Genomic DNA, 440,273 nt, shown 5'->3' with positions numbered 1-440,273 from the left:
CCAAGCTACACACAGTACTGCTGACATGGTACACAAGTATACAAAGTACTGCCACATGGAGCCATTACTCTTTTTAGTGCAGAAAAGGAAAATACTCTCATTAAAATAACAATCTTAGGTTAAATAAGCTTAAACAAGAGGGTGAAGGTACAAGACATTTTTCTGGAGGTACTTTACACCAACAAGCAAAATTTGGCTTTTATATGAAGTGGTTTACAGGTGCTAGTCCACACGTACTAGCCCACCCACGTACTAGGTTAAACTGTTTAGTTTATGTTTTTTGTGTATGTTGTTTGGGTTAGGCAGAGTAATAGGTAGGATAAGTGGGCATGGATTTTGAAAGCACTTGGACAGTAATATGGATTAACGAAAATAACTGAGGGATGATTCTTTTACCACCAGTAACATCAGGCACACAAAAACTTTTTTTTTTTTTCTACATAAAAGCTTTTTAATACAACCAAATCACACTCAGTGCTAATCTTATTGAACAATTGTGATTACAACATCAGCAAAATTATTGCTACAACATTTCTTTCAATGTGTTACTTACAAAAATGCATTTTAAAACAGGTATACAGTACACCTAGTCTTGGGGAGCTTCGGACACTGCATCTGGCTGGTCTACATTTTGAAAAATGATGGGGATGGACTGCCACAAAGCCAGGACTGAACTTGAGTTATAATGGTTGCTTCAAGATGTTAAGCCCAAGGAGCCAAAGAATTTAGAAAGAAATCACGGCTTATCGCATTACATTCACATTCACGATCACGACGTGTTCGTACCCTTCGATTGGTCATAAACGCTTTCATTTTTCCCTTCCGGTCCTTATCACATACCTTATTTAATGTCTTACTCTCCCTCTTCTCATTCACATTCTCATGTCCTGCCAACTATGACTTAGTTTTTAGTGTGTTAGCGTATTAGCACACGTTCACATTCAAATGCTGAAACATCTTCTTTACAGTACGCTGGACTAGTTATCCTTGGGTTATGTAGTTTGCGAAGCACAACAACGGGAAGCTATGGACTACTTCAGCTCAAGGTTTCATGTCCATTGTGTTCAGAAACAATTCAGTAAATCTCCTCAGCTGCGCAGCTGCCGTCTGGCTCTCTTCATGCAGTCGAAGGTTGTCTTGACGAAGGTGTTGAACTTGTTCCTGCAGCATAGCCTTGTCTTCTTGCTCCTTTGGAGGATAATAACAAAGCACGTTACAAATAACTACCTTGAGGTGAATGCTGCTAACTGTGAAGCTTGTTAAGGATTTGTTTAAGCATTATGTTTGCGCCTGTTATTATGTTCGAGACTCTTACCTTCCTAAGGTCATACTGCAGCTGTCGGAGAATGAGCTCCAGCTTGTTAACCTTCCCCGTGAGACGAGTAGGAGAGCCTTCCCTGTTTGGATGACAGACAGACAGGAACAATTAGGCACACATATGGACAGACAGATGTGCATACAGACATGGAGAGATATATAGACAGACATACAGATAGAACGATGGATGGATGGATGATATCTACATCAGCACTTACCCTGCTGGTAGGGTTGAGGCGTCCACGCATGCCACTCTTCTGTTCAGCTCCTCAGAGAGCTCCAGAACCTGCTTGGTCTGCTCTTCTTCAGTCAGGGAACTCAGAGAGGTCGCAGTCTGATCTAAAAGTGAGCAAAGAATTATTCTGTTAAGTCGAAACATACATTATCAAATCTATACAGGGAAGTAACAGCCTAAGACTGTGAAAATGTTTATCATTTAATATAAGCCGCTGCACATTGTAAATATATATTTTTTAATCACTTAACAGCAATGCACAGAAAAAAAAACAAGCAGGAAATCCCTAAAGGCAGGAAACATGGTAATTCATACTGCTTCAGTTTAAGGTGATACAGGCTGATGTTTCAGGTAGGAGCTCTGAGCAACACCCAGAGAAAAGCTTATTAAATATGATCCTCCTTTTCAGCTCCTTCTGAGGTGTTAGAGCTAACTGTTAACCAGCTTCAGCAAAGCAAGGTGTTAATTAAGTGGGGAACGGAGCTAACGCAGCAGAAGGGTTAATGGCACGACAGGAGCGGGGTTCAGACGCTTTATAGTGCCGATATAGTGTCTTTACTTCCGCTTAGAGGGCAAAAGGGGGGGTGCACTGTCAAATGTGCTGTTTTTCTGTTGTGTCAATGTCTGCTCACTGATAGCAAAAGATGGAGCAACTGTTAATAATTGATTTTTATTGTTTTTATTGAGCTTAAATTAGAATTTACTCCATATCACTGGCATGTAACTGTCTAGATCTGTTTTTAAATACCAATTTCTATTCACTGATGTTCCAAAGATGGACTAAAAGTTAATGTTTGTTATTCTTAGTTTTATTAGTTATAATTTTAATTTATCCCATATCACTGACATAATGGGTGTTTTGCATTTGGATAAAACTATCTAGTTTTTAAAACATTTTCTATAAATTTATAGCAAAAAATGGACCAGAAGTTTTTTTTTCTTTTATGCAGTTTTAATTTGAATTTACCCCATATTACTGACATAAACGTTTTGTTTTATGCAAAAAAAAAAAAAAAAAAAAAAAATTCACAATCTAGACCAATTTTAAATACTAATTTCTACTCACTGATAGCAAAAGATGGATGAAAAGTTAATGTTTTAGTTTAAATGTAACTCATATCACTGAAATGAATGTGTTTTGCCCTTTCTATTATCTAGGTTCAATTTTTAAATACTGATTTTTACTAATTTATAGCAAAACATGGACCAAAAGTTAATAAATATGTTATTATAGAGCTTTTATTTGGATTCACACCACACATAAAGGTTGAACAAGTAGAAACATGTAGGTGTGGTCTTAGAAGTGGAGAGTTTCTTTATAAAGCTCTTTGTTAACAAGAATGCATGTCACGACCCTTTATATATATATTCAGCATACCGTGAGCAATCTCACAAGATGTTGACCTGCCATTGTTTCGTCAAACGCAGAGCTCAAACTGTTCATGAGGTTCCTTTAAGAAACTCTCAGCTCTTCTAACACCTTTCAGTGCTTCCTCCACCCCCCTCTCTCATTTCATTTCATTAACAGTCTCACAGTAAGGGGTGTTGTCTGAGCCAGAGTTGAACAGACAGATAATTATTAGCGCTCCGAACAAAAACACGCACAAAGCAGCACATGAAAATCACCTCCTCCCCACCCCCTTCTAGTTAGCACCCAAACCCTGAGGCAAAAGCTAACTTAATCATTTCTCCCACCATGAAATGTTGGTCTCATATTTGTCACAATTTCGGGATGGAGCTGCACACTCATTCCATTTTTCATATCCGTCAGGTCCCAAGAGCGAGGCTCTAAGGAGTTGCAAGAAAAACCAATGCTAGGAGGGGGACACTGGCTGCCTCGCCGGACACCCCTCCAGCCAATCAAAGCCATCTACCATGTATTTCCCCCCCCCCTCGTTCCACATGCAGATCAGAAGGAAATGTTCAGTTCAAGAAGAGCTGTGCCGTGCCCTCGCCAACATCCTCCATGGTCTCCACAGCGACCGGTTGAAGGTGAGGGAACAGCTGTAATTGCACATGAGTAAAAGCGTCCAAAACCCAAAATGTGTAATTACAGCGAGCAATGGCTTGAGTCATTTCCCTAAGTGGTGTCTTGCTGGGCTCACATTGTGATAATGGCTTAATTTCTCCATGCTCAAAATACATTCTCCGCTTCTAATTAGCACCTTGCGGAACAATGCGCCTTTAGGCAGTCACAGGAAATGAATGGGCGGAAAATAGAGACGTGGTGATTTCGACATGGTCAAGAGCAGTGTTGGCGATGGGTGCTGTTGTGCAACCTTCAGTTAACTTTGTTAATGGCATGTGAGAGTGGCTAAAGCTTTGTGCTGAGGGGAAACCTATGTCAGAACAATACAAATAATAGGACATTAAGGCATTTAAGTTTTTTTTTATTTTCAATACTTCTCTAGCCTACAGTGAATACATTGAAATCCAAAATTTTGCATTGTCTGCATTGCAAAGTCTGCATTGTCTTGGCTCCCAATTCACTAAAGGAATTATGCAAATCAGGTAAAGACACACACATACACACACACACACACACCAAAAGATTTTACTTTTACTTTACTGGGACAGAATACACTACCATTCACAAGTTTGGGGTTAGTAAGATTTTTTTTTATTAATTATACTTTTATTTAGCAAAGATGCATCTAAACTGAGAGTAAAGACTTTTATAATGTTACAATTTCTATTTCAAACAAATTACTTTCTTTTTAACTTTCTATTTATCAGCATATTCAAATGATTTCTGAAGGATTATGTGACACTGAAGACTGGAGTAATGATGCTGTAAATTCAGCCTTGCTATCACAGGAATAAATTACATTTTAAAATATATATTAAAATGGAAACAGCTATTTTAAATTGTAATAATATTAAATTGTAATAATATTATACTGTTTTTACTGTACTTTTTCAAATGTAGCCTTAGTGAGCATAAGAGACTTCTGTCAATTAATCTTACAGACCCCAACATTTTTTACAAATAAAATTATATATACTGCAACATTAATTGTGCTGAGCTAACAATGCTGACCTTTGTGAATAAGGCAAATTTTATAATGAGACTCATTTGCATTAAAAAAGGGATGTCTGAGCTCAAAGGATTGCCAATGACTCAATTTAAATATTTACTGCACAGTGTTATTTAAGCTAGTGCCTGGTAATGCTGAACTAGTTAGTAAGAAAGATTTTTTGTGCTAAAATACTCTGTGCTGTTGAATGAATCTGCCTCAGTTTTTGTCAGACAAGAAAATATCGGACTGCATTTGTCTGGTACAAAATTTTCCATAGAGTCAAAGGGTCAGTGCTGTCCCTGTGGAAAAATACCCAGTAGTTGTTCATTCCACAACAATGAGCAATGAGTTTATGATCACAAAGCTTGCTAAGCAGGTCAAGACCGTTCTCAGCTGTGAATATGGTGTTTCTCAATGACAAACCAACATACTGTATTTAGTGTATATGACGGAAGCTTGTACCTTCGAAAGCCCGTGCAGCATCCACAAGATGTGACCAGATGAGACCAGAAGAGGGGTCAGGCAGGGGCATCATACCAGTGTCCACCAGCTTGGCCTTGTCAGCCAGTGAGCCGTCAGAGAACCAGAGCTCATCTGCCGAGACAGCACACAGAGTTCATTAGAGGACAGTCAGAGTGCATGTTTAGATGGGACTCATCCCCCATTCTCACAGCCTAAACGCCATCTCACCAGTCTATACAGAAACAGACTTATCAATTTGACCATTTCAATATTCAAGCATCATACTGAGACTTCTATGTTCATTGATTTTGTCTCTTTATTTCTTCATGATTCAGTTATTTTCTCTTGTGAACAGTCACCCAGTTGGAAGTCCCATTTGTAACCCATTTCACTTCTACAGCATGACGTATTTCGGAGGGATTTTTTTTTTAAATCACTTCATCCTTCATCCACTTCAAATTTTCATCCATCAATTGATTGGTTATTAAAATTATATCAGAAAGGAGCTAAATTTGCACACTGGTTTGCTAAAATAATGCTTAAACAGTCATATGCCATATAATGAATAATAATAATACTTAATTATTAACATTATTTAAAAATAGGCCACAAGGCCTACGTTGCCTCCATGAAAAAGTCATTTCTGAGAAAGAGAGCAATTTTATTTTGATTAAAGATTATGAAGACATTTTAATTTGGAATAATGTGCACCAAGGAATCATTCACAATAAGAGCAGAAACATTGATTAGGAAAGTCAAAAAGGCTCCAATCTGATTCCATGTTGACTTTAAAGTGCTATTTGAACAGAACATTCTCTGACCTATAACTCAACTCATGAGAGACCACAATTACACTTGAACCACTCATCATGGATATAATGATCAATTCGATTAAGAGGAAACTGAGACAGTCACTGAGGACACAACTGAATGGACCTGACCGCTGCATAAACTACATTAAACACTCATCCACAGGCAGAGATTTCAGCTTGACAGAAAAGCAGTTGCCGCTGCTCAACAGCCAAGGGCCAAAGGGCAGCTTTACCCACAATTCAATGTACTTATGATGAAAGAATCAAACGCGGCAAGTCACAGAAGCAGAGTAAAATTAGCTCTAGGTGACCAATAGAGCACACGTACGCAAATTCACACAAAGTCTGCTCATGCAGGCAGACAGCCAGGCCTCGCCTGAGAGCAGAGAGGTGAGAGTGATTTGAATAATGAATGAAGGTGGCAGGCTTAGAGTTCTGCTATAATGAGAGAGGAACTGTACGTTTCAGACAGCTGGAGAACAGCTCAGGTGTCTGTATTCGAAGCACGCCAAGAGGCATTAGTGCTGTTCACACAGGACGTGTTCTTGTGTTCCATATGTGCTATTTATTGCTATTTCACTTGTAGATCTACATAAACTTGCATTATATGGTCTTGCTAATTTTTCAGCATCCTATACAACAAGTGCAGTTTTTCTAAAAGTAGTAAAGTTAGAAAGGAGTTCCACTATTACATCCACTAGTATTACATAAATAATCTGACAATAAATATAATTTTAAAAATGTGGATAAAAAAAAATATTTTTTGAATTTTGAGTTTTTAAAGCTTGGAAATTGTATTTTTTTTTTTATTGTTTTTTAATTATTTAATTTACAAATTACGATTAGATATAGTTTTTAATTCTTAGATTTTAAAGATTCTATTTAATTAACAGAAGATAGCCCCCCATTTTAGGAATACAAAAAAAATTTTTTTTTTTTTTTTTTAGATTTACTATTAAGAGTATTTTTTTTTTATTGTTTAATATTTTGACATAAAACATTTTTTGCGGCTTGCTAGCAAACATGATTTTCATCAATTTTCCCTGAAAATCATGATTTCTCAAACACAAGAGATAGAAACATTGCTTTATTCACATATCTTTGCAATATTCATTTTTTTTCTCTTAGATGGAAACATAGCTTAGCAATTGTGTACACAGAAGTTAAACTTCCCATGAACGTGTCTTCTGTTCAATTGTGTCACGCTCCAGATGTTTATCGCGTGAACATGTCCAGCTTTCAGTGACCAGTCCAGCATACTTACACAAAAGTCATGCTATTATAATGATTTTCCTATTACAGCACACTCTTCATCCTACTAGAATATTTCAGTAGACGTATTATAGTATGATTAGCACTCTAGAGCATTAGCAGCAGATTTATAATATCATTACTTGCTTCATTACTAAGTACAACATTAAAGTCTGCAGAGGATAAAATTACAGTAACAGGAAGGAATGTGGTGAGCTTACCAAGGAGATGGAAAAATTTGTTATAAGCCAAAAAAAGCTCATTTATTCCATTATCATCAACCATGTCTTAGTGCTGGCAATCCAAGGTGTTTACATTACATGTACAGCTGGTATTGTGATGCATTCTGAGATAAGGTGGACAGCATATTGAGGCCAGACTATATATAAACGTAACATGCAATCCTTAAAACAATGTTGGCGTCACTGATATGCTAACGACATCTGTGAACACTCACTTTTGAGCTGACTGGCGGCGTGCTGAAGACCCATGCGAGGTGGTAGGGTGCTGTGGTAGGGCAGGGTGCTACTGAACAGGATGTCATTGGGCACGGCCTGGTCCAGCATGGAGCTACGAGAGCTAGCTAAGGACAGCGCCCTCCGGTGGCTGCTGCACAAGCTCTCGTCTGAGAGCGTCCGGTACAGGGAGCGGCGTGGAGACTGACCGACAAGTGGTATCTGAAGTAACACAAAAAGCAGAGATAGAGGAGAAGGAAAGAGATGGATGGGATAGAAATAGAAGACGACGGGTAACAGGAAGACAAAGAGAAAGCAGAGAGACAGAGTGGGAGAGGGGGAAGCAAAGATATTATTCATCAGAATATGATTATGTGAAAGGCTCTGCAATATTGTTAATAAAACAGCCATGGCAATATAGCACATATCACTTAATTGAATTGTGGGAGAGAGGTGGGGGGTGGAGAGCAGGAGGAGGGTGAGCTAAGGGAACATGAGACTCAGCTGGGGACCAATCAGCAGTCGGAGTGAGTGACTGTGGGTCTGTAAGTCAGACCTATTAGAGTCATGGCGCTCTCATCAATAATGCAGGCGCGTTGGACACGGTCCTCACGGGGGGTCTACGGGCGGGGGGAGGGGCTCAAACAGACAATTAGAAACATGAACGTGACAGAGGAGCAGAACTCAGAGATGGGCTGCTTATAACAGCCTTCAGGAATAAGAAAAAAATGAATACTACACTGCAGTATTAATGCTTGTGCAGAGTGAGACCACTTACAACACTGAACTATGGATTCCTATTTTATTAAATGTCGTAACAACAACAACAATAATATAAAACAATAATATCACTTATTATAATCTAATTTCATCTAATGTCACTGGAATATATTATTTCTATTAACAATTTCTATTCAATTAACAATTTTTATTATCATCATCAACATTATTATTAGCATTAGTATTATCACCAAGTCTTCTAAGATAACTGGAAAATACATCATCATCATCAATAACAACAAAATTTTTCCAGTTAACTTAAATGAGAATAATCATTTTTATATGATAATAATGACAATAAAATCATAATAAGTACATCATCAACAACAACAACAGCAGGAACAATATCAATGCTAATAACATTATTATTATCAATAAAAAAAATTTTTCCAGTTAACTTAATAATAATAATAATAATAATATTTTCCCATAGTTAAAGTAGTAATACTTATAATTCATAATAATTAATAACAAAATGTATTGTTAATAAAAATGCATTAACTAATGTTAAAGAATTACAGTAGTGGGTCATCTAGGAATTTCATCATTTGGATTTTGTTTCAAATGAACACTTGTGTACGTATGCATTATGCCTTTGGCTTTCTCACTGGGGGGTTTGTGAGGCATTATTCTTTATAAAGCTGCTTTGAAACAATATGATTTGGGAAAAGTGCTATGCAAATGAAGCAAATTAAAGCTTACAGTGAGACTAACACACACGTAGAGCGTGTGGGCATATGCAGCTTTATAATCCACACTGCTGTGAGCAGATCAGGTGAGCAAAATGACTGATTGTTGTGACCTCGTTTCCTTTAGACACTTCCATTAGTTAACCAAATGGTTGTTACCCAGACTGCTGACTGGTTAGTTGATTTGCTTGTCATTGTAACACACCAGTGAATAATCTATTTAGTGCAAAACATGTTTAAAATGTATAATTCCTTTGTTTTTCAGTGTTGCTTTAACATGTCCACACAACTTGCTCACTGCATTACTCAACCTCCAGGGCTCAGCTCTACACTCACCTTGCTTCGACCTGCCTGCCCCGGGGGACTGTCGGGCAGAAGCATCCTGAGAAAGGCCTCCTTAGAGAGCGTCTGGAGCTTCTCACCAGCACTGTTAACCACCTGGGATGGGTCTCTCAAATAGAGCCCCCTGAGAGAGAGCCACAGAGACACACAGACAAAGGAGGAGAGGAAGCACAAAAGAAAATGAAACAGATTAGACAAAAAAAAAAAAAATTAGCAGCAGGTTTTGCTGTAGTATCAATCTAAAGTGAACTGTGCCTCCTCTCTAAGTGTTGCTGTAGATTTGGGTTTCTCTTTGTAAAGGTGCTACAGACAAAACATTCCAAGGACTACAAGGATGCAGTTACATTAGTGATGAAACAGAGGATTATGGGCCATTGAGTAAGGAATAGCCTCCACACAGTCATGATGTGACTAATCAGGGAACAAATCAAAACAGATCATTGACTCGTGGTCTGAAAGGAATAATTCACCCAAAAATGAAAATTTGTCATAGTTTACTCACACTCCTGTTGTTTCAAACTCACATAATTAATTCTTAGTGAATTTTTAAACCATATCCTGGTCGGGCCATTTTTAATATAACAAAAGTCAATCAGGACTAGGACTGTCAAGTTTCTAAATTCTTGAAAAAAAAAAAAAAAATCATAAAGGTTCACAACATTTCTTGTCTTTTGATGCCATACAAAAGCTTTATGTGAGGACCATACCAAAATCTAATATTTTGACTCTCCCCAGCAGAGTAACAAAGTCTGATTCATGAATAAATCTGTCTTTTGAGTAAAATCTTTTTAATGAATCACTTGATGTAGCTCACAAAACAGGTCTGAATTCTTTGTTTGACTTACTGTCTAAATAACAAGTTGCAGCTCACTAAAGGGGAAGATTATCAGTGAATAATGACCTAAATGGATTGTTCTTCACATAAAACTATCACATGACTCAAATAAAAAGTGTGAATGTGCCGGTTTTATGACACTTTTATATTGCTTTTGCATTATTTGTTTCGAAGCTTGAAAGCTCTAGTCCAATTTATTGTATTTTTAAGGAAACCATTATTTAAATAGTCAGCATTATTTAAAATCTCTCATTTTGTGTTTTACAGAAGAAAAAAGTCATAAAGGTTTGGAATGGCATGAGGGTGTGTAAACGATAACGAAATGTTTATTTTGTGTGTGAACAGTCCCTTTAAGGGTATAGAGAGTGCCATTTTTCCAGGACAAGAGGGAAGGAACAACACAGTGAACAATTCAGGGTCAGGTAATGATTCAGCTACCTTGATTTCCTCAACAGTGTCTTTAGGAGTAAAGACAACAAAGCCTCTGACTGACTGAGGCAGCAACAAAGAGGGGAAAAAATGATTACACAGAGCTTTAAATCGATTTTGTTTTTAAACCTGGCACAAGCGAAATATGAATTTCCATCAAATATTGTTTGCATCAGGAAAACGTCAGCATCCGCTGGTGAGCTTGTCAATCAAATCAAGTCTCTGCTTTATTCACCAGAGAAACATTTATCAGGCCTTCAGTCTGATAATGTGAAGTGGCAGGTGTCAAGTAGATACTGTCTGGATTCTGTTCGATGGAGGTTACATAATATGTCTGTTGACATCGATCATCTCTGAGATGCTGCCAGCAAGAGATGTGTAACTGACCTAAAAGGTTTTCCGAATGTCACTGCTATGCAGAGGTACTAGTCAATGCATTTGTTAAACAAAAAAAGCAACATGATTTAATCTCACTATGAACTCTTTTCTAGCTCCAATGTTACATAAGATACATAAAACATTAAGTGCTACTTACCTGAAGTCTCTAGCTTGCCCTTGCTCCTCCAGTAAGTGGTCATTTTCTCCTTTCTTCCAGCCAGACAAATACTTCTCGCCATGTGACTGGCAGCTAAGTGAATGCTTTTCCCGCCCTCCAATTGGAGTTGTGTCCGTAGGAGAGATAATGTAGATTTTCGAGGGCTCAGTTGAGTTGGAGTTCTTCAAACAGCGTTCAGAGGGGCTTCCAGAATGACGAGAACCACTGGGGAAAAGGGGACCAAAATGAAACCAATAGCTGATCAAATAACTAATTTATCAAATAATAGTGATGTCTGTCTTAGTAAGAACCATTAATTATCAGGTTTTAAGAGCATTCGTGTCAAGGCAAGAACATGGGGAAAAGTAATAATGACTGCTGAAACAGCAATAAATGGTACAGCTGCTTCCAATCTGACTCCTTCACAGCTAGTGTTATTTTAGTATTATTTCTAAACTATTACAGTAATTATTAATTTTTGGAATTTTTAATACTTTAATTTTTATTTCAGTTTTAGCTGTAGTAATTTACTCAACTTCAACTTATTTCAGTTAGCTGCCAAGGCAACATTTGTTAATTTCAAAAGTTTTTTTTTTTTTTATCTAATATTTCTGTTATATTTTAGCATTATTTCAATTGCTGAAAAATGATTATGAATAGTTTTAGTTAACAATAACAACACTGTGCACAACAAGATACTTCTGCTGTGTTGTTAAACCAACTCCACAGAACAGGAGTCCAACTTAAAAAAAAAAAAATGTGGTGGATTTGTAACAACAAAGCTGAATAGAGAAATACCTTTTCATTGTATAACTGACATAAGTTGATCCACGAGAACAAGACATGATGTTTGCTCTTCTTTGAAAGCATTATATATCAGGATAGAATGTTAACAAGCATAAGATCTTAGCTTTCATTGTTTTTACTTCAGGCAACTGAATCAGGCAACTATAACACTCATTATATTTTCTGATATTTGTTAATATTTGTCCCTTAAATATGTTACTGCCAGGATAGAAGGCGGCGGCCTGTGTAATTATGGATGTCAGTCTAAAAGTGTGCAGTTGCAGAAAATGAAAGCAAAAAATGAAAGAACTAGGCAAATGCTGAATGAGTAGTCAAGTATGATCCAAACATTTTCCAGAAATCTATAATAATTTTTCGCTCTCCTTCTCATCTCACCTAGAAAGAGAAGAGATCTCACTCAAATCTCCGGTGCTGCCATCTGTGGTATGACCGGTGGGTGTAGCAGGAACATATCCTTGTGACAGGAACATCTTTGCCCTTCCTTCATCTGTCTCGGCATCCTCATGGTATTCCAGAGGCCATGGGAGTCCCGTCTCAACCCTCCCACCCCTCATGACCATGCGTGAGGGTCCCACCCCAGTCAGGGGCAGGGCAGGAGGTGGAGGAGGCATGCAGGGTGCTGTATCTATGCCGCTGTCAGTAGATGCCCCCTTTATGTAGTTGAGACCCAGGGACTCTGAATCCATCGGGTCTCCAGAACCAAAATGTTTCTCGTCGCTGCCGCTAGAAGCATTACTGGAGAGGGTGTTGTTACTGGAGTGGCTGGAGCAATGACTGTGGCAGCTCTTCTCACGGGTCTGGAAAATCATGGATGATGACCGAGTGTTATGGTAGAAATAAAACAAAATACACTACAGTGAAAAAGTTTGGGGTTGGTAAGACTTGTAATGTGTTTGAAAGAAGTCTATGCTCAATAGGGCTGCATTTATTATATCAGAAATACACTTCGAAAATGTTTCAAAGTCGTGAATAAAACCAAGATCACTGGAGCAAGTTTTATAAGAAAATACCATTTCAAACTTTCTAATAATTTCACATTTAATTCAATGTTTTACTTGTTGTTTCTTATTTGTGAAATTTACTAGCAAGTGAAAATTGTTTCAAAGTAAATCCTACACAATTTTTCATCAGGGTATTTTGAAATATATATTCAATTCACTGAATTTTCAATTTTTATGACCTGAACTAGGCAAGGCAAGCAAACCATTTTATCAAAACGCGACATATGTTAACTGTTTGGTGAACATATAGCCCAACAAAAATGGATGAAGGAAGACCCCCCCGAGCGCTGATGTGCATTTAGCAGAGCAATAACAGCAACAGATAGAAGAACCAGCACTGCACCATTACCACCTACTGTAACCAATCTCATGGTAAATGAATAATTGATTATTCTGTTAAATTGCATGGTCTAAATTTATGCCCTTTCAAATGAATGGAAAGTGGATGATTTTTAAACTTTAATGCATGGTTTGCTTTGAAAGATCTATGGTGCACTATTTCCAAATGTCCTCCCTGGCTAAAGGCAGTGTGGTCAATACACTACTGCAAAACACTGTCAGTTCTGTGAATCACGGAATGGAGGAATGGAGGGCTTTGCATAAGTAATATGAGATAAACATGACCCAAAAATTTACTTCTTGCTGTTAGCATCAACATAAACTGCAAGCAGCAAGGGTAGGGTGACCTTTTCGCGCTTGATAAATCAGGTGGATTTGTACTTAACCTGATGCACAAGCTCCTAATGTTGGATCTCTCTAGCACACGACACGAGAGAATGTACAGTGTCTTGTCCTTTAACTGGCGTCCAGTTTCTTACATCAATTCCCACAGGAAATGCACGACTGGATGTGACACTATGAGCCATCTGCCATAGATGCCAACCCCTCTTTACTCCAAACCAATGACTTCCCCTCCACAACTACCCAACCACACGGAGAAACGTGGTGCATTTGCAGCGCTGCCAACTACACGTTCCTGACTAATGAGGTCACTGCACCCGTCAGACACATATAAACACAGAAACACTTGCACCGACACATGCACACACTTAGCATATGTTCCTGTTGCTGTAGAGTACAAGACATTTACTGTATCTTAAAAGACATTCACGCTCCAATAACCAAAAGTTAATATGTAAACTAGGAAACTGAATCTGGAATGATGTAAACGTAGACAAGCGGAGTAATACAAATCCTAGCACTATAAAAAAAATATTCGTCCTATCCATTCAGAGGAATGGATGTAACAGTTTTATAGTTCAATTGACTGATCACTTACCCGAGGGAATTTACCAGGTGATTCTTTCGTCCCCTGTCTCTGTAGACCTCGGTTCAGGATCTTGGTGGATGGGATGTGCCACTTGGCTTCAGGAACACAAGGCGATCCTGGAAATCATGGATGTGATGTTACATGACATTGATTGGAACGCTGTGCATTTAAAACTTATTAGTTAATCTTAACCAAATGATTTACAGAAAAGATATGTCTCAAGTTATTTAATGCAGCTTGTTAAATTAAGTCAATTAAAGTGGGTAAATCAATTCTATAATTCATTAAAACTAATGTAGTTTAATCTGCGTTGGTGCTTGAGAAAAACAATGCTTCCGTACCGGCAGATCGTGTCCTCTCCAGCTTGTGCTCTATATCCCTGTGCCCATCTGCCTCTGTTTCTTCTGGTTGGTCGTTAAGGGCAGGTGATTGTAATCTATTGGAAAAATAGATTACATAGAATTAAATAGAATTCATTAGTGATATTTCGATTTTACTACCCAAGGATGTTGTATATGCCTCATGAATGCATTTCATATGGAGAGTAAATGTGGCTCATTGTCTTAAAGGGGTCATATTATAAAAATAAAATTTTCCTTGATCATTTGAGGTACGAAAAATATATGAAAAAATTTCTAATTTTGCAATTCTACATTGCAAAGTATGGCAACACATTCACATGTGAACAATGACGATTTATTGGTCAGCAAATTTTATTCATTCTGTCTCATTCAGTGTTTTAATTAATGAGGAAGATAAATACTTAAATACCAGAAGAGTATCAATAAGAACAATAGAAGTAAAAATGGCTGTGATTTGTTTTTGCAAAGTCTCTGATCTCTGAATAGACCTCCTATTGTTGTGCGTCTGTCTGTGAATGAACAGCGGATGTTCACATAGCTGGTCGTGAAATATTAGCTCATTCTGGATATGATAGAAAAGAGGAAATTAAATTTACACTCCAGTATCACTTCACTTGACTTAATCTTCTATTCTAATTCTGTTTGCACCAAAGCTTTGCACCAAATCTCATATGATTAGACTCTTGTGATAACCTCTAAACCTGCTGAGCTCTTTGATTTCTGAGTAACAAGGCTGCTTCGAACAGAAACTCATTACCCATCATAACTAGCTTTCTGGGCCCATGTGCCGCAGGGACCGGGGTCACTGGAGGTTGATTGGTTACTGGGAGAACTGCAGTAGTGCTGTCCGGGATTTCCAGATGGACTCTGAACCATCTCGAAGTCCTGCAACACCCTGCAATGAGCAAACACAGGGTAGAAGCTCATTAATCAAAGCTCTGGTGGCAAAAGCAATGAGAGCGCTGTAGCAAAACTCATTCATATTCCGGACTGGAGGGAGGAAACACTGTCAAAAAAAAAAAGTGGTGGAGCAGATTCTATTCATAGCAGGACCCCGTGTCTCTAGGGCTGGGGAACGTCTGCGCATTCCAGGGGGGAAATAAGAGAAACATACTCCAGGAAGGAATGACAGTCCATGTGCAACACGGATCCCAGCAGAGGACGAGATGACAGCCTGGGTGAAGAGGCCGCAAAGGTGTGTGCGTTTCAGACAAGGTGAAGACACAAGCATGCAACACACAGTCACTCAATTGCACAAGACGACACGCATTATAAAGAGATCCCAATTCTACAAGTTCCCAATTAGCTCACCCTGAAAGGCGTCTCCTGAGAAATACGAAAGCATGAATCAATGCCACACCAGACTAGAACATAATCATTCTGAACTTTTTTCCTTCCTCTAATCCACAGAGTGGCATGTATCATCCTTAATAGCCTCTATATGCTCCCTTTTGGGCTTTCCCAGTGGAAATGTCAGCAGAGATGTGTCTGGATAATCAAACATCACCGTTATGAATCATTGTTTCTTAAAGTTCCTGTTGCTGAGCCCGATAAAAAAAACAGGTGTTGCTTTTTGTTAACTGTCCTGACACACTGACATTGGCGACCCAATACAGAATAGCTTGTACTGAGATTATACTGAAAATACTGTATTTTCTCTTAGGCTCAACATTTGGACTCCATTCAAATGTATTTAGGACAAATATTTTTGGGTGAATGTGCCAAAAATGTCACATCATAGCAAAAACATTAGCCATATTCTCTCTATACATATATTAATAATATATTATTGAAATTTTATGTTTCATATAGAAGCAACATTTGTGAGGCAGAATTGTAAGTATGTATATGAAGGTTTTACTGAATTTAATTTATTTAATTTGAATAATATATGAAGTCTGGTTAAAAAAACAAACAAACAGGATTCATAAATTACTATAGTAATCATAATTAGATTTTTCTGCATTAAGGAGATTTGGAGGGTGGGGGTGGGAGGGGGGGTGCTTAACTAATATAACTGTACTTAATACAGTAAGTGAACATTAAAAATTAAATGAAGAACAGACCAAACTTAATTTAGGTTTGAAGTGAAACGTGATCTGGACATTTCCAAAGCCAGTCCACTATTTACAAAGATAATATGACATCATTTAATCAATTTTCATTAAGTAATATGAGCCAGAAAAATGTTTGTCCTTGTATCTGACTTCAGGCATTTTTGCTTTAGCTGTTCATGTAAAATATGTAATGAAAGTATTTCCTTACATAATCATGAGAGTTGGATCACAATTAGGGATGCATGATAAATATCGGCACGATATTAATGCGCATCTCGTCAGTAAAGCTGGTTCTGTAATCAGCGGTAAATCTCTACACATGCGTGCTTTCACGTGGAGCAGCATTTACTACACAGAGCCATTGTTTACTGACAAGCTGCGCAAAACCACAATCATATTTTGCGGAGCTTGTCAGTGAACAGCGGCTCTGTGTAGTAAATGATGCGCATCATGCTGATATTTATTGTGCATCTCTAATCACAATATGATACACGATTGAAATTATACTGTAGGGGTATACTGTATGAGTAGGAAAGAGCAGCTTATGTGTTTTGAATGACATAGTCACATATCTCTAACCTGGATCCATCCTGGTACTTCTTATCAAAAGAAGTGCTACGCGAAATGGCAGCTTGGGCGTAGTGGAACATCTGTTGGCTCGGGGAGGGTCGATCTGGACCCTGAGTGGGAGAAACACGAGACAGCGGCAGCCCCTGGGGAACGTGACTCATCCTGTGCCAACCAGGCCCGGGACCAACAGTCTTGTACTCCATGTAGGGGACACGATACAGTTCTGAGGCACCTCTGAAAAACACAGAAAGGAGAATTACAACGGGTTTTTAGAGTTGCTACAATGTTTTTTGGAAATGTATGAAAGTAACACCACCATATTTATACAGTAAATACTATACCATTCAAAAGCTTTTGAAAGAAGTCTCTTCAAGGCTGAATTCATTTGATCAAAAATACAGTAAAATCACTAACATTGTTAAATATTACAATTTACAATAAATCATTCTAATGTGCTAATTATTTTGTGGAAACAGTGCTACATTTTTAAAGATTCCTTTGATAAATAGAAAGTTGAAAAGAACACCATTTATTAGAAAAATCTTTTGTAATGTCTCTACTGTTACTTTTGATCAATTTAATGCATCCTTGATGCATTAATAATCATTCTATATCATGTTGTATGTTAATTTACTACTGTATTTCCATTTAATACCATCACAGTTCTTTTTTACAAGGGGCTTGTTAGTTAAAATCAGCCCAACATTTTATTGTTGATGACTTAGGTGACCAAGTTTGTTATTTAGTGACTCATTTTGAACATGGAGAACAGTCATAAACTGATTTGTGTTTTTAGGTTGAATCACATTAACTTTTCTCCGATAATCGATGCAGCATGACATATATCCAGTATTACTGGCATCATTAGCTGATTTCTCAGATACTGTATGAAGGATGTAAGTGCTTTGTGATAGCAACCACAATGTTGTTTCATGTTGCCTACATGAGCTAACCCAGTGTTTATCTTCACTTAGAAACAACTTGCATTATTGATTATTATTACAGCTGAGTTACAGGTCAGAACCCCGCCTCCCACCCCCAACAGCATGATTGCTTCCTTCACGCTTCTGAGCTGACTGGATAACTTCCGGCTGTTGACATTTATCTACACATACAGAGGATGTCCAAAGGTTTGAGAAAACAGTCAAAAATATGGAGTTCAAAAACAAGTTAAACCAGGGAACTTTTAGGATTCGGAGTCATTTAAAGCAAATTTATTAAATTAATCATGTTACCAGATGTTACCAAATACTAATACATACTAATTTTTCGAATTTAAATTTTCACTCAAAATGTTATTCTAATAACATTTGTAATAAAAAAAAAAAAGTGTATTAAATGAGAAAAATGCAAAATAGGAGCATTTTTACCAGTCGTCTCAGGCTTTTGGACCCCACTGTACATAATTGTGAGCTGTATTTAGAGCCAGGCTATTTCTATGAATCCATTCCAATTTATTAATCTGGATTATTTTTCTAGTCAGTCTAGTCAGCTAGTGAAATACAAAATTTAGCGTCAAGGGAAGATCTTGTAAGTGAACTTGGCAGAATGTATTAAATGATAATCACTGCAGAGCTGTTTGGCAAGAAAAAAGACACATCCACAAATGAGATGACAAATGGTATCAGATAAATGATGTACTGTATTTTGCTGTGATTATCTGTGGCGTGTGTTATTAGAGAGGGAGAAACCAAAAGAACAAACAGAAGATTAACACAAGTCCAGCACACGCCAGCAGGATTCACTGATGGCTAATGATGCGTTTCCGATCTAAAACACTCTGTTCCGACCACATGCACCAAACTACTTCTGAAACGAGTATCTCTGGTGATCTCCTTGAATGGAAAGCTGGAACCAGCTCGGGCTCTCAAGACAGATTCTCACAGCCTCTACAATGAGATACAGTACTTCAAAAAGTACTTCAATGAAGAACAACACACTCTTAGACTCTCACACACAAATTCCTGGAATTGAGAAATGTCTTACAAACAGAGTGTTGTGAATGAAAAAAATACGCCTAGTCATTTCAAATTCAAGACATCTCTAAAGACTGCAGACTTTAAGACTAGATTTGATGTAGATTTTTACAGAAATAGGAGTTTTGCTGGTGGTTTGAGTGGTTTTAATGCATTACTATGCAGTTGCTGAGGTGCTACAAGTAGCTTTAGTGTGTTGCTATGTTGTTGCTAAGGTGCTACAATTAGTTTTAGTCCATTGCCTTGCACTCAAAAGGGTATTACAAGTTTAAAACAAATGTTTTTGTTAAATGCTATCCAGTTGGAACAGTACTTTTAAACTCACTGCTGTAACCAAATACAACACTGACTTGTCCGGGCATGCTTCAGTTAACTATTGTTCTCTAAAAACGACTTGCCCAAGATACATATATATAACGCAGTTAAGGCTAACATGAAATTCAAGCAATCCTCTACAAATTTATGTTTACAAAAAGCACCGAGTGCTTGATATCTCCGGCTTTTATGCCTTGCAGGGAGGTGATAAATGTCAATCCAGTTATTGACAGTCTAGAGGGCCACTTTAATCTCTGCCTTCAGATGTTCTTGGTAAAGCCCTCGGCTCTTTTCTGAAATGAGCAAACAGAACATGAGGCACGTGTTCAACAAAGTTCGACAGGGTTTTGGGTCACTTTCTATTCCATGATGGTTTGCTGTAAGTGGTTTCTTTCATGTAAAGGCTTTAAAAAAAACAAAACCAAAACATGAGCGGACTATGATCATATCATTCACAGATTATCTCAAGAGGATTAATCTTCTCATCTTCTCTGTAACCCACGAGAAACTGGTGTGGCCCATCTGTCCATGAGTTACATTTAATAAAGGATAAAGGTTCAATTTCGAGGGCTGTAAATGTGGCCACAGCATGACAAAGATATTCAGCAATACGAACACGAACATTTCTTCACATTTTATTATATTTTTCACATTTTAGCTTATCTGCTAATGTAAGATGGAAGACAAACTGTACCTTCTGGGGGTGCCATCCTCGTGTGGCTGTATGACCACCACCGTAACAGGTGTGGAGGTCCGCAAATATTCAATCATCTGCTCGTGAGTTAGAGTCCCAACAGCGACCTTGCAGATCTCCACCAAACGGCAGCCTGGGCGAAGTCCTGCCTGCCAGGCAAACCCGAATGGCTCCACATCGGCTACCACGCCTTCAAAGTTGACATGGAAGCCCAGCTGGCCCAGGGCATTTCTGCGCAGGATCATCTCTAGCGCCTCACAACCCCTGGTGACCATCTGTAGGACAATTGTAGAAACTTTCACCATCTGAAAAAGGGCGTTTTGTCACCTCAGTGACTTAAGATAAAATCTGTGCTGTGATAATGGGCAGAAGGTCCTGCACATGTAAGCATGCAGATGTGTAAGCAGGTACGCAGAGATACAGATGATGGCTGAAGCCAGGTCTCTCTAGGATGAAATTAACCGATGTCAAACCAACATGGGAGAACACAACAGACTGATTGTCTCATGAAAAACACATTCCTACAACCCAAACTGACAACCTGGGACCGGATTCACCAAACCATTCTTCTAAATGCTGTTTTCTTCTTATTTTCTTATTTAGAACATTTTATATTCCCAAAAATACTTCTTAAAATGTTATTTTTCAAATTCTTGAAAAGCATTAAAAAAGAATTTCTTAAAGTTAGGATAAACTAACCCCCAAAGATGTTATGTGAAATATTTTTATTCTCCAAATTGTTGCAATTAAGCATTAAAACATAACAATAGCTACGTATATTACATATTACTACTACTAGGGATGTGCACAAGTTCTCTAAAGTGACACCAATAATTGATAATGTAAACAATCATTGCGTCATGTGACTGTGTTGAAAACAAAATTCATTAACAACTAGGGTTGCAAAAAAGGGGGAAAATGTCCAGTAAATTTGGAAACATTCCAGAAATGTTGGAAACTTAACAGGAATTTTGGGAATATTCCATGGATTTTTTTTTAAAGTTTCCGGAAATTTACTGGAAATTTTCTAACACTTTGCAACCCTAGTAACAACTCAACAAAAACACTGAAATAAAGTTAATTAGGGATTTTAATGTAAGCCTATAATCATAACATAATTCAGAAATACAGCCTCTGAGGTGAGCAGTGAGTTTTCAGAAAGAACGGCAATACAAACCAGATAATGCCAAAGCCTGCCATTTTTTTAAAGAAGTTCTTAAAAAAATATGTAAGAACTTCTTAGAAACTGTTTGGAATTTATCTTAAGAAATTTAAATTTAAGATTTTCCATGCATCTGACACCTGACTCCTAAAACAAACATGTTTTGGACATAGCTTAAACCTTCTGTATACATCTACTTGATCTTAAAATAAACAGTTTTAAGCAAACCTCGGGTAAGCTGATATTACTCTGACTTATACAAACAATAATTTTTATATGTTGAGTTCAACATATAAAAAGTCAGTCATACAGGTTTGTAACAAAATGAGGGTGAATAAGTAATGAACAAATTTTAATTTTGCTTATTTCAAGAAAAACATGCTGATGGTCTGCTACACAAATGCTATGATGATGACAGCAAACCACCCAATGCAATAAACACATTTAACAGCATGTTTAAGAGTCAAAGAACAGTATTTTACAAGCTGTCAAATCTCACAAAGAGAATGGACCACACATGCTGACTGGGTTCATCAACTTAAACAGCAGTACACCCATTTAACCCTCCACTGCACTGTAAAAAGTGTGACTCTCTATGTCTGGACCAGCTGAGCATGAATGGGCAGCAATAAACCAAGAAGCGGAACTAATATGGTTTTATTAAGGAGTGTGTTGATGTATGTATTTATCCCAGAGTGAATAGAGTGAACGTTCTGGCAAGCTTAAGGTAAAATAAGGTAGTGTAATCTGTTCCAGCATGGTCTTTCTACCTTTCTAATGCTAATACACTGACCCTTGGCCCCTGATTGCAAAAGAAACTTGATCCTGTATACCAAAACAGCTCACTTATTCACAGTAAAAGGCAAGCTTGGTGTAAGCTTAAGCTTAGATTAAACTTGATCTTGGATTGGCTACTCATACCTCTAATCGCTGTACGACCTCTCGAACTTCCTCTGGGCATCCATCCTGCACGGAAAACACCACACAGTCGCCGCGCTCGTAAAAGAGCTTCACCCTGCCCACCATTGAGGACGAGCTCCAACCAATCACGTCCTTGCAGTAACAGTTGAAAACCACTTCCCGGGACGCTTCCTCAATGAGTACCACAAACTCTCGGGAGATGGCCAGCAAACAACCAATATCAGTGGACTGGCAATTGTCCCGGGCAACCACTGACCACGTGATGGCTCCTGCACTGTACAGATGAGCGTTGTTCCTTGGCCGGCTGCGCTCCTTCCTTTTGGCACCTAGGTTGATGAAGCTGAATTTTGCACCTGAGGCATCCACAGGCGTTGCAGTGGTGAAGTTCTCCACCAGATCTTTAAGGTATTCCTGGCGTGTACGCGTCGCCATGGCGCGGAACTTCTCAGACTTGTGGGCTGCGTTTTCGCCATTGATCACCTTAGCCAGCAGGAAGTCCCGGAATACAGCAGACTTTGGAAACATCACTCCCTTGGGTATGGGAGGTCCAAACACAGGCACATCTTTGGATCTGGCAACTGCAATGCTAATGAATAAAGAAATAACAATGAAATGAGTTTTAATCACTTGAAATATATGATGCTGTTTGAACTTTCTATTCATCAAAGAATCCTGAAAAATGTAATCACGGTTTCCACAAAGATATTAGGTATCATATTAGATATTCCACATAGATATTATATATTTTAATATAATTATTTTATATATCCTTTTTTGGGACATTAATCCAGTCAGCCTATAAATGGCTTACATCTATCTCCACATATTAAGCTGAGATAGTATAGGCCCCTGAAAGAAAAATACATAGAAAGAATTTCCGTTTGACTTCAACATTGACATCAATTCTGAAATCTTTCCACAGCAGTCTCTCACAGATCTGCTCAGAAGATGAGATGGGCAATTTTGCTTTGAGCCAGGTTCCAGCCTCCCTCAGCTCTCTGCAATGTTATGCTGAACAAGCTTAAGAGGTACACACTGAGTAAATAAGACTGGAAATTGAATTCCCTTCGATCTTATCCTTTAATCCTCCCTATCGTTCTGAGAGGTCAAACCTGACTGTCACCAAGCTGTTTGGAAAGCATCTTCATCCCCCCCGTCCAAACAAGATGAAATCTTCAATTTACAAAATTGGATTTATTCAGGGTGGGTTGGGTATGACTTTGCAAAAAAGAGTATTTATTCAAGCCTGTATAAGACATGTATAAACTAAACCACCAACTTTATTGTAAAACAGAAGCATTTACGTATTATTTTTGACAGTTTTTGACTAACTGAAATTTTTCATCTTACCTGTAACATACATGCTCTGTGCAAGGATTGTGAACTTTGACAATGATGAAGATATGTTGAAAGTGAGAGCGTATGTTTTGGGGTGTGAACGGAAAAGCTCCTGGTTCCTGGAAAATGATGGTAACGATGTCATTTCCAATGTGCCTTTTCCTCAGTAGGAATAGGGGAACAAATAATATGAAGAAAGTCATTATAGTGCATCTTTAACAAGAAACTAGTTACAGTTAATGACATACAATCAGAAACCTAAAGCAAAAATAAATTCAAACACACTATAAAACAGTGGAAATACATCACATGAGAAATAAAATAATATTAAATAAAATATAAAAAAAATCCAAGATTTTATTTTAATTTAAAATGGAAACATCCACGTGTAATTAACTAAAGTCAGTCAGTACCTACGGCATTCTGAATAAATAACTGTTTGTAAGAAAAATTAAGTAATGTGTAAATATTAGAAGACTTAAAGATCCTCAGACACTTTGATCTTCTGAAATATGGACAATACGATCACAGTGTATTAACATAATAAAGACATCTGTTTCCACATCTCTTTGAGAGAAGATGTGGGAAAACTCCTTTCTCATCTTTCTTACGTGTTCCTTTTCATCCACATCCTTCCCCTCACCCACACTTCCCTTTACTCAGCTCACTCAGAATGGTCAATAGCATAATATAATGTTCTACAAAAATGCAAGTGATATTCACATGTAAATGTAAAGGTTTAGCTGTAGTCTACTGTATATCCCTTGGGCTCATCTCTCTGTCACCAAAGGGAAAAAAGGGGATCAGAGGTGTACTGACTTTAAAAGCTCTTATTTCCCAAAATAATCCCTATCGGACCATGATCCAATGGACAGAAAACAACTAATCCCACAAATTAGCCAGACAGACCCACTCAAGGGCTCCTTTACTTCTCTTTCTACTCATTCTGTAAAAACAGCTTTCTTATAAAAGCACAAATCTCAATTTTATTATCCGACTGAGCTCAGTGTAGCCATGGGGATTTCAGGAAGTCAATGATGGAAAACTGTTACGGTGGTAAATTAATCTGCAGCAGACTCTATTAGGATTGTTCCGCCCATTGAAAAGTACAGCGGATGAAGGAAATAAATCTCTTTAAATTTGTTCCACCAAATAAATAAGAACAGTCTTTCACATTTTAACTGCATTGGAAAATGACAGATACCTAATTTATTATCCCTGATATGTCCCTGCTCTTCCCTTAAGACATAAAATCTGCCTTGTCTGAGCAACTGGTAAGGGAGCTTTTTTGTTTTTATAAGATGGGGCATTCAGATGGTTGCCATGACAACGTGGCCTGTCCGCTGAAGTGTTTACAATTAGCAGGATGCAGGACAATTGGTCTAGGTCCTGTGAGGTCTGTAAAGATGCACAGATCAAGACCAGCCACTTGAACAGAGAGCTGACGAGGGCTGAAAGAGTTCTGTGTAGACAGGCATGAGTAAGTGAACAGACCCGAATCTCATTCGCGCAGGTGCATGTTCAAGTGTGCATAAATCAGCAGGATGGCAGACATATCTTGGACTATCTGCTTTTTTGCTTGCAGTAAAAAATTATAATTGGACCTAACCACATGTTAAATATACCATTAAGTGAAAATGTTGTCAACAGTTACTTACACTACCACTCAAACTTTTGGAGTCTGATTTTTTTTTATTTTATATCTAATAAGATTTTTACAGTATAAACAGTTTACTATTTTAATATACTTTAAAATGTCATTTATTTCTGTGAGCAAAGCTGAATTTTCAGCAACCATTACTCCAGTCTTCAGTTTCACACAAACCTTCAGAAGTCATTCTAATACGCTGATTTTAATAGAAAATTCTAAAGATAGCATTCATTTTAAATATATATACGTTTACTGTCATTTTTGATCAAATTAATGTCCTTACTGAATAAAGGTATTCGTTTTTGACCACAAACTTTTGAATGGTAGTGTACTTTCAAGTAGTTCCAAACCTGTATGACTGCCTTCCATAAAATACAATTGAAGAAGATCATTTATTTCTTAAGTCATGTAATAGCTAACAGACCAGACATTTTATCAAAATGATTTCAAAATATGTTCTTTTGTGTTCCATAGAAAAAATAAAGTCACATGGGATTGAGTAAATTAAATGAGTAAATGAAAAGAATGGAGTAATTATGAAATGTGTCAGACTCACTTGTTGTTTGTTGTTGGGTGTGTAGGGCAGCATTGTAGAGACATGAAACATCAGTTCAAAGTCTTTATAGGTGGTGTAGAGAGAGTGAGTGCCAGTGGAGTCCGCTGCAGAAAAGATACAATTATATCACACACATCAGCATAAAGGCAGTAAATTGAAAAGACACATACACTGGTGATGAAATATAAAAATAGTCAGTTCAATACAAATTGCAAATGGCTCATCTGAACGAGCTGTGTTCAACTAAGTCTCTGCCTTTCTCACACAGAACAACCTCCTCAACCTCAACCAGTCTGGTTTCAGAAGTGGACATTCAACCTAGACTGCCTTGCTCTCAGTTGTTGAAGCCCTAAGACTGGCAAGAGCGGATTCCAAATCTTCATACTTGTGTTGCTGGATCTGTCCGCTGCTTTTAACACAGTTAACCACCAGATTATGGCTGTGCAATTAATCGCATTCGATTGTCATGCGCATCTCGTAAGTAAAGCCGGTCCCATGATTAGTAGTAAATCACCATCACCTGTTTTCAGATTGAGCGGCTTTCACTACACAGAGCCGTAGTTCACTGACAAGTAAAATAACCCTCATAATCTCAGATGAATTGCATTCGATATCGAACGCGATATCGCCTAGCTTGTCAGTGAACTACAGCTCTGTGTAGTGAAAGCCGCTCAATCTGAAAGCAGGTGATGGTGATTTAGTACTAATCACGGGACCGGCTTTACTGACAAGATGTGCATAACAATCGAATGCGATTAATTGCACAGCCCTACACCAGATCCTCCTGTCAACCCTATTGGCAAAGGGCATCTCAGGAACCACACTCCAGTGTTTGTAGTCTTATCTCTCAGATAGGTCCTTCAAGGTATCTTGGAGAGGTGAGGTGTCCAAGTCGCAACATCTAACTACTGGGGTGCCTCAGGGTTCTGTTCTTGGACCACTTTTCTTCTCTGTCTACACTAGGTTCTGTCATTCTGAAACATGGCTTTTCATATCACTGCTATGCTGATGACATTCAACTCTACCTCTCATTCCATCCTGATGATCAGAGGATAACTGCTCGCATCTCAGCTTGTCTAACAGACATTTCTCGCTGGATAAAGGACCATCACCTTCAACTCAACCTTGCCAAGACAGAACTGCTTGTGGTTTCATCAAACCCATTGTTTCATCACAATTTCACCATCCAGTTAGGCACATCAACCATAGCTCCTTCAAAAACAGCCAGAAACCTTGGAGTTATGATTGATGATCAGCTGACTTTCTCAGACCACATTGCTAAAAATGCTGTTCCTGCAGATTTGCTTTATTCAACATCAAGAAGATAAGGCCCTTTCTTACGGAACATGCTTCACAACTCCTTGTTCAAGCTCTTGTTATGTCCATGCTGGACTATTGCAATGCTCTCTTGGCAGGTCTTCCAGCCAGTTCTATCAAACCTTTACAATTAATCCAGAATGCGGCAGCAAGATTAATTATTAACAAGCCGAAAAGAATGCATGTCACACCTCTGTTTATCAATTTGCACTGGCTACCAATAGCTGCTCACATAAATTTCAAGGAATTAATGTTTGCCTACAAAACCACCACTGGCTCTGCACCCCTTTACCAATTCATTACTTCTGACTTGTGTGTCCTCTAGAAGCTTGCATTCTGCTAGTGAACGTCGCTTTATTGTGCCATCCCAAAGAGGCACAAAATCACTTTCACAGACTTTTAAATTAAATGTTCCCTCCTGGTGGAATGACCTGCCCAACTCAATCTGAGTCCTTAGCCATCTTCAAGAATTGGCTAAAACCACATCTCTTCCATCTTTATTTGACCCTCTAACTCTAGCACTCTCTATTCTAATTCTATTCTTTAAAAAAATGGCTCTTTTGGACTTGCACTCTATTTATTTACTAACAACTTGTTTTCTTAAAAAAAAAAAGAAACACTAGCTTCTCTAATCTTTTTGTATTCTATCTAGGTTTTCTTTTTTATTTATTATACAATTAACAAAAGCAAAAAATGCCTCTAACACTAGCTTGCACAATTATTTTCCTATTCCCTCTTTTTATTTTAATATTATTATTAGTTTTGTTTTTATTTATTATATGATTTAAAAAAAAACTTTACTATGTGTTCTGCATTAAGCTAACCGAGACTTGTTATAGCACTTCCATATCATTGCTCTTGTGTTGATTTTGATTGCTTTCATTGTCCTCATTTGTAAGTCGCTTTGGATAAAAACGTCTGCTAAATGACTAAATGTAAATGTAATCTGCACAGACTAAGAGATTATGAGAAACTGTCCAATGCCCTATATACACTGACTGAGAAAAATATGGTATTAACAAAACCCATTTCAGAAATGAACCTGAAGCTGCCAAGCAGCTTTCTGTCTTGTCAAAGACTCACAGCAGTGAAAGTGGATCAAACGTTCAAACATTTTGAGGATATCATTGTGAGAGCAGCACTTACTTTTGTGGTCCAGCTGTGCTCTGTACTTGTTGAACCCCCTCAGTCGGACTTTCTGACCCAGCAGCTCAAGAAACTCTTCCAGTGCGGGACTACCCGTCTCATTATTGTACATCTCCTCCTCTGTGCTCTGCCCGGCCTGGCAGTATAGGATGCCCGCTTTGTGCTGGTAACTCAGCTACAATTTACAAAGAGTAAAAACTCAATCAGTTTTAATCATTGTAATGATATTTGACAAGTTTTTTATGTATAGCTCTTCAGTCTGAACCAGTTATTATATCCTAAAGCCCTAATTACATCTATTATATGGCTCTCTGGAATACTTTATTCTGAGTGACCAATTGCTGCATTCTGTGGTCAGTTATATATATATACACATACTGTTGTTTTGAGGTTTTTGGTGATTAGTAAATTTTGTTGTTTGTTAAAGAAGTCTCTTATGCTCATCATCAAGGCTGCATTTATTTGATCAAAAATACAGAAAAAAAGTGTAATCTTGCAAAATGTTATTACAATATAAAATAATGATTTCTATTTTAATATCCTTTAAAATATAATTTATTTATGTGATGCAAAGCTGAATTTCCATCAGCCATTACTCCAGTATAAAGTGTCATATGATCCTTAAATCATTCTAATATGCTGATTTATTAATAGAATGATCAATGTTGGCAACATTTGTGCTGCAAAATTTTTTTTTTTTTTTTTTTGGAAGCTGCAATACTTATTTCAGGATTCTTTGATGAATAAAAAATTTAAAAGACAATCTAAATCTTTACTATCACTTCTTAACAATATACATATACACAATTATATAGCTTTGATTTATTTTTAATTTCAGTTTTAGTGTCAGTACTTGTAGTACTTCAACTTATTTCAATTAGTTACTAAGTTCATGTTTTTTATTTAATATTTCTATTTTACGTAAGTTATATTTTTACCGCTTTATTTCAATGAACATTTGAATTTTTTATATTTCAATTAAAAAATATCAATACTGTCCCTTACACATTACATGGCATAATTTATAATGTAACAGCATCAATTCTATAAGAGAACACAGTAAAGAGTGATATATTTATACAATCTTCAATGCACATTGTACAGGAAACCTTCAAAAGCACTCTTAAAGAATATTATATGACGGATATATACATCGAGGTGATTTAGTCATGTTAAGTGCTATCAATCTACGCAAAAGCCTGACACATAATGACATGCAGACTGCCCTCAGATGCCACTTTTGCATTATGTATGAGACAAACATACCAGATATAAACTAAAGAAAGAAGCTAAGGTTTCAGACAGGCAAAAAAAAAAAGAGCCAGACATTTTTCTGCACAATTATTGAAAAATAATGAAAAGTATGATACTTAACATCTACAATAATAGGAATTGCTGATTGGATGACAAACTGAAGAATGCTGGTTAACAATGACAAAGGAATTTTAAGAAGTCTATGGTAATTGTCCGAAATCACACGTAATTCCAGCCTGTACCAATTTTTCAAAAATGGTAAAAGCAATTTTAGTGCTATTCTTGTAATTGCTATGGCTTTTGTGCCATAAAATGCCACCAACAGTCTCTAGAGGAACCCCCCCCAACCATTAACAGAAATGGTAGAACTGGGAGAGAGTATGGAGGCGAGATAAAGAAAAGGATAAAGACGGGGACTCAAGAAAGCATAAGAAGAGCAATGATTTTCTTTCATTTTCACCCTAAGTGTAGCTGGTCACAGGCAGCGTCTCAAACTGATCAAGTGGCAGTTTTGTGTGGCTAGGTGGTTGCCATGGTGATGATTTCTGTGGTTTTGTCGAATAATTTGCCTTGAAAACGAGTTATCTTTTGTCTGAACGCTGGAAACGCAGACAATAGCTGAATTACCATTTTGCAGTGAGGTCATCTGTGAGGTATTCATTGAACTTGATTGAACTGAGATGACAAAATACCACTTGAAATAATTACCAACATTAATTTTACAACTAACCTCTCTCAATGCATTCATTGTTCTACAGCATTACTCTTCAGATTTCCCCTCTGGCCGTCGTGTGGCTGTAATATCGATCAAGACTTGAACTGCTTCTCAGATTCCATTCAGTCAATATACTGACAAAACTGCTCATCTCTCTGTTCCACTCTAGCCCTGAGATGTGCAAGTCTGGGTCTGTCAATATGTAACTGGATCTTTGTTTTTATAAAAAGGCTTCTTTAGTAAAACACTGTCTCATCCTGACACACCTGCAATCCGAACCCTCAAACGGAAATGCTGCAAGGCCTTCAGCGGCATCTGATAGGTGCCTTGTCCAAAGGAACCACTTTACAAGCTCAATCTTGCTTAAGTTATCAAATGGACAACAGCTTTTAAGAACATCACATCATCAGAAGTAGTTTAAAACATCTGTTTCTGGTTTTATCAGTATGCATTAAAACCAAGCGAATGGGACGTACAGTATGAAGGATATAATTGATGGTTTCTTAAACGCCCACTTGATTATGTCTTAGTAATTACAAGCCTTGCAGACATGTATGGTTCACAACATTGTACACAGTATGCAATGAATCATCCCTGAGAATGAAGGTTTATTCCCACCTGTCAGTTTGTGTTAGCCAAACTGTCTCTTGCTGTCCAAACCGTGGTATGATCATTTTACAGCCTGGCTGTATTGTGGGAAATGCTTATTGTTATATATTTACAAAGGGTAGCTTGGGTAGTAAATGCAAAAAATGTCATATTTAACATGTTAAATTTGTGCATGTTATGTTTAACATTCTATTTTTTTAACACACTGGCATATCCGTATAAGGGAAACAGTGTCTCTTACGTCCTGTAACTGCAACATTACGTTTAAAAGATAGCAAATCAATTTTAATTAATAAACTAATGACTTCAAAAATTCATTTTAAATTTGCATATGGCATAGCAAATAAACAAATATATTTGATGCAGTCTCAGTTAATATAAGGACATAAAAACTGCAAATGATCCAATTGTAAAATAATGTTTAAAACATATTTAGATTAATTACAGCATGCCACACTGCAGGACGCTGCTTAAAAATATGTCAATTGCATATTTAATATTGCAGCGATTTTTAAACAGATCAGAATATAGTGTTCCAGTGCAAAATATTAATTAAACTAACTAAACATATAAATAATTATTTAGTTATTCATTTTAATTCTATTTATGGATTATAATAGGGATGAACTGAAATGAAAATTCTGGGCTGAAACTGAAACTAAAAAATTCTGGATGCACTTGGCACAAACAGGAACAAGTATAAAACATGGAAACTTCCTGTCACTGCGCTATTTGTGCGGACTTTACTTTGTCGGTGGGCATGTGCAGTACACGAGTGGAACACGCATTCATAGAGCGGAATATTGATCGGAGCATCACACCGCACAGTGATGATGGTTAGAGGGACCAGCACGCTGAACACTGCTGGGCAGCACGGCATACATTTTCGACCGGTTTTCTCTTTTGGCCAAAAACCGAAAATACCATTTTCGGATGGTATTTATCGGTGCATCCCTAGTTTATAGTATTTAACGTATTTAAAAAAAGTTATATCAAGTAATTTATCCACACCCTTTCTCTGTGTAAAACTGACTGCAGAGCTTTTAGTACAGTACTTACCCCCTGCTGATCCAGCTTCAGCAGTTGTTCTGGGACTCTAGGCGAGTTGGTGGCCAGTCTGAGGCACTGAATGTTGACCTCAGGAATTACGTACTCCAGCACCTCTTTAAGAGGGAGTCCACGGGAAGTCCCATGCTTAGCCGTGGAGGGAACAGCATCCTCCATAATTGAGCCTCTCAAAGTGGTGAGCTGAAGATGTATAGAGTAAAGAGAGAGAAGTTTATTTTAGTAAAAAGGAGGAAAGAGTCCAAAATTTTGGTTGAACTGGGCAAATGTATCCATTAAATGAATACACAGCATGCTGAACAGATGGATAAACCATTCTCTTTCGTTGTCTTCTCAAATGGCAAAGCACTCTCTAAGAATGTCCCTGCAACAGCGCTGAATCCAGAGACAAGCCCTGCCAATGTTTTAGATGAATAATTGAGTTCAACTAACTGTGGCGAATGCTGAAGTAACGCTTTGGCTTTTAGCAAAAAGACTACTGTATGCTCAGTCGCCAGTTCAGCAAACTATCCAGTCACCCTTAGGAAAACCCCTGGCAGGCCACATATGAAAGATACCTTGCCATTTTGAAAACCATACTGTTTGGGACTTTTATATACCATGTCAGTGGTGAGAATCATGTAGTACAGTAAGGTAATTTATATCACCATACATGGAAAAATTCAATAGTACTACACAAACATCATCCATCTTAAGCTGATTTTCAAAACAATCAATGCTATAAGTGAGGCAGCTCTGATTTGTATTCAGAGGAGATGATGTAAAAGCTTTGGGAAATGCACTTAATGGGAAGATGGAAATCAATTATAAATTAATGAGAAGTCCACTCATTGCCTGATAAAAAATGCAGTAATTATATATATATATATATATATATATATATATATATATATATATATATATATATAATATATATATATAGTATATATAATATATATACACATACTCACACTACTGGTCAAAAGTTTGGGATCAGTAAGACTTATTTTTTTAAAATAAGTCTCTTATGCTCAACAAGACTGCATTTATTTGATCAAAAATACAGAAAAAAACAGTAATCTTGCACAATGTTATTACAATATAAAAGTATGGTTTCTATTTCAATATCATTTAAAATAGAATTTATTTATGTGATGCAAAGCTGAATTTCCATCCGCCATTACTCCAGTATAAAATGTCACATGATCCTTAAGAAATCATTATAATATGCTGATTTATTATTAGAATTATCAATGTTGGCAACAGTTGCACTGCCAAATATTTTTTTGGAAACTGCGATATTTTTTTTAGGATTCTTTGATGAATAAAACGTTAAAAAGAAAACAATTTATTCAAAATATAAATCTTTTCTAACAATATAAATTGACTGACCCCAAACTTTTGAATGGTAGTGTATATTGTTAGAATAAATTTCTATTTCAAATAGATGCTCTTCTTTTTTACCCTTTATTTATCAACGAATCCTGAAAAAAAATGTATCACCAATGATAAAACCAATGGATCTACAGAAGTTTGTTTAATGGTGCATGTTAAACACCATGTTTTACAGATGCCATCCTACCTCGCTGGTCCTGAAGATGACCCTATAATTATACTGTGGACCCTCCTTCCCCTCCTCCAGCTTCTCTCTCCGAAGGCTAACTGCCACTGGGCCCAAGTTCTCATCAACACCGAAGTAGTTCTGGTGCTCTTTAGAGAAAAGTAAGAAGAGTAAGAACACATTATATAGTGAGAGATACATTTTTTGGTAACCAGGTGAGGTAATCTATCACTATAGTAAGCAGACCAATCAAATTAATGTCTAGATTTTAAAATATACCTTTACTGAAAAAGAATTTGTGGTAGTAGTATGCGCCCATGTCCATGTGCTCAATGATGTAGCGTTTGATGCATTCCCGTGGAACAGCGTAGTTTTCACGAGAGGAGTAATTCTCACGGGACATTTCCAAGACAGAAACCCCTGCGTTGGTGCAGTTTGAACTTAAAGAAGACTCTATAGTATAATTGTCACCTACATTGTTGTGGGGTCCACTGTTTGGCTTGGTGGCACTCAGTTTCCTTTCACCTTCACCGCCTATCTCATTACGAAAGTACGGGCAGCTTAGCACCAAACCATTGCTCTTCCCATCCCCTTCGTCAGGGTCTGTGGAAGCTTTTTGCCCTAGTTCCTCACAGCCATCCAAAGGAGACTCGCAAATAGACACAGGGTCAGGACTGTCCATTCCCCCACCAATTTGGTGTTGGGATGCTGCAGAAGCCCCCGTGGTAATATTCTGTTGACGTGCTAAGTTGGCACGATTGGTAACATCCTCACTAATATTGAAAAGCACGCTCTGGACGTCATAGTGGGCGAAACATCTCTGGAAACTCGATGGACGGCCGTGTCTGCTACAATCGTCATGCTCGCTTAGTTGCCGCTGTTCGCTCTTCATAGTCTTCAGTCTGCGGAAAATGGATATCTCGCCCTTTTCAGATTTCTGTCGCTGTAGGAAGGACTTCTCCCTTTCCCGACTGTAGAAGAGCGAACTGTCCACATAGTCTGAGTAGTTCGGAATGCAGAGAATGTCCCCGCTTGCAATCTGTGCAGCAGTCTGGAGACTTGGAGAAATGGCGGCCTCATACCGGCGAAATTCTGGAAAGCCATGCGGAGGTGGTGCGCTTGGTTGCTCTGAGAGTTCTGGCTGGAAAACTTTCAGATTGCCAAAAAAACCTTCACCGGGCAAACCCTGGTGATTGATGGAGGACGCGCTTCCATACTCTCGGTGCAAAGTGGCACCTGTATTGGGGTTGACTGCAGTCTGATCCATGTCCTCCGCCCCTATATCGCTGATGGTGACGTCACTATTGCTCCTCTTCTGGAGAGCGTGGTGTACTTTACCAGGAGAGTGGTTTAGAAGTTCACCAAGTCCATATTTTGCCTCCAGAAAGCTGGGGTTGGGAGGAGAACCTGGGCTTTGTTTGACCACATCTTCCGGCAACTGACTGGGTTGTCCATTCTGGAAGGTCGTCATTAGGCTTTCGTATCTGGGTGGTGGACCGTGGCCATCATTCTTCTGTGGCCAATCTGACACTCTTGCACGTACGCCCATCTTGGGCACTGCTGGTGTTCCCTGTGTGTTTGCACCAGGAGGTCCCATATTACCATTCAGGGCTTGAAGCTTTTTGGCAAATAGATCATCAGTCTGCATCTCTGAGGTGAGGTGCTTCTCAAGCTTCTAAGGCTTTGTCTGCTGTATCCCTAGTCCTAAAGTTAGGGACATTCATACCTGGCGTTGAATTGTCCAGACCAGAAATTCCAACTCCAGCATTTTATGGAAAAGAGAAGGAGCTTGACTGCGCTGGGAGAAGTCTGTGAATGAAGACTGACCCACGTCAGGGTGTTCAGACCTATAGGTCTGTAATCCATAGGAGGAGAATGGGTCTCTTTATCTCTGTGTCACTGTCAAGGACAACTGCTCACTCCACAGGAGGGCAAGCAGAAGATGCGGTCATTTCACAGGCATGTAGGCTTAACAAAGCCAGGTGGGATCTCTCTGATGCTCTGGAAGGAAACGAGAAAGAGAGAGAGATCATTAGAGAATCCATTTGGGAGGGAGAGATACCAGTGTGACCTTGAAAGAATCCAAAGCACTCAAAATCCTCAACTGAACAAAGCATCAGCAAAAAAGCCAATTAATTTAATAAAGGTTTGAATGTATATTCAGAAAGCACATTTCTATTTCACCTGAATGCATGCCATTTCTGGATCATCTATATAACAAATGTACCACTTTTTTGACCTTTGTGCACAGACTAATTAGACATAAAAATCTAATGAAAAACCATTAGTGATCTAGGCACTCTACCACCTCTGATAAATAGCAAAACAGATCCAGACCTCTTTTCCTGCAGTGTTAAGCTGTAATGATTTTCAGTGTGGTTATTGAAAGAGGTGTTTACAAAACTCTGAAAAACAATGCAATTTTTGTTTCATTTACATAATTTGCATTTGAAAGTACTTGACAGATGGCCATCTTTTTATGTCTTTTTCACAAATAGAAAAACAAGATGCAAGCTGATGTATTTAATCAGAATGAATGGCCTAAAAATTCACAATGAAAATGACAAATTATTAAAATGATTACCAATAACCTATACCTTAAATTGTTTTCCAAATTCATCACAAATTTGAAAGTTCTTCCATTGAGTTCAGTGGTTCTCAAATAGAAAAGAAACAATGCGAACAATAAAATGCAATAATAAACCGGCATATGAACCTTTAAAAGGGAGGAGAAAATGCTCTTTCATATTTACTTTTAATTTTTTTTGGCATCAATTCATACATCAAATGAACTCATACATGAAGTTAAACTTTGTTACTTAAATCTACTCCAATTATACTTGGCTTATGAAGTTCACAGTAAATTCAAAACATTTTAATATATGATTTAAGAACATTTGTTTTGATTTTGGTATTGTTTTGGGTCACCACAAAAAAAAACAGTTAAGAATTACTGCTTTAGGGCAATGAGAGAACTCAGAGAAAAGAAGAAAACTCAGGAAAAGAGCTTTCCAATATCATATCGTCCAAAAATAAAGTACTTGTGAGAACGGAAATGAGTATAAAATTATAGTACTGAGACACTGCCACGGGTACACACTGTGAAATTCAACAACCTAAAAATAATCCTTCAAAAGGAAATCTGATTAAACTGGCATTTATTAATATTGTATTTTGGATGGACAGTCCTGTCTGTCTGTTACATTCACACTGACCCCAATACCTTTAACCCTTTTAACCCTTTAGCATCAACACCAGCTGTCTACTACATTGAAATTTTGCCTTTTCAAATTGCAATACCCATCTGGACTCCGGAAATTCACTGGATTCAGAGCTGTGATTTAATGTCAATATGGAAACAAAATTGACCTTACTTATTTGATACATTTGTCTTATTGTACACAATTCATGGGAGCATATTTTTCCAAGAAAACTATTTTTTTGTAATCTTTTATCATTACATAATAACTCCTTTAAAACGACATTCCTTTTCAGCTGATGTCTAGATAAAGCAATGTGGGAAATCTCTGTAATTTATCAAAAGACATGGCACTGACATTTGGACAAAGTGACACATGCTCATCTTCAGAGGAGATGCAGAGGAATTATTGCTTTTAAAATGTGGGTGTAATCAAAAATTGAAAATGCAAATGTTCAATGATCAAAAACATTCCCAGCAGCACTGAACATTGGCATAACTGAACATGGTGTGAACAAAGAGGGCCTGTCAGGCTAAACTTAGCATCGGGCAACAGAGAAAAGCTAAATAATATGTGCACAAATGACAAGCCGTTTCATTATTAAAGAATGCGGTTAAATCTTAAAAGGAGGAAAAAGCTACATGTAAGGGGTCTCTCTTTTACAAAACAACACAAAGCTTTGATATCCTTTGATACAGTGAATCTCATGAAAACTACCAAAAATGGTCTAGAACTCTATTTCACACAAAACCAAAGTAATAAATTATACTTTGCACTCATTTTAAACACAAAAATGTTTTTAGTAACATTTAGAAAAACATTTTATTTGTATTTTTTCACTCAGTGACATTATTTTCATGACAATTATGCAAATGCAATCAATTCTCATTATCATAGTGCAAAAAAACTGCCATTAACAAGCTTTTAAAATATATAATGGTAGAATTTGCTGTATGGAATTTATTATTATTATTATTAAAAATAATAAAAACAATAACATTATGGTAATTATCTTTTTTTCCTTACATTATAGGATTGAGAATTTAGGAGGAAATTATGCTTAACTGTCAAGAAAATAATGCCACATTAAATGGTCCTAGAGGCTTAATTTTCACTATGCAAAATAGTGACCTTAAGTGACCTTAAGTGATGTGACATACAGCCAAGTTTTGTGTGAATAATAATAATTTGTTTTTTGTATTTATTTAAATCATAAGTGAAGTGAACACAATATATTATTTTATTTCATGTTTTTTATTAGAAGTCCAAAAGAAAAACCCTTTCAAATCATCTGAAAATCATAATCTTATATCCACAGCTCATAGCTACATTCAGTCTAAACTCACATCTTAATCACTGAAAGAACATCAGATGTTACAGACATGAATTATTCACGTCTTACTGTCAATCTGCTTTGGTTTTAAAAATTCAAATGTCAGAAGGAGGTCTGTTTGTCCTCCAAGACATACAAGATTACTGTGATCCCTATGATACAATAAATATCTGTTTTGGGACCAGTTTACTTTGAAATAAATGGAAATATGCACCATCTTTAGAGGCATTACCACATTAGTTTCCCAATAAACCAGCCTTATCCAAAACAAGAAAGGAAAGAGAAATAGAACATCTGAAAGGCTCCCTCCCAGCATCTCCTGCTGGGCTTCAGAGCCAGGCAAATGGCCAATCCTGTCCCCTCCAACGTCCTCCGTCCAGCTGCAGTTCCTGTACAGGTCATTGATTACCATTATGAACCGGTCCCCTGCTTTCAAACGCTTGCTCACATGCACCGTGCCGCCCAAACAACAGAGCTCATCACCACTATCATCGCCCACCGCAAAGACATGCTGACCCAATCTATTTAGACAGCTGGATCTATAGCAGGGACTGTGACCACACTGGCCCGTCTATCATTTCCAACAGCCACAAAAGTTAAAAGAAGTCCCTGTCTGCCTAGTGTTTGACAGGGCAGAAGATATAAGGGAATATCTGAACTAAAGGGTTTTTTTTCTTGTTAGAAATAACAACTTCCTGACAGGCATGACTCAAAGCATTTTTTTCCCACAATCAGAATAAGGAGCTTACATGGACACTCTTGTTTGATGTCAGGTGATAAATCCACAACATTTTGATTGTTTTCTCGGAAAACAGATTTAGTTAGTCGAATGTTACTTAAATTTAAACTACCTCATTCGTTGCCGGATGATTGACGGGAACAGCAGTCTTTTTTGAGACATGGGTTTTGAAATGTGGTATGAACAGATCAAAACAATGCTGGAAAGGAGGTCAGTGCACTCACAGAGTACACTGTCTCCGTCTGTCCAAACCACATACAGAAAGGTCCAAAAGTCCAGAAAATCTGGAATTCAAAATCTAATTTAAACCTCCAAATAAAAAAAGTTTGAAGTTTTTAAATGAAGAAATATTTAAAGGGGTCATTTTGATGCGATTTCAAATTTTCCTTTCTCTTTGGAGTGTTACAAGCTCTTGGTGAATAAAGATCATCTGTGAAGTTGCAAAGACTAAAGTCTCAAATCCAAAGGAATATTCTTTATAAAAGTTAACACTTGTCCACGCCCCCTGAAACGGCTCGTTCTAACACGCCCCCACATCTCTACGTCAGTATGTGGAAAGATTTGCATAACGCCGCCCAGATGTTCACCCAAACAAAGAAGGCGTACCTTTTATTCTCGTTGTAATAGTGTTTTTGCCCCCACCGCCATGTCGTAAAGACACTCTGTGTTTCACTGTGAAAGCGAAACTACTTTGTTTGGCCTTCCAAAAGAGGACAATATACGTTTCGTCATGCCTGGAGCTGATCCGTGCTGGTCGCTGAGCAAATACATCAACTTTGCACTGTGGATCGCTGAATCGGCTTTAACCGTGGATGAAGCAGAGTCCAGCCCGGGGTCATCACATGTGGTTGCTGCAAGCCCAAGGTACACTCCTTCGTAGAATCCGCCTGCCGCACTGTTCTCACTCTAGACCGCGGCTCACTCTAGGCCTCCGGCCTCCGCTTACTCAAGGCCACAATGTGTTTCAGTGAGAAAGCGGAACTACTTTGTTTTTGCCTTCCAAAAGAAGACACGACTAGAAATCATGTTTATATCACGTTTATAATGGGTTTATGTTTTGTTATGTCTCGTTGCTCCGGCCGGACACACACGCTGGCATCACAATACCTCGTTTTCGACAAGGCATCACAATATGTTAAGAGGCGTAACATTTCCGTCCCACACTTGAGGCATTCGGCCAATCACAACGCACTGGATAGCTGGCCAATTTCATTACACCAAATACACAAAACAATGTTCTTTTTAGCAGCATCATATGACCCCTTTAAGATTCTTCACTATTTCTAGGTCACTCATCAATCAATCTGCAACATGCACTAGAAGCTGCAAAGGAAGCTCTCTGGATCTTGAATCATGCTAAATAACATAAACATTACATTTTGCACAAACTTGTGGAGATCAAGCACTGCTGTCATTAATGCAAATGAGGCAACTACAAAATCAGAAATTGTAAAATTTATTAAAGAAATTCAAATCAATGTTTTATGCAAATGTTACATCTCACAATTCAAATTATTTAGAAAAATTTGAAGTTTATATCTTGCAATTCAGTTTGTTTTTTTGAATGAAAAAATTATTTATTTGTAATGCTTTTTTTTATTTCCCCCAAAATATTATTTTTGTTTTTTTTTTTATTTTTTGTGAAATATAATCTAAAATAGACCTGGTCCCTACTGTGTGTTATATTTCAAAGATTAAAATACTGAAAAACTCCTTTTCTGCAGTAAACTGAGGCCTTCCTAAGTCAAAATCAATGTTACAAGGTTACACCTAATGGATTATTGCTTCCTGTTCTGTCCACTTTTGCTTGCTCTGGGGTTTTATTGAAAAAAACAACAACAAAAGGATGACTTTGACAGAAGGACTGAGTAAATTGAGCCCTGCAGTTTCAGCAGGGTAACTGGGGTGACCAGACACCTAGTAGAACCAGAAAGTTTTGTCATCAGCTTCAGTGAACACCCTACATGGGCACACCCTGTCAGATGCTGTCAAAGCTTTCCAGGCTCTTTCGCTTCAGTCCTGAGCTCACCTACATTTCTCATTCCCGAGACGCTGCCGGGAGGTCTTGTGTTCTCATTTCCCTTTCCTTGTTAGGAGTAAGGATGGAGTCTCTTTGGCGCTTATGCATTCCAGTGCTAGAGGCACTATAACAAGAGCCAGGAGCCGATGTGCCCTAATGCCTCATATGCCACGAACACTTCTGGATTTATTCCAAGCGGCGGCATGCAGGAAACCTACAATACTGTTTCACACGGATATTTCAACACAGAGTTCATTTGCACAGTCTAAAATCCATAAGACAAACATAGATAGATAAAAGTGTTTGACTTGCAAATGTTCTTAAAAGAAAATACGTAATTATATATTTTTATAGAAAACAATAGTTAAACATGATTAACTAGATAGATACTTCAGCATCTGGCTGATTTATTTGCTACTTCCCTGTATTCTACATATCTTTCCAGCAAATATAAAACTTCATTGCTAAAAATAAAAATAGCTTATTCTCATTTGGTAGGCCCCGGCTTGGCAAGCAGAAAGATGACTAGATAGATCATATCTATTTGTCTTAATTAAAATAAAATTCTTGTTTTTATTATAAATAAATAAAATATTTTAAATATAAAAAATCTTTAGCTCTTGGTTGATTTAATGACTTCCACTTTACTGTATTTTCAGACTTCGTATACATGGCTTCACAAAACCAAAATGTCACATTTACAATGAAAAACTGAAGGCTATCTCTGCTGCAAACTATACGTGAGGATGTGAATGCTGAGAAAGAGGGGGAAAAGAGCAGCAGAAATGATGGGTTGTTGGAGAAGAATAATAAAAAAAAGGGGGGGAGGTCTCACACCCTCACAGGCAGTGTGGGCACGAGTTGAAAGGTTGGATCTCAGGGGGTGCACTGAGGGGCTTTCTGAAAGGAATACAGCAACTGACATTTACCATTTGGGATAATATAAATGAACACGGCCCTCCAACAGTGAGCAAACAGACAAGGAATGGCCCGTGAGAAAGGGCTGTGGTTTAGCATTGGGTCAGTGTTCTGGCTTAAAGACAATAACCCACATTTCCCTCGTTTACACAGCCCAGACATGACTACTTCCTAAGTATTTTGCAAAGCGATATGACCTCTACTTGGCAAGATTTATGCAGGAATGCAGGCTTGTGTGCCAGAACATGTCAAGATCTTGTCATTTTCATTGCCAGAAATTTAACAAGGAAAACCCATCATTTTATGCTAAAAGCTCACAGCTTGACTTCTTCTACCCCTCCTAATTTAGGGAGAAAAGAGGCCCTTGATAAGTCAAAGTGTGAGAAAACACTTTTTTCCACTCGCTTTCATGACTTCAGACTCAGCTTTTGGCTTTGACTGACCTGGATAACGTGTATCAGCTGTTAAAATGAGTCAGACAGCCCATCAGCATCTGCTTCACTAGACACGACTGCCTGTGATAGTTTATGGCACCAGGCCCAATGAGAGATAAAGTCCTGTTAATGACACAAGCTGCGAACACAGTATTTCATGTACTCACTGTCGATCTTATCAATAACATCTGGAATCGCCCTTATTTAGACAGATTTTCCCTCATTCTCAGCTGCAACAGAAGTGGAAGAGACAAGCGTGCATTATCATCGAGATATTTTGCCTCACAGCCAGTTGGATTTAAACATGAGGGATGCCCACCTCTTCCTACAAATCCCATTTTTCTTTAATCACTCTGGGCCTGAAACATACCCTATGCAAGTAAGTGAACACAAGTGCTTCTAGCTAAATGTGTCAGCAATTCATAACACAAACCAGTATGCTTTCTCAGCAAAGCCAGAAGGGCGTTTTAACGTAAACGGTTTTCTTAAAGCAACAGTTTGAAGAAAATCTTGCTAAGCAAGATAAAGTTAATTTAACTGTCAGCATATTTAAAGCTAGCTACCTGAATAATAACATAGGTGGCAGGTACAACTGACAGATATATGTCACGATAGGGAAGAAAAGACCCAATTTCCGCTCGCTTGAAGTAGTGGTTGACTATACATAATCAATTAAAGTTTGTTGAGCACTAGTGGCAGCAAATGAAACCACTACTGGTGATGAAAACACATAGGACTACGCCATTTTTAATTACAGTAAATTAGACACAAATTAGTGTATGAGTACATTAAAATTACAGAAATTATATTAACACTAATTTTATACCAAATTTACTCTAATTCCATTTTTTTTCTTTGTAACCATCCATGAATAAACACCATCCAAACCCTGCTGGTATTTTCGGAACCTGGAACAAAGGCAAGGTAACACTTATGTTAATCAGCCATGTGGATATGATTACCAATCCCAACAACCTTGAAAAAATAGTGAAATATCAGCCTGTGACATTATGTACAACAGGCCAGCCACTTGCAATGCAAACCCCAAGCATTTTCACACTTGCGTAGTAAGTATGCTACTGGCACACACATTCACTGTTTTACAAGGAACCCAACTATTCTGGCTAATGAGCTGTGTTAAGGATAAGTTATCCTAATTTTAACCCATTTAACGTCTTCCATATGACACATCAACCACAAACGACACCAATCTTCTGCGTAATGGAACCTTACACGGGGGCATCTTAAACAAGGCCATGGGGTAAATTAACCTCCAACCCTTCAGTCCTTTAAATACCAGAAATCTTGGCCTAGGCCCAAAAGGGCTTACTTGAACAATGCTCATCAGCTAGCAGCTAAAAAAAAGTAGAGTTAAGAGTTTATGTAAGCCTTTTGTAAGGACACAAATCCTTCTTTTCACACTCATCAATGAGGGTTTAGGAATGGCATAAAGAGCGATTCGGCCTAGTGCCTCGTTTAATTAAAATCTGAATAAAGCAAAAGCTCATTCGGACCGTGTACAGCTGCAGGGCGAATGACAAACATGCTGAAAGTCTGACAGGAGTTTCGATTTCTGCGGTTCACCTGCTGACAACACTAAAAGGGTAAAAGCACATTCACAGGACACGACCAGACACAAATAAACATGTAGGGACTGGTTGTTTCGCACATGCACGGCAAGTTTCAACAGCAATCGATGACACAACTCTAAATCTCGGCTTCTTTAAGGTAAGGGTAAACAGTCAGAGGGTTTTTCACAGAGCTGACTACACAGTGGAAACACACTGCCTCCTTGTTTCTGCCATTCAAGTCGTTCCTCTATGGGTTTGGATAGCAGCGGGCATCATTGTGGAAGCAGCACTGCTTTGTCCCACCCAAGCTGAACTAATTTCTTCTCGCGCTCAAGCGGCAACCTTCATTCACCGGGAGTTTCTGATGACATGCTGCACTTGAAAGAGCGGCTGAAAGGGCCTGTGAGAAAAAAAATAAAAATCGAAGCAGCAGGTAGCTTTGGGTGCTGGAGAATTCTGCCTGTCTGAATTGAGGCCGGTCATTCCAGACAGCATGTGGTCCACACCGCGGAGCTCGAGTCGAGAGTGGGAGAGCTTTTTGAGTTTAACAAGCACCATCTGGCATTCTGAGCTCCTCACAGCAGCCGAACACACACACAAAGACACACACACCCCCCAACACCCTGCTGCACCATCCCCGCCAAATACCTTAACCAGCATACACACACTCACTGCTGAATAAAAGACCTGGACTCCTCAGGCTTATTAAAAATATGACCTTTAACCAGCATCCCTTAGAACTGTGCTTTTCAACTGGTTTTACAAAGCCAGATTTTACACGTGTAAAAAGTAACAAAAGTAAAAAAAAAAAAAAAAAACCCCCACTGAAATCTAATTCATTCATCATATTATTTTACAGTAATTAACAAAACTACCTTGCTGGCTAACTTCTATTAAGTGAAAAATTACTTTGCACCCTTCAGACTAAAGCATTTACATGACATTTTAAAAAGATGAATTATTGTATTAGTCTGACTGCAATCAAACTGTTAAGGTGCATATAAATGTACTTAGTAACATTATAAATAATGGTTCTATTAACTTGCGATTTATTTCCCAATCATTTGCTTATTTGCACTGGCGCAAAAAAAAAAAAAAAAAAAAAAAACTAGAGCCAAAATACAGAAGATTTGATTGGATGCAAGACCTCTGACATAAAAAACAAAGGACATGTGAACAGTTTTATACTATAATAAGCATATGTATTGTAGCTATCATAACGATTATACAGTTAGCAGCAATTTTTTGAGCTTATCAGTGTTTTTCCCCGATCAAAGCATAAGAACAACCTGAAACCTACTTCTAGGTCATGAAGGCCACCAGAATGTTTGACCTAGAACTTAACCCGATCAGAACTTTTGGGTTATGAATTTTGTAAAAGTGTTTGACCTCTGCTACTAAATATATATATATTTTTAGAGTCTTTTTTTGTATCTGAATAAATTATCATAACATTTTTTTTATTTTTTTTTTAAATTTATGCATTTAGCAGACGCTTTTATCCAAAGCGACTTACAGTGCATTCAGGCTATCAATTTTTACCTATCATGTGTTCCCGGGGAATCGAACCCCCAACCTTGCGCTTGTTAACGCAATGCTCTACCACTTGAGCTATTGAAACAAAAGGATAATGGACTAGTTGGTTGATGGATGATTCGTTGGCCATTGTGAGCCATTCCTAACACAAGCACTCCAAAACTGCCCACTACATACACCATCACTCAATGCTTTCAATAACTAAACACACAATCAAAATGCAGCGAAAGAAAGAAAAAGAGTATAAACACCCCTTTACTGCTAAGGGCATCTATCCCAATGACAGTTAAATGTAATTATACTGCAACCATTCTCAGCATTACAGAGCTCTCCATCTAACCTCAGAAAAGCCTGCTGAGAGCGATCCAGAACGTTACAAATGTCAAACACAAACAAGAGCAACTTCGCCAAACAATTTCGCATTGTTCTCCACAGCCATCACAGATACGAATCAAGCACACATTGGCAGTCATGTCAGGACCGATCAGTTCAGTCAGTAGGTTTGGATCAATTGTCCTCCGCCACATCCTTACCGCAGAAAAACAGCTGTAAATCTATCCATGTTGGCAGAAAAGTCCTCAAGGCCTTGGCTTAACAAACCGACATTAAACACCCTGCCAACACCTGGAAACCACACCCAAAGATGTACCTGGCAATGTGTCATTTCTCGCAAACAACATTAGATTTACTTCAACCAATCAATACATTCTCTGTGTAGGTCGCAAACCTTACTGATATGGAGGACTGATGCTGGTTACTGATTAAGGCAAATGTGTGCGCTGAAAACACAGTTAAGATAAAGAGAAAAGCGAAAAGATAAAAGTACTCATATATAGACCAAGAGAACAATTAAAAGAAAGCCAAACCTCATTTCCTCAACCCCCAACATCTCTCCTCAACCCTTTGCCCCTCAAACAAAAGCCCCTAACGACTGGTGCCGTTGGCTCAGATTAGCATTTCTATAAAAAAAAAAAAAAAGAGGCGGTACCATGAAACTCCAGTTATCGGACTGTCAGATAAAGCCCTTTCCCCCACTTCTCTTGAACTCAATCCACTCCCCAAACCTATTCAGTCCACCTGCATTGAGGAAAAGACCCTCAAAGAGGCAGAGAGATCACAGCTGAGGGGTTTCTACATGCTTTTTAGTCTTTGATTCGGTTTTGGGGTTATTGAGGGGTGAAAAAGAGAGAAGTTTTGAGAGTGACAGAGAGTACAGAGGTGGAATAATCCCATGTACGAACCATATGCTGTGGCGCTGTAAACTCAAGACTTCCTGTGGCGGTGAGGGCGAGTGGAGGACAACAACAGTGAGACAAGCCCTGATAGAAACACTCACACACTCCATTTTAAAAGTAACGTGTGTCATTTTTCGATTTAAAATAAAAAGTCTAATATTCAGAGACAACTAAAAGTAAGCTTAGTAAGTTAAGTATAAACACTGGTGTTTTGTTGTGATACAACACTACTGTTTGTTTGAGAATCCCACCCAGCACATCAACACTGGCTCAACCAATGATGCAAGTTTGGGGGTGGGGATATCAGTTTCATTTACCAATAGTAAATGTTATGAGGTTTGTTCTTGTGCGTCAAGCAAGTATGGTTGAGCTTATGTTCGCTGCTCACTGAAAATATGCGAAAAAACTAAATCTGTTCATCATATAAAGTGATGAAGTCTCTTCAGAAAAATTGGAGTAAACCTCTAAATTCACGTGGAGTCGTTTTTTTACAACCTCTTCTCAAAACCTTTTGAAGCGTCAAAGTGGTAGTTGCATAGACTGTCAAAAGAGGGACAGAAATATCTCAGATTTCATTACAAATATCTTCCTTTGTGTTCCGAAGATGAACGAAAGGTTTGGGACGACATGAGGGTGAGTAATTTATAATAGAATTTTGGGTGAACTATCCCTTTAATAAATATAAAAAACTGCATAATATTAAAATACACCACATTCTCATATCTTACGGCTGTTACAACTTTGGAAGTTGTCCACAAGTCAAACTTCTAAGTAATAATATTTACTGTGCTGCATCTGTTTTTCTCTGTTTACAGGAAATGTGCTATACAAAGTTTGATCGATGGACCTATAAACACACATTGCAGTGTCAGCTCTGTACATACACTCACCAAAACACAGTAAAACACCGAACAGCTCAAACTTCCTGTCAGTATGGGCGGTTCATCATTTAAATGCATCTAAGCAGACAGTAACACTGGGAATGAACCTCTGGGGCAGTTGCACTGAAACCCCAAGCACACAGTGCTGGACAGTAATGCAGTGTGATCGAACCACTGCAACAAATACCCAAGATGCCTCGCCTCGCTCTGCCTACAGCTGCGCCAAGTCTCCAAGGGAATATTTACACATCGCTCTGTCAGGCTAACCCAGTCTGTTTATACAAGTCCAAATGTAAGGAAAGGACACACAGTGCAAACTTCCTTCTCCCTCTTGTTCTCTCTCTACCATGTCAATTGAATCAGTGGCACATTTGAAGCTGCTTCTGTGCATTGTGGGGATCTCTAGGTCTTCAGGGCCTTACTGCTTGTTAGGGTCCATGTCTTTCTCTCTCTTCCAGGCTGCACTGTTCTGTCGAGTCTCTTTCTTTCTTTCTAACTCACCCGTCTTCATTCTCCCTGCAGCTTGGCTAATGTGCTCATGGATCACTGCAACTGGCTTTGTACATGCTCCACTGCAGAGTTTCCAACAGACAAGCCCAGAGCAAGTTAGACTAAGCGAACTGGAGCTACTGGATATGTGAGTGCATTTCAAAATGTATGTTTAATTCCAGTGCTGTTATTTGATTGGACGAGAGCGGTTTAAGGCTGTCCATTTTACTCCACTTCTAATTTGGCAAGAATGCAAATTAAAATGCACAAATTGTATTTACTGTATATTTTCCACTTGTTTTAATAATAAACAAAAGTTAAAACAATTGGGAAAATAAGCCAGTTAAATAAATAAATGAAATAATAAATATTTCTTGCTAGTCCTGGAATAGTCAATAGTTGGTTGATCCTGTCACTTATTTTGGAACCACTTTTGCTGGTGGTTGAAAAATGAACAAAATGATTAGCAATATTGTGTATAAAATGAAACAATATGCAATATGAAATGCAACAATACATTTTGTTTTTAGAGCTGCAATCAAGCTATTTTACTGGATATTCTGTCATCATACTTCCCTTCATTTTGTTCCAAGCCCATTTCTGAAATACTTACTTTTTTGTATTGAACACAAAAGATTAATTTTTAGGTGAATATCCACTTTTTTCCATATAAGATTTGTTTATCACACAAGGATGGCTTTTGTATTTAAGATTTGTTTATGATGGATTGATGGGTTTAAAATGGTCAAATTTTTTCATGATATTCTTTATAAATTTTCCATTTGTGACCCTGGACCACAAAACCAGTCTTAAGTCGCTGGGGTATATTTGTAGCAATAGCCAAAAATACATTGTATGGGTCAAAATTACTGATTTTTCTTTTATGCCAAAAATCATTAGGATTAGATAAAGATCATATTCCATGAAGATATTTTGTAAATTTCCTATTGTAAATATATCAAAACTTAATTTATGATTAGTAATATGCATCGCTAAGAACTTAATTTGGACAACTTTAAATGCGATTTTCTCAATAATTAGATTATTTTGTACCCTCAGATTCCAGATTTTCAAATAGCTATATCTCATCCAAATATTGTCCTATCCTAACAAACCATATGTCAATGAAAAGCTTATTTATTCAGCTTTCAGATGTTGTATAAATCTCAGTTTTGAAAAATTGACACTTAAGACTGGTTTTGTGGACCAGGGTCACATTTGTGTTCCAAAGAGGTGAGTAACTGATGACAGAATTTTCATTTTTTGGGGTGAATTAATCTTTTAAAATCACTGATAATCACTTACCTCAATAAGGTTAGTTACTTGGTTATGCAGTGGTGAAAACAAAACCAACACCAAAAAACAGTAGGGAGTTGAGGAGATAGTCCCCCCACCCCACATAAGGGTAAAGGTCAGTCAGTACAAGTCAAGGCTTGGAAGTAGCAGTGTGTTTAGTGTGAAAACTCCTCTCACAGCTGCTGTGTGATACTGTGGCCACACGCCAGTGAGATGCCAAACACAGCAGCTTCCCAAACATGTTATTAGCTGTTTTCTGAAATGTGCACTTGCACAGTTTGTTGTTGTTAGTTAGGGGTTTGGGGTCTATTTTACCCCGTTACCTAGCAACCTCTGATCTCATGTCTCTTTGATTGACAGCACATTTCCCTCTTGGCTGGGTTACTATGGTGGAGTAAGCAGGTTTGCCATATGTCAAACCAAAGAGAAAAGATAAAAGCCAAAGATGGCAACATATGGAAGAGAGTGTGTAAAAACAGCACCACATATTGATGGACTACTTCCTTCCTACTATCACTTTCTCTGGGTCTGCTTTTCTGGGCTAACACTATCCGATAGAGCATGGCAAGATGTGGCACATCCACAAAACATATGGCCACAGTATGCGTATAGATCTTATATTCAACATGAAAATGCATTCCAAATCCATTTTACTCGTGCGATGTAACTTATTTCAAATCAAAACATGACATTTAATGAGGAAAATAAATAAATTCACCCATAAGGAATAATGGTAACACTTTACAATAAGGTTCTACAGTATACGTTAATATTAAATAATGCAATTAATGCACAATGCTTTTATAGCATTTATTAAACTTTGTTCATTTTAATCTCAGCCTACTGTTTAGGGTCGCACTAACGGCAATTTCCTTCACCGTCCACATTTTAATTTCGGCAAATCAGTTGGAGTGAATGCAAACAGCGTGATTTTTGATCATGAACCCAGCATTCAGCAAGGCAGGAAAACATGCAATCTACCCGAGGGAGGCGTCTTTTACTATTGTAAGTTAATGTTGTCAAATAGAGAAAAAACTAATTTTTAAAAATTTAGCTTCTAGCGTAAACTTGAAACTCATTATCGAAATACTAATTAAAGCACCAAAAGCAGCCACAATAACTCCCCAAGTTCTCTTTAATTGAAAAACATGCATTTTCATTCATTCATAGTTGCAATAACATTTGAAAAAATGTAAGTGGTTACTTAAGAAAAAGCTTTATTGACTGATATTATTATATAATATTAAAATAGAAACTGTTAGTGTAAATAGTAATACTATTTCAGTTTCTTTTATTTTTTACTGTATTTTTGATTAAATAAATGCAAACATAAAATTACCAATGAACAACAGTATATTTATGAATTAACCAAGATTAGTTAATATTGTAATGTTATTGTTCAGTGTTAGTTAATGTTACCTAATGCATTAGCCTCTTAATAAACTGAAACTTATTGCAAAGTGTTACCTGAAAAATTACACAAGGTCAGTCAAAATTGTGACCAGAATGAAAGTTCACAGTTGATCATAGAAAACATTTTCCCTGTGGAAAAACTTGCACAGATCAGATGTGCAAAATGAGACCAGGAGCTCAAATTCAATTCAAATTCAAGTTGACTTTAAAGGTCAACTTGAAATGAAAGTTTTCCTCAACAACACACACTTCTGATCCTCAATTACAGTCAACGGATGGACCTTTTACTTGTCTCACACTTGACAAGAGTATCTACACAAACACTGAGACCCTCTCTATATCTCTCTGAGGTATGTTTTATGTGCGTTTTCATTTATTGTGAGGTATCAAATGTGTTGATAGGAGCCCAAAGTCCTTCTGGATCTGCAACAGACAGGATAAAACCCATGCACCATGAGGAGAAACACAGCTGAAACTTGTGTGCTGAAAGAAAGAAAACTGTCTGTTTATATAGTGTGAACTGCATACATCCGTATACGTTCTCTCTTGTACACAGATAATGAGAATGTGATATTTGTGAATAGCTGCTTTTATTAAAAGGAAAAGTTTACAGCTGCCTGTGGCCTCATAAAGCCCCAGTGATGAAGCGCAGGAGGGAGAGGCTGTGAATTATTCTCATTCCTTCTCTCTCTCGCTTGCTCTAATGGGCCTTTGTGTCTTTATCTTTGCTGTCAAGTTTATTAGAAAGCACTGTTTAAATTTAGTTTGGAATTGTACCATTCTGTATCAGGTAACACATTTAAAGTCTTAGTAGGGTAAGAAATCTCCCTTCCTCCACACAGACTATAAACAAAGACGATGTTTATATTAAAGATGAAATTTCTGTGCCACTAGTAGCACAAGTCTGAAAAATAATAACCATTTCCAAAAAAGGTTTCATGTGCAATACCCAACACACTATTTAATTTTAATAAACATATTTAGACCTTTTAGTATTCACATTCTTTACATAACTGTATCTTTACATAGATTATTTTTGATTTACACATTTAAAGTAACAAAATTAGAAAAGTGCCCTTGGCAACTAACTGAGCATAATACATAAAAAAAACTAAAATGACTAAAACCAAAACTGAAATAAAATAAAAAGAAAAAACAAAACAAAAGAAAAACAGAAAACAAATAAGGATTAACTAAATGAATACATCATTTTATAATAAAAATAAAAGCGAATTAAAAATATTAATAAACACTATATAAATAATAGTAAAATAACACTGGGCTAAACATGCTAAAGATTGAAAAAAAAACATGAAACCGCATTACATCTGAGATCACACTACTTTTATAAAATTAATAAACTAGATAGAAGGGTACATAATGTATTGTACATAATACATCATTCAGGATGCAGCTAATGTTTTGAGAATGTTTTATGAAGTCAACATACACATGGCTTGCTTATTGATGTCTCTGTGCACTAAACTGGCGCAAGAGAGTATTTTATCATCATAAAAAAAACACAGACACAGTTCACCTTTAAAGTAATATTCAGAGTTTATCTATCACCCATTAGCATGCTGTTGACCACCTCAGGCAATAATTTCAACACGTCCCTCTTTGTTTATAAACACACAAACCATGTGTTTACAGTAAGCACGCATTTATTGTCTGAGGTAATCGTTGGCACTCCACAAATGCGGTACATAGACGCCAGGTCGCAATAAACCCGGAATATTCCTTCAGCATTCTTCCCTTCCCCCTCACTGAGGAAGAGAGAGATGGGCAACAGCTGCTCCTGAGGTAGAGGTGTGAATTCTTTGCCCCGGCACTCTAGATCACGTCAACAGATCTGAAACACTTGTCGTTTGTATTGACGTAAGCCCATCCATCGTTTACAGCTCTATCGCCTGGCCCTGTTAACACCGCCCAGCTATAGGCCAGAAACCTTCTGCTCATTGGTTGCCTTCCTGTTGTTCCTCCTAAACGAAGACATAAAAAACCTGTCTGTTTTGGTTCCTTGCTGAGTCTGTGTGCAGCTGTTGGGTGCTGCTTTCCACTTGGCTCACTCCTGCTGTGGAACGAGCACTCCAAGAGACACGGAGGGGGATGGAAACAGCTGTTTCTCATTCGCAATCCCATGTCAGTCAGACTCAAACACATTCCCTCTTTATTCTGCTGCACCACTGGCGAAGAAGTTATGTGTTTGGAAAAATAGAAAGATTGAATAAAGGAGTCACTTACATAAGTAACTCAACTGGAATTTGTGCACTACCAAATGGAAATGCAAAAATAACTTGATTTTTAGTAGAAATTACGTGCAAGAGAAACTCAAAGGTACAGTTCTGGTAATATTTATTCACTTTCACATTTGAAATTGTGTAATATTCACTGTTATTGCAATATATATCTAGTTTTATTTAAATTTGATTTTTTTGAATTAAAGTATCATAAAAGTAGTCCATATGATCATCATTCATTGAAAATCTTCCCCTCCTCACACAAAGATATTGTTTTGCTTCAGAAGACTTTAAGTACAAATCATATGGACCAGTTTTATTGTCATATTGGAGACCAAGAACACACAACAACAACAACAAAAAAATTCAGGAACATTGGGTTCCAAACAACTTCAAATTTCCTTTATGTTCCACAGAAGAAAGAAAGTCATACAGGTTTGAAATAACATGAAGGTGAGTAAATGATGACAGAATTTTCTTTTTTGTGCAAACTATCCCTTTAAAATGACGAAAAAGGAGCTAAAATGAGAGCGAAAGATGAAGACAGAACAGATGAAGAGAGGAAGGAAGAAAACGGTAAACACAGAGGAATGGTCTGCTGGGCATTGTGAAGTATTCCCATGGCTCTTTTCTTTACATTACAAAGCACACTGACTCTCTGAAATAAAACTGTCTTTACTTGGCTGCCCAGCTGTGCTTGACTGTCCCTTTCTCTCTTTCCTTCTCTCCCTCCATCCATTCCTCACTCACGGTGCTCCATGACGTTCAGCGAATAAACACAGCAAGCATAAGGTCTTTCCTTCCACATGGGAACAAAACCTCCAAGCCCAGTGAGCGACATCTCTGAAGACGGCTGACCTCTGACTTCTGAAATCCACTGAGACTAAGATCCGCTAATGATCTCATGAGCCTCAGTGCAGATGAAAGGCAGAACGGGGAAGAAGAGGAGGAGGAGAGGCAGAAACTGAATCTTATCGAGTGCCTGCATTTTACCAGCCAATTTGTTCAGGACTTTGTTGCATGTAAACAACAAAAACATACGAGATTGGATTTTAAACCAATTTTAAACAATTTCAAACATAATAAAACGTCTGATTTCTGGTCATCTGTTCTATCTCTAAACATACATGGGGTCAGATTCTTTATAGTTTTTTGGAATGAAATGAATACTTTTATTCAGCAAGTCGCATTAAATTTGTTAAAAAGTGACAGTAAAGACATGTAAAGACAAAGCTGTTCTTTTGAACATTCTATTCTTAAAAAAATGTTTCCACAAAAATATGAGCACCAAATCTGCATATCAGAATGATTTCTGAAGTAACGTGACATTGCAGACTGAAGTAATGGCTGCTGAAAATTCAGCTTTGCTATTATTAACGTGACATTGCAGACTGAAGTAATGGCTGCTGAAAATTCAGCTTTGCTATTATAGAAATAATAAATATATATATATATATATTAAATATGTTTGATTGGTTAGATTGGCTAGAGTCGGGAGAGTAATTGTATACAGGCACAGTACACGGTTTCAGTCCTTTGTGTTCTCTCCAAAAATCTGTTTGGAAAGGACACACAGAATGCATTCTTATGTTTAAAAACAGTTAAATGGAGCGCAACTGATGAAATTTAACAGGACAGATCACAGGGGTCTTGAGACATGGTTTTAAAAGCTGAACAATTTTTAACTTGCCACAGAATCTTAAAAATGCAACACACATGGTTAGAGGCACTGAAAAAGCAGCTGTACATGCATTTTGGATGCAATTTTAAATATGATTGATATCTGGTATTGCCATGTAACCTATATCTAAAACCTCATTTTTGATTCTGATCAAGATATTATTTAAGACATAACTGAAGACAAAGACTGAAATAATCACTTGCTGCTCAGGTAAGGTTAATGAGGGCACACAAATTCCTATGAGTGAATCATGCAGGAAATATGAGTGATGAATATTTTACTATTTATTTTAGAAAAGTCTCTCACATTTGCATGTCACATTACCCATGGCAGTACGCCACACAGTCACACAGGAGGTGTTATTTAGTTATAAGCTGCATTTAGCTCCAAAAGTGAGATGCAACTTTGCTCCTCAGCTGAACTGCATTATAAAAATTTGCATAAAAAAAAAATAATAATAAATTATACATATATATATATATATATATACACACACACACACACATATATATACATATATATATATATATATATACACACACACACACACATATAGAATTTTTTTTTTAAAAAAGTGCAAATATATATATATATATATATATATATAAACAAAATAATATAATTGAGAATGATTACAAAAATATAAAATATTAGTAAAATACAAAATAAAATAAACTATAAAAAATAAAATAACAGAATTAATCATTATTACAAAACACATCAAATTTTCTAACAGGATTGAAGCAAACTTAAATTGCCCCAGCTGGGAATAACTGATAAAGTAATGCCTGGTGCTTGAATGGGATGTATGAAGTCAGGCTGGGGTGAATGCTAAGAGTGTGTGTGTGTGTGTGTGTGTGTGTGTGTGTGTGTGTGTGTGTGTGTGTGTGTGTGCGCGCGCGCGCATCTATAGGCTCCAGTGAGCTGAAGCAGCACTCTGCAAGCTGAGTCAGAAAAAGGCATTAGACTCAAGTAAACACATATTCACACCAAAACACACAACACATCAGTGCCCTGAAGTGAAACGTCTAACCTCTTCCTCTTTACCAAGTACAAGAAACAATACACGCTTCTCTCAAACATCCCTAAAAAGCTCATTCAATACATAAAACAGGCCGAACTGGCTGAACTGCAGCGCCTGATTGGCTGCAAGCTCAGCGGCTCATTAGAGCCTAAAAGCTCCACATTCATGCACATTATAGCTTTGTCTAACTCTTCTCCTCTCAATCTCTATTTCACAACATGATCTGCTACAATAAACCAATTAACCTTGAACCAAGCAGGTCGTTCCCAAAGATGGGACACGCACAAGCAAATACACTCCTGTCTGTACACATGTAACACGTCTGGCTCATAAAAATCTCATCATTCCCCTGACTAAAGATTTTATAGAAATAATTATGTTATTGAAACATAGGCTAGTCAACTGAACTGATGGAAGTCAATAAGAGCGTGAAGATTGTCGAACATGCAAAAGGTCAAAGACAACAGCTGCCCTTTCATGCCGATGTGAGATTGCTACCGTGGTATGACATACACAAAGAAGGTGAACCAAGAGCAGCATTAAAAAAATAACACAACACCTTTAGAGGTTCCATGTTTTAAAAACAGAGCAATATAATATACTACCCTGGATTCTCATTTTCAGTAACAGAGAAAAGTCCTCAAATTCCATTAACTTAATCCTGCAATTAGAGGAGAACAGATTTATTACATTTATTATTTCCTAGAATGAAAAAATAAAACCTAACAACTCTCAAAAATGTAGATTTGTAGGCAGATTTCTTTTACAGCTTATGAAAATTGTATCTTTTGTTTGTAAGCAGACCAAGCATTGGAAAATCAACACTTACTGAACATCTGTCATCACTAACACATTTTGAACCGTTCAGCCAGAACGATCCGCACAACTGAAACTACTAATCTAGTGCGTTAGATGACATTTAGGTGTCCGAAAATGGATCCAGCGAGGTCTTTGATCACCCACAACCCTTTCCGACAAACACAGAGTTGTTATGTTTATTTTAATGTGAGGAGAGCTGACGGAAGAGTCTGGAGGCTGCACCTGCGTCTCAAGGCAACACGTGTTTTCTCCTCATCTTTTTTAATTGCCGACAGCCATTTCCTGCCAACATAATCACACCCATAATTTCCTGCACAAATGTCTCTAATTTTCCAGGTCATAGGGGCTTCCAGAAAATCATAAAGCCTAACATCTTATTTCAGTGGTAAAGGCAGAGAAGGATGGGTGAGATTAAAAAAAAAAGAGGAGAGAAAACCTGTGGAAAACAAAGGGTCCATAGTGTCACTACTCGAAATTCCCCTAGGATTCCTATTGAGACATCACTTTCACTACAGGGGGAAGAAGGAATGCTGGGAGAGACACTAATCTGCTCCTCTTATCTGGCCTTCGGGTCTGGAGGACAACAGGTCAACCATCTCTTCCCCACCAAAAAACCCATGGAAACAACACATTGTCTGAGGTCTGGCCTATGGGTCTGGGGGTCTTACCCAACAGCAAGCACAGGTCATCAGATTGTGAACCATTAACCTTTCTTGAGTTAATCCCTTTGTTTCTCCATGTTTATCTCTAAATGGGCTACATATAGATTTTTTCACAGTCGGATGAACAATCTGGCATTGCCAGATGTTACATGGGTCAACGGTGCGCATAATGGAGCATGCACAATAAAATAATAAGTCACGAGGCATGCAAGATACAATGTGCCTAAAACACCCTTAACCTTAGCAATCCAGTGTAAACCAAAGTCTCAAATGGATTATTGCTTTCACAAACTGGTGGTAAAAGCTCTCATACATAGTTAATCCAATCAAACGGTAAGAATCCATTTGAAAATACTAATAAAATTATAAAATGGCTTTAAATATAATATTAAGAGGACTCTTCCAAGACCTTCACCTGTTAAACCCTTGTGGCACCCAAACAAACAAGGAGGGCTTAAAGGTGACCTTACTGACATTCAGCTCAATGACTGAAGCATATGCAACAGTATTTATTCCAAACTAATGTGGACACCTCCATTGATGAGATGAGATCAATAAGACAGAAAAATAGGAAACCCTGGGGAAAGAGGCACCTTGAGCTCAAAAATAAACCTGTCCATCCGTCCCTGCTGAAGTGGCAAGTAGAAGGTCAAAGAACATACTGGACCAATCTCACCTTCACCACAATTTTCACCGCCAGGGGCAAGAAACGCTTTCTACAATTGTTATTTTAAAGGTGAAATTTGTGATTTCTACACCAACAGTGGCACTGAACAGAATTTAAAAAAAATATTTCCAAAAAGCTTTTTACTAGTATCCCCACCTTAAACTCATGTCACTGGTTTTCAGGTCACTTATTAAATCAACCAAAAAAGAAAGAAAGAAAGAAAGAAATTTTTTTAAGGTTATTTCCAAAAAGCTTTTTAAAAAGAAAAGAAAGAAAAGAAACCAAAAAAGAAAGAAAGAAAGAAAGAAAGAAAGAAAAGACAATGAATTGCAAAAAGTCACCTCTCTACATTAAACTGGGATAGAAAGTATTTACACATTGCAAAAAAACAGACTTTGCCTTTAGTCCGAAAAAAAAAACGTATAAAAGTGAATAGACTGGAGCAAGTTGAGTTATTACCTTCTTAGACAAAATGGTTATGATTTATTAAAGGGCCATGAGGGTTTGCTGTGTGTGCAGAATAGCAGCAGCTATACCACCACCGCAACAAATAACAGCTGTTTCAGCCACAAATAGCCTTGCTGATTATGACCAACCTATGTAAATTACATCTAGCAGTGCCATACTAAATCTTTACGGTACATATTTAGTACTCAGATGAGAGATAAAGCAGGGATAGACTGTGGTCATAATGTAAGACTGCCTGAAACAGTAACGTCCACAACAATGCAGCCAAGGACAAAGTCCTAAAATATGTGTTTTTAAGTTCAATTAACAGACTCTTAACATTAGGAGTCCTGAGGATTATATGCATTTAATCGTCCTTGTACACGCTTGACTAATAAACAACCCCACTGTCATGGGAATTATATATCCAGGCCTGGCAAGGAGGAAATGTAGGGCAAAAATAATAAGCTTTCCACTCGACTTGCATTGTGGAGGGGGCGCTGTCTAGCATACAATGCGTTTAATCATTGCGCAAATACGCTAGAAGAAGCTAATGGCTAATGAGCCACAACAATGATGCAAAGCGAAGGAGACAGCTGCGCCATCCTTCACCTTGCAATCGCTCTACTGTGCATCTTTAATGTCCGTCAAAAAGACAACGATAAAATTGAGCAGAATCCGAATGAAGACAATAGAGTAGAGTAAAGACAAGCTAATGACATGGTGAATGTTTAAGGGTAAACACTGCAAAACAGACTTCACAGATACAGAGAGCAGTCTTAATCGCTTTCTTTGCTTTGGGACACGCCTCCATGACAACCGACACAGGTACAACACAGCCACTGTTCTCTGAACACTTGGCAGGAGCTGTTAACCTTATGCAAGGCCTTATTGTGCACATAATTCATTTTTTCAGCTCCCCGTCAATCATCTGATTAGTCATACCATGTTTCTCCAGGTGGAAGCGAAGAAAACCGAGAACCAATTACAGACTTGTTAAGAGGCGACATTCCTCAAATTTTCACCCTGAAGGCTTGTGTGGCAATTCCCCCTACTTTATGAAATTAAAAAATAAAAATCTAATTGTGGAAGAGCTTGGCTCAGTCTGCTGATGTTAATGAAAGGCTCAAGGTTTCAACGGACAGAGAGATGGGGATGTTTATGTCTTTGAACACTTCACGTAGATCCGCCTGTCCCCATTTGAAGTCCCTCTTTGTGGCGGAAACCACCAAAGAGCCCACTTAGCAAGTGCGAGAGTCATATTAGTCCCACTGAGAACAGAGATCTGGTTCAAAGAGAGAGAGAGAGACCGAGAGAGAGAAGCCAGAAGGAGAAGGCCCTGTGTGCGTCAGCCAGCCTCCTAAAATCTCCCGCTCTTACAATGAGAGTAGATGCTTGAATGAGATTCGGTTCAGCCAAAGTGGAACTGTGGAAATCTATCTACTGATATTTCAATCCTCTTCCCCAACTCGAAACAAAAGCCCCACATGGAAACAAACAGCGCAGAACCCAATGCAGTCGCTGCGCTCCAGTGCTCTAGTTTTTCATAGCGTTTGTCATTTTAAATATTGAGCAGCTTGTCATCCAAGGTTACACTCACGGAACAGGTGGAAAGAAAAAGAGAAGATCCCAAAGGATGGTGGGAATGTATGAGCCCGAGTGAAAGAGTTTGAAATGAAACCATTCTTAATCAGGAAAAGGCATTTGGTGGGGTTGAGACCCAACTGGATGGATGGAAGTGAGTGTTACAGTGTCAGGTGTAGAGGCAGATGGCTCCATCCATCTGATAGGGTTTGCCAGCAGCCTGGCTCTCTTTCCCATGGGCCTTTGCATTAGTCAGAAAAGAGGGAATGGTCCAAGATGGCTGGGTTATTACGAGGCTGGGGCTGTAGGCTATTAAATATGTTGATACATTATACATTATAAAAACACACTTGTCTTGCATAAATAGACTGACTATTAAAGGTATTAAAGATAGTTGACACAAAAATTATGCCATCACTTACTTATCCTAATATCATATTAAACCTGTAAGACTTTGTCTTCTTCTAAAAAAATTTTTTTTTTGGTCTTTGCAAACAAAACGACATGTGTTGTTCTGTGTTCCAATAAAAGCAAGTCATACAGGTTCGTAACAAAATGAGGTTGAGTAAACTTTTTGATGGATTATACCTTTATGTGGATGTGAAAAAAAAAGAGAAGTAATTTTGTAATATAATTACAGAACCATTAATGTCCATTAAGGTTTCCAGTACAAGCCTTGGTCTTCCGTTAAATTTCCAGTACTCATATACCAGGCAGTTCCCTCCATCTCCAATGATCTTTAACATTTCTGCTAAAGTCGCATGACTGCAATACAACACCTATAGCCTGACCTTTAAGTTCTGACATAACACATACATGATTCATAGCAAACCCTGGCATGAAACAACATACAGAGAATCAACACAAACCAATGCTCATAAGCTTGTTTTTCTAGTCTACCAGCCACACAACGTCTTGGATTCAGAAATGCAGGGTGCTAAGGCCAGGTAATTCTGCCAGGAATGTCAGGAAAGTCACTCAGGCAGAAGCGAGAAGGGTGGTCTGAGTTGGCATCAGCTCTTTAGGGTTGTCTACCACAATAAGGATGAAATGTTCTACTCTATATCGACCTGAAAACCGAATCCCCAAACCTCTAGGCTGCGGAAGTGTAAAAGAAAGATACTCCATTGTGTCGACACCTTCAAAAAGAGCCATGAAAGAGAAAGGGTGAAGGAAGAAAATAGCTGGGAACTCAATGGCCAACTAAAAGGAAACCTTTTCTTGTAATGTAAGTGTCCACTGGGACACCAAATAAAAAAAAACTACATACGTCAGAATGAATAGACAAAGCTTAACAGAAAATTTAGGAAAACACTATCAAATGAATGTCTTCATGATATGGCAGCCTTGGTAAAAGGCACATTTGGTAAGAATTGACATTAGCAGTTGGCTACTGAACATACAACTGAGTACTTTAAACCAATTGTTTATCTTGACAAGAAACTTGCAGGTCATGTAGGGTACTGGAAGAGTGGGAGTTGTTGTCCCGTTTAAGACGTCACTCTCTTTCTCACAAGGGTGTATGATCGAGCACTTGATATCCGAGGTCACTCTCGGCCAAACTGAAGTTGATGGAGTGGTGCAGTGATCCTTTCCTGTACCCATGCAGGGAAGCTGAGAAAGGTCTGGCTATTGATTCCTCGGGCAACAGATGGCCATAGCTAATCCCTGTCTGTGTCCATGCATTCTTTTGATGCTATCCATCAGGAAAAAAAACCCTTTGGTGCATTACTACCAGCAAATGAACAATGTATACTTTGTCGTCATCTTCTTCTGAGACTCCACTTCAAGAGAACAAATTTTGCTACCAGCAGTCATTTCAAAAGCTTTTCTTGATCTCCAGCTGATTATTCAACCATTTTTTTTTTCTGAGAAGATAATCTCACAATAAATCAATGAACAAATAGGGTCTTGCATGGACATGAGTGACTATTTTAGGAGTTTACAGACGAGCAAACAGCTTTGGGACTAGAGCATCCGATCTGACTCTCAAGATAATTAAATACTTCCTTTTCGAGAGAAGCAAAAGACAAACTCTTTCAGAATGAGGTCACACTTAGGGCAGGGACTGTTTAGTCTTCGAATTAAGCCATTTGGATCTTGTTCCCCGAGGTGTTCTCAACTCCTGACCTTGATTTGTTAAACTTGAAAAACATCCAAACTTATTTCATTTCCATTATCTGTGAATTATGCAAACTATGCACATAATCTGCCCCACTTTGCAGGATCTGGGCACTCAAATATGCTCTGATTGTTTACCTTCCCTAGGGAACCAGAGATGCACAGAGGAAACAACTGAGTCCTCCTCCCATGGAGCCAGACACACAAACATTCACAACCACCCACACCGGACTCAAACAGTCGCCTATGAACAATGAAAAAGGGGAGGCATCTTCTGATTTGCTCACTAGGGTCAACTGGATTTCGCAAGAATTAGATAACTCAATCAGCGGTCAGTCGAGGGCAAACTCAGACTCAGCTGCATCTAATATAATTTGCTGAATTGCATTGCACTAAACCACTTGAAAAACATCTGCTGATCTTTCTCTAAGATCTCAAGGTAGGTCTAAAGCCCGAGGGATGAGACCAGAGAGTCTCAAAGAAAAGATGCAAGACTTAATTAGCCTGACCGCACTATGTCGGGACAGCCGAAAAGTCCCACAGGGTTCACATGAAGAGTCCCTCAGCGCTGACAGGTGCCCGCCATGACACAGAGAGAGGGAAAATTAATCTGCTAACACAAACTAATCGCCCTCAGGCCTGTTTTCTGTCAGTGGTAGCGACACAAAGGCCATTGATTTGAACCCTCTGAGCGCGAGGAAAGTGTTTTCGATGGGTTCCCTGCTGTCAGACATTTGGGGTGTTTGACTTCTAATCCACCCTGAGGGGGTTTCAAATGACCACACAAAGCAGCATGACTATTCATTCAGCGGTTTAAAGCAGTATATCACCATTTGAGTGAGAATATGAACATTTCAGAGAAACAGCACAACATTTTTAGAGCTGAAACCAACAGGACACAGATGTGTTTCTTGGTTGGCCCCCAAGCCCTGCTCTCACGAGAAGTGTTTCTGACTAAATTTAGCTAGGCTGAACATAATTACATTGGAGTTTTGCTAATTAAATTAACAATAAAATATACAGCAAACTCATTAGATGAGCATTCAGAGCCATCTGTACCTCATTTGACATGCAACAAGACATTTGGGCAGATATCTGTAGTCTCCATTTGATGAAGACATTTCATTTACATTCCACTCAGTTTCTAACAGATGAGAACAAAGTATTTGCTTGAATTTGAATAATGGATGCGCCTAAAACAAAGACAGCGGAGCTACAAAGGGTTTCAGCCTGAAAAGCACACAAACCCCTCCAACTTGGGCATCAAAAACTCCAAACCCAGGAGATGAAATAAAACCGCAGATTTACTGGGTAGACTGCCAAGATGTTCGAAGCAACAGCTGGCTGCCAAGGTTACTGCTGAAAAACTATTTCTCTTTAAAGCATTCATTTTTTAAAACAAATGAAGTGAGACTTAGCCATTTCGGATAGGGATGTAACGATTCACTCAACTCACGATTCGATTCATGATTTTGATTTCAAGATTCTATTCGATTCATGATTTATTTATTTTTAAACAAAATTATATTTAAGACAAATTATGAATTAAATGTGTCCTTTTATTATTTCTTGGACAAAATGCTGTACATTTCTTTGTGAAACTGAAATATAACTATAATAATATACTAATATAGCACTTGCATATTATTGCTCTTTTGTTGGTTTTGTATAAAAGCGTCTGCTAAATGACCAAATTTAAAAAGAATGTAAATGTTAGGGGTGCAGGATAAATATCGGCCGATAATTAATGCGCATCTCGTCAGTAAAGCCAGTTCTCTAATCAGCAGTAAATTCCATCAGGTGTGTGATTTCACATAGAGCAGCTGTTACTACACAGTGCCGTTGTTAACTGACAAGCTGCGCAAATCCACGTTCATTATCAATGAACTTATGAACTTTAATATGCATTATACAGAGGCAAGATGAAAAGAAAAAATACCATCTAAACTATTCTAAAGACAGTAAGTTCCCCTCATATATGCATTCATATAAACTCCTACCCCTAAATGAATAGCGATTTGTTTAGCATCTCAACCGATTTGAATCGTCACATACTTGAATTGATTTTCAACCGGCTCGCGGTTAATCGTTACATCCCTAATTTCGGACCGTTGCAGGGTTTTCAACACCAGTGAGCATTTCCGATATTAGACTGAAGGTAATCAAGCGTTCCTGTGGCTCAGTGGTAGAGCAGTGCATTAGCAGCAGTAAAGGTCATGGGTTCAATTCCCAGGGAACACACATACCAATTAAAAAATATATATATATATATAGACTGAATGCACTGTAAGTTGCTTTGGATAAAAGCATCTGCTAAATGCATAAATGTAAATAAATGTACAAAATGACTGATTTCCTTTTGGCAATCACAAAACTCCCTTGTTTAAAACTGAAACTTTATAGGATCAGACTGAAGGCCTTTCAAGGAATAGTTATAACAAAAATGATCAACTATATGGTCATTCCAAACCTGTATGACTGACTTTCTTCTGTAGAGATAGGATATGTTTTAATAATAATAATAATAAAAAAAACGTATTTCATGTAATGGCAATAAATGGCAATGCTTCAAAGAGGCCACAAAATCACCATAAAATTAACATAAAAATAGTCCACATGACTTGTGTGCTATTTTTCAACTTGCCTGAAGCCCTACAATACCTTTGTGTGAGGGGGAAAAAAAAGTCATTATTCACTGAAGATTGTGACATCTGCCCAAGCACTTCTTGGCAAGTTCATGGGAGAATCAGCCATACACAATTTGTGAAAAAGTTAGTCAGAATTAAAAGTAATAATAATAATAATTTGCATATTGCTGATATTGCAGTTAATCTAATTAGTTTAATTCAAAATGAACTGCTTTTTTGTCTGCAGTATAAATACATTTTAATATAGGCTATATATTTTCCCCCCAGCTTTTTTAACGTAGCCTAATAGCTTATCAGCCTTATGGGATAGCAAAGTGATCACTTGTTCCACACTTCGAACCATAGAATGCTTCCAAACTCTTTAAGAAGTTAGCCTACTACATTTGAAAACTTACTTCGCGACCATGCACAGGTATTAATATAATCTAAATGGACTACACTTCTCATGTTGTTATTGTCATGTGACGCAGGTAATTCACAGGGTAGGTCATTCAGGTATTGTTCACAGTGTTTCATGAAACTCATGCTACCGATTTCTGCTTACAACACAGTAGGGAAGTACGCAAATTCGGACACGGAGAATGATTTGTTCATGAATCAGACTGTTCCGAATCGGGAGTTCAATTCACTGACTGAACAACTCGGTAGCAGTGTTTTAATGAAGCGGATGACGGATAGATAGCGACTTAAATATCGGCCTGTTCCTCACAAAAAGCTATAGATTGGCATCAGAAGACTTGGACTATATAGGCCTATAATGACTCGTGTCGATTACTTTTGTGTTTTACGGAAGAATGGAAGTCACGACGGTTTGAAATGAAATGAAGGTGATTAAATGAAGACCATTTTAATTTTGGGTGAACTATCGATCTATCAAGTTTTAAAGTGAAAAGAAAACGACAAACTAGAGTGCAAACAAATATATTGTCAATGTATTGTTGGATGCTTTTTATTAACTCCCCCATTCCCAAACACTGGATTGAATAACACAACTAAACTGCCCACTGTTAGGCTATGTGCATCAGCAGCGGCACATATTTTAAACCAAATAAACATGACCTAAAACAAAGCAATTTCCACCTGCTTTCCTAAAAGCAGCTATTGTTAAAACAAAAAACACACGCGCTGTGGAGCCAGCTGGATCTGTATGGACAAAACCCACTAAGCTCCGCGGAGTTCACCTTTGAGAAAAAGTTTCTTTCGGAACAAGTTCAGTTACAACAGACAGATTCAGTTGTTTGTCATCTTACCTCGCCAAGCACGAGACGACAATCCCATTGAATGTGTAAATGATACAACGCAACGATTCCTTGTGTCAATACACGCGTTATTTCCCAAAGAGACGCGCCTTCCACAATAGAAGCGCAACAACTCAACAGCTCTCAGGACGCAGCGAGCGAGCGGCTGACTGACAGCCCCACCGGCACAAACCCCGCCTTTGCTGCGCGCTGATTCGCCGTGGGGTAGACAGAGCCCCTCCTCCTGTGATAGAGGCGTATCATTCGCTATCTGGCCTGTCAATCTCGCCCTGTGACTTCAAAGGAGCTGTTTGGGACAATGTTGTCAGACTCATTTATGTCTGACAAGGAGAAAATTGCATTTACCGTGCAAAATATGCAGTTAATACCGTTTTTATGGATGAATACTTTCAAAAATGTCCACTTCTTTTTAATGTATGCATTTCTAAATTGTAAACACTCATTTAATCCAGGGTAACTAACCCATTTTATTTATAAGCACATTATGCATATTAGATGAATGAAGAGCTGACGTTGAGTAAACAAGTAAAATGCTTTAACTACATCATCGTGGTCATTTTAACTTTTCGTTATGTGGAGGAGACATTTTTGCTCTAAGGGCTATTTTTGGTGATTTTCACACATCAAAAAATATAATTCACATTTTTAGTGACGTTTGAAGGTATAAACAATTTTAATGAGGATTTGCTTAAAGTGTTTGTTGCCTAGAGGCAAAATTATTCAACGGTGGAATGGATGTGAATCCAGTGCATAATGGATGGAATGATTTTTTTTTGTGTTATTCATTATTGAGTATTTATTAAATACTGCATTTGAGTATTTAGTCTACTTAACATTTAAGTTAAAGTAAAAAGTAAAACAAATAAAAGTCATATTCTGTCATGTAAAGTCATTTTACTGTTATGCCATCAACAGACTGTATAATCACTCAATTTCACAACATATATTTATTTACACAAAATATTTGCTGTCTTTGATGAATTTCGTTCCATTGTCACACAGTGTTGCCTATAGGTGGCATGAAATATCCACTCCCAAATATAATTTTTAAAAATGTATTTGTGATTTTAGCATTTGTGATTGTTATAAAACATTTATTGCTTTCGTAATGCGTGCAAGAGAGGGCTAATATGTCATAAGTTGAGTTATGATCATATTTAAGCCTCATATTTTTGGCTTGAACAATCTTACACGCTCTAGTAAAATGTCAGGTTATTTTTAGATCTGATGGAAGCTACCCTGTGATGTGTGTCATCTTATAGCCTGTCAAGAGTTGTGGTTCCAAGACTATAAAGTGCTTTTACATTGACCTAAATTTATTACGATCTATGTTTTCTTTACCTTAAAGCAATCAGCATATAAATCACACTGACATTTAAGTGGTTTCAGTTTTATTTTGTGCAAAATAGTGAAGGACATAAATGTGAGAATAACAAAACAGCATGATCACACAAACACAGTAATTATCCCTTCAATTGCATATATGTGCCACAATAGTGATTTACAAACTGTTTTTTCAGATGTCCAGCTTATAGCATGTGGATCTGGTTATAAAGGAGAGTGATTTTCCCATGGCAGTCTTGTTATTATTTCCACAGTGAATCAGCAGGATGAGGTCTCTGGGTCTGCTGATTCTGTTGTTAGCTCGAAATGGGTGTGCACAGAGGTGCCTTTTATTGAACATGGGTTGACTATTCCTCTGTGCTTACTTAATGCTGCACAGTACGCATAAGCGTGACAAGGGCGCCATCTGGAGTTTGCCAATCAAAATTTCGTAAAGCTATTGTGTATCTGCAATGCATTGTCTATTACGTGATCTTAGATCAACCTTCCTTTAGAGTTAAATTTACCACTTTGATATAGAGAAGAATACAACCAAAATACAATAATACACATACAGCATACTAAATGTACAGCAGATAAATGGCAAGGTGTCCAAAACGAGCCCATCCATGAAATAATCCATCTTGCCAGTGATGTGATGGGGTTATATCTCATCCATGCAGTGGGTGGGCTACCTGTCCCCTGTTGGTTTTGATTGATAGCCCTGCAATAAAAAAATAATAATAATAAAATAAAGCAATTAACCTGACATTAAAAAAGGAGACGTGATTGTTCTTTTGTTTTCCATTATAAATCTGCATGTGTCATATCATATACTCAATTTTAAGCACATTTTAAGTCTAAAGGGAAATACTGGCCTAATTTTGAAAGCTGTGTTTTGGGCCCAACACAGCTGTCAAACACGGCAATCAATTTCAATGTTATCCCCATGAGATACTGTCATTATTACAGCCTGGAGTATTTGTCAGTGTAATAAAGGCCAAATCATTTCATGATTAATAAGTGGAGTATAAAAATAGTTAAAAATGCAGTTACAGACACTTTTTTCTCTCTTCATCCAGAAATACAGGTGTCCCTCCAATAAACTTCCAGTAGCTCTTTATCCATATTTATGCATAGCCTGTACTTCTCCGTTGCAACTCTCACATATTTTATTGGATATGTTATCATTCATAGCTGTATCTCACACACTCCTTTGAAATAAAAAGTGTTTTCCCATAATTTGAACATGCCCAACAGATGGAGCTATTTGCTAATCACATCACACTTTGTGTGATCATTTTCAGTGTTGGCCAATTAATTAGACAATATATGTGTTATGTGTTTTGTTATGCTCACCTAGGCTGCATTTATTTTTTCAAAAATTTTAGTAAAATAATTTTTTTTGATGTTATATTTTTTTATTTTTATTTGTTGCTGAAAAAATAAATCGTTTTAATATTCTGATTTGGTACTCAAAAAACATTTGTTATTCAGAGTTAAAAACAGTTGCATTATATATCTGTCGAAAACGTGATGCTGTGGTGAATAGAAAGTTTAAGCATTTATTTGAAATAGAAATATTTATAATTTATTATAAATGTCTTTACTGTCACTTTTGGTCAATTTAATATGTCCATGATGAAAAAAAGTATTCATTTCTTAATTCAATATCAGTCTTTAACCTTTATTGTAAGAATCCTCTCCTATACCTGTTTGTTCATCCGTATTTGTTTCCACAGTACAGTTTGAAGTGAGATTACCTGCTCTTCCTCTCCAGATATCTTCCAGTTCCTCTTCCTCCTGCTGGAATAGCCAGTGGTCTGGCTTAAGAAGCTCCTCCATGCTGATGTCAGGTTTCTCTGCACAGTCTACACTTGTCTCTTTCACTGTATCGCTGAAACATACTGCACAGTCTCTCACACCACAGTTTATGATGCGGCCGCTTTTACCAGAGACTGGGCTATTAGGGAACAAGTTTTTTGAGGAGTTCATCTTCATGTGTTTGGATTTGTAATATAAGTGGCCTTTCAGGTCTTTAATTTTAGTGTAAACACTTAAGCAATTGTGACCACCTGATGAAGAATGACACAAAGACCCGCAGTGAGTGACAGAGGTGGAGCCATTAACCACTGGAGAAGAGGCTTTGTGATGGCTGGAGGAAACATTATCAGGTTCTTCATATACAGCCGACGTGAAAACCCTCAGAACAGATTCTGTGCTTTCATAAACTTGGTTTAACTGTTGGGTCTCAACCTCAGTGGTTGGTTCTGCTGTACTGTCCAGGTTTTGCTGTTCTGTCCGTATTCTTGTTTATTTAAGTTTTTTTGGTTTGTTTCAGTTTTTTTAGTTTGATTTATTGGTTTTGTGTCCCTTTCTGACTGTAGTGTTCCAGCCGAGGGTAATGTTTGGTTGTAGGTTGAATCTCCTCTGTATTTTTCATGTCCAAGACACTGTTGTGAAAGCACTTGGGAAGATTGAAGCTAAGAGTGGATCCTAGAGACAAATAAGAGCAGATGTTTTTAACTGGTCCACTTGAAGTCTTGACAGCATTAGGGAAATTGTCTTCTGGAAAAGAGTCTGACTTGTTATCGATGACAGAATTCACCGGCAACATGTTTTTTTTTATAAAAACCTGAAGTTTGGAGTTTGATTGACTTTCTTTCGCTCTCCTTTCTCTTTCTGGCCAAGTGTTACACCTTCGCCTGAAAATGCTTGAAGGTTTGCCAGACTTTTCCGATCCTACAGTGCCAAGCAGAGAGTTCCTTCGCTGGTTTTCCTCCTTACATCTGATTGGTTCTTTCAGCTTGAACAAAGAACTTGGCTTGAATCCACTGTGATTGTAAACCGTTCCTCTCTCAGGTGTGACATTTTGCCAAAGGGAGGAGGACGATTGAACTGAGGAGGAACCTGATGCAGAGGTTGTCACGTCCTGCCCTGCTGCATGTGTCGAGGATTCGACCTCCAAGACTCGTCCTGTGGATCTGTAACTATCCGAGACGTGCAAATATGTGAACACCTGCAAAAGAGAATTGAATGCAAACCTTACAATATTATAAAAGCAAACTCACAGCCAGTTGATAATGGCCCACACACATTCTGAAAGCATTAAAAATTGAATGCATACATACACAGCTGTGATGGCAATAGCCGAAGCATGACTAATACGATTGCATGCCAAGTTAATAAATCCTATATGGCATGTGAAGGTTTCACAGGGAATTATTACAATACACACCACCAGGAGGCATTTCAAAGCCACGCCATGGAAAATTAATCATGAAGTCATTGTTTTACCACATGGGACAGGATGTACAGAGCACATGCATGTCTGATAATAAGCACATGCATGTCTGTTTGTGTGCAAGCTTTGAGTTGAGTTTGGAATGTGTCTGAAGTTAACACACTATTTGAAGTCATACTTACTCTATGAGTGACTTCAGTTGCCACTTCATGCCGCAGGTGGTCATCACTTTGGTTTATTTCTAGATTGTTATGTGAAGATTTTTGCATCAAGTTCTGACTGTAGCTTTGGGACTGAGGTTTTTGCGCTTGATGCTCTGGATTTTGCATTTGATCAATGTCTGGTGATAGCTGCAGATATGTTTGGCTGTTGCTGTACTGCAGATTCTCTTGTAGGTGATTGCAAACTGATGATTCAATGTTATATGTGGACAATTGCCTGGATATTTCCTCTTTGTTTGGTGACTGGTCTGGTTCTCCTTGGTTTTTGATTTGCAACTGTGCAAGATTCACACAAGATGAATTGGGTTTGGTCTCTTTACTCATGACTGAGTTTTTGTCTTGTGATTGACGTCTGTCTCCCTGAATGCTGCTTGCTGACTCTTCAAGTATTTCATTATTGTTGGGTGACCATTGCTTTGTCACTTGGTTGATGCCTGAAGACTGTTCATCAAAGCTCAAAATGAGACAGATGCTAGAGCCTAGGGATGTCTTTGAAAGGCAGGACTCCTGACTAACAACACCGGACACATCATGCCTCCCACTCTGTTGCTCAAAGTTGTTTTGAGAGGGCTGTGTTTCAGTAGCACTTCCTTTGACCTCTCCATTTACAATGCACATACTATTAGAAGGCTTTTTGAAAGGCATAGCCTAAAAAAGGAAAAAATAAATTAAAAATTAAGTACAAAAAATGATTGCACAATTTATACATTTTAAATGACAAATTAATGCATGATTCTGACTGGTCAATTGATGCATTTTGCTGTGATTGTAAAAGATTTCAATATAAGTGTGCAAAGTTGTGTTTCATATCTCTTGCATGACTATTTCTTCTAAAACAATAAGGCTTATTTTTGTTTATTTAGTAAACATCTGTGTATTAAGGAGGATATTGCGCAGTCAAATCACAATTATTCTAAAATAAACCCCTTCGGGATGATATAAGGTCCTGATGGGGTTCATTTTGCCATTATGATCACATGACTGTACATTTTCCCTGATATTTTTTAAATCCTATTATTATTAAATGATGTCGAAAAAATTCTAGAAACCTGCTGTTGAACAAGATCATTTGTTGACTCTGGACTCCCGTTCTGGTTTCTTTTAAGCTGCTCTCTTAGAGCGTGCCAGTTCACCTGGATCCATCCCAGCATGCTTTGCAACTCATCTGTTCTCTCCTTGATCTAAAGACAGGAAGATTATAATCAAGAAAACATCATAACGAACATTCTGCAGATGGACGCTGCATATTTAGACAGCTGACATCGCTTTTAGATAACCACGTGGCAGCTGTAAGTAAATCAATCACACACTCACAATGTCTTTAAACTGACTCTCATCTTGCATAAGCATTTGACCAGCTGCAGCCAGTTTGCTAAACTCATCCAGCTTTGTTTCAATGCTGCGCTCAATCTCTGCAACTTCACTCTCTCTCCAAGCAGAGCTGCCAGCAAGCATACATGATCTGGTGTTCTCCGTCCACGTACTACAGGACACAGGAAGAGTGACTGTATCAAAATATCACATTAGTCCCAAACTAATTTAACATTACAAAACCACACATGGGAAAGTATTTCTTGCTAAAGTTGTTGGCATTAAGTATGAAATATTCACTAGGTATAATTATCCAAATTAGTCAGACTTTCTCTTCTTACATCATGGCAAGATAGTTTTCGAAGTAGTCCTGAATCTGGTGGAACTTCTCCAGGCGCCCTCTGTTTTCAACCATGTTGCGGCCTACTTCCTCCCAAGCCAGCAGGATTGCCTGAACCTCTTCCCTGAGAGGGTCTCTCTGCTCTGGGGGATGAACTTGTATCTGACTGGCTAGTCTCTCCATCTCTCTCACCTCTCCCACAATGATATTATAATGAGCCTTTGTGGGACAAAAGAAATGCATTCTTTAGCATGATGTTTCTGACTTAAAATGTCAAGCAGAAACTCATTCAATCAATTTCAGGGTGCAGTTTGAAAACTAATCCCTTATGAAGGAATCTATAAATAATTTAATACCTAAGAAGCTGGGCCCATCTTTAAATATTGCAGGCAAAGGTTAATTACTAGGTCATTCAAATAGTGACTAACATCTATTTATATTCAATTAGTAAAGTTATTTTTTCATTATCTGACCTCTAGGTCATCCTGCTGCTCCTGTAGCCCCTCCAGACCGCTGAGGTCAGGGTCACAAAGCACAGCCATATCTGTTTCTATGTCCAGGAGGTCCATACTGAGCTCAGCACAGCGGCAGAGGTTCTGGTTTATCCGCAGTGTTAGAGTAGATAGCTGAGGAAAGATACATATTTAAATTATATGTCAATTGGTTTAATATTTTTTCATCTAATTCAATGACATTGATAAATTTTGCCTTAAATTTCAAAAAACAAACAAAAAAAAAACATATATATATATATATATATATATATATATATATATATATATATATATATATATATATATATATATATATATATATATACATATATATGTTTTTTTTGTTTGTTTGTTTTTTGAAATTTAAGGCAAAATTAAAAAAATTACTTTAAACACCTCTTACCATATATATATATATATGGTAAGAGGTGTTTAAAGTAATTTTTGTGATACAAATGAGTGAAATATGGAGCTTTTAATTTATTTATATGTAAGTCTCTAATATCACGTTGATATTGGACATTGCTTTGTAAAACTGTGTAGCATATTTTTTACCGAGCTTTGTAGCTCATTAGTAATCTGGTCCTGCTTCTGGGGTCTTTCTTGTTCAGTTTGATGACTCAGTAGATTTAGTGACATTTCTGCAGCCTCAGCCATTTCTTCCCTATGCAGAAATCCAGGAACATCCTAAAGCAGATTTACATCAGTGTAATCGTTCCTGCATTCATCACATTTTCTTAAATCATACACAAACACACCATGTTATGAGTTTGAAATTGAGTAAGCTACTTTTTATATATTTATGTTCATGTTTTGGTATCATTACAGTTTAATGAAGGTCTTGATGCTTGGCTTACCTGACTTATTTTGTGACAACCACTGTGATCTAGAAGTTCAAGGAACTTTTCAAGCATTCCTGAACTGCATTCCTCTACATTTTCCGAGAGATGGTTTGAAACTGTGAGATCTGACACCATCTGTGCAGCTTTATCTCCGGATTGTTCTTTTTCCGCTGGTTCCGTCTTATTGTTCTCTCCATATTTCTCCTGCAGAGCATCCCAAAGGACCTCCACCTGGCTTAGTAGCTCCTCTATTTTGTCGTCTTGTCTTTGCTTTGAGCAGTCATGCTCTTCATTCTTTATTCAGTTTACAAAAGGGGATGGAAAGAGATAAGTGAGATCATTTATATATTAGTTTAGTGCACTGTTGTGAAAGAAAAAAAAATCTTGAAATTGTATTACAGTTCCAGTGGATGCTGTTGACTCCTTCAACTGCTTGGGTCTGATACATTCTTGAGAGGAAACGGGGGTTGTTTGAGCCCTCTGGCCGATACAGCTGGGAAAACATTATGTGTTAATCAACACTTTACTCAACAACTGCATCTTGAAATCCATTGTATGAAATGACATCAGACATTAATGGATCATTTACTTCATCAGTCATCCACAGATTCATTGTGAAATTAAAAACTAATTGCACCTCTTCCTGTCCTGTTTTTCAGAGACATTGTCCAGCTTGGAACAGCTGCTCTCCGACAGTGAGTCCCGACTGCCTACAGAACATTCCTCAACCGGACTCCACATCCTATGGGTCCACAGGCCTTGAGAGCACTGCAGAAATACACGTTCAGGCATAGATTAAGTTAAATCATGTATAATTCATGCAAGAATTTCACAGATATGCGGGGTGACATCTTTTGACTTGGCTGGTAAGATCACCCTAGCCTCAGGGTAAAAGATTATCTCACCAAACAGAAATTTCAGACCAATCGACTTTTCTATGTGGTCATGACTGGTCATTTATAATCACATGCTTGCAGATGTTTTTGGAGGCACTGCAGCTAACCTCAAATCCTCGGAGACGGTTTTGCTCTTCTTTGACGTCTTTTCCCATTACGCTGTGACCCTCAATTCTAGCAAAGCTCTGTGAGTCAGGGCATGTGGTTAGAGGATCAGCGGGTAACGTCAACGGGCATTTTGAAGAAACATCTGTCTTCTGGTTCCTGTTGAAGTGGAACTAAACTTTACCTCTAATGGCACCACTGGGGTATCATTACTCTTCAAAACATTTCAAACATATCATGATATTTCATCATCATTTTAGACCATACAAATCAGTTAACTGTAAATCTTTAATGCTAACAACTTGCAGATTGAAAATGTGAACATATCCACAGAACACTAGCATCATATCTTTGCAGGTTATGTAACTCTGGACAAAATTTTGGAGCAGTTGTTTTGGGGGAGGGAAGATGTTATTTTTGGCAGTCTTCATTAGCAATGATGTCACCTCCCTCTTGTCTGATTAGCTCATAGTTAGTGATAGAGGATTCATTGAGAGAGCCAAAAAGGGGAGTAACCATTGTTTGTTGGCTGCAAAAAAAAATAAAAAATGGCTAATGTCTGCAACAGCTTCTTTTTTCAAAAATGCTGTGATATTTTTTTCATAGACATTTTTAAGAAACAATTTTTAAAAAGCTATTTTTTGTTCGCGAGTAACAACTGGAGACAGAGAGAGGTCTTAGCCCCATTATCCAAACCTTTTAATATTGGTATATGTAATAATATTTAACATTACTTACTGATTTTCATTTTTTTAAAATGTTATTCAGTTTCTAGTAATGTATTTTTTATGATATAAATATATATAATATATTTTGGCCCAACAAACCATTTGTTTCTAAGGCCATTGCGAGATTTTTGTGCATGTGTGGTTTCGGTTAGTTTATTGAAAATTTTGGTGGTGGGGTGGGGGGAGTGCTTAAATCATGATTTCTGTGTGAAAGCATTCTACAAAGATTTTATACATAAGTATGTGAAATGTGGTATTCAATTAAATATCAATTGGACAAATTTTATGTAGTACAAGTCATAACTATAACCAATATTTTTTTATGTTTTCCCAGAAAAATACATCATAAAATGTAATAAAACATTTTTTTTTTAACAAAATTCTTATCTATATATGTATCTGCTTAAAGTGAATTTTAAATAGCCTCAGGCCTAATAGACATGAATTAAAAGCTAACACAAAACTAAAAAAGATGCGTTATAAAAAAAAATAAGAAGGTTATAAGTAGGGCTTATTTTACACTGGTTTGTTGTTAAATCTTTCTGTATTAGTCTGAACTAGTTGCTTTAGTGGTAAGATTTATGACAAACATCAGTTCCTTCATCACTTCAGATTTCATCAGTTCCTTCCTCTCTGTATATGGGCACATTCCTCTAGATGGGTTTTCACAGAGTACCTGTCTCCCATCATCATATCTTCATACCATACATATGAGCTATTCCTCACATCTGCACCAGAGCTGAGGCTAAATCTTCTGCTGTTACAGCCTTTATTCATCGATAACCACCCTTTCTCTATTTCTTTCCCTGTCTGTCATTTATTCCCTATGTCTTTCCTTTCCGACACTTTCAGAAGTCATACAATTCAGCAGAGGTCATGTTTCAAATCTGAGTTTCCATAATGGTGTGAATATAAAATAAGCTGTTGACTGTTCTGTGATAAGACCTATGATACAATGTGATATTTTGTAACTTAAAAGGGTGACCTTAGCTCAGCCACTAATTACAGCTTTCTATAAAGGTATTGGCAATGTTTTAAACAAGTTGTGCATGGTTTAATAGAAACTAATTACAGCTTTCTATAATGGTATTGGCAATGTTTTAAACCAGTTGTGCATGATTTCATAGAAAGATTATCTAAAAATCGCTCAATAAGTATGCAAAATAATATTTTTGTTAGCTCTTAAGTGACATTTGTCTTCCTGGATACAGAATCAAACATTAAAAGGACACAAAACATTACATAAACTGGCAAATGCTTAAACGAATCAACGCATGAAACTAAATACGTAGCATTTGTGTCAAAACAACATCTACCATCGATGATATAAGACTCTGCAATAGGTCAGTATCAAAATAAAAGACCATAACATTACATCACTACACCACATGTCAGCTCCACTCCTGCATTTTGACAAGTATGGATTCCATTTTAGCATGATGTCATTTACTATTCCAAGCCTTGAATATGACATCACTGTGCTCAAATACTTCGTTTACTATTGTTTTTTGTTCACAGGAGGACAATGGGAGTAAGTGGGCTTTCGTTTACCGGAGGAAGTCCTGGAGAAGTGCCCAGTTCTCCTCCACCTCGGCCTGTTTGCATGTAACTCTTTTGGCCAGGGTTGGGTGGAGAGTCAACAGGCAAGACGCAGACTCATTCAGCATCTGGAAAGAGAGTTGTCCAGGGAGGAGTGGGGTCATGGAAGGAAATGACATCATTCATTTGGAGTTCATTTGCTACAGTCTGTGTGTGAGACTAATATAATACTATTACTAATACTATTTGGCTGGGTTAGAAATCATACATAAAAACACAAAGTGACTGTGGCACTGTGACACTGTTTTGATGTTCTCAATTTTAGGTTTACATAAGAAGACAGTATTTCCTCTAATGAGATCATGGATTGACTTACGTTGATCTGACAGGCAATTTCTCTGGTCTCTTTGTCGCTTTTTTGGATGTCACCCGCCAATACATGGTTCCTCTGCAACGAAATTCATCCTGGATCAGGACTTGTATTACAATGGTGATTTATAAAGACAGTTTCTGTAAATGCCAAAACTAATCAACCCTTGTTTGCACAACCTTGCTGTTGATGGTGCCAATGATGCTGTCGGCTTGCTGGTAAAACGATGAGACATCTAGAGCCAACATGAGATCCTGATGATAGTCCCTCAGGAGTGACCTCAACTTCAGCCACCTGCAAAGAAAGCGGGCAGTTTGTGTCACTAACAAAAGAGTAATAATGCTCTATGCTCCATTGCGCCAGGAAATCTTACGATTTGTCAACGTGGTCCCCCGGGCTTTGTCTTCTACTAAACATTTCCAATCCTAAATCTACAGCGTCTGTCTTCTTCTGAAGAGGACTTTTTGGTTCCTCCTGGCAGAGGAGATGAATTAAGAGTAAATTAGGTAATGGTACAAAAAGACACTTTAATAAACAAAACAGAAACATCTTTATGGTGCATTTAACCTGCATCAAGTCCAGACTCGTCGTCAGTTGGATGAGCGAGTTCTCAAAGTCTTTGAAGTCTCTTCTTTGGCTGTGAGACGTGTCCTCTGGTTGATCATGTGGGAAAGTTGGCATGCTGTAATCATAACGAAGGTTCCTTATCTTCCTTCCTATAGTCCATGGATCAGTCTGTAAAGATATATAGCAACTAGAACATGAGCTTTACGCAATTTTCAAAGTTGAAAATTTTATTTAATTTAAAGTTTCACATTTAATTCAATGTGTTGCTAGCAATTTCTGAGTGAAAAGAACTATTTTATTTTGGGTGTTTTTATTTATTTATCTTTAATTTTAAAAATATTTTTATTGTAAGTTTTTTTATATCGGTAATGTTCTATTATGGTTTTCATTTGTGCTCTTCGCAAATGACCTCACAGACTCTTGACCGACAGACTATTTCTCATTTTGTAAATCTTCCAAAATGTCTTACATCATTCTATGTTGCTGCAGCTAATTCGATTTGTGCGCCAAGTTCTGGTTCTTCTGCAGTTTCTCAGCTGTTAGGCAATAAAAAAATGTTGTTTGTTTGGGTACATGAAGTACAGATTAAGTACCTAATCGATTCGAAAAGATTGCTTACAAGATGATATGCCAAAACATTCTCTTCAGATCAGATATCTCCATAGTGAACACCTCATGATTATGCACCTGTGTTTAGGACACCCAGGGATTTTTATGATGTATTTTAGAGGGTAAAACACAATAATAGCAGGATCTGAGTCTGTTGGCCCACCAACAATACATGAGCCTGCAGCAAGGTGTGGTACTTCCAAATAATGATCTCATCTATTAGAGGTGGTGTTTTATGTTGCAGATCTTGCATTGCTTAACTTGTATTCTGCACCACTGCGATGACTGCATCTACGGACATGGTGTTAAAATTCTTTAAGTGAGCGCAAACCACACCTTCTGCCCTTTAACATTTACCTTATAGTTTTGTTTTACCATTTACACAAAACTGGGAATCAAGTATGAGTTGTGGAATACTGTAACATAATTTGGCACTTATTTATCCATAAAATGCATCACAACCAATAGCAAACATTATTTTTTATCATTAGTGTCTGATCATCAGTTCTGACTCAGATCCTTCCCTGTGTGGTCCAGTTTGGAACTACTCTCCATTTTTATGGGGAAATTAGCAGTTCATCTCGGCTGTGGGCTTGTGTAACGAAGGGCCAGGCTGTGACCTCATCTCAATGAGCACAGTGTGCAAAACTGTAATACTCCACACAGATTTTTCTTTCTTTTTTTCTCTCACAATAAGACAATGTGTTCTTGTTGTACTCATTTGTGCTATGAGAAGCTGCATTTCTAGTTTTGCAGTGGGAAACTCCTCGCAGACATTTCTGGAGACTGTGCATGGGCTGGCAGTAACTGTAACAATTTAACAAACAGCTCATAAAATATGGGGCTGGTGTTTGTGCTGTTGGTTTGTGACTTCTGTAAACAAAAAAAAAGGTTGTGACAACGACTAACTAAAATTTTTACATCTGAAAAGTGTAGACTTTGGTTTGTTTCTGTTTGTGGGTCCAAAATTGCATTCAGTGAGAATCTTTTAAAATATTAAAGTGGGATATGTATGTGTGTGTGTGTGTGTGTGTGTGTGTGTGTGTGTGTGTGTGTGTGTGTGTGTGTGTGTCCAAAATTGCATTCATTGAGAATCTTTTAAAATATCACACACACACACACATACACACACATACACATAAACTTTATATCATTATATATTATATAAATATTAATTATGTTCACAATTAATATATACATATATTTAAATTAAATATTATTTAAAATTAATACAATTAATGTAATATATATAATTTAAATTCTATGAATTAAATTCTATAATTCTATAATTATTACTTAAAACCCAATAAACTTTTTGGTTATAATCTTTCTTTAAAATTAAATGCCACTTGTTTTGATATTTTGTTATCTAATGCAGTCATGTATCATCTTTGAGTTCTTGAATGAAATGATAAAATATTAGCTATAATTGTAAAATGATAATGTTGTGTGTGTGTATATATATATATAGCTTTATCATTTTACAAATAACTAATATTTTATCATTTCATTCAAAAAATTAAAAAAGATACATGACTGTAATATTTTATAATATTAGTTTAAAGGACTGTATGTCTCTGTATGTGCAAAGAAGCAAAGAATTTCATACTAAGGAATATAATGTCCACCACATGAAAACAATGCAGTTTTGCTCACCTCCAGCTGTGCACCGGGCTTGTCACATTCCTCAACAAGAAACAGCTTTTCAGTAGAAGTACTTGGCTTGTTAGTCTCACAGTTTGTCACATTAAAGTCCGTGACAGTCTGGTTTTCAGCAGTTGCACACATAGCAATCTTCCTGATGGATCTGGAGGAAGCTGGTGGGGACACAGAGTCCCTGTCGTCTCCCTCTTTAATATCGTCTGAAAGTCCCTCCACAGGTGTAGATGTGGACACTCTGTCCTCATGGAAAGGAGAATTATCATTGTTTGAGTCGTTTCTTAGTTCACAGCAGTCCAGAGCTGGTTCAGGAATCATGATGCTCACATAATCCAGACATTTGTTTTCAGAGGGGACAGATAACTTGGTCCCAATAGTGAAAGGTTGGATCCTCTTCATTGCTGTTCTTGCTTTAATCATCTGACTGAGGAACAAATAAGCATAAAACAATAAAACACCATTCTCAATGTTTAAAAGAATCCTCCTTCTGGTAAATCCAATCAAGTTACAAGCCTGAGTAAACCAAGTCAGTCAACAAAGCTAAAATGGTCCACTCTGAAGTCTTCTGAGACACTGCAGACAGACTTTTGAGATGCAGACTGCAGGAACTGTGGAGAACGTGACTCCAGCCTCACTCCTGCACAGACTATGAGAAAGCGAGAGGGGGGTGAGGGAGGAGAGGAGTAAGAGAGAGTTTAGGAGAAACAGGGTGAGGTCATCACACTCAGTCATGGCCCCATTTGGAGGGAGTGAGGGCTATAAACCCAAGCTGTAAAAGCTTCCTCCCCAAATAAGACGTTGCGGGCAGATAAGAGTCAGAAACACAAAGTCGAGCCCTCTCTGAGGCCTTGCTTCTCGACAATGATGTCATATATTTTTCCTCAGCTGTTCCCCTTCACTTTCTTTTTTTTTCTTTTTCTCATGCATTCCTTTTGTCAGATTTCATACAGCATGCATACAATTCACAGATCCTTTCTGTTACAGAATATTTGGTTCATCTAAAGATACATGTGCTTGGAAACTTCCTGCAACAAGCTTCCTGCTAGGTGAGTAGATGCAGGAGGCTGTAAGTGGTTTAGACGGTGGTTGCCTCATACTATTATCTAAATGTTTACAGAGCAGCAACAAGGGAAAACATTGCACATTCTAGCTGTGACCCTCCTCTGATTTAAACCAGGTGTTTGGTGCAGTGTGTTGGAATAAGCTACTGTGTAGCACTTGTCTAAAAGGATCGGTTTTATCTCAAAATGCTGACAGTCCTGACACTAAATTAATTAATTCATGCTAACCCAGAGACAACATACAGAACTACCACATTTTGCTATAAGTGTGATTGAATAATTGCTGTTAATAGTGTTAATCGTCTGTTTGTTTATGTCTTTTATTGATTTTTTCTGTCATTTTATGTGCATACGGCAGAAATGTTCTGTCACCACTGATAAGCTACTACTAAATATTGTAGAAACTTAATTTTCTGTAAAGTTGCTTTGCAATGATTGTATTGTAAAAAGCGCTATACAAATAAACTTGAATTGAATTGAATTGAATTCATTCATTAGTATGAAGTTTACTTTAACAGACTTAAAAGTTCATAATATAGCAGTAAGCCACAAGAGACCTATATAAACACCAATAATATAATATAATATATTTATGATTGTGAAGCAACATACTGTAGCAACCTAAAGGTATTGTTTCCCAATTTTTTTTTTAATTATTAGTTTATGTGTTTCATGCAAATATTGTTTCAGTGTTTCTTTCATAATTTTAAGTAAATAATTAAAATGATATTAAATAATAATAAAGGTGTTAATAAAGCAAAATGTCAAAAAAACACAATAAAACATAATGACAGAAATAAACACTATACATGATAGGCTAATAGGGCTATTTAATGCTTGTCTAGACCTAAAATTATTTGTACCAATTCTACATTTCTGTACAAAGATTCCTCACAGATCTACAACAGCCCAGTTTGAGCCTTTGAGTTAAAATCTATGCAGCAACATGATCTTGGATTCCTTTCGATGTGGCTCATCCTTTAGCTTGTCTTTTCATGAAGAGACTAAAGTGTGAACAAAGCCTTTAGTCACAGAGGCTCCCTGCAAACCTTTTTTTCTCTTGGCTTCTCTTGGGCATTTATTCTCACAATATAAAGTAAAAATTGCTTGAATAATTATGCAGGGACAACCACAGGGGGAGGTATTATGAAATTGAATATTTTGATTGGTAAATCCTTTGATTGTACATCAGTCTGACATTGAGATGATGATGAATGACTCGTAATGGTCTAACTAGAGGCACTTCTGACGTAGCCTAATGCTTTAAACGCCTGTTCAAGAAAATGTCCTACCGCAGTTGTTTCTTCAGCTTCTATCATGATAAACCTTTCAATAAGATGTAGCTACTCATTTTAATTGTAAAAAGAAAAGAAAAAAAAATCTTAGTTTAATATGAAGTACTGATAAACTCAAATATACATCCTGATATACATTATAATGCTTTTTAAAAAGCTTATTATCTACTGTTAATGACTTAGAAGAGTTTTTGAAGATTTTTAACCAGTTCTTCAGATCTGCGGAATGTTAACTATTTGTTAAGGGAGTCAGGAGATAGATGGTAGCCTACATGAACCTTGCAAACCCGCGAGGGAGGAAAAAGGAGAATGGGAGAATGTGTGGGAGAATGAAGTAGATAAAAGGTGAGGTCATCATGGTCCCTGCCACAGACAGATGTGGTAGTAAGTAAAGAAAATAGTTTATAAAAAATGTTTAATGTTCTTTATATGCTTACAGTTTCGATGTGATAGGGATTTTTTTTTTTTTCTGGGGATTTTTTAAATTTACTTCTTGTGGTGGAAGCAATAATATAATATAATATAATATAATATAATATAATATAATATAATATAATATAATATAATATAATATAATATAATATAATATAATATAATATAATATAATATAATATAATATAATATAATATAATATAATATAATAAACTTTGAAATCCTTTAATTCACGGTAGTCCTGTATAGACTATTTTATTCTGACCTTTTATTTTGTAGACATATAAGGACTTTTATTTTAAACTATTGGAGGAGAAGTCACATGACACAACACAAATTCGACTGTCATATGATTGTAGCTTCATTTTCATCATGGCTGGGCTGTACCTCAGTTTTCTGTTCCAGCTATTCTTCTGTCTTGTTTTTTCTTTACCCACAGGTCGAAACTCCATTTGCGGTTATAGGGTGAGTTTGGCTTAATGTGTGAATATTTTTAAGTTCGTCGTAGGACCTTTAAGAAAGGTTTGACTAAATGTAAAAAATGTAGGAAATATACAATAATAATAAAAAAAAGTACCAAAACTACCTTGGTATTTATTATTTTTCATTCGTAATTTTTGCCGCTATTGTTACTTTATTACTATAGTGCTTTGTGCATGTGCTTTAGCAATACCATGTTTTTGTACATGTATATGTATCAGTAAAATAAAAAGGAAATGACTGTTTAAATGAGGAAGTAAAAGCTATTATTGTTGCATCCCTCCACTGGTAATGCCCTTGTTGAATCTCTGCAGTCATGTCCAGCCACAAATCCTTCCATGCTGAATGTCCATCTGGTTCCTCACACACATGATGATGTTGGCTGGCTCAAGACTGTGGATCAGTACTACTATGGAGGTGAAGTTTTGCTCATGTCTAACTTGAAAGTGTTTGTTCGTACTTTGCATTGGTATGCATGTAGTAGATCACATTCTTCATGTGACTGTCCAGTGATTTATGTGTTGCTTGTCATATGATAATGGCATCGCACTGGAGTGGTAAAACTTAATGTTTAACCTCACAGTATAATACACAAACAAAGTTTTGCTTGTTCAGGCATGTAAATACACCACAAACCTCAGTTTTTTAATCCAGTCATTGTTTTTTCAGACCGAAACAACATCCAGCATGCAGGAGTCCAGTATATTTTGGACTCGGTAATCGACCAGCTACAGAAGGATCCAGCCCGAAGGTTCATTTACGTAGAGACGGCCTTCTTTTACCGCTGGTGGAAGCAACAGAACCAGAGCACACAGAGAATTGTAACACAGCTGGTCAATGAGGGTGAGGAGGGTATTTGTTTTTAGGTCTGAGATAGTAAAAAAAAAAAGTAAAAAAAAAGTAAAAAAAAATATATATATATATATATATATATATATATATATATATATATATATATATATATATATATATATACATATATACATACAAGTATACAAAAGGGAAAATTATAGTAATAATAAAAATAACACCAAAAAGATTAGAACATATATTTAGAACACATTTGTATGAATGGAAAATTTATAGAGTTATAGGGTTATATTTTTCGAAATTGAGATTTATACATCATCTGAAAGCTGAATAAATAAGCTTTCCATTAATGTATGGTTTGTTACCATTCGGCCAATATTTGGCCAAGATACAGCTATTTGATAATCTGGAATCTGAGAGTGCAAAAAAATCAAAATATTGAGAAAATCGCCTTTAAAGTTGTCCAAATGAATTTCTTAGCATACATATTACTAATCAAAAATGAACTTGTAGTATATTTACAGTAGGAAATTTACAAAAAATCTTTATGGAACATTATCTTAATATTCTTATGATTTTTGGCATAAAAGAAAAATCAATAATTTTGATCCATACAATGTATTTTCCAAACAATTTAATTACGCTAAAAATGTGATGTTAAAAGTACTAAAATAATTTCTTTTTTTCTCACACAGAAACTTTATAATTATTTCCCCCCAAATATTTTTGATCAAACAGAAAAATATTTTTCACAAATATCATGAATTATATGAATGAATGAATGAATGATATATGAATTCTATAGGTCGTCTTGAGTTCATAAATGGTGGCTGGTGCATGAGTGATGAGGCCACCACACACTACAGCGCTGTCATAGATCAGATGACTCTTGGTCTGCGATTCCTGAATGACACTTTCGGTGAATGCGGTCGCCCCCGGGTGGCCTGGCACATCGACCCGTTTGGACACGCCCGAGAACACGCCTCCATCTTTGCACAGGTAACCATTGCATATTATTTGAGACTGGTGTGAATGGGTGGCATAGTGATGCTGATGACTCTTGAATTGTTTACAGATGGGCTATGATGGTTTCTTCTTTGGCCGTTTGGACTATCAGGACAAAGCTCGCAGGATGAAAACCAAAGAGATGGAAATGCTCTGGAGGGCTAGTGAAAGCCTGACACCGCCTCTCGCTGATCTCTTCACGGGTACTAATCCGTAAACATGCTGCTTTTTGATAAATTCAGTTTTCAAATTCTCCCATAGTACAGGATTAGCACTTTCTGTTCCTTGGTGAGTTGTACATATTCTACTGCTATATATAAATTATATTTAAACCCATTCAAAAGTTTCAGGTCAGTCAATAAGATTAAATTGATCTTACAGACCTAACAGACTTTATATATATTAGCCTTATGAGATATCTTAAACAACTACACAGGGTATGGGTATGTGGAATTGTGAATATTAAATGAGCAGACAAATGTTTGGGCCTTTCATCTCTAAAGGCGTTCTCCCCAACGGCTATAACCCACCCGAGGGCTTCTGCTGGGACCAGTCATGTGATGATGCTCCCATTAGAGACGACCCAGACCTTGAGGACTACAATGTGGATGAGATAGTACAGAAGTTTTTGAATGCTTCCTATAGGCAGGTAAGTAAACAGCATTGCAGCAATTCTCAGTGCAGTCAATCATATGTAAAGTCGACGTGTCTGTGATAAGCATGGAGGTGCCACATCAAGAGATTTCTGTTCCCAGGCTGGCTTTTATAAGGCGAACCACATCATTATGACCATGGGTTCAGACTTCCAGTATGAGAACGCCAATCTCTGGTACAAGAACATGGACAAGCTGATCAAGTTTGTAAATGCCCTGCAAGCTAAAGGAAGCAAGGTGAATGTGCTTTACTCGACACCATCCTGCTACCTACAGGAACTCAACCTAGCCAACCTCACCTGGTTAGTGTTCATATACATCTAATACATTTGAATATGGCGTGTTGAGTTATCCTTTGGTACTGATAAAGAGGATCTCTCTCAGATGTTTCCAATGATTTTTTTTTCTTCTTAGGCCTCTGAAGACAGATGATTTTTTCCCTTATGCTGATGATGCTCATGATTTCTGGACGGGTTATTTTACCAGTCGACCAGCTCTGAAGTTATACGAGAGACTGAGCAACAGCCGCCTACAGGTGATGCCAACTTTCTTCTCAGAAAAACAAAAAACAAAACAAAAAAACACATCTACAGTGTTTTTTTGTAATCTGTATTGTCTGATTTTGATCTTCTAGACATGCAACCAGTTGGAGGTGCTTGGTGGGCCCAAGTCCAAATCGGGACCCTTTGGTGAAGGGGACAGTGATACTATGAGTAAGTCTACATCTGTTGTAAATATGTCCCTTCTGTTGGTCTGTTTGACATTTTGACTTGTCGCTCAGAGAGGGCGATGGGTGTTGCCCAACATCACGATGCTGTGTCTGGGACAGAGAAACAGCATGTGGCATACGACTATGCTAGGAGACTGGCTACAGGCTGGGCACATTGTGAGGTACACAAACATAAGCTGTCATTTATTCTGCATGCCTAGAAACCACATAGGAACTTCCTAGTGACAACTCTAAACACACTAGCAACTATAAAGTAATGCCCAAACAACATCATAGCCAACACTCAAACAACCTAGCCACTCTGCCTTTCATGTTTTAGGTGCTGGTTCGTAATTCTCTGGCTATTCTCAGTGGTTCTGAAGCTCCACATGTGTTCTGTGAGAATCTCAACATCAGTGTGTGTCCTCTCACAGAAAGCAGCCATAAGGTACTATACACAGATTTCAGTAAATGCATTCATACAATAAAAAGCCCATTCACTATTGAATGATGATCTCTCTATTTCTTATTTCCTCTCAGTTCTCTATGAATGTGTATAATCCTCTGGGCAGGACTGTAAGCTGGCCTGTTCGTTTGCCTGTCAATGGTTCAGTGTACAGTGTTACTGATGCAAACGGGAGAGCAGTGGACAGTCAGGTTGGAAATGTGTTTATATCACTTAAGTGTACATGCTACATTTATGATATGAAATCATCATGTCTACTTCCCCTGCTGTCTGTCAGGTGGTTCCACTGTCTAAGTCCACACAGGAAGTAAGGCGGAACAGGGGTTATGCTAAAGGTGAGCTAGTTTTCCAAGTTGAAGCTCCTCCTCTTGGCTACAGTACATACATCATCTCCATGCTTCGGGATGAGCCTCCAGCATCCAGCGCCAAACCCACAGCCACTCGCTCCATTCAGAACAAGGTACATGGAGCAGCACATGTGGAAATCTGTTTAAAATCCTCACTAATTTAAGATACATCAAGACAAATACCATGTCAAGATTTTGGTTACTAAAAATGGATTTTGTTTGCTCTTTTGAAATAACCTGTTTACCACTGAGGCTGCATTTATTTGATCAAAAAATGCAGTAAAAACAATGGTAACACTTTAGAATATGGAAAACATATTCACTATTAACTAAGAGTTTTCTCTTAGCTTATTAATAGGTAGTAAGGTAGTTGGTAAGTTTAGGTATAGGGTTGGATTAAGGGATCTAAAATATGGTCATGCAGAATAAGGAATTAATATGTGCTTTACAAGTAACAGCCAATATGCTAATAATATGCATGCAAACTGGTCCTTAAAGTAGCGTCACCAAAACAGTTTTATTGTGAAATAATGTTAACATTTTAAATATACAATTTTAAATATTAAAATATATTTTAAAAATGTAGTTTGACATAACTTGACATATCGTATTGTGCTTAATAACTCATTTTAGTATCAAACACATCCTCTGCCTTATTTTCCTCATTCACACTAATGTGTAATAACTTTACTTAGTTCTGCACTTTTTGTGATTTATTTTGCAGTTAAATGTCAGCTCGCAAAAAATGTGATGTTTTGTTGATTGTGTTGTGTTGTGTTTTGCCAATCAAGAAAAACTGGAGCGACTTGCTAGTGTTAAATATCACTAAAATTGCATTTTTGGAATATTTCATGTTTCAATTAGCATAAATAATAAATCTGTTCTTCTGTATGTGTTTTAGTTCTTGAAGGTGACCTTTGACGAAACCACAGGTCTGTTGAGCAGCCTAACAAACCTGGAAACGAACCAAACTATTCAACTCACTCAGAACTTCTACTGGTCAGTTTAAGCTGTCCCTTCCAGTTTCTATCTACCATAGTATTACCTTTGAGTTTTTGATATATTACATTATTTTCTAAATTACTTTGGAGTATCAGTAAATACAATGGTAGGTAGTATGTTAATGATTTAGTATGTATCAAAAAAGTGAATCATACCAAAAAATGAAGTAATGTGTGTTTTTGTGCTTTAGGTATAATGCAAGCGCTGGGAATAACAAGGAGAGCCCCCAGACATCGGGCGCTTACATCTTCAGACCGAATTCTTCAGACCCCTTCGTCATTAACAAGACTGCTGAAACACAGATCGTTACAGTGTCCAGCACAGTTCAGGAGGTAACACAGTGGTTCAGCCCGTGGGTGTCTCAGGTCGTCCGTTTGTATGAGGGCCACAGGGAACTGGAGCTGGAGTGGACTGTGGGACCCGTGCCTGTTGCGTGAGTCAACACACACATGCACACATTTCTCTGGATTTTAGATTTGTATGCGAAAATGAAAGGAAGGCTTAATAGCTTTTCCTCTCTGACGATCTGCTCTCTTTCAATTTTCAGAGATGGTTTAGGGAAAGAAGTGATCACTCGTTTGGACACAGACATCAAGTCCTCTGACTATTTCTACACGGATTCAAATGGCAGAGAGGTTCTAGAGAGACGGTGAGGAGATTAAAATAAATAGAAGGGTTGATCACAATGACATTTTTAAATGTAATTTTTGTTTACTGTTTTTACTATATTTTTGATCAAACAAATGCAGCCTTGGTGAGCCTAAGAGATTTCTTTCAAAAACATTAAAAAACCTTACTGATCTCAAACTTTTAAACAGTAATGTATCTCAGCTGTTGGGAAAGCAATCTTCTTGTTTTGTCATCGTAGGAAAGATTATCGGCCCACGTGGGAACTGAAGCAAACAGAGCCAGTCGCTGGGAACTACTATCCAATCAATTCTCGCGCTTACATCAAGGCAAGTGTCATCCAGCCAATCATGTCAGCTTTCTTGTCTTTTTTGGGATCCTATGTCTATGTTTATTATTTTTTTTGTATCTTTTAGGCTCAGTTTATTTTTATTTACATTGACATATTCATTCTCGCTCTTTGTTGTCACTCAGATTTTCATAAACAGCTTTGAGTCTAACCTGTCAAGAATTCTAATATGTTTGCATTTAGGATGACAAGCATCAGCTGACAGTGGTGACCGATCGCTCTCAAGGGGCCAGCAGCCTCTATAACGGCTCGCTGGAAATCATGGTAAAATAAAATGATCGTCCCTTTTCTTTATCAGTCTCTTTCAGTTCAGGTTAATTAATGAGTTTAAAACAGAAGGTACAGTGTATTTTCAAAAAATAAGTTTAGAAAAATATGCTGGAGTAATGATTTTAAAATGATGAATTAAAAATGAAATATGTGAATCTGAGTTTGTTATGTATCATTTCGAATTAGGTATAGATTTTTTTTTTTCACCCACAATATTTCTCTCTCCACATATACTTAAACATCTAAATAAATGTCCATAAATCAGACTTCACAAACTGATTTTGTTTTGATATGTATGCATATGAAATTTATATCAATTATATTATATATATAAAAAAATATTTTATAACATTTTAAAATGCATTTTAAATATTTATAAATATTGATATTAAATATTTATACTTTTAATGTATAATTAAATTTATGAATTTATATTTATTTACATTTTTATTCTTAGTCTCATGTTCATATATATTAAGAAGCTTCCTTTAGGACACCATATTAAAATATTTTTTTATATATTGTTTTGCAATAATATAGGAATATTATTTATATTATTAATTGTGATATGGTCTCAATATGCTAACAGCTAATCAACAGCTCTCTCTCAGCTGCACAGGAGACTGCTGTATGATGATTATAGGGGGGTGGGAGAGCCTCTTTCTGAGCCGGGAGACTTTTCTGATGGTTTAGTTGCCCGAGGGCGTCTGCTGCTGACCTTCACTCCACCAGACACAGCCGCAGATGTCCACAGACCCCTCGCACAGGGTATGGTGCTCCAACCCCTGCTCTCCTTCCAGGACAGCACACCTTCGGCCAACACTAAACTGGAGGTTTGTAGAGGGTCAATGGACGGATGAAGTGAACTAGATTCTTATTATGAGCTTAAACTCTGGAGATGACTGAAGGAGTAATTAATCATTCCCTCTTTCCCATAGTTCTCTGGGCTTCAGACTGATCTGCCCCCTGCTGTTCACCTGTTGACACTGTCTCAGTGGGATGAAGACACGGTTCTGATTAGACTGGAACATCAGTACCAAGCCAAAGAGAGCAAAACACACTCGCAGCCTGTTACAGTCAACCTACAGGTAACACTCATTTTTCATTCCCACTAACAAAATAAGTCAATCCTGCTGCAGTCAAATACTAATTGTGTTTCACAGGGACTAAGGGCTGTATATTAAATTCTCTGAACAAACATCCAAAAACGGTTCTCCTTAATAAATATGACAGATCTGCTGTCATGCAAGATCCTTTCGCCCTCCAGAATCCTGACAAGTTGTTGTAAAAGATCTTTCTTATGCATTTAGCACTGTGCTAAGCTGGTTGGATAATCTGTTGCTAACTGAAAACAAAGTGCAACTGAAAGCTTTTAGCTTCAATAATGTAATCAAAGTAATTTAAAAGACATTAGTTAACAGGATTTCCATCTAAGATATACACCAGAAAGTGATTTTTCGGTAATTTATAATCAGGATTCTCATCCAATGGAATCTCTTTGGAGTCTAAAGGTGATAGGATCTGACATGACGTGAATAATTAATTGTTTTAATACAAATTTTTGACCTTAAAATTTTTATATAAGTATTTTTTTTTTTTATAAATAGCAATAGGACACTTAAAGCAGTGGATTACCTGTTGTGAATGTAGTCCGCTTACTCTTGATTGCCTTATTGCTTATATTAAATTAGAAAAACTGATAATGAATCATTTTAATATTGCTAAACTTTGTGTGTGCAGAAGCTGTTTTCTACTCTCGATGTGCTCGGAGCGTCTGAGATGAGTCTAGGGGCAAATCAGTGGAAAGAGGACATGGACCGCTTGCAGTGGAATGCAGGTAACAATTGTTAATTTCTCTAATTTTTAAAAAAATTATTTCTCAGATATAAATAATGTTTTTGATGTGTTTGTCTTTCAGAAAAGACATCAAAGCCACTTCCTCTCAGTGCCAAAGACCCCTCACCATGGGAAGTGACACTGAACCCAATGGAGATCCGCACTTTCTTGTTACGAGTACGACAGCTGTAGAACTGACAACCTATAGATCACCGCAAGAGCAAATCAGAGTGTAGCAGTGGAGCATCCAAACTTGACACTGATTCATTAAGAGCTCATCTACACTGCATCATCCAACTAGAACTGGTTCTAGGGACCAAAAATCTATCAATCGGGGTTTTTTTTTTGTCTTTTTTAAAATTAGGATATGGATATTCTTCACACATCACTGTGCATTTTTCATAAGGATATATATGATCCACAAGAATTTCAAGTTTTTAAATTTCTTGCATTTATCTCTTGGGCTCTACTTTGGTTAGCCACTGGCCAAATGGGCATCATGTAGACACAGATCTCCTAATATTCATTTGTGCAATAATTTGATTGTATTTTTTCTACTGTGCCTTTCATATGAAAATTACACTTTTTTTTTTTTTAAATGAATTAACTGTGGAATAAATTTAATGATCAACAATAAACTGTTTTTAACTGATACATGATGTGTCTTGCTCATGCTGAATAGAAAAACAAGCATTCACTTATTTATTTGGCAAGCAAAAAAAAAAAAAAAAGTTAAAATTTAGGGTAAAACGATTTCAGAGAATATGTGTCTATGCATCGCCAGAAAATTTAAACTTGCATCGCACAATTCCAATTGACGTAAAACAAACATTAGGTGCAAATCTGTACACATCAAGACACATGTGAGGTTTATCCGGTAATAAGAAAACCAATTAGTCCATCTTTTCCTCATTAGTTTCTTGCTTAAGTTCATGCGAATAACAGCATTTGTCTCCATATGTACATGTTCCCTAATAAAGAAAGAAAACACATCAGCTTTGCTAGGAAAAACAGCTGTTGTGATTTAATATGTATAAATTATTGCTTTAATTTATCATCAAGGACACTTCTGACAATTAATGAATCAATCGTATACATTAATCGTATCACATGTTCTAGAATAGAAGAATAAAATACTGACTAGTTTAGTAACAACAACTACGCATGATTTTAAAAACACTACATATATTGTAGTTAAGTGGACATACCTTTCGTAACTTCTTACAGGGCAAGCTCTTGAGTTGAGAGGAGTCTGTGATCGGTTTCTTTCTTTTACCCTGAAACTGTTTTCTTTTGTCCTCCAGCTCAGAAGAGATTCCTCCACTAAATACAAAAAAAGATGATTTACACTTTTAAGGTCAGCTAAAAGATTTTGCCAATGATTTAACAAAAGCACATTAGCAGTATGACCCACCCAGCTTTGGCACGTGCTTTTGGTCCCCAGTTGGCCTGTGGGTTCTCCTGGAAGCGTGTGAGGTGACGTTTTCGTGATTGAGGGTTTGCGTCTTCTCTGATTTCAAAGCAGGCCTGAAGACTACATGAGAGATTAACGGTAATAAAGTTGCACATTCAACTAAAACTAAATTAAACTGCAGTTCAACTAAACTAAAAGGTACAGGAATATACACAAGAGGGATTTTAATATCAAATAACCAGAAGAATTCAGTATTAGGCATTTGATCCTTACGTTGGCTCTGTGGAGAGAATGCGGTGAGCAGGACTGGTTTCTGATAACCGCTCTCTCTTCACGGGGTTGGACTTTTCCTAAAGTATAAACAAACAGAGAAACTACATTAGAAAATGAAGCAGAGGTTCTTAAGAGTGTATGGTGGCCACTTACCCAGCAGCGAATGAGATCCCATAACACCCCAGCAGGAGCATTGGTCTTCACTGCATTTTTACAGGCGTGAGAGAGAGACACTCTGTACCCAGCGTGCAGGAGAGCTGACCTACACAACAAGAACAAAGTGAGGACACCCTCCATTGAAAATCTATGGACCCAAAACTCTTGACCCTTCAAAATGTTCATAGAGAAATTGTAAAATAAATCCATATGAAGCGAGCAGTTTAATCCAAGTATTCTAAAGAGGTACAATCACTTTATACAATTAAAAGATTAAATGTATGCTTTTATTCACATAAAGGGTGAGAAGACTTTCAATGGAGGGATTTCATTATAAAATATATTCATTAGTCTTCTGAAGTTGAATGAAAGTCTTATGGGTTTAGAATGACTTGAGGGTGAGTAAATGACAATTTTCATTTGTGGGTGAACTATGCCTTTAATTTAAAAAATAATATGTTGTATTGAGTTTACCTGAACTGCAGCATGGGCGGCGTGTTGCAGTGAACTGTGCTGCTCAAATGATCTAAAACATAATACAGAGGAACATCCCGCAGCTCCTGAAACACACAAGTCACACTATTAGCACTCATTGGCTAATCAGAGAACCTAAACTGTTATTGCCTGGAGACATTTCACATGTTATAATCATGCTGATGATTTTTACTATGAAGTTTATTAATGATTGACCTCGGTCACCATGCTAAGCACCCCCTCGATCCGCTTGGACGTTCTGAAGCGGGTGGGGTTCCCTGAAACGGCACCCAGAACTTTCTGAACAAATGTAATGTCATGAATAGGCTCCGCCCAGATGGGACCGCCCAACTACAAAAACAGAGACAGGAACAAAGAAATCAAAACAAGGTGAAGGACTAAAAGTTCATGGTTAATATGTACTGTAACATGTATATATGTGTGTGTGTGTGTGTGTGTATGTGTAAAAACAAAAAGAAATGATGATGAGCACAATTAAATGTCAAGTATTGTCTGATTCATATCCAAAATCTGTACTGATATGAAGTGTCTAAAATCAGCAGATGTATGGGTAGGGATTCATGATATATTAGTACCAACTAATAAAACATCAAAGGAAAATTGTACTTTGTTATACACATAAGAGGAGATATTAATAGTTCATACCTGGTGCCTTTGCCTACAGTGTTCACAGTTAGGCCCTACTGGTGGTCCAGTGGCTGCTGAATACTTCATACTGTAACAAACATATTAATACACTTACTGAAACACATAATGATAATGATAGTACAGAAGCACTGAGAAAACGCGAAAGATCAATCATAGAGGTAGAAATACTCTCACTGTTTGCCTTGGCTCATCTTCTTCCCCATCCTCTGCAGATGAAACGCACCACAGCCGACACAGTTATACAGCAGCGCATGCTTACTGTGAAACACACAGATACCTGGACTTACTAATAACATAATACATTTACATATAAACGTTTGAGGTCTGTTCAATTTTTTACATATTTGAAAGAAGTCTCTTACGCTTAGACGCTGCATTTATTTAGGAAAATATAGTAAAATCAGTAAATTTCTGAAATATTATGACGATTTAAAATAACTGTTTGCTATTTCAATGTATTTTAAAATGCAATTTATTCCTGTGATGGCAAAGCTGAATTTTCAGCAGCCATTACTCCAGGATTCATTCCTTTTGAGGATTCTTTGATGAATGAAATGTTAAAAAACAGCATCTATTTGAAACAGATTTTTTTTGTAACATTATAAATATCTTTACTCTATTCATCTCTTTAAAAAAATAAATCTTACTGGAATTTTTCATGTATGATTACTAGCAGCTATTTTATCTCTATATAAACAGAGTAAACTCTGTGTTACCTTGCAGAGTTTTTTACCACCGCCTGGCCTGTTTTGACTCTGACGAATACACGAATGTAGAAATCCACACTCACGCTCAAGAGAGGTTCAATGTAGCGCTGATACACAGCTGCTCTCTGATCTAAACTGTGCAGAATTATACGCAGAGCCTAGAATCAAAACCAAAAAGCGTTATGTGTTATGATATGAGTTTCCTTCATTCCATCCATTCACAAACCGCAGTGAGCCCATCTTACCATCTCATGACAGTATTTGGACTTGATAGACATAGAGCCATATTTGCTGTAGCAGGTCTCCCCGCTATTTCCAGCCATTACAGCCATGTCCGTACATGTGATGCAAAGCAACCCTGACAATAAGAGAGAGAGATTACTGTATATGTACTGTATATTGTATATGTGCTAAATAAATTCAGATTGTGCATGTGAAAGAACAGCGACAGACTCACCACCCTCACTAACAGCCTGCACAGCTGCATCCAGAAACGGAGATGGACTGCCATAGGGGTCAAGGTCAATGACATCATAGCGTTCCTTCTTCCCTCTAGCCTCATACATCACCATACTGGAAAGACGTTATTATACCAGGATATAAGATGTAACAGAATCAGTGTTGTTATTGTTAACTAAAACTATAACAAAAAAAAACAAAAAAACAACCACATTATATATATATATATATATATATATCACAAACAATAAGATATTGTTTTTATTTTCTTTTTGGTTTTCATATATATATATATTTTTTTTGTTATAGTTTTAGTATATACATTTATACATATATACACACACACACACACACACACACACATATACATATATAATATATATATATATACATATATATATATATATACACACACACATATATAGATATATACAAGTACTAGATTAAAAACAACTTATACTTTTTTTTACAAATTTTTTTATAATTGGTATAAAATGAAAAATCTAAAAATAACAGTCAATTCATATATTAAAGGGGTCACATGACGTTGCTAAAAAATAACATTATTTTGTGTATTTGGTGTAATGCAATGTGTTTATACGGTTTAAGGTTCAAAAATTACATTATTTTCCACATACTGTACATTACTATTTCTTCTCTATGCCCCGCGTTCTGAAACACGTTGATTTTTTACAAAGCTCATCGTTCTGAAAAGCGAGGTGTGCTCTGATTGGCCAGCTATCCAATGCGTTATGATTGGCCGAATACCTCAAGCGTGTGACGGAAATGTTACGCCCCTTACCATACTGTGAAGCCGTGTTCTGATGCGACGAGACAAAACCAATAAAACCCATTACAAATGAGGCATTTGTAGCATCCAGCGGGGACATGATTATGGATTATAATGACTTATACTGTGTTTTTATGCGTTGCGTTGCATTGCGCCATGTAAACATAAAAACATGTCTGCATTTGTGCTGAGAGAAATGACAAACAACAAGCGCTACTCTACACTGCTTAAAACTCGCGTTTGATTAGTCAGTGGCAAATCCTTTACATATGAAAACATACTTACAGGCTGTCAGTCAGCATTATTTGTCAGAACACCAGCATTGTAGGCTACTCTCCCAGGAAACAGTCTTCGTCCTCTGTAAAATGCGTTGCACACATCTGAATATTTGGTTTGAACTGTTCTGGAACAGTGTTGTGAATACAACTTAACCACTGATTTCTAGTTGTGTCCTCTTTTGGAAGGCCAAACAAAGTAGTTTCACTTTCACAACCAAACACACAGCGTGCCCACGACATGGCGGCGGCAGCAACAATACAACAGCAAGAATCCAAAGATACGCCTTCTTTCTTTGCATGAACATTTGGGTGGTGTTATGCAAAGTCTTATGTGGGGGCGTGTTTAAATGAGCCGTTTTAGGAGGCCGTGGACGAGTCTTAACTTTCATAAAGAATACCTCTTTGGGTTTGACACTTTAGTCTTTGCAACTTTAGGGATCTTAGCTATTCACGAACAGCTTGTGACACTCCAAAGAGAAAGGAAAACTTGAAATCGCATCATATGACCCCTTTAATATACATATATAATATACTAACATACAATTTAAAATATTAATATTATATAAATAAAGACATACTTTAGTTGTCAATACATGTTTGTGAGTGTAGAAGCAAAATAGTGGAATAACCAAACAGTGGAGTTTGTGTTCTGACCTGGCATCTCTTTGGCTGGCTTGCAGTATGTGGGACACATTGTTGTGTTGTGCGTTGCGGGCGATCAGGGCAGCAGCTTTAGCAGAGTAATCATTAGCAGTGATGCTCTTCAGGCCAGGGACCTCCAGAGCAAAACGTACAGAACGCAAGCCTGATGCCGCCAAACCCTCCAGCACACGCAGACCTTGCTAGAGCAGAAAAGAGAGATAAATTACATGACATTTATTTATTTGGCAGACAGTTTTAGCCAAAGTGATTTACAAATATGGGGAAAAAGCAAGTGACTTATATAAATCATAGTAGAATACATAGTAGAAAAAACAAGACAGATGTGAAAGTTTCAGTATTGTAAAATAATATTACATAATTTAAATGATTTTTGATTAAAATTAATTTAATTTAAATACTTTAATTTAAAGTTAATTTGATTTAAAATTCATTTGAATGGATTAATTATTGATTTTTTAATTTATTCATTTTTTTTACTCTATTTGATTTATATATAAATATATATATACTCACACTCACATACCTGTAAGTTTATTTAGTCTTTTATATACATACTGAGAACTAATTCACATTAAAAAAAGAGAGAAATAAAAAAGTGAATTAATAAAATATAAAAGTAAAAAAAACGTACATGAAAATTAGAAATGCTGCCATGGCCATTAAATGAAAGTTTAAGTCCTACAATAACTAAAGCTAAAACTGAAATAAATAATAATAAACAAAATAATTAATTAATTTAAAACTATCTAATAAACATGACAAGAATACATTACAAAATTACTAAAACTAAAATGTAAAGCGAAAATAAAGCTAATTCAAAATCTTAAACAATACTATAATAGAATATAAATAATGATTAAAACACTGGTAATTGGCCCACACACAGACCTCACATCTTTCCCCTACAGATGCAGTGATGTACTCTTTCTTGCCACCCTCTTCTTCATATTGCTGCTCTTTTTCAGGCTGTTCTGATGCTTCCTGGTCCTCTGTCCCGTTCTTCTCCTCAGAGAGTCGAACCACAACTCGATCTCTCTCACCCGGGACCAGGATCCGGACGCCCCTCTGAGCCAGCTGCTCCCTGGCAAACTCTGTGATCACCGCACATCTGATCAGAGAAGGTATATGGCAAGTTTAAAGGCGAGATGAGAAGACAAAACACCACAGGATGTCACACTGGATGGCGTACTCACGTTAGATCTCGGTTGAACTCCTGCACGGGGTTGTAGAACACCTCATTAGCACTTGGGAATAAAATGGCAGCCTTTCCCTCCCTGACAACTGTCTCCCCTGCTAAAAGACCAGGTTCTGTAGATGAGGTCTGACCGCTTTCTGTAGAGCTGGAGGGGTTTGTGTCTTCCACTGGTACTGCAGTGGGAGCACTGTCTGCACCTGCACTGCTCGTGTCCTGGGATTCTTCAGGTTCTTTCTTGCGGTCCATCCTGAATGTTCTGAACACACTTTGTCCTGTAGTAAGGCTCTGGAGGAAGGATTTTCTCTTCTTAGGAAATGCTAAAGACAAACCAATACACCTAAAGGATACCTGAAGTATAGTTCTTGGTGACATCTACCAAAACACAGCCTTGTGACCTGTCAACACAAAACTGATTTTGATTAAGTAGCGCTTATCAATTTACTTAAAAAAATATATAATAAAAAATAAAAAAAATACAAGGGTTCCTACACCTTTTGTCATTGTTTTTGTATATAACATCAAAACGTCCTTCTGATTTTTTTTAACGACTCATAAAATCTATATGACCTCATTTTAAATTTAAAATAAATGTCAACTTCACAGTCACAATGTAACTAGCCAGGCTAGCATTAAAATGTATCTCGCCTACCAACTCACCGCTGATTATCCTTCCTAAAATATGTTTTAGTTAAGCCATAACAAAACATTCACGAACAAAAACAAACCAGATCGCAAAATGTAAGCTAGCGCAGAGTCCTGTCAACTGTTAGCTTAAAGTGTTTTCAGTTTAAAAATTCACGTGTAGCTGATGCCGTATGTGAACTACGGAAGCCTTGTAGCACTAAAATCCTGACAGAGACGCCAGACACTGCGCACGCGCGAAGGCTACACTGTAAAACAAGGTCACCGACGACAAAGCAGGTTAATTTAGAAAGATTCTCTCAGTGGAGGTTTCTCGCTTTCTTTTTAAATATAAATAATAAAAGAGCAGTACATAATGTTGGAATTACTTTTTCTCTTTTCAAAGTCGTTTTGGAAATATGCTAAACGTAAAAGTAAACAGTGTCAGAATATCATAATACATAATTTTACAATTTCATTTTATATTGCTGTTTTTATTATTATTTAGTCTGCGTGCTTGTTTATGCTTTTGTAATATTGTATCAAAAAAAAAATGAAACTGAATGCCAGTAATTAGCCATTTACTTACTTTGGGTATTGTATTTTTGTCATTCACGGTATATTTAATTGAATTGACATTATTATTATCAACCGTGTAAAGTGGTTAATATAAATTAAATAAAAAATTGGGGAATAAGTTTGTAGTAGACCACACTATTATAACTGTTCTTTGAACTCTAATGCAGCCTTAAACTTTGCAGTTGTCAAGACAGATTGTATATTTAACTATTTTCTTAATTTACATTTCTATATTCATAGTTTTATATTTAATATTTAACATAAATTCCATAAATACGTTTTTCTACGTGAAGTATGCCTTCTCTGTGCAGCATTATTGTCGTGGTATACATAATAATCTAATCTGGTCACGCTCTATAAACACTAATTGCCTATGCGCCATACAGTTTGACCCCATTAGATCGACGTGATAGACATATTTTGAAGGCGTTTAGTGCAACAACTTCTCCAGTGCACCGTGCAGAGTTGAGTTGGCATGCTGTGCGCGTAGCACCCAGACCCCTCTAGGGCTTCACCTGAGTCTAGACGCTCCACACAGCTCAGTTTCCCCGCACGGCCGCCTCGCGCACAGGCTCAACGGAGAGCGCGCGGCACTGATCGCAAGCATCTGCGTTCAGACAGCTTTAATTCGGTGATCGGTGACTCTGTGCTCTAAACCGGGTGACAGAATGATGCACCCCTCGATAATTCTGTGCTCGGGCGTCTTGCCTGTGCGTTCACGGTGAATAGCTGCCCGTGGAGAGAAAGTGTCTTGACTCCTCCATTGAAACACTTTCCAGCAGATCGCGTGCTAGGGGTGAGTATTTCAACGCATGCACGAGCGGTTCGTGCCACTTTAAATGGGGTCAGGGGGCAACCACGTGGGTTGAACAAGGGGGTCGCATTTAGTTATTGTTGTGGCACGGGGCAATTGAGAAAGATTTGGGGGGATTTTTGGATAGGGGTATTGTTTTGTGAAGGTGTGCGATTCCTTTAGATGGGGGGAGGGGGGATGGGTTTACAAAACTTTAACCACTTCAATGACTTGCTGCCGAGAGCTTGATTTAGGTAACGTTAGTTGCATCAATGCGTCCATAAACTTTTTAACCATGCATAATATCGCTTGCATTGTTAGCACGTGCTTCTGGAAGATTTGAGGATTTATACTGGAGGAGGGCATTAATGTGCATTGCATTCAGACGTCAAGTGGTTAATGGTGCCTTGTCTCGCGGATCAGTCTGACTCGCCCCCAGTTGCTGCATTTGTCCCGGGATGACCTGTTGATGTCGGGAAAAGATGGTGTCGAGACCCCCTTCCTCTTCCTCCAAAATGGAGTAGAATTTAACCACAGAATATTTTATGTGAAATCCAGTGATTGCGCCGCGTGCATACAAATATGACTACTTCTTAATTTACATGCGATTTGCAAGTATGCGGCGGGAGAACGATAATAATAACGCATGCATATGGATGTTGCTGGGCGAAACGTTTTGGGTATAGATATGGTATGTTCAGGACTGTTACTCAGCTCGACATTGCATAGCATTGCACTGGCACCGAGGGGGCGAGAGAAACGGATGTACGCTCCTCAATAATTCATCTATCTGACTATTTTGGTGACAGGAGTATTTGAGGTCTGAGCAGCTTTTAGCTCTTTGGTCGTTGCATCAAGTGTGGAAACCAGGCAATCGGGAAATTATTTCTCATTTTTTTGCCCCCCGGGGCCCGTGCCAACCCGGAGCTCGTGTCCAGCTGGGCAGCGGTGCGGGCACACACACTCACCGGGCACCGCAGCTCTTCCGCGGCCGCCCTCATCACAGAAACACCGGCGACCGACTTTAACAGTGAGATTGCAAACTATTGTTAATTTATTACCTTAATGTTTTTAAATTAAAACTGTTGTTATTATGCCATTCTGAAATAGTGCTCTGCGAGTGATACAAAGCAAACAATCTGAGTGAATTAAACGGCATTTTAGCTGCATCCTGAAGCTGAAATCACATTATCGACAATATAAAATACTAGTTCACTCTTAAGCCCTATTCGCTCGGGATAAGTATTATCCGGGGACCTCGTGGGGTTTAGAATTCATTTAGGTATTATAGGCCTATAGGTTAAAAGGAGTATAAGCGGATGTTTCTTTAAAAACAAGTGGAGGTTTTGTAACTGAGCAAAACCTTGCTGCTCTGACAGACAGATCTTTGATCTGCTTGCTTTAACCTCCTGATCGACCTTTGTACAAAGACACAAAGCAAGAAGTTAGAGTGAAATTACTCAGTACACCTTTAGTGGGGATTTTTGATTAAACTGTAAGGTACCGGTACTTTTCAGTAGCTTAGTCTTATTACTCAATAAAAAGATCCTGTGATGATGAACACTGAACTTTTGGTTGTTAAGAATTGTTAACATAATCTGTGACATGCATTTATACAAGTGTTGAAAGTGTTGAGTTGATCTATATTGCATTCTACATTTAATGATTTAGCTGACACATTTGTCCAAAGCGACTTAGAAATGAGGAATACAACGAGCAATTTATCATAAGGAGGCAATAACACGAGAAGTTCTGAACATTGTTCAGAAAAGTACAAGGTAGAAGTTAGATAAAGGAGGGACAGGAATAGTGAAAGCATAGAAAGTGAAGCAGGATGCGGGTTAAGTGCTCATTAACAGAAGGATTGAACACAAGTAAACAATGTATGTGTATGAAAGTAACTGCACTTAACTTTGAGTGTTGTTTGTCACACAGAGTACATGCAGTTATGATTTTATATAAAGTGCAACCAGAAACCTCAAAATTTCAAGAGTTATTCCTGTGCATATTGGATAGTATAATACAGGATGATATAGTCCTAACTGGCTGATATATGACCCCTAGATAGTCATTGCATCAAGGATGTGCTCTATTTGTCTGTTAAAGAATATTAGATGAATATTAACCACTTCCTGTGTGCCATGTATTCATCTTTTGCTTCTAAAAAGGATTTTGTTCATTGGAAAATATGTGTTGATTGACCTTTGGCTTAAGAGCAGAGAGTATTTGTATGATCCTAAAAAGAATAGACTGTAGAATTATAAATTGTTTATGACCCTTAAATAACCTCTGAATGGCCCTAGGCATAATCTTCAGTTATATTAAGATAGTGTATCAACATTATTTTGTACATTGTTTAATTTCCTGGGGAGAATGTATGCATTTTCTGTTTCTATGTTATGGACTTGACCGTCATGGGATGTTGTTTGTAAGACCGCATACACTGAACTTGGAGTTAGAAAGTTAGTTTTAGTTTTATAAGAATAGATGATGATATACTGCAAGTGTGTGTGTGGTGATTCCAGAAATCTTTGAAGCTTTATTTAAGAGTCACATTGTTAAAATGTAGGTGTCTTAAGACAATTTTTGTGAATCTTTTTTCATTACGGAAATGTTTCTGTGCTATCATTCAGAAGTTTTATTTTCAAGGATGGATAAAGTGATCAAAAGTGACTGTAAAGGCATTTATAATTTGCATATTTTTATTTCAAATAAATGCTGTTGTTCTTTTGAACTTTATATTCATAAAATTATCCTGAAAAATACTTTTTTTTTTTTTTTTTACAAAAATGCACAAATGTTTTCAGCCTAGATAATACAAAGAATTACCTTTTGAGCAGCAAGTCAGCATATTAAAATGATTCTGAATGATTCTGATGTGACACTGAAGACTGGAGTAGTGGCTGCTGAAAATTCAGCATTGCAACCACAAAAATAAATTAGATTCTTTAAATATATTAAAATAGAAAAGTTATTTTAAACATAAACAATATTAGTGTTTTTACTGTCGAATAAATACAGTCTTAATGAACATTAGATACTTAACACTAAAAACACTAAAAAATCTAACCAAACCCAAACTTTTGAATGGTAGATGTGCATCTGCACATACCATTTTTGTGTCCTATAAAGCCATCATGTGGAAACATTTTTTGATTATTTTGAAAATAGAACTTAATATTTTTAGCCCATGTTGTTAATGTATGAATAATACTCCTCATATTCCATTGGTAAGCATTTAAACAATCTGCACATTTTTCCACATATTCCTCGCTGTTGGAATTTTGGTGGGAAAATTGATTGAATTCTGCTAAATAAACACCCGAGGGGTGAATGTGAATGACAAGTTGAATTTTGTGAAAATCTGAAGATATGCTACGGCGGCACATGTACTAAAATTGGATCGATACAGAGAAGATTAGCATGGCCCCTGCGAAAGGATGACGCGCAAATCCGTGAAGCACTCCATCTTTTACGGGGAAGTTGTGGCCTAGTGGTTAGAGAGTCGGACTCCCAATCGAAGGGTTGTGAGTTTGAGTCTCGGGCCGGGAGCAGAATTGTGGGTGGGGGGAGTGCATGTACAGTTCTCTCTCCACCTTCAATACCATGACTTAGGTGCCCTTGAGCAAGGCATCGAACCCACAACTGCTCCCCGGGCGCCGCAGCATTAATGGCTGCCCACTGCTCCGGGTGTGTGTTCACAGTGTGTGTGTGTGTGTTCACTGCTCTGTGTGTGTGCACTTCGGATGGGTTAAATGCAGAGCACGAATTCTGAGTATGGGTCACCATACTTGGCTGAATGTCACGTCACTGTCACTTTCACTTTTATATTTTTGCAACCACCTGTAGGCGTGGATTCTGTACAGGCCCTGCCCATTGGTCATCATTATAAGAACTCTGGTAAAATAATTTAATATTTTTCACCTTAGTTCTAAAGAGTTTTGTGTTTTCTTTTTCTATAGACTCTGTAGTGCTGGGCTTTACCGATATGGCTCAGATGCTGCAGATGGCGATTCCCAACTTTGGCAACAATGTCTTGGAGTGTCTTAATGAGCAGAGACTTCAGGGAATGTACTGTGATGTGTCAGTGGTGGTGAAGGGTCACACATTTAAAGCCCACCGGGCGGTTCTGGCTGCCAGCAGCTCCTACTTTCGAGATTTGTTCAACTCTGGATGTAAGAGCTCTATCGTGGAGTTACCACCAGCGGTCCAGCCTCAGAGCTTCCAGCAGATCCTTTCCTTCTGTTACACCGGCCGACTTAGCATGAACTTGGGCAATCAGTTTCTCTTAATGTACACAGCAGGATTCCTGCAGATTCTGCAGATTATGGAAAAAGGCACAGAGTTCTTCCTAAAGGTCAGCTCACCAAGTTGTGACTCACAGGGTCTTCACACAGAAGAAACACCACCCTCAGAACCCCAGAGCCCCGTTACTCAAACTGGGAGTGCGGTTGCCACTGCAACGGCTCGACCTGCTTCCTGCCTAACGCCCCTTCCTTTAGTGTCAAGGGTGAAGACAGAGCAGCAACCTCAAGCCCAGCAGCCCCAACAAGAAGCATCATCATATTCAGTGGTTTGCACTCCAGTTGCTAAGCGTCTTTGGGAGGGAGGTAACCGTGAAGGAGGTGGAGGATCAGGAGGAGGGGGAGGTATGAGGAAAGCAGCCCGCTATTCACAGGAAGTGGCACGGGGCACTGGAGGGGCACTGCCTCAAAGTGCAGCCTTATTGGGTGGAAGTGGTACCACTAATAGCAACAACAATAACAACAACAGCAGTAGCACACCGGAAGGCACCAGCCCAGGCACCCCCAGCATGTACACCAGTGACTCACCAATCTCGTACCACGATGATGATGAAGAGGAGGAAATCACAGATGAAACGACAGAAGAACAGTACAGACAGATCTGTAATATGTACACTATGTACAGCATGTTGAATGTAGGGGCAACAGGTAAGAATAGTTGAAATAAAATTTCATTTCAATGATAGGTTGCTGATACTTATCAGTTAAATTTATTAACTGACACTTCTGAACAACACATCGTGATAAGAGACTTTAGTATGTTGTAAAATTGTGGGAAATATATTGGGCCAAGTATCGAGCCCTGAGGAACTCTATCAATAGGATTATTTAAAAGTAATCATGCAGACAACAAACCAAACAAAGCTCATTTGCTTTGCTTTGTAGACCTTTTTAAACTTATTTTTTTAATATATATTTATTGTTATTAAGAAAAGTCAAAATGACTTATATACTCTAAACAATAGGTTCAACTTAGGTCATTGTTTCATTATTGCTCCTCCATTCCCCCCCAAAAAATGAATTCAAAGCAAAATATATATGTTAATTTATTTAAAATGTATTTAGTTTATGTATGTAATTTTTATCAATTTATTTGTTTATCTATCTTTTTAGCTATTTATCTGCAGCTTTATAGGCAGTTTAGGGTCAATATATGTTTTTATTTTTTATTTTTAAATATCTCTCCCCCTTTGTAATCTTGGTTCAGCCAGCGAACGAGTGGAGTCACTACCAGACCACCTCACAGTTGAATCAAGGGGAAGAGGAGTTCGAGTGAGGCAAGATCTGGCCTCTCTTCCCACTGAGCTCATTGCACAGATCGGAAACCGCTGTCATCCTAAACTCTATGAAGAAGGTGACCCTGCTGAGAAACTGGAGCTAGTAACAGGCACCAGTGTTTTTATTTCACGTGCTCAGCTGATGAACTGCCACGTTAGTGCTGGCACACGCCACAAAGTGTTGCTCAGACGGCTCCTTGCTGCCTTTTTTGACCGGTGAGTGAAGTTTTTGACCTTTATTCAGCAGGAAATAAATAAACAAACTAAAAAATTAGTATTTAAAGGAATTGTTCACACAAAAATAAAAATGTTGTCATGATTTACTCACCCTCATGACTTGCTTTTGCCAGAATGGAGATGTTTAGCATAATGCCAAAGTTGCTCTTTTCCATACAGTGAAAGTTAATTGTCATACCGGTTTGGAATGATATAAGGGTGAGTAAATGATGCCAAAATGTTAATTTCTTGAGAGAATTAGCTCTTTAAAATTAAAAATTAAGTCATTAATGGGAAATGATTTTAAAAAGGTTTTTTTTTTTTTTAAACTTGGTTTGCTGAATAGTTCTCTTGGTTTGGAATTCCAGTTGCTCTTGAAATTTACAGGTCAGTTTTGTACTTGTTCCTTTTAAAGTGTATCATCCTTCTTTATTTTTCCTGTAGAAGCACTCTTGCAAACAGCTGTGGGACAGGCATTCGGTCCTCCACAAATGACCCCAACCGCAAGCCACTCGACAGTCGGGTTCTCCATGCTGTTAAGTGTAAGTTGTGGTAAAAGCAGTTTTATCTACTTTGAGTTTTCAAGCATCATTCAAAATAGCTATGTGTAAAAAGTGCATGATAAACTAATGATAGTAAAAAAAAATTTTTTTTCCAGTTTACTGCCAGAACTTTGCTCCTAGTTTCAAAGAGAGTGAAATGAACGCGATCGCTGCAGACATGTGCACTAATGCACGCCGCGTAGTACGCAAGAGTTTGATTCCGAAACTGAAGCTTCTGATGGCTGAAAGTGACGCATATGCCAACTTTCTGCCAGACACTTCCAAATTGGAGTCTGATGGCTTGGCTGTGGAGCATGCTTTTGAAACAGGATCCCTAGAAGGTGGCACAGCCTCTGAATCTGGCCAGTCATCTACAGATGCCCTGCAAAGTGTGAGCGGGGAGGGTAACAGCTTGTTTTAGTGAGTAACACTACCATAGTTCAGCTATTCATTCCCCTTCCATTCCTCCATCGCATCCCAGTCTCACCTTGCGTGTTAATGTCATTTGGGAGCTGTGAAGAGTATTTTTTTGAAGACTCTTGTTGAATCTCACTGGTACTTGAAACTGGTACTTTTTATTTCCTTGAGGCCCTCCTTGTCATTCTGCAGAAACACATTCCTGAAGATGAGGGTCCTATAGGTATATTTGGGATGAGTGGAAGGGGAAATGGTGTCTGGAAGCTCCTATCCAGCCTGAAAACACTGTCATGATTCTGAATGTATCTTTTTGGAGAATCCAGAAAGTTAATGTTGCTGGACATACGATTGTATTCATCTGTTAATATTTAGTGGCTGTGTACCTGCTTTCTGGACCCCATTTCCTCTTTCTGCACAAACACCTGAGACACCGTTACTTTTTTCTTTTTAATTAAATTTTCCTTTTATCTGAACAACATTTGTAATTTTATTTAAAAAAAATTTTGCCAACTGTTCAACTTTTTTTCTTGCCAAATATCCCAAGAGAGGCAATGTGTCATTTATGAATGTAATGAATTTGTAAGAGGCAATCTGTTTATCTGAAACTACTGTTGAGTTTTGATAGAGTCTGTGCAAGATTCTTACCTTTTAATCAATGAATAGTGAATTGTTGTCCACGTTTTTGCATTAGCAAAATCCAAAATCTATTTTAATCATTTTATTTTGGTATATTACCAAGGCTTCACATTGTTACTTTGGTTTATTTTAATCAAATCAGCATGAGTTTTTACTGTCCTATATCTCCAAAGCAAATCCCAAAACACTCCCACAAGGCCTTTTCAATTTGTCTTTATGTTCTTAGTAGTTTTGTATGACACATGACGTAGGGTTGGCGTCTGTGGTAGTATTTGATGTGGGTGTTTTTAATTTGTTTTTATGTTCACTGCTTCATGCACCGATCGCACAAGCGTGGTGCATGCTGCCGCATGACGCATTCTGACATGCTACGCTCCAGCGCCTCTGACAGAGATGCACTAAACGCTCTGATGAGTGCAGTATTAGAGATTGGCACTGAACGGGCATCAGTGCCATAGCTTCGGTGGTTCTAAACCACTAAAAACCACTCTGAGAGTGGAAGCTGTTTTGTAGTCTCTTTGTTTTTTTTATGCGGATTTAAAAAGACAGTTTTTATTTGTCTCTTGGTGGCTTTCGGGTTTTAGAAAGAGAAGTTCTTGAAGTCTGTAATGCTAATGAAGAGCTGTTGTAACCCCAGGTTTGAAATGAAAGAACCATGTGACCATGTCATTTAAAGTGTAGTTGCACTCTTAAAAATATTTAAAGATGTGTTAAAATTAGATTCCCAAAGTATGACCTGCATCTTCAGGTGTTTTAAGCACACTTATGTTGTAAAATGCGGACTGTATTGTTTGAATTTTTGATTATCTGGGTGTGATTGGACAAGATGATCTCAGTCCAAACGCATAAAATAATTTTTAACCTAAAAACTAAATTATTAACATACAACCCTGCTATTTGTGGGTTTTAAATGTTTACACTTTTAACCTCTTCATATAAAAGGATAGTTCACCCCAAAATGAAAATTGTCATGATCTACTCACCCATCCATTCCATCCAAACCTGTATGGCTTAATTTTGTGAAACACAAAATAAGATATTTGTTGGTACCAAACCAGTTTGATATTTTGAAGGATGTTGGAACCAATTTGGTGACCATTGACTTCTATTGTATGGACCAAAAAAAAAAAAACATTGCTCAAAATATATAAAACATAATTAAATAATGATATATTATTATACTATAAATCATAAAATAATCATAAAAATCTATCCATTAAAAAAAAAAAAAAAAAAAAATATATATATATATATAAAATATATATATACAAATTTTAAACCCTTTTACTTGGGCAGCTTAAGTCTGTCAGTACACTGCACTGGGCCAGGGGACAGAAGACTTTTACCTCTCAGCCACGTGGTACGATCCTAAGAGACTGCACCAAGTCTTAATCATAGTACGATATGATGAGAATGAGATATTTGCACAGAAATCTAAACTAGATTTTCCAGCACTGCCTTAAAGAGTGGAAGTTCCTGCCTGGGAGTCTTACACAGCCAGTCTGTGAAAGAAATTGTGGGAAGGGGAGGGCACTGAATGCCTGGATGATCCTGTATGCATGCGTGCTGGTGTGCTCCGCTACTTTTTCCTCAGAGTTTGAGCCGATTTTTTTCATTTCCATTTTTGGAGACACACATGCTAATGTCTGTGCATTCATGTGAGGAGGCTGACAGGAAACCGCGAGTGTGTGCCAGAGGCATGCTTTTTATATTTGTGAGTTTGTTTATGTGTACGTGCTCAAATGTATGTCTGGTTTTTGTGTGCCAAATGCACGTTTGAGAGAGGGTGTGTGGGTGGTGTTGGTGTATGACTGTGGAATATGTGCATTGTGTGTGTGTTGATGGGTGGGTGGGTGGCTGGTATGTGCATATGCAGAGATCAGAGAGCTCTGTTTGTTTTTGTCTGACTCAGAGAGGGAGACATACAGTGCAGACACAAGCAGAGAGGAGAGGGAATGTATTGGTGAGGAGATGGATGTTCACACACACACACACACACACACACACACACACACACACACACACACACACACACACACACACACTTAAACAACTGGTGCAGTGAGCCATTTCCCAAATGGAGGCATCAAACAGTACGCTTTGACTAAACAAACCATCAGCTTGCATTGAATCTCATCTGATGTGGCTCCTTTTGTTTCTTTATTAAAGAGTAAACATGAAATCAAAATTGATCCAATTTACTGTCTGAATACACATTTCTGAGGTTTTGTGTATAAAACCTTTCATAGATTTTATACACACAAGAATCCATACAAACAGCAGAATTTGAGTATAATTAAATGGTTTTAGATTTGTGAAAATGTATGTTTGTCAGAACTTGTGAAAAGAAAGTTCACTTTTCAGCCTGGTTTTTGAAATAACTTCAAATCCCAATTTTTGAAATAACCATATATGGGACTTATGAAGCTTTTTATTATTCATAACCCTTTTCCATATAATTTACATATGCATAATTTCATCCAAATACAACTGCATTTAAAGTTTGAGTGAAATAAAAATTCACCATTTCCATCTTACATTCATAAATCTCTCTCTCTATCCATCATATATATATATGATTTGACATATGATATGACATATGTTTATGAAAATGATGCAACTAGACCTTCCAGAGAAAATGACAGATTTCTTTCTGGTGATGCATTTGGTTCTTTTTGAGTCATTTTGTCCATTTAAACCCTGCTCCCTTAAGCTTGCGTTCATCTGCCTCCACTTTTTGAATTTGTTCACATTTCGAAATCCAATCAAAAACCAATGTATAGAACCAAGTCCTGCTCTCCTTTTGTTTTTTCAATAATCTGTTATACTCAGATTTATTCACAGTGCAGAAGACATGTGTTTCTATTCCAGACTTTAACTTATTTTTCAATGCCTGTTATTCCAAAGAGTGTGATGGTTTGTTTCATCTCCGAAACCACTCTTTTAATGTTAATGCTAATGCTAATTTGAATTCCTGGGATGTCATTTTCATCCTCTTTGGCTCTAATTTGGTGCAAAATAGTTACTTTTAATTTTGTTTCTCACTAAATATTCAAATTCTAAAATATTATGTAATGTCATTTTATATTGACTTTAAAGGCCATATTTGGGTTGCTTGTTAAATGTCAGTTGAACACTGCAACACGTGAACACAGTTATACTAGTGTGTTTGTGGCCGCGGTCAAAGTTCAATTTTGTGAAAGAGTGTGTGTTTTGTGTTAAATAGATTAATGGTGACTAAAAATATGGCTTTGTGTTGGACTGTTCCTCATTGCACCTTTTGAAATGCAACGTAATAGAAAAAGAAAGATAACAGCAGTCAGAATTTCTTCATCCCTGTTAGAATGTCCATATATGGAGCTGGATCCTCCGATGTACAGCTTGATACGTTTCTTTGTACTTTCATGTTGGACACAGGCAGGACCAGGAGTTTTTTTTTTTTCGGAAGCAGCCAGCATGCATGTCCATGAGGGCTGGATTTGTGATGTTTTCAACTCACAAAACACTTCTTAACATGTTCTGCTCAGTAGTGCATTGGTGAGTTTTTAGAGGTTAATTGGTGTGGTTTGGGGTAGATGAACAACTAGTGAGATGATTTTTATGAACTTTAGTGGAATCTTCCTTGCAGGATTCTCTAATTTAAGAATTCAACTTTAAGTATTATTATGTTATACTAAAGAATCATCTAAGTCAAACAGAACAAATAAGGTTAGGCTTTGGACACTCTGAGACACAACAATGAATACCATACACACACACACACACACACACACACACACACAAAAAGAGTAATAAAATGCATGGGAAACTATATCTTTGTTTTTAGTAGCTATGATTTTGTTTTGTTCTACTCTAGAATAGTGCTTGGCCATTGAGATGCTACTAATTTAACATTTAGACTGTAGGGTTGCCAAGCGTTTTGTAAAGGAACGTCATTAAATTTACAGTAGCTAGGAGCAAGAGAAATGTTATATTTTTTTGCTTTGTATATTCCTGAAGTGCTGGGAAGGGATGAGGGCAGCTGAAGCTATAGCTAAAAGGGTATTTACTGTATTAAAACGTTGTTTTTAAAGGGTGGATGAATTAGGGAGTTGGGGTCTATATGCACTGCAAGCTATTTTATTACATCTTTCTGTCTTAAAGAAATCTTTTTTGTAACTGATTTAGTTTGCTGGTAAAGGTGATGTTTACATGACATTGAACGGCTCATAAATGATGCCACCTGGTGTCGGAAACTGTCATGTAATTACTTCTCCTGACCATTAAGGGACAGCAAAGATGTAGAAAATCTTTTAATTTGACTTGCTCTTTAATTTAATAACCCCTTGCCAAAAGAAAACGTACACAACTGTGTGTAAAATGTTTTTGAACTGCCAAATATAAGGAGATGCTATTGCGTTTATTCAGATCTAGAATAAATGGTCTCTGCTGGTGTTTACCAATGTGATGATCAAAACAATCGATACATATGATGACACTTTATTATTAAACAACCAATATGGGGATTTGCTATTTATCATGATTTAACATGACTTAATATATTTGATATAATTTGACACAGCAATTTGGATTTGAAACTTTATTTGATTATTAAGGTCCCTCTTCACATGTTTTTTTTCCCGTTCCATTTTCTATACTGATTTGTGGAGAAAAATCTGTAGGACTCTGCAGTTGTAAAATGGATTAAATAGAGCTGAGAGTGCTGTACTCTTATCAGTTGCTGAAGTAAGTCGTAGGTGTTGCAAGAGAGAGGGAGCTTTATTTAAATCTGAAAAAGCACCTTTTGGTGAGTGTTCATAGTTTAACTGTGAACTCACACCTTGTCATAGGAGTCTTCAACAGGGAGTCAACCATGCTTTTTTTTATTTTTTTACTGTTGTTAATGTGTTGACTACAAAATAAAAAGCTAAAGATGTTCAAAAAAGATGTTTTTCTTTGTCCCTCCCACATTAAATTATATAAAATTAATAATATTTTTAATACAAGTATACATGTGGTTATTTCTTATTTTAATGGCTTTGCAATGTAAGCATCACATGTAAATACATTAATATGGTAATATGTGCATGTTATCGTCCAGGCTTAAAATGCTACTCTCAGTTTTATGCAATATGTAAAAAGGGATCTGTTTTCTGTCTCAGTAAACAGCAAGGGGTGCATGGCCTGAAAATAAGTTGAAGGCCTCTGTCTTAGCACCTTGAGCTCCTTCTCTTTTCCTCACTGTTTCAATTGAGCACCGGGGAGTGGTGTCTTTTTTTATTCTATTATATTTCTTTAATTCTGACTGAGTCTTAGAGCTGGTTCACACAGAGCTCTCTTTTTTGGCATTAAACAGTGCTGCTGTTTAACTTTTTTTATGTAAACATGCGCTAGGCAGATGTCTTTTAATGTTGACCAAACGATGGGTTTGCATGTAGTGTCTTCCCATAGAAAGCACATCTCGATGCTCTGTTCTTTTTCATTTGTCAGCACTGCATTTTTATGTGCAAGAATGTATTCTGTGTGAACAGCTAATGCTAGAAATACATAAGCTGACTCCACCTCACAGTTAAAGGGAGACAGAAGAGGCGCATACACAGGAAAAACAAAAAGACAGATGCAATCAAAAAGCCTCGGATGAAGACATACCTCTCCTTTTCTGATATCTTGTACATTTTATCCTTTTAATAAGATGTCTATCAACCTGTTAATCTTAGTTCACCTTTCCAACTTTCTTGCCTCCAGTATAAATACTCTTCTCTCTCTCTGCTGCGGCCTGCCGCTCCGTGTACTTCATCTTTCTGTGCGCTTCTGCACTGCGGGCAACCTCAAAGACTTACAGATTTCAAAACATATATTGCTCTTTGTACATCCCTGCCCACCAGAGACCAATGCATGTGCACACACACAAGCCGGTTTGTGGATCTACCTCCTGACATCTTCAGCCATACCTTCCTGGCCCCTGTGTCCTCATACAGGTCACGTGATGCAGGAGACTCCTTGAGGTGTTATGGGAAATATATGTAAATGGGGGCAACTTTGAATATGGAATGTGGTAGATTCATACCTCACCAGGGGCCAGGGAGCACAATCAGCATGGCTCTGGGAGAGAATGTCTCTTGTGTGGCCGCAGGGATCCTGCAGCTATTTTTATTTTTTCTGGTATATCTGAATATACATATATAAATACAATTCTATATATATACTGTACATTATACATAGAAACACTAATGAAGTTTGATTGTTAGTTGTGCACTCACAGCATGAGATGTTTTTTTCCCAGAAACCACTTTTTGGAAACAAATGCAGTAGCGTCTACTGATGTCAAAACCCCTCTGTTCCCTTCACCCCACCCTGAGTACATGCCAGTGTTTCCTCTGTGTTCCAAGTGCCAATAACTTTGTGAATTCCTTTACTGTGACCCAACAAGAAAGAAAACTGCACATTAACTACTGTAAAAAAATAAACATGGAGAAAAGATGAAAATACATCTTAATAAAAAAGTTTGTAACAAAGGAAATCATTGTGGTTGGCTTTTTTATAATTGCGTGATGCACGTAATTTGAAAATAACCTGTGAAATGAAAAATGAAACTACATGTCAGGCATAAACTTTAATCAGGAACCATTTAGATTTATCAAGATGCCAAATACAGGCCAAAGTTGTATATAATACAAAAATGCTTACAAAAACAAGTGACAAGGGCATTAGACTTTTGAAATGCATTCATTTATATATAGGCAGCACTGAAAGACATTAATTTGTAAATAAAAGAAAATCAAATACGTACCAAATTTCCCTAAATGGGCATGTAAGAGGTATTAAGTTTTAATACTTTGTTCCACATTTTGAGCAACAGTGAGTATTGACATTATTAAGGCTTACATTTTTCAAAAACTCTTATGCTTGGAGTTGAATCTGACTTTTAGCTATTTATGGGTTTATATATTTAATCATATTACAAATTCATACTTGACAAATCTGAAATGTGTCATATTCAGTTGAAGCAGAAAGAGGAAAGCATTTATATTGAACATTATACATTCACCCAGAGGCACACAGTGTCCTCACACCCAGATCAGAGGGTACACTGGAAACAACTCATTGGCACAGAGGATTTTGAGTACATAATGTTCATTAGTACACCCACAGACTGGCACAATATTAGATCTCAGCTCAAGTTTGGGAATAGAAATATCAAGTAACAATCTTTACTGTGGGGTCTGATCAGCTCTTTAGGGGATTCTGTCAGTTGAGAGCTGACTTCCAGAACATGCGTCTTGTTGATTTGGACGGCAATTAAAAAACTAATTTTCTTAAAAAAAAAATAGTAAAATGCCAAATATATTTTATATATACTGGAGTAATGGGTGTGGAATATCGCTGTGGCATGTAGTGAATGCATAACTGTCTATATGTCCAAATGATTCTACACATATCTCCACAGTAATATGAAACTTTACAGTCCAATGTACAGTCATCTCAAAAGCAATGCATAAAATCATATTTTAAAATACGGGAAATCCAAATACTTACAAGAAGCACACAGCGCATCCATGAGGATTCATGAAAAGTGCAGATGATCTTTTCTGCAAGCTCACTCAAATTATGCAATAAATGTCAGATTTATCCATAAATTAAGAGCAAATGGTGTAAAATGCCAAAGGTGTGACTTTGCTTTAAAAACATAATTGAAATAATCCTAAATTTCTGGCCATAATTTTAGTTTATAATTTCCAACGCACACCATCATAACTCGTTTGATGGTGTTACCACAAGTTACAGATGTTTTTATAGTGACTGTTACAGATCTAGAGGGCGCTGTGAACCTGCTTTACTCATACTGCTTGTTATTATGTCATTCAGATTTCTTGAAACAACAAAATCTAAACTGTGTTACGTAATTGGTGAAGCACTAGCACAGATATTGTCAACCTCTTTCACAGGCATTTAGAATGTACACAATTACTGTACTGTTTTAAAAATTAAACATATAAAAATATAATAAGGCAATATCAAATTCCTCATCCCCACTTATACTCTGTACCACAATAAAACATAAGAAACACAATAACTGTTAACTTCCATCTCAGCACCAGTGAAATTCTGGAATAGACCTTGCCGAGGACAATGAGTCCAATCCAAAAGCAGTGAGAGAGAGTGAAACGCTGAGAGCCAGAAGACGTATGCGTTAGATGAATTCAAAAAGACAAGGAGAGGCAATAAAAATAACTGAACTCTTTCTCACAAAGTTAATGGAAGCTGAGGTGGAAGAATCATGGTGAAATTCTGTAAGCTTTTGGCATGATGGAGGCCCAAGAAGAGTCCAGTTTAAATAGCAAAGAACAGAATGAGCACCACAATCAGTATGATTACAAGAACTCCAATAGCACACCACTGTCTCCGACCTGCAACACACAAAAACACAAATGTGAAGTCAAAATATCACACCATCTCACACTCATTAAGCGAGATAAAGGACAAAACGCTCGCAAAAACAATAAATGTTAAACTGTTTGGGTGGGTTTGAGAAATCAAATTAATCAGCTTTATAAAATTATACACTACCATGTGAAAGTTAGGGAGATTTTTTTTTTAATAAATGCTGCTCTTTTGAACTTTCTACTCCTCAAGGAATTCTGATACATGTATCATGGTTTCCACAAAAACACTAAGCAGCTCTGGTTAACATTGATAATAAGAAATGTTTCTTGAGCACCAGATCAGCATATCAGAATGATTTCTGAACAATCATGTGATACTAAAGACTGGAAAAATGACATCACATAATTAAATTACATTTTAAAATATATTGAAAAAGAAAATTTATTTTAAGCAAAAATATTTAATATTACTGTTTTTTGATCTTATAAATGCAGACTTGGTGAGCATAATAGACTCCTTTCAAAACATTTTTAAAAAATCTTACTACCCCATTTTTTTCAAATAGCGTATAATTAACAAAATATATATATTTTAACTTCAAACTTAAAAAAACAAATAATGTGGATAATTGTTTAAAAAGTATTTATATTATAAACAAAGTGTGAAATGTTATTCCTTTAATGGTGGGGGATAAAATTTGTTTTTCTATTCTCTATAACATTGCTTGTTTTGTAATTTGCTAAAAATTATTTTAAAACATGAGAAAACAAGTAGAGGGACACACAATAAGTAGTAAAAGCACTCACTGCTGGTCATGTGTGAAACTTTCTCCATTTTCTTCAACACTGAGTCCATTCTGGAACTGGTCTGGTCCATCTCCTCATTAAACTCACTGAGCATACTGGGACAAAAAGCACACATATTAACATAAGTAGACATTGAGTGTAATACAATTCCTGTGTTTCTATTACAAACCCGGTGTTTCTAACTGTTAATTCTTTAATATCATGTGTTTTCTGCTCACACTGCCTGTTCATCCAGCTCATCTCCTATCTTGCTGGACATGTCCTTCAGGACACGGATACTGCCTGTGACCAGCTCCAACTGCTCATCCTGGTCCTGCATGATCAGCTGCAAACAGACAATTGGGGAAACTTACAACATAAAATGAAGATGACGATAAGATTCAAAACTGTGGTACTGAGCATCTGATCTGCTTTGCACATTTTCTTGTTTTCTGTGAGGCTTATAAGATGGAATACTATCAAATAATGCTGGTCAAGAAAAAAATATATATTCAATGAAAAAAGACCTCCTGTCTTTTACCTGCTGCTGTTCCTGTTGCTCCTGAATGTATCTGGAGTTTGCAGACACCAGGTGAGGCTCCAGACCGGCGTAACGATCCTTTGCTGTGGCCCCCAGCAGAGCCTGTCAGACAGGGACACCGTGCTAATGTCACTAGCACATGTGACCATATAAATTCATTCAGAGTCATTCCAGTTTAACAGTGAATGAATCACTGACCTGTTTGTTTTTCTTCTCTGCTTGAGCCACAGCTGAGGGACTAGAGAGCTGCTCCTTCATCAGCTACGTACAGATACACATTCATACAAATGAAAATACTACAACTCCATCATAAAATGAAATACTTCTAGAAAATAACAGAGGGATCGATACCTGCACGGATTTCTGCGTTTGCACCACAAAGTCCCGCCTTTCCTGGAGTTCATGTTCTCCTAAACGGAACTTTCCAGGGTTTGCCTCCACAATACCTGATGCAGTCAAGGACTATTAAGGGATCTGCATATATGCAAGGATATTTCATATTACGGTTTTTACTGTAGTTTTAACCAGCAGCCCTGGTGAGCATTAAGAGCTTTCTTTCAAGGACAATTAAAAAAAAAATCATACCAACTGAAAACATTTCTGTATGTCTTTTTTCAAAATGCTAGCATTTTTTTAAACTGCACAGTCTTCTGGCACCTCCATCTCCCTTTTGCTATTCGCACCTATGAAGGCATCAAGGTACAAAGTATCGGTGTACCACTTTACTAAAGCATCATACTAAGGCATCATAGGCCTTTGGTTTATGGCAGGATACTGATGGTTTCATTTAGGTCCTCTAGGTCCCAGTCGATGGCCCTCAGGCAGTTTCGGAGTTCATTGGTGCTCCAGTCCAGCTCATCGCGGCTGACGGGGGTCTCTTCCTGCAGCAGCTCCTCCCAGCGCTCGAACAGCCCCCGTGCTTTGGACAGGGCCTTCTGCACCTCTCTGCCACAGATATGAGTAAACTGTGAAACCCCTTCTACTTGAAAGGATTGAAAAGTGTTTATCAACATTAAACAACCTCTATAAGCACTATACCAGTGGTAAGTTAGTTACAGTCTTGCCAGGCTAATCAGACACGTTTTTCATACAACGAACACATTTGATTTATTTGTGTTGTACATTAAATGAATGGCAGACACACATTCAAAGCACATGCAACATAAATCAGTGTGTGTTTACACTTCTGTCAACACAAGCCACCTATCTAAACGTCTCTGGCTTTTTTTTGTGTTTTTTGGTCTTAATTTAACCTTCCAGATTTCTAAAACATAACTAGAAGCTATATTTCAGCTTATTATTACATGAAGGCTGTTTATTAGTATAATGTGCCATTAACTGGGGCTACAGGTAGTGATGAAGATGCTTGACTTAGCTTTAACTTAACCTGTCAGTATCAAACCCGAGTCATTTCGACAACGGCGGAAGACAGACATTAAGACAGGGAAGAGGAAGATAACTTTTCTTACCCTTTAACCACGAAAAAAGGATCCTCCATCGACATATTAGCCCCTTAGCATCAGGAGCTGTGTGAAGCCAACTGCAGGAAAAACATGTTCGCACGTACAAGTTTTCAAAATAAAAGTCCATTAATGCGACTCTGGTTAGAATGCACAGTATATTGTATCTATGACTGTTGAGACATAAAACAAACATGTTCCACAACTTTACCAGACATTATTATTACTATAATTATTTTTAAAAGGCAAAATGTTTGCTTAGAAAATATTCTGAGGTGTCACATGTAGTAACACTTCTTATTACAATATACCATTTAATTTGATTTTATCAAAATATGTAAGCGCACATATAATGTTGGTTACACTTAATTTTAAGGTGTTCGTGTTACGGTGTTATTACACAAATATGAACTGAGTAATATTAGTTAAAAACATGCACTTGTAGGGTTAGTGTTAGGTTTATGGTTAGTTGCTTCTAATTTTGCTAATAATTTTGTCTTCTAAAATTAGACTAAAGCTGATACTGAGTTTAAAGCTCTGTGACTGAGCAAAAATGCAATATATACATTTTCTATTGCAGATTTGTTAAATTTCCATATTTGATTTCAAACTGTGCTTAAAGTCTAATGATCTTATTTTTAATTTTGTTACAGGAAATATTCATCTCTAAATCTTAAAAACATAAATCACCTTATGAGCACAAGCACACATTTCTTGACTTGTACATAAAATAAAAGGAATGCAGTTGTTTTGAGTAACTTGTTAGTCCAAACTAACAATAATTTGAATTAACAATCTTTAATTTTGTAGAGGAATAATGTTTCATGATGCATTACCTAATCTGTGACTCTCTCAATAAGTCGAAATGTCATATTTTTAGCATTGTTTGTCACTCATTTTCATAAGAGTGCTGTTAGCACACCTTTGCTGCAGCCCTGACCTGATTCATAATTAATTTGGTTATGTAACTGGCCTAGATTTGCTTGACGCTTAGGGCATAAACATGCCAGGCTAAAGACAAGTTGGTGTGTGACATGAATTTTTGTGATAGGTGTGTTAAACCGTTTAAAGGTACCCATATGTCTTTCCATGCCAGCTAAAGGGGTTAAATCCTTGTCGCCTAGTCGCCTCTCCTTCCTTTACTTTTAGTAACACTATTCTCCTTCACTTCCTTCCCCACCTCATACACTCACCCTTTCCTTCCCGTCTCCTGTCTTCCTCCCTCTCCACACCGTTTCCTGTTCACACAGATATTCTGTTAAAAGGCTGGCTGTAGTTGTCAAGGCCACATTTTTGTCCTCACAAACACAGTGAAAACAGATTTTTAGGTTGAAAACATGTTTCGCCTTAAATAAAATAATGTCAACAGGTTTATTTGAGGGTTAGGGTTGAGGTTTAGCAGATATCATTACGTGCGTATGAAAACCATTAATTATATGAGGTGACCTCATTAATATAATGAAACCAGTTTGTGTGTGTGTGTGTGTGTGTGTGTGTGTGTGTGTGATCACAGCTACAAAGAATGCTTACGGAAATCAAGGGTGGACCTAATTGCAGGCCTGATCACATGGAATGCAGTTAGTCAGAGAACAGTAATAAAGGAGCTATTTTTACAAGCAGTGGCTTGAAGGTGTTCTTGTTTAGTCACTCTGTTTACTATACAGATTTGCCCTAGTGTTTTAATCATCTGTTTCTCTCTATAAACACATTCACAAACATGAACAATAAATCAAAATAATCAGAATGAGATTAATTGCCAAGTATGCTTAAACACACAATGAATTTGCGTTAATTTATAGGCTAAACCTTGACAATACAGTATATAGGCTACAATAAACAAGACAGAAATAATAATATTATTATGTTTTTGCTACACGTTCCACGCTTTAAACGCAATTATTAGTCCAAAAAGCCATGGTGCACATAAACAAAAATTTCGTAATTTCGACACAGCCCGGTAGAGCTTTCTATAAAAAGATCGTGTATTTGGAGTGAGTGACAGCTGCCATGTGACCTCAATAGCTTCACTTCTACGCTAATGTGAGCAGAAGGGGAGGGGCTGTTGGACCGGTGACAAGTCCAAATATGGTACGCGGTGACATCATCACTGCCTCTGCAGCGGCGGGGACGTCACGGCTTTTCCACCGACGGATGTTCCAAATATGGCGACTAAACGTGACATTGAGCAAACAGAGAAAAAAAAAGAACGCTTCCAAAGAACTGTAAACACTGGGGCCAGATTGATAAACCTTTCAACAGAAATGTTTTCAAGTCAAGTTTGATAGATTAGTCACGAATATAGATTGAATAAAGTGAATACAAATATAAAGGATAAAAAATACAACAGTCAGCTAATCTGTAAAATTATGCATTGAACCATGTACATGGTTTTTTATGTATTTCATTGACATGTCATTAGTATGATTATATGAGATCAATAATTAATGATTATTTGCGAAACATCATTTGAGGTCATGAAACAGTGTTTTACTCTCCTGGCAGACATTTGATACAGTGCAATTATGACATATGATGACGCTTTCGTAGAGCATTGCCATTAAGACCAGAGTTGCCAGATTTCGTTAAATAGCAGCTTCTCCCTCTCCCTCTCTCCCTCTCTCTCTCTCTCTTACAAATCAAACCAAAATAAGCAAATCTTTAATAAGCTCTCTTGTGCTTTTGGCTTCAGTGATTATTCAGAATTAGATGAAAAATTATTTTATTTAATCAACTAACTTATATTTTTGGCCAAATTTCACATTCATGAATGCAAGTTTACTAAAAAACAAAAAACAAAAAAACACCTAACTTTATGGCTTACTCTTACCTCGGCAAATAAAAAAAAAATCACTAAAGCACTAAAATTACTATAAAACTGGACATAAATAAAAACTAAAACAGAAATACAAATAAAGTAACCCTAACTAGTAACATAAAAATTAAAACAACAGCTACAATACTACAAAAGTACATATTAATACTGAATTTAATAACATGATTTTTTTTTTTTTTTTTTTGTATGTTCTACAAGTCGAGAGTGGCGTATAATATATAGACATGGCAACACAGAGCATATGTTGACTTGATACTTCAGTACTGTGCCAATATGACGTATGTTGACTAGGGAGGGACGTGTTTATACACCCAGGGGAATGGAAACTCTTTATGTCACCACCAGAGCCGAGCGCACATAAAACACCGCCCTGAGAGGAGAAAACTTTTAGTTTTGCAATCCGCTGTGAAGACCTTAAAGCGCAGAGGTTTTAAAAATAGAAAACACGTCTAAGAAACATTCTGCTACATTGTAAACACAATGGACGTCGAGGCCAAGAGAATCATGGCTGTTTCTATTAGTAAACTGTATTCATTAAGGACGCAGCGCGGGGGACTGTGTCTTCACCGGAGTCTCCTGCTCTCCATGACCATGAGAGCCGCGCGGGACATCTACCACACCGCGCAGCTGCTCAGAGACGCGGAGGAGGAACAGGTCGTCCCCTGCGCTCCCGACGCGGCCATAGAGGAGCCCATGGAGATAAGCAAAGACTCTCCAAAGACTTTAACTCCTAAGGAGGTCGCAATGAAACATCAAGAACCCAAAGAGAATGTGGAGGACGACAAAGAGAACCAATGCGCTTCTGAGCGGCACTCCAGGAAGCGCCGCAGTAAGACAGCGATCGAGCCTGACTTTCTACCTCTGAAGAAGGCAAAAATGGACACGGATGAGGAGAAGCAACATCTCCAGGGGGAGGTTTTGAGGACTAATAATGGAAACAGCTGTCGCCAGGCTGAAACTCTGACCGCATTCCCAACAAATCGAGCCGTCGTGGCGTGTTGAGCAAGACGTGCTTTGGATCTTTTCGAGAATCGACTTCCCTCGATGGGAATTTCCTGGACAAACTGGTTCAGAACGGACCGGTTGCAGCCCGACACCTGTGGTGCCGGCTCAGCTCGCCACATGAGCTCCACGAAAGGCCAGGATCAGCAGGAATACAGGACAGGAGATGGATACTACTATCCCAAGCGCAATGGAATCACCAGAGCTGCTTCATTGTTCAGTGAGAGGAGTCAGTTGACTCTATTCCCTCACGTTTGAACTGGTTGAACTGGGAACGGAGGCTCTGATGTCTTCTATCCAAGTCTATGAACTTTACAACCTCAAATAAGAGCAACGCAGATGGTGTATGAGAAAAAACACATGCTGCATGATACTTGAAAATGTATTTGCCAAAACGTGTTAAATGTCACTGTTGCACTGATCAATTGCACAGAAGAATATGTATTGATAATATTAATTTAAGAAGGACTTGATGGACTGATATCATATGAAGCTGATTTCAGTGTTCATTGGTTGCAATAAACATGCAATTGTTTAAACATCATCCTGTTGTACAGATTTCATTTACAAAACAGAAACATCTCAAGCTCTGGATGACTAGATTTCGGACTAATCTTTGTGGGAAAAGAAAAAAAAAAACTTTTATTTAAGTTATGTTTCTCGACATCTTTTAAACAGTATAGTGACTTGATTTCCCAGCTTTTTTTACTTTTTAAAAGTATTTTAATAAAGATTACTCGTATAAAGAGCAATTATTAGTCAATGAAGAGTCGAGGCTGACTAGAAATATTCAGATAAAGTATGGAATATTTCATGATTTCAATTTTTAATTTACATTTTATGTATTTAGACTTTTCCAGGGATCAAAATTACATTTTTAAAATACAATTTCCTTGATATTTCTAAGTTTTCAAGACCGTTGGAACTCTGTGAGGAATAAGTAAGGGATTTTCAATCAGATCATGTTTGTAATATGTGACTATAACTTACTCATCATCAGTAACTCTTATCTCATCTAGACCCTAAACCTAATCTTTTCATAAAACGTACAGCTCATTATCTGTCACTCCTGAGTAGGCGATGAAAAAGGCAACAGCTGGAAACACTATGATAAAGTGTAATTTCCCTACATTAGTCAGCAAGATCTGTCCAAACATGTCCATGAGTCATAAAATTCACTTTTCCCTTGAACACTCTCAAATATTTTGGCTAGTAGCCAGCGTCAGACTATATAATTGTCAAGCTTGAAGTCCCAGTTCAACTGGCAGCATTACACCATTCGAGCCTGACATCAGTAGAGCTCAATGAGAAATAATTAATGCAAGATAGTCAAACTGTCTACGGGCCTCAGAGCATGAATTTTAATCACTTCTTTATATAGTATATTATTGTGTCTCAGGTTCTGGTGGTTTTGTGGAACATTAAATAAGATGTTTGCAATGTTTTTTTTAAGCAAGTAAATGTTTTTCAAAGATTCAGAGTGCCACAAAAGCATGTGAATAGGCATCATATTCAAATGACCCGCATGAGTAAGTATGAATCATTGCTCTGATTGTAAATGTGGGTTCTGGGGGTGGATCTGCATAGCATAGGTGTGCACGAAATTTCAGGTAGGAGGTTTTGGCACCAGGAGTCTGTTGAGCAGACAGGAAGTGAACTTTTTAGGTGGATATCAATTCAAATGGCTGAATCCTCAGCTGGGAAACTGCAGTGAGATAATTACTCTGGATGATTAATCACTGAAACCCAGCTGAATTCAGATTGTGGGAAATGAATCTTTTTGTTGTGGGCATGTGTGAGCATGAATGTTAACCTCAAACAGGTTTCTGATACAATACTGTTTCCTCCAGGGTGGTCTTGATGTGGGTCTTTCGCCTCTGTAAGCAAATAAACGAGGAGGAGAGGGGAAATTGTGGTGATTTTGGTCTGCTAAACTTAAAGTAAAAAACCATAAAACAGCGTCATATTAACTTTGTCAATTACCAATATAATAATAATAATAAAGCATTGCAGAAAAAGAAACAATCCAGGCTAATAGACTAATATAATATTCACACTGCGGGACATATATAACCATCCAAAATTTGGTACTAAATTAGCTTTAGTACTAAAACGAGTAAAATAAATAAATAAATAAATAAATAGTAAATTAATGCGTAACAATGGTAATATAATTATTATAGAATATCTATCTTTTTTTTTTACTTAATGAGATACTGTTTTTTCAACTTTATTCAATGTTTATTGCTAGGAAAACATTAATCAGGAATTAAATATGTATTTAGACATTTCTAACATTTTGGTATCAGGCCTGAATACAAATACAAACCTCATAAAATAAATTTAAAATATATTATCAGACTTCTTGAGACGGACAAACTGCATTTTCTGAAGGTTAAACAGCTCCTGTCTGTGACCATTTGTTAAAAAAATAACATGATTTGCCCTTCTCTGCTTTATGGTGACTAACAGTTGACTTACAGAGGAAGTCTCTATGAGGGTGTTTAGATGCACAGTCAGTAATTAATAGTTTCCTGGGATGCTTGTACTTGGGATTTAACGTGGAGCCATTGGGTTAACAGCCCAGATCCTTAATCATCAGCTATCGGCACTTCCTGAACAGTTGTCATTGTGTGGCGTCATTTCCCTCACCTGAAACACTGAGCCTGATTGAATTCTTTTCAGAATGATGTGTAGGTGTGAATGCATGTGTCAAAGAGAGGCTTTTTTCCTTTACAACTGTTCATCAATTGTTGTGTGCAAAGGCTGAAATCAGACACACGTTCACACACAAACTACAGTCGCACATCTGAAGACAAGAGATGGGTTTAGAATGCATTCTCTCTGGTTTTTATTCAGGTTCTTTAGGAAGAGTTCTGTTCGGAATTACAAAATGCACTGGTAGAAATATCAGAGAGATAGAGAGACAGAGGAAGAGAGAGAAAAAAGGGGGATTTTTCATAGCCAGAATTAATGTGTAACATCACCAGGTTCAGGCAGCCTCTTTCAGAGCTCAACATCAGCAAAAGGGTTTTGGATTTCTTCTTAAATCAGAGTGATGTGCAGTCCCTCATACTTAGAATTTCTTTCTTTTTTTTGCTTTTTTTTAAATTCTGTAATACATTTCCACAGCATGTTGTGTGCTCACCTTACCCACGATTCTCAGAGAACAGTTGGCAATAGAAACAAACAAACATTCTGAGTTTTATCATGTTCCCTGTATTAATATAATTTTTTCCCCTCTTTTTTGTCTTTTTCATTTTTAAAAATAGAAGAAAAAAGGAACACATTGCTCATAAAAACATCTAACTATATTTATATATTTATACATATATACTCTTTTTCTTTATATTTCTTTTTATATTTTATAATTCCTGAAGTTGACTTGTTAACCCACATAGTGGCATGCACGTTGCACATGCAAATCAGTAATTAAATACCTCTCTTTATCATGGTCTTTTTTTCTCTTTAAACTTCCTCTTTTGCTTTTAAATGATTCAGGTCAATAGTAATCTGGATGGCGGGTGGGATATGGGTGATTAAGTAGAGATGGGACGGGTTTGTGGGTGTCACGGTGACAGTGGTTACACGCTCGCAGGAACTCCCCTCATACTCACACATTCACACCACACGCTTATTTCCCCTTCAACACATACGAGTGCTTGTGAAGAAACCCACTCCTGCTGACGAGGCTGAAAACGCACTTCCTGTCTTGTTATCCAGAACCGCAACATTAGTTTCTCTTTCAAGTGAAATCTATTGTTTTCTCTCTTTTAATTCTACATGTTTTTTTTTTTTTTTTTTAGTTGATAGCAAAGCATCTATTCTGGCATTTGTGCACTTAAAAGGATCTTTCACTTAAAACCGAAAACTGTCATCAACTCACCCTAATATCGTATGACTTTCTTTCATTTGCAGAAAAAAGATATTTTGCAGAAAACAGCAACATTGGACCCCACTGACTATCATTGTACACACTAGAAATACTGATATTGTTATGAAATATCTTCTTTTGTGCTCCACAGAAGAAAGAAAGTCATGCAGGTTTGGAATGGCACAACAGTAAATGATGACATTTAATTGTGCTCTCAGCTCCTTTAATTGTGTAATAATTATGTTATGTTATTATAATTATGACTATGTAATAATTATCTTTTAGTTACTGTTACTATGAGCATTACTATTAACACATTTATATGAAAATGATATTTCTTCAGTATTAATTATCAATATAAGCTCAATATTGAATCAGCAATGTGTTTGAATGAAGAAACCATGACATGCATAAAGAACAGGAGGAAATGAAATGGAAAGGATTATGGCAATGCTGAAGAAAGAGGATGAAAACACAGAGTGTTGCAGGAAGTTTATGAATGAGATATACAAGAGTTACAGAAGAGAAAGATTGATAGGCCCAACAAAACAACTTAGATAGACATGGACAGACAGTCGAGGTACAAACAAGAGGACCCTCTTCGCTTTCGCCATGGCTTCGTATCTACGGTTGTGTAACGGTGATGGGAAACTGTTCATTTAAGGCACTATAAAACGACTTGCCTTCAAATCAGCTTGCAGTCACACGAACACACACACTAACACACTCACAGACGACCGTCCCACTGTCACATGGATGAACCCAACCCTCCAATCTTCTGGAAAAAGTGGCGATGGATTCATATCCGATCTTGGATTTGGATCAGATGAGGATGATAATGGAGTATGCCATGGTAAATGCTGAGCAGAAATGGATTGGCAAACCCAGCACTAAATTACCATAGATGCACAATATCATTTGAATCCCTTTGACAAGATTTTTTTTTTTTTGGCATGCACATTGCTTGTGCTGGCCACAGCTGTGCCTCAAGTTCTCGCTCTCATACATACAGGGAAAAAAACTACATTACCAATCACCCCCTTCCCTTTTCTCCAGTTCCCCCACACATTAGCATGCACACACATGTAATTCTGTTCTGTACAAAGGGAGACCACAGGAAGTGGTGTAGCTACATAGAGGGTGACTTGTTTTGGCAGCACTCAACCATTGAAGGAAAGCCCTTATTTCATATGAAACAGAAAGAAAATACAGCTTTGTTCCACTACGACGATACGAAACAAACAACACATGCTCAAATGCAAGTGTGTTGTGGATCTACGATGATGCAAACTGAAAATGACTTTCTTTTAGGACAGAAAATGAAGATGCGAGTCAAAAACAGAAAGCAATAAAGGCATTGACACTGAGAGCAAAAGAGGGTCAGAACTAAACTGATGAACAAGCAGAGCCAAAGAATGACATCTTAATTATATTCGTAAACTCTTAAAGGGACAGCGCACCCAACACTGGAAATTCTTGATTTATTCATTTATTCACCCTCATTTATTCATTTATCTTAACCAAGATGACCTGATTTATTCTGTAATAAAACTTTGGAATAGTGCAATGTTTATTATAAATGATTTATCCATGCACATCATTTTTTTTAAATTCAGGTGTCCTTTTAATCTTTATTCAAAAGCATGACTTTTATATGGTGCTTTTGTGTCCTTTTCAAAGCTTAAAAGCCTCAATCCTTATTCATTTTAACTGCACTGAAAAGAGCAACTAGAATAATTCTTTAACATCTCTCCTTTTCTATTCTACAGAAGAAAGAATATCATTATAGTTTAGAATGAGATGTGAGTAAATGATGACAGGATTTTCCTTTTTCTGGGTGAACTGTTCCTTTAAAAACCACAACCTTCTGCTATCTCTTTTTTTTATTAATACAAATCAAACCGTATTAATATTCTATCTGTCCACATTTTAAGCTAAAATGGAGCAAATTTGTTTTCGGCAAAAGAATACAAGACCAAGAGAACTTCTAAATGAGAATTATATTAACCATGCAAAAGGTCTAACAAACCTTCATGCCTGACAAAAATAAGCCTTCCTGTCCTTTTGCTAAAGACCTGAGAAGTAGAACAATCCCTCTGGTGTTCGATGCAACTCTCTGAACGAGCAGGGTGAGACAAATAAAAAAAATGGCTGCCATCCACTTGAGGAAGCATTGCTAAGAGAGACAGAGAGCCGAGATGGACACCCTGACAGAACTTGGTTGTCATTTCCCGTCATTACTCTCAGAGTAACTGGGATCTTCCCCCATCATATAACCGTGCCTCCCTGTCTTTAAAAAGCCCAGCAGACTGCGCAGACATGGGGACTTGTTAAGGCGTAGTGTGAGTCCATCACATTAAGAGAGAGATAGAGGGGAGAGGGAAGAGAGGCAGGGGAAGGGTTAGTGTGCGACACTAGAACAGAAGGCACTGTGGCTCTGCAGGTTCATCTAGACCCATGGGCATCAAACCGGGGCTAACTGGGGGCCAGCTGTAGGTAAATGTGGGCTGAACATCAACAAACACCCAGAAAACAGTGGTTTCCTCCCTAAAAGTCTTGGATATGGGTTGGCAAGGAAAAGGAATCAAATGAAATTATACTATTCAAACCGTTTTCAAGAAAACAAGTAGTGTGGATTTCATATGACTCTGGGACAGAATGAAGGTAAGGTAAGAAAAGGAGAAAATACAGAACCGCCCAACTGACTTCACAATAGGTTGAATGCAGTGAGTTATTCTGAGATATTCTTATCTGCTTAGAGTGAAAACCTGACGAATCCTTGTGGTTTCATATAATGACTGCTTGAGGAGAAATTAGACAAAAAAGCAGATCCCTTTAACATCTCCTAGAGATAAAACGGAGACTTTTGGAGTTTTTCTCCTGAGATAAAGATCTCACACATGTCTCGTCTAGAGGTTCAATTAGGCTCAGTGATTTGCTAACCTGACGTCTGCAATCAAAAGCCAAAGATTTCAAAGATGATACGCTACCCACGTTAATTTTATAGCTATATATTTATACCACATCTTATCAAATGTCTCATCTGTGTCTATTTTGATTTTTTCTAAGGATTTAGGAGAAACACATGAAACAAAGTTTATACTTGAGTTCATGCTGAGCTCCACAAGTCTCCTGAGCTATAAAAGAGTAACTTTTGCACAATAAAATTCTCCTTTGGAGAGTAATGGGATATTTCATAAACATTTGGTCTTTTCTGATGTTTTGAGATAGTCCGATGGGTGGGGGTCAGCTGGACGGGTTCAGTGACAGTAGGAGAGGCTGAATAGGCCGCAACTCTACACCCCTGTGAGATATATGTTTGACTGTATTGTTGTATCCTGAGCAGAAGGGGGAAGGGTCTCAGATTGAGCAGGCAGCCAAAGACATTACAAACTGTCCATGGCAGGGAACAGGAAGGCAGGGTGGAAGAATCTTTTCCAGTTACTTGATCAAAGACTACCCAGGTCAAAATTCGCAAAAAACTCCTGTCGGAAAAAAAGTCAAAGGCAAGCTTCGACAGACCTGCTACATCACCTTTTGGGGGGACAGTTCTGCAAAACCGAAAGTTCTGCAAGCGCCCTCTTGCAACCGTATTTTCATAAGGGATAGTTTTTCCATAGTCTAGCCTTGCTTAAGCTGTGCAACAGCACCACAACATGGACAAAGAGTAAACAACAACATTCATCGCCCAAAAACTTTACATTAGCTGTGAAATAATTCAAGGGGTTTAAAACTGACCCTCAATCAAACGGTTTCTTCAGACCACACTGTTGTGTGACCATCTTTTTCTGTCGAGAAATAAATATGGAATGGACCCTGAATTTGTCTGAAAAACTCTGACACAAAAACTGCCCGAGGGTATCCTGAATGCTCCAACTCTCTCTTTTGAAACATTCATGAGCTCTGACCCAATCTATTCACTACAGATAGGAATATTCTACTCAGCTGAGGTCACAAGTACGTAAACGTCAGGATGCTACCAGGAGCGCATCCTTATAGACTTCAGTCTGTGGTGAACAGAACAAAAATAAACACAAAGAGTTCGAAACAAGATGGCCACAACAGACAAAACTTTCGAAGACAAGACAACAAAGTCACATGACCACCTCTATCTTCATCAGCATCACCACCATCGTCATCAATTGCATTAAGATAGTTTCCATTACAAAACTATTGTTATTGACAATAGCAAATGAAGCCTTCAGAAAGGAGAACGTCTCTCACCCCGTTTCTCTCTCTGTTTGCAGCCTTGGCCGACAGAGCCGTAATGAGGGAGGTTTCACCATTCAGGCTCGTTTTTAGTGCAATCCAAAGTAATAATAAACAGTGCAGAACATCATCTGGGATCCTCAGATGGATATAACATAGAAAACACCTTCTATAAACTCCATCTGCACATAAAGATCTGTAGACATGGCAAGAGCAACAGGGAGAAAACGAGAGAAAGAACTTCCAACTGAACAGAAAAAAAAGAGCTATCACCCCCCCTTCCCACAGTAAATTTTCTCTGTTATATGTATTTATATATATTTATATATTTTTTAAATCAATCATGCAAGTTTCCATCAGATTTTAGTCCAAAAATATCAAAGAAAGCTGAGCAAATGCAACAGAATAACCAAGCTCCAAATGTTCAAAAAGAAGAAATAATCAATTGAAGACATTCTGAAGAGGAAATAGTCTTTCGGTCCCTCCCTCATCTGCCATTTCATTCTTTTCTGGCTGTCTTATCCTTGTCAGGACTGAGTGGCAGTTTGTGGGTGGGGTTTCAGTGTGCCACGCCCACCCGCCACCTCATGCCTGCACTGAGTCCTTTCATATGCCACGCCTCTTTGATGGTAAACCCCTCCCCCAGGTGATGAGGTTACTCAGCATCTTGAGTTGGTAACAGTAAACGCAGATGATAAAACTCATCAATATTGGCCAGCACATGGGGCTGGTTTTGCAGTAGGTAGAGCTCTCGTTCACAAGAGCACTTACTTTTTCTTCAACAATGTCTATTTTTTCCTATCCCTTTTTACTTTTTGGGTCTTTTTAAGAGGCATAGATGTGAGGGGGAAAATGGGTTCTGGCTTCATTTTCAAAATTCCTTTTTTTTTGATTGACAGGATGTTGCTCCTCATTTTTTCCATCAGGCAAGAAGCAATCTGTCTTGCTCAGTCGGGATTGGAGCATTTAAACACAATCTCTCTGATCTTTAAAGTTCAGTCCATCTAAACGCAACCACTCCATTTGTTGCTCATATGCTCCCATTCCCTTGCGTGCTGAGCAGCATGGGAAATGTAGTCCAGAGAGCAGGAGAAAGCATTAGAGAGAGAGGGAGTAGGGGAGCTGTATGTGCTGCTCCAATGTTCAGAGTCTCACAATGGCCCATTCGCTCTGTTTGCGTTTCCCCTTCTGCCCCCCTCTCTCCCTGCTGCTGTGCATAAACATCTTGGTTTAAGTCCAGTGGCGCCCCCTCCTGGTCACCATGCACACTAACACCAATCATCCTCGTCCGTCTCGCTATATTGTTCGTGCAACCCCTTCCGGGGCCCACGGCCATGGGGTGGCCGGTGTGGGCCTGGGTGGGGGCCGCGCCGGTGCGGGGAGGGCGAGGAGGAACGGTAGCCATTAGGCATACGGCGTGGGTGCGAGGGAGGCCCGTGAAGAGCAGTCCTTGGGTGTGAATGAGGGTGGGGGTTGCCCTGTGATAGACTCTGCTCATAGGCAGGTGGCTCATGGTGCCGCTCATACTCATAGTCCCGATCGTAGAAAAGTCCGTCACCTTCCAGGCCGTCAGGCGGCGGACACCAGCGACTGTGACGTGGGGATCTGGGTGATGCCTGCCTGGGGGAGCGTGGGGAGGCATGCCGGGGTGAGCCGTGATGGGGCGAGGCGTGGCGGGAGGGTGGAGGATGGTAGGGCGGTTCGTGACCTGACGGAGAGAAGTGTCGCGGGGAAGGTGAACAGAGTCTACCCTGGCCCGGGGAGCCGTATGGAGGCTTGCGGACAGCAGGGGAGTAGGTGACATGAGGACGCGGTGTAGACGGTGTCTGGGGCAACTGCCGACGGCCACGCCGGGGGGTGCTGGTCCCCGACGTCGAGGGAACGGGGCTTCCACTCACAGAACTACTGCCCTACATGAAAATTAAAACAAAGCAAATAAAAAAACACCACAAAATTAACGTCAAACAAAAGAAGCGCACACACCGGCAAGAGGAGGAGGAGGTGGAGGAGGAAGAGGAGAGAGAGACAAGGGCGAGTAAGTGAGAGAAAGAGAGAGAGAATAAAAGTGTGTGGAAACAACAACATCAATAAAACCAGAAAGAAACAAACCGGCAATGAGGCAAAACAGCAGACACAGAGAAGCCACAAGTCACATCGAGAAAAATGGACAGAAACCACAGTGATAAAAGAAGATAAACAAAAGAATAACACAAAAAGAGAAACTGATTTCAGTAAGCAGTCATGATAAGGTCACAGGTGTACATATGCTGTCTGGTTACAGTCTTCCCACACCTGTGTACTCCAGAAACCTTTCATCCCTCAGGCTCCTCATTGCAGGTTACTGTAAAGATCTAAACCATGGACTTGTGCACATAAATGTCTTCCTGTGCCGAATGAAGTGAATAATGGAATGCTTCAAAATGATGCTCAAGGGTTTTACTCTTTTGTAATGGTCACATCATGAAATATGTTAGAAATAATCTTGTTAAAAAGTTTGATTGGTGATGTTTCTACCTCTGTCAGTACTCAAACTTTCCATCTGATATATTTTTTTAATGTGTTAAACAGCACATGTGAATAGCAAAAGTTAATGTTATTTTTACTAGACCGAAAAAATAAGAAAAACAAAAAAATGTTCAAAATATTATTTAAACATACTCTAGCTTTCAGAGTGCAAAACCTTCTCCAGTCCAAAAAAGACTATAAAATAAACTAAATAAATAAACTGCAACACCTCATTTCAGAATAGTATATGATCGCCCACAAATGTTGTGCTATTTATTTGGCTTCGTACAGCTCTTCTTAGTCATCTTACGGATCTCAATATAAAGAAACAGTGAAAGTATATATATTATTGCCTATTTTATATGTAAAGAAATTAGGATAACCAAAGCAATAATCATAACAAAGGCTTTTTCAAGCAGCAAAAAATAGCCAGAGAAAAGGTGGGAAATGTTTGGGTTAAAGTAAATCACACTGTTACTAGAGTAAGAAACCTTGATTAAAATTATAAGTGGAGATCAGGGAAAGAAAATCATTTAATCTGCCACAACAATTTTACATGCTATTGTGAGGAAATTCTTAAAAAGAATGCTGAATTTGTGCATAATATAAAAGTGGTATATCAGTGAGTGTGTGCCCCACCTGTCTATGCCCTCTCCCCTCACTTGGTGAGCGGGACCAGTGGCGATCAGATCTGTCTTGTGGATGGCGGTGGTAGTCACGCTCATGACAGCACCGCTCCTTATCCACCGAGCTGTGGTGGTGATGATGATGATGGTGGTGGCGACGATCTTTTGCACGACCCCGTTCTCGTTCTCTCTCTTTAGGTGGGAGGTCACCTGACTGTGTAGTGGTGCTAAGATCCGTGCCCAGACCTGCCAAAGCCAACACAGAAATGAGATGAGACAGCACAAGAGAGGAACATCAAACCCAGTTGCTGTCTAAGTGAAGATGGATTATGAAGGTTTTCGAATGACATGATGGTGAGTAAAATTTTTTTTTTTTTAATGGTGACACTATTTTTTCTTTTTGTTGACTATAAGTAACTAAATGATTGTTAGGGGGTCAGTAGAATAAGTACTATAATACTTTATAAGACATTTATTTGTAAATACTTATATAATACTATATAAGACATGTACTTGTAAAGTAAGTTATACATCAAAATAAAGTGTTAGCAGATATTCAGAAGACAGTCTACTCATACTCTTATGACTGGTAGTTGACATGTAGTTGCAAAGTTACATATAGTTGTCTAAAGTGGACTATCAAAATAAAGTGTTACTGACACAGTTGTTTCTCATAATATCTACAGAACTTATTAATTTTAAAAACCTGTGTCAGCGTCTGTATAGCGAGCGAGGGATCTTTCTGAGGTGCGGTGACTGCGGTCTCTCCCGGTCTCGATCTCGTTCTCTTCTTCGCGGAACGTGTCGGTGTCCCTCTTCTGACACCACCCGTTCCAAAGAGTAATCGTCCAATCGCACGCTTCGACCTGAACGTCCGTGGACCAATGAGGACGTAGAACGGCGCATCGGACTTGTGTCTGTGATGGTCTACAGAAAAGAAATGAAAGACAGAGAAAAGGGAAAAAATAGTGGGAAAGGACATAAGTTTATATTGATGTGTGTTTTTTCATAGAGCAGCTTGATCATATGCAGTGGTACGAGTGCATCTGTGTGTGTGATTGAAAACATTTGAATGTAATTCGGTAAACACTCAGTCCATTCCACGCACACAGAGAAAACCAAGGCACAGGTATATCCGTCATGCTCAGTGGAGACAGAACGAGAAATAGTAATACAGAGAGAGAATAAAGGACAGACAGATAGAAAGATTCACAGACAGATTAGATAGATAGACAGACAGACAGATTAGATAGACAGATAGATAGATAGATAGATAGATAGATAGATAGATAGATAGATAGATAGATAGATAGATCATGCCTTACATGCACCGCAGCTTTTCTAATTCAAGCGGAACCATTAAATACTTGTTGTCTTTCTCTGCCATTGCTGAGAACACAGAACCCAATCCAGCCAAATAAAGTTTAGCACATTTGTCCATGCACACACCTGGAGACATGATGGTCAACATGACAATCTATATCGTGTGGATGCACAAAGACAAACTTGGGCACATATAGCTCTCCTGCTCTAAACATTAACTGAAAACTGAAATAACCCTTCACGCTTTTCTTTTCACACACATAATAAATTATGCCATGCACCTTATTGAAACATGCTAACAACCGTTATTGGCAGCAGGATTTCCTGTTTGAAATCCATGCGTCAAGAACTACGAGACAGCAAAAGGTCCCCATGTTCCCAGGACCAGAAATACAGAGATAAGATACAGGCAGACATACACACACATACACACACACATACTGTACATACATACAGGGATACAGGGCTGCATAAAAGGACAGGAAAAAGGCATAGAGAGAGAAAGGTACAGTGACGAAGAGAATATACAGAGGGAAAAGAGGGTGAATAAAAAGAAGGATGGCATGAAATAAAGAGTTCAGTGCGACATCAAGACATAAAGAGAGACGCGGACTCCTAAAACAGACAAAAAGTGCAAGAGAGAGAGAGAGTGAGAATGAGGGAGAGCATGGAGAAGATAGAGAGAGGCAGAAAGCCAGAGATGGTACATACACTGAGGTTACTTCCTCGCGGCCTGTGTCTCCGTCGCTGTTGAACAGCAGACAGACGGTGCGCAGAACAGGACACACATGAGACCACAGGGACGATACACACAGAACACAGCACAGAAAGTGTGAGAGGAAAAAGAGAGAGGGGAAAATAAAGGAAGTACAGAGGAAATGGAACAAGGAAGGAAGAAAGAAGGGAAAGGGTGAGTAGGAAACCAAGGGGATCAGAGATATGATGACATAAAAATGGAGACAAATTCAATGTGCAACATGACAGAGTGGGCAAGAAAGATCACAGGGGTGAGAAATTCTCAAAACAAGAGGAAAGGGATTGATGGAATAAGAAATTAAAAGATGAGTGCCGTAGAAAGTCCATGAAAGTAAGGAGAGACACCAAAACAAAGGAAGCAAAAAAATGGAGAAAGAAAGAGAAATAGGAAACCAGAAAATGAAAATAATAAAAAGGGAAGGGGGAAACCATGAGACATTATGGGTGAAACAGAGGCAAAAACCATAAAACCATGTTTGGTTGTGAAAAATAACATGTTAAAGGTTAAAGGTAAAAAAACAAACAAACAAAAAATTTTATTGAAAAAAGGGTATCCGTAAGCCCATTAAAAGGAAGAAAAAACAAGACCAAGACAAATAAATAAAAAACAATATGAGGAAAGAAGGAAATAAGTACAAAAAATGAGAGAACAAAAAACAAGTAAAGTGGAAAAGTAGAGATGGAAGAAATAGAAAAATAGTGATCCCCAATTTAATTTGGAGAGAGCACAGAAACACATTGACAGGAAGGGGTTGGGTGGGGGTTGGGGGGGGGGGGTGGAGAAGGAAAAGGAAAGAGAAAAAAGACAAAAATTGAGCGAGTGTAGAGGAAGATAGGAAGCACACTAACACACTTACCGCAGCAGAACGCACACTCTGTGGGGCAGAGCAGTGTTAGACAAGAGTGAGTCACAAGAACAAGAACCACATCTACGTTACAGCTGTACATGACACACACAAGCACAGACTTTGGATCCTCACACTTCCTGGTATGTACTGTACACACCACACTTCCAACACACACAAGTGAACATATATAGATTCTAGCAGACTGTTACTAGTTTGTGTGGTTTCTATGCTTAGCTCACCTTCAAACACACACTTTACAACACAGAGACACACGACTCCCTCACACTTCTTTTATACACACATGGACAAATTTTTAAACCCAGACACATCTCCAGAGGAGAGTCAACCAAGAGATCATGGGGATTATTTATGTCAGGGTGAGAAATGCTTTGTGTGTGTACATTTATGCATTATAGCATAATAGTATTAAATGTATAATTGTTTCTATGTGATGTGTTGTGGGTGAATGCAAGCGGAATTGAATGTTGTGAGCGTGTTACTGCCTCCAGAGGTTGATTTGTGGTAGTGTTTCAAAAGTATGAATGAATGAATGAATGAGGGATTTATATGGCACTTTATTGTGTCTTGCTGTACACCCAAAGCACTTTACAATCACATGAGGGGTCTCTCCACACCCACCGTGTAGCATCCACCTGGATGATGCGATGGCAGCCACACCACACACCAGCTACAGATGGAGAGGAGAGAGAGTGAAAGAGCCTATTCAATGGATAGGGATGATTAGGAGCCCATGATTGAAAAGGGCCAGTGGAGGGAATTGGGTATGCAATGCAGTGCATATGTGCATACTTAATTTTTATATTTGTTTTTTGCATGTAAGGGATTCGTCTTAAATTTAGTCAACGGTTAAATGGATTAGGAAATGCATTTGGTAAATGTTTTCTTAAATTATAAATTACAAGTATTTTTTTTTATGTTTCATTAACCTAACATTTTAAATATTAAACATGTTTAAATATACTACTAGATTTTCACCAAAGACACATTAATCAAAAGTGACAGTAAAGGCATTTTTAATGGTTTCTGTTTCAAATAAAGTCTGTTCTTTCTATTTATCAAAAAAAGTATTACGGTTTCCACAAAAATATTAACCAGCACAACTGTTTTCAGTCTTAATTATAATAACAAATATTTCTTGAGGCCCAAATCAGCATATTACAATAATTTCTGAAGCATCATGTGACACTGAAGACTTATCTAATCAGTTTGGATCTATATATTCTGTAATTATGTACAAACAGGCTGTTTTCTCGTGAGTCAACCTACTTCTGTCACTACCTCAAATCTAGCTCTGGGAGCAGCACACTTCAGACACACCAAGGTTTTCCTGAAAGTGAGCTAGGTGTTGATGATGATGATGCAGAGAACTCTCTCTCTCTCTCTCTCTCTCTCTCTCTCTCTCTCTCTCTCTCTCTCTCACACACACACACACACACACACACACACACACACACACACACATGCATGTAAGTGAAGGTCAGGGTGTGAGCCACTTATCCATGAGCCCTTTGACAAATACATGCTAACATGTATTGACTTATTAGCATGGCTTCACAATAAACTTCTGAAGTCTGGTTCACCCGAATGAAGCTGTCAAAGGCTGTTAGCTGGGTAACTGGCTGAGGATGTTTATTGGGAATGGACGACAACAGATAAAAGGTGGAAAAACAATGGATGAATGGATGGATGAAAGGATGAAGGTGCTCACTTGGTTGTCTGCTGAGAGGTGTGGCATGGAGATGGTCCGCCCATGCCCTTCCATTGGGTGATAGGGCTCAGTGTCCGAGTAACCGTCCCCAACAGGCCCAATCTCTCTCATTTCTACCGTCTGCAAAACAGATCAACAGCATGTGGGCCGGGCTGATGCCTGCTTTACCGGCCTACAGCTCTATCAGGTGTGATAAACCAGTAGAGGGCAATATCATGCGCAAAAGTGTGTTAGAGCTGAAGATTAGCACACTTGAGTTAGTCATTAGCCATTACTAAATGATGCTAACTAAGTTGAACTGAGTGGAATAACAGAACAGGTGCACACTAGTCTCTGACAATCAGCCCACATCGCCACTTATTCCAGCCAAGAATAAAAAATAAAATAAAATAAAAAATAGCTGTTTTTCTGCTTTATATATTTGATTTTCGTCTTTACAAATTCAAAATCCCAAATTAAATATGACCATATATCCAATTTTTTCTGTGTAATTTTAGGTTTAGGGTTTGTAAATGAATGGAAAAACTAATTAATATTACAAATTTAGCATAACGTGTTTTGCATAAATACCCAAAGTGGTGAAATAAAACATATATGTGATTTGAGGTTTGGCCTAAAATGTCACAGTACTGGCTGGATCGCGCACTGACCTTGTCTGATTGCCCACTACTGGTTTAAGTACTTTTAAACATGCTTGTTAAGCCTAAAGCTGTTTATTCAGCATCTCCTTTGCTAGTGCAGGGAAACATCAGGGTTGGATGACTGCTGAGCTACAGAGAAGTGTCACACTGAAGGAGAGATGAGAGTCTGGAGGGGGTTTGGTACGATCCAGCAGACAGTGAGGACGCAGGCAAGCAGTGAAACACCCCTGCAGTCTGGCAGAGGTGGGAGGGTCTATACAAATGGTCTACGATGGTCAATGAAGTTCAGAATGATTCATTAGACAGATAAAGAGGTAAGCTACAGACCGACAGAGACAGAAGAGATCGAAAGAGTGATAATATGAATGAGAAGTGTGTCCAAAAGCGAAAAAGGGAAGGTGGCTGGGAAGACAGTGATTGGCTCAAGCACACAGTTCTTTCGATACCAAAGGCTGAGAGAAGCTGATATAGTCACGGCCACTGTGGCGGGTTTCAAGTGTCTGAGTAAACTCCTGCAAACATTTTAAATTCAGATCTAAACAAGACAAAATCACCTTTCCGATCTGACGATCTCCGATATTACCTGTGGATTGTGGCGGCTGTTGGGATGGTCTTCAGGATATGGTCTGTCAGGGTTCCAGTTTTCCGGAACAGACTTCTGGAACATTTCCTGGGCTCGTGACGTCACCCATGACTGGCTCTCGATCATTCCACCCTCCAGAGGCCTGAACCAGAGAAAGATGTTGGCTGGCTAATTCATTTACTCAATCACACACACACTTATGTACAAAATGCCTTTTGCAGACAAAATATTACAGAAACACAATTACACATGTATATACAGTATGTATATACTGCAGAATTAATACAAAAGCAGATAGACGTATATCAAAGAACTGAAACGTAATGTGAGAGACAGCTGAGAGAAGGTAAAACAAAGAAACAGCAGAAGAACAATTAAAAGAAAAGCTAAGCAGTGAAAGAAGAGACAAAGAGCAGCGGTTGAAACCGGTGAATCTCACAAAACCTCTCAGGTTCAGGTATATTTTACCCCAAATTTAAAAGGAAAAATAAGAAAATATATTTTGCACACAGAAATGTATTTCTATTTTGTACAATTAATAATTTTGAGATTATTTTCATGCCAGTTAAGCACATTTAATTACAGATTTTCATTACTCTGAAAAATACACATACATATATGAGAAAATACATATATTATTTAAATTGTAGAATTTTTATATATAATGGCAGTATTTGTTGTGCTGTCTGTAATGTACGCTTTTATAACATTTAGAATTTTGTACTGAAAATTTACATTTTTAATTGCAGAAAATGCATTGCATTGTTTTTTACAATTCATTTTATAAAACAATTCTAATTTATAATTTATTTATAATTTATTTTTTAGAAAATAATTGGCTTTAAAAAAATTTAATAAAATGTCTGTATTTATTAAAGCAATTCTGAGGAAAATGTGCTTAATTCTCATGAACAATGTCACAATGAAATGGTACATAAAATAGGCTTATTTTTTTATCAATGCAACAAACAATGTTTTAATATTTAATTTTGCTTTTAGGACGAAATATGACCTGGATATGATTTCATGAGACTGACTCAGACAGATTAAGCTTAAGGCTAATAAAAACATCACTTGCATAAAAAGATCAAGATGCTACTCACAGGCTGTTGACAGGTTCCTGCGGCAGCTCGGGGAGACCGTTCACCCCCTGTCCCCCTTCCTGGTTCGGGGATGGCTCCAAGCGCTGAAACATTAATGGCGTTCGGTTCTGTGTGAGATACGAACATGGCCTGCAGCTGGGATCAGACACACTCATGGGATATGGGGAAACAAACACAAGCCACCGTGCATTACACAGGTGGTGGGGTATCAGACAGCAGAGATCCCCCAGAGGGCATCATGGGAAATGGAGTCCTCCTGTGCCCTCGCCAACCTGAATGGAGTCCTCCATTGGGGCTGTGCTGTCTAGGTAGGTACCGATGGCTCAAAGCATTTCCATCCAACCCACCGGAAGATATGGGTGGTAGTAACAATTTGGGCATGCTACAGTGAAGATCTGAGGTTCATACTTGCAGAACTACACATTGTGGGTGGGTGAAACTTAAACTATGAACACTAGAAATCTCAGAGACTGTGGTAGCCCAAAGGTTACAAGACAAAACAAAACAGACAGAGAAAATTACAAATAACAAAAAAAGAACAAGAGCTTGACAGTGGATCCAACAAGTCAAAAAGAAATGAAAACAACGAGGAAAGATCAAAAAGAATGAGTTAAAATGCAAACAAGTTGACAGACATAGATATAGAGACATCAGGGATGGATATAGAGAGTGAGAGAGCCACAAAAGCGCAGCTGATGTTTTGAGAGGACAGTGCTGAGGTACAGGTGCCATCAAGTGAAGTACGACAGGTAAAGAGACAGACAGGGAATCAGGTGAGGCAAGACACAAACATAGATTTAGAACATTCCCTGATGCTGGCAGAGTGTCCATGCTTTTTGTGGTAGATATATGAAGGCACCAAGTATTACTAAATTCAAAATGCAGGCAGAAACAATGGACACTGTGCCTGTACAGGATGGGAACTTTTCTAGGGAAGGGGACAGGAGTGACGCTGACAAAAGGCCATGTTGTATCATTCATCATTGCATATACCCTGCATAATTACTGCATGTGTTTTAAGCATGCTCTAACTCTGTAAATAAAATGTGAAATGACAGTGTCTATAATCAGTGTTATTTTTTTCCATGCCATAAAACCACAAAAAAATTTTTTATCTTTTAACCCATAGTACTCCATGTGGGAAGTGACATACACTGCTGTTTAAAACTTTGGGATCGGCAAGATAAAAAAATAAAAAATAAGATTAATATTGTTATTCAGCAAGAATACATTAAATTGATCAAAAGTGACTGCAGACAGCAAAGACATTAAAATATTACAAAAGATATATAATTCACATAAATACTTTTTTTTTTTATTCATCAAATAATCCTAAAAAATCTATCAAAGTTTCAACAAAAATATTAAGCAGCAAAACTGTTTTCAACATTGATAATAATGAGCACCAAATCAGCATACCAGAATGATTTATGACTGGTGAAAATTCAGCTTTATCACAACATGAATAAATTGCATTTTAAATAGAAAACAGTTATTTTGAAATGTAATACTATTTCACAATATTACTGTTTTTAATGCATTTTTGATCAAACAAATGCAGCCTTGGTGAGCAAAAAAGACTTAAAAATAACAGAAAAAATCTTACCTACCCCAAACTTTTGAACAGTAGTGTACATCCTGTATTTAATAAGCACTAATATCAGCGTAAAACGGAGTGAAGAAGACATTGGCTGTGCCTGAAACTGCAGGCAGCTGCCTAACTGCCTAGTCTGAGAATAGTTTGGTTTTCAACTATGAATTTTTGTCTATTTTGGAATCTCATTAAAAAATGCTGCAAGAAAGCACCAAACGCAAACACACTTTTCAAAAGGAGCATAAAAAAGGCAAATGTTTCTCCTAAAAATGTATATTTTTATTAATATTCTTAATTAGTTTCAGACATAGCCAATAAGTCAGAAGGTAACGGATTTAAGATTTTTGTGTGGACAGGCTGTTACCACTGTTGATTAGCAAAGCTAATCAGCTGCAAACTTGACTAATTAGACTACATGCTTTGTTGGGATAAGAGTTGCAAAAGGTTGAGAAAGGAGAGCAGACTCTGCATTTGTTTGTTTGTTTGAAGTGGTACCTGCTCCTCACGAAGCGCCTGCAGCTTTTTGGCCTTGCTCTGCCGGTAGTACTCCATGATCATCATGGCGGCGTAGATTTTGCCCACTGTCAGGTCTGTCGCTGCTGAGAGGATGAAAAAGTTACCCTGCACAATTAGACCGGGGTGGAATGGGACCCTGAGCCGAGAGGGGAATGGGAGTTGGAGACAAGGCATGCCACAAACACAAAGGTCTAGTCCCTCAGACCCAGACTAAACTCAGTCATGACCTCACAAGAAACCTCAATGGGAATGAACCAACAGAAGTTCTTCATAGTCCAGAATGAGTCTTAATCTGGGACTGAGAAACTAGATAACAGGTACACAACAAATTACAAGACAAAATTCACAAATACAGCTGCCCCAAAATTTAGATTTAGTCTCTTAATCACAGTTATACAAGTATGAATGTCATTGCATAGACAACAAAATATCACTAGTTAATTGTAATTTTCTTAGGTATATTTGCAGTGACATTTAACCAACTTTTTGTTAAACATTTTGCTTTCGTTTAAATAAATGCCACCTGGTGTGCTGCTACCAAATGTAATGACATTCAAAACATTTTAGTATGGCTTAATTGCCCAAATACTTTCTGGTGCCACTGTATATATAGCAACATACACTGTATACACATCTAATAAACATTTTACACAACAGACACTAAAAAATACACTGACAAATACAAAATGCCACAGAGCTGAAAGTCTTTTCACAGTCAAATCCTCATTAATTAAAGCCTCTTATTTTTCTCAAGTACCTTATATAGCTTCACATTTCTAGCCTATATTGCATTCCTAAAGGGACTCAAGCCAATTTACTATGGACAGATGCCATGAATGAGGCAACAATATCAGAACACTATTTAGGATTACACTATTTTGTGAGGAGCTCAAATTTTTCATCAAAACTCTGCAGCGGTATCCAGAGTTTGAATGATACACAAAACATAAATTTGAAAATTTTGAGCTGCCATAAATGACAAAAAGAAATCCCTTTACATAAAACACTTTCTTATTAGGAAAATCTCATAGTAAAATTGGCTTGAAATCCCACAGGGATCAACAATAAACTTTAAAAATAACTCTAAAACATGCTGAAATTTCAAATTAAACAGAAAACATGCTAAAGGAAAGCACACAAATGTATTTCAGCTACTTGTCATAGATCATATACACAGATTTTAATATATTCTGGTCATCTCATTAAAATGTAAAGTCTCTAACATCTATAAACACCCTCAGATATGAGTTAATAACTCGTGCTACACTGTTTTAAGGCTCTGTGATTTGGAGGTTAAGCCCAGCTTAGTGCTTTACATGTGCTGGAGTGAAAAGACTTCTATAGAGGATCCATCTATAGCGAGGCACCCCCTGATAACAGACAATGAAGATGACAAAGGAAGAGGGAGAAAAGGAGAGAGGTTGGAGAAAGGGAGGCTATGTAGTTTAGAAGTGGATGAACAATTATTTAAAAGGTCTAAATGAGGATGGAGAAAAGGATGTATGACGTTTTATATACTCCAAAACAAACTAGTCAAGTCATGTTGAGAATCAGATGTAAACAGAAACAAGGCCTTATAAGCAAAAAATCATATAGCTAGAAAACAGGATGGTTTTAAATAGTATTAATATGGTTAGGAATGGTATAACTGATCTAATGAAAAGTGTAAGACATTGGTTTGTCATGTTGGGATGGGAGAAGGATTAGTTAAAGGTTTTGAAATGTGTCGCCTGATCAGAGGGTGCTGAGCGGTGTGGGCCGAGAGAAGCTGTCCTCTGATGAATTGGTGATCTTTGATTAGTTTTTTTTCTTTCTACAAACCAATCTGCAGCTTACACTTGTGTGGTGTTACCAGCAGATCCAGGTTCTTCTGGGAGAGATTTGGCCAAATCGCCATCATTTCCTTACGGAGCTCCGCGTCCATCTGGTGTTTGTCTGCGCCTCCTGTAAGCGTGTGATGTCAGGGCAGGGTACATACACACACATACGCATGCACATATGTATAGACAAACAAAATATGTCAATACACCAAAAGCACCAACCCAATATCAATGAAATATCACAAAAACATATTTGTAATCACAATCATTCAGAAGATACAGGAGACACAGGAAAAGGTGTTTTGTTAAGATTATTATTATTTTTTTTATATATGTAGAAGAAAGAAAGAAAATAGATAGAAAGAAAGGAAGTAAGAAAAAAGAAAGAGAGATGTCATTCTGTACCCTTAGCGATTTTGATGTCCAGAGCTGTTCGTATCAAAGCCATCAGGGTGGAGTTGAAATGCACTGTGTTGTCATCTGCAACAGGTAGGTCCATGCGTAGCAGTCTCTGTGAAGAGCCAATCAGAGGGGATGAGGGCGGGGCTGTGTAAGTTAAACCTCCAATCAGATGCTTTTGGTGGACTAATAAAAGGCTTGGGGAGCTCAGCAGTTTGTAGCCAAAGAATAAATTACTGGCCACACAATTTTCAGGTTCAGGATTAAGTTTTTAAATAGGTCATTTGATTGCAGGGTTGACTGTAGTTTTTAAAAAATACATTTTATTTATTTTGATGTAGTGGTTGTGTACAAACAATGCATCATGTAATTACTTCATGGTAATACTCAACCACACAAAAATGGATACAGAAAGGTTAATTTGGCCTCTGTGAGAGCAGTTTTCTTAAACTGACAAATAACTGACCAACAATATGCAACCTTATAATGTGTGAATGAACCATTCACACAATTTATAGCACATATATAGTACATACACATCAATTATGTGACTTAAAGGTGCTGTATGTAAGATTTTGACTCTACTAAAGCATAACAATACCATAATATGTTTACAGATATTTAAGAAACATGCTAAGTTAACATACTTGTTTATCTGAAAAACAATGCTACAGTCAGTTATTCTCCTTTGAAAATGTGCGTTCCGGGCTGGAATGTCAATCTTTGTTTTGGTTTGTGAAACCCACCCGCTGCTAGTTTACCCAATTGTATTGGGGCACCCCGGGTTGCCAGTTGGCAGAAAACACAGCGTATTTCATTTCATTCATCGTCAAGTGCGCTGGGTCCTGTTTGTGACGTCAATCTGGCAACCTACGCGTGCGTCAAGTATGAGAAGGAGGGGCCCCGGTGAAAAAAACCCTCTCCAATATTTTGATTTTGGACTGCAATACCTAGCTTAACCACTCGGTGTCAATCCTACATACAGCTCCTTTAACTGGAGCCCTCACAGATAACAGGAGCAGTATCACAGGGGATGAAGTCATCTTTTCTTTGTTCCTCTGCTTATGAAAACCAATCCCAGATCAAGCATAAGCTTGTCTTATTTGGCACTGCAAATTTGTACATTTTAAGTGTGAAAATACTTTTTTGGGACCCTCTAAAGTGCAATCAACTGACCTTGAATCAGCTAGTAAAGACTGAGGGCACAAATGACAACTAAATTCAACATATATCATGAAAAGCTACTGCTAAAGAGCTCCCCCTACCTGTTGGAGTTTGTATATTTTGGACAAACCAATGAATGAAAGAGCGCCTAAAAACAGCGGATTGTTGTTTTTAAATGCTGGTTTTCATGCATTGGATGTGCCTTCATGGAACTGGAATACACAAGCACACGACATGGCGTTAGAGTGAGAAAGTGAGCGTGTGTGTGTGAGCCTCTGTATATGCGTGTGCCCATTTCAGACCAGTCCGCTGTTCCTTGGAGGTGTAGATACCAACAAGCATGAGCCGAGTTCCAGCGGTGGCCATGCAAAAGCACATGCAATGCAGCACGACCCCTAATTGGAGTTCAGCGATGGTACGACCCACACTCCCCACAAGTCCCTGCCCACCCGAACATCAACCCATACTCCATGCATCATGCATTGCATGCACCCCCCTCCTCCCTCCCCACCCCTCACAGAACAAGAGCAGTGCAGCCGCGCACAGAGAGTATCATTTTATTTTTCATTAACCACTTGTATTACTGGGTTTATTTAGCATCTTTATCTTTCTTTGAGTGATTTCTCATAGGGTTAATAACATTTTTTTTCTTCTGATCTCTCGATGCAAAACGGGTGCAGTTTTTTTGAAGGTCAGAATAAGGGGTGGCATTCCCTAGTTATAAGGGGAAAAATGTATGTTGTACACCAGAGAAGTGTAGGACTGGATTAGGGGCAACAGGTATAGAAGTTAGTTCACTTCAGACTGGAAAGCTATGAGACGTGTTCCACATAGAAAAATAATGAGAAGGGGGTGGGGGGGGGATGGTGTGCTTGGCAATGGATAGAGAGAAGGTCTGAGTGGAGAAAGAGAGAAAAAGAAGAATGCTGTTTGTTTGAGATGAGGGGAAACAATAAGAGTGAGGAAGGTGAAAGGAAGAGTTTGGAGTGAAGGGAGCCTCAGCAAAACTTTGTCAGATCATAATTAAATTACATTTCGCAAAATGTTTACCATAGATAAAGTATGTCCATGTAATCTTAGTGTAGATGCCATTTTTAAGCAGACCCAAAATATTGATAGTCTGTCCAAGTTCAACGTATCTTTGTGTCGTTGTGTACAGCTGATGATACATGCAGTAGGCAAAAAACTCCAGAAAATATTACTTAGAAAAATTTGCTGTAATCTAGCTGTAGTCAAATAAGATTTCAAGTAGTTTTTTTTCCCTCAGAAATGTGCACTTTGTCCTTAAATACACTACCATTCAAATTTTAGTGCAAGTAAGATTTTTTTTAAAGTAATTTGAATAATATCTATATATAATTATTGATATTTTATTCAGCAAGGATGCATTAAATGATCAAAAGTGACAGTAAAGACATTTATAATGTTCATTTTAAAGTTTATAAATGTATAAATTAGACAATCTTTTGAACTTTCAATTAATCAAAGACTTCAGCATATTAGAACGAGCTCTGAAGGATCTTGTGACACTGGAGACTGGGGTAATGACTGCTGAAAATTCAACTTTGCCATTATTTTTTTTTTTTCAAATATATTATAAAATATATTATAATAGAAAATAGTTATTTTAAACTGTAATAATATTTTACAATATTACTTTTTTTTACACTATATTTGATCCAATAAATGCAGCCTTTTTGAGCATAAGAGAAAATCTTAAAAACCTCTAACTTTGAATGGTAGTGTATTTGAAATTCACTATGCAGTAATTGGTGAAAGTTGTGGGAACAAATCCTCGGTTTTGTTCACAGTATATGCATGAACACCTAAAACACCTCTGTACAGGATAAAAAAAAACCTATAAAGATATATATTATGGGATATTGATAACAGCATCCACCTGCAAAATGACAGTGACACATAATATTTCATATGAAAAAACATTCACCTTTTCATTCACCTCAAACTAAACATGCCTTCTACCCTGACTGAGATGCACAGCATTAATATGATGAACGTGACTTGTAAAATGGCTGGATGTAATTGTCACACAAGGATGCATTCAGATTCTTACATAATTAAGAAGCATGCTGATTAAAAGTGGAGAAATGCAAGATAGATAGGGAGAGGAAGACAGGAAGTGGAAGAGGGAGAGAGCAAGAGAAAAAAAGGAGGAGGAATTTTTGTGCAGGGTTGTAGAGATGTAGTTGCTGAAAATGCAAACCCAAGGAATGTGGGAAAAAGTAGAGATAGAGCGAGAGACAGTAAGAGAGAAAGAGAGAGGGGAACGGAAACAGGTCAGAACTGCATTGACAGAATCAAACGAAGGACAGGTAGGAAAGCTTATCTGTGATTCTAGTGGACTTGCCTAAAAAAAATCAAAAGGACAAAGTGGGTTTAAAGACTTCTGAACGTTACGTGATTGTACTAACTGAACCTGCAAAAGTGTCAACTGTTGAAATCATAGAAAATTAATATCTGAAGACTTTAGGAATCATCCACTGGAGGGAGAGACGCAGAGGACCAAAGGCACATGATTCTTCCCAGTCCTTCTGTACACGCACACATATATATTTGTGTCTACATCCTTCATATTTGTATTTTAAATTAGGCTCCATTTCTGCAATTAACATTGAAAACATACTGTGGAAATAATACAAGATTCCTTGTTTTCTAGTTAAAGTCAACATGAAATAGCTTTCTCAACCCACTTTACTTCTGCAATGTAATATCCACGAGTGAAACAGGAACTTCAGTAAGAACAAAAGTAGAAGGTGACTTGTTTTTAATCACTAGGAATTCATTAGAGTGGATGCAGAGGTGGAACTACTTACTAAAATTTGATGAAAGATTATAAAGGCAAACCTTTTCTGAATAACACCGTGCCAATGAATAAGAGCAGGTAAGGAACTAAAAAGGGTCCATTCTGATTTCATGTTGCTTTTTAAAAAAAATATGTAATTTAATAAACTTATAATCTCTAAGAATAAGAATGTAAAATTACATTTAAGAGTTCCTTTTATATTTGCAACAAAATCCTTTACATCTGTATGTGAGTGAGTATTTGAGTACGGTGCAGAAGGGCTGACAAGGTACCCTCTGTTCCCGTTCTCCAGTGGATGTATGCGTACGGATATGTGTCAGCTGGCTAACACCTTCAACGGTACCCCACAATATAAAAGGAAAAATACAGCAGCTCACCAACACCAACACTAACAGAAAAAAACGGACAGCTTTGGCTGTGGCGCACCCACGGCGGGCTGCTGCCGCTAACCTTGTAGGCGACCCGAGCTGGGCACCTCTTCCCCAGGCCTAGCGGAGGACACATGTGCCTGAGCATCTCATACATATCACTGTAACTGATCCTGCCACTGTAACAGGGAGTGGGAGGGGAGGGGAGGGGTGAAACCCCCAGAAATTAAATGAGGAGAACAGGGAAAAAAATAGGAGGACGATGACGGACGAATAAAACACGGACAAGAAGAGAAACAATGGAGGGGGGGGGGGGTGGACATCATGGCACAAACCAGAGGATGGTGGGATTTAAACCAAAAAGGGAGGAAGGAGGAGGAAATAAGAACGACAAGAAGGAAAAACAAAGACACATAGGTTATTGTTTTGGTCTGGGCGAGGGGCGGGGTTTTGAGAGCGTGAGAGCTCTTGATTGGCTGGAGGTTAAACAGGAGGAGGGGAAGCTGGTTTTTAGTTCTAGTAAAAACACTGTTCTATGCGATCGTGGGATGGTCCCATAGAACTGCAGTGGGGCTTCAAACAGGCAAAGAAAAGCTCCGCTGCTTGGTGGTGAACTATGGTAGTCACGTCAATGCAGTCCTCTGATCCCCAACCCTCACTTCGTCCCCAAACAAGAACAATGCACACTGTTACACCCAGTTTGCCAAGGCATGGTTCAACAGCAAGCAGAAAAAAAAAAAAAAAAAAAAATGACTGATTAATTTCTTTGTTTCTTTTTTTTTTCTTTGTTTCTTTTTTTTATTGGCTGTTAAAAGTGATTCATTCCACAGAGAGATTCATACAGACTTGGCTGTCAGTGGCAGTGCATGTCATGCTTCTAAAAAGGTGCCTGCATTGTCCCGCACATTCTCATTTGTCATATCAGAATGCATATAGAGATGACGAATAAAATAACAAAAATTAATTTCAAGTAAAAGAAGAAAAACTGTGGAGAAGAGTAAAAATAAACTGAAAAAGAAAACATAAAAAAGAAAAGCAACATTCATTCCAGTCTTCAATGCGAGCAGGTGCTTAAGTTTTTTGTTTAGTAGGATCCAAACCTTGCAGGCCACCCTATGAGGACATTTCTTGCCTAAGCCCAGTGGGGGGTCGATAACCCGCAATAAACTGTACATATCCTTATAATGAATGCGCCCGCTGCAAGAAGAATACAGGGAGGTTAGAGAGGAGGCACACATAGGAAGAGAGAGAAGAAAGAGAGCCAGAGAGGAGGTGGAGAGGAAATAAGAGAAACAAGAAGAGGAGCACAAAGAACAAGAGAATAAAAGCACACATATCCATTGACAAATCACAGACCAAACCCACTGCCTCAAACCGATAGAAAACCAGATCATTCAAAGGACAGCCCAACCGATTTTAAGCTAACAAACATGTTCAGATCATACAAAGACTGGAATCTTCCAGCAATGGACCCTTTTCAGAAGACTGTGATGAAGAATAATTAAAACCAAGCACATTATATATATATAGTTTACACTAAATCTTAAATGCAAGGGGTTTTCTATAAAATACACATTTTGTTACATTTTAATACAATTTTATATATATATATATATATCTATATATATATATATATATATATATGTGTGTGTGTGTTTGTGTGTGTGTATAATATATACAGTTAATGTAATTTATCAAAGCAATTTACAAATACAAAATAAAAATATTAAATACATTAATAAATGAATGTTATGGCCATTAGAAATAAATGCTTATGCACCTCTAAAAAGTTTTTTCCTGATATAGTTCACTTCTACAATCCAAACCTAAACATTTGAAAAGGGACTATTGCCTTGGATAAATTTAAACATGTATGTGAGTGTTACTGAAGCCGAAATTTTAATGCATGTCAAAATTCAGCGAAATGAACCCCATCTATGCATGTGAATGAAATAACTACATCAAATTTTGAGTAAAAAATTAAAAATGGTGAAGCTGTCTCTGAATGATCTTTAGTGTTGTTCTGAATTCTCCCCACATCACGGTGCAGAGTAAACGAATCCACCGATATGACCGTGCACATGAGAGGCTCTCTCATCTTGGCGAGTCCAATGACTTAATTGAACTGCATACAGCGACAGCAACGTGGGCTTTACCAGTCAAAATACATGAGGTGTATTTTGTGAACGTTTGTATGCAGTGGCAAGTACAGAAATAAGCTGCGACAGCTTGTCTGTGAAGATGTTTGCCATGCACACCTGAGCCATAAAATGGGAGAATTAAGTCATTGTGAGGTCAGAATCTGCCATGCACAGGGTCTCATGTTCAGCTCTCTTGCTTATGCTCTTTTATATCACTTTCTCGGTTTCTTGCTGTTGTTTTTATACACATATTTTCTTTGTGTGTTAAGCAGATTTTCCTTAAGTTTTTCTACATTTTGTTGCACTTAAAAACTGTTTTTCCGTTATTTTTTTCATATTATTTTCATTAAAATGTTTTTTTTTTTATTTTTAAATATGATTTTTTTTTTAATGTTTTTTTTTTTATTTTTAAATATGATTTTTTTTTTAAATAGGTTGAAAAAGCAGATATCTTTTCTTCTTCCTGACTCTTTCAATGAAAATAGCTTGAATCAGGATTATGCAAAATTCAGAATTGAAAAAATGGTTCCCTTTTAAATTCATGAGTTTGAATTTGAATTGAACTGGGCACAATTCACAGAAAGATGAATTGGAATTTAAATTGAAATGACAGGAAGAGGTAATGGATTGTAATTGAAAGAAATTTAATGCAGGTAATACATTCTGTAAAATTAAATGTCTTTCCATCCTGGTTTACAAAAGTTAATTTCTTTAATATGATGAAATATACTGTACATTAATAATAAATCAATATGTCTATAGATGGCCATCCATCCATTAATCCATCCATCAGGCCTATAAACTTCAGTTTTGCTTGTAGTTATATTAATTTCTTTGGATTTTGATTAATTTCAGTTCTACTGATTTACACTGAAATTCAAATTCAGGAACTGATCTGGGAAAATTATATTCTGAATTGTGCACAACCCTAATTCAAACCTTAAATCTCTTTTGCTGAATTATCATCACCGGACGTGCACTGTCAACAGGATAAATGGGCTCTCTCAGGGCTGGGGTAAGCTCCATGGGCTCCTGCAGAACAGCACTCGAGGATGAGGCAAGCACCGGAACAGAGGGAAGCGGGAGACACTACTGACTGGGCAGACAGAGTTTGTGGAGTTGGTACAATTGGGCTCATCTGCATGAAATCAAATCAGACTGCAGAGGTCACATCTCACGGGATATGAGGGATATAACGCTGGGCTTTTGGAGATTTTGAAATCTGTGATTTGGTCTTATCTTGAATGACCATGGACAGCATTATGGGACGTTCTGTGGATGTTTTGAGTAACAAAAGACCTTAAAGGTTTGGGCCAGCAGCTATGGAGAGGAATGATTGGTTTTTGAGTTAGTTTGTGTGCACATAAATATCTGTGATAAAAGAAAGAATCTTTAGAATGTTACAGTGTTTGTTAGCTTGCAGTGAGCATGTTTCCCTTTTAAAAACTGTTAGTATTAAGTTATGTAGGTTTTCCATTCTACAATTTTAAGGTAAAAATCAATGGTTGCATGTGTGCTTAAAAGAATAAGAGCATCTTTAAAAATGCGTGGTTTTGTGTGTTTGAGTGAAAGAAAAAGTGTTTGTAAAAGATGTGCATTTAACTCACCAGGCTGCTGGGTCGTACTCTGCCCAAATCCTGACATACTCATCCAAATGATGTGGACCCAGAATGGAGGAATCCCTGGTCAGGTACTCAAAGTTATCCATGATGACAGCGACAAAGAGATTCAGCATCTAAACACAAATACAAACCCCAAAATGCAAGCTCAGAAACATACTGAATTTATTATTTACTGTTTGAAGCAATAAATAAAGAAGAGATGCATCTCTGAGAGAAAAAGAGAAGTGTAAAAAAGTGGGATTAAGGTAAAGGAAGGCGAAAAGAAACATGTGGAGGCTGTTCTCACCAGGAAAGAACAGAGGAAGATGAAAGAGACAAAGTAGGCATAAGCAAAGTTGCTGCCGCACTCTGGCCCCTCGTTCCCAGAGTTATCATCACACTCCATTCCTCCGAGACACGCCAGCATGATCTCATGCCATGCCTCACCTGTGGCACTCCTGTTACCAAAACACACACGCACACACATGTGTGACATTAAAAATAGTTTTTAGTTAACTGAAACAAAGCTTAAATAATATATATATATATATATATATATATATATATATATATATATATATATATATATATATATATATTAGATGAAATTTTAGATCGTTTCATTTAAAAGTACCAAATTATTAAAACTTATTTTTTAAAAATTATCAAAAGGTGGTGTCTGGGTTCCCAAGAGCAACCCCTAGTGTCGGAAACTTCAACACAACATCGAAGTAAATGACAAAGAAAACTTAAGCTAAAAATTAAGGTTTTGCTGCAAAAAAAAAAAAGATTTTTAAATATTATTGCTCCTTAAAGAAAGGTTTAATTTGAAATACTAAAATTACTAAAACTAAACCTCAAATAAAAAATAAATTAAAGCTAAAAAGAGAAGTAAAAAAGCCCACACATGACAAAAGCACAAGACAAAATAACTAAAACTTTAGCTAAAATTAAAATGAAACAATTTAAATAAAAGCTAATTAAAAATATTATTAATATTAGAATCGCATATATACTAAAATACCACTGGACTGACCTGAAGAGTAGCATCAGGGCCATAATGAAGGTTCTGAAGTTATTGTGTTCATTGATCGCACTATCTTCCTCCAGCGCCAAGTTCCCAAACAACTACAGTGTCACAGAGAAAAAAATAAAACTACTGAACACATCACTGATCTCACAGATGTGAAATCTCAGCAACCTTATGCCATTTACCAATGTGTTGATAGATGCATATTTAGGTAAATTTTGCTTTATTTAGTTCTTCAAAAACCCCCAGTGATGTTAAAGCTCATTTCAAACAGAACAACTGTTACCTGCATGCCAATGATGGCATAGATGAAGAACAGAATTGCAATGAGCAGGCACACATACGGCAGAGCCTGTAAATGGTAAACAGAAAAAGCATGAAATTAGGCAGAATTTTAACGGATGGCAAAGTCTGTGCGTGTGTGTGTGTGTGTGTGTGTGTGTGTTTTTCCAAATGTGCACACCTTAAAATAGGTTAGGTTGAGTGCATTTGCTTCTATAAAATTTACAGATCAATGAAACAAATCTCTACATCTCTGAAATACTGCATGAAATTATGCACCGCAATGATTACATTTTTGGAGAATGTATTTTTTTAAATCTTCAAATAAGCTAAATTTGTAAAATGTTCAGATATCAAACAACTAATTCTGGTATACAAACTGTTTTCAAAGAATCATGAAAATTCACTCTTTAACTTTTTTAGGGAAAATTTTAATTTGTAGGGAAATATGGAAAGAAATGCTAAAGTAAAAAAAAAGAAGAAGCTTATTTTGAACTCAAAAGCAGGACATCAGAGTGCCTGAAATTATTCACCAGAAAGCGTGTGAAGATTTAATTGCAAAAAAAAAACAGTTTTATGTATTTTGAAATATCTTAAGTTTTGACCCTTAGTCAAAATTGCTATGTGAATCGGTGTGGGTGTGTGATTGTAGGCATTTAGGTAAGACTTTTGGTACCTTAAAAGATTGAACAAAGGTCCAAAGTAGAATGCGAATGGTCTCGCCCTGCCTCAAGAGCTTAATCAGACGTGCTGCTCGGAAGAGTCTCAGAAAACTCAGGTTTATGAAGTTATCCTAGGGAGATTAGATTGAGACATATGTAGAAGCGGAGAATGTTCCAGAAGAAAAGGAAAAGAGTGCAAGAGAGAAAGTATGTGAAAGAGAGAGTCAGTGTAAGAAAAAGAGAAGATATAGTAGAGATAAATCACAATCAGTTTACTTAATGATGATAAATCAAATTAAAAAAAAATAATAATAAAATAATAATTTAGAGAGAAAGTTTGTCAAAGTAATACATAAAAGTATATATAAAATTATTTCTAAATGTATAGAAATACACAACGTACAAAATAAACTTAAAATGGTATTGAAACAAACAAACAAACAAAAAAAATAATAATGGCAAAAAGGACCAAATTAATTCAGGAGGGGCTCAAGAAAAACAATCAATATATTGTAACAGTCAACATCCAATCATATATTAAAGCATAAACCTTTTTTTTAATCAAATGCACTGATCTGTTGAGACAGGCAAGGCACAGAATGGAAAAGCAGCCTGATGCACTGTAATGTTTAGCAAATACAGGCATATGGAGTAGAATACAGACAACATTAGCCAGCGGGGATTGGCTGTGTTTTTAAGCAATTCTCAATGGTTCAATCCACACAAAATTCATGCCAACTGTCTTTTTTTTCTTTTTTTTGGCATTTTAGAAGTGCTTAGCCCAAAACACAAAATTTCAATGTGGTAATTTAAGCACATTTGACATAATCACTCAGCAAAACCTGGTAAAATAAATAATAAATCTTCTCAACTGTGTGGACAAGTTATTGAGGATCACTCCCCCATTCCAGCATACACATATTTCAATGAGTGAGCTGCAGCGCCCTCTTCCATACAGAGGAGGAACTACAGTAGTGCAGAACAGGCAGATGAATCGAGAAAAGATAAGGCAATGAAAGAAAAAGGGTCATCATGCAGCTTTTGCTAAAGTGCATGGCATTCAGCGATGGTATGACAACGTCTGTGACTACCTGTGCAAGTGTAAAATAATTTTTATGAGCAAAAACAAAAATAGTGCTCTCATTGGTCAATGGGTAACAAGGTACAATAGAACTACAGGTCAATAAGAGCAAGAGTCAGCTATTGAACCTTATCTGAACCTCTTGTGATTACATTCAGGTAAATCTACTACAAAACTTTATGTTAATGTCGCTGAAATTACTTTAATGAATTACATACAGTATTGGCCTTTGTATTTGTATACATATATGTGTTTGTATTAAGGTGGGTGGTATGACCAAATGCTTACATGAGTCATTTTAGATCATTGTAACAGTATATATACAATGCAGTTGTGTTTCTGGGAATTTGGTGAAAAACGGTTAAAAAAAAATAAAGATAAATTTTTACCATTATACCTAGTCCTAGTGTTTTTAATTGCTTATAGAATATATGAACATTTACATGAGCAGTTGTCAAATTTGCAAGCATCTTTGGGGTCATGGGTCATCATACTGGAAGCACATGCTTTGAGGAAAGTGAGGAGGAAAGAGCGAGGCATTTTGGGTAATGGATGCATTAGAAGCCGAGAGAAAATTACAAACCAACCGGATTCTATGTGTTGTTGCAGTAAATGGATGCATACATGTATAGTGAGTGTGTGAGGGGATTGGACAGGTGCACATGAGATGGAAGATATGAGAGTTTCATAGTGCATTTTTTGTTTGTTTTGGATTGGATGGGTTTATCGCCAACAAATCAGAGGAACAAAGAAAGCATGTAAAAAGATAAAACAGGAATAAATCGTTATGGATACAGTCAACAGGCTGATTAATCAAACACAGATACGGTGGGTACTGATTCACTATGCAGGCTGTTCCAGTGGCCAAACTGAATTTTACTTATGCAAAGCATTTTTAAAAATTGTCACAAATACAGTGTTAACTACCTAAGGGCCAATGTTAATGTTGTTTAGATGCAGTGCACTCTGATTTCAGTTTGATTGCGATTCAATGCAGTACGATACAATGGAAAAAAAATATGATGCTCATTTTACTTATGATGTACTTATGATGTCATTTTTAATGTGATTTTCATTTTACTTCTTTGGGTCATTGTAATTATTTGGTATAAGATGCAGCTCTACCTCTCGCATGTTAATCTATATTCTATGTGACTCTGAGGACACGCCTTGGTCTCTGTAGTGTTGTGATACGTCATATTCATATAGCAGCAGTGGTGATGAGAGAACACGCTTGAGAAACAGTTTATGCCTCAGTCAATGTTGCCTTGGCAACTAACTGAAATAAATGAAGTACTCAGTTAAAGTACTAAAATCACTTAAACTAAATTAAATAGGAGTATAGAAATAGAAAATGACAAACACGTAAAGTGAAAATGAAATATAAGTTAATTCAAAATATGAATAAATATTATGATAATATATAAATAACATTAAATTAGCACTGATTATATGGTTTATATGGAAAGTTATATGGTATAACGATCCACATCATGTAATTTGTGACCACTGGGAGAGCCCAAAAACTTCAGTGTAACACATCAGAGTAAAGTGTCTCTGTCTCATTTTTACAGACAGAGCACCTAAAGGCACAGATAGGAGACGACATCAGCACAAATACACACTCAAACACTGACATTTACAAACAAAAATCAGTACAAATACACACAACACTTAGCAATAGAATGAACACGATGTGAAGGATTGAACGGGGAAATATTTAAACAGACACTCATTTTTACCACATAACATTCGAATTGCATAATTGCAATTAAGCCTTCCTTATTAAACATAATATAAAATTCTGCGACAGGATGATAGGCAAAACACATGCTATACATTCAGTACTTAAGGATTTATGTGTGTGAGAACGAAACTTTTTACTGTCCCTAAAAAAAGGGAAGTGATTGTAAGAGATGCATTTACCGAGATTATAATGCATATTTATTTACAAGTGGATATATTCACATCTAGCTAATCAGTTCCAACATGAATCAAGATGCAATCTGTATTTGTTTTCTAAACTTGTCTAAAATTGCACTTACCCAAAGCTCTGTCACTAAAATATCAGTGATGCTGCCGATAACGGAAACAAAATCAAAAATATTCCAAGCGTCTCGGAAGTAATTCTGCAGAGAAACAAAAGGAGAGTGTGTGTTAACCAATCATCTCAGAGTTCTCGGGTAGTGAGGACCCATATCACCCATTCCTAAACTGACAAGGCTATTAAAAATAGTTGAACCAATCAAATGGCTGTCACCATGGAGACATTAGAAAGCTGTTTTTTCGAAACCCTTTTCTAAATAGGTTAAAAGAAGAAAATGTTAAAAAAAATACCAGGTCTAAATATGAATGAATTAATAATGGGTGATATCTTGAGGATGCGATTAGAGAGACTTACTCGGACACCAAATGCAATGATTTTCAGAACACACTCCATGAAGAACAGTGTGGTGAACACTATATTCAGGTTCTTCAGAACTGCATCATACGTCAGAGGGGCCCCATGGTACTGGAAATGCACAAAGAAAATTCAGACCCTGACAGATGCCCAAGGACATTACTGATGCTGAAGGAGGAAGAAGCTTGTACCTTCATCATAAGGACGATGGTGTTGAGCGCAATGAGAGCCATGATACTGTACTCAAATGGAGGTGACACCACAAACTGCCACATTCGGTATTGAAAGCTTTGCTTGTTCTGAGGCATGTGGCGCGTTAGAGGTTTGGCATTTATAGCAAAATCAATACAGGCTCTCTAGAAGACACAGAACAATAGAAAACAGTGAAAGAAGCATCCGACGTATCACGTTGCATGTTTGTCGCTGTGGAGAGAGAAGTGAAAACTGTAGACTTCCTATCTAGTATATGGCTAAAAAAAAAATGTGAGAGCACAAATAAGTCGCTTTTGACCCAGAAACACATTTTTAAGTGTTATGTACTTGCATTTGAAAAGTCTTAGTTTTCTTATGATAAGCATTTAAATGCTGGCTATCATAAAATGGAAAGTAAAATGGATTTTTTTTACATTATTTGACAGAATTAGTAGATTAATATCTATCTATCTATCTATCTATCTATCTATCTATCTATCTATCTATCTATCTATCTATCTATCTATCTTAGGCTACGTCCACATGAAGCCAGAGCTTTCCCTATCCAATCTTTTTTTTTTTTTTTTACCTCGTCTCAAGAAAAATCTGCATCCAAACGAAACCACAAAATCGACACAAAACGATGTAGTATACATGCCAGACCAGTATGTGGCGCTGTAATTCAGCCACAGAGGTACACTAAAAACAAAGAAGACTTGGACTATGCACGTTAACCTTGCACGCGGTATACAAACGAACATAGAACAATACATTTATTAATTGGTGTTAATGTTAGTTAATAAAAAGACAATCATTCAGTGTTTGTTCATGTTTTTGTTGCTGTTACGTGAGACGTGGGCTGATGATGACATCGTTTCAGAAAATATACAGATTCGCTGTCCACATGAAGCTGATGATGACATCGTTTCAGAAAATATACAGATGAAAATATACAGATTCGCTGTCCACATCCTATATGGTACTAAATGTATGCGTATACAGCTGAACGTGTCTCCATGTGGTAGGGGCCTTAGAGATATAAACTCTAAGAAGGAGCAGATTTCTTAAAAATATGTTATTCAATAATATATATAGTCTATTAGCAGTCTACTAATTTCTAGATTTTGTGATAAAATTGACAATTCCACAAATGAAACTTTCGATAATACCATAAAAGACAAAATAGCCAATAATCACATTTCTACACAAATGGCTCATTGCAAAACAAGTCATAAGATATTGGTTGAAATACCACATTATATGAATTATATGAAATTATTTCTTATTGAACTACTTTTTAGCAATGAATAAAACTTAAAGTGTCCACCACCATGGAATGCAGTACAGGATTGAAAGATTTATAAGATTCTGCCTTCAATTTTGGTTTACTCATAGGAATAAAATTGCAAGTACCTCGTTCTTTTTTTTGGTGTATTTATTCATCATTTTTCTTGTCTCCTTGCTCCTGGAAAGTGATGATGATGAGAGCTACAAAGATGTTTACGAAGAAGAAGGGGAAGACAACGAAGTACACCACGTAAAAGATGGACATTTCCATCCGGTACCCCGGGCTCGGGCCCTGGTCCTCATAGGTAGAGTCCACAGAGTGCTTCAACACCCTGAAAGAAAAGCGACAAGAAGAGGCGATGACATAAAAAGGCTCCAGAGATGACACACAGGTGTATGTTTGTGAGCACGTCAACTCACTGCGGCCATCCCTCTCCGGTGGACACAGTAAAGAGAGTAAGCAGGGCCCAAAGCACGTTGTCGTAGTGGAAATCGTACTTCTTCCACTCCCGCTTCTGCGATTTGACCTCGTTATCGCGCTCGTACACCAAATACTCGCCCCTGAAACACAAATACACATGCACAATTCAGCAAACAGAATTTTTTCATAAGGATAGGCAAGTATACGTGTATTATTGTGGATCATGTTGCCAAATTAACAAATTTTTCATTGCACTTTATCTTTTCTTACCTGCAGTCACGGGCAAACTCTTTGGACTCATCGGTGCAGTAGAAGAATCGTCCCTTAAAGAGCTGCACGGCCACCACAGCAAAGATGAACATGAACAGCATGTAGACAATGAGGATGTTCAACACGTTCTTCAGAGAGTTCACTACACAGTCAAACACCGCCTGGGAGAAAGAGACATGAAATTAGTATAGCACAAAACAAAACAATATGGTGTGATAACGTATCATAGCTGTGTAAGTGTGTGTGTGTGTGTGTGTGTGTGTGTGGCTTTTACTTTTAGTTTGGGAAGACGTTTGATGGTCTTCAGAGGACGTAGCACCCTTAGAACCCTCAGAGACTTGATGACACTGATGTCTTTCCCCTTACTGCTCCCCCTGTGGATTGGAGACAAACAACAGGACATCAGCATGCTGTATGGTGAGACATAAAGAGAGATATGAATTCCTGAAAGACATTTCCAATCACATTTCACTTCTAGACCATTTCTTGGGCTTCCTTTTGCTCTTAATGTAGAAGATAGTTTCAATATCACCATGCAACAGTTAAAACTGCAGTATTTATCATGTATTAGACATATTTGTTGTGGATTGTTTATTATCAAAAGTCTTCACAGGCCTTCACAGATCCACAACTATTGTAGGTTTCCGTCTACCTTCTGTGGGCATTCCAAAAGCATAACACATTCAAGTAAGTATGTCAGAAAATCTGTCAGGCATTTTCCAGTGCAATGCCCAGCCAAACCTCTTTCTTTCTTTTTGGTTTTTATCTGTGTTAGAGCAGACAGGGGAATGGAGGTCTGGTATATGGAGGCTGTTTGTGTTAATAGTAGGTAACATGACAAGACTGAGGGTTCATTGAGATGCAGAAGGTTAGCAGACTTGAGTCCAACTGTATCTTGTCCCTAGAAGAACTTGAGGAAGCTCAAACCAGGAGACAAAGACAAGTTACAAGGACATTTCATAGCATTCAAACCAATAAGGAAATAAAAAGAAAGAACTGTTGATAAACCTCCTGCCTCCAAAGCACATTTGGATTTTTACAATAAGATATTCCTAAAACTGGCTATTCAATGAACTGGGCATTTTGAAGAACTTAATGTTTAGCATCACAATGGCCTAAGTCTGTCTACACTGGATGCATCAAAGTTGCTTATCCCAAAATATTTACTAACATGGACCAATCAGGTGAAAGCTAAAGACTAAAATTAGAAATAAAATAATGTTTTATTGTCAAAAAAAAAAAAAAGGATTTTGCATGGGTTATTTTAAAAAATTATTAATAAAATGGCATTAAATAAATAACATAAAAAAGATATGAAATAAAATAAATAAATAAAGGGTCAATAATTAGGTTATTTAAATATACAACCACTAAAATTCCAAGGGTTATTTTAGAATATATATAAAAAAAGATTAAATTAATTACATGAAAAAATAATGCTGGATAAATAAATAGTGAGGTTGATAAAGGATTAATAATGAGATTATTTAAATATATAACTAATAGAATTCATAATAAAAAATGCAAGGGTCAATTCAGAATAAAAAAAAAATAAACAAAAACGATAAATATATAAATACTGAGGTTAATAATGAGGCTTTTTAAATATACAGCTAATAACATTAATAGTAAAAATGTAAATTGAGCTATTTTATTTTAGACAGATGGTTGGAGCAGTTAACAAAAAAATGTCTGTCAATGAAATCCACAATTGAAGCTTCTAGAGTAAACTACTCTAATGATAGTGCCATCTTGCACCATAAAACACCCAGTGTAGACAGTGAATCCGTATTGACCTAGGATCAGTCTTGTGAATGTGGCAGACCTATTTTTATTTTTTTTTGAGTATTTACACAGGTACACTGACAGAACTCTTCAATCAAGCAGCCAAGACAGCTGTCTTTAACTATGAACTTCCAGGCAAGTCCCAGCTGAAGACTGGCCAGCTCATGGCAGATTGATTGAGTCGGAGCGTTGGAAAATGTCCAGGTTACAGATAATCAATTACTCGCTCCTGACTGTGCTCAGAGAGAGGTGTGCAGTACCATAGGCAGTGTGCAAAAGTGTGACCTCTTCTGTAACTTTGTGTTCAGTCATTTAGGTCCACAGATGGACCTGTTAGAATCAATGTAAGTCATGGAAGAATAAAACAAGCAGTGGAATGGAGAGAACCAGAGCAGATGAGCAAAGGAAGAATGGGTCGGGAAGGGAAAAAGAAAGAAAGAGAGAGAAGCCATCACGTGAGCTGGACGGTAGCCGTGCGACAATAAGGAGGGGAGACTTTACCGAGAGAGGCTCCTGTTGATCACCAAGGTGTAGACATAAGAGAGGGTCAGAGACAGACAGCGGAATAGAGAAAGAGACAGAAAAGAGAGGAATACACACACACACAAACACAGAGAAAAAGAGAAAGAGAGACAGAAAAAGAAACAAGATACTGGGAGTGGCTTGGCAGAGGAACAACATCAATATGAGAGACAGACAGACAGAGAAAAAGACCAAACAAACAACAAACAAACAAACAAAAAAAAAAAAAATAAGTGAGTGATTGATTAAATTGTTGGAAGCATGTTGTTATGTTATTAGGTAGTGAAGAAGTCAAAGGAAATTTAAGATGCACTAAGCAGTGTTTTACACTTACAAATATGTTAAATAACATTATTGCAAAATTGATCACAGCTGACAAATATGCTTGAATCGGTCATCAAAAACAATTGTGTTATCGGTCATCAAAATGTCCCATTGGAATGAATAAGAGATTAGTGAACTGTGCAGTAAAAACCAAAAGGATATCATCCATGCACATATGCTTATTTGTTTAAAATCGTCTGTAAACTGTTGTTGTGTAACAGGTTGGCTAGTAGGGAGGGGCTTAGCAAAGGGCCAATTAGTCTTAAAATCCAGACTGCTTTTGAAAACGTTTAAAGTCTGTTGAGAGATCTGATAAGAGTAAATAGTGTACAGATCTGAGATGAGATCATATCTATCTGTTTATTTCACAACCAAGCTCATTATCTGAGTAAAGATCAGCACTTACCGCTGTAGTGTTATATAGTGAGTACTGGAACATCTGATCTCTCCTCTAGAAAGTCTATTTGTTGCCTACGCACACTTATATTTAATCTGGGTGCGCGATTGTACTGTGCACTGATATCAATGTGCCCCGATTTTGAAATACATATATAAGTTTGGGGTCGGTAAGATGTTTTAATGTTTTTGAAAGTCTTATATGTTCACCATTTATTTGATCAAAAATACAGTTAAAACAATAACATTGTGAAATATTATTACAATTTAAAACAACTGTTTTCTATTTGAATATATTTTAAAATACAAAAAGCAAAAGTTATTTTTTTAATACAACTTTTTTGCAATGACATAAATGCCATAACTTATTCTTTTTATCAGTGTAATGCATCCTTGCTGAATAAAAGTATTATTTCTTTCAAAAAACAAAAATCTTTCTGACCCCAAACTTTTGAACAGTAGTGTATATAAACAATATTATATACCCTGTTAAATTTATATAATTAAGAGAAATAAAATCAAAGTGTGCTGACCTGTTAATCAAATTTAGCTGCTTTATTAGTGATTAATGCTCGCAATTACCAGACACACACACATTGACTCTGACTGCATCATTCTCATACACTAACCCCTGCCAGGTATTTGGCAGGTCTTATACTCTGGGCCTTTCCCCAATCAATGACTGAGGATTCAAACTTGTCACACTTATAGATTAGGACAACCCACTGCAGTAGGGGAGAATCCTCCCTATGCCATGCCAACTCTCAATGCAGGGGGAGATTCTCGACACCTTAGCCTTGAATCAGCAAACTGTCCCTGCGTTCCATCCGGAAGGGCTCATCCCTGTGCCCTAATCCCTTCAAAGGGTTTACCCTCTGGAGTGAGAGCTTCGAAGGGATGAAGGGTGTAGGGGTCAAAAAAACTATTTTTTTGGAACGCACTTCTGTGTAATCTTGACGAGACGATCAAGGAGGCGCCTTCGTCAAACATTTTGTATGCTGCTGTACATTTGTAATGTATACTGTGTCTATGTATTTGAAACTGATAAAGGTAGCTGTAAAGTATATTGTTGAAGTACAATGTCGTTTTTAACATAATAATATACCAAGTCTAACTCGTAAAAATATTACAGTAGTATAGAAAAATACTATACATACATTTATAGGCGAAGTTGAACTCTGTGATGCCAAACAACTTCCCTGTGCAAAGGATCATGGGGGCCCGAAGTGGCCATCAGTTGTACCCTTCGAAATCCTTCATTCCGAAGGGCCCTTTGAAGTGGCCAGTTTTGAGCACTTCGGTTTGGAACGACCCTTTAATATGGCAGCCATGATTGTTTTCACTCCGAAGTGCCCTTCGGAGGGAGATATATCCCGTTTGAAATGCACCATGTATCAGACACTCGAGCCGGAATAAAGGTGGAATCCGTAACTGACTGCAGTGGAGCCAAAATGGCTGCCACTCTGCAGTCGCCTCAAGGTGGCAGTGTAGGATGGTATTTGAGTAATTATCAAGCAGCACATACAGTCCCACACTTCTTTAGTGGTTATGGGATTACACGTTTCTCAGGTATTTGTATTAACTTCATTCTAAGAATGAAAGTGGCAAAAAAACAATCATTTGTTGAGTTGTTTTTTTTTTCTATTGGTGAAACTGTAACACATGGGCAAGCCTTTCCTCCACCAAAACAAGGTATTCTGGGTAATCTGAGACGCTTGCGTGTCACGTGACCATGCCTATACCCAGAATGCATCCATTTAGAAAGCATTAGGCAGTGGAGAGAATAACAATTGTTCACTCAAAAATAAATTCACCCTCATGTTGAATCAAACCTGCATACTGTTAGTTTTAGCATGGGACACAAAATTAGACTTTTAAAAAATATACAGGTTTGAAACAATATGACGGTGAGTAAATAATCACAGGAAATAATGAAAGGGTAAATCCTTTCATTTCGTGTGTGTGAGTGTGAGAATGAAAATGAGTTAAACAACAACAGATAGGACAGAAGATGAACATCAAAAACACCACTTAATGAGGAGCAACTGTCAACCTGGAGTCCTCTTTTCTTGTATTTCTTTTTTCCTTAATCTATCCTTCTGTATCTCTTGTTCTCTCTATCTCTCCACATCTCTTGTTGTCTCTCTTTTTCACTTACTTTGTAGACTCAACAAATGGAGGCCCAAATGATATACAGCTTGACAGCTGGAGTCTGTCCAAGGAAGCTTAGTGCTGATGGAGGGAGAGGAAAGAGGAGGAAAGGAAAGATGAAGGGGATAGGATGGGGAAGAATTGTTTTTAGGAATGAGAATAGGAAGAGACACAGAACACAAACAGACTTGATAGGGTGGAGAGGCTTCATTTAGATTAGGATGAAAATTGGGCATTGCTTGTGGAGTGATTTTTAACTCAAAGCAGGGTTTAAGCCTATCAGGCCATGTGTATGTGAACATCCGAGCTGATAGGTTTCACTATGGCCATTCAGCTAACACACAGTCATTCAGATCAGAATACCGTGTGCCTTCTTTTGACAAATATTTCAACAATAAAGAAACAAATGTTTAACTAAAATGGTTTGAATCATTATTTTTTTTTTTTTTTTAATAAATAATATTGATATAAATTAAATAAAATAAATACAATACTATTCAAAAAGTTGGAGTAGGTAAGATTTTTAAATGTTTTGAAATTAAATCTATTAAGCTCATATTATATTTTCAAAATACAGTAAAATACAGTTTAAAATAAACCTAATAAATTCTTTCCAGCATTCTTTGATGAATAAAAGGTTCAAATGGACAGCATTTATTTGAAAAATAAATCTTTCGTAATATTAGAAATGTCTTTACTGCAATTTTGATCAATTTAATGCTTCCATGCTAAATAAAAATATATAGTTTAGTCATGAAACTCTAGATGGCGCAGGCTGATGGTTGTTAACCTAACTGATGATATTCAGAGAGTTAAAGAGGTCATATGGCGTTGCTAAATTATAAAATTATGTTTTTTATTTGTTTTTTTGGTGTGTTTTTATGTGTTTTTGTGTTAAAAAAAAAAAAAACACATTATTTTCCACATAATGGACCATTAACACTCTATCTACAATCTCAATTAGGAGTATCAATGGTCCACTTGAGAGACAGGTGGCGGTAATGCACCTATAAATCTGCGATCCGCCATAAAGCAAGAAGAAGAAGATGATGCCTCACGTGCAGGCTGCTGTGAAGCGCGTTCACAAGAGTTCTAACAGTTCCAACATTGCGCGAATCAGAGGTAAAAAACAATATGCACTGTTCAGTTTTATGTTCAGTTTCTTGCACAGACCGATCGTTTTATGTCTTTACACATCAATGTATCGTCACGAGCCGCAGGGTTTAATTTGGATTTTTCTGTGCATGTTTTTTTCTCTCTCATAGAATCTGTTACCATTGCCAAGCATTGTACGACTGAGAGACTGCAATGGCTGAAGGTAAAAATCATAATTTGTGTTCTACTGAAGAAACAAAGTCACCTACATCTTGGATGCCCTGGGGGTAAGCAGATAAACATAAAATTTTCATTTTTGGATGAACTATCCCTTTAACTTTTATAAAGAATATCTCTTTGGGTTTGAGACTTTAGTCTTTGCAACTTTATGAATCTTATCTATGCACGAACAGCTCATAACACTGAAAGGAAAATTTGAAATGGCATCATATGACCCCTTTAAACGACTTGGCACAAGCTGATTGGTTCATGCTGCATATGCAGCCAATGAGTTTACTGCCTTGCATTTATATGACGGGCTGGCATTCACTAGAGATTCCTACAGTGCCCTTTTCAGAGTTTCTCTGAAACCTTGAAACTTTTCTGGACCTTGACAGTGTTTTTTACTTGGCAGTCTATGGGACAGTCACAAGCTTCCCGGTTTTCATCCAAAATATCTTAAATTGTGTTACGAAGACGAACAAAGCTTTTACGGATTTGGAACGACATGGGGGTAAGTGATTAATGACAAAATTTTTATTTTGGGGTGGAGTATCCCTTTAAATACTCACGGCACAATATCACCCATATGGATTGGCAGTAGCAAGTTCCTGAACTTGCAGCAGCAGCAATAATCTACAACTACAGCAATAACCAACAGCAGCATCAATTCAGCAGCAGCAGCAGCAGCATAGCAGATCTATTCTGCCAAGACCAAATACATAAATATTGTCATATCCATCACCATGCTAAAATCTTCAGAGAGTTGTCATGATTAAAATATAAATTTCTTAAAAAAAAAAACACTGATCCCAAACTTTTGAACAGTAATGTATATATTAATACATTGTTTAAAAATACAACAATTAGACTCAAATACTAAATTTAAAGCCACTATATGTATGCTGATAGTTTAACTGATGTAAATAATCATGTCCACCTTCCTCAGTCTCTGATTTTTATTTTCTGTTGATGGCAATTTTGTTTTTAAAGGAGTTTGGATAGCAATGTTGGATAGCAGTGTTAAAGACAAAATAACATTTTGATGAACAAAAAAGCAAATGACAACTTAAGACAAGGTTACTGGTTAGAAAACAGGTTACTAAGTTGAAATTTAGACTGGATTCTTTTGATTTACTAGCAGCATGTAAACTGAAGGTGATCATTTATTTTAATGTCACATGTTATGATGTGTATATTTTGGCTAAATGGGCAATATAATTTTAACTAAATATACATGTATGCATGTAAACGCTAAGTTAAAACATGTAACAGATTATAATAATAATAATATATTACATTGAGTAAAGTACTAGTGGCTTGCCTTTAAGGCTGATGGGAAAAGCTTGGGTTAAGTGAAAGCTCGAGAAATTTCATAATGCATACATCAGATTGAAACAGTTGTTACACGTCTTTATTTATTTACCCAAATCAATTTTTTTCTAAAAAAATGCCAGTAATAATATCAGTATATATCCTAATTCCATTTAGAAGTGTGAGGACACTTTTAATGCAACAAAGACTAGTGTTATGTAATTTAAGTCACTCTGCATTCCCCACATAATCTTGCACATACAGTATGAAAAGCATGTCTTGTATACACATATATGTAGTCTGGCCTATGGGACTGAGGAGGATGTACACATACTAGATAATATATGCACAGCAGACACTTACAAGAATAATGAAAAGGGGCTAAACAAAAGTCAAAAAAAAAAAGAAAAGAAAAAATCATTCCACGCTCAGAGCCCCATCAGCAGTGTTTACTCATTCTCCTTTCTTGTGACTAGCTGATCTTCCCACTCTAGGGTTCAGCTTTATTCTTAAAACACCCTCTTTATATCCCCAGGCCGTGCAAAGAAAAAAAAAACTAGAGTACCTGTGGCAGGATGGGCTTTCGCTGATCCAGACATGGAAACCACCTGGGCACTAAAGGGCCACAGGTGCCTGGAGACCCCTCACCCCCACAGGGCCCAAAAGGGCTCAAAACTACCCTTTTCAGCAGAGCGAAAGTGTGAGGGGACAGGGAATAGTTGGTTGAAGGAGTAATGATGAATGGAAAAGAGCCATGATACTCAAAACAAATCAAACATTTTGATTGTTTAACAAATTCTGTAGATTACATGTCAATGTATGTAAGTTGCAAAAAATAAAAAATAAAAAGATTCTAAAAAAGTTTTAAAAAATTCTAAACTAACAATCTACTGAATACGAAATAAATGTATTAGTAAAAAATAGATTAGATTTATTTAATAGCAAAAAAAATATTTTTTAGATCATGTTACGTGTCATGGAATTTCAAAAAGAAATTAATAAATTGGTTTATTAGTGAATGTAGATTAGATTTATTTAAAAGTAAAAATTTCATTCAATTTCATGCTGCGGGTCAAGTAATATTGTGTTACATATTTCACCTAAACTTCCTTTGGAGAAATAAAACTAGACACAAATAAGAAAATTATTCACATATAAAATTAATATGCCATAAAATTCATGTTGATGTTATAGCTCACATAATTTGGCCTTGGAAGAATTTGATGATAAATTTTTGAGTTAGTATTGAAATCTCTAACTGTGGTGTCTTGGGAAAACTGAGCGCAGATTGCAACAATGTTAAGATCTCTTCTGAAACTGATTTGTGAGATTAGTGGGGTCTTTTAGCCTTAAATCTGAGATCTGAGCAAAATTCTCCATTTGCTATCCATTTCTGCCTAGTAAAAACAACTAATATATGACTAAGGTCACATTTGAGCCTTTGTAGGTTTTGACTGGAATTGTTTCAGAGAAATAAGTGTTCATGTATTGATGGAAGTCAAGGTTAAAGAATGAACGGAAAGCTGTTTTGACAAACTTTGACAAACGAAATATGGACAGAAGTTTGTGTCCATGACATAGTGCTAATGGTAGGAGTTGTTTGGTGGGGAAGTAGTGGAGTTATTATGAAGGGGGGTGATTGTTGGTAGGGGAGATAGTGGAGGATGGTAGGGTGGTGATGGAAGGTTTGATGCGTGTGTGAGTGTGTGTAACGTGAGAAAGGCCTTCATCTTTGTGTCTGATTGACTGAGACAGAATGCAAAGTGACAAAAAATAGAAATAGAGAGCTTAGAAGAAGGGCACACAGTGCTGACAGGAGAAGAAAAAAGGAAGAGACCAAGAGAGAAAGGGGCAGAGAGTACTGACGAGGCTCCAGGGTGGCAGTGGGGCAACAGGGTGGTGGAAGAGAAGATAAGGGGCAGCAGGCAGCACTTTGGGGCAGGAAATGGTTGGGTAAAGGGCACTTACGTGAAGGCAAAGGCTACCAGGGCACCACTAACCACTACAAAGTCCAGAAAGTTCCATAGGTCACGAAAATATGAGCCCTCATGCAAAACCAAGCCTAACACCACCATCTGAAAAACAGAGCAGAAGATTAAAACAAATAGATAAAATGAGATGCTACAACGCAACCGCACAATTAATTTCACACACACTTTACCTTGATGAGCATCTCAAAGGTGAAGACACCAGTGAAGACGTAGTCAAAGTAACGCAATACCTGGAAAACAAGAAGCAAATGCATAATCTATATGAGAACTAATCCATGTTAATCTGAGTTTTTGTCCTAATTAGCTGTTAGGACCAGCTGTTTGTTGCTTGAGTATAAATACATTTATTAGTAAAAGCAGATTAGATTTATTTAAAAGTAAAAATGGTTTTAGTTTCACATTATGCAAGACCATTAAAATTACATCTAGAAAGCTTAGTTAGGTCACAAATAATATTCAGAACATTAGTCTTACGTTGTTTCGAGGTGATTCCGGCCACACCGGATCTTCCGCAGCTAAAGCAATGCTGCTCATAGCGATGACTGACAGAATACACATCTCGAAATAACGTAGCGTCAGGATGTAATGACAACATCTTCGGAACCTGAAAACTCACATTGGTTAAGATAAATAAATTTACTTTGCACACATGCGCTTACACAGATGAACACACACTTACGGGTTGGTCGTGGATAGGATGAAACAGGAACTGAATGGGGGAATGGGTTTGGGGCCATCTTCATCGCCACCATCGTCTTCCTCCTCTTCTTTCTTCTCTCCTTCTTTAGCTGGCTCTGTGTTGGCATTCTTGTTCACTGCACAATGAAGGGAATGTGGGACGAAGGACGTGTACAGAAATCCACAAACATAATCAAATATTAAACAGTACACATTTGCTTTTATTAACACATAAATGCATCTTACTCACTGACACACCTGCACAGAATCTGTGCATGTTGAATTCTGTATAAAAAACTTATTTGGTTTTCCTTATAATAATTGCATTTTAAAAGTTTTTGAATGCAATTATTATATTTATTTATCACTTCAATTTTACATTTTACCGTATTTAAATCTAATTCCTCTCCCCAAATCAATTCAATAAAATGTGAACAAAGACGTGCAGATGGGCCTAAAATTCACACAAAAAAACAAAAATGTATTCATCCTCATGTTGTCATAAATCTGTATGGCTTTCTTTTTTCTGCATAACATACAAAAAAGATAAAAGCAAGAGTGTTGAAATAGAATGAAATAGAAAGAGATCCAAAAAAAACAAACATTGGACTATTGACTTTTATTGTAGAAAATATAAAAGAAAGTTTTCATTTTGAGGTGAACTGTCCCTTCCCTTTAAATGCTCCTAGAATTTTCTGTAATCACACATGCACATGCCCGTCCCTCACCTTGTAACTTGGCGTTGAATGAGGGGTAAATCGGAGGCATATCTATGGCAGTGTGGTCATGTTTACTGGGGGTTTTGGTGCAGTCTGTCAGTATAAGACTGCTGTCATGGAAATCTGGTCCACGCAGGTTCAGCAGGTTATTGGCCTGCTCTGGGTCACAGTAGGGGTCATAAAAGTCAGGGTCAGGGTCGTGGATGGCCATCTTGCTGCTATTGCGCAGGTTGTCCAGATCCTCGCTGTACTGGCTTTCTGCATGAGGAAGACCTGGCTGAATTGGACGAGCCATTGATAAGCTACCCTCTCTAAAAAAAAAAAGGTAAAGAGGCAAGACGTTAACAGCTGAAACAACAGTAACAGCATGCTGTATCTACTGTAGCCACATGTATTTTTTAATAAAAAATACTTTTATAGTTTTTATTAATATCTAGAATTGGTATTTATTTTTAGATTTTCTGTTTTTATTTTAATTTTATTTTTAGTTATTTTAGTACATCAACTGTAACTTAAAATAAATAACTAATTGAAATAAAAAAATGATGTTCAATTTTATTATTATTATTATTATTATTATTATTATTATGGTCTTACCATCATTTTTTAATGGTTTTAGTTTTCAGCTAATGATAATAATCCTGATTCTGAGAAAGTTCAGATCAGAAAGTTTGAGGAACTGAATGAAACACTATTAATGTTAAAATGTCAGTTGGTCGATTCATTTCGATGATTTTAGGTAACGATTCACTGATCAAATAAATGATTCACCAATTCACTAAAATTCTTTAAGTCCCTGCACAGTTTTGAAGAAACACAGAGCACTCACTTTCTAGCTCTATGCTGTCGACTCCGTTCCCTATCCCTCCTTCCATCTCCATCCCCATGGTTTCCATGGCGATGCCTCCTCTGCCTCTTCTCTTGGCCCTCCTCCCCTTCTCCTCCTGTCTCTCCTCTGCTATGGTGTTCTCTGTGTCTTCTCCCTCCATCTTCATCCCTTCTTCTGTGCTGGTGGTGTCGGGGTCGCCTGTGCTCCCCTGCGCCCTCCATGTCCTCGCCTCCTCTCTGGGCACAATCACAGCCTGCCTCCCCCAGCTCTGGGTGGTGTAGGGACTGACGGCTGGAGTGGTGGTGATGGTGATGATGATGATGATGACTGTGATGGTGGTGGTATCGGGACTGGTGCTGCAGGTATTCTTCACCCCGCTGCTGGTTTAGCTCCTGGGGGTTTGGTTCACCCGGTCGGGGTTTGTTGGTATTGTTGTTGCGGTTCTCCTGAGGATTAACTACAAGTGGGCGGTCCAAGTGGGTCTTCATGTCAGGACGGTTGTGGTAGTTCATCTAGAAATACAAAAAGCATATTTGATCAATAAATCTAGGCTTAACAGTTAATAAAACAGTGACGAATGAATTTAGGCATCACACCATTATAATGTACAGTATGACAAATGGATATTTCAGATTTGTTAAAGATTTAATAATAGTGTTTTTATTAATATTTAGCGTTACCAAAAAAAAAATTCCTGTGATGGCAAAACTGGATTTTCAGCAGCCATTACTTTATAAGTCTTCAGTGTCACATGTTTCTTCAGAAATAATTCTAATTTCTATGCAGGAAACATTTTTTCTTTTTATTTTTTATATTTCCTATAAACGTGTGTATTGCTTAATATTTTTGTGGATACGGTGATTATTTTTTTCAGGATTCTTTGATGATTAGAAAGCTTAAAATAACAGTATTTATTTGAAATATATATCTGACCCGTGCTGGCAAAATGAGTCGGATTTAGCCATGAGCTACTGTACAGACAAAACAAGTGAAAAATGTCAATTTCGGTCGAATTTGAGGTTTTCACAAAAATGAGTTCATTAAGCCCTCGTCTAGCAATCCCAATGCTCTACATAGTAATTAAACATCTAAAATTATCTTTATCTGTATGTTTTCTGAGAGTTCTACTTTCTTTGGTTTAGAAAGTTGCGTTTGTTCATCAGAAGCAAAGCACTTGCTTCTGATGTTTTGGTTTCAGTTTTGAAAGGAACATGCAGGAATGAGAAAATAAAGTGTGGGACTTGACTGATGTTTAAAGAGTTATTAAGAGCGAAAGCCACAAATATGATCTTACTTGCGATGACTGACACATCTGAGGAATGCGCACAAAGCCTCTCAGATATGCACATACACACAGAATTACAGTATTTCAAAATATCTGTCTTGGCAAGTATTCACGCAAACATAAGCTGTTATGTCTTAAGTGAACGTTTGGTTAACTGTTGGGGATAAACACCTGATGTGTAACATTATATTAGATCCGTGCATTACAGTAGGCCTTAATACATAAGCCGTCTGTCTCAGTGTTAATTAAACAATAAAAGAAAAGATGGAATCACTCAGTGCACTTGATTGAACTACTTTATTGTAATGAATACACTAAAGACTATGCAGTGATTTTTACATTTGATTATTTGTTTTTGTTACTTGAATGATTCGCTTTAGTTGTTCTACTTGTTCTACGGTTTATTTGAACATATATATTTCCTATAGATTTTTGTGTGCCGAATTTGGTGGAATTACCAGAGATTTTAAGGTATGGTTGCTGGGTGGTTTTGTTTTGGAACTTTCAGAAAACTTTAACTAGATTGTTCTCGAAACTGACTTAGCTGACTATCAATTTCAAACAGGTGTATAGTAGCTCAGTCAATTTTTTTTTGTCCGATTCCAACAACTCATACATCACTTTGAATGTTTTTTTGATAGAGAATGTGAAAATATCAATAGCTAATTTTGCTCACTGTGACTCATTTTGCCAGCACGGGGTAACATATATCACTTTTATATCACTTTTGATCAATTAAATGCATCAATGCTGAATAAAAGTATCATTTTCTAACTTTCAGAAGAAGAAAACAGACCTTACATGAAATCTGACAATTAAATGACTATTTGTACCTTTAATGTGCCATTTTTTTTATTTTTTTTGGTCAAAATTTTCATTTCGTTGATTTTAATTGTTAGTTTTATAGTTTTTGAAAAATAGTTGTTTTCTAAGGAGGTAATCATTATTCTATTTTTTGTGTTGTATTTTTTTCTGACCTTCCAGTGATCTTCTGCATCAAGTTCATTGTAAAGCGCCTCTCTGCTGGTCATCAGGTTCTGTCTGCGGATCTCACTTGTGCGCTGCTCCCACACTGACTTGGAACCTTTTGAGTTCTTCTGTTGCTCTTTACTGCAGAGACAGAAACAGAGAACAATTTCAACCCAGGGAGGAAGAAAAGCCTTGTTTTTTCCCTCTAAAGCACCTATGAGCAATGACCCAGAGTGAAAGAAAATGATAGTGTCCCTTAGTCCCCAGCAAGAGAACATGGAAGTGGCTGATGAATTCTGTGAAGGAAGTGACGACATACTAAACAATAGCACTGAGGCATGTTCAGACAGACAGATAGAGAGAGAAAGGCAGAGATGGATCGAGACCAAAACAGCGAAACAAGCAGCCCTGTGCCTGCAGTGCTGCTGTGGAAGAGACAGTGTGTGTCATCACAGCCAATGATACCTCAGCCTCAGTGTTACAACACAAAACTGCAGCTACAGCGGCTGGAAACATAAAAACACCCATACAAAAACATGTGTAAGGCGGAAAGCAAAAGAAAAAGGGATACAGGATGAAAAAAATGAGTAAGTAAATGAATAAATACCAGTCCAGTAAACTGTCTGTGGCATCGATACGTTCAGATTTTACTGTAACTCTGAGGAGAGGGGGTGAAACAAGGAACATAAAAACAACGCTGCCACAACTATCACAGAAAATAAGTGACAAAGTGAACAGGCTACACAGTGACTTGCTTGATTGGTCAAGTAAGTTTAGGGATAACCTGGCATAAACCGGCTATTTCGCTTTTCAAAACAAGCTTCCAGGGTGAAATATCTGACTTCTTAAACCTACTTGCTGGCAGACTAACCAAATTGTAGGTTTGTGCCAAATAATCCTAAAACTTATCCGACTAACCATGATTTATTCACTAAACAAAAAAGATTTATGCACTAAACATCCTCACTAAACATCCTATAAATGTGTAATACCATGTCATTACCATAAATCATTAACAAACATTATATAATGCTTAACAGATCATTAGTTAATATATATTCACATAGCTAGAAATATGAGATAATATGTTTACTAATGTATTTATTAATCATTATCTGATGATTAACAGATCATTACCCCCTTTCACACAGTAATACCAGTAAATTGCCATAAAATTACCAGAACGACTTTACTGGTAAATACAAAAATGCACTGTTCACACAAGCAAGGACGTTTCAGCTTTTTACCTGTAAAGCACCATTCACACACCTGTTTCAAAATACTGGTTAATTCTGTGACATCATTACCCAGAAATGACCTCTTAATGGCTGCACCTCCCAGTGTTGTGTTTGTAAAGTGTTTTTGTTAATGTTTTAATTTTTGTGTCAAACGTTCACATTCATGCAGCTGCTTCTGGCTCAGTGACATCATCATTAGTACCTTTATGAGCATTTATTTGTGAAGGAATAATTATGTTATAATTTTATTGCAGTCATATTGCATGCAGTTTGTCTGAGTCGTGCATTAATTTGAACGGTGAGCTTTTATACGGGTGGCTTAGATGCATCGCAAGAGATCCAGACTCACTTTTCAAATCTCAAAATGGTTTTATGATGCACAGTTAATTTAAACACAGTCGGTTATGTCTTCAGATGGATCATATGGATTAAAAAACTTGAATACACGCATAACAAATCTGCTTCATAATTAAATTAATTGTTAATTACAATGCTCTTGACATTGAAAAATACAAAGCAATTCTAGAAATTGTGAAAAATTATTTGGAATCGCTTAAAAAAACGTTACACATTGTATTTATGTATTAGACCTTTAATGTCATTTTGTTGGCTGTTTCCTTGATCTTAATTATATGATGTCATTACATTGCTGTCTCTCCCACCAGCCAATCACTGCACTGCTGATCATGGTCTCGAGTAACAATAGTAGACCATAGTTCAACTACAAATTTGCCTTCAAAACACACAATCATATAGATTTTCATGGTAATTTTACGGTTCTTTTTGTTTTTTGGTGGGGGGGGTTTGGAGTTTGCCTGTTTGCTGTCTGCTTTACAAATGTAAGAAAAAGAGCTGCTTAGTTCTGAAAAATATCTATTTTAGCATTCTTTGCAAGAAAATAAATTCATACGGATCTGGAACAACAAAGTCTGTTATTTTAATTTTTGAGTGAACAGAAATGGAAATGGTCCTAAGGGGGTTATATACTGTTTGATCAGGCAGGTTTAAGCAAGTCTGCTGAAAAGTGAATTAGAGTGGATTTACTCAAATACAATGATAAAGTTAAGCTGACAGACTAAGCTAAACTCAGCTAAGCTAGGAAAAAAGCATTTAAACCAGCTACGGTACCAGATCAAATTCATGTGACATAAGGCATGGCCTCTTACAGTAATAGAGTTAAAGTGTGAACTATATCATGTCTGTTTTTGACAATAATGTGTAAGTGTATTAGGGCTCATTTGCATACATACTGTATACATATTCACAGAGTGTCAGAGGTGTCTTGTAAGAATTTCACCTTTTGATCATGAATATTAATGAAAACTGGGTATGGCTTCATTGCTATGGTTTGTGTGTTTCTGAAAAAGCTATTAATTTTGGGCACAACACTGGCAAAAATAAATAAATAATAATAATAGTAATTGTTTGGTGATGCTATGCTAGTGGCACAAAGGTGTAAAGGTAAAGATGAAGACTGCTAGATTGCTAGCATGTAGAGTAACTCACGCAGCAATAGAAAGGTTGGCAGCAGACATTGGGCTCACTTCCGCCACTTCTTTCGCTTTCTGGAGAGCAATCTTTTGTGATGTGGCCTCCTCTTCTTCCTGTTCATCCTAGAAAATCAAAAAACACACAACAGTGAAAGCCTTAAACAATTGTTGGGCAATAAAAAAATTAGCATGAAACTGACATGAATGGTGCATCTTAAACAGATAAACTGTGTTTAACCTTAGTTAGTTCCTGAGCGTTGGCCAAGTTGTCCACAGCGATAGCCAAGAATACATTCAGTAGTGTGTCTGAGAGGTTAGAGTTAAGAAACAACTTTAGAAAGACAAGGCTTGTGTTTTATAATGTGTGTCTTAGGCCTCGTTTACACTGCCAGTTAAATGTGACCCAATTCCTAATTTTTGCTCATATGTGACACAGATCGGATCTGTTCTATGACAGTGTAAACGGAAAAAAAACACATGCATTCGTATATTTTGAGATCGGTTTCAGGCCTCATTCATATGTGGAAATAAATTGGATATAAATCAGATATGTGCCAATGCGACGTCATTAAAACTGCGTCAATTTGGTACTTCTCCACGGTTTAACGACGTCATATGTGACCCGTGCTGGCAAAATGAGTGTAAATTCACACTGGCTATTTTAAGCTACAAGAAAAAAAAAAATCTTATCTTTGTACATTTTCTGAGAGGATTACCTTTTCTCTGCTCGCTTCTCACACTGACTGTCATCTGAAGTGCGTGTATATAACAGCGCTTCCCGATAAATACACACATAGGCCTATACAGAATTACAGTATTTCAGAATTTACGCAGACATAATCTGCTTTGTCTTAAGTGAACGCTTAGGGAACTGTTGGGGGAAAACACCTGATGTGTAACATTATATTAGATCCATGCATTACAGTATAGGACGTCTGTATCATTATCATAATGTTAATCTAACAATAAAAGAAAAGAGGGAATCACTCGCTGCACTTCATTGAACTGCTTTTGTAGTTTTAATAATCAATTTATTTGTAATGAACACACTTAAGTTATTTTTACATTAGATTGTTTTTCATACATGAATGCTTTAGTTTAGTTATAAAATGATAAAGGTAATGCATTATTTGTTTCTTTCTAGGCTATTTGTTCTACTGTTTTGCTTTGTTTTTTTGCATCTGTTCTTATTTATAATAGCAAAGATAAAATAAAATAAAGTTTTTTTGTTATTATTTTTATTTTAATTTTTATTATGTTTGGTTTTGTTAATTCACTATCGACTTCAAATGGGTGTGACTCAGTCATTTTTTGTAAGATTCCAACAAATCATTAATCATTTTTAATGTCTTTTAATGGAGAATAAAATTTCCCCCCCAATTTTTTTAATTTAATTTAATTTAATTTAATTTAATTTAATTTAATTTAATTTAATTTAATTTAATTTAATTTAATTTAATTTATACTGTAGAATACTGTATTGTATTCTATTGTATTGTATTGTGAAAACCTGACCTGCAGTAAATTGGCTGTAAGATTTGTATTTTTTATTTTTTGAAAGAAATTAAAACTAATATTCAAAAAGGATGTATTAACTTGAACAAAAGTGACAGTAAAGACTTTTACCTTGTTACAAAGTGTGTAAAAATTCTATTTCAAATAAATCCTTTGAACTCTCTATTCATCATAGAATCCTATAACAAATGTATCACAACTTCCACAAAAATATTAAGCAGCACCGATCAATGACTGCTGAAAATTTAGCTTTGCCATCATAGCAATAAATTACATTTTGAAATATTTTAAACTGTTATTTTAAACTGTAATATTCCTTAAAATATTACTGTTTTACTGTATTCATAATGAAATAAATGCAGTGACGTACTGTATGTAGTAATGAAAATGCTTATGTGATTCTGTGTGGTTAAGAAGGATACAGTTGCCAAAGAGTGTAAGGACAATGAAGAATACGGAGAAGATCATTCCTTTGTCCACCCCTCCCTGAGACTTAATGCCATCATACATCACTACGTTCCAATCCTCTCCAGTTAGAATCTGAGAAATACACATAATCTATTTTAACACATAAAACAGAACTCTGTGCATATTTGATCTGCACACACAATAGGCTTGTTTAAGTAGAATTAGCTATTTTCTTTATCTCCACATGACTTAAAATGCTATGCAGACAGCTCACTAGGTTTTAGAACAGATCTATTGTCAAACCAACATAACCAGTCTACCTGAAACACTGTCATAATGGCAGCAGGGAAAGTATCAAAGTTTGTGGGAGGAGTGCCTTGCTCAAAGTTAAACCTGGCAAAACAGAAAACATCAAATAGTCTTTTATAACAATAACATGTTATGCATTTTGACTGGTCATTTGTATCTAACTGAGAAACTGAATAAAGGGTTGGCAGCAGGGTGTAAAACTATACTGACTGTCCACCGAACAGCTGCATCCCGAGAAGAGCAAAGACCACGATGAAGAGGAAGAGAAGGAAAAGTAAACTGATAATGGACTTCATGGAGCTCAGAAGTGACACTACTAGATTACGCAAAGATGCCCAGTATCTGAAAAAGACAGAAAGAAATCTAGTATTAAAAATGGTGAAGAAACGATGGCACTTTTATACAAATAGTTCACACAAAAATGAAAATGAAAATTCAGAACATATTGCTTAGATTCTCAGATGTCTTTTCTTCACAAAAATCTATTGTATTGCTTTAGAAGACATGAAATATAGTGTTTGGACTACTGCTTTTGTGCTTTCATGATGCTTTTTTGTTATTTTTAGAACTTGACAGCCCCAGTCTCAATTGACTTTCATTATAAGGAAAAGAAAAGCATGAACATTGTGCATAACATTTTTTCCCACAGGTATAAAATGATGTGAGGTTGAGAAAACTATCCTTCCTATCTAAACAAACTCAACCGAAGACATAAAAAATCAGCAGTGTAAACTTGTACTTGCTTTAGATCCCAAAAAGAGGACAACACAAAAACTGACAAAACTTTGTGATGGACGACGCAGAGGTTAAATTAAAGCACTGGAACGCACTTGGTGACTTTGAAGATCCTAAGCAGTCGGAGAGCTCGTAACACACTGATTCCAAAGGACGTCCCTGGCTTGACCATGGCCCAGACCACCTCAAATATGCTGCCAACGATGACCTGAAACACGCACACAGCCAAATCCCAAAACAAATAAGGAACACTCTGAGGACTGGATAACAAGGACTTAAGTCTGGATCTAATGTAGGTCAGCAGCTTGCAGAGGTTCAAATCAGAGGCAGAGAGGAAAAAAGCAAGAGAGAGGGGAAAGTGAGACTTTAAATGGGCCAAGAGAGAAGGACACTCACGGCACAGTCGAAACAGTTGAAAGAGGAGTGGAAATAAGGGCGCGTCCCCAGTCCGTACATCTTAATCAGCATCTCTGACATAAAGAGGCCTAGGAAAATGAACTCAGCATAATCTGTAGAAAAAGAGAAAGATAAAGTGGGAGAAAAGGAAACAGAGAGTGTTTACTGACAGCAGAAGCAGAGAAATCCAAAAACTATTTCAGGAGAGAAATGGAGAATGGGACAGGACGCAGACCAGATTTGAAACTATGTCTCCCATAATAACAAATGTAAAAACAAACAACTCACAGAGGAAGTCCGACAGTAGTTCGGGCTGATCGTAGTGTACCACAGCCACGCACAGTGTGTTGAGTCCCACCAGGCTGAGGACAGTCCAGTAGAACGCCTGAGTCTTTACAATCTTTCGAATGAAGAAGCGAAGACGTCGCTCTTTCTTGCTAAATGCGGTCCCATCTCCCTTTCCGCTCTTTATGCTCCCACGAGCAAAAGGTGAGCCTAAGAATATCACACATAGCAGCACAACATCTGAATACTACAGGATCTTTAATGTATAAGCTATTATGTGATTCAAAAGACAGAAACATTTTAATTAATCAAATGAGTTGTCCTCCTTAGGATCTGAATGATTCTTACCAACTGCGTCTCCCATGTGGTCCTCTCCTTCTTCTGGATTTAACAGGTCCGCTTTGTTTTTCTTTATGGTGGGTCTGCGACGAGATCCTCACACAAACACATTCACTGTGAATAATTACTGCATTTTAGGCATTAAATGGGAAAAGCACAAAACAGGAACATTTATACTGTTACCGGTGCCATCGTCGTCCTCTGCGAGTATGACTTCTTCTGTAAAAAGAGCATTGAAAAATGCTTTATTCATACAAGATTTTAAGTTTCCATTATTTTCACTTGAATCTTCTTTATGCAAAAACACCAACAAGGTCCAAACTAGTCATGCCATTCTGCAGGAAATTAATTTTTATTTATTAATTTTTTTATGCGTTTTATGCACATACCTGCTTTACAGATCCACTCCAGATATCCATTGAGCTCTCTCTCAATCTGCTGCTGACGTTTGAGCTTGAGGAACTCACTCCTGTTCTCCACACGCTCTCTTTCTTTGGCAAACTCTTGGGGGGGAGGGATGGGTTGTGCAGGGGGGAAGACAGACAGGAAGACAGAAAGATACCTGTATAGTTAGCAGCTTACTATAATTCCAACATTGTTTTATACTAATGAAGGATGCATGAAATAATAGACAGAACAAAAGATACACCAGAACAATAAAGAGGGAGAAAGATATAATTATAGAACAATAAACAGATAGACAGACAGATAGAACAACATACGATACACAGAAAGAACGATCAAAAGAACAAATAATAAGCGAAACCATAAAATAATGACAGAATGACATAACAAGAGATCTATAAATAGACTGACGGAACAAACGATACTGACAGAAGGATGGATGGATGGATCGAGGTCAGATAGATATAGACAAACAGATAGAAAGACAGATGGATCTTACCCTGAGAGGACACCCAACACCAGATTAAGCATGAAGAAGGATCCGATGATGATGAGAGGAACATAGTACATCCAGTTCCAGGCACTCCCTAAGGCATCATTGCTCTGTAATACACCCACATTTACCCAACATTATCATCTAGAATCAGTCCAGTTAAAACAACAGAATCATAGTTAAATCATCGCCTTTAACTCTTACGTAATAAAGCATGTCAGTCCAACCCTCCATGGTGATGCACTGGAAAACAGTGAGCACGGCAAAAAGGACGTTGTCGAACTGTGTGATGCCATAGTTTGGCCCGAGCCAGTATTCATCACACACCGACCCATTCTGACACTCTCGAGCGGGAAATTCCGCACCACAGGGCTGTTCATCAACCATCTCACCTGGATAATGTAAATTCACAGGGTTTTGTAAAAGACATAGAATTTCAAAGGTCAACTGTTTTTCATTTGCCTTTGAGACGAGCGCACCTGTGATAATGTCGAAGCAGGTGCGGTGGAATTTGCCCATGTAGAACTCCAGGCCAATGATGGCGAACATAAGGATGGCCACAAATAAGAGCACACCGATTTGCAGTAGTGGAATCATAGCCTTCATAATAGACTTCAGCACCACCTGCAGGCCTGGAGAGTAATAGCACTATTGTATGTCGTGCAAAGAACTCTGACAGACATTGATAAACTCAAACAGACAGAATACTTACTTGGAATTCCTGACACCAGTTTTAGCGGCCGCAACACTCTGACTGCTCGCAATGTCCTCAGGTCTAATTCTGACCCCACGGACGACAGGATACTGGAGGAGAAACAGAAAGAAAGGAGACAGTGGTATAATATGCCATTAAAGTGGTTTATACAACAGCAGATTTAATCTATTTTCTGCTCTTCCATTTGTATAGAGCCATCTGCGTATCAGCACATCAGTGTACATTTTTTCTCCAAATTAGGACACCTCCACATGTCCTAAATTTTGTCATTTAGCTACAGCAAAGTACAGTCACAAGCAGACACATTATCCTGAGATGAGGTCAATCGCAGGTAAATAATTGATCAGACACTGCTCTGTTCTCACATCACACACTGGTCTGATCATCTGATCTTTAAATGTGAGTGTGTGTATATGAGTGCACCTGGTCAGGGTGCTGTATTCCTCTTTTTATTTATTTAATAATTCTTTATTTTACACACACACACACACACACACACACACACACACACACACACACACACACACACACACACACACACACACATATATTTAAAACCATTTACACAAACACACAGACATATATATCTATTTTACATATAATACATATATATATATATATATATATATATATATATATATATATATATATATATATACTTTTAATGTTACTTATAAACCTTATATTTACTTCTTATGCACCTCAGACATTATATATCTGAATACACTCATATATAAGCACACATTCATTTACACTCAAATTCCAACCTGGTCTCATAAAAATGCGTACCTCTGTGCACTTTTTGTGCAACACCGTTTTTACGTACCTAACTGCAAATTTCGCTGCAATTTTAAAGAGAAATGTCCACTGAGTGGCACTAAAACACTGGTTCAATTCGCGAACACTGGCACATATTTATTATGTTGAAATGGGTACGTATTGCTGTGTTTTTATTATGTTGCTTCTGTTATGTATTGCTGCGGTTCAGAATTCAAATATCTGTGGACTGTCGCTAAAAGTTAATGCTCTTTAGTGTTGTAAATAGGCCTACACCAAACCCAACCCTAAACCTACCCGATAGTGTTAACAATTTCAAAACTGATAAAAAAATGCATTTGTTGATGCAAGCTTGCCATTTGAACTTCCTTGCAGATTTCAACTGCTTTGTCAAAACGTGTTTACATGGCATTTGAACTGGGGATTCTCGCCTCTCAAGTACATCTCCTTACTCTGTGAGCTACCGAACAAACCTACCGTCTATGAAAACCCATAGATATGAAGCTGGATATGTGTGATGATAACATTCAAAAGCATCAGTTTTCAAATCTCCCAGTGTATTAATATTGTTTTGAAGTCATAACATGATATTCTTCAAGTAATTATGCAAAAATTATGCTTTATTAATTGAAACTCTGTAAATTTGTGTGAAAGGGAATAAAAGGTGTCAGAGTTTTACTGCCTCTAGTGTTCATTTAAAAAATGAACTGCAAACTGCAGCAATATGTACTTATTGGTATATATTTCACGTCTTGCTAAAAATTGCACCCAGGTACATTTATGCCATGAGACCAGGTAGCACATTCACATAGTTGTACATACCTATATGTGCTAAAAAATATATATGCACACATTACATGTGCTGTGTACATATTAAGAAAAAAAAAGTTATATAATTTTAAAAATAAAATTACACTTCTTATTCTTGACATTGAATAACCCAAACGAATATTTAGGAACACAGTCTGTAACTTTTTGTTATAAATGAACAATATAGTTTTATGTTATTGGTATTTTAATATAATTATTATTAAAAAAAAAATAAAAAGGTTTTAAGACAGTTATTAGAGATTACAGATTACAGATATCTAATAGGAAGTATCAGTTTACATTTCCAAACATTCCTTTTGCCATTAATTGTAATAATCCAGCGAGATTATTATCATCCAGTCTGTCTGGGATTACATGAAAACTGTGGCAACAACTCCAAGACACCAACTGTTGATTTGATTTAGTTAACTGAAGTTAATTGATAAAATCTATTTATGACATTATTTTTGAAAGCATCCTCATATTACAGCATTTTTACACAAGTGCCTAAAAGTTTTCACAGTACTGTAGCTTTGTGGGTTTCTTCAACCATCATGTAAACATTGCCACAGATCATTTGGATTTAGTCTGCCTCAGTTTTTTCTGTTTCTTTATGTAATCCCAGACGGACTAAAATCAGATCTCTGTGTGGAGCACTGGATGTTGTCAGACTCCTTGTGCAAACAAAAATCTCACTGGATTACTGCAATTAATGGCCAAAGGAATGTTTGGAAATGTAAACTGATATTTCCCACTGACTCACAAAAGCAAAAGATAGAAAAATAACTTAAAACCATTTTTTGTTGGTGAAAATACTAATGATCTAAGACTTTTGCACAGCATTTTATATATATAAATATATAACTAATTATAAAGAACTATTTTTCCATCACTTTTGCACTCTATTCTGCTGTTGCCTGTATATGCAGCAATGTTGCTAAGAGCTCATTCATTAGTGGCTATGATATAAAGTGGCAACCAATGGCTCAGTCAATAGGCCTTTAACTGCTCTGCCATCACATGCAGCAAACACCTACGTAAGCTAAAAAAAAAGAGAAAGAATGGATGGGCTTGTGCAAGACTGGACAGAATGCAGCAAACTCGCCTCCTGTCTCGTTCTCTAATGTCTTCTGCTTTTTCAGCACTTCCTGTTAATCCGTTCAATTGGCAAGAACACTGGGACTGTCAGAATTATATTATTTATTTTGTGATGTCACATGGTGCAATAATCTTTTGAGAATGAAGATGAGATGGCGCCAACACTCTATAATAACCTATAGGATCTGTCTCAAATATTCACAACCAAACCTAAATGGAAAACTTGATCACAGAACAGCAGACCGTTCCCTCTTTGACCAAACCCAGCTTAGACAAAGTATTTGGATGAAACTCTCAGTAATTCATTTACATATATCTACAGTCTCACGTAACAAATACACATATTTATGACCCATCTTGCATGATCAATAAGCCCAAGACAGGTGCAAATATACATTTGACACTTAAAGAACTGATTTGAGATCAGGACTAAAGTGCTTTGGCTGCTGATATAATATCGGTTTACACATTATTTCGTGGAACAGTGGAAACTTAGATGCGGGAAGGAATAAACTGCCTCCAGGTCTGGCAGTGAAGAACACTTTATGTACAGTAAGTGCAGTCAGGATAACAGAGCACCGCTGACTGCGCTGATATCCTACTACACACTAAAAGGCTTGCGGTAAATTTGATGGAACAGTGGACTGACGTGTGTGTGTGAGAGAGAAGGAGGGAGTGTGTGCAAGTTTCAGACAGATGGAAAGGGAAAGAGACAGTGAGAGTGTGTGTATAAGTGCAAATGTTTGAAGAGAGGCTGCACCTGGGTTAGAATAGAAAAGCGGGCCTGTCCACATCTATTTGAACTCTTTGTTGTGAACTGTCAAAGAAAGTGTCTTTTGTAGGAAACAGGATGTTATTTTGAACACAGCATTAACACTAACTGACTAAAACAGAAATAGTAACTTTAAATTACATTTTTATATTTTCTGAAGAACATAATGTGAGTGTGAGTGGTGCTTGCCCATGAAAAAAGAAAAAAAAAAAACTATAGTTATCCAGATGTGTTTTTTTAAGCGCAATGCTATTCACTTGTCAGTTGGACAAATAGCAAAATAGGGTGGTACAGAGTCCTGTGAAGGGAATAAAGTGTGATTTGGTAAACTCTGGAGAGGACAGACTGAAAGACACACAAGTTATCCCTGAGAATGACAGAGCAACGGAGAGAGGTAAAGGGAAAGAAAAAGTCCCTCGGCCCCAGGGAGAGGACGATGACAGGGTGAGATATAGGAAGGGAGCGAGGGATTCACAGGAGCGACAAGGCCTCCGTCTGCTGGGGAAAACCTGACAATCAATCAGAGTCCACACATTGAAGGAAAGCGGTTCTCTTTTTACTTTCCCTACACCAGTTTATCACTCCTTCCCGCTTTTATTGCCCTGTAGGTCTTGTTTTTGTAACGTCACACATAATAATCAGAAAATAAGAGCCTTCAAAATACATATCATAACCCACATATGTAAAATGATTGAGAGGTAGAGAGTACTTCCGGAGAAAGGGTGTGACTACGTCTTGTAGAAGAAAGTGAACGGCTAATATTGACTTCAGTTTATGTGCATATATGTATGTGTTTGATTATACATTTAGATACATATGTGTATATGCTTTAAGAATGTTTCCAAGAATAGATTCTGTCTCGCTCATTTGCTTTAAAAAAAAAAATGAAGATGAGGATGACGATCGTGGAAGCCTCTCTCCAACATCACGCCACCAGGTCTCTCCCCATTCACGGCATCACCATAGCAACCGGCGATTCCTTTTTCACGAAGTCTCCACGGTTACCAGCCTCCTCTCATTCATAACCGTTACCGCAGCAACGGACCCTTTGTCATTGATGGAATCTCGGTACTGCCGCGGCAAACAGGCCAGAAGTGAGAGATAAAGGGTCCCCTTTCGATTGATCTCCGTTCCCTCCATCTTTTATACTGTATGGCGAGGATTCTCTGACTGACCACAGTCACACTTACACACAGTTTATGTCGACAACATGAATTCAACCTCATTAGCATGTCCTCTACGTGTTGCTAATGTTGTCGGCGTGCGAGATCAACTGGTTTCTGCGATAAAACGGCACAGGAATCCTCCAGCTTTTCATTCGAGCTGAATCTAGGTCATGCTGATATGCAGCCGAACTCTACATTATTCAATGCTGTACACTCAGGCCTGTGCATCTGGGAATACAGTGCATTTGTGCGGTACGTGAGGGTGTTTGTTTGGGGAGTGCGACAGGAAACTAGTATCACAAATCTTGTATCTTGAACCAGAATTTGCTAAATAGGCCTCTTGTTTGCGTCAAAGTGCTGGAATAGGTTTCTTTTTTGTTAACTTCTCATATCGGGCTTCTGTGTGAGGGTTTGATCTGATCAGCACGGCTACAGACTGCTAAAAGGGTTCGTTTTCACCTCTGGGAAGAAGATATTACATAATTTTTTAGTATTTATAATACATTCCTTAATGGTATTCTCTTCCTCCTTGACTTAGCTTTCTTTCTAAGTCTTAGTCACTGCTAATGCAGACAATACGATTATTATTGCTCTTATTTAAGGTTATGGATTTAAATTAGCCTTTAACTCAAGGCACTACAGGTTGGTGTGTAACTTGACCTGCACTACTTGTGCTACAGACATGAATGAAAATCAAAATCATGTGGCTCAAAAATTTGATTTTTTAAAAAGAAATTAATACTTTTATTCAGCAACAATGCATTAATGGATTGATCTAAAGTTATAGTAAATCCTGATTCATTTGAAGAAATTCAGATTAATGAAAAAGATGTATGTGTTTTTATATATATTCAGAGAGGAAATAATCCCTCGGAAGGGTAAAAATAAAAATTTTTGGGGGCAGAATTTTAAATTCCGATACTGGTCATTACTTTAAGCATTCATATGCCCAGGTTTTCATGTGGCTGAGAATAAAACAAGTTAAATATCCTTTATATTTATATGACCAAGTCATATGAATTTTTTAGTGTGGGATTTACTTGATTGAATGATTTATTTATATGACCAAGTCATATGAATTTTTTAGTACAAAGAACGGCACGTCATGAATTAACTGTGACATGTTGAAGTAGAAAAGACTGAAAATTCTATTTATCAAAAATGTACTCCAATAATTATTTTTTTATTTACAACTTAAAAAAAAAAATTGAATATTACTCCAACTCCATAGCAATGCACCACAAAATCCTAACCCTGAACCCTTTAGCAACCACAATTTTTTAGTGTGGGATTTACTTGATTGAATGATTATAGCAACATAGCACCGTAATGGCAAGTTTTATGCCCCTCATATGCTAGAAAATGTACAAATCTTGTTTTAGTTTCCATTCTCAGCTGATGGTCACTCCCTCTCATCCTCTCCGTTCCTTGTTACCAAGCACCCGTGTTTCCCCTATATCCTCACATTTCCCCACCGCACCCTTTTTTTCCTCACAAATGGTTTTTCCTATTAGTCCCCACTTGCACTGCTACATCTGTGTTGAAAGAAAAATGAGAGTAAGAGAAACATTGAAAATCTCTTCCGTCCTTTACTACTGCAGAACACACTGGTGCAGTCTTTTACTATCTCTCACACACACACACACGCACACACACAAACACACACAGTCTCCTTCCATTACTGAGAGCATGGCGGCCTAAACTGCCTCTTTCTCTCTCTCACTTTCTTTTTGTCGTTCTTCCCACCTGTCCTTATGTGGCAAACAGCATGTGTGTGGCCTTCTCAAGATTAAGAGCAACTTCACAGCACACACAGCAGAAGCAGGACGTTCATGTGTAACATGACGTGTGTGTGGAGAGAAAGAGAAAGAGGGATAGAGGTTTTCTACCTGTGTAAATATTGTACCACTGCCATCACTTCCATTATCATTATTGTGCTGCAGTAATTTACAGAAAGACATCCTTTCCTTTACCTCCATATAGACATTAACCACACACACACACACACCCTGAAACACACTTATTCTAACATCAACACACACAAACACACTTCACTTAACTTGCATCTATTCCTGAAACACGCTTTTAACCTGGTGTCCGGTCGACACAATGGTTCCTTTAACACAGACATAACTTCCTGGACAAATGTAGACACAAGCACAGAAGCTCACACTGCTATTTTAAGTCCTTTTGGAACTCTTAGTGATATTAGAGAGAGGACATGAAATGATGCGGAGAAGCAGAAGATCAGGGTAAGAGGCAAGCCAGATTCTAACTCATGGCTTAGGAAAGAAAAAACACAAAAAAGATCTGCCAAGATACTTAAAGTCCCCATGAAATCAAAATAAAAGTTTTTTGGGTGTTAGCATCAATATGTTAGTCTTAAGGTTATCTATAATGATCTATTCTCTATATGAGGTCTGGTTTCACGTTTTCACGCGAACCGCGGCAGCGCACACAGTCTGATCCGGACTTTGGCTAAGGTCCAGAGCCGCGATCACACGAAGCAGATCATATGCACGAGTCGGCATATGTTAAGAACTTTTACAACTACACAGCCTCAGCATTATTATGACCACTATTTTGTTTTACTGAGAGTTTCATATTGAGTCTAGGGGGTAATCTATAAGACTGTGGCTGTCAAATGCGGCTTTAACGAGCTCAACGGCTCTGGCCCGAACAGATATAAACAAAACGCTATTGGCATTTTAAAAAGGGGGTGGGGCTGCTAGATATGTTCTGTCCTCTCTTCCTGTTTCAGTTGAAATTACGTCACCACATAATAATGCTGGGTGTTTCAAGGCACTTCAGGGGACCTTTAATAATAGTTAAAGTGGCAACATATAAGTATATGATATTAAATAAAAAACATATATGTATATGATAAATATAAAAATATATATATATATATATATATATATATATATAAGCAGCAAATCAGCATATTAGAATGATTTCTGAAGGATCATGTGACAGTGAGGACTAGAAAATTCAGCTTCGCCGTTAGAGGAATACATTACATTTTAAAATATAATAAAATAGAAAATAATTATTCACTGTTTTTACTAAAATAAATGCAGCCATGGTAGACATAAGAGGCTTCTGTTAAAAACATCAACCCCAAACATTTGAACAGTACTGTACAAGTTGCTATTCGAAGTGATTATGAAACATATTTTACTTCCATATACTGATATATTCCATAGGATTATAACAGTAAACTTTGAAATAACATGCATAATTAAGCATAATGCTTATTATGCTTACTAGTTCAAACATAAACTAGACTGGTGCATGCATAACCGGATTGCATCAACACGCAAAATGCAAATAAATGTATTTTTTTAAGGTGTCAGAATGCAGTTCCATGTATTAACAGCCCAATGTAGCCGCTCATCTTGGTCCATATTAATGATTAAACATTCCTCTCCTCCATAACATTAAAAGAATTGACTATATGTGAGTGTAGACCGAGGAAGATGGTGAACCATATGGAGTAAAATATAAGCAGGAAGAAACTGGTGAAGAAAAGAGAGTGGTGTCTTCTCTGGCCTTCCACGGTTCTCTCTTATTACATAACATTGCTATGGAAACAGCTGCGCACGGCAGCGCTAAGGTGTGTCCAGAAACAGAAATCTTCTACAGACTAAACCATGGAGTTATTCTCTTGGTCTCGCTCACTCTCTCGCTCTCTTCACTCTATGTGCCAGTAGTGAAGTCACAGATTGGCACGGAGCAGGCAGCCAATAGCCAGCACAGTCACGACTCAGGAATCTGCCAAGTAAGAGCTGTATATTGGCAACACGTGCACAAGCAGTGGCACTGGTAATACAAAGTATGATAGAGAACTAATAATAGTATTGGTTCAAAATGGAAGTAGTACTAAATGGTGCAAAATTAATTAAAAACCAAACATTTTAATTCTAAAATATATCAAAATGAACTGATACTAAAACTACTGTAGTAGTATTATTCATATTTTCATATTTGTGTGTATTATATACTGCACAGTATAGATAATCTAAATTATTTCACACACACACACACACACACACACACACACAGAAAATATTATATTAACAATAACAATTAGTATATTAGCAGTATATTAACAATAAGTAGTACTAAATAGTGGGGAAAAATTTCAAATTAAAATTTAGCATTACTCATATTATTATATATTACATACAGCATAAATAATAAATTATAATGACAATACTAGCAAGAGAGAGAGAGAGAACTTTGATACATTTATCAAACTGGAAGTAGTACTAAATGGTGCAGTATTAATTAAAAACAACTATTTTAAATATTGAAATATATTAAAACGAACTAATAGTAATACTAGAAGTAGTATAGTATTATTCATATTTTCGCTGTTTTTTTTAAAAGAAAATCCTGATGTTGAAAAATAAAAAAGTTAATGTTGTTATTTGTCAATTACTCAAATGCAGATTCAACATGAGCTCTTTCAGACTGTCCGCTGTGACCAGTGACCGCTCTGTGACCAGCAGCACATTCTGCTCAGAGGTCATGAGAGTCTGTCACTCTGCTGTCAAGCTTCATTGGAGTCATGATGTAAAATCTGCGAAGTGAAACTAAAATATAGAACTAGTGTTTTGGAGATGATGGAGAGGCACTCAGGGGAGTATTGCAACCACAGCCCTTGTCAGAACCAACATTCGCATTCAACTGACACTAAAGAGAATTTCAGACACTGAAAAAATGGATGACCACGGCTAAACATCTAAGCATGTGAGAAGGAACAATGAAAGGAAATAAGTCTCCAATATCCTGGTAATTATTTTCAGACTAAATCTAATAGTAATTCTATATTCTATTCAAACACAAAGCAACTAGAATTAGCTGAAACAATCTAACACTAGCATAGCTTTTTCATCATATCAGTTATAGATATTATATTGGCATCTTCAGAGCATTATAACTGACATTACCCCACACTTTTAGAAATAGATAATCATATTTAAAGAGTTAATTTGCATGACTGCAGTATGAGGAAAAAATTGCCTCTGTGAACCAACTATAAGACCAAGAAAAAGCTTCTGCCAGCTGGTAATGTTGGCAGTGGACCAAACAACTGTGCAAGCAGTAAGCAGTAATCCTACTATGGCCAGCACCAGTTAACTGCCTGTCATTAAATCAGGACTACTGAGAAAACATCACACCACAAAATTTAGATTAAACAAAGATGATATGTTATTCTGATTGTTCATATGCCACTGGGTCACTTAAAATAGAAAAAGAAATGGTCTAAAAGAATGGTCCTGTATTAGTAAAAAATTAGTTAATAAGTAAGTAAAAAAACTGTAATATTTTAATAAATAATCTTATGTTAATTAAATTAAATGGTAAAAAATATAAAAGTGGTTAAATATAACTAAAACGTATGGAAGCGTGTTTCCACCACAGGATTAAAACAAAAAGGTATCTGCAACTCAAAATTCCACCATGAATTAAAAAGTAAAAAATGTAATCATGACTTTTTATTTCACCATTGTGACATTGTCGCAATTGTGTTTTTGTATATCTCACAGTTCATGCTTTACTTCTTCAAATCGCGAGTTTATATCTTGCAGTTCTATGACATCTCTCAATTCTGAATTACGAGAAAAAGGTTTGAATTGTAAGATAAAAATTGGCAATTAACTTTTGAAACTTTTTGTAGCCTGTGACAAAAACGAGTTTTTGTGCTTAGAACTAAAATAAATAAACACAGTAAATGGTTACTTTATTTTACAGTGTCCTTGTTACGGCGTAAATATACATTTAAGCACTGAGTAATATTAATTAACTACATGTGTGTACTGTATATGGTTAGGGTTAGGATGAGGGTTTGGGTTAGTTGCATGTAATTATGCATAATTTATTTTTATCACTATAAGTACATGTAACATGAACAATGTAAAATACAGTATTATCAAACAAAAACAAAATAAAATAAAATTCTACTGAACAGAAAGAGAATAAAAATACAGGATCACTCGCTTCTGCAAGGGACACAACACAACAGTTCATACTGCTGTGAAAGCCAGCTGAGGCTTACAAATGTGTCCAATATGCACACACAGAAGTCTACGGTGAGTAAAAATATGTATTGAGGATATAGTTAATGATTAGCCGTGTTCAGTTTTGCAGCTGTTTGTGTGTGTGAAGATCTGCCCGTGTTTAAAAGCAGGGCTAGTTGATTGATCATCTGCAGTAGTGAAAAGCAGGCTACTGCAGCAGCTAACGAAAGCACACACACACCCTTGCCCTGCTCCTTTATGTTTCCCTCATTCTCGTTCTCATTCTCTTCCTCTCCCCTTCCACCTCTGTCCTCCATGTTCCAGTTTTGCTCCCCTCCTCCTCTTTATTTCTACTTTCACTAGTTCCCTGTTGAATAGACCAGCACTGTTGGTGACTAGCAAATGGTGTGTTTTGAATGCTGGTATGTTGGTGTCCCTACTAGTCTTCTTAAAGGGACAGAACACTCAAATTAAAAAATCATACATTTTTTAAATTGCTTTTTTTTTTGAATTTTTTTTTTTCTTTCTTACACTAAAAATACATTTCTCAAAAATAAGCCTTTTATGCTTTGATCAAAAATACAGTAGAACAGTAATGTTGTGAAATATTATCACCATTTAATATGTGTCTTATTTCTTTTCCCCATTTTAATATATATTTTAAAATGTAATTTATTCCTGTGATGACAAAGCTGTATTTTCAGCATCATTACTCCAGTCTTCAGTGTCGCATGATCCTTCAGAAATCCTTCTAATATGCTGATTTGCTGCAACATTTCATTTTACTATCAACATTTCTTTTTGTGGAAACCAAGATAATTTTTTTAGGATTCTTTTATTAATAGAAGTTTAAAAGAACAGCTTATAAATTAATTAGAACTCTTTTATAACATTATAAAGTACTTTACTGTTACTTTTGATCAAATCAATGCATCTTTGCTAAAAAAAGGTATCAATTTCTTTAAAAAAAATTACAAACATTTTTACAAACCCCAAACTTTTGAACATTAGTGTGTATATAAAAAGATATTTATTGGAATGTCCAAGTTACTTTTTTTTTCCCACACAAATCAGTGACACTATGGACAAATGTTTCACTGTTGACTTTCATTTTATTATAAAGAGCAGTTTGACAAAAAAGACTTTTTTCTCCACGTATGAAAGAATTGTAAATGATGACAAAGATAGGTGCACTAATTCTTTAAAAAGCAAGCCTCCTTCAGCCAATCATAATTAATATTGCTAGTTGACCAGAATTTCCCTGTTCCACCAGCAAGACCAGCACCAAACCAGCACTAACCAGGATAAATCAACTGGGACCAACATGGAAATGAAAGGTTTTCACTCCATCTTGGATTCTTCCATTAGCCTCTAATCTCCTCCTCCATCTATACGTCTTTTCACATAAACCAACACCTTCTCTCTCTCCATCTAATTGTCCAATATCCCAAAGCCCAGGGGAATGGAGTAATGGAGTCACATGGCCCTGCCTTCTTTAGCACTGCAATACTACAACACATCCCCCAACACACCCGTCTGTCTCTCTCTCTCTCTTTCTCTCTCTGCTTCCCTGTGAGGTGACATTTCAGACTTGCCCTGATGGTTGCTCCCTACAGTGCTGCTGTGATCTACCTGTGTTTGAGAATCCATGTATGTGTGTGTGTGTGTGTGAGAGAGAGAAAGAGTGCTCATTAAGGCATGAGGGAACCAGCATCCAACCAGACCTCTGCTGTGTACATAGCACTGCTTCACACACACAGTTCCAGCATGTGCGTGATTTTCTCTGGGCTAGTTTAGGCCATGCGAAAAGTACATCTTTTAGTACATATTACAGACACTGTGCAGTCAGCCAGTCATTAGGCATTCTACAGATCTTGTAATGAACTTAAAAAGGCCATGAAATTCTAAGTAAAACACATTTTTCTATTGCTCTGTCACCTCTGGCTCCATAGAAAATAATGACTACTGTACTTTGAATCATGAACAAATGACTCTTTTAATGAATCAAGCAAAAAAGAGCCACTAACTCCACAGAAAATACAAATAATTATACAAAAATATTTGAAATTAGAATGCCACCATCTACCAATCAGAATCAATTATTTCAGAGAGCCATCTAATAATTGTTTATATTTACTCGAGCAGCTCCAATTCTATTTCTTTCTATTTTACTATGACACTAGAGTGTGTGTTTGCATAACTTACCCAGTGAGCACCACTACAAAGTCCATCACGTTCCAGCCGTTTCTCAGGTAGGATCCCTTGTGAAAGGCAAATCCCAGTGCAAGAATCTTAATGCCCGACTCGAAGCAGAAAATTGCAATGAAATAGGGCTCTGTATCTTCCTGCGAGAGAAAGAAAACCACAGATGGGATTATTAGAAAATGAATTATCACTTAAAACATTGTTGAGCTTGTGAAACTTGTGAATCTTTGTGGATACTTTAAAATAGTCCCTGTATTTACAGATGACTCTCAGCTTGTCCTGTGTGTACTTGAACAGTAAGTTTTTAACTATTCTTGATAATTTAGTTTACATAAAAGTTTATTTACTTAATTTTTGTACCGTTTTTACAAATCAGGATCTGGGTGTACAGTTGTCCTCAAATATTGCTACAGGAATAGTTCAAGTGATGTAATGCTAAATTTTTTCCCAATCTGATCTGATGAAGAAAATAACTAACATCTTAGATGGCCCGGGGGAGAGAAAATTCTTAGCAAATTTTAATTTTTTGGGTAGATTATAGTGCTTATAACTAGTTGTACATAAAAACAATAGAAGTCTATGCAATGTCCCCATTTATTTTCACTAAAAAGTGTGTGTGTGTTCCACTTTACCAGTCGTTCTGACAGTGGAGTTTTGTCTCCATCTGGTAAGTGTTGTTCAAGAGCCAGTACGATGCAGTTGGCAATGATGGTGGTCAGAATCATCCACTCAAATGGAGTAAGAGGCAGAGTTAAGGTAAAAAAAAAAACTGGATTCATCATATCAAACATATTTACAATTCAAAAGTATTTTTAAATCACTATGCAAATTAAAACTGTATGAACTTTAGAATGTTGCAAAAAAAAAAAAACGTCAAAATATTAATTTGATCATTCTAGAATGTTAAGAATAAAATTATTCAGAAAATAACAATAGGACAACAGATCATGCACATATAATGTCTTCTTGCAGAGTTTGGATAACCATGTGCATTCAAGTGTGAGTGATACAGAGCTGTAGGCCTGGGCTCACACATATACATACAAAAATAAACACACACAGGGCTGCAGGGCTGTATTAAACAGATGAGTGTAGACAGATTCAGCCTGGCTGAAATAGAGCACTCATTATCCAGTTACTGTGTGTCTCTTTACCAGCTGCCACTGGCACTGATACACACTCTCAGCACTTGTCATAACCACTTATGTCATGTGTGTGTGACACACATAAGCACACAGACACAAAAACATGCAGTCATTCTGATGACTGCTACACACTCTAGTAACATTTTATAATAACTTTGATTAATTAAATATTTACATTACACTATATGGTTCCAGAAATATTATGTTGTGAAGAAATGTCATGAAACTTTGATAATGTGTGTGTGTGTGTGTGTGTGTGTGTGTGTGTATATATGTATTTTATTAGAAGAAGATAATATTTTATTAGATATTTTCAAAGAAAAAATATAATTATTATTACTTATTACTTATTGTTTTATATTCCTCTGGTATGATCTAAACCATAAACCTCAATTTTGTTTATAACATATAATATAATATTTTTTATTCTTGAACTTTTGAAGTTCCATAATGTTGTCTGAGACTTAGCGTCATGATTTGAGTTTAAAACAGATATTTATAATAAAATTTATATTCTATATGCAATATGCAAGCATGTGAACATGGCTCCTGAATTCACCTTAATCTGTCTGCATACAGTGTAACTCAAGTTCTGTTTAAAGTACATCAGTTATTTTGTGAAGCAAAAAAAAAAAAAAAACTGAATTCCACACACAGACACACACACACACACACACACACACACACACACACACACACACACATACTTATTTATTCAGAGCTCACTGAAATCACCAACACAGTTAGCTCAGGGCTAACATGGCTAACAGTACAGTGCATGCTGGGAGACTTAAAGTGGTATCCATAGTAACCATTCGAGCACTGAAGTGAGCATGTGCAGAGCGGCTGTTCTGAGAAAGGAAATGTGGAGCTTTTGGGTAAACCCATTCACAGCAGAAACCACGAATAGAGATGCTGCAGAGTGCTGCACACTAAACTACTAAACAATGTTTCCTTCAGCATAAAAGCAAATCTTCCCTTTTCATTTCAACAGTCTTCTCTCTTACTCTGTATCTGTATCTACCTACTAGTCATGCAGTTGCACAACACTGATATGTTCCTGAAAAAATAATATTCAGTTGCAGTAGTAAAGCTGTCTGCAGCTCATAATGTGCCCTTAATAATTCACATCTCAATTTTAAGACTCAGATAGAGAGATGGAGAGCAAGAGAGACGACAACGGTGACTGAAAGAGTGGAGGAGAAAAAAAATAAGACAGAGGAGGAAAACAGTGAGAATATAGATGTATTTTAATGAGGAGGAAAAGAAAAGGAATGGCAGAGAGAGCTGGCAACAGAGAAAGATGGAGAGAGAGAAGCAGAAGAGCTGTGAAATGGAGAGTTGGCAAGCATTTGAGAGAGTCTACTGCATATCTCCATCAGCAGTTTAACCTTTTGAGCAGTACAGTCCCACATGTGGGATTATTATTTCTGTGGCCCTGGGAGTACGGTCCCACATATGGGATTAAGAATGTTGTGACGTCACATAACCAGATTGGGGATTGCTGGGATTTTGCGCTTTGGCTGATGCTGAGCCAGAGACAGGTGCGCTCATCGCTTGTCATATATTACAACTATGCAATGTTTTCAATCACATAATGTTTATTTTAGGTTTCAGACTTTTAAATACACATGAGTACGAGTAAAACAAAGCATTTTGAGTTTGTAAAATACACACTGATGTCTATGGAAACAGCAATAACAATCTATTCAAATGTAATTTGCCGTCATGTTTTATTAATATCAGAAACAGTGTGTTTCTTTCTTTTTTTCTCTCTCCTTTTATAAGCACTTTATACAATACAGATTGTGTCAAAGCAGTTTTACAGTGTTAAACAGGAAAATCGTGTGCTGATAATGAGAGAGGACAATAGAAAACTGTCAGTTTATCAGTTAATTCATTGCTGATTCAGTGACGTAATCGTCCAACTCAGTTCAGTTCAACAATGTTCCAAGAAATTGTTTCCCCAACTAAGCAAGCCAAAGGCTACAATGTCAAGGAACCAAAATTCCAAATGGAGGAAAAAAAAGGTTAAGCCAGGGGGCCAGTTCTCTCCTAAAACATATACCATGTTGATATATTGTTACAGCATTAATTTTATGTTTTAAAACAAATTATAAGTAAACTGTTTGTGTTTCTTGAAAATGATTGCTTCTGTTAATGTTTTGCAAGAACTTTTTAATTCCACTTTTAATTCCATTTTTTTATAAATTAAAATTAGAATTAGAATTAGAAGGTTCTATCTGCATTTGACCTGTTTCAAAAACCCCATTTACAAATTTGAGAGAATTTTGATATTGTACATTTAGAATACATTCAGGGTCTCTGTAATTTTCATACATGAAAAAGACTTGTTCCCCATATAATTTTTGCTATATGGAATGCAAAAACCTTGAAGCTCAATATCGCAAAACCACTTAGAATGTAGATAGAACCTTATAATTCAAAGATGGCGAAATTAAGAATGAAAAATATTTCTAAAGCATTTATTAATCTTAGTTAATATTAATTTTAAGAACTACAAAAAAGCTCTTTCTCGATTGGGCAAACTATAATCTGATTAGCTGAGCAAGAACTTCTATGAGTAAAACAAACTCTAGTCCACATTGCAGCGTATGTCGTTTGGCTATGTGAGAACTAACCTTCACTAGAACTACCGGAGTTCTATAATTTCTAGAATGGCCATAGCAGTCATTCTGACCTTTCATACTAGACTGAAATGAAAGCCATTTTTGTCATATCACATTTACATTCGAAGCTTCTTTTGAGGTTTTACAATGAAGCTTTGGATCTCTGTCGTCATATTTTATGACGTATTAACATATAATAAAAATGTAATAATCATTTTTACAATTAAAGATGTCTCTAATGGGAGGTTTTGTCAGATTCAGCTCACTTCTGAGGACAATTTTATTTTTCTAAAATTTCAGATAAGAAAACATCATAAACAAACCAACTGTAATTTTCTATTTGCCCTCATTAGTATCAATATAACCTTCCCATGACCACCTCTTCTTGTCCCTACATGCACTTTTTCCATCACCTCACACACAACACTGTACACTCCCTTTCAATGCACACACTGCATTATCAAGCATCAGCATATTGATGCTTGACTGCTCACAACTAAAAACTCCATATTATATTATCAGAAAGCATTTGAGAGGAGAGGAGAGACGTCTAATACAGTCATTAAGTCCTCCAGGCTTTAGAAACTTTGCATTGGCACAGCTTAACAGGCGGCAAGTCATGTGACCTCCATTGTTTGCACTTCTGTATTACATTGTTGCGCATTTCTGTAATTTGCTTCCAACTTCGTCACATTTCTTTGTCACATTGCCAACTGAAAGAGAAAATGACTGACTTTAGTTTGCACAAACATTTAACTTTTGTATACATGTGTTTAATCTAAAAAATTTAACTCAAATAAACACGACCTGCATAAAATCAAAATGAGAATCTCACTGTAAATTTGACCTTTGAGTTAACTGGACTTTCTTGGTGCAGTTAACCGCATGAGTTTAATACACATAGACACGTTGGAGAGTGTAGGTTTTTTTTTTTTAAAGGATGGTTTCTGTGCCCTAGATTCAAGCTGACAATGTGCTTTAGGGAGAAATAGTGCAACAGACACATTTCAACTGAAATAAAACAAACAACCCTACAAATTAAAAGAAAGAATCCACAGGATTCAGCAAGGGCTCTCGTTGACAGAGGACTCGCTCTACCATTCTCTATTTCTTCTTTGGTACACGTGGTCTTCCTGTCTCCATTTTTGCATTTTCCTTTCCTCCTCAAAAAAACGCTCCAAGACGTGAAAGCGTGAGAAGCGAACTGGTGCGTTGGTCATTCTCAGACAGCGTGGCTTTAGAATTGCGCTGCCTAGTATCCATCTGGTGAATCTACACTCCCTCCCCAATAAAATGGACAAACTTCTCCTCTCCCAAACAAATAAGGACTTTTTAAACTCTGCTGCTCTGTGTTTCACAGAAACCTGGCTGAACAAAGCCATTCTAGACAGAATCAACAAGAAAAACAAGAGGTGATGGGACGTGATTTTATATCAGAGAAGGCTGGTGTACTGATGTAACAACATTGAAGGAGTTCTACTGTCCTAATCTAGAAGTGCTCTTCATCAACTGTAAGCCTTTCTACTCGCTGCACTAGATTTCCTTGTTCATTCTCATAAGCTTTTACAATCCTCTGCAAGCATGTGTGAATGCAGCACTGCAACAGCTGGCTGATCAGATCACAGACACAAAGCAACATCCGGACTCTCTTATTATTATTCCTGAGGACTTTAACAAAGCAAACCTCAACTGTAAACTGCCAAAATGCAAACAACACATTACATGCCTGCAGAAGTGTGGACAGAGTCTTGTATAATCAGGCCAAAAACACTAACATTACACCTCCACACCTCCAGCACTCCCCTCTCCCTTCTGTACTTACAATCTGTGAAGAGGATGTGTGCTGGGTCTTTACGAAATAGAAGACAAAGAATAGCGCCAGGGCCTGATGGTGTTTCACTAGCCTGTCTGAAGACCTGTGCTGACCAGCTGACACCTATAGGACTTAATGAGTATAGACCTGTTCCTTTCACTTCTGTGGTCATGAAGTCATTTAAAAGATTGGTGCTGGCTTATCTGAAGGACCCAATTGGACCTCCTTTAGTTTGCTTTCAGGCAAACAGATCTGTGGATGAAGCAGCCAACATGAGACTGCATGTGAAGTGAGTGGCTGCTCTGAGAAACACAATGTGGAGCATTTGCGTAAACCCTTAACGGCAGAAACCACGAATAGAGATCATGCAGAGTGCTGCACACTAAACTATTAAACAACCCAGATGTTTCCTTCAGCATGAAAGCAAATCTTCCCTTCTCATTTCAACAGTCTTCTCTCTCGCTCTGTGTCTGTATCTACCTACTAATCATGCAGCTGCACAACGCTGATGATATGTTCCTGAAAAATAATATTCAGTTGCAGTAGTAAAGCTGTCCGCAGCTCATAATGTGCCCTTAATAATTTACATCTCAATTTTAAGACTCAGATAGAGAAACTGAGAGCAAGAGAGATGACTATGGTGACTGAAAGAAAGGAGGAGAGAAACATAAGACAGAGAAAGAAATAATGAGAATGTAGATGTATTTAAATGAGGAAGAAAAGAAAAGTAATAGCAGAGAGAGCTGGCAACAGAGAGAAAGAGAGAGAGGGAGAGAAAGGCAGAAGAGCTGTGAAATAGAGAGTTGGCTAGCATTTGAGAGAGTCTTCTGCATCTCTCCATCAGCAGTTTAAACGTGTATTAGACTAATAACAGGTATTGATGGTGCCAGCTCCCTCTTTCAATCTCTTTTGCTTTAATTAAAAAGTTTGCACACAGATCCAACACAGCCAAAGATATACAATGTTTTCCCCCTTATACATTCCCCCTTCTTACACGCTGTCAGAAAAATGGGTACAGTTAGGGTACAGTTGTGAACACTTAGGTTACAACTGCTGTGATTGTACCATCACGGGGTCATATTTGCACCTTAAGGAAATATGTTGCATTTAGAGGTAAATAAGTTACAAATGTGTTTCCAATTGTCAAAACATCCAAGTCTGTACCATTTCAGCTCCAAATAAATGTATAAATCACTTGTGTGGGTGAAAGGATCGTTCAAGACTTCAAAACCCTGAAAGTAAAGAAATTGCTTCATTTTTATACATTTTTAAATAGACTTTTTCCCTTTTATTATTATTAATATTATTATTATTATTATTATTATTATTACTATCATTATTGGTAACACTTTACAATTAGACTTTACACTTTACATTAGTACACTTCCTAAATTAACTAATAAAGTATGAAAAATATTTTAAAAGCATGTATTAATCTTAGTTAATATTAATTTCAACATTTAAAAAAAAAAAAGCTCTTTCTCGATTGGGCAATCTGTAATCTGATTAGCTGAGCAAGAACTTCTCATGGGTAAAACGAACTCTAGTCCACATTGCAGCTTATGTCATTTGGCTATGTGAGAACTAACTTTAAACCAAACCATAATCTTATCCCTAAGAGATATATATATATAATAATAATTTTTACCATTAAGGATGTCCCCAATGGGAGGTTTTGTCAGATTCAGCTTACTTTTGAGGGCACTTTTTTCCCAAATGTATAGACGATAAAATATACATACAGTATAGATGACAAAATATACATTACAGTATATGCATTGTTAACACCCCAACTGTAGTTTTCTATTTGCCATTATTAGTGTCATTTTAACCTTCCCATGAATACGTATTCTTTTCCCTACATGCACTTTTTCCATCACCTCACACACAACACTGTACACTCCCTTTCAATGCACACACTGCATTATCAAGCATCAGCATATTGATGCTTGACTGCTCACAACTAAAAACGCCATATTATATTATCAGAAAGCACTTGAGAGGAGAGGAGAGACGTCTAATACAGTCATTAAGTCCTCCAGGCTTTAGAAACTTTGCATTGGCACAGCTTAACGTGCGGTAAAACATGTGACCTCCATTGTCTGCACTTCTGTATTACATTGTTGCGCATTTCTGTAATTTGATTCCAACTTCAACACATTTCCCTGTAACACTGCCAACTACAAGAGAAAATGATTGACTTTAGTTTGCATGTTTAATCAAAAAAATAAAAAAATAAATAAAAATCGAGTTCAAATAAACACTTCTGCCACTGCATTAAAAATCAAAATGAGAATCTCATTGTAAATTTGACCTTTGAGTTGACAGGACTTTCTCAATGCAGGTAACTGCATGTGTTCAATACACAGACATGCTGGACAGTGTGTAAGTGACAATATGCTGTAGGGAGAAATGGAGCTGATGAGATGATCACATTTCAATTGAAATAAAACAAACAACCCTACAAATTAGACTCGCTTTCCCATTCTCTATTTCTTCTTTGGCACACCGTGGTTTTCCTGTCTCCATCTTTGCATTTTCCTTTCCTCTTCAAACGCTCCAAGATGTGCAAGCGTGGGAAGTGAGCTGGTGCGTTGGTCAGGCTCAGACAACTGGGCTTAAGAATTGCGCTGCCTAGTATCCATCTGGCGAATCTACACTCCCTCCCCAACAAAATGGAAGAACTGCTCCTCTCCCAAACAAATAAGGACTTTTTAAACTCTGCTGCTCTGTGTTTCACAGAAACCTGGCTGAACAAAGCCATTCCGGACAGCGTGTTTACATCTGCCAGGCTTCCAGCTGTTTCAGAGTGAATTGCGACACAGAATCAGCAGGAAAACAAGAGGCAATGGGACATGATTTTACATCAAAGAAAGCTGGTGTCACAACATTGAAGGAGTTCTACTGTCCTCATCAACTGTAAGGGTTTCTACTCCTTGTTCATTCTTGTAAACATTTACATTCTTCTGCAAGCATGTTGCAGCCAACATAAGACTGCATTACATCCTGCAACATCTCGACACTCCAGAAACTTAGGTGAGGATCCTGTTTGTGGACTTCAGTTCCGGTTTCAACACCTGTTTTCCTCCAGACCGAATTAACCCAGCTCTCAGTACCTCTCTCTAGCTGTCAATGGGTCACCAGCTTTTTGACAGATACACAGCAGCTAGTGAGGCTGGGGAAATTCATATCCAATACCTGTACCATCATCACTGGTGCCCCCCAGGGATGTGTGCTCTCCCCACTGCTCTTCTCCTTGCACATGAATGACTGCATCTCCACAACCCCTCTGTTAAGCTTCTGAAGTTTGCAGATGACACCACAGTCATTGGCCTCATCGAAGATGACAACTTATCTGCATACTGAAGACAAGTTAAACAGCTGGCTGTCCTGGAGCTGAACACACTCAAAACAATGGAGATTATGGTGGACTTTATGGGAGAAACACACCCGCATTACTCCCCCTCACTATTCTGAACAATACTATGGCAGTCATTCAGGTTCTTGGGCACTACCATATAATAGTACTGGAAATGGAACACTCACATAGGTTTCATTGTGAAAAAGGCACAACATAGGGCCTTTTTATTTCCTTCACCAGCTGAGGAAGTTCACAGGTGCAACTCCGCAGTCATAGAGTCTGTCCTCTGCATTTCTGTTACTGTCTGGATTGGCTTGGCTACCAATCAGACCTCAGACGACTACAGCAGATAGTCCGGACTACAGAGAGTCATCCCCTTCCCACTCTCCAAGAACTGTACTCATGTGAGGCAAAGGGCTGGAAAAATCACACTGTATCCCTTACATCCAGGACACTTCTTCTTTGAACTGTTGCTGTCTGGTTGGCACTACAGAGCACTGAACACCAGAACATCCACGCATAAGAAACGTTTTTTTTTTTCCTCAGGCCATCTACCTCATGAACAATTTCAATGTCTCCACTGTGCAATAAACGTGCAATACACAACACTATTTATACTTATATTTATTAAGCATGTCATACTGCTTATTCACATTACCTTGAATTTGTATATACAGTAGCATCTGTACATGCATATATTGCCTATTGTGTAATTTTATTTATATTTATTTTAATTTTATTATCTGTCTTGTCACTGTCATTTTGTCTATGCATGGAAGCTTCTGTCACCAAGACAAATTCCTTGTGTATGTAAGCACACTTGGCAATAAATCTCATTGTGATTCTGATTCTCCTCGATTGCTCTGTTTTTCCTGCAGAGGGACCTGAAGCGAGCATGTGTGTGATCCATCATGCTAAAAAGCCTTCAGTTATGAATTCCCCCTTCTGTTCCATATACACTACACTAAAAATAGATGCATGACAGATTAAAGAGTCTCCTCTCCTCCTTGAAACCAATTTCTTTCACTGTCGCTCGTTTTCTTTTTTATTATTATTATTGACAATAAATTCTTCAGCATCCTGTTGCGTTTGGGTTTTTAGAGGTCTAAGTGACTCTTGATTCTCAGATTCTTGACTCTTGATTCCCTCATTTCCTGTCTCTTTCTAACGGCCTCTCTATAGCTTTCTTCCTCCATCATGGATCCCTTTAATGGTTTTCATTGCAATAAGCCTGTGTTAGCCACCGTGCTGACTGCTGGATGCTAACTGCACACACATGAGGGCCGTTTCACTGATGCAATATGCAGAAAGATCCTGATTCTGCAACCAGAGTAACATTACACTCAATACCAACATACTCATATAAACAGTTTACCCAAAAATGAAAATTCTGCCACCATTTATTAACCCTCATGTCATCCCCAACCTGTACTGTATGACTTTCTTCTATGAAACACAAAAGATAATGCTAAAAATATCCAATAAGCAACGTTGCTTTGGACCCTGCTTTGGAGTTTATATGAACAAAAACAGTTTGTAAAATATCTTCACAAAATCAAATAAATAAATAAAAACGATAATAATTTTTGCGGTAACTATCCTTTTAAGCATTGCTGTAGATTCCACTCTAACTTGAACAAATATGTTTGGTACATAGAAACAGCAGCACACACCATCCACCTGTGTGATTTGAAACATATATGTGTTTGCTGCCGGTGATCATATTGATCTGTTCTGGTTGAGGTCTTGTTTGTTATGTTGTGATATTGATATAGATTATATAGTGAATCCTCTATACATACTTTGGTGTCAACCACAAATCCAAGCCATTCTTCTTTACAACTATGATCTGTGTGACTGTAATATAAACATAATTGCCTGCTCATTCTCCACAACCTGCCCAAAAACATGAGTGACCTGATCTAATCCTATGGAAAATGAAATGTGTTGTACTTATGAAATAAACTGAGCTATATATTATGTAATAGTGTAAAGGAGGACTTCTCTTTTATTTGAAGCTCTCCCTCTCCCCTGCCTTGTTTTTCGACTTTTTCTCCACAAATATGTGTGCTTTTATATTCTTAATCTTTCCTATATCGAACATTTACTATCTCACCATGTGTAGTGTTCTAAAGGTTAGTGAACAGGATGATAGCTGCTTTAATGTGCAGGGATGTAAAATCTGATTCATTTTCAATATAAATATAGCAGATGCCCTGGCTTGTTGTTATAATTTTATCTTAAGGTGAATATTTTACAGGGCCGGTTTATTTTAAGCCCAAATTCTGTGTAAGCACATACCTTAAAGTTTTGACTACAAAAAAAAAGTTAAAGAAAATTATCACTGTTTCTCGGGAACAACGTTACAGTTAGTGAGGAGCTATATGGGGTAAGTTGTCATATTAGGAGTCTATTCTATAAGTCTATTATAGGATTTTCACAAAAATGTAGACATTAAAACAATTATCAAGCCAATTCATTTAATGAGCTAAAAGGAAAACTACTAAACGTCGTCTCTCTCATTCCTCCATTTTTCCTTCAGTCTTTCCACATATACCTTTTTCTCTCCAGTCTTTAAACATCAAATCCAGCACCTTTCACACCCTGAAATCTGTATGTTTCTCTGTCTGTCTGCTGTATATTAAAAAGCTTATAGATGCTTATTCCACCCTGTTTTCTCTCCACTCTTCCTCGTCTTATCTTTTATCCTTCCCTTTCAGCCTTCCTTCCTTCCTTTCCCTCCTGCATTTCGGCTTCCTTCGCGTTCTCTCGCTCTCGTTTCAGAGTGCTGCACATCAATCATACAAACTTAATTCAGTCAGAGCGTTACTGCCACCTCAGCATTTCTGCAGAGAGAGAGAGAGAGAGAGAGAAAAGATAGAGGGAAGAAAGAACATAAACAGTGGCGGAACATACGGAGAGAGAGCCCCTAGTGAGAGAAACCGAAATGGAGAGTATGAGCAAGAGAGATGGGTGTATAAACAGAAAAGATGGAGAAAAGGAAAATGGGAAATGGGAGAGGTGCTGGAACTGAGGGTGGAGGAGAAGAAGAGATGCAGTGTAGGGATGCAGTGTTTTTTTTTCTGCTTGTCTGCAAGTGGGCTTCAGGAAGTAGATTATCATCAGCTGACTTCAACACACTCAACCACATCTGTGATCATTTGTTCGCATTTCATACAACAGACATGCATGCAAACACAAGTTTAATTAAACACTCATTCATTTTCAGACATGCAAAGATATTCATAGCAATATAAAATATATATATATAAAAAAAAGAGAGATATAAAAAAAGAGAGTTTTGGGTCAGTCCATGGTAACTGTTTATTTTGCTTATGTATGTTTGTTTTTATAAAATAAAATAAAAAATTAATTACAATTGTGTTTTTATGTGTTTTTATATATATATTTCCATTACTTAAAATGTTTGAACATTTAATGTATAAACATTTCCATCAATTGAATTTAGTTTTTCTTTTTTTTTAATTCAAACTAAAATGAAGTATTTTTCATTTGTAATGAATGTATAAACACACACACACACACACACACACACACACACACACACACATACATATGTATTGTCTATAAGTTTATTTAAATTCAAGAAGTCATTATTTTGACATAACTATATATAAAAAAATACAATTTAATTACAATTTAATTTATTTAAATTTAGTTTTTATTTTTTTTATTTTTTTTTATAATATTATATTTTATTATTTATTTATATATATATATATAGACAAATTTTATCCTTTTTACATTTGTAATGAATGTATAAACACCCACAAACACACACACACGTATTGTCCCTAAATTTATTTCAACTTATTAAGCATTATTTTGACAAAACTATATATATATATATATGTGTGTGTGTGTGTGTGTGTGTGTGTGTGTGTGTGTGTGTGTGTGTGTGTGTGTGCGCGACTGTGCGTGTGTGTGCGTGTATGTGAGTGTCTGTGTGTATTTATTTATGTATGTATGTATGTACTCCAGGAAAACTGCCCACATTGGACTACATGCATTACATTACTGTGGCCAGGCACTGAGAGTTCTTTCTGTTTTATAGAGCTACTGTATTGATCGGAGCAACAGCAAATGCACAATATGCCACAGTGACTACATCAGCATTACTGGACTTAAACATATCAACACTTTTCTCTTTTTTTGTGCATTTGTGCAGCAACTGTACATTTATTGTACTTCAGAGCTACAGCAATACTTGGATATCAGTCATTAAAACTGCAAGTGTCCAGTATTTCCTGAAGTAATAGTTGTTTCTCCATGTCAGTATTTCTTACAGTATTACATATTTCTCCATGTCAGTACCCCTGTCTACACAAAGATGCGTTGTGCTATCTGCAGAAAACATCGTAACATTTTGGCTCCGAGGCTGAGCTGAGCTCTCTGAGCTTTAGCCAAGTGAAGCAAGTGCTGATGGGACTTGATGGAATGTCAATGGCCCAATGTACTCTGGGAGATCTGCAACGAACTGGTGGGGTGCACCTGCGTATGCATGTGTATGTGTGTATGGTGTACACATCAGCAGGGCCAGGCCCTGATAAGAGAAGCTAAAAGCTTGCAGTCTCTGCACCACAGCTCCTAAATTGTCCCATGGGAGATTGCTGACCCTGGGGGAAAGTCGGAGCTTGCACAACCCACCCTCCCAGTAACAAAAATACCCTCTCCCCAATCACTTCACATTTAGAGCAGTGAGAAAAATGCTTGGGTAAGAGGGAAAAGGACGCACGGATCAATGAGCGGTAATGATAACCTAAGACTACAGCACGTTTGTTGATAAGGTGTATCTCTGTTCTGAACAATCCTCTGTGACCCACAATAACCCAGATTATGAAGCAAAAAACAAAAAAAAAAAAAAAAGAGTGTTGCAGTAAATAAAGTAAAAAATGTGTGCTACACTCATTTAAGAAATCAAAATTCAAAATGTATTCGTACAAAAATACAGAAAAAAACAGTGATATTGTAAAATATTATAACCATTTAAAATAATGCTTTTCTATTTTAATATATCTTAAAATATAAATTATTTCTGTGATGCGATGATGAATTTTCATCAGCCATTACTACAGTCTTCAGTGTCACATGATCCTTCAGAAATCATTCCAATATACTGATCTATTATCAATGTTAGAAATAGTTTTGCTGCTTAATATTTTTTTGGAATCTGTGATACTTTTTTCAGGATTATTTGATTAATAAATTTAAAAAGAACAGCATTTATCAAAAATAGAATCTTTTCTAAGATTATAAGTATTTATTATAACTTTTATCAATTTAACATCCTTGCTGAATAAAAGCATTAATTTCTTTCAAAAATAAATAAATGAATTACTGACCCCAAAAATGTGAACGGTAGTGTTTATTGCTACAAAAGATTTCTATTTTGAATAAATGCTGTTCTTTTTAAAGTTTTATTCATCAAGGATCCTGAAAAAAAACTATCACAGGTTCCAAAAAATATATTTATAAAATAATATATATATAAATATTTTATAAATATATAAAATCATTTCTGAAGAATCATGTGACACAGAAGAGTAATGATGCTGAAAATTCAGCTTTGATCACAGCAATAAATTATTTTTTTTTTTATGTTTAATAATATAGAAAATTTTTTTTTAATGTAATAATTTTTTATTTTATAATATGATTTTTTTTTTTGTTTTTGTTATAATAAATGAGTGCGGCCATGATGAGATAATTTTTTTTTTTATATATATATATATATATGTGTGTGTGTGTGTGTGTGTGTGTGTGTGTGTGTGTGTGTGTCTCTTTCATTTATTATTAAGGAATTAAATTAGGTTAAAAGTGCAACACCAGGCAACACAGATCTCCTAAAAATAATCAACAGTACTTAACCCCCTCCCCCAACCCATCCACAAACACACAAACACACACACACACAGGTGTGGACCAGGCAGTGATTCGCCCTTGAACCGTGATGGACACAGAATAAGACACATTAGTGATATCTATGTTTACACTCAGCATACTATAAATGGAACCAGATCATCATCTTGGGGACTTGATCGTGTCCCTATTATGAAACGTTTTTTTTATAGTGGTGGATTTTTTACTAATGAGGAAAGAGAAAAAGTTTAGTATCTCTACATCTCTGTCAACTTAAGGGAAAGACTGTGATACCTACATGTGACTGCTGATTTTTAATCAAAGGAGCTTTGAATTAATGAGCAACTTTTGTTTAGCCACAAGAGTTGGCAGCACCTTTCTAGATAGTTTGACACTGAGTGTGAGATGCTGATAAGACCTCTGTCAAAATCTGAAGTGACCAGAGTTTGAAAAATCATGAAATCATTAGTTTGGTAATACTACAGGATATGAGTGTAATTAAACGACTATAAGATTTCCCAGCTGTCAAATGGTTAATTAAATCAGGGCTTGTGTCTTCATGCAGGAGCACATCAGTAATTAAGAGGACTCCATTTTACAACTTTGCAGAATTTTTTTTATTACCATAATTCACTGGATGCCTGGAGCCCAGTGACCACAAACTTGTCCCAGTTACTAGAAATAGAGCCTGACTGAAAAATTAATTAATTAATAAAAAAAAAAAAACTCTGACTGACAGAAAGAAGGGTGTCTGCAAGTAGTTGAAATCCATTTGAAATCCATTTATTTTATTTACCAAAATGTCATGCAACTGATAATCACAGCTAAGATTTTTGAAATACGTTACTTGTTTAGTATGACTACAATTTCAGCCAATTAAATATTGTTTTTTTAAATAAGGTTTGACTTCTGGGATCTCTAAACACACTAACTAACACACACTGATGACTTTGACAGTATGAGCTCATGCCCACAAACATCTGGAGCCAATATGTTTGAAAAGAACTGATCTGAGCTGATCAAAGCTGATTAACACTATCTTTAAGCTTCTTTACTGCATTTGAATATTTTATTCATATCATCCAGTATCATGCCTGCTTAAACAAGGCAGTTTTGACAAGAAGATTTGCTAATAATCTTAAACAAACCTTCCATGTCAAAACATTTGTACTGCAATAATTACTCAAGTGTCTCCCGCAGAGTACTTATACTACCATTGAAAGAGTTTTTTGAAAGAAACGAATACCATTATTCAGCAAGGATGCATTACACTGATCAAACGTGACAGTAAAAACATTTTTAATGATATAAAGATTTCTATTTCAAATAAATGCTGTGGTTTTAAACTTCCTATTCGACAAAGAATCCTGAAAAAAAGAATCATAGATTTCCGCACAAAAATTAAGCAGTTCAACATTGATAATAATAAGAATTGTTTCTTAAGCACCAGATCATCATATCAGAATGATTTCTAAAGGATCATGTGACACTGAAGACTATTCAAGTAGACAAGATATTTTAAATTGAACCAAAATGTAATTATTTTCAATATTATTGTTTTTTGATCAAACAAATGCAAATGCATTTTTTATGTGAAAATCATAAGTCCAATCACTCAGAAGGGTAACAACACAGCTCTCACAATCCACACAATTTAACCCATAAGAACCCGGACCAATTTCCCCTTATAGGAAAATTATGGGGCATATAAAACAGACTAAGTGGACCACTTAAAACATGTTTCTGCAGTTGTTTTTTTTAAATACAACCACTCCTTGTCAAAGATCTGTAATGTTACATATATGTGACATTGGGCGTTTATGATAAATTTTTAATGTTACATATTTGTCACATTGGGATTTTATTTCTCATTTGAAAAAAATAACATTTTGTCAGTTTTCTTGCCAAATAACATTTTTTTCTATTTATTTTCTTTTCCACAACATTTTCAAAATTATAACTTTTCTGGGAAGATAAATAAAAAAAACTTTTTCAGAAGTAATACAGTTTTTGCATTTTATTTGCTTTGCCACATATTTCAAAACCACATAACTGTGACCATTCAATTTTACAACAACTTTTTTGTAACTTATCAAAATTCTACCTTTTCAGGTATACGGTTTAACCAGAAATAAAGTTTTAGAATATTTTTTCACAACTCGAAAATGTGCAAACTGAATAAAAATAAATAACTACCTCACACTGGAGGTCAACATGTTGAACATGCATGTAGTGCAATAACTTTGCAAAATTTTACCTTTTCAGGTATAAGGTTTAACCAGAAATACATTTTTAGATTATTTTTTCACAACTCGAAAATGTGCAAACTGAATAAAAATAAATAACTACTGTACCTCACACTGGAGGTAAACATGTTGAACATGCATGTAGTGCAATAACATTGCAAAAATGTGTATATTGTGCAATAAAACTGTAAACAAACAAACAATACAATGCTCAGTGAAAAAAAAAAACTTGTTCACTCTGATCAAACCATTGTTATCACTTAGTTATCACTAAAATAACCTTAAAATAGTACCAACATATGATATCAACATATGTTATACCTGTTTTATACCATATGCTGCATACCTGTTTTAGTTACAGGTATGCAAAAAAAATTCTAAAATACATTTCATTAACAATGTTAATTTTACATTTATTTTGATTACATATGTTAAAATATGCTTTTAATTGAGCAGCAGAATATATATAACACTAAAATGATTGAATCAGCTAAATTATTTGAGCAGCTCATTACCATTTTTCTTAATGTGACACATACGTCACATCAAAATTCCACCTACTGTTTTAAGGTTAACAGCCCGATGTGACACATATGTCACCACAACATTTTCATAACTTGTTTTATATCAATTTGTACAAGACATGTTTTAAAATCAGGTCAAGTGTAATCTAGGATATGTTATTAAAACATTAGAATTGTTGCATGGGTTGAAACATACCTTTAGTAACAAAGACAAGCGTTTTTAAAAAATGCTGACACTACAACATGTGCACACCAGGCAGGCCACCATTTTGGAAATGTTACCATGGCAACAAAAATGCACAGATTGTCACATGACTGAACCTGGATGTTCCTTAAATGTCACTTAGGGACTTCCTGGGTTGAAAGTAAGGGATAATGGTTTAAAAAGACCTTTCCAGATAATCACCAGTGTTTGTGACACCCACGTCACCACGGGTTCTTATGGGTTAAAGTATAATTCATAACAAGACAAACAGTGTGGGATGAGTTATGCTGAAAATTTTAATATTTAGGGGTTTCAAATTAATATTTCACTAATAAACCACTTTAAGCTTTTGGTATTCTAATGGTTAAGTATCTGAATAGTTAAAATAGCCTGATCCCAGCTGGCTGTGACCCATGAACTGCAGACTTACTGAAATCACTGTCCTTATTACCACTGTGCCCTGAAGCACAAGACTTAATCCCAGTTTACTGCAGGAAGACTGCTGTAGCAATTAATCTACTGTAAAAACACAATTACAGTGAATTCTTTTCAATATTTGGCCATTCTGAGGCTTTTTTTTTTTTTTGAATGAAAGAAATGAATCCATATAAATCAAACAGTTTTTATCCAAGTCTTGTTAAGAGACATTGCTTTAAATGATGAACAGTTTTAATTTATATTTACATCAAAACAATGAACAAATGCTCTTTTTACAGAGTGCATCACATATACTGTAGTAAACACATAAGCTTAAACGTGTGTACATGATACATGAGAACCACTGAGTGGTTATCCTATGTGATGCACTCTATGTATGTGCTCGTCACATCAAATCTGTTCATCATATAAAGTGATTGTATCTCTCCACAAGACTTTGATTCATATGGATTCCTTTTACGATGACTTTATGACTTTTTTAAATCTTCTCAGTTTTGGTTAGCCGGACTTTCAATGGAGAGACAGAAACCTCTCAGGTTTCATTAAAAACATCTTCGTGTTTCGAAGATCAACCAAAGTCTTATGGTTTTTGTACAACATGAGAGCAAATAAAAGATGACAGATTTTTATTTTTGGGTAAATTAATCCTTAATTTTTTTTTTTTTTTTGATATTTTAAATGGAAAACAAGAGAAACACCAATTAAGAAAATGAGTTTTTGCAGTGCATTTAGCTGATGACTTTATCCAAACCATCTCCAGTAGCAGTGCAATAATTGCAGGGTCACTCCCCCTCCATCAAGCTGGGGTCAAACGCACTACACAAAGGCACAGCGACGATGGGTGGTCTAACTGTGCAGTTCATGGGTCGCTCCTACGGAGAACTAAACCTGTAATCTTTCTGTTACCACCAAACCTCTTTATTGATGAGACGACGGTGGCCCTGTGACCTCTCACCTCCGCCTACACTGACCCAGAGTCAACTACCACATGTACACGCAATCAACTCATACACATTGCTCTCTGTAGCATATATGGAAAGCCGATGCCTCTCTTTCGGTCTCTAACACACACTCCCGTCCTTCATCCCCATCTTTAGAAGATATTGTATGCTGCATTGAGTGTGTTAGCATCCCCTCAGTAGTTGCTTCCATATTCGTCTATGCGTGTATGTGCAGGCTTTGTGTGCTACTGCAGGGGCAGACCCACCGAGTTACCGTGGTAACCAAAAACAGCTATATAAAGACAGAATCAATAGCAATCATCGGACCATGGCGATATTTACAACAGACATGTGGAATAACATGTAAATAAACTACTAGCATGTGTGTTGATGCATGTATACATTATACATTCTCTGGACAAACTATTTGATTTTATTTGGAAATAAGATCTCCAGAATTTTGTGCTGGCCTGCAGTCCGCTGTATTTAAAGAAATAGTTCACACAAAAATGAAAATATCATAATTTACTCATTGACAGGCTTTCATTTTGAACCTGACACATCTGTTAGTGAGGAAGAAATGTATTATATATCATTAAAATTATATATACACATATACACTGAACAAAATTATAAACGCACTTTTGTTTTTGCCCCCATTTTTCATGAGCTGAACTCAAAGATCTAAGACTTTTTCTATGTACACAAAAGGCCTATTTCTCTCAGATTTTGTTCACAAATCTGTCTAAATCTGTGTTAGTGAGCACTTCTTTGCCGAGATAATCCATCCACCTCACAGGTGTGGCATATCAAGATGCTGATTAGACAGCATGATTATTGCACAGGTGTGCCTAAGGCTTGCCACAATAAAAGGCCACTCTAAAATGTGCAGTTTTACTGTATGGGGGGGTCCGAAAACCAGTCAGTATCTGGTGTGACCACTGTTTTCCTCACGCAGTGCAACACATCTCCTTCGCATAGAGTTGATCAGGTTGTTGAATGTGGCCTGTGGAATGTTGGTCCACTTGGTCAGTGAAGTTGCTGGATGTTGGCAGGAACTGGAACACGCTGTCGTATACGCCGATCCAGAGCATTCCAAACATCCTCAATGGGTGACATGTCCTGTGAGTATGCTGGCCATGCAAGAACTGGGATGTTTTCAGCTTCCAGGAATTCTGTACAGATTCTTGCAACATGGGGCCGTGCATTATCATCCTGCAACATGAGGTGATGGTCATGGATGAATGGCACAACAATGGGATCAGGATCTCATCACGGTATCTCTGTGCATTCAAAATGCCATCAATAAAATGCACCTGTGTTCATTGTCCATAACATACGCCTGCCCATACCATAATCCCACTGCCACCATGGACCACTCGATCCACAACGTTAACATCAGCAAACCGCTCACCCACACAACGCCATACACGCTGTCTGCCATCTGCCCTGTACAGTGAAACCCGGGATTCATCCGTGAAGAGCAAACTGATTGTTGCAGCAGCTGTCCAGGTTGCTGGACTCAGACGATCTCAGAGGTGAAGATGCTGGATGTGGAGGTCCTGGGCAGGTGTGGTTACACGTGGTCTGCGTTTGTGAAGCCGGTTGGATGTACTGCCAAATTCTCTGAAACGCCTTTGGAGACGGCTTATGGTAGAGAAATGAACATTCAATTCACGGCCAACAGCTCTGGTGGACATTCCTGCAGTCAGCATGGCAACTGCACGCTCCCTCAAAACTTGCGACATCTGTGGCATTGTGCTGTGTGATAAAACTGCACATTTTAAAGTGGCCTTTTATTGTGGCCAGCCTAAGGCACACCTGTGCAATAATCATGCTGTCTAAACAGCATCTTGGTATATGCCACACCTGTGAGGATGGATTATCTCAACGTGGATGGATGTAACTGAGGTGGATGGATTATCTTGGCAAAGGAGAAGTGCTCACTAACACAGATTTAGACAGATTTGTGAACAATATTTGAGAGAAAAAGGCCTTTTGTGTACATAGAAAAAGTCTCAGATCTTTGAGTTCAGCTCATGAAAAATAGGGGCAAAAACAAAAGTGTTGCGTTTATAATTTTGTTCAGTGTATGAACAAATATACTGCATGTATATATGTATGTTTATATATTTAACCAAAATAATTTTTATTTAAATATATAATTTTAATATACTGTTTAATATACTGCTATATCACACATTGTTTGTCATTACAAATTTGAATTACAAATTAAATAAAATGAAGGTGAAAAAAGAAGATGAAAAGCATTGAGGACCAAAGGCTTATATCACATGTATTTATTTTTTCATGTGGGCAAGAGGACGCTGTGACTTCTCACTGGCACACTTTTACTCCAGTGGTGTTTGATCTATAAGAGGAGGCTGTCACACCAAATCACACATTAGTGCTCACAGAACACACCAACCTGGACAAACCTGCACACACACAAACACTGCACACATAAATAGATGGACAAGCTCTGGCTAGATGACTACAGTATCCGCAGGAAAGGAAAGCCACAACTGAGATCTCTTTAATATCTCAAGATATGTCCTACACAGCACTGAGATCAAATGAAGAGCAAATTATTTTCAGATCAACAATGTTTTTATAACTATGTTTTGTTTTTATAATTTACAGATTTTATAAGATCAAATGATCTGAGATATGTAATTCATGTTAATTGTATAACTTTATACTTTTACTGTTTGTCAACAGATGACAACAGTCTCATGTGGTTCCAATTTTATTTCTCTTACTGAATTATAAGAAACATCATTTCAAAGTTAATTGACCCATTCATGAGATACGAAAGTGCAGCCACAAAATAATTCTCCTCTGTGCAGTGGTCGCTCAGTGCTTATTTATGAGGGCAGTAGTATCCCAACATACACAGAGAAAACACAGAAAGGAATGGAGGGATTTATTAATTGGGAGCCGGGCTGCGCTTTTAAAAAAATCCATTCAAAAAAATCCTGGGCCAGTGCCCAGATCCTGGTTCTAAACCGACACCAAAACCTTGCTGGTCTCGAACAAGAGAACCTATGACGTTAGTAGGTGGAGCTTCCACTACAGACTGCAATTTGAAAGGCCCTATTTTTAAAAGCCGTAGGAGTTCCGGTAAATTAACAAGACTAACAACAACAATTAAATAGGTCAGTTCAGCAGTGGTCGGCAAAAGAGACCAACACTCTCCTTCCACAAGAAATAACAAGCGATTCCTGTCATATGTTGGTGACGTAGAGGATTCTGCTCCCTGCCAGTGGAAAAGCAAGCCAGTTCTGAATGAGTGCCACTCTTGGCCTAGCACCGGCTCCAGCTCATGCACCAGGCCCAGTGGAAAAGCGGTATGTTTGAGCTCCAAATAAAATTATTGCCAGAATTTGACACATACATTAAATCTGTACTTTTGAGAAAGAGAGAATCCTCTGAGAATGAGAGGAGACGTGAGAAAAGATGACAGACAAATATTTTAGACACAGACAGACATATAGATAGAACAACAGAATGAATGATACATAAAATAAAATAAAATGATATAACAAATGAGAGATAAAATGATAGAATGATAGATAGAATGACAGAACAATAGATAGAACAAACGATAGAACAAAAAATATATACAATGATAGAATGAAACAACAAAGGAATGGACTACAAAATGAACATTAGAATAAACAACAGAATATGATAGACCAATAGACAGAACAAATGATAGAAAAACAGATAGAATGGTAAAATGGTAGATAAAATAATAGACAGAAAGATAAAACAAAAGAATTATACATAGAATTAACAAAAGATGGACAGACACTGATAGAATGAACGATACATCAAATAATGGATAGAATGGTAAAAAGAACAAATGACAGCATGATAAAAGGAACAATAAAACGACAGATAGAAAGATAAAATGATAGACAGAACAATGAAATGATAGACAGAATGACAGATAGAATCATATTAAATGATTGACAAAACAATAGTTCGTAAGATAGATAGAATGATGAAACGAAAGAACAACAGACCGAATGAATAGTAGATCGATTGACACAGTGACAGAATGAACAACACAACAATGGAAAGAAACAATGGATAGAATGGCAGAAAAACGATAGATAGATAGATAGATAGATAGATAGATAGATAGACAGACAGACAGACAGACAGACAGATAGATAGATAGATAGATAGATAGATTCTAACACAGAATAATAAAAGTGTCTTTATTTTTATAAATGTTCTATTTTAATACAAACTGATTTAAATATAGACACACAGTCTCGCCCAATCTCTTCCTCTTTCTCCACCTCTCATCTTTATTTCCTCCTCTCCCTTTTTCTCTGCTCTCTCAGTTTCTCCTGAAGCAGCCCCTATAATGCCAAATCACACTGTCATCTGAGTAATTATTATCATTACCCTCCCTTACATAAGCACTCCTATTAGTATCCTTTCATTAATGCAGTGTTTTAATCACAAAATAACAATTAGGCTGGATATCTATTTGATCGATTCAGGGCACAGCTAAAAACATGGCTCTTAAACAAAAAAAGGGGCAATATTACAGTACCTCCAGCCTCATTCAATCATCCGAGGTAGCGGAGGGTTTGTTTTCTGCCATGTACTAAGATGTTCTTACAGTTGCATGTTTTTATCATGAAAGGAAGGAACATTTAGGAGAGTAGAAGAGCCAAAAGCGTGCATGACAGAGAATCAGGAAATGCTTCACAGCACACAGTGATATTTAACAGTAATGCTCATACCCAGTGGGCCGAGAAACTCCACCGATATAAAACCAGGGCCAAAAACAGTCCAAAGAGATTGAGGATACCTGAGGCTAAGGTACTTTCAGTCACATGGAAAGGTCCGGTGTAAGTATTAATGGGCACAAAACACACACAAGCCTGTAACATCAACAAACTTGCTATGAACATGGAGGCTGGTTGAAAGACCAACAAATATTATATAGATAAATCATTCAGCAGAATGAGCGAAGAAAAAGTTGTCAAATAAGCAAAACGACACAACCAGCAGCATCTGCTTGACTTCTTCTGTATGTCTTTCTTTTTGCTGATCTCATCAAAGCAATAGTGCTCAGGAACATTAACATCACTGTATATCTGAAGTACATGAATTAGCTATTTATCAATTTTGGCATAGAACTGTGAAGACTTACTATACGTTACACTTCCTGCATCTCAATTCTATCCAACCAAAATTGTATTCAAGTTACTATTTAGGGTAGACGGTATGCAAATTAGGACTCCATGAACGTTTTACCCTTCAGCTTCAAAACATATCCATTTTACTTACAACCTACACTATAAGTACAATACAAATGTTTTTTTTTTGTTGTTGTTGTTTTTTTTTAAAGAAATTAATGCTTTTATTCAGCAGGGATGCATGCAATTGATCAAAAGTGACAGTAAAGACATTTATAATATTACAAATGATTTATAATTTAAATCAAGACTGTTCTTCATTCATCATAGAAAAAAATCACAATGTCCACAAAAATATCAAGCAGCATAACATCATCATCAGCAATCAACATTTATAATAGCAACAACAACATTATGCCAAATGAGAATATGAGAAGGATTTCTGAAGGATCATGTGAGTAATGAATACATAAGTTTAGCTTATTTAATTAGTTTTATGCAAGTAAAGAAACATAATTTGAGATTTTGTTGAATGTGTTAACATTATTATAATAACACTTTTTTCAATCAAAAGTCAAAATTCTGTAATCGTTTACTCACTCTCATGTCATCTGTCAAGCACCAAAAATATTTTAAAAATGGTTCAGACATATGTTCTATATTCCAAGTGTTCTGAAGCCATATGATAGCTTTTTGTGAGAAACAGACAAATGCTATTTGCATAAATTCTCAAGTACATTCATGTTCGCATTAATACAAATTCAACACATCTTGCAGGTGGTGATATACTTGTTTACTCGATTACTTGTATGGTACTTTTTTTATAATTTTTGACACATGACAGCTTCAGTTCCTGTTATGAAAAAAATCATCTTTTTTGTTTTCCACAGAAGTAAATGATGACAGCATTTTTTTTAAAAATCCCTATAAAATCAGCAAAATGTGTCTTTAACAAAAGACACAGTAAACTAAAGAGGGAACCATGGGAGCTCATAAGGTGAGACTTTCCTTACAATGACAGCAGTGACACTAAGGCTATACAGTTACTCTGGACGCCAGCCAATGGCTCACGTCCAACCCATCACACCAGACAATGGAAAGAACTCTTGAATATCTCTGTGTCTCTCTCAATGATGAGGGTAATATGTGCCCATTGAAACACACACATCCACATGCACACACATAAGAAAGGAATGTTCCATGTTCAGTGCAACTTAAGCTCTATCAACAGCATCTGTGACATGCTGCCAATTACGACAGATGACATTTTGACTCTTTGTCTATGACTGAGAAGAAACAAGCAAAAATTGTGTTTACAATGCAATAGTAGTCTATGGCCGCATTTACATTTCATGGTTCAACTGATCCAATTCCGATTGTTTTTTTTAGATATGGCCAACGAATGTGTAAGCAGGAAAAAAAAACTACACATGGATTCCGATATTCTCAGATCGGTTTCAGGCCTCATTCATATGTGGAAATATATCTGATATGAATCGGATACGTGCATTTGCGCTTGCCATGTAAGCAGACAGATTGGATATTCCCTTGCTAATACAAGTTGCATGAAAATGTTTTTGAAACATCTCGCAGTACAGATATATCTATTTCAAATGAGGCATCTCTAGTTGAGTAGTAGAGTATTAATTTCATTCATTTGTGTTAAATAAGAGGCGATCTGGTGCTGAAATGTGTTGCTTTTAAAATCATGCTGAGTGCTCGTTGCCACTGTTATCAGTGACAGTGGCTCATGCACAGACGAGCGCTTCAATCTATTGATAACATGTTGTGGAGGCTCTCTATTCGTTTGGGTGTCCCTGCTCTTGATGAACAATCACTGATAAACACATTTGGTTTTAATGAGGAAAAAAACTACACAAGGGTGGATTAGAACCCAGACCCGCTACCTTAGCACAAGTTCTGCCGCTAGACCATTAGTACCCATGGATGTGTACAGCGGATCTGTGTATATAATAACTGTTGTGAAGAATCGGTTCGAATTAATGATTTTGATGTAAGGATGAACCTAGCCTATGTCATTAAAAATGTTTCTATGAGCACTGTCAATAAGTTAAATTCTTTGCGTTTATATTATGGACTCATCTGCTTTTCTATTCAAAGTATGCTTTATTAATAGTGTGTGCAGAGTTTGGTCTTTTTATATCACTTTCTAATGCATTGAGCCACGTCAAGTTAAGCCTATGTTGTGTAAATGCAGATATCGGATACAGGTCACTTTTAAAAGAAGATGTAAGCAGGTTGTCAAAAAATTCAGTTTGGACATCCAAATCTGCAGTGTAAATGCAGCCTATGTGGCAAGGAACTCTGTGAGGTGTAAAAGCAAAAACGTGGAGCTCATATTTTTGTTAAAGTGCCTACATTACTTCCTGTATACAAAAAAGGTATTATTTAAGCTATATTTTTGTCTAAAATGTACTTTTGCAGGTGGCTGAATTTCCGTTTTGCATTATTTACATAATTGGGTGTATTTTATTGTAAACAGTCACTGTCTGTTATCGTTGCATGTATCATGCGAAGGTTATAGGGTTTATATATGGTAATGACAGGAGAAAAATTAGATATACACTAAGACTGAAAAGTCTGGGATTTGTAAGATGGTTTTGAAAGAAGTCTCTAATGCTCCCCAAGGCTCACCAATCATATGTTCAAAAATACAGCAAAATCAGTAATATTGTGAAATATTACTACATTTTAAAATAACTGTTTTCTATTTTAATATATTTTAAAATATTATTCATTCAAAGCTGAATTTTCAGTAGTAATTAGTGGAGTCTTCAATATCACATAATCCTTCAGAAATCATTCTAATATACTGATTTGGTGCCCAAGTAACATTTCTTATTAGTATCAGTTGTGCTACTTAATATTTTTTGTTGAAACTGCAATACTACATATGACCCTGGACCACAAAACAAGTCATAAGGGTCATTTTTTTGAAATTGAGATTTATACATCATCTGAAAGCTGAATATATAAACTTTCCATGTATGGTTTGATATGACAATATTTGGGCGAGATACAACTATTTGAAAATCTGTAATCTGAGAGTGCAAAAAATCAAAATATTGAGAAAAACCAGCCCAATCTCATGGCAATTCGTACATATTTTATGAGGTGGCTAATTTGTACGATTTCGTATGACCATACAAATAAATTTATACGATTTTTGCCAAATCGTACGTATTTTAGGAGTTGCACAATTCGTATGAATTTGTACGAATGACCTACACTTAACCCCGCCCCTAAACCTACCCGATACTGGGGTTTAGACAAATTGTATAAAATCGTACGAGTGAGGTCGTACAAATTAGCCACCTCGTAAAATATGTACGAATTGGTCGTGAGATAGCATTGGAAAAACGCCTTTAAAGTTGTCCAAATTAAGTCCTTAGCAACGCATATTACTAATGATAATAACTTTTTGATATACTTACGGTATGAAATTTACAAAATATCTTCATGGAACATGATCTTTACTTAAGATCCTAATGATTTTTTGTATAAAAGTAAAATCAATATTTTTGACCCTTACAATATATTGTTGGATATTGCTACAAATACACCAGTGTGACTTATGACTGCTTTTGTGCTCATATTCAAAATATATTTTGAATATATATATGCTATGTTTACATTTATCTGTTTATAACCTGTTTATCTGTATGTAATATTTATATATAATACTTTATATATAATGTATATATATACTGTATGCTTACATGTTTACACACACTGTTTATATGTCTAAACTGCACATTCACACTTATATACGTACACACTGCATTAATACTTAATTGTGTATATTTTGTATAGAGTGTGTGTGGTTTTCGTCCTCAATATTCATGTCCAGGGTGCTAAAGTAAGAATTGAATTATATAACAGAGTGTTTCCATATGACAATAAAACTCTAGAATCTCTTGGATACTTTTTTTATCATTCTTTGGTGAATATAAAGTTCAATAGATCAACTTTTATTTGAAATATTTGAAATCTTTTTTGACACTGTTAAAGTGGTGAATGGTAATGTACGTATATAACATGATGGCCAAGACAAGAATATAACTGATAAATAACCAATATTACATTATTATATTAAAAATAAGACAATTAATAAGACAGATAATAATAAGCATTAAAAAATTAATATTAATTTTGACATTCAATAAAGACTACATTTCCTAAATTACATTTAAATATTCAGTTTTATTGAGTGTCAGATAAGGGCAAAGTTATTATAAATCTTAATCTTTAAACAGGAGAAATTATATATACATACCCTAAATTTCTAATATTGTTCGGTATGCTACTTGTATATCAAGCATCTATAGAGATCTTGCCAATGGCCACTAGTATCACAATTAAACTCTTATATCAAATCACAGTCTTATATCTACTGAGATCAAATCAGCTGTTACCTGGGGCCAACCGGGAGTCTCAATGTGGTTTAGCAAAGGATTATGGGAGCTCTCACAATATAACAACTGCAAAAAGGTTATGACCCCAAAGCTTTCTTGAACTGGCTTCTTCCTAAAAGAGAGGCAACATTATCAGCAGGACAACAAAATTAATAATGATAATAAAAAAACAATTTGGTATTTATAAAAAAGACCTTTAAGCAGCATAGGGTACCTAAAGGTTATGGCAATAAGGAAGGAAATGTCCAACTGAGAAGCAAAAAAGAGCATTTCAATATGAATATGTGTAGGAGTGTGCAACAGAACTAAGAAGAGAGAAAGAGAGGAAGTGTGTATGTGTGTATTTAAGAGCGTTACACAATCAACACTGTCATTGTGAAGTATGTTGTAAGGTATTCCTCTTTTGAGTAACATTTAGATGCACACATACAGTACACACACAGACCATTAGACGCTTCTTCTGCTCAAACTATCTTGTATCCCTTCAAGTCTGCAGTGCAGCAGAGTGCCAGGGCTCTCTAGCCAGAGAAAAGCAATGGATTTAGTATCTGGTATCTGCCGTGCGTGTGGATGTGTGAGTGTGTGTGTGTGTGTGTGTGTGTGTGTGTGTGTGTGTGTGTGTATCCGACTCTTGTGTGTCTGTATGATTGCACACTGGAGCGTGACTGTCCCACATGGTGTGTGCATGTGATGCCATAGGCTGGTGCTGAGTTCTGGCCTGGTTCCTTTTTCCTTTGGTCTCCTGAGGAGACTGATCCTACAGAACAGGTGTCACTGTTTTAGCTGCCATAGTCCATGTGCGTGTGTTTGTGAGCTTGATGCCACAGGCTGTGCCACCCTACCAAGTCTGCACTCACCCAGCAATGATCCATCCTCTGCATGTTACCGCCGATGCACAATGTTCATTCAACTTGGACAGGCGGCCACAGTGTGAAACCAGCCGAGTCATTTACAAACCTCTGTTCTTCTGTTAAAATACGTCACTACCTCCATCCGTGCAAGAACAGATTACAGACATGACCACTAACATAAGCTAATGAAAGCAGGACTTAAAAGGTCAAAGGGTGAATGTCATGAAAACATGTCTAGATTACATTTCATCCTGAAATCAAAAGAAAAAAGGTTCATTATAAAAGAAATATATATAATACATATATATATATATATATATATATATATATATATATATATATATATATATATATATATATATATATATATATATATACATATACATACACGCACACATTCAGAAAATTAAACTGGCATAAAGACAATTAAATCTATTTTTCCAATATTTTTTTTTTTTCATGATAATGAACCACATTTTCCTCCAAAATTGACCTTAACATGGGTAACTTCTTCTTTGAGTCTAATGAGTAGGGTTAACTTTAAAGTTCCTTTCACATACCAGGCCTGGGACAATGTTCCCAATTGTCTCCACAATGTACAATAATTCAAAATATTCCAATATTCCAAGTATTTTTCTTGAATTACAGTTAATGTATTAATTTTACTACAAATCTAATGTAGTAAAATTAAGTTTTACATTAATCATCTTATATTAAAGGTAGTACAACAGACACTACCATGGTGTGTAATACAATATGGTTGTATTGTTTTGGGTCTGTAAGATCAAAGAAGTCTCTTACGTTCACCAAGGTTAAAGTTATTTGATCAAAGATACAGCAAAAACAGAAATATTGTGAAATCTTATTACAATTGAAAATAACTTACTTTTTTAATATATATTAAAATGTATTCCTGTGAAGGCAAAGTAAAATTTTGAGCCACATTACTAGTTCTCGGTGTCACATGAAAAATGTATTTTTATTATCAATGTTGAAAAATTGTGTTTTTTATTTTTGTGGAAACAGTAATACATTTATTATTCAGAATTGTTTGATGAATAGAAAGTTCAAAAGAACAGCGTTTATTTGAAATAGAACTGTTTTATAACCTTAAAATTTCTTTACTGTCACTTTTGAGCGATTTAATGTGTCCTTGCTGAATAAAAGATCATTTCTTGAAAAAAGAAAAATCTTAATGACCCCAAACTTTTTGGATGGTAGTGTATATTAAATGTGTCTATAAATAAATATTTTTTCAGCATTACTGTATTAAGAATAATGTTTTTTTTTTTGTTTTTGCTTTTTTGCATTACAAAAAGGATAATTTGATAGGAAATGTGCTTAATTGTCATAAATAATAATAATAATTATAACATAATTCTTCTAATAGTCCTAAAACAAGCTTAATTTTCTTAAAATTATTATATTCATCTTTTGATTTTGGGGTGAGTTATAACCCACAGAGATTATCAAACTGAGTTTTAAAGGTCATTAAAAAAAAAAAAAAAAAAACCTTGATCTTAAAATAAGACCATAAGCTTGGCCTCTACAATACTATCTTTGGCTGAATAGCTATAAATCTGTTTCACTTGCATCACACATGCACGCACACATTCACGTTCAAACACACGTCCAAAGGGACAAAAATGAGTGTACCTCTCCAAAACACTCTTTTCCGTTCTTTTACCATTTCCTCTGACATGCCCATGCCCAGTAAGTCCAGCAGAACCCCAGGAACCACCACCACCATACAGACAACAGAGAGAACGAGCAGATGGTCTGACAGAATCAGAGAGAGAGACAGAGAGATGGCAAAAGGAAAGGGAGGCGTAGGAGCATGAGAGTATAAAGGAATTATTTTTTTTTTTTTACTGGCACTCATACAAGCAAAGACCTTATAAACTCATCATTCCGACAGAGTATTTTTAAAACAGTCTAACACCTCTACCACAGCACTGTTTAACCAAACCATTAGCATTCTGATGGAAAGGGAACTTATAAACAGCAAGCCAACCATTTGAGCTAAGGAGACTGACAAACAGAAGAGTTCTGCTGCTGACGAAATCCAAATGGTGACGGGCATTACTGAGATCTCAGGTCCTGAATAACCTCTTTAGGGCTTTTTAAACTCAATGGCAAGTTGACAGCTCTCCAAGAAATAGAGTATACATTAGTATTAGTACTCTGCCTCTGTAACAGTACACCTAATATTATAGAGAACTTAACACATGGCAGTCTGCCAATCACGAAGAACAGATTTAAAGTATCTAAATGTTGCTATTGCATTACAGTGATCTTTCTGCATAAGTGAATGCACAGGGAAGAGGAATCGTCTTGGTGTAGTGCTTCGATATCCCAAAATGTGCAGTTTCAATGTGAAAGGAATTCTGCTCTACTACTGCATCCTTTAGTAAGCCTTCAGGTTATTCCAATGAGACATTTCTTGCAAAATGTCTTCTGCAGGCATAGACGCCGAATGAAAAAACATAAGATATTTCCTTTTAGTTTTAACCAATCAATCAATCAATCAATCATTAAATAAATAAATAAGGAGGATGGGCACTCACCCACAGAAACATAACCGCTGCCTAAGTCTGCAAGCAACTATATAACGAATTTGGTAAATGACAATCAGCAATAAACATGAGATAAATTTAAAGAGATTTAAATTTAAATTTATCCAAAAAATAAAACATTGTGTGAGAATATAATCAACCTGTCAATTTAAACCTGTATGAGTTTCCTCTGGGAAACACAAAAGAATAATTTGAAACATGTCTAAGGTTTTTTTTTTTTTTTTTTCATAGAGCGAAAGTCAGTGGGATTAAACATTTGTGTTCCGTGGAAGAAAGTAAGTCATACAGGTTTGGAATGAAATAAATCTGTAAAGTGAATAATGAATATAACTATAATAAACTATAACTATTTTTCAAAATGAAGTTTCTTACTGACTTTAAAATACATGTTTGTATGCACATTATAATCTTTCACAATTCACTCTCTATGTATTTTCATGTAATACTCCATTCTGACCAAATAACCACTCAGTGCGGTTCACTCAACAGTGTACATCAGTATTAAGAAGCAACTGAGTTTTGGATTCAGAATATTCTCTAAGCCTCCATCCTTCATCTCTCTCCTTGTTCCTCCTGCTTTGCTCCACTCCACACTGCAAAGCTCCGCTAAAGCTCATATGCTGACATCAGCAGCCCCCCTCCACACTCACACAAGCACTCAAACAGTCACTCGCGCACTCCGCCAATCCCAACCAGCGGGAAACCATGCACACCCACGCAGCCTCAGGCCACTGAACACAGACCTATACACGTAACACATGCTTACACATGGATATGAAAACACATGCACATCGGGCCCCCTGGGGGAAAAAGCCTAGCCCACCCTGGCAACCACCTCCCTCTCTATTGTGTACAGTACTGGGGTAGTACCATGGTACTTTAAACTCATTGTACACCAAGATGCTTTATAGAACATGGAAAAGGGTGGGGTACAATCTCTACAATATAATAGGAACTCTCTAATTACTTATTTAGAAGAATATCTATAGATCAGAAGTAATGGAAACACATGTTCAAAATATCTACATTAGCTTTGTTGAACAGGGCTGTCTCATCCAAAAAGAAGTTAAGCCCACACTAGCAAACACCCTGCCTCATGATTGTCTCAAATGGTAGCACCATGGCACTTTAATATGTACTGTGATACTGAATGAATCATTTATATTGGTATTTACATGCCACTTTAACATATTTCAAAGACTACAATGGCATTAAAATGGTATTTGTCTTAATATCTAAATCAAAGGGTAATACTTTTAAAAATAAAGGTTCCAAAAAAGGTTTTCGATACCTCAAAGAACCTTTTATTGAAAGGTTCCATTATGTACCATTATGAACCACTGTGAGAGGAACCATTATGTAAAGAAAATAAATAATATAAAGAATATTTTTCACTATAAAGAACCGTTGTGCATTTGAAAGGTTTCAAGGATGTTCTTAATTGAACCATCGCTGCTTTATTTTTAAGAGTGTATGGTACTTTTTGGAATTTTTATAGAGAAAGCTGGAGCTGTGAAATGAACTAAAACTAATGATAACCAACTAAATAGCTATTGAATAACAGTCTTAACATGCCTTGTAATTATTCATAATTATTTAAATGCATGGTTAACAACTTACATTAGCGATGTCTAGAGGGAATGAGGAAGCAGGGGCCATTGAAAGACCCACCACCAGCATATAACATATTACAGATCTGTACCTGTTCCCAGGGGCCCTCAGGTCTGGGTTTAGTAAAGGATATGGCCATTCGGTGATCTTTTTGGCATATTTTCTCACTACGTTGTCTTCACTGAAGAGAAACAGAGAGCGGTTGACCGTCAGGCAGTTCTGTCGGACCGGGATCGGGTTATAGAGGGCCATGGTCCGGGCTCTCTGGGCCATCGATTGCTTATACATCCTTTGGGCCCCTGGCGGGCCGCCCTGCCTGCTGCCGCCGCGGCCGGGTCCCCCCTGACCGGAGCCCCCACCGCCATACCTGCCCGGCACTTCGTCTCCGAACCGAGCCATTCTGTAGACACCAAACGCCAATCGTTACGAAGCAGCCGAGAAGGTGGTGAAGTCTCAGGGTAACAACACCACATTACACCCCATCCGCCTCAGCACAGAGCACACAGACATTCAGATCTGATCTCCATGGCTAAGAAATGTCCATCATAAAGCACCAAACAAGATCAGTGGATGGGGGAATGTGTGTGAGAGTGTGTCAGCACCAAAAAAGGACTCAGATAACGAGATTGATGGATGGATAGATGGGAGTGTGTCCTTTCAATCGTGCAGTCAGCTCAACAAATAGTCAAACAAACAGTCAAACATAAAGAGATAAAATGTCGATAGAATTATCTTCCTCAGGAGGGTGGGATCCACATTTTAAGAAGTATTTTCCATCTCAACAGCTCGGTGCAGGTCGTCTTGCCATTTGTAAGGTGTATAAACAGATCCTTTTAGCATAATTGCGTTAATACATTACATGTAAATTGGAATCAACTACATCAGGTCTAATGTGTCTTTCTCAGGAATTGAATTCTATTTTTTTTTTCACATCCACAAGACAGAAATAGAATAGAAAAATGGTGAAAACCTTTTAATAATTTATTTATTTTCGTGGTATCCGCAATGTTTGGTACAGGCTACTATAGCAATATTCAGCCTCCCCTCCGCCAAACTCTCGAATTACTCTCGCAAATGAAGACGACGGGGCCTCCCCAAAAAATCCACACCTCGGTGACATTTGTTGATTTTAGTAATTTAAGTGTATTTGCTTTTTTACAGTTATATCGGTCCAACACGGTGGGCGTGAGCGCGCTCTGGGAAAACAAAAAACACCATGTCAAGATATAATGATGATCTCTCGCGGTTTCTCCCTCAATTCCTCACTAAAAACAATTATCATCTATACTCCAGAACTCGTAGACAAATCCAAGACGCGAAAAATCCGACGGTGGTCGTTGAAAAGAGCATCATCAGTTTTGGAGAGGCGCCGGAGCGCGTGGATTGAAGCTCGAGCTCGCATCTTCTGTGGTAACCGAGAAGAACCAAGAGGCACCCATACCCTGAAGTACCCCAAAATGCTCCGCTTCGGGGGGGTTTTCTGTCGCCTCAGTGGACGATGAGAGATTATTTCGGCTTTAAAAGTTTAATTTTTGTCGGAGAAAAAGAAATGGAGACGCGGGGTCTCGAGCGCAATCCTCCTCAGATCAGCTGGCGGGTTAAGAGCATCTGATCAATTTAACGCTCGTGCTCAAGCCTTGCAGCACATGACGCGCGTCCCCGTAACGATTCGCTTATCCTCCAGCTCACTCCTCCTTATGGCCAAGACAAGACTGAAACGAGCACTGCGTGCCATTTTGCTTCTTCTCGCAAACCGTGTGAGACGAGATATTTTCCAAAGGCGACGGATGGATTCATATCTCTCAATACGTATTGTGTCTGAGTCATACACCTTGCCGGAAGAGGGAGTGTGTACTTGTTGACCAAGTATGGATTTGTGGGGACTTTTTTCAGTGTTCTTGTTACACATATTAAATGTTACTAAAATTAATCGCTATGATTCACTAAAAAATGTGTTGCATTGACGGCTAAATAGATAAATGTTAAGAAAAAATATTTTTCTGTAGGTCATTAAAAAAATGATACTAACATACCAATGTTAATCATCTTCATATTTTTACATCATCACAAAAATATTTCAAATAAATAAGCTATATATTGTATATTGTAAACGTTAATTACGTTAACTTTCTATTCATCAAAAAATCCTGAAATATGTATCACGGTTTCAACAAAAAAATATATTATCTTGAGCACCAGATCAGCATATTGAAATGATTTCTGAAGGATCATGTGACACTGAAGGCTGGAGTAATGGCGGCTGAAAAATCAGCTGTTCCATCACAGGAACAAATTATTTTTATTTTAAAATATATTAAATCAAAACAGTTATTGTAAATTGTAATAATATGTCAAAGTTTTTCTGTATTTTTCATTAAATAAATGCAGCCAATGAGCATAAGAGACTTCTTTCAAAGTATAAAAAATATAATCAACCCCAGACTTTTGAATTGTGGTGTATAGAACTAATAAAAGAAATAAACAGTTTTCTTCTTAAATAAAATTTAAACAAATGTGATGTTCACGTGGAACTCCAAGAATGTCCATTCAATTTACTTTTAAGTTATTATAAATGTTATAAATACATAATCTTAACATTTTTTTATGATGTAATTTTTTAACAATGTTTAAAAGTTAATTGAAATGCATGATATGTCTTTTAAAATACAATATGATTTTTTCGAATATGTCAAGATAACTTATAGTACAGTTAACCAAAAGCATGTTTTTACATAACAGTGCAATGTGACGCTCTTTCTCTCCCTGAACAGACAGTTTGTCAGCCTGAAAAGACACTCAGGAGAGAGTGTATGCCCTAAAAACACTCTGCTCATATCATGCCCATCTGTCCTCCTGGCACCAGCCTCTGAAATGCCTTTGGTTGCTAAATCCCTGGGTTTACTCTCCAGCTAAACTTGCTGAGAAAACGTGTCTGAATTCCATCTGAAGACAGCTGGTGGCATACTAAAGGGCTGTGAACTGAATTTGGGAATGTTCTGTTTGAAAGCAATCACAATATTTGCAGTGAAAATCAACTAACGCTGTCCATGGTGCTGAAACCACAATATCCCCTCTGCACTGAAACTGCGTTATCCATGGTCCTGAAATAAAAAAAACAAACTCAGTATCAGAAATAAAGCGTTGCAGGTACAGCCTGATTAGTCAGCACACTTGTTCCAGGAGCTTTCGTGTCAAGCCGCCCATAATAATGCAATAAAAGAGGAAGATTCCCGCTGAGGAGGTGGAGTGGTTGTCCTGGTAGTGGGCGAGCATAAGTGTCGGTAAGGGGCGTGGATACGCAGTCTGTAGCGTATCGGCTGGAGCGCCTGGTGTAATGCAACAAAGATGATGAGCCTCCGCGTTGAGTGACATGGTTAATTAAGGCCTAATGCATTCGCTTAGGGAGACAATTTGACAAAAGGTTTTGTAACACAGCACCGAGTAGAGAGAGAGAGTGAGAGAGAAATCATCATTGCAACACACACTGCACATAGGTGACTATTAACTGCTAGCATTCAGCAAAAACATTTTAGAAATTTTTGACATTTGCATCATAACAAAAAAAAAAAAAAAAAATCAATGTTTATATATCTTGTATGCATTCGGTGCAGCATGTGTGCATGCGCGTATACGTAACAGCATGCTATGTGTTCCTGTGTTTCTGGCTGAGCCGTGAGTCGTGCTGGGGCCCTGATGTGCACCATTGTCATTCAGATCGCGTTTACACGGCAACCCTGCAGGAAGCACCCAGTGCTCCCCCGCATTCTCTCTCTCTCTCCCTCTGGCTTGCTTTTTGCTCTCTCTCCCCTGCCTGCTACTCTCCTTTTTCATTCTATCCTTCCACTCCCTCTCTCTCTGCACCCATCTAGCCTCAAGTAAAATAAGAAACAGAGGGAATGGATCAGAATGCATGGGAAAAGGAAGATGGGAATGTAAATATGTGTAAATTTGTTTAGAATGGAAAGACATATAACTCTCTAACCACCTGCTCTCTAAGCTCTGGCCCCTCAGGAATATTCAGGGTTACCAGATGGTGTTTTGACTGCACATAGCATGAAGCATGATAACCCTTACATCTACCACAAGCAAGCGGTGAGAATCGGATGCAAATGGAAAGCTCACACTCTACTGTTATAAAGCAATAAGGTTGTGGCAGGGGAAGTTTGTGTGTAATGTTAATTAACAACATGTACTTAAGGGAATAATTCACAAAAAAATGAAAATTTGCTGAATAATTGACCATCTTTAGGCAATCCAATATGTAGATGAGTTTGTTTGTTCATCAGAACAGATTTGGAGAAATTTTGCATTTCATCACTTGCTCACCAATGGATCCACTGCAGAGAATGAGAGTCCAAACAGCAGATAAAAACATCATAATGATCCACAAGTATCCCACATGACTCCAGTCCATCAATTAATGTCTTGTGAAAGGAAAAGCTACATGTTTGCAATAAACAAATTCATCATTATGATAATTTTAACTTCATTGCTTCCCTGAAATACGGGTCCCCTGTCCATAATATTGCTTTCTCCAGTAAAAAAGATGCTTTGCCTGAATCAGGAGAGAAATATGCACAGATCATGCACAGTCCAAAACAGTTAAAAACAATTGTTTTATCAGTTGTTTGGACTCTCATTCTGGCAGCAACCATAAGGAGCAAGTAATACAATGCTAAATTGCTCTAAATCTGCTCCAATGAAGAATCAACCCCTTGGATGGTCTGAGGTGTAATACATTTTAAGCAAATGTTCATTTTAGGGTGAACTACAGTTTTCCTTTAATAATGGTTTAGGGTTAATAATAGGGTTTGGTTTAGGGTTAATTGCATGTAATTATGCATACTGTAATTTACTCTTATTACTATAGTAAGTACATGTGACGTGTAACAAGGACATTACGAAATAACATGTTACAGAAACTTCTAGCAAATATCACAACAATTACAAAGAAACATCAAGTAGCACACTAAATTAAATGTGAAATAGTATTTCCTTGTAAAATGTACTCCAATAACCAGTTTTAATTGTAACTTCGAAGAAACATTTTGAAAAGAATTGCCCAAAAATTAACAGATAAATGGATAAAAACAGTTGGAATGATATGCTGAGCCACTAGTCATGCTGACACTATGGTTTAGATCACTTTTCATGAGCATTTTCATACCAATGGCATTTCAAAATGGCTGAAATAAGTCAAACAGCATGTAGAGCACAATAAGAATGCACAGAAAATCACCACCTGCCAAGAACCCATGAGTCTCTCAGCAATAAAGAGCGCGTATGCGGAGACGGGGGGTGGGGGGCTACTATATTTAAACCATGCTAGCGAGTGCAATAGATTCATCCTCAGCTTATCTCGGTGTATGGCAGCAGGAGGTATGTGTAGCCCCTTTATAGGCTGTCTCAAGAGGTTAGAATATGCTCAAGAACTCACTTACTCTACTTGTCTGTGACTGCAACACATTAAAAAGCACCTCGCTCACCCAGAGCAAGAATAAATGCCCCAGCTTGGAGGTGTCAATCAAAGGAATCTGATGTGACAAGACTACACTTGTGGCAACAGATGCTGTCATTATAATCCCAGGAACAAGTTGCTCTTATGAAGTCTTGGAGAAATAGTTTTACTCAAACGCTCTGATGCACTGACAGGAGAGATCACGGTTTAAGGGACAATACAGTGGCCCAAATATGTATTCAGACACTTAGGACAACTACAAAAATTTGAAAATAAAATAACAAACCAAGTATCATTTGCAAACAAACTATTTTTCTTTCTTTCTTTCATTTAATTAATTAATTAATTAGTTTATTTTTATTTATTAATTTCTATGTTTGCAATTACTTTCTACAAACTGGACTACATTTATAGTGGCTGTATGAAATCATGAAGCGTCCCAACAATTTGCGTAAAACAAACATTGTTCAGAATACTATTTATCTTAATTTATATAAGCATTACTCAACAACTTTCTTCTGTCTTTACAATAAAATAAAAAATAAACGTATTGTACATATTAATTTGTTATATTAATATATGCTGTATAATATTTATCTTAAAGTATTATATTAATTTATTATAATTATTAATATTTCTTATGTGTGTGTGTGTGTGTGTGTGTGTCAAATAATAGACATCTCCCACTCAATGATTCATAAACCTAAATAATTCATAGTAGCCATGCATATTAGCCCAGTTATTAAACTTTGATCTGTTTAACTCTCTGCAGCCTCTCCAAGTGTAAGTATGAGCAAGTGGATGTGTTTTTCTATGAATGTCCAAACCAAACCAAATGTCCTGGGAGAGTCTCACTTTTGTTGTTTTTATCTTCCATTAGTGTTCACTCCTCTATATTATAAAACTTAATTTTTTATTTAATCAAACTCAGGAACAAAAAATGTACACACAAACACAGCATCACAGCACCGATGCATGCTGGCCTTTGTTCTGTTGGTTAATATTTCATTAGGCAATGCGTTGAGTACCATGGTACTACAGTACAAGGGAGGCTCCACTATATGTGTACCATACAGAAACCATCACTTACATAGATAAACAGAAAATTAAACCAAACCTGTACGCCTTTCTCCTTTGGAACACAAAATATGACATTTAAAAATTAAAAAAGAAAATCACGAAGGTTTGGAATAATAAAAGGGTGAATAAAATGATGAATAAATGATGACAGAATTTTTGGGTGAATAATCACTTATATACAATTTCAACATTTACTAATACATAATAAAAATTATAACAGGGCTAGCATGATCTAACAATGAACATTTGTATTTTTTATCCACTAACATTAACAAAGATGGATAAATACTATAAGACTGATAAATACTGTAACTGTACTGTATATGTATTGCTAATTTTTTATTAATATTAACTAATAGGACCTTATTGTAAAAACTTGTACACACACACACACACACACACTGTATATTATACTTCAATATAATATACAATTAATATTAAACATTTATATGATTTTTATGTTTAATTGTAGTTGGTCTTATCCTTCTTGCGTGTGTTGCAATGTGTTGATTCTCTATTATTTGATTGAAAACACATCACAAAAACAGCAAAGCAGCTCTACATTTACTTTAGGCAGAACAAAATGTATTTAAAGCTATAATTTAGGCAGAACAAAAAATATCACTTAAGCTTACGTAAAACCTGAACTCTATTGATTTTAGTGCCTTCCCGACCCTGATATTCCTAAATGAAATGCAAATCTAACATATTAAGTTATATAAAATATCTTGTCTTTATCTGTATCTGTTTCAGTTCTAAGACCAATGGCATAGAGTTAAATGGATAGAGTCTTCAGACAGAGAGTTTATGAGTAGGGGAAAGGAGGAGGGATAAAATGAAAGAGAGAGGAATGGGAGAGGATGGAAGAAGAGCCACAGTAATTAGGAGATTGGTCTTTTTTGGCTGTTCTGTGTGTTTGCTGAGGTACTGAGTGTGTATTAATTGATGAACTGATTGATGAGTAGGGATGGGTGGAGGGAGGGAGCAAGAGGTGGAGAAAGCGAATGGAGGGGTGAGAACTGCACTGCTGGCCTCAGCTAATGACCTAAGACTGTTGTGGAGTAAGCAGTCTACTGAGAAGGATCAGCACTTACACACATGCGCACGCATACACACACACTGTATGTGTCTAAAATATAAATACACATGCATTTAAACTAAATTTGCATAGTCAAGAACCAGAGGGAGTTGGTGTGGCCACTTCAGCCCCATGTCTCAACTCCCTGCTGAAATAAACACACACATTCACAAAGTAAAGTTATATACCATAAACCGTATCCTAAATCAGTCTTTAAAGGGATAGTCTACCCAAAAATGACTTTATTTTGTTTAACACACACAAAAAAAGATAATTTGAAGAATGTTGGTAACCAAATGGTTTTGGGTCCCACTGACTTCCATAGTATTAAATACATAGTAAAAAATACTATGGAAGTCAATAAGACCCTAAACTGTTTGGTTACCAACATTATTCAAAATAAAAGTCTTTTGTGTTCTGTAGAAGAAATGCATACAGGTTTGGAAAAACTTGAGGGTAAGTAAATGGTTTTTATTTTTGGGTGAACTATATCTTTAACAATAGATTATGTTTGTGTGGCAATGTGTGGCGCTGAGATTTACATTGATATGCTGCCAGAATGGGCTGTTGCCATCCATGACAGTGAACGAGAGAAAAATTACAGAGGAGTGAACAAGAACGAGTCGTTCAATCTGTCACCCACTTTTTCTAGCAGATATCATAACTACACCATTTGCAGCCAAAATTGCATCTTTCTTTAGATATTTAAACATTTCAAATTTAGCAGCGTTTTTTCAAAATGTATTTTTTGCAAGGAAGATATAACGATTCTTTCAATATGGATTAGTAGATTTGTAACCAAAATAAATGTATCATAATCAAGATAGATTACATAAATGCTGACAATTCTTGTTGTTCAAAAGAACAGACGGCATTGCCAAATAAAAGAGAGAAAGAAAATGAAAAGAGCATATTACGGGCAGGAAATGATTTTAAAAGCATGAGGTGTTATCAGAGGTGGATGGGAAGTTATGAGTAAGCAGGAGAGATGGTGAATGAGTCTGGCCGAGAGCACTGAGACCACGTCAGCCCATCGATCCCTCCCTCCATCCTTTCTTCTTTTCATCCATCCAAGCATCTAGCCAGTGTGCTGAGCGTTCGTTTTTCCTGTTCCTGCAAATGGCAAATCAGCCCTGATTCATCACTTAGGGCCTTTCAATTAAAGTGAAACACTTGGCAAGAGAGAGGGGGAGGAGTCAGATGATGTGAGTTAGAGAAAGATGGAAATGAAAAGGAAGGGGAAAGGAGAGAGAAGGAAGTATATTTTTGTGCTTGTGTGCAATGCATCAATGTCTTTTTGGTCTAAATGAATCTGAGAGCTTAACTTAACATAAAATCATAATGGACCCCGTTTCCTCCCTAGAAATAATTCCTAGATTCATTGTGAACAATTAATTAAAGAAAAAAAAAACTGTTTTTCTGAATTCAAAATGAATTTGAATTAAAGAACCAAACACGATATAAAACTTGAATCAGAATTTTAACTTAAGCAAGTCAATTTAAATTGAAATTCAGAAAAAAGAAAAGAAAGTTTAACTAGAAAAGCGCTTTTACTGACAGATAGAACAATCCATGGCTAGACAGAACGATTGACAGATTGATAGATCAATGGACCAATCCTGAGATAGATCGATATATAAAATGATAGGTAGAACAATAGATTGAATGAAAGAAAAGATGGAATGATAGATAGATAGATAGATAGATAGATAGATAGATAGATAGATAGATGACAGACAGATAAAGAAAGAAAGAACAAAAATAAATAAATAAAATAAATTGAGTGTGATTGATAGAGAGAATTAATTATTAGTTATGTATGATTTTATTTTTAGTTTTTTTGTTAAGGGAAGAACATGAAGCAGATGGGGATAAAAAAAGAGCACCCTCATTTTACTACAGGCTGCTGCAAATAAACCCCAAACTGTGAGAGCTTGTGTAAGCGTGTAACGCAGATGGATGTGCTTAGCAAGACACTGTATTTAGTCCAGTCTTGTGTTTGCATACCATTTTATTTATGGGTAAGAGATACTTAAAGAGTATGTGTTCATGGTTTGTGCTTAAAGGGTTTGTGCTGATGAGCATGTGTTTGTCTCATGCAGAGGACTACAAGACTTATGAAATAAATAGTTAAATCTCTTTGCCACACACACATAAATCAGCTTTTATGTCTTTCATAATAAATTGGACTAGCCTACTACTGACTCACCTATTCTATGTGCCCCACCAAAGAATAGAAATCATACGGCTTTGGAATGACATGAGAGAGCAAATGATGACAGATTTTTCATTTTTTGGTGAACCATCCCTTTAACATTTGCTTTGATTCTATTGCTTTGATATACTTTTTTGTTTTTGTGGGCATTTGCCATCCACACTCTGCTGCATCTCATTTCCACTGGTCCCGTAAGGACAGCGTAAATCACACTCACTGAACGTTTCATTGAGAAAAGAGCAGAGCTGAAACTGGCAGCCAGCCAATCAGGGAGAGTGACCCTGAGAAGACATGTGAGCGATGTGATGCATGGCTACTCAGACAGGCTGCAGCACTTAACGGTGACGTTAGTCAGAACAGAACGCTGGTGACATGGTGACTGCTGGGAATACTACTGTACATAAACACGGCTGCTTTTCATCAAACACAAACCTGAGAGCTTCCGTTTTTGATTACTTAATGGTCTGGAACTAAAGAGGAATAAAAAAGGTGAAAATAACCAAATGGCGCTTGTGATTCACAAATGGTAAATATCAAAATTAAGAGCATTAAACAACTGTGGCATGCATAGTAGAAGCCTTAATGGGATAGTTCCCCCAAAAATGAAATATAGATTTAAAAAAAAAAAAGAAGAATTATATATATAAATATATAATTAGGTCAGAATTATTAGCACCCTTGGTAAATATGAGCAAAGGTGACTGAAAATAAGTCTGCTTTGTTTATCCTCTTTCATTCATAAAAAAAATAAAATAAATAAAACTCACAAAAATCCAACCTTCCATTGCAAAACTGTTAAAAGAGGGAAATCTCATTAAGTAGTAATTCATTTTCTCCAATACGCCATCAGGGCAATAATTAGACAATAAAAGACATCATAATCAACAGGATGTTAAAAATCTGCCTAGAACAGGACGCGTATCTATATCATCTTCATGCACAGTGAGGAGGATCATAGTGGGAGAATTATAGAAATCACTTGAGAGTTGTGGACAGAAAATGTCAAAAATATAAACATCTCTAGAAAAAGTTAAGAGACCACTACAAAATTATAAGTTTCTCTGGTTTTACTATGTATAGGTATGAGTTTGAGTAAAATGAATTTTTGTTCTAAAAACTACTAACAACATTTCTCCCGAATTCCAAATAAACTGGTCAAAAAAGATGCAGTGTTTTCAGACCTCAAATAATGCAAAGAATGATGCATTACTAATGTTTTAACTTCGGAAGAGTTCAGAAATCAGTATTTGGTGGAATTACCCTGATTTTCAAATCACAGCTATCACACGTCTTGGCGTGCTCTCCACCAGTCTTTCACACTACTGTTGGGTGACTTTGTTACTCCTGGTGCAAAAATTCAATCAACTCGGCTTTGTTTAGGTTTGGAGATTGCGCTGGCCATGATCTTGTTCTGGTGGACCCTCCATCCACACCTTGACTGACCCGACCGTGATGCATAGTGCATTGTCATTTCAACTGAGCATTGAGCATTTCATTTCAACTCTTTTGGCATGGTCAATAGTTATTTGAGTCCTGTTACTTTTGAGGTAAATGACCTATTGCAACAGGTTAGTGGTGACTACAGCAGTGGTTTTTATACTTTTCCTTGTTAAATGAGATTTGGTTCAGGTGATCACCTAATCAGTACTTCATTAAGCAGAATGTGGTGTGCCCGTGTTGGAAAGTAGACTCTAGTAAGTTTCGTCTGTGTGAGAAGACGCTTCAGGCAATGGCATATCGCAAATCCGTGAATGAATGTTCCGAAGTGAAGTAAACTTCAACGGACTTTCCCATGCTCAGAGAGTAGGGAACAATGACCACTGTGTAGGGACCATGTCAATCGTAACAAAGTTCATGCATGGAGCTCTTTTCTAACGAGCTGGTTATCTGAATCAGGTGTGTTAAATAAGAGAGACATGCAAAATATGCAGAGTGGTGGTACATGAGGACTGGAATTAAGAACCACTGACGTAAAAGATGTCTTTTGATGAAACCCATGAAAGTTATTTTAAATTATTTTAATTAACGTTATTTTAAAAATTCCCTTTTTTTATATAAATATTTTGGACGATCTGGGGTGCCATTATTTCGATTACGTCAAATGGTTGCACTCCGTGAGCTACTGCCGATTCCGTTGTTATTTTTACCGCAACACAACTTGGGAAATAAAATACCGATACGATGCCACATTGTGTGGCTTTTGGTTGTAATTTTCAGTTGAAGGGCAACAAGAGAAGCAATGTAAGTCTTCACTGCTTTCCTAGTGATAAGAAGAGGAGAAAAGAATGGGAAGATGCCTGTGGACGAATAAAACTTCTAAAATACCCACGTCTTTGTACTTTCCACTAAAGCCCCGATGCTTTTGAGGCTTTTAGTACACCACAGCTACTGAAACACTAGATTCCATCCTAGCAAGATGTAAAGATGCTGACGCTTGTCATGACGTAGTGGCAACTGAAGGAGTTTCACGCGATATCCGGGACTGTTTAGACCCGGAAAAATCAATGGTACAGCATTTGGTATAAGCCTTTGGTATAAGCCTAAACTTATATCCATCGCCACCTGTAAGCTCTTTTTAGTAGCTTTTCAGAGTTGTGTATTCTGAATTTAGTTGTGGTCAGGGCTGGACTGGGGCTAAAATTTGGTCCTGAATAAATTCAGCCCATCTGGCCCATAAGTTCACCCGTGAATGTTGTTGGGTTTGAGCTACAGTAGGATGCCATAAACTAAATTTTCTGCTATTCAGTTGTCATCATTTACATATTGTCATGTCATTCCAAACTTGTATGACTTTCTCCAGTCTGTGAATGAAATTTTGAAGAATTTTGGTAACCAAACCATCTATTATAACCAAAAACGATCTTTTATGTTACACAGAAAAAAAGACATACAGGATTGTAATGACAGTAACATTGGCAAAGAGTTAACACACCTAATTTATGTAAGACTTAATAAAAAAATTTTATTGATTTAATTTATTTATTTTAGGCCTATTTATATTTCATCAAGCTCTAAATGAATTAACATTTTACTTAAATTATAATTCATTGGAAAGATTAAAAAGATTAAAAACTATTAATAAGATCAGTCACAGTAAAACCATGTTATCCATGGATATGGTTTATAAAATAAATCTATAGAATATAAAAATAGTGTAAACATGCAGAAATTATGAAAACATGGCACCATGGATTCTATCAAATTCCAACAAATCAAAACATGCCTCTGCTAGAAATCAAAATAAAAATCAACACAAAAATGAGTTACTGAGCACGAAATGAAGCTTCTGTCATGGCCATCCCAGTCTTCTGATCTAAGCCTTATAGAAAATGAGAGGGGTGAACTGAAGAGGAGAAGCACCAATACAGATCTGGGAATTTGAAGCATCTAGAGAGATTCTGTAATGGTCTCTGACCTTTTGTCAGGTATTCTCCAACCTCATCTGGCATATAAGTGAACACTCAGAGCTGTTATCTTGGCAAATGGAGGTTGCAAAAATATTGAATAAAAGGGGGCCAATAACTGTGATCACCATGTATTAAAGAAAAATATTTCATTCCTAATTATATTTCCTCCCCATTTTTAGTTGTTTTACTTCAATTTGGTTTTTTTATTTTTTTGTAAGTTTAGTTTTTTTTTTTTTTTATTTATTTTATTTTTAAAAAGATTTATTTGATTTGATTTCTTTGCTCATATTTAACAAGGGGGCTAATAATTCTGACTTTGTGTATATTTAGAAAAACAAAATTCCTTAACTTGAAATAAAAATAAATAAACATTTACTTTAGTAATTAAATTAAATATAAAAAACAAATGTTTTTCTTATTTTTGTTTAAGCTAAATTTCTAAAATGACTAAACTACCCAAACTAAAAATAACTAAATTAATAAATCTTATATAGATATATTTAACAAAACTAAAACTAATAAAAAAATAAAATGACTAAAACTTTAACTAAAATAAAAATGTAATATAAAATAAAATTGTATAATCTAATTCAAAATATGAACAAAAGCTATTATAGTATACCAGTGATACTAAAATAACAATGGTAAATGGTGATCACAGCTGTCGCAAGATTTCCTGTAAATATCTTTCATTTCAAGTCAAAGTTATTAAATGTTTTAAGAGGACTTGGAATATATTTATGAACTACCATAGGAGCAAGAACTACTTTTGCTTTACTTTTGGTCTTTTTTGGATCAGCACATAGTCACCACCCATTGTCATTCAGTGGAAAACAGCAGCTCAGATATCATGTTAATGTATTTGTGCTCTACAGAAGTAAATAAGTTATCAAGGTTTGGAACGACATGAGGGTGAACACCTTATTCACAGCATAAGATGACATAAGATGTTAGTGAAGTCTTCTACTGGTGGATCAGTTTTTCTCAGCCTTTTACTGCTTTCAACTACACAGATATCATAAAGAATTCAGACACAGCACATGGTAATCATACTGATTAATCAGTTCAATCAAACTGATAGACAGAGCCTGTCAGCATGAGTTCTAACACTACTGCTGTAATAATCATCAAAGTTATGTGTCGAGGCTTAGAGCAAGAGAGTGTGCGAGAGACAGAGAGGGGCGGTGTGTGAGTATGTGTATCAAGATGGGAGATCCCCCTCAGCTGTGGGTGATTACAGGGTGACAAAACAGTAGGTGGGGCTGCACAAATCTACAAGTACTGTCCTGCAGTGCCGCCAAGTGTCTGGCATTGAAAGAGTAGGCAAAAAAAAAAAAAAAAAAAAAATATTGTAACTTGGTTGAACAGCTCCACCTTGTGTACTGCTCATGACAGGTATGTTTTCAAAATAAAATACTTAATAATTAATATAAAAATCAATTTCTATACAACCCTTAAACCTTTGATTTTTAAAGGTTTTTGAAATAAGTCTCTTATGCTCATCAAGGATTTATTTGAATGAAAAAAATTATAATTAAAACTTTTTTAATATATGCATGCACACACACACACACACACACACACACACACACACACACACACACACACACACACACACAGACATATGTTGAAAACGGTTGTGCAATTATTTTGTTGGGAAAACAAACTATTTTTTTGTTTAAAACTGTGATCAATTATTTTTCTGGATCCTTTCAATGAATACAATTAATGAATAGATAGAATTACCTACATAACTACAGAAATATTTTATGTCTGCTTTTCAATGTTTGTTTTTTTCAATGTCTGTCTGTTTTTAACATGAAATATTTATATTTCATTTTAATGAAATATAAATATATCTATACAGTTTAACAGTGCAGTTCAATATTTTGCCCTGGAGAGGGCAGCAACTCTAATTTTAAATGAAGACATGACAGCTTGTGATGAAAAAATATCTAACAAATAAATTATCTATAAATTCTAAATTATATATGCAATACATATATTTGAATTACTTCTAATTCAAGCCTCTACTGTGTCTTGTCTTTATATTTATATGTGAATGTCTCTAAGGGTCTAAACAAATCATGACAACAAAATATGAACTAAGGGCGATGGTAAGTATTACAGCAATCTCTGAATATGAGAGAGAATTATAGCATTGTCATAAAGAAATTATTTATGACAATGTCCATTGAGAATATTGCTGTAAGCATGTTAGTCTTCAGCACCTCTTTCCCTTTTCCTGAAACTGTCTTTGTCTGACTTGCTTAACGATAGAACATTTTATAGTAAAACTGGCTGTACACAATAGCTACACATTTTTTGGTTTTAACATCCTCTACTTCACATTTACTGTAGATTAGGCTATTTGCTAACATAAATATATGACAACGGCTAGCCAGAGTTTATCTGACACCTGAAAAAAAACGTATACTCAGTATTTGTTTTATGTGAAAATAAACCTCTAAATATGCTTTAAATAGCACTCATGTTTTATGATACATCTCGTAAAGCATAATGCATGTGTGTATTGTGTCAGATTTGTTATCCATGATTTAGTCAGGGGAAAAAGGAAGTCTAAATGGGTGTGAATAAGGGTCAGACTGTCCAGCCCCCCCGAGCAGATTTTAGCTGGCCCTGCTGTGACCTTTGAGCTGACAGCAGATGGGATGGACTCACTGGCTGCATTAGCATCTAAATGGCTCAGAGAAATGACAGAGGGCAGAGAGATAAAATAAGGTGAGTTCTGCCCTACAGACATTAATAATAGGAGATAGAAAGATGCACAAACATAGGTAGAATTTGATCTGTTTTCACTACTGAGTCCTTTTTCACAAAATAAAAGATGAACTAACAATAATATATTTTGAAGAACGTTCACACAAAAATGAAAATTTTGTCATCATTTATTCACCCTTACATCGTTTCAAACCTCTGTGACTTTCTTTCTTCTGTGGAAAATAAAAGATGTTTTGAGATAATTTTTTCATACAATAGTAGTCAATGGCAACCAAAAAGGTTTTATTACCATATTTTCTTCTTTCGTGTTCTGCAGAAGAAATTAAGTCATGCAGGTTTAGAACATGAGGGCGATTATATGATGACAATTTTCTTGGGTGAACCATCCTTTTAATTGTTTTTGTCCATTCAAAGCAATTCAGTGGGGTTCTTGGACCCTGTTGATTTACATTTCATAGATTTTTTAATTAAATATCATTATATATATCTTTTGTTTTCTGCAAAAGAAGGAAAGAACAACAGAATTAAATTTTTTCTCTCTCTTTAAACTGAATCTCTGATTATGAAATGGTCAGATTAGTTTGCTTGAAAGGAATAGTTCACACAAAATAAAAAAAAATAATAATAAAAAAAGTAATTTAGCATTGCATCACGTGCCATCAGATTGAGAGTCAAAGCTGATAAAAACATTGCAATAATCCACATGAATACAGTCCATTGTCTTGTGAAGCAAAAAGCTGTGTGTTTGTAATAATCATCAATCAATCATCATTAAGGCTTTTTAATTTTAAACCATTGCTTCCAGCCAAAATACCATTATCAATAATAACGCTTTCTCCAGTGAAAAAATAAATCCCATCTCCTGTTGTCCTCTCACATCAAAAACCACCGACATTTAGCTTCTAAACGGTGCCTGATCTGTATTTCTCTCCTGATTCAGATGAGATGACTTTTACTGGAGAAAGTAACATATGGATAAAGGATTGTTTGAAATTAAAAACATCTTAATGATTGATTTGTTTCTGACAAACACGTAGCTTTACGCTCCACAAGACGTTAACTGATGGACTGTAGTCTTGTTGATTATTTGTGGATTATTATTATTATGTTTTTATCAGCTGTCTGGACTTTCATTCTGACGGCACCCATTTACTGCAGTGGAGCCACTGGTGTGCAAGTGATGTAATGCTAAATTTTTCAAAATCACTTTCGATGAAGAAATAAACTCATCTACATCATGGATGCCCTGAAGCTGAAGGTGAGTAAATTTTCAGCAAATTTGAATTTCATGAACTATTTTTTTAAGTAGACACAAACTCTTGAAACACACACCAAATGAACATTCAATCCAGCCTTAGGATCAGACTATCAAACCAGTTCTGCTTTCTGTCTTACAGACACACACCACAAACCTCTGAGATCTCTTACAGGAAGACAGTATGACACAAATGCATAATTGAGATGCAGGAGGTGCAGTCTCAGGCTCGGAGAACACTGTGATTTGACAGGATTCCCAGGTATAATAAATTATGCTCAAAAACCAGACAGTGCCCTAGATTGACGTTATGCATTTGCAAGCGTTTCGGATCCAGCCAAGTAATTATGTAGAGTAATGAGTCTAATGGAGAGACATAGTTGCATGGAAACTGCTGAGGTGTATTCGAAAGTTCAATAACAACAGGGTTTAAAACACGTCAGGAATTACGATTTCCCAACCACACCAGAAAGCAATCAATATACACACACACACGCATTGGAGAAAGTAAGTCCTTAGGGACACCTCTGTCTGGAACAGGTCTCCAATGCATGGCAATCAGCCAGATTGATTCAAGATAAAAAGAAGGTAAAAAAGAGAGTTGGAAAGGGGGACCAAAGGAAAAAAGAAAGAAGGGATGGAGGGCAAGTAGGCGGCTAAGTTGGACTGCAAGAGAAAAGGAAAATTGGAATAACCAAAGAAAACAAATAATCAATGGCTCAGTGTTTAAGAGGACACTCAGATGTCTTGCCGTCTGTTCTCATTAGTCTTAACGCTCAACCTGTCTCCTGTTTCACTCCTCTTGATTGCCGCATATTTCATTCCTTTACTTTCCATTTCACAATTTCCTTAGATGATATTCATCTACTGATCCATCCATTCTCTCACATCAACTAAATATATATGGTTTCCTTGGTCTTCCTCACATTGGTTTTCTATCATGGTTTCTTTAAATTCTATTGTTTTTATATGAAGATAATTATATTTTCTAGAAACCAGTTGCATCTTCAGGGTTTCATTAAGACATTGTTTAGTATGTTTATTAAGCAGTTTTCTTCATGGAGAACAACAGCTGCTATTCACAATGTAGCTGATTTACTATCCTTGTACAGACATTTGTTCTGCTCTCAGTGGCCTGTCTTGAAACCACTGCATCAGTTTAAGTTTGTGAATAAAACAAATAAAATAATATTTGATTGTTATCATAGAATATGTAGTCACAGACTACCTTAAAATTTTGCTCTGCATATCATCTTTCTGTCAACTGTGCATGAAAATCAACAATCAGCTGTTGAGCATGTGATACAATGTTTGCAGCTTTGATTTGCACACAGGTTTATGCTGCCTCTGGGAATTAAAAAGCTTTTTGTGATACATAATACAAATACGACTTCACTACCACCCAAATTTTGCCCACCCAAGCACAAAAGTGCTTTTCCCCTGAACAAAGCACAAAAACTGTTTCATCTCATTGTTGATATCCCACTGTTTTTTTTCTCTGCATGTCACACTAACTTTCTACTATAATTTAACTTATTCTGTTCTAAATCTTAAACTAAAATGCTCCTCAAGTGCTACACATTAAAACTACTTATTTTAAGGAAGTGCATCTATGAATCCACTAAAAATCACTTTGGAACAAGTTGGTTTAATGTAAAAATCTGTTTGCACATGCCACATGGTTTGATATTTTATTGAATGCAATGACATTCGTACATTTTAAAGAGTCTCTCACCATGTCACGAGCTGCATACACAAGAAACACTACCATTTAAAAGAAATTAACTTTTTTTTAAATGCAAATTTTTTAAATGCAGATAACTATTTCTTTAATGCTTTTACTCACCAAGGACACATTAATCCAAAGTGGCAATAGAGATATTTATAATAATAATCATTGTTATTAATAATAATATTACAAATATGCATTTCCAATAAATCCTGTTTAACTTTCTATTCATCAAAAATTCTAAAAAAAAGGATACGTTAAAATAGAAAACAAAAAAATATAGTTCACAATATTACTGTTTACATCACAGTGTTTTACTGTATTTTTTATCAAATAAATTAATTAGACCCAAAAACTTTTGAACAGTATTGTATTCAAGTAAATCTGCAACCTAATTGTGCAGATATAGTTATTGTACAGTAAAAAATTGTGCAGCTGTAAAATCAACATCACAAAAAAACAAAAATGGTCTCTTATAGTCTAAAGAAAAGAATTATGCTTCAGAAAATTCATAAAATTTCACCAAGGTCCAATCACTTGAAAATTTCTACCCTTGCAACTGGTATAAATCAACATGGAAACTATTTGCAGAATCTAATCAGGAAGTCTGAACATTTGTGTCTGTTGGCACTCTCTCATTCATTGGGAAAAGGACTGAAGCTGCCAGCTGCCAGGATGACATTGACCCATCATGCAGCCTCGCACTTGTAACGTCACATTCCACAAATCATTCAAGTCTCTCAGCCTTAAATCAATGCGGCCTTGGTAATACTAAAAAGCCAATTTTTATGGGTGCTAAAAATAGCATGGCTACCCTATTTATGCAGCTTAGGTCTCTCCTGCCAGTGGAAACTATAGAAGTGTCCGCTCAAAAACTGCCCCCTTGTCACACTGCCCGCTGATCTGTCCGCACTTGCTGCCAAGTGTCTCTGTATAAGACTGTGTGTGATTATGCGTGTTAGTGTGTGTGTGTACAGTCTATAAATCTAAACTACTCCACAGCTTATGCTTTGATTTTACAGCTTCTCATTCTAAACCTAAATGGGGGTAAACTGAAATAAGATTTGAAGTAATCTACAGCACAGATAAGGGGGAGCGATGATGAATGAAAAACAAGCAATACACAGCTAAGAGACTGTGTATTTATTTAATAATTTTTTTTTTTTTTTTCTATTTTTGTCTATTTAAGAGGCTGTTTTAATATAGCACTGCTCTAATTGAGAGTGTGTGAGAGACGTACCCCGTGTTTATGGAAAACACTGAACACAAGGCAGTGGCAGGAGAACATGTGAAAGAGGAAAAACAGATTCTACTATCCAATGTATGTTTTAATATAGGTATTGGGAGAATCTGAGACCAGTTTTGTAGAGTTTGTTTATGTGTATTAAACTATCACTTGTCCTTTGTTGGTATTGTGATGTATTTTTAATTTTTTGTGATATAATATAATATAATATAATATATATAATATAATATAATATAATATAATATAATATAATATAATATAATATAATATAATATAATATAAAGTTTTAAATATATAATATAAAGTTTTAAATATATAAATAATTATTAAATATAAAAATATAAAAACAATTATTAAATCATAATTTTTATATATAATAATTTATATACAGTTGAAATAATTCATTTAAATTATATATTAAATTCTTAAAATTTCTAAAATGATTTCCAGGCTAACAGCAAGATTCTTGAAAAATGCAGAGAGCATCTTGTGCTTTAATGGGCGCAAGAACATCTGACCATCTCTACAATGCAGTTTGCATGGTCAATATCACACACAGACTTAGATTAAATATTACATGAAGCGTTTCAATGTAGTCTCAGACTTCTGGACCCCATTGTATGTTTGAACGGCAACATCTTGTGCGTTGAATATGGGTTATTAGTTGTGTGTCTTATACTTATGTGTGTGTGTGTGTGTGTGTGTGTGTGTGTATTTGTTTGTGCATTTATCTGCATCTCTGCTGTGTGACAGACTCCCTGGGCTCATATTTAGTTACAGCTGATCACTCCTAGACCAGAGACAAGAAAGGAAAATGAAAGAGAGAACAGAGCGAGGGGAAATGAGTCAGTGAAATAAGGTGAGAGTGCATTTTCTCTCAGTAACCTGTTATCTCACGTCTCCTTGCTGCTACGGCTGCCAGATTGAGTGGGTGAGCGATGAGAGTGGAAGCCTAAAGCACAACAGAAATCGTGACTGGATTCCTCTGTCATTCTACATTCACTGTAACTTGGTCCCACCGTGATGCAAAACACACAAAAACACCAGAGACCTTAGGCCGAGGATATAAGTATTTATGCTAACAATGTCAAGGTGAAAAAGAACATGCTCTCTCTATGGTGTACTATATTTAGGTAAAATTGTTTCTTTCTGTCCCAAAAACAACTACAAATAAGCCATAAAGTCAGTTTTTATATTGTAACATAATGTGTAAATCATATATAAAAAAAAAATTCATGTAATTTACGTTATCTAAAACTCAAATAATATAAATAATGTTACAAAGTACAAAATAAATATAAAGTGATAAATACAAATATAATTTTTTTTATGGTTTTACATAACATAAATTACATTAAAAATGTATATTTTTCATCTAAAATTATGTTTACATCTTGTCATAACATAAATATATAAATGTAAGAAGATAAACGTATAAATCATTATGTATATTATTACATAGAATAAATATATAATATATATATATATATATATATATATATATATATATATATATATATATATATATATATCTATATATATATATATAAAACCTGTTTGTCCTAACTATGGAAGGTTGGAATGCATGTTTTTTGCTATTCTGTTTGGTGCTGCTAGCTGCACAGAAATACACACACACATCATCTTGACGGGCTCCAATTATAAGCTAAAGTCAGCAGAGCATTTGACTGAAGCTGACAAGTTCGTGAGGAGCATGTACCCACTAATCACAACACAAGAATATAAACAGGCTTTCTATGCCACTACAACAAAAACAACTTTGGCAAAAACCCCTTCACCACAACTGTCCTTTTTGCCTTAATATGTTTCCATCTTGGTCTGAATTTGTTCCCTATCCATTCCAGATTTCAAACAATATCTGTTTCACCACAGCCCAAGGTTTTCACATTCACTAACTGCTGTCAGGCAGAACCACACACACAGGGTCCAAATGAAGCAGTGGTCATCACTGTGCCCATACACATCCTCCCCTACATGACCTACCCTTTATTCTCAGAGATATGATAGGAGATTAATATTTTGAGTGACAGTCTGCTCCCTGAAGGCTGTAGAGGAGGCATGGCAACAAACTAGGTCTCAGAAGGATAGATTCAAAATCCAGATTTTGTACAATGTAGTACGAAAAAAAAAATACTGGTAGATAAAAAAAAATAAGATGAATGAGGTGGGTGTATTTCCCAATCACTTCCATCAGTTGACATTTTAATATGAAACAAGATTATGCTGTTGATAATTAAATGCACAGGACTAGCATTGACATTAAACTACTTGTGCAAAAGTACATTAAACTTAAATGTCATCAAATGACTAAACATGCCAAAACACGTGATGGGTGCTTTATGATGGACTTTTTTTCTAGTACATTTCAAAATAACAAAGTTATCAAACCCAAGACATTTCAAAATGTAACAGATTATTTATTACTCACTCCCATTGTTTTCGCCGGGCCTGTGGAGTGCTCTGCAATTTATGGGATTGGTGTGCTTTGATGACATCACGGTGGTCAACTAGGCCTCCTCTCCTTCTGATAGGAGGAACCAGAGATTCACTGGGCATCAAAGAGTAAAGTGTCCCATCTATCACTACGGTTTCCACTCCATTGGCTTTGCTGTAGTCATGGCATGCTGCATCACTCATGTCATACACAGTATGATAGTAGGTCGGGTTGGCACAAACACTGCTCCCGCTGGTGGGAGGATGAGAGCGCAGTTTGTGGCCTTGAGGTTGCACTCTCCCTCCCTTCCGCAAGGGGGGCACTCTCTCCATGATGACAGAGCTGTCTGCATACATGGGAGACAGCATGGCTCTATGGGGGCAGAAAGTAGAGAAATTATTGTATTTTTACAAAAATGTTTTGGTGTAATCTGTTGTTGTTGTTGTTGTTGTTGTCATTGTTTTAAAGAATATAGTTACTGAAGTGAAATGAAAAAAAAAGCTTTTATATTTATGATGAGAAACGCTGTGTTTCTTGTTCTTGTATTAAGACATTGATTTATAAATAAGTGTAAATGAGCATAAAATCTATCTTTTGATTAATTTGTAATGAATAATATGCCTTTTATTTATGAACCTGTTAATATACCGTTTGTATAACTACAACAACAACAATAGCAATAATAATAATTATTATTTTATTAATTTGTTGTTGTTGTTTTAGTATTGGTATAGCTATTATTTATATTTTTGACAGTAACGTTTTATTTCTTTATTGGAAGACTTGTATTATGATGGTAATACTGAAAATAGATAAATTAATTAAATAAATATATTTATTTGTGGCATTATGAACACCTTGTCTTTAGGTCTTTTTAGGGAAAATATAATAATTTATATTGTTATAGTGTTCATAATGCTGTAAATAATTATTAATAATAATTATTATTAATAATTATTATGTTCTTGTTGTTTTTGATGCAGTATTGGTATTGCTATTATCAATATTTTATTTTATAATATATTTTTTTTGTTTGTTTGTTTTTTTGGTGGGGGGGGGACACTTACATCGATATGGTAATGCTGCAAATATATAAATAATAAATAATATTTATTTATTTATCCACAGCATTATAAACATTATAAACCATCAGAAAAGTATTTTCTAATAAAGAAATAATAAAATACTATTATTAAATAAAATGTCTTTATTAGAAAATATTTATATTGTGATGTTATTCATAAAACTATAAATCATCATCTTCTTCATAGTAGTAAAATCTGACAGCAACAAAAAAAAAGAAAGAAAGAAAAAGGAAATGAAGGGGAAAATATGTGACGTGTAATTAAGGGGGAAAGGAAAGCAGAGGGTAGAAAAAAACACCTAGGGAGGTTTAATTAAAAAAGGCTGCATAGTTGTTTAGAGAAAATTGCAATAGACCAATGTCAGGTGAAAATAAATGATGCAAGGTACTACGATATGTGCTGACTGTGTTTGAAGAATTTGTCCACCGTGACACAAGTGGAGGAATAAAGTAATTTAAAGTGACACATACACACTCAACAATTTCAAATACATGCTCACACATGCAAAGGAACAAGGCAGAAGTTTATGCTTTTGGGAGTTCTGAGGCTCTTTGAGACAAGCCAGAAGGGCTGATAGCACTTCTACTGTTCTGTTTCTGAAAGCAACACATTGAAGTTGTGGCAAATGCTTTAGTGATCTTCCCCCAAGTACAAAGGGTAGATAAAAAGAAAGACATAGATGGAGTAAAGAACACAGTAGCCAAAATGTGAATGGAATACATTCACACTACAGTCCTTATTGTGGCTTTGCTCTTTGTTAACAGGCAGGTGTTGTTGTCAGGCTGTGATTAGGAGAGTCACAGCTTGTATCAATGATCAGACACTAAAGATGGAACTAACTAAATCTGCCTCTTTATTTTTGGCCAATGGAGAGCAAAGCTATTACAACACGCAAGGCAGTTCCAACAGGAAATATATTCAGTGAAGTGAAGGAGAAGCAGAAGACATCTCGAAAGGCCTTCACACATTTTTAAGTCCTTTCCTAGAGCCTGGCAGCATCATGACATTCATGTTTTTTGTATTTTTAGTCAGGAACACATCTCGTCCTTGTATAAAGGGTTTGATGCATTGGCTGCTTCCTGGATAAGACAAAAGAATCTTTTTTCTTTGTTTGCTAAAGCGACAACATCATAAATCTTGCTGTAATGGCAATGTAAAGCATAAGCACAGCCACAAAAGGTAGTAAGACCCAATTTTGGATCATTTCATTTGCATCATTGTGTGTTACAGCAAGTGGCCATTTGTGTGGGCTGGATCTCCATTGCACCAGCCCACGGACAGCCTCAACGTTGTGTGGGTGTGTATGAATACATGCAATTACGGTGACATTTGCAAAGTTCTCCAAAATCACAAAAACTTACCCATAGAAATAATGGCCATCAAGTCCCTATTCAAAGATGTCATGTATCAAGCTTGAGATCAGTTTTCTGGACTGAACTCGATCAGTATATTAGGCATATCACATGACTGCATATTTAAAAATAATAATAATAATAATAATAATTGTATAGTGAACTGTAATCAGAAACGGCTAAATTCAAAGTCTCAGCCGATTCTGCTGCTGACGTGTGTATTGTTATAAAGAAGGGCAGAATAAAATGTTTAAACACAATAAAATGATTTGCTGCATTTAGTACCATTCAGAGCATAAATAATATGCTGAGTGAACACATTATGATAAATAGCTCTGCCTTTAGGCCATTACAACGAGAACAGCAAAAGACTGCCAAAAGATCATCTAACAAATACAAAAGTTATCACGACCAAAACATTATACGTTAATATACGCTAAACAAGACCAAAAAAGCACTGCAGGTGATACTATGGTATAGTGAATACAACAGGGAGTAAAATCATAGTATTTTGATATACTGTATAGTATTTCCATGGTATTAACTGCAAGGTACTTGAAAAGAATACCATAGTATGACCATGGTACATGACCAAAGGTAGGCTACTGTATCATGGTATTTCATAGTAATATTCAACCAAAGAAAGATTAAAGATTTTTCTCTGATGTCACAGATAGATAGATAGATAGATAGATAGATAGATAGATAGATAGATAGATAGATAGATAGCTACTAAAACAAATAATTATATTGTATAAATATAGCCTACATTATATTTACAGATAAAATAGTTTTATATAATACACGTTATTTTATGCATAATTACTATATAGTGTTAATGTTGTAATTTCACCTTTTACGTTATATACATTAATGTCACATTTTATATAATATAAACATTTAAATTATTTTTATATAGGCTAGATCAAAATATTACATAAACATATCTTTATGTATGAAAAAAAAATAAGCGATTGTGAACAGAGAAATTAAAGAGACACTCACCAGAGAGGGTTGTGTATTTTCAGAGACGATCCTGGAATCTGGACTCGTCCGGATCACCTGTAGTTTATAACTGACAAAACTACCACTAAAACTCCATAAACTGAATGGTCCGAGGTCCTTTGTCTCAGAGCAGGAGGTCATATCCATCTTCAAGCTCGGAACATTCTGTCTCTAAGTGTTTTTGTTGGGCAAAACAGACAATTTAGTGTTCTTTCTCAGTGTGATCTTCTGGTTCTCGTCAGATGTGCTCAGTCAAGGCTCTCGAGAAACGACTCTACGTGGCGCGAGAGTCGCTTGCGCTGGTACGAGGAGTCTCGCGCTCTGTGCGCGTAACGGATACGTGACTGTCCTGGCGCTGAGAGCAGAGGCGCGCATCAGAACCACGCGTTTGACTGCTGCTGCGCGGTGGGTGAGACAGTATGGTGTTTTCTCTTCCTTACTCTGGTTTATTATTAGAGTCTACACATTATTATTCAAGAAGGAGCAAATTTCACTCATCAGTTGGAGGGCTACGTAATGAAAAACTAACAATAATATTTATTATAGCTATTCACAATGAAATATAATTATTGGATTGGTTTAACATTATATGGATAAGGAATTAGCCAATAAGCGTGATGAGGCGTAAGAAAAGGGGGCTCTGTGTAATGACGATAAATGCTGACTCAGCTTTGACCATCAATGACAACGTAAAATATTCGTCAAAATAAATTAAATAAAATTAGATCCACAAAAGTTTGAATATATTTTTGTTTCTTGTTATTTTGAATTATACAATTATTTCATTCTCAATGTATGTTTTAATATATAAATTGGTGAGCATGGGGCAAAAAAAAAAAAAGAGACAAGCTGGATTTCGGCAACAAGACATTTCCTATGTTCTTTCTTGAGTTTGTTCAAACCTTTGAATGGCTATTTACAGGATGTGGATTTATTATGAATAAGCCTCTTACATAGCACTCAGCAGTTTCTAGACATTACCATTACTGTGTGTGTGCATATATATATATAACTTTCTTCTTTTATTCCAAATTAGAGCCTGATTCACTTCTCATATTCATGAGAATTAGATTTTTTGTGGATAAAGATCTAGCATCAAACTACTTGCTAATCATTAAATATGGTTAGATGAGCAGAAACACATTCCTAGATGATATTGAAAGAAATGTGGTCAGATCAATTGTGACCACCTAGTGGTGTAATAGGTTATGGACAAACACAAATTTTCTTTTTCCATCAAACATGATTTTTTTAAGAAACCACCTTAGTGTTAAAAAGCCAACTGTCAAAAAACATTATGCACATTGCTCCTACTAATAAGAATATACTTCCAAAAACGCCAGTTCATGAGTTGCCAGTTGTTCCTTAAATCCTCCAGGCTTGTGCAGAATCCGTCTTGGACACATTGAGAGGAGCAAATCTGGCATGCCCATATAGTGCTGTATATCATTTCTGCAGCAGTTTCTTCTCAGAAGAACTAAATCTTTCAGAATAAAAGGCTTATTTATACTTCTGTCCACACATTTAGTTAGAAGCAGCAGCTGCAGGATGAATACATTAACATCAAACTCTACTTTTGCACTTCAAAGTGTCCTAATTAGCACTAATTACTTGCGTATATACAGTATGAAAATGTTTGATGTAGCGCAGAAAATCACTCATTTATTTCTTAAAATCTTTCACAGCATTTGAATATTGTACCACAGTGTGGTCACACACATAAAAACAACTGATGAGCACAGGGAAAACTTGAAACAGTCTAACAGGAACTACATCGGTCAATTTGTCAGCCTCTGATTGGCCAGCTGGGCTGATGAGTGTATGTTCCTGCGCTCCAGACGAACAGTGGGTGGATCAGCTGGTTCTCATGCCGTCCCTGCTGAGATGGCTTATTGGGTTTGGATTATTTGTTACCACGGTGGCGACATGGGCTGTGGGTTCTGCAAATACGACATCACGACGGCCGATATGGAGAGCCTGAAGGAACGAACGTTTAAAGAATGTATGTTTAATTTGTCATACAAGTCCGGAAGCATTGCATTTGAGGATTTCTTTAGGCAGATGATCCAATAATCCAACACTTGTATTAATTATAAGAAAAACAAAATATAAGCAACTCACATGAAGCTGCTCATCATTTGTTTGGTGTCCTCTGAGCTTCGCGAATTGGCAAAACTGATGAACGAGCAATACACTGCAATCCACGCACACCATTTAAGCTGCCAAAAACACATATACACCACAACTTGAACATTAAATCAGAGCTGTGCATCAGTCTGCTCATGTCTTAGTCATGAACAGTAAGATAATCATAAAGGGTTTACTGTAAACACAGGTGTTTATGTACAGTAGTAAGAGTCAGGTCACCTTGAGCATCAGGCCACACATACTGAAGATCATGCCGAGCAGGTTCATGTAATCAGGTGTAGGATCCTCCAATGTGGGGTTGGTTTCTGTGTTAGGTGGCTTGTAGCTGTAAAGCAAACATTTAATGCCTTGTCTATTAATGCTGTCAGTTTATGCTCGCCTTTTACTTAATACTATAAATTACACAGAACACTAACATTACATGATTTTGGCAGACAAATCCATAAAAACGCAACTAGGTGAACAATAAATGACATAAATGTGCAACAATAATTCCCTAATACATACAATTGTAGACTGCTGCCTATTATAAGTAACGCATGCAATATGACTATAGTAACGTTAATTAATAAGTGTAAAATTTAACATAGAGCTTTCATTTCATTGATGTTACATTTTAAAATATATTATTAGGTAAAAACTAGCATCTATTTAACTGTCTGCCATGTAAATCTGATTTAATCTCGTCTAATCATTAGCCGAACTGCTGCTAACAGTGATGCTAACGAGAGCTAATCAAAACTCATCTCTGTCATATGAAGAGTCTTAAATACGGACATAATACTCACCGGAAAATCTTATTCGGTCGTCTTGGATCTGCCATGTTGTTCACTGTCATATTTTAATAAAATCCTAATAAAATAAAAACAATTCTTTAAGAGTTTAAGAGCAGCACGTCAGCGAACAGCTGACCTGCGGAATTCTACTACGCCTCATTCTGCTGTGTTTAAAGCTGTATGCGGTACACTTGCACCTCCTGCCGATAAGGAGTGTTATTGATAGACGACTGACAGACAAGAGAGCTCGAATGCATAATTGTGGTAATAGTGTAAAATAACATAACTATAATCACATAGACGATGTCTTGAATTCTGAAATCAAAATTCTAAATTTCAGTCTACAAAAGGGCAAATTACATACTGTACATTTCATTCCATTTTTATTTTTCATAGCAAGAGTAAATGCATAATGTACAAGGACACAAGAATCATGCTAACATTTAAACACCATTACATTTTATTTCTTTAAAGCTACAGAAGAAGAAAAAACACCTTATGACCTTATCACCTTGTTGACATAAATGATGATAAAATTTATTATGAATTTATTTTTTTTTTTTTATATTTACTGTTTATTAGATTGTGCCATCTTACCCTCAAAAACATCAAATATGTTGTTTATCCCTTGCGTACCATAAATGTCTTGCAATTAATATTATTAATGTTTATTCACTTCTCTACATAAGGATGTTGAACTGTAAGGAATCATTGACAGTTTTTGCCTTCATGAATCCTTCTCTTGTAATGCCGCAGGCGATGAATTCATCACAGTGAGTTCAACATCCCTCTTTGATTCTGTGGACACTGTTTGCCTTAAATAAATAAAGAAGAGAACAATATTTCACAGCATGTCACAATTTAATCCAGTATTATGGTGAGCTGATAAAATGTATAGCTTGAATGTAGTGTAAGATACTTTAAAAACGTTTTGTGAAATGGTTGTTTAAAGTGGTGGAATAGTAATGTGATTGAGCAGAAAGCTATTTTGGTATGCTTGTGTACTGGTTGTACTGTATGATACTATACCTCCCCTCCTCTATATCCATAACATTCTCTGGAAGCTGAACATTCGTGTTCTCAGGTAGAAGGAAGACCACACATCCACTGAGAACTGCAGTGACAGCAAACACTAGAAAGGGTGTTCAGCACCACGTCCTCGATTAATATGACCATGGGAGCCAGCAAACCTCCAATACGGGCTATAAAAGAGGTGTAGCCCAAACCCCACTGCCTATGAAAGACACAGAGAGGCAGAGTGAGTTCCTTCATTCCAAAAACAAGGGGCCATATTTATGGATAAACTGTAAAATTGAAAACTTTACATGTGTTGTTCGGCCCTTTTCAATCAATCAATCAATCAGTCAATCAATCAATCAATCGATCGATCGATTAAAAAAAATACAAATTAACAGAGTACAGTAGGGTAAAGGTCAGATGTGTACAAGAGAACAATGGTAAACACTGCCTCAGAGAATCCCTTCCCAATAACTGCAATCCTTGTACGCACACCAGCAAAGTCTGTGGATGAAACACCACAACAAAACCAACACATTATTTCTTAAATAATTTACATCCACCATCAAATTTGGAGAGGCAGCATGATAAAGAATGAATGAGTACCTGTTGAGATTATATTGTTTAGTCCAATCAGAGCTCCTGCTATTGTGAGAGACCATGCCTGGCCATTTCTGTGACCAATCCAATCCAGAGTGAAGTGAGTGAAGTAGGTCCCGACATAGACAAATTGCGTGAGATAGATGTTCAGGCCAAACCCAGTGATGTTGAAGCTAATGCCATAGTAGGTAACAGCAACTGCAAACCTGTAGATTTAAATAAAGACACTTGATTCACAGCTTTTGACTTTTATCACAATGGACAACAAAAAAGCTCCTCACATACCAGAAAATCCCTGAGAAAAACACAATCTTCCTCAGTTTCGGTGTCCTTACTAGATTAAGGAATGATTCTTGTTGAAGACCTCACTAACAGTGATTTTCTTTAAGGTCTAAACAGGTGACAGTCAAAATTATTTACTTAGTTTTTTAACAAAGAGGTAAAGGATGAGATCAAAACTGATTATCATACTAATAAACAAGAGTATAGCTAGATATACCTCACTGTCTAGTTTATGAGTTTAACATTTACCTCCACCATCAAATTTGGAGAGGCAGCATGATAAGAATGAATGAGTACCTGTTGAGATTTATTGTTTAGTCCAATCAGAGCTCCTGCTATGTGAGAGACCATGCCTGGCCATTTCTGTGACCAATCCAATCCAGAGTGAAGTGAGTGAAGTAGGTCCCGACATAGACAAATTGCGTGAGATAGATGTTCAGGCCAAACCCAGTGATGTTGAAGCTAATGCCATAGTAGGTAACAGCTGCAAACCTGTAGATTTAAATAAAGACACTTGATTCACAGCTTTTGACTTTTATCACAATGGACAACAAAAAAGCTCCTCACATACCAGAAAATCCCTGAGAAAAACACAATCTTCCTCAGTTTCGGTGTCCTTACTAGATTAAGGAATGATTCTTGTTGAAGACCTCACTAACAGTGATTTTCTTTAAGGTCTAAACAGGTGACAGTCAAAATTATTTACTTAGTTTTTAACAAAGAGGTAAAGGATGAGATCAAAACTGATTATCATACTAATAAACAAGAGTATAGCTAGATATGTTTACCTCACTGTCTAGTTTATGAGTTTATCTGTACATTCCATTCATCTTAGTACACTGAATGAGATACATCTGCGCCTCTTCGACCCTGCCATTGGCCGGCAGCCATCTTGCTGACTCAGGAATCCACCTTTTAAGATGAAATGCACAACTATAAATATATAGCTATATATAGTTACTATAACTTGTAACTATAAAGCACATTTAGAGGTCTAAAAAGTATTATAATATTAATAAAAACATACATTGTTAGTTTAAAAACAAGAATTTATATATATATATATATATATATATATATATAATATTTGTTAATTAATAAATAGAAATCTTCTATATTAGCTTGAATATTTGAAATCCATACATTTTTCATGTCCAATAACCAGAAGACTGAGGTCTCTGCAGAGCAAAAGTGGGCGTTTCTGACATTGTGGGTGTCTTCAAATTGATGGGTGTTTCTAAATGATGCACTGAAAATGATCCCCCTTACCTACCCCTAAACCTACCCTTCACTATGACGTCAGCCAATCAGGTAACATGGTCGAAAATGCCCCGATCTGGTAACTCCCATTACTTTCATGCAGAGACCTATACATGATAACTTGTGGGGAAGTCGTGGCCTAGTGGTTAGAGAGTTTGACTAAGGTTGTGGGTTCGAGTCTCGGGCTGGCAATACCACGACTGAGGTGCCCTTGAACAAGGCACCGAACCCCCACTGCTCCCCGGGCGCCGCAGCATAAATGGCTGCCCACTGCTCCGGGTGTGCCAACAAGGCAGGGTGAAGTCACTACTAGGATGAGGTGCCTCCAGTTCCTGATGAGATATGCCAGAAGAGCCATGTTCCCTACACTCCACCCGAGACTGATGATGGTTCCCATAAATACGCAATGTTAAACGTCTGTCCACTCAACACCTGAAAGTCATTGTCTGATTCAAACTGATAATGTGAGTGTTTGTGAATATTTTTGGCTGACTTATTAAAAAATAACTATTTTTTTTATATTTAACTTAATGTGTACATTTTTTTCAAGGACTGGAAAGAATGTGGAATGTGTCTCTTGTAGAAAAACAACATAACACAATTAAGACTTGATCATTTTATGCTCCATATTCCAACAAAAATCTTGATTAACATCTCACCATTGTAATAAGAGCAAAAGAGTTGGGACTCGTTCAATTAGAAATAATCCGCATTGACAATTGTGTCATTTCTGCCATGCTTAGAAAATGAGACAACTGGGTGTAGAACCCACAATATATTCCTTTAGCAAAATTAAAATCCAAATCTTTCACCATTTCCTTCGCCTGATAAAAATAAAGAGGTCTCTGCAAGAAATACTGAAAAGAATATGTACAAGCATACAGCAGTATCATCAAACACTTGTAACAAGCTAAAGACAAGGCATGCCCATCATCACAAGGTTTACAAAGAGGGCTGAGCTGCAGACCAGAGGAAATTTGTGCATTTGTCCATGGATATGTGGCAGATTTTACAACGTTCTGTGTGTCTGGTGTTTTATAATAATTTGTGCTGGCTAAATACATGTAATATACTGTATGATTGTTTCAGATGTTATAAATAAATTGACATAATCATTTTATCATTATTGTTTGTCAATGGCCAAAGACAACTTGGGATCTAACTAACAATAAAGTACACCTTCAAAAACCATATATTAAATGAAATATACACAACAGAACAACACATACACAGTATAGCACCATGTTAGCTAAATGTGACATTTCCTCTATTATGTTCCAAGAAACTTCCATCAAAGTGAAAGTTCTACATCTTATAGTACAACATTAAATTATTTGGTGCAGAATCCAAAATTAGAACTAGCCATTCATTGATTAGGAAGAGCATTAAATTAATTAAAAAGGTTCATTTTGGTCAATGGGGCAGATTACATTTTGAGGCTATATGTTCAAGTAATTGAGAAGAAACAATCCCGGTAAACAGCAGTCACATTGACTTATCTGGCTGCAGCCGTGTTGTTGCTTGTGCTTTTTTCCCTTTTCAAGGGAACTGTGTTCTTCGAATGAGCAGAAGCTTTGGTTCGATCCCTGACTAATGTAGTGGTGGGTTGGTTTGGTGATGGTTTGATGTCCTTTGCAGGACCACTGCAAGTAGTAGTCCTAGACTTCACTGGGAGCTCCACAGTGGCTCGGAGGGCAAACGGCTGCTTGCGGGATTCGCTAACTGCTGTTCGCAGGGGTAGCCTATGGGGTGAAGGACTAGCTATACGGGTTGAAGTGAAAGTGCAGTTTGTGGTGGTCAAGCTGCGGCGGGATGATGCCGGAATACAGGAAAGAGGCGTGCGATTGCTTCCACTTGACATGGTAAAGCGGGACAGTGTTGATTTTGATCTTGTGTGAAGTGCTGGAGCATTTGATCCTGATTGTGACTGTACTTTTGGGCTAAGGTGAAAAACACACACACACACACACACACACACACACACACACACACACACATCTATTTAATGTATCATCTTATGGTATGCTGTAAACAGGGTTGAGCAAAATTAATGTACATGTAATAAAATTCAGTTATATTAAACTAGACTTACCCATTGCTTGACCTTTGTTCAAATTTTGCAGTCCCAGCTTCTGGTTGGATAACAGGAGCTGCAACTACTAGTTTAGTTAAAGGCATCCTTATTGGTGTGACTGGTCGTGGGATCCTGCTGTGCCACTCAGCTCGGTACTTTTCCTCAGCCTCCTTCTTGAGCTTGTTGATGGAATCATCAGATTCATGAATATCTTCCTCTGAGCCCATAGTAGAAAGAGTCTCTGAAGGTCTCTTGGGCTCGTCTCTAGAAGACAACGAGGCTGTAGTCCTGGAATTCAGTCTCATCCAGCGACCCTGACGTTGTCTTTGCACAACTTGACGGGCCAGGTCTTGTTGCATGGCTCTTCTATGTAGTCGTTCTTTGTTGGACAGGGATTGTTCAGATTCTGGCTCCTCTTCTGGGACTAGGATAGGAATTTGACTCTTGCTCCTTGGCCGTGGATGTTTAGAAACACTCTCAAGTACCTCTTTTGGTTGCTTGTCCTGTTTGGAGTCAGTTGATGAATCTGGATGGATAGGTTCCCTGGATTCTAAGGGGAAAGGAATCACAAGTCCGTCCTGTTTTTCACCGGTGTCAATTGGCAAAGACCTATCCTGAACATTGAGTACCTGAGGCCCCTCTGTAAGAGTCTGAGAGGTGACTTCATACTGGACACATGCCACTTCTCCTGGCTCTTGAGAAAGGACTGACTTGTCCTTTATCCACTTGGCCTGTGATTTGCCTTCAACCTCCTCTAAAAGTTCAGGAACCTGTGCACCACTGGAAGACATGACATTCAGATGGGTTGTCTCTGCAATGTGTACAAAAGTTTGCTCCACTTTGGAGACAGGGGGCGATGCAATTGAGGCTGAAGCCACTTGAGTTGTTGAGATGGTTACCACTGATTTAGATGTCTGTATGAGTGGGTCAACACCAGTTGCATCAGGTTGCCTTCCATCTGCAGGTCTCTCTGCCTGTTTTATGTCCTCCTGGATCTGTATCAGTCGACCAGCTTCATCCAACTGCTCATTTTGAGATCCTGCCACACCCTTATCCACTTCAGTCCCATTTATAGCATTTGGAGACTTCTTTGTGTCTCCTGGTGAAAACAAGACAAGGGTCTTTGAGACGTCCTCTTGGTCGGGATCTACATCAGCCACCGAACCCGGTTCTTTTGGCTCCTTGTGTGGATCATCAGCCACTAAGGTGGATGGAGCCCCATCTTGACTACGTTCAGTACTCTTTTCACTTGCACCACTACTAGATTCACTCTTTGTAACATCGTCATCTCTGGGTCCCTCATCTTGTGTCTCAGGTGGTGTGGCTGTGAAGGCCCGTCGCTGGTGTAGGCTTCCTGTAAGCATGACGGTGAGGAAGTCAGCTCTCTTTGCCTGCAGTTTAGGAAGGATATGGAATATCTCCTTCTCTGATGATGGGGATTTAGTCCTGTAGTCAGTGGGTGACAATAAAGGCTCACTTGGGGATGGACCCTAAAAGACAGTATACAAAGGCAAAAGTTACAATGCTGCCATATTGGTAACTATAAGAACTATGAGAAACAATGAGATTTTGATTCGGTGAGATCTTCCTTGAAAGCATTTTGACATTGATAGCCTAACTTCCTGTACATGAGAGCATACTGAATGGCAGTGGAATTTCAGAATGGAGTTTCTACAGACTTTTTTCTAACCATTTTATTCATTTCTATGGTTACAATCATTCCTACACTTTGTACAACCACACAACACAACTGTTTTTTTTTTCTCAAAGACTTTAATTTTGTTTAAATTGTACACAAGCTTTTCAAGATTGTCTAGATTACATACATTAAAAAAGGCACAAAAATGTGTTAAAGAATTTTCCCTTTTACAGCATCCAGTCATATTTAGCTTTTTTTCAAGTGTATCCCAACATACAGGTTTTCTATACAATACATAGACTAAAACCAACCCAAAAACATGCTTTTACGTATATAGGATTCAATTTATCTTTCTTAGATGTACACATATCCTGTAATTTAAAAAAAAAGTTTAAAATACATGCTTTACTTGGAAATATTACAAGCATACTGTACAGTGATATTGTTATAGAAAAGGTAATATTCTTATTGTACATCAATTTAACAGATCATAGCCAATTTACATCACATAGCAATACCAGACTGTCATTGTAAATGAAAATCTTGCCTGGTTACATAAAAAGTAAAATAAAACCTTTTGCAACTTATTTTTGTACTTTGTTCTTTTAAAGCACACACTTTTTAATTCACCGCTGTAACCGTAAATACACAGTTGTGCAAATATACTGAATACATTAAATATCGACCAAAGTCAGTGCTTGTATCAGCTCCTTTTAGAGCTTTTCTGTTGTTCTGTGTACATTGTTGCTTTTCAGCCGGGTATGATACTAACATAATAGAGTTCATTGTAGTCCATGTGAAGGTTCTGCCAGCTTATCACTCCTTGTGGGCAAGATTATGAGAATTACAATAGAATGCCCTGCAATCAAAAACATATCATACAACATGCACATTACAGCTATAATACAGCATTTTCCCTCATATAAAAGGTGTTATTGTGACAAAGGCATTGTGTACAGGCAAGTAAATGTAAAACTCATTAGACATAAGAGCAGTTTAGTGGGGTGTGACAGATTACTATCGTTTTGGTATTTCAGAGCATCACATGCAGATGTTCAGGTAGAGATAAATTAAAAGGCCTTAGAAAATTTTGTATACAGTGTATATAAACTAAAAGAAAAAATCTTTTTTTTAAAAAAACATACGGGCCATATTAACATTTTATAATGGTAGATCTTGAAAGCAGAAAGACGGAAGAGAGACAAGTCCCCTTCTCTCTACTATGCTGCCACTGCTATTAAGCTTTAATGCAAATGTATTTGTCAATTAAATACTCTGAATATTGTCAATTAAATATATTGGGTTCAAAAAGACATCAAGGAAGTTGCTCTGTTAATCACTTAGCATGTAAATCTACAATCAACATTCAATTCATGGGAACATAAAGGCATAACATAAACCATACAAAACGGTCTTAAATTTTCATTTGTTTTCATGGACCAACGTCAATTGCTAGTCATGCAAAACAAGGTCTTTCCAGTACTCCCTGGTCAACAGACCTGGACAGTCTCAACAATGTCGACTTTTCTTGCACCATTAATGTCAGTGTAATTTCTGTTAAATTACTGCTAAAAACATTGATGCAAACCAGGCAAAAGCAGATGTGCAAAACAAGTGCAAGAGTTAGCAGCCTGTTTGTGTATATAAACAGTACATTCATGTGAGAAGCCATGACTGTGACAATACCAGAAACATATTTAAAAACCAAGACATTCTGAATTTTGAAATGTCTTTGTTCTAATTCAATTTCAAATACTTATTATTCACTCACTGAAGAGGCACAATTCAGTAAATGTGACCATATAAAGGTGCAAAAAAAAAAGGGACTTGAGTTCTATGCTACCGTGAACAAACACTTTTTGTGAAATCCCATTTTCTTTCTAATATGCTTCTAAACACTCCTTTTGCAAATATATATAGATATATATATATATATATATATATATATATATATATATATATATATATATATATATATATATATATATATATATATTACAAATTAGAGCATTTAAAAAAACATATTGTATATAAAGTAAATAATAATATTAAAATGTTTTTTAAACAATTAATGACCATTTCATCTATTTTCCTGACAAGAGGCAAGAATAAAGTATCCATCCACTTTCACAATCCAGTCATGCTTCTTATGTCATATTGCCAAAAGATCTCCACCTGCTACCACAATAACACTGCAAGAGCCATTTTTCTTTAGGGTCTAGGTTGTTTAAACGTGAAACAACTTTAGCCAGTAATATCTATAACATGATATTGATTATTGATTATTCAACAAAGGTGCTATTTACCTGCTAAATGAATATGTCCTACTAATGCACATAATATTTTCTAGAATATGTCCTTATTTTCACTTCTCCTTTTCAGAAAAAAAAAAAACAATCGTGGATTTTAATTGAGAAAAGGACAAAAGCACACCACCTCTCATACCTCTCAATTCAAAACCGTTCACGTCTTATTGCAATCAATCACATTTTTTTTTTGTTTCACATCACCAAGGAAACAGCTATGGCTCCAATTCGGTGTCTTTTTTTAAAGTGCAATAGTGAGAAACAGTACTCAAAAGATTCTACAGCAGTCTTGCACATATACTTTTGCTACTCAATAACATACAACACAAATCTGTACTAACTAGGAGGTATTCAATGAGATATAATGCTTACATGGTGCTTTCAAAGCTCTATGCACATGAATATATGATTAAATCAAATATCGAAGCTTTTATCTACACACCTTCCTAAACGCACAAAAGAAAAGATGCTATATAATGGAAACTGCTGTCTTTTTTTATTTTGCTTTTGCTTATTTTATGGCTATAATAATTTTAATCAGTGGCAGATAAAACCAAAATCCAGAGTACTGATCTTTCATTTATCAAAGCATTAATCATTTATCTCAAATTTAGTTTGTAGAAGATAACCAGACTCCTGCATGCCACTCCACTGGTTATAAAAGCGTAGACATATTATTCCATTTGCTCCTATGGTTCCATTTTACATTTAAAACACTTTCATTGAACTTGCATAACATCTCCTTTGTGAGGCAAAGCACCTTTAGAGCACAGAAAAAATTAAATTTTTTTAGTAAAATTGAAAGCCTGTGTAATGAGCATTATGTACTATGAATGATGGTTCAGAAAATGTCTGACAGCCTAAATTATAATTAAATATTAAAAAAGTAAAAATAAAATTAAATAAAATTAAAAATAAATAAATAAATAAATCGAACAAAGAAAGACAAAAAACATTAAAAAAAAAAAAAACATTCATTTTTTTTGCATGGAAGACAATTAACTAATTTGCATATTAAAGCCAGCAGGCCACTTCAGGCTAAAATAACGTGATCAGGTATATTTCAGGGTGACCACAGCTGCTATGCAGAAATGCAACACACATGCAGCTGAGGTACACAAACACAACTGCAGATGATGAGGATTTTTGCTATGAATACCTCTGCAATATCCATTGAGATTTTTACTCATAGAGTGACTGAAATGACTAAAGCGTCTGTTCATAACAAGCAGAAAGTGCGAGATATGAACAGCATGTGTAAAAGCACGCAATTCCCTTTAATTCATTATTCCATTCCTACAGCCCTCTACAGTTTATTGCATCAGAAAAGACTACATCTTTCCTAAAAATAATGAATCGTCCTTTTAACAAAAAAACTTCGGTGTATGAGAAGAGACTACATCAGCTTTCCTCAGCTGTTCTTGTTCATTAGTTTGGCCAGCATCTGCTGGATCTGCATTCGGGACACATTGAGCATGGAGTGCCTGCTGCGCGGACTTCCGGGTGGCTGCAGGGGAGCGTGACGTCTCGAGCCGCATCGGAGGTTACCGTGAGCCGGGCTGCTTTCGGCTGAGCGGCTGCGCTGGATGAAGGATCCCCCAGCGTGAGGGTACTGCTCGGTCTCCAACGTGGAGGACGAGAAGACATAAGAGGCGAGACGTCGTAGCTGGTTGGAGCGCGGGCCCGAGTGTGGCCTGTCATCATCCAGCTGAAATAAAACGAGAAAGAGCATGCGTTCAAATTCACGAGCTCAGTGGAGGATTTGTATTTGTAACATTTAAAGCATCTCCCCAGTCGCATGCAGTGAGGAGAACGCCAGACACTCAGAGGAAAGAGAGGACCGGTCTCTCTTTACACAGACCTACAATGGGTTGCCTGGAAACAAGTTTTCACAAGAGACAAAGCTAAAGGGATAGCTATGTTTTTTTTCTTTTTGGTTGGGCATTGAACATTGAGAGCCTCTTTTTTCCACAGAGGCTGTTCATTTGATGCAGATCCACCTCTCAAAAATGTGCCATATGTGTCCATGTACAAGACAATGAGCTGAGAGATTAGAGACAAAAAATACTTTAACCATTTTGCTGATCGGTATCATCAGAAAACCATCGTTGTAAATGCGGACAACTTAAGAAAAATGACTCGTCAGGCATACAAACACAAACACACATGGATAAAAATGGGTAAATATGGATAAAAAGATGACAAACAGAAATCAAATAAGAAAAAAAAACAATGAGCAAGTTTATCAAACAGGTACAAAAGGGACTAGCCTAAACTGTGCTTACCGCAAACACCTCTTTCACTCTTCCTTTGTGGCTCCAGCGACAGCCTTGGTATTTTCTCCGTGGGTGAAATCAACGCGTCATTCGTGATTTTGAGCGAAAGGCCGAGCAAAAGGCAGTGGGCATTTAAAAGGTGAAGACTGCTGGGAAAATGAGCATCCTCATCTGTTTTGATTTGAGGTTTTGGCTATCATACAAAAGAGACAATCCAGCAATCTCAGTTCAGCTTGAAAGGGCTGCATCTGTTTATTGCGAAACAACGTAAGGGGCCAATTTTTTCAAAGGTAATTCAGAAAAATGCCCCAAAATATATATTTCACATCTTTGTGTTCTGCTATATTTGCTCTAGGCTAAATGAGAACAATAAAAAAAACAGCTAACTTTTAAAGTGCCCCTATTATGGGTAATGAAAGGTTCATATTTTGGTTTTGGGAGTCCCCAACAACAGGTTGACATGCATGCTAGGGCAAAAAAAAAAAACTCTTTCATTGTCTTATAAAATGCATTTATTTTTACCTTATTTGCTCAACGACTTCCAAACGATTTGCTCAATGATTCATTTTTCCAAACCCCTCGTTTGTGTTATGCTAATCTGCGGTGATTGGTCCAGTTGGTCTCATTTTCATTTCATCTTGCCTGTAATGCCTGATAAAGCAGCGTTTGTAAGCGCAGTGATGCATTGTGTGCAGTGTTACCGGGGAAACCGCTATTTTTACCGCTCCAAAAGCTGCACCTAGTGGCAAAGAATGAATTTGCATTTTCATTCAAACCAAAGCAAAACAACCAACAAGTGGGCGGGCAATATGCTAATGTTTCACGTTGAGGTCAACACGAAACGGCTTGGGATTAATTTTAAAAACAACTCATTTCAGTGATTCAGAGTCGACTCTTTCTTTTGAGAGACAATAACTTTACCTTATACACGGTGCACTTTCAGATTTAAAACTTTGCAGGATGCTTTCATTCACTTAGAGCTGTGTTAAACACTGCATGAAAGGCAATTTTCAAAAATCCATAATTGAGGCACTTTAAGATGAGCAAAACTGCTGGTCTACTATCCGTCATCTGGCTCACCCTAGTGGTAAAGAACAGCTGAAATCTTCTCACAAATTTGGTTTTGGAGTATGAGGGATGACAAACATTCAAATATGAAAATGAATAACTTCAATGTGTATAAGGGCATTTTTTTTACTGAGCAGTTTAGTGCTTAGCATCCTAAAAAAAGAAGATTTTTTAAGTGTTTTGTAATGATGATCGTTGTTAGCCTCATATTTGTCGAACACACAAAGACAGTATCTAGGTAAAAAATATTTTTCTGAAGGACCAGATAGACATAGCCCTGAATCTCATTAGCAAAGGTCTGGTTTAGCTTCACAGATCAAGAGTTAGGATATTTTATCTAGTAATTTATCTGGAAGGAAAAAAGAAAAAAGAAATGAAATTTGGGCTATGTACACACTGCAGCTATTGTAAATATGGTTGTCACTCCTCTGCTGAGTGCTTAACCTGTTCTGTTATTTACATGACGTAAAGGGATGTAAATGTTAAAGGGGCAGTTCACCCAAATATGAAAATTCTGTCATTATTTACTCTTCCTCATGTCGTTCAAACTATCTTTCATATTCCATAAAGAAAGGTTTGGAATGACATGAGTGTGAGTAAATGATAATAGAATTTTCATCTAATCATCATCATCAAGCTATCTTCATCAAACTGTTTAAGGTATCAGCAACTGAAATTTTATTAAATCCATGTAGTAGTGTGTACGGAACTAAACTGAACAGCTAGTTAATGCAATAAAATCAGCATGAGCATAAACACAACACACACAAAGGCCTCAGTGGACACTGGTCTCATAACAATTTGTTTGGTATTCATGTTTTTTGTCTACAGCTGCAAATTGTAAAAATATCACTGTGGTAACATCCATATTGCAAGGCTGTAGTATGAAAGACTCATATAGCTTTTTGATATACACTCGTACCTTGTATCTTTGCAGTGTGTACATGACCTTAGAGCAGTTTGAATACCCCCTTAGTTACAGCTCAACTTCTGCATATAACACATTTTCAAAAGACCAACCATGAGCAAAGAAGAATCATTATATAACACCAAATCATGTGAAAACCAAATGTTTGATGGTCAGAAAAGAAGAGATGAGGCATGAGTCTGTGTGTCAGACATAGTGAATTATAGAGAGTGACAGACACAGAGAGAAGAAAGGGAGGAAGAAATAGGCACACACCCTATAAAAAGTCGAGTGGGACAACAGCACCACCTCATCAGCATTGCCTTCATATTCATTAAAAGTTGGTTTTAAGACAGATTTAAAAAAAAAAAAAAAAAGAAAGAAAGTGCTATAAACGTATCTTAAGCTAATGCAAGTCGCTCTTTGAAGAAGTGGGAAGAGAGCAAATTTGTTTCTAAGGTAAAATAAATCCCTGATGTAGGTTATTCTCTGTAAATGGTAGCTAAAAAAAGTCAGGCACCACAATTAAAGGAGGATGGAAAGTGCTCCAAAGAGGATATTAAAGCTTCGTAATACATTTAATTTTTTTACACAATGTAATACAAACACAAACAATTGAAAATCCTGTGTGTTTGTGTTTGTGTGTGTGTGCACGTTTCTAAAAGAAGTCTTTTATGCTCACCAAGGCTGCATTTTTTAATCAAAATACAGTAAACACAGTAATATTGTAAATTATTGTTGTAACAATTTAAAGTAAATGTTTCGTATGTTAATAGATTTTAAAATGTAGTTTATTCCTGTGATGCAAAGCTGAATTTTCAGCAGCCATTACTCTAGTCTTCAGTGTCACATGATTCTTCAGAAACAATTATAATGTGCTCAAGAATCATTTCTTATTATACAGTAAGTGTTAATTTCTTTCAAAAACATTTGAATGGTAATGTATATTCAAATGTTTGTATTAAATTGTATTCAATTGTGTAAAATATAAAATATTAAAAAATTCATTAATATATTTGTAAAATATATTAATAACATCTTGAAAATATTTGTCATTGATTTGCAAGCAGAGAACTAACAAAATAGCAAAATGCGATGCAAAATAAACTACATTATTATGTTCCTGCCATCTTATGTGACATTTCATTATCATTCATTTCATTATTAGCTAGCTAAAATCCATTACGCAGCTGATAAGTGCAGGTTTTTTAACAATAAACATCCCTTTCCTGATCTAATTTTAAATATCTGATCCAGACCATTTTTCTTCAACATGTCATGAGCTTGAAAATATTGCATGCAAAATATAACCTGTGTAAGAAAAAAAAAAAAAGTGTATGTAAACAAACAAATTATAAAAGCTCTTCTAACTGGACCTCATGATTTCTTTCTCATTCACCTCAATCCCACCAATGCTCTCCATCTTTAGCATAAAAATGTCAGTGCATCTTAGTCAGGATAATCTTACCTGTCTCTGAGGTCCGTTGGGGTCTGACTCTCCCCGCCGGGGCCGTCCAGAGGGTAGCGAGTGACAGGGCGACTGCACAGGGCTCTCCGCTGATGTTGACTGGCCTTTCCCGCTCCTCCTGGACACCTCCTCCTCTGTAAGAGGCAGCATGCCTCGTGTAGTGTGGTCGCCATGTGACGTCTTGGGTCTGACTGACGGATCTGTCCCTCTATGTCTCCGCCGCTCTTCTCCTTCCTCCAGAGGGCGTAATTCCTCTGGTTCCTCATCCGTAGTGCCGGATGTGGTGGGCTCAGCCCCTGGGAGGTGGTGGAAGTCTCTGAGCTCCATTTCTTTGTCTATAATAACCCACTCTTTGCTGTCAAAGTCCTCTTCTTCCGCAAGTGGGACAGAGCGGATGAAGGCATTGCTGTGGGCTTCCTGGTCCACCGATGCAGAGGCCTCATTACGACCGCGGTCTCCGCGGCAACCGTCAACGGACAGCATCTGAGCGGGCTGTGAGGAGTAAACGTGTCGAGAAGGAGAACCCAGGATGTCCATTCGAGAGCTGAGACAGGAATAAATTACGAATTTATAATGCTAAATGATACAAAAAACATATACAAGTACATAAAAAATATTAAGAGTATAATAATAAATAACATTACTTCATAGGTCAACATTATATGTATTTATATAATTTTAAAAGTTTGGGGTCAGTACAATTTATTTTTATTTTTTTTGAAAGAAGTATTTTTGAAAGAAGACTTTTATTGCATTTATCTGATCAAAAACACAATAAAACAGTAATATTGTGAAATATTACAATAATTTTAAATAACTGTTTTATATTTTAATATATTTTGAAATGTAATTTATTCCTGAGATAGAAAAAGCTGAATTTTCATCACACGTCACATGATCTTTTAGAAATCATTATTATCTGCTGATTTGGTGCTCAAGAAATATATTTCTTATTATTAAGGTTGAAAACAGTCGTGATGCTTTTTATCTGATGAATATAAAGTACAAAATGACCTTCCTGAATAAATGTCTTATTTATTTATTTCAAAACAAAAATTTCATAGTGGTCCCAAAATTTCAAACGGTAGTGTGAATACTCATCTTTATTTGAATAATGCAGAGAATTAAAACTTTACCAGTGAAAAATAGCCAGCTTATTGTTACCTCTTTATCATTATATTATTATCTCTCTAAAATTGAAACTTAATACCAAAAACAGCATCACATTTTTATGACTCAAAACAGTAAAACTAATAATTATTTATTCTAACTGTAATACTAATTATAATACTAACTGTTAACTAATTTATGTATTCACTGTATTTTATGTAAAATCATTTTCTATTTTTAACTGTTTTAAATTCATTTTAAATCAATGTTTAAATCATTTTCAAAGTTTTTAAATCCTTTTGTGATTTTTTTTTTAAATCATTTATTTGACTTTGTTTAAATCATTTTCAAAGTTTTTAAATCCTTTTGTGATTTTGTTTCATGATTATTTTATGAAATGTGCTATATGAATAAACTTGCCTTGCCTTGCCTAATATTATTAAATGGACAGTTATTTTTTTAAATTCTAAGTAAATTAATGACCCACCGTTGTCCATAACCGTCCCGTCCATCAGCAGCAGATATGCGGTCAGATTCAGGGCTGTTGACCCGTCGGTACCTGAGCGAGTGCATCTGCACACCCGGAGAGTCCAAACCCCTTTGTGGTGACACAGGACACACACCCCGGCTACCATCTTCCTCTTGACCTACCTGCAACATAAAATCAAAGAAAATTTAAGTGAAATCGATTTATAAAACTTCAAATGGATTATTATGTTTACTTGGTTGCAGCACCTTTCCAAGGTTAATCCTGAGTTTGTTTCGATTAAAGTCTGTCTCCTCCCATCCATCTGCGTCCGTAGGTAACAGGCTGCCATCAGCTGGCCGGCCAGAAGGAATCGGAGGGGCGTTTTCCTGGTCACTTAGGTGCTCGTCCTGCACAACGTCATCTGTGTTTTCCCTCTGAAGGTCGCCTGGCATTGGGTTCACATTTATAATCCTAAAGGTCAAAGAAAAGATCACAATCAATTTCAATATAAAATAAAAATAATAAATCAGGGTGACCCTGGATGACCTTAAAAATGATTAGGGGAATCCTACTTGGAAACTAATTTTCTGTAAATGTCACCCAGAGTTTCGAAAAAGAGCATCATAGGGGAAACTCCTTTAAAAATCATCAGATATTTTTCTTTTTCATGGTAACATTTCCTTCATGTCCTGGAGCAATACAACAACTTTTCCTTTCTAGAACAGCAATGGCTAAAACAAGTCAGTGACATTTCCATCAGAAGTCAGTTTTCTCCTCTCTAAACATACAAACCTACTGAAAACTACCTACAATGTTCCAAGAAACACTGGATGTTTGTGACCAATAAACCAGTTTGCAAAATGCAGCAAATTTATCAGTAAGCAAAAGTTGGTTTTTTGTTATCTATAAACCAGTTTGCAAATAGATATAACAGCGTCTCTTTTCTGCGTTGCGTGTGTATTTCAGACTGTAAGCATGCCTTTCATCCATCTGTACGGCTTTTATGTGACAATGTGCGACAAGTAACAAAGCCCCCCGAGATACTGTCTGTTAATTAGTGTGGGATTTGTTAAGTTCCATGCATGTGTACGTGTTACAGTACAAGAGGATCTTTAAGAATACAGCAGATAGATATATATAGATAGACAGATAGATAGAGTCACATGCTGGTGATGTGTTCCCACATGTATGCGGTTCTTACCCAGCCATAGCCACTGTAGGCCGTGTGTTCTGCTGCGCTGCTGTCGGTGTGGTGGCAGATATCATGGAGTCCGTCCCACTTTTCTCCCAATCATATGGCTCGTTCTCTGTGATGATACGTTCTTTCATGCTGTTCTCGAACACTGACATCAGGAGCTGACACAGACACAGACACAGAGAACACCTTACAAAAGACCACTCATATCTGTATAATGAAATTTGTTTATGTAATGCTGCCTTTGAAATATTACATGTTATATATATTTGTTATAGAACATTTCAGAAAAGCACTGCATTTCACTGCAAATATTGTATATTTAGAGTGAGAAAGAGAGCAATATAGTGCTTCTAGTCTAGGTACCTGATAGTCAGGTTTGGTGCAGTAGTCAAGGCCTAAAACATGCTCCAGGAAGACATTAAACTCTGATGGCATGTGTTTAAGCATCATCCTATGATCAAAGCGCTCCTTGATCTGACCCACCTGCTCCTAAATGATGCAGATGGCAACAGAATATTTCAACAATGGTGGTCTGATACAGAATAAAACTTTTAAAAAAAGTAATAAACAAATTGAATAAAACATAAGACATAAACACTCATTTCCAACCAGGTGAGGAACGTCAGAGCACCTTGTCCTTGATTTTCCTCCATGGCAGCTGCCCAGCAGCAAATTCAACCAGCATGTAAAACAATGACCATAAGTCATCATGGCGCCCCATTTCCTGTAAACAACACAAGAATTCTATTAAATAAGCATTAGATGATTTTATCTTCTGTAAAATACATTGTTTGATATAAGTTCACAGTAAGTTGACTTAAATTAAGCACTTACTTTGTTTTTATGTGCATTCACAGATGCATATCTAACAGTCCCTCGAAATCCTGCAACAGTTCTGGGCTAAAAGCAGAAATGTATTAAGAAAATCTGTCAGCGATAAATGCATTTTAATTTTTGTTATCTGTAATGTACTTACAGTAGAACTGGAACTATGTATTAGGGTAAATCAAAACAAATCAGAAAAAAATGTACTGTGCATTACTGTATAATTTTATGCATTACAACTTTCATTACAGTAGCAACAGGAGAGGGACAAACAGTGTACAACACACTCGGAAAGAAGAGGCGCCATGTCTTTGCCAAGCGACTGAACATGGCGTTCCATTCCTACAGAACAGTGAACACGCAACGCAAAAGGTAAACACTTTCCATCACGTAAATGTACCTGTGTGTCTGTGCGTGCATGTGTGTCTATGAGTCCCAATGGGTCTCTCTCACAAGCCTGCTCTAATTTCTTTTTGATTAACTAAATGACATGACAAGTAGCATCTGTTTCAGAACAAATGACATTTCATTTGGATGCAGTTCATTTTCTCTTGTCGTGTTCACTGTTTTATTGGCAATTATAAAAGACTGCACTTTTGCTGAACATAAAGGTAAATCTCACAAGTACTATTCGACATGAATTTATTTAATAGGCTTATTAAATGTATTACATGTTATATCAAATCAAATTATATGTGGAATGAATATTGTGTGCAGTTTATTTCATTCAATTTATATTTTATTCCAATAAACATTTACTTTTCCTCTCCTATTCCTTTCATTATATATATATATATATATATATATATATATATATATATATATATATATATATATATATATATATATATATATACACACACCACACGCATGAAAGGAATAGGTCAAGTACTTCTATGTAAATTTAGACACAACTTTGTGTATTATTTTTTATATTGTGGAAAGGTCAGCTATAAAATGAAGATGAAAGTTCCATGAAGTCACTCACAATGAAAGTCTTTCCATTGGTGAGAGTATGGGGGAGAAGGGAACAGATGGAGAAATACGTGCACGTCATAACTTAAAACCCCAAACGAAAACTGCAAAAATAAGACAAGATGGTCAAACAAAAGAAAAATCTAAAATAATGCACCAGGCAAAATTATACAGATGACCCCATGCAATCCACTTCAAATGTTGTCCAAAGAAAATGTTATTACAACAACAACAACAAAAAAAAAAACAGTACCAGAGTACAATTTAAAATATATAACATCAACAAATACGAACAAAGAAATAAACAAACATGGCAGCATGACTCAGGACCTTAATTGTCCCATTCACACTGTACGCATTCAGCAGAAGGTGACATTTACTGTTCTGAGGGTCACCAAAGCTATTTATAAACCTGAAATGATTTATTCATATCTCATAAATGTGATGCACCACAGAATGGATGAAAAATCAAAGCAAATACATTTCTTCACAGTAAAATTACAGCCTGGTTTTAATCCCGTTTTGAATGAGCTCAAAGTAAAATTTCAGTCTGCTTCAGAAAAAGACAACAGCTCCTGAAGACAGCAGGAGAAAATCACAGCCAAACCACTTCAATGCTGCAGCACTGAACTAGAATAGATAGATCGACAAATAGATCGATAGCTCGATAGACAGACAGACAAGCAGGCAGGCAGACAGATAGATATGGATGGATAAATGCATGATGCTCAGTTTCCTGCCTGAATCGATGAGTACAGCTGACTCAGCTGTGCAGAAAGGAAAGGCGAAAGAGAATGGGGGGGATATACAGTAGAGAGATTGAACTAGAGAGAGAGGGCTGAAAATATTACACCCTCTCAGGATGGACCTGGGGGCACTGCTCACTGATGCATGCCGTCTTATTAAATATTCATACCGCTGCACTAAAACCTGCATGTATAGTGAAACAGAGAGACAGTGTGAAAGATGGAGGAGAGAGGAATATGTGCGAATGAAGAGCTCTTTGTGATGAGCTAAAAAAGGAAACAGCCCAGTGTCTGAATCAGAGAGCTCTGTAAACCTCTCATGAGCTTTCAGCTCGTCTCTCTGCGAGCCTGCACGCTTACATTGAAAAAAGCTTTTTATTGCTCAACTATATCTCAGGTGCTTCTTAATAAACCCAGACCTTCAGGTTCAGTCACAAGACAACTTAATATCTCAGTAGTATTGTAATCAATAATATCGAATGGCAGAAATGTCATATTTGATTGCAGTGCAGGAATCTTGTTCCCTTATAAACACATACCGCAAATGAGCAAAATTAACCATGAAATAATTAAATCTACAATGAATTATACTGAAAGATATTAAAAAATACTGAATTAAATTGTGACATACCGGTCTGACTTCTCCATTGGTGTTTGTATATTGTCGTGCAAGCCCAAAATCTAGCATATAACATTTCCTGTATGTTGAAGGCAGCCTTCCCATGGCAAAATTTGACTGGAAAGAAAATCCAAAGATCCTTAATAAATAAAATCACTTCAGGAAACATAATGACAGTGATGATTTGTATTATTATTCTACACACAATCAGAAGGCAATTACAGGAATGCTATTAAACATTACCGGTTTGATGTCTCGGTGGAGAAAGCCAACAGAGTGAATGGCTTCTATGGATTCGAGAATCTGTTTTCCCAGGCGGAGGGTTGTGCTCATGGTAAAGGTGCCACGTGGCTGACTTCGCCTGAGATCTGCCAGGTTTCTACCCTGAGAGTGATAACAAAGTGAAATTGAAGCCCTCACACCTCCATATCACCAGTAGTACACAGTCACAGTATTTCAGAGAAAACAGCATGTGATGGTGATCTACCATAAAATGTTCCTCAGTCTTTGAATGAAATATAATCACCAATATAGTTAAGGGTAACTTATTTGCATTGGTGTTGATGAGATTTGATGTTACTGTATATGCGACTAGTTATGATATAGAATCGTTTACCTGCAGCTGCATGACGACATAGTTGAACTTATCATTTCGCCCACAGCCTATGAACTTACACACATGGTTTTTACCTAAAAGAGAAAATAACATAACACACCGGCAGGTCATTTATGAAAATATTTTAAAAACTACATTATTGGTCAGAGTGATAAAAAAGGTTACCAAGTACGAAGATAACTATATTCACTTGGCCAATCAACAAAAAAATCTTCCGAAATCTACTGACAGATGTGTCAATCAGTGTCGTTATTGTTAACTAACACTAAAACAATTAAAATATAAATTAATTTATAGGTTTTTTCCTGTGTCCTCAATATCACTTTTTGTCCTGTGAGTCCTCTGTGATATCATTTTAACTAACCAAATCATCCTCCAGAAAGTACAATTTTATAGAAACTCTTCTTTAAATTATAACAAACACAGATTTTAAGAGTTCAAAAGGTACTTCATAACACAAATAACAATGTGGAGAATTTGTCTTCAGCTACTGGACAATGTGATGTCTTGTCAATGTCAAAGTGATGTTGATACTGTCCCGAAATACCTCTAATGATGAGCATGTCTTACCCTGCAGTTTCTTCAGAACTGCCACCTCCATCTTCAAGACTTGTTTGGGCTGTTGAGCTGACTCCACTTTTAACGCCACATTCTCCCGAGTCAGCAGGTCCAATGCCTCGTAGATTTCCCCGAACCCCCCTCCACCTATTTTCTTCAACTGGACATAAAAAAAAAAAAAAAAAAACACAACAGGATGTTATCTACATTTTTTTGTGTGTCTTATTTGCTAATGATTTTAAGTATAAAACCTGAAGTGCGAGAAACAGTTGTTTTCCTCCCAAAGTAAGAGCTGTCAATGCTTGATGATCTCAGAAAAATGCATTTGGGAAACATTAAAAAGCACTTTGTACTATCTGCATTTCAAGTGCCTCAATAATACCTTTACTTGACTCTCCCGAGATAAACAACAAACTCAACAAATAACACTGTAACATAAACCCGTCTACATGTGCATGATCGTGTATATATGAATAATCCTTGCTTCATTGATTACCAATTTAGAAGGCACATCTATTGATCTGGGATACGCAATAGTGCAGCAGGCCCACTGCAGACAAACATTACTCAGCTTTGCATAAATGTGTTACAAATTTCACAATACAGACTAATACATTTCCAATAGACAACAGAGAAAGCAAAGTAGAAGTTTGACTCATAAATCATCCTGTCTATTTGACAGTCAGTAATGTCACTCTCTTGAAGTCTAGAGCCCATTTACTCTAGCTGGAATTGAGCAGTCATGTGAGAAGATCCTCTTCTCCTTTGTACTGGGAATTTTATGGAATTTGATCTCTCTGTAATGTCTCATGACAAGACAGTCCCAGTGATTGGGGTCAAAAGAGCCATTAGTTTTACTGTTACATAATCTACTCAGAACAGGAGAAAAGATATGTGTCTGAAACACACATATATATTTTCATCTATACAAGCACCTATATATATTTATATCATTTTACTGAAAATCTTCAACATAGCATATTAACTAATATATGAATGAATTACATAAATTACATTTATAAATAATGTATCATTAAATAATTTTATATATATTAATGATTGGGGTCAATAAGAATTTTTAAATGTCTTTGAAGTCTCTTCTGCTCACCAAAGATGCATTTATTTGAACAGAAAAATAGTAAAAACAGTAATATTATGAAATATTATTACAATTTAAATTATATATATATATATATATATATATATATATATATATATATATATATATATATATATATATGTGAATATATGTTAAAATGTATTTTATTTCTATGATTGCAAAGCTGAATTTTTAGCAGCCTTATTAACAGGCTGATTTGCTGCTCAAAAAACATTTCTTATTATTATCAAAACAGTTGTGCTGCTTAATATTTTTGTGGAAACCATGATACATTATTTTCAGAATTCATTTATTTGAAACAGGATTTTTTGTAACAACATAAAAGTCTTTATTGCCATTTTTGATCAATTTAATACATCCTTGATAAATAAAAATGTAAATTTCTTTAGAGAAAATTGTTACCCCAAGCTTTTAAAAGGTAATGTAATAATACTAATTCATTAACTGAAGTTCATTTTAATAATTATTTTCATTTATTATGTTTTTTTAACATTCCAAACCTCAGAAAAATATTCAAAATTTTTTGACATTTATTTTATTTTAGATATTTATTTATTTTTTTAATACAAAGAAACATGACAAAAGACAATGAATGAGCAATGCTTAGGATTCTGTGCTACTTTTAGGTCACTAATCAAAAAAAGCAAAAGTACACAGCACACACGCAGATGTTTTGTATTGTTATATTTATCTTGGTGCATTACTGGGCATCCCTGTGTGTACAAATGTCATGTACAGATCTTCTGAACACCTACCACTTTCCATCGCTCTTTGACCATGCAGTTAGGGGGCAGAATGTCCTGCTGCTCTGCAGTGCCGTTCATGTTGGCGTGGTCCTGCAGAGCTGGCGCTAGGCACTGCAACCCTGAGAGCACTCTGGCAGCCCCCAGCTTAAACGATCCATTTATCTGTGAAAAGCCACCAAAATGTGTTAAATTACCTATTCATTGCTATCATGCTTTTGGTCAGTTGAGCTGGCTTCTACATGCAGTGGCCAGTCACACTTTAACAAACGCTAACATTCCAAAGAAAGCCGTTATCTTTGGAATGTGTGATTTAAGAAAGTAGTAATGAAATAAAACCAATTTATTCCTGCAGTTATTTACTGATACATATTCAAGAGGCAAAATGAACTCAATGTTACTATGCTGTTAGCAGACAAAGAAAAGGTCTACTAGGCACATCCATTGACCCACATACTTTTTGACCCAAATACCTGCGCAAATAAAATAGCCACAGTCAGAGGAGAAAAGTCTAGAAATCTAGTGAATGTATAGTGAATGAAGAAGAAATGACACGCACTAGCCTGCATGAACAAACTGTGAGGATATTTCTAACACCACATGCTACTGTATAGATGCCAAGTAGCTTATGAAGTGTACAAACAGGGGATACTAACAGTTCCATTAAGTGTGCTGGGCAATTCTGATAGAATTTAAACAGAAGCCATTATCAGAACACCTAAAATATTCATTAACAATTTATTAAAATTAACACATTTATCTTATTGCCCTACAGCAATGTTATTCAAATCCCACGATAGACCAAAAAGGGACACACTGACATTAAAATTCTGTCTGATATGGATAAGCCATTATGGTCAATGGCAAATGGTTAATTACAATTATATACTATTTTGTCTAAATAAATTAAAAACAAAACACTAAAAACTAAAATCAGTCATTTTAAAATATTATAAGTAAATTTGAGCATCACAAAGTTATATTACACAGTATATTAAAAAAAAACAGATATTCAATTTGAGATTGTCTAAAGCTCAATTTAACAGTGTTATTAAATTATTTGAGTGTTTTTAAAGGTTAACTCTGAGTGAATTTTAATGTTAAAATAGGGAAAACAAACATGTACAAATTATACCGGGAATATCCAGCATCAGCTAATAACCAATACAGGTCCTTCTCAAAAAATTAGCATATTGTGATAAAAGTTCATTATTTTCCATAATGTAATGATAAAATTAAACTTTCATATATTTTAGATTCATTGCACACCAACTGAAATATTTCAGGTCTTTTATTGTTTTAATACTGATGATTTTGGCATACAGCTCATGAAAACCCAACATTCCTATCTCAAAAAATTAGCATATAATGAAAAGGTTCTCTAAACGAGCTATTAACCTAATCATCTGAATCAACTAATTAACTCTAAACACCTGCAAAAGATTCCTGAGGCTTTTAAAAACTCCCAGCCTGGTTCATTACTCAAAAACCGCAATCATGGGTAAGACTGCGGACCTGACTGCTGTCCAGAAGGCCATCATTGACACCCTCAAGCGAGAGGGTAAGACACAGAAAGAAATTTCTGAACGAATAGGCTGTTCCCAGAGTGCTGTATCAAGGCACCTCAGTGGGAAGTCTGTGGGAAGGAAAAAGTGTGGCAAAAAAACGCTGCGCAACGAGAAGAGGTGACCGGACCCTGAGGAAGATTGTGGAGAAGGACCGATTCCAGACCTTGGGGGACCTGCGGAAGCAGTGGACTGAGTCTGGAGTAGAAACATCCAGAGCCACCGTGCACAGGCGTGTGCTTTTGAACCTGAAACAGCGGCAGAAGCGCCTGACCTGGGCTACAGAGAAGCAGCACTGGACTGTTGCTCAGTGATCCAAAGTACTTTTTTCGGGATGAAAGCTAATTTTGCATGTCATTCGGAAATCAAGGTGCCAGAGTCTGGAGGAAGACTGGGGAGAAGGAAATGCCAAAATGCTTGAAGTCCAGTGTCAAGTACCCACAGTCAGTGATGGTCTGGGGTGCCATGTCAGCTGCTGGTGTTGGTCCACTGTGTTTTATCAAGGGCAGGGTCAATGCAGCTAGCTATCAGGAGATTTTGGAGCACTTCATGCTTCCATCTGCTGAAAAGCTTTATGGAGATGAAGATTTCGTTTTTTTCAGCACGACCTGGCACCTGCTCACAGTGCCAAAACCACTGGTAAATGGTTTACTGACCATGGGTATTACTGTGCTCAATTGGCCTGCCAACTCTCCTGACCTGAACCCCATAGAGAATCTGTGGGATATTGTGAAGAGAAAGTTGAGAGACGCAAGACCCAACACTAACGATGAGCTTAAGGCCACTATCGAAGCATACCTGGGCCTCCATAACACCTCAGCAGTGCCACAGGCTGATTGCCTCTATGCCACGCCGCATTGAAGCAGTCATTTCTGCAAAAGGATTGCCGACCAAGTATTGAGTGCATAACTTAACATAATTATTTCAGGTTGACTTTTTTTTGTATTAAATAATGAACTTTTTTCTTTTATTGGTCGGATGAAATATGCTAATTTTTTGATATAGGATTTTGGGTTTTCATGAGCTGTATGCCAAAATCATCAGTATTAAAACATTAAATGACCTGAAATATTTCAGTTGGTGTGCAATGAATCTAAAATATATGAAAGTTTAATTTTATCATTACATTATGGAAAATAATGAACTTTTATCACAATATGCTAATTTTTTGAGAAGGACCTGTATATCGTGCATCCCTAAAATAACAAGGCCAAATACTACTCCCATTGTAAAAAGAGACCGATCGATAATCAGTTTAACAAATTATTATTATTATATATATATATATATATATAATAATTTGTTAAACTGATTTTTTTTTTTTTTTTTTTTTTTTTTTTTTTTACAGATATTGACACTTAAAAAAAAAAAAAAAAGCTATCATACCTTAAAGTTTACCAATAAACAGCACAACGGGATCTGGTTTTCAAAAACAGCATTCAAAATTTCAAAAACGAACTGAATATTTTAATGTCTTTATTGAAAAAATTATATGACATTTTATTATTATTACTATTTTTAAACAATGTAGCCTAGTTAGTATTGAGTCAGAAAGCACAAATAGAACAATTAATAAAAAAAAAAAAAACTGTTACAAACAAATATAAATGGCAACAGGCATAAAAAAAACAATATCTATCCATCTCTAATTCTAAAAGCAGATGATTGATAATAAATTATTATTGATCATTCAGTTTTTAAGACTTAAATACCACTGTCCTACTTTTACATTAAACATCAGCCTTTTAGCACAAATGAAGTTCAGCACCAAAGTAAGACTTTAAATGCTTATTAGAGCACAGAAACTTTACTCCAAGGTTAAATTTCAGAGTTACATTCTATTAAACTAAGGTTAAGAGCATATTAGAACTAAGGTTAAGATGCATAATAAAACCCAAGAACATGCTTTTTGGCATGCAGCACCATTGTTTTGTTTGTTAAACATGCAGGGCCCAGCTCGGCTCAGATTCAGTAGCTCAATCGTTAACTCATGCCCAGCCCAGCATCCGTTAAAGACTGCAGTCTCCAGTGCAGCATCTTAGAGAAGTGCTCTACAGACAATATAGGAACAAACTGCACTATGATATAAGGTAAACAAAGAAGAGTGAAAGAGCGTAATGTTGCCAACTCATGTGCCAAGTTCCTGACACCTGCACTGATGTACCCTTGATTTAGTCAAACAAGGAGATTTGAGGAAAACTACTGGAAGATGAAAGTCTGAATGTCGTACAGGCAGTGGCAGGGATGAATGATGCAGTTTACAAATATATAAAACACTGAAAGTTTGTTTGGTCTGAATGCACATGAGTTGGCAACAGAATGTAAGCAGTGAAGAGTTTAATCACTATGCGTTGGTTTCTGAACACTGAGATACAACTGAAGTTCATTAAGCCAGCATTTCCACACCCTGCAGTGGCCCGTTATCAATGAGCTCTTTATTCTAGCTACATTGTTGTGAATATATTGCAGAAGAATGTAGCTATCTAACTTGTTTTTGACCATTATATCTCATGCCTCGCTTTCCCATCTTTTCATTCAAATCCAATCGTCAATTGCTATTTGTGCAACAGAGACCGCCCATGTTTTCAATGACCTTGGTTCAGGAAGTATATTTTCCATTCATTTTTTCCCATAGGGATTTAAAAAAATTCTTTGTTAAAGAGTTATAAGCCATGAACCAAATCGACGAGCTATAAGATGAACCACAACATCGGACAAAATAGCAAAGGGTATAAGACTGTGTACTTAACTCCTTTAATGAAGAAATCCTACAATCCTACGAAGCATTGCAAATGACAAAATAAAATAATAAAAACTATGGAGAATTCTAAAACGATTGATTTAAAAAAACTACATATTTTACATTTACTTTTTATATTTAATCACTTAGCAGACGCTTTTATCCAAAGGGACTTATGCAAAGATTTATTGCAAAATATGTACTGTAATTTTTTAAACTGAAATTTATGTAAAAAAAAAAAAAAAAAAAAACTGTGCTAGTGGTTGCCAGATTTTTACTGTAAAAAATATGGTAGCAGCATTTTAAGTTTTACAGATTTCAATTAAATTTACAGTAAAACAATTATTTAACTGTAATAATGTTTATATACCAAGATACTTTTTTATGTGTTCTTATTCACTTCCAAAAATTTAACAGTTTTTAAAATTACATGATGAAATATTCCATTAGTTAGATTAGTGTTTCACCACATATATAATAATAATCAGGGATAATATAGTTTTCACCAAGAATTTCACTGTTATACACAATTATAATAATAATAATAATAATAATGTGGGCTGATGGTTTCAACAAAGGCATATACCACAAATCAATCTTGTAGCTCACAGTAGGTCTGTCTTTAAAGGTATTTAAGTTATTATTCCCCTATGGAGAAAATGAATGGGATTTTTTTACTGAGGGTTCTAGACTTTTGCACTCTATTGTGACCATATTTTTTTTTTATTATTATTTATATATTTTATTGCATGAGAAACATCTTTGCAACCCAAAGTGTAAAAGGTCTGCAAATATGTGGAAATACTATTGCTTCATTCCCATTACAAATGGAATCAACCTTAGGTCAAAGGACAGACAGATATCCTTAATATTTTCTACTTTAGCTGCGATCTACCCTCTCCTTTACAAGCGACTAACTAACAAGCAGGTTCCGAACAGTCTTACAGGTGTTGTTCGCACACAGGCCATAATGCTGCCGAAACAACTAAAGCATTCAATCGCACGGCCTGTATTCCCGCTAATCTGCATGTGAGCTTTTTTTTCAGTTTCATTCCAGGGGACCCATGGGATGTGAGGTTACGGTGAGCGAAAAGCAGGGGGGGTTTCATTCAAGTCACCTTCATTAACAAAGAATAATAATTGAAATTCCTCTGAATCCCAGGGAAGGGAAGCGTCAACAGCCATTTTGTGATCAAACTCTGATAAGTGAAGTGCAGCCACATTTCCAGGAAGGGAGGGGGGGAGCTATGAAGGACGGTGTAACTCTCTCACCATGTTCACAAATCTCTTCAAAAACCTTACGTCTCTGACAAATATCTTGCAACTGACCAATTTAGTCGACGCCAAAACCCTCCTTTGCCAGCCTACAAGCCAGAAAAACAAGAGAAGAGATGGATTATACTTAACAAGCAATTAGTTTTAAGCACTTTGAGCTGATGCAGCGCTTGATATGATGTTACGGCTGTTTTGTTTTCCTTCTCTGTGCTAGTTATCAAGGATTTGGCACATCGGTTAGTAGTGGCCGATGATCTCAAACCGTCAGCAGTTCCTCTTTTGACTATTATGACACTCACCGTCCATCTTAAGGCAAGCATGGGTCAGACAGAAACTCAATCCTTAAGGATGAATGTCACAAAGGTCAGTTTGCACTCAATGTCCCAGAGAAAGGTGATACATGCATTATTGAATCATAAGCTGATGCGCAAAATTATGAAAAGACATCACCATTACGAACGCCCTGTGAACTGAAGAAAACACAAAAGATACTGGTGTGCAACACAGTGAAATGGAAACACATACATACACAAATTACAGCACACTTGGACACATATGGACCGGTGAAAAAGACAGACAGTAAATACATATAATGCTTTCATAAGTGCATAAATGTTGTGTTCAAATGCATAAGGGAGAGAAGGGGTAGGCTGTGCCAATGTTCCTTTAGTTTTTCCAAATAAGCTGAGAAGAAATAATATGAATTCTCAAAAAAGGCCCATGTTTTGTATAGTCATGTATTTAAAATAAATAATTAATAATGCACTATCCCTTTCTTAAAGAAAGGTTTAAAACAAAGGTTTACTATTCTGAATATTTCATTTATATTAATAATAATATTTATTTATTGTAATTAAATACAAAGTGGGGGAAAAAAACCCCTTTTCAAATCATTTTAAATACCTAAATGCATAAAAAAAACTAAGTATAATATATTACTCTGTAAATTTGGTTTGACATAAAAGTTATTTTTAGCTGTCATGTAGAAAATTGATTTTCACATGCAAAAACTAACTTTTGAAAACCTAAAACACACACACACACACAAAGACTCGATCACAGGAAGACATATGATGGACCCTGTCAAAATATTTGGATGCAAAAATTGTGAGGAGGGTACATCTTACCCCATTCTCTCTTATGTCACGGAGTTGGAGTAAAGTTTGTAGGAAATGTACACAATATTTAACAGAGCACTGCATAACAACATCTGGTTTACATTAGATTTAACATTTCATTGCAATCCTTACTCCAGATTATTTCACATGCTTTAGTAAAAAAGAAAAAGGCAATTCCCTATTTTAAAATACATTTAGATGCTCTCACCCTACCTGGCACACAGACTACGTAAAGTCAGTCCTTTCCGTCGTTTAGAAATCTTCATTTGGGACCTCACAGTGACACAAACCATCAGCTGGGACCGTTTTTGAAATCATAAACCCCCTGATTTTTGCATTTTGTTACTGATGCTACATCTAGCTAAAATTCTGTCCACAGGTGCTAAAATAAATAGCGAAAAACGCAAATTAAAATATTTATCTTTGCTGTGTAACTTAAAACATTTCTCAATTACACTGATAATGCACAGCAAGCCAGTGGACTACCACAAAACACCCACTGGAAGCTCACTTGGTTATCTAATCGTAAACATCACGCCTTTAATATAAAAATCATGCATCATATATTGATGACACAGAGGTCCAAGGTTAAAGCAAATACACAAATCTGGCAGGTGACGTGCTCTAATTAGCCGTATAAACGCGCTCGATTGGCATCATAGTGCAAACAGCTTTAACCAGAGAATTAAGAGAGTATATAGATCAGTTAGATACATCCAATACATTTTGGTAAATAAACGCCACCGCTCTCACTATACACAACTGTCCGGTCGCGAATCCTTTGCGCTGGTCCGCACTGCAGCGCGTCAAACACCCATGCAGTGACTCTGTACAATCTGTAGAGGACGCTTGGTAGATGAATATTCATGACGTTGCGTGACGTTCGTCTTGTATAGCTCCGTGATTGGGTGATAGTCAGAAGCTGCGCTAGTCAACTAACGAATCGTGCTGTGAGAAACGCTTAGCTTATGAATATTAATTACGATCCAGGAAGGTTGACAATCAACGTCAGAACGACCTTATTATTATTCATTAGCTGTGCCTTGGCCGTAGTAGGATTTATTTCACCTCCTGGCTACACCCGTTGTCAGTGTGCATTTTGTATACTTACATAAATTAATCAACAAATCAAAATTAGAGACAGGTCTCTAAGATTACAAAACCCTAATTTAATTAGGGAAAAGCAAACATACCGATCCAAACAGAAAAGCGCATCCAAAAGGAACTCCAATCTCAAAATTGAAGTCAATAACCAACACCAGGTGCAACAGGCGCGTGTTATTTCAACAAACGCTTATATAGTATTTTTAAATCACCAAAAAAATATTATTTGCAGACATCCCGAATGCAGTTTGCTTAATTTACATTCCTGCGGAGGATGTTTTAACATGATAGCGGTTCCCCAATAGGACATGGCCTGGCATCTCAGGACCAGCCATATCGAGTTATACCGAAATTTAAATATAAAGCGCTTATTACCTGCTCATTTTCTTATGTTTGGAGGCTCATAACCTCTTTTCCCTCGTCTGGATACTCTTTAGAGCTCTCTCCACCATTGCTAAGGATGCTGGATGCTCCCTGCCCGTCTGGATCCCAGCATCAGCATCAGCACCACACATCACTCTTCCTCTCTGCTCCACCACAGCGAAGCTGATGCACTACAGCCGCGATTCTGCTCTCTGCTGGTGGACTCGTCACTGCACATTATAACTAAGTCATTTACAAATCATGAATAGTACAGTTTAGTTTTTATGGGAATGTGTTAGGATATAAACAAGTCGCTCTAATATTTTTGTTATTTTTATTATTATTGCTATTTTAATTGGTATGTGTACAAAATTTTGCTCTGGAGGAATCCTTGTTGGTCTTGGTCATGTGGCATATTTCCCTTTTTTTTAATAAAAATAGAAAAAAGGATGCAGCACACACACACACACACATAGAAATGAGACTCTTTGATGACTGAAAAATGAATATTAGTGGTCCATATATTGAAGTATATATAATAAATCTTATCAAATGTTTCATACATAAAGATAATCTTTGATACAAACTGTATTTATATATTTACATGTTTTTTATATATATACATGTTTATATATATATATATATATATATATATATATATATATATATATATATATATATATATATATATATATATATATATGTTAGTTATACTGAGTCAAAGACAGGGTTTGAGAAGTTGATGTTTTCTGGCTCCTCTTCCTCAAAGTCTTCAGGATGAATTTCTGTTTCAAACATCCGCTGCAAAAGTCCATCCACAGTTCTGGATCCTGGAAAATAAAGCAAACGCAGTCCTTCAATACTTCTATTCTATTCTATTCTTTTCTATTCTATTATAAAATAAAATAAAATAAAATAAAATAAAATAAAATACTTCTTGAAGCAATCTTGAACATGAGGGAGGGCTTCTGTTTGGCAGCTTCAGAAGGACTTAGTTCATTGTCATTGCTTTCCATTGCATCTACAAGACCAGTGTCCACACCATCCCTGACAAACACAAAACCGCATAAACCTCCATTAAAACCCAAAATCAACAGCACAAGGATGCTATGCTGATATGCATCCATGAAACTTTTTTTTTTTAATCAAATAACTTGATAGCAGGTCTAAATGGCACATACTGCTGAACATTAAGCTCCAGCTCCTCTATCTTTTTCTCCAGAGAAGTCTGCAGGTCACTTTTGTCAACTGTGTATTCCACCAAGAATGCCTCCAAGATAAACGCTACAAAAATACTGTGGGAAAATAAAATAATATTAGGCTCACTATTCACATTATGCATATTTGTATTTCAAAGCAAAACAAAATAATAATATTCTAATAGAAGAGTCTCTGTTCTTACTTGATTATAATAATGACTACCACAATGTGAAAAAGGATGAAGAAAATTCTGGCTGAAATGTGTGTGACTGCTGTGAAACCACTGGTCAACAGTGCAGCGGAGTTAAGGGTAAAGCAATGCATGATAATGATGTTATTAGAACTTTCAAAGACCTTAGTCTAGAGTTTCACAGGATTTTCCTTGGAGCAGAAATACATTTTGATCTGTATTTGTAAAGGATATCATGCCACTGATTAACCACAGTGAGTTCCAGCAAGACAATGAAGGAAGAGACCACATTGTTGAAGTTGTTCTTGCAGTAGTTGAGTTTAGCAAAAGTGGTTCCTTTAAGGAGAGGGTTTCCACAGTACTCTTGATCAGGACTTGTAGAGTTAGGTTCAAAAAACTGAACTTTACCTTTAAACAATTCCATTCCAACCATGGCAAATATGTAATAGACCACCTGTAGGGGACAGCAGTGGATTTATACGTATCCTTCCATATCAATTATGACAGTTTTCCATTACAAATCACAGTTTAATATGCAGCATGAAGGGTCCGCCTCCCTTCAAATGATTATGTCTCTGTCCAGAACTATAATTATTACTGTACAAGGTGTCCTTGATGCAAGGTATGGTGCAAAATAGATGGATCATCACTGAGAGGATGGCCATTTTTGGTTTTCATACTTTCCAAGAGGGACACAATCATCCATTTTGTATTTTTTATTTTTTTAAGCGATAGCCTGTATAATGCATGCAATTTATTGTATCCATTAAAAAAAGTATAGGGTTGGTAAGATTTTTTTTTTGTCTCTCATGCTCACCAAGACTGCATTTATTTGACCAAAAATACAGTAAAAAAGTTATATTGCAAAATATTTTTTAAAAATATTTGTATATTTTAAAATGTATTTTATTCATACAATAAAAGTAAATGGGGTCCAAAGCAACATTGAAACCCACTGACTTTAATTGTACAAAGAAAGAAAGAAAGAAAGAAAGAAAGAAAGAAAGAAAAAGAAAGAAAGATAGGTTTGGAACAACATGAGGGTGAGTAAATTATGATAATTGACATTTTTGGGTCAACTAACCCTTAACAATATGTAAATACTCACCACTATGAGTTGGCCAAATGTAAGAATAGTGGGTCCAATTTTAATAAGAGTGTTGATGATAGCCCGGAATCTACAAAGGTAAGTTTTTAGTTTAATTTCACATGGCAGCATTAAAAAGACTTCACACACACAAACCACTTTTGTTTAGCACTTGGCTGTAACTGTCTGACCTCTTAATGGTATCCACCAAACGTATGAGACGGAGGACTCTCAAGATGAAAACGATGTCCAAAATCTGGCGACCTGTGTAACCTCCAGCTTCAAACAAAAATTTGGTCAATCGATTGCAAAGAAAAGTCAATAAGATTTATATATTTATTGTGGACAATAATAATCCCACTTAACAACTTTGATATAACATTTAGAAAATGCAGCATTGTGTCCAGGTACAGTTTAACAATAATACATAACCCTCCTAACCCTTCATACTGTGCACTTACAGTGTTTGAGTGCTGAGTTAATGATAGTGCCAAAGAGTGCAGACACAATAATGATGGTATCAAACCTGTAAGAGATAGATTTTATTGAATTTGTTTTCAAGTGAGCTCACACAGGCGTTATGTGATCAAATTCAGTGAGCCATACAAAACAAGGTCTCCTCACCAGTTCCAGAAATGATGTCGAGCAAAGAATGCCCGAGGCTCGGTAGCGTAAAGTTTGAGAATGATCTCCAGCATATAAAGAACCAGAAAACCCCACTCAGCATTTGATACCACAGGGTTCTCTTCATCCAGACCAATGAACACAGCATTCACCAGGATAATCAGGTCATAAACATGCACAAACATTCTGAAACACACAATCCAGCAAACAGATGACCATATGGGAAGCACATGTACAAACATGTTAAATGGCATCAATAGGCTGTCTAACTGGGTCACAAAAAGAACTCAAGCAGCTTTGTTGTAAAAAAAAAAAAGTGAAAGTCTCAGTATCAATGCAAGATAGATATTTTGTGTCCATGTACCTGTGATGAACCACATAGCGGATGAATCTGCTGACCGGGGAATTATACATAGAGGGGAAACAGATGTGAATTGGGTGCGGCTGTGATTTCACTGTGATCACCTGAATACTCAGAAGATCAGCAAGCTGGACAAATGCAAATTTTCCTGCTCAGACAAAGAAGATTAAAAGGGAAAAGTGGGAAAATTCAATACAACTGAAAATTTAATTTTTAAGTGCCTATTTTTGAAGAAAAGAAAAATCAGTCTGACCTATGTGTCCTTTGTTCTGATCATCTAAGACGCTCCAGAGCAGTTCCCGGTGAGCAATACTCATATTCGGCTTGACGAGTTTAACCAGATGGTTCCATTTGGCCTGGGTCACCACGGGCTCTCCACCTTCACCCCGGGCCTCCTGAAGCAAAGAAAACGCCCGGCACATCTTAAATCTTCTGGCCTTCACCAGCTGCCGGACTTCCTCCTAGAAAGCATGAAAGAAATCAAGTCAGCATTTCTCTAGACATAGATAGAGAGATAGATAAAAAGATAGATAGATAATATTAATTCAAGATGATTTTCTTCAAGTAAATAATTTCTTTAAAATGAGATCAATGTAAATGTGCAAATACAATTGAGAAATTTGCATGCTGACATGAAAAATATGTGAATACCTTAAGGTGCTTTTTGTAGTTACTGTAAACGACAGCCAGAAAGAAGGACATGAAGGTATATATGTTGATAACAATGTATAGAATGAAGAAAATAGTGAAGGAATCACTGTAGTTGTATGCCGGCATCCTACAATGAAAACATAAAAACAATATTACAGAAGCATTTGCATAGCATGCTTAAAGCATAGTGTGGGTTGCTGAAAATCTTTTATACTACTGTATATTCAATTGCACACTAATAAAAATTTCACCAAAGAGAAAAAAGCTTAAAAGGATAAAAAAAAAAAAACCTGCAACAGTTTAAGACTTACATGACATCAGGGCTATTAGCGGTGGTTACTAAAACATAAAGATCAAAAACAATATCCACATAGTCTGTGAAATATGGAGAACCATCAATGGTAAGAAGGCCCCTGGGATAAAAGAAAAAGATATGACGAGCAGGTTAATGGTAAATAAAACTATTTTTCAATGGACACAACTGAGATGAATAGAAAAACCAGAGGTACAGTATAAATGGAAGATACTGTTTTTAGTTACCTTTTCCCAAACAATTTAAGAGCCACAAGAGAAAAGACCAACACACTGAACATGAATAAGAGAAAAACATAGGCGATCTGAGGCAGCGCATTCCGAATACTCCTGAACGCCCTCCGCAGCTACAGAAAAAAGGAGAAAAGAATGGGACCGGAGGAGAGATATTTGTCCCCTATGGACATACACTATCAGGTTTAGGATCTGCAACATTTTGTAAAAAAAAAGTGCATCTCATAAAAAACAACAAATTAATGATTTGGTAAGTTAACAATGCAGGAAATAGATGTAAAATAATTGATAAAAAATAATATCTACTGTCCTTTGATGGTAGTTTTCTTACTTGTCTTCCCTCTGTAACATTAACTAACAGAAGTGGTCTTAAGACCCTCGACCATCGGATGGCAAAGTAGCCAGTTGATTTTAGAGCCCCGTATATAGTCAAATCTATGAAAGAAAGCTGTGAGATGGGAAGAGAAAAAAGAAAGGTTATGAAACAAAAATGCAGTTGCATTCCAAATCTCCCAAAATTTCTAGGTATGCAAGCTAGATCAGGACACTCGTAAACCATCTGCCTGACTTCACTTCATCTACTCATAGTCACATTTCCTGGTGATCATGCAGAACTGCTGAGAAAGGCAAACTATGGGCTAAAGTTCATTTCACAACAATGTTAAGACTACTTTCTCAGCATTTTCTCATGCTTGTACAGACAGAATACTTTAGGTTAATTCATTAGTATTATATTATATGAATAATATATTATATGAACAAAATAAAACTGATTATGTACCTGTAAATGAAATGGAAATTTACAGTCCAAAAATATGTTTACAACATGGATTTTAGATTAGAGGGCTACCGTTATAACGACTATGATGCAGATATTTTTGGGATCCTTCCAGAATTTATCCTTGGGAATGATTTTGGCATAGTGTATCATCCGCACAGTGAATGCAGAGAGACATATGATCTCAGTTGTAGAAGTCGCCTAGAGAAGACAACACACATGCACACACATATAAAGTTATAGAATTTGACTACACCTGATGTTCTTCTATTTATAGTGATTCAATGAAAAAGCTGTTTTTCAATGAAAATGAATTTCCAGGAAATATCCCATTGTGTCATATCGGGGATTGGCATGGAATCCAGGATGTCATAAAAGCTCTCTTTTATGTTTCTAGTCAAATTATGCACTTGGAGAGTATATTGCAAATTCAATCAGTGTTAAAATGATGTATTATTTATTAAAAAATTTAAATATACAGTGTCAGTGTTTAGGAAGCTTCCCTGTTTACACAATCATAGGCAATTTTTCATTTCAGAATATAGAGCATAATACATGCTTTATAGTTATATAGAGATTGAAACAATGAGCATCCAAAAAATATTCAACCACCCATTCACAAAACTACACAAAGGTCTGAAATGAAATACACATTGGATAAATGGTTAAACCATTGCTTAGCTGAACAAGTTTTAAATGTAAGTCATACCCATATAGGAAGTGGCACAACAGCAGGATCCTCAAAGAGAGCCAGGGCAAGATTTACAATGATGAATACGTATACCAGCGTCTGCATGAACCAGTGATTGTACAACAAGTACAGCCTGTGGAATATTTTACAGATTTTATAATACACAATCTAGTAATAGTCCAAGTTATGCAAATAATTGCTAGAACATCATCTCTTACCTCACAGTCTGTGGTGAAGTATCAAAAACGGAGTTCCTGTTATACTGGGCATCTGACACATAGACTGTGGCAAGATCGAATTTCTAAAACAACATCAGCAAACATCAGTGACCAAGAAGAGAGAATAAAAACCAGTTTGGTTTACCATTATAGTCCACATAAAATAATGTATTTATCCACATTTCACCTTTTCTAGTTAATTTTAAATGCTTCTGTGGAGTGACAAATGGATTTATAAAAGTGCAATTTACAAAAATGTAATTTCTCTAATAATATCATGTCATAAAATCTGCATAAATAACACTTAATAAATTAAATAATTAGCAAAAAGCTGTGTAAAACGTAATTTAATGAAGTGGCACACCCTTTCAAACTACAGCCATCACTCAAAACCCTTTGAAAAAAAAATGGGACTAATATGTGCATGTTTATTCTTACAGTTTAGTCCATGCATAATTACATTTGTATGGTAGACTATCATAAAAATGCATTTCCTTACAAATAATAAACTAACTTTTTTCGTGCTTCTCTTGTTCCACAATTTAAAAGGATTGTCCATGTTGCGTTAAGTATAAGAGACTTTCTATCCCAAATTAATAAGCCAAACAATCTAAACTTAGAATCAGAGTTCCATCTAATAACCTGAACTTGTTTTTTTTTTTAAACTCATCTGTTTAGATGTTTACAATTTGCGGCACATTGATGAGCAACGTTACAGGTTTCCAAGAACACCATATCCACGTAACATACCTCTGTCATCTCGTCTGAAACGTTACTGGAAACATTATTTCCTCCATTGGTTAAACCTTCATCCTTTGACAAAGTATGGACCTTTGGTTTTTCGTTCTCAGACATTTTTCTCTATTCCTCAAATTTTCCCCGTCCTTATGCAGATGATACAGATCCAGTTCGCAGGAAATCCCGTCTTGAAAAAGTTTATATTGCAAACGAAGCGAATTTACTAATTCTAGCATGGCGAAGGCCTCGCTATTACACCGTGCAACGTCACAATGAGTAAATTAATATTTAGTAGGAGAGACAAGCCATCTTACCAATCAACTTGAGGATGATCTATTTAATATTAAGAAGCACAGCCTGCATCATAGCCTTTGGGAGATGCCTCGCTTTGATAGGATGAACGCCATATCTAATTAATATTCATAAGATGAGACCTCGCCATAGTAGGATTTGATGGGCTAAATCCCACATATTCCAAACGGTGGAAATGTCTTATTTGGCTTTAACCTCCAAATAAACAATTATGGGCCGAATAATATAAATTGTCAAGAACATATATAAGAATTCAATAAACAGAGTTTGCAGTGCTGTGCATTTTGACCGGTCATGTGACTGAATCCAGCGGAAATAGCGGAGAAGATCCACAGGCTCAAGAAAACGACTGTGTTATGATTAACCCAAGGTTCCCTTATGTTTACCCTGTAATTTACTCTGAGATCTCAACCCAAGAGGAACGCCACGACATCATATAATCTATTATCAACTTGTATGCATGTATTTAGCCTATGTATGTATGTATGTATATATATATATACACTAACGGTCAAAAGTTTGGGATCAGAACGATTTTGAATGTTTTTATTTTTTTACAGGAGTTTCTTATGCTCATCAAGGCTGTATTTATTTGATCAAAAATACAGGAAAAATGTTCCATTAAATATAAATGTTCCATTATATCCATTAAAATGTAATTTATTCCTGTGACACAAAGCTTTTTTTCAGCATCATTCCTCCAGTCTTCAGTGTCACATGATCCTTCAGGAATCATTCCGATATGCTGGAAACTGTTGTGCTGCTTAATATTTTTTTTAGAACTTGTGATAGGCTACTTTCTAGAGCATTTCTAGAGCATTTATTTAAAATATAAATATTTTTATTAGAATTAGAATCCTTCTACTTTCTAGAAGGATTCTAGAGCATTTATTTAAAATATAAATATTTTCTTACAATATACACTACCGTTCAAAAGTCTGGGGTCAGTACATTTTTATTCTTTCTTTCTTTCTTTTATTCAGCAAGGATGTGTTAAATTGTTAATAAGTGATAGTAAAGATTTATATTGTTAGAAAATATTTATATTTTGAATAAATGCTGTTCTTTTTAACTTTTTATTCATCAAAGAATTCTGAAAAAAGTTTTGCAGTTTCCAAAATAATATTTTGCAGCACAATTGTTGCCAACATTGATAATTCTAATAATAAATCAGCATATTAGAATGATTTCTTAAGGATCATGTGACACTTTATACTGGAGTAATGGCTGATGGAAATTCAGCTTTGCATCACAGAAATGAGCATGATGATGAGCAAAGAGACTTCTTTAATAGAACATTACAAGTCTTACTGATCCCACACTTTTGACCAGTAGTGTGTGTGTGTGTGTGTGTGTGTGTGTGTGTATGTATATCTATATCTATATCTATATCTATATATATATATATATATATATATATATATATATATATATATATATATATATATATATAACAGTGAAACGCAGAGACCAACAACTGTTAAATTTAAAATATTTATTTTCTACTAAAAGTGATTTCTATAAATGCCATAGATTGAGAAATCAATACAAGTCCATGCAAACAATCTCTCACTCTCTCTCTCTCTTTTAAATGTAAATAAATCAATATCTGAGGATATATTTTTATCTTAATTTTAAAGTGCTTTGACTGCAAACTTGCCCTTCATTTATGGTTGATATAAAGTCATTTTCATAACCCTATTAATTCCCTTCTTATGCAAAAATCAATTTTTATGCACTGTAAACAAAAGTTGATAACATTATTTTCAAAGACAGGCAGTGTAAATCTCAAAACCTGATTAAAAACTAGTTTTCTGGCAAACAACCAGCTATGATTTTTTTTTAAACATAATCACATATCAGCCATGAAATAGAAAATGATTTTATTGCTGGTGTGGTATATAAACAAAACCAGGAAATTCACTAATGAAAGATAATTATCATTCTAGCAGATGCAAGTAATAATAATAATAATAATAATGTATCAATCTCAAATATATCAAATTGTAAAAACTGCAAAACTGAAGCATCCCATTCTTTAGTTAAAATAGAAACGTGTATAAAAATACATCACATTCTTAAAGCATTGGTGTCTGAAGCTGCAGCAAACAAGGGGTCACATATATAAAACTTCTCTAGGGTTTTTTTGTTGTTGTTGTTGTTGTATGTGAGTATAGACAATTTTTGGGCCCCAATCCAAGTGTTATTGTGTTGAACTCCTCCACGAGTATGTTAAAACAGTGCCTGAAACATGTTTTATATTTTTAACTTGACTTGTTCTATGAGAACAATCTGATGTCATATTAATCTTGGTGGAACGGGGTTCAACCTGACGGAGGAGTAAGCTCCAATATGCTTGATGAGATTGGGTTCAACGCTGTGTGCCTTCTCACCTGGCCTCGATCTGGCTATCTTGTACAGCACCATGTCTTTCGCATTTCCCTGAGCGCAGACGGCCTGGTCCAGGTATTCAGCAGTCCGAATGGAGGCATTACCTGGATAAAGCATAGCAGGGGTGCAGCATTCAGTGGCTGGACACACAGCATACAGCTGAGGTGAAAGCCGTCTGATCTCCAGGAGATAGTGCCTTCCTGCCAGCTCAGCCACAGCCATTACGTAAAGAGCCAGAAAGAGAAAATGAGGAGCTGAGAAGGTAAAAGAAAGAGGTGTATAGTGAGATAACAACAGGAGGAGGATTGTAGCCCCAACTAGGCCGAGACCTATCCATTCTAGAATGCGATAAGGCTCTGGATTCCAGTATCTCTGCAGACGTTCTGGATGGTAAAGTTTTATGTACAAACTATTAAGAGCAAATCTTCGCGAGAGTATGTTTTTCACAGATGGAAAAAAATTGGTCAACGGAAGTGCATCATCCTCCAGGACAACAACGTTTTTCGGCCTCATCAGGTCCCATCCTTTGCGTAGACAGTAAACATAATCTCTTTTCTCCTTCTCGAAGATGTTGGCCACGTCTCTGTTCTGCCACCTTTCATCTGGAGAACGTCTAACAACCAAAAACTGTTTCTCCAAAAGCAAAGCATCCTCATTTAAACTGGGACCGCTTTCCACGTCACACAGCATGACCTCAGCACATGGTTTATCGCCACACGCTTTGAGGAGAGAATGGAGCTGTTGTGCAACTTGTAAGAGGTAGTGATAGTCCCTCCCCTCTGCTCTCCTGATTGTCACGACGGTGACCAAGAGATCTGGATACTTGGCAACTGTTTCCAACGGGTCTTTCAGGCTTTTCGTAAAAGCTGCTGCTTCCCAGAAATGCAAGGCTTCCTGGCCTCTGGCGTAGCTTTCTTGTAGTGCTGCATCACTTAGTGAATCAAGATAAACAGTCTTTAAAAAATAATATGAGTAAAGGAGACGATGGCAGCATATAGGTAGTATCACTCCAAAGGTTACAATACACAAAAGTAGCCCTTGAGCTACTGGGCTTGACCGATGAAAGTGTTTGCTGGTACAAGTCCTCCATCGAGGCATTTGTGTCTGTATAACTTGAGATCACAATTCACTTCTGTGGGAGTTTGATACAGTGTTGAGCACAGGTGGAGGGACAGGGGATCCAGATTTGAGCTGATAAGCAGTAAAAAACTGTCACATATGAGCTTATGAACTTTAGAGAGCCTTTTCAAGATGTTTCCATATACTGTATAACCTGTATCTGTAGACAAGAGTGATATACACACAGTCATACTCTCATTCTTTTTGTAAATACATTTAATATTACTTAAAACATTCCAGGTTATTCCATGCAGTGGGGAAAAAAATAATAATAATTTTACAGTAAAGTAAACCTTTTTTTAAAGTTTGACACATAACCATAAAGAAGGGGCATTCCACAAATATAAAAAGTTTGGGATCAGTAAGATTTGTTTTTTTTAAGAAGTCTCGTCTGTTCATCAAGAAGACATGCCAACTAAACTTTGATTATGCTTTATGACTGGAATTTTTACTGGAAGTGCAGTTTAAAGGTTGAATTTAACATATATTTCATTTCGGCTAACTAATATAGTACAATTATAATACTATAGTGTTTTTTTGAAGAATGAATCATTTGTGTATCATTTGTAAATGAAAAGACAACACGTTCATTTATCATTAATACAATCATAAAGTCAAAACTTTATTGGCATAATTGTCAGCCGTTTACAGTATTTGCAAAAAATATGTTAGCATATTAATAACAATTACACAGAACGTTAATAAGGTAAAGCGATACATGAATTGAAAGGGGAAATACAACAATAAATATAAAAATATAGCTCTAAACAATTAATATATTATTATTATTATTATATTACAGTTTAATAATAATAATAATAATAATAATACGCAAATATTAAAGGGGTGCTATTATGCTTTTTCACTTTTTCAACTTTAGTTAGTCTGTAATGTTGCTGTTTGAGCATAAAAAAGATCTGCAAAGTTACAAAGCTCAAAGTCCAATTCAAAAGGAGATATTTCACAGCACATTTCGTATTTCAGAAGGCGGGCCTTCATTTCATACAGGAACTATTCCAGCCGTTCATGCCAGCCTGGGGAGAGAGGTGTTGTAATAATGTAAAATATGTGAAAAAATAATGTTTTTCGAACAACCTAGTATGAGAGCCTGTTCTAGTACACCCCCAAAACAAAATCAAGACCTTGTAAAAGAGCATAATAGAACCCCTTTAAATAAAAAGACACGATCAACTATCAATTAACAAATTAACAAGACTGTGGGATGGATAAAAATGGTTTATCCATCACCGATATAAAGTTGGTTCGACGTTTGACGTTCAATGTTAGACAGATATTCAGCCGCGAAAAAAAATCAATAAATTCTTAGCGGATGAGTATAATTGTATAAAAAATGGTTTATCTGAAAAGCAATAGAACATAGAACTGAACAAACATCGCAGTTTAATTGTTTTAGCCAGCTAGGGACCGTCTACAAAGTACATGAAAATGATAAAACGATAATTTTTCCCACCAGAATGTTTTTTTTTTTATATATAATTAACAAAACAATAGCAATTTGTGCACCCAAGGTCTTTGAAAGATATAAAGAAAAACACTTGAATGCTCACTTGAATTTAAATAAGAAATATTGTAAACAAGATATGTGATAGTGGTTAATTACTATTAATAAATATATTAATAAAAGAAAAACAACATTAAAAGCATTAGTATTCCATAATCCAGTGGTTATGCAGTAGGCTGATTCCAGGTCCTTGTGAGAACATTTTTTTTTTTTTTTATTATATTAATGGAAGTATGACACCAAATAAGTACACGCTATTGAAATTAAAACCAATAAAGAAATTTATTTAAAATAATACACTCTCCTGTATCAACCTCATGGTGTGTGTCTTGTTATTGTTTTCATAAGAAGATTTTTTATATTTGTTCTAGTCGCAGAACTATAACAGAAAACATGCTGTTGAAATTCAACAAATAAGACAATGCTGGCAAAGAGTTGTTTTGCAGTTGTTTTGACTTGAATTTGAAAATATACATTTTAATATATTGATTTATAACACACACAGTTTTATTACGTAACTTCAATGGGTGTGTCTTGTTTCAGATTAGACAAACATTTTGATGGTGGTTTTAGCCGCAGAGCTATAATAGAGCACACACTATTGAAAATGAAACCAATACATCATTTATTTCAAAATAAATACAGTCTTCTATCTCAGCTTCAAAGGCTGTGTCTTGTTACGGATTTCGTTTAGAACATTTTGCAGTAGGTTTCATTGTCAAAAGTGATGCAGAAGTGACACTATTGACTTTCAAAAATCAATTTTGAAGCCTTCCAAAGAGTCTCCAGTGTTACTGCCCCCTAGAGGAAGATGTTTTGAGTGAGTTTGACATTCAAAATATTTTAAGAAATTCATTTAAAATGTATACAGTTTCCCATCTCATCTTCAAAGGGTGTGTCTTGTTACCTGGGCCTAAAAAAGCATTTTCATGCAGGTTTTACTCTCATTTGTAATTCAGGATACATGCTATTGAACTAAATTCAAATCTGTTGATAAATTCATGTAAAATGCATGCAGTTTTCTTTCTCAAATCCGAAGAGTGTCTTGTTTGTGGTTTTTAGAAGAACATTTTGATGGTGGTTTTAGCCACAGAACTATAATAGAACACACGCTATTGAAAATGAAACCAATACATCATTTAGTTTCAAATAAATACAATCTTCTATCTCAGCTACAAAGGCTGTGTCTTGTTACAGATTTAATAAATTATATTTTGCAGCAGTTTTCATTCAAAAGTGATGCTGAAGTCATGCTATTGACATTCAAAAATTTCTTGCGCAGCCTTCCATAGAGTCTCCAGTGTTACTGCCTCATAGAGGAATGTGCTGCAGGTGTTCTGAACGAGTATGACATTCAATGTTATAAGTTATTTCAAAATCAATAAAGTCTTCTATTTCAACTTCAAAAGGTGTGTCTTGTTTCTGATTTCTAAATGAACATTTCAATTCAGGTTTTACACTCATATGTACATCAGGACACATGCTATTGAATTAAATAAAATAAAAATTCCATTCCATTCCATTCAATTCTTTTTTTTTTTGATAGTTGTTCATGAGTCTCTTATTTTTCCTGAGCAGTTAAACTGTCCACTATTCTTCATAAAAACTCTTCAGGTCTCACAAATTCTTTGGATAAATTGTGCTAATTGTATATATAGGTTTCTTCTGAACGCGATATATCGCATTACCAAAGTATCAACAAGTCTATTTGAAACTAAATGATGTATTGGTTTCATTTTCAATAGCGTGTGTTCTATTATAGTTCTGTGGCTAAAACCACCATCAAAATGTTCTTCTAGAAACCACTAACAAGACACACTCTTCGGATTTGAGAAAGAACACTGCATGCATTTTACATTCATTTATTAACAGATTTGAATTTAGTTCAATAGCATTTATCCTGAATTACAAATGAGAGTAAAACCTGCACAGAAATGTTCTTTTAGGCCCAGGTAACAAGACACACTTTTTTAAAATTGAGATAAACGACTTTATTGATTTGAAATGAATGTACTGTATACGTTTGAATGTCAAACTCAGTCAAAACAACTGCAGTGTCTTCCTCTAGGGGGCAAAAACACTGGAGACTCTTTGGACGGCTTCACTATCGATTTTTGAAAGTCAATAGCGTGACTTCTGCATCACTTTTGACAATGAAAACTACTGCAAAATGTTCTTAACGAAATCCGTAACAAGACACAGCCTTTGTAGCTGAGATAGAAGATTGTATTTATTTGAAACTAAATGATGTATTGGTTTCATTTTCAATAGTGTGTGTTCTATTATAGTTCTGTGGCTAAAACCACCATCAAAATGTTCTTCTAGAAACCAGTAACAAGTGCATCCTGATTTACATATGATAGTAAAAGATGGCTGTAAGTATTGTTCTTTGTACAAGTAACAAGATGCACCCATTTAAATTTACATATCAAACTGTATGCATTCTAAATTAATTTATTTAAACTTCTGAATGTCAAACTTGGTCAAAACAAGTGCAATATCTTCCTCTAGGGGGCGGTAAACTGCACAATCTTTGTAATGCTTTGCAAGCTTTTTCTCAGTCGGTACATTTAAATAACTTTTGTTGTGCTACAGTTCTGTGAATAAAACCAACAGCTAAATGTTATTTCATGAACAAATAATTAAGACACAGCCATTTGATTTGAGATTTATTATTTATACATTTCACAAGTGAGGCATTTAGATGGAATAATTGTGCTTTTTTCTCTTCGTTTTGCACTTTGCAGACAGTCCCTTTCCTGCACTTTTACATTTTAGGTCTATTAGTTATAATTTCTTAAGGCAGATTAAAACAAATAAAACACAATGTGTGTTCTCTTCTACATTTGAAATTTTGATTGATTGATTGATTGATTTTTTGGGGGACTTGTTTCTAAAGTGTAGTTGTTATTTGGGCTTGATCCCAGCCCCATAATAAGTTGTCAAGCAGATATTTTCTATATGTTATTTAAATGTAGGAGTTTGTCTAGCCTGCTCTCTCTGTCCCTCCCCTTTCCCCATACACACAGGAGACAGCAGAGTTTTTTCCCACCCACATCCTGCTTCTAATTGGCTCTGACCCAGATGTCAACGAGTACTAGCCAATCAGAGGCAGAGCAGGGCAATCTGTTTTTTTTCTGGTTAGGAAAACGTTGTCAGTGTGTGACGTAAACTTTAAATGAATGCGCGCGAGTTGCGACTGATGGTGACTGACTGGACTGTAGGAGAGTTTTTTTGAGGAACAAATGCCTGGGACAAAGTGGGCGAAATACGGGAAGAAATACAACAAAGACTGGGAGAAAGAGAAAGGAGTAAAAGAATGGATTCAACCCGTCATAGGGGACGACTCAAAAGCACTGTGCATAGTATGTAAGTGTGAAATATGTGCACACCATGCGGACCTCGTACAACATGCTAGCACAGAGAAACATAAAAAAAAAAATGCAGCACCGTTCTCCTCAATGAGGCTTACATCTATGCAATAATAAATAAAGAATTTGTTAATTCAGGATGATATTTATTTGTGTGTGCAAATTTTAATTATCAGATGTTTACTGTGTATATAATGTACTTGGTACATCAGTCTATATTTGATATCCCATCAGTTTTCTAATGTTAAATAATGTTAAAAGGTGGTTTAACTCCCTCTTATGGTCATGGTCCTGAAGCTCAGGGGGGAGAAAAATAAATAAACTGTACCATGTGTGCAGTTTTGTAAAACTGTGCCCAGTTTACCAATCTGTCCACATGGATGTAAATTGACAATCTGTCCCACAGTTTAAAATCCGTCCCCACGGATTGTAAAACCGTGCACACAGTTTATTTATTTTTCTCTTCCCGGAACCTAGGGGGGCTCCGTAGAAAAAGTCGCTTGTTTTGGGCTTGTTTTCACAGGCCTGGTTGCTTATTTGTCTCGCGAGATCTGGCAACACTGTGATGTTGTTCCCTCAACATAGGATCTCGAGGCCACGACTTCACATCGATATGTCGTTACCTCGACAAAATAATCTTGTGGCCACGACATTATATCACGTTTACACAAGTAAATGTATCTCACGGCCACGACAAAACTGTTAAGTGAACCGAACATGTCCTATCCTGGTCACCGTAATATATACATTCGTGGAATGCCCCTTTTTTCAGCAGAATGCTTGATAAACTATAAATGACATGAATGACCTTATTACACAGCGAAAACAAACACGCGAGATCGTTTATCAGTCTGCAAATGACCTGTTAAGTGAAATAATAATGATTGTACAAAGCATTCAGCATTCCTACCAGGAAGTGGATGTTCAGCAGCCACCGACTAGAAGACAGCAACCGAAAGAAACAGCTCAAACTTCACGCCCGTGAGCAATATAACGTATCTCTCTATGAGCCCAAATCAGCTTCAAACATAAACAGTTAACCTGCGGCGTTTCCGTGTTACCGTAGCACACGGACCAAATGCGCATTTAATTCACAGGAAAACAATGTTAACCGATTCTTATTGGGGAGAACATTGAGTGCATCTAGGGAGATGAACTCATAAAAGCTGAATCGCATACAAATTTTAGGACAGTTTTGTCTCAGGAGAAGACAGACAGGAGACAGATGTATTTAAAAATCGTTATCGAAAGCAACTGTGATTGGTGCATCATGAGCAGCGCTGAGCAAAGTAACAGAAACCACGTGATGACACCATAAGGTGATGTAACTACAAGATCAGACACTAGATGGCAGTGTGGGGTTCAAGACGGTGTGCTGTCAAGTATGCGCAGGGCAAGATCAGATGTGCAAAAGAGAGATTTTTGGTAGATTCGCAGCAGCGATCGTGTGCCATTTTGCTTACGCTGATTTAAAGCCACAGTGCTTTGTTCTTGATCAAAACTGACCAGATTAACGTGAAAAATAACTTATTTTCACAATAAATCATGTGAGGTGTTTCGTGTTTCACAATCACGGGTAAAAGGCACACAGTATTGATAAATACTTTAGCTAAAATAATGTTTTTTTGTTTGTTTGTTTGTTTGTTTAAATAATGTCTAAGTTAATACTTGTTTAAAACAATCACTTTAGCAAAGTTTGTAGGCTATTTTCTGCTTATTTTGATAAATAATGTTCACTAAATATACTGTCATTAAAATGTTAATATAAAAATATATTTTAAAATACAGAAACAAAATAAAAAGTAAAGATTCTGAAAGCACTGAAGGAGATCCCATATAATTTAATATAGATTTTGAAAGCACAATAGGCTTCTGCGCTGCCTCTTCTCTGCTTGAAACATCTCACAGTGGACAGAACAAGCTTCAACTAAATAATCACAAAAAGATTAGAAATCACCTACTCAAACCTTTGACACTTCTAATATGAACTATGCTAAGGTGAGTACATTTCTCAAATGGAAACCGGGGACATTTCCTAATTCAATAGTCAAAATATCATTGAAATCTCCCTTGTAAATATCTATGAACTAAAAAAAACGGGCACAATAAATTGTATGTATATTTTTGTTTTTAAATTGTTGTGTGTTCCATACAGTGTTATTATAATTAATAAAAATTATGATATTTGTCAAATTGACCCTAGTTGTACAATTCACCAAAAAATCACACACTATGAAAAATAGTAAATAGTAACTATTACAAATAACACACAGATCAAAACAGTAGCATATTGTAACAAAATTGCGACTTTACAAAACCATATTACAAAAATAAAACAAAACAGATCTGAGAATGTGTAAAAAAAAAATTAACACTTTCTAATTGTACTATTTTTTATTATTATTATTAAAAAATTCTGTGAATGTAATGTGTTATATAATAATAACTTTTGACCTTTAAAATTGAATAGTATGTTTTTACTTTTGGAAATGTATCTTATTGTTAAGAGCCCCTGCTTTTTCTTTCCTCTTTTTCCTTTCCTGAGTGCAGCTGCTTATTGGATGGGGGCGGAGACTATCACAAATACCTGAGGCCTCTACTTATTTAAGAGCTGCTGGGGGCACTTCAGTGGCGGCTTGCCCTGCAAACTATGTTTGTGTTTGATTTTCCTTATTCTCTTTTGTTTAAGGATGGTGTGTGTGTGAGTGATTGCTTGTTTAGTTACCATATAGAGTACATAGAAAGCGTAAGTGAGCTGACCCAGAAGACTTTTGCTGTGTTTGATTTCCTCCTCGGAAGATAAGAAGTTTTCTTAACTCTGGAGTAAGTAGTAGTTTAAATTAGTTAGCTCACCAGTCCTTATTTATGATTTGTTTATGTTTCAAAACATCTTTTTGCTGTTTTCCTATTTTTGGTTATTCTTTTACCCATACAATAAAACTTTAATTTTTGCCCTGTGGTATATGTTGCCTTTAGAACGCTTTCTTATGTTGGTCCCTTAACAGGGTCATAACATTATCTATCACTAATTAGGCTAATTATTTAACATTTTAGGCTTATTTTGAGCACAAAGTATGTGCCGTCTGCAAATGTAATTGTTGCATGTGATTGCCTATTTGATTATTATTATTCACATCAAGGTGTAGTTTTCACCCACAGCGGAACTTTTTTGAAGGTTATAATTGTGTGCAAAACAATCCAGCACCCTCATCAAGCAGTTATATTGTACAAAGAAACAGTATTACTTTGATTTAACATGAATAGTTTGTATATGGCTACCTTGAAAATGATAACAGTGTCTATTTTGATAATTGATGATAACAAAGGCTCTGCTCTTGTCCAGGGGCCAGTTGCATAAACAGCTTAGACTAGTCTTAAAAAGGTAGCCGTCTAATTAGTTTTCTTCTAGACTGGTGATAACTGTTTAAAGTCAGTTACAAGTATGTAGATTTGCCCAATTTTAATCAGAAATGTGAGACTGATTATCTAACTGCTACACAGTCGGTCAAACTAGTTCTTAAGACTCAGTCTTAGCACAATGTCTATGCTTATGCAACTGGCCCCTGTTTATGTTCTAAAGCAGTGGTTTTCAAACCGGTCCTGCGAGCACCCCTGGCATTGCACATTTTTCGTTTCCCTTATCTATCACACCTGATTCAACTCATCAGCTCACTAGTAGAGACTGCAAGACCAGAAATGGGTGTGTCACATATAGGGAGACATACAAAATGTGAGGTGCTAGGGGTGCTTGCAAGAGCGGTTTGAAAACCACTGTTCTAAAGTAACCACACTCAACCAATTAATGGTTGGGGGTTGCAGCCCTCTCTGTCGGTGAAAATAATCACTACATTGTTCTGGAAACCAGCAGGTTATTTGGCTGGGCTTTTTACAGTGTATTTGCAGAGCTGTTTTAAATGTGCTGTAAATCGGGGACATTTCCGGGGACAGCTTCAGTCGGGGACAGGACACCAAAAACCAGGACTGTCTCCAGAAAACGGGGATGTCTGGTCACCTTAAACTATACATGATGCAATATTAGAGCCTGGATATAACTAGACAGTGCGAAGAATGAAACCTTGATTGCAAGAAATATCTCATTCATCACACAAAAATGTCTATGAAACTGAATCCGGAGTCATGCTCTGACACGCACAATGTTCACCTGTGTTCTAGTTAAACACAGGTAATCTTAACCGGATCAACTACTCATCACCTGTAGCCTACTGTTAGGGAAAGAACTTATTTTCTATTACATTTCATTTTGCTAATAGCCTTACAAAGCGTAAATTAGAAAGTATATAGACCTAAACACACACACACACACACACACATACACACACACATATATATTTATATATATATATATATATATATATATATATATATATATATATATATATATATATATATATATATATATATACATATATATATATATATATATACTGTACATGTATATTTAAATATACATGTACAGTCAAATCAAAATTTATTCAGACACCTTCAACATTTCACACATTATCACAGTTTATTCACTATAGTTTAGAAAATGATAATAAAATATGACAAGTACTCAGAGTTAAACTGTGTCAGAACAAATTCATCTTGATAATGTCAGAAGTAATGTCTTAAGCAAAACATGGTCAGGTTAAGTGTCTGAATAATTTTGGTCCCAAATTTTTATACATTGTACTGGTAGTCCATTGTATGAAGAAATTTTTGGTATAATATATCACAGTTTACTTTTAGCTGCTGTTTTCTGCTCATTTTCTTTCTTTTCTTTTCTTTTTCCCTGCGGTTGCGCGGGGTGGGTCTTCATGGAATGCATCAAGATGAACAGGTCTGTCCAGCACTCTGTCAGCCTCTTTAATAAACACATCTTGAGCACTTCTACACATTCATTCTACCTGTACAGAGAGGACAAGCAGGTGTGCACATATGGCAACCAATACGGGACAAATGGGCTACCTGCCCCGCGGAGGGGCCATATTCTGCACCATACCTGACATTCTCTACCTTCCAGAGCTTGTGAGTTGATTTTAATTAGCTGGTTAATTTACTGATGTTGTTTTCATTCATGTCACTATGAAACATTATGAAACAAAAAGCTGTTATGTAATTTATTTAAAGGAAATTCAAAAACGTATCTGTTAAACGTACAATATTTGTTAGTTAAGCAAGTGGTATCTATTTATTTAACTGGCAACAATTAATTCGTTAAAAAAACATTAACAATTTTTGAGTATTAATTGCATATTTTTAAAGTGTGTCAATCCAAATTCATGTTGTTAAATCCAACCTATTTAAAATTATTCAATTCATTATTGCTTAAGTAAAATATACATAAATTACAGAATAAAAATACTGATGTGTTAAACATTTTATAATATTTGTTAATTACTCTAAGTGGTACCTGTTTGTTTAATGGCAACAATTACTGTGAAAATTCCTGGAGAATCTGGCATTATTTATCTGAATTTATTTTAATAATCAGTTAAAATCAAATATTTACCAAAAAAAAAAAAATGTTAATAATAAAAAATATTAGTATTAAAGTATGGTCTAAAGATTATACTGTTAAATCCAAATTAAGTGATTTGATTTATAATTAAGTAAATACATACTGTAAATAAATATATACAAAATACATAAATCTGTAATCTTCCAAAGTTTTCAACAGGAAAACATCACTGGTAAATGTCAGAAAGTGTCTATATTTTATTCAGTTTATTTAAATGTCATTATTTTCTCTTAAATCCAATGTTTTGAGTTTGATATTGATTCAGTATTTTAGGAAAAGCTTTAAAACAATTCATTTGTAAAGATGTTTACAAGGGTAGGAGAGTTCTTAATAAATGTTTATCCATTTGAATGTAGTGCATTTTTCTAATACACCTGGAAGCTCTGTAACTTCAGGAATAAAGAGGGATTCTGTAAGTGAAATGTTCATTATGTTCATCTTTCAGGTCTCTGGTGGTCTGGTGGTGAGCTTGGTTGGATCTACGTACGTCTATCCTGCCAACCCCCAGGCATACGTGATCTCTGTGGCAATTTTCTGTTTCATCATGACATTCCTGTGGTTGCTGATCTTTGCCTGTGGGTCTCATCAAAACAGAAACTTTTGGGCAAGCGCGGTGAGTTCATTATCTCTCTCTTTGTCTATTCCCTTTCCACTTTCTCTTTTTATTTCAACTACTTCTCTTTCTATCTGTTAATTCCTCTCTCCTAATGAAGACACAAAACACATTTTCTTATTTTCTTTTCTCTCTGCAGGATGTAGCATACCATGGATTTGCAGCGCTCCTCTATCTCAGTGCTTCTGTGCTTCTAGCTTTTATAACAGTTCTTTTCAGTGCAGACAATGTCAAAGAGACACTTTTTTACAAGCTGGATGTAGCTGCTGTGGTGAGTCCGTATAGTAAAAAATCATTGAAAAAACGTCTTTTTAGGTAACGTAAATGTGATTCATGTGGTAACAAATAAAATAAATGTTTTATTAACTGATTTCGTATAATTAAATCAACTTGACTACATTAGATTACACCAATAAAAGTCATTTTAAACTAGCAGCTGCTCATTTTACTTGTTGAAGTATATTGACTAGTTATGTCTTTTTCATTTCAGGTGTTTTCCTTTTTCACCACTTTAATGTATGTAATCCACACCATTTTCTCAGCCATCAGATGGAAATCCTTCTGAAACGTCTGCCCTCAACCCGCTTTACTCATCTGACATCACATATAATTGTTGAACTGATGTTAACACAAACAACTGGTATTTACTATATCATTTAGTGCATCAATAATAATTAATGTGATAATAGATTGACTTTCCAGTCTTTTCTTGTTCTCCTATAAAATGTATTTTTTTTAAAACCATCTTTTGCTAATATTTCTTTTTGTAAACTATTCTTACCTCAGGTCTAAATTATTATAACCCTAATCTAATAAAGGAAAAATAAACAATCTGTGGAGCATAATTTCTTGGTGTGGCACTGGATAAATAAATGTCTCCAGGGCTTCATTATGAACCAGCAAATAACCCTTTACATCTGAATATAAGGAAGGGAAGATTTGGAATTATGTAAAAACTATATAATAAAATAAAAACATCAAAACAACAGCAACAAAAACTTGTCACCATAAAGGTGTTATAGTTGGATTCTTTGCAGTTTCTAAGGCTTTCAGAGTGGTCTTTATCATGATGATATTCAGTTGCTATGGTGTTCTGTGTGGCTGCTAGGAGGTTGCGTCAAAAAGACCCTAAAAATCTATAGATATTTCCATCGATTTTAATTTCCACTAGGCTTATAATATAGCAAGGTTAAGTTATGACAATAAACTAAATCGTATCATTTCATGTGCTTGGATTTGTATATAGTATGTTTCCATGTTAGCTGTAGTCAGTTTATTTTGATGTGTCTTCCTGTCCTGTAAAGCGTTGAGGTGATGTGTCTGTTTTGGCTTTTAACTGACATTCTTGCTTTTTTAGACCAGGTTTAACCTGTTTTTCAAAGGTTTGGAATGAAATATGGGTTAGGACACTAAGGAGAGTGTGAGTTTACACATGTCAAGGACAGAGGACAATTAAGTCCTGTAAGGTGATGTCTGGGAACTGTATTTAATATTCAAATATTTAATTCATGAGTGCAGGACAGGCAGGGAATGACTCCAAGAATCCAGGTCCATTATACTATGAGATGTATATGGAGGCCCCAAAAGCCACACCTACAAATGTATGAATGCCATTGCATTACATAATAAAAACTAAGTGTAATTTGCATTAAGAAACCACAAGCACACAAATTAACTATATATATATATATATATATATATATATATATATATATATATATATATATATATATATATAAAATATATATATATATATATATATATATATATATATATATTATATTTTTTTTTTTTTTTTTTTTTTTTTAAATAAGTTTATATTTTATATATTTTAAGTGGATTAAAGGGCTATTTCACTCAAAAATTAAAATTCACACTCATGTTGTTCCAAATCCATATGACCTTCATTCGTCCTTGAAGGGAAATGTTAGAGATTCAGTTACTGTTTACTTGCACTGTATGAAAAGAATATGAAAAAAGGAAAGAAATATATATATAAATATATATATATATATATATAATTTGTCTGTAGCTATTACATATTATTATATATTAAATAATAATAATAATAATAATAATTTAGGCCATGGCAATAATTAACTAGTTTATTGGTCCTTAAATTTATTAAACGATTCTTTTGAGTTTTATTCTTGCTACTATAAAAATGCTTCTTTATAATGCTCCTTCAAAAATAAGTATTTTCACAACACAAATCCCATTTTTGCTTTACACCACTAGAGTGTGCTGTGCATGACTGCCTATTACAGCCACAACCAAGATTGTTTTCATCATACCAATAACACAAAAACATCACTTGCCAATGTAGCCCTTCTGAGTGAGACTTTCTCTCTCTTTCCTTCCGTCTCTTTACCTTTACCGGCTGACACCATCACTGCACAAGAGCATATATGGCTGAGAAAGTAGATGAACAAAGAAAAAATAGCTTTGGAAGGTGTGAGTGTCCCTGTAATCTCATTGATACTTCAGATGCTGATCCCCAGTCACCCAGCCCTTGACATTTTAGAACCGTGGTTAAAAATAGCTGAACTAGTGAAACTTCAACAAGGACTCAAGATGTGTCCCCAGCTTTAATCAGACATGTGGACTTTTTCTGGCTGGTACATTAGTAGATAGTGGAAATATTTTAATCAGAAGAACATTGTTCGTTACATTGTACAGTGCATCAACAAAAATATAGGCATGCTTTTGATAATGACTATAGAAAAATTATTACAATTATATTTTATGCAGGTATGCTGGAATTCAAAATTCACATTCTCGGCTATTGATTTGCGTCATAGATGTAATGGAGAAAACTCAATTTTGATCTCTTTTTGAGAGCAGCGGTTCTCTTGGGTTGTCCTTGAAGTGTATTCAGACTAAAGAAATCAAGAGGTAGAAAACTGTCTCTGACTCACCTCAGTTTTAGTTGGCAAGAAGCGCATGTGTTTTCCGGGCCTTAGGGGGCCTTCTGTTTCTAAAAAGAATAATTCCTGTTTTATTATTAAAATATTCTACAGTGCCAGTACAGACCTTTTTAATTATATTTTTTGGAAGAAATCCAAAATCCTCCATTAGGAGGGGGAGGGGGTGGGGGGTAAAAGCGTTAATTATACCCTTCAGGTCAGTGTTACATTTGCTCTGAGTGAAGATACTTGGACACAAAGATACAAAGGCTCTGAAACCAAACCTGTCATGAGTCAGGTTATCTTCTCCCTCTCTCTCTATCCTTCCACACACACACACACACACACACACACACACACACACACACACACATATACACACACTAACACACCCGCACCTGTTAGTCATCGCAATCAGCGCTCGCGCTGCTTTGCAATGACACCTGTTCCCACTTTCTCCTTAATGCTCACTCTTTACATAGTGTTGGTTCAAGCATACTTTTTGTCGGATTATTGTTTCATGTCATGCGCCTCAGCTATTGCTCTCTTTTTGTCGATAAGAGATTTGGAAGAACTCACCCTGTCCTGTCTATCCGGTACTGTCGGTGTCTACCTGTCTTGTCTGTCCAGTACAGCCTGCACCTAGGTGTTCTCGGAGCCCTGCCCTTGCTGCATGAGTACCTCTGCATTCCCCAGCTGAGATACCAACTAATTGGGGTCTTCAATCTCTACGGGTGATCAGATCTAAGTCTCCTTCATGGCAGAAGGTTTTGACTGTTTTTTGTTTTTCTCCAGCCCTGTGTGCTTCAACAGCGGACAGCCTTGTTTTTCTTATTCATTAAAGACTGTTAAAGCCTGTGAACCTCTGCTTTTGGATCTTTTTTCCCCTTATGACTGTGACAGAATAATCCGACCACTATGGATCCACCAGAGGAGATGCCCGTCCATTCGGCGGTCGAGATCCAGGGAGCGATGCTCGGCAGACACGAAGAGGAGCTGGCCGCCGCTCATCAAGCTGTTAGGAGCCTGGCTGATCAGGTTTCAGATTTATCTGCCCTTCTTCTTCACCTTCACCAGGACCCATCCAGGTCTCTCACCCGACAGCTGCCTCCAGAGCCGTGAATCAACAATCCATCCTGTTATGCCGGTGAGCCCGCTGAGTGCAGAGCTTTTCTCATTCAATGTGAGGTTGTCTTTTCTCTCCAGCCCCAGATGTATGCGGAGGATCGGGCTCGCATTGCATATGTCTGTCACTTCTCACGGGGGGTGCACGCGAGTGGGGAACTTCTGTTTGGGAGGCTCGTTCGGAATGCTGTCGCGCTTTCGGGCTCTTTAAGGACGAGATGATAAAGGTCTTTGATAGATCAGTCTTTGGCTGTGAGGCTTCACGTCTTCTTGCAGTTCTACGTCAAGGCAGAAGATCGGTGGCCGATTTCGCAATAGAGTTCCGGACATTGGCGACTTCAAGTGAGTGGAATGAGCTTGCACTTATCACTCTCTTTCTGGAGGGGCTGAACTTAGACCTTAAGGAGGAGATTTACACACGGGGGTCACCGACTCAGTTGGATCAACTCATCGAACTGGCCATGCGCTTGGATAAGTGTTTCGAGCAGAGGCGACGTGTTCGTACTTCCTATCCCAGGCCGTGCGATACCCTCTCATCCGCCACAGCTCCCATTCGCAACCAGCCTGATGCCGAGCCCATGCAGGTGGGAAGCGTTCACATCTCCTCAGAGGATCGACAACGACGGATACTTAATCGCCTTTGTCTTTACTGCGGTGCAGCTGGTCACTTTGTGTCCTCCTGCATGTTAAAAGCCAGAGCTCGCCAGTAGATGGAGGAGTACTGGTGAGCGCGTCTGTCATTTCCTCATCACCCAGATCTCGCACTACGATCTCTGCTGTTCTTCGTTGAGCGGGCTCCTCAGCTACTGCTCCTGCTCTTATCGACTCGGGTGCAGAGGGCAATTTTATCGATGAGAGTTGGGCTTGTGAACACAAGATTCCCTTGGTCAACTTAACTAGAACTACCCCCGTCTTTGCCCTGGATGGCAGAGAACTCTCTTCTGTTCGCCGTGTCACCAGTCCGGTGAGTCTCACTGTCTCCGGCAACCACCAAGAGACTATTTATTTTTTTATTTTTTAGTCCCCGGTACACCCATTGTTTTAGGGCATCCCTGGCTTATTCAACATAATCTTCAGATTGACTGGGTCAAGGGGTCTATTCATACATGGAACTTATCTTGTCATGTTAATTGTCTGGTATCTGCTCTCCGTGCTGTGTCTTCTGTTTCTGTGTTTCAGGAGGAACCTGATGATTTGTCTGGAGTCCCGGAGGAGTACCATGATCTGCGAGCGGTTTTCAGCCGTTCTCGGGCTGTTTCTTTACTGCCTCACCGGCCGTACTACTGTAGTATTGAACTTCTCCCTGGCACTATACCTCCTCACAGTAGATTGTACTCCCTTTCGGCACCCAAGTGTGAGGCTCTGGAGAAGTATCTTACGGAATCACTCGACGCAGGAATTATTGTTCCATCCTCGTCTCCCGCCGGCGCGGGTTTTTTCTTTGTAAAGAATAGAGATGGCTTTTTGCGTCGCTGTATCGACTATCGAGGGCTGAACAACATAACAGTCAAGAACCGTTATCCCTTGCCTCTTATGTCATCAGCCTTTGAGATCCTGCAGGGCACAAAGATATTTACTAAGTTAGACTTGCGCAACGCCTACCATTTGGTGCGTATCAAGGAGGGGGACTAGTGGAAGACCGCGTTCAATACTCCCGTTGGCCACTTTGAATACCAGGTTTTACCTTTCGGCCTGGTCAACGCTCCCGCTGTTTTCAGGCCTTGGTTAACGATGTCTTGAGAGACATGCTTAACGTTTTTGTGTTCGTATACTTGGATGACATTTTAATTTTTTCACCCTCCCTCCAGGTACACATTCAACACGTTCGCCGTGTTCTGCAGTTTTTGCTAGAGAATCGTCTATTCGTTAAGGCTGAGAAGTGCGTCTTTCACGCTAAGTCGGTTACATTTCTCGGTTCGGTAGTTTCTGCGGAGGGGATTAGCATGGACCCTGACAAGGTTCGAGCTGTTCTTGATTGGATGGTCCCAGATTCTCGACTTACTCTTCAACGGTTTTTGGGGTTTTCAAATTTTTATCGATGCTTTATTCTAAACTTTAGCCAGGTTGCCGCCCCTCTCACCGCCCTCCCCTCGTCCAAGGTTAGATTTGTTTGGACGGAGGCTGCTCAAGGCGCTTTTGACCGACTCAAGATACTTTTTACCTCCACGCCCATACTTATTACTCCTGATCCTGCGCATCAGTTCATCAAAATCGGGGTAGGAGCGATCTTGTCGCAACGCTCTGCCCAGGATGACAAGGTTCATCCATGCGTGTTCTACTCCCATCACCTTTCGCCTGCAGAACGAAATTATGACCCTGACAAGGTTCGAGCTGTTCTTGATTGGATGGTCCCAGATTCTCGACTCACTCTTCAACGGTTTTTTTTGGTTTTTTAATTTTTTTTATTGATTTTTTTTTATAATTTTTAGCCAGGTTGCCACCCCTCTCACCGCCCTCCCCTCGTCCAAGGTTAGATTCGTTTGGGGGGGGTGTTCTAGGGGCTTTTTTGCGACTCAAGATACTTTTTACCTCCATGCCCATACTTATTACTCCTGATCCTGCGCATCAGTTCATCGAAATCGGGGTAGGAGCGATCTTGTCGCAACGCTCTGCCCAGGATGACAAGGTTGATCCATGCGTGTTCTACTCCTATCACCTTTCGCCTGCAGAACGAAATTATGACATTGGTAACCGAGAACTGTTGGCTATCCGTCTGGCGCTTGGAGAATGGCGACACTGGCTTGAGGGGGCCACTGTACCATTCATTGTCTGGATGGATCATTGCAATTTAGAATATGTTCCCTCTGCGAAACGTCTTAACGTCTTACACGGCGAGCCGCCAATCGCCACCGAATTAGATCTCCCAGATATGACACCTGTTCCCACTTTCTCCTTAATGCTCACTCTTTATCTAGTGTTGGTTTAAGCAGTCGTCTGTCGGATTATTGTTTCATGTCATGCCCCTCAGCTATTGCTCACTTTTTGTCAATAAGAGATTTGGAATAACTCACCCTGTCCTGTTAATCCGGTACTGTCGATGTCTACCTGTCTTGTCTGTCCAGTACAGCCTGCACCTATGTGTTCTCGGAGCCCTGCCCCTGCTGCATGAGTACCTCTGCGTTCCCTGGCTGAGATACCAACTAATCGGGGCATTCAATCTCTACGGGTGATCAGATCTAAGTCTCCTTCATGGCAGAAGGTTTTGACTGTTTTTTTGTTTTTCTCCAGCCCTGTGTGCTTCAACAGCGGACAGCCTTGTTTTCCTTATTTATTAAAGACTGTTAAAGCCTGTGAACCTCTGCTTTTGGATCTTTTTTCCCCTTAAGACTGTGACAAAACCACTACTTGAATGCTCACCAAGGCTGCATTTATTTGATCAATAGTAATATCAAATCAATAGTTTTCTATTTTAATATATTTTAAAATGTAATTTATACCTGTGATGATGGCAAAGCTGAAATACTGTACTCCAGTCTTCAGCGTCACATGATCCTTCAGAAATCACTCTTATATGCTGATTTGCTGCTGAAGAAACATTTCCTATAAATATCAATGTTAAAAGCAGCTGTGCAGCTTAAGATTTTTGTGGAAAATCAATAAAATCAATATTACTTGGGAATTACCTTTTTGTTGGATCCTAGATACCTTCCCTCATAAAGTGATAGTGTGATAAAATTAGCAACAAAGTACTTGTCTAAAAGCATTGTGATAAAGGGCAGGACTCGCAATGACTGCCAAAAGCCTTTAACAAATTCCCAAGCAGAGAACAGAAGATGTCAAATAGATGGCACTTTTCCTGTACATTTGTCGCATACTGAAATGTCGACATTGCTACGTTGATGTTCATAGGATGTTGCATTTTAGCCAAACACGGTCATGATTCATGTGCTTGTGAGTCCATGTGCTTTCATTTGCCCTTCTTATAGAACCCAGTAAGACAGATGTCATAATGCAACACATCTAAAGCAGCCAAAAGTGTTATATCACTTTGACCTCATGCAGCTAAACACATATGATAGCATGTTGTATGTAAACGCACTGATTTGGAATGTGGGGTGTATATATACCGCAGATTTGATGATAATGACTTCTGCAGGAAGCCTAGCTCTCTCTCAAATCATAATGTATTTGCCTCTTGCCTACACTATGTGTATACACTCTTACAAATTCAAAAAGGCTTAAAAAAAGGTTAAAAAAAAAAAAAAACAATTGCAATTTTTTATATGTAACAAATTAGACTTATCGAGAGTCCAATTTCCGAAGCCCAAAATTCAGAAAAAAAAGAAAATCATAATTGCGAGATATAAACGCAGTGATTCATCTGACTAGGATCCTGGGAACCGAGGAAAATCACCAGGAGTGCTTCTCACGTCCTCAGCGCATTCCTGCCTTCCTTGCAAACATACACACTCACTCACAGACACATACAGTATGACCACACGTACAAGGGGAGAAGAAAACTACCTGCCAGCGGAGCCCCTTTATCTTGCATGTGTCAGTTAATGACAAGAAGCTGGCAGATAGGAGAGCTTCACAGACAGGGTAGCAAGTGACAGGCTCCGAGCACAACCTTGTATGGAAGTGGCTGAGGGAGAAGAGAACGATAAGCAACAACCCAACTATGCTGTCCATGTTTAGAGGCACTCACTGGGCCCACCAGGTCTGAAACAATGCCTGTTTCTGTTAAATTTAGACAGGTTATCGGGCACCGCTTCCCTCCTTAGACAGTCTCTCACAGCACCACAGGGAATACGGAGGGGAGTCCAAAGGATTGGCTGCTTCAGGGATCTCTAGGTAGGCAAAGTTCCATTAAAAGCCATCAGTTCATTGGATGAATGACTTACTGGATGGCTTAACCACTGTTAAGGTGACATCATTTGCATTCATGAATCAGCTTTTCTGTTCTGGCATCAGTTGCAGTGGGATCATAATTTCTTTTGATTGTTGTTGTGTGAAATATTCTAATTGAGAAAATTTCTGACTGCTTAAGCTACGTAATTAAGAAAACAACTGATTTAACAACAACAAGGTAGGGGTTGAGAAGATGCCATGATTATTATTATTATTATTATTTTGTAGGAAGGAATAATTTGGAAAAAAAATAAATTTGCAAAAAATAAATTATGCCACATAATTTTTTATTTGGAACAGTCCAACTTAACAATCGCCAAGTGCTAAATGAGAGTAAAAACTGGCTTGCGCAAGTAGAAAAAATGTTAATTGGCAACTGGCTCATAACTTTATTTGGAATTGGAATATGATGCATGATTTGAATCGAATTATAAAATGGTAATCTGATGTTCGCTAATGTAAATCATGTGTCTTTTAACAACTTTTAGTTCATTGGAAAATTTACCATCAGACGTTTATGCGGGATGTAGTGACACATGCGGAATATTCCTAACATTAATCTCAGATAAGAGATAAGAGGAATAAAATCACAATGTGTTTTCAAGCCGTGGTGTAGTTTAATCAAAAATTAGACATTTGTAACAATTTTTAATAAACTTTATCTTATCGAGCCTGTGAGAAAAGCTATAAGAAAAGCTATATTTATACATGTGTGTGTGTGTGTGTGTGTGTGTGGGTATTTTATGCAAAACAGATTCATAGTCATTAATGACTGATCAGTTTTCTCAGTTTACTTGCTATTGGCAAAAATTTTGTAGTCAAAAAACAAACAAACAAACATATTTTTGACCCTGCTTGGAAGTAATATTATTATTACAGTGACAATGCTTTTTCAGTGTGATCTGAACATTGAAATTCATTTCAGCTGACTGTGATTTACATACAACATTAAGTATATGATGCCTAATAATCCGGATAACCAAGCCAAACTAAGAGAATGAGAAAAGGAAAAACTACATTAAGCATTATCATCCTAGCTTCTTCCAAACCTTATTATCAAGACATTCAGCCCTGGAAATTGCTACAGCTCATACATGTCGGTTATGATGACTTCATGTCAATGAAGTAAGAGTGTTCGGAAAAGTTTAGCAGTCTAGCTCCTACGGTACATCGACTGACTGCCCATATGAGCAAGTGACAACATGCTGTTGTTTATTTATTTATTTATTTGTTTTACATTGGAGCCAGGTCAGGCATGAGAGGCAGGCATGTCTGTGGAACTGCAAGCACAAATAGTCATCTTACAGAGGGAATAACAAAATGGTGAGCTCACTCCGTCTCAAGGTCTCGCCTCGATGTCTCACAGCACAGCTGTGGAGCTATGTGAGGTGAAATCTGCCCACAACATCAAAAGCCTCAAGATGTAAAGTTCACGGCAAGCTGCATTCGGACATTTTGTGTTTCCTTCTGCACAAGGAGACATCTTGAGATTAAGACTGAAAGACCATGAAGAGTAATCATTTTAGTAATATGTTATGATGTTATGAACCGTTCTTTTTAGGTATAAGCTTTAATATAAAATTGATTTGTGTTGCATATCCATAGTTTTTGGAGGTCACAAGTCCACTTTCCAAGCGTCATTGTGTACTAATCCAGCTAGTATTGCTTCTCATCTCTTGCATGTGTGCATTTACCCAATGTTTAATTAAGTCCAATTAAACCCAGATTGCATCGGGTATGCAAGACAGTCTCTATACTGCATGCATATATTTGCATTTCTACTGATTTTGCATCTGCATTGTTTCCGTTTAGGGAGCCTTCAGCAAGGCGCTATAAGAAACATGATTCAAATTAATGGAGGCCCTTCAGGTTATATTGGTCTAACGCAGGGAGACACATCCCGACAGAGATCACGTCACTGGCAAATGTGACCTGGCATGCCGTAATACTGACTCAAGATAGAGCACAAAAATGCATTTTCTGCAGTTGCAATTCAATGACACAAACACAGTCAGGGAGCTGAATCGCATGGCTCTGTATTGATACATTTCTGTGGAATGTTAACTACAGCACATACATCCTCTAAGTAAATATTACATGCATCAATCAAAAGGTCATATTATGGTCATTTAGGCTAATTTGAGCATATATTGATCAATAGGAAGAATGACAAAGTATTGTATAATATCTATATTATATAAGTATAAGTTTGTAATTGTATAAGTTTTTATAGCTTATTTTACATTTTTATATTAATTTTGCTTGTTAAGTCTTTGGTTTCCATCAGAATAACATCAGAATTTTAGCCTAAAATTTGGCATGAACATGCCTTTGAAAATCACATCAAGGGGACAAATGTTGATTCTTAATGGACAATGTCTGGCACTTATTTTGTATCAGATTATTGAGTTGTGTGTGCTCCCAGTCCGTGTTATCAGCTCTTGGGGGTCTGGCACCAAGCCACCGCACTATCCGAACACAATCCCCTCCTCCGGTCAGACATGCGAATCCGTACTGAAATCAGGAAGTATGCTTGCAGCACTTAGGAAAAGTAGCCCACAACTCTCCGCGCACACTCTGCCCGCGCAGCTCTGAATGAATCGCGTGTCTCACACACACAGCTCTCGTTACCAGAATGATTCAACTACTGGAGGATGAGCGTGAGCGGTCGCGGTACTTTGCAAATGAGCGCTTCCGGTAAAAAGTCCGGTTGAGTGAGGTTGTTTTTACCGGAGTCTCCGGGCGTCACTACTACAGCCGTATCTACACGTGGTGTCTTTAACATCAACGCAGCATTTCTCTTTAAAAGGTAAATTAATGTACTTGGGCTTTACTATGTTTCATGGCGTCTGCAGTTAAATGTATATAGTGTTTATGTGCATTATTATAGTAGGCTATTATGATCAAAAGGAAAAGTGTAAATTCATAGTAGCTAATACGTTTTCCCCCTTTAATCTAGACAGATTAATCATCTTTAAAATGCAAATGTAAAGTTCAAAAGCAGTTCAGCAGATCTTTTGCTCATTCCCATTCATAAATACTTCTTTGCCTGCACCAATCTATTGTTCATTTATGACATGTAGGCTAATCATTTTTGTTATTTACGAAATAAATGTAAATATAACCTTCCTAAAATTATGTATTGGTTAAAGATGGTCACACATCCTGGCAAAGCTGGTGTTCAGTTGGTTTAGCTGGTCAGCAAGCTCCCAGTCTGACCTGCACGGACCAATCCAACACACCATCCTGACCAGGATGGGCGACCTACTAAAACCAACACAACATCTTAGGCTGCTTTCCCCCCCAGTTGGGTAATTGGATCTAGTTTAATTTGCATTGTTTGCCTTATTGACACTATTTTCCTGTTTTAACAATGTAAAGCTGTTTTGACACAGTCTGTATAAAGCACTATATAAATTACCTTTATTTATATAGCGCAATATAGAGATTGTGTCAAAGCAGCTTTACAGCTGCTTATATCAAAGATTTGACTTGACTTGCATATAATTAAAAATCATTATTTTTTTATTTTTATTTTATTTTTTTTATTTTTTTTTTGTTTGATGCGAAACAGCTGTAAGTGAGTGTGTGTTTGACTAATGCTGGTGTACTGTTACATCATATTTATCTACAAAAACATCCAGTCTTTTATTTAAGATATGGCCACTCATCCAAGTGTCTTAACCAGCTTATCAACTGTAAAATAAATTAATAAATGAACAGACACTCCTCTAACTCTTATATTTTAATTAAATAATTAAACACACGCAAGAGCACTCAATCTTATCACAGGCTGCAGGTAATCACAGCTGCACTGATATTCAGTACTACAACACGACTGTAAATGCATTATTGGTTTTACAAGACAGTTTTGTATAGTATACTGAGTATTATTTTTTAGGGAAAATTGACCAATTGGTTTGTATATTTCTTCTCCACCAAAGAAAATAGTTAGTTGAGGCTTTGGCATCACCGAGCAGCTTGCAGTCTAAAAAATGGACTGGAAAAGAGTACTCAATTCCCAACACTTTCTGCAATCACTTTTGGCTGACTCCACTCCAGGTTTTCCATTTCCTAACTGTGTTTTCCCCATTCTGATCGACTGTGGACTGAGGTAAAACACTGATGCTCTGACTTAAAAAAAAACAATCTTCAATCCAGGCAAACTCTGCTTACTCTCAGCACCATTCACATATACTCAGGTCCGAAATGCCGTGAACACTGACAAGCTTGTATACAAATGTTGAAACTTCCCAGTGCTGTCACTGTAAACTGTAAATATTAGCTGTTTTGGAACTTTGCTCGACCAATCAAATTTGAGCATCGGAACTAACTGTTGCATAATTTCTGATCAACCCTCTTGGTTTTGTATCATTCTTGATGATTCATTTGACTTTTTCTTTCCTCTCAGGGTACGGGAGAGCAGGAACAAAATACCTCACTAAAAACATGGGCCAATCTGGGACTTCATCCTATTTTTCTCTCACTCTAAAATTGAGCATCTTCCTCTTAGTTTTCTCCTATGAGCCCACGCCAGCCACTGCAGGCAGCTCCAAATCAAGCTTAGATGTAGATACTTCTAACGCAAACTCTACACACGAGACTTGCGGCGGTAGTTTTGAATGCAAAGAGGGAGTGATCTTGCCAATTTGGATGCCGGAGAACCCGTCCTTTGGGGATAAGTTGGCCAGAGCCACTGTGTACTTTGTTGGTATGGTCTACATGTTCCTGGGTGTATCCATCATCGCAGACCGCTTTATGGCTTCCATTGAGGTCATCACATCGCAGGAGAAAGAGATCACAATCAAGAAGCCTAACGGGGAAACCACAACCACTACTGTTCGTATTTGGAATGAAACTGTCTCGAATCTTACTCTCATGGCTCTGGGTTCCTCAGCCCCAGAGATTCTGCTCTCTGTGGTTGAAGTGTGTGGGCACAACTTTGATGCAGGGGAGCTGGGCCCAAACACTATTGTTGGAAGCGCAGCTTTTAATATGTTTGTCATCATCGGTTTCTGTGTCTCTGTGATACCGGAAGGAGAGCATCGGAAGGTCAAGCACCTGCGGGTGTTCTTTGTCACCGCCACTTGGAGTATATTTGCATATACATGGCTTTATCTGATCTTGGCAGTGATTTCCCCAGGTATCGTGGAAATCTGGGAGGGACTCCTTACTCTCTTCTTCTTCCCGATTTGTGTCCTATTTGCTTGGGTTGCAGACCGCAGACTTTTAATCTACAAGTACATGTACAAACGGTACAGAGTTGGAAAACAAAGGGGAATGATTATTGAGACTGAAGGTGAGCCAGAGCTCCAGTCTAAGGCGGATATTGAAATGGATGGCGGGATGCTTAACTCTCACGGTGATGAATTCTTAGATAGCACGGTGGATACTGAAGATAAAGACATGGAGGAGGATGAGGCCAGAAGAGAAATGGCCAGGATTTTGAAGGAACTGAAACAGAAACATCCAGAAAAAGAGATGGAGAAATTGGTTGAGCTCGCCAACTACCACGTCCTCAACCAGCAACAGAAGAGCCGCGCGTTCTACCGCTGCCAGGCCACTAGACTTATGACCGGTGCGGGTAATATACTAAAAAAGCATGCTGCAGACCAAGCCAGAAAAGCACTAGGCAATCACGAACTTCGATCAGATGTCTCAGATAATGATATTTCCTCTAAGATCTTCTTTGACCCTGGTACATATCAGTGTCTTGAGAACTGCGGGACTGTGGCTTTGAATGTGGTACGACGCGGCGGTGACTTAACTAGCACTGTGTCCGTGGAGTACCGCACTGAGGACGGCACTGCCAATGCAGGCTCTGATTACCAGTTCACCGAGGGTGTTATAGTCTTCAAACCAGGTGAGACAGAAAAGGAGATAAGAGTGGACATCATCGACGATGACATTTTTGAAGAAGACGAACACTTCCTGGTTCATCTCAGCAACGTCAAGGTCATTTCTGAAGGAACCGACAATGGGAAAGGCGCCAATCATGTGGACACATTAGCTAGTCTTGGCCTTCCTTCAACAGCTACTGTGACTATCTTTGACGATGACCACGCTGGCATCTTCACATTTGAGGAACCAATTGTTCATGTCAGTGAAAGCATTGGTATGATGGAGGTGAAGGTGGCACGTACCTCTGGAGCTCGTGGAGTAGTGGTAATCCCTTATAAAACCAATGAAGGCACAGCAAAAGGCGGAGGAGAGGACTTTGAAGATACCCATGGAGTCTTGGAGTTCCAGAACGATGAGATTTCGTAAGTGTATTTTTTTTTCTTTTAACTATTCAGTCAGAATGTGTAGCATTGTGGTGCAGAATGACAAACTGTATAATCAATGGCAGATTTTAATTTCACAATTGAAAGGGAAATCAACATTATCTTGTATAGCAAAAAAATAAAAAATAAAAAATAAATCCTCATTAGGATTCAACAGTAAGGATGGCGTGCTTGCCTGGTGCCAGTGTAAGACAGTTTTAAGCCAGCTGTGAGAAATGTTACTTATCCTATTGGGGCAGTGTTATATCTTAATTTTTTTTAATTGTGTAAATGCATTTTATGGCTTGTGAACTTAAACAATTTGATTTCTGTAACATTTTTAAAACTGATTTTTAAATTGGTCACTTAGGTAAATTATCTAGATGGCTGGTGATAATTTTTTGCCTCCTTGGGGTTTCCTGTATATTTATGAAATGTGAAATTTACGGATATTATAAAAAAAAGTTTACTTGCTAAAGAAAACTTTTGATGGCCAAATGTTAAAATAATGATAATATTTTTTTTTATGCATTTAAATAAATAATTTGAAACACATTAAATTTGTAACTTATAATTGTTATGTAAATATAACATTTCAGTATTTAAATGTATACAAATTAATTATTTTTTTATTATTTTATTTTATTATTGTTGTTGTTTTTTATTTCTTTGTGTGTGTGTGTGTGTGTGTGTGTGTGTGTGGTGAGTCCAAAAAGAGGGCAGACAAAGCATGCAGAAGAAATCCTTACTGCCAAGCCCTACTAATGGTGAAATAAAAAATAATAAATTCATAAAAATTTCCAAGCCATCGAATTGATTTTATCTCTTCAATCTTTGTTCTTTATTTCCCATAAAATATGTTTTCCCCCTTGATGTGTCTGTTTGCTGTAAGTTTTTTTCTGACTCAATTTCCTTTGCAGCTCTCCTGTTGCTTACTTTTCACTCTTTCATTTCCCCACCAGCTTTGCTCACCATTTTGTGCAATTTATTTCAGAATCTCAAATAAATAAAATGTTTTTTATATAATGGGTACTATTAGATTTCTCAGTACTCCTTAAATCATGGCATTTACCAGACGTTTTTGTACCCATGTGAAAAAGTGTCAACTGAGGAAGTGAAGTGATATGGTCAGATTCACTGTATATCATTATATCATCAATAAGTCATTGCAGCAGCATGCATTTTCACCTCAAATTTGAGCCTACCCTTACCAAAAAGTAGTGTACTTCAAGTTTATTTTATTAAGTATACTTAAGCAAAGTTCAAGTACATTTTTAAGCATGCTTTATGTAGCAAGTATACAAATATCAGTATTCTAGTAGTATACTTGTAAGTGTACTGTTTCAATACTCCTTGGGACTAAATTGGCCCACTTTCTAGTATATAAAAGTATAATTTTAAGTATACTTTAAGTATAAGAGTAGCAAACTTTGAGTAAACAACAAGTTTACCTCTATGTTTGTAGTTTGTACTGCAATTATACTAAAAGTGAACTTATAGGTATACTGATAGTTTACTAATTAAATACTTTGTACACTTTGAAGTGTAGTATCAGTAAACTACTAGTTTAGTAGTTTTATACTGCAAGTATACTCATAAGTTTTCTTTAAGTGAACTTTACATCATACTTTAAGTATACTACTATGTCCCTATATAGGGTGTAATTTGTATATATTTTGTTATGAATATCTGAACATACAAAACATCCAAAGAAAGAACAGGGTATCTGCTTGTAAACAAAAACATTTTATTCTAGCTTCATGCATTCTTTTTTTAAACACTTTAATTTTGCTAAGTTTCATTTAAAAAATAAAGAAATAACATTTTGAACAAAATGCTGAAAAAAGACTATGAATTAGATTCAGAATGATAATCAAAATATAGATGAGTCGATAAACACCCCAAAGCTTGACTGTAATTATGACCTCTTCATCGTGTTAGATTACATGTGTTAGTATCTGTCCTTTCTTTTTTTCTCCTTCACTTGTGTTTTTTTGGAAATTCTGGGCAGAAGATGTGTACTAGCACCCTCTACCGTATAACAATGAAAACACAGATTCTAGGAGTATAGCTCAAATATATTTAGACTTTTTGTAAGTATAAGTCAGGTATACTTAAATGTCATTTTAAGTATATTTCTGAGGAGTACATAAAGCCCATTTCTGAGAAGTACATAAAAAGTAAACTAAAAGCATACTTTCCTATTTTTAGTAGTATACTAATAGTACACTTGAATAAACTTCTTTTTCGTAAGGGTAATGTACTTAAAGTGGCAAAAATATTTAGCTGGTTCAAAAGAGAGTAAGAGATAGCCTACTTTTATTGCTTATGGTGATTGAGTTCCTCCAATAACAGACCTCTGACACACAATAAATGCTTTGATAAATGTGGTCCTTGTAGTCATTGAATGAAAAAGCATCTGGTTTGGAGTGAATGTGCTAAGTAGAAGCTTTCCACAAGTCAGATCTGCTTAATCTGTGTAGAGACATACCACAGGATATCTCGGACTTCCAGAACTGCTCATTTGGGTGACTAATTACATTTCCATAACTGCTGCAATGCTCGCTTGAGCTCCAGCAGTAGGACTTCCGGCAGGGAACAGGCTCTCCTCACCCTTCTCCTCTTCTGGCCCACAGCCTCAGATCATTTACTGGTATGATCACATACTTGACAAGGTGGCCTGAACCCCAGATATTTTCCATGACAGGGAGGATATAATGATAACAGATTTGCACAGTCAAAGATAAACTGTTCTGATTTTGCTCCAAGATCCTGGAATGGAAAAGCTCCCTTGCTTGTGCTTATTTTAAGCTGATTAATGGGAGGACATGCACAAATGTAAACAGAGGTAAACGCATTGCTTTGAAGTAAGCAACCTACACCACGCTGATCTGGCTATGCCTACAGATGAAGTTCCATATATGGAGAGGTCTTGACTCTGGACCCTGGATCTTATTTGGAGACAGCTGTTGGTAGTGGATGTTTTTATATGTTATTTCAAACCAGGGTCCTTTACTCATAATTTACATCGAAACTTCTGCAAAAGGAAAGTCTAGCAAGAAAGTAAGTCAGATGGAAAAAATTATGTTGATACCTATGTATTAGCATTAAGCGTTTCAACCTGATGGGGGGTTGTCAAAGACACGGGCAAACAGTCTGTCCCTCTTTGGGTTTTGTCATGCTGAGTAATGAATATAATTTGTTTGTAATTAGCAAGTTTTAAATCTTGTTGCACTTTAGGGCTAAGTCCATATTTATTATCACAGTGAGGATTCTTGGACATTTTCCTCAATACACAGAATAACAAGCAAGAATGAATGTGTTGCCGATAATCTTGTTAAAGAGAAAGAATGAAATTTATATATGGGAAGGCGGGGGTGGGGGGGGGTTGCAAAGAACACAGAAATAGTATTTTAGGCATGTTTATCTTGGCTTAAGTTAGACTGGACCTCGATTAAACAGTTGTGTTTTCTGACTATTCTGAGAGACTACACCATTTATTTGTCAATCCCAAATAATATTTTGCCTTATTCACAGGCAAAGCTTTTTTTGAATTTGGTTATTTTTTATGGATGGCCATCTTTTATCGGTCTATTCTATTTTTCCTTTATCTACTTCCTTACAGAGCTCAGGGCTGTCACAAAGACAGGTATGATCTCAGGACTATTTCTGTGATATCTGTCAGGTAGTAGGGACATTGTAAGTGTGGCCTTTCCTAAAAATGCTTACAGTCTAATGGTCTAGTCTAATGGCTTATTTCCACCGTACGGTTCAGTACTGTAGAATATGGTACGCAATTATTTCTGTTTCCATTGTCATAAACTGGGAATATTATCAAAATAGCGATCCATACTGTACCACTTTTTGGGACCCTTCCGTAGGGATACCTAGCACAGTAGTTCAGTACCTAAAGTGTGGAGCTAGACTTACTGCAGAAGGTTGATTGGTTGACAGAGAATCATCTCTTAGTTTTCATCTTGGTACCTTTTTGTATTTAATTTGTCTTTATTTTATTTTATTTTGTATAAATTAATTATAGTGACTAGATACAATGTAAACTCCCTAATGCTCATCTGATGAAGTCACTCTACTTCAAATTAGTATTACAAATATTATATTTTAAAATACTGTTTTACTACATTATATAATTTTTCATTGTAGTACATTTTTCCCTTTTTGGCTTTTTAACAGACTTTTTTTTTCTTGTTATCCAACAATAAATTTATTATTTTAAGGCAGAAATATGTGCCATTGTACATCCCAATGCAAATGAATTAGATTTGTTTTTCACCCATTTTTACAAATTCAAATTGATTGCATGTCATGTGCAATTGTGTTGCAGTAGTTCATTGTACTTAACTAAATTAACAAGCGGCAAATTTTTACTTTTTTTTTGTAAGACCTGGTTTGTCTTCTTTTTTATTGGTCAAGAACTATGTCCTGATTCTTCAGGAGAAGGAAAGATGCTCCCGGGTTTATTGTTATGTTTTTGGAGCGTGTTTTTCCCCCTAGTCGCGGAGGAGAGGGCCTTCTGTTGCCACAGTCCTCTGCCAGCTCAGAGCTGCCCAGACAAACAGACAGTCAGTTGATTTCATGTGACTCGTTGCACAAGGCAAAGATAAAGTCAGCAGCAGTGCACCATTAAATCACTGCTCCCATCTCTGCTGGGAATATTAATCACATTAAGTAGCCCCTCTTGGCCAGTTATTATCTTATGATCATCTATGACTAATTTAGATTGTTTCCAGAGGTTTCTGTGCCTGCTTAACGCTCATGGTTTTGTGTTGTATGTGTGTTTTCCATGTTTTTATCAAGAGATCTGCCTTTTTTCTGAAACCACTTGATGATAGTTTTACAATGTTAAGTATGTGGCCCATGGGGAAACACAGACAGAGGTCAGGTTATGTAGCTTTGCGTAACATGATTATGTTTAAGACACCATACTGGCTAGAATGTTCTTCCTCTTAAGGGAGGTCATGAAAATTTAATTAAATATGGAAAATGTGCTTTTTTTGGTTTGGTGATATGAATCAGCAGTTGGCTTAGAGAGCCAGCCACCGTCAGAATAACCGTCGGTGTCCCTTGAAGGCGAGCTTGTTCTTAAAGAATCTTGGTGAATCTCTTAGCATTACTTCTGCCTGTTTAGTTTAGTTTATTCATTCATGACGAAAACTGTACACTTTGAGTGATGGAGACTGTTTAGAGGACAGAGAACACTGTGTTCCTCTTTACAAAGCATCACTGTAGCACTCAAAATTATTATTATTATTATTATTTTTAACCACATAACATTTAGCGCTCCTCTTTTGTGTTTGGCTGGGTTTTTTCGGCTTATGCTAAAAATGTATATCTAGTAGGGCTCGGCAATATATATAAAATTTGATAATAGAACAGCTATTGTTTCTAAGCACATTCAAAAATGTTTACTGCAACTAGAGAACTAGAACACACAGTTAAAAAGATAGCAATTTATTATTAATTATATTTTATTTAATTTAGCTTTTTTATTTATTTCTTTAATTTCATTAACATTTACGTAGAATTCCCTACATAAATATACATTAAGAATATAAATTGGGAATTGACAGTAGGCAGATAGCAGCCAGGCCAATATATATCACCTTTTCACTATTCCCCTTCATACAGATATGGTGCTTAAAATTAGAGCTGTGGAAAATCCCTGCAGAAGAGAATGTAAACAGTTATTGGCCCACATTCAGCTATGTTGTTGTCGGCATAGAAAAGCTTGTGGGACTGACAGGTTATGGTTCAACCGATTCTAAGTCAGACCAGCTTTCAATAAGAAAAATGACTGCAAGAAGTTCCACACATACAGTACTTCTAACCTGCTCTCTCTCTTTTTCTCTTTTTTTTCAGCCTCTCCTTTTACTGTAAGGTTTACTGCTTATTATGAACACTTTTTTCCATGACTTCAGCCTAATGGCAACACAAGGGCAGGCAGGATGATGAGGAATATCCTCCTACAAACCATGAAAAAATGGATCACAATGACAGACAGCGATATTTTCTTGCATGTTTTACTGTAGAGAGGAGAAACTGTCTAAAATTAAACATACATGGAAGGAGAGGCGAACTGTAATCCCCTGTAACCTTTATTGCATTGTGAGCAGAGGCTGGGATCTGCTGTCTGGTTCTGAGATATGTCCTAGAAGATTCACACAGCAAATCAAATAGCACCCACACAGTGTTCGGGAGTAACTTACTAAAAGTGGCAATGCTAATGTTGTGAACTACGTTTTCATTAGCGTGACAGTAGCTCAGCTATTTTCAAATGTCCGTAGCTTTGTCAGTAACAAGCTCCTTTTTCCAATGAGTGCTGTAGTTTTATGAAATGCTACATCACTGGATTCTGTCACATTGTATTGCTTTACAGCTTTACAGCCAAGTGAACTGAGGCAAATCTGCACTTCTGTCCTCCCTCTTGTGAAGCGCTGCTTTAAGTGAATTATATTTTCTTTCATTCATTCATTTCTTTCAGTTAAATTTCAGGGATTTTTTTTTTTTTTTTTTTTTTTTTTTGCTGCTGTTCTTTAGTTTTCTACTATTTTTTCTTCTTTTTTTCAAATTTTCAGAATTTACTTAGAGCAAATGTATTTAAGTTCATTCATGTTTGTTTTAAAAAACTTCACTGATTCATTTGAGTCCCTGCCCAACTTATGTCATTATCATTAAAATATCAGAATATTTTGTTTATTTTAATGCTGCAGTTCTTCACTGCTTTCTACTCAATTTTCAAGTTTATCACATTTTTGCACTTGCACATTACCTGTCCAGAAATATGCTTTTATTATGCATCATTTCGTTACACACACACACACACACACACACACACACACACACACACACACACACACACACACACACACACACAATCTATATTTATATATTAATATATATGTATACATATATATTTTCACTGTATATATACTATATAGTCTGAAAAATGAAAATAAAAATTATTGCAGAATATATATGCCAAGTTCTTTCCTTAAACTCTAGATAGTGCAGGCTGATGGGTCCTTACTGCAAACTGATAATATTTGCAGTTTGCCAACTACCTGGCACAAACTTATTGGTTCATGTTGCGTTCAGAATGTTATTTCTGAATGCTGGTTAGCATTCACTGGAGCATTTAGCAGCGAGCTTTCAGAGTTCTTCTGAATCCCTCCACCTTCCCCAGCTCCACCTGTATGGATCTGCTATATAAATGCTGTTTGTGCAGCAGCAGTATGACTTTAATACTCACAGCACCGTATCAGCGTTTGAATTAGCAGTAGTAAGTTCCTGTACTTGCTTTGCAATAACCAACAGCAACAGCAATTCAGCAGCGTAGCAGATCTATTTACTAAGACCAAATACATTAACATTGTCATATCCATTGTCATTGACATATACATTAACATGCTAAAATATTCAGAGAGATGTCATGATAGAAATACATATATATAGAAGTCACACGTGATGTGTGTCTGATTGCAGCCTGACAGTAGTCTAATTATTACTTTATATTGCACCATAAGTAGCTTGCACCTTTGGAAGACATTGAAGTGGCTTTCCCAACGCTGTACACACTGCAGAAGTCTGCCACTTCAAATTCTGTTAATTTTGTTGACTCCCATAATGGCTCATCCTTTTCTCTGCTACACACATTTATAACTTCAAAACCAGAAAACCATCCCACAATGAGGCTTATTAGGGAAATAACATGATATGACTGAAGCCTACCGTGGTACACATACCTTTATCATCTCCTCATCAGCTCTCTGTTTGACAGATTGTGTTTTCATGCTCATTCACTCAGCGGCTGTCAGGCTTCCTGCCCGATATTATTCTAACACATTTCTCAGAGGGGTGGGGGAAGATGTGTGGCTTTAATTATCATCTCCCATTATTGTCACTGTCGCCATCCTCATCACAGACCTTGCCAGTTTGTTGTGGAGGAGCACAGATTGCATTTAAGTAGTCCAAAATAATACCCTCTCAAGTGTATCCAGGAATAGGTCTTGTTTTCTGAAGTGCTGTTATTTCCATTGCGCTTCCTCTCTGTCTCTCCTGATGTGTTTGAGGCTGGTTCTGGTCTTGGACGACATCAACACAACAGTAAGAACTCAAGAGGGAAATGGATTTTTCCAGACAAATCCCCCTTTTAATGGCACAAGCTGCTTACTTCCATTTGGGATTCTCAAGGCTGGTTCAAAACTATTGTGTCCTTTAGTGAAGTATATATATATATATATATATATATATATATATTATATATATATATATATATATATATCATATAATATAGAATAGGTGCTGGTCATATAATTAGAAAAAAGTTGATTTATTTTATTAATTTCATTAAAAAAGTGAAACTTGTATATTATATTCATTCATTACACACAGACTGATATATTTCAAATGTTTATTTCTTATAATTTTTATGATTATAACTGACAACTAAGGAAAATCCCAAATTCAGTATCTCAGAAAATTAGAGGCAGTGACAGAATGGAGATGGAATTATATTTACCACTGGTTAATGGATGGATGACATTAGTACCCGGCTTGGTTGAAATGAAGGCTTGCTTCTCATCCATCTTCTTTTTATCCCATTTTAGTTTTGAAAGGGTTTTCTTTACAAAGAAAAATGTTAACATTTTGCCCTCATAAATGGACTTTGTTTTTCATGAGCTTTCTCCTACCTCCTGTTCCCTGGAAATAGTTGACATCTAAGCTTCATTGAATTCTTTTTTTTTTTTTTTCTCGTATATCTTTTCAAAATGCTTTGCTTTAATTCCACTGTCAGCCCTGGATTTTTTTTTGTGAGAAATAACAATATTTTGCCTATCTTAAGCCATTGAACAGATTAGAGTGAATGTGGTAGACAAAAAGAAGAGGATTAGGAATGTAACCTGGTTTTGTATTCAGCCATCTGTCCTGCTACCTTGGTCACACTGGATTAGGTATTTGTGTTTCTGACATGTCTTAAGATGTACAACATGTTATTCAGAAAACATGACTTATAAAACATGTAATCGCTCATCGCTGCACATGTTTCAAAAAAGAGAAAGCTCAAAGAATACAGATCAAGTGTTCAGTATTTACAAAATGACAGCGGTCGGATTACAAAACCCTGTGAGACACCACAGATTAAATTAGGTCATGACACTTTTACACACCTCAAAAATGTTAAACTGCCTGGAAATATCATTTTATGAGTCATGCATGTATCTTTATCCATCATGCTAGGAGTAATGACATGAAGATTAATGTCACAGCTGATTCATCTGTGCTATACCAATGTGCATATACAGTATAATTGACATTGGATTGTATTCAGAGCATGACCTTTTATCGTAATACAACAAACTACATTGTTGACTACTCTGTTCCCACTTTAGCTGTTGGGATACAAGTAGGAAAGATGGAAAAATTGTGTAACAGAAAATTAAGCATGTTAAGATTGCGGTAAATAAACAAGTAAGTAGACATGTCCTAAATGATCTCAAATACTCACTGGTACAACAACAACATTTTTGTAGCTTTGACTAGCAAGATTGCCATGGACACAGAATCCCTGGAAATATCAGATTTTATTTGTAAATTTAATTAAAAAAAAAAATTAAAGTCCTAAAATGTAATGATACACGTTGATAATGCATTGTTAATCAAATCTGAGGTCCATTTTCATAGTTTAATTCTTCAGATCCATCAGTTGATTGGAGCAGAACAAAGCATGACATTTCGTCTCACACTCTTTTCCTGCTGTCATTTTGTCCCCAAGCACAGGCAGAAGTTCTTTCTGAAACACACTAGACATTTCACAGCTGTCAAGTACACTGTATAAACCCGCTGAAAAAATCTGCCTGGAGAAGATTATAGACTCCAAAACTTGTGCACACACTGATTTCTTTCTTTCTACACAGACAGATGTGATATAAAAGGGTCTGACAAAGGTATGTGCCAGATTTTGGTAGCGGCCTGTTCAGAGTATCACATTTAGATTTGAGTACTTTTGTGCCAAGTTTGACATTGTCAAGAGTGTTGCTTGTGGACTTCTTGTAATGTCAGTTTTTAAAATGATGTTTTTTGTTTATGTTGTACTTGTCATTGTGGCAGTCATATTTTTGTTTTATTTTATGTATTTATTTGTTTCATTAAAATTGTGCAATATTGGATATATATCCTGATATTTAATTGTGCATGCTCATTTCCCCAATTTTTTCATTTGGATTACCTGCCGTCATCTCACGCTCACTTTGTGCCCATACACCTAGTGCAATGCGGTGCCAGGCACGATGCAAGTGTTTTTTGCTAGTTTCACCCTGACGCAGTTATCATTTTCACGTTCTGCGCCACGTTGTTTAAATAGCAAATGCATTTTCAAACATTTGTTCACCCATGAGCGTGCTGGTCTGAAAACGAGATGTGTTCAGGCACATTGCTATTTTGAGGCAAACTTTAAAAACTTGAACAACTTACACTTAATAAATACTTAAAAGAATAGTTCACCCAAAAATGAAAATGTGAATGGGTGCCATCAGAATGACAGTCCAAACAGCTGATAAAAACATCACAGTAATCCACATGAATTCAGTCTATCAGTTAATGTCTTGTGAAGTGAAAAGCTGCATGTTTTAAGAAACCAATCCACATTAGATCTTTTTAACTTCAAACCATTTCTTTCTCCAGTTGAAAAAGTTACTTGTGGATTATTGTGATGCTTTTATCAGCTGTTTGGACTCTCAGTCTGACGGCATCCATTCACTGCAGAGAATCCATTGGTGAACAAGTGAAGTAATGCTAAATTTCTCCAAATCTATTCCGTTGAACAAACAAACTCATCTACATATTGGCATTTGTTTTTAATATATTAAATATTAAGATATTTAGCAAATCTCAAAATAAACATCAGTTTCTCTTACAGTACATTATAATGTTGTGCTGCACAAATGCATTTGCATTTAAAAGGACAGATTTTTTTTTATTAATTTAGACCATTTTTTTTTAATATATATATAGAAACACAACAGATCAGCAGATTTATTAAGTAAACAATCTGTTAAATTTGATCATTTGATTTTAATGCAATGCATAAGCAACTCTTGACAGACATTGCAGTATGTGCAATCAAAAGAGCTTTCTGAGATATTCTCTGCCGGGATTTTGCTCCGGTGGAGGTCCTGCTTGGGCCCACAGCAATGCCCAGGGCATATAGTTCTATTGCTAGGGGAAGCTGACCCAAACTCAGCTGCTCTCATAGTCCTGAATCTCTATCTGCAGTTGCCCTGGGAGGAAAAACAGACAGACATTGTCAGGTCAACAAAAAACGATCTATTTCTGTTGCTTTGATGACAAAGAGAGAAATAAAATAAAACTGACATTTGAGGTCATATTTTAATGTTAGTGGATGAGTTGTGTTTTCTGTATAATACTGGCTGAATGTTGTCTAATATCGGGATAAATGGATTAGACTTCTTATGAGCTGAAAGTCAAGGGTGTACATTTGTCCCAGGTGTTGTAGGACATTTAAAGGTGCTTATCTTGATGTGTCCCAAAGAACACTCTTGTGTCTCTAATCTCAGTGTTTAATGCCGTGTCACTCAGTTATAGGACAGCTGATCAGCTATAGCTTTGAGCGAAATGTGTGTCATGAAACCAGAGAGGATTTTGTCTTCTCTCACCCAACAGATTTTTCTTTTCTTTTTTTACAGCTTAAAGGAATATTATATTCAAATTTTACTCAGCCCCATGTTGTTCTAACACTTTTTCTTTCATTTTCTTTAAAAAAGAGATGTTAAGTATAATGTGCAAATTGCTGCCATGCAATGATGCCCCACAAGGATAGTACCAGTCATTTTTGACCTTGTGGGGACAATATATATATATATATATACTGTATATGTGTGTGTGTGTGTGTGTGTATGTGTATATATATATATATATATATATATATATGTATATGTGTGTATATATATGGTATATATATATATATATATATATATATATTAATTTGAGTAATTTTAGTACTTTTTAGTAAATTTAGTAACTTAAACTTTTTTTTTATTGTTTGTTTTTTATTTATTTATTTTGTAACAAATTTTTTATTTTAACTTTATTTCAATTAACAAAAATATTTGTTATAGTTTTAGGCTTAATTAACAATAGCAACACTGGTTTGATTGAACAGAAGGGGAGACCATTGAACTGTTCATGAGGTAGATTGCCTGGGAGAATAAACTTTTCTTGTGCCTGGCAGTCCTGGTGTTCAGTGCTCTGTAGGCACTATTGCCAGACGGTAAAAGTTCAAAAAGGAGATGGCTTGGATGTGAGGATGTGAGGGATCCAGAGTGATTATAATATTAAATCCAGAGTGACTATAATATTAAATTCCATATAATATATTACATGAAGTCACTTAAAAAGCCTCTGGCAAGAACATTAATATGGATTCATCCTGCTTCTATAAAGCTGTCGGTTCAATTTGTGTATTTCTGTCGTTCTTTTATTCCCTCAGTCTCTCTCTCATGTTTCCTCCTGTCTCGTGTCTTTCACAGTGCTGTAGATCTAGACCTGTGTCTGACAAGCAGCCTTCACGCTTGTGTAATCCGGTCCATTAACTTTTGGGTTATAAAACGGCTGATAATTTTTCAATCAGTTCTTTCAGCCTGTGAATGAGCACTGATCAGATGGCTTTCTATTATAATCAACCACCAGGAAAAAAGAGGGAGAGAGAGAGCTAGCAACTTCAAGGCAGCCAGACAAATGGATCTCATCCCATTACGGCTCTTGGAAGGGAAAGTAACAGTCTGTTCCTGGGTATAGTAACAATAACAGCAGTGAGGACCCATTTGAGTCCTGGCTTTACACATCACATCAGTTCAATAGGCTTACTAAGCCACGGGTCTTTGTAGTGTGGCTTCAGCCATGGATAAAGGAAAACAGCTAATAAATATTCCAGCTTACAGTCAACATCTGAGTGTCAAGAGCCAGGGGCTTTCTGATTTAAAAAGCCCTGGCGCTGATTAGCCTTTTGAGAAAGCTTCATGGCATAAAATTGGTTTTTAATGGGTCATTCACAAACCGGATAAGAGAAGGGACACTAAAAGTAGTCATAGTTGAACATTTTAACATATAGCTTTCTTCTAAGGCAACTTCCTTGTGTCCATACGTCATACAAATAGTGCATAAATATCATTGCAATTAATTCAAATAGTAAAATCAAACAGATTATTCAATAGAGCAGTGTTATTAGTTTTAGTTTTTAGTTTAAGTTATTTAAGGACTTTAACTTAAAATAAACCAAAATGAGAAATGTCGCCCTGGCAGCTAGCTGAAATAAAATTCAATTCAATTCAAGTTTATTTGTATAGCGCTTTTTACAGTACAAATCATTGCAAAGCAACTTTACAGAAAATTAAGTTTCTACAATATTTAGTAGTAGCTTATCAGTGATGACTGTCAGTTTATGTGCATATGGCAGAAATGTTCAGAAAAATCAATAAAAGACGTTAACCAACAGACGATTAACACTATTAACAGCAATTTTGCAATCAAACTTATAACAAAATTACATTACCGTCTGGATGCATTAACATATATCCTTTGGGTTTTGAGTAGAAGCACTAAGGCTCAGACTAACCTTTTAATTAAATGTGCTATATTGACTTAATGCTCTAAAAGAAACATTTATATGTTGCAGACTCTTCTTAATAAATTATTCAGAAGACTCTTGAGATCTGGTAATATTTCATTAAAGACAATATTTCCTCAGGCATCAATTCATCACAATAAAACTAGCAATGTGTTTTATGCATTATAGATAAACTCTAAACATTATTATATAAATCTGCATTTATCCTTCAGTGTCCTGTATTTTGTCTATAATTTATCTGGATCACTGCTGTCTTTTTTGGAATTTTTTTGAACGGAATAACTGGAGTAAATATAAGCAATGCAGCTCTAACTCTAATGCTTCAGCTGACATACTGATGCCTTGTTATCAGAATTAATATAATTGGCTTCCTGCATGCAGTTTATACATCACTTCCATCTGATGAATTTACTGCACTGACACACAGTTTGAATATATGCATGCTGTGTCATGTATATGCAAGTTGTGTAATTTTTAAGGATCTGATCGAATGTCTGTACATAGATCTATTTACCAATTTGTGGTGGTACTAAATAACATTGTTCACTGCTTTAACTATAACCTGCAAAAATGTGTCTTTGTCTTTTGCAAGCCGGTGTCACAGTGATTTTCAAATTGCACTCTCTGCTGCGGGTTAGTTCTGTCCTTGCCTTCCTGGTTTAAAACCAGCTGGCATCTTTTTTACTCAAGCTTGAAATATTAACACACACACAGCTGCTTAAACAAATCTTTATGCATTGAAGTGAACCCTACGTCTTCATTGGTCATAAAACTATAGAAGCCTTCATGTGGTTTGCACACTAGCAGAAGCTCATTGTTGATTAAAGCAACAGCCAAAGGCCAATATTATGACTTTAGCATTTAAAGAATCCTCACAGATACCATTTCTCTCTAAGAAGGAACATTTTGAAGGTTTTAGGTGCATATCCTAAAGACATTGATAAATTATTAATATTCAGAAGAGGATCTATGACTTCTGGAAGCACCTCTTTTAGTAGCTTAGATGGAATAGGGTCTAACATACATGTTGTAGGTTTTAATGATTTGACAAGTTTATACAATTCTTCCTGTGCTATATCAGTGAAACCTAATATCATATAATTTATGCCTCCAAACCATTAATATCACATAACATCAAACATCAAATTTTGTCATTTATTCACCCTCATATTGATCCAACTGTTTATGACTTCCTTTGTGTAACATAAGGATACATTTTGCAGAGTGTATTAACTACAGTCTTCTATACAATCAAAGTGGATGGGGAACAGACGCTGTAAAGCTCCAAAAAGGACAAAAGGCATCATTAAAGTACATACAATATTGCACAATACTGAACACATATGATAGCTTTACAAGCAAAAGACATTACGTTTAATCGTTGAAAATTTTACCTTGAAAATATATCATATTTTCGAATAATAATTATTTGAATTTGCCTTTAATTTTATTAAATATTAAATATATTAATGTCTTATACATATATATATATATATATATATGTATATAGAGAGAGAGAGAGAGAGAGAGAGAGAGAGAGAGAGAGAGTTATTATTAATATTATTTGGGGTTGTTTTTTTATTATTGGCAAATCAGAAATTTATGTTGTGCTCATTTAGTCAAGAATCATTGTTTGGTGTTGTGTGCAAAATAACAGCTGGAAGTAAGAATAAATTGTGTATAAGGAAAGTATCCACTGCTCTTCACATTAGACTGCACTCCATATTTGGTAAGCATTGCTGCAGTAGATGAAGAGCCTCTGGATATCATCAAACATGAATGGTGTCCCATGGATTGCCCTATAAAATGAATTGATAGACTGCTTGTGTTGCTTTCTATAGAATTAGAGGGCGAATGGGGAAAAGGGGGACACATTCATCTGAGCTGTATTTAATTTCAGGACATAAAAGTGAGTAGTCATTTTTAAGTAAACCTTTTTTTTTTTTTTACTTTTAAAAACACTCCATCATATTTTAAATGTAAGTAATGTTGTGTGTGAACAGCCCCTGACAGAGAGAAAGTGTTAGGATTTAGTAAATTATGTAAACAGACTGTCTGCCGTTTTTGCACAGGCCTTCCCATTAAACATGCCCTAATACAACACAGTGCAGTATGTCTTTGGGGTCGCACCCTGTAAACCCTTACTGTTACATAAACCTATACTATGTACACAGTGACGCACAGTGGCACTGTGCTCTTTCCCATCTGCAAGCTTTTGTTTCTATTTGTCCTTTTTGTTTTTGTAACAGTTTATCAGTCTATTGTTTGAGTCATTACAGGCTGTCAGTCACAGAAAGAAAGATGGATGGTCTTATTAGCACGAAAGTGGAAAAGAACAACCTGTCTGCTCTTTACTCATTAAAATTATGTGCCTAATAAAATTAAATATTATACAAACCCGATTCCAAAAAAGTTGGGACACTATACAAATTGTGAATAAAAACAGAATGCAATGATGTGGAAGTTTCAAATTTCAATATTTTTTTCAGAATACAACATAGATGACATATCAAATGCTTAAACTGAGAAAATGTATCATTTTAAGGGAAAAATAAGTTGATTTTAAATTTCATGGCATCAACACATCTCAAAAAAGTTGGGACAAGGCCATGTTTACCACTGTGTGGCATCCTCTCTTCTTTTCATAACAGTCTGCAAACATCTGGGGACTGAGGAGACAAGTTGATCAAGTTTAGGAATAGGAATGTTGTCCCATTCTTGTCTAATACAGGCTTCTAGTAGCTCAACTGTCTTAGGTATTCTTTGTCACATCTTCCTCTTTATGATGCGCCAAATGTTTTCTATGGGTGAAAGATCTGGACTGCAGGCTGGCCATTTCAGTACCCGGATCCTTCTTCTACGGCAGCCATGATGTTGTAATTGATGCAGTATGTGGTCTGGCATTGTCATGTTGGAAAATGCAAGGTCTTCCCTGAAAGAGACGACGTCTGGATGGGAGCATATGTTGTTCTAGAACTTGGATATACCTTTCAGCATTGATGGTGCCTTTCCAGATGTGTAAGCTGCCCATGCCACACGCACTCATGCAACCCCATACCATCAGAGATGCAGGCTTCTGAACTGAGCGCTGATAACAACTTGGGTGGCCTTGTCCTCTTTAGTCCGGATGACATGGCGTCCCAGTTTTCCAAAAAGAACTTCAAATTTTGATTCGTCTGACCACAGAACAGTTTTCCACTTTGCCACAGTCCATTTTAAATGAGCCTTGGCCCAGAGAAAACGCCTGGGCTTCTGGATCATGTTTAGATATGGCTTCTTTTTTTTACCTATAGAGTTTTAGCCGGCAACAGCGAATGGCACGGTGGATTGTGTTCACCGACAATGTTTTCTGGAAGTATTCCTGAGCCCATGTTGTGATTTCCATTACAGTAGCATTCCTGTATGTGATGCAGTGCCGTCTAAGGGCTCGAATATCACCCTTACGCACAGAGATTGTTCCAGATTCTCTGAATCTTTGGATGATATTATGCACTGTAGATGACAATAACTTCAAACTCTTTGCAATTTTTCTCTGAGAAACTTCTTTCTGATATTGCTCCACTATTTTTTGCCGCAGCATGGGGGGGGAATTGGTGATCCTCTGCCCATCTTGACTTCTGAGAGACACTGCCACTCTGAGAGGCTTTTTTTATACCCAATCATGTTGCCAATTGACCTAATAAGTTGCAAGTTGGTCCTCCATTTGTTCCTTATATGTACATTTAACTCTTCCGGCCTCTTATTGCTACCTGTCCCAACTTTTTTGGAATGTGTAGCTCTCATGAAAATCCAAAATGAGCCAATATTTGGCATGACATTTCAAAATGTCCTCACTTTCAACATTTGATATGTTATCTATATTCTATTATGAATAAAATATAACTTTATGAGATTTGTAAATTATTCCATTCCTTTTTTACTCACAATTTGTACAGTGTCCCAACTTTTTTGGAATCGGGTTTGTAGAATGTGTTCTAGTTTAGCTAGGGGTTGGTTTCAAGCATACTGGGGTCACTTTACAAAACGAATGCTATTTGTGTTCTTCACATATAAATGTGTAAACAGTAAACAGCACTTGTAGTTTCAGGCTTGCGATATCTAATTAAAGTGTTAAACTATGAACATTCTGAATGCCTAATTATATGCTAGCATATATAACATGTATTTATTTAGCTTGAGATTAAATTTATTAACACATTACGTGCCTTATAGAATGTTTAAAATCTTATACAAATGTTAAAAAAATCACATTAAAAGACTGAAAAAGGCTTCCGTTTCACAGGATCACCCACTATGCATTTTCAGTCTCTGTGTTGTTGTCTAGCAGAGGTGTGCTGGTGGCAGAAAAATTCAGGACTTTGTGACAAGCGGAGCTTATATGCCCACAGACAGGAGGAAGGGTTTATTTTGAGCACATGCCTGGATGAAGGTAGAGAGTATTTCAAGGGAAGTGTTTTAGCTTTCTGTCTGTACTGTCATAGTTTCAGCCTTAGATGACACACTCACACGGCACGTTGCACACACAAATTGCAAGAGCTGGCTGAAACTGGTAGATGCATTCTGATTGGCTTATTTTAAACAATTTCTGGGTAAAAAAAAATAAATAAAATAGAACATTTCTGCTTGATTTGTTTGTGAAATATATCAGAAATATGTCCGTCAGACAAACCCTTCTTACTAAAGGAACTGTTCACCCAAAAATGGAAATTTGCTGCACATCAGACCTATCCCAGATGTAGATGAGTTTGTTTCTTTAACAGAACAGATTTGGAAAAATGTAGCATTGCATCACTTGCTCAACAAAGGATCCTCTGCAGTGAATAGGTGCCATCAGAATGAGAGTCTAAACAGCTGATAAAAATATTATAATAATCCACAAGTAATCCACACATCATGACTCCAGTCCATCAATTAACATCTTGTTAAGTTAAAAGTTTTATGTTCGTCATGAAACATTTTAACATAGAGGAGATGACTTTTTCACTGGAGAAACCAATACTATAGACACAGGAGTCGTATTTTAGCTGAAAGCAGCAGTTTAAAGTTGAAAACGTCTTAATGATGTAGTTTTCTTACAAGTATGCAGCTTTTCGCTTCACAAGATTGATGGACCGGGGTCATGTGGATTACTTGTGGATTATTGTGATGTTTTTATCAACTCTTTGGACTCTCATTTTTATTTTTATGTGGACTGTTCCATTAAGTTGGCTGTTCTTGGCTTAACATTGTTGACCTGTATAATTCTTTTTATTTTTTTATTTTTTATTTTTTATTTTTATTTATTATTATTATTATTATTATTATTATTATTATTATTATTATTATTATTATTATGGTAGTGGCTTGTTACAATGCATTGTGTAATGGTTAAAGTAAATTGATTCTATTTTTAAAAAAGTAACAATAAAGGGAGATGGAGGAAGAGCCTGTTGTATTATTCTCAAAACCAGACAGAAGTACTTAAAGGGCTTTTAGACCAGCACATTCCAGTAAACATAGCTGTGATTGCAGATCATTTTTCAAATGCTTTCCACTGGTTTCGACTCACATTATGTGATGATGTACAGTATGCCACTCTATATGAGTGTGAGCATGTAAAACAGTCAATGGATAGATAATAAACATGCGCAGCATGTGCATATAAACAGTTCATTCAGACTGACCACAATATGTCAAAGCAATTTTCCATTTCCTTCAGAGAATGAATTAGATATTTTTTCTTTAATTACTCATAAAATTGCAATTTTAAAAACATGTAAAAAAAAAAAAATGTATATATACATATACATTGGGTATAGAAAATAATCACCCCCCTTTAAAATAATCACATTTTGTTGTTTTGCAGCCTGAAATTAAGACAGACCCAGTCTTTGTTTTATCCAGATATACTCAGTGCAACTTATAACTTACAAGTGAAAGATATAACACCAACATGAAAAAAAAATTATATATATATATATATATTCACTGAGTTGGAAAAAAGATCACCCCCCTCCTACAAATGACTTGTAAACTCAATCAGGTGTAGCTAATCACTTCCTCAATGGCACACAAAGCCATTTGACATTCAGCTGTAATCAGCTGTGGTCATTTTAATTAATAATTATTTTTAATTATTGTCAAAAGATCTACAGGATAGTGATATACTGATATATATATTGCTTCCTTACATTGTAGATAAAATAACATTGTGGATATCCTGCACAACAGCTCCTGTTGTGTTCAACAACAACAAAAGAAATAATAATGATGACAGTTTTATTTTTAGAGTGTACTGTTCCTTTGATGTTAACATTTGAATAACTTTTTATGTTGCTTACGACATTGTCAATGTCCATATTCTTTCATTTTGCTTTTCTTTAATTTTGGTTATTTCTCTAGCATGTTTTACTCTTTTATTCTTCCACACTTTTTCTTCCCTTGTGCCTCTCTCATGTCTGCAAACTTGTGCTTTTTCTCTTTCTCTCTCTCTCTTTCAGCAAAACTATTCAGATCAATATAATCGATGATGAGGAGTATGAAAAGAATAAGAACTTCTTCCTGGAGATTGGAGAGCCACAATTGGTGGAAATGAGTGAGAGAAAAGGTGGGACGTTGTCTTCCCCGGGTCCCACTTCCCTGACACAGCCCCGGTGTGCTGCCTACTTCTGGGCTGAACTGGAAGTGTTAATAATGTGCAAATCCAACAGGGCAAAGAGTCACAGTTAGCTGGCTCATAGTCCATCCACAACATCTCTAGACCTAACGTATGCTAAAAATAATATCTTGTCATAAAATCTTTTAGTTACCTTTATCTCAATGGCCTTTTGTGACCCAAAATTTGATTAGATTCTATGTAATTTTTGACTTTTGGGATGCATAGTAATTTCTCCATTACATTCTGCAGCAAAATTGATAGATGACGCAAATAAGAAAAGAGAGTCTTCTATCATAATTATTTATAAATTTATTTGGCTCATTTACTTGCTGTTTAGAGGCATCTGATGTGCCTAAAATCGAACACACAAGCACACGTCATACCTCAAATGTGATTTTATGTTCCCCCCACAGGAAGACCATAAAGGTTAAAATTCTTGACCATGAGGAGTATGACAAGCATGCAAACTTCTTCATAGAGCTGCAGGAACCAGAATGGAGGAGGAGGGGATGGACAGGTGAAAGATAGCAAAGAAACAAGCCTTTTTCTTTCTCTGCAGTTGCCCTTTATTCTGGCTTCTGTCTTTTCCTTCCTCCGCTCCTCCTTCAAAGCTGATCCTCTACTTCCGTTCTACTGTTCTTGCTGCTCAGTTTCAGTGGATTTATCCGCCATGTTTCCTCCTGGCCAAATGTTAAGAGCTCTCTCAGAGAACAGGCATAATTTTAATAGGCACCTTTAATGTGAGAATTCTGACCAGGACTAAAGCTGCAGGCACCATTCCTTCAGGCCAGGATGAGACAAGGACAATTGAACCATAATGAGCAGCAGATACACGGGTTTCTTGCCATATTCCAGAACCTGTGAGATTTCATTTTTTTATTTCTGTTGTGACAGAAAAAGATTTTTGTTGACTTCATACACATTTTTCACATTTCAGATTTTTTAAATTGAAATCTAAATGAAATGTATCAAAAGTTAAGGCTTGCACAAGAATTCCTTTTCAAATAATTGCTATTCTTTTGAACTTTCTCTTTATAATAGACTCCTGAAAGTTTCCAAAAATAAGCAGCACAACTTTTTTACAATATATATATTTCATAATACTGCAGTTTTTACAGAATTCTGTGTTATTTGATTAAAAATCCACCCTTGTTGAACATAAAGACTTTAAAACATTTTAAAAATCTCACTGACCACCTACTTTTCAATGTATAGATTATAATGGAGTACAAAGCCGTTTGTATTCAGAAGTCCCAAATTCAAAAACTCCTGTTTTTCAGTGTTTGATGATTTCCACCAATACTCTAAGCCGCAGTCCCACCTGGAGTCATCTAATTTTAGAAACACAATCTTATTGCACACCAATCCTGTCTGTGTTACTCTGTTTGCTCATTCATAATCATTTTGCTTTTTCTTTATCTCCATTTTTTCTTGTCTTTTTTGTCCTGTCTGTCTTTCATTTGTCTACATCAGCTATGTTGCTGCATGAATGTGGTAAGCTGGCTCTTTTCCCCCCTGCTCATTATTTCTGTGAATCACTTTAAAAATTTTCATCTCATCACATGATGGTGCAGATGTTTATTTGTTATTATGTATAAGCTCTTTGTTCAAATTTAGTCAAACATTGTCTGCTGATGCTGATAAGATCATCTTATATCCATCAATTTGGTTAATCTTTCACTATTTATGCTCCAAAGAGCTGTCTATTTTCCATGCTGGTTGCTAATTGATTTTCATGCCAGTTATGTTGTTTTGGTGCTGGTCAAGCTGGTTAAATAGCATAGCCAATAATCAAATTATGCTGATATTTATTTCCACATTAATTTGGGCAAATACTAACATACTTTTCTGTCATTACTAAAACCAAGTCTTTAAAACATGAAATGAACAAAGATTTTTGCTGTTTTTTATGATTTTAGGTGGATTCGTGAAGACAGGTACAGTAATATATCACTAGAACTGCTTAGCTAACTCATTACCAGCTACAGCTAACTTGCTACTCTAACCAAGCAAATGACTTCATAGATTCAATCTTTTTGATGATCATTTTTTTCTTTGATAGATAAGAAGCTTTATGGTAAGAGATAATATTTTACTTTTCACCTAGCTGAAACCTAAATATAACACTGGGTGTGTTTAGTAACTGGTTTGCTTGATGATAAGCTGAAGCCTTTGTTTGTCACACTTTGTAAACTAGTAGCTTAGTGTGTTTGCCTGATAGGCTCATTTGCCCAAATAGGACCGGAGATAGATACAAAGTTTCAAATTTGCTTTGTTTTCTTTCCTGTTAAGTTACCTTCACATCAAAAACAGTTCACATGGGTTTGCTTGTCATGGCTATCTAAAAATAATATATTGATTCATATACAGGCAAAAAAAAAAAAAGACTACAGTGCTTGTTTTTCAGTGGATAAAGTGGGTAGAAAATGTATATTGTAAATTTATATATAACTTTACTATAAATTATAAATATTTATAAAATAAATAATAACAATTCTTTTATTTAATCAATAATTTCTAAAATAATTTATAGTTTTTGGCTGTCTGAAAATGATATTGAATCAAAATTTAAATAGATTTTAAATAAATGTATTTTAAATGTTATATTTTTATAATTAATAAATCATTTGAAATACGTAATTACACATTAAAAAAAATGAAATTTTCTTTTTATAACCACTCCATCAGACACTATTTTTATTCTTAAGGCCAGTTCACAGAATACTGGCACACAGCAACAGACGGCAAACAACAAACTTCTTTAAAATTATCAATATTTTTCAGACACAGTCCATGTCTCTAATAAATACTAAACATGTTAAATTCAATTTCTGAAACTAACTTACCTGTGTACTCATTTGAAACCTTTTTACAGCCTCATTTTCAAGTTGTGTACACAGCACTAGTTTCTAAAGTTAAGATTCATTTCCTTCGCAGTGCCTTGAACTTGCTACAACATGCTGATTGTTTCGAAATGCCACATCTGCTGCACGCCACAAAGTTTCACAAAGACATTGTGTGATGGGCAACAACACAACCCACTTTCACCTATTCAGTAACTATCATTGACATTATTCCCAAAGGCAAACAGGCTGGTTCCTAATGAGAATGCATAGCTAGTCTGCCTTAAGCTAGTGTGTCAGTGCTTTCGTAACTGTCTTGTCAAACTCACTCAACTGTGGCAGCACGCACATTGATTCTCAAAGAACATTTATGCTTTGAATACTGTGTCCAAGGAGTGTCAGTTGCTGGAAAGTTTCATCACTGAGAGAAGAATCATTCTAAAAATAGCATATGTCAGTCATAGGCATTGAACAAATTCTATTCAGGCGAAGGTGTGGTTGATTTTATGTATGATATAAATCCATTTTAAACTGCAGTTTGCTAATAATTATTATATAATTAAAGTGTTCATTATCTTAATAATATAAACTGTGTCACCTTTTTATGACCTTTTGACATTACTTTTTTTTTTACATTTTAAAAAGAATACAAATATTTCATTTAATCTCAATGAATTATTTTTCACACTGTAAATATTAATATATTTAATTATACTATGTAATTAAATGCACTTTAGGGTCATAAACCTACTTTACACCGAGGTCCCATTGATGTTAATTCTGTTTATGTTTTTTGAATATGCATAATATATACACTGTAATATCTATCAAACTATAATATATCAAAGAGGCAATACATATTTGCTCTGTTCTCTCAAGTGATATTTGAAATTTCCATCATCTGCTTTATAAAGCTTTATTTAGTTGTGCACCATCATAAATAAAGCTCCGTAGATCTGTTAACATCTGTGCTAACTCTGTTCAGTGAATGTGTTTGGGCTCATCAGGCAGGGATGTGTACCGGAAAGTGCAGGGTAGAGACAAACCAATCCCCTCCACCATTATCAGCATCACAGGTATCCATTTCCTCTACCGTTCATCCCTTTATCTTTCTTTTCATTAAATCAATCCCTCTTTTGTCACTATAAATGTGTGATCTCTTATCATGTATGCATGTTTGAGCAAATTAGCTCAACATCCTGTTCCATAAAACAATTTTGAGAATGTAAACCGTCATAATAGATCATGACACCAGAGATCATCAGCTGTCATTTCCTCATTAGTTTAACATACAAGAGCTATTGAATGCTAAATGCATGCATTTAATCACATGAAAAGTGTTTTCAATTAATGCAATATGCTGATAGACTTTTATAGAACTGTTTTACTGTGGTATCTTAAAGGAATAGTTACCCAACATTTAGAAAAATGTCATCCTATAATGCATTTCCCATTGTTTTTGGTTTTTTCCATCAAATTTTCTGTACCTCTCTTGCTTTGTCTGTCTCTCTCAGAGGACGGGGAAGAGGAGAACCTGACTAAAAAAGAGAAGGATGAGAGACGTATTGCTGAAATGGGTCGCCCGACACTGGGTGAACATGTGAAACTTGAAGTAATCATTGAGGAGTCTTACGAGTTTAAGGTACCTTTTCTGCTCATGAGGAATCTGTCATAAAAAATACATTCAGACACCCATCTATGTTCACACAAGCATTTACTTTAAGGTTGAGTGATGACATTTTAAGCATGAATGAGGGCTTAGAAGCCCTTAAAGGTGAATGAGAGGATGACAGAGCATCTGGACATGAGCGATAGTATCCTTCCCTGTTGAAGTAGACATCTGGAGATGATTCAACCTTTAATTGCTCTTCGGATACAGCAGACATGGGCAGAGCTATTACCGCAACCTTTCAGACTGCCTGTCACTTTATACATGTTAACAGTGTCCGTTTTTTATCTCTAATTCAACTCTTTGGTCCTCTCCTGCACTGCCTCTGTGCGTCAGAGGGTTTATTAGTTTTCATCATGTCTGTCAGATTAATTTGTTTGGCCTCAAGCGAAATGATTTCCTCGTATCCTGAAGATTTGATTGAATTGCACTGAATTATGGTGTTCTACCAGTGTAATACTCACTACAACCTTCATAATCGACAGGCGATGCCGTCCTGACAAATCAGTTTCTGGGCTGTAATAAATAAGATTTTGTGTTCAGGCTGGCATGATTGAATTGCACTGGTTGCAGTTGCAGGGAGAAACTTTAGTTGGAAAGCTTATTTCCTACTTGTGGAAAATCTTTTTTGTAAGTGTTTTTTTTAAGTTTGAATAGTATTTTAGTATGATAGTTATTTTAATTATGATGTATTTTATTGGTTTTCTTTTTCCTAATCTGAAAAATCTGCTGTATCACAAATTCTTGAAACAAGAAACACCAAACAATTCAAGCAAAACCAGGGTTAAACTTAAGATTCATTTCGGGAGGCAGTGCCTTTTGAACTTGCAGGGCACATGCTGATTGTTGGCGGGAAATGCCATGTGGGGAACTGACCCGCCACAAAGTTTCACTAAAGACATTGTGTGATGGGCAACAACACACCCCCTTTCACCTATTCAGTAACCTTCATGACAGTTTCCAAAGGCAAACAGGCTGATTCCTAATGAGATGCAGGAGCTAGTCTGCTTAAAGATAGTGTGTCAGTGCTTTCGTAACGTCTGTCAAACTCACTCAACTGTGGCAGCACGCACATTGGATTCTCAAAGAACATTTATGTTTGATACTGTGTCCAAGGATGTCAGTTGCTGAAAGTTTCTATCACTGAGAGAAGAATGTATTCTAAAAATAGCACACGGTGTCGGGGTCATAGACATTAGGACAATGATATTCTGGATTCACCAGGCGGAAGTGTGGGGATTTTTATGTATGATACATGGGACATTGACGCATTTTAAACTGCAGTTTGCTATATATGTATTATATAATTAAAGTGTTCATTATCTTAATATATATAAACATTGTATTTCGCCTGTTTATCGAATTTTTTTCCATCTGGAACATTCCTTTTTTTGTGTACCATCTCGGGTACCGCCTGGAATACAAATATTTTCATTTAATCTCAATGGTTATTTTTCGACCACGAGTAAATATTAACCGCTTTCGGCCTATACTAGTATCGATGGTAAATGCACTTTACAGTCCTCGGCCTCACTTTACACCGAGGTCCCATTGATGCCTTAATTCTGTTTTGTATTTTTTTGCCTATGCCTAATTATATACACCGTATCTACCTTCAAACTATAATATATCAAGAGGCAATACATTTAGATCTGTTCTCTCAAAGCGCCGGGCACATACCTGGGTTTGAAATTCCATCATCTGCCTTTATAAAGCTTTATTTAGTTGTTGCACCATCATAAATAAAAGCTCCGTTAGACTGTTAACATCTGTGCACAGCCTTGTTCAGTGAAGTGTGTTGAGGGCTCATCAGGCCAGGGATTGTAACTGCCCGGAAAGTGCAGGGTAGAGACAAACCAATCCCCTCCACCATTATCAGCATCACAGGTGTCGCTGCCTCGGCGCCTCTCCCGTTCATCCATTGTATCTTTCTTTTCACTTCATTAAATCAGTCCCTCTTTGTCACTATAAATGTTGTGATCTTCTTACCCGCCTATGCATCGTATTGAGCAAATTAGCTCAAACATCCTGTTCCATAAAACAATTGTGAGAATGGTAAACGGTCCTAATAGATCCTTGACGCGAAAGAGCGATCATCGGGCACCTGTCTTCGACCTCATGGCAGCGTCTAGCATGCAAGGCATATTGCAATGCTAAATCCGGGCTGCATTAATCACCGCCTGCGTATTTTCAATCGGGCAATATGCTGTTAGACTTTATAAGAACTGCATTATTGTATATAGGGAAAGGAATCGGTTACCCAACATCTTTAAAAAAATCATCATCATATATTGCATTTCCCATTGTTTTGTATTTTTTCCATCAAATTTTCTGTGAACCTCTCTTGCGATTTGTACTGTCTCTCTCTCAGAGGATCCTCCTGGGCTGAAGAGGAAGGCTCTGGGCGAACCTCCTGGGCCAAAGAGAAGGATCGAGAGCGTATTGCTGACTTTGAGGGCGCCGAGCACTGGGTGAACATGTGAAACTTGATGTGAAGTTGGCTCATTTGAGGAAGACTTATGAGTTTAAGGTACCTTTTCTGCTCATGAGGAATCTGTCATAAAAAAATACATTCGAACACCCATCTATGTTCACTGGAAGCATTTTGACTTGCAGGTGGGTGGTGACCATCTTTTTTAGCATGGAATGAGGGGCTTAGAAGACTAAAAGGTGAATGAGAGGATGACAGAGATCGGCTGAGCGGATAGTATCCTCCCTGTTGAAGTAGACATCTGGAGATGATTTCAACCTTAATGCTCTTCGGATACAGCAGAAAAATGGGCGAGAGCTATTTACCGCACCTTTTCAGACTGCCTGTCACTTTATTACTGGGTTAACAGTGTCCGTTTTTTATCTCTAATTCAACTCTTTGGTCCTCTCCTGCACTGCCTCTGTGCGTCAGAGGGTTTATTAGTTTTCATCATGTCTGTCAGATAATTTGCTTGGCCTCAAGCGAAATGATTTCCTCGTATCTGAAGATTTGAGTGAATGCGCGGAACTTATGGTGTTCTACCAGTGTAATACTCACTACAACCTTCATAATCGACAGGCGATGCCGTCCTGACAAATCAGTTTCTGGGCTGTAATAAATAAGATTTTGTGTTCAGGCTGGCAGGTTTCTCGCTGGTTGCAGTTGAGGAAAACCTTTATTGGAAATCTTTTTCCTAATCTGAAAAATCTGCTGTATCAGAGTGATTTTGTGGTTTGTTTTGGGTGGAACCTTTTTTTTAGTTTTTTTTTCTTATATGAATATTTTGATGTATCAGGGTGAAATCCAAATTCTTGAAACGGAAACAATGCAAGCAATTTTTATGTTGTTTTGGAATCCCTTTCATTGTATGCCAAAAATCAAAAAGTATTTCCCTTTGCGTTTCATGTAAGAATGTCAGTCATATGAGTTTGGGATGACTGTTTTTTTAAATTAAACCCTTAACATTTTACAATCTTTTATGTGCATTAGGTAATATAGTAGTAACTAACAAGAATTAACAATGAGAAATGCTTTTTACAACATTTATTAATCTTCGTTAATAAAAATACAATTGTTCTTTGATAGTTCACAGTGTATAAATTCATGTTAACAAAAAATACATTTTGAAAAATGTATATGTAAATGTTAGTTTAAATTAACTAAAGTAAGCAAATGAGAATTTGTAAAATGTGACCATTAAACCTTTTAAGTATTGTTAACATGGTTGTAATGATTTTAACCCTGTTCCAGAACACAGTCGACAAACTCATAAAGAAAACCAACTTGGCTCTTTTGGTTGGTACTAACAGTTGGAGAGACCAGTTTGTAGACGCCATTACTGTCAGCTCAGGTGAGTCACTGAAAAAATGCTGTCAGTTTTTCCATTAAGTCTCTACATTCTGTAAACACAATCATTGCACAATCCAGTCCAACGCAGTCTTGACATGACAGAGTCAACAGTTGGAATGCCAGTAAAGAAGGAAGTTTTGCTGTTTCATCTCTGAAAAACTTGTTCTAATTGCTGCTCAATCACTGCGCTAATTTGGCCACATATCTTTGATTAGCCCACCATTGCAATTCAAAATGTGTTGGTGCTGAATGCCTGCCTGTAGCCAGACTGAAGTGCATTTAAATATTTCATCAACTAACAAAATTGGCTCTACAGAATGTCAATCATAGCAGTGCCGGAGAGAGAAGATAATCAAAATTTGCTTTTTTTCCTCAAGAGCAAACAGCCCTCAGTATAAAGTTGGGTAAGAACCAGTGTGACGAGTGGGGCGGGGCCGAGAGCCGTGGGAACGGAGCGAGGCCGGTGGAGTGATTGGGAAATGAGCAACACCTGCTCCACTCACCGGTCTCGAGTCCCACGGAGGAGATTGGGAGGATACAAAAGAGGAGCGACGACAGTGAAGGACGAGAGAGGACCAGGCCTGGGCTTTATTTTGTGGTTTGGTTTTTGTTTGTGCGCGGCAGTCGTCCGTGAGGGGCTGTCGCGCTGTTTTATGTTTATTTTGTCATTAAAGTTTTATTTGAGTGTTCGCTCATTTCCCAATCACTCCACCGGCCTCGCTCCGTTCCCACGACTCTCGGCCCCGCCCCACTCGTCACAACCAGTTTATCTCAGTATAGAGTACGAAACAAATATTCAGAGTCAGTCACTGTGGTAACTTACTCCATGAACCTAACCTGGTCAGGAGTAGGTTTTCCTCGGTAAACCAAGTTTCTTACGCTCTCCTCCCCTTTTTAAAGCATAAGCAATGTTTAGTATTTTTGATGAGTATTTTTGTTTATGTCAAGTACAAATATCTAAAAATTCTTATGTTAAGATGCAATTTCTATAGATGAAAAATTATAAAAGTTATTTAGCCTTGTTTCCTGGGGGAAACAAGTGCATTTTAGGTGCAGGGGGCAACAAAAAGACATCAAATGTGTTTCTTATGCATTTCTTTTTACCCAGAATTCTTCTGCCATAAGTCAAGCTTACTATAAGCATAACCAACACAGGCCAGAGCCATTCTCATCTCTAAAATGTCAAGGCCTTTTGATTTCACCCTCCATGCACACGGTTTTTGAAGTGTCTTTTGTCATGTAGTGCAGAATATTAATAAGGAATGTGTGGACACAATGCTGGGTGACTCTGTATCTTTTGCCACACACGCACATGCAGACCGACGCATACACTAGCACTCATTCTGACAGGCTTGACTGAAGTTGACAGAGCTTGTTAGTGCAGCCTGAGCCGAGAGGAGAGAGTGAGAGGGAGATCATAATCTAAATTCCTGGGAAATATTTCTCATAATTAGACATTAGGTTTAAAGAGCGCTGCCTTACTCTGCAGTGCTGTAGTTGTGAACCGAAATTAACTGTATTAATGTAAAAGAATCACTGATCTTTTTTATTAAACTTAACATTTGATGAAAAAAAATAAATGTATATGATGTGAAAAACTTATAGTTGTAAATATTATACACAAAAAGCTATGTATAATATTATATTTAAAACTTGTGAATATTTAAAAAGTTATACAATAAATAATTAAAAAATGTTTTGTTTAAAATATTTTATAAAAGTAAATATAGAAATATAAATGTATATATGTAAAATAAATGTAAATATGGAATTATACATTTAAATTCATTACAATTCATTATTATTAAATATGAAATGAATATTATTAAATATTAAATGAACACTATATTATAATCTGAAATATTAAATTAATTATTAATCAATTAACTAAATCATTTTAAAAATAATAATTTATTGTCTTTGTTTTACATGACAGTAACAATTATATTTGTATTTTTATAAACTAAATAATTTATTTTTATATAAATATAAATGATATGAAATATTGTTTACATAATTTATGAGTATGTGAAAATTAATGTAAATATGGAATTCTAATTTCAAATTCATTTAAAAATCATTATTGTTATTTTCTAAATCAATTAAAATAATTTATAATGGTTTTTGTACCATGGACAGTGTAAATGCTGATAAAGCGTTTAGTAATAATAATCTAATAACGCATCTAATAATGCCCTTTACATTCACAATATAGCACCGTCTCTTATTGTTCCTCCCTTTATTGTTCAAATAGTTACCTGGTATGAGCTGGGCTGCACAATACATTTTTTGTGCGTTAAATAAGTCTTTTAAATTATGACTGTTCTGATATGTTTTAAGAAGTGTGATTTTTGGTGAAACACAAATGGTACTGGACTTCCAGTCCTCTGAGCTTCATGTTATTCCGGTTCTGCCTCCTCTGATTTATAAGATTGAATGGTGTCAGTGGTTCTGTGTAACAGTGATATGCACACTGATGTTCCCTGGAGTAAGAGGACAGTCTGTCTCTTCACAGAAAACAAACAAACAATCCATAATTCAAATCTCCTCTCTTTTTTTTTTCTCCTCCGAGGGGACGATGATGATGATGAGTGTGGGGAAGAAAAAATGCCATCTTGCTTTGACTACGTCATGCACTTCCTGACTGTGTTCTGGAAGGTTCTGTTTGCGTTTGTGCCACCCACTGATTACTGGAATGGCTGGGCGTGTTTCATCGTGTCCATCATCGTGATTGGCATCCTCACTGCGTTCATTGGAGACCTGGCATCCCATTTTGGATGCACTATTGGCCTGAAAGACTCTGTTACTGCAGTTGTGTTTGTGGCGCTGGGAACCTCTGTTCCAGGTACTTGAAAACATGTTTAAGTCGCATTTCACCCCCAAATCTAATTAAAATAAAATATATTTGAATTCAAGAAAAAATTCAAACCTGTTTTTTGGACTATTAAGATTTTGTGAATTATGACATTACATTTCATGACAGTTAAGCACATTTTCTCCCCAAATGTTCATTAATTTAATGGTTCATACCAATGCAAGTTTTTCCATTCTTTTCTATTATTTTTTGGTAATGATGTTTACAGTATTACAGCAAAAATAATGCACAACTATGAAGTATATAAATACACACACACACTACTATTTAAAAGTTTGAGGTCAGTAAGTTGTTAAAAAAAAAGAAATTAATATTTTTATTCAACAAGGATGCATTAAAAGGATGTATTTGAGAGTAAAGACATTTATAATGTTGTAAAAAATATTTCAAATAAATGCTTAAAATCCTTAAAAATATTTTGAACATTGATAAGAAATGTTTCTTGAGCAACAAAGCTACATATTAAAATTATTTCTGAAGGATCATGTGATGTTGAAGAAGACTGGTAATGGTGGCTGAAAATTCAGCTTTGCTATTAGAGAAATAAATGATATTTTATATTGTATTATATTAAAATAGTAAACTTTTTTTATTGTAATTTTTTTGCATGTTTCATACAACGATTCATACAAGAATCATCCATTTATTGCTATCTATTTTTTGCAGCCTGAATATATTTCATTCTTTCTGTCTTTCTCTCCGAATCACTTCAAAAACAGACACATTCGCTAGTAAGGTGGCAGCCATCCAGGATCAGTACGCTGACGCCTCCATTGGCAATGTGACGGGCAGCAACGCTGTGAACGTCTTTCTGGGCATTGGATTGGCCTGGTCAATCGCTGCCATATTTCACCAGGCACATGGCGAGTATTTCAGAGTGGACCCCGGCACGCTGGCATTCTCCGTCACCCTTTTCACCATCTTTGCCTTCATCTGTGTTGCCGTCCTCATGTACCGCCGCCGGCCCGAGATCGGAGGGGAACTGGGTGGCCCCCAGACTCCCAAAATCCTAACCACAACACTGTTTTTCAGTCTCTGGCTGATGTACATCATCTTCTCCTCCATGGAGGCCTATTGCATCATTAAGGGTTTCTAACTCAGGCACAGGATGCTGTCGTTAAAATCCTCGCATATAGGACAGGAGGAAAGGGTTCAAAAGCAGCCGTAGACGATGGCAGGTGTCATTATTTTTGTGTTGCCCACTGTTTAATGTGCGTGAATACACATTTTTCTGCTGTTAAGGTAAAACTTTTTAAAACTTTTAGTAAAGCTATAAAGATTTCAGATTTCAAAAATTATCATTTGGAAATGTTACTGATTTGGTTGACTAAAACCTGAAATCTGTGATATGACAAAACAGCAGATTAAATTCAATTCAAAAGACGTATAACATTCAAATGTAATTTTTTGGCTAAATGGTACAAAACCGAATGATCTTTGAGTTACTTTTTGTTCCTCTGGTCACATAATACTTTAAAGATCACTGACATTTTAAATCTCATTTGTTTACTTGAAACATTTTGATGGAGATGAATGTTCAATAAGCATACATCGTAGCAAAAATGAACTCAAAATCTGGGGTTAAAGATGATAGTAGTGCGTTTCACTTTTTGAATCTACAAGCGGGTGTTTTGAACGACGAACGGTGTCGCAAGACTATTTTTTTTTTCTGATTTTATACCATAAAAGTGTGGTTTTGTGAGCAGCTTTTATTTCGGATTTACACAGTTAAGTGTTTTCGAGTAACCTATAAACAATCCTAAGCTTGAGGGGAAAATGCTGTGGCACATTCCAGCTCGGTTACATGCGACACTCCACAGACGTCCTATAGGAGCCACTCACTGAGGACAGTCAAAAGTATTATTAAATGTATTGCAATGTGTTTTATGTGTTTGTCCAAACTTGTACGTTATGTTTTTATCAAGGACTCTTTCCATACATTTCTAGTGCTGGTACCAGTAGTTTTAGGACATACAATCAAATCCTATGTCTGTCTCACCTTTTAGACAAAAGATGTATAAGAAATTGTTTTGACATTGTACAAAAGCAAGTTTAGAATCTATTGTTTTTATTCTTTTTAATACTGCTATATGAGGAATGCATGTTTTCTCTACTGTTTTTGCGACTTCTTCCCTTAATGAAGAAAATACTATTTTTGAACATTACACAAAGAACAACACACACATATGATAGAAAGTCAACTGTGACACTGGGAAACTGATCTTATATAGTGTTCAGTCTTCCTGAATAGAAAATTCAGGATATTTCACTATTTTTACCCATTTGTGGACACAAGCACACTGGTAAAAGCTTTTTTCTTTTATTTTCACTAATGTTTGATAAGGACATACTGTATCATTGTGCACACACGGGTGATGGCACTGTTTATCTACTATCTACTCCAGCACGAGTCACTCTGCCCCCAGCCTCATTTACAGTACATTTTACAGATACATTGAAGTAGTTTTCCCTCGCTTGTGCGAGTGCTCAGTACCTGTAAGTTTCATTTTGATTAATGTTATCTGTATGATAATACAATCTTTTTATTTAGAACATTGTTTATTGTTTCAGCAATTGAGTTTTGTCTTTTGTCCTTTTCGTGTGTGTGTGTGTGTGTGTGTGTGTGTGTGTGAAGGGTCATGCGCAATATATTATTGCCGTGGAGCCTCCTTTTCGACATCACAAGCAAAAAAGTCAGCACCTCATTTTATAGAAATTGCACATTTTCAGAGTTTAGGCAATGGTTTGTGTTCATTGATGATAATGTGGCGCCCTCTTGTGTCAGAGTAATGGTAAGTGCTTTTTTTAAAATTTATATACACTATAGTGCCATCTTTATAAATATATATATATATATTTGTCATTCCTTTCAAAGTACATGATTTTTATAGTCCTAAAAATTACCGTTTTAAATTGCCCTGATATTTCCGGATAAGTGTTGTTATTGTTTACTAAAACAAAAACTGCTAAAAATCATTTTCTTGAAATTAAGCTGAAATAAAATAAAATATAAATACACAGTAAAGATAAGCTATTGACTTAAAAATTAAAATTAGAGATGTTGCCTTGGCAATTAAAAATATAAAATGTATATGACATGTAATTGTACTAAAACTAAACCTGAAATAAAAAAATTAATCTAAATAGAAATATTATCAAAAACTTAGAAATACAAAAGCACATACAGTTTTTAAAACTAAAATTGAAATTAAAAACTGAAAATATCAAAATACAAACTTTTTTACATTATAAAGAATGATAAAAAAAAAGTACACAAATATTACTAAAATATCACTGTTTCTGGTTTTCCAGGACCATGTCCCTCAGTATAAAAGCTGATAGCATCAACAAATCAGCTACATTAAACAATTATTAAAAACTGCATTTCGTGAACCATACATAATGGCCAAATAGCTGTGTGAGGTGAACTCAACAGTGCTGTTTCCTTTTTCTGCACAGGTAGTATTCTTTTTGGATAAGAGAAAGCATAAAACATGCTGGCACTGCTTAAAATGAGTCACCATATGACTGCCAAAAATAAAACAAGCCCAAATTCTGCCTAAATTCACACGAAACAGTTTGGTTTCTTAATAGACCTTTATTTTATCATGGTAATATTTTATTTACGATACACTTTCAGGAACACAAACTGAGTTTTTGAGGGAAACAGTACAGTTTCAGGGAAATGTTCATGTTTTGGCTCAGTTTGGAAAACAATATCCAGCAGTTAATATAATCCTGGTCGCTTTATATTAGCGCCGCTTCATGTGGAAAGGAAGGACTTTCAACAATTTTTCAACAATGACGTGACATCATGAGAAGCCTTTCATGAGTGAGGCTGGTAGATTTGAGAGCATCCACTTTAAACATGCTGCCATATTACGATTGCACTGCTAGTGACAGTCACGTTCAAGTCCTGAGTCTTCAGAGACATCTCATCCAATCACAAATTTGCATATCCACGTCTTAGATCTCAAGACTTCTCGTGTCTCTTTGATTTTTCAATCTTTTTGAATATCAGCCACCAGCTGTTACCCAAAGGTGGTATATATGCAATCATGCTTTTATACATTTGTCTGATGTGGAGACTTTGGCGACATGAAGTGTCCTGTTCATCCCTGATTGAATTCTTTAGCTGTGATATTTTCATTTGAAATGAGCCAATGGTTAGTCGACTTGTATCCATTTGCAAGTGGTAGGGAAACCAGTATGCTTTAATCACATAAAAAAATAACACTGACTGTGATCAGAGCAATAATTTGAATTTCAGATGGTTTGCATAAAAAACTGTGGCTCAGATCCTTAGTGTGTAGAATATTCACCTGATCCAGAGAATGATTGCATCACAACGACCCACAAACATACACATACCCATTTCAAATCAAAGGTTTTGTTCATTATATTCACACATACTGTATATTTGTGTGTATATTCTTTTCTTTTTTTATGTGTGTGTGTGTGATTTGTAAGCAAATATGTGTTGAAGACACACAGATAATGCAACAGTCTTGTCTTAACACCAGTCCTGTATAACACCAATACATTTCATAAGCCCAACCAAGGTATCAGAAACCTACAAGACATTCAAAACGGCTCCATACAGCATGAAGTCCCACTTAAATCCATTTTACTAAAGCGCCAAGTGCTGATTAATGTTGTGCTGAGTCCTCCAGGCCGCGTTCATACAGACGATTCCCTTGCCGTTTTGGAACGAAGAGCCTTTGAGCGGCTCAGGAAGGGATAAGTTGTGCAGATGCAGCCTGTCGCCACTGTTAGGCCCAGACTGACCCATGCACAGAAGATGGACCACCCGTACCCGTGGTCTACGTCACTGGGCAGACCGTAGATGAAGGGAGGGTTCCTGGATAGGTCGTATGAGACACTGGCTGCGTAGGTGCACAGTGAGATTGTGCAAAAGATTCCTGTAGGACAGAAAAAATTTGAGGTTAATGATCTAATGAACACATGAGAATCCACAAAAACCATCTGAACTCTTGGTAAGCACCTAATATTATGTAAAAAGATTGAGACACACTACTCTATGTCAGTTTTTAGTATAGATAGTGTTCAAACTGAAAATTCTAAAAGGAAAAGGTGCACTTCAAATACCTGGATGATGCACCGCGTTTTACCGAGAAAAAAAAAATGTCGGACACTTGCAGCTTCAACTGTATATACCTCATATACTAGATGTTTGAGTACACAGTGCATAGAATAAGTGTATGGTGAATAGTGAGTCATTTGGGACGCAACTTTTATTTTAACAAATTAAGTGGTCTAAATGTATTTATATATATTTATATCGTGTTTGGAATGGTGTAGGACCATAAAATGTTCTTCCAATCATATCCCTCGTTCCGAGGACTATGATAGGCTGTCCTATCTGCCGGTCAACATGTGTATTTGCATACCTCTGTTCACTCAGATATGATACATCATCAGCGTATTCCATTACGCTATTGCAGACAGAGCAAGAATGGAAGGCATTATAAATGTAATATTATTCGCTTTGTTTTGTAATGTTTTCTCACCGGTGAATAAGGCATGAGGTAATCCCTACTAGTAGTAAATATTTGATATGATTTGCATGTGAAACTTACCAGCAATTTGAGTGAAATTAGTTTCTACAGTAATTTTTTGTGTGTGTATAATATATATAATATATATATATATATATATATATATATATATATATATATATATATAATATATATATATATATATATAGTATACAGTATATTCAAGCCAGACAAGAAAAATAAGACAGAAGGAGATAAACAGATAAATAGACAAGACGTGGGAGAATGTACAAGGTAGACAACAACTTGGAAAGGAAAAAGAACCACCTACGAGAAAGTGTGCTACTGGGCGAAATGCGTAACAAGTAGCTGAGCAAGAATGAGGAGAAAGTTAGATAATAAAAGCGAATAAGCAGAATTGTGTACCTGCCATAAGGAACAGGAGTCCAGACACATGCTGGGTGAGGCTCTCCTCCCAGAAAAATCCCACGGCGGCCACAATGCTTCCACACAGCATCACGGCAGCAGCCATTCCCAAGAACCCCGCTGTAATGCGCCTCAGATCTGAACACCATAGAAAAACACACTGTTTCCATGACTACCACCCACTTAGCCAACAACACTATACAGCTATGGGTAACACCTTATCTTTAGGAACTTTCACTGAGCTCAATAATCGCATATGACTCAATGCAAAGTTTTGAAGTTGCTTATGGCAGATATCGATTCAGTAGGTTTAATATGAAGGTGGTATCACATTATAGAATCTGACTGGCACACGTGCATGGAGGAAGCAAAGCTTAATTAGGAAGCATTTTAACGAGGGCTGTAATTAAGGCTTGCAGGCTCCCTTAAGACTTGCTAAGTTACAACATCACAGGAGCTAATAAGATTCCTTCCAACAGAAAATGACATTTGACTAAGTTTGTGTATACAAAATAGTACCGTGGGGCACATAATCATTTCATGGAGATGCAAGAAAAAGCTATGATTACATATTCATGACAATACATGCAATAAGTGCTTTAGCATGAGCTGTATTCTTATTTATATAATGGACAATAGAACCCAGTGACTGTCTATCTTAAAATTTAAAACTGTTTTTTACAATAGACAGTAGCCTTTCGTGATGTCACATTTGTGAAACCTTATTTTTACTCTGTGCTATTGCTAGTTGATGACATTGTAGACAGCATTTGACTGGTTGAGTCGCTGATATTTTTAGACAGTTTTTCCAGAAGAGAAACAATTTCATTCTTTCTACTTCAAAATTCCATGTTTAATTTAAAGTGTTACTTGTTGTTTCTTTGTCATTTTTTTCATTGTACAGCTTTTCAGCACATATTTTCCAGATAATATTATATAGAATATTTTTATTTTTCATTTTATCTTTATGTAGATGAGTTTTTATACATGAAAAAGTGTAACTGCCTTTATATTTAGAGCTCCAGTGGCAAGGGAATTATTATATTTGAGGGCCCATAATGTCTTCAACACTAACATGCTTAAACTAAAAACCAAAAAAAACTCGAGGAACTTGAGAATAATGTAAAAACACATTTGTTCTAACAATTAAACTTGAATTATATGCTTAATAATCCGCTATATTTGCTATAATAATACTAAATAGCATGTTCATTTTCTACCCCAAATACATTTTTTAATCTTTACTTAGTAATATCCAGATCCTCAGTACTGTCCTTCCAGCCATATTTTTTTCAGTACACATATACAATGTGTAAGCATTATACAAATAAACTGAACTGATTTAGTATTATAACCACAATCAAATTATTGTCAAAACAAATATACTATTAACATGGCAGACATAGCAAGTTTTTACCAGTCATTTTTACTTGGTATTGCATTGCATGCTTTTCTCTATGCTAAGCACACTTAACTCCAGCTTGCACGCACTGCTTAATATTCAGTGCATATCAAGAGCTGTAGAAGGTGGTGAGAAATCTTTGGGTGACTTACGTAAGAGGTGCCACTCGTCCTGCTGTATGGTCCTTGTCAGGTTGAGAGGGATGTTCCTGAGTCTAATGGGTTGGGAGAAATGGTACTTGACAGATGTGCATCGTTCTGCAATACCTGCATAGGGATCACACATTGGTTTAACATGCCTGACCAAAGGACAATCTCTCCCCTTCAAATGCAGCTTTGCAAAGATCTTACCAATCAAATCCCTCCCAAATCTTCTGGCATGTGATTTTAGTTGTTCATACTTCATAAAAACGACTTAATTTCCTTGCAATGTTGTTGCTGTTATAATATTTGCACTAATCTTTGCTACTCTATTTGTTTTGTTTGTCTTTGCCTGGACGATCCAGCACTGGGCCAAGAACAAGTATAGAGCCAAGTATTGCAGAAACACCCGCCTCCCCGACAGAGTGACCTTCTGTCATTATTTCCGCCTGGGTTCACACCACAACACACAGATTTGGCTGGCGTTGTGAGCTAATTCTGAGAGCTGTGTTAAGACTGCAATGATCATGCAGGAAGCCTGAGATTGATAGTTATGTTTTTTTTTTAAAAAACACTGTCTGGAGTCATAACATGGAGGATGCGGTCAGCTGCATGGCACTTCATTCACTCTGAAAAACGAATTCAGTCTGGCTAGTTCCTATCAGTTCCATAGATATGTGTGGGTGAAATTAAAATGTGCCTTCCTCGAATTGACTACATTTTAATTCACAGCCAAGCCAACAAGAAACCTCGAAAATGGCTAGATGTGCACTTCTTCTGTATTCACTGCTAATGAATTCAACTCTGGTTTTCTCAAAGTGATATTATGTTGCAGCCCTATATGAATACTAAAAATAGTATTCCCAACCTGTTGATCAATTTCCTGTGACTTTTACAATCGCAGTCATTCCATAAGGATATTTAACGATGATTGCTCTAACAAACAGCATTTTCTAGCTTACAAATCTATCTATCTATCTATCTATCTATCTATCTATCTATCTATCTATCTATCTATCTATCTATCTATCTGTCTATCTATCTGTCTATTTATCTATCAGTCTGTCTGTCTATCTATCTATCTATCTATCTATCTATTTATCTATGTTTCTTTATTTTTTTTTTTTTTCTGTCTGTCTGTCTATCTATCTATAAATATATATATATGTCTGTCTATCTATCTATCTATCTATCTATCTATCTATCTATCTATCTATCTGTCTATCTATCTGTCTATCTATCTCTGTCTGTCTATCTATCTATCTATCTATCTATCTATCTATCTATCTATCTATCTATCTATCTATCTGTCTGTCTGTCTATCTATCTATCTATCTATCTATCTATCTATCTATCTATCTATCTATCGCATTATGTGCTAGAACACAGAGATGCACTTATTTTACAGTTAACAGTCACAATGAATTTTAAATGTAATTAAAATTTAACATAAAAACATGTAAAATTACACACATGCACAGACACACTAAATATATATCATTCAATATTTTTCCATATTTTCAATTTTCCATGACTGTAAGAACCCTGTAAAATTTGTATCTCTTTGTACTAGCTTATCATGAACAAGCCCTCTTAAATTGTAGCTTAAACATGAGCTATGTGCTATCAACACCACGGTCATGGGTTCAATTCTTATGGAATGAATGAACTGGTAAAATGTTTGAATGCAGTGGAACTTGCTTTGGATAAAAGCTTCTGCAAACTGCATAAATATATACACATCTATTGTGACTTATTGATGTGTAAATCTGTGTTCAGATAAAAGATCATAAATATAATCATGTATTATTGTAATTAAATTGAATATAACTAATTTTATCATATAGTATACTCTTACTGATACGTAAAAACAATAAAGCAATCAATTAAAAAATGATCAAGAGAAATAAAGGGAATTTTGATCTTCTGGTTGCCATGGTGCACTGAACTTGAGCTCTTTAGAGTGCCTCTCTTCTTTGATAAACTGATTCGGGGACTCACGGTAATAGACTATGTCACAAATCCAAGCCTGGGTGCTGAAGGTCAAGTGATCTGTGTGACTTTGGCCTTGATTTAAATGCAAGGTGGCACACAGCTTCCGCTTTTAATCCTGACATGATCAGATCTCTGTAATCTGTATTGACTGCAACTCATCACTCATTTCCAGTGCCTTTTTTCACCTTGAGACTTTCATCTCTTTTAAAGGAAACTTTTCCAAAAGCTGGCTTGGTTGGCAATTTAAGAAAGTTTTGTTCTTTTGAGATCTATCATGCATGAAATTGATTTGCAGAAAGTGCTTTTGCAGTAAAATAAACAGGTCAAGAAAGAGAGAGAGAAAGGCAGGTAGTGTCAGCAAAAAGTCCATTAAGCTAAGTTCAGATAAGTGTCAGAACAAAAAGGATTAAATCAATATTTCTTCTAGGAAACGAGTCTGCATAAGCTAAATATTCATTCACACTCACCTGTTTTTAACGCAACACACCATACAGACCATCATCATCATCATCACTCACAAATCCAAAGCCTGTACATTTAACATCATCTGTCAAACAGCCAGAACTGCAGCGATGAGAATAGTACGATTCGTTTTGACCCCATATGATTCAGTTAACCGCTTGATAATTATGCGATAATTTCACATTTTAAAATTAAATAGGATAAAATTATTGCAAAACGGTTGTTTACCAAGACGTTTTCCTTTTGACTTTTTTTCTCTTTATATAGGCTAGTCGGCATAATTAGGCAATTATTATAGTAAAAAAATAATAATAAATAAAATAAAAAACTACTAAGAAATCAATATATATAGGCCTACCACAATCAATGTAAATATACCACTTGTCACAACAAGATTCAGAATGATGCATCCTTAAATGTATTATCATACAAACAACCGAGCTAACTGCATTGATTTAGCCTAGTTCTCACGAGTCTTGAGTAGGCTAACAGCGGGTTAAAACCTCTCCAATTGATTGATAAATGTTTTGATCCACTGAAAAGAAGCAGCTCATAAGAATCATTTGTTCGGGAATTTAGATAGTCTGGTCGCGCTTTATGTTTCACACACTGAAAAGAACCGGCTCATCTGAATCATTCGTTCAAGAATCGGACTGCATTATTGTCGCCTTAATGGCGTTAACTCAAATGAACCGACTCATACGAGGCATTCGTTTCGGAATCGGACCACACTAGTCGCGCTTGTGTGTTCGCGCTGGAGATTCAGTGCAGGAAACACTGTTGTAGCTGTAGAAATAATTCAGGTTTAAGAAACCCTAAAATGAACTCGAAAGTCGTTCGGTTCTGGTAGCTACTAGCCAGAACTAAGCATATGTTGGTGCTCGTTGCATTGTGTGGTTTTTTTTTTGCGTTGAAATGAACTTTCCACTCTCTTACCCTTAGAAATGAGTTTGTCAATATCCCTGTCCATTCCCTGGAAGTAGCATTTCCTCCAAAGTCCAGAGTAGGTGGAGAACAGTGGGCGCCCGCACTCCGTCTCCAAAATGCCCATGCCCAAAATCGCTCTCCAGTTTTCCAGCAATTCCTCCTCTCGACTCCCTACATGGATGGGCTTCATGAGAGCCAGGTTGCGCTTCGCATTCCCGCTGTCCACCAAAGGCAGGTGATAGATGGGCATCTCCCTGTTCTTCTGGTCGTTGGACTCCGACCCGTATCGGTCGCAGTTCTCCTTGTGGCTCCTGGTGTCGGTTTCGTACCAGTGGTCGGTTAAGATCGCCGTGACCAGCAGCGTGAGCGCGAGCAGGCTCATGGACAAGCTGATCGCCGTTACAAGAGCCCGTTTCTCCATGTCTCCAACATCCGCGCAACTCACTCAGTCATCTCTCACATCAAGTGTATTTTCCTCGCCGTTTCCAGGGACAATGCACGGCTTGAGTAGCGATCTCTCATTACAGGTGGATGAGCGGAGTGTGTCTGCGCGTAGTGTGTGTAGTGCGGTAGTGTGGGCATCTACCGGGGATGCGCGATGGCCGTGCGTGTGTGTTTACCTGCACCCTGCTCGGCGTTTGTGCATCTTCCTTTATCCGCATTAGCCGCTTGTCCTTCTTTCCTTTTTTCCTGAGAAGGATTATGCATCCACGTCGTACAAGATTTCACCGTGCAACTGAACGCGCGTGTGGGAATGTCAAGGTTGTCGCGCGCATACTGTGCCAACAATAGCAAAGGGTGTGTCAAGGAGACAGGCGAGGCGGTTTCCTGCGAGTGCGCGACTGAACTGTTATGATGGTGATGATGATGATGATGATGATGATGATGACTACAGTTTGACCAGCCAAACATCAATGCAGCAGAAGAACATTATGTAAAGGGGGAAACAACTCATACTCTAAAATCTTCTGAAGAAATACTTAGTATGTTTTAGTAACAAACATAAGGGTATTTATGCCAAGTAGAAAACCAGCATTTGTGTCCATGTTGGTTTCAGACTCTGTAAGACCAAACAGTGAATAAATTTGATAAAGGAAATAGGTTGTAACAAAGACTATAGAATAAAGGGACTTTGGTTGTAATTACTCAAAAAACAACAACAAGCAACTGTAGTTTTATATATATATATATATATATATATATACATATATATATATATATATATATATATATATATATATATATATATATATATATATACACATACACATATATAATGTTATATCAAACTCTGTCTTTATTCATTGTGCACACATTAAAAAGTTTTTGGGTAACAAATTTTAATGACCTCGAAATGGCAGGTTGTGACTCATTTAATTGCATAAAGTAATGGTTTTCATAGAGGTTTCACAATAATTTGATTCACTTTTTTCCACGTGTTGTACATTTTTGTAAGGACGGGTATTTATAAAATGTATTCAAATAGTTTGCTCAAGCCTTAGTAAAGCTTGCCTTATATAGGCCTAGCGAGACATTTCTGTGTTCTTGCTTAAAATGTAACATTTCATAATGCAAGTTGTACAGTATAAATAAATATTTAAAAATTTAAGGTTTGTATTATGGGATCAGAATAAGCACCGTATTTCACATAATGCCTATTAAGTTAAATAGCCTGATTTGTGTTACCTGGCTAAATTCTCAATCTCTTTCTTTTCAGGCTAAAAGTGAAGCAGCTGGAAGTTCAGTTTGGTATGTTGATGTCCAGTTATTGATTTTAATACACATTCATTGTATAGAGATACTAGAACCTACCTATTAGTGAGATCCTAGAATGCTGGCCTGCTTTAAAATGAAGTCACAGGTAAAAACTATTTTTCTTAGTACACTTAAAAATATGTGTAATAGTTTGCCCAGAAATTAACATTTGCCGTTAATTTACTCTCTCTCTGGCAATGCAAGATGAAGGCCTTCAGTAGAATATTATAGATGATTTTTAGCTAAAAAAAAGTAGTTCACTTTCAAATAAAAAATTCTTGATAATTTACTCACCCCCATGTCATCCAAGATCTTCATGTCTTTCTTTCTTCAGTTGAAAAGAAAACAAGGTTTTTGAGGAAAACATCACAGGATTTTTGTCCATATAATGGACTTCAACAGTTCTTCAATGGGCTCTACACGGTACCAGACATGGAATAAGGGTGTTATCTATATCGAAACCATCTTTCATTTTCTAAAAATAAAAATGTATATGCTTTACAAACACAAATGCTAGTCGTGCACTAGCTCGACTTCACTCGAATTCAATGCATAATCACATTGGAAAGGTCACGCATGACGTAAGCGTACATATATGTATAAATTGTTGATATTTTGTTAATGATTTGTGGTTACTTAATAAAAGAGTAACAATTTAACTTGCATTTAAATTGTCTTTTAACCTGTTTTTTTTTTTTTTTTTTTTTTTTTTTTCAGAATGTGTATAGTTAGCAATTAAGTACTTAATAAAGTAAATTTTAAAACTTACAAAAATAAGTAAGGTCAGCAATTTGTTTCTGAGAAATTAAAACTATTATGTTTTTATGAAGGTAAACTAAATTGTAATGTAACGAAAAATGTTTGTTATATTTCATTTAATTGGTTCTGTGAACACAAAAACTCCTTGTAAAATGATTTGATCAATAAAGTTACAGTAACTTGTAAGATTAAGTTAGTATCATCAGTTAAAATTACCTAGTAACAGTTACTAACTCATAAAATTGAGTTAATGTCACTCCAAATTTTCGGTGTAATCAGTTTAAACTATTATTGATTTATATTAACTTATTCGGTTTGACAGTATACTTTTAAAAAAACAATTTCTACCCTTTATACAAAAAGTTTATTTACTTTTTACTTTTGAAAATGTAATGAAAAATATTTCCCTTACTCGGGAGTATTCAGCTTTACTATTTTAATTAAGTTTTTATTTTGTTTATTTTTCAAGGTAAATTTTTTATTATTATTATTATTTTATATCTGTGTAAATTTTAAAAGGTTTTTATATGGTTAATCCTTAAGACCTGAACAAATGCGATTTTTCATAACAAGATCAAAATATGTGAAACCAATTTTTAAAGAAATATTAAGAAACTGATAACTAGTTGAGTAGAAAAATGGTGTATAAAATATAGAGAGGTTCTCAAAATGAATGGTCATTGCATAAAAACCTGAACAATAGACTGGAAAACACATCTAGAACAGCCAGGAAATAATACTTCTCTAAGCTGTACAGGCCAGCCGTATGTGCGTTGGTTGTTTGATAACTGCCGTCATGCTGAGACCTTGATCTGTGCCAGTGCATGCTTTAATGATCAGTCAATAAATTGCATCCTGGATGTGTGCCTGGCATTTGAGAAATAAATTAGACTGAATAGTCCTGGCTCATAAAACCTTCATAACAACCACATGGTGTAAGTACAAATGTGTTCAGAAGCTCACTATTGGCACACACTCCTCTGCGATTCGGAAATAAATAGCGCTGAATCACAATCCTGTCTGAGCTGCAAGAGAAGAAGATGGAGGAAGAAGTATGAGACTGTTTTGTAAGTCACAACCGCATGGAGAATCCTGACAACTGTTACTTTGTCAACTGTCTGTGATTTGTCACATATTTGGAGAGATATATGTGAGAAAACAGACCTCAAACTGCCTTGTGTAACTCCTAAAATGAAGAAAAATTATGTAGAAAATCACGACCCATCACTGTTATCATTACATACAAACCAGAAAATAACAATAAAAAAAAGAAAATAAAACTAGTGATCCAACAGTAAAGGAACATTTCTGTACATAATCACACTGGAAATCACACTGGAAATAGGAAGTGAATGTTTTTAAGGTCATCATAATCAATTGCCTTGTGCTTTTGCACTATTGAGCATGTTTCAAATAAATCAATTCTAAAAAAAAAAAAAAAATTCTAATTTATTCTTTGCTGAATTCCTGGTTTCTGTTTTTGGTGGCCTACGGTAGATCTCACTTTTACAGAGCTTTCACTTTTCTGTGAAGTCATGAGCTGAACTTCTTACAAGAAAGGTTAGTTAAACTTCTGCTTTTAATGTGATATGTTAAATGAAGTCAAGCTAAAACATTGTTATAAATTATTTGAAATAAGCTACAAATTATAAATTCATATAGTCAATCAATAGAGTATATTTTTAATTAAAAGTTCACTCTGCACTGTAGGTCTAATACTAAAACTGATAAATCAAATCAAGACAAAGTATCAAACCAGTGTCACTCACCATATTCAAACTACAAAACAAGACAATGAATGAAGGAAAATGCTATTCTAATAGACTGTAAGAGTATTTCAGACACAATCTGTGTAAAATATTAATCAGAAGCAGGTTAGTTGCTGGTGCGCCTCTGGTCATCTGACCCAACCCATCCTCCTCCTCCTCTCTTCATCATCCTCCCATTCCAGACATTCTCCACTCCACGAGCGAAGCGCATGCGCACGCGCACTGGAGCTCACGGGAAGCCATGTTAAAGTTAGTCAAGTACTGAGACTGAGATTCCCTTCTGACGCCGTATGTTTCTTTTTTTCGGGTTTTCTCCTTTCGTCCGTGTCAGGGCCCCTAGCAAATCTATCACAGATAGTCAGAGGCCGGACTCCCCATGATGAACTCTAGTTTCGATCTATCCAGGCGAAATCCGCAAGAGGATTTCGAGCTTATCCAGAGGATAGGCAGCGGGACCTACGGGGATGTTTACAAGGTAAAAATGTGTTTTCTACAAACAAGGCCCATATTTTGGACAGTGCAGTCCATTTTTACTGGGCCCCATCTTTATAATAAAACCGGAGTGAGGCATATGGGAGTTTAAATGTTCTAGATCTGCAGGTATAAAGATTGTACGTTTCGTCTCTGAACTGGATTGGGACACTGGTCACTTAAAGGTGCGCTCAGTAATGTATTTTGCGAATTTTTAATTCTTATTTATTTTTTTATTTTTTAACAGTCAACGAATTGAATGGCACTATGAAGAAATATAATTAAAATAATGTTCATTCATATAATATGAAGACTACAGACCAATCAGTCTTCTTGTAAAAGCTGTATTATTCTTGATGGAGTGGGTCCCTTATGGGAACTGCCATGTTGACATCACATGACCGGACCTGTCAAGCATTATTTTGGAGTTACTACTACAAATTAAAAACAACAATAATGTATTTACTTTATATAGTACTTTAGGAAATGCTGAGTGGAAAATAAATCTACAGAGAAACAGGCCAAAATACCAATGCAGTTTGATGTGTCAACACTGCACACACACACACACACAAAATCATCCAAGAATGTTCCTATATGTGTCTAGTATGAAACAGAGAAAAACATAGATGAAAAGGAACAAACAAAAGCTAAACATTTAGTTTATAGAATTACTATGCAGTTAGTGAACAAAATTAATCCAGGCCAATGGGTGTCAGTATAAAGCACCTAATTTACTGCTACAATCAAGACAAATAAAATAGTAATAAAAAAAAAAATAGGCTGCATCAGAAATATGTATATGTATGTCTGAGTTCATTATATTCATGAAACATTCATAAAACATTAGGCGGAAAGTACTCTGGTTTTGTCCTATGAGAATTTCAGTGAAGTGACGCAACTTTGTACTACATATAGAACATAGGCCTACTTTTTAACATTATTTTTAAAGTAGTATCTTGGCAGACATTATGCGAGTGCACCTTTAGCCCAAATCATTTGAACTTTTGCCCCTCTTAAACAGACTGTTAATCCAACAGTGAATGTTCATTCAGCATTTACTGACCGTCTTTTTGTTCTAAAACCTCTTTATTATTTAAAACAGAAAAGGATACATTAAGCAGTTCTTTCGAAAATGAAAACTATGAAAACGAATGGTGACTGAGGCTTTCAATCTTCCTCAAATGATGACAAATTTTGTATGAATGTTCCATTTAAAAAACACGGCAGTAGCATCAAAACACTGATCTGTCAAACTCTGTAAACATTATGCGGTTAAGACACACTCATTTGCACTCTACAGCCTTTCATTGCAATATATATTTACACATTTTACATGACTTCATGTCAACTCATTCAGTTTATTCCCAGCAGTTCAGAATGAGTATGACTGAATAACATTATTGTGTGGTTTTGTTTCAGTGGCACTCCCATGAGTTGTTGCAAAATTGTGCAAGACATGACAAATGTTTGAGGAAGGCCTTGTGATATCACTGCTTAAGTCTGTGGTTGTCACTGAAACTAACCCAAGCACTGCAGAAAGATCAGTTTGGTGACAGCTGGCCAGTTGGTCGGTGATGCTGCTGTCCAGAGCGTTTAACTTGAAAGATGTTACAAGTGGTGTGAAATGTGCTGGATTATCTGCGGCTTTATCCGAGTGTGGCTTAAGCAGTAGGTCAGTGTCACCCTGCAAGACTTTCTGTCCCCTGTCAGTCAACGGTTGCACATGGCCAACTTTTTATGCTTTAAGACCTAATGAATTGTATTTAGTCTGCATTTTCAAGCACAGCGTGTCGACTCATATTTAATTTGTTAGAAGAGTAACAGTGTTTCATCTGACAGAGCGTGTTGTAGGATTTTGTAAAAGATAAGTAAATTCTGTTTATGCTGATTGGAAAGATTATAGATAACAGATAACGGAATATGTTGGCTACTGTCTGGTTTAACAGTATTGGGTGCAGTTTAGCTTCACAGTCATTGGGTGTTTTTCTTTGGTAAGCAACTGTAATCTAGAAGGTAACCAAATATTGTAGATCGCAGGAGACGGTCATTGAGAAACCCACATTTATTGACCGCTATTCTGAATATTGGTGGGTATGTGGGCTCTTCAGTGTCTGTGGTAGTCTACTGTAATTAATGTTTTTTTTATTGAGTCAATCATGCAGTACTTCATGTCTAGGAAGTTGTGATCAGAATTTGTGTGGCCATTTTTTAGGGTGTTTGCAAGTGATTTGAATGAACTCTTAATTGATTGGCTGTTTCATTGGTGCATTGAGTTTCATAGGAGTGCATATATATAAATAAATGTCAACTTTTATAAGATAATGATGGGGATAAAAGATGATAATTTACCATATAATAATGTTTAAGGCTTCTGATAAAGTCTGGAAATTCTCCTCATGAACAATCTAAATGATTGATCTTATTGTGAACAATTCATCATGTTTCTCTCTCTCTCTCTTTTTTGTTTTTGAAACTCATAATGCATAATCAAAATGATATAAGTAACTTGATCTTCCAATGAAAACAACAGACTTGTTTTCAATGGTGTTTGCCAGGCGTTATCAGTCATTTTAGTTGCTCAACTTTAAAGGGATAATTCACCAAAAAATGGAAATTCTATCATTTATTCACCCATTCATTCCAAATATGTGCAACTTTATTTCTTCTATAGATTTCCATTCTTCCGTGGAACACACACGTGCACACACAAAATGTTTTTTGAAGAATATTTTTAACTCTTTTTCTCCATACAATGAAAGTCAGTGGGCTGCAAAGCAACATTGGACCCCACTGACCGTCACTGTATGGACAAAAAAATAAAAACAGACACATTTTCATTATCCTTTTGTGTTTCGAGAAGAAATAAAGTCATACAGGTTTCCAGTGACATGAGGGTGAATAAATGATGAATAAATGAAAATTTTTTGGGGGTGAAATATCCCTTTTTACTCAAACTTATTTCATTCAAAGTAGACCAGTACAGTAGATTTAGAGTAAAATACCACACTGTTTTCAACAGGTGTTTCTCCAGGTTTGTTTGTCTACTGGGTCTGCTTGATTTTCTTAAAAGTTTGAAGTGATTTTAGAGGAACTGAAAGCATACAGAGATGTAAAGTACTGATTGAGCAAAGAAAGTACTGAACACAAAAGCCTGCTGCATCATGGGTAAGGATATGACTAATTACCTAGTGTGATCACTTTATATTGGATTTGTGTCAAGCCTTGGTGGGGCTATTTTAATAGTTCTGTGGCCTGCCTGCATTCGAGTGGTTTGTATTGATTCCATTTTTATGTCTACGGTCTGAGGAATCGCCAGTGAGCGACGGAAAGATGTGTATGCGTGAGGACGAAAGCAAGAGTGAGAACCTCATTGGTAAAAGAATGAATGCAAGTCTTAACTGTGGCGTGAGGTGTAATGTATTGTGATTGAGCTGAGGCAGAATCGACTGCTTCTCTTTCAGAAGGTTGCTGTGGAAAGACGATTGTGTAAGCAAATCTCTCGCACGACACTGCGTGTTTGTGACTTCTAATGTGTTTTTCCTGGCCTCATTAAGAGACACAGATTTCTTCCTCTCGTCGGAAGTTTGGCTTCTCACTGCATGAGTTTGCTCGGCTAGGTCAGGCTAAACAGTAGTTGTGAATGCAGGTTGATTTCAGTCCAGACACTAAAATGCATTGGCTAGTACAAAAAGGGAGATGTTAGTTCTTGTCAGCAGAACAAAATCTGTTTATTTCTAGCTCGAGAGGTTTGATTTCACCTACGTTTTGAAGAATGAACAACTCTTAACATTGTTGCATGTACATCATTTAATGAAGTCAAGTCACATTAGCTTGCAGTTTTCCTTTGAAGATTTCTTGTCTTCATTCAAGAAACTTCCCTCCCAGGCCTTGGGTTGATGACTGGAGTCTTTTTTTTGTAGATTAAAGTCGCAGTTCTTTTTTTATTCGGTTAATCTCTTTCCTCCTTCACATCCAGGAAGTTTGGACAAAAACCAGTAATGCTGTCAGTCCTGATTGCAATAGACACCTTCAGTCACACATTTTACACAGGAAGATGGCTCTCCAAGTGGCCTGCATTGTGCATTTGTGAAAACATTCTGACAGGATGTAATTCAAGACGATAGAGCTTCTGTGATATGTGTGCCCTATGTGCGTAGACCCACTGTGCAGCTGATGTGAGGGCATTTCTGAATTGACTTTGTCGGGAAAAAATGATCATTAATTATTCACCTGTTTCAACAGCTGGGCACTGCTCCATCCTGTAATACTATCATCATGCTTCAGAGATTGGTATCGGCCAGTTTAGGGACATGCACACAATCCCTGACTTTCAATAGTCCTGACTATTTAAATATACTCAGATAAATAAGATATATCTAGAATTAACTGGAACAATCAGATCTAATATTGATTTATCGCATGGAAATGAATTGAACCATGTAGGATATCAGTATACCTAAATCGAACAATTCTTTTATTTACCTTGCTGATACTGTAGATTTATTCTCTCTTTCGGACATGTTGAGTCCTTTTTTTTTAAATAGAATTAATAAAAAAATAAATGTTGACCTAAAAATAAAGCTTATTCGTCTGTTTGACTGAATGAGCTGTCGATGTGTGACAGAGAATCTCTTGTTTTTCTCCTCAAATCCTTGCGTCTCTTTCCAGGTTTGTAAGTTTTCACTGGTAAATACAATTTATTATCTGTCAAAATGACGGAAATCACTTTGAAATAGTATCACGCGATGCTGAAATTAATGAACGTGTTTGATTAAGGCAACGCATGTTTCATAATACAGATATACTACAGTGATATTTCATCCGTCTATTATTGCTCTGGAATGAATCGTGCTTTTGGGATTATTCGTGGTCTGTTGAAAGTACCTTGTTTATGCTTTTACACTTTTAAATGTCATTTTAATGTTCGATGGTTGAAGGGTGAGTAGAATAATGTCATCTAATTGAACCCAGTTTAAAAAACAAACATATTATTGCAATCATAGAACGAGCCTTTTAATGATTGTTTACAGCAATGGAAGTTACACCTTAATCCCATATCTAAACTTAAAAACTAACTTGAAGTAAATTGAGGTAAAAGTCATAGTTAATAGTTAGTTTATAGTGCGAAATGGTCCCCCAAACTAAAGTGTGACCAAATATTCATATATCAAATATGAAATATACATTTACAGATTTTGGAAGTGCTTTGCTTTGGTCAGTTCCTTTTCCTCAAGTAGCTTCTTTGGTTGTATATGAAGCATTTCCATACCCTTTCTCTCTTGTATTTGTGACTGTGTGTTCAGAGGGATGTCATGGATAGATGGGCAACCAGGAAATATAAGTCAGAGAAAGTCACAGACCTCAAACCCTCTCCCTGAGGAAGCCTTGAAACACCTCGCAGGAGTCTCACAACATACTCCAGCCATCACACATGCTTTCTTTCCTCACTTTTTGCAGGAACTAGCTGTCAACACCTTTGCTTACTCTCATGTGTTTTATGCCTTCACACCTTTTATAAATTCACAACAGACTGGATTGCATGGTCTCTTTTAATAGAACGTCCTTGCCATCTATAGCCTACTTTTGAGTGACCTTGAGATTTCTCTATATTCTGGAACCATAGTTCAACCTCGCTGCATCCTTTCAATGAGTAAGCAGAAATACAGATCTGCATGATAGAGCGGTCTACTGTCCTACAAATGCGTCCGTGGAGAGAAATTGAATTCTCCGATAGTGAGCATGAGGGACTGATACTCTACCTTTGTTTGGACAAGAATGTGATTTACTTAATTATGTTGGTAGCATAATTTCAGCTAGACTTATTAGACAGCTAATAGACTATGTTGTGGTAATGATTCATATGTGAAAACTATATTGTTGATGGGAGACACAGAGGAGGCGGTCGTCTCAGTTGTACTGTAGTTTCATAATCATGTTTTAGCAAGCCCAGGCACGCTCCTGTCGGTGCGCACTAGAATTCTTGATGCATTATGTACTCTGCGTTTAACTGCAATACAGCATGAATAATGAATCCGATTAAATGTTTGATAACACCAGCACAGGAAAAACATTAGAGAGGAAAACGGATTGTTTATCGGAGGTCAGTGCCGCATTGGCACAGTAAATTGTTAATACAAGGCATCAAATTTGCCAGGCAGTGCAGAAAATGTTTGGCCTAGATTCGGTTGGTGGGGGGCCAAGCTTGCAGTGATTTATCCACCTCTCTGTAATTACCTGACATGGCAGCAGCTCGTAGCCCCACTGTGTGCTGCACCTGTGCAGGTGGAGCGCTGGGCTATTGCTCTGCGCCTCAGTACTGCTGGGAAAAAAAGGGCATGGGAGAGTGTGCATGTAGAACTCAAAGGGTTATGCTCAGGGAGGCTGGGGTTTGGAGTGATAGTTAACCCAAAAATTCATTAACAAGATAACAGTGTTATTATTCAGCCCCAGACAGTTCAGAGTTTGATTTAGTTCAGTTCAATAACAGTTGCACAGTTCATTCATTATGAAGTTAAATTCAGCAATAAGCTGAATATCTTTTAAATCCCAAGCAAACTAAAGACGACAGTGCTAAACTCCATCAGGTGATAGAAATGGAGAAAAAAACATGGGCTAAACCAGGCTCAGTCCAAGGGTAGTGTTGATTACATTAAAATTAAAATAATGGTTACTGTGAGGCACATACAATGGAAGTGACTGGAGACTGTTTAAAGGCAAAAATGTGAAGCTCATAGTTTTATAAATACATTAGTTGCATTAGTTCTACTGTTAAAGCATGCAATATTTGAGCTGAAAAGTTGATCTTTTCATTTTCACAGTGGTTTCAGGTTTTTAGGCGTTACGTTGTCATGACAACAAATAGGGCTGAAAGATTAAAGGTGCAATATGTGATTGTCTTCAGAAACATTTTTTGTTATGCTGGTTGAAAGTCTCTCTACATCCTGATAGCAATTATTAAGTTAAGTGGTCTACATGTATTTATCTGTATTTATATATTCTGTGGAAGGCGTAGGACCAATAAATGTTCGTCCAATCAAAACACTCGGTCCGAACGTTTTAATTCGCTTTCCTACCTGCCTGTCAACGTATGTATTTGCATACCTCTGTGCACCCTGTTCGCGCAGACAGGATTAGTTATGTGGAGCTTTTTAGAGAGGGAGGTTGTGGTAGTGTTACTAAATGTATATATTGTTGATGTTTGACCATAAAATGTTTAGTCAAATAAATTGTGCTGTCCTTCAAAAAGCACAGTAAACCCAGAGACTTAAAAAAATAAAAATATAAATAAATAAACCACGAGTATCAATGTTCTGAATTATAGGTGTCTTCCAAATGTTTGCTTGATATAAAGAAAAGCAGTGTTGAGTCGAAATTAATTTTCGTGGTAATTAGTATTTTGGCACGTATTGTTGATTGAGCTTAACTTGTGCTGAACCCTGAATATTCCTTTAACTATGTTGTGCATCAGCCCATTATCACAATCCTAAACTTTTCTGAAAGCAAAAAAAGTGTAAAATGTCAAAGCGGTCAGGATGAGTCACAATTTTATGTACTTTTTTTATCCTACACTTTCACAGTCATCAGATCCGGTCATGCTGTTGTTGGTTGGTTGGTTCCCACAATCATTGGCTTTCACCTTGCTTCAGCTGGTGGTGGGCTCATTATAAAGGATCATTACCACATCATTTTAAACCACAACAGACAATATGATTTGCCTGATTGCAAGGCGAGGTATTGACCACTGGGCCTGGATGCTTGATGAAGTTAGTGATCAACACTAATCTGCATCCCCTCACCGCTGAGAAATAAAGCTGATTATCCTGAAAAGGAATTATACTTAGCTTTTCACCACATTTTTTGCTTAATAATCATGATTTGTTCTAATTAAAACATTTAAATATCTTGTGAGTTATAGGAAAATTTAAACCAAAACTGAATGCTATGTAATTTTTTTGTCATCACACAAAGCTATCACATGGCTTTAGAAGAGTTGCAATATAGTGCATGAATCATATAGACTCTTTATTAGCTTATGATAGTTTTTTATGGTGCAATCTAAGTGTCCGTCTATTGTAACTGCAAGGAGATGTGCATTTTATTCAAAAGTTTAATTTTGTCTTTCTTTGTTTCTGGATAACATTCTTTAATTATATATTTAGCTGTGTTTTGTACTGATGTTTCAAAGCATGGATATGATGTAATGTGCTGATATGACCCAACACTTCATGCATCTCGTACATGTCAATGTGACATACCGACCGCTCTATTTGTTTATAATCTAGGTTAACTTTCAGTGCCTCATATCTTTGAGCTGAAAGGATTCAGCATATGGGCTTCCTTCAAAGCAGTTCGCAACAGGAATTTGAAGATATGGCGGAGAATCATCAGCCTTCTGGAGGGGAGCTTTCAGTTGTGTTTTAACATTTTTGACATGCACCTCAGAGTGAATTCTCACACAATCCTGGCGAAGCTGTATTGCTCCTGACATCTTTGCATTAGTTACCCAAGATGTCTCTGTGTTTTGGAGCATCCTTTTCAGATCATATCATTTAGCTGCTGATGTTTTTCTGAGTTGTTTTCGAAAGCAAAATTTCTTTGAAAGATACTGATTATTAATCATGCATTAGAGTTCTTCACCCTTTCCGTTTGTTGACTGCAATTGTCTGGTTTAGACCAAAATAGATCCATTTAATTAAAGGCAATGGAATCATGTTATATGAAATTATGTTGATCAGAACATGTTTTCAAAATCAACTAGTTCTCAGTAGAGTTTTCAGAATGATTAGTTGACTAATCCGTCTTTAAGAAAGCCATGCATAATTAGGCTGTGTTTGGGTTCATACTAAATTGCTAAAATGTTATGAAGTCAGAATTGCGAGTTTATATCGCAGTTGCGAGTTATAAATTCAGTATTGCGTGATATTGCAACCCTCTACGGACACCTTGGTAATTGAATCACCATTGGCAATACAATTTTTTTAGTTTACTTGCCACATTGACTATATATATAATGTTTGTAAAATGGCACAGTTTTTTAAATATCTGAAAGTACACTCTTAACATCAGTCAGTCAAGCATTATAATATATCAGTCAGTCAAGCATTATAATATGATAATCAAGTTTTATTTAATGATGGAACTTTAGAATTAAAACTTGATTAACATGTTTGAATGGATATAAGTCATTTTAACTGGACTGATGGTGGTGCTTTTTTGATCATTCAGTGTTTCTGGAAAAAAAAACTGGTGTTACGAAAAAAAACAAAAATACTGATAAGATAATAATGATACGAATTCTACTAATAAGAATTATAAAAATGCACTAAGGATTAATGAGCTGCTGGATTCATGAATATTAATCAGGTTTTGTGCATTCGCTCGAACTGATTTGCTGAAATCAAAGCAGGGACGATAATAGATGAGCCAATGAGATTGCCGTTTGTACATTAGCTCCACCCACTACCGGAAAACCCGGCAGTTCTTAAAAGCTGAAGAATTCCTAAGGAAGGCCGTTATTTTGACAGGAAAATGCAGCAAAGAATATCGTTTACATGTAGCGTGTCAATTCTCTCTCTCTCTCTCTCTCTCTCTCTCTCTCTCTCTCTCTCTCTCTCTCTCTCTCTCTCTCTCTCTCTCTGCGTGTGTGTGAAACACAGTGACGGTGAGTCGTGCGCTTTCACACTAGAGTTTACGGTACGTCAAATACAGGTGCATTGCACATCCATTGAGATGAACTGAAAGATAGCACAGATCGCTTGACGGTGCTTAGTCAAAGTGTTCGGTGAGTGAACATATATCTGTGCTAAACTTATACTTAGCCTCCAACTCACACACTTGGGAGTAAAAACTGAGAATTTATTAGCCATTGGCTAATGTTAGACATCATTTAGTCACATATGCAAGTGATTTACTCGCAATGTAGAGGGTTGTATTGCGAGAAAAAAACTCAAGAGTTGTGAGATTTAAACTTGCAATTCTGAGAACAAAGCCAGACTTGTGACTATTTCTCAGAATTGCAAATCAGTTGAGTTTTTTGTGCAATATAACACAATACTGACATTAGAACTCGCAACTGTGAATTTATATCAGGCAATTCTGAGAAAAAAAGTCTGAACTGAGTTTATTTCCTCGCAAATCAATTATGACTTTTTAATTCACAATGTGGAGAAAAAAGTCAGAATTGCGAGTTTACATCATGCAATTCTGAGCACATTTACAATACAAATTAATGCAAAATGAAAACACCAAAAGTAAAAAAAAAAGAGAGAAAATTTAGACCCAGTTATTGATTAGTCTGTTCGGTCTCAGAAAAAAAGGTACAAAAGCTGTCACTGGAGCGGTACCTTTTTTAGATAATAAAATGTACCTTCAGGGGTAAGTATCTTTAGGGGAGCGTTGGATGACCTTTCCTAAATAGTTTTTTTTTTTTTTTTTGATATGATTGCACATTTAGTATTTTAACCACTTTTTTTTTTATTTGTCGGTGGATAAACAGTTCTACTCCCTGCAGCCCAAACAAACTGTCAGTAAGAGTTTAGACCCTTTAATTGGACATTTTATGATTCATTATGTTTTTTTTTTTTCTATCAAAGTGCAGTTGATCAGTGTATTGTTCCTGTGGGACACCGTCAGTGTCTAATACTCGTCTCAGTCTACCCCCACCCCCTGTTTTCACTGCTGCCAACGCCTAGCTGTCAGATCTCACGCTGTTGCTAGGAGAAGGAAAAAGAAATACTTTGAACATTTTGCCAATGACATCGTAATTGAATCTGGGCTGATTTTGTCTAATGTTTTTCCTGCTGCCACGTCGTGATTGAATAATGTCATGATGGACTGAACAACAGTGTTTTGTAGCCAAAATTAGTCTGGCCATTGGTGTGGATATTAAAGCTGGCATATTTTCCTCCATCTTGATCAGTAAAGCAGTGGTTGTTTGTATTTAGGTTTTAGAGGTGATGAAACTTTCTCTTGAATTATAAATATCTGTGTCTCTGCCCATGTGACTCTTCAGATTAGTGGCAGGCTGATAGCATTAGCATTCTGCTCTATGAGCGCTAATCAGCAGTCTTTTAAAAACCTCAAGAAAGTGCAAAAGCATGCACAGTCTGTATTGACAGTGCTAATGTAGCAACATCCATTCGATTGTATGTTTACCCTATTTAAGCATATGGTTTAATTGTAGGCAATATTGAAAATGAAACTATTGAAAATCAATGTAAATAAAAGGCTTTAAGCTAATTCTTCCCCAATCAGCAGACCCACATGGAATCTGTGCAGCACATTTGCATTTATTTTTTGGCTAATTGCATGATGTTTTTTACTACAATTAAGAGTTCAGTACTCATTTTACTATGTTTAAATTCATTGTAAAGATTTTTCCAGAAAATGCTAAAGTTGTCTGGAAAATCAGGGCCTGCTGATTGCTCTGATCACATCTGAAGCATTTCAGATCAATAATAGTTATCATTGAGGGATCTGTTGAGTAAGTGCTGTTGTTTTTCTCTTTCAGGCCCGTAATGTCACTACAGGTGAGCTGGCTGCCATCAAGGTCATTAAACTGGAGCCAGGTAAGAAAATCTCTTTCCTTTCAGATGAAACCGATTTTGTTCTGATCTGATGTCTTGTAACAACCTCATTAGGCCACGTCAAGTGCCAACATTAAACAAAAAATTCAACTTTAAGAGTTTCTCTAATGGAGGATATGCCATAGTTGTTGACATGAATTGAGCCTTACTGATGCGGCTGTGGGGTATGTAGGACAGAAAAGGTTGGGAAAGGAGCTGGTATGGTGAAGTGGCTAAAGCTGAGGCCTGTGTGGAGTGTCCTTGAGTGAGGCATTTAACCTCAGGTTGTTCTAGGGGGATTTTACCTAGTAAATGGATTAAAGCATTTGCTAAACCTTTTGCTTCTTTACTAAATGAGGGGAAAAACCAAGAACTTTGATCTTAGTAAATAAAGTCCTTTGGAAAACTCATTCTACGTTTCTTCCTTGTTTACATTGGGATTGGGTAATTGTTTACTCTATACATGCAAATCAGATATTTGAACAAGTTTAAAATGAATTCATTACAAAAGTGCTCTAGTCCCATCGGAGTGGCCAAATGTTTGAGTTGGTATACCATCCGTAGTGTCCAGATGCACGATGGAGGTTTCACGCTCTGATCAAGGCAAACCCAGATTATTTGTGTCAGTGAAAAAGCTTTTGATATAAAACCCAGGCCAAAGCAGGAGACGACATCAAATGGGGTCTGGGGTTTGATAAGGTTTGACAATATTGAATATCACTGTCAGTGTAAAGGATGTACCTGTTCTATCCACCAGCCATCTGGTTTGATGAATGACATCTTCTTGCCTAAAGGAAACCAGTGGAGTGCGACTTTCATTTTGATTTTATAGTGATTCTATTTGTGTGCTGTTTTGCTGTGCCAGCAGTAACTGCAGGAAAAATAGCAGACCTCAAACATTTTTTTTTGCTGGTTTGAGATAAAACCCACAGCCTTCTCTTTTCGAGGGTTTAAAGCGTCACCAGCAAGTTGTTTCTTTCGATGTCCAGGACAGTTTCAATATGTGAAATTACAGGAATTACAAGTACAAGTGGTAACCTTAGTTTCCATGAAAACTGCATTAAAAGCTGGAAAAAGTGCGTATTTGTAAGTGCCTTTGGGAATTTTTTTTATAATTGGATTTTAATTGTGTGTGTGTGTATATATATATATATATATATACTGTATATATACTGTATATATATATATATATATATATATATATATATATATATATATTAGTATGTATTGTGTTTTATATTATTTTATTGTATTACAGTCCAGTGCATTGCATTCTATTGTTGCTTGTCGCATTTGCAGCTAGTTTGGACAAAACCTCAGATTTACATGGAAGAAAAAGCTTTATTTGCTTGTTGTTTCAATTGTTTCATTTTTTGGTTATATGGATATTGCTGTATTAGTTTTAGTGTTTTTGTACTTCAGCTTTATTTAATGTGAAATGAAGAAAATTGTGTACTTTTGAGCATTTGAAGATTCTGTAAACTTCTTACACTGTTTAAAGGGGATCCCATATTAAAATATCAACAATACCTGCAGTAAACTATGATATTTTGGCAGAAACTACACTCTCGGTTACCATTATACGTTTTTGTATCTACAGCTGATTTTTTTGTTGTTGTTGTTGTTGTCATCTTGTCCATACCTTTATTCAGTACCTCTGGGGTTGTTCACCTTACTTTTTGTGATACTAAACTACAGGCCTGTGTTTTTTTGTGCTGAGAACGATTAGGCTGCTTGGTTTAAACATTGACCAAGAATTCAGTAACCACTCACATTCATAGATGCAGATGCATACAGAGCATTAGTCAGCTGTTAGCCTCGGTAATTACTACATGCCTCTCATACCAGAGACGAGAGAGAATGAGAGGGGTATGGGGGTTTCTGGAGGCCCTGCGCTTTGCTTTCTCAGCTGTAGTTTGAGATGAGAGAGAGTTTGTACGTGTGTGTGGCTTTTAGATGCCCCTGTTGGAATAGGACACGTTCCTGTGCCAGATATCAGTTAAGCTGGGTTTCAGATGTAAGAGCTAGATTTAGTCAGAGTGTTTTGGAAACACCTGCTCAGGCTTGTGTCCAAGCTGTTCATTTTGAACATGCGGGAAATATGCACAAAAATATAGTGTGCACAAATTGATTCAGTGCCTTGCTGTATTCAAGCTCTCTATTATTGAAGAGTATGGAAAAACAACCATTAAATTTTAAAAGATCACTGATGCATGCTGGATCTCATTTTGTTTGTCGTGTTTGATTGCAAGCTCGAAAACTATAAATTTGATCTTAATGGTGCAACATGCTGGCAGATGAATTTTATTGCAAATGTTGAACAAAATATTGGAGTGAAGTGATTTGTTGGTTATTTATAGGCTTGAACAATGCTTTTATGCCTTGCAGTGACAGTCAATAGTGATCTAATATTAGAATATATATTTTTTAAATAACTATTTTGATCTATCTAATAAAATTAATATTACTGGAATTTTTTTTTCGCTGTGTGCAAATGTAGGCTTGTTTGTGTACAGTAGTCATGTACCCCGAGGGCTGTCCTTTATTATGTCACATTAATTGAGTTTGTTTGCAAGGAACACGTGCTACCATGATAAACAAACAAATCAATAATTAGTCTCACATTTACCCTTACCTCTCTGGCGAGTCAGTAGGAAGTCAGCCTAATTAGATAAGGATATTAATGTGGATATAACGAGGATATTATTTCCCATAGATGTGTTTTTACAGTGACGTCTTTGTTCCTCTTTGACATCGATTTACAATTCTGATTAACATGCATGCATCGTCTATAAAGTCTTCTCGACCTCATAGACATTTTTGCCATTCTAACTCATTAATGTCTCTGAGCTGGCCTTTACGAATCATGGTGGGGGAGGACAACACACACTTTTTGGATAGGTCTCCTCCCTCTCCAGCACTGTGGGGATCAGGACACGGCTTTGAGTTTTGGCTCATTAGTTTCACATAGTCAACAGGGGATCATCTGAAAAGACCCAATGAATGTGTTTGCGAACAGACGTGCCAACACAAACATCAAGACCTGGGGTGAGTTTGTGTGGGTGCGTTTAGGGACGTGTCAATGTGCGATGAGATCCGCTCTTGGCCTGAGATGAGAAGCACAGTGACCAGGCTACATCTGGATGCGCTCTTATTTTTCTGTGTGTGTAGATTGGTTGGCTCGAGCTATGTTGGTCTCGTGCATTTCATTCAAAATTGATAAATCCATCATATTGGATTTCAGAAAGCAGCGATTTGCCATTTTAAAACAGACCTGTGGCTGGAATCAATTTTGTGTATCTTCCTCAGCCGCCTTCTCGGTCTGTGTGTTTGTGTGTATGCAGGCTCACACATCTGATTGTGTACTCGGAGACTTGTGTGCATACGCAAACATTGGCATGCATGTGTGTGAGTTTGTGCACCTTCGTCGGTGTATTGCTGAACAGCAAAGGCTATTCTTACCATAAAATGAAGGGCGACCTCATGAGCAAGCACTTACCCTGCCTTTCCTTCCACCTTAATGTCAACTCGTTATGTAGCATATTCACTTGAACAAGTTCAAGCAAAATGTTCTCTGCCAACCAAGTCCTCTCTGCTTCAGATTTGTACTTCTTGGGTGTAGAAGGATAAATGGAAAACCTTTATGTCCAAATGTTTCTCTGTTTTTTTTATTTATTTTGACATTCTTTACCAGTTAATTCATTTGATTCATAAGACTGAAAGTTAATCTTGATATGGGACATTATTAGGATGCTCTAATATTTACTGAATATTTACTTTCATTATTTCATTATTTACTTTCATACATTTTTTTGGTTGCTGCTGTTTTAGCAAAACTGAATCTTTAACCACATTTTCTCATGTTGTGCTCTTTATTGACTTTAGAATATATATGTGACCCTGGATCACAAAACCAGTCTTAAGTAGATGGTTTTTTTTTTTAGAATTATCGAGTTTTCTTTTACGCCAAAAATCATTAGGATATTAAGTAAAGATCATGTTCCATGAAGATATTTTGTAAATGTCCTACTGTAAATATATCAAAACTTAGTTTTTGATTAGTAATATGCATTGTTAAGAATTCATTTGGATCACTTCAAAGGTGATTTTCTCAGTATTTTGATTTTTTTTGCACCCTCAGATTCCAGATTTTCAAATAGTTGTATCTCGGCCAAATATTGTCCTATCAGTGGAAAGCTTATTTATTCAGCTTTCAGATGATGAATAAATCTCAATTTTGAAAAATTGACACTTAAGATTGGTTTTGTGGTCCAGGGTCACATATAAACAATCAGCCAATAATGATAATGTTAAGTTTCACAAACCTTAAGTACGTTAAGTAGACTAGCAAGTGCACTTGCTTTATTTTCAGACTGACACTTAATGACAATTTGCAGTAAAGAATGTGCACCACATATTGATTGTAAGCACTCTGACTTCAGAGAATTCGTTCAATTAATCGTCCACTTGTGTTATTCTTCATGCTTAAGATGTGTTTTTTTGTTTTTTTTTCCTACAGGTTATCTTAAGGGGTTTTCCATTGTTTTAATCTTAGTTTTAGTGTAACATTATAATACTGTGCGTATTTTTACTACTGTGCATAATTATAGTTTCAAGGTTAAAATCATCAATTATGCTTTTTGTCAAAATCGTGCAGCCCTACTTAGACTGATAACTTGTGATTTGTATGCTATCCATCCTAAATAGTATTAAAAATTTGAATTAGTGTATCCCAAATCATATTACGTTGAAATGAGTATTCCAAATGTACCTGGATAGTTTGCTATTGCCGGTGAAAATTTGCCCACAACTCATTGCGCATTGGACGAGGATTCAATTAGATAAAGGGGTTTAAGTGATTAATAATCAATATCTAACCTAATGAAAATATATATTTTTTATGTTATCCATGTTATATTTCATCTGCAACAACATTGTGAACTTTTGTGAGGATACGTTTGGTCATTAATTTTAAAATAAATCATTGTGAGTACACATGAGTAGAGTTCTCTGGCATGAAACCCCTGTGACTGGCAAATTAACATGCTACTTAATTTCTCTCCAATACAGCAGGAAATGAAATGAAATTGAATATGGAAGATGTTAACTGTGATAAGATAATTGACAGGGCAGTTTAAACGGTGACGGGATGCACAAGTGGCAGGGTGGTCCGTTAAATATGAAATCATGATGAAGTAGCTTCCCAACTATTCTGATATACTACAATAAATACAGTACATAGTTTTATGGTACAGTGTAAGTAGGCAAATTGGGATGCATTGTGTGTCTTTTTGAAGAATTCATTAAAAGAATCAGCACCTAAGAGTCATTTCCTTATGAATCAGACTACACCACCCAAGCTGTATGTTTGTTTTTGTGTGCGGCCTGCTTTTTTCTATTCTTTTTTTTTGCCATTATATATCTCATAGTCATTTTATCTCATCACATTCGGTTCAGACCGTAAACACACATTCATGACTTGTTTAAAATGTTATTTCTTTTGCCATATAGTACTACTGATTCTGGCTCCTCCTTCTAAGCAAGCCATTTTATTGTCTGCCAAGCAGACGTCCATGGCTGTCTTTCAAAATCTAGTGAGCTACCTAACTAGACAGCATGTTTAAGCATTGTAAATGCTTTTCCAGTGTAAAAGATTGTCTCAAATGTATTCAGCAGACATGACTCATCTCATTAGATTTTTGGGACACATCCTGTATTTCATCTTCCAACCAGATATTGAAAAGACAGGACAATGTTCTGCCGCTATTTGGAATGACATTAGGTGTGTGTGTGTGTGCGTTTACATACAGTGTCTTTGTTGGCTCTGATTCCTGTAAGGCATGTAAAGGGAATAGGAGGTGCAGGAGTGGAGGTGGGTCTGGTATTAGCCGGTTGGGAGCACAGAGGCACTGCGGGCGTGCAGGGCATTCATTTAAAATGCATAGGCTCCGAGGTTGGCGGCCCTCAGAAATGTCACTCGATGTAATGGGAGGGGAGAGTGCCAGAACCCAGAGTCCCTACAGAGTCAGATGCGTGTGTGTTTAATGCATGTGTTGGATGTGTGTGTGCAGTATGGAGACTTGCATCATGGCAGGTGCAGCTGGTTCACTGTCAACAAGGAGCTTTAGAAAAATATACTGCTGATGAACGCACAATATTAGGGAAAAGTGGGTCTAAAGTTTTACAGTGAGAAAACACAGACTAGAATTATAGACCTACAAACAAATGGATGCTTCAAAATGTGATTGATATTACAGGGACCAATATGCAAAGGATTCCCTCTAGAAAGCTTTATTCAGGCACAAGATAATGCATTTTAGTTTGCTTGTTAGCTATTATAAAGCTTTTAGGTCCAGTGATCAGGAAAAATCAGGAATAAATAATCAAGAGCTTTTATTCTTACATTTTCTTTTGAAAAAGTGATTGATGGTCCATTTTATTGATGAGGTAGATTCATTGGCTAATATTTTGTGATTGTTAAGATTGCCAATGGCTTTTCATTCATACAGTTTTTGTGGATTTTTTTTCCCAGCTTTGTTTACTATCATGTATGACTCAAATTGTCATATGGGAGCAAATTGAATAATGAATTTATGGACAGATAACTGAGTCACTGTACTTTTTAGACTTTAGTAATAGCCTTTAACTATTGTGAAAGATGATCATATATTAATACTTCAAAGTTTAGATTTTTATTCTAAAGTGTTTGGCTTTTCGGGATATTTACATTGTTTTCATATTCTCAGATATGTGCTAAACTTTCAATTTCTATTTTTAATCTGTTGTTATTTATTTATTTATTTTAGCTTGAAACAGTGTGACACACAACTTGCTCTGTAACCACACAATACCCCAATACCAATGTTTCTTAAGCACCAAATCAGTATATTAGAATGATTTCTGAAGGATCATGTGACACTGAAGACTGGAGTAGTGGCTGTTGAAAATGTAGCTTTGCATCACAGAAATAAATAATATTTTAAAATACAGCAAAATAGAAAAGTGTCATTTTAAATTGTAATAATATTTCACAATATTAGAATTCTTACTATATTTTTAATCAAATAAATGCAGCCTTGGTTCTAATAAATGCATTCTTTTTTTTTTTAATTAATATAAATATGAGTGCTAATGGGGACAGGATCCCTGTTAAATGGGTGATGAGAAATCAGACTTCAGTAAATATAACTCTCATACAGTACCTATTAAAGGTGCTGTATGCAAGTTTTTGACTCTGCTAAAGCATAAAAATACCATAATATATTTGCAGATATTAAAGAAACATGCTAAGTTAACATATTTGTTTATCTGAAAAACAATGCTACAGTCAGTTATTCTACTGTGAAAATGTGCGTTCCGGGCCGGAATGTCAGTCTCTGTTTTGGTTTGTGAAACCCGCCCACTGCCAGTTTACCCCGGGTTGCCAGTTGGAGGGAAACACAGCGCATTCCATTTCAGTCATGGAAGCTGCCAAATGAAAGGGGTCAGAGCATCAATCTGGCAATCTGCGTGTGCGTCAAGTCTGAGGAGGAGAGACCGGGTGAAACAAAAAACTCCCTCCGATATTTTGAATTTGGACTGCAATACCTAGTTCAACCACTCGGTGTCAATCCTACATACAGCACCTTTAAGTTTATGTAATCCCTGCTCTTATATGCACATACTGTCACACTTTAACACTTACAACACATTCTGTCACATCAGTGGCACTGTTAGCTCTGAACACACATATGCGTGCTGACACACATGTCTAGTGGAGTGACAGTTGAGGGACTCTCCCTGACAGTCTCTCTTGCTATCCGACATCTAAACATGCCCAGGAGCACAAACTTGTCCCATTTCTGTGTGCAATGACATGCTTTAATGAAATTTATTTCGAATTAATTGTTATTATTTAGATTTTTCTTTTTCTTTGAACAAAACCACGACAGTGCTTGTTGGCTGTATAGTTGTTTATAGTCAAAATTCTGATTCACAATAATTTGTAAACAATAGCTAGATACTGAAGGTTAATCACTGGTACAGCAGCATATCTAGTGTGCATCTGATCAGAATTCTTGGGCATTTTCTAATAATGTGATGTTGAAATATTAAAAAGATTTTTTTCCCCCCATTATTCTGGGTTAATGTTAATTTCTAAATATACTGTTGTTTATTCGTTTTTAGTTCATGCTTGCTCATAATACTTTAAATGCTAGTGTATTAGTATATGTAGACATTAACATTACCAAGATTAATAAATTATTCATTTTTATTTTGTGGTACCTAATGAAAAAACAACATCTACCTTGACAAGCAATGGAAAGCATAGCAAAACAATTTTATTGTAGTTTTTATAGACTGTAATTCATTTTTAATATTGTATATACCATGTTGATAATTTTGAACTTTGTTGAACTTAGAAATGAAATAGTCTCGACCAAGATGGTGAGACGCAGAGGAGAAAAGAATTGAATTTTGGGTGCCTGATTTTGATGGTGTTTGTGGTGCATTTGGAGTCTGTTTATTATGTATTTTCACTCTAATTAGTTTTAATTTAGTATAAAAACAAGCCCACTTCTTTCCTTTGCTTTTGTCATTTGCTGGTGGTACACAGAGAAAAATCCCACTGTTCACGGTTCATTTTCTCCAGAGTCTGTTCTCTGCAGCCTTGCCTGCTTGTGTCCATGTACAGTAATGGAATTTGGTTGGGAAATTTACCAGACCTCTAGATGGGCTTTCAGCACTTCTTCACATAGAAAGGCATCCAAGAATTTTTTTTTTTAAGTGTGGCTCTTAACTGTCCATTCTCAAATCAATGCACACCTCCCCCCACCCCCTGTCTGGCCACTCATAAAAACACTTAAGTACATACCTCACAACACATACTGCATATATATACACTAACAGTATTCATGTAACTGCTGCTTAGCAGGACCTGTTTTGCCTTAAAGCTGGCCCTTCTGCCCATCAGACCCTGACTAAGAAGTTAGCTTCAATTAGCATGTGCCCTACTCAGAGATATGCATCGCTGCAGCCTACGCTGTGAATATTTGGCTATCTGCTTCCGTTTCCCTCAAAGGAGGTAAGAGGCAGTCTCTCGCAGCTATCTGCCCCATATGTTCAGGGAAATGTCACTGCCTCTGCGGAATGCTCACTGGATCACTTGCCCTGGCAGGAAGTAAGAGTCACCTGACCCCACTGCTGCGACTTCACACTTCCCTCAGGGAGCAAATGTCTTTTGCACAGACCTACACTCAAAGGACATTATGCAAAACTTCTCAAAGCTTATCCTTCCTTCAGTCTGTGGGCTTGGGATGAAATCATTCCTTGTAATTGGTCCTGATTTTATTGTTTTTATTTTTTTTTTATATTGCATTGCATTTTATGCTCAGTACAATGTTAATGATTTACAATCTAGTTGAACTAGAAATGAAACACACTTTGATCAAATGTCTTTGAATCGAAATCAAAGATAATGTTATTGCATTGCATTTTATTGCATATTTTATTTTATTGTTGTTGTTTGTTATATTTATGGCTGGTTATAACAAAACCTCAAATTTACTTAACATTGATTAAAAATATATATTAACTGTTTAGATAAGTTATCTATAAATATATACATTCCGATAATTTAAATGTCTTGTGTGTAATTTTACCAATTTTGCAAAAAAGAATTTTTGCAATTCTATTTGGTGATAGCCTACAGTAGTGGTGCAAAAATTTTATAAATACTCTAAGTAATCAATTATTTTTTTCCATTTCAGACTAGTTTACATTTACAGTAACACTTACTGTGATCGTATTAGAGGGCAATACCATGGTACTGTATGTTTTAGATTTATGTACCGGGTTTTTACATGAAACTCAAAGAAAACCATGGTAATGAATTGTAAACTATTTTGTTCCAAAATGTTCTACTTTGTACTGTTTTGTAAGGGTAAATGCATTAATAAGTGACCTTTCATCTTGTAAACACGATCATTTGTGCCTGCACCCTGCTTGGGCCGTTCAATTTAATGGTAAATTGTGCAAGTTAAAATATTTATCTTTGCCCCACTATGTGGGAGTACAAGGAGTGTGCTGCTAGTGTCAGTGGGAGAGAACAAGGAAAAACCGTTAAAAAACTTTTAATGAGCCTGCAGCTTCCATCATTAAGCAAGCAGTCACAACAAAGTGACTTTGTTCTCTCCCGCTCTCTCTTCCATCTCTCATAATCTGTCTCTCCCTCTCTCTTCCTACTCGTCTGCCTCTCTGCTCGCACGCACACATTTATAGAGCAAAGCCAGAGATCAAGGTCAGCTCAGATGGAGTTGGGCCAAAAGCCCCCACACAAGCATTATGGGTGATTGCCTTCTCGTGTCACCCATCAGCTGAGATCACATCACTTCCAATAAGTTACCAGCATTTCAGATATTCAGTCTCTTCCTGTTACTCTGTCTTTCCCCGTTCTGTTTTTCCATCTCCTCCTTTTTCTTTTACAACAACAAATACGTGTCTCTGACGGATGAAGGCCCTTGCTCAATACCTCTTGGCTTTCAAATGAGCTGTGCCAGCATAACAACTGAGCATTACTGGTTTGAAAAAGAAAGGAAGTTTAGATGAGGGGCTTGAGTCTCCCATCAGCAGTCGATGCATCAAGGTTCTGATGCTTTCTGAATGCTAAAGAGAGCTCAGTGCTGTATAGACACTACATACATAAGCACCCTCCCCTATCGTCTTATGCATGATTAAACAAGCATCCTATGCTTTCGTGAGGATTTGGTATCAATTACCATTAGGAACTGCCTTATTAGAGATGTTTTCTGAGACATGCACCGCTATTACTAACTGTTGCAACCCCTAACAACTTTGATAGAAACACATTTTATGCAAGCAATCAAATGGAAACACACATACTTGGTCAAATTTAACTTAGATTTATTTGAATTTATTTAAATTAATTATTTAAATGTTTGTATATTTAATTTTAATTAAAATGTTTCATTATTTTTTCCCCCAAATATATATTTTTTTTAGTAATTTTCAATGAAGAATATTGTTTAAATTTGCATTATTTTTATTTTATTTTATTTTCATAATAGGTCATACATAAATTAAATATATAAAAATTTGTGGTGATGTGTATTATAAACCGTTTTTTTTTTTTTTTTTTTATTTTTATTTTATTTTAATTTTTTTTTGTGCAATTTTGGTAATGCTAGTGGTGCAGAAATTAGGTAATCAAATATAGTTATTTTATTATTTTTGACTAGGTAATAGTTACAGTACTTACTGTGGTGGTATCAGGTTGTAATCCTTGGTACTTTAATATATATATCATGCTGTTGTATGTTTTCCATTTACATAACAGGGTTTTTACATGATAATCAAAGGAATACCATAATGAAATCATAGTAGATTCCAAAATGTTAAACTCAAATTGGTCAACTTTTTTTCATCGTCATGAATGAATTAGCTGAATAACTGTTTTGCCTTATCCTGGCAGTGCATTGGTTTGTGTACACTGGTAATTTCTCTGTCTTGTTTACACACTTACCTTGTCTCCATCTCTGTGTGTGTTCCCTCGACAGGCGAGGACTTTGCAGTGGTCCAGCAGGAAATAATCATGATGAAAGACTGCAAGCACTCTAACATTGTGGCCTATTTCGGTAGTTACTTAAGGTATAGTAATGACCACTTTCCTGACCACTCTTTTACTGTTCTCTGCTTTCTCCCTCACTTACTCCTCCTTTCATTCTCTCTCCTCCTGCTCTGTCAGTTCCTATTCCTGTCTAAGGTTGTTGAGTTGACAGTGCGCTCTGTTGGTTGGGTCTCTCAGCTGCATTGCAGGAACAGTCACTGTGACTGCAGCACCTCTGTTTCTGCTAATTGTATAACCTGTGCTTCCCGAACAGATTTAGACCTAACTAGATGTTCCAAGATTCGGGTATCAAGCAATGGTGTAGATCTTTGATCACGGGTGCAACAGTACTTTATGATGTTTTCTTAAAGTTTGGTGGTACATGATACCGTCATTGACCACAATGATTGTACAATTTGATAGTTTTAAGGCTAGAAAGGAAGAGGTGATGCATTAACTTTGAAGCACTTTTTTCAGTATATACAGTTGTGGTCAAAATTGTATGTGTATATCTCTTAAATATTAGTTTAGACATTAGTGCAAGACACCTTACAGAAATGGAGAAGGCTGTTTTTGATAAAAGCAGGTTGTTTGTGACTTATGACTCTGTCTCCTGCTGCTGTGTCATGACCCAGAAAAGTGTGCATCCTTTCACTCTCCCTGTGGGGCTGCTAGGGGACTATTTCGAGATGCATCGATTGAAATATAATTTGTTGGTGTTTTTCTTTCTTTGGCTTTTCAGGAGGGATAAATTATGGATATGTATGGAATACTGTGGAGGAGGTTCATTGCAAGACATATATCACGGTAAGATACACCATATAAAGGTAAACAATCAACTGCAACACTAACTCCAACTCACTCAGTGGTCAGTATTTCAGTGCAATGCAATATCTCCTTTCCATTCATTATTTAAAGGAATAGTTCACCCAGAAATGAAAATTCTATCATCATTATTCATCCTTATGTTGTTCAACACCATATGAGTATATTTCTTTTGTAAAACACAAAATAATTCATTTTTAAGAATTTTATTGGTATCCAATGCAATTCTTTTCCATGAGGCTTTCGAACTTCCAAGAAGTGATCCTTATGACCTTTAGATTCAAATGACAAACTGTTCAGAATGTCTCCTTGTGTTCCATGTAAAAAAGAAAGTCTGAAATAACATGATGGTGAGTGAATAATCACATAATGCTTTGAAACCGCAAAGCTTTGAAAGAAGTTCCGATGCCAATTTTTACATAAATAGACTTTCCTCTCCTCCAATTAACAATTTGATTCTTGACAGATGGCCTAAATATACAAATCTTTTCTTACGCTGTTGGAAAGTGTCCCTCTGTATGTTCCCAGGAGATAAATTTAGCAGAGCTCAGTAAAGTAGCCCCGTCAGATCATTAGAGCTCATTTTCACGGCAGCTGTCGGCAGTTCTGCGGTTCTCTCTGAGCCTCTGCGTGGGGTGGGGGTTGTGCTTGAGGGGGTAGATGGTGTTACGGCGCTAACATATTAGCTTAGTGCCCAGCTCCACATCCCACGTTATCAACCCCCTGCTGCCACGTTTGCACTCCGCTACAGGGTCGAAGGCCTGATTAGAGCGGAGGCCGACCGACTCCAGTCCTCCCACACACAGATAGAGAAAAACACAAAAGAGACATGAATAAAGTTTTGCCAGTTTTATAAATAACTCTCTGAACTAGTTAATAATCATGAAAAAGGAATGTGAGGTGCAACAGTGGACATACTGGAAATTTCTGCTGAATGGATGAAAAAAAAAAAAACACTTGCACAGAAACAACTTTTCTTTTCAGATGACATCACCACACCCTCTTATTTTTCAACCCACTGGAAATGCATTGCATTTCAAAAGTAAAATGGGTTGTGGACACAATTTCATAATTTTAAGCCTGTCTCTTCCTCTCTCTTCCTTCAGCCCATTTATTATTCACTCCTTCCCATTAGCACATTTTCTGTTTTTGTGGCATTTTAATCAGCAATAAAAGTCTCTATTGACTTAAAGAAGATTAGCTGCTCTGCTGAAGTGTCAGAGGCTTTGAACCGTCAAACATCCTGCATAGTTTCGGAGTACAGACAAATGAGTTTCTCAGACCCTCTCAGACGGCTTTTGAGTTTTCTTTAGTAAAGTTTCAAGTTTCCATCAGTAGTGCATTTAGAGTTGTAGAATAATTCAGCTCTATATTTGGTCAGGTTGGACATGCAATCAGTTACATTGTTCCTTGGGTTCTTGATAATCTCGTCCTTGTTCTGCTGGGTAAAACCCATTAGCAGTGCTTTTGTTAAACTTTCTTTCCAATATGACGTGTGAAGTATCAAAGTTATATGTTTTCTTTTGATTTAAACAAGTTTAAGCTTAAACCAAATGTGCTGAAGTTATTTATACACACTTTTATATTGTAGACAGCTCAATTACATTCAGGCTGTTTAACTAATATTCTAATATGAATGGGATTTTCATAGATGTTTTTATTTATTTATTTACATTAAATCTGTCTCCACAGTTACTGGGCCACTTACAGAATCACAGATAGCATATGTAACTAGAGAAACCCTCCAGGTAAGCCATTTTACTGGACTTTGTTTTGACAACCAAAGCAATCTGCTATGACTATGAAAGCTGCTTTTGAATTTTTAATGGTGACATGTTGACAGATATTCCATTTCTCCCTGTTCTATCTCTAAAAAGCAGTTTATAAATGTGTTTTTGAGATGATTATGGATTAAATTGAGTTTTTAATAGTTTTTTTTATTTTCCTTTAAGGGTTTATATTACCTACACAACAAAGGAAAAATGCACCGAGACATAAAGGTACCATCATTTATTTCTGATTTATTCCAGCTTTTGTGCGTCTTAAATAAAAGGGTCTTTTTTGGCAAGGAATTGAATGGTTTAATTGTGCTCAGATGCCTAGAAAAAGTTAAGTGACAGCACATAAACCCTCCTCCTGTTATAATATGGTTCATTTTTACATTTCATCTCACAAATTTACCAGTATTACATGTCTCATAATAGCTGTTCTACTCTTATATTACAGTGTCATTTCATTTGTTGTTGTTTTTTTTATTTGAAATAGGGTGCCAATATTTTATTGACGGACAATGGTTACATCAAGCTAGGTAAGAAGATAACAGACTGACTTTCTGTTCTGTTCAATTTTTAATCTGGTAAAAATAAGGTTACTTATCATGTTGTTACGAGCGCAAATCATGTGTAAATAGTGTTTTGGTGACCACCTCATGTTGTCACATTTGATCTGCTGTGGCATTACACAGGTCTCAAATGTCATAATCCATTAGACAGAACTAGACACATGGTAGTCTCAGCTGTACACTCATATGAGAGTTTTTTTTTGTGGGATTGTAGTAAAGATCTTTTGTTTCTTTTCTCCTGCAGCTGATTTTGGTGTATCTGCACAAATCACAGCAACACTAGCTAAAAGAAAATCCTTCATCGGGACTCCTTATTGGTATACAGCAGTTTTTTTCTAGCTTTATTGTGCCACAGACACCTTACAATCGTGAGTGATGGTATGGTCTGTAACCCATGCTTACAGGATGGCCCCAGAGGTGGCTGCCGTGGAGAGGAAAGGAGGATACAATCACCTGTGTGACATCTGGGCTGTGGGCATCACCGCCATTGAACTAGCTGAACTGCAGCCTCCAATGTTTGACCTTCATCCAATGAGGTGAGGGTTTAAACAGCAGTATGGATCTGTTCCAGTTCAGAGAGTGCTGAATTTTTAGCTTTATCCTTACAAAAAACAAAAGTATAGTGATGACAGTAAATACAATGGTATTTCATATTTCCACACTCTCATTTGACCAAAGAGTGTTTGAGAAAACACTTTCAGCATAATTTTTTTGCAAATGTTCAGTCATGAAAATCATTCTCTTATTTATAATAGTTTTACAAAATTAACCTACTTATAAGAGGGTAAGACCTTCTTGATTCCCAACTCCAGCTACTGAATCAAACATAAAACACTTGGCAGTGAAACTTTATCATTGTTTCAATAAGTTAAAATGTTTTAATTTACCGTATTTCCTTGCAAAACCAAGCTGTTTTGTTTGCTTGTGCCAATACCAACCCATTTTGTCCCTCCAGGGCTCTGTTTTTGATGACGAAAAGCAACTTTCAACCCCCCAAATTAAAAGACAAAGTTAAATGGTAAGTGATAATTACATTTTCAGGCAGTTGTTAGGATACCTGGGTGTATAAAATCCTGGATACCAACAGGGATTTCAGTTTCAGTCTGTGGTTTATATGCTTGATTCTTTAATTTCATTAATCACCTATGAAATTTGGGCCAAGCACTCTCATTTGCCCTAAACTGTTGCTTTTATGAATTTTGATAAGGTCAGACTTAACATTCTCTTATCTTGTCTGATTATGAATCTGGTCAGGTCATCTTCAGAGTAGTTTCTTCTTCATAACCGTGCAGCTCAGTTCATTCAAATTAGCTTAATTACATTTAGAGCTAACAAACTGCACGTCCTCACAGTTCGAAATGCTACTTACATGTGAGATTTATGGAGACTCTTCTCTATGTTCTGAGACCAACAATTTCCACATTTTTGTGAAGTTGGCTTTGACGAAAAATCCAAAGAAACGGCCACCAGCTGACAAGTTATTGCAGGTAGGAGGCTTTTTTTTTGCATCTGGTAATTTTAAGGTTCATAATGTTTGCATTTGTCATTTTATATAATATCTTTAGTTTTGATTCTGAAGTATGTTTGTTAAATTTATTTTATAATTATTATTATTATTATTATTATTATTATTATTATATCAAATGCATAATGTTTTATAATGTTTTTTTTTTTTCATTTTTACTTAATTTCATATAATGTTTTTAGTTTTAATTGTTTTTAATTACATTAGTTATATTTTGTTTATTATTTATCATGTATTTTTTATTTATAATTATAATATATATATATACACACACACTGTATATATAATTATTATTTTTATTATTTATTAAGGCAAAAGTATAATTTTATACAATTTATAATTTGTATATATATATATATTTTTTTTATGTATCTTTCAAGACTCTTTACTGACAAAAGACAAATGATATACCTTTAAAGAACATCTTACATTGCCATTTCAACGATCTACTCCCCAGCATCCCTTTGTATCCCAACCGTTAAGTCGTATTTTGGCGATTGAGCTGCTGGATAAAGCGAACAACCCTGACAACTCGTCCTACACAGACCTGGACGATGACGACCCAGAGCCGGAGGTACAGTATATCTCCCTGTGTGATTCTCAGTGTTATCACCGATATCACTTCAAGAATGACGGCCCCTTCGGGACTATTATTCACAAGCAGAGCCCAGAAAACGCCAGCTGATAGAACCGACACGTTAGCCTCTCAATCCTACGAGCCGGGACGTCAGTTTAACAAGCCCCATGAGTTTATATATTCAGAATGTCGACCCTTTTATTTAGGTGATATTTTTCAATAGCTTGCTTTCTTCATTATTAGCCTGTAATAGCTGTTTTAATGCCAGTCATTTGTTTCGATTGTCTCTAAAGTTTATACGCCGGCATCTCATCCGGTCGTGCTACAGGGCTGCTTCTGCTGATAAAGATTTGTGAAATCTTTCACAGTTCCCCATCGAGAATGAAGAGTTTTTAAAGGATGTAGTTTTCCTTCATTTCAACTCTTCCTGTTCTACCCATTTCCCCAAGCATCCATTCATTCTCACTTCCTCTCTTATTTATTTTCCCCCTCTCCTGCTCTTGGTTTAAATACAGAGGGTTGTTTTTACCAGTCTCTCCTCTCTCCCGACGAGTCCTTCGCTTTGCAGCTCGCAGAAAGGTATCAGGGGTGTGCTTGTGTGTGTGAACATCTGGAAATGTTTTGATTAATAAGTGTTAATTTAGTGGTGATGACTACATTATGAGTGTTGTGTTCATTTATTTTCTCTCTTTTTATCATTTTTGTTCAGAAGTGTTTATAACCTAGACAAACATGTTTGTGTGCATGACGTGTGTTTTCTTGTTTGCTCAAGTAGTTGTGAGGTCAAATTTGTGTGTGTGTTAGGCAGGTATGCACAAGGATGTTTTAGGAAGTTTTGCACTCTTGTCTGATTTTTGATCGGAGTGTTGATTCCTCAAGGGGTCGTTTTTGGAAACGGAAGCTCAGTTCAAAAGACAGAATTGGATCCGTTGACAAAAGATTTTTGTCTGGCCTCTTTGTGCTGAGGTTTGCTTCAAGGGTTTAACAGAACATCAACATCAAAGAGCTTTTAGAGAATGCGTCATAGAATGCAAATAATGTTGAATATTGACACCCAATCTCGTGAAAACTTGTCAAGAGCATGTCAAAGTCATTTAATCCATACATGTAAGGAAAATAATAATAAATGTCATTTTTCATATTGAATTTGAAGTTTATTTTTTAGTATTATTTTAATTCTGAGTTGGTTATTCTCATTTTCATTGAATCTCATTTTGTAAAACACTGATGATAATTATGTGGACAAAGTCAATAAAAAAAATCACAAATTTAAATCAGCTAAAGGTAAAGACAATACAACAAAAATAAATATAATAGAAATACTTTTTAAATATTGACTGAATTTGAAATATTAGATAAATAGATTATATATGTTAATTTAAGTTGTTCATTTTGTTAATTTAATTTTTGTTAATTTGTACTGTTTGTTCATTTCTATATTTTTTCTTTGATTTTCTTTTGAAACCTGCCAAGGCAATGTATATACAGCGTGGAAAATAAGAGAGAATATCAAGCAAAAAAACAAAAAACTGTACAAAGGTTATAAATTGATTTGCATTTCATTGAGTCAAATAAGAATTTGATCTCCAAGTAAAACTTGGTGGAGAAACTCTTGTTGGCAAGCACAGAGGTAAGACGTTTCTTGTAGATGGTCACCAGGTTTGCACACATCTCAGGAGGGATTTTGTTCCACTCCTCTTTAAAGATTCTCTCTAAATCCTTAAGGTTTCTTGGCTGTCGCTTGGCAACTTGGTTTCAGCTCCCCCCACAGATTTTCTATAGAATTAAGGTCTGGGGACTGGCTAGGTCACTCCATGAACTTAATGTGCTTCTTGTTGGTATTTTGGGTCATTGTCATCATCCATGACCCATCTTCAGTGTTCTGGGAGTTCTCATCCAGAATTTTACAGTGCATGGCCCCGTCCATCAGTCCTCCAATGCGGTGAAGTTATCCTGTACCAGCAGAGAAACAGAGAAACAATAAATATATGTTAATAATGTTTCCACCTCCATGCTTTACTGTAGGGATGGTGTTCTTGGGGTCATAGTCAGCATTTCTCTCCCTCCAAACGCAGCAAGTCGAGATGATGCCAAAGAGTTAAATTTTGTTCTCATGTGACAACAGCACTTTCTCCCAAGCCTTCTCTGAATCATTTAGATGTTCAGATGGGCCTGTACATGTGCCTTCTTGAGCTGGGGGACCTTGCGGGCACTGCATGATTTCAACTCATTGCGACGTAGTGTGTTACCAATGGTTTGCTTGGCAACTGTTGTCCCAACTGCCTTGAAATCATTAACAAGCTCCTCCTGTGTAGTTCTGGGCTGATCCCTCACCTTTATCATGACCTTCCTTTCTTAGGAGAGATCTTGCATGGAGCACCAGATAGAGGGCGATTGATGGTTATTTTGTATTTCTTCCATTTCTGAATATTCACACCAACAGTTGTCTCCTTCTCAACAAGCTTCTTGTTGATGGTCTTGTAGCTCATTCAAGCTGTGTGCAGGTCTACAATCTTGTCTTTGACGTCCTTTGACAGCTCTTTGGTCTTGCCCATGGTGATGGGAGAGGTTGGAATGGAAGATACACATTCTATGGACTTGTTTCTTTTTTACTCATAACAAGATGACATTAGGAGTAATTTCTTAAAGTGACAGGACTAATCTGCGTTCCACTTGGACACATAACCAATCCTGCTGGTTGGTAGGGGATCAAATACTTATTTTACTCACTGAAATGTAAGTCAATTTATAACATTTATATAATGTGTTTTTTTTTCTGAATTTTTTGTTGTTGTTGATAATCTGTCTCTATCCTTTAAAATAAATCTACCATAAAACTTAAAATTTTAACCCTTAATTTTTTTGTAAGTGGTCAAACTTACAAAATCAGTAGGGGATCAAATAATTATTTTCCCCATTGTATAAATATAAGCAATTACATTTTCTACAATGCAAAATTATTTTTGAGTTTATAATTCTTGTTATTTTCAGTTTTGCAATATATTAATAAGAATCATGTCTGGACAAAGTATTTTATTTATTTATTTATTTTTTTGTAAATCACAATCATTTTAAATCAGCCTAAATTAAAGAACAAATAAGCAAACAAATAAAAAATACTTCACAGTTGAAATATTAGCCCTACACATGATGTTAATTTTTGTTCGTTTTTATATATTTATTTTTTATTTTTCTGTTTTTGGTTTTAGTGAAATATAACCCAAACATGTTCTTGATTGGCATTTTTTTTTTATAAAGTTAATATTCTGGACTTATTTCCTATTTATATATGGTGTATCTTTTTTGGAAAGCATAAATGATATCTTTTAGTGACTGTACCATGTGGCCCAAGTGCTAAGAGGTGTGATAGAATATTCACAGGCATCCGCTGAGAGAAGGGCGCAGTGTTTGGCATGCTGTCTATTTCTATTTCAGAGCCCTGCTGTGTCCTTGTTGTCTGAAGGTCGTGCGTCTGTTCTTCTGTCTTATCTCTCCTCATCACATCTACTTCAGCCCTGCCGCTTTGAAACTGAAGTGAAGGATGTCCTTCAGCGACCATTTTGCTTCCTGGAACTGTTCAGGATTCACATGTCTGCATGTGTTTATTTTGTAGTGCTTTTGCATCCGTTTCCGTATCCACAGGCATGTGTGCATCTGTGCTTGTGTGTGTATGCTGCTGATGGAAGGTGTTCTCTGATTCGTTAATGACAGCCAACTTTTCAGGGTAGTCATCAGGGACCCAGCTGTCGGATGCCCAGTAGGCCGTAATGATTTTCTCTTAGGCTGCAGTGAGACAGGACAGCAGCATCAGAAAGATAGGGATTCAGAGGGTCAGCATCATGACCCCTGCTGTTATCAGAGATTGATGCCTGGCATGTATTTTTAGCTTCCAGAGTTTGCCCTCCACTGAGTCTCTGGCGATGTTACTAAGTGATATCTGAAGTGTAAGCATTTAAGCCGCTCTTGTCTTAAACGTATTGATGTGTGCTGATTTTGCTGATGGGTTTTTTTATCTCAACTGGGCCTTTGATCTGCTAAGAATGGCACACTGATATGCAAGCTATTGATTGAGCAAAGCTACAATCTTGAGTTTTTTGGTTTAATGTTGTTTACATATAAAAGTGATCGACTGATACTGGGGTTTTCCAGTAACCAACGCTGATATTTAGAGAGCAGTGTGACCCGATGACCAGCATAATGCATTGAAATTATGGCATGAGGCGTACCCAAAATTGCTGGAATTAAATTAATACGTTGTATATAATATTAAAACAAAATTCAAAGATTCAAGGGTGAACTGAGTAAAAAAAGTCAGTACATGTCTGGTTTATATTTTAATCCAAAATCAAAACAGAAAAATAAGAAATTTTATTTTGTATATTTTAAGGATCATTAACATTTTGTCAGTTGACAATTACACACTTTTTATAATTATCATTGTGAATTTAAAAAAAAATAATTTCATGTACATTATTGTCATAAAAAATCAGGCCAATTAAATTAATCAGGCCAAGTATAAAATCATATATATATATTAATATAATATAGGCCATATATATATATATATATAATATAAGAATATATAGATATATATTTGTTTATTTTATAAAATAACATTTTGAATGGACAGGATATGCATTACTGTTGTAAAAATAGTGCAATAATATATATATATATATATATATATTATATATATATATATATATATATATATATTATATATAATATATTTTATACTCAAGCATATCACACACATATATCTATATAATTATTATATATATATATAATATTTTTTTTTTTTTTTTTTTTTGATTCATCAGACTACCACTATGTAGGACTTCATTTAGGCACGTAAACTGCTAATTTCCCCTAGACCTCATTAGTACTCTAAAATTACTTGGAGATGTACTGTTCTTATAGACTTTATTTACTGCTTTGTATTTATTTGTACTCTGTGTGTGTGTGTGTTTCTTTTTCTCCCTAGCCTCCAGTGTCTGTTCCACATCGGATTCGCTCAACAAGCCGTACCAGTCGAGAAGGGAAGACTCTGTCAGAGATTAACTGTGAGTGTTTGTTGGATATCTCCCCTGGGCAGACCTGACAGGTGCTCCCGCTCTCCTGAGCATGGCAGAGTGAATTTCACAGCCTCAGTTCTTCATTGAATAAATCTGTCTGCAGGAGGATACCAGAAATTCTCTCTCATGATCTGTCTGTCAGTTTCTGCTGGGGGACTTTTTAGATTCTGTATCATACCTACCAGACATGTATGCTGACTTAAAGAAACGTGTGGTTTTGAGTATATTTACTCACCCTCATGGCATTACAAACCCATGTGCTGATTTATTTCTGTGCAATACAGAAAAAGTAGGACTGTTCCTTTAATAATGTTTTTGTTTTCTTACAGTCGGTCAGGTGAAGTTTGACCCTCCCATAACAACAGAGACAAAACCACATCATGAACCGGTGAGCATCATCTTACTGCTGTTTGGGATTTTCTGTTATTGAAAACAATTATGTGAGATCAACCAATCAGAATACACTTGATGCTTTAGGACTTTACATCACACTGACTGAGCTTTGTAAGGGATCTCGTAAATTAGAAAGCTCCACATACGCAGCAACACAAACAGCTCAAGTCACAACTGATTTTTGATAGTTTGGTGTAAGCGTGTTGCTAAGCTAACAGTCAGTTAAGCATAAAAATGAACCCTCATAATGAAATATATAATAAAAAAGTCATGGTTTTTGAAATAAAACAGGCTTATTATAATAATACATATAATGATGATGATAAATAATAAGAAGGATAAAAACAAACAGAACTCTACAAGAACACTAAATACTGTGTAGATTCATACACTTTTTAAGTAGTTTTTTATTGATTCAGTTTAGTACTAAATGAAAATCTCTTTTATGTAAAATCTCACCTCAATCCCAGCTCGTCTCCTGACAGCAGCTTGTTTTTCTCTCACACCATGTTTGACTGTTGTGCATTCGAGACGTGTCTCGCACTCTCACCACTGTGATAATTGAAAGGTTAGATGCAGCTTTCCATGGCATCTAATCAATAAGACTTCTTTTAAGCGCTGCAGAAAAACGCAGCGTTGACTCATCTTTGTCTCATTTGAGCACTAAGAGTTTCTCATGTTGTAACTGGATTTGTCATGCTTTTATAAACCAGATCATTTTTTAACAGCAGGACATCAAATTAATGTTGATTCCCATTGTAGCTTCATGCTTATGATGTCATCTTCTGAGTCGAACCTCAGATCTGAAGAACCTCACATCCCCCCACGCTTTGATTTTCTTTTTATTTTCTGGATTCGTATCACGTTGCCCTACTGTTTCTAAAGAAGCAGTACATAATTGCTGCAACTAGCGGATCTTTAAGGCTGTTAAAATCACATTTGAAACTGTGAACTCAAGCGATAAACAGCATTTTTGTAGATTTCCGTCACATTTAAAACAGTCACAACATGTGTCTACCTAATAAATGCTCACCAAGGCTGTTCAAAAATACAGTAAAAAATTAAATTAAATTATAACTATTTAAAATAACTTTTACTATGAAATTTATTCCTGTTATGGCAAAACCGAATTATTAGTAGCCATTACTCTGGTCTTCAGTGTCACATGATCCTTCAGAAATCATTCTAATGTGATTTTCTGCTCAAGAAACATTTCTTATTTTTTCATATTTTTGTGAAAACTGATAATTTGTTTAAGGATTATTTGATTAATATAAAGGTCAAATATTTGTGTGTGTTTGTGTGACAAAAAAGTAATACATTTATATGTGTCCAAAAGTACTAATTATTGGAAAATAATTGCATTTAGCCAGCAGCCAAGGTTATTTAAGCATTGTTTATTTCATTTCACGCTGACTTGACTTGGAGGCCATATCATAATATAGCAGAATTATGATCCCTGTAACTTTACGGTAATTGGTTAACCCTTCGTCGTCATGTTATCACCACACTACTTTTCAGCAATTATGTACTGTCTCTTTAACACTGTTAAAAAACCTATTGAATTCAGGTGGGCATGGCCTTTGCAAACACCTCTTCACCCAGCAACTGCCCGTAACCCATCACTCTTTGTTTCTTTAAAACCACATGGGCATCACGTGTGTGTGTGTGTGTGTGTGTGTGTGTGTGTGTGATTAACTGAAATTTCTTGGTCCTTTTACTAAACAGCCCGACACTGATGATTTTTTGGACTGTGCCGAAGAAATATACTACACTGCAAGATCTAATCTGGTATTTTTTGTTTGTATATTACTCTATCTTTTATCTTCGCGTCCCCTATCTATTTATTTTTATTTTTTGGTCTTTTCCGTAGCATCTTGTCCGCTTCGCAGCGCTTGTGTAGTGTACTCATCCGCTCATATGTGACTTTCATCTCTTTTGTTAATTTCAATGCCATTCATTTTGCCTTATCTTATTTAGATCATGGCAGTCTGTGTCTTTTAATCTTGCCTGTATATAATATCAGTGTTATTGCCTCTGTCTGTCACGCCAAATCTCTGTGCTGGATCATTTTTTAGGTATTTCAGCCTCTAGCTTCATTTAAAGACACATCCCTCGAAGTCGATATGTTGCTGCTTTTCAGTAATCAAAAGCACTTTGAAATTGCAAAGCAAAGCATTTTATGTAGTCGAGGCCTCTGAGGGGCTTTATTTTTAGGGCTTGTCACATTCAGACACATCTTGGAAGTGAGCGAGAGTGCAGGAGAGGGAATGGAGAGAGAGATTAGGGTTAGACAGATGGAATGGATGTTGAGTGGGGAGTTGAGAAGCCGAGCGAATGGGGAAAAACAAGAAAAGAGAGAGAGAGGGAAAATAAAGAGTCTGAAGTGCCTGTGCATGTCCCACAGGGATGGTTAAACCAAAGTGCTCTGCAGGTCTGTGAGTGAGGGGGAAAACATTGATTCAGCAAGCAACGCTTTGCCCAACAAACCCAGCACACACGGTCTGTTTGAGGCATCAGCTAATTCTGCAGCAGGGACACAACCTCACCGCTCCCTTTCAACACCAGTTTATTGTGAACACCTACAGTGCTGAACAATTTACAGTTAAATTATATACAAAATATTTATATTAAAAATCTATATATATATCGAACACACACACACATATAAGGGCTGTCGATCGATTACAATGTATAATCTAATTAATTACATGTTGTGTGGAATATTTTTTATAATTATTTGTTTATTATTTGTTGATCATCAAATTTGATTTAAAGCCAATAATTTGTTATATTAGAAAAGCATGAAATAGATATAACAAAAAGTACTTTTAGATTTTTTTTTTTTCATTTTCATTTTTGGTTGAACTATTGCCTTAATTAGTTTTTATTATTATTATTATTATTATTATTATTAATATGTAAATATGAAATTATTTTTCAATGAAGTGATACTCTAAATAAGAAGCTAAAAATGCCAGTAGCTGGAAGTAAAAGTATTAATGAATAAGTCATTTATTAATTAATTCATTCATTTGATTTGTTCAAACAGCTGATTCATTCAGGAATGAAGTAAATGGCTTTCTTTATGAATGGGCCATTGATTGATTGGTTCATCCGATTCATTTAAAACGCAGATTCATTCAGAAATTGTGTGTTGATTGGAGATGCATGACAGTTCTTCTTTGGCTTTAATAGGTAATATTTGCGTTGGCAAAACTGAGCAAAAACAGACAATATTGTGTCTAAGATATAACACAATATTAAGTGCTTATTTATTGAACTGTTGTACAAAATCAGTATCACATTTGCACTCCTGCTATTTTGGACAAAAGCAGCACTTGTGTGATATTGCTCAATGAGACAAAAATTCATACGGGGGCATTTTTGCCCCAATCTCTTCAATGTTAGGGAGATATAACTGCATTCAATAGGCTACATCACGCAGAGAGTTGTTGTCCTGCATATTCGTCACCGATCAACTGTATAGATGTGTTTGGCTTGAAGCGGCGCTGTACAGAATGATCGGTATATGACATCAAAGTCCCGCGAGAGCTTGTAGAGAGCAGACATCTCTGCATGCTTTCGCATCACTCTCACGGTACTTTGATGTCAAGCACTGATCGATCTGCGCAGTCCCGCTCCAAGTACACACCTTATGAAATATACGATGACATATGTGGGGTGAGGGTGCTAATTGCATTACAGATTTTAATGCATTTTTTTTTTTTTTTACCTAACTAATTAACTAGATGTCAAATCAATTTTTAGTGACATCTTATATAAAGGTAAAAAAATGCAGAATATACATACATGCACACTTTTTTTGCTTTTTTGTTAATATCAAATCAACTTTAGTGATATGTTATATAAAGGCATACTGCTAATTTTTTTATACCTGCCATTTTTAAGTTTTATAACAAAAATAATTTGCCATATTGAACTACAGTAGGTGGATTAGGTGGATGTTTATATTTTTGATATTTGGTTATTTTTGGTATTGATTTATTAGTTGTGGTTCTACATAATTTATGATAAAAAATTAAATATATATATATTTGCCAATGGACAGTGACAGGGAAGTATTGGATAATGTTGCATAGTTTGTCAAAAGCCTCACATGGTTACGCCTGTGCAAAGAAATGTTTTTTCCCTTTTTCATCTTTTTGCATTTTTGAGGCTTTCTTGAGTGACACCTCATCCATCTGGTCTGAAGCCCACACACTGAGGTTGCACAGCGAATCTCATGCTTGGAATCTGTGTTTTTGACTGCCTATGAAGAAACGAAAGGGGGGGAGATGAAAGTAGACAGTGAGAGAAGCAGTGAAGCAGATAGTCTGGGATGTTCTGTTAGCTTTTACTCTTCCATCCTTTCTCTCTCCATCACTCTTTCTGAAAAGCCTCCCATCAGCAGAAAAACAACAAGCGAATAAGGATAAGACAGTCTGCTGTGCAAAGGAAATTTGGTTTGTTAATCTGCAGGGCAAAATCAATGAGGTTTTGCATGGCTGAAAGCTGTATTCCAGAGAGAGAGTAAGAGGGGGAAATTGAGCTATTGAGGTATGGAAGCAGCAAGAAGAGAGAGAAAAAATTAAAGAGAGTTTGAGAGAGAATGTCCTCAGAATTAATCATCAGAAACCTGATTATTATAGCAAAATCCTTTGCCGGAACATTTCCTCTAATGGATGAATCACTGCAGCCAACTTCCCTTTTAAAAAATAAGATACACCGTTTCCCTTCCAAGAATATTCCAGATTTTTTAATTTATATATATATTTTTTTTTACCACATCTATGATGTATTGTGATTACTTCAGTGCATATATCAATGATTTTTTTTTTTTTGTAGTACGATTTGCATTATCAGAAAATTATAACTTTCAAAACCTGATTAATAAATAAATAACATTTATACAATAATACATTAACATTATGTAATAATAAAACATTATACTGTCTTTTTAATTAAATGAAATTTAATAGGCATAATGATTTTTAGACACACTTTTATTTTATTTTATTCTATTTTTAAAAGATACATTAAAATCGTCTGGTTTAGGTAGGACTTTTCTGGGTTGTCTAACATTATTTGTTATTTTTTACTGATATAGGTGTTTGGTCATGTACAGTACAGACCAAAAGTTTGGAAACATTACTATTTTTAATGTTTTTGAAAGAAGTTTCTTCTGCTCATCAAGCCTGCATTTATATGATCAAAAATACAGAAAAAAAATGTAATATTGTGATATATTATTACAATTTAAATAATTTGTTTTTAAATTTATTATACTTTAAATTATCATTTATTTCTGTGATGCAAAGCTGAATTTTTAGTATCATTATCACATGATCCTTTCGAAATCATTCTAATATATGATTCTTATCAAAGTGGAAACAGTTCTGCTGCTTAATATTTTTTCAGAACATGTGAACTTTTTTAGGATACTTTGATTTAAAAAGTAAAAAAAAAAAAAAAAAAAAGAAGCTATGTAAATATAAAATATTTTGGGTCAGTAATTTGGGGTCAGTATTTTTTTTTTTTTCTTTCTTTTTTTTAAATATAATCAATACTTTTATTCAGCAAGGATGTGTTAAATTGATAAAAAGTGATAGTAAAGAAAATATATTATTAGAATATATATTATTAGAATTATAAATAATAGAATTATAAATAAATGCAGTTCTTTTTAACCTTTTATTCATCAAATATATTAGACAGCAGAACTGTTTCCAACACTCATAATAAATCAGAATATTAGAAATGATTCCTAAATGATCATGTTCTGGGTTGACACTGAAGGCTGGAGTAATGGTGCTGAAAACAGCTTTGCATCACAGGATAAATTATTTTTTTAAAGTATTTCAAATTAAAACTATTATTTTTGTTGTAATAATATTTCACAATATTACTGTTTTTTCTGTATTTTTGATCAAATAAATGCAGGCTTGATGAGCAGAAGAAACTTCTTTCAAAAACATTAAAAATAGTAATGTTTCTGTACTGTATATACGGGTCACAACCCTTCCGTGTCTTTTCCTGGTATTCTCATGTGAATAAGAAGTTAAATTAAACTTGTTTACTTTATCAGCTGGTCATGACGTGTGAAATTACTTTAGCTCCCCATCCAGCTTTCATTACAAGATTAGATTATTTACTGTAAACATGTTTTCTCCACACAATGAGGGATGTGTTTAAAATTGTTGTGGTAATCTGCAGCGTGCCACAGGTAGACATTAGGGCAAAAACAATGTCATATTTCTAAAATATTCCTCACGTTGCACTTTTTCAGTGTCTGAGTTACTATATTTAATAGATACTGCCTCTGTTTTATGATTCTATTAATTCATGAACACTAAGCTATTTCAAGTCAATTCGTGCTTGAATGATCATATTGGCAAGTGGGAGGAGAGGTAGCACATGGCCCAGTCCTCCCACAATGCTCTAATTAAGAGTACAACATTGGGAGAAGCTTGAATTGATTCCTTTCCAGGAATCTTCTGCAGTCAACATGTTTAATTGTATTTCATCCCAAAAAGTGAGAATTAAAGTTTTTCAGTATGTCAGTCAGTTTGTCTTAATTTTTTTGTTTTATTTGACTAAAATTACCCCCCCCCACACACAATGATCTTCCATCATTTACTCACCCTCATGTCTTTTCAAACATATATGCATTAGTTTTTGTTTATTTCTGCTGAATACAAAAGATGATATTTTGAAAAATGCCTGTGTTCTTGTGTATACAAGTAAAGTCAAAGTTAATTTGGAACCCATTATCTTTTACTGAATGTAGAAAACATTCTTCAAAAAAGCATCTAATGAAAACTGACAAACTAAGAAAAGAAACCAAAGATGATTGTGGCAAGATCTGCGTGCTTGCTTGCTAATGTAAAGCTAATACACTGTAGATGATCTAATCATCCCTTCCATTGTTTTCATTCACTAATAGACCTTGAAATCCAAAACCATTATGAAACTGCATGTGTGGATTACATTGTAAACAACACTAGTTATGAACAAATAACCTAGAGTTTATAATTGCTGAATCTGATGTAACAGCACCATGTCACACCTGTCTTACCATTCATGTTCTCTTTACATGCATCTTTTAACATATTCATGAATGTAGCCAAAGCTCTGTGTAAACATACCTGCGTCCCGCATATTTTGAATCTCGAGATTGTGACTTTCTTTCTCTTTGTTCCAGGATTTGCAGATGGATTATGAGCAGGACTCCCCTAAAGGCTCCATCCTGGGAGGAAATAAGTAAGTTTTCAGCACACTGTTGCAAATTAAATAAAAAGTAAGGCAATAAAAATTCAATCCACCTTATAGAACATAAATAACATAAAACTTCAATAGCATAAAACTTAACAAAACGTATAAATTATTTAAAAATAAATTTTTATATACATGTTATATCTTTTTATGCGCTCTGCAGTACCTTTATAGAGCCTTAGAGTCTGAAAACCGTGGGTTTGAGGAAACACTGCATCATCATGTTGTCAGCTTGATAATGCATTGTATGTCAAGCTGTGTATGTTTTTGTTTCCCTGTATTCATGAGAGAGTTCATTCAGAGGTAAAGACACATGCAGGGTTTTTTCATGATGTGTATGAGTGTGTGTCTATCCATACACCCATTTATCTCACACCTGACATTGCGGTCTCACGAGTGTGGCACTTTATGTTCCAGGTAGCTTGTGTGGGATCTATATGACTGTTGTTCATTTATAATGCACACACCCTGTGCCTTGTTGACAGTTTTTGCCATATAGTGAACAGAAGGTCGAGTACACCAGATGGAGTGGCAGTGAAACCATTCCCTCTGTGTTTGTGTGAGCGCCTGTGTGTGTTCTCAGAGGTGTTGCTCTCAGCTCTCATCAACAGATGGGTCCCGAGCACTTTCGAGAGACACCCCCTCAGCGTCACAATTCATGTATATGAGCTCTCATCCACTCCCATTCAGTCATTTTCATGCACGGATGCAGAAATCAGCCTCTGTATGGTTAAGGATGGACTGAAATAGTGGAATAGTATTGTCAGGAGGAATGGTCCAGGTACCTGTGCTCTTTTGGTTATTGAATGCAATGAAATGAGAAGGCCACTCTTGCCTCCAAGGTAGAAATATAGCTATTTAATGAAAAATAACACATTGCAGTATTTATTTATTTATTTTTGGTTATTTTGTATTTTAATTTTTCTGATCATGGTTGTCCTTTATTGTAAATATGGCTAAAGTGCACACTGCTTTAGAAAAATAAATATAAATCACACAATTTTTTTTTTTTTTAATTAATTAAGCACCATCCTTCTGCTGGAAGATATGGTTTCTAACATGAATACAATAATAGTATTTATGCTATGCTTTAACTGACACATCATAGCTGTTATAGTATGTAGTTTTAGTGCAGGTTAAATGTTTTTTTTTTTTTTTTTCAAAAAGGTCTACTTTTTTATTTTGGTAGAAAACTTGAAGAAAAAAATACAGTGTACTTTAAATGTAGTGAAAAATTAATTAGCTAGGAATCTCAAAAAGAACTCTGTGTTTGGGCTTAGCTTTATGATGGAGAAATCCATCATTGTATTTTGTCTTGCACATGGTGCACGGAAATGTAATTTTCACATCTAAAATTTTGTAAGAACTGCATAATGTGTTTCATTTTTCTGTTTCATATCTCTTGTAATTTAGTCTGTTCAAATGATGTTCAGCCAGTCAAATTTCATAGTTCATCTATATTGTTGATATAGGATCTGTATACAGACCTGATTTTGGTCTTTGTAAATCTTATAGTTTTCAAGAAATGTATGATTAAGGAATGTTAAGCCTTGTAAACAAAGTAATGATGTCATAATATTTTCATGCTTAATGCAATTGGATCTTTCTTGTGTCTATTTACATACTGAATTATGATTGGTCAATTATTTTTTGCATGCAACAGAATGAATACCAAGAAATTTTTTCTGTTTCACTGGCGCATGAAACAAAACCTAAAACTTCTTGTGCTGCCTTGCAGGAACTGGCATTTGAGATAACGTGAAGCTAGTTTTATCTACTGATTTTTCTTTTATTTGAAATCCCTTTTAGTCCAGAAAATATTTACTGTTCAATAATTTAAGTGCAGTGTAGATAAACAACTTTGGAATAGAGGTTCCAGACAACTGGAAGCAGACATTCTCTTAAAATTTAACCACTAAACATTGGACTATTTCCCAGTGTCACCGTAGACAAATTAGCAGTAAATGCTTGTTTATTTAGCCTCACATTAATGAATGCCAATGGATCCCTAGATGTGTTATAAAACTGTTCATCGTGTGTTTTCACTTGTGCTTTGCCGTGAAAGACTCACCTGTTACGTACCATCTCTCATTTGATAAATTCTTTTTTTACAGGAGCCTCTTGAAATCTGTTGAAGAGGAGCTGCACCAGAGGTATGACGCCGTTGCTTTGTGTCCTTCACTCCTGTGCTCTTTCATAGCTTTTTTCCCCCCTTTGGCTTCCTCTCTCTCTATCTTTCCATCTTTTTTGCTGCTCTGTCAAACTCTACCCATGCATCTCTCTCTCTCTCTCTCTCTCTGCATAGCTGGTTTTTCATCTGATCAATATTTGATGTGACCTAACCTTGCCCTTTTGTGCTTGTCCAAGTGGAACCAAAGACTGATTTGCTTGGCAATGCTGTGTTGGAGATCTGTGTTATTTTTGCCACAGTATTAGTTTTCCATTCCTCAGGGGGAAATTAACCAGTTACTCGCTCTAAATGAAATTTCCTCCAGATGCATGTCTAGATTGGTCTTTGGGATTGTTCTGTTATTAATTCACACATTCAAACTTTGTTTTAAGTGGCCGTCTTTAAAGGGAATGTCACTGAATCATCCTAAATCGCTGGATTATATATTTATGTACAAAGAGTCTACTTAGTGCATATTTACATAGAATAACAGTTAAAAACTACTCCGAATGCCCTGTGTGAGCAACCCATTAACCTTTAATCTTACCTTTGGGAAGTCGAGCAAAGTGTTGCTTCAAATTGATAATCTTCATTGAATGAGCGCCGCAACCTTTTCGATCCTCATTAGGGGGCATGAGGCTCATTTGGAGGATGATGATGAGGGTGAAGATGATGATCATGATGATGAATTGCAACAGTAAGTTCCTCTGATTCTATAGCCAATCTCTTCCTGCTGCTCTAGAGGTTAAAATGCTTAAAGATCACGATGCACTGGCAACATTTTGGTGTGAAGTACCTGTTAGACATTTTTATATCTTTTACATCGTCCTTTAAATATTTTTTCCATTTTGACTTCTCTTTTGATTCAAATACTGTTTTCAGTGTCCTCTGAAAATGTTGCTAGTACATCATGGCCTTTTAGTTCCATGGGAATCATTCTTTCATCTGTTTTCTTTTTGCTAGACACACCATCTCTTTTCTCCTTTATTTAGCAGTGCAGTGTCTAGCAGGCGTTTTAGAATTTTGCGGTTCTTCCAAGTGCCACTTTAGCCATTTTTCCGGGTTCAAATGCAAGTTCAAATCCATGAAACTTAGCCCTCTCTTAGTGATGCTGACAAACTTTCTTTTACATTTAAAGGAATAGATCACTCAAAAATAAAAATGTTGTCATTATTTTTTCATCCTCCTGTTCAAAACTGAATGCTGCTATTAGTGGCTACCAAAAAACACACTAAAGCACCATGTAAGTAGTCAACATGACATTTCATCCTTTTCATTATTTTCCATTCTTCAAAAATTTTCCTTTTGTTTTCCACGGAAAACAATAACAGCATACAGGTTGGAAATAACATGAGGCTGAATAAATAATGAAAGCATTTTCATTATAGGGTGAATTATTCCTGGTGCATTTGATTGCATGTTTGTTTGTTGTCTGTTTCCTGTCCTATATTGTACCCCTGTTGGTCCAGTGTCAGATGAAACCAATCCCAGAGGTCTATTAACATCCTGTTAATGCTCTCAAATTATGTTTGTTAGTTGTAGCATGATTAGCATTGTGACTCTAATTGAATTTCTGATTGGTTTCAGCACTAAAAGCTCCACTATGAGGCCCAAGGTCCCCCCACCACTTCCTCCCAAGGTAAGTATCAAAAAAAAAAGTGTTATGGTATAAAAATGTTTTTTTAATAAACCGTTTAGTGTTTAAAGGTTTGGAGTCAGTAAGATTTTATATTACTTTTATTCAGCATGGATGCATTAAATTGATCAAAAGTGGACTTTTACTGGAAATTGTTCATTTAAAATAAGCTTTTGAACTTTATTCATCAAAGAATCCTGAAACAATATTAAGCACAAATATTATCAACTGGTAATAATAAATGTTTCTTGAGTAGCAAATCAGCATATTAGAAGGATTTCATGTGACACTAAAGAGTAGCCTAATAGCTGCTGAAAATTCAGCTTTGCATCACAGGAATAAATCACATTTAAAAAAAATTCAAAGAGAAAACAGTTATTTTAAATTGTGATCATATTTCACAATATTACTGTTTTACTGTATTTTTAATTAAATAAATGCAGCTTTGGTCTTCTTTCAACAACATATAAAAAATCTTGCCAACCGTTAACTTTAGCAATAGTTTAGCATGCTGCTAATTTTGTTCTGCCGTTTCCAGCCGAAGTCGAGTCCTGGACCACATCAAAGCTCCTCTGCTGATCATGACGGTAACCAGGGCACTATAAAGCGCTGTCCGGGGCCCGAAAGCCCGACTCGATCATCCACCAATGTGCCCCCTCGGCCTCCACCTCCTCGACTGTCTGCAAACAAGCTCAGCAGTTTAGGTAACGAGACCAGTCAGGAAGAACATGGCCCTTGGGAAGCCCAGGGGGATGCTGGGATATGTAGTCAGTTTGACGAGAGGCTGCAGATCACATTTGATGAAGAGGAAGATCATGATGAGGAAGGAGACAGTAAGACAGGCCCACCCCTTTAAACTTAGTTCAGCCCCGGTCACTAAACCTGTCTCCAAACCGTCCCATTGTTAGATTCTTTAGTCAGCCGTAGTGAGATTACATGTCATTCTTTCCTCTTGCCCTTTCTAAGAGAAATAGCGTCATTGGTGTTGGCATGTGAAAATGTCACACACCCACTGGAAGACATCATGATTCACCCACTCCGCCCTTGTATTCTTTTCCTTGTCAAATTATTGTTCTCCTGTCAGTCATTGTTTTGATTTTCATTACACTTGTCTAGTTTTTGTTGTGTCTTTTTAGTACGGTAGCCGCATATTGCAACAGTAGCTTTGTGAACAATGCTGATAATGCTTATGTGAATGTAGACAAAAGAACACTTTCTTTACACAAGTGTCCTGTGTGCATCTCTTGTTGGATGCCTATGTAAAAACATAAACTGTTTAAGATTTATGAAAGAACTAAAAATGTATGCTGTATCTTTTCTTACCCACAGGCAATGGGATTAGCCCACCTGAACACTCGCCCCCAACAGCGAGACAGTCCACAATGCCCCCTGCTGTTCCTATACCAAAGGACAAGAAAGATTTTCCAGTATGGCTTCATTTTAGTGAATTCCAATATTGATTCTTGTTACACTTATGATTCCTGGATGAAGAATGTATAACATGTTTGCTGAGTGCAGCAGGTTTTGTTTTTATAATAATTTCATATTTTAATACTGTTAGATCGCAGTAGTCTTAAATCACTGTTCACCTTTTAATGCACATTAGTTTATTTAGTGATAAGATCTTTGAAGATATTGAGTTGTTGTTCTTATTATTATTATAGTGTATCTCATATATATATATATATATATATATATATATATATATATATATATATATATATATATATATATATATATATATATATATATATATATATATATATAGTTAGTTAGTTATTTAAATGCATTTTTACCTGAAAGTATATTATTATTATTATTATTATTACATATATTAATTGATTTTAACACATCATTTGTAATAAATGTATTAAATAACTTTAATTATATATATTTTATTATTTAATTTATTAATAATAATATATTCTTGTTATTATTGTGTATTCATTTATATAAAATATGTTAAAGATTTATTACATAGTATTATTGATTATATGACAATAATACATACAATTACATTTTATTTTTAATGCAATATAATAATAGGTAGCAATAATAACAATTTTATTAAAAAATGTTTTCATTATTTTTATTAAATAGTGAAATTGCATTGTCGTATTTTGTTTTAATTTTATGAATATTATTATTGTTTTTTTTTTTTGTTTTTCACAGAAACCCATCAGCAATGGTCTCCCTCCAACTCCAAAGGTTCATGTACGTGGCCATCATAGTTTTATTCAGTCATGCAGATCTATGGCACTGTATTGGGACTTAATTACTTGCCATGTATTTTTATTTAAATTAATGTATGTTGCCTTTTTGATAGTGTTGTTTGTTTTCTCAAATATAAACCTTTTGAACAGTAGTTCATTTGGCTGCATCTGAGTTATCCGTTGTGTTGTATTTCCATGTCCAGATGGGAGCATGTTTCTCTAAAGTCTTCAACGGCTGCCCGTTAAAGATACACTGCGCTACCTCATGGATCAACCCAGACACACGAGGTGAGCATGTCATGATAATCTGGCTAATCTGAAATATTAATATGTCCATTATTGTATGAGTATATGTTGTCTAATGAAGCATTTGCTGATTTGTTCTTCCCTGTTCATGCGTTTCAGATCAGTATCTGATATTTGGAGCAGAGGAAGGGATTTACACATTAAACCTTAATGAGCTGCACGAGACGTCCATGGAACAGGTGTGATCTTACTTTTCAGACATTTTCAAACAAATGGTTTTCCTGCATAACAAAGTAGAAGCATTAATTTAAAAAAGAAAAATGTGTTGGGAAAAACCTCAGTTTTTGTATTTGTATATCCTTGTATTGTCTGAGTGTAGCATGCTTCTTCAGTAAGTCTTTTTGTCTTGTACTAAAGCTATTTTTGTGTCATTCTCAGCTTATACCCAGGAGATGTACTTGGCTGTATGTCATGAGCAACAGCCTGCTATCAATATCCGGTAAGCTGTGCTTTAAAAAAAATCAGGTTTAGCTTTTCAGATTACAAATTAGTCAGAGTGAGTTTCTTTTTTTAATGATTGCTACAGTTTTAGAATTATATTTGTGTTTTTGAGTCACGCTTTACAATACAGAGTAGAACTGCTTGTGATGTGAAAATACTAGAATTGTTAATTGTAGTAACATCATGTCATATATGTAAAGTGTTACCTGACATAGTCCTGTATCCCTGTTTTGAATAATGAAATTGTATTTTGGCAGGAAAAGCATGTCATCTGTACTCTCACAGTCTGATGGGCCTATTTGAACATGCTCGACAAATGCAGAAACTCCCTGTTGCCATACCAACACATAAATTGCCGGACAAAATAATCCCCAGGTAAATGTTAAGATCTCTGTGTAGTGTGTGAACTTAAGGATATGACCAGTAGTCAAAATGTAAATACATTATTTTACATTTTTATTCGAATTTTAGGAAATTCACAGTGTCCACTAAGATCCCTGAAACAAAAGGGTGTCAGAAGTGCTGTGTAGGTGAGCAGATCCCGTCATTTACTTTCTGTATTTCTAAATTCAGTAATATTTGTGACCCTGGACCACAAAACCAGTCTTAAGTCGCTGGGGTATATTTGTAGCAATAGCCAAAAAAAAACATTGTATGGGTTAAAATTATTGATTTTTCTTTTATGCCAAAAATCATTAGGATATTAAGTAAAGATCATGTTCCATGAAGATATTTTGTAGATTTCCTACCGTAAATATATAAAAACAATTTTTGGTTAGTAATATGCATTGCTAAGAATTCATTTGGACAGCTTCAAAGGCGATTTTCTCAGTATTTAGATTTTTTTGTGGTCCAGGGTCACAATAGCTATAGCTATAATTTTGGATGATGTCATGACTAGGCTATACTTTGGTGGTAGTTTTGGAAATGTTCTCTAACATTATAAATGTCTTTATTGTTTGTTCACTTTTGATCAATTCAATATATCTTTGTTGGATCAAAATATCCTTTTGTTTTTTAAATCTTATTCCAAACTTTTGAATTATAGTGTGAATTAAGGTGTTATATTGTGTTTTGTTTCCATATGTTGCCTTGTTTGTTCTCAGTGAGGAATCCATATACTGGTCACAAGTACTTGTGTGGTGCCTTTCAGTCAAGTGTTGTCCTTTTTGAGTGGGTGGAGTCCATGCAGAAATTCATGTTGGTCAAGGTAAGTTCGCATCACTAAAACATTGCTGTGTCTTATTTTGAAGGCTGTGCCCTCTGGAGGTCGCATTTGTTGGCTGCATGCGTCATTGAGGCTGCTTCATTTCAGAAAAGTAATCATTACTTTGCGAAGTGTGTAAGACATTATAGTAATTTAAGCCTCACAAGGAATTACAGTCGATTTTCATAATGGTTGCTTTTTTAAAATGAGACCTCATCAATGAAATATGCGGCTATATGAGGGTGCAATGAGACACAGGGAATGTTACCGAGTGATAAGCAGATTAGTATTACACTAAAACACAAGGAGAGGTGTTTAACTCAAGGTTTTGGAAACAGCGTGTAGCACATAGGCCACATTATTAGCTATTCATGCTTTCGTTAAGCTTGTAAAATTCCTGATCTTCTACTTAAGACTTGTAATTAAAATTGCTTTACTTGGCATTTTCACATGCACACTGTTCCACATTAAGCACTGACTCATTCCCTGCAGAGCATAGACTTCCCCCTGCCATGTCCGCTGGAGGTGTTTGAGATGCTGGTGGTTCCAGAGCATCTGTATCCTCTCATCTGCATAGCTGTGAGCAAAGGGACAGAGCTCAACCAAGTGGTGCAGTTCGAGACCCTCAACCCCAACTCTACCTCCAATTGGTTTGATTCTGGTGGGTACTTTAAAATACGACACCATTTTCACACTGATTAAGATAAGTCTTTACATGTATGAATAATTTAATTGCTTTACATTTATTAATAAATATTCATTTAAATGTTACAAAAAATTGCCTGTTTATCCAATTGTTTATTTAGAAAAAAATATATAGATTTTTTAAATTAGCTTTTCATTCAAGTTTGACTCTTTTAGAATTTTAGAAATGCAAAATTCTAGAAATTGTTGTTGTTTTTGTTTCAGATACCCCACAGAGCTGTGTGATCCATGTGACTCAGCTGGAGAGAGATACAATTTTAGTCTGCTTAGATCGTAAGTACAGAACATGCCATTAATAGATTATAACAGATGCATGCATATAAAAAAAAACAGATGTAGTGATTAATTGCCTCTCTTCTTCCTCTCTAGGGTGCATTAAGATTGTAAATTTGCAAGGTCGCTTGAAGTCCAGTCGAAAACTCTCAGCAGAACTGACTTTTAACTTCCAGATTGAATCAATAGGTATGAGACCTTAGTACATTACCAGTGGCCTCAAGTAAATATATAATATTTTCTAAGCAAACTGAATTTAGCAATTCAAAATCCTCTAGGCATATTTAATTATTTTAACAATATATATTTAAATCTCTGTTTTAAAAACTCCCTCGCTCTATGCATCCATCTGTTCCTCTTAGTTTGCCTTCAAGACAGTGTGTTGGCCTTCTGGAGGCATGGCATGCAAGGACGCAGCTTCAAGTCCAATGAGGCAAGTCCTGTTGTATATATGTGAGAGATGATATACAGACAGCCTGTCAATAATATCACAAAATAAACCCTGACGGAGTGGTTGGGACCCCGTTGTGAAGCAGACAAAAACACGCCAAGAATATTGCAATTTATAACAATTACATATTATATTCATATATATAAAAATTAAAAAATTTATTTTATATTTACATATATATGTATATGTATGTATAATGTAATATATATATATATATATATATATAATATATATATATATAAATGTAAAATTGTATTATACACACACATTCTCACACTCACAATTTTATATATATATATATATATATATATATATATATATATGTCAGAGAGCAGTGTTAAGAAAAAAAAGAGGATTTCCTATATACAAAAATTAAATTACATATATATTGTGCAATCCCATTATTCTGTCCATGTTTTATATTCCAGATTACACAGGAGATTTCTGACAACTCAAGGATATTCAGGCTGCTGGGTTCAGACAGGTGAGAAGAAGCAATCCAATTATTAAGTCATTAAGTAATTAATATCATACCCTTTATTACTGGTGCGCCAAACGTAGGTCATATGTATGCAGAAAGGGCATTAGGTCATCTGTATTTGTTTTTATTTAATTCTTTATAGAGTGGTGGTTTTGGAGAGCCGGCCAACAGACAACCCCACAGCACACAGCAATCTCTACATCCTCGCAGGCCACGAAAACAGCTACTGACTGCAGTGAATTATGGGATAAAAACACTACATGCCAGTATGCAACGTTACGAGAGCCTTTGGTTTCATGTGGCCCGATGACAACTGGCCATGTCTCAGTAGAACCACAGATATACTGTTGTTGAACCACCGAAAGCACAGCGGAAGACTTGAATGGACGAGTAGGATATTCAGATTTCAGAGAACAGACGGGCCGTTACCGCACGATATACTACAGTATGCACTTTCACACTAACCTGTTTTAGAGGCCTCACTTTGGTTTTGCTTGTAGCAGCTGTAATTTATTTTTTTACCTGAAACACACAAAAAGGTTGTTTTTTTTATTTTTGGCCATTACTCACACTTGACACTAACCACACAAGTGCTTGAAGACACATATTTAATTCATGTACATACAGACATAGTATTGTTAAGTACTCTTTGTATTGGTCGTGTAGATATCAGTACATTTATGTTGTACAGGTTTGTGGCAGTGTTGGCTATTGTAAAGAACTGTGAGATGCTGGGTACTACTTAAAATGACCTCTAGGGCAGATAATTTATGTTAAACGCAATAGTTTAGGAATCACAAAGCTGAAGTGCCCATCTTTCCAAGACTTGCCTTCTTAACGTTGTTCTTATTTGTTTTTATTCTGCTTTTTTATATAAAGCCAAATGGTGTTTTTATTGAGCAACTTTTAATTCAATGGCCCTTGTAATTGTTTTTGACTCTGTGGTATGCACTCACTTCAGATTTGCACAATGTTATTAAAATGTTGATGTGTATATGTAAGTGTATGTTTAAAACCATGCAGATAATAACATATATAGATATATAGACACATATTTTTGTAAATGTGTATACATGACGTATAATCTTAATAAGCAATAAATCATTAGTATGTTTTTACATTATTTTAAATAAGACTACAAGACTGAGTTCACAAACTTGTTATGTGGATGACATCACTGTCTGCATCCAGCTGTGTTTGTATGTAATTTGAGTGCTGTACACACTATTTGGAAGATTATGTTGGAATTTGTGAATTGACGTAAACTTTCAGCAACATGTACTTGCATTAAATCTCTCTCAGAGCTGTTGTTGAAAGTAAAGGAAATTCCACCATAAGAAAAGAACAACATATTCCATGATTGACAAGTTAAGACGGTTATGGAATTTTTTTGTTTTGTTTTGTGTCAGTGTACATACTGTAAAATAAAATCACATGGTTTTACATACTGAGATGTCTTTCGTGTTTTAATAAGAACTGTATTTTGTTATCTTAGCAAAAGAATTAAATGTTTTGCTATCTAACCTTACATCCACGCTTTTATACACATTGCTTATTTATTTAAATGTACGAAATATATTAATAATAATAAAATGCAAATAGGAAATGAATGGGAAAAAAAACTAAAATACTGAAAATTTTTGAGTGTACAATCTTCAAATCCCCCACAATGCAGAAAAAAAATTGCACAGCAATGAAGGTGTGAAACTCTAAAACATCTAGAGTGCAAAATCAACACACCAACTCACACACGCTAGTACACACCTATGAACTGGTGTGACTGTAACACTGCAACTATGCAAAATAAAATCAATAATTCAACTACAATTCAGTAAAAAAGTGGACAGCAAGGAAGGGGTTACACTCTAAAACATCAAGAGTGTAAAACGGATACATCCACTCACACACACTTACTTACACACACTCCCAGACACACACATTATGCATAGTCAATTGAATAGGTATGGCTATAACCATATGCCAAAATGAGTCAGAAGACTGAAATAAGAGGTTGAAATCAGATCAGACCCAGAAGGATTAAGCTCTGATAAAGCATTGGTAAATTTTTATAGAATTGTAATGTTTTGTGTAACAAAGTGCTTTCTGTGATCAGGTTTGAATGTAGTAATAATAATGCAAAAAAAAAAAAAAAAAAAAAAAAAAAAACTTCAAATCAACATCTAAAACAACAAAAAATCTCTATAGAGTCCTATACAGGAATCTAGTGGTTACACCATGAAATTGCAGGTTTTTCTTTTTTTTGCTCTCACTAGGAGGTGCTATTCTTCCTTCAAAAATTGGATTTTAAAGGCCGAATCTCTATTTTAATCTGAAATACTGCATTAATTGAAAAATAATTGTAAGAAATTAGAAAAAATATTTTTTGTACTATTTTCAATGGGAAAAAAATGTATCATAATTATTGCATAAATATTAATTAGTGCCATGAAATTCTCTCAAAATACAAAAGAAACAAGAAAAAATATTATTGAACAAAAATATATTAGATTGATTTTACTGAAGAAAAAAAAAAGTTACATTTCAGGTGTCCGGTCACTTTTGACCGTGAAGACCATGTTAAATATTTAAAGATTTTTACATTGGAAAATTTCTAGCTCGGTCCAATGAAAAAAAAAAAAAAAAACTTTGGGGTATTTAATGATTATTATAATTGAAATAAATGTATTTTAGATTTTATTTTTTCCACTGAAAGAAGGCATGTTCTGAAAGAAAAATAGCCCAGAATCTCAAAATTTCCCCCCCCCCAAAAAAACATTTTGTCTGATTGTTTTTCTTTAACTATTAAATAAATGTTGTGTATTTAAACTATTTAAAAAAAATTAAGACAGAAATCTAGAATCTCAAATATCACTCATGTTGTCAAGAGCTGATGCAGAAAATCCCCCATCCAGTCCAGCTACAGTAACTCCTATACAGTGCAACATCCGAAATGAAGAAGGGGTGACAGTCTCATAAACTGTATTTGATATCTTTATGCCAGAGTGTGCAAGGGCTTTTTGTGAAATTTCAAAACTGGGGTTTAAATAACCTGAGACTTAAACATTTACTTTAATTGTGTCAGATACATTACTGGAGCAACCCTGAATATTAGATGCAGGTCAGAGCCTCTACCACTCTGTGCGGGAAATACCAGGTACCCATTTCCTGGCCAGATGACGGCATAATACATGCTGTTATTTCGAAATCAAGAACGGATGTTGAGTCTTACAATTTGAGTATGCAGACGCTTTCTGTTTCACTTTATCTCTTCAATCAGATTACACAGCCTGGCCTCCAGCACCAGAGGGAGAAAATACAGACATATTGAGAGAAATCATGGACATGACCAAATCCAAGCTGTGAATCATAACAAAACAAGTCTAGACTGTCAAACAGCTGCTCTTCCTCACAGTGTGGGTGGACCACAAATGTTTTTGTTTTGTTTTTTTGCTAGGAATTGCAATACATCTCGACTGTGGCCTTTAAATGAAGCCCACTGAATTATATCATTCTAATTATAAAATTGAACTCTAATAGTTCTTTCAGAACTGTGTTTAATCAATGTTAATATGCGTAATAGTATGATATTGTGAATATTTGAAATTGTAAGATTTCTAAAAAAAAAAAAAAAAAATCTATTGATTAAAAAAGAAATTTTCTGTTGTAACAGATTTTAAACAATTTCATTAGTTTGCTGGGTCATATCTGTTAAGTACTTTGCAGCTCAATAACCTTTAGAAATGAATATGCCTATAAAAGTGTATACCAGACTTAAAAGTGTATATCAAAAGTGTATATCAGAAATATCCTATACTTTAAATTTATTGAATATAGTGTGATTATTTTCACTATAGCAAGAAAATGAGCATGATGCTTTCACAGTTTGTTTTCCCAGAATTCCCCACCAAATATGTCACCATCCTTGAGGACTTTGTTAACTTTTGTTAGCTGAAGAAGGGATATTTCAAGATTACAAGAAAAAATAATTTAAATTTAGACACAGGAAAAACTTATGAATGAAATTCTGAATGAGCGATATCCAAACATGGTGTTGTGATTCTTTTTGCTTGCGTTACAATATAAAACCATATTTTTTATTAAAATGATTATTATAATCATTTCTAGTTAATTATCAGTGGGGATAAATGATTAATCTTTTTTCTGGATTTAGGTTGCTAGGCAGAACTCTGCATAAAGCGAGCACGCGCACGCCGCTGATTGGCCAAACAATGGCATTAGCGGCGCGAGGGGGATGTGTTGTCCTCGGCGTGGCACTGTCCGAAAAGATTAAACCCCGCGCTAAAATTTTACACATGGTGAGGACTTGCAAAATGCTAAACTGAACAAGCAAGCGACCTCTGCATGCATTTGTTTGGGAGTTCATTCGAGGTAAGAATTGTGTATTCTCACATCAGTAAAGCAGATAGTACGCGTGGGGCGTGGCTTAAGATAAACAGTGCCAGCTCCTAAAATCTGATGTATTGCAATGCAGCGCAAAACAAAGTAACGTTAACATATATAACAGGCGGTTGTGATTATTCTCTCTCATTCTAGAAGCAAACCTCTTAAAAGGGTGATTGACACACCAAGCAGGTGTGTCCAGCTGCATACCGACATCATAGGAGTCTCTCTGGCTTTAGAGTCATGAGTGAAGGGGCATCTGGAGACATCACTGGTTTGGAGCTGGAGGGAGCGACTGGGACAGAGGAGACCCCAGTGAACACGCTTCAGAGGTCAGCAGAGGAGGAGGGGACCACCACTCGGAGGAAGAAGAAGAAGAAGAAGAAAGAGATCATCTACCGCTCTGACCTGGAGGTGGAGGATGCTGGGGAGGGGACCTCGGCAGACGTGGACGGAACCGATACTCCTACACTTTACGAAGGTGAAAATATGACATCTTGGGGTGAACTGTAGCGTGATGTTTGTTTAAGTGCAGTGAAATCCATCATTTGTTTGTTTACTGTAATGGGTTAAAACATGATGGCACAATATCACGTGTGCTTTCTATCCAGAATACACCTGAGACCATGAGTAATAATCCTCATATTAAATATGACATGATTTCTTTTTTATGTTTTTTCCTTGCTGATCATTTTATGTCGGTTATCTAGGTATTGTTTGTTTTACAGTTTTCTGGTTAACAAATTTTTATAAGGAAAATCTGAAAATCTTGAAATTTCAGGGAAGTATATGTTTGTAATTACCAGTCCTAGAAAAGATGGTTCTTGCAAGTTAGAAACATTAGTAGACCTTCATTTTATTTTCTATCATCATTCATTCATTCATTCATTCATTCATTTTACGAAAGTAATACTTTTATCAGCAAGGGTTTATTAAATTGACCTGAAATGACATTAAAGAAATGTAAAATGTTACAAAATATTTCTGTTTTAAATAATGCTGTTTGTTTAAACTTTCTATTCATCAATAGCAAAAAAAAAAATATATATATATATATATATATATTTTTAAATCACAGTTTCTACACAAATATTAAGAAGCACCAAATCAGCATATTAGAATGATTTCTGAAGGATCATGAAAATTCAGCTTTGTCCTCACATGAATAAATAAAAATTCTAAAATGTATTGAAATATAAAAAAGTTATTTTAAATTGTAATAATATTTCACCATATTACTCCTTTTTTATTGTTTTTGATCAAATAAATGCAGCATTTGTTGAGCTATAGACTTGTTTAAAAAAATAAATAAAAATCATAACAATCCCAAACTTTTTAATGATAGTGTGTAATTCTACATTGGTCAAAAATGTATAAACAGTTATTATTTGCAATTGTTGGCACAGAATTTTTAAAAAACATTTTATTTAATAATTATAAATCTAATATACATTTATATTATATCCAGTACTAGTGGTGAAATAAGTGCTTGTTTTCTGTTATTAGTAATTTATTCAAGGCAAGCGTTTTGTGTCTGCTGAATTGGACTGTATACATTCCGATGTTTATTGCATTTCCTCTTTCTCTCCTGCATGACAGATTTATTTACAGTAAAGTGTTGTTAATGCAATATCCTCCTTAATATTTATCTTTCAATTACAGAAGAAGAGGATATCCCTCCTGACAGCCGTTTCGTGACCCTGACTGGCACCATCACACGGGGAAAGCGGAAAGGCCAAATGGTAGACATCTATATGACGCTTACCGACAAAGAGCTGAGAGACATGGCACGCTCCAAAGAGCGTCTAGATGCAGAATGTGATGAGGCCGCAGAAGCCAAACAAAAATCCTGTGCACTGGGGGTCACCCAGGGCCCTCATGTTCTCCTCTGGAGCCTTTCCTGCTCTCCGTTCATCTTCCTTCTCTCCTTCATCACATCGTTTTACTATGGAACACTCACCTGGTACAACGTCTTCCTGGTTTACAATGAGGAACGCAGCTTTCTGCACAAAATCACGGTGTGTCCCTTGCTCATTCTGTTATACCCGGTGCTGATCATGGTGTTGTGTGTTTGTATGGGGGTGTATGCCGCTGTGAACCAGCTCTCCTGGGTTTTTGGAGAATGGTGGCTGGCGGTGCGGGACCTGGAGAAGGGCTTTTGTGGGTGGATGTGTGGGAAGCTGGGGTTGGAGGACTGCGCCCCGTACAATGTGATTGAGCTGCTGGACTCTGACACTCTGTCCGGGACCCTCCAGGGGAAGAGGATGGAAGATGCTGAGCACACTTCTACTTTGTGAACTTGAAAAGAAGGAATAATGTTTTGATTTAAGAAATATAATGGGTTAATACAAGTTAAGCTCTGTTAGTGGCATCTGGCATGCTGAAGGAACATCATTTTGACTTGGACAGGATAGGTCTCCAGACTTTTCAGTGAGTTTGTCAACTCAAGTTGTTGAGTTAACATAAAAAATGTCAAAATGATTTTTGACAGCATTTAACTTTTTTCAAGCCCGAGCATTCATATAAAGGGATAATTCACCCAAAAAGAAAAATTCTGACATGATTTACTCACCCCTAATGTTGTTCCAAACCTTTTGTGTGGAACACAAAATAAGATTTTTTGAAGACTGTTGATAACCAAACTGTTTTTGTTCCTATTAACTTATATGAACCATGCCATATGAACAAAAAACATTTTTATGTTCCACAGAAAAAGTCTTAATATGGAACATGAAATATGATTTTTAAACATTTTTATGTTCCACAGAATATTTTTCCATTTATTGTAAAAGTTCACAAAAAAATGAATATATGGAAAAAGTCTTAATATAGGGACAAGTTACTCTAAGAATTCAGTACATTATCTTTCCATATCCAGTTAAAAAAAGAAATAATGGAAGTTCTAATGCTTAAAGGGTTAGTTCACCTGTGTTTTACTCACCCTCAAAGCATCCTACTGTAGGTGTATGTGACTTATGTATGTGGGGGTAAGCGGGTGTTGGTTATCAACAGTCCGAAAGATGTGAAATAAAGTGCGCGCATCCGTAATAAAACGACCCTCACACGGCTCTGGGGGTTGAATAAAGGCCTCCTGTAGCGAATCCATGTGTTTTTGTAAGATAAATATCCATATTTCAAATGTAATAAACACTTTTTTTCTCACTTCCGCTGACTGTCGTACACGGAAGCCGTTCTGGTGGATGACGTAAGACGTCGGCGTTGCATGATTAGTGATGAATGTGGAGGCAAAACAAAATGCCGGTCATGAATTAAAAGCACAAAACGAGGATTTTTTAAAGAAAAATGTTGGAGGATTTCAATATACTGTAAGCCAAGAGGAGACTGGTTTTCCTTTGCTAAAGGAAGGAAACATTATTTCCTTTGCTCCTGCATTTCTCAGAGGCACGTGCATGACGCATACGTCCTACGCCATCTGCCTGCACGCCTTTCGTGTACGACAGTCAGCAGAAGTGAGAAAAAAGTGTTTATTACGTTTGAAATATGGATATTTATCTTACAAAAATGCAAGGATTTGCTACAGGAGGCCTTTATTCACCCCCCAGAGCTGTGTGAGGGACGTTTTATTATGGATGCGCAAACTTTATTTCACGTATTCTGAACTGTTAATATCCAACACCCACTTACCCTCATTGAAAGGCTTGGAGGGGCCAGGACAATTTTTTATATAACTCTGATTGGATTTCTCTAGGATGCTTTGAGGGTGAGTAAAACACAGGCTAATTTTCATTTTTGGGTGAACTAACCTTTTAACAAATGAATGACAAAAACACTAATGTTGTTGATGCAGTTACTCATGATATCCAAAAGCTAATTTTTAAATAATTTGTTTGAGAACATAATCTTTTTTTAATTCACTAAGGAGTATTTATCATGGAAGTTTATTAAAAAATTACAACTGTGTAAATGTGCTCAGCACTGCAGCCTTACACTGAGTTACTAGGGTAAACCTGCAGTAATTCACATTCAGAGCTCTCAAGTTCAATTTGGTTGGAAGTTTCATGCTTCCAGATTGTATCTAAAGAAAATAAAGTATGGAAGTTAAGCTCCTTTTTTTGATTAGACTACATATTTATATTTTCATATTTTATCTCTTGTAGGACTTGTCAGTGGTCTTAGTCGGTCAGATCTGATATGGTGTTTAAGGCAACTTTATATGACAAAGCATCAGATTGATCTGCGCAGAAGTGTGGCGTCGAATAACAAAAATAACGTTCGTCCACAAGTAACTTGCAATTTTATTTTTCACCCACAGATGTCGAAAGCCATAGTGTATGTTCATTAAATGTTTTTATGTACAGCAGTGACCATAAAGAATCTCAGACTGAAACTCGTTAGTGGATTTTTTTAGACAGTATGTCATGTACACTCTGAGTACTCCGAAGTATGTTACATATTTACCTTTGTCCTGTGTTATACACATTGCACACGCTCTTTGATGATACTTGATAAGCAGAAAATGTTTCCTCTCCTAATCTGACTGATACTTTCACTTGAATACCACTAAACAACAGCAACATTTTATACTCTAAGCAGGCAAATTCAATTTTATACTTTGTGACTTTACACTTTGTATACTTTATATCTTCTATACTTATCTTGCTGGATCTGTCCGCTGCTTTTGATATGGTGAACCATCAGATTCTCCTGTCAGCCCTATTGGAAAATGGCATCTCAGGAAACGCACGCCAGTGGTTTGAGTCTTATCTCTCAGATAGGTCCTTCAAGGTATCTTGGAGAGGTGAGGTGTCCGAGTCGCAACATCTACTGGGGTGCCTCAGGGCTCTGTTCTTGGACCACTTCTCTTCTCTGTCTACATGGCATCACTAGGTTCTGTCATTCAGAAACATGGCTTTTCATACCACTGCTATGCTGATGACATTCAACTCTACCTCTCATTCCATCCTTATGACCCGACGATAACTGCTCGCATCTCAGCATGTCTAACAGACATTTCTTTTTGGATGACGGACCATCACCTTCAACTCAACCTGGCTAAGACAGAACTGCTTGTGGTTTTAACAAACCCATCACTTTATCAAAATTTCACCATCCAGTTAGGGTTATCAACCATAACTCATTCAAAAACAGCTAGAAACCTTGGAGTTGTGATTGATGATCAGCTGAATTTCTTAGACCACATTGCTAAAACTGCCAGGTCCTGCAACTTTAGGAAGATCAAGCCCTGTATTTCAGAACATGCAACACAACTCCTTGTTCAAGCTCTTGTTCTGTCCAGGCTGGACTATTGCAATCCTCTCTTGGCAGGTCTTTCAGCCATTTCTATCAAACCATACAATTAATCCAAAATGCCACTGCAAGATTAATCTTTAATGAGCCGAAAAGAATGCCTCACCTCTGTTCATCAGTTTGCACTGGCTACGAGAAGTTCAAGGCATTAATGTTTGCCTATGCACCCCTTTACCTAAATTCATTACATCAGACTTATGTGCCCTCTAGAAGCTTGCGTTCTGCAAGTGAACAGCGAATCATTGTATCATCTCAAAGAGGCACAAAATCATTTCACTGACATTTTCATTTACTGTTCCCTCCTGGGGGAATGACCTGCCCAGCTCAATTCAAGCCGCTGAGTCCTTAGCCATCTTCAAGAAATGACTAAAAACACATCTGTTCCATCTTTATTTGACCCTCTAACTCTAGCACTTTCTATTCTATTTTAATTCTACTTAATCTATTTATCTTCTTTTTTTGTTTAAAAAAACATTAGCTTTCTATTTTTTCTATTCTATCTACTTGTTTTTCTTTGTGTGTGTGAGTGTGTGTGTGTGTGTGTGTGTGTGTGTGTATATATATAAACATTGCTACATGTACCAAGACTTCTTGTCATTTGCACTTACATATTGTTGCTCTGTAGTTAGTTTTGATTGCTTCTATTTCCCTCATTTGTAAGTCACTTTGGATAAAAGCGTCTGCTAAATGACTAAATGTAAATGTGTATAGAGAGATAGAGAAAGAGAGAGAGAGAGAGAGAGAGAGAGAGAGATCATATCCAAGTATAGGTATGTCCCAAATCACTAAATTGTTGTGTTTGAAACAGTGTGATGCTTTGTATTTCCACAGGTGTAACAACAATGGTGCTATAATAGTGTTCACCAAGGATATCAGCCATTAAAAACCACAGACTGATTTACAAGCATTAAGGATAATGGGTTAGTTGTCCCAGAAGATCATGTTACATTTCAAAAACCTTTTAAGAGGACATTCACAGATTATTGGATGATACATCTACTTCAGATGGGGTGGTGTCTGGTTCTCATATTGCACCTCAAAAACTCAACTCCAATAGATAGTTCAACTCTGAGAAAGAGGTTTGAATCATTGCACTCATTTCCTCTTCATATACAATCATCATTTACAACTGTATTTGTTGTTTATATAGGCATACTGTTGTATTGTGTTGTAAATGCAGGCTTCCCACTGTAATTGAAAACTTATTCTGCATAAAGTGTGGGAACCCTGTAACTATCTTAGCAGAGATCTATGCATCTGATCTGAATAATCTGAAATATGTTAACAAAAATGTAAAATACCTAAAGACAAAATTGCTCTAAGGTTGTATATTTATATATGAAATATTGCAATTATGTTATTAAAAGCCCTTACAATATTGTATTATATCTGCAAATGAGCAGCTTTGATATAAACCGCCTTTTGAAAGAGTAATTGTAATCATCAGTAGCTTCAGTCTGTTGCACAAGAGATTATTGCTTTTGTTTATCTTTGGGGACTTTTACAACTGCCCTGCTATCCCCCTAAAAAAAAACAAAAAAAAAAACATGCTGCTCATATTACAAGACCTTGACCTGTTTTTTAGCATTTGGGCCAGCCTTAAAACTGTTACACAAACAACACTTGAAAGGCATTATTAAGTATTGTCGCCTGGCACAAAATAGCCTGTTTATCTGCAAACATGGTATCAAAGCACAAACTTTGTTTTTACATCACGAACTTGATAACGTTTTGTTTTCACAAATATGCACTGGGTGTGTTTTTAATTGTTAACCATTTATAATAAAGAATTTTTCGTTTGTTGTTTCAGTTGTATCATTTTTGCACCTTCAAAAAAGTTAAAACCTTTCGACTTAAAGGTATGCCATAGAGATATATAAGTAAATTACCCTACTTTTTTTTTTTTTTTAAATGTTGTAATTGCGGTTTGTCCTTAACAGGTCTGTTACAGAATCACCATTAATTAAGTGTAATGAGAAGCATGAAGTAAATATTCTTTAGAATGAGTTTGTGAAACTGTAACAGCTGAAAGTGTTTAGAGTAGACTAGTGTAGAGAGGGCGTGGCTTGCACTGAAGCAAAAACATGATAGATGATTTTAGTGTAGTCTACTTTCGTTTTAGGGATCTTTTGGGGTCTCGTCTGGAAAATGAAGCCACACAGCGTCAACGGTAATATATCGGCAAAAGCTAAGTTTTCCTTTCTGTTAGTTGTAATGGGGTATTTTTAGTAAGATTGCAATATTTTTACTTATAGTTTGTTTATAGTATTAACTCTTCATACCATTTCCATAAAATAGCCTACGTAGTTGCACAAAGGTAATTTGATCTAGTTGTTTGATAACGTAATGGCTTATTTTGTGCTTTTTGAATATAATATATCTATCTCATTTTCTCGGTGGTTACAGATGTTGTTGGCATTTAACTATGCGCTGCTCCCTAACGCTAAATGGACAATGCTTTTGTGTAATCAAAGGATCATGTTCATCTATCAAATCATTCTTTTGAGTCGGATCTTTTCACAGACGCAAACAAAGTGCGTGTGTATGACGTCGCCACTTTGTTGCCTGACTACCACCCTGCGTCCCAATGTGCGTACTATCCACCCTATCTGCCCTAAATAGTATTGAAAATTCTAAATATCTCATCATCGTCCATATCGCTGTTTACATTAGACTTGCGTTACCAAGGCGATGACGGATGCATTTGTATTACATTCCGAAGAGCTCCGTTATTAGCACCACAGTGGAAAATAAAACCGTATTCGTGCTGACTGAGAACCGTTCGGTCCGATCGTGGAAAAGCGGCTAGATCTCCGTTGTAAAGCACGACAGAAATTTGCGTGGGTTTGCTTTGCTCATGAACGTGAATCAAAGTTATGTGACTAGAGACGTAAACGGAAATCGGGATTCCCCTTGAATTCTCCGGGAAGTATAGTTTCACTTTTATAATTGATGCTTCTGTATAAATTACAAGATTCTGTTCGCAAAAGTCGTGAACCTTGTTGTCCAAAATGTAAAATTACCCCCCAGGAAGTCTTCTGAGAAAAGTTTATGTAGAGTTTTAAATGCATGTGAGGATAACCAGATATAATTTCGTTAGGATATCGCGTTATCATTGGTTATTTATGTGCCACATTTCTTCTTTTCCTTTTTCGTTTATAGTGTCACAAAGAGATAAGCCTGTCTGCGGGCAACATCATCAAAACTTTTGTCTATCTAAATTAAGGACATTGAAGGTAAGTCTGGCCCAAGCGGCTGTCTTCCATTTGTTCTCATTCATTGAAAGAGAGAGAGAGAGAGAGAGAGAAGCTTCATGTTGTGTGTGTGCTTTGTCGTTTACAGGTGTAAATCCAAAGTGGCTACTGATTTCTAGAATGTGATGAATGAGGCTACAGTGGATTTCTTTCTCAATGGCATGATAAATGCAATTTTCATTCAATAATAGCTCGAGAAAAAAAGTGCAGATAGCTATTTTTTCCCCTACTTTTTTTCCTGACTAGCCTTTTAAGCAAACAAAGAGATGTTTAAAATGCATAATAAAATACCATACTCCCAGCTGTTAAAATGACCCAGACTATAACCTACAGCATCTATACAGGATCATAAAGTGAAATGGCGGATGGATTTTCTAACATGGTTAACAGTGTGACTGCATCTCTTAAAAAAGAGGAGTGTAAGACCCTACGGTACCTTTGTACAGATTTGTTCAACAACATCTGTGTGGAAGATTTGAGAGGAGCTTTGGTGGCTTTTGCCAAACAGACCCAAACTCAAGCAGGCCAGTCTCAAGCTGGTGATGCCCTGCTGATGGAGCTCATGTTCCGAATGAAGCGCTTTGATATCCTAAAGAAGGTTTTTGGCATCAGTAGTCAACAGGTAGAAGGAATTGTGAAGAAGGGAGGCGTCATCTCAGATTACAGGTAATTTATCCTATTAATTCTAAATAGCATATCTCAGTGTCTGAGATATTTCCTTCTTGTATGAG

At 36.5% G+C, this 440,273-nt stretch overlaps 18 protein-coding genes, 1 non-coding gene and 1 pseudogene across 47 annotated transcripts in view; 9 read left to right on the top strand and 11 right to left on the bottom strand.

Moving 5' to 3' along the window:
* Positions 1 to 307: 307 nt before the first annotated feature.
* Positions 308 to 65,847, bottom strand: LOC109074686 (signal-induced proliferation-associated 1-like protein 2). Its single transcript, XM_042766594.1, has 21 exons — positions 65,697 to 65,847; positions 33,768 to 35,489; positions 33,510 to 33,637; positions 31,943 to 32,131; positions 28,306 to 28,480; positions 25,843 to 25,946; positions 23,648 to 23,805; positions 22,298 to 22,883; positions 20,215 to 20,489; positions 17,239 to 17,463; positions 15,360 to 15,497; positions 14,582 to 14,676; positions 14,250 to 14,356; positions 12,345 to 12,766; positions 11,163 to 11,387; positions 9,358 to 9,487; positions 7,555 to 7,774; positions 5,035 to 5,166; positions 1,536 to 1,656; positions 1,316 to 1,397; positions 308 to 1,188 (listed from the first exon to the last, which is right to left on the bottom strand). The coding sequence occupies exons 2-21, from the start codon at positions 35,134 to 35,136 to the stop codon at positions 1,042 to 1,044; spliced, it is 5,028 nt and encodes a 1,675-aa protein (XP_042622528.1). The 5' UTR covers positions 35,137 to 35,489; positions 65,697 to 65,847; the 3' UTR covers positions 308 to 1,041.
* Positions 65,848 to 69,384: 3,537 nt separating this feature from the next.
* On the bottom strand, positions 69,385 to 81,224 carry LOC109058712. Its single transcript, XM_042766967.1, has 17 exons — positions 79,951 to 81,224; positions 77,686 to 77,853; positions 77,492 to 77,592; positions 77,298 to 77,412; positions 77,125 to 77,196; positions 76,761 to 76,876; positions 74,484 to 74,640; positions 74,118 to 74,248; positions 73,880 to 73,973; positions 73,496 to 73,774; positions 73,194 to 73,325; positions 72,618 to 72,770; positions 72,146 to 72,363; positions 71,808 to 71,976; positions 71,543 to 71,674; positions 70,455 to 71,141; positions 69,385 to 70,047 (listed from the first exon to the last, which is right to left on the bottom strand). The coding sequence occupies exons 1-17, from the start codon at positions 80,371 to 80,373 to the stop codon at positions 69,385 to 69,387; spliced, it is 3,810 nt and encodes a 1,269-aa protein (XP_042622901.1). The 5' UTR covers positions 80,374 to 81,224.
* A 1,832-nt stretch (positions 81,225 to 83,056) lies between these two features.
* Positions 83,057 to 91,949, top strand: LOC109058727 (lysosomal alpha-mannosidase-like). Its single transcript, XM_042766582.1, has 22 exons — positions 83,057 to 83,206; positions 83,536 to 83,638; positions 83,891 to 84,064; positions 84,837 to 85,030; positions 85,107 to 85,239; positions 85,540 to 85,685; positions 85,792 to 85,991; positions 86,104 to 86,224; positions 86,324 to 86,402; positions 86,471 to 86,580; positions 86,739 to 86,846; positions 86,939 to 87,055; positions 87,142 to 87,324; positions 88,113 to 88,210; positions 88,404 to 88,646; positions 88,761 to 88,862; positions 89,082 to 89,169; positions 89,373 to 89,453; positions 90,071 to 90,292; positions 90,398 to 90,547; positions 91,200 to 91,296; positions 91,378 to 91,949. The coding sequence occupies exons 1-22, from the start codon at positions 83,114 to 83,116 to the stop codon at positions 91,485 to 91,487; spliced, it is 2,952 nt and encodes a 983-aa protein (XP_042622516.1). The 5' UTR covers positions 83,057 to 83,113; the 3' UTR covers positions 91,488 to 91,949.
* LOC109058722 (tRNA (guanine(26)-N(2))-dimethyltransferase-like) lies at positions 91,933 to 100,221 on the bottom strand. Of its 6 annotated transcripts, none has more exons than XM_042766586.1 (17): positions 99,031 to 99,242; positions 98,722 to 98,768; positions 98,372 to 98,658; positions 98,067 to 98,286; positions 97,170 to 97,357; positions 95,446 to 95,561; positions 95,234 to 95,346; positions 94,998 to 95,146; positions 94,456 to 94,539; positions 94,279 to 94,348; positions 93,829 to 93,963; positions 93,613 to 93,698; positions 93,136 to 93,244; positions 92,983 to 93,059; positions 92,710 to 92,829; positions 92,504 to 92,618; positions 91,933 to 92,266 (listed from the first exon to the last, which is right to left on the bottom strand). In XM_042766586.1, exons 2-17 carry the CDS (start codon positions 98,743 to 98,745, stop codon positions 92,189 to 92,191), a joined length of 1,971 nt encoding a protein of 656 aa, XP_042622520.1. In that variant the 5' UTR covers positions 98,746 to 98,768; positions 99,031 to 99,242; the 3' UTR covers positions 91,933 to 92,188. The 6 variants fall into 6 exon arrangements, with proteins under 6 accessions (XP_042622520.1, XP_042622521.1, XP_042622523.1 ...); XM_042766587.1 differs by having other exon boundaries at positions 98,372 to 98,638; positions 99,031 to 99,241; XM_042766589.1 differs by having other exon boundaries at positions 98,372 to 98,629; positions 99,031 to 99,241.
* Positions 100,222 to 100,230: 9 nt separating this feature from the next.
* On the top strand, positions 100,231 to 107,860 carry LOC109058723 (nucleus accumbens-associated protein 1-like). 2 transcript variants are annotated; one of them, XM_019075919.2, is made up of 5 exons: positions 100,231 to 100,369; positions 104,329 to 105,318; positions 105,878 to 106,163; positions 106,608 to 106,705; positions 106,822 to 107,860. In XM_019075919.2, exons 2-5 carry the CDS (start codon positions 104,355 to 104,357, stop codon positions 107,124 to 107,126), a joined length of 1,653 nt encoding a protein of 550 aa, XP_018931464.1. In that variant the 5' UTR covers positions 100,231 to 100,369; positions 104,329 to 104,354; the 3' UTR covers positions 107,127 to 107,860. The 2 variants fall into 2 exon arrangements, with proteins under 2 accessions (XP_018931464.1, XP_018931466.1); XM_019075921.2 differs by lacking the exon at positions 100,231 to 100,369 and adding an exon at positions 100,583 to 101,396.
* Positions 103,739 to 103,841, top strand: LOC122146745. Its single transcript, XR_006161266.1, has one exon. It is a non-coding gene; the product is annotated as a U6 spliceosomal RNA (small nuclear RNA).
* Positions 107,861 to 114,337: 6,477 nt separating the features above from the next.
* On the bottom strand, positions 114,338 to 119,053 carry LOC109058713 (syntaxin-6-like). Of its 2 annotated transcripts, none has more exons than XM_042766590.1 (8): positions 118,918 to 119,053; positions 118,224 to 118,427; positions 117,800 to 117,894; positions 117,647 to 117,709; positions 117,449 to 117,550; positions 117,147 to 117,253; positions 116,929 to 117,023; positions 114,338 to 116,145 (listed from the first exon to the last, which is right to left on the bottom strand). In XM_042766590.1, exons 1-8 carry the CDS (start codon positions 119,036 to 119,038, stop codon positions 116,069 to 116,071), a joined length of 864 nt encoding a protein of 287 aa, XP_042622524.1. In that variant the 5' UTR covers positions 119,039 to 119,053; the 3' UTR covers positions 114,338 to 116,068. The 2 variants fall into 2 exon arrangements, with proteins under 2 accessions (XP_042622524.1, XP_042622526.1); XM_042766592.1 differs by having other exon boundaries at positions 118,224 to 118,393; positions 118,918 to 119,052.
* Positions 119,054 to 122,056: 3,003 nt separating this feature from the next.
* Positions 122,057 to 123,282, top strand: LOC109058714 (immediate early response gene 2 protein-like). Its single transcript, XM_019075909.2, has one exon. It carries the CDS (start codon positions 122,222 to 122,224, stop codon positions 122,741 to 122,743), a length of 522 nt encoding a protein of 173 aa, XP_018931454.1. The 5' UTR covers positions 122,057 to 122,221; the 3' UTR covers positions 122,744 to 123,282.
* A 2,288-nt stretch (positions 123,283 to 125,570) lies between these two features.
* Positions 125,571 to 256,705, bottom strand: LOC109057375 (voltage-dependent P/Q-type calcium channel subunit alpha-1A-like). Its single transcript, XM_042766593.1, is given in 51 exon segments — positions 125,571 to 132,736; positions 133,971 to 134,203; positions 134,664 to 134,745; positions 134,747 to 134,884; positions 135,992 to 136,027; positions 138,614 to 138,733; positions 139,838 to 139,979; positions 140,941 to 141,047; positions 143,030 to 143,130; positions 144,887 to 144,994; positions 145,276 to 145,381; positions 150,726 to 150,822; positions 153,374 to 153,501; positions 153,675 to 153,825; positions 154,404 to 154,495; positions 154,684 to 154,749; positions 155,356 to 155,472; positions 158,468 to 158,551; positions 158,824 to 158,934; positions 159,015 to 159,175; positions 160,429 to 160,634; positions 160,723 to 160,863; positions 160,994 to 161,154; positions 161,268 to 161,367; positions 170,768 to 170,874; positions 170,961 to 171,020; positions 171,265 to 171,394; positions 171,470 to 171,605; positions 172,197 to 172,498; positions 173,017 to 173,528; positions 175,279 to 175,411; positions 178,015 to 178,121; positions 178,237 to 178,304; positions 179,936 to 180,053; positions 180,242 to 180,314; positions 180,441 to 180,572; positions 181,061 to 181,173; positions 181,362 to 181,474; positions 181,650 to 181,856; positions 181,995 to 182,081; positions 182,169 to 182,204; positions 182,375 to 182,490; positions 182,890 to 182,993; positions 183,088 to 183,275; positions 183,363 to 183,515; positions 183,596 to 183,687; positions 196,453 to 196,592; positions 197,085 to 197,190; positions 230,408 to 230,674; positions 252,934 to 253,311; positions 256,382 to 256,705. Coding segments are annotated over 50 exon segments (7,404 nt in total). The 5' UTR covers positions 253,308 to 253,311; positions 256,382 to 256,705; the 3' UTR covers positions 125,571 to 132,094.
* Positions 256,706 to 258,023: 1,318 nt separating this feature from the next.
* LOC109081708 (PAT complex subunit Asterix) lies at positions 258,024 to 259,480 on the bottom strand. The gene is made up of 4 exons (XM_019096686.2): positions 259,318 to 259,480; positions 258,749 to 258,854; positions 258,503 to 258,600; positions 258,024 to 258,358 (listed from the first exon to the last, which is right to left on the bottom strand). The coding sequence occupies exons 1-4, from the start codon at positions 259,365 to 259,367 to the stop codon at positions 258,292 to 258,294; spliced, it is 321 nt and encodes a 106-aa protein (XP_018952231.1). The 5' UTR covers positions 259,368 to 259,480; the 3' UTR covers positions 258,024 to 258,291.
* A 458-nt stretch (positions 259,481 to 259,938) lies between these two features.
* On the bottom strand, positions 259,939 to 263,395 carry LOC122146671 (annotated as a pseudogene).
* On the bottom strand, positions 263,072 to 291,581 carry LOC109081707 (tau-tubulin kinase 1-like). Of its 3 annotated transcripts, none has more exons than XM_042766578.1 (16): positions 291,359 to 291,581; positions 283,194 to 283,346; positions 281,331 to 281,478; positions 280,761 to 280,834; positions 280,388 to 280,528; positions 280,157 to 280,261; positions 278,793 to 278,801; positions 277,814 to 277,879; positions 277,611 to 277,703; positions 277,343 to 277,468; positions 276,983 to 277,137; positions 276,048 to 276,252; positions 275,800 to 275,963; positions 274,203 to 274,746; positions 264,557 to 266,028; positions 263,072 to 264,404 (listed from the first exon to the last, which is right to left on the bottom strand). In XM_042766578.1, exons 2-16 carry the CDS (start codon positions 283,260 to 283,262, stop codon positions 263,960 to 263,962), a joined length of 3,816 nt encoding a protein of 1,271 aa, XP_042622512.1. In that variant the 5' UTR covers positions 283,263 to 283,346; positions 291,359 to 291,581; the 3' UTR covers positions 263,072 to 263,959. The 3 variants fall into 3 exon arrangements, with proteins under 3 accessions (XP_042622512.1, XP_042622513.1, XP_018952228.2); XM_042766579.1 differs by lacking the exon at positions 291,359 to 291,581 and adding an exon at positions 290,093 to 290,935; XM_019096683.2 differs by lacking the exon at positions 278,793 to 278,801 and having other exon boundaries at positions 291,359 to 291,576.
* Positions 291,582 to 292,019: 438 nt separating this feature from the next.
* Positions 292,020 to 299,200, bottom strand: LOC109081699 (two pore calcium channel protein 1-like). Of its 2 annotated transcripts, XM_042766581.1 has the most exons (20): positions 298,443 to 299,200; positions 297,693 to 297,775; positions 297,493 to 297,607; positions 296,856 to 296,984; positions 296,337 to 296,453; positions 296,000 to 296,118; positions 295,771 to 295,872; positions 295,460 to 295,586; positions 295,062 to 295,269; positions 294,812 to 294,956; positions 294,448 to 294,633; positions 294,285 to 294,349; positions 294,015 to 294,102; positions 293,845 to 293,914; positions 293,145 to 293,190; positions 292,971 to 293,072; positions 292,749 to 292,839; positions 292,528 to 292,641; positions 292,281 to 292,393; positions 292,020 to 292,176 (listed from the first exon to the last, which is right to left on the bottom strand). In XM_042766581.1, exons 1-20 carry the CDS (start codon positions 298,545 to 298,547, stop codon positions 292,055 to 292,057), a joined length of 2,247 nt encoding a protein of 748 aa, XP_042622515.1. In that variant the 5' UTR covers positions 298,548 to 299,200; the 3' UTR covers positions 292,020 to 292,054. The 2 variants fall into 2 exon arrangements, with proteins under 2 accessions (XP_042622515.1, XP_042622514.1); XM_042766580.1 differs by having other exon boundaries at positions 292,971 to 293,190; positions 298,443 to 299,197.
* Positions 299,201 to 300,222: 1,022 nt separating this feature from the next.
* Positions 300,223 to 308,350, bottom strand: LOC109052014 (post-GPI attachment to proteins factor 4-like). Its single transcript, XM_042766577.1, has 2 exons — positions 308,056 to 308,350; positions 300,223 to 302,412 (listed from the first exon to the last, which is right to left on the bottom strand). Exon 2 carries the CDS (start codon positions 302,229 to 302,231, stop codon positions 301,041 to 301,043), a length of 1,191 nt encoding a protein of 396 aa, XP_042622511.1. The 5' UTR covers positions 302,232 to 302,412; positions 308,056 to 308,350; the 3' UTR covers positions 300,223 to 301,040.
* Positions 308,351 to 312,016: 3,666 nt separating this feature from the next.
* Positions 312,017 to 314,271, top strand: LOC109104570 (myelin and lymphocyte protein-like). The gene is made up of 4 exons (XM_042766576.1): positions 312,017 to 312,173; positions 313,112 to 313,279; positions 313,419 to 313,550; positions 313,770 to 314,271. The coding sequence occupies exons 1-4, from the start codon at positions 312,084 to 312,086 to the stop codon at positions 313,842 to 313,844; spliced, it is 465 nt and encodes a 154-aa protein (XP_042622510.1). The 5' UTR covers positions 312,017 to 312,083; the 3' UTR covers positions 313,845 to 314,271.
* Positions 314,272 to 321,947: 7,676 nt separating this feature from the next.
* On the top strand, positions 321,948 to 362,486 carry LOC109081696 (sodium/calcium exchanger 1-like). Of its 12 annotated transcripts, XM_042766564.1 has the most exons (12): positions 324,665 to 324,970; positions 326,106 to 326,275; positions 326,573 to 328,424; positions 348,564 to 348,670; positions 350,195 to 350,215; positions 350,641 to 350,658; positions 350,784 to 350,798; positions 352,572 to 352,640; positions 353,079 to 353,206; positions 356,955 to 357,054; positions 359,626 to 359,898; positions 360,648 to 362,486. In XM_042766564.1, exons 3-12 carry the CDS (start codon positions 326,611 to 326,613, stop codon positions 361,022 to 361,024), a joined length of 2,922 nt encoding a protein of 973 aa, XP_042622498.1. In that variant the 5' UTR covers positions 324,665 to 324,970; positions 326,106 to 326,275; positions 326,573 to 326,610; the 3' UTR covers positions 361,025 to 362,486. The 12 variants fall into 12 exon arrangements, with proteins under 12 accessions (XP_042622501.1, XP_042622496.1, XP_042622504.1 ...); XM_042766567.1 differs by lacking the exons at positions 324,665 to 324,970; positions 326,106 to 326,275; positions 348,564 to 348,670 and adding exons at positions 321,948 to 322,104; positions 349,135 to 349,238; XM_042766562.1 differs by lacking the exons at positions 324,665 to 324,970; positions 326,106 to 326,275 and adding an exon at positions 321,948 to 322,104.
* Positions 362,487 to 363,506: 1,020 nt separating this feature from the next.
* Positions 363,507 to 371,618, bottom strand: LOC109081702 (transmembrane protein 178). Its single transcript, XM_019096674.2, has 4 exons — positions 370,809 to 371,618; positions 367,428 to 367,541; positions 365,874 to 366,011; positions 363,507 to 364,850 (listed from the first exon to the last, which is right to left on the bottom strand). Exons 1-4 carry the CDS (start codon positions 371,218 to 371,220, stop codon positions 364,609 to 364,611), a joined length of 906 nt encoding a protein of 301 aa, XP_018952219.1. The 5' UTR covers positions 371,221 to 371,618; the 3' UTR covers positions 363,507 to 364,608.
* A 3,660-nt stretch (positions 371,619 to 375,278) lies between these two features.
* LOC109104576 (mitogen-activated protein kinase kinase kinase kinase 3-like) lies at positions 375,279 to 426,867 on the top strand. Of its 4 annotated transcripts, XM_042766558.1 has the most exons (34): positions 375,280 to 375,557; positions 387,066 to 387,123; positions 398,676 to 398,766; positions 399,468 to 399,532; positions 401,243 to 401,298; positions 401,503 to 401,550; positions 401,816 to 401,858; positions 402,136 to 402,208; positions 402,296 to 402,427; positions 402,847 to 402,909; positions 403,297 to 403,378; positions 403,874 to 403,990; positions 408,978 to 409,056; positions 409,398 to 409,456; positions 411,190 to 411,252; positions 416,666 to 416,724; positions 418,851 to 418,889; positions 419,535 to 419,603; positions 420,494 to 420,545; positions 421,081 to 421,246; positions 421,872 to 421,969; positions 422,715 to 422,756; positions 422,959 to 423,043; positions 423,161 to 423,240; positions 423,440 to 423,500; positions 423,760 to 423,877; positions 423,974 to 424,032; positions 424,609 to 424,712; positions 425,202 to 425,370; positions 425,619 to 425,687; positions 425,784 to 425,876; positions 426,050 to 426,120; positions 426,567 to 426,622; positions 426,762 to 426,867. In XM_042766558.1, exons 1-34 carry the CDS (start codon positions 375,459 to 375,461, stop codon positions 426,847 to 426,849), a joined length of 2,706 nt encoding a protein of 901 aa, XP_042622492.1. In that variant the 5' UTR covers positions 375,280 to 375,458; the 3' UTR covers positions 426,850 to 426,867. The 4 variants fall into 4 exon arrangements, with proteins under 4 accessions (XP_042622494.1, XP_042622492.1, XP_042622493.1 ...); XM_042766560.1 differs by lacking the exon at positions 419,535 to 419,603 and having other exon boundaries at positions 375,279 to 375,557; XM_042766559.1 differs by lacking the exon at positions 411,190 to 411,252.
* A 3,962-nt stretch (positions 426,868 to 430,829) lies between these two features.
* LOC109104581 (transmembrane protein 169-like) lies at positions 430,830 to 433,745 on the top strand. Its single transcript, XM_019117845.2, has 3 exons — positions 430,830 to 431,008; positions 431,174 to 431,501; positions 432,683 to 433,745. The coding sequence occupies exons 2-3, from the start codon at positions 431,264 to 431,266 to the stop codon at positions 433,315 to 433,317; spliced, it is 873 nt and encodes a 290-aa protein (XP_018973390.1). The 5' UTR covers positions 430,830 to 431,008; positions 431,174 to 431,263; the 3' UTR covers positions 433,318 to 433,745.
* Positions 433,746 to 438,314: 4,569 nt separating this feature from the next.
* The window catches only part of LOC109056562 (CASP8 and FADD-like apoptosis regulator), a 7,756-nt gene continuing 5,797 nt past the window's right edge, over positions 438,315 to 440,273 (top strand). The window contains exons 1-4 of one of the 5 annotated variants that reach the window (XM_042766555.1): positions 438,315 to 438,458; positions 439,451 to 439,524; positions 439,631 to 439,701; positions 439,989 to 440,208. In XM_042766555.1, the coding sequence (XP_042622489.1) occupies positions 439,668 to 439,701; positions 439,989 to 440,208 (254 nt within the window). In that variant the 5' untranslated portion in view covers positions 438,315 to 438,458; positions 439,451 to 439,524; positions 439,631 to 439,667. Of the gene's footprint in view, positions 438,459 to 438,644; positions 439,525 to 439,630; positions 440,209 to 440,273 lie in introns of those variants that run through there. The other 4 variants (XM_042766552.1, XM_042766557.1, XM_042766556.1 and 1 more) reach the window with 4 other exon arrangements.

Source organism: Cyprinus carpio, chromosome A11 (assembly GCF_018340385.1).
Source record: "Cyprinus carpio isolate SPL01 chromosome A11, ASM1834038v1, whole genome shotgun sequence".
Classification (NCBI taxonomy): Eukaryota; Metazoa; Chordata; class Actinopteri; order Cypriniformes; family Cyprinidae; genus Cyprinus; species Cyprinus carpio.
Note: the sequence above shows the minus strand (reverse complement) of the source record. Positions and strands in the feature narration are given on the sequence as shown.

Excerpts from the sequence above, each read along its gene's own strand:
- LOC109074686 (XM_042766594.1), bottom strand. The coding sequence starts at position 35,136 with ATGCAGACTGATGATCTATTTGCCAAAAAGCTTCAAGCCCTGAATGGT. Across the intron at positions 22,884-23,647 it reads ACAGAGCATGTATGTTACAG|CATTGCAGTTGCCAGATCCA; the intron begins GTAAGATGAAAA and ends TTTATTCATTAG. Across the intron at positions 14,357-14,581 it reads GGAGAGGACACGATCTGCCG|GATCGCCTTGTGTTCCTGAA; the intron begins GTACGGAAGCAT and ends CATGATTTCCAG.
- LOC109058712 (XM_042766967.1), bottom strand. The coding sequence starts at position 80,373 with ATGATTAAAGCAAGAACAGCAATGAAGAGGATCCAACCTTTCACTATT. Across the intron at positions 73,326-73,495 it reads GTTGTCACAAAATAAGTCAG|GATGTTCCTGGATTTCTGCA; the intron begins GTAAGCCAAGCA and ends AATCTGCTTTAG. Across the intron at positions 72,771-73,193 it reads CTAATGAGCTACAAAGCTCG|CTATCTACTCTAACACTGCG; the intron begins GTAAAAAATATG and ends ATCTTTCCTCAG.
- LOC109058727 (XM_042766582.1), top strand. The coding sequence starts at position 83,114 with ATGGCTGGGCTGTACCTCAGTTTTCTGTTCCAGCTATTCTTCTGTCTT. Across the intron at positions 84,065-84,836 it reads AACACAGCTGGTCAATGAGG|GTCGTCTTGAGTTCATAAAT; the intron begins GTGAGGAGGGTA and ends TGAATTCTATAG. Across the intron at positions 86,403-86,470 it reads AGGGGACAGTGATACTATGA|AGAGGGCGATGGGTGTTGCC; the intron begins GTAAGTCTACAT and ends CTTGTCGCTCAG.
- LOC109058722 (XM_042766585.1), bottom strand. The coding sequence starts at position 98,745 with ATGTCACCAAGAACTATACTTCAGGTATCCTTTAGGTGTATTGGTTTG. Across the intron at positions 98,287-98,371 it reads GAGTTCAACCGAGATCTAAC|ATGTGCGGTGATCACAGAGT; the intron begins GTGAGTACGCCA and ends TTCTCTGATCAG. Across the intron at positions 95,347-95,445 it reads GCAGGCTGTTAGTGAGGGTG|GGTTGCTTTGCATCACATGT; the intron begins GTGAGTCTGTCG and ends TCTTATTGTCAG.
- LOC109058723 (XM_019075919.2), top strand. The coding sequence starts at position 104,355 with ATGGCTCAGATGCTGCAGATGGCGATTCCCAACTTTGGCAACAATGTC. Across the intron at positions 106,164-106,607 it reads CTTGCTGCCTTTTTTGACCG|AAGCACTCTTGCAAACAGCT; the intron begins GTGAGTGAAGTT and ends TTTTTCCTGTAG. Across the intron at positions 106,706-106,821 it reads GGTTCTCCATGCTGTTAAGT|TTTACTGCCAGAACTTTGCT; the intron begins GTAAGTTGTGGT and ends TTTTTTTTCCAG.
- LOC109058713 (XM_042766590.1), bottom strand. The coding sequence starts at position 119,038 with ATGGACTTTTATTTTGAAAACTTGTACGTGCGAACATGTTTTTCCTGC. Across the intron at positions 118,428-118,917 it reads CCTTTTTTCGTGGTTAAAGG|AAGGGGTTTCACAGTTTACT; the intron begins GTAAGAAAAGTT and ends CCTTTCAAGTAG. Across the intron at positions 117,710-117,799 it reads AAACGCAGAAATCCGTGCAG|CTGATGAAGGAGCAGCTCTC; the intron begins GTATCGATCCCT and ends ATCTGTACGTAG.
- LOC109058714 (XM_019075909.2), top strand. The coding sequence starts at position 122,222 with ATGGACGTCGAGGCCAAGAGAATCATGGCTGTTTCTATTAGTAAACTG.
- LOC109081708 (XM_019096686.2), bottom strand. The coding sequence starts at position 259,367 with ATGACAGTGAACAACATGGCAGATCCAAGACGACCGAATAAGATTTTC. Across the intron at positions 258,855-259,317 it reads CGACCGAATAAGATTTTCCG|CTACAAGCCACCTAACACAG; the intron begins GTGAGTATTATG and ends TTTGCTTTACAG. Across the intron at positions 258,601-258,748 it reads TGTGTGGCCTGATGCTCAAG|CTTAAATGGTGTGCGTGGAT; the intron begins GTGACCTGACTC and ends TGTTTTTGGCAG.
- LOC109081707 (XM_042766578.1), bottom strand. The coding sequence starts at position 283,262 with ATGAACGGCACTGCAGAGCAGCAGGACATTCTGCCCCCTAACTGCATG. Across the intron at positions 280,835-281,330 it reads AGTTCTGAAGAAACTGCAGG|GTAAAAACCATGTGTGTAAG; the intron begins GTAAGACATGCT and ends TTTCTCTTTTAG. Across the intron at positions 266,029-274,202 it reads CCAACGGACCTCAGAGACAG|GGTCCATCCCCAAGTGAGCC; the intron begins GTAAGATTATCC and ends ACTGTCTTTTAG.
- LOC109081699 (XM_042766580.1), bottom strand. The coding sequence starts at position 298,547 with ATGTCTGAGAACGAAAAACCAAAGGTCCATACTTTGTCAAAGGATGAA. Across the intron at positions 296,985-297,492 it reads TTGTGCCACTTCCTATATGG|GCGACTTCTACAACTGAGAT; the intron begins GTATGACTTACA and ends TGTCTTCTCTAG. Across the intron at positions 294,957-295,061 it reads TCAGAACAAAGGACACATAG|GAAAATTTGCATTTGTCCAG; the intron begins GTCAGACTGATT and ends TTGTCTGAGCAG.
- LOC109052014 (XM_042766577.1), bottom strand. The coding sequence starts at position 302,231 with ATGCCTCGATGGAGGACTTGTACCAGCAAACACTTTCATCGGTCAAGC.
- LOC109104570 (XM_042766576.1), top strand. The coding sequence starts at position 312,084 with ATGGCAACCAATACGGGACAAATGGGCTACCTGCCCCGCGGAGGGGCC. Across the intron at positions 312,174-313,111 it reads TTCTCTACCTTCCAGAGCTT|GTCTCTGGTGGTCTGGTGGT; the intron begins GTGAGTTGATTT and ends TTCATCTTTCAG. Across the intron at positions 313,280-313,418 it reads GAAACTTTTGGGCAAGCGCG|GATGTAGCATACCATGGATT; the intron begins GTGAGTTCATTA and ends TTCTCTCTGCAG.
- LOC109081696 (XM_042766562.1), top strand. The coding sequence starts at position 326,611 with ATGGGCCAATCTGGGACTTCATCCTATTTTTCTCTCACTCTAAAATTG. Across the intron at positions 348,671-350,194 it reads GGAAATGAGTGAGAGAAAAG|CTATGTTGCTGCATGAATGT; the intron begins GTGGGACGTTGT and ends TGTCTACATCAG. Across the intron at positions 353,207-356,954 it reads AGGAGTCTTACGAGTTTAAG|AACACAGTCGACAAACTCAT; the intron begins GTACCTTTTCTG and ends ACCCTGTTCCAG.
- LOC109081702 (XM_019096674.2), bottom strand. The coding sequence starts at position 371,220 with ATGGAGAAACGGGCTCTTGTAACGGCGATCAGCTTGTCCATGAGCCTG. Across the intron at positions 367,542-370,808 it reads TGACAAACTCATTTCTAAGG|GTATTGCAGAACGATGCACA; the intron begins GTAAGAGAGTGG and ends ATCCCTATGCAG. Across the intron at positions 364,851-365,873 it reads ACTCCTGTTCCTTATGGCAG|GAATCTTTTGCACAATCTCA; the intron begins GTACACAATTCT and ends TCTGTCCTACAG.
- LOC109104576 (XM_042766558.1), top strand. The coding sequence starts at position 375,459 with ATGATGAACTCTAGTTTCGATCTATCCAGGCGAAATCCGCAAGAGGAT. Across the intron at positions 423,241-423,439 it reads ACGAGACGTCCATGGAACAG|CTTATACCCAGGAGATGTAC; the intron begins GTGTGATCTTAC and ends TGTCATTCTCAG. Across the intron at positions 424,713-425,201 it reads AGAAATTCATGTTGGTCAAG|AGCATAGACTTCCCCCTGCC; the intron begins GTAAGTTCGCAT and ends CATTCCCTGCAG.
- LOC109104581 (XM_019117845.2), top strand. The coding sequence starts at position 431,264 with ATGAGTGAAGGGGCATCTGGAGACATCACTGGTTTGGAGCTGGAGGGA. Across the intron at positions 431,502-432,682 it reads TACTCCTACACTTTACGAAG|AAGAAGAGGATATCCCTCCT; the intron begins GTGAAAATATGA and ends TTTCAATTACAG.